At 45.1% G+C, this 576,716-nt stretch overlaps 9 protein-coding genes and 3 long non-coding RNA genes across 44 annotated transcripts; 7 read left to right on the top strand and 5 right to left on the bottom strand.

Annotated features, from left to right (window-relative positions):
* Window positions 1-11,668: 11,668 nt before the first annotated feature.
* On the top strand, window positions 11,669-14,540 carry LOC126545296 (V-type proton ATPase subunit e 1-like). The gene is made up of 3 exons (XM_050193100.3): window positions 11,669-11,954; window positions 12,895-12,942; window positions 13,017-14,540. The coding sequence occupies exons 1-3, from the start codon at window positions 11,857-11,859 to the stop codon at window positions 13,108-13,110; spliced, it is 240 nt and encodes a 79-aa protein (XP_050049057.1). The 5' UTR covers window positions 11,669-11,856; the 3' UTR covers window positions 13,111-14,540.
* An 8,157-nt stretch (window positions 14,541-22,697) lies between these two features.
* LOC126545270 (DNA polymerase lambda-like) lies at window positions 22,698-86,411 on the top strand. Of its 5 annotated transcripts, XR_008608457.2 has the most exons (10): window positions 22,699-23,463; window positions 23,556-23,630; window positions 23,694-23,801; window positions 28,506-28,685; window positions 40,857-40,985; window positions 41,051-41,219; window positions 50,554-50,645; window positions 60,365-60,526; window positions 69,309-69,419; window positions 85,445-85,532. XR_008608457.2 is itself a non-coding variant. In XM_050193056.3 (9 exons), the coding sequence occupies exons 1-9, from the start codon at window positions 23,026-23,028 to the stop codon at window positions 85,550-85,552; spliced, it is 1,461 nt and encodes a 486-aa protein (XP_050049013.1). In that variant the 5' UTR covers window positions 22,700-23,025; the 3' UTR covers window positions 85,553-86,411. The 5 variants fall into 5 exon arrangements, 3 of the variants coding, with proteins under 3 accessions (XP_054917323.1, XP_050049013.1, XP_054917324.1); XR_008608458.2 differs by lacking the exons at window positions 69,309-69,419; window positions 85,445-85,532 and adding an exon at window positions 56,367-56,543 and having other exon boundaries at window positions 22,698-23,463; window positions 60,365-60,453; XM_050193056.3 differs by lacking the exon at window positions 69,309-69,419 and having other exon boundaries at window positions 22,700-23,463; window positions 85,445-86,411.
* A 1,436-nt stretch (window positions 86,412-87,847) lies between these two features.
* Window positions 87,848-90,654, top strand: Marcal1 (SWI/SNF-related matrix-associated actin-dependent regulator of chromatin subfamily A-like protein 1). Its single transcript, XM_050193044.3, has one exon. It carries the CDS (start codon window positions 88,541-88,543, stop codon window positions 90,584-90,586), a length of 2,046 nt encoding a protein of 681 aa, XP_050049001.1. The 5' UTR covers window positions 87,848-88,540; the 3' UTR covers window positions 90,587-90,654.
* Window positions 90,655-104,815: 14,161 nt separating this feature from the next.
* LOC126545291 (uncharacterized) lies at window positions 104,816-105,712 on the bottom strand. The gene has a single exon (XM_050193093.3). It carries the CDS (start codon window positions 105,461-105,463, stop codon window positions 104,837-104,839), a length of 627 nt encoding a protein of 208 aa, XP_050049050.1. The 5' UTR covers window positions 105,464-105,712; the 3' UTR covers window positions 104,816-104,836.
* A 262-nt stretch (window positions 105,713-105,974) lies between these two features.
* Window positions 105,975-144,922, top strand: LOC126545273 (26S proteasome non-ATPase regulatory subunit 4-like). Of its 3 annotated transcripts, XM_050193064.3 has the most exons (11): window positions 105,975-106,102; window positions 106,285-106,425; window positions 106,507-106,618; window positions 109,129-109,215; window positions 109,292-109,360; window positions 109,436-109,497; window positions 132,192-132,327; window positions 132,894-133,008; window positions 135,256-135,414; window positions 144,397-144,494; window positions 144,587-144,922. In XM_050193064.3, exons 1-11 carry the CDS (start codon window positions 106,077-106,079, stop codon window positions 144,791-144,793), a joined length of 1,212 nt encoding a protein of 403 aa, XP_050049021.1. In that variant the 5' UTR covers window positions 105,975-106,076; the 3' UTR covers window positions 144,794-144,922. The 3 variants fall into 3 exon arrangements, with proteins under 3 accessions (XP_050049021.1, XP_054917325.1, XP_050049022.1); XM_055061350.2 differs by lacking the exon at window positions 135,256-135,414; XM_050193065.3 differs by having other exon boundaries at window positions 106,060-107,174.
* On the bottom strand, window positions 132,910-144,454 carry LOC126545299 (uncharacterized). The gene is made up of 3 exons (XR_008608459.2): window positions 144,370-144,454; window positions 134,195-134,303; window positions 132,910-132,996 (listed from the first exon to the last, which is right to left on the bottom strand). It is a non-coding gene; the product is annotated as an uncharacterized lncRNA (long non-coding RNA).
* Window positions 144,923-219,264: 74,342 nt separating the features above from the next.
* On the top strand, window positions 219,265-276,501 carry LOC129380434 (uncharacterized). 12 transcript variants are annotated; one of them, XR_008608453.2, is made up of 5 exons: window positions 224,271-225,880; window positions 243,979-244,094; window positions 248,495-248,538; window positions 252,326-252,371; window positions 276,416-276,501. It is a non-coding gene; the product is annotated as an uncharacterized lncRNA (long non-coding RNA). The 12 variants fall into 12 exon arrangements; XR_008608450.1 differs by lacking the exon at window positions 276,416-276,501 and adding an exon at window positions 264,949-266,463; XR_008608454.2 differs by lacking the exon at window positions 276,416-276,501 and adding an exon at window positions 254,959-256,840.
* On the bottom strand, window positions 222,667-414,946 carry hts (adducin 1-like protein hts). 10 transcript variants are annotated; one of them, XM_055061340.1, is made up of 20 exons: window positions 414,841-414,946; window positions 349,527-349,713; window positions 330,382-330,670; window positions 326,274-326,504; window positions 314,133-314,267; window positions 313,743-313,841; window positions 307,779-307,994; window positions 304,352-304,482; window positions 288,042-288,168; window positions 280,368-280,403; window positions 279,380-279,490; window positions 276,632-276,724; window positions 267,338-267,533; window positions 266,813-266,950; window positions 261,600-261,674; window positions 258,252-258,308; window positions 250,505-250,573; window positions 243,179-243,261; window positions 240,670-240,851; window positions 222,667-224,264 (listed from the first exon to the last, which is right to left on the bottom strand). In XM_055061340.1, the coding sequence occupies exons 2-19, from the start codon at window positions 349,694-349,696 to the stop codon at window positions 240,687-240,689; spliced, it is 2,421 nt and encodes an 806-aa protein (XP_054917315.1). In that variant the 5' UTR covers window positions 349,697-349,713; window positions 414,841-414,946; the 3' UTR covers window positions 222,667-224,264; window positions 240,670-240,686. The 10 variants fall into 10 exon arrangements, with proteins under 10 accessions (XP_054917315.1, XP_054917316.1, XP_054917318.1 ...); XM_055061341.1 differs by having other exon boundaries at window positions 240,670-240,848; XM_055061343.1 differs by lacking the exon at window positions 250,505-250,573.
* LOC126543175 (uncharacterized) lies at window positions 236,152-240,654 on the bottom strand. The gene is made up of 2 exons (XM_050190308.2): window positions 239,068-240,654; window positions 236,152-238,485 (listed from the first exon to the last, which is right to left on the bottom strand). Exons 1-2 carry the CDS (start codon window positions 239,075-239,077, stop codon window positions 236,207-236,209), a joined length of 2,289 nt encoding a protein of 762 aa, XP_050046265.1. The 5' UTR covers window positions 239,078-240,654; the 3' UTR covers window positions 236,152-236,206.
* Window positions 414,947-415,286: 340 nt separating the features above from the next.
* Window positions 415,287-447,979, top strand: eIF3a (eukaryotic translation initiation factor 3 subunit a). The gene is made up of 14 exons (XM_050193010.2): window positions 415,287-415,459; window positions 416,055-416,245; window positions 421,281-421,417; window positions 421,698-421,920; window positions 423,412-423,552; window positions 436,072-436,455; window positions 443,677-443,877; window positions 443,962-444,264; window positions 444,354-444,491; window positions 444,629-445,509; window positions 445,671-445,708; window positions 445,782-445,898; window positions 446,026-446,454; window positions 447,643-447,979. Exons 1-14 carry the CDS (start codon window positions 415,411-415,413, stop codon window positions 447,735-447,737), a joined length of 3,327 nt encoding a protein of 1,108 aa, XP_050048967.1. The 5' UTR covers window positions 415,287-415,410; the 3' UTR covers window positions 447,738-447,979.
* Window positions 443,139-561,580, bottom strand: Brd8 (Bromodomain containing 8). 6 transcript variants are annotated; one of them, XM_055061337.1, is made up of 19 exons: window positions 560,995-561,153; window positions 560,794-560,863; window positions 560,666-560,715; window positions 560,469-560,588; window positions 537,781-537,861; window positions 527,175-527,385; window positions 520,113-520,352; window positions 512,592-512,784; window positions 501,601-501,775; window positions 497,047-497,318; window positions 491,880-492,251; window positions 483,074-483,437; window positions 475,139-475,219; window positions 474,997-475,065; window positions 474,732-474,909; window positions 474,126-474,227; window positions 472,413-472,514; window positions 448,332-448,446; window positions 443,139-443,354 (listed from the first exon to the last, which is right to left on the bottom strand). In XM_055061337.1, the coding sequence occupies exons 1-18, from the start codon at window positions 561,144-561,146 to the stop codon at window positions 448,366-448,368; spliced, it is 2,913 nt and encodes a 970-aa protein (XP_054917312.1). In that variant the 5' UTR covers window positions 561,147-561,153; the 3' UTR covers window positions 443,139-443,354; window positions 448,332-448,365. The 6 variants fall into 6 exon arrangements, with proteins under 6 accessions (XP_054917312.1, XP_054917313.1, XP_054917314.1 ...); XM_055061339.1 differs by lacking the exon at window positions 443,139-443,354 and adding an exon at window positions 561,481-561,580 and having other exon boundaries at window positions 447,913-448,446; window positions 560,995-561,088; XM_055061338.1 differs by lacking the exon at window positions 448,332-448,446.
* A 7,387-nt stretch (window positions 561,581-568,967) lies between these two features.
* LOC126545300 (uncharacterized) lies at window positions 568,968-576,349 on the top strand. Of its 2 annotated transcripts, XR_007602339.2 has the most exons (3): window positions 568,968-569,034; window positions 570,150-570,240; window positions 576,103-576,349. It is a non-coding gene; the product is annotated as an uncharacterized lncRNA (long non-coding RNA). The 2 variants fall into 2 exon arrangements; XR_008608444.2 differs by lacking the exon at window positions 568,968-569,034 and having other exon boundaries at window positions 569,860-570,240.
* Window positions 576,350-576,716: the final 367 nt, after the last annotated feature.

Here is a 576,716-nt window from a genome sequence, read left to right as displayed (position 1 = left end):
TTAGTAATGAACACAGCCTTCAAGCTTCCTAGTCTTCAAGACATCTCTGCTCATGGAAGCACAACATTGGACATGTGTGTGCAATATTTAGTGCAAGAGTAAGCAAATAGAAAGAGATGATACATTTGACAGTCAGCCTCGCTTTATTCTGAAAGCAAGAGACGAGAGAGTGTTGTATTTGTAATTTCTGTTCCCCAGATGCTTTTGTTTATCATAAGCAGCCCAGAGGTGATGTCATTTTTCAGCAGCAATGCTGATGTCACTAATCAATTTTGAGTGTTTTAAACTATAATGGCCTGCCAAACACAATACAGAAAAAGTGAAACAAAAAATGGACAAGATATGCGATTGAGAAGAGTAGTTGCTTACAACTAGGGGAGGGGGACATCTCTTTGATAAGTTACACTTCTGGCTTATAAAAATTATCTCCTTATAAACTCCAAAAAGCTAGACACATTTTTCAGAACTAAAAATAAAGCTCTTTCTGTCAGCGTTACTCGTAGGAGGAAATGCGATAGAAATTGCAAACACAGTCAAAATGCTGGGAGTACATTTCAACAAATTCATGTTTTTGGATGCTCACACTGAGCATCCACAAGGTAAGCTTGCCCATGTAGTTGGAATTATGAGAAAATTTCAGTATTTATTACTTGTAAAAGCAAAGCATGAGCTATACCACGCATATTTGAATTGCAATTCAAATACTACATTTTGGTATGGGGCAGCTGTACAAAGACAAAAAATCGTGAAGCTCTCAGTTATACAGAAGAATGCGCTTAGAGCATTTGCTGCCGTGCTTTACAGAACACACACTGAACTACTGTTTACCAGCTATCGCATCATGCGCTTATCCAACATGTACAATTACGATCTTTTACAGCTACACAAATTACATATGTACACAGCATGTTATTTTTGTCCTAAGTTTCTAACCTCCACATCCAGATTCCCTACTACCCTACACGACACCATGCATACTGGTCTGTGTCTCACCCACATATGAACTACGATTTTCAAACTCGAAAATACAATTTGCCTTCTTTACTAAGCAGATTTGACTTACCTTACACCTAAATCCGTGAAATTTCTTATAATTCTCTTCTAGACATCTTTCTTTAATTTTTTTATTTTGTGCATTGCCCTGCCACTATTTCTCTCTTATTTGTATTAAATGTCTACAATGAGGTTATTGTATTTCTTATATGATTAATTTTATGCTGCACCACATGTTCTTTGTTTTTGACTCTTCCTTGCAAATAGATTTGCCCTGTGCTGTCTGCTTTTGTGCGTACTGCTGCACCGATGTAATATGGGGGAAGGGAGCACTGCAAAGCTGCGAATTAGCGGCTTTTTCCCCCTTGTCAGCCATGTACCTATGTATGCATTTCTGGAATAAAGACTCAGACTCTGAGGAAATGATGTCTGAAACAATGTACTAATTATTTTCCTTTTCAAGCTTTGTGAGTGGTCGCAACAGCATTCTAGCCACATTATCTCCAGGATCAGAAAGTCATCAGCGGTAGATGATAAACAAATCTTGACATTATACCAGCTAATAACAACTACCTAGCAGTTGTTCACCTTGTTCAAGGTGAACAACTGAACTATTTCGTGATGAGAGTGATTGGAAGCTTGCTTCAATACTTAGTGAATCAAATGCATTTTGCTTCGGCGACCTAGCTACAAAGAATTAGCATTAATCTTTTGGCGAAAATGCGCATCGTCTGGCGAATGACTGGAGATGCATTTGCAGATTTAGAATGAAAACCGTGGAAATTGGCGGGACATTGAAAAGACACTTCAACATTCGATTGATTGTTGCACTTATGAAGGACATGGCAGCTCCCCTAGCATTCCCAAGGTTAGCTTGCTGCCCTGGTTTAGACATTTCAGGGTGTCTACCAAAAGTTGACATTTCCAAATTCCCTGAGTTTTCCAGATTTTCCCCGAGTGCCTTTGCGAAATTCCCTGAGTGATACAGAATTTTGTTTTGCGTCAACACAGGGTGCTAGGCATAACTTTAAGAAAGAGAGCGGTGTGATTCGGAGAGCAAACGGGCATAGACGATATTATAATTGACATTAATAGAAAGAAATGGAGCTGGGCAGGTAATGTAATGCGTAGGTTTGATAACCGGTGTTCCATTAGGGTTACAGAATGGGTGCCAAGAGAAGGGAAATGCAGTCGAGGACTGCAAAAGACTAGTTGTCGTGATGAAATTAAGAAATTCGCAAGTGCAAGTTGGAATCGGTTGGCGCAGCACAGGAGTAATTAGAGATCAACAGGAGAGGTATTCGTCCTGCAGTGGACTTAAAATAGGTTGGTGATGATGATGAGAGTGTCCCGTGACAATTGCCCTTTCCCATGCTTATGCTTCGCCGCAATACTTTTGCGTATGCTTCACCGCGTAACAGTTTTGTATTGAGGCTAAGCTGACTTTTGGGAACCAGCATTATGCAACGCGCCGTGCTTTCTGAGCTTCGCAGCCAATCGCGAGGACCACAAAGACGGAGTCTGTGCCATTGCTTACATGGGCTTAATAGCGCACGTTGAAGCAGCTAGGCCTAGCGTTTACCGCGGTGGCGAGGTAATCAAAACGGCGGCAGTGGTAGCTTTGATATAATGCCGTTCCGGTCCTGCGGTCACAGCAAAAAGTCCGGAAAATCGGATGGCGAAAGGTTCTTGCGTTCGAAATTTCAGACATTCTTATGGGGTGCGAAGCCATCCGATTTAACGGGCGTCCGGAAAGTCTGTCTTTGATTGTACACTGCTAACTCCTCCAGCCGACGACACGCGTCGTCAAATGACCTATTCGCTACGATACCTCTCTGTTACGCGAGCCAGCATTACCGCGACTTTCGTTTCCTTTCAATAAAATTCCAGATAATTTTACCCGATAGAAGCACAAATTCCCCGAGTTTTCCTTGAGTATTTCCAGACTATTCAAAATCCCTGAGAATTCCCCGGTTTTCCCCGTTGGTAGGCACCCTGCATGATTTCACTCCTTCCCCATATTCAACCTCACATTATGCTCATGTTGCCCCTGCCTTGAACCAAATCCTTCCCGTGCACATATTTTGCCACATGTGCACACAAAATAAATATTAAGTCACAAGTCAGTGCTGTACGTGTCTGTATGCTTTCCTTTGCCAATCAGTTTGCACTGTGTTTGTTCTAAACTTTCTTCACTTGTACAGCGTACCCTGGAGCATAGAGTTTCTGAGAAACTTTATGCCCTGGAGTACCCTGCTCCAGTACACCATAACTATATATAGTTTACTCATGAGTTCATTGTACCCTATAGCAGCGCGGCGCGTCCTCCTCATCCTAGCCTCATTTATAGCCTCCGAAATAGAGTGTACTAGACTTTATTTTAGAACACTCGGTTGGTTCATCATTCTATACATGGAGGAAGGAAAACTATTCTATGACTACTCCGAAATTGGACGGCGCGCTCCATAGAGTTTCTCAATGTAGTGAGAAACTCTATGGCGCGCTCTGTTACTTCTCGGAGGCCATGCGCGGCGCGTTGCCTCCGAGCGTTGCCTAATAATAATAATAATAATAATAATAATAATAATAATAATAATAATAATAACTACGGTAACTATACGCCGCACTTCCACTCTCCTTTCTATCTTGTTACAAATGTCCCATCACACAAGATTATTTATAATTTTATATAACTTAAAGGGAAGCTGAAACGGTTTTCAATTTCCATAAATTGCTGGGATTGGGAAGAACAGACCTAATAATTTACGGTTCCGAAATTTTTTTCTTCGTTTTGTTAGTATATGGGGCGGAAATCGCTTTCTAAATCATCCCCGCGGACACGCCCCCATCGCTTCTCGGAGCGCCGGGTGAGGTGGTTGCCAGAGGAGAGAACCGGCGGGAGTGACGTCATTCGCGGGGACCGAGCTGCCGGACCGGCGTGCTGGCATGTGCTGGCATGCCTCTTTCCGTCCTGCGCTTTACTGAACGACGCTACGAGAGATCTGCCGCCGCCGCCGCTCACGTTTGTTTTCTTTTGCGATTTTCGTAAACTGTTCTTTTCTTCTGTGCTGCGTGAGTGCCTACAGCGAAGGGCGCCCAACATGCCCTCGTTCTGTGCAGCATTCGGCTGCGCGAACACAAGCGGGCGAGACGATGTGGTGTTTCACAGGTTCCCGAAGGACAAGAAGCTTGCAGCGCAGTGGGTCCGTGCGGTGAGGAGAGATAAGTTCGTGCCGACGAAATCAACTGTGCTGTGCTCGGACCATTCCCGCGACAGTGACTATCATCGGAGCTTGACAACGATGCGGGCAATCGGTATTCCATTTAAATCGGCGCGACTGAAGCCCGGCGTTGTTCCGTCTATATTCTCCCACAAGAGAAACACCTCGCCACCTCCAAAAGCGGCCTTCGCCAAGAGGCGAAAGCGTGAGGTAGCTTCCACAGCGTTGCACCTGAGGTATGAAATGGAGTATAGGCTTGCCTAGTGACATTCGACGTACGGTTGCAGTTATCGTGTTTACCACACGGCGGTGCTAAAACTGCCTAATATCTTTATGTCAACACTAGCATGGAGCACGCATAGCGATTCTTGATCGAGCCACAATCGCAAAGTCGTCAAACTATAGTATGAATATTGCACATATAATACCTCTGGCCATCTCTGGATGTGTATGAAAAGCAACTTCCATGGCTGTACCTCGCAGCACTGCATGTGCGCGCTTTGAAACGCGGCACTTATGTTTGCGATCGTGTATCAACATTCAAAAAACCACGGGACATTAGACAAGCAGCGGCAAGGTGTTTGACGTCGCGGAATTGCACCCGTGTTTACAATCTAATGAGAAGTTAGTGCTTCAGCATTCTTCCAGCAGCAAGTTCCCAGTGACACTTTAGCGCATTTTTTCTCCCGTCATTGGAACGTGCAGCTTCCAACGCGCGAGAAGGTGCACACATCGATCTCGCTGTTGGCACACTCAACATCGTCGTTGCCGCCGTTGCCGCCATCGTTTTCCGTATCGGCTGTCGGTTCGAACATGTACGGCGAAAATACAAGCTGTCCGAGACCGCGAGAACGTTCCATAGTGCTTATAACTCAGCTATGAAGCCAGAACAGAACAGCGTGCTACGCTCTGAAACGGCGGCGCCGACCGGAGACTGCCGCGAAAGACGTCACAGCGGCCCCGACCAATCGCGGGCAACAGCGGCGTTCGCGCCATGCCCTGAGGCGCTAGTGCGCGTTTTCTTGAAAAAACAGCCGCTTGCGTTTGTTTCCGCCCTTTTTGAACCCGATATTCGTGTTCAGGGGACTCAAAACTGTAGAATGCCGCAGAGAACCCATTTTTTTTCGAAAAGTGTTTCAGCTTCCCTTTAAACTCTCATGAATTTTAAAAGTATGTGGACAGCGAAGCGACTGAACTGTGGCGTCACCGCTTGGCCTTTTTCTATGGCTTGGCTCTGTGTCACGTCTGTGTTATAGTGCCTAGAACACGACCTACTGGAACTCCAGACCTGCACAGATATCCGGCTTCTATGGGAGCAGCTTGCGCCCACTTTCGTTCAACCGACGGCCGTAGGTGGCGCTTTTATAACCTGTTCGTCTGCTACGCGGCGGGCGGCTGTGCGGCGTTGTAATTAGTACGGCAGCTGTTGTATTATGACGAACTGCTTGTCTAGTTGATGATTTTTGCTAACATAGTGACAGTGATGTCACAAGGCTTTGACCGATCACTTGGCTCCAAAAGTTTACCGGCCGAACCTAAAAAATGTCGGAGCGTGTAGTCCGCTGCTCTCTCCTATTGCCTTTTTCAAGCAGATTATTATAAATCACATTGTGTATGGAGTTCGCAACGTACACAACAGTTTCATTGTGCACGTTGTAAAATTCACTTCTGCGCTCTTTAGAAACTTGAAACCACCATAATGTCCGACGACAGAACGATTACCACTCATTTTAACTCTTAAAAGTTGCCCGTGAATGCGTCGTGAGTTCAAAAAGTGAATTACACACACAGCTTCACTGCGTACGTATCTTATAGCGTCCTCGATCACCTTGCCCCGGAGTTGCCCCGAAACCAGAATGGTGCGCTTTGCACCGCCGTGGTGGCGCACTGCGGAGGGTCAACATCGAGGACAAAACTGCACCCCGTGCAGGGTGCTTGCCTGCAGCGCTACATTGCCCCTGGCGCGAAAAACGTGCGCGAACACGCGCGCGCGCACATTTTATTGTTTGCAGGTGCTGAGTATCTGCGGCAAGCGCTCGAACCTTGTCAAACTGCGTGCTCCGACATACCTGGTTGCAAGCAAACGCCAATGGATTTTATAATTAATCCTGATGACCCGTTCCTGACGACCTGTTCAACGAACCTGTCCACTTTCGGCCGCTCGTTCTTCACCTCATTGTTTTTGGACGAGGTCGATCAGCATGTCGTCTTCGCTGTCAGACGAACTTGAAAAAAGCTCATCGATTGCAACAACTAGGAGCGCTTCCTTTCTCATTGCCGACATCTCCACTAGCTAACTCCGTCAACTTCGTTGCAACCGCAGCTTGCGCAGCTATCGGGCCAGTGCGTGCGCGGTTCTGCAGTCGGCAGTGCGCGCGCGCGTCGCACGTCCCGCAGTGCTTGCTGGGATTGCACCCCGGCGCACCGCCGATTTTCTCGGTGCGAGACGGGGCAACGGAAAACCGCTCCAACAGGGTGCGCTTCCGGTGATCGAGGATGGTCGGTGCGCACCGGTGCGGTTGATCGAGGATGAAAGTGCGCACCAAGGCGCCCCGGTGCGCACCGGTGCGGGTGATCGAGGACGCTATTAAGCACCACCGTTATGCTGCCGCCGTACAACGCAGAAAAGCTAGCTTTACAGTTTGAAACGAGTTCCGTGACACGATTTAAAGGGCCCCTGAAACGGTTCGGACAAATTTTGTAGGCGCGTAGGGTACAGCTTAAGTAGAACATTCGCACCACAATTTAAGTGAAGCGTTACGTATTAATGGAGCTGCAAGCGATTAGAAGTTACCCTCCTCCCTAGCTATGCTTTTCCTCCTCAACTCGCTCGCCGAGCGAGCGGCGCTAAGCTCCGCCTTCACTGGTTCAGCGTCACGATGCGACGTCACATCGTTCACTTCCGGTTGTTTAGGAGCACGCCCCCTCCCGCGCGAGACCTCTCCGCTAGCCGCTTGGCCGTCGACCGAGAGCTATCGAAGCAGCGTGCGTTGCGAGCATTCTGTCGTAGCGCCGAACGTGTCCGGTACTCCGCTAAAAACAGGCAAGCTGGTCATTTCGGCAAATGACTGGAGGCATAAACTCAAGCTGATGAAGGAACTTTAACCTAGACGTACGTGAGCAGCCTGATCGGTCTGCACGGTCCAGACACTTGCTGGCGCAGCGCTTAACCAGTCAAACAAAGCGCTAATATTGCTCTAACCAAGTGTAAAGCATTTTAAACATATATAAATCAACGTGTTGATGATTACACTCCTGCGAAAAATACACACCAGCAGCAAAGAAGAATACACTTCGTTGCTGCTACTGTGTATGGTTGAGCTCTGTGCCACCAGGTGGCTGCACCGTGCAGACCATTCACATTTGCCCTTCTGCTCATCTCGTGGCTCATCCCGGCACAGTCAAGCGGCCAGACCCTGTCCCCTTGCGCTTGCGTTTGCCCTAATACTGGACTCGCGAAACGGTATTGCGTTAGTAATCTTCCGGTGTAAAGTGACGGCCACAAACGCGCAAATCCTGGCGCAGATCGGATACCGGCAGTCCCCTGCGCAGCAGCCAGTTCGCTTGTATACTGCCTTGCAGAGGGACACGATGTCGCAGCTTGACATATTGCCAGTCACTAGGTTTGCAGTCCACAAGGCAACAAAGTCGAATCATAGTGCTCGCGAAAAGACTGAGACCGACTCTGACCGCGGAGCTCTCGTCAAAATGGAGTACGTTGTAACACAAGCAGACGACACTTGCTGTGTGCCGGAAGTGCTGAAGTGTACTGAAAAATTGTTCTTGTGCATTCTCTTTATGTTACTTTCTTTTTATAAAAACAAATGAACTAACATTCCAACTATTACGAAGATTATTTGTTTACCATACAGTTGGAAAAATTATCGACCACGCGCCCTGGTCAGCCAATCAGATAGCTCGCCCACGTGACGTCATATGGGTTATTTGCATCATATGGGTAGGGGCGGCTTAAAATTCCGCCGAGCAGTGTGCTACAATCGGCAGCGATGTGTATTTTTAAAACCTTATAATAAATTACACGCTTTACGCAGAGCACTTAGATGCATCAATTAATGATCAGAAGGACCTACTCTAACGACTCAGTACGTTTGTAGAAAATCGCCAAAATCGTTTCAGGGTCCCTTTAAGGCCTGTAGTACAGCACGTTTTAAAGCACTGGGATCGCTTAATTTTTTGTAAGCTTTCTACTGAGCTAGACATCCAACGACATTAAAAACAAGATATGCTCACCTTCCCTTTGAAACAGAATCGATCAGCTATTGCACATATCGGGCGGAGGACTTAGTCGTGAATACTTTTGCTATACTTTTATCAGATCATCTGCCTTTCACTACGGAACACAGCGGTAAATCCTAACGTCATCTACGACATTAGGCTACCTGTAATCAACTAAAAAAAGCTAGATTATCCTAGGAATCTTTTTAAACAATTTTTCCAGTCTCTTACGGAGGCAATTTATGCCGTCGATCTAGCATTGCAGCTGCCACCTATGCTCGTTGTTTACATTTCTTGCACCGCTCCTCCTCTTCTAGTTTCACTATTTAAACGCAAAGCATTCACAAATATGTTTTCTTTTGCATATTTCTGAATTTATTCATTTACCGCCAATACAAGCGTTTTGTGCCTGCCGAAGTGGCAAGACAAGCGCTGAACAGATCGCAGAAGCAGACGACAGCGAACAGGTTATAACTAGCCCCACTCGTATGTTCTTCCCTAGCGGCAAAAGGGGCGAACTAGACCAGGCGTGCTGGAGGAGGGAGATCTGTGCAGGTCTGGAGTTCAGTAGGTCGTGGCCTAGAATATGTTGGCTAGTGTGCCGTGCACCCGCTCTTTTCAATGGAAGAGCGTGACGCCGCCTGCAATGAATGCCCACGGTGGCCAACAGAGGTCGCTGCCATACGGGTGCGTGCAGACTGCGCGTGTCGTCTGCTTCGCACATCAGTTTCGCAGCGGTTGCGTCGGTTTCTATGTTTGCGTTTTCTGTCTTATTGCAGCGTTGCGTGTTTGTTTTTGGTGTTGTCAACGAGTGAGTGCGTGGCTGCTGTGTTTGTGTGCTTGTCATTACGAGAACTGTGCGCCGGCGGTGAAAATATGCCGAAGCTAAAGAGAGAGTGCAAGGAGAGGACCTGATTTGTGCCGTTGTGTAGAAGCGGCTACCGCACGAACAAAGGGCGTGTATCCTTGTTCACTCCACCATCTGATACGAAGCGGTAGCAGAATGGGCAAGAATGACCTGGAGAACGGACAGAAGGCTGGCACCAACTGCTGTGATTTGTGAAAAACAAACAGTTTAGTCCAGCGTGCGTTCTCTATGACCGTGAACGGCATTGTCCACGAGATTCCCCGCGATAGAAAACGCCTATAACCCTACGCCATACCAACGATATTTCCTGAGTATCATAAGCATGCACCTCGTGAGTGCCAGGAAAAAGAAAGAAAAAATGAGCAGTAGTGCTTTGAACTACTATACTGCAGATTATAATATGTACGTACGTTGCACGAAAGATCACTGCCAAAAATTCTTGACCACAGTGTGCAGGCTTAATTCTTTTGCGTAAGTAAAGCTGAAGCTAGTGCCAACGCTGCTTCATATTGCGCTACCCATGTTGACAATGGAGGAATTGTGTATCTTAGTCAGACCTTGTCAACCACTGTGAAGGCCATGGAAGATGCTTTTACTGTGTTCTTTAGCAAAAACAAGTTACATGTAGCTAGTCCAGCTGATTTTTCAGGTCAGCTCCAGACACAGGCGTTTCCACAATAGGGTGCTCAGAGCATGTAAAACCAGCTTTGACAGCAGTTGTAAAGTTCTATGTTTTCTTGAGGTTTGGGTTTTTGTAAAAGGCATCAGCAAAGAGAGGGAAGCACAAAGGCAACGGCAGAAGCTCCTTAAACTGCGTCACTGCCACTAAATCTATCTTCTTCATGCATGTGTGCATTTGCGTTTGACTGTTGTTACGCTTGAATAAAATCTTTGTTACGCTCAAATGAAAGATGTTTCCTATTTTTGTTCACGATATCAGAAATAAAAAGAAATCTGCACGTGTTTACCTGGTATATAAAAAAATGTATAGTACAAGGAACACCACAGTTCAATTTACAGGCTAATTTATATTTACTCATTATCATACCCTCGGGGCAATTTATTTTATTTAGAAAATACTGCAGGCCTTGTAGTGGCCCTTGCAGGAGGGGCAGAAATACAGAAAAAGACAACAACAAGGAAATGCAAGAATACATGAGTAGCAATGGGCATGATGAGGGGATAGTTACATGGTTCACAAACAATCAAAAACATTCATACCTACGAGGACAATCAGTAAGATAGACAGAAACAGCAGCAAATAAAATAAAAAAGAAAGAACAGCGAAATTCGAGTCATTTCAAAAGATGATCGGTCAGCGGTCTTGAATGGTTATGCATTAATATAACATTAATAGAACAGTACCGTAACCTTAGAATTATTTTGCTTTATTAGAATAAAAAATGCAACCTATAATACTTACCCTTAAAAAAAGTTACGCTGCTATCATATCGCTAGAATAAAAAAACAATTGTCCTTACTTATCGCCCAAGAGACACGAAGGCGAACGCCTCGTAAAGCCTACTGTAATCCACTCTAATCCTCCTTCATCCGCTCTATTCCACCTTAATCCCCCTAATTCACCTTAATCCAATCGGTGTTGGGCTGCTGAGCACGAGGTCGCGGGTTCAAATCCCGGCCATGGTGGTCGCATTTCGATGGGGGCGAAATGCGAAAACACCCGTGTACTTAGATTTAGGTGCACGTTAAAGATCCCCAGGTGGTCGAAATTTCCGGAGTCCTCCACTACGGCGTGCCTCATAATCAGAAAGTGGTTTTGGCACGTTAAACCCCATAATTTTTTAATTTAATGCAATCGCTAATAAATAATTAAATTTGCTAATCATTATAATCATCTCTTATACACGGCTGGACATGCTTTGGTTCGCTTCTGGCCTTCCTTGGATCGTGTGATATATTCTCTACCTCACAACACGACCTTGAAACATGGAGATCTAAGGCTTCTGTCTTAAAAAATTACGTTTTCTCTTCGCCAGCATAGAAACCCATGAGGTTGATCCCCGCTCGAAGCCGAGCTGAGCTAGCGCAAGCTTTTCAAGCAAGCGACAAGCGCTAAAGAAGCCTGTTGTAATCAAGACAAACCCTAACCATTATATTTTAGCTGCTCACATTTGAACTGTGCTGCTGCTACGGCTTAATAAAAACAAAAAGCGCAGCAGCCCGCTTGCCGACGCTGTGGAAACACGGCGGGTTACGAAGACCAGATGGTGCCGCGGCACCCACCTGCACTGCAGCACTCCTAGCGGCAGCCGCCGGCATTCATTTCATCCGGTGCCACCTGGGTGGCCGCGGATGGTACACTAGTCAGTACATTCTAGGCACTATCTGTGCCTTGAAGGAAAGCCACAGGAGCAAGAGCCAAGGCATCGAATAAAGACAAGCGTATAGGTGTTCTGTGGACAAGCCAGTCCATGGCCAGTCCGTAAAGTTGCGACAGTACACTTACAGAAGTCCTCCGTTTTGTGACTGTCAAAACAGTGTGGAGTAAAACGAGGAAAAAGAGGATAAAGCTGCACAATGGGCGCTTCACCAACGCCAGTCACATTGCTTACACTTTTCTGGCTTGGTGTGGGTGGCGTGATTCCGTGGTTTGTGCCGAAGGGGAACAACCGCGGGTAAGTGCTCCAGCCATACGTTTTGCGAGTGTGCACTGTCATAGTTTAACTTGGGGCATGTCCATTAGTTCTGTGCGTTAGTTACATTTTTGATTAACTGCTCGCTCTAAGTCGTGTCTGCTAATGTGCACGAGATGTCCCAATGAGGGGAAAAGAGGAAGTCGCTCTCGGTAGCAATCGCTGTTCATTAGCTTTCTAAATTCATTCACTTAACACGTGTAAAATCTGCCCGACTTTTGGCCAATCCTTGCGTGTCGGTATGTGCTAAAAACTTTAAGGTAGTCATCATGATTAGCCGCCAGTTGCACTGCAGTGAAGCCATCGATCGCGCACGCACCGCAGCATTTCATGACTAGTTGACTCGAGCGCGCTTTTACGTGCCGGCTCGCCATCGTGGTCTACACTTCCCTGCCATCCGGAGCTAGCTCAAAAGAACGTACGGAATGGAGCAGCACCGTTATGAATTATTCCAATGTTTAGGATCAATGCTCAAAGGGCGCCTTCGGGACTGCATGGCCAGTGCAGTTTTATGTTGCTGACATTTTCTGTACTGAGCTTGTAATTATCACACTAGCTTTGGGACTTTTTTTCCCCGAAAAATTGTCTGTCGGAAAGCGTTTTATAGGACAGTCGCACATATTTTCTTGAGGAAAACATTGAGCTGTTGCAATGACAACTTATGTCTAGTATACCGCAGATAGGAGATGTGCAATGTAAACTTAGACGGAAGTCCCTTACACAGTAATAATGCATTTGGTAAACTATAGATTTTCTGCCACCAATGTCGTCATGTCACATGCATATGCACACATTATTGTACTTTGTAGATTTGTCTAATATCTTATGTCGTGGTTGGACATGTGTATCCATCGGCATGAAAAAGCATTGCTATTTGAAGTCTTTATTGCGTATTTGACTTGTTTTAATTATTTGCTTGCAGGTTAATCCAGACAATGATTGTCACTACTGCTGCCCTCTGTTATACATTGTGAGTTGCAGCTCATGGTGCCCAGCTGTGGACTGTTATTACTCATTGAAACTGATGCCATATTTTGCTTTCAGCTGGCTGTGTGCATACATGGCTCAGATGAATCCTCTCATGGGGCCTCTTTTGAACAACAAGACTGTCATCATCATGCGACATGAATGGATGTAGAAAGCTATAGATGGGGAGCCAAATACCTGCTGACCTGAAAACGTCTCCTGCTTCAATCTCTGCTAGGAATGAAGCAGCACCGTCATGAATTATTCCAATGTTTAGGATCAATACTCAAAGGGTGTAGTGCATCGTACGTACCACAGCTGTGCACTTTCCTTCTGTACCAACTTCTTTATTCCCAGACAACTTCCTCAGCTGCTTTACAGGTGGTGTCGTAAGTTAGTGTACATCTGTGTAGTACAGTGCAAAGAATTTCATGTTTCTGCATTTTTACATATATACTTTAAATTCCTTAATGATGCCTTGTGTGTAATTGTCTGCCACTCTTATCATCCACTGTTCTTGGCCGGCTGATCGCATGGATAACGCGGGCAGCTCGTCGCTCTGATCCCTGTCTAAGCGTAAAAAGGAAGAGCAGTGGAAAAGGCATCGCTACAATATCGCAGCCCATATGTTGGCTTCTGCTGTAATTGTTTAATGTCTCTCATCTTGTTGCCTGGGAACCTAATAACATAGCACAACAGACATGCACTTATCAAAGGTGTGCAGGACAGTTGGTTATGTGATGCCTTTCCATTTTTAATGTGGAAAATAGAATTCTGCTATTTCTAAGATGTTTTCCTTCTGTGCACGTGACATGCTGCTATGGTAACCCCTGTTAATCTTAACTGCTATAAAGAAACCCAGGTGGCTAGAACAAATAGGAACCCTTGACTGAGGCATATCTCATAGGCCAGGTGTACCTTTGGGGGCGTCAAACATCAGCCATACAACTGCTTAAACACTTTGCTTAGATAGCCATAAAGTTCTTGTGGTATGGACCTTTCATGTGCATGCTTTCATAAGTCTTCAAAGCCTGCTCTTAGCTTATTACACCATTCTGGTTGTACAGATTGAAGCTGTTAACATATGTATAGTTCCCAGTAAATAAATTTTTCAACTGGGAAAGTGTTTTATACTTTCTTGCTGGATAAGTATTGCTACTGTCTGGGTCTTACTGCTTGTATCACACATTGGTGCCTGCATTTCACACTCTGCCAGTTTAGCCTGGGCCACAGTTTGTGTTCAGAATGTTGCAACAAAATGAGATTCATTAACATAGTTAACATGTTTCTAATGTAGGCTTTAAGTACATGTAACCCTGCATGTTTGCTGTGGAAAATGTGTTGATGGTCATTCATTATACTCAATTTTTTAAAATTCCTTTGTACCTTATATTTTTTTTGTTTATGAGCAGCCTACTGCCATGCCTCCACGACCCCAAGTCGCTTTTGTTTTGTCACATGATCTCATGTATGGCCAGCACTTCCTGAACGATTAATCTCGCTGATTCTAGTCATAGCCATATATTTATTATTTCATGTCATTGAAATTGTATATAACAAAATGACTAGTCGCCTAATAAAGTGGTCTTCACCCTGCAATAAGCATGTGGTTCATTCTCAAGCGACTGACATAACCACTTGAACATACCAATATACTAGAGGTGTGCAAATATTTGCAATTTCTAATATGAATTTACTTACCCTGGCTATTCAATTTAAGAAATCACTATTCGAAGTTTTGAAATATTTACGCCAGCTCAAATATAAGGATAAGAGATGCAGGTGCTGACAGTTCTCTATGATTCTGCTGTGGTTGCGGTGGAAAGGCGCCAGTTGCCAAGCAAATGCATGGAGCAGCTCGCTTATGCTCAATACTTTCTAATCAGTCAAGGAGGATGCCTCGTCTTTAGGCATCCTGGAAATTTGTTTTCTTGATTTAGGCAAAGCAGTTGCTTCAACAACTTCACAATTATTTCATCCCTTTAAAATAATGTGCGGTGTTGTAGTATTTATTATACTTTGCACCATTGAACACAGCACATACATGCATCTAGTGACATGCTGTTCCTGTGTGCCAGATACATTCAGCATTGTTTTTCATGAGCCCTTCAGTTGACCAAACGTCCAGTACTGAATGGCATTACATGTATCGAGTATTTTTTTAATGAACTCCGTACAATCTTTACATTGTTCAAAAATCAGAAATATTAAATATTCAAAGGCTGTTTTTTCCAAATACATGTATTTGATAAGGTAATTTTGCTTTTTGAACACCTTTACAAAATACCGTAAACGCTGCTATATGGTCGGATGGCCATATCATGACAGTAGCACTTTGTGTTGAGTATTATATGAAGAAGTCCTGCTAAGTATAGCGTGTTGCTTCATTGCTACCAAAAACTCCCTACTTGATACCATCACTGGTTCGTTTTCAGAGCCCTAAGCCAAGGCAGTTAGGCACATCAACAAGCATACCCCAAGGTTGCAGAAATTAAAAAAAAGAATAATAATGTTGACACAAAAAAGCCAGAAAGTTGCATCCACGATGCCCAAGTCATTTTCGTCCGTTTCATGCTAATGGTGATGCTGGCAGTGTGCTGTGTTGCAAGCCCATAACGGAAGGAAAAAAAAAATTGGAGGAGGGAGCATGACTATGGTCTGATGCTGCCCCTCCTTCTCTCGGGGGTTTTCGGGGCGTTGACTATTAAAAAGTAGGCCCTTCATAGTTATTTCTTTCTAATCTCTCCAGGCCATTTTTCCAGCCTAAAGCCACTCCATCCACGCGCTAAGTAGCACCAACCTTTGATGTGCGTCGCATTTTACCGACGCATTCATTTGAGGGATTCTCCTCCGTAGTGCCTAGGCAGATTCACTATATAGGTGTTCTGTGGAGTCACATCTGTGAACACTGTTTCGTGCCATTCATGTAAAGAATACGAACGAGCCAAGTGTCAGTCAACACAGAACCCCGTTGCTTTATTTGCTCAACTATTTATGCTTTGTGGGCAGGAGAGGGAACACGTTTAAGATAGCTTTCGAGGGCATGTTTGTTGATTCCATTGTTAGTGGGCATGCGCAATAATACTTATGTGACGAAGAAGATCGGCAGGCTGAAAAGCCCCATTGCCATCGCGTGGCTCGTACCCTGTTCGCTCGCTGGCTGCGCCCTACCTGCTGTTGCCGCGTTGGTCGCTGCTTCTCTACGACCCGAATAAACCCCCTTTACAATTGGTGGAGGTGCTGGGTACAACCGGAATGCTGGAACTTCGCAACCGGACACTGCAGCCTGTCTTCATTATGCCGGAAGAAGGATCACCGCAGCCACAACCCGCTGCCCCGGTGACTACCGTGGTCTGCCCCGGCCCGCTGCGTCAACGCGACCCACCCATTTTCAGCGGTACCGAAGACCATGACGTAGAAGACTGGCTCGCTGACTACGACCAGGTGAGCATCCACAACCACTGGGACGACACCAAAAAACTGAATTACGTATCGTTTTATTTGAGCGGTGTCGCCAGCGTGTGGCACCGCAACCATGAACGTGATCTCACGACGTGGCCAGCCTTCAAAACTAACGTGACGGAGGTATTCGGGCGCCCCGCCGTTCGCAAGCTTCGCACCGAGCAACGTTTGCGCAGTCGTGCGCAACAGTGCGGGGAGACATTTACAAGTTATATAGAAGATGTTGTCGACCTCTGCAACCGCGTTGACGTCACAATGGCTGATGCCGAGAAGATCCGCCATATCTTAAAAGGCATTGAAGACGACGCCTTCCAGATGCTGTTGGCGAAAAATCCGGCGACAGTCTCTGAACTCGTAAGTCTCTGCCAAAGCTTGACGAACTCCGCAAACAACGCCTAGCCACCCGCCAATCTCCTCCTCAGGCGACTTCAATGTCGAGCTTGGCGGTTTCCCCGGATAATACGTCGCTACTGCTACAGATCAAGGAGTTCGTCCGTGAAGAGGTGGCTCGTCAGCTTTCTCTGATTCCCCTCACACACGGCCAGTCGAATTCTTCGTTGGAGCCCGCTCTCCAATCTGTCATCAAGGCGCAGGTAGCCGACCACATTCCACCTTCTCTCCAGCAGGCTCCGGTTGCCGCTCCCTGACGTACGCCGAAGTCGCTTCGAGGCCTGCACCACAGACCTACGGTCCCCTTCGCCCGCCTTTGCGCCCGCCCGTATCCGCTCCGGTCCGGCCACTGGTGCAGTATGCACGACCTCAAGATCATTGGCGCACGGAAGATAATCGGCCGATTTGTTTTTATTGTGGCCGTGCTGGACACGTAGCACGTCACTGTCGCCTCCTTACCCCCAACGTCCCCGACAATGTGCGTCCATATGCGCCACGTTTCCACCAACGCCGCAATTATTCGGACACCTTTGACTCTCCTCCTGTTGTCGACACCGCTTTCTCCGCTGCTCGCCGTTCACCTACTCCTCGCCGCCGCTCGCTTTCACCCATGCACCGGCGTCGGAGCCCTTTGCGCCAGGAAAACTAAATATCGCAGTTCAGGAGGCGAGAACTGCGGTGCCAGCGAAATGTATAAGGCCTCACACTTCCCCGAAGAACGTTATTGAAGTCGCAATAGAAGGAACATTGACGCTAGCACTTGTCGACACCGGCGCTGCACTTTCAGCGATAGATGCCCGTATTTGCCGCAAGATCGGAAAAGTGACGACACCGCTTTCTGGACTGTCTCTTCGAACTGCCAACGCGCAGCACGTCGAGCCATCCGGCGCCTGCACTGCTCGTGTCGTCATTCAGGACGTCCTCTATATCATAGAATTCGTCGTGTTGCCATCATGTTCACACGACGTCATATTAGGTTGGGACTTTCTCTCCACACATCATGCGATCATTGACTGCGCCCGCGCCGAAATCGAGCTGTTTCAGTTTTCGACTGATATTATCACTGACCATAAGGACCATTGCCGCAAAATCTGTTTCAGAAGACACCATTATACCTGCCTGGTCTTCCACCCTTGTCAGTATCTCTTGTGACTATGTAGATGACGGCACAGTACTCTTCGCTCCGTCTGAACTCTTAGTTCGCCGCCGTTCACTACCACTGCCGTTCGCCGTCCTCGAGTTCAAAGCTGGCGCCTCTCTCATGTGCGTCTCCAACCCATCGGCTGAACCAATTACTTTACGCCGCCGTGAAAGCCTTGGCAGAGCAGAGCCACTGACTTCATCTTCAATATTTGACACGATGGACGACTCCACTTATATTGCTGCTCTCGAGGAATCGCGTCCACAGTCCCTACCGGGTTCTTTTACGCCACCTATTGCCAGTGACCTTACGACGACGCAGCGCGACGAACTTCTTCGCTTGCTCCAAGGCTTCTCTTCCTCCTTTGATTGCCAAGCACCATCACTCGGCCGCACAACGACTGTTTCGCACACTATCGACACTGGGAGCCACGCACCAATTCGACAGCGTCCCTACCGAGTATCGGCGACTGAAAGACAAGTTATCAATGACCAGGTGAACGATATGCTCAATCGCGGTGTCATCCAGCCTTCTAGTAGTCCTTGGGCATCCCCAGTCGTCCTAGTTAAAAAGAAAGACGGCTCCATACGATTTTGCGTCGACTATCGAAGGCTTAACAAGATTACCCGAAAGGATGTATACCCGTTGCCACGTATTGACGACGCACTTGACTGTTTGCAAGGAGCGGAGTTCTTTTCCTCCTTAGATCTCCGCTCTGGCTACTGGCAGGTGCCCATGGCGGACGCTGACTGTTCTAAAACTGCATTTGTAACACCAGATGGCTTGTATGAATTCACTGTGATGCCGTTCGGTCTGTGCAATGCACCCGCCACCTTCGAACGCATGATGGACGGCATCCTACGTGGCCTAAAGTGGTATACTTGCCTCTGCTACCTCGACGACGTTGTCGTCTTTTCCCCTGATTTTCCGACCCATCTTCGGCGTTTACATCAAGTTTTGACCTGTCTCCGGAATGCTGGTCTCCAGCTTAACTTAAGAAAGTGCCGATTTGCAGCTCGAAAACTGACTATATTAGGCCACGTTGTCTCCAAAGAAGGCATTCTTCCTGATCCTGATAAACTTCGCGCCGTATCCGAATTTCCGAAGCCCACTAATTTGAAAGCACTGCGCAGCTTCATTGGCCTATGCTCCTATTTTCGACGTTTCGTTCGCAATTTCGCTACAGTGATCGCACCACTTAACCAACTTCTTCAAGGCGACAATGAACTTTCTGGTTGGTCGGAAGCCTCTGATGATGCCTTTACGACTCTTCGTCACCTCCTCACGTCTCCGCCAGTCTTGCGCCATTTTGATCCAAGCGCACCTACAGAACTTCACACTGACGCTAGTGGTGTCGGCCTTGGTGCCGTGCTCGCACAACGCAAGAACACTAATTCCGAATACGTCGTCGCTTATGCTAGTCGTGCCCTCACGAAACCTGAGACCAATTACTCAGTCACAGAAAAAGAGTGCCTAGCTATCGTATGGGCTCTTCAAAAATTTCGTTGAACATGATGTGCTTGTCTTTCTAAAACACGATACATCCTCTTTTCTGTACAAACACCAAAGTGAAAATATTATTGAACGGCATTGCGAGGGGTTACGAACATTGCTTAATATTACTGCCGTATTGGAAGCGCTGTGGCAGTCTTTGCCGTGTTAATCTCCTCAAAAGCAGACTTGTCTCATTTGATGTCATCGGTGCACCTCCGGTTGACGTCGTATGTTGGCTTACAACGCCGTCATCGTCGCTTTCGTCGTCCGTAAGATCTTCGGTGAATGACCCCACGCTGAATGGTTCGGCTGTCACAAGCAGGTGCTGCCGGTTCCGACGCAGCATTTGGTCGTCTTCTGTCTGTACTCGGTAGGTCGCTCGCATCACTCTGGCTTTGGTATCCCATCGGTCTCCGTGCACTCGCACGACTTGTCCTTTCTGCAAAGGAGCCAGGGAGTCTCTCGGCTGTTCCGTCTGCCGATGCTTCTGCACAGGCGTGCTGGACACCTCCGCAAAATCCGGCAATGGCGCCAAGACGGAACAGCCGAGACGCTCCCTGGCTCCTTTGCAGAAAGGACAGGTCGTGCGAGTGCGCGGAGACCCCATATTTCGTGCCATTCACACAAAGAATACAATCAAGCCAAGTGTCAGTCAACAAAGAACCCCGTTGCTTTACTTGCTCAACTATTTATGCGTTGTGGGTAGAAGAGGGAACATGTTTAAGATAGCTTTCGAGGGCATGTTTGTTGATTCCATCGTTAGCGGACATGCGCAATAAGGCTGAGTTGAACATGATGCGCTTGTCTTTATAAAACATGATACAAACACCAGTCATAACCTTGCCCCTTGAGACACAGTGATCACCAAATGGGGCGTGCGTGCCCACTGCCTCGGCGCGCGGGCAGCCAGCGGTGGAGCTTAAACTCGACCGCACTCCGCAATGCCGGCATGCAACACGAAGAGACCTCCTCCGTAGTGCCTATGCAAAGTCGCATATTCAAGGAGCAAAAGCCCCCAGATTTTCTCTCTCGCGCCCGCCCCAACCAGACGGATGCGTTGAAACGCGTCCGCACGCGCCACGCTCACTCGACGTCACGTCGCGCCCGACGGAGGAAGAGGGCGCGCACCCAAACGATGCGCGACTTGCCGCCCGTCGCCGCGAGTTTCGTCGCGGTGGCGCAGTGTTCCTAGGTTCCTGTGTTGAAGGGCAGCCCAGCCTTATCGCTTAACTGTCACATTAAGTAATGTGCTAAAGATGGCAATAAAACACAATAAGATTTGACTTAGAGAGAGAGAGAAGAAACTTTTATTGTCAAGGTTGAGGGGAGTTTTCTTTCCTAGCGGTGTGGGCTAGCGTGGCGTCTGCTTCGCCGCGACGCTATCAGCCCATTCCGCCAACCGTATCTGGTCATGCGGGTTGGAAGTTTTCGTCTTCATCTCCCACTCTTCGTGTGAAGGAGCTCGCCTAAAGAGTTCTCTCGGGGGAGGGTTCTTTTGGCATCCCCACAAGATGTGATCTTGGTCCGCCAGGGGGTAGTTACAATGTTTGCAGTTTGGTGGATATTCACCACCGGTCATTGCAGCTAGCCTTTTTGGACTAAGTACAGATCTAGTCTGTACTCTCCTGAGGTTAGCGGCCTGTATTCTTGACAGTGTCTCGTGCGGGGATGGATATATTCGCCTAGATTCGCGGTAATAAACGGTCATTTCGTTAAAGGTGTGGGTACTTTCTTGTCGGTCAACCCCGTCGGGCAAGCCCAACGTTTTTAGATTGGGCAAGCCCACCTCCCGGTTACACACGACGTTCATTTGAGGGATCGCCAGTCGTTTGTGCGCAGGCGCAAGCAAGAGAGGGCGTGCGAGAGAAAATCTGGGGAGCACCCAAGGAGCGGGGTCACCTTTATTCTATGGCGGGGTGATCAAAGCTGGAAGCAGGGCGGTTGAGGCCGAAGCATGCCAGGGGGTCTTCGTATAAAAAATTGGCTGTCCGCTATCTCGGACAGCCGATCTTATACACCCCTGGCACGCGCAGGCCTCGGCGAGCCCCAACCCACGGACCAGTCCGGGTTCTAGCTTTGGTGTCCTGGAGGCGCCGCAATAGTGCGAAATAATGAAACGTTGTTGCAATTAGTAAAAAAACACGATTGAATAAATATAATTACGTCCAGCCCACGAAACACAGAACCTCTTAAAAACTTCTTGAAACGGCTTCAAACGGCTATAGACGTCTTGGTCTATGATAACTTGTAACGCTAAGTCCAGCACTACCGCGACTTGTGCATGCAACACCAGTCGGAACTTTGTGTGTGAAGGTACGTCGAACATACTTTCTCGCGCCTGCTGCGCTGGTGCTGGGTCAGTCATCGTCACGGGCGGCCTTTCACCACTTGCGTTCAACCGCGGTTGCTAAGGCAATCTGCCTTCCATATTTTCAATATATGCGGGCTCTACTACAGTCGCTACTGCTCCCACAGAAACATCTGTGATGTTATTTACAAGGTACATCGCCATAAGACGCGAGAAAGCTATGATCCGCCAGATTGACTTAGCACGAGCGCTGAAGGTGCAAGGCATGCAGTCTGCCCGACACAGCGGTCGCTAAATCGGGCCCGCTGCTTCACCTACTTTACCGCGCCGGCAGCCAGCGTTCGAGCGAATACAAACTCGACCCCATAGAGTTTCCTACAATTTTTGTAGGAAACTCTATGCTCGACCCCACTCCCCTATGCCGGCACGCCTAGGGACAAGCGCCTACAACATGCGCCCGTAGTACCTAGGCAGAGTCATATATTCAAGAAGCAAAACACCCCAGATTTTCTCTCTCGTGCCCGCTCTTTCTCGCGCTTGCGCACAAACGACTGGCGATTCCTCAAATCATGCCATCATGCCTCAAATGAACGTCTCGCGTTGAACGGCAGCAGTCTTATGAAGTGTATTTAATCCACGTGCCATCCCCTGAACTCCCTTCATCCCTATTTTCTATTGCAGGTAGCAAGGTAATATTTTGACGTTACAAGTGGTTTCAAGGTTACAAGAGCGTACACATTTTCCGTAGGCAGCGTCTCGTGCAACGCGGTGCTCCCCAGACGACTCCACACAGAATCGGCTCCTGCAACGCACGGAAGTGACGTCAAATCGCAGTTAGCGCGCTTCGACGACACGCCACCGCGGTCCCTCAAAAGTCCCTAGATGATTCTCTCCCTAGATGCCTAGGACATGATCACGTGATGCATTCTGGGCGCACGACGCGGTGACATGCAGTGACGCATGGTGACGCCACAGAACACCGTGACGCGATCTGAAAGTGGGGTGGAGAGTCATCGAAGTTCGTTCTTTATTCTATGGTATCGTCCGTTTTGTTCGCGGCATGGTTCGCGGTTTCGTTCGTTCGGGCTCGGCGTCGTTGCATAATTAATATTGTAGTCATGCTTGCGATGGCTTTAAGGGACATTGAGGAGCAGCAGCAATCGAAACAGTTTAAATTCGGTGGAGACATGTCACTGTTCGCGTGAACGGCTGTTGTCAGCATCGGTTTCAATGTGTTCGTAAGCGAATGTGCCCGACTGTGTACGTCTGATCGTTGTTGTTATATCATTACAATGTTTTCAGGAGCTCGCATGTTTATTGTGCCTACAGGCATTGGGGGCCCACGGGTGAACCTTTATAAGAGTAAAGTGATGGAGCACGGGGCCACAGTTGTGAGTGACGAAAACTTGGCCACACACGTAGTCGTGGCGGAGTCGCTGGACGGAGACCGTATTTCTAAAATAGTGGACACAGCAAACTTGCATACATCCGTGAAAATCGTAAAATGTACGTGGTTAAGCGAGTGCTTCAAGAGTAGATCATTGCTCGAAACAACTACGTACGAGCTGCACTGCAAGCCATCCCCGAGTGCTTTCACAATGTGCTGCCAAGATTCTAACGGCGCCCCTTCTAAACGGGCAAGACTTTTTCGTGAGCCTGCAGATCTTGCACCTCAGCCTGGTGTCTCTCGGAGCGCCGAATCCTCGATACTGCATCGAACAGCCGTTTCGGTACGCTTAACACGCGCTTTTAAAGTGAAATGCTGTTTTAGAATGCATACATAATAAATATATATCGTTTTTTGCCGACGTTTTGCATGCAGGACAAGTGGGTGTGCGCAGTTGCCTCCACAGACGTTCCTGTGAATAAGAATTCCCACATAACTGACCAATTGGAGGTGATATCTGCAGCACAGACTGTGCGTTAAGCCTCCTGACAGACCGAGGTTGTTTTATTCCAGGCCATGGTTGAAACCTACCAAAGCACTAAAGACCACTGGAGGGCCCTTGGTTATGAAAAAGCCATCATGCAGCTCAAGCGGCATGCTACTGAGATCACCACATGGGAGGTAAAGGAGTATATAGGAGTGTGATTTCTCAACGCACTGTTGTTTAGCTAAAAGCATCAGATTATTAAATGGTATAACGGAATACCAGGCATAGTTTTCTTCATTCATTTCTAGTCTCATGTTCATCCTGATCTGTAATAAACACTGTTAACTAAACCACAATAGAGACACAAAAATAATATAAATTATAGGAAATGTGGCTTAATGGCTGTGGTGTTCAGCTTTTGAACACAAGGACACAGGTTCAATTCCCAACTGTGGCAGTCGTATATTCTGATGGCAGAATGCAAGAACGCTTGTGTATTGCAATTTATGTGCACGTAGAAGAACCCCAGGTAGTGGAAATTGATCTAGAGCACCCCTACCAAAGCCAAAACAAAATGATGTTTCGAGACTCATCTCGAAAACGTCATTTTGTTTTGACTTTGGTTGGTGACCTGCTTCTTCTCTCACAATAATCTTACCCTACCAGACAGTATTCAACCAAACTCTCAACTACAGGGTTTAATACACCATCAAGGAAGATGCATTGTGGGAATGTAAAGTTATGTGGGATATCAGAAACATAAATCTGTTAAAGGGATCACTGTCATAAATATATATTTATCTTCCATGAGCATCAACTTATATGAAAACGATATAGTTAATACAAAAAAAAAATACAGGACAATTTAACATAGAACATATTTAAAAAAATAGAGCAAATTAACCCTTTCTGTGCCAACTTTCTTTTGTTTCAGAAAACTGAAATTTCCTGAATTTTTTTGTAACTTGTTCATTGTGAACAGCTTTAATTAATGCAGTATAAGCAGTTCATTTGTTAATTTTTATTGTCTTGTCAATTATTTATGTTTTTGAGTTGCAAATAGTCAATGCCACAGAAACAATCTATATAAAACACAATATTTCTTTGGAAAAGTCGAGCGCGCTTTTGTTATCCTCCATGCAACACATCATTTCTGGTGCAGTATGGAAAGCAAATGGCAGAGGAGCAGGTGGCAAAGCATTTGTCAAGCCACATCCATGCAAGAGAGGTTGGCAGAAGTTCTAAATCTTCATCGCAATCGTTAGTACTAAGTTAAAGCTCTGAAGACGATTCACTAGATCTTGCCAGGTCTAGTTGTTTACTTAAGATGCAGAAACGTCCAAAAATGACGTGATTCTGGAATTGAAAAGGCAGGCATTATCGCTGCAGCCTCCTCACTCTGCACCACCATTTTTAAATTGCAGAAGAGTTAGACTCCTGCTTCATTTCCAGCAACTGCGCCCTCAGAAACTGTTTTCTAGGAAGCTGGTGCCATTTAACCCCTTAACTGCCAAGATAATTTTTTTTTTAATATTTATCATAAGTGTCAGAAGGGCTTTGGAAGACATGAAACGGGGAAAAGCGGCAGGAGAAGATGGAATAATAGTCAATTTAATCAAAGATGGAGGAGACGTAATACTTTGAAAACTGGCGGCTCTCTGTACAAAGTGTCTATCGACTGTAAGGGTCCCAGAAAACTGGAACAATGCAAACATTATACTGATCCACAAAGAGGGAGATGTTAAAGAATTGAAAAATTATGTGCCCATTAGCTTACTCCCAGTACTATATAAAATATTCACCAAGATAATCTCCAGTAGAATGAGGGCAACACTGGACTTTAGTCAACCAAGGGAACAGGCAGGTTTCAGGAAGGGATACTCTACAATGGATCACATCCATGTCATCAATCAGGTAACTAAGAAATCCGCAGAGTACAATCAGCCTCTCTATACCGCTTTCATAGATCAAGGAGTACAGACCGCTTACGTAAATACCTTGGAAGATATCTACAGAGATTCCACAGCTACTTGAATTTCACACAAGAAAAGTAGGAAAGTAGCTATAAAGAAAGGGGTCAGACAAGGAGACACAATCTCTCCAATGCTATTCACTGCGTGCTTGGAAGAAGTATTCAAGCTGTTAAACTGGGAAGGCTTAGGACTAAGGATACCTAAGCCTACCTCAGCAACCTTCGGTTTGCCGATGACATTGTTCTATTCAGCAATACTGCAGACGAGTTACAACAAATGATTGAGGACCTTAACAGAGAGAGTGTAAGAGTGAGGTTGAAGATTAATATGCAGAAGACAAAGATAATGATGAATAACCGGGCAAGGGAACAAGAGTTCAGGATCGCCATTTAGCCTCTAGAGTCGGTGAAGGAGTACGTTTACTTTGGTCAATTAATCACAGGGAACCTTGATCATGAGAAGAAAATTCATAGAAGAATAAAAATAGGTTGGATTACATACGGCAGACATTGTCAGCTCCTGATTGGAAGCTTACCATTATCATTGAAAAGGAAGCTGTACAATCAGTGCTTTTTACCAGTGCTGACATATGGGGCAGAGACTTGGAGACTGACAAAGAGGCTTGAGAACAAGTTAAGGACCACACAAAGAGCGATGGAAAGAAGAATGCTGGCATAACATTAAGAGACAGGAAAAGAGCGGTTTGGATCAGAGAGCAAACGGGTGTAGCCAATATTCTAATTTGAAAAGAATGGCGCTGGGCAGGTCATGTAATGCGTAGGTTAGATAACCATTGGACCGTTAGGGCTACAGAATGGGTACCAAGAGAAGGGAAGCATAGTAGAAGACGGAAAAAGACTAGGTGGTACGATGAAATTAGGAAATTCGCGGGTGCTAGTTAGAATCTGTCTTCTGTGCGATCTAAGGATGTGTTCTGTCATATCATTGAATTTGAAAGTTGCTACTGGCATGTTGAAATTGCATGTTCACATGACTGGCTGGGTATTGCAAATGTGTGTTCTGCACCATGCCTTATCAACCATGTTTGATGAAAGGAAGGATAACAGAGTGAAAGTAAGGTAACTGCTACATCAGGGAGACATGTTGCAGAGCCCCTTTAAAGGTGTTTAACAGCCTGTGTGAGACGGCCGCAGCTCCTTTGAGATAACGCTTTCTTCAGATGTCTTGCTTATGTGGCAGGTGTGAGGGTCCTCTGAAGCTTCTGTTCTTCTTCTTCTTTTCTTTTAAAGTTTGTTCCACTGTAAATATTCTTGCAGTCTCTTATCTCAGTTCAGCATTGCCCTTCTTAAAAGGCTGTTGCATCTTTTTTGTCCCAATTGCTTTACCTTATTGCATATGATGTTCTAAGCCAGCAGGTGTGTCTGCTACACAGTAAATGCCTGCTGATGAAATGGCCAGTCTCTAAGAATGTGGCTACCATGTTGGCAAGTGGTGTAGGAATGACTTAAACATGTTTGTAGTAAGAAGCAAACAAACACTGACACCAAGGACAACATAGGAGAAATTACTTGTGCCTAATAAATGAAATAAAGAAGCGATAAATTAATGGAAATGAAAGTGGATGAAAAAGCAACTTTCCGCAGGTTGGGGACGATCCCACAACCTTCACATTTCGCATGCGATGCTCTACCAATTGAGCTACCGCGGCGCCGCTTCCCCGTCCACTTTCTTGGGTATTTAGGTTTCCTAGTAGAGCCCTGGGAGTGTTAGCCAGCACCACTACTCGCAGACCTTGGCGGCGAATGGGGAACATCCTTTCTGCTGCAGGTGTCACGAGAACGTTTACTTTTTGGGTGAAGGCAACTGGTCAATAAGGATGCAAACATGTGCAAAAAAATAAGTGCAAACATGTTCATGCCATTTTGTGCCACAATTCAGTGATTTCCCAATTTTATTGATACTGGAAGAGCTAACAGCATTTTTAATAAAGTTTAACCCTCTTCTTGGATACAGTATTGTAGTGCAAATAAATTCTGCAGAAATGTGCAAGTGGAGGAAGTTTCATGAAAGGCAATATTGTCATCCATCCAAGAGCAGCATGATGCCACAAAATAAACCCAATACAGGATTCTTGAGAAAGAAGCTTTGAAGTTGAAGAAAATTTGTCCTGGTAGAGCAACTGCAACAAAAAGGTGTTGGTCCTGGGTTCGATCTTCAGACCAGTTTGGGTTTCTCTTGTAGCTTCGTCCTACTCGTGGGGGGATGACGATTTCTGCTTTTCATGAAACTTCCTTCAGCTTGTGGATTTCTGCAAAAATGACTTACCATTGTCTATGTTACTGTGCTTCGTATTGCTGATTAATTCAGCCTCACTCTGCAATCTGCCAGCCTCCTGGTCGGCTCACATGGTAGAGCAAGTGCCTCGGAAAAGAGTTGGTCCTGGGTTTGACCCCTGAACCAGGACGTACTTTTCTTCCACTACGAAGCTTTCTTTTTGAGATACCCATTTTGAATTTGTTTTGAAGCTTTGTGCTACTCTTGGGTGAAAGACAATTTTTCCTTTCTTCAATATTATAGTACATGCCTATCTTGGTCCCCTTTATGCCTAATATGCCCTGTTAGGTGTATGCTCTTGGTTTTTGAGACCCACTGTGTTTTCTCTTTTCTTAATCATGTTTATATATTATTTTTATTAAGGAACATGTTGGGCACGTGTGTATGTTTAGGCATTGAAACCACATTCATTTTGCTGTGGGTGCTCTAAACTATTGATTACTGTTAGTGTCAATTTGAAATCACTGACATCAACTATCGGCACATTAATGTATAAAATAATGTTAGTATCAGGTAAAAATATTTGATGTCATCATTTATTTCCTGGCCGTATGCCTGTATATGTCTATTTAAAGCAGACTGCTACACCTAGTCGTAAGTTTCTGCTGATGAAATGTCTCTTCTATTTAGGAAGCAAGGGCCCTGCCTAATGTTGGGAAAAGGCTCGCAGACAAAATTTGGGAGATTGTTCAGCAAGGCAGGCTCCAAAAACTGGAGGAATTCCAAAGCCAGGAGCATCTTGTTGCACAGAACCTGTTCACAAAAGTCTGGGGTGCCGGACCATCAACAGCACAAAAGTGGGTCCAGCAGGTGAGTTCACAGTTTTTAAATAGCAGCATAATGGATGAATTGATGGCTAAATTTGCACAGTATGCCCTGTACATTGTAATGTAATGCATCTTGTGCTTTAGTTAGCTTGTTGTGTCAGCAGCAGTATGTTGTTTTGCTGAATGTGCACTGCAGTGCTTTACAGTCTGCACATGTGTATTCTCCACCTCTCCTAATAAATTGTCTGCATTTGCATATAATCTTGTCCCTGCAAATGGTAAATATTGTTAATCAGAACCCAGGAAGCGCGCAGCTAGCTAGTAGACGTATACACTCCAGCTTGATCTAGCTAAGGCCACAGCTAGTAGCCTTCTTTTGTAAGTTGTACTCTAGACCCAAGCCTCTACAAGCCAGCTGGCAGCTCAGCTAATGCTCATTCGACTTACGCCTAGTAGCCACCTTGGGAAGCACTAATGTAGCTGCGGTGTAGACATTGAATGTCCAGGCTTGTTTCAGCTTCGCGAGTGCTATAGTTAGCTCTACTTACCATGTTTTACAATCCTGGAAGGTTGAATTCTTATTTTACATGTCACTACAAAAGCGCAAAACAGGCAACAACCACAGTAAAATTTTCACTTTGACTGGTCAGTGGCTTTCTTGTGCTAAGTTAATTCCCAACCAGATGAGCTGTTGACAAGCCTTTGATTCCATGCCACTGTAATATTGCACAAATATCAAATTGCTAGTCATTTAAAGAAGTAATAAATACAGTGCAACAGAATACTTTTTGTCAGTGCATAGCACCAGTACCGAAATAGTTATCCCAATGTTCACAAATGTATTTGTGCTCTATGTATTGTTCTCCCACTCCTTGTAAACTGCAAGACAACAGTTTTTGCCTAAGCTAGTGCAAGTGTATGCATTTCTAATGATTCAATGGCATCAGCACTAACCAACTTTAATGTGTACCAAGGTTGGTAACGAAACATTATTGGAGGTTTTCATACAAAGTATGATATTTGCCTATACACATGTGGAGCAGAACAAGTGACTTTACATTATGCCCCTTTATTTTTAAGGATTTAAGATACAGCTTAAACAAGTTTAGTAGTTCAGCCTAAGTACACACTGAGTGCACATAATGCATTGCAGTCCACTCATTTTGTTCAGCCATTCTCAATGTTCAAGCACCATGCCTGTAAATAGTTCTCCATTTTCAGAGTCAGAAAGGGCCATTGTTTTGTGATACTAGTGGATCAGTATTAGCATACTATAACATACCATGCATGCGAGCTATAGCAGTGCACTTAATAAGTGTGTCTGTCTGACATAGTGCAGCAAATCTACAATTCTATTTCCCTTGTTCCACAGGCCATAAGTAGGTTCCACTGCATGTGCATCTTATGCACCAGTAGACTTGCACTGGTATGAAAAATGCATGGATCCATATGCAAAAACCACATATACCATTTTCATGACCGAATACAGCCGATAAATGCCACTATCACCTCAGGTAAACGGCACTCTAAACGGTTGCATATAGTACTAATGGCAGCAGACCTGAGTGGAAGTGTGTGGAGAGTGCATGTTAAGCAAGATAAAACTGCATGCAGAAAGGCTGTTTCCTGTCTCTGCACTGACACAACCTTACATAATTGCTCATAGATATGCTTAAGGGAGCAGTAAAAAAATGCAGTTTATTTGATAAATACAAATGTGATTCGGTATGGTTACCATGGATATGACTAATAGAGTGGGTCCTTAGTAAATGCAACTTCTTTGCAGAGAATTTAGAAATCTTAATCGTCAATGCACCAAAAATAAAAAAATTTCTTGTTAAGATGGTAATTCAAATGTTTATAAAATGGGTACAAGAACCAATTAGCTTTTTTTGAGAGCATCACTAAATGTAGAAGACGTTATTTTCCAATAAATGGGGGTGGGGCAAACAGTGCAGAGAAAGAACAGGCTAAGACTTGGACGGGATTGTAAGCTTAAAAGACAGCAAAGGGGCATTCACAATGCTCTCTTGTATATATCTTTCCAGTAACCAATGTTAACTAACCAACGCTCACACTCTCATTCACTCTCTCTCTGATTGGTGAGCTCAATGGTTTCTACTATTCTGCACGAGTTAAATCAGTACATTAACAGTGTAAAACAAATTGTTCATCAAAATTATTACACTTTCTTTAAAATCAGTTAATGCACCTAGAAGAAAGTCATTAAGGTAGTACTGGAGCAAAAACTTTGTGTCCCACTTTTTTGCTTTCTTAGTTAGTTGCCGACCCCACAATTATCACAAGGAGCCTCAATTCCTTGAGCAGCACAAATAATTATTACATCACAGTTTATGCAGCTAGTTTAAAATTTACTCCAAATGCAGCACTATTTTATACGTCAAGCAGGAAACTATTCACATCACCAAAACCATAGTTGGAATTCATGCTGTGTTACAAACAACTCACGCATGAGATAGTTGGCTCAATTCAGTAGTTGACAGTGATATAATGACCTTGTCGCTAAGAGCCATCAGATTGACCCTTCCAGTTGCATGCTTCTTTTTGAAATGCAGGAGGACTCTCTGCCCTGTTATCCTGTTGAGTGTTGAATGGTCTCTGTTTTCGCAGCATGGTCAGAGTGTACTTGTATACGTCAGTTGTGTCTGGTACCATGAGGCCGCCACATCAAGTATTGGTGACATGAATAGACTTCTGTTTCACGTCAAAAGCCACATTACACATAGTGCATGTTTTGAGCTGTAGCACTAAAAGGTAATGTATTACTAATATTTTTCTCTTATGAAACAACTGATTGAGGGTCCATAGCATAATTACTGAGTTCACAGCTATCGGTACTATAGAAACGAGACAAAAATTTTAGGGTATACTCCTTAAAAAAACTAAGTACTCTCTCGTAAGCACAAACAATCACAAACTTATCATGATTGCTTTGATGTCAAATTCACATTGGATAGTGCAAACTCCAACGGGAAAGGCCATTTTCCTTACTGACAAATAGCCCAACATAAAACTCTCTTTCCAGATGCTGACAGCATTTAAACATTGCAATTTGGCAAGCTAGCGTTCAGACATATCTATAACTAAATTAAAGAGCTAGAGGTTCCCCGCCAATAAATGCAAACATAGCTCACTTTCATACATATTCAAAAAAACACAGTAAGAATTCTATGTAATCAAGGTTATAAAATGCATCACATTTACCTTTGAGGCGCAGACGACACCACTCAAGTAGCAGTGTTGTCAGCCAGTCTGCCGCTGTTTTGATAAAGTGTGACAGCATATTAGCTCATGTTGGGTCGTTCCTAGCTGCCTCTGAAATTCAGAAAACATTGATCAGCTGATCCAGCAAAATAATAGCACATTGGCTATTAACAGCCTTAAGCTGCACTGGCTTAAGTAAAGGAAACAGTTTAAATGTTATAGCTCACTATGCAACAAACAACATGGACCGTGTTTTAGGCTGTTTTCTTATCTCACATTTATTGTCATTGATTTCTCTCTGCAGCCAAATTAACCGTACATTACTTCAAGCTCACATTCCATGACAGCTATGAATGCTTCATCCAAGGTTTTCCTCTTGCAGTGAGAAAGGTAGAATGTCATGTGAACAGTGATAGCTTACACAGAGTTTCAAATGCGACCTCCGAGTGAAAACAGGGGATCCTGAAGAAAAAAAGATTCATATGCTTGGAATGACAAAAATAGAAAACGAATTAGACTATATTGACTGCACACTACTCTGTGACAACACTGCAAGTGACACAGCTGTCTTGACAGTCACATGGGATAGCGCAGTGCAGAAACTATTCACTAAAAACAAAATAAAGGCCAACTGACAGTTAAGCTATATAAATAAATTTTAAAAAATAAATTATACTCATTCAACCAAAACAATACATGCAAAAGTAATTTAAAGTTCACCATGATTAGCAGATAGGCTTTTTACGTTGCACACAGGAACATTGAAATGGCAAGTTTCATTTAGCTAATGTGTAAAAGTGATAATTTTTTTGCACTCAAACTAGCATGTGGTGCCCTTCAGATTTTTGAACTGTTTTAAATGTTCAATTTTCATGAAATGTTGCGTGTGTGCACTTATGAGCTGCTGATCTTGTTTTACTCCCTTGTGGCTTCCCTTGAAACAGCATCATAATTTTCTGCTCTTTACTGTCATCATTGTACAAAAGAGACCTCAGCTGCAGGCGGCCGTTACCTTCAGTGACGACACTTGTTTGCTGCCTGCCGTTTGTGTTATTTGCATTGCCTTCATGTCTAATGGTGGAGTGGACACACTTCCATGAGCTAAATGTGGGGCCATTAGCAGTTTTTTTCCCGACTTGGAAGGTCAACATATAGTGTTGAGGCAACTTTCATGCGATATTTTTGTGGTTTCGGTTATTTTTAATCTGTAGTCGCAGCCTGTGACTGTTATTTACGCAGTTATGTTTAATTACAGTGCATAATAATTACATAGTATCGCAAACGCATATCAAGTCGGTACACACAGCTTCCGTCATAGCCTGAAAGCCATTAAGTGGAAGCTTGGGTGATCTGGTGATTCAATACCAACATGTCTGTACAGCGCAAAAGATGAGGACAGAAGAAAGACAACATAGCGCCTGTGTTGCGTTCTTTCTTCTGTCCTTGTCTTCTGCACTGTGCAGACATGTCGATACTGAAAGCCATTACTATATTCAAGTTGCAAAGAGGCAAAAGGAAAGAAATGCTGGTAACAAGCCTAAAAATCTTGCAATATGAAACAGGCTTCGTCAATAACTGCTTGAACATGACAATCCAAAACATTAGCTGATGTTCGTGCCATTCAACATGAAACATCATTTCCACAAAGTAGGAACCCTTCAATCATATCATAAAATCTCTTACTGAACCAAAATAAAGTGGCGTTGTTGCTGCCGTTCTTGCAAACACACTGCGAAGTTCTGCACTTGAAAAGTCATATACGAATGTCTTTTCACTTTAAAACAACTTCAATGGACAGCTATGTTTTTTGAACAGAATACATTTTATTTTTTACTCGCTCTTTATGTTGATATTAAATTGCGCACCCCCTTTGCAAGCTGCAAGTCACAGCATGCTATCAATGTGGTGCCATATTTGAACCGGCGAAGGTGGAAGGTGCGCACTTCAGAATGTGCTTAGGAAGAATCTACGAAGAATTGTTTTCCGCATGTTCCATTTGTGGTGCTGATTACGCTACAAGGAGTTTCATATGCCCTGCCAATGCAACTATCCCCTATCAACGCCACTATCCCCTCACCTTTTGCAAAGCATGCCGGCAGCTTCTACGCTCACAAAATTGACCGCATCACCCCCTACCCCCTGTTATGATTTGGGGCTCAATCCCATCACTCGTGATCCGTTGTCAAGATTGTAGTCAGGCATGAATTAGAAGGTAGCTGGCCCATGCCGTCGTCCAACTTACTCACGCTGAGGCCGTTGATGAAGGGAAGGACTGCTTCTCATCGAGAACGAGGAATATGGGTTTATTTACAGTATCTACATCAGTCTAGCATGACTGCTTAGAAAAGTACATCAGCCTAACATGACTGCTTGAGAGAGAGTCAGTATAACATGACTGCTTGAGAGAGAGTCAGTATAACATGACTGCTTGAGAGAGAGTCAGTATAACATGACTGCTTGAGAGAGTCTGCTGAGCAGCCGCACAACAGCAGTTTATAAACACTCGGTCCTCCCCTTGATTCCAAGGGGACGGAAACGTTCGTCCAGTCATTGCAAACACGCCGCCTCTCCCCGGGACGGCTTACACACACACGTACACACACATACACACACAGGTTCACGGTCCGAAACCGACATCACACGAATTTCGTAGAACTCGGAGCAGACCCTCGCAGCGCACCCGGGTAGCCATTGTCCTGCGTCTTGGTCGGCGCGTTGGTGGGTTCGGTAACAATAGTTGGCCCACCGAACGCATTCAGTCACAATGGCGATTTAGTGACGCCGTGGCTAGAGGTTTGCGGCGGCACTCTAGGAAACGTTGACGCCCGCTGTCGCAACTGGCTGGCAACACTTGCACCTCAGCTGGGCCGTTCTTAACAGCACCTCCATGGCCCGGAAAGTCTCGACTGTCCAGCGCTGATAACCGCTCGGCAGGAAGAGAACGGCTGGTGGCCAGGGGGTGATGTCTTGGCTCGTAGTAACCACTTGTGTAATGATGTCACCGCCCCAAAACATCCAACAAGGACAGGCAACTGCAAAATGAACCCCACAACATGGCTCCGTGCCAAGATGACATACATTGGCTCTCACTTTAGACCCGCTAGGCTTCAAAGAAAACATAAGTGCAGAAACAAAAAATGCTGCATTTTGCTATGCCAATTTTTTGAAGCAATTTCATGCTGACAAATTCAGCAATCATGGAGGGAATCCTGCTAAATGAGAGGGGATCTTCTTTAACAAAATTAACACTAGTAACCCTAAAATTTAGGCGGGACCCTCAAACGCAGAATTCAAATTAGCCTGCTCAAACCATCCGCATTGCTATGCAACTTTCCCTTCTTATATCTAACGGAGAAGTTGTACTCTTGGAGAGTGAGGCTCCATCGGAGCAAGCGGCCATTTTTGTGTGACATTTGATTGAGCCACGTCAGAGGACAGTGGTCAGTCTCGAAGATGAACTTCGCTCCGTACAAGTAACACGACAACTTCTGGGCGGCCCAAACTAAACAAGCGCATTCCTTCTCTGAAGCGCTGTAGGCTTCCTCTCTTACATTTAGTTTACGGCCGGCATAGAGGATAGGATGCTCCTCGTTATCGTCGCCGACCTGACTAAGTACCACGCCCATACCTCTGTCGCTTGCGTCGCATTGAACTATGAATTGCTTTGTGTAGTCTGGTGCGCGAAGCACAGGACGAGAAACCAATAGCGTTTTCAAACTTTGTAAAGCGTTCTCTTTGTCCTTATCCCAGTGTACGCTACTTGGTGCTCCCTTTCGGAGGGCGTCCGTTAATGGACTTGCCATTTGCGAGTAATTCGGAATGTACAGTTGATAGTACCCCACAAGTCCCAAAAATGAACGAAGGTCCGTTTTCGTGCGCAGCTGAGAAAATTCTCCAATCGTAGCTATTTTCAGCTCGGCCGGCCGTCTCATGCCCTGGCCGACAACATGGCTCAGATAAGTAACCTGTGAACAACCAAACCTACACTTTTCCGCTTTCATCGTTAAGCCAGCTGCCCTTAACCGTGAGAACACCTGTTTGAGGTGTGATATGTGTTGTTCCCAGCTGTTCGAAAAAAATTGCTACATCATCCAGATATGGCAAGGCGAACTCCTGCAAGTCTTTTAGGACAATATCCATTAACTTAGAGAAGCTAAACGGCGCATTCTTCAGCCCGAAGCTGAGTGCGAGAGGGCGAAAAGTGCCTACAGGTGAGATGAATGTGGCATACCGGCTGGCACTTTCTGAAAGGGGAACTTGCCAGTACCCCCGCACAAGATGTATAGTTGAAATGTATTTAGCAGCGCTAACTCTTTCAATTCGTTCCTCAATGTTGGGTATCGGGTACAGCTGATCCCTAGTGATGACATTTAACTTCCTGTAGTCAACACACGGACGAGGGTCCTTGTTAGGGGTTTCTACCAGTATTAGCGGTGACGTGTAGTCATTCTCAGCGGGCTCAATAACTCCGAACTCTAGCATGCGCTGTATTTCCGCCTCCATAATCTCTGTCTTGGAGACACCCTGTAAGGCTTTGATCTTACTGGTTCGGTTGATGTCAGCTCTATTTCATGCGTTATTAGTTCGGTTCTTCCTGGCCGATCGCTGAACCTGTCGATATATTCCCCTAACACCCCTTTTAGCTCATCTAGCTGCTCGGGTCTTAGAGCATGCGAGCTTACCTAATGTTTTACTACTTCTTCTAGGCCGATTTCAGAGTTGGAGGTCACCCTATACTCCTTAAACTTGGTACTAGTGCCATCCTGCTCTTTGATGGTATAGTTAATGACTCCGCTCCGCTCTACATATGGCTTCATCAAATTGCAGTGATATATCTTCACCTCCTTCCTGCGACCGGGCATTTTCAGAGCATAGTTAGTATCTGAAAGTTTGTGCAACACTTTAACGGGCCCGTCCCAGTGAACTTCAAGCTTGTTCTTTCTTGAAGGTTTGAGGATCATTACCTGGTCTCCGGCGTTAAACGTTCGAAGCCTCGCATTCTTGTCGTAATAGAATTTGGCGTTCTTTTGAGCTACTCCCATGTTCTTTCCGACTAGTTCTTGGGTTGCGCTTAGCCGTTCCAGCAAATTTAGCACGTATTCAACCACTGTTGGACTCTCTCCTCTTTCCTCCCACATCTCTCTTAATATTCTCAGTGGAGAACGGAGTGTCCTCCCATACACTAGTTCTGCTGGCGAGAACCCTGTCGCTTCATGTGGAACCGTTCGCAAAGCGAACAAAGTTGCCGGCAGACAGTTCTCCCAGTCCTCCTTGTGCTCATAACAGAGCGCATGCAAAACTCGCTTAAGCACCGAATGCCACCTCTCTAGACTGTTTGACTGAGAGTGTTTGACAGAACTGCGTATTAACTTTACCCCGCACTTCTGCAAGAATGTGGAAGTCAGTGCGCTTGTGAATACTGACCCTTGATCTGCCTGAATTTCGGCTGGAAACCCAACTCGTGCAAACACTGTCAAAAGCGCGTCTACTACTTCGGTGGAGCTGAGCTCTTTCAGAGAGATTGCTTCTGGAAACTTTGTAGCCGGACACAGCATGGTAAACAAGTACCTGTAGCCCGATTTTGTTTTTGGAAGGGGCCCTACCGTGTCTATTACAAGTCGTCTGAAAGGCTCTGTTATTAAGGGCACTGTCTTCAGTGGAGCTTTCCATGTCTCTCCTGGTTTACCAGAACGCTGGCAGGCGTCGCATGATCTTACAAAGTTTTCTACGTCCTTGAAACAGCCAGGCCAGTAGTATTCCATAAGCAATCTTTCCTTTGATTTGTTTATGCCTAGGTGGCCGGACCACCCATTTCCATGACAGAGACTCAAAAGGTCCTCCCTATACTTAGTAGGTACGACTAACTGATCTAAAATCCTACCCTTTTGATCTCTGTAGTGCCGATACAACAATCCTCCTCTCTCATGTATCGTCACGTTGCGCCTAGCAATGCCTTCTTTAGCTGCGTGGTGTAATTTAGCTAAGCTGTCATCATTCTTTTGCTCCACTACCAGTGACTCTCTATCCACACACAAGAGCTGAGCAAAGTTCTTTGAGGCCGGTAAAAATAACCACCCTGTCTCACCTGCGAGTGCATCAGCAAGCTCTTCCTGCAGGGGTGAACTTTGACACCCTAGCGATACGCTCTCATTGAGCTGGTCAGCTGGCAGGCTTTCCTCAACTGTTTTTTCATCACTCGAGCCTAGCTCGGATTCGGTTATTGCAGTTATCTCCTTTGCTACTTCCACTGGAGCAGCTTGTGCATTTTCGGCCGAAAGCAACGCGATTTTACGAGCTTGGCTGCGGGTCAATGCCTTTACTGTGCCCTCTCCCAGTTTAAGCCCTTTGTCACGCAGTAACTGATTCGAACGATTCGAAAAGATGTAAGGGTACTGCAGTGACAAAAATTTGGAAACTGCAGCTTCAGTCTCTAACTCCCCAAATGGTCCACTGCTTTTGACTTTGGCCATGGGCAGACACACGCTGTGTTCTTCTACAACCTGTTTGATCCATGCTACTTCTCCGGTGAAGTCATCTACCGTCACGTAAGACGGATGGACAATGTCCATCGTGGCGGCACTGTCTCTTAGCACTCGGCATGGTTTGCCATTAACTTGCAGGTCATGAAGATATGGACTTAAAAGTTCCATATTCTCCTCTTTTTCCTCCACGTAGGAGAAAACTACGCTAGGCTTCCCGCAGTTTACAGCTATATGTCCCAGTTTGTGGCATTTATAACTGCGAATTGGTCTAAAAGATTCGTATTTTCTTTTCTGTTCTTTTTGTGCGGTTTCTCCATTAAGTTTCTCCTCGCTCTTTTCTGCGGGCCTTTCCTCCACGTCTACAGGCTCCGATCGTCTAGTCTGCGAACCCTTTTTGAACGGAAATGGTTTCCGCGGTCCATTTCGACCGTCCCAATTTCCGTCCTCTGCGTTCAACTTTCTACGCGTTGCGTACTCTTCGGCTAATTCAGCCGCCCTTTCCACAGTGTTTACATTCCCTCTGTCTTGCACCCACAGTTTCACAGCTCTGGGGATGGTTTTGTAAAACTGCTCTAGACACATGCATTCAATGATCATGTCTCTGCTGACGTACGCTTCCGCGCTTTTCAGCCACTCGACTAGGTTGGCCTTTAAGCCGTATGCAAACTTCGGATACCCCTCGCTATCTTTCTTGCCTGTGCTTCTAAACCTTTGCCGAAAAGCTTCGGCTGAAAGGTGGTATTTCTTCAGGAGACTAGCCTTAACTTTTGCATAATCATATGCATCCTGTGCACTCAGTGTGGCGATTACTTGCGCCGCCTCGCACGGCAACATAGACAGCAACCGCTGTAGCCATGTACTCGGGCCGAAGTTCATCTTCTCGCAAGTCCTTTCAAAATTGCTTAGGAACAAGCCTATGTCAGTCCCGACCTCAAATGGCTTTAATAGCCTGTCCATGCGGTATGATTCTGCCTCACTTGATCGTCCCAGAGCCCCTTCATTTCCTTGAGACAACTCCAAACGTTTGCTTTCCAGTTCAAGTTGCATTTTTCTTAACTCGCGATCTTTATCGCGTTCCTCTCTCTCTCTGTCCCGTTCTTCTCTCTCTCTTTCCCGTTTCTCTCTTTTCTTTAGAAGTTCCAATCCCATTTCAATTTCTTCCTCACTGGCCTGTTTGGAAATTAGCTCCAATAATTCCGCTTTTAGCATTTCTTTGCGTACATCTAGGCCCAGTTCCTCACCAACAATCAACAATTCGTCTCTCAGCAGTCTTTTTAACTCCATGATTGCTGCGTTACTGCCTTGATCCTGCTCGCTAAATCTAGCTAGGAAAACACAACCTAGCTAACACTCAACAATCTAGCTTCGCTACTGTTCTAAACAGAACAACCACAAAATGAAGCCTAGAGAGTCAAGGCAAGAACCAAGCACTCACCGCAGACACAGCACCACGTCGCAAAGTCCATCTCACCGCTGTCAGCCAGTTGTTATAATTGGGGGCTCAATCCCATCGCTCGTGATCCGTTGTCAAGATTGGAGTCGGGCATAAATTAGAAGGTAGCTAGCTGGCCCATGCCGTCGTCCAACTTATCCACGCTGAGGCCGTTGATGAAGGGAAGGACTGCTTCTCATCGAGAACGAGGAATATGGGTTTATTTACAGTATCTACATCAGTCTAGCATGACTGCTTAGAAAAGTACGTCAGCCTAACATGACTGCTTGATAGAGAGTCAGTCTAACATGACTGCTTGAGAGAGTCTGCTGAGCAGCTGCACAACAGCGGGTTATAAACACTCGGTCCTCCCCTTGATTCCAAGGGGACGGAAATGTTTATCCAGTCATTGCAAGCACGCCGCCTCTCCCCGGGACGGCTTACACGCGCACACACACACACACACAGGTTCACGGTCCGAAACCGACATCACACGAATTTCGTAGAACTCGGAGCGGACCCTCGCAGCATGCCCGGGTAGCCATTGTCCTGCGTTTTGGTCGGCGCGTGGGAAGGGCGCCCCGACGATGTTCCCGCGGCAACTCCCCAGCTCGCGGCCGATCAGGTCCGCGTTGGTGGGTTCGGTAACAATAGTTGGCCCACCGAACGCATTCAGTCACCATGACAATTTAGTGATGCCGTGGCTAGAAGTTTGCAGCGGCACTCTAGGAAACGTTGACGCCCACTGTTGCAACTGGCTGGCAACACTTGCACCTCAGCTGGGCCGTTCTTGACACCCCCTTTCCACCCCCAGGTCATTGAGGCTTCCCTGTATCCAGGATGCCTTCAAAATTTCGACACTTTTTCTAAGTAATTGTCTTCACAGTGGCTAGAAGCGTATGGCTTGGAGACATCAAGTGCTAGCCATCTTGAAGATGTCTAAACTAATGCTTAACATAGCTCTAGCTGCTTCTAGCCTGCTCAAGCTATATCAAGCTAGCTAGTAGCCAACTTGTGCTTCCTGGAAATGTGGCTGTACTCACACTCTCTCTTCCCTTTCTTTTTATGTTACAAGGGTTTTCGTTCACTGGAAGAACTTGCCGCCAAGGGAAGTCTGAGCAGCCAACAGAAGATTGGGCTCAAGCACTTCCATGACTTCCTTGACAAGATGCCATATGCTGAAGCAAGGCTGATTGCAGACACAGTACGTCTCGGAGGAGTGCGAGATACATCTTAATCTCGAATGTTTTAACAATGTGCTAACTGCAGGTGAAGACAGCTGCCCTGTCGATCCAGCCTGGACTCGAGGTGATTCCGTGTGGCTCCTATCGCAGAGGCAGAGCCATGTGTGGCGATGTTGACATTCTGATCACACACCCTGACGGCAAGTCTCATGAGGGTGTGCTCGGCAAGATTCTACAGGTCCTTCACGAAAGCAGTACGCTATTTCGATATACAACCTGAACCACCCATGTAAAATGAATGCACACATTAATAATGAAGAAGTCAGAACAAAATGTGACATTTTTCAGCTTGCCAAAATAAATTCATAACATGACATCATAGAATGCAGCGCAGCTGGAGTATACAGGGTGTTTCAGCGAACACTTGCAAATTTTTTAAAGGTTGCCTGTGGCAGGTACCACAATTCTAATTCATGAGCTGGCCTACTCAAGGAGGTGGACATTACTTCAAAAAAAAAAAGTGACATGCATATGACTAATTAACAAAATTCACTAATTAAGTTTTTAACTAATTACCTTATGAATTAGAAGTGGAGTTCGCGAGGTGGGTCCACGTGGAACGAATTTTCAGGATGACACCAGTTTCAAGATATTAATTCCTGAACTTTGTGGAGAAATGCATTGAAGCACAAAAGTAACTGGAACGCCAGTGCATTTCTGTGCAAAGTTCGGGAATTAATATCTCGAAACTGGTGTCATCCTGAGAATTTGTTGCAAGTGGATCTGCCTTGCAAACTCCACAGCTAGAATTCGTAAATTGCAGTATGGGCCATAAGGTAATTAGGTAGAAACTTAATTAGTAAATTTTTGTTACCTAATTAGCCGATTATACATTTTAATTTTTTGTGCAAGTAATGTCCACCTCTTCTAGTAGGCCAGCTCATGAACTAGAATTGTTGTATCTGCCACAGGCAACCTTTAAAAATTATTGAAAGTGTTTGCTGAAACGTCCAGTATATGGTAGAGCAATTTGTTGCATTGTCATCACTTTAAGAAGAAGAGGCACTCTAATGTTTTATCAATTCAGCCACACTTAACGTTTTCCAACTCTTCACAGTGTGGGAATTACATATTCATGGAAAACACACTATAGGAATAGCATTAAAGCATACATGTATAGCTTTAGTAACAATGTTTATTTCATACTTTCAGTAAATGTAAATGAGGCACAGGACACCACATGCTGTGTCATTCACTTTTCATTTTATCAGTTGTCTCAGTAACTGTCCCATGCTTGACCAGCACCGATATTATTTTAAGAATTACCGTTCTTTGGTTCTGTGCACAGGGTCTTCTGAAATTGTTTCAGTGAAAAAAAAATTTTTTTTTTGTCACGTGAGATACTTCCAAAATTTCCTCAGGTACGTAACATATGGCGTCACAAGAAAACATCAAAATGTTAATAATGTGGTTGGTGCTACACAATTTTGCCCAGAGAAACTATAAAGATTACTCTTAAATGTGTAGTAGTATTTATTGGTTACTTTGGTAGTTGACGGTTATTTAAACGTACCGAATGTTGACACAAATGTGCTAAATATTGTGAAACCTCGTTTCTACAAACACCACATTAAGAAACCTTTCAGATTAACAAACTTTTCAGAAATCCCCTGCTGACTTATAGTTTCAATGTACAAATGTTTCAGTTCTGCGAACTTCAGAATACCGAACTTTTCAGAATAACAATCATTATTCAGTTTCCCTGTGATGTTAACAATGCCTCAGTACTACGAACTAATATTCCGAAATCTAGAGATTCTTAGATTTCCATGTATCCTTCACGCCAGCCGAAATAGTAGGCTAGCAGACGACAAGGTGGAAAGAGCAGACCATAGAGTTTCCTACAGTAATTACTAGAGGGAACTCTGGCGATGCAGTCGTTGTACCACCATGGGAATGATGGGAAGTACATGAATTCGTCTGATCTTCGTGCTTGTGGATTCAGACGTTCTTGTGGCTTTGTATATTACACTATATAAATCTTATTGGCGTAAGTTTCAGTGCAATCTGTACTCTTCGAAGTGCAGAAGATGCCGCAAACACGCACAATTGCTATTAATTACAACGATTGAGCTTGTCCAGGTGGCCAAATCGAAACACGGCAAGCATCTCAAGGCACTGGCATGCCCGCGATAAATTCATAAGGGCATTTCATTCGCTTGTCGATGCATGCGTCTGTGGCTTAATGGTTTAAATATCAGGCTTCTGTACTAGAGTTCCTGTGTTCGAATCCTGCCGCTGGACAATTTTAATGTTCATTTAATTATTTATTATGGAGTACATTGTTGAAAATGAGTTTGCAAAGTCACAAAGCTGTTTGAAGCCAAAAGGACGAAGTTTAAGCAAATCCATGTACTTCCCATAATTCGCATGCCGGTACAACCGCTCTCATTGCAGCTCCCATAGACACTAGCGCCAGAGTTCCCTCTAGTAATTATTGTATGAAACTCTATGGAATGGACCACACCGTAGAGCAGACGTCACAGCACATGGGTTCGGAAAACCTGAGATGGCGCCTGAGAAAAAAAGAACGCGGGCAAGAGGAGGCGACGATGCATCAGGTTTTGCGAGCGCATGCTCTGCCCAGAAAAGTGTCATAGTGTCGCCTAGCAACGGAGACACATCTCTTCCTTCTTTCACCCTTCTCTCTGCACCCGTCTCTTCTTTCGCGCTTCTTTCTGCAGCCACGCGCGCAGTGAAATGTAACTTGTAACATTCCTACACGCGGGGATGCCACACGGTCGCACCTTGCACTTTCCAGACGGTGTCGTTTGCGCGCTTGTGCTTTGACATAGTTCAGCTGCCCGCCTCAAGCATGACAGTTGCGGTTTCCGCGGCAAGAAATGTGAAAAATAAACAAAACCAAGAAACATTGTGCTTTGAAAGCAACATGGAGCTGCCTTTTTGTCGGTAGTTTTCTCGCCGTCAGTATCTGTTTTGCGCATGTCATTCTTATACGGTGCTTAGGTGGCACATGGCGGCGGAATCTATGGAAAACAGCAACAGCACGTGCCGAGAGCCAACAGCGACATTTTCGTGGATAGCTCATATGGTGGCAACTTATGAACTGATGGGTTGGTGGGCGAAATGGTTAATTTTGGGGCTTTCACTATAACGATCTTTCAAATTAACGAACAAGCAGTCCCCTGAAGTTCGTTATATCGAGATTTCACTGTACACAATTTTTTATACCCAAAAATACATTCGCATTTGTCAATAATGTTTCTGGATTGCTGCGGAGCTTCTGCTGAAGAAAATGTTCATGGGCCAAGATAATTCCAAAGAAAAAAGTGAGCATTGTGCCAAAATGTTCAGTTTTGTACACATTCAGTTAATTTGAGCACTGAGGTGGTCCAAGTAAAGGCAGGAGACAAATAGATCTGTTTATCGGTAGTTCAGTATTGACGTTACCTTATTTTAGTATTTGTTTTAGGCAGGATATCAATTTTTGAAGTTGATCTTTGCACCACATACGGTATCACTTCATAGATCTGTTTCGCCACACATCAGCTCTTTTGCTGCAGGCAGTCAGTATGCACAGCTATGGATTATAACAGGAATATCTTGTCACATGATTTGATTGTGTTGGCCAGTCAACAAAGTTATTAAGAGAATTGTCTTTGCCTTGTCTCATTGTCATATTTAGCCAAGCCAGTCACAAGTTGCAAGACTAGAGGAGAGCTCTCTGAGTTGACTTATTATTTAACATTCTACCATTGGTGTGTGTAGCAATGGCAAGCATATGTGTCTATTCACACGACTGTCGTAGCATCATAAAACATGCACTACAAAACACCAGTGCATTGCAGTATTCAACTCACTATGATGATTGACACCTTCTCCATACCACGTTAGATAATCTGGACTCAAAACTATACTCTGTGACAAAGGTGCTTGGATCACGGCCACATGCATCAGAAGCTCAGAAAGCAACATATACATCAGTTTCTGACATAACCGACCTCAGTGACCACTTGTAGTCTTGATGTGCACATCTGGATCTACACACCCTCATTGTTTTCTCTTATTTTCTCTCGCTTTTTTCATCTCTTAACCCCCATCTCCCTATGTAGGGTAGCAAACTGGACATGCATCTAGTTGCCCTTACTGCCTTCCCTTTTTTCTCTCTCTATCCTGGATAGAGTGTGATGAAGCAGTGCTGTTGAGCACCTCCTCGTGTTGACTTTAAATGAAACCTAATAAAAAGACATACATAGGCAATTAGATGGAGGTCTGTGGTAACATGAATTTATTGAAAAGTTGCGCTCAATGCAGCCATGAAATGTGTAAGTTGACTTCTGATTTATCAAAGAGGACGTGACCTCACACAACATAAGAGTATATGTGCAATAAGGGCGCTGTAAAATGTGATAGAAAAAGCCAGTCTTTCGAGTTTCTACAACAACCAGATTATGATGTCAAGATAGCTATTTATGTCTGCAGAAAGCTTCAAAGGCATCAGAATGCCATTGGTGCCCATCATCATGTGTTCATCTTTTGCACCTCTTCGTTACAAACCTTCCCATAAGAAGAAGAAAACAGTATTTCAATCTGTGTTGAACATATGTTCTGTCTGTGCCGTACTGATGTTCTCAGTGAAACAAGAATTTATACTATCCATGTAAGTCTCTGTAGAAGCAATGAAAAGTAGGGTAGTTGGTGGGTATTCAGGATTAAAAATTGGGCAGCATGACAGTATAGGCATGAGAGAAATAGCAAGTAAGCACAATTTGTTCTGTCTGTTCACACGTTCTTTCTTTGGTCCCCATTGCATCACACTGCTGATTTTGAATCATGAATCTTGTGTCTCACTATGATGTGGCTTCAGGAGATTGTTTTCTGTTTGTCAAATCAAAGTCGACTTATACATTGTAGGGTTGTCCTGAATGTTACATTTTGATACACTCATGTTGCCAGAAGCATCCATCTAACTGCTCATACTATGCATGTTTTCATCAGGCTTTGTTTACTGTCACCTGTGAAAGAGCTCAACAGTGCCTATTCATCACTCTCTGCTCCTTTATCAGGAATAAATACTGCAATATACTAGCATTGTCATGTACAAGGGGGTCCTGTATTAAAGGGAACACAGAATGTGGCCTCTGCTCTGCAGCGGCTATGTAGCACACATTCACTATATGGAACACTAGCAAATGGCAGCAAGAGGAGGCATACTTGTGGCGTCATCTATTGGTGACACAAATAACCAGGCATGGCTGATGAACAAATGCATGCTAGACCCCCGTTCCCCAAGAAAGTTGTGCAAATGGCATAGCTTGCTAGCAGCAGTTGCCCATCGGCTGTACCTGGTTAACAAGCGGACATGCTTCATCTTGCTGCCATTTGCTGGCACTCTAAGCAGCCGCTGCGGAGCACAGACCATGCGCTCATGTGTTTCCCTTCATAAAAGACCCCCATGTACAGATGCTCAAGTGTGAGATTTACTATGCCCTGACAGTCATGTGAACAGGCACGTAAGCTTGCCCTTGTAGCATGTACCGATGGTGAAATGGTAAAATAATAAGCCTACTCGGACAGCTCTCACTTGGTCTCGCAAATTCCTACTGGTTTGACCAGGTGTGACAATGAGACAAGGCAAAGACAATTTTCCTAATGGCTCTGTCGATTGGGCAACACAATACAAAATATTCCTGTTGCTGACCAATGCTGTGTCAACCAGGTGCCTGCAGCAACACAACCAATTTGCTGTGCAGCAAAAGGGCTATATGAAACAACAGCGAATGTGGTGCAAGAGCCAACTTAAAAAATTTCTATATCTTTGAAAGCCCTTCACCAGGCCCTATCAAAAATTTTTGGTTATACAGTAGAAGTAGTGAATTCCATCATCCACAATGTGTTCTACCGCTAGATTTCTTTTAAAGGATTCAGTAGTAGCTGTATAGAAGCACTCTCAAATCCAGACAGGGACCCCCACCCCCCTCCCCCACCCCTTGAGGCATGCTAGCTGGCGGTATTGAGTGTGCAATGTTTTGAGGAGACACTTGACATGAAATGACCCAAATATAAAGATACGCTATTCGAAAGAATAAATTTTTGCTGGTCAATATTCATATCTGTGGAAGACATTATAAACTACAATATAATTGCCAGTCAGCATTTTAACTAAATAGAATTTATTAATTAATATTTTAAATGAAGTAGCTTTAGCACACGTCACGAGGGAGAAATTAAAGCTCGCCATTATTAAGGCAAAATTTTGAGACTATAGCAACATGTTTGAGGCATGCATCCAAATTTAGCGTGAAATGTGTTATTTTTCTACTTTCTATTTCCTGAAAAAGCCTTGCTTACTCACTGTGATGCAAAGTTGTGTGGAACACCAATGTATTCCATGGCAGATTTTGGGGATGAATAACTATCAACTAGGCATTAGTCTCGGATTTCCTGTCAAGTGAACACGCCTTGAGCGGTGACTGACTTCAATTTGAATATTGGAACTCGTGCCCTAAAGTTCTCAATAAAAAGTTAGCTAAATTTTTTAAAGAGCTTCTTGGCTGTTGGTGTACAATTTCTGATGTTCGCCACTTCTGTAAATTCTGACTACAAAATATTTTTTTAATAAAATCCCCTAATTGAGGTAACTGCAAACAGTCATCACTGAAACACTCCATATATGAGTTGCATATGTTTGCATGTTTTATACCATATCTTATTGTGTTAGCCACGGAATAACTTGCGCAGTTCTTGCGAGGTCTGTTCAGAAAGTTCACTAAATTTGAAAAAAAAAAAAAACTGCTTGTGTTTACCTACCAGCTAGTTAGGTTTGTCACCTTCGAAGTAGTCTGCGTCTGAGTCATGCACTGAACATAGCATTTCTGCTATGAAAGTAATGCTTCCTGGAGCACTTTTCTTGAGATGCTATATAGCTTGAATAGCGAATCTTTCTTGACAGTGTCAATGGATTCAAAACTTCGTCATTTCAGAGCGCACTTCACTTTATGGAAGAAAAGAGAGTCTGCTGTGGCTAAGTTTGGTGAATACAGAGTTAGGGAACAGGTGGTGGGAAGTTCTTGGCCGAAAACTCTCTTATGAGTAGTGACGTGGGGGTGCATATGATGCAGCCTCCAGCGCTGTTTTTCCCAAGCATTGTCTTTTCCTCTGCATTGCTTTGCGAAGACATTTCAAAACTTCCAATGTACCCTTTATTGGCTGTCTTCTCCGTGGTATTCATGGTAATTGACACTTTCAGAATTTTAAAAGAAAGCCATGAGCAACACCGAGTTTGACTGAACTTGTCATACCTTGTTGGGTCCTGGCGTAAATTGTCTCATCCACTGCAATGACCAATATGCTTGGTTTCTGCATCTTAGCCATGAACTTATGTCTCGTACCTAGTGATGAGGTTTTTTTGTGAATTTTTCATCAGATGTAGCTTGTCTCAGAAGCTTTTTACTCACTTACAGCCATGTCTGCATTTGTTCATCTGATGAAAGCAGTGGCACAACTTTTGTTGTGAGGCGGCGCATTCCCTACATGCTGATGAAAATCATATGGCAAACAGTTTTTGAAATGCCAACCTTTTCAGCTACTTCTCAAACTGCCAGGCAACGGTTGAAACAAATAACTTCTTTCACTTTCCACACAGTGGAATAAGTTTATGATAAAGTCGATGACCTACCCAAACAGTCATCTTGAACAGAAGTACAAGCTTCTTTAAAACATATCCACCACTTGTGTGTTGTAGTCTTCCCTAAAGCTGTAGTCCAAAAACCTATTTGTAGCATCTACTTGAGTTTTATGCCGAATTTTGTACAAACCTGCTGCTTCCTTGACTCACTCATTTCTGTTTGGAGAAAATCATCAAGCGCAGTCGACATCGGTTCAGACAAATGTTCATAACAAAACAAGTGATGTATGAATACAGAGCTGCTGTTTCCACCTGGTACATTAAATGTGCCACTATAAGGAAATACAAGTTGCATTGAAATTTAATTCTGTTGGACAAAAAATTCAAGGTCACCTAAGCACTTTTTATGAGTGGTGAATGTGAAAGCATGAATGTCCATTTGAACACTGCTGAGCGGTCCTTCGAGTCATGAACTCCTCACGGGCAAGTGAGCATGTTGAGACGCTTGGCATGTTTTGATTTGACCTTACCGAGACGCAGTTAGAACACAGGTAAGAGCTTGCATGGAAAGGAATGTGCCGATAAGACAGGCTTCTGAGAGCGATGGTGATGTAGCATCACTGCAATGCCCTCTCCCCTCATGCAACACCTGGTGCGCTGGTATACCGTTTCTCTCACTCTGCTCCATTGAGGCGTGCTCAGGTCGTGGCAGCACAGCTAGTGGGAACTATGCTAAGGCGCACTCGTGACGTGGCATTGTAGCTGTGGAAATTTAGGCCGCTGCAGATGCCGGACACTGGCTTTTCCGCTCAGTCAGCCGTTTGACGCTTTCATATAAAAAATTCGCAACTTTCCAGGCAGACCTCATATGTCAAAACACTTCAAGAGCCTTCCAGCATCAGTTAAAGATGCACAGCCTCCTACATTTTTATCTATATCATGTGAGAACATTAATATTCTTGTGCATCGTCCTGAAGAGAACATCGTATTAGATGACCCCTGCACAGTAGAGTGCTTAGTGTGCCTGAGAGTACTTCTGCCGGTCTCGCTGATTACCGCCATTTTAAGGCCCTAAAATGATGCGTGATGGACGCTCACATGATATAGCTAAAAATGCAGAAGGCTGTACATTTAAAGAAAAGCCTATCAAAACTGTGGTCCATGGAGTCTTGGTGGTTTTCATAAGGGCTATTTCTCATGTGGCATTTATTCACCTATCAAGTGGGGATGCCACTATTGCTTGTAAGATGGCCCCATTCCCAAGTATTAAGATTTCATATTGGCCGATTACAAGGCTGGGAGTGTGCTTGTACAGTGCTCAGTGATTCAAATGCGATAATCGGCACGTATGGCGGCCAGTGCTTTTTGTGCCACCAGTGGCCACTGGGGACGTCGAGCTGATGCATTGGGGCACATGATGAAAGCAAGGACCTTTATGATGCATTGTGACTGCATTTAGCCCCCCAGTAATCCCTCAGCATTTACCGGTGGCCTCCATGCTGGCTGATTATTGCGTTTGAATCGCTGAGAACTGTACCTATTTTACTGACGGGGTCCTGACTGCAGGTGTAGTCTGCCTCCCACACACAGCAGACGTTCTGCAAGGCCGTCTGTGATTGGAGACGGGGCACCCAGAAAGCAATCCTAGAAAAATTCCAACAGAGCCCTTTTCCAAGATACACATCTCTACAAGTGATCAAGTGCTATGCTGGGAGACAATTTCAACTTATTAGGAAAAGACAGTTGGTTCCCAGCAGTATAAAGATTCAAAAGTACATACGAGGTGCATGCTCTACCACAAACTTTGCTAAAGTACTGTTACAAAAGCTGTTGGTGTTATCTTTGTTTGTGCACACACAGGCTATGGAATCTTCAAAATCGTTTGTTGACTCCTTTATGTGATCTGTAGGTTACATTAACTTGTGTATGTGCTTACGCAGGCTTTCTAACTGACGACCTTGCTGTACCACATGAGGGTGGTAGTCCCAGGAAGTACATGGGTGTTTGCAGGATACCAGAAGATGGCAGTAAGGTGAGATGGTGTCTTCTCTTTAGAAAATCATTCTTATGCTGTACAACAGAAGGAAAACTGACCCTCTTTCTAAATATGTACGAAACCTGTGCCCTGTAGTAGCTATGTAATCCTGATATGGGGCACTTTGTGGGCAGGACTTGCGCCCCTTTTTTTTTCTTTTTTTTTCTGAAACATTAAGGCTAAAAGGGAAAATGTAAGCAGGAAGGAGAGTCGAAATCGAAGAACATAGTGCATGAAAGAGCTTTGCATTCAACGTTTGTCTGTGAAGTTCAAGTAGCTTCTCTGAGGTGACTGCTTTAGGGATGTGAAATGGAGCTAGAAAAAAAACTTTAAATCATATACACATTTTAAATAAATGTACAAGTTGTACAGTGAAAATATGCATTGAAACTTCTTAAACACCATATTAACACCTCCTGATATTGCATGGACTCGTAATTTAATATATGTCATCACACTGGCATCCGAAAACAAATAGAGCCATAGCTTCCCGTGATGCCATTCACTAAGCAGTATCTGTTAGATGCTTGATCTTGGGTGTACCTCAACCAACATGTTTGATGTTTGAATTTTAGAATTCAATTTGCAGAAGTTTTGGTGCTGAAATGATGCCTTTTAATGCAATAGCATTATAGGTGGACCACTTTGTAGGTATCCATCTGACAAAAAATGTGGGCCAATCATAAAGACAATGCAATCTAAAAATTTGGGCCGGTCATGAAGCCAGTGCTGTTTAACGCAGCTTCTTAAAGTGCTAGCTGTCACGAGGAAAGAATGCGAGAAACTGGTACGTGACGCACGCACGAGACATTTTGGAAGAGCAAACTGACACAAGTGAAGCATGCATGCAATCATGGCCTAATGGTTAGAGCATTGGGCTGCTGTGCTGGAAGACAAAAGTTCGATCCCACCATCAGTCACAGATTTCTTTATAGAATTATAAGCAGATTTCGCCTATTTTGAAAGTATCTAGCAGAAAACTCTAGGTGTTTGGAGCAACTGCAATAGCATCACAGAGGGCATGAAATCGCAAAAAAGATGCAAGGTATAGAAACGTCACATTGATGCACAGTTGCCAAGATGTCACTATCATCATAGTCTAAGTATGTGGTCACACACACTTAGACAGAGTTAATGGTGCTAAGTTTTGGCCTAGTTTTTAAATTCTTGATGCATCCTTAACGACCTTTGAAAGTTGCTGTCCCATTACTAAGAATACTGGTCTTGAGTGTTTTTTTTTTTTTTTTTTTTTTTTTTTTAGATCGCAATTCTTAGGCGCCCTATCCTGCATTGAGCGTTGGCATCGGCTTACCTCACTATAACCGAGTGAACGAGCACAGTGAACGATGAAAGAGTGAACGCGGAGCAGAGCGGGGGATGAAAGATGGCAAGAGCAAAGAAAGTGTGAGGAGAAAAGCGGAGGAGGAGGGTGCAGTGGAACCATGAGGCAGAAAGCAGAGCAGGAGGGTATGGCGAAAGCGTGAGAAAAAAAGCCTACCATAAAATCCCAAGAGATGGCCCACCAAAAATCGATAGAAAATCGAGTGAAATTATGAGGTGGGCTAACTTTCAGTGTACCTATAGGAACTAGCACATGTTATTTTATAAAGCTAGAAAATCTTGCCAGAAACAGGGGTGGGTTACCTTTCGGGGTTGGAACATCTCTTGGGATTTTACGGTAGTGCCGTGTAAGACATGTCCTGCGGCGATCATTGCTACGAGATGGCGCCAGAGTAGCATGCTTCGTTTGTTCACCGATGACACCATCGATAAGGCATGCGACGGGCGCATCCACCGACAGCATACATGGAAACAAAGCATTGCACGAGCAGAGGTCTGTCTGGCAGCTGCTGTGAATTGCACCCACGTGTCACCCACGCACTGCCTCTCCCGATCTCCTGATTAGAGAGGCAGTCGTGCCACGCTTTGCTTCGTTTGCAATGTGCCGCACAAGATATTGTAAAGTACGAAATACTGCCACAACTGTTCAGATTTTTTTGCTGCCACATTAAGCAGCTTCATAAGAAGAGTGACTGCTACAAAAGAATGTGGAGCTCTTTACCACAAGCTCTTCCTCAGCCAAGATCTTTGTGCTCCTACTTGGAGCAAACATGATATACCAACAAAAGATACATTCATTCTACCTGTCGTTCCGATCATTGTTGTGCATGGAGGGTTCCTAATGCACTTAGAATCCATATTGCTTTTCAATTTTCACTCAAATGTGCAGAGACTTTTCGTATCTGATCTGATTGAAGCTAAAATTTTATGCTTAGCAACTCAAAATCTTGGCTGTAGTTTGTGCTGCAGTAGATGTCCAAGACAGAGCCTTAAAAGCCTTTTCGCACTGCAAAACATATTTCTCAACATATTTGTCGACATCTATGTTGGCAGTAGAAACATGTTTGCTCAATGTCACAGCTTACAGCAACAAAAATTAACAGCGAGCACTGCAGGTGTAATCGCTATTTTCTCCTCAAATATTGCTTCTCATGTTTTTCTTCCATACTCATATCTCAGTGCAGCCAATGAGGCTGCACTAGGAGTTTTTGTGCTGTGTTTGTACATTCTATGTTATTGACAAGGCACACCAACTTGATGCATGCCATAAAACCATGCTTTTCGTTTTCATTCTTCCTGCAATTTTATTTCCGTTTGGCAGTTACAGCACACTTGTGCAAGGAATCCCTACCACATCGCACTGCCTCTTTACAGAACTCTCTGCCACCAGAAAAAAAGAAATTCTGCCTCTACAAGGCATGGAGTGGTCCTCCCATACTGTTGTATATTCGTAAAGCATATTGCTCCCACAAGTGTTCTCCTCATCTTTCTATGGTGGAGCTGCATCTTTCACGCCTGCATTTCATTACAGAAAATTTGTAATGGAGTGTAAAAAAGTAATCTTTTGGACACAACAATCAAATAATAGCAAAGCAATTGACTCCTGCTTTGACTAGCACCTACATGCCCCGAACATGTTCTTTGGTTGGCATACTGTTGGCAAAAGAAGCCATCAGTATTTCTGGGTGGCATATTTTCAAACTGGGATTGTTGGTGCAGGGTGCAAGGCCGCTGACAGCATAAGCCAGCATACTTACTCACGAGTACTCTCGTTCCCATTCACTTACACTCATCTCACGGGTATGGGTGTGAGTGAGTGACAGTTTCCTATCCTCCTTTCCGATCTTTGTCTTTCTCTCTCGCTTCCAATCTTTTCTGTATTTTCCTCTCTTCCGTTTTCTTCTGATCTTCCCGGCAGCGAGGGTTAACATTGTGTGGAACAACCAACCTTGGTTGTACATATTTGGTTATGCCGGAAACATACAGTTGGCGTCCGCAGGACTTGTTCTTTATAAGTCCTGTGGCATCCCCTTGTTGGGCTCCACGCTGGGCAGCTGGCATTTCTGCCAAAATCTGTAGATACACTTATGGATAGTTATTTCCCTAGGCACCCTGATTGCCCTCAAAAATGAGGGTGCACTGAATATGTCTTTCAATTTTTTGGCAACTGAAGGCAAAGCTTTCCACGGTTTCACATTATCCACTCTGATAAACCTGAAGAGATGGTTAGAATGACCTCACTCTTCCTCGTCTCTAAATCTTTAAGTGAAGTTTTCGCTCCAGGTTACAAACCATCAAAAATGGCAAGCGGTTATCTGCTTCTGGAGCTCCGCGATCAGAAACATGAAAAACTGCCCAATCTAGTGTCCTTTGGGAATGTTACAGTAACAGTGACCCCGCACCGTACCATGAATACCACCCGCAGTGTCGTCTCCGATGCTGATTTCTGGGAGCTGACTGAGGCTGAACTTCTGGAGGGCTGAGGCAGGGCCTTGATGTTCCCCCGTCGGAGACCTAAGCCCGGTTCACGTTAAACTTTGCCGGACGTTCAATAAAGTTGTATCTATCCATCTATCCATGGAGTGATCAGAACATTATCAGTGTTAAATGAATTAAGATGAGGCGTCACGGAAAAGAAATCCATACCAAACATGTGGTACTTACTTTCAGCTCAAGTGTTCTGCCCGAGTCTGTTGAGGCCAGGTACATCAAGATTCGTGTTAGGCCGTACGTGCCAAACTCTTTCAGATGCTTCAAATGCCAAAGGTTCGACCACAGTTCACAGAATCGTTGAGGCCGGTTGACTTGCACCAAGTGCAGTACCAATGAACATTCTTTCAAAACATGCAATAACACTCTACACTGAGTCAACTGTGATGGGGAGCATGCTGCATACTTGTGGTCACGCCAATCATGAAAGAAGGAGAAAGAAATTGGCACAATCCAAGTCAAAGAAAATATCCAATTCAAGGAGGCAAGTAAGCGAGTATAATACCTGCCCAAGTACAGCTTTACCGAAGTGGCGCGTCAGGGTAGCATCACAACGGCTTCCAGCGGCTGTCTGGCCCACACATAGTGAGCCGGCAGCAACATGATCACCCCCCTTGGCAGCTGCTCCACCATCCCGAAAAAAGGGGCCATCGACCTCTGGGTTAGTGGCCTCGGAAGGGTCTTGCCCTTCGAGACAAGGCTTTCACGTCAAACCAACCGCTCGCAAGAGCGCATGTCCACTGCCTCGCAAGAGGTGATGTACATAACAACTGACCAGACGGCGCTGCCAGTGCCTAAGGAGCAGCAAGATTCTCATGATCGCTCCAAAACAGAAAAACCCTGTATCACAGGGTCCGAAAGGGGCTCTGTAAGTTAAGTTAGTCTTCTTATACTAGATATACGCAAACATCTTCTGCAATATGGATACACAGATACTACAGTGGAACTTCAGAGGACTTCTTCGTAACGTCGGTGGCATCACAAAACTGATACATAAATTTAATCCAAAGGTGCTGTGTGTCCAAGAAACGCACTTAAAGCCTACATAGTCGAATTTTCTCACACTATATGCCATTTTTCGTAACGACCATGACAATGCTTCTGCCTCGTTCAAAGGTGTAGCTGTAGCTGTAAATAAGTCTGTTGCTTACCAACAGTTTGCCCTTCAGACGCCCCTTAAGGCTTTATCTGTGCAAGCAATTTTGTTCAAAAAGTTGATAACATTTACTCCGTTTATATACCACCCAACTATCAGCTCAAAACGGAATTCTACAGCCTCGTTTACCAGTTCCTAGAACCATATGTTATCACTGTTGCCCATAGCACTCTTTGGAGAGACTCCTGGTGCGACATGAAAGGCAACCTAATAGAAAAGTTTCTTGTATCCTCTGGTCTGTGCCTCTTTAATAAAGAAAGAGCCCACATATTACAGTGTCCAACATAATTCATGTTCTACAATAGATTTAACAATTGACTCTGCAGCCATCTTTCCATATTTAGAATGAGGTGTAATAAAAAAATCCCTTTGGAAGGGACCGATTCACTGAAACGTTAAAATTGATAAAGCAGCATGGATGCCCTCCAAATGTTCCTCAGTGAAAACTAGCCTCAACAGACTGGGACCATTTCAAGGAATCATGTTATTTATCATAAGATTTCAGCAGTAGATTTAGCATAGACAACGCAATAGCATATTTTACTGCTTTTATAATAGACGCAGCAGTAAAGTGCATTCCACAGACAAATGGTAACTTGTTCAAAAGACAAGTCCCTTGGTGAAATGATGACTGTAGACAGGTGCGAAAGAAGCAAAATAAGGCTTGGGGCATACTCTGTTGATACCCAAAACCAAAGAACCTTACTGAATTTAAATACATAAAATTGCAGGGAAGGTGGATGTGAAGGCAAGCAAAGAGGGCAAGCTGGGAGAAGTTTCACTCCGAGAAGTACACACAGAAGGCAAAGTATGGGATGGGCTGAGAAAGCTGAAGGGGCAGCAGATCCATTCGTTGCCCTTGGTGAATGAACAAGAAAACAGTCTGAAGGGCCAGGCCAATGCTCTTGGTGAGCACTTTGAGTGCGTTTCTAGCTCTATGCATTATTCCGACTGTTTTCTGAAATACAAAGATACGGAAGAACGGAAACCACTCAACCATAAATGTAGCCTAAATGAACCTTTTAACTGGCCTTTTAGCTTTGTTGATATGGGAGCTTCCTTGAATGCATGTCAGAGCTCTGCACTAGGTCCCTACAGAATTATGTATGACATGGTTAGACACCTTCACACAGACACGCACAGCACACTATTAACACTCTTTAATTATATCTGGGCAGCTTCCATCTGCATGAAAAGAAGCTATTGTCATCCCAGTTTTCAAACAGGTTAACGATCCTACTTCAGTAACGAGTTATTGCCCAATTGTGCTTACTAGTTGCCTCTGCAGGTTGTTTGGAAAAATGATCAATCGTCACCTTCTACATAATGTTGAATCGAACAAAATACTTGATCCGTATCAGTGTGGATTTCGAGAAGGCCGGTCAACAACTGACCATCTCATGCATGTTGAGGCTAATATTCGTGATGATTTTATTGGCAAACAATTCTTTCTATCTGTGTTTCTTGACTTGGAAAAGGCCTACAACACCACGTAGGGCTATGGAATCCTCCGAGACCTGTCACAAATGGGTATTGGCGGAACATAGTGCTGGACATTATTGAGAGTTAGCTCACGAAATGTACTTTCCATGTGAAAATAGGTAACAGACTCTCACGTTCATTTATGCAAGAAGCAAGTACCCCAGGGAGGTGTACTCAGCTGTACGCTATTTATTGTAAAGATGAACACGCTCCGCTGTTCACTACCTCCAGCCATTTTCTATTCCACTACGTAGACAATGTACAAATAGGTTTCATATCCTGCAACCTTACAGTGTGCGAGAGACAAGTACAATAGGGCTTGAACAAGTTGGCTAAGTGGTCAGATGAAAACTAGTTCAAAGTTAACCCCCACAAAAGTTCTTATGTTTTTTTGGTTTTTTTTTCCACGAGGAAGAAAGGGCTCATTGCAGATCCCAGTATTGAAATGCATGGGCCACAAATACCTGTGAACAAAGAGCACAAGCAAAGCGCTGGTTCGGGCTAGTAGGTAATCTATTCGGGCAGTTGGCAGTCCTGCTCGTGTCTCTATGTGGTTTTTGTAAACTCAGTGCTTAAACAGTGCTTAGTAAAGAGCACAAGTTTTTAGGCATTATACTTGATGCTAAAATTGCTTTCATTCCACACACAAAATATCTCAAGACAAAATGCCTCAAAACAATGAACTTACTGGAAAATTTATCTCACATAGCATAAAGCAGCAACAGGAAGTGTTTAATGAACCTTTACAAAAGCCTCATTCAATCACGATTGGATTATGGTGGCGTGGTATATCACTCTGCCACCCTGGGCATGCTAAAGATATTAGATCCTGTCCACCATCTAGGTATCTGTCTGGCCACTGGCGCGTCCAGTACAAGCCCTATAGAAAGTTAATACGTAGAATCGAATGAGTGGTCAGTCTACCTGCAGAGAGCGTACATCAGCTTCACATATTTTCTCAAAGTGCACTCTAATCATGAACATCCGTTTTCTAAACCCATTAACAGTTTGATGTGTGCTACACTTTTCATAATCGACCCTCCGTCTGACAGCCTTTCTCACTGCGTGTGAGGAAGCTTAGCGTAGAAGTGGATTTCCCACTCCTCGAACATCGCTTAATGCCTCTAGTTAAGTTGTCATCGCCTTGGGAGTGGCAGGTGATAGAACGTGATATACCTTTTGTAGAAGTCGCAAAGTACGCACCAGAGCTCGAAATCTAAAAGATCGAAGTACTCTTGCTCTGAATTCTACACCGACACATCAAAGTCACATGCTGGCGTATGTTATGCAGCTGTTGGTCCCTTTTTCTCTGAATCTGACATATTGAACCCTCAGACAAGTATCTTTACTGCAGTAGCCTATGCAGTATTGTTTGTCATGAAACTCATAAAATGAAACACATTTCTCCGATGAAACACAGAAATTAAAACTAGAGAAGACAATAATAATCACAGACTCGTTAAGTGTTGTAAAAGTTTAATGTCTTTATGAAAGCACAGAAATCCTGTTTTTATTAAGCTTTACTCACTCTTGTGCAATATTTATTCATCTCGTAGATGGGATAGTATGCTGGGTTCCTGGGCATAGAGGAATAGAGGGTAATGTACTTGCCACCGAAACATCCATGGCAATAGCATCACAAAGTATTAATCTTACTGCTGCTGCCCCTGCCAAAGATCTGAAGCCTTTCTTACGAAAGAAACTGTGAAGCCACTGGCAACGCTTTTAGGACGCTGAAACGAACAATAAGCTTCACGTGATTAAGCCGCAGTTAGGTAGGTTTCTGGCCCTCCGCAACGAAAATACAATGAAATGATATCCTATTCTGTCAACTCAGGATAGGACACACGTATGGCTTTCCCACAACTTTCTCCTGACTGGTAATGAACCTCCAACCTGTGGTAGATGTGGTGAGAGGCTGACCATCCTCCATGTCCTCTTGGAGTGCCAAGAAGCAGAAGCTTAGAGAAAGAAACACTTTCCTCTAGTTTACTGCCAGCACATCCCACTCCATCCGGTAATGTTTCTTGGTTCAGAACTGTTTTTTGACACCAGAGCAGTTCTAGGTTCCGTGAGTAACATTGTATTACATGTTATTATCCCAAGAAATTCGTAGCACATCCTCTCACCAGAGGATGCTGCTGTGATAGTAGTGTTCTGTATAGCACATGCCTCCAAGCCCTTGGGTTGCAAGGACTCTGTCAAGCCAGTAGTGCTTCTTACAAGTTTCTACCACTGACATATTTAGCATTGTATTACCCTCCTAGAATGTATCTTTCGTGTTCATAGTATGCATAAGTAGTTACTATAACCTTCTTACATCGCGACTGTTTTAAGGCCCCTTTACAGCCCCTTCACATCTACCTCTTGTGGTTCACTACTACATTGCCAACTCATTTAACACTAGCATGGCGCTCTTTGGCAATATTTGGCCCTTCTGCCACAACACCATCATCATCATCATCAGTCAAAATGAGTGTGAGTCAGCAGTCGTGTGTGTGAGTGGGCATGAGTTTAACATGAATGGGGGGGGGGGAGTGCCTGTGGCCATAGATTGTGAACTCATTAGTTGACTCAAGTTTGGTGCTGACTAAATATATATATAGCAGTAAACGAATGATTGCTTTGCCTTTCCCATCATTCGAGAAATGCACTCGCTTCGAAAAATTTCTGACTTTGGCTTGTTAAAACTAAAAGAAGTATTAAGTTTGGCTGTATTATTTAAGTATTCTTCTGCAATAGCAAGAAAGTCACTCATACTGTAAAAGGAGACTTGGTATGCTGAAAATGATGCAAAAATGAAAGGCGTAGGAGTAGCAAAATATTTTCCTACTACCTCGTTAGCAAAATATATCCAATGTCGCAACCTTGCAATATGCGGTCCTCAATATGATTGCTTGGTTTATGATGCTGATAAATGTTTATTTGGATGGACAGCTCATTAGCATAAAGCCATGAGAGAAACGGGTATGCCAGAAACGTCAGTGGGCTAGCCATTGACAAGTGATTCTACAGACACACCAGACAGGTTGCTCATAAAAACAGGCACTTGGAGATACAGTTTTCAACTGCCTTAAATCTCAATGCATTGATTGGTCTATAGTCCCAATTAACATAGAGTGATGAAATAAACAAAGCACTAATCTTGCTGGCATCGATAGGAGAATGGAAAAACGGGCTTTCATTTTTAGTTTCGCCCCTGTAGCTGACTCCATCTTCAATTTTCTCTTCTTTTTTTTTTTAACAGCATCGTCGGCTGGACATCTTTGTGGTGCCCCAGGAGGAATTTGCCTGTTCTCTACTAGCCTTCACTGGTTCTGCCCATTTTAATCGTTCCATGCGCCTCCTGGCTCGTCGCAAGAGCATGTCCCTCAATGACCATGGCCTTTATGCAGATGTTTGCAGAACAGTGAGTACAGGAAAAGCCAGAGCCCTTGCATATTGATGAAAAGACTCCTGGGCTCCCAGTACCTGTAATTCAAGGCACAACCTCAATACAGTGACACTTATACAGTTACACCTAGTTATAAAGAAGTCGCATCTGATTCTAAAATAACTTCATTACATCCGATATTCGTTATAAGCATATATTCCTTACATGCTACTATATATGTGAGAAAAATATGTACTTCATTATGTCCGATAATTAATTATGCCCTATAATATTGAAATTTGACTGTACTAGCTATGACAGAATAGGAGGAATGGGCAAATACATATTTGAGCTTTCAAGTATGGCTGAGACACTTCCATTTCAAGTCACAGTATTTGATTTGAAAATTTTGTACTTTATCTTTTTTTTTTTTTTTTTTCCCCGTATTCATTTGTGGCTGAATATACGAGCTTGCCATAATCGTAGGGGCAATCATGCATGAAAAAGGAGCTGTACATGGAGTTACAAACTGTTGCAAATTTTACAGTGCTGTTCCTGATTTCATTATATTGTTCTGAGCCCCAACTTGACCCTGCTGAAATGGGCGTCTGTTCCAAATTCATGCCTGGTCAGACTTAGAAGCAAATTGTCCTTTCACAGTGCAGGCACACTATCCACTCGTCTTGAACAAAACATGCAAGTTTCAAGTGCCCAAATGTCCTCAAGCCTGTTCAGTTTGTTTGTTCTTTTCTGTCCTGTTCTTGTGGACAGCACCAAAGTGAAAAGAGAGTGTTATGTATGATGAAGAGCTCAGGAAAAGACAACAGAACAGAATGTGGAATTCATTTAATGTTAAGATTAACTGTTGCTTTAACTTCAATAACATCCATGATTACAACCTGAACCAGTACCACAACTTGCAATCATAAAGTAGCCAAGAAAGGTGGAAGTAGCCAAGCTGCAGTCACACATCTTATCGGGCGAAAGGTGCAGAAAAAAGTAGCTGCGTCTTCTATTAAATATTTTTTCATTTAAAATGAAGGTTTTCTTTTGCTGAACATATATACTTTTTACTGCATTCCATCGCACAGTTTGATTTTATTAATTGAAACTTGACAGGACTGCAAGAATCAGCCGAGATACCTGGCTTATCAGGAAGGGCAAGAAAACAAAACATCTCAACTCGCCATCATCTCATTTGCTAAAGTAACCTGCTATCAACAGCTCCCATCATTTGCAGTTAAGAAACACTTGAGATACCTTGTTGCACTGCACGGCAATGTACAGCAGGTGTTCACTGAGCCTAATCTACAAGCTGGCAGCAGCCGACACGGGTGAACCCGTCAGGTGATGTCATGTGGATTCTTTCCTGAATAAGCACCTGTTCATCATTGGCCTTGTGGGAGAACTGCAGTGCTGAGTCCAGCTTCTGCTTCACTTGTACACATCTATCTACTACATTCACTACAATCCTTTCAGCTGTTGCCATCATCAGTTCCATTTCAGCAACGACTCATGGTGTGCTCAGTGGAATTGCTTGTCATATGTATTGTAGACTTCCATTTCCCTGTAGACGTTGACAAAATCTTCAAAAGAGAAGCTGCCAAGAGCAGATCAAAAGTTAGAGTCTTCCACAGAAATTGGTATCTCTTTAGTGGCATGTCCTCGTATCATCTAGATATGCTGCCTGCTACTGTTCACCCTTCTGCACGCTTCTTTTCCTTCCTACCCTTTCCAAGTGATCCTCCTGCACATCTTCCTGGCCCTTCCTTCTGCTTAAAAAATTCAGATTTATTTAAATTTTTTAAAGAAAATAGTGACTGCTGCAGGTGTACAGATGAACTTTCACTGATTGTGTATTTCAGTGGAAATGGCTCTCTCTCTTCCTTGTTTGCTTGTCCAGCATAATTGGAAAGCCAGGATTCATTCGAGGTGTCTTTTTTCCCCCCCCACTTTGTTTGACATTTGACTAGAAACATCACATCAAGCATCACAGCAGACGCTCTGATCAGCATATACATTCAGCTGCTCAGGGTGGTACAGGTGTGTGCATGGATATCAGTCTAGGTCGGGTGATCAAACACAATTTTTTATATAGATGGTACACTCACCCCATTGAAATGGATTACCATCAGCTATAGCAACAGCAAGTGGTACGAGTGAGTTCGCAAAGAATTAAGTTGACATGATCAAACTAATGAAAATCAACTATGCATATTCATGTTCAATTCAGATTACAATTTTCATTATTTGCACACACCCTTACATTAAAGTTGGTATTCTTCAACATTAGTGGATATCACTGTTACATGTATCTGGACAACAGCTGTCACATGGCATATATCTGCCATATGACATCTAAACTTAGAGTGGACTGGGAATATAACGCTGCAGTAGCCATAACAGTGCATCCTAACCTGGCACTCCTTTGCCCTTTCCTGAAACCAGCCTCTTTAATTCTTCATGATTACATTAGAGCGCACGCATATGGACCATTAAACATAAAAGCGCAACAAGCAGGTCTTCTGGAGTTGCAGAGCAATGCACTTTAAAAGATGCGTCAGAAAGGGAAAAAAGGAAAAAGAAAGAAAAACATTAATAAAAAAATTGGCAGTATCACCCAAAGGGCAAAGTACAGATTTAAGATAAAGGTTATGCACTGTGAATGTTACGTTTCCTGAGTTTTGTTTTCGAGCTACCATTCTCTAAATTCTGAGAAATAATTTAGTCAAGAGCATAAGACCTGGTATGAGCAACTGTAGTAATAGAATAATGTAGCAATATAACACACATATACAGCATGGAAAATTTTATAGTATACGTATACCTAAATATATGCTGACGCCGACAGGGATGGCAACGATGATGGCGAAAATTCACTTGGAGTGTCCATATACATAATTGTTATCACAATAAAAGCACAGCATGGTTGTGTGTAGCTATCCTTCTATTGTGGACATTGTGTGGGACTGGGTGACCAGTAATTACTGCATCGACCTAAGGCATGACTGAGGTGACAGCAAGATGGCCAGAACAAGAAAGAATAATAGTTTATTGTGTGCACTACAATTACATACTTGATCATGGTGCACTGCACATGTCTGATGCCTTGTCAGTTCTAGATGACGGACAAGTGCCTGATACATCTCTCAATGGGTAGAGAAAGAATTATACAAGTTAACCAAAAAATTGTATACTATTTGCCGAAAATGAGCATTATTGTATTTGCATGAATATATAATGCTTTTTTTAATTACATTTCTGACCTCGGGACATGCCTTATGTTATATTCGGGTTCTTGGTATGAATATACATAGTATGCACATGACGTCACATCCGCTGCTGTCGTCTGCTTCTGCTACCTTCCGCCATCTTGGGGTACCTTATCAACAGGCGCGCGCATAGGCCTATAGGTTCCCCAACATGGCGCTGCTGTAAACCAGAAGTCGCGGAGTATAGTTGAATGACATACATGCATACTATGTATAGCATGTTTTTGTTTGTTTGTTTTTCCCTGCCACTTCAAACTATAGTCAGCTAATTCACTTGGCATTACCACGTATGGAGCCTTTTTTGAACACATAAACCAACACACCTTTGCCATGTTCGATTATGCCGCGGGCACTTCTGAAGTGCTGCCTGGCCAATAACCTTGGTGGCATGAAGGACGGCGCCGTTCTCAATGACAGTGACAAATACATCAGCAGTGACAACGAGTAAATTGTGCATGCACTCGTCCTTTCACGTGTTTTACTACAGCAGTTCACAGTAATGATGAATAAATCGCCATGTGGGCATCCACTTTTATAGGTCGTTTCCTGTTTCTTTGCGACATCACTTCCCACTACAGTCATAATATATATCTTGTCTTTTTCTGAGAGACTGAAAGTTCCTCCTCACATTATATTCATGGTCACATTATTTACATGCAAATACGGTGCATGTTAAGCATTTAGCCTGACAGTGCAAACCAATCTTCAGGAAGCTTGGTTTGACGTACAAGCTTGCAATGATTAGGCAAGCACATTTGATGCTTCAGGTTCAAGGACTTTGGACTGCTCTTGATGTTGTTGCACAGAAGTCCTTTGAGTTGAATCAGCACAACACTTTCATGCGGCAGCATTAGGAGTTTAGGTGTAGCAGGCATGCTGTACTCGTTGTACAGACAAATATTTATCTTTTTCGGGCAAAATAGGTGACGTTTATTGCTTCTGAAGACACGATGGTGCCTGTACAGTGTGCAACTTTGAGCCATCTGTGTTGATGACCAGCCATGTACGCTTACTATGGCAGCCTGTGCCAAAGGTGGTAATGTTTGTACTTATCTTCAGGGTGTCGAACCGGTATTTTTTCGGATTCGGTTCAGGTTCGGGTTCAAGCCGTTCGGGTTCGGTTCTGGGTTCGGTTCCAGAGCACCATTTTATTCCGGTTCGAACGGGTTCAAACGGGTTCGGAGAATAAAAGAGACCGGAGTGTTCTTTTTTTTTTTTAACTTATAGTGCTGCGTTTTTGTTTCTCTGCCACGTTGGTATCAAAACAAATTCATAATGTAGGTTTCTTTTTGTATATGTTGTGACTTGGTCAAGTTAGCTGTACAATCCACTGCAAAATGTTTTCCATGGTAGGCCAACGATTACAACACTAACTGAAGCGAAATAAAAGTTCGCAGGGACAGTTAAGGCTGCTTACGTGTGTGAATGTGAAAGCATTACTCTTTATGGCCGCAAGGTTATCTTTATTAATTTATTTAATTCATTAATATAATTAAATTTTATTTTATTCTTGGTTCATAAATCTGCAGTTTCATGCCCCACAGTTGTTTTCTTGAGGAAAAGAACGACAATGGCTCTACGTAGCCGCCGCAGTGCCGCCTTGTGCTCCATGCCCCACTCCAACCAGTGACGGGCCACACCTTGTCTCCAAATAATGCATGCTCACCACAATCTTCTGGCAGGCAGGCATGTAGCCTCCTGGCCAGTGGGCAGCACTCCGGTGCTGCCCCCGCTCTAAATCATGCGTCCTCACCTGAATCTTCTGGCTGGCAGGCAGGCAGGCAGGCAGCCAGCCTACTGGCAAGCGGGCAGCCTCTTTGCTGGGCAGCAACTTCTCTGCGCGTGCGCACACACACACACACAGGATTTGAAAAAAAGGAAAATTGGTTGGTCTGCTGCACTTTTCATGTACCTACAGTTTCAATGTCGTTTTAGCTTTAACACAAGAGCATTAGCAGTGCTAGAAGTCGAAAGCTGTCCAGTGTCGGCGTCAGCCTCCACCTGCTAACAGACTGGCTAGAAGGAAGGAACGGCTATAATGACTCACTCACTTTAGGAAAACACCAGCGATAGCAACTTGCTAATGACGCTTCAGTAATAGGTAACAGCGATGGGGTTCTAGCAAAAATAGTAGCTTAGTGAAGTCACAAGCAGTGGTAGTGGTCACTGGTACTCCAAGGCTGCAGAACGGTAGCACAAAGGAAGAGAAGGTAATGAAGAATGCTATCAGATTTATCCTTTGCATCAAACCAGTTGATCACCCCTCATGTTTTTTCTTTCAGTTTACTTGCTTCCTACACTCTTACCTCATATAAATACTTGTTTTGAAAACCCTTGGATGATTACAAAATATGCATTAGGCAATCGTTTATTAACTTCAGTGCAAGATGTCAATCTTACGCTAGAAACAACATAACAACACTATGTTGGCATAAAGAAAGACATTTTGTAGCATTTAGGTTGTAGTCACCTAAAAACATTGTGGCTTTTTTGTGCACAACTAAATTTTCTGATTGGTCAAGAGTGATAGCGCCGCAAAATTTGCAAATGCCAAGGACCCCAAAATATTGAGGTTGGTCCGACCCACTAATCCACCTTAACCGGCCTGCTAATTCCTCTAATCCAAATTAATCAACACACCAACCCACTAATTCACATTATCTCACCCACTGATCTCACTAATCCATCCCAGTCTACCCGCTAACCCACATTAATCCATGCGCCCCTTAATTTTAAGGTTGAGCAGATTCAAGATGATATGGAAATGCTGTCACATCTACTTTAAAAGTGGAGTTAAGAAGGCCCCGAAGTTGTTGTTTTTTTGGTTATCATGCTCTCTTAGAGCAGTAAACAAAGGACACAATGTCACTGCACAAGAAGAAGTGCCAGTGACGTAGAGGACTGTGAGTGTTGGTGTCTCACTGCTGTTTGTATATAATGGCTTATTCAACCAGAATAAGTGGAAGATATGGATTTATTGTTAGTGATGTCCCTGAAGGCCTTCACAAGGGGACGGGGATGCCTTCAAATTAACAACACATTGAAAACGTTACACAATATTAAACACTATGCACATAGAAGCCATGAAAAATAAACCATGATATGTTACCTCGGAAATGTACGTTCTAACTGTATTCTAAATGAAAAAGAAAATTGGGGGAGATGGGCAGTATTTAACGCAAACTGGTAGTATATGCGGACAACTTTACATTAAATTGAGGCTAATAATAAGAAGAGAACCTGATGGTCTGTGGAACTACAGACTATGTATATTTGATGGTGCTGTCGAGTGAGTGGCAAAAATATCTTGAGGCGCACGGTACAGCACCATAATAAAAAACTAGAAATTGCAGTTTTGAAGAGCTGCTAAAGGTTTACCTATGCTCGGGAATAAAGCAGCTAGGAAACCTGGGTTATAAAAGCAAACTGTGCATTGCAGTATTGATACTCATGCTACATTCTATCCATATTCAGCAATTTTAAAGCTCTCTTAGAGAGAATTTACCACCCTGTTTAGCCAGATACAAGGGCTTTAACAAAATTTATTCGCATGCTCACTGAGTGCTTTACGTTTATCAGTTGTGCGCATTTCTTCTACTTCGAGTGGGCACATTGCATATCTTTTGCATGTTTTAATGGGCATTTCTTGCAGTAAAAATTTCCTGCAGAATTTTATCAGATGTACGGCATAATTATCTCGCAGGTATTACCTTTTTCAATTTTTTTCCGTGCTGATTTTTTTAAGCTCTAAGAACACTCTTCTAATGCATCTTCTCCCGCACCGACTCGTAGGTTAGAGTGCAGTGTTGGCTTGTATGATTACCAATCAGCATAATGTGACACCTTTGCCACTTCCAAACATTTCATTATGTGCCCAGTCAACGATGCAAATTTTTATTTGGCAGACTAAAAAGAGTGAAGGAAGAGGACGTTGTCAAGGGTTGTTGGATTCAACCTCATTCAATGACTAGACAGGATGTACTTAAGTCCTGAAAATGCCCTCTCAACGCTAATTTGTAAGGCCGGCACCGCAAGCACTACTGTGGCAAATGAATACAGGTCTGCGCACCTTGACTTTTCTTTCTCCCACTAGTCCAGTACATTCGAATCCTTGCTTATTCTAAGAACCTTCTCGGAAGGCATCGAGTAGGCTGGGTACTTCTTTGACTTTGAGTGAACTGTCGCTAGCTGGATGCAGGCAGTCCTCTTCTCATTCCATAAGGAAGGCCTCAGGTTCATCCTCAGCTTATAAGCTTCTAGAGGGAGCTTCTGCTACTGCTATTAATTGTACTTGATCACCTCCGACGATCCCACAAAGCCACCTCCATGTGGTCACCAGATGCTGTTTTGATCGGCGCTCTCCTCACTAATCAATATTGTGTGGTAAGGAGGATCTAGATAAATAGCTGCACAGAAAAGGTTGCAGCCTAGCAACAGTTTCTCGTGCCTTTTCATGGCAATTACCATGTTGCTGACTATCGAGGTGTCCATTTTAGAAACCTCTAGGTGACAGTTAAGCCAGCCCTTTACAGTTAAACAGTGGCTTTCTCAGCGGGAGGCAGTGCAGCCACCGCATTTTCGATGCCCTGCCAGTCTTCTGTAAGAGCGAGCTCACCTTCATGGCTAAAAAAGTCGTCGCAGAATTCTCGGAGTTCCAGCAGCCGTTTAAGCATGGTGCTTGTCAACATCCACCGTGTCAGACATTCCAAATTCGTTTCTTCAATTTTAGCTTGCGAAGGAGGGACATCACTGCTGGTGCCCACATTTTTTTCACTATGTTGCTTGCTTTGATAACAAGGTCCTTCGCTGCTGAATATTTCAGCGCATCTTGCACTGTAAGTTGCAGTGTGTGAACGGCACACCTCATCCCTTGAAGGAGTGGTCCATAATCCAAAAACATGAAGTCTCCTTCCAACTCGTTTCAAGGCCACTTGCTTAAATTTTTATCTGATGTTTCCCACTCTTCATCCTTAGACTGTGGGCACGTGCCACACATCGTCTTCAGATGCTGGCTGTGCTAGAAGAGCAACCGCTATAACCATATTTGCTCCATTGCCCGTCGTTACACTGTACACTTGGTCCAGAGCTATTCCATGTTCAGAGAGCTCACCAACAACTTCATGCTTTAAGTTTTCCACGGTGTACCGCTCAAAAAGTTCTTTCATAACTAGTGTTTGCAGGTGGATCTTGCCATCTTCAATAAATTGTACATTGATGCCAAGAATTGCTCGATCAAGGCCTGTAGCACTGCCCATTTTTAGGAAAACAAGATGATATTGAAGTGACTGTGATATCAATTTTCTTGCTTTTTTTTTTTTTTTTGCTTCTTGAGCCACTCGTAATCGAACACTCTTGGCACTCACAGTCATTCTTTTCTTAAAGCCCTGCATTATACGGTCAATGATCTTTTGAAACCTGGAGTCATCAATCATGCAAAATCGTCGATCATTCATAGTGACCAATTCAATGCAAGCATTCATGATGGCTTCTCCGGTTATGTTTACGCTCACACCCGCGCTCACCTTCATTTCCTTGCCCTTCCGTAGTCGGAAAACTTGCTCACTGCCAGACCCTTGTGAGGATTTGCTACACGACGGCTTCTCCAGGAATAGTGCTTGGTATTCTGAGCTGTGATGCTACTGGACATGACGTTCAAGGTTAGCAGCATGCTGTCCCAATAGCCTAGTCTGACAGTCTCCATTCTGACATATAGACTGTCCTTTCTCGACATCAAACTGGAAATGCTTGTGGACTGGATGATGAATGAAGCGACCTATCTTTGCAATCAGCAGCGCCGGCGGCACACAAAAATAAAATACAAGAATAGTTAGTCGCTGTACGACTACCTTTATAGAAACACTTGTGCCTAAGACCCCAAATATTATGGGCACAAGCAAAGAAAAATTGTTTTGCATGGTCTAAAATAGGTGCGAGGCATGAGCAATCGGTTTCGATTATGGAGCCCCACAGGCAGTGTTAAACAATGTCTTCTGGCTGTTCTTTCTTTACCTAACAAAAACAAAGATATTCAAGCAGGCACTTTCATAATGTCTGTAGTTTCATTTCGTTTCTTGTTATTGTTAAAGTCTGGGCTGCAACAAGGTGCACTAGCCCACTTAAAAATTGTGACATAGCGCAATAGTGTACTATGAAAAGGAGAGTGCAAATGCTTATGAGGACCCTAGGACCCGAATAGAAGTTAGTGGGAAGTGACATTTGAAGAAAGCGGTACTTGAAGGGAAGAGTGCACAAAAAGCAAAGACTAAAATGCAGAACTAGCTATCTTACCCGACATTCCTCCCTCGCTCTTCACTCAAAAGCATGCTTTGACAAAAAGTCATCGCTGCTTATATTGAGTCCTTAAGAAACCGGTTCATTCTGTTATACAAGAAAGCCTATTTGAACAATGCAATTCAATTTCTTGCTGTTAACATGAAGGCAAATGCTGCTTCCCTTAGAAGATATCTAGATGGGGAGTGTGGGAAGAGGGGCTCTGCAAATATTACGAGGTTCGTTTTCAGTGAGAGTAATGGGACAACAATGACGTTCGATTAACAACAACGTAAATATTAAATTAAAATGTAGAAGGGAAATAATTACCAAGGAAACCGTTTCATTTACTATCATAATTAGTCATTAAAAGCTTCGCGAGGTGTGCATAAAAACGCAACTGAAAACTAGTGATTACAATTACAGAAATCGGTTCTATCGCCCAAGCATAACCCAATAAATCTCCAAAGGAATACGAAAGGTGAAAATGTAATATACAGTGACACGAGTGCATCGATAGTTCGCTCACCCAGACGACACACGAAGAGCAGATGTGGCATCGATGGTGGCTCGGGTTCAACGGAGAATTCGGCAGCAGCCCTGAGGAGCAGACTGGCTCAGGTGGCGATTCGGCCTTCTTTTAATGCTATAAAGTACCGACGGAGAGGGCACTAGTGCACACTGGAAAAATAAGTGGTTCAATTCACACACAAAACAGCGGGCACGTACACAGTTGGTTCACTTCTGCACTGCATGACCACCATGTTTCAGCTGAGAAAAATTAATAGACAACTACTCTTGAGCTTCTGCTCTGATTAGGGTGACTTCACAGCAGAGAAGTGAGACACAGCCAAAAGAAGCGGCACGTGTACCCACACTTCTATATTATAGGGGGTCCTATTGGGAGTGAGAAAAGTTTACAGATACACAAAATAATCTCGAGACTTCAGCCTTAGACTTTGAGACAGGGAAAGCAAAACTAGAGTACACGGCAAGTACACCTTCACTTGTAAATGGCGAGGGGTAACGTTTCCAATGGTGTAACCGTTCGTGCTGTAGTGTAGTACTCCCAGACACCCTTATAGCATGTGGGAGTAGTGATTCCAGTCTCTCAGGCGATGCCCTCAACTTAGCGTGACAAGCTCAGCCGAAATCGAGCTACCAAGTGACAAAGAGGGGTGCTCGTATGGTACCCGACATTCACTGATCGCAAGCCAGAGAATGGATCACAGTGAAAAGCTCGCATACAAAAACAAGCTACTTACAGCGAAGAGACGATGCAGAGGAATTTCACTGAACTTATAACAACATACACACAATGTTCTCCAAAACAATGCAACGCATGCAATACAACACTTCACAGAGACCACAATACACAGAAAGATCTTGCAACAATAGTGCACTGCTACACGAGAGAGGCAAACATAAACAACATGATTTGCCCACTGCGCACTGTGTCAGTCTGATGTGTGGAGGGTCATGATGTGGCCATACTTAGAACAGGCACGCGCTCTCTGCAGATCTGTGGCTGCCAGCAGCGGCATTGACCAAGGAGTTGAGGAGAAGCATTTTCTCAAAGTCTTAAAGTTAGGACTTCGGCACGGGCTGGTCGACAGTGCTAGTCGTCCTTTTATACGGCGCGCCTCGTCTGTTCATCACTTCATCCGAAAGCAGTAGTGCACATACACATAGCATCCACTGCACAACAGCGTTCTCACTCTCCAGCTGGGGCGCACGTCACTATTGGTCAGGCATGTAAACAAGTTCCAGAACGTTCGAATCGATTCTCTCCGACGCGGTGCCACCACCCATGAAGAAAAGTGGAGATGGATCCACTTAGCACTGTTTAAAAGGCTACATGCTCTCCGCGAGCCGCAAGTTGATTTCTCTTCATTGTTCTGGAGGCTTCTACGGTGTGCGCCAGTGTGTTTATTCGAGCCGCATAGGTTTTTTCATATGTGCACCGATTTCTTGTGACAAATGGTGACCATAAGAGGCTAATAACTTGATGATAACATGATAATAACATGATGCTGCTGCATTATCTCTCGGCAGCATCTCCCATACAAGACTGCTCTGCTCTAAATCTCCGTTCCCGCAACCGGTTCGGAACAATTCCTTCGGTTCATTATGGTTCAGGCTCAGTTCCAAAATGGCAGAAGAAATGCAGGTTTGGTTCAGTTTTGGTTCCAGGCAAAAATTTGGGTTCGATTCCGGTTTGACACCCTGCTTTTCTTTGCTGTCAGTTCTTTTTCGCTTCTGGTTTTGAAGCATTGTTGAAGTCTGGAACATTGCTTCTAAGCTACCTGCCTTGCAGGAGCTCTCCTGATGACTCTCCGTCTTCCAAAGGTGTTGAGTGGTAGGCTTAAGTACCTAGCCAGAAGTTCTCTCTTCGGCCCACATATTTTTTTCATTATGCATTTGACTATTTGCACACCCTTCTCCATCAGAGTGTTGGATGGCAAGTAGGCAAGACTTGATGTGATGTGCGTGAAGTCATAGTACTACCTTGCAAAGACCAAAAACTCATTACAGGAGAATTGCCACCCATTGTCCATGCAGACTTGTACTAGAATGCCATAGCAGGAGAATATTTTGTGTTGAGAGCACCAATTGTGGTCCTATCATGTCACGCAGTTGCTCTGCTTCTGGAAAATTTGAGAGGGCATCAAATGCAATGATATACAATTCTCCACCAAAATGAAAGATACCTACACCAACCTGATGCCATGCACATGCTGGAGCAGTATGCATAAGAAACGGCTCTTGCGATTGCTTTAGGTACATATACTGTTTGCATGTGGGGCAGCTATAAATAAGAGTGGTGATACTTCCGTTAAGCCCTGGCCACAAAACAAGACTTCTGGCTCTTCATTGCATTTCCACAAGCCAAAATGGCTGGCAAGAGTTCTTGCGAGGATTTCCCACTGCATGCTCCTTGGCATGATGACTTTGGTATCCTTAAGCAAGACTCCATTCACCACTGTCAGTTCCAAGGAAAAGGGTTTCAGTTTAACTTGAAATGTTTTGCCTGTTATGTCGACATTATAAGGTTCACATTAATTTGGTTAGCATTGAAGCATTGTAGCGGCACACCGTATTGCTGCCAGCAAAATGCATCATGTTGAGGCATGTATGCAGCTGGGCTCCTCTTTCACGCTTCCCTCTGGACACACTGCAACATCTAGCGGCAGTGCCACAAAGTAATATGCAGACAAGCTTGAGTATATATGATGTGTTCAATTCCGCCCAGCACCTGAGAAATTTTAAAGGAATTTTTTTGTCATTGGAGAGCGGCACATACCCAGTGGCACATAACCAGTGACCCATCATCATCATCATCATCATCATCATCCTATTTTATGTCCCTGCAGGACAAAGGCGATCTCCAATTACCCTTGTCCTGCACCAACCGATTCCAACTAGCACCCACAAATTTCCTAAGTTCATCACACCACCTAGTCTTCTGCCATCCTCTGCTGCGCTTCCCTTCTCTTGGTATCCATTCTGTCACCCTAATGGTCCAACGGTTATCTAATCTGCGCATTACATGACCTGCCCACAGCCATTTTTTTTCTCTTAATGTCAATCAGAATATCGTCTATACCCATTTGCTCTCTGATCCAAACCACTCTCTTTCTGTCTCTTAAAGTTATGCCTAGCATTCTTTGTTCCATTGCTCTTGATTTATTTTTATTTATTTTATTTATTAGATACTGCCAACTGCCTCTTGGCAGTCCAGGCAGGAGCGAGTGAGTACAAAGTCGGTGCTGCAAGTGAAAATAACAAAAACATGAGTTACAAGGAACCATGAAAAAAAAATGTTTAAAAATACAGACTATTGCGTCGGTAAAGGCATCTTGTACAAAATTACAAAAATAGGAAACTGGTCATTCTAAATCTAACACGCTTCATTGCAAAGATTGCACGGCAGACACAAAGGATTCGACTGAGGACATACAAGCGACTTCTTGCGGTAGAGCATTCCACTCTTCTATAGTTCGAGGGGAAAACGAGAAGCGATAAGCAGTAGTTTTAGTCTGTGGCATCACAATCATTTTGCTGTGCTTGCGTCTGTTTTGTCTTGTTTTATTAAAATTGATGTAAATGTCGGAATCCATTTTTGTTTGTTTATTAACAATGATGCTACGGAACAGCCGCCACAGTGTGGCTGCACTGAGGAGGAAGAAGACGATGTGGGCCCGCTTGATATAGCGTCGCCATTTTGGCCTTCCGTTAGCGTCAAAGTTTGTAAGCGATGCAGTCTGCGCCAAAATTCTAGCGATGGGAGGCCAGACCGTGTTCTGAAATCAGTGATCAAGACTTGTCTACTATAAATATTATAAATAAATCTAAGGGCTTTCTTTTGCACGCTTTCAATGTTGTTGACACCAGTCCTTGTGTGGGGATCCCACACAGCATCGGCATATTCAAGCAATGGTCTAATGAGTGTCGTGTAGGCAGCGAGTTTAGTCCTACTAGTGCAATGTTTAAGCTGGTGTTTAATTAGCCATAGCTTCCTTAGCGATGCCGAAACGACGTATTGGACATGAGCATTCCAGGTTAGCTTCAAGTCAATCACTACACCCAGATACTTAAATTTGTCAACCGTCTTAATTGCTACATTATTGATTTTATATGTACAAATTGATGGTGCTTTCTTTCTTGTAATCATCATTTGAGTACATTTTGAGGCATTTAAGTTGATACGCCAGGACTGACACCAATTATCGATTGCATTAAGGTAATCCTTTATAGTAGTCTGATCATGGAGTGATTGAATTTTGTGGTACACAATGCAATCATCAGCAAAGAACCGGCATCGTACCGGGGAATCAAAGGACAAATCATTAAGATAAATCAAAAAGAAAAGAGGTCCAAGTACTGAACCTTGCGGCACACCAGAAAGTACGGGAGCAGGTGAAGAAATAAAGTTTCCTATACGGACATATTGTGTTTGATTAGTTAAATAAGAGTCAAGCCAGCGAAGAATTTGTTCATTTTTCAGCGCACATTGTAGCTTCAGTTTTAGTCTTTTGTGACAAACACGGTCAAATGCCTTCTGAAAATAAAATAAAAAGCACATCTATTTGCCCGCTGCGGTCCAGCGCTGCCATGACTTCATTGGTAATATGTAGAAGCTGAGTAACTGTAGATAGGCTATGCCAAAATCCATGCTGTTTTTCAAAAAAAAAACTATTGTTTTCCAGAAAGCTGCTCAAGTGCTTAAAAACGAAGTGCTCCATCACCTTACTAGCGGTGCAGAGAAGCGAGACGGGTCTGTAATTAGTAATACTGAGTTTATCTCCGGACTTATGAATGGGAATTATCTTTGCTGCTTTCCAATCATTAGGAAGGACATCTTGCTTTAGACTTTCGTTAAATATTATAAACAGATACTTTGCACACCACTCCGCGTACCTAAAGAGAAAATTATTTAGTATGTCATCAGGACCAGCAGATTTCTTTGTCTATGTTTAACAGGGACGAAAGAATACCTTCTTCGGAAAGAAATAGGTCCATAAGTTTGCAGCCAGAGCCTGAAAATTCTAGACTATCGTCTTCAGTACCACATAGAAATACCGAAGCAAAGTACTCGTTGAACACTTGCGCAATATTCTGGTTATCACTGGTCTCGGTATCATTCAATCTAATTTTGGTGACCGGGTCCTTTTTCTCGGTTATGTGCATCCAAAACGTTCTTCGGGCGTTAGATAAAAAATGGCGTAGCTTAACATTGAAAAAATGATACTTTGAGTCTTTAATTTTTTTCCTAAGTTCGGTACGCATTGACGGTAGCACGGAACGATCGACACAACTATTGGACCGTGACAGGCGTTTTAAGCGGCGCTTTAGTTGCAGTATGTCACGAGTGATCCAAGGGTTATTGCGGGCCATTCTCTTGCGTTTTGTTGGAATGTACCTGTGCATACATTCCTGCACTGCGTCCTTATAATGCAACCATAAATCATTGACTCTGATTACGCCTGGAATTGATTTTTGAAGAAAAGTGTCGAACTCTTGTTCTAAGTAGTCGAGTACACTTTCATCAGCCGCTCTCCCAAAATCCAAGACTTCTTTGTCTGGACAATGGATAATTTTTACTGTAGATTGCTTTTAAGCAGGATCGCTTCATGATCTGATATACCTGGTAAAACTTCTACAGTAAATCCTGTTTTACTGACTGCTTCAGAGATAAGAACAAGGTCGAGGATAGTTCTTGAGCTTGAAGTAACACGTGTAGGTGTTCCTGCTAGTTTTAGATTAAAAGAAAACGCCAAATCGAGCAGTACTTCAGCATGCTGACAAGAATGCCGAGCACAGAGATCGTCCCAGTTTATCATCGGTAGATTAAAGTCACCGCATAAGATAATATGAGTATAGTGTTTACTGTGGGCGTAAAGAAAATCATGCAGCGATTCCAAAATTGAGATATCTGCATTCGGAGGCCTGTGTACTACACCAATAAGAACCTTGCATTTGAAAGACGGCACTAGAATCTAAACCATTTCAGCAGAAGTATTGTGTGGAATGGATGTGAATGGGGTGCCCTTTTTTATTATGGTCGGGACACCACCCCCTCTCGAGCCACGATCGTGGCGAATTATGTTGTACGAGCTGGGTATTATGTCAGAATCGGGGATAGCATCATGAAGCCATATTCCCGTTAGAAGCGTGATGTCAGGATTGTAACTAAGAAGTAGGCTTTCGAGGTCATCAGTCTTGTTCACAACGCTCTGGGCGTTAACATTTAAAACAGTTAGCGGACAGAAGACGTGGGGTAACTCTAACAAATAAGATTTAGTTTTACTTTCACGCAGTTTTTGACTGGAATTAGACCGGGTATGTCAATTTGCTGCTGAGGGAACTGCCCTGTCCAATGCCTCGTCCTATCTGAACGTATTGCCATTGATTCTAACCTTGTCGAAGGATAAAAATACCTTGTCGCCTCTGTCTCTGTTTTGTTTTGTCCAGGTCCAAAGTTTTTTTCTTACCGATTTGATTCTAGGAGAGAAGTCCTCTGAAATGCTTGCGCAATCCTTAACTTGTTCGTAAGCTTCTTTGTCAGTCTCCAAGTCTCTGCCCCATATGTCAGCACCGGTAAAATGCACTGATTGTATGCCTTCCTTTTCAATGATAACGGTACGCTTCCAGTCGGGAGCTCACGATGTCTGCCGTATGCGATCCAACCCATTTTTATTCTTCTGTTAATTTCCTTCTTATGATCAGGGTTACCTATAATTAATTGACCTAGGTAAATGTACTCCTTCACAGACTCTTAATGGCTGACTGGCGATCCTGAACTCTGGTTCCTTTGCTCGGTTATTCATCATTATCTTTGTCTTCTGCAGATTAATCTTCAACCCCACTCTTACACTCTCCCTGTTAAGGTCCTCAATCATTTGTTGTAACTCGTCTACAGTATTGCTGAATAAAACAATGTCACCGGCAAACCGAAGGTTGCCTAGGTATTCGCCGTCGATCCTTAGTCCTAAGCCTTCCCAGTTTAACAGCTTGAATACTTCTTCCAAGCACGCAGTGAATAGCATTGGAGAGATTGTGTCTCCTTGTCTGACCCCTTTCTTTATAGCTATCTTCCTACTTTTCTTGTGTGAAATTCAAGTAGCTGTGGAATCTCTGTAGATATTTTCCAAGGTATTTGCATAAGCGGTCTGTACTCCTTGATCTATGAAAGCAGTATAGAGAGGCTGATTGTACTCTGCGGATTTCTCAGTTACCTGATTGATGACATGGATGTGATCCATTGTAGAGTATCTCTTCCTGAAACCTGCCTGTTCCCTTGGTTGACTAAAGTCCAATGTTGCCATTATTCTATTGGAGATTATCTTGGTGAATATTTTATGTAGTACTGGGAGTAAGCTAATGGGTCTATAATTTTTCAATTCTTTAACGTCTCCCTTTTTGTGGGTTAGTATAATGTTTGCATTCTTCCAGTTTTCTGGGACCCTTGCAGTCGATAGACCATTCGTACAGGGAGCCGCCAGTTTTTCAAGCATTATGTCTCCTCCATCTTTGATTAAATCGAGTGTTATTCCATCTTCTGCCGCTTTTCCTCATTTCGTGTCTTGCAAGGCCCTTCTGACCTCACATCTAGTTATAGGAGGAGTTTTGTATCCTGTTCATTATTATTTCGAATAGAGTTCTCCTGAGTCCTCTGGGTACTGTACAGGTCATTATAGAATTCTTCCACTGCTTTTACTATACCTTTGAGATTGCTGATCTTTCAGTGCATACATCTTGGTTTGTCCTATGCCAAGTTTCCTTATCACTGATTTCAGGCTGCGTCCATTTTTTACGGCTTCTTCAGTCTTTCTCATGTTATAATTTTGAATATCACTTATTTTTGCCTTGTTGATCAGTTTTGACAGTTCCGCGAATTCTATCTTATCTCTTGAGTTGGACACTTTCATTTTTTGTTGTTTCTTTATTAGGTCCTTTGTTACTTGGGAGAGCTTGCCTACTGGTTGTCTTGGTGCCTTGCCTCCCATTTCAATTGCTGCCTCTGAAGCCAGCCTTGTTACGGTTTCATTCATTACCTCTATGTCATCATCATCATCTCTCTGTTCTAAGGCTGCATATTTGTTTGCAAGTACCAGTCTGAATTTGTCTGCTTTTAGCCTTACTGCCTCTTGGTTTACCTGTTTCTTCTTGACCAATTTGGCTCTTTCTCTCTTCAAATCGAGGTGAATTCTAGCCCTCACTAACCTATAATCACTGCACTTTACCCTACCTATCACTTCTACATCTTCCACTATGCTGGGATCAGCAGAAAGTATGAAGTTGATTTGATTTCTTGTTTCACCATTAGGGCTTTTCCAGGTCCACTTTCTGTTGCTATACCTCTTGAAAAAGGTGTTCATTATTTGAAGCTTATCCACTCCTGCAAATTCTACAAGCATCTCTCCTCTAGCATTCCTAGAATCGACGCCGTAGTTGCCAATTGCTTGTTCACCAGCCTGCTTCTTCCCCACTTTTGCATTGAAGTCGCCCATTACTTCAGTATACTGAGCTTGCACTTTTCTCATCGCTAATTCAACATTTTCATAAAACTGATCTACTTCCTCATCGTCGTGACTGGATGTTGGAGCGTAGGCTTGTACTACCTTTAATCTATACCTCCTATTAAGTTTGATTATGGCTACTGCTACCCTTTCATTAATGCTGTAGAATTCATCAATGTTGCCTGCTATGTCCTTATGGATTAGGAATCCTACCCCGTATTGCTTCTTATCAGGACAGAGGACATGGCCGTTATTCAGCAATGTATCATCATCATCAGCAGCAGCAGCCTGGCTATGCCCACTGCAGTGCAAAGGCCTCTCCCATACTTCTCCAACTACCCCAGTCAAGTGATAATTGTGGCCATGTTGTCCCTGCAAACTTCTTAATCTCATCCGCCCACCTAACTTTCTGCTGCCCCCTGCTACGCTTCCCTTTTCTTGGAATCCAGTCCGTAACCCTTGATGACCATCGGTTATCTTCCCTCCTCATTACGTGCCCTGCCTGTGCCCATTTCTTTTTGTTGATTTCCACTAAGATGTCATTAACTCGCGTTTGTTCCCTCACCCAATCTGCTCTCTTCTTATCCCCTTAACGTTACACCCATCATTCTTCTTTCCATAGCTCGTTGCATCGTCCGCAATTTAAGTAGACCCCTTTTCATAAGCCTCCAGATTTCTGCCCTGTAAGTGAGTACTGGTAAGACACAGCTGGGTTATACACTTTTCTCTTGAGGGATAATGGCAACCAGGCAGCATATGGATGATGGCAGCAATGTATAAGCCTCACCAGTTCTTCTAATCTGAAGAACTGGTGATAAGGCCAGTAATATCCCAAGCAACATCTAATAGTTCCTCAAAGAGTCCTGCTAAGCTAGCCTCACTCGACAGAGTTCGGCTGTTAAAGGTTTACAAGGTCCGTTTCCATTGGCGGCCAGTGACCCAAGTTGGTGTGAAATGGGTTCATTGATGAGCAGCATGTATACCCAGTGTGCCATACTCAGTGACCTAAGTTGGCATCGTAGAGGTTCATTCAAGAGCATCCATACCCAGTGCCACATACCCAGTAATCAAAGTTGGAGTGAAATAGGCTGCTTAAGGAGTGGCACATGCCCAATGTCACATACTCAGTGACCCAAGTTGGTTTGACAGTTGGTTTCAAACCCAACCCGGTTCCCTCAGCACAGCAGCCCGATGCTCTACCTATTAGACCATTGACTACCCAGCTACCCAAGTTGGCAGGAAAACGGTTAGAGACATAGATAGAGCTGCCATGCTGGTTATAACTGCTTTCAGATAGTCATCACAAACCACTTGGCTAATTTGTGGTGTGTTGCTTTGGTGGCGATGCAGCCCATTAGCCAAACAACACGAACATCGACATCTCCCATATTCCCAGCATTCTCGGCTTCCGTACTAAGTAGGAGACGACTATGACAGCATATCTGCTAGGACGAAATTCTTTCTGGGAATGAACTTCTAGGAATAGTTGTATTTCGTGAGCTGTAGGAAAAATATTTGCAAGTGAGATGGCATGCCACAAATCCCTTTTGATGCTATCAAAAGGAGTGGCTTGTGATCAGTTTCTATGACAAACTTTTACCCATACACAAACTGATGGAACTTCTCACATCCGGAACAAGAAAAAATGACAGTTGATTGTATGCACTACATTTATATACTTGACCATAGCGCACTGCGCATGTTCAAAGGTTTGACGTAATAGTTCTGCGGAAATTCGCAAGGTGGAGAGAAGTAATTAATGAAGGGAAAATCAGACATCCACCTATTCGTAGCAATTGCTACAAAGGAAACCCATAAGGGTTCCTCGGAAGAAAAGCCTCGCAGTTGAAGAAAAATTTGTCCTGATCCGAGCTGCTGTCCCGCACCAGGACGAATTTTTTTCAAATGCGAGGCTTTTCTTTCGAGGAACCCGTATGGGTTTGTTTTGTAGCAATTGCTAAGAACGGGTGGATGTCTGATTTTCCCTTTATTAAGCATGTTCAATGCCTTGAAAATTATAGGCGATGAACTTGTGCCCGGTACAATTAAAAGAAAACAGCATAAGGTTACGAGGCTTCAGTATCTCTTAGCCCAGGCTTACTTGCTTTCTGGTCTCTGCACCTCACTTTACTTTGATCCAAAAGTCATTTTAGTTCTCTCTTGCATTTTATGCCTCACTGTGGACAAAATATTGCATTACTTTTCACAGGGCTGGAGCTTCAGTTCATAGGCATGGCAGCCTCATTCCATTAGAGGCTAAGTTCAAAAACTCCTCTGCATCAAATAAAGTGCACATAAGAAACCACCAGTGGTACTGATTAAAGTATAAACCCCATGCAAGTGATCTTGTGTGCAATGACGACAAGTGACGCAACGGAGATGGCCGTCGCGTCCGCTCATCGCCTTCAAATCTAACCCCACGCGAGCAACGACTTTGAGCGACATCTCCCTGGTGTTGCCGGTATGAAGGCAGAAAATACATGCTGAAACTGGCGTGATGCATGCTCTAATAATTTAAGTTTATTTGTTTTGCTGTACAGAGCAGCATAAAGTATTTCTGAAGGTCTCGCAGTAGGCTTTTTTTTATCCTTGCGCCTGTAAAAATTCAGTTTGCTCTTTTCATGTGACAACTGGTAGTATCCCTGTTGTACAGCCTGTTACAGCTTTATGCTATTGGCTACTATGACTAGTCACTCATAGCACTCTCAGGTGACGAGTGATGAATTCTAGATTTTGAAAACCGAGCAATCGAGCGACGAGAACGAGCGATCTGTTCACGCAGTTGCCCATTTCACCGCTCGAAGCTGTCGACGCAAAATCACTCTCGTGGGGTTTGGGCTTAATCATGGGCTGTAAACTGTGACACATGTCCATTAAACTGCACATATCAATGAACAAGCAATATGGTAGAACAGGGGAAGGGGATGCCTCTGTCTGGTGCCAATATTTTAAGAAGAGAGCTCACCTTTCTCAAAAGCTATACCTTGTGGGAACTGCTGCCCTGATTCATGCTAGAGGACAGACACAGTGACATTGTGGCTAACGGGAGCAGCAGAGGAAGACAAGGCATGCTCCAGCCATGGCTAGGTATCTGCTGGTCAGGACTTGAGGGCCGCACCTTCTCCAGATTGGTGCCTAATGTAGGGCCCCAGCTTTGTTCATGGATGGACTTGGGGAGGCCATGGGGACATTGGACATTGGGAAGGCCATGGCATCTGTTCCACAGCAGGTAGCGTCGATGAGCAGTGTTCCTGCTAGACCTCGGACATCAAGTTCCACGATCTCAAGAGCTAGTTGTCAAGGTATCATTGCCATCATAGACACATGCTAATGGCATAGCCAATGGCGTAGCCAGGCCTCATAACTCCGAGGAGCCGCTGCTCTTAAAATAAAATGCATGCCGGGAGAAGCTTCATCTTAATTCTGGCTTGGCAACGGCTTGGTGATAGCTTGTAACGGAACTTCTGCCCCAAGACAGCTGGCTAGTCTCCTTGTGGTGATAGGGATGTAAGTAAGCAGCTGCATGTACCAGCTAACTACTGTGGGCACTTTTCAGTACAAGGTCTTGGAAGGAACCTAGGTGTACGTCTAAGAAGCCAACAGAGTTTGGGCCCTAAGGCTCTTGGATGACCTTGGTGGCTCGGACTCTCTATTGCTTGGTCTGCCACATTTACATTCGAGGTTCCAGAAGCCCACGGATTCTTTTTTTAACTGGTGGGGTACCGTGCCATTGCTCCAGGTCATCACAAGCCAGTAATACCGCCTCCACTGAGGGAGGGGCAGTGTGGAAACTGCTACTGTGATCTGCGCTAGAGGACAGATGAGATCGTGGCTAGTGGAAGTAGTAGAGGAAGATAAGGAATGCTCCCGCCATGGCTGGGGAATGGTGCTAGGACTTCGGGGCTGTGCTTTCTCTACAACCTTGATAGAAGGGCAGGCTTGGAGAGTGCAGATGGTACCAGTAAAAGGGACAAGTAGGAATGTTTGCTGTAGAGGCAATTATTGTATCTTTATGAAGAGACGATTAAGGTAAAATGTAGCTCTGCAAGCAAGGATCCTTGCTCATTTGGCTTCTTTGAAACAGGAGAGAGAACTGTGGCAGGAAGAAAATGCACATGTAGTGGAGGCCAATTATTATTTCAACAAGTTAGGTTGTTGAAGCAAGAGGTAAAAAAATATGCAGACAGATCTGGTGGAATGAAAAGGAAGGTCAGACTCAAGAAAAGGTGGCAGAGGGAGAAAAAAATTATGGGGTTTTACGTGCCAAAGCCATGGTCTTATTATAAGGCACACCGTAGCGGAGGACTCCAGAAAATTTCGACCACCTGGGGTTCTTTAACATGCAGGCAGAGGGAGAGTGTAATGCAGTAAACATGTTACAATCGTAAGAACATATCTCACACACAATACATTATAGTCAGTGGGCACGAAGTAGAAGGCTGGAGTCCTTACAATATGCTAGTAACAAGAATACATAAGGCAATCATTGAAGTTCGAAGGCTTTCATCTGGCCGAAACAATGTTACCCAGATTTGCGACTTCTACGGCATCTCAGTCTCAATTTTATATATATATATATATATATATATATATATATATACATACATATTTTGCCATTTTAGTCCTCATTCTTTCCCTAGTGCTGAAGTCTTCTATGAATTATGTTCTTCTTTTATATTTTTTCTTTATCCATCACCAAGTTTTTTATTACACAATATTTGATGCTTTCCCTCTCTCTTTATTTCATCCATCTTCTTTGTCCTCTCATCAACCTTGCCTCCTTTTCTTGGTGCAAGGCTTTTCTTTCCCTTCCTGCAGTTTGTTGGAACAATTTCTGTCCTCCTGTATAAAAACATTATGGGGTTTTTGCTTGCCAAAATCATGATCTGATTATGAAATACACTGTAGTGGGACTCTGGTTAACTTTATTACCTGGGGTTCTTTAACATGCACATAAGTCTAAATACACAAGCGTTTTTGCATTCCACCACCATCATAATGCTGCCACCACAGCACGGATTGAGCCCGCGACCTCAAGCTAAGCAGCACAACTCCCTAGCCACTTAGCTACTGCAGCAGGTTCCCTCTTGCTTCCATAGCTTAACTTTTCAAAATAGTAAACTGCCTGTGAATTTTAGTAACTGTACAAATAGATCATGTTTGATATACTCAAGTATATCAAACAACAGAAAATAATTGTACGCTTTCTTGCATCACTCCAAAAAGAAAATTCAGGGATGGCCTCCGATGCTTACTTGTGCTACACACATAGCATGAATAAATGAATTCCTCACACCTTATATATCATACTTTATGGGGTGGTCATGGTACACGGGCAAGCAGGTGGTGATTTGTTGTTGGTGTTGTTTGTGTTTTCGTTTTTATACCAGTGCTTTTGGTGGCGTTATCAAGTTGTAAGTCCTGTTTTTGTAAAAGGGCTTTTGCATCTCATGACTTGCATATCCTAATAAAACTAAACAAGCAGAAAAAAAATCCAGACAAGATAGGCAGTAGTGTTAGTTTGTCCATGTGTGTGTCTTTGCTCATGTTTCTTTTGTGCTCTTTTAATTTCTCTATGATAAAGAACCAACTCACCCAACAAACATGTCTTGTCAGGCTTGCATACACTTTTGGAGCAGTAAAACATCAATTGAAGTCTGGCTTTAAGTCTTTTGTGTTTGAGAATTCATTGACTGATTCAGCCCTCCTCATTGGCTTCTTTCTTCCACATAATTATGTGATGGCCAAAAATATGTTGTGCCGCTTGGAATGGATGGGATAAAAAGTGATAAATTTCATGTTCAGTTTACTTGTTTAAAAGCTCTTTACAGGACACAAGTTGGGTGTTAATTAAAAGGGACGTAATACATAAGCACATAAATTTAGGAATTATATAACAAGTATTTACGTGGTGTTTGTGAGAAATTATGTGACTGCTGTCTCTTTAAATTAATTGTGTTCCTTAACTTACGCAGTGAGGTAAGTAGTACAGTTACCTCCACAGCGTTTGCTATATCCAACTGAAAAAAAAAAAAAAAAAAAGAAAGCTTGTTCTCTGGTGATTTAAATTTAACTGATCATGCCCTTGTGAGCGAGCAAGACTGCAGTAAGGTGGTATATTGTGGCTGCATATTCTACCACTTGCATCGATTAGCACGGGACACAATCAGCTGTAAAGGTAACTAGATGCATGCTCATTGAAATTTCAACTTTCTCATGTGTTTGCTATTATGCGGTTTGTAAGAATTACACATTTTTATCTCTTTTACTTTTTGGTTGGTTTTTATAGTATTTACATGTACTTCTATGTAGATTGGAAGTAGATAAACTAAAGGATGCATGCATAATTACCTGAGTGGACTTAAATTATTACTAATGTCTTCTTTCAGGGGGAAGAAAAGATAAGTCGTGGAAAACGGCTTCCCACGCCAACAGAGGAATCCATTTTTGAACACCTTGGGCTTGAATACCGACCTCCTGAAGAGCGAGACCACTAGCTATATAGATATTATAGAGTTTATGTCTTTAAAATTTATAATGTATTCACTTGTAAATTTATATTCTTAGTAGTGGATTTCTGAAAAAATGTGTGATTTGTTTCTCAATGAGCCTTTATAAAATACAGAATATTTATATATTATGTATTGAGAGAGCACGCAAGTATATGCGTCTCTCAGTAGATGTTAAAGTTCAGTCGGAGAGCTATTATTTGGAAGAAAACACTTGAATGAACACATTTGTGCTATTGCATCACAATTAATGCCGTGATAGCATGTAAAATGCCAAATGAATGTGAAAAGATGTATGATCTCAGCATGGTGAGAAAAGATTTACTGGGTGTTGCAGTAATTCCTATTCACTTGTATTGAATGGTTCTTGTGCGTGTGTAGCGTGCATGTGAGTGAGTGAGCAAATGAGTGTGTGCATGCTTGAATGCATGGCAGCATGGTACACATTCATGTGCACCAGACTGCTCCACATGAGTGGGTATTCTGTAGGTCGACATGTCAATTTTGTCTGCAGCTGAAGTTCGGATTGGAGGGGCCGATCGGCTGGGCATGCGAAGGAGACAGGTGCCCCCACCCAATCAGAACATCAGAAGCTGACAAAATGGACTTGTCCACTAGGTAAAAACTTACAGAATACACCCCCAGAAGTGTGAACAGTTATTTTTATCCTCTCTTAATTAAAGATATTTCTCCTATGTTCGCTGCTGTACATCAAGAAGTCATCAAGGGACACAGAATTTCATTCCAATTTCAGAAGTTGACCTAATTACATGAAAGGCTTGTTGTATGCGAGTTGATGGTTGTGTGCATCTTGTTGTCGGTCTCATTAAATCATGATGGGCTTGCACTGGCTCTTTGATGTCCATGCTGCTGCTGCAGAGGTTGCTTCAACTATCAAGTGGAAGCACATATGTGGTCACTGACTAGTCACTGGAGTATGGTGGAGGCACATATGGTGGCGAGGCAGGTTCCAGCAGTAGGCAAGGCAAGATCTGCGTGCAGCAACCTAACACACTCACACACGCGCCATATGTTAGACACTTAGACACAACAGCAGTATATTAACTGCTGGGCTGCTACCACCATCTCTGCGGTATCTGCCAAAACAAAAGTTGGTATCACTAAAATTTGTCAGGCTAGACAATGCCAATTGTGGGAATCCTGCAACTGAAGAATGGTCGATCATTCGGTACATGTGCATTGAATGCAATACACGAAAACACTAAATTTATGCCTTCTGCAAAAGTCCTGCAGTGGAAGGCTGGCTGTTCATAGGTCTTGCATAATTTTTTTAGATGAACTAACACTAAAAAAACACACATATATATCAGACATGGACACAAGCACTACTATTGACTGTTTATTAGCGACTAGGCTAGGTGTTGTAATGCGCAAACACAGTTACACATCAAAGAAAATTTCAACAGATTGCTGACGTTTATTTCTGGCATGTAGAAAAAAACTAGAAAGTTTTTTTTTTAGACATAACTTAAGTATTATGCTAATTAATTTGTAATTGGTTTCTTGAACTATCCGCAAACTATAGTATATGCATGACCTTGAAATGTTATAGCTGAATTTAAACGTATCAGAAAACGTAAGTTTTTTTTTCTTGGAGACTGTTCGAAAGACCGAACCTCTAGGTTCAAAGGTCGACTATTATTGCGAGGGCCAAAAAAAGGCCAGGGTGTGATGTCCTCGGGACGTCTCTGGTAGGATAACCTAAAATATACGTATAAATTTATACAGAGCGTCCATCAGGAAAGGAGAGACAGCCATCTGGCACGCCATCTCCTGATGCGCGCTCGCCGAATATATATTTCGCATGCTCATTTCACATTCTAATTGTATCCGTGATGGCGCGTTTTGTGGACCTTGCCGATCAGGAAGCTTGGAAGACCACTAGACATCTCCATTGGGATTTGGATCTTTTTGGGGACGTCCACTGGACTTTTTCTCTTGTGGGATGTCCCGCCGTGTAAAGTCCAAGTGCGATTAATATTCTATCGCGTCCTGCGGCACCGTATGCTGTAAGTGCGCAAAGTGAGGGAAAGGGTGAAAGAGCGCGTGTGTCTAGCCCGGCCGCGCATGTTGCGCTTGAGCGGGACTGCGCGCACCCTATTAGAGAGTAGTTTAGGGGACGCAAGCGGCTTGCGTATGCAAGAACTAGTGGTGACGGTACTGCGCAAACGCTGACGTAGGGGTCTGCGCATGCGCAGTACCGTCGCCCCTAGTTCTTTCGTACGCAAGCCGCTTGCGTCCCCTAAACTAAACCACCGCAGTCACTGAGGTAATCTGCGGCGGACACCAAAGCTTAGCGAGCGGAAGTGGCTGGTGGCTTCGTGCACGCTGTGCTCTCGCGCGCCTAGTTTTGAAGGTCGCGTAATCGCAAGTTTCAGAGACACATTGAAGCTAGAGGCCGCACGAAGCGTTCGGTCGCCGCTGCTGCCGTTTTTCATCTCGCCAGCGTTGTGACGGCGAGTGTCCGCGGTCTTTCATGTTTGCCTGTGCGCGCTAAGCGAATGTTTACTGCATTTTATGCAGCCACTAAATTGCAGCTACTACTCCTACTTGGCATAGTTTAATAATTTGCTATCACATTGCTTTGCACTTCGGGCGAAACTGCAACCTTTTTTTTGCTGTTTTATTCTGTTTTCTTTTCTTTTTTTTTTTTTTTTCTTCTTCATGCGCGGTCGCGTCGAAACCGAAACCATTTGTTCCGAAGGCCAAGCCACAGACATGCCATAGAGAAAGCCAAACTGATGGCTGCTTCGGCCAGCATGTAGGCTGTATCCTGTGCCTGTAGTACCTGTGCGAAAGTCTTACGATTTGTTTGAACTTTAACAGCTTGATCCTCTTGAACGTTTTTTTGCTACGCCTCGTCATGAAGGTTGAATCACGTTAAGTCGCGGCAAATGTACCACGTTTCTGCGACAGTGGTCTGAGGTGAGCGGTGCAAGCCAGACTGAAGCAAGAATGAGTGGGATTCTAACAGATGCGCAGAAAAAGTTGATTGAAGAAAACCGACAGAAAGCACTTGCCCGCCGAGCAGAAAGACAGAAAGCTGCGTCAGCGTGTGTCACACCAAATCATACCTCGCCGTGTCCTCCAATATGCTCCGCACTACTGGAAGTAAAGAAATGCGTTCAGAATGCGCCGCTCTCTTTCTACGGACCAACCAGCTCTAATGCGGCAAGCTTACTCGAAAAAAGCATTCCGTTGCAACGGAGCCAGAATGCGAGACGTGGTCAAGACGTGTCGCGTAGTGCAGTTCAAGCAGCGTTCGGCGCACCATCGACAAAGCCGGTGACGGGTGCGTGTGTCATGATGTCAGGCGATCGGTTTCGAGTGGAAGCGCCGTACCACCAACAAATGATTGAAATATTTCGCACCATGCCTTCGAGAATGTACGATGCCGAGAAGAAACGTTGGAGCTTTCATCTCACTTGCCACAATGCTTTAATGGAGAAACTTAAGTGCTTGAGGCCCGATGTTCTGGTTGCCGAGATTCCTAGACACATCATAAGGGCATTCTCAGGAACTCCTGAGAATTATGAGGTTAGTCTGACCGGCCTTGACTGCAAGCTCGAACAAGCGCTTCTACCGTTTCAGAAAGAAGGTGTCTGCACCGCTGTGCGTCGCAAAGGCCGCATCTTGATCGCCGACGACATGGGGCTTGGCAAAACTATCCAGGGCATTGCGATAGCTGCCTACTACAGAGAGGAATGGCCGGTGCTTGTGGTTACGCCATCCTCGGTGCGGTTTACTTGGAAGGAGGCTTTTCTACGTTGGATGCCCTCGCTGAGCCAAGATCAAGTAACAGTGTTGGTAACTGGTAGTGATGATGTTTCACCGCTTCACCAAGTAATCATCACCAGCTATGACCTCCTGACGAAGAAGACTGAAGACCTCTGTGACAAGTTTAAGGTTGTCATTCTGGATGAGAGCCACTTCATCAAGAATTCAAAGACTGCACGGACAAAAGCCTGCCAGAAGGCCATTTCCAAAGCCACCAGAGTAGTTCTTCTCACAGGCACACCAGCGCTGTCAAGGCCAATCGAACTGTACACACAGATATGTGCTGTGCAGCCAAAAAGTTTGCCTGGCATGCAGGAATTTGGCATCCGATATTGTAATGGCCAGAAAAACCAGTGGGGCTGGGACTTCTCTGGCTCATCCAACATGCATGAGCTGCAGCTCTTCCTTGAAAAAACAGTGATGATACGTAGGCTTAAGGCTGATGTTCTGTCACAGTTGCCAGCCAAGCAAAGGCAAGTTGTGTTGCTTGACCCCTCGCATGTGAAGACAACAGATAAAGTGTTGCAGCACATGGCTCGTGAAATGCACAACACTAAACTCAAGGTCATGGAAAAAAGGGGCATTCTGCTGACCTATTTTCGCGAAACTGGCATTCATAAGATCAAGGCAGTATGCAAGTACATTGAGGATTTGGTGGAAGGTGATCAGAAGTTCCTCTGTTTTGCACACCACCAGGTAGTCTTAGACAGCATCTGTGACCTGCTAACCAGGAAGAACTGCAGTCATATACGCATTGATGGCAAGACATCATCTGAGTTGCGCAAGCAACTATGTGACAAGTTCCAGTACAATGACATGTGCAAAGTTGCTGTGTTGAGCATCACTGCTGCAAATGCTGGCATAACACTGAGCTCTGCAAGCTTGGTCATCTTTGCAGAACTGTTTTGGAATCCAGGCATACTCACTCAGGCAGAGGACAGGGTGCATCGAATAGGGCAGCAGAACTGTGTTGTTATTCAGTACCTTGTGGCAAAGGGAACTGCTGATGACTATATCTGGCCACTTGTGTGCAACAAGCTAGACACTCTGGGAAAAGCAGGACTGAGCAAGGACAGCTTTTATGATGTAGATTTAAAGATATCTGCTGACCAAAAGCAACCAACCTTGGAAGATTTTTTTAGTGAGGACGAGTTGTGGTCTGATATTATTGATGAAGACGGCAGTGGTGATTGCAAGCATGCAAAAAGAACAAAGCTTCAGTAGTATACCAATTGTTTTATATGTACTTTTTTTGCGCCTTAATAAATAAACAATCATGTTGCATAATATCATATATTGTGGATCTCGCAGTGGGACTAGTGTGCTACACAAAGTGACAGATGTGGCCGTCCAGTATTTGAAAAAAAAATGCACCCCAATAACTTTATTGTGTGACCAGCTTTGCATCACTGTTATGTAAAATTGAGCAGAAGAGATTCTTTATTGCTGCGCCACTACTGATTCTTAAATTCTTGATGTGATTTCAAGTTTGCCTAAAACGTATAAACTTGTGCACACAACATAAATACTTGGAATATAAGTGGCCACAGATATGTTTAGATTTTCAGTTATCCCATGTAAAGTGCTAATTTCATGTATTTTTTAGAAAGGATGCTATCTTGGAAAGTTCACTGGCCAAGTTTCGTCACACTGGCATAATTCTGTGTCACTTTTCTCAGTATTGAAGTCAAGTTAACAATACTACCTAGCCTTTCAGGCAAGCTGCATGTTTGCAGGCAAATGAGCATATTACAAGTAAAAACAGCAGACGAATATGTTGACGCTTCACTGTTTGCCACTTCAAACAACACTCATTGCACAGTAACTTTTCTAAACTTGGCCACGTCTATTAATTGTCAAAGTATTTTTTACCTGTACGTGGGAGTGTGATAGCACTACCGCTGGCATCAATCTCTGTACCTAGTCTGCGCATAAAGAGATCTCTTTGTAGAATTATTGGTAGATATCTTAATATGAAAAAAAAATCGAGGTAGCTTGTATCTAAAATAACCATTAAAAGTAGAATAGGTGCCATCGTTCACATGGGGAAGAAAAAATTCTTAATAGGAAAAAAGAGAATTGTGAATTTTGTGTATCTGCTCAGAAATGCACATTTTCGTTACTTGTTTGAGATGCTCAACTGCGCTGAGGCTGTCAGTACAGATGTGGGCTTCGTTACTGTCAACTGGGTGCAGGCACATGGTAATGACTACGACAACATTGTGGACCGCATTGCTCACTCTTTCTCAACGCCCATCGCTCCTCTTTGCCTTCCCTGTTTTCATTGCTGGAAAATCCATCCTCTGGCGTGACACACGAGCCCTCTCCCCACCACATGTCTGCTCCCTTCCCCACAATCTTTCTCGGGTGGAGAAAGTCCCTCTCCCGGAACTTTGGGCCGGGGCGGCCCTTACACCAGCCATCACTTGTGCTTGGGGTCAACTGTAGGAAGACATGGTCCAGTGTCCGCAATGCTCCGCTCCTGCATCTGCAGCAGATGCTCGCCGTCTATTTTGGATGTGCCCTGGGACAAAGACAATTTGCAAAATGGTACTTAAAGGTGTGAAATTGAACACTGATCAAGCTGAAGACTAAGAGATGGATCATGGACAACACATATTATAAGTCACTATTGCAGCATCTCTATGAAATGGGCCTGCATGCTTCGTTCTATTCTGACTTAATGCCGCATGGCAAACCAAGCAAGCGGAAGAAAAGGGGGAACATAGCGAACAGCAAACAAAACAAACGCTGATAGTGATTGGCAAAAATACAAAGGTGCAGTATTGCTTAGACAGCATTTAAAGAGGACGAAGACCATTTCTCTGAATATATGTGGCCTAGCTTATTAAAAACTAACCCTACAAAACTTAGGCAGGCAAGTGATCATTCCTAAGAACAAACAGTTCCAAAAGGCATGGTTGATGTCTTTAATAAATGGTTTTCTGAAAACTTTGCTAATTTATCACCTCTTCAGGTTGTTCCTGAGGGAACTAATTAAGCTATTCACCACCCAAGTGTACCGGCTGATAACTGTAAGCGTACAAGGCATACATAGCTCACACTATTGAGTGGCTGCCACTTTAATCAAGCCCCACTCCCGACTGCGTTCACACTAAACTTCTGAAAAGGACAGTGCATGTTTCAGCCATTTTACTGTCACTCATCTTTCCGCAGTCCTTGGACAGTGGGTGCATCCCTGATTATAGGAACATTGTGAATGTCATTCCCACATTCTAATCCAGCAGTAGGACGAGTCCTCCATGCGATATCGCTGACCCCTATTTGCAGCAAACTGCGTGAACACATCCTTTTTTTCGCAAATTATGGCTCATTTAAATATAAATTTACTTTAGTACAGTCAGCGTCACTTAAGGAACAAAAATCTTGTCAAATAACTGAACTGTTTACTAACCTTCATGACTTGTTAGTTGAGCTAAATACATGAGCTTAAATACAGACGCAATATTCATTAATCTTAAAAAAGCTTTCGATCATGTTGCACATAACCTACTAAGAAATTCGATAACGTAGAAACTAACACAAGCTATTGAACTGCATAATTCCTGACTAATTACTGCCAACAAGTTGTCACTAAAAAACACACATCTGGAAGCACGCATGTAATCTTGGGAGGACGCCAGTTCTGGTTCTAATTTATCTTAATATGATGAATAACATATTAGGTTCTAAAATGATACTTTTTTCTGACGACTGCGTCATTTACAGGTGGATACTCCTGAGGACGTAGCTCGCTAACTAGCAGACTTAATGCAAATAAATGAGTGGTGTCAGGTCTGGCACATCAAGATTAACATAGAAAAAACATAGGGTACGAGTTATGACATTTTCTACACTGACTGATACTTCTTTAAATGTTTACACAATTAATACAGTTGTGTAGCGAATGCAATGTTTCAATTACCTAGGCATTTAACTACAGACCAACTTGGCATACACAGCCATGCATGCGGAAGCGACTGCCGTCATCAGCAAGCAGGCTATCGGTAATTTCGTCCACAGTGGAATTTCCGAACAGGCGTACTGTGTCCTCACACGGCGCCCCCTAAGCAGCTGGAAAGCCCTCATGTGGGCCCCCGCTAATGTGGCTATGCCCGGCAATGCGTCAGCTCACTGTTTGGCTCGAGATCTCGTGTGCCGAGCCTCGTCTGCAGATGCGGATGGCATGAACAAGGAGGAGAGACACGAGGAACCCTGCGAGACTTATCACAAAATAGCCCATAGGCATCGCTTGAGGTGTCGCATGCCCCCACAACCGGCCAAGCAACTCGATGAAACGCAAGTGGTTACGTTTAGGTGACTCCAGACAAACACATACCCACACCCGAAGTATATTAACAAAACCACAGGGGGCAAGGATAGCGACCTCTGTAGGCTCTGTTCACAAACAGGGGCACTCGTACACATAATGTGGGAATGCACCTCGCTCCCGTTTTCTCATCCCCCGGTCAGCAGCAAGACTGACTAGACTGCCTGGCTCAGGTCTGGGGACGTCGACTGACAGCTTGAAATGGTGGACTGGGCGGAGAAGGCCAAGCAGGCCCAGGGCCTTACTTGAGCCTGATCCCTCAGCCACCTCCCCCTTGCCCCTTTCAATAAAGTTTACCACCACCAGATAGAATACATAACAAACAGGTGAAACTAGGTCTAATCAAGTGCCGTTTGTATCCTGCCAACCCAGTAGTGAAGCTTTACACTTACACATCTCTCATCAGGTCTCCATTAAAAAAATTCGGTGCCCTTCAACTCTGTGAAGTAGGATGACCAGCGAAGCTGTGAATGTGGGCCCCTTAATGTGGAACTGCACCTCCGCCGCGGGTCATCCCGGTATTGCACTAGCTTCGGGAGCGGCCCACGTATGAGCAATGCTTAACGCAAGCTCCACCTCTGCCGGGGTTCAGCCCGGCATTGCACTATGTTCGGGACTGGCCCACATATGAAAGAGTTTTGAGTGGTCGCCGGGCACGGCCGGAACTCAAGCTTAAACAGCACCGCTGTTAACATGCCTCGATAATCTGGCATTCAAGTACCATGTTCACACTTAGTACAATCCATAGATGAGTGGAAGGCTTTATGCTTTTATTTAGATTTGTATAACATATCTTCGCCTTCCACCCATTTTACCCACGTACAATTTGATTGCCTTATTGGCCTTGCATATTATAATACTCTATGTGCAGTAGACTTACGGTAACTTCTCCAGGCTTGGAGTGGTGCCTGACATCGGCTAAAACGCTGAGAACCGAGATGTGGAATTAGCCACAAGAAAAGTGCAAACTCAGTACACTGTAGTAATGGGCGACTTCAATGCAAAAGTGGGGATAAAGCAGGCTGGTGAACAAGCAATTGGCTTGTTCACCAATAAGCTACAAATAATGAGCACCTTCTTCAGAAAGCGCAGCAACAGTAAGTGGACCTGGAAAAGCCTTAATGGTGAAACAAGGAATGAAATAGATGTTATGCTTTCTGCTGATCCTGGCATAGTGCAGGATGTAGAAGTGATAGGTAGGGTAAAGTGGGCTAGGATTCACCTCAATTTGGAGAAAGAGCAAAATTGGTCAAGAAGAAACAGGCCAACCTAGACGCAGTAAGGATAAAAGCGGACCAATTCAGGCTGCTACTTGCGAACAAATATGCAGCCTTAGAACAGCGAGATGTAGATGACATAGAGGTAATGAATGAAACAGTAACTAGGCTGACTTCAGAAGCAGCAATCAAAGTGGGAGACAACGGACCAAGGGAACCAGTAGGTAAGCGCTCTCAAGCAACGAAGGACCTACCAAAAAAACAACAAAGAATAAAACAGTCCAACTCTAGAGATCAGACAATATTTGCGGAATTGTCAAAACTGATCAACAACGAGAAAATAAAGGATATTCAAAATTATAACGTGAGAAAGACCGAGGAAGCAGAAATAAATGGACGCAGCATAACATCAGTGAGAAAAAAACTTGGCATAGGACAAGTCAAGATGTACGCACTAAAAGATAAGCAGGGTAATACCATCAGCAATTTCGAAGCTACAGTAAAAGCAGCGGAAGAATTCTATATACTGACCTGTATAATATCCAGAGTAGCCACGATACCTCCATTGAAAGTAGTAATGAACAGGTTACAGAGGCTCCTTCTACAACTAGCAATGAAGTTAGAAAGGCTTTAGAATACATGAAATGAGGAAAGGTGGCAGGAGATTATGGAATAACAGTCAATTTAATCAAAGATGGAGGAGCCGTCATGCTTGAAAAGCTTTTGGCCCTTTATAGAAAATGGCTCACGACTTCAAGGGTCCCAGGGAACTGGAAGAATGCCAGCATTATACTAATCCACAAAAAGGGAGACATTAAAGAATTGAAAAATTATAGGCCCGTTGGCTTACTTCCAGTATTATATAAAATATTCACTGAGATAATTTCCAATAGAATAAGGGCAACACTTGACTTCAGTCAACCAAGGGAACAGGCTGGCTTCAGGAAGGGATACTGTACAATGGTTCACATCCATGTGATCAATTAGTTAATCAAGAAATCTGCAGAGTACAATCAACCTCTCTACATGGCTTTCACAGATTACGAAAAGGCATTTGATTCAGTAGAGATACCAGCAGTCATAGAGGCACTATGTAATCAAGGAGTAGAGGAGGCTTACATAAATATCTTGGAAGATATCTACAAAGATTCCACAGCTACCCTAATTCTCCACAAGAAAAGTAGGAAGATACCTATAAAGAAAGGAGTCAGATCAACAAGGAGACACAATCTCTCCAATGTTATTCACTGTGTGCTTGGAAGAAGTATTGAAGCTGTTAAATTGGGATGGCTTAGAGGCAAGGATCAATGGGGAATACCTCGGCAACCTTTGGTTTGTAGATGACATTGTCCTGTTCAGCAGCACTGCGGACGAGTCACAACAAATGATTGAGGACGTTAACAGAGTTGTGTAAGAGTGGAGTTGAAGATTAATATGCGGAAAACAAAGATAATAATCAATAGCGTGGCAAGGGAACAGGAGTTCAGTATCACCAGTCAGCCTCTAGAGTATGCGAAGGAATACGTTTACCTAGGACAATTTCTCACATGGGACCCTAATAATGAATGACTGAATAAACTTTATTGAAACCAGCAAGAGGTGGTGGCTGGGCCTAGGCCTCCCATGTGGGGACATCAAGGTGTTGCCTCTTCGCCACCTCGCAGGCTTGCTGGGTCGCCCAGAGTTGGTCATCAAAGTTGGAGCTACGCAGGGCAGCGTGCCATCTCGACGAGAGGGTCGTGGGGTCAGTGTCGGGGTATTGTTGTGCACAGTCCCAAAGAATGTGTGGAAGTGTGGCTGGCTGTGTCTTGCAGATATGGCACGTGGGATTGGGGTAAATGTCTGGGTAGATCTTGTTGTAACATTGTGACAAGGGGTAAGTATTGGTTTGTAGCAGGCGGAAAGTTGTAGCCTGCGCTCGGGATAGTTTGTTGTGTGGGCCGGGGAAGGTTCTACGCTCTAAGTAGAAGGACTTCACAAGGTCATTGTAGCGTGTCAGGCGATCCCTACCGGTGGGGGCAGCCTCCTCGTCTCCTGCGCCGTTAACCCCCCTCCACCCCCTCCCTCCCTCCTCGCGCTAGGGAGTGGGTAACCTCGTTGAGGTTGGGGAGGTGCAGGTGGACGGTGCCTACATGAGCTGGGAACCAGACGAATGTAACCTGATGGTCGGTTGAGCAGGGTGCTTGTTGCAAGATGCATAAGGCTTGGTGTGAAATACGGCCGTTTTGATATAGTTGATAACGGCGGAGCGGGAGTCAGAGACGATGGTATGGCATGTTAGGTCTAGTGTGGCTATAGCGCGATGGCCACTTCAGCTTCCTCAGCGCATGGGGTTACTAGGCTGATAGCATGGTGGAGAGAGCCTTCATGCATGGTGACGGCTGCAAAGTGGGTACCAAGGGGATATTCGGCGGCGTCGACGAAACTCACATCGTCGTGGCGAGCAAGGGATTTGGTGAGAGCCGTGGCACATGCTGTGCGGCATGCGCGGTTGTATTCGGGGTGCATGTTTCTGGGGATAGGGTCGGCATGAATCCATGGCTCGTATGGTGGAGGGGATCTGGTGTTTATGGCCGTGTTGATTGTGGTAGGTGATACCGAGCGAGGTGGGGATATGGCGGCCTGTCGCTGTGGGAGTGAGTCTCTCCAGCTGAGAGCGGCGTTGGTCTTCGATGAGCTCGTCCAGTATAGTTGAAGGAGGAGGTCAGTGCTGGTGCAACCGGGGAGACCCTAATCATGAGAAGGAAATTTACAGAAGAATAAAATTGGGTTGGAATGCATACGTACGGCAGACATACTCAGATCCTTACTGGAAGCTTACCATTATCACTAAAAGAAAAGGTGTACAATCAATTCATTCTACCGGTGGTGCTAACATGGGGCAGAAACTTGGTCAAAGAAGCTCGAAAACAAGTTAAGAGGAAGCTTTAGCTCGGGCCCAGCTTCGACGCGGCAAATTCAAATACATGCAAAATGCAGAAACGCTTTTCTGAGATGACCCCAGGACTGATTTTATTGAAATTTGTTGCATTTGAGAGAGAAAGTTAAATTCTAGTGACTGTTGGAACCGGAATTTCGATTTAGGGCCTGAACTTTGTTAAAAGATTTTTTTTTTTAATTGTGGAAGTCCGAAAAAAATAGAAGCACGAAGTTTACAATTTAATAGCTCTGTATCAAGAACAGATATCGCGGTTCTGATCATTCAAAGCAGACAAATTCGATGTCACTTTATATCTTGCATGAATTTGTCACGTTGCGTACAAGGGTTCTGCAAAAGCTGTATTTCCATATTACTGAATTTGTTTAGATTCATGTGTAACATATCAATTTTGTCCGCTTTAGATGTACTATCGAGATGCAATTCACAACATTGTGATATCATTTTTCATTGCTGAGTTACACTGCTTTAAACTCGATAAATTCGTTTTCTGAAAATTAGCGATTTTTGCCAATATTTAATAAAAAATTGACGACCTAAATTAAAAATTCCAAATGAACAGTCACTAGATCTTAAGTTTTCCTTTTAAATGCAACAAACCTTGTCAAATTTGGTGCAGTACGTGCATGGTTGCCGAAAGAAACGAATTCTCCTTTTACATGTATTTAGATAGGAGCACCCGAGCTAAAGCTTCCTCTTAAGGACCGCACAAAGAGCGATGGAAGAAAGAATGATAGGCGTAATGTTAAGAGACAGGAAGAGAGCGGTGTGGGTCAGAGAACAAATGGGCATAGCCGATATTCTAATCGACATTAAGAGAAAGAAATGGAGCTGGGCAGGTCATGTAATGCGTACGTTAGATAACCAGTAGACCGTCAGGGTTACAGTACCAAGAGAAAGGAGGTCCCGATCGATACAGTCATCGGCTATGGGACCTCCTTCTGTACGTTATTGTTCTTTATAACCTTATAATCTATTATGAATAAATCAATTTCAATTTCAAACGCAGTTGAGGATTTCAAGTTAATTCAATTTTTCGGTTGATTCAATCCCTGCCAAAGGTTCCGACCAGCGCCCATGCATTTATATGGTCCAAAACTTTTGTTATTTCGATCCTGAAATTGGCCTTCACCAGATATTTTGAACATGACCAGTCAGCATGCACGCTAGTGTGTGCCTCAGCGGAGAATTGGGAACAGTGAATGCATTGAACGAACGTCATCTGTCAAAAACACCTATTTTCGGCCTGCCCTAGAAAGAGTTCACAATTTCTGATTACAGTATTTACCCGGATTACGGTATTCCAACGCCAGCCTTTATTTTTGTTTTTCGATGTGGGCCACAAAGCGATCGGACACGACGCCAAAACCGCCTTCACAGTGTTTGTATGCACATAACGTGAAAGTATTGGGGCGAGGCTGACTTTGGAAAACCGGCTGTTGCTGTGCAACACATATTAGACCCTCGCCCATTTTTCTTGCTAAGAAATTGGGTGCGCGCTTGATTTCTATTTTGTTTAGGAGCTTTAATATAATTTATACGTTAGTTTTCTACTTCGTACACTTGGAAAGTGGGCGCGCATTTGATTCGGGGCATGTTAGAATCGAGAAAATACTGCCAGATCAGCAGTGTGTTTTAGTGCTTTTTTTCCTGCATCTTGTTCAATTCAACCCGCCGGATAATTAGATTTACTTCGTCGGTCACATCAGGGTTTAATTGAGTGAAGTTGACTGTATTTAGAAGTTACAATTAACTGGATTCAAATCACTGTTCGTTCATATTCTTTCTTTTTTTTCTTTCTTAGAATTATATAGCTTTCTCTTGTTGCACATGCTTTACTCGTGTATAACAATTTGAATGTCTCATTGGCCTTTCCTTATACTACTAGCTGTATTTACCATTTACGAAATTCAAATCTCTGTTTTCTTATTGTTGCAATCTTCTTTTTCTTTTGTTCATGTGTTTCTGCCTATTACACAATGCAAGCACAATAAATTTTTGTAGAGGGCTTATATAGGTGTTGTAAGACTAGTATAAAATGCTAATTTGTCTTCAAAAAGGATGTGACGCATGTTATACAAAATTGCACTAATGTTCCAGCATACTTCAGGCCTACAAAAAAAATATCCAGCCAGTAAATATTAATTTAGTGAGAAACACTACTTGTGCAGGAAAGCACAACAGAAAAACCAATTGATAGGAAAGTACAAGTGTCAGTCTTGTATAGGGGAGTGCAAACATTAGACACTTCCAATATTCTCCCATTCGATTCATTCGTTGAATTGAATCATTACAATTTGCAAATGGCAAAAATCTTTTTTAGCTTTCTAATACTTCACATTGCCAGACATGCATGAATGAACATGAAACTGAAGCAACAATGAAGCAAATTTCATCCCTGCCACAGTGGACATAAAAAACAAGTTGCACAGAATGTTCTGTCAACCAAGGAGCCAGATGCTTCCAGCTAAACCACAATCATTCGCACTCACATTTCGCTCTGACAAGATATTCATGCAGTAGGCAATTTTTTGTGCTATTGATATTGTATCTTTCTGTAAATCTTAATATGCATGCTCAATTGGAACAATATATAACATTGTAGTAGCACCATCTGGAGCAAGCATTCCAACTCTGCCATTGCTGAAGTCAACGTGCACTTCCATTTTATAAACAGGTGGGCAGTACCTTACAGCCACCCCGACTACATGAAGCAGCACTCATGTACCCCCCAAATGCCTTCACTTTTAAATAAGTTCGGAGATGAAAATAGTGACGTCACTGCCTTTACCAGGGGCCAAATGTGCAGCATTTTGTGAACATGCATTAGCCATAATTTTTTCTGTGTGTTCAGGGAGAAAAAAACACCTTGTTGTTTTATTTAGAACATGTCTACGTATTGTTTATTCTCACAGTAATGTGAAGATTGTGAGCACTACCCAGCAATGTGTATCTTATATTTCATATTATGAACACGCATGGCCATAATTATATCTCCTATACAGTCATGAAAAGAAAACATCTTGTTCTTTTATTTAGGATGTGTGTGTGTATTGTTTCTTTGTTATTCTTGCATTATATGAAGATTGTGCACACTACTCTGGAATTTGTGTTTCATATTTTGCAAATTTGATGTAACTAGTACTTTTTCTGTGACCATGTATTTGTAAATTGTGTGAACATTAGCAACTTTATTTACATCTTATATAACAAAAAGCTGTTGCGCACATTAAAGGGCCTTCAGGCAGACTCAAGCTATCTTGTATAGCTTCTCGCATGGAGGACCCCCAACTGTTGTTAGAAAATAAAGATATTCTATTCTCAAAGGTATATGTAGATGCTAAAGACTGCCTTTCAAACCTTTATTCTAGAATTACATGATCACACAGGCTCTGAAGGATCCTGCTTATTTGTTTATAATGCTTGATTCAAGTTCTTTTTATATACAACATACTTCATAATGGGCAGTGTGCTGACAGGAACTAGCTCATTTAACGAGTACTGGAACATCAACATTGTTTTATAATAATGGTGAAAAAAGCTTCTCTTTATTTAAAAACTGTTTGAAAGATATTCAATAAGATTTGCTTTTGGTACTATTTGATTCGTATTCAATCAGTCTCAAAAATTACTATTTGCACACCCCTGAACTTTTGTAATAAAACCTTGTTAATACACACCTGCTTAATAAGTAACTCCTGTTTAAATGTAGCCACGATGAATCCCCTGCCCTGTTGCCATTGACCCTAATGTATTGGCTGATGGCTTAAGCCGTAGTTGCTTAACGCATGCCAAACAGTTAGTGCATAGTATTCACTTAATGTTTTGGTGCGTACAAGCGTGGAATCGATTAAATGTCATGCGCGCAGGCCATGGATAGGCAAAATTGCGGCACACTGGCCTATTCAGGACTGCACTCGCCACTGATAGTGATGTCAAAACATAGTAGCCATGATGTGTTTCTTGCTTCTATCGGTTCTAGCGCTTCCGCAGTGTCGTCATGGATGATGGCCCTTCAATATGCAACGCATCTAGTATGTCGACCGTCATGAGGGCATTCGCAGAGAAGTGGGGCCTGATGGAGAAACTGGCTCGCGGCCTTGCCGAGTTTGAGGATGCCATCGTCCATGGAAGCAAGTGAAAATCACAGTTTTGCTGCTTGCTCACAAATAAAACTTGTCTGCATGTGTGTTTGAGTGAGAATTAACATGTTTTTTTTGGCCGGTAAGTCTATAGCCACTTATCTGCCATTGTCGGTTAATCAGTATATCGCTTAGTGCGCACCTGATCCATGTTCCCCGCCAAATGCATATTAACGAGGTTTTACTGTAACACGGATCCTGGTGACATGAATTATTTGTAGTGACTTGCAGAGATGTCAATTGTACATGCTTCTCTTATAAGTGACGTGCCACTGGAAGGGATCACAGTGATGTAGAAAGTCCTATACAGGACAAGGTGCATGCTACAAATGATAAGAGAATGCATTTTGATGATATTTGATGTTTTATGGCGCAAGGGCCAGTATGGCCAAAGAGCGCCATGTCCGTGGCAATGAGTTCGCAGTGTAATTATGAGTTCTATGGAGTTCGTGTGACGTGGCTGTAGAGGGGCCTTAAAAATGGTCGCGCTAAAGTGCATAAAATCTGTATAATAAGATTATGGCGATGACTTAAGACGTGTACTATGAACATTAAGACGCATTTAAAAAGAATGATATGATGTCTAAAAATATATCAGGTTATATAAGATATGCTAGAGCACTACTGCCTCCTTAGAGCCCTTGAAACACAAGGGCCTGGAGGCATGTGCTATTCAAAACAATTATCGCAGCGGCATCCTCTGGAGCGAGGATGCTCTACGAATTTAATGGGCTTATAACGTGTAGAACTACATCCTTTAAGAAGTCGAGGACTGCCTTGGTGTTAAAAAGCGGTTCCTTACCAAGAAACATAGCCGGGTGTAGAGGGATGTAATAAAGGTATGCAAGCGGAAAATGTTTCTTTCTTTCAGGTTCGGCTTTCTGACACTCCAAGAGGACATGGAGGACGGTCAGCCTCTCACCGCATCTGCCACAGGTTGGAAGTTCACTTCCAGTAAGCAGATAACTATGGGTGCCAAATGTGCGTCCTATTCTGAGGTGACAGAATAGGACATCTGTTCGCCGAGATTTTGTTGGGGAAGGACCAAAAACCTAATTGGGGCTTTATAACGTGCAGTTTATTATTTGTTTCTGCGTTCCACATGCGCTGCCAGTGTTGTCGCAGTTTCCTTCTTAACAAAGGCCTCAGATCTGTGACAGGGACAGCAGCCGTAGGAAAAGTGGTTAGTGATGTGAGTGATGTGGCCATTTTGTCAGCTAACACATTACCCTCGATGCCCCTATGGCCAGGCACCCAGCATATTACTACGTGTCTATGTGATAGATAAATATTGCATAAGAGCGAGTAGAGTTCAATGAAAACAGGATTTGTATGCTTTTGTAAAGAGTTCAGCGCTTTTACAAGGCTTAACGAGTCTGTAAATACTATTGCTCTGTCCAGTTTTAATTTATTTATATGTTTTACTGCAGACAGTACGGCATAGGTTTCTGCAGTGAAGATGCTCGTTAAGGGGTTCAATACATCAGATTTAGAAAAAGAGGGACCAACAGCAGCATAAGATACACCAGAATGTGATTTTGATGCATCTGTGTAGAATTCGGAACAGCAGTATTAAGAGAATGCATTTTCTACATATGCAAGATGTGTCTGAGGTTAGAATTCTGGCAAAAAAAAAAAAGAATGTGCTGGCCTTGGGAGATTTATAAACTCAAATTTAGGCATGCATCAGCATACCTAACCAGTGAAACTTAGTGACCCGCCGTGGTTTCTCAGTGGCTATGGTGTTGGGCTGCTGAGCACAAGGTCGCGGGATCGAATCCCGGCCATGGCCGCCACATTTCGATGGGGGCGATATGCGAAAACACCCATGTACTTAGATTTAGGTGCACGTTAAAGAACCCCAGGGGGTCGAAATTTCCGGAGTCCTTTACTACGGCGTGCATTATAATTAGAAAGTGATTTTGGCACTTAAAACCCCATAATTTATTTATTTTATAGTGAAACTTAGCATTTGTAAAATTTTGCCTGTACAACACCAATATGGGGGCGGGCAGGAACAGCATGCATTTTTTTCTTTTTTTTTTTCAAAGATTGCCCTGAGCACACACCTTTTGTTTAGGATATATACCCACTTAACTACAGATGATTTACTATTAAACACATCATTCAAGCAAAGTTGGAATAGCGCAAAACTAAGAGCAGCAGACTATTTTCAGACTGCGGTAGCCTTTTCAGCGACTTTGCTGTCACTGATCTCGCCTGCTTCAGGAACTTGTCTGAATAAGCTTGCGCCTAGCAGATACCTCTCTGGTGTCCTAGCTTTCACTATCGGAAGACTTCCGAGGGGATGGTCGAAGACCAAAGAGCAACACTTTTTCTTGAATAGAATTTATTTTTAGTAAAACTTGACAGAACACTCGTAAACTCGTAGAATGAGCCCGTATTTGCAAATTTTATGAAAAGCTCAGGAGTAGGCAGGTATGCAACAACGTGTACATATACATTCTGCCTATCTCTTCTTCACAATTGCATTCCCTGCAGGCACATTTGGTGTGCTTGAGCATCATGTGTGCAATGTTCCTGCTAAACAGCTTAAATATCACAGTGGAATATGTGTGGTGTGGCCCGTATGTTTTGAAGAGGTTCTATGTATGTGCGCTGGTGCGACAGCTTAAATTTGCACTGGTAAGCAGTATGCTTAGCAAATTGCCAAAGGGGGCATTCGCTATAAAGTCACTTAACGCTGTTACGTACCGGCCTCTATCTCATTTTCTCCTTTTTTAACAGCGAAGAGACATAGACAACAAGTAGAGCTGAAAGCTATGCATCCACAACAAAGATCATTGAACTGCAGGATGGAAGTACTGCTGTTTGCGAAACATTTATTCAAGACACTAGTTTGTGTAACATTTGTTCGTACTGCTTCACGATACCCTGATTCATAAACAACAGTCTTCCACTCGGCATGTAAAGCTCCACGATGGCGCGCAAGAGTCCAATTTTAGCATTTAGTTCCGCTGGTGTCAAAAATATTATGTGCGCTGACACACTTTGAATGATCAACTTTAAGCAGTATTCAGCAAGACCGACGTTTTCGGTTTCGTCGCATATAGCCACAAAACAGCAATCGCCGAACGAGTGCCACACTACAATGCTGTCACCTACATCGACGTCGCTGAAGAAAAACTGTCCTTTGCGTTCCGTCAAGTGCATCGTGACGTCGCTGGATGAGCTCGAAACTTCGGGCGGCGTGTTTTTCATGTCTTCTACCGCGCTCTGATGTAGGCGTTTCAGGAGATCGGATCTAGTCTTTTGCTCCTCGTTCATTTCGCTGGGCCCTCGAGCCGAGCCTAAATCGTTGGCGTCGCCACTGATAGTCGCACACTGCGCGTCGCCGAATTGTGGCCTCTCGTTCCAACCGTAGAATGTCGAGTAAATAATTCCCGACGTTTTCTCCGATACTGACGCAATAAAAAACGCCAGAACCATGTTCCAAGTCGAACGTTTGTGCATATACGGTTAGCGAAAGGGGCGTTTCTCACGCGGTATCACTGCAGCTGCGAGATAACTTCCACTGCAGGCTTCTAGTACACTGTACTTCCACTATGGTGCACTCTGCCACCGAAATATTAGTAAGTTGCACACATCGAAAAAAGCAGTGGTTAGATTGCTTATGTCAAATGCAGCGATGTTCAAAGCACTATCACAGGACATCTGGCACTATGAAGTTTGCAGCGACTACGATCATGCCATGACCATGCCATCATATCGTCACCGCAGCGGCCACGGCTGCCGCTGAAATGCCACTATTTCTTTTTTTTAGATTGTCTGCCTAAAACATTATTATTATAAGAATGTGGTAAGTTGTTATCAAATTCAAACGAACCAATCGTATCTCTCTATTTTTTTTTCTTCGCTATGCAGAGATTGGAACCACAACTGATATGCAGAGTGCAGACGATATTTTGGTGCCCACGACTACCGCTCTGCCTATTGGCGCCCCAGTCAACACTTCGTCCGCGTGCGAGATGGTTCCAATTTCGAACGCGCAAGCTGCGTCTCTTTCGTAGCGAAGGTGCCAGTTAGTCATTCGTAACGCCAGGTTGAAATATCAATTGCTGGTAAAATGGTTCTCGAAAGTACAGTTGTTTGGTGAGTATTCGGAGAGGTGATCTTGTCTAATGGTGACGTGAGAATCATCAAGTTTCTGATGATAGGAAACTCCGAAACTGATTTAATTTTCTCGGGTAATCAATTATTTCGTGCCGCAATATTAAGCGTATTTTTTTTTATGTTGACGTAAATGTAGTGAACCTTCTTTTATTATTTTGCAGTGTGGACAACAGCGAATATATGAGGAATGGTGACTTTCTACCGTCGCGCTTGCACGCACAGCAAGATGCAGTAAAAGTCGTCTGCCACTCAAAGATGCGATCCCACCCAGAAAATAACATTGCCCTGATGACAATGTCAAGGTGCGTGTGCGTGCCCATATTTCCGAATAGTATTGCCTGTCTTTGATTTGTTTATTTTACTTTTTTTTTTCGTCTGCACAGTCCTGAAGTTTTGGCGTCCCTCACCACTGATGTCGGACGCGTTCTGTACCGGCTTACACAAATCCAGCTGAAAGGAGACGTAAATTTCGTGGCCACTCTCCGCGTCGCTCACGTACGTTTTTTTTTTTCTCTCTCTCTCTATTGCATCACGATGCCGTTGAATTGTCATTACTCGATTAGTACACCGGGTTTGACAAGCATGTGTTGCGTTCCTTAGACAAGTACTGCGTTCCTTAAATAGCAGTCAACGCTGTGGAGGCTAGAGAGACTCCTTGCAGTGGCTTCGTTCGCACTTGGATATAGTTCGATGTTTCTTGACCGCAATTGCGCGCAACAGTTGTTTATATAGGCTCAGTATTGAATGAAACTAGTTTTAATCCTTACAAACAAACATACTATAGTTTGCAGCTGCTAATGTGTTGTTTTAGATCATTTTTATTTTTGTTGTTCTTTTCGGGCATTTAGCGAGGAGCCTCGGCGAACGCTGTTGGCGCACAGCGCAGCATGGAGGGAACGCGCGGAGTGATAACTCTTCTTGACCGAACTTCTTGCGTGACTTCACAGCATTGACTGCTATGTACGAAACGGAGTATAGAATGGGGACACGTCATTTAAGTGACGCATCAGCAAGCGTTCAACTGACAGAGTGTTATCGGCGAGGGCATAGAGTACGTTTCCTACAATAATTGTATGAAACTCTTTATGTGCGAAGGCACTCGAGGTGCCTGAAGCATTAATTATATCGCGCTGGTAGGCCGATAAACATACGTGAATGATCACAATTAGGTGACCATCGGCAAACCACACGAATAAACAGCTCGCGAGTTTTGCTTTTTCGGTAACAAAATCCCCTTTGTCATGGCGGTTTTGTTATCCCCAGTGGAAGTCAATTGTAATACATGTGCATAGTGAGCAGTGTTGTTTAAATAACACAGCTCACCATGCACATATTGTAATACAGTTCTTTTGGAACGATCCCTCAATCCTTATCAATTAATTTTTTTTATTAATTGAAAGATGGGATGAACTAAAGTTTGGCATTATGATTTCACTTAACAGTGATGCATTGTGAATTGCCCCTTTAGGCACCATTAACAACAAGCAGTTGCAGAATACCAGCCGCATAGTATTGCAGAAAACGTAATGGCAACAGATCAGATCTTTCAGATGAAGCCTGACTGATCAATTTCAGATCAGTCAGGCTTCATCTAGCTGTGCATAGCTGTTCAGCCTGAGGAACTTGCTGCTAATGCCAAACTGTTTTAGCATGTGACAAGCACTTGTCAATTAAAAGCCAGTTGTTGGCACATTAATGAATGGTGATGTTCTACTTGTTTCAAATATGTGCTTCTATGATCAGTGGTGATATCCATGCCAGTCTTGCCTTGGAGGTGTCCTTCTCCTGAGGCTTAATTTTGTGCCTGGTTTGAGAATGCATGGAGAGAACAAATATATAACAACATTTTCTATGGTGAAACAGGGGTGGAAAAGCAAGTGGTTGAGATGCACATTTCAGAGTGCTTCCTGGGCGACATTTTCGGGGCAAGACTGGCAGAAATCAGTAGCATGGACCACAACTCCCTCATTCCGAGTAACTTTGTCAGTCTATAGCGCTTGTACTCTTGCCTTGTTGCAGTGGCTGTGAGGCTAATATTGTAGGAATTGTGGATCTGGAAGTGTTGGTCGAAAGAGGTACTTACCTGTAGAGTCAGTTGGCCACTTCGAAGCAGCTCTTGGAATTTGGCATTAAATGATGCATTTTGTCTTGTAACAGAGCAATCAGATATATGGTGTGCATTTTTGCACATGGATTAACACTGATTGGTGACAACTAATAATACTTCTTTGTCAAAGATAAAAGTGTTTTATTTGATGAAGATGGAAAGTGCAGCTCCAGTGTTACATGGAATATTAAGTTCAAGCTGCATTGAACAAGGTGGGCAGGTTTCTGTTACGAGTATACAGGGTGTTCCACGTTGCTGGACAGGACCAAGGCAATGTTGTTTGCCGTCGCTTGGAGCAAGTCGGACTATTTCTTTTTTTGCCTAATGACATAATTAGTTATAATTAATTAACTTCTAAAATATTATAATCAGAACAAAAGTGTCAATCAGTATATTGTAGACCCTCATGAAAAATTCCTGATCCATCTTTCTGTTGCTCTATAAGTGCTACATAAAAGCTTTTTCTAAGCGTGAAAGGAGCCCTCAAAATCATGCGAAAAGTGTTTTGCAGGCTTCCTTTAACACTTGGAAAAAGCTTTTATGTCACACATATTGAGCAACAGAAAGATTGATCAGGAATTTTTCAGGATGGCCTACAATTTTCTGACTGACAATTTAGCTCGGATTATAATATTTGTGAATTAATTAATGTTAATTAATGTAGTTAGGAAAAAAAAAAGTAGTCGGACTTGCTCCAAGCAGTGGCAAACAACATTACCTTGGTTCTGTCGAGCTACGTGGCACTCGCATATTTTTTGAAGTTTTGGCACAAGTTACGTGGGGCACCCTGTACATGTGTTAACATAAAATCCTAAATAAGCGCTGTGTCACAAGAGCATACAGCATTTATCTTCAGAGTGCTTTGTAAGACATGTCTGAACCTACTATTTATTTGCAGCTTATGCTCAAGCATCGTGAAAACAAGAGCCACAAAATGCGTATGGTAATTTTTGTTGGCAGCCCGGTTGTCACCACCACAGGAGAGGTTTGTATACATGATAATTTCTGTCTAAGGATGAAGCCTGCCTGACAAACATAATTCTCTTTTCTTTTTTCTTCAGCTTGGTTTGCTTGCCAGACGCTTGAAGAGAGAGAAAGTCAATGTTGACATTGTAAACTTTGGGGAATATGTGAGTTATGCAGTTGACACTATTGTGAAGTAATGTGATCAGCATTGCAGTAAAATTCCCTTTCATTCCATTCAGGCTGCAAACATGGGAAAACTGTCGAATTTCATCAGCATCCTCAATGGAGATGGTACTGGCAGGTATGTTCATTGCCGTGGAAAATTCAGACTTTGTGGGACAAAGCAATTCCTCTGCTCTTGTTTCAAGCACAGCTTATGCTAAAACATTAAGGAAAATATATCAGCATACATGCTTTGGCATGCGCAATTAAACTGAATTAAGACGGCAAGCTGGGCGAGTTGGTGATTGAACATGTTCCTATGTTCCTGCGCTCGTGTTGTGTACTTCCTCTCGTCCTTCGTCCGGGTTGCGCTGCCCACACATAGGAACACTTAAACTGGTTATCTGTCTCATTGTAATGTTTGAGGTTAACAGTAATGCAGTAGGATCGTGTAGCTTACCTAAAGCTCTCGGACCGTCGCCAGAGATAGTGAAAAGCGGGAAATGCAGACGTATTTCTTTTTTTTGTCAAATCCGCGTCGAATGCAAAAAAAGTACCATTTATTATTAATAATGTTTTGAATTTTTAGTATCATTATTATCTATACGAATGTCAAGTCACCCGGGCTGCTTGATCGCAACGCTAACCTTAGAGCCCGCGTGGCCCCGCCATGCCCCGCGTTGAGATCGCAGGGCCGGATTCTTAAACGACCTACTTCGGCGATACGATAGTTTGCCGTCAGGCGCGCGCTCATTGGTTGCTTTAGCAAAATCGGATGAGCTACGTCATCCGATTTTGCTCAACCAGCCAGTCAGCGCGCACCTGACGGCGAACTATCGCCCAGGCAATAGTATCGCCGAAGTGGATCGTTTCAGAATACGGCCCAAGTCAATTCCCACTGATCTTTCCCTGCAATCATGAATAAAACGCGCGTTCTGCGCGGACTGTGGGCCGCGAATCACACAGCGATTAGTCTTGCGCGCCGCTGCCACGATGGTCTTTCCACGAAGGCCGGGTGTGGCGTGCGGCACGTGGTTCTGTTCAATCCAAACTGTAATATTAATCTGTCCAAGTGGCGGTTGGGGTCTGACTCATTTTGGCCTGATTGGGGAACCCTTAATTGGCGGAAACGACATGACAAACCCGGCGATGCGGATATATCTGCCACTCGGTGAAGATTGAGTGCCATCCACGGATTGAGTGCCATCCACGCGTTTCTTTTGGAAACGCGCGTATCGGACCGGGAGAGCGTTCTTGAAGCAGCGTGGTGATCCACTTTGCGATAACGATAGGCCACAGGTAGTATGCTTCACTGCAGGAAAGTTTTTTCCGCCATTAGTATGTTCAAAGGCAATAACCCTTGCTGAACGAGCCATCCATATTTTGACACACGAACGTTGCCCATTTTTCCTTCGAAGGAAAAATATGGCATATGTAGTGCCATTCAGATTAAATGCCTTGTTTGACAGTATCTGCCACACCGTTTCGTCGGCATGAATATTTCCGATGACGCGAGAAGTGATCGCGGTCCCGTTCAGTAGGAGAAGTGCACTTGCGGGGCCGCAGCGTACGAATATCGATTAGGCGGTGAACGGGAGCTCGATGTATGCGTAGTATATGGGCTATACTTTTGCATGGGATTTTCACGGGGATTTTAAAAGCGTTGGTATGTCCGGGCTTGATATATTCGAGATTGACTGTAACGTCCTTATTGTGAGCAGGCGACAACCGCCGCCACTTTATAAGTTACGAAGTGGCACAATAAAAGCACCACAAGCAGTTCAGTAACAGTGGCCATTGTGCCTAAGTTTCTGCAATTTGTCATTATAAATCATATTAGAAGATGGAAGTTATTTGGGAAAGCAAATTGATGGTCAACAACTTGCAGTATAATCCACTTAAATATAATAGTACAACGAGTTGAAACCGGGGCCATATTCTGAAACGATCCACTTCGGCGATGGTTCACCATCAGGCGCACGCAGATTGGTTGTGTTAGCAAAATCGGATGAGCTATGTCATCCGATTTTGCTAAACCAGCCAATCAACCTCATGGCAAATTATCGGCGAGGCAATAGTATCGCCGAAGTGGATCGTTTCAGAATGCGGCCCCAGCAGCAGTGAGATTTCGAACCTCTTTCTCCATAATTAATCACCATGAAGAGATAGGCCACTGATAAGAGACACTAAGTGAGATAGATATGAAACCAGTTTATTTTCATACAAGACACACATTAAGTGCATGCCACATGGTTTCTTCCAGCCCTCCTTTCGGGTCCTATTCAATCTTTCTATTCAAGGCCTTCCACAACTTTGAGCACGGCTGCTTATGCAGAAGTATTTTCTCACAACACACCGTCGTGCATATTCCATTTTCACCTGTCGCAATGTTCTCAACACCCGAAATGCACCAACACACTACGCTATGTACGTGGGACATGTCAGATTGCCAAGCTTAAAAAAGTCATTATGGTGGTGGACTCTCTTATAAGGAAGCCTTAACTTTAGGCCAACTCTGATTTCCCTATTCCGACATATGAAACGCAGGAGTAGTCTCATTACACAATCAAAGGAAATTTTTTACTTTTATGAGAGAAAGCTCAGTTAGACCAGCAGTTGGAAGAAATATTTTGACCTAGAAGCTTTAATTTTATTTTTTTTACAAAGAATACTTAAAAAGTGCTTAAGCAAGAAAATTGAAACAAAAGGTTTACAAGTCCTTAACCCTGCACCAAGAAACATATATTGCAATTCTGTAAACTCTGTGTGTTTGATCATCCAAAGCAAACAAAGTGTATTAGTTTACAGCTGACATGAATTCTTTATATTGTTTACCTGAGCTTTGCAAAATTCATATTCACTAATTATCAACATAATCGAGAGCAGTGTATACTGCCAATTTAGTGATGTCCCAGTAGATGCAGTTTACAGAACTGCGATATTATTTAGAAGGGCAACAGTTTGGGCTAGATGGTATTTCATAGTCTAATAAGTTTAAAGCGCGAATGAAGACGGGACGACAAGAAACACAGACAATCGCTTACCAGGACGGAAGGATGCAAAGAAACACATTGTTAGGAGCCTGATGAAATAGAAATATAACTTGAAGGGGTGGCAGTTTGGGCTAGTTGGTATTCCACAGTCTTATATTAAAGTTTAAAGTGCAAACGAAGATGGGACGACAAGAAACACAGACAAGCGCTTACCAGGACGGAAGGATGGAAAGACACATGGTGAGGAGCCTGATGAACTAGAAATATAACTTAGAAGGATAGCAGTTTGGGCTAGTTGGTATTCCATAGTCTAATAAGTTTATGTGTTTCTTTGCATCCTTCCGTCCTGATAAGTGCTTGTATGTGTTTCTTGTCATCCCGTCTTCGTTTGTGCTTTAACTAATTAGACTGTGATATTACGTTTTATTGCCAAGTTATAAAATTGGGAACCTGATCCTTCATATTCATTTTCCCGTTTATGAATAACTTTTGTAAAAAAAATTGGTGGCCTAAGGGGAAAATGTGCTCCCAACAGCTGGTAGGTTTTTTGTTTAAATGCAAGAAGCATCAAAATTGGTTCAGTGGATGCTGAGCGGTACGGTTTGTCTGCTTCCAAGGCTCAACTCCAACTCAATCCAAGGCTCAACTCCAAGGCTCAACTCGCTTCCAAGGCTCAACTCCAGCTCAATCATTAGGCTGTTCGCGGACGACTGCGTCATCTACCACAAAATAACTAACCTTAATAATTCCAGTAAGCTTCAAGATGATCTGGTTAGTGTATCAAATTGGTGTAACAAATGGCAAATGCAGCTTAACACAAATAAATGCAAACATATGCGTGTCTCCTGCCGCTCTACCCCTTCTGATCCGCCCCCCTATTCTATTAATGGTACTGTACTGTCGGTTGTTGACTCTTACAAGTATCTTGGCCTGCATATTACTAGCAATCTCTCGTGGAACATGCATGTTGAATATATCACTAACACTGCTAACCGAACATTAGGTTATCTAAGACGTAACTTTGCATCCGCTCCGACCTCACTAAAGCTTACCATGTTCAAAATGCTCGTCAGTCCAAAATTAGAATATGCGTGTGCCATATGGGACCCTGCTCATTCCAATCTCATTAATTCACTTGAAAGCATTCAGAACCGTGCAGCACGCTTTATCCTCTCTAATTATTCACGTCATTCTAGCGTAACATCCATGAAAAAAACATTAGATCTACCTGACCTTTCACTACGTCGCAAGCATTCTCGCCTTTGTCTTTTTCATAAAATATACTACCTCAATCCGTTCCTGAAAGAAAATCTCTTCACCAGACCCAGTTACATCTCATCTCGCATCGATCATCAACACAAAGTTGAAGTGCCATCTTGCCGCACTAATTTATACCATTCTTCATTCTTACCAAGAACCGCCACTGCATGGAACCGCCTTCCCGCCTCCTTAGTCACCATTTGTGACAGCACCAATTTCAAGCTTGCTGTTCAAAGTGCCTTATAGTTCCTTCATTATTTTTTTATTTTTTCTCTCGTTCTGCAAATAATGTACTCTACCACTCCTTTCTGTTGTGCCTGCCGGCCTTGAAAGTATGTACAATAAATAAATAAATAAATAAATAAATAAATGCTTCCTCTTGAGCCCTGCCGGCTGTAAGCAAGGTTTTTGCTTCTTGTTGCATAAACAAACACCACTTTGGTGTCCTTGAATGTTTCTAGTGGAGTGAGCCACCCTAGACCAGTGCTTAATATACCATGCATCCAACGTAACTTGCGCCAAAATATTAAAATATACCAGTGCCACATAGCTGTACAGAAAGAACCCAGGTAATGTTGTTTGCTGTCACTTTTGAGCAATTTAGACTATTCTTTATATTTTGCCTAATTATATGATTAGTTATTATATAATCAACTTCACTAAATATTCAGAGCAAAAGTGTTAATGAGAAAATTGTAGACCACCCTGAAAAATTCGTGATCCAGCTTTCTGTTGCTCAATAAATGCTACATAAAAGTTTTTTCCAAGCCTGACAGAAAGCCAGTGAAATATAAAAAAGCGCCATGAGACTAGTCACATGGCACATACTATATAAACTTTTATGTGGCACTTATTGAGCAAGAGAAAGTTGGATCGGGAATTTTTCAGGATAGTCTACAATTTTCTCATTCACACTTTTGCTCTGAATATAACATTTGAGGAGTTGATTGATTAACAGTAACTGTGGGCTTACTAAGCAGCGTTAAGAAATTGACTCGCCATCTTGGCCCTGCAAAAGTGGATGTTCAGCGAAGCTCTTGCAAACCACCACTACAATTGCTGAGGGGGGTATGCAATGCTTTATTGCTTTAGAGTAATGGTGATTTTGACAGCACACCACTGCTGGTCATATTGCTGTTTCTTTTTTCCTTTGTTGCTCCTCATATTCGTGCTGCTCCTCGGGAGTCCTAACTATGCATTGCCTACCAATAGCGGTGCTGCAACAACAATGAAATCAGTTGCTAGGCTGGTTCTTTTAGATACGAAAGGCTAGCGACTTCACTCCCCACTTCGCAAGCTGAACAGTAATGTTTACCGGGAAGTGTGTGCGGGGAGTGCTATGTTCTTTGCATTGTTATCAGGAGCGCCTCATCATCAATTACGCGATTCAGATGCTTGTTTTGTGCTTGTTCATTATTGAAACGAATGCTGTTCTGTATGTTGCATGCGTGATTCCAAAGAATGTATGCACCTTTCGCTTCACATTGCTGAGCGCTTGAAGCCTGTTTCACCTCCACCGTGGGTCAGCTCAGTATTGCACCACCTCCGGAATTGGCCCATATTTTTGCCCACGGACATGGACACGAAAAATGCCAATCAACCAGAGGCTAACAACTTCACTGTAAAATTTGGCGACTTTATTTCAGCAGTTGCGAGACATCCAACTGCAGATCCACCCGCCATCCATTCCTCTTGCTTCTCTTTCTTGCCTATCTTTGCACCATGGGGGGTATTCTGCAAGTGTCCACCGAGTGGACTTCTCCATTTCGTTTGCTGCTGGAGTTCTGATTGGCTGGGCTTGGATACGCATCAGTAGTAGATGGGCGCCCCCAGCCAATCAGCACTTCAGCAGCAGATGAAATGGACATGCCCACTAGGTGGACACTTACAGAATAGCCCCCTAGCTCAGCTGGTTGATCAGGGATGTGCCAGAAGAAGGAAAATGCACCACAGGTGGGCACGCTGACAATAGGGTCAAGTTTGATCTTTTCGAGAGCGACTGTGTCCTCACGCCTATTGTGCAGTATAGTAAATTGGTGTTCTGAATGCTTGATGACTGGGAAGGAGCTGTCATAGCGAGGTTTAAGAGGATGACGGGGCACATCAATACAGACGAAAACATGAGAGGACGTTTGCAGACTTGAGGACGTTGCATGGACTCGTGTGAGCAGAAGTTGGCGAAGGACACAACATTTGCATGAAAGTCCACTGGCACTGGACAAAAGAAGCTGGATCAGCAACAGGCAACATGGGATACGCGACAACGAGATCACCCAGCAAGCGTAGGGTGCAGCTATAAACCATCTAGGCTACTGAGAAGAACTCTGGCCAAGCAGCACAATTGGCAGGTGCGAAACCCAATCATGCTACATGAGGCTGAGCACCAAGCGCTGCTTTCAAATGCTGGTGCAGCCTCTCAACAAAGCCGTTGGATGCCAGGTGTTAAGCAGCTTGTGTGAGTGCGCACACAGCACAGAAGAGATGTTAAAGATGTGAAAAAGTCAGATTCAAACTGTCTCCTGTCGTCAGTAGTCACAGTCGACGGCACCAGGGCCGGATTAAGAAAAATGGGGGCCCTGGGCTAATGCACATGCAGGCTCCCTGTCGCCTGCTACACTACTGTAAATATGCCATGTTTCATTTTAATTCCAACAAATTAAAAAGAATGAAGTGCAATCAACGGGATTATTATTATTGTAATTATTATAAGGCAAACAACAAAACTTGCTTGAAACGCGTGCTGTTGTAAACACCAACACATATGTTCACATTGTGATTAATCTGCATTCTGTTTTCAGCAAAAGCTAGGCTTTAAGGAAAAGTTTAGTGCACTCAAGACGAACAAGAATGTATAAAAGACAACACAGCTCAAATGTCGATCCTTCTGAAGCTAGGCTTTGTTTGCATCACTAAGTTTAATCCCGTGAGGAGACGCACAGTTGTATCCAAAACATTCTTTATTAAAATTCAAGCATCAGGCTGCAGTAATCGTTATACAGGTTACTCTATAAATATGCAATAGATATATACAATACCTAAGGCAATAAAAACACCATAAAAATGCACTAGAATACAGATGAAAATTACCAACTGTAATTACAAAACATTATTTTAAAATATTGTCGTTGAAGGTAAGACAAGCAAGGACGACACCAAATAAACGTGGCACTATCAAAAACAATAAAAATACAGTTCTCTGTAAGCACGCTAAATATCACAAGAGACGAGCAACGAAGATTTGCATATCTTGAATTACACTGCTCAGCGTTTCATTGGCAACGTGGACGCTGGAAGGCGACACAACGAACTTATTGGAACTATTCATGTATAGTGCAAACAGTCCTCTTCTAAAATGGTATCTTTCGCACCTTTGCTTTGGCGAAATCAGATATAGTCTGTTCGAAGGATAGATTGCGGAGGAGGTCACTTTCAATGGACATGATAGCAAGCGAGTTCACCTTGTCGTCGAGGAGGCTCGAACGAAGGCAATTTTTTATCAGCGACAACTTCAAAAACGATCATTCGGTCTCACAGTTTGCCACGGGTATGCTTAAGTACATTCGCAAAGCAATAGAAAGGTTTGGAAACACATCAATAAGCTTTCTTTCATGCAGCAACTTCATTATTCCCAGGCAACTCGTGTCCTGGCACACGGAGTTGAGCAGAAAGTTCGCAAACTGAACAATTTCAGCGGAACATGCTGGCTCCAAATCATTTTTGTAGGTTTTCACCAACTTCTCAGCCTGCTGTGCCAGAGAGGCCTCGCTCCCAACTTCTGTCAGCAATTTTAAGAATCCGAACCTTTCGCAGAGTTTAGTGTAGGCAGCCTTTCGCACTCGCAAAGTAGAGCCAGACTGTCAAGTACAACATTGTAGGTCTCTACGATAAACTTTTTCCTACCTTGTAGCACACTATCGCTTTTTCCGTCTGGGTGCTTACTTAAAACGATGCATTTGCCCTCATCCTGATAACATTGATTGGTACTTAGCGTGCGTGCTCTCTCTTCGAAGGTATCAAAGAGTGGTCGCAATGAATTAACAAAGCCTTCTAGAGAGCTCAGCAGGTCTACAGTAGTTGAAATGTCAAGGCCTGATTTCTGAAGTGCTACGCTCATTTTGTCAAAGCGCTCCAAGATTTCACTCCAGAAAATCGCCATGAATGCAGTCTCTAGTTTTGTCATTTTCTTGAAGAGACAGTGCACTTCGTTCCTAGTGTCACCGTTTTCTTCCTCATCCTTTGATATAGCTTCAATGCAACATAAGACTGCATTGAAATTTTTCAGAATGGCCTTACATGATTCAGCGTGTCTTGAACACCTGGTCTCAGAGAGACTTTTCAAAACAAGCTGCTCGCCAGTTCCGCCCATGCTGTCCAAGATACCTTCATCGCTTAGGTGAGGCAGCAAAGAACACATACAGTCTCTGAATTACAGCGAAAAATTTGACTGCCTCAAGGCAACTATCAACGCTACATGCGCCAACTAAGTTCAGTGAATGACCAGCACACGGGACATAGACTGCCAATTCGTTCAGGTGTTTGATTTGAGCTTGCAGTCCTTTGTATTTTCCTGACATATTACTCGCATTATCGCAAGCTTGACCTCTACAATCATCAATTGAGATGCCATTTGTCATCAAGAGGGACATCACGGTATCGAAAAGATACAAGCCGGTATGTGATTCAATTGGAACAAATCCAAGAAAGCGTTCGTACACTTTCCAATTTAAATAGTATTGTAAAGCAACTGACAGTTGATCAACGTGAGTAAGGTCTGGAGTCGAATCAACAATTAAAGAGAAGTATTTTGCGTGTTTCACTTCGTCAATGAGACGTTCCTTGACAACCTTTGCCATATGCTCGATAAATTCGTCACAAATGGTTTTTGACAGATACGATGGGTGACCTTCTCCTTTGTTTCCATAGCGTTTGATGTGCTCCTCTAGAAAGGGATCAAACTTGGCAATGGCCTCAAGCACTCCCATATAATTGCCATTTCTCAGTGAACCAAAAATCTCCTCACTGCCCCTAAACGCTAGGTTGCACTCAGCTAGAAGCTTAACTACAACGGCTACGCACTTCAACACCTCTGTTCAGTAAGCGGTCTCAGTGACAAGATGCTTAACCAGCTCCTTGCCAATTGTACTGCTTGAGTTAGAGCAGGCTGCTCTTTTTCCAATCAGAAAAGCCGTGCATTGTGAAAGCACTGGGGTTGCTTGAAATCGAAAATAGTTTGCACATGAAACAGTAAACGGAACCTTTGGACTATGAGTACACTAAGCAGTGTCGCTCGTACGCCTTCCCATTTACAGCCTTTCGCACGAAAAGATGAGGTGACATATAGCATTTTGTATTGCCTTTCGGAAGACGGAAAATTTTCTGCCCGATTTTGAAAATACAATGGCCCTTTCTCAAGGCATACACTTTGAAAGCTGTCAGTAATAATGTCCGGCCACTTAGCAGAGTCACTTCGGAGAATCTCGCAATGTACCTCTTGCTGCGGGGGTGTCTGTTCTTCTCTGTTGCCGCAACGAGAAGCCGTCTCGTTCATCCTCTCAAGGCACACTTTGTGGGTGGGAACATGATTATTTGAAGCCAAACTAACAGGAAACAAGTGAGTCGGTTCTTGAAGTGTTGTTTCCTGGCGCTCGTCAGTAGAAGGAGGCTCATCGGGGAGGTTTGGCACCAGTTGATCAGCAGTAGTAGAAATCGGGCGTGGCGGATCGGACACCTGGAGCTCTGTGGCAGGGGCCCGGCCGAGTAGCATAGACGTTGCTGACTCAGGAACGGGACAGGGCTCGGTTAGCGTCGGTTGCTCAGAAATATGGACGACCGAGGTTGGCACCGTTGTCACAGGATTCAGACAACCAAGATGAGTCAAACCTTGCTTCTTGCCAGGAAATTGTGGTGATGGAGTTGGTAAGTCCTCCACAGAAGCACAGTTGGTAATATCGGGAGTTTGACACAGACTCTGGGTAGAGCGATCATACTGCCCCGCGGAAGCTGCATTCAGTAGGTACTTTGTCATCTTTGGTAGCTTCTTTTCACGCTCCTCTCTTTCTAACTTTGCCTTTCGTCGATGCTTTGAACTTTGATGCTTCCTACCAAGCATTTTCGCATGAATGGATGCTAATTGTTCACCGGGCACTTCGTCAGTCCGACGCGACCGCAGGTGTCCAATGGTGGCCGTCCCAATGACTGGCGCACGCTGCCTGGATGGTCCGTGGCTGGCCGAGAGTGGTGCGTCCCCCAGGAGCTCCTCAGCGGCGGGCTTATCAAGATTAACCGGCGGCTTGGGGCTGAATCGCAGCCCGCGATCAACTTCCTTATATAGAGGCGCGCCGCGTTTGTCTGTTACTAGCACCAAAACAGGTGTTCACATACGCATAGAGTTCCTTGTACAGATTCCCTCCTTCTCCGTACAAACTCACTCCTTCTCCCGTTCCGGTCTCGTCTTCCTATTGGCTAGGAGCAATCGTCTGTTCTGGGAAGTTCTCGATTTTTCTTTCGCCCTGTCGACGCCAAGCACGAGAACGAAGGGGAGAGGGCGACTCCTAACGCAGGCGAAGTTACGCGCCCTCTGTCACCTCTGAGTGATATTTTTCTACTTCTTTCTGGAAAGTTCGGCGGCCAGTCTGACCTACTATTTCCGTCGAGCGCGTGCGAAGGTGCACAGCCACTAGGCAGGAATGGGCCCTGGAGACAGGCCTTTGTGTCCAGCTCACCAACTTCCCCCTTCACTCTTCCACAACCCTAGCCCGAACAGTGAACATTCCATGCCCCACGGCAGGTGGGCAAAAGCACGTGTGACGTCTTCTTTCCTTTCCTGCCTAGACTCTGCCATCAGGCTCATCATAATCTGCTATCGGACTCATCCTCCCCCGCCCAAATTACCATCACGGTAAAGAAAAGTCGAATGGGAGGCACTGTTGGGTACTGCAGCACATCCTTTCTATGAGAAGGACAGCGGCAGAACTATTTGAAAGGTGGAGGGTGGCATGGTGGTGACGAGGGGCAAGGGAGATTTAGGTCCTCATACCACATTACATGTTTTAGGTGTTTCCCCCTTGCCCCTCCTCTCCAGACAGCACTGGACAGACAGACCGACAGGAAACCACGAAAATTATACCAAGCAAACGCTCCTCGCTTCGTAAGAAAGAGGGCCCCGCTGGGGTGGCGGGGGATTCCTGTTTTTGCAGCGTGACAAGCTCTCCCTAAATGATCAGGCCAAACGCATGCTGTTACATTAGGCGGGGGGGGGGCCCGTCTGCTCGTTCTGGTTTTCTTGCTTCATACATGTCGCTCGAAGTTTCGTTGCCCATGGTTCCATATACTAAGCAGGTTAGAATAAATGGGCCCCCTTCTCCTACTGTCCGAGGTGAGGCCCTGGGCTGCAGCCCCCTTAGCCCCCCCCCCCCCCCTTAATCCAGCGCTGGACTGAAGCGGCCGATCCAGGTAGACACGAAAGTAGGGGCAACTGTGTCCGCTGTCATGTCAGGCATAGAAGCCACTTCAGTACACCGGGTGTACCAATCAATACAAGTAAGCAAGTACGTATAACCACGGGATGGTGGCAAAGGTCCGACAATGTCCAGAGGAATGGTGATGAAGCGTGCATCGGGGCGCGGAAATTGTCCTCACAGATGCTTGGTGTGTCGTTGTACCTTGAAACGCTGGCAGGCTGTGCAAGCACGAACCCAGTCATGCACGTCGGCGTGCACATGAAGTCAGACGTAACACTCAGCGATTGAGGCCTTGCGTGGCACGTACACCTGGATGGCAGAGGAGTGCATAAAATCAAAAACAGCACGACAAAGAGAAGGGACATAGATACGAGTACGGCCAGCTGAAACACTGCACCAGAGCATCACGCCATGGTCATGGAAGGGGACATACAGCAGGCGGAGTGATGGAGAAGACCGAAGGTATGACACCTGGGGTCGGGCACTTGTGTCGCCACGAGCGAGGACAAGGAGAGGTCAGCGAGACCTGTCGTGGCGTTGATGCCGATGCGGCTCAGAACGTCAGCTGCACTGATGAGGCTGCCTTTGACATAGCATGTAAATAGTGAATTCAGTGAGGAAAGCAAGATGACGAAGCTCTTGAGGAGAGTGTTTGGCAGTGAAGGAGCATATGGCAGAAGCGAGCGGCTTGTGGATAGTAAAGATGACAAATTCTCGACGTTCAAGGAAGTACCTGAAGTGCTTCAAGGTAGGAGGCAAGCAGCTCCCATCAAAAAGTGCTATATCGGCACTCAGTGTCATGCAACTTCCAGGAAAAGGGGATGAGGACCCATGCACTATTAGGCCACTGATGCAAGAGCAGCTCCCACGGCTACTGAAGAAGTGTCTACCATAAAGCCATTGGAAGCAGTCTGTGAAGGATGGTGCAGGGCTGTGGCTTGGGTGAGTTTGGTCTTAATGGTGGAAAAGGCCTTATCGACAACAGAATCCCTAGGCAGAGTGGTGGACTCGCCTTTCTATGTGGAAAGGAGACCTTCAAGAGGCTGGCAGTAGTGTAGAGCATGTAGGGATGAAGCTATGGTAAAAATTCACAAGGCTGAGAAAATGATGCAGGCTGTATATGGACGTCGCAGGTGGATAGTCAATGATGGCCTATACATTGTCAGGCAGTGAAGCTTGGTGATGCTATGTCTCCAAAACCTTCAATCTCCAAAACCTTCAACTGACATTTGTCAGCATTGATGACAAAATACTAATCACGCAGATGAGCAAACAGTTAACGGAGATGAGCTTTGTGCATCTCGGCTCTTTACTAGAAACAAGGAGTTCATCAATAAAGGCAAAGCAAACCGATAAACCCCTGGTAACTTCATCTGTAAAATGCTGGAATGTTTGAGCTGCATTACGCGAACCAAAAGGCATACGCAAAAACTCAGACTAAACGGGGTAGTACAGTGATAGCAGTTTTGGGCACATCAGATGGTTCAACAGGGATCTGGTGATAAGCCTTAACGAGGTCTATCTTCGAATACATTGTGATCCCAGCCAAAAGGGCAGTGCAGTTGAATGTTGAGTAGAGAGTAATGGTCAGAGACAGTGACCACATTCAATGTGCGGTAGTTAGCACAGGGCCGCCAATCACTGTCTTTTAGCCACGATGTGAAGAACCGATGACCATGAGCTTAATGACGGACAAATGATTTTTAGCTGCAACATATACTCGAACTCGTTGCAAGCAACACAGAGCTTTTCAGGACCGAGTCGGCATGGGCAGCAGTGCATAGGTGGGCCTGTGGTGACAATACAATGCGTCACAGTGTGTCTAGTAGGCTTGTTCATTGGGACCTGTGTAGTGATTTCCGGTAACTCAGTGTGAAGAGCCCTACATGCAAAGGAAAAGGTTTGACAAAAGCTGGGTTTAGAGCTATAGTGGCCAACAAAAAACCATTGACAGTCAGACCAGTGATGCTATCAATCAGGCGACAGCACTTCATTTCCATGAGCATGTGGATATGTCTCAAGAAAACAGCTCCTAAGATTACATAGCGCACACCTGCTATCCAGAATAGCCATCGAAACCATCTTTTCAGGTCAAGGTCAATGGTGAGAGACTTCTGATCGTAGATTGCGATGACCAAAGCATAAATAACCTGAAGGGGGGCTGACTTTGCGTGGAAACACCAATCAGTTTGAGAAGCAGGGACAATGCTGACTTCTGCACCAATGCCAGCAAGCAAGCGCAAACTGGTCATACAGTTAATGATGTAGAAAAAACTGCTAACAGAATGGCTGTGGTCGCTCGCCACTGTTACTGACGACCGGCCGCAGTGTTTTCTGTTAATTAAGCGAAAATGAGACATCCACCCAATCGTAGCAATTGCTACAAAGGAAACCCATACGGGTTCCTCGAACGAAAAGCCTCGCAGATGAAGAAAAATTCGTCCTGGTCTGGGACGAATTCGTCCTGCTACATTTGGGTAGATGTCTCATTTTCCCTTAATTGCTTTTCTCCACCTTGTGGATTTCCGCAGAACTATTACATCAGTGTTTTCTGTGTGCCACGAACAGGGGGATGCATATTGACGAGCAGCAGTAGCAAAATGGCAGTGGTAGTAGCACAGGTTCTGCAGTGAAAAACTGCGTGAAGCTTGTGGAAACCACGTGCATGCGGAAGGCGGCGTGAGGGGCTAATGAGCTGGGCAGAATCGGTGGTTAGAGATGTGAGTGTCTTGAAGTTCTTGGTGCAATTCAGCTACTTGATACACGAGATTTTCTACTGTTTCCTGGAGGGAATCAACTTCGGACACCAGAGATCTACAGACAGCGTTGATGGTTGCCGGCGCAACGTCCATCATGTCGTCCGCAAGTTCAGCAAGTTCTGACACCTAACTTTTATGAGTTGAGGCCAGAGTTAATCGTTCGTTGGCCGGAAGACGATGCAGGAACAACTCGCATAGTACGGCCGTGTCGAGGGTATCTGCCGTGTTGCTGAGCAGAGGTTGAAGGTGACACAGAAACTGGGTTGGAAATCAGTCACCAGTCACTGAGCTTCTCAGTACTCGGGAGCTGCTGGATACGGCAATGTGCAGGCAGAACGAGGCAGCACTGAAGAGCCCTTTTGATTGTCATACTTCGGCCATTATCTGTGGTGGCAGCGGTTCAAGGAGCAACTCGTACTTATGAACTAACGAGCTGATGCGACTCATGCGAAACTCGTTCTCTGCTTGAATGAACCATAATGCTGGATCAGCAATGCACACTGCGGTAGGGTGATGTTAGCTGTAGCTCCAGTCACACTCGTGGAAGGTCCAGAATCAGTTCCAGAGGTGGTACCGGCAGAGTTGCTGGGCTGGCATCTGTGGCCCCTGTTATTCCACTGCAGGTCTTGTTGGATGCCTGGTCACCAGTAACTGTGTCCTACTAAGCACCATTAAAAGCTTTGCGACTTTATTTCAGCAGCTGGGAGAAACCCAACTGCAGATGCGCCCGCCATCTATTCCTCTTCCTCTCTTTCTTGCCCATCTTTGCACCAGCTCACGTTGTTGACCAGGGCCGCGCCAGCAGAAGAAGAAACATGCGGCACAAGCTAATTATGTAATTAGGCAAAATACGAATAAAAACTGAGTGCCCTTCCACTCTGTGAAAAAGGATGACCAGCGAAGCTGTGTATGTTGGCCTCTTAATAGAGAACTGCACCTCCGCCGCGGGTCAGCCCAGCATTGCACTATCTTCGGGATCAGCCCATGTGTGGGGAGTGCTTAACGCCTGCTTCACCTCCGCCGCGGGTCAGCCTGGCATTGCACTATCTTTAGAATCGGCTCACGTATGGGGAGTGTTTAATGCCTGCTTCACTTCTACCATTGGTCGGCCCGGTATTGTACTATCTTCGGGATCGGCCCACGTATGGGGAGTGTTTAACACCTGCGTCACCTCCGCCGAGAGTCGGGTACGGCATTGCATTATCTTCGGGATTTTTTTTCTACATGTGGACACAATAGTGGGGAAAGTAGCCCTTAACAGCTTTGCTGGAGAAATAGTTTTTCTTGCTCCATGCAACAGCAAACAACATTACCTTGGTCCTGTCCAGCTACAAGGCACTTTCATATCTTAAAATTCTGGCACAAATTATGTGGAACACCTAGTATGTGCATTCCCTCAGAGCCTAAGTGTTAAAGCTATCTGCAGCCTATTCCTTTTGAGAGCGACTGGCGCTTACTGTAAAAGCTGCATAGTGTGATGTTTGTCTGTCGTCATCTGTACAAGGTAGGCAGTATCACACATGACACTGCTATAACTGGCAACAGATGTGCAAACTGTAACACAGCGGAACTTTATTAAAGTGAAACATTATGAAGATACGTGTGAAGAGGGCCCATGGTTCAAACTCCCCTAAGCATCCATGTAGTCTTTTTCCCTGATTTAGTGAGTACAGATAGCTGATAGACAGCGAACAAATGAACGTAACTCAGAAAAAATTATTATTTAACTATATATATAACAATATAAAAGAATTTACCAACCTGTTGATCACCTTCCTCGGGAGGCATCAAAAAGGCATTAAAGAGAAACACTAAATTAGTTTAGAGTGACAGGGCATTGTCTTTAAAACTACATTTTTAATAACTTCAAGGTCAACTTCAATTCATATTTAATCAAATTAAGGTCAAAGTTCCATTTTTCTCATTTCAGGCAAAAACCCCAGTGGCACTACGTTAGTGTGACAGCACGAATTTCAAAGTACAATTTTGTAAGTGGGCCACTGTGGCTGAGCAAAAGTTCTTGGAACTTACAAAATTCAGTCTTAGGCTCTTTAAGAATACAGTGTAGTTCCTCGGTGACCATAAAAAAATTAACTGCAGACCTTGTCAAAATTCCTTACGCCGTGGTGAGCTAGTGCGGAAATTTCAAGATGGCATTGCCACCCATGGTTCATTTCTGCAAATTTTCTGGCTCAAGTAAGCCTCTTTTCTTGGTAAAAGTAGCTTCTGGTATTGCAGAAGTGTAATTTACTAACACAGCCCAAAATATTTTTCTCTTTTGTTCCCTTTAAAGGGAACCTCACCAAGTCCCATAGCAAATTTTGGTTACACGCTGGAAGTTGTTACGTGTCCTCTAGGGAGCATCCTGCCGCAATATTTTTTTCAAATTGGCTCATTAATAGCCGAGATAGAAATAGTTCAGCGCTGCAAACCCATGATTTCAGGAGCTGAGCTCCACTGCCAAGCGAGACACTCTCTCCACTTGCCCCGTCTAGCCTCTGCAAGCGAAATTCCTTCCCTGCATTCTCCTATATCAGACTTCAAGGATCACATGACGCATACGTCACAGGCCCTGCCTTCATTTTTTTTCTCACTTTTTTGGAGCGCAGCGCTCTTCAGCTGATGGCATCACGCGCGAGCTGTTGTGACTGTCTCATTTCGCGCAGCGCACAATTTTGCACGCTGTACACAAGGACACCTGACTAGCGGTATAAGTCAGTGCTACATGAATACTGAGGCAGACACAAACGATCACAGAGCATGATCCCACCCTGGAACACAGTGGAAACTGACAATAGTTTTGGTGTTTGCATGTGCGACTGCACGATGTGGGAATAAACAGACAAAACAGAAGTACATCTTTCTTGCTGCGGTGTGAAGTAAAACAAAAACATGCAGACATTCGGTTTGTGTTTTATTATTTCTCTAAACTTTATATTGTCTATTCAGTCAACAGATTACAGAAATAAGAGATGTTGCCTTGACTAATTCTCTAGGTAATGCGTCACTACGAGCGATGTCATAGCACAAACATGCGTACGTAGGCGCACTAGCACATGTATGTCATCCTCCGGCTTGGAGCGCAGTGGCCCCGAGGAGAAGGGAAAACGGCACTCGGATGGAAATTTCAGATCTTTCCGAGGCACGTAGCAATGTAATACTTTGCAGACACTATCGTTATTGCGCGTTGTATGCTCTGCGCTTGTCAGCTCAAAATGGCCAGACCTGGTAGGGGGCCCTTTAAGCTTGTTTTTGCCAGCAAAACCAACATGAAAGCATTGATCACTTGGTCATGGAATCATCCTCTTGCTTGATAAAGTAGCAGCTACTTTTGATGACCCTGGCACATGTTGATACTACTGAGCTCGCATTAACCTGTGAAAAGTCTGGATACTGAAGATTCTTGGAATGCTGTTTTGTAGCAAACCACTGCTGCTTGCTTTCCAAGAGTCACAGTCTTCTGCACTAATGCTTCTGTGTCTGACAGTGAGCAGGATGGCCTGGTAAATGGTTATATTTAAGGTCACAAGTAGATTTCAAATATTGTGCATAAAGAATATACTCTTGTACCTGCAAGGATTTGATTCACTACATCAAAGAAGCCCGAAAAACTGGCACAGTGTCAAGACAGTGACATATGCAAATGTACACTTTTCAGCCCATGTCTATTTTGTCAAAACAGATGAATGAAGCAAACCTAAGTTAGTATCACCTCTTGATATAATTAGAGGCATATGAAATACCTGAGAAAGTGAAGAGGATGTGCACAGACACTTTGCAGGGATTGCAACGTGTTTGACAAGACCAAAATGTACAGACATTATATTTCCTTCATCATTTTAGAGTCAATAATGCTGAAGTATGCAGTACTTTAATAGCAATCAAGTGACTATATATAGCCAAATTTTCTTGAAGCATAAATGATCGAAGTTTGTGCTATAGTGTAGATACTGATATTGTGAAGATATTTTCTGGTGCCAGTGACTTCACTGTTATCATCATGATCATCATCATCAGCAGCCTGTTTTATGTGCACTGCAGGACGAAGGCCTCTTCCCTGCGATCTCCAATTACCCCTGTTCTGAGCCAACTGATTCCAACTAGCACCAGCGAATTTCCTAATTTCATCGCTCCACCTAGTCTTCTGTCGTTTTCGATTGCGTTTCCCTTCTCTTGGTACCCATTCTGTAACCATAATGTTCCAGCGGTTATCTAACCGGCGCATTACATGGCCTGCCCAGCTCCATTTTTTTCTCTTGATGTCAATCAGAATATCGTCTATACCCGTTTGCTCTCTGATCCAAACCGCTCTCTTTCTGTCTCTTAACGTTATGCCTAGCAATCTTCATTCCATCGCTCTTTGCATGGTCCTTAACTTGTTCTCAAGCTTCTTTGTCAGTCTCCAAGTCTCTGCCCATATGTCAGCACTGGTAAAATGCATTGATTGTACACCTTCCTTTTCAATGTTATGGTAAGCTTCCAGTCAGGAGCTGGCAATGTCTGCCGTATGCGATCCAACCATTTTTATTCTTCTGTGAATTTCCTTCTCATGATCAGGATTCCCTGTGATTAATTGGCCTAGGTAAACGTACTCCTTCACAGACTCTAGAGGCTGACTGGCGATCCTGAACTCTTGTTCCTTTGCCTGGCTATTCTTCATAATCTTTGTCTTTTGCATATTAATCTTCAACCCCACTCTTACACTCTCTCTGTTAAGGTCCTCAATCATTTGTTGCAACTCGTCTGGATTGTTGCTGAATAGAACAATGTCATCGGCAAACCGAAGGTTGCTGAGATATTCGCCGTCGATCTTTACTCCTAAGCCTTCCCAGTTTAATAGCTTGAATACTTCTTCCAAGCACGCAGTGAATAACGTTGGAGAGATTGTGTCTCCCTGGCTGACCCCTTTCTTTATAGGTATCTTCCTACTTTTCTTGTAGAGAATTAAGGTAGCTGTTGAATCTCTGTAGATATTTCCCAAGGTATTTACGTAAGCGTTCTGAACTCTTTGATTGCGTAATGCCTCTATGACAGCTGGTATCTCTACTGAGACAAATGCCTTTTTGTAATCTATGAAAGCCATATAGAGAGGCTGATTCTACTCTGCAGATTTCTCAATTACCTGATTGATGACATGGATGTGATCCATTGTAGAGTATCCCTTCTCTTGGTTGACTAAAGTCCAGTGTTGCCCTTATTCTATTGGAGATTATTTTGGTAAATATTTTATATAATACTGGGAGTAAGCTAATGGGCCTATAATTTTTCAATTCTTTAATGTCTCCCTTCTTGTGGATTATACAATGTTTGCATTCTTCCAGTTTTCTGGGATCCTTGCAGTCGATAGACACTTCGTATTAAGAGCCGCCAGTTTTCGAAGCATTATGTCTCCTCCATCTTTGATTAAATCGACTGTTATTCCATCTTCTCCTGCCGCTCTTCCTCGTTTCATGCCTTGCAAGGCCCTTCTGACCTCATCGCTAGATACAGGAGGAGTTTCTGTATCCTGTTCATTCCTGTTTCCAATTGAGGTATCCCGACTCCTCTGGGTACTGTACAGGTCAGTATAGAATTCTTGCGCTGCTTTTACTATATCTTCGAGATTGCTGATGATATTACCCTGCTTATCTTTCAGTGCATACATCTTGGTTTATCCTATGCCAAGTTTCCTTCTCACTGATTTCAGGCTGCGTCCATTTCTTACGGCTTCTTCAGTCTTTCTCACGTTACAATTTCCAATATCACATTTTTTCGCCTAGTTGATCAGTTTTAATAGTCCCGCGAATTCAATCTGATCTCTTGAGTTGGACACTTTCATTTTTTTTTGTTTCTTTATTAGGTCCTTTGTTACTTGGGAGAGCTTGCCTACTGGTTGCCTTGGTGCCTTGCCTCCCACTTCAATTGCTGCCTCTGAAGCCAGCCTTGCTATGGTTTCATTCATTACCTCTATGTCATCATCCTCTCTCTGTTCTAAGGCTGCATATTTGTTTGCAAGTACCAGCCTGAATTTGTCTGCTTTTACCCTTACTGCCTCTAGGCTGACCTGTTTCTTCTTGACCAATTTTGCTCTTTCTCTCTTCAAATTGATGTGAATCCTAGCCCTCACTAACCTATGATCACTGGACTTTACCCTACCTATCATTTCTATAGCCTGCACTATGCTGGGATCAGCAGAAAGTATGAAGTCAATTTCATTTCTTGTTTCACCATTAGAGCTTTTCCAGGTCCACTTTCTGTTGCTACGCTTTCTGAAGAAGGTGTTCATTATTCGAAAGTTATTCCTTTCTGCGAATTCTACCAGCATCTCTCCTCTAGCGTTCCTAGAATAGACACCGTAGTTGCCAATTGCTTGTTCGCCAGCCTGCTTTTTCCCCACTTTTGCATTGAAATCTCCCATTACTTCAGTATACTGAGTTTGCACTTTTCTCATCGCTAATTCAACATTTTCATAAAACTGATCTACTTCCTCATCATAGTGACTGGATGTTGGAGCGTAGGCTTGTACTACCTATAATCTATACCTCTTATGAAGTTTGATTACGACTACAGCTACCCTCTCATTAATGCTGTAGAATTCGTAAATGTTGCCCGCTACGTCCTTATGGATTAGGAATCCTACCATGTATTGCTTCTTATCTAGGAGACCTCTATAGCAGAGGACATGTCCGTTATTCAGCAATGTATAAGCCTCACCAGTTCTAATCTCACTAAGGCCGATGATATCCCAAACAATGCCTGATAGTTCCTCAAAGAGTCCTGCTAAGCTAGCCTCACTCGAGAGGGTTCGGGTTTTAAATGTTGCAAGAGTCAGTTTCCATTGGCAGCCTGTCCGGGCCCAGAGATTCTTAGCACCCTCTGCTGCGTTACAGGTCTGACCGCCGCCTTGGTCAGGTGCTCCGTAGCTGCTGGGGACTGAGGGCCATTGGGTAATTTGAGTGAGCCATTTGGGAGGGGGTGGCCGAATACTGCACCAGGGAGGCCAATTTCTGTTCTGGTGAGGGAGTGTCTTGTTGAGGCTAAGTGGGCCTTCTTAATTTGGTTGTACCTGGATTAGTATAGCCCCACTCGCTCTCGGCATCTTTTGCCGGCGACAGGCACCCAGAGGAGTCAGAATACCTCAATACCTATTAAACCTATTATACCTATTAAACTGGGAAGGCTTAGGAGTAAAGATCGACGGCAAATATCTCAGCAAGCTTCGGTTTGCTGATGACATTGTTCTATTCAGCAACAATCCAGACGAGTTGCAAAAAATGATTGAGGACCTTAACAGAGAGAGTGTAAGAGTGGGATTGAAGATTTATATGCAGAATACAAAGATAATGATAAATAGCCGAGCAAAGGAACAAGAGTTCAGGATCGCCAGTCGGCCTCTAGAGTCTGTGAAGGAGTATGTTTACCTAGGTCAATTATTCACAGGGAACCCTGATCATGAGAAGGAAATTCACAGAAAAATAAATATGTGTTGGATCACATACGGCAGACATTGCCAGCTCCTGACTGGAAGCTTACCATTACCATTGAAAAGGAAGGTGTACAATCAATGCATTTTACCAGTGCTGACATATGGGGCAGAGACTTGGAGACTGACAAAGAAGCTTGAGAACAAGTTAAGGACTGCGCAAAGAGTGATGGAATGAAGATTGCTAGGCATAACGTTAAGAGACAGAAAGAGAGCGGTTTGGATCAGAGAGCAAACGGGTATAGATGATATTCTGATTGACATCAAGAGAAAGAAATGGAGCTGGGCAGGCCATGTAATGCGCCGGTTAGATAGCTGCTGGACCATTATGGTTACAGAATGGGTACCAAGAGAAGGGAAACGCAATCAAGGACGACAGAAGACTTGGTGGAGCTATGAAATTAGCAAATTCGTGGGTGCTAGTTGGAATCGGTTGGCGCAGGACAGGGGTAATTGGAGATCGCAGGGAGAGGCCTTCGTCCTGCAGTGGACATAAAACAGGCTGATGCTGCTGCTGCTGCTGATGGTGATGATGAATATTGTCATATGTAAGTGGACTGCACTGTATAAATATTCTCAGGCAGATGAGTCCATATATGACAACTGCTTATAATTAATTAATATTATAGTTTCGTGAGAACTGGTATTAGTACTGTATCAGTCAGTACGGAACTAGCCCCTCTTCTGTAGAAACTGTTCATGGTTATAACTTAATGTGTGGCATTCTGTGCACTTGTGTGATGACTGACACAATGACTGTAAGACGGAAATCATACTGTTCATCACTAATTTTGTTTCTACTCACTGTCATGTACAATTTTAATTAAGATTTCTGCATGTGTCCACAAGTCCTTGAGGTAAGTGCCTTACATAGCTGCCTGCACATGCCTTTCCTGCAGATCACACATGGTGACTGTGCCAGCAGGCAATATCCTGAGCAAAGTCGTTGCAGGCACTCCAATAGCCCAAGGTGACAGCAGGAGTGCAATTAACTATGACCTTGACTTTGATGACGATGACCCAGCTTTAGTTCTGGTAGGTGGAACATCTTTAAAGATGCCTGCATTTGTGCACACATATGGTGACATTTTCCATAAGTAGAACTTCTGCCTTCACTTGGATCTCAGTATTTCACTAAATTTGGTGTACGTGTCTCATTTTCTCATTTCAAGAAACTGATGCTTTTATAAAAACCAGGTGTCCCTTACTTTCTGAAACCAGCTGGATATGCTATTTTGCTCTTGTTATTCTGCACCCATCCTATAACTGAAAAAATCCATGTGTGCCTTTGTTTCTGCATGCCTGCATGTGCCGGCATGTGTAACACATTAGAATTGACTGCAATGTATTCATTTTTGTTTTCACAAGAATTCATGGCACTTGCTTGGTGAAATGTGACACTTTCCACCTGAATTACTTGTGCAGGGAATTTTGTGTAAACATGCTTCCAGAACACCTTGTGCCCTGGCCTGCTTAGTTTGTGAAAAGCCATTAACTCTATTAGAGCCCCTAGGATGAATGCCTTTAGTTAAATTACTGACCTTAGGAGTGGTGGGTACATCCATGCTGTGCACAGTTGCCTCAGTCATTCTACTTTTCAGGCGCTGCGCGTGTCCATGGAGGAGCAACGTCAATGGCAGGATTACGAAGTCAGGCAGGAGATGGCCAATTCACCAAGGGATGCTACTCTGGCAGCTTCTGACACTGCAAGTGCATGTACGTGCAGTTTAGTTGTCAGCATGGTGGTGGTGTTGGACATTTAGTGCACAGAGATGTGTTATGGTACAGCTGAAATTGTTGCTGGTTTTATTATTTTTTTTTCTTTCTTTGCCCTATTTGTGCATTTCTTTTTCTTACAAGACCTAATCATTCCAGATAACTGCAATCGCTATTAATGCTATCTACGCTGTCTATGTATATAATAAATAAGCAAGCGTGGAGTGTTGTTATTGCATATATACTACATGGTGCCCTGAAAGTAGCAGCGCTAGCATGTCTCATCATAATCGAGGTACTTAATATACTGCAAAAGAAAAAAAATTAAGCAAACTTTGCACGTCATGATATACCTGTCTCCCTTAAAATAGCAGGTTGACTGGTTGCTCTCCTGCCAACAGCATAGTTACCGGGAAGTTAAGGAAAGTTGCTGTACTATGCAGAGCTTTTGATTAAACAAACCTGGCATTGGTAGGAGATGTCCCTGCAAATAGAAGAGCTAGGTTTAATCACTCTGCAGAAACCCTGCCATGTATAAGTTCATTTTAATGAATGAGCATGTCCACTGGTCACAGCTACACTACTACATACTACATACATTTATGCCCATTTCTGCCTATCTGATGTAGAAGCAATGGTTAATATCACTCGAGCAAGCGATTCCATGGGTTTGAGCAAGGTTCAATTTGCAATGCTTTGAACAACAGACTTCAGGCTGATAACAATGACTATGTGAGTGATGAACTTATGAGTGAATAAGAAGCAATCTGCTGTAGTGAAGTTCACGTGCAAGACAATGTTTCCATAAATAGAGGCTTCCGTGTGCACACACATATGAAGGTACCTGGCACTATTTTCAAGGATACATTTAGGTTCAGAGATACCTTTTCTTTTTTCTAAAAAAATAATAGGGATCTTTTCTATTTTGTTGCTTGAAACATTAAGATCAGACGTACTTCCATATGTAAAAAGATAAAGGAAAATTTGTGCTGGAACACAGGAATAACAAATGTGCGGTCGTGGGAACTCGAGGGGCTGCAAATTTTGCACTGTTTGCATGCCAGCCGTTTGAGACAGAAGTGCCAGTCCACATAACAACACAGAGAGGTAAAGAAACCACATTATTAAAAGTAACTTCAACTAAAACCAGCAAAAAGATGCATTTAACTATGTCATCTGTACATACCCACAAAATGTTCAAGAATGGCTTGCCCATCACAATAACAATGTGTGTTGGTTTCCACATTTTGTGCAGTCTTCTGCATGCTTACATGCTTCTCCCCTACAGAGGAGGTCTGAAATACAAGTGTTCAGACTATTTGAACTTTTTGAAAACTGCCACCTATACACAAATAATGTTAGCAAGTAAAAAATTGTGCGCAAGGAAGCTGCATAAAAATGTGCAACAATTTCAAAAAGAGCTTTTTATACTTTCTTAATTTTATTTCTGCTTCTATAGCCGTAGCTTTATTAACAAAGAAAAAGGGGGTTCAGAGGTACATACGTCCCTCCCAATGAACCTTTTCTAGCTGGTTCTCAAAATTTCCCAACATGCCAGTTCTGAGCTGCGAATTCAAAAATGGAATGCTTAAGCGAGAGAAAGCTGAATTCCTACACCATGTGGGTCCATTCAACAAAAACATGACGGCTTTTCACCATCTCTCGCTTAGAAAACAACTCTGCACAGAGAGGCTGAACACCCAAGAAAATTATGCAGCTGCATCCATACAAGTGCACAAATTGTAGTCATCTCTGCAAAGGCTCCTTATTTGCAGGCTGCCATAAGATGCAGGATGGTTCACATTAGAAGTCAAAGGATGCACCGTGACAAAATGTGAAGCTATAAAGGCAGTCTTTTGCACTGGACACCCATTTCAGTTTTCCACCCTAGAGTAGCAAATGGTTTTAAACTAATTTTGAATGTTCTAATGTCACATTCAAGTGATTTTTACTGCAATTCAAAAGTTTACCTTTGAGGGAAAAACAAATTTAGGCATTAGGGGATTAAGATTACTCACTTGTGCTCGTGTAAATGCTTGTAAAAGTTTATATTGCAATCTGCTAGATGTCTAGATAAGAATGATCATCACCTTGTCATCACTCCATTCTTCTCAGCATTCCTTGCAACAGTGTGACAGTGTAGTATGCCAACAACTTTCACCTCTCTGTGCGGTTATTGCGAGTAAAGGTGCAGTGATCAGCTATAGACAGGCATTCCCTTAGCATGCATCCATTCTGTGTGAGCAGTTATGTCGGCCGAAGAACAGCTGCTTCTGGAGCGGGCCCTCTACATGGGAACAGAGCCAGGTGCTTTCGGTGCAGTAGCCAGCTTGGCAGACCCCAGAACCATGTCTGAGGATGAGCAGGTTGCTTATGCTGTGCTGATGTCCCTCCAGCACCAGTCTTGTGAGTGCCCTCTGGTTTGCCTTCTCCCCGAACCCCACGTTTTGAATTTATGTAGAGTTTACAAAGTTTCTAGAACTTGCTCACTGCTGCTATTTCCCATATGCTGCTCAATTAGAACTGCAAGTGCAGTGACCTCCATTTTTATTCTGACAACTTTTAAACATTTTTCATTCATTGCTGCTTTGTTCTTACTCAAATTTTGAAGCAAGGTCTAGTTTTTTGGAGCACATCATTAAATAAAACACATGGCATATTAACTTAGCTTTCTCGTTGTCAAAAAATAGTGAAAAACAATGGTTGTAAATAAACTTTGCCATATAAGAAGTGAGCTTGCAGAGATGTATACTGGTTTCACTGCTTGTCAGCAAATAAAAGTCCGGACACAACAGCTATACAATGCCAAGGGTATTGTTGAAAGATACGGATCAAACACTGCAATCTTGTAAAATTTTAGTGGAAAAAAAAGTATAAATGAAAAGGTAGTAAGCACAATATGAATAAATAAAAAGGTAGTAAGCACAAAATATATTTTTTTTTTATATGTGAGAATAAAAATGTAACTCAAAGTATGTTGAAACAGCTGGCAGTTCAGTGAATTTCAGCTATCAGTTTTATAGACCCTTTCCACCAGCCAGTTAAACAGATGGCGCTTACACCATGCCTAGCCTAGAGTTATTGTAACTTTAGCCAAGTGATAATGTTGCTTCAAGACCCGTTGGGTTGCCTCTGCAGTGGTTTGATTCTTGGTCGCATCAGGCGCATTCCAACAGGGATGGAATGCAAAAACGCTACTGTATTTAAGTACAGAGAGGGCAGTACAAAAAAACATGGCCAAGGAAGGCACACACAAACAGGACGAGCGCAGTTTTTTTTCTCTCTCTCTCTCTCTCTTTCGGCTACAGAGAAAAGAACCTAGAGGACTAGAAATATGTTGCAATAAAACTTTGGTTTGGGCTAGTTGGTTCATTCATTTAAGTATACAGAGGGCAGCACAAAAAAAAAATGTGGACTGAGAAGGTGTGGGAGGCAGCACAAAGAGGTAGCCGCCGTAGCCATGGTTTGTTTAGGCCGGCCAGCAGGATCTCTGGAGTGGCCGGCACCGCGGCTGCTCACATTGAGCACCCTAGAGCATTCTATTCTCGCGCTACCTGCACACGAGCCGATCTTCTTTGCCTGCTTTGGAGACTATAGTCGTGCCGCTACAGGGACTCCCTCCTAGTGCAAAGTGCAATTGAAATAAAGTCCAATGGTAAGTCCAGGTAAAGTGTGCAGATGGTGATGTCGTTGGTTGTGTCAGGTTCACGCAATCCGAGTGAGACGTACCAGGCAGCACTGGCAGCGTAGGTTAATTGTGAGCAAGGCACAGCCACAGTGATACCTTCGTGCAAAATTGCAACCTGCTGCAGGTTCTCGTAGATGTCCGAGCCTGTAGAAGTCGGAGCTCCAAAAGTAAGCTGTCTGGCAGCTCGGGACTTGCGTGGAGATAGCGCAAGTGTTGGTCACTCATGTTGTTGACATAGAAGTGATTCTTGAGCTGAAGAAACCAGATGGCAGAGCTGCTCCTGCAAAACTGCAGTAGGCCATGCATACGCTGGAGGTGCGAGCACAGAGCATCGAAAGGCTCGCCTGCTGTTACTTGCGGTGAAATCTTCAGTACTGATAGCATCAGGGTTCGCGGTGGTCGCTGAATTCATCGCGAAGGTTGTGCTTGTGGCGTTGCCATGCCTGTGAAAGTGAAATTTGTGCCTAGTGGAGCAGGTGGGAGAGCCTCTGAATCAGTGATGAGTGAGGTGCCCCTTAGTGGAAAGCGGACAACTTGTAGGAACGTCGAAGCGGCGGACCGTAGAGTAGAAGGCGCTTGTGTTTGGCCCAATGAATTCCTTAGAAAGAGTCATCGCACATCTGCCTAGGAGCTGGGGAGGAGGCTCATGGACGAAGTAGAGGTTTCATGCTGGGACTGGCACATGCTTACGAACGGCAAAAACGATGTGGGCCAACAAGATGCGGAATGACGCAACTGTTGAAATGGCGAGAGCTATTGTCAGTGAGCACTCAAGCTGACATAGTGAGCAAGGACGGCTGTCCGCAAGTCCGCGTAGACGTTGGGGTCGAGGGATGACAACCGGAGCCTGAAACCTTGTTGAGAAGGGAGTGGCAGTCCAGATGGATGAACCAGATGTATGGCATGTCGATGTAGAATTCGGACACCCTAAAACCGCGAGACGTCTTCCGGACTGCGTGAGGCGACGTCACTCGCCTTTGTAGAGCCAGTGCGTTGACGCTGTCATGGCTGGGCGCAATCGTTAGGGTCACCAATTTGTGGGAAGGCTGGGTTCGGTTGTCTGGGTCACCAATTTTTGGGAGGCAGCACAGAGAGGTGGCTACCGTAGCCGTGATTTATTTAGCCTGGCCAGCCGTGTTCGCTATGCGTGCTAGCGTGTTCTATTCTCACGCTACCGGCACGTGAGCCCGTCTTTTTCGCCTGCTTTGGAGGCGATAGTCGTGCTGCTACAAAGGAACACGTAACTAGGATGAGCACAATTCCTTCTGTTTTTTCACACTGCTCTCTCTGTACTTAAAGAATGAACCAACTAGCCTAAACCAAAGCTCTATTGCTGTGCTCAGATTTAGGTGCACGTTAAACCACACCAGATGGTTGAAATGATCTCGAGCCACTGCACTACCGTGTCTCTCTAACCTACAGTGCAGCTTGAGAAGGCCCCACATTTATTTAAAAATCTACTCAATAAGCTGTGCACGTACACACTTAAGGCTGCTTCCTAGGCAATGGTTTAGCAACTGTGGCATACTCAAGTGAAACTTTGTAATAAAAGCTGATCAGCTTGCAGTGTTTTGTGTTCACAATGAAGAAGCATCGAAAAAAGATGTACCGCTCATCCATGGCATTCTTCTAACTCTACTTTTACCATAGCTTCGGTACTTCCTGGTTTTCTTCGTACTTGTTTCTTTGAGCCACAACCCCAGAATAAAATGTCAAATCTCATCTAACTGAAACAAAGGCTTGCTGTAATGGAATATGATAGCCAGATAACACCGCAAATTTAGTAGACATTCACTTGCACTTGCAAATATATTATTTTTCTAGTCTCCACTAACGTCCAGCCCCATTCACTTAAATTCACCGAGGCTCGCAGTTATGTATTAGATATGAGCCTACTCGTTAGTAGTATGCTGTTCAATGAGTGCCTTGTGTATGTTATGTAAGGTTTCGTCACGAGCCACAACTTAAACAAGGGACTAACAATATTAAGTATTTTTTGTAAGTTACTCCAAAACTTGTATGTTTTTACTTGGGGTATGACAAACAAATCTACCGCAGTTGACACAGGCATGAGTGATTACATAGAAAATAGTGTAACGACATTGCACCAAAAGTTGTTACCAAACCAAAAACATGACAGCCTGTCGCTTCTAAGCCACTGGCAATAAATAAATAAAAAAGTGAATGACAGTAATTCCAATTTAATACAGCGGCTGCAAGTATGTACCAGAGCGTCTTGGAAAACAATTTCTAGCCCTGCCTTTTAGGACGCGACCATACAGCAGTGGTCGTAGCATTTGGACAAGGCATAATGAACTCAGAAGGATGGATATGCAACATTTAAATGTCTTCTGAAGCTTTGGGCAAAGTTTCAAGCTTTTCACACAGTCATTGTCAGCAACAAACGCCGAAGCAGCGGAGGCTGGCTGAGGCAAGCAATCAACAGGTCATCACGTGATCAAACATGGTGGCGCCCACGGGAGTGTGGTGAAAACGGTCTATAGTACATGAGGTGGCGTAGCAATGGAAAACATGCCAGGGGCCAGTGGGGCAGGGTGTCATATACGTCTGAAGACACCCCTCTTTCCGCCGGCTAGAAGACCTATGCGCCCCGGGTGCCAGACGACTTAGCTATGCCACCGAGTACATGCATGTTTCTTTTTTTTCATATACTTGCCTAAACAACAATTACTAACTAGCACCTTAAGATATTCTTCCTGGTGTTAACAGTGCAAAACGTAGACGGGACAAGAGATGAGAAGACGACGCCACAAGTGCTGTCTTCTCATCTCCCGTCTACGTTTTGCGCTGTTAACACCAGGGTGGAAAACCAACAAGCCCAAGCTGCTATTCTAAGATATTCTTGCAATAGCTGTTAATGTTTATTTTTCCTGCACAGTAATTTTTATGTATATAAACGACAAATTTGGCTGCAGGTGTGTAAACTTAATAACTGCAAACAAATGGTAAATATTGGCATACATAAGCTAATGTTTAGCTACTTTTCTTGTAATTACCAGTGTGCTGTTCATTAATACTTACTTGTATGCTCCCATAGTATTTAGTCAAACTAGCACTTTTGGGCTGTTTCTGCAGCAAGGAATAGCCAGCACTGTTTCTAGGCGACGTCATGTCCATTTGAATATATAAGAATAAAAAGAAATTCCATAAAATTTATATATTATATAATCCTTTGACATAAATGATGCATGCTGTTGCAGAAGATGCACACATACATATGCCAAGGTGTTCACCTTGCCATCTTACCAATCAACCTGCCCAACAAGTTGATTCATGTTCACCTCGGATGAAGTAATTTACAATCTGATACAGTTTACCCAAAGTAATAATAGCTTGTTTCTATCTAGGGTGCAAAGAAGACAATGGCTTTAAAGTTGGAGCCTGAACTTCGCTAGTGAACCGAGAAAAGAAATGGCACAAGATGCTCGTCCCTCCTTTGCGAGAGCATGCTTGTATGCTTTACAATAATTTACATTAAAATAGAGATGCACCTGCAAATTTGTTTTATCTGCTTTGAACAAGAAAATAATCATGCACATACACATTCCTGTGAGCATGCCATTTACAGCATGTGAAGCAATACCTTGTATTTAGTCCTCTACAGCCTGTGTTCAGCTCAGTTTTTTTTTTTTTTTTTTCACGTGGTGTCTGGTTACGGGCGGGTTCCCAAAGTGAGAATTTCCTTGTGATACTAAACTGTGTGCTTCTAGATCTATGAAAGTTGTAGCTATTTTTTCTGAAGCCAACAGAAGCAGTTTTAATAAAATAAAGGTAATTTTGAACCTTGTAGCTAGAATCAAGGTTTTGTCACTTCACAGGTTCTCTAACTTTCCTGTTAAATATTATGATGACTTTATCAATTTTAACCACCAAAACCATAATCAGAGAATGAAAACAGAAGCGCAAAAGAAACAAGGATGAGACGAGTACAAAGGACTGGCGCTTATTTCCAATCAAGGTTTATTGAAGACACATGATATTTCTAAGTACAGCACGAGACCAGCACAGGGTGTCACATTCATGATAAAGCCATCAAATATTAAAGGCACTAGGACCCCCACCGAAACAACCAGATCATAGCCATGCACCATGACACTGTGTGGCCCAGTATAACAAAGGTGATTAGAGATAATAGAGATTATTGCACTGCACAACACTAGCTTCTAAAAATATGTGAAGGTAGGCTAAAGCACATGCGCAGACCCACCAACTAATAAAAATCTAAAAGAAGACTTGAAAAGTAGATGCTGCGCCAGAAACCATGACCTGGAAGGAGTAAATAACCGAACAAAAGACAAGAAAACATAAACCAACCGATGGTACTTGACTAAAAAGTTTATGAAACGTGAACACTATAAAAAACAACAACAATGCTTAAAGAACGAGGCACTGCATCAGTAAACAGGGACATACACGAGAGACGAAAAAAAAAAAAAAAAAAACATTGACTGCTTAAAGAGCTAGTTGCTACATCAATAAATTGCGACACTACACTCCAGGAAGGCGACTTCTTTATCATTAAGTGCTAAAGAAGGCATTCTAATACGCTTGTTATCCATCTTCAGAATATGAAATGCTTCAAGAATTTCCCTTTCTGTTCTGTCTCGTAGCCACTTTGGAAATGTGGTGCACACAAATTCTGGTACGCACCTGCACATTTTGCAATGTTTGACTAGGTGCCCTCCCGAGTTGTTCTTAACCAATAGTGTGTGCTCTCTCGCCCTATCATTGAAGCATCTTCCAGTCTGTCCTCTGGATACTTTTTCACAACTCAGGGAGACATCTAACATATGCAGTTGGGCTTGAAGATAATTTTTATATCCAGAAACTGGATATAAAGCAGGTGAAGGTGAAGCCAAGTCCTTCTGCTGCGCTGTCGAAAACGTTCAAAATGCTTGTAGTAATATTGTCGGAAATAGGGCCATCTACATTGTTCCAAATCAGCAGTCATCTACATACCTACATGCTTTAGTGACATGGAATTTCAGTGCTATGCACTTGTTGACAAATGACAACTTTTGGCCGTTAAAGCTAACGGCTGTTGACTCCAGGTAAAATTCAAATATTGTGAGGAAGTTGTCGCTGCTTACCCCCGTGGCACTTTGGAATCTGATTTCACCGTTCTCGTTAATCACCTCACATACAGCATGGAACAGTACACCATGAGGAATGGAATAAAACAATTTCTCAACGTCGATTGAAAAATCGTTGGGGCCGGGCACTTCTCTGCCTCTGAATTGCTTTATGATGTCAATTGAGCTGTGGACAAAGAACGGGTCTTCAATCTTTAGTGAACTGAAGTGCTGCTGTAAATAACTTCCCACGAGGCTTTGCGATGAACCTTTCTCCGTGACGGTCGTTCGTAGAGGACAGTCTGGCTTGTGTGTTTTTCCCGTAAGGAAGGCTTCTAATGCACTTGTTGCAGTCGTCTCAACCCTTTTCTGAAGCAAATCTAGGTTGAAGTCCTTATTTCTTTCACACTTCTGTTTTCCTTCTCAATTATGAACCAGCTCGCCCAGGAAAATGTTCTACTAAGCCCTAATCAGAGGCCTTGAACTAGGAGGTTGCATAATGCCCATGCAGTCACTTAAATCTAGCATGTAGGGTAAGCCAAAGTGCACTAATTTAGCTGCAGAATTTCATGTTTGCTGATCTTAACAACCATAGAAAATGTCATTATAAATACCAGAAAGTAGATTGCAATGACATGTTTGACAATATATCCGGCCTGAAATAAAAATAAATGCTTGTGTTCTATACAGTGTGCATAATGTTGAGGCACATGATAATGGGCTTTTACTTAGAATGCAGTCTCAGATAACTTCTTTTCTCTCTCAATTCGCAGTGATCAAATATTTTACGCTAATGAAGATTATACATACTATTTGGCTGCATTGCGTGGAATGTGCTAAACTCTTACAAAGTACCTTTTGCTTTAACCCCCCCCCCCCCCCCCCCCATCTCACTGGTACATTAAATGAAGTGCATATGGATCCAGCTCATACTAAATGGCAGGCTTCACTAACTTCTGATGTAGTCAACAACTTTGGAAGTATGCAATTTCAGAACAGGATAATTCCCACTAAGCACTGTAGTACAATATTTGACCACATGTTACTATAAAATGAAAATAAATGCTTTCTGTATTCAGAATAGCAGTGATCAAGTGTTTAGCTGACAAAGCTCCTTTCACCCCCTCTAGTACACTGTACACACCAAAAAGAAGCATAAACTACAACCATGTCATTGGCTCAGGATTATGCGCTATTACTTATAAGTGGCCCAAATCTATAATCAATTGGAAAGGGTAACTTTCTGCGCCAGAAATGGCGGTGGTAACACTGCTTCAGCATGAACGTTGTTTATCTCTTCCAATCTGACCTGTATCAATCTCAAGAAGGGGGCTTCATACATATATCTTGTATTAATAAAGTGATTTAACAGGTCATCACGAATTCCTAACAAAACTTCACATTTGTTGTTGTGTTTATTATTACCATAATATCCAGAGTCATCGCCCCCCCCCCCCCCCTTGCCACCTGAAATTCATAGGCTGGGCCATGTATTGGGGACCAAACAAAAAAGTTTGAAAAAGCTAGAAAATATGCATTTTTCGTTTGCATCTAGCGTGGCTTGACAAGACATACGCTCAACTTTTATCAGTGGATATTATCTCGCATCCTGAAAGAAAGAATAACGGCATCCGACTTACAGGCTAGCGAAGTGACCAGCGCTGAAAGCAGATAAGGAAGTGAGTTGTAAGCAAACAAAACTGGCGTACGTGCATGTGATGTGTACACAGTGGTACACGCTTGTGGTCCACGTTGAAATGACATGTGGTTGTACTCACGTTCATCCCACGATTCCGGTGCCATTCGATGACTTCCATTTTCTTCTTGACTGTGTAGCTGTTCCTCATAGCATATAAAAAGGCAGCAACACCACTGGCAGTGACAGAAGGAATGCGGATTACAAAACTGAAACTTAAATAGACCCCTTTCGAAAGAAACCGCCACCTGTTGCACACAACTGCAACAACTTAGGTGCGTGAGCAAAGCAGTTTGTTTGTCTCCTCTCTCTCTTTCTCTTTTTTTTTTTTCCGTGACGTTTCGGAGGTTAATTTTCGCAAATTGTGAGGCCCGCAGTCTATGGTCTCTAGGGGTGGGCAGTTTTGACATATTCGATTATTTGCCTAAAAGGGTGGTCAGCGATGACTCTGGATATTACGATAGTTATTTTTAATGAGGGAATAGTTGAAATAATATGGCAAATCTCTAGACTGTGTAAAGGGCCCTTGAGAATCTGCATTCCACATTGTGGGAAACAGTGCACTGCAGAAGCACAATTTTTCTTAGTAGCATTTGGTTTTAAAGGTCTGCGAGAAAGAAAGAAAAATAAAGAGAGGGGAATACAAGAGACAGCAGCTTTAGGAATAGACTTTTAGCTATAATATCAGAAACCTGTTCTCGATCTGCTTTATTATAGTAGTGTGGTCTTCACCAGAACCAACAACCAAACTAAGTCCTCTTACCCACTGGAACACTGTGTCACAAAGCTCTTCTACTTCAAGATACAGGCTGGCAGTAAACCAGTAGCAACGTACTCAGTTTGAAACCTTAAAAGGGACAGAAATAGCTTGTTTGAATACTTACACCATGATTGGTTTCACATTCCTTTAGTGCCTCAGCTTGTCCCGCCAATTCTGCCAGACATACTGCTTGCTGAAGTTGATGAAGATGCCATGGATACAGACGAGGCCAAGCAGGTTCCAGAACAGGTGAGCCAGGTTGAGTCAAGACTAAGGTCACTAGCCTACCCTGCCTCAAGCTGTGTCATTCAACATGTGAATCCTCAATGACTGCTGTGCAGGATGCAGTTGGTGATGATGAATACGACGACATATTCCAGGACCCAGCCTTCATCATGTCCATTCTTCAGAGCCTTCCTGGTGTAGACACTCTGAGCAATGCTGTCCAAAGTGCTCTGGCAGAGATCACCCACAGTGACCAGGTCAAGGAACCGGCTGATAAGGATAAGGATGTCAAAGACAAGCATAAGTCAAGCGAGGGGAAATAGCAGTGTGCTTTTAACTAGATCTGTTTTTGGGGCCCAGTGTGCCTGGAAGCCTAAGCTTCTTTTTTAACTAGTGCCATAAAGGACTGACCAGGGTCACTTGCTTTGTTAATAAAGGCAACAGGCTGCCCATATTGCGCAAGCATCATTCTTTTACCCCAAAAAAGCAGCTCTTTAGCAGGCTTGCTGGGTGTCATCTCTGCATTCAAGGTAGCCTACTTGAAGCTTTACTTAAAAGTTTAGGGTAGTTTTTTTTCTTCTTTTTTAAATTTAGTTTATTTGTTATTTAATCTTTATTTGTTTACTTTATTTATTTATTTTTTTGTAATAACTGCAGAGGACATGTGCAGCTCAATGGCACAATCTACCACTCATTTTGAATGGCAGCAATGGATGTACAGTCGATTTTATTTTGATGTCATGGTGAGTTCTCTCTTTAGGTGCTAAAGGTTCTAACCCCCGTATTTAGATATGCACCTTAACTTGAAGCCCATGCTTGAATTGATCTAAATGGCACCTGGTGCGAGCATGACCCAAGACACTCATCTTTCCTTCGGTGTGACCATGACAAGTGTCATTTGGATCAAGTCAAGCATGGGCTTCAAGTTAAGATGCATTTCTGAATAAGGGGGAAAATAACACCAGCAAATGAGACTGTTTCTTGTATTCACCCTAAAGGTCTTTAAGAATTGTACCGTCCCGTAGGAGGTCATACCAATAATTACAAGGTGACTTTTATGTAATGAATTCACCAAGCTCCGAGAGGAATTTGCTACTTGATGAGAACACAAAGGCTACATGTTATGGGAAATGGTACCAATATGGTGCTAATAGTACATATATATTGTACATGGTATATTGCACATATTTCACACAAATGTTATTTAGTACCAAAAGAAAGGAATTAGCCAACAGGCACTGAAGGCAAGGAAACAATAGGGGAAATTAACCGAGTCGTTTAAGTGAAATGTGGAAATTATTAAATTGGGGAATGGAAGTCGAAGGTAACCTGCTACTGCAGGCTGCCGTCGGAAGTGCCTGAAAGATGCAACGAATACAAAATTTAGTGTTGCAGCATCCTTGGTTCCGGGAGCGAGGGTTCTCATCCACACGCAAAACAAATCATTCGCTATCGCGAATTGTAGTCTGGTCACCCGCGTGTTCTGGTATGTTAGCATGTGCTGGCAACACAAAGTGGAAGGTTCGGAACTAATAAATATATAGTATGCGAGGGGGGGGGGGGGGGAATCGAGTTTCAACAAATAACCAATAGAACATCAAATAAAGAAACAACAAATACAGAACTCTGTTGCAGCATCTATAGTTACATAAAAAGTTTACAATCCACACACACACACACAAAAACACAATTCATTCGCTATCGCAAATTGCAATCTGGTCATCCAAGTGTCTTCGTATGATGACAATGCGCTGGCAACACAAAGTGCATGGAGGAAGAAAAAGTATCAACGCATGCCTCCTAGAAAACACAAAAGCAAAACAAATGGCACCCGATGCTTCAACGCGTACTAATGTCCTCCATTCCAATGAAATACATTGCAGATTAAACACTCCAATGTTTACGCGTTGATGAACAGCGCTGACTTGCAATTCGCGCATTATTCTAATGTGTATCACTTTGTATAATTTCTGTTCGGTGCCGGAAGCAATCTTACCAACTTCAAACTGTCGTGATAAAAACAAGTACCTTCGCATTTTTCTTGGCATAATATGTTACTTTTTCTCAGGCGCCTTCTCGCACTCACTGCACCGATTTTTGCAAGCGGATGGCAAGAGGTATCCACCCCCATCTCGCTTCTTCAACTAGCACAAGGTGGCCAACCGCCTTTCGTTGAGGAGTTCGCTTTTCCGTCTCGGAAATGAAGTGCGGCCTCGAGTGTTCCAGTGAGGTAAAGCATCCTCGATTCGGAAGCAATTTGTCTCTATGCGATTCGATTCAGTGGGGAAAACCACGCCGACAAGTTTTTCACGTAGTCCATGCCAGCGCGCTGGTTCTCGCATCGCCGCCTGATAACCTATCAAGTAAATTAAGGGGGGAAAATAAACAATATATTACGCTTACTCATTTAATCTGATCCGACAAGAGCACGTGTACGTATGAAACGGTAGCCCCACGATATCGATCAAGCTAGGCTCGTTCACTGCAGGCTAGGCCATGGTCACGCGAGGCCAAAGAAGGCCATGCGATTACCCCCGACGATTCCGTCTAAAAAATATAATAGCGACGCGCGCGATTGCACCGATTTTTTTTTTTTTTCGCAACTGCCATGATCAACGCTCTCCACAATTACCTTTACAACTATGAGTGAAATATAAATTACCGCAGCTGGTAGCTAGATCAATCATGTGCCTGTTCAAATAAATCAGCATGGATGGCGTGCGTAGTTGTGAACTAGCAAGTTTCTGGCATTACACTGCCCGTTATGAAGCGTTGTTTAACAAATTGAGCATTAGGAGCAAACAACCAGTTTACACGCATACTCGGGACTCATTGATGAGCGCGAATGATAGCAGTTTAGCGTGGTGTTGCAGCGACAACAGCGGCAGGGGCGTAGCCAGGGGGGGGGGGGGGGGGGGGGGGGGGCTTATGGGGCTTCAGCCCCCCCCGAAATTTTTTCGTGCTGTCCATGCACCGCCGACAAAAGCAACCCCCGGCGCCGGAAATCATTCTGGATTTTGTCTAGAACGTCTTTTTCACGCTCGAAGAGCCATTTCACCGCGAAAATTGCGAACTCAGGCTGAATTTGGCGGCAACGCCCATGCACTGGGAGTCACATAACGCAAGCAGCCCCATCCGAGCACAAAGTTTCAAGGGTGTTTTCATGGCGAACGGGCTCGCCGCGGCATTTCGCGGAGGCCGCGGAATCTACTCTATCATGGAATTTACGGAGCGCTTGGATATCAATTCTGAAACTTTATGGGTACAAAGTTCTCATATACATCTGATGTGTAAGGTACATTGACATTTCCAAACGTGTGCTTTAGATTTTCAATTGCGGAACTTTGTAAGTTTAATGCTCCCATAAATATTTGACGCCAAAGGTGCATTGACTTTTCCAAAGTCGCACATCGGGCCATACAACGAGACAAACCAAATCAACACGCTATCAGACAAGTTGACAAAGCCCGTAGCGAGGCCCGATGATACGAAGCGTTGTGGTGGTTCATTCGTGCCGTCATGTCACATAAAAAAAATATTTTTTTTTCACCTGCGCCAAAGCATCCAGTGAAGACAATAAAGCCAGCCAAGGCAACTACGTTCTTATTTAGTTTAATCTACTTTGACTTTTAATCGCGAGGACACATTGAGCCTCTTCATTTTTTTTTTTTTTTTTTTTTTTGTTCTCGTTCCCCTACCCGCGCGCTGCCAGAGCGCATGCGTTTTTCTCGTGTTGCCCCGACCACCGCGCGGCGCACTTCGGTGTGCGTTCGGTTTTCTCTGGCCGAGTGTATTTTCGCCTGGCAGAGCTTTGGACGCTTTATAGCTAGCAGACGAGAAAAAGAAACAATTGTCGCTAGCCGCCATCACTGTGGGGACTCGACGGATTGTACCGCGTTCGCTTGAGCGCAACCTCTCCAGAAAGTCTTGTCTCGCCGGTGTAGGATGCCGAGCAGTATGCGCCTGGTTCTTGGTGGACCAAGCGTCTCGTGTTTTCTTCGATATTCCTTTAATAGCCATATCAGTTGCCCAAAGTAGGCATTCTATTGTGACCAACATACCTTGCGTTTTTTTTTTTTCATTACGGTGCCCCCGCACCACAAAACGATAAAAGAAGCGTTGTTGCGGTGCAGCGAATTGTCGTATGGTGAAAGTGCTATTTTGTTATTTCTTTTGCGGAAATTAATGGGCCATGTAACGCTTAAGCTGCCGGATACTCTTATTTTATTATTGCGATAGCAATTATATGGACACTCTAGGCGCATTCCTGCCGTCGCCGTCGCCATCATGTTCCGCATAAAGCCCAAGTGCTATGACATCTAAACCCCGCGCCGCAAGCTGTATGTGCGAGTGAAAGCCTGTGGGGGGTGGGGGGAAATGGGTGAGCCGACGATGGTGGCTCAGTCTTGTGGGCGCAAGGGAGAAAAGTGAGGAGCAAGCGCGCCGCCTTCCGTCGCGCGCGATACATCGGGGGGAGTGAATGGAATGGGGGCAGGATCTAGGATTGTGTGAATCTGTGATTGCGCAACATGTTTATTTGCCTTATTTGACGCATTATATACCGTGACTTTTTCTTAGATACGTAGATTTATTGGAGACTTACTTATACGTATGTTTAAATATCTTATTGCGAGGTTTTGTGTATACGTGCAGTGAACTTCGTTTCCAGTGGCACTTTTTGCCCTTTATCAAGCTGTATCTTCGCATTTGTATATTCCATTGCTTCTTCGCATTTCTAATGTACCAGGGCGAGTCAAATGAAAGTGAGCCTACCCACCCTGCGCAATTATGGTTCTGTTCATTATCTGCAAGGCCTGCGCGTAGCACACAGGCATCTCTCATTTACAAAAGTGACACGCAGGTTAGAGGATAAATGTTCTTTAATGCTCTCATACACTGGGTTGAACATGGTTGCGTGCCGTAATGGACTCTCCAGAAGTTGAGCAGCGTGGTGACGTCAGGTTTTGACAGCTGAAGGTGTTTCCCAAAAAGAAATTAGTCACCGTATGGCTGCCGTGTACATGGAACATTGCATTTCATTGGCCACTGTGAAGCGTTGGAACAAACGGTTCAAAGAAGGACGTGAAATTTGCAAAGACGATCCCAGACCGGGCCAAAGCCATCGTGCAATCACCCCTAACAAAATTGCAAAAGTTGATGAGCTGATGAGACAAGAACGGAGGATAAGCATCGATGAACTGGCAGAGCGTGTGAACATCAGTCACGGTTTGGTTCACGCCATAATTCATGAACATCTCGGTTATCGGTTCTTGTGTGCGCAATGGATGAACAAGATTTTGAACCACCGCCAGAATACGGAGAAGATCAGCGCTTCGTTTACTCATCTGATCCGGTATCACAATAAAGGTGACGATTTCTGGTCTGCAATTGTGATTGGAGACGAACCATCATGCCACTACTAAGAGCCTGAAACACGACAGCAAAGCTTACAATGGAAACATTCAAATTCACCTTCCCCAAAGAAAGCAAAGGCCGTCATTTCCGCCAGTAAGGTGTTGTTGACTTTTATTTTTCGATCGTCGGGGGCCATTACTGATAGAATTTTCTAAATCTTGAGAGACTATCAATTGTTTCCGGTATTGTGAAACGCCGGATCGGCTGCGTGTCGCAATCAAGAGCAAATTACGTGGAAAATTGACGAATGGGGTCATCTTGTTCCACGACAATGCCCATTCCCACGTCGCTGATGTGGTTAATACAAAACTGGCAAAGTTCAAGCGGGAAACGCTGCAACATCCGCCATACAGCTCAGACCTGTCGCCTTGCGACTTCCACATTTTGGGGCAACCGAAAAAAACAGCTCAAGGGAACTAGATTCGTCTCGGACGATGTCGTGAAAGTCAGTTGCAGACGTTTTGAAGGAGCGACCCAAGGAGCTTTATGAGACGGGAATTGCCCGACTCTTTAGTCATCGGGACAAATGTCTAAATTCTCATGGGGGCTACTTTTAATTAAAGTACCCCGTTTGTTATATATTCGCATTAGCTCACTTTCAATTGACTCGCCCTCGTATATTCTGCAGAACTCATGCTTTTTATACGTGGTCTCAGTTGCGACTATTATTTCGGTGCAATTACTCAGGATACACGACCGGTGACAGCTGCTGCTGCGTAGTACATTGGAACAAATGGCAGCGTCATTGAGATTTTTCACTGGCTGTTGCATATGTACAAGAATGTAAACAAGGATCTTGAATGACAAAGTGTCATTAACATATTTGTCCTCAACTTGTTCATTTTATAGCCTTTACATTTTTCATATCAGCAGCATGCACTGCTTTGCTGGCTTCCAACTGATGTAGTTCTGAAGTTCGTGTGATATTATCTTTACTTATTAAATAGACAAAATACATGGAAGCATTGACATCAGTTATGTTGGGCACAATTTTTGGCACTACGAGTATATTTTTTTATGAAAAAATACATATTTTACTTGTATTGACAGTGCGTAGCGTTCAACAATTCGTTCGCAGCATCTTTGGCAATGGCAATGCAGTTATTGTTCGTGTATTTGATCCCTAGGCAATCGTTTAGGAGAAAACTTTAGCTCGGGCCCAACTCCGACGTGGCCTATTCAGATACATGTAAAACGGCGGAAACGGTTGTCTGAGATAACTCCTAAATCGCTTCTAATGAAATTTGTTGCATTTGAGAGAGTATGTTAAATTCTAGTGTCTGTTGGAAGCGGAATTTCGATTTAGGGCCTGAACCATGTTTAAAATATTTAGAAAAATTCGAAAGTGCGAAAAAAATAGAAGCACGAAGTTTAAATAATAATAGCTATGCATCAAGAACAGATATCGCGTTTCTGTAAACGGCATCCATTACACGATTCAAAGCGGACAAATTCGATATGTCAATGTGTATCTTTCGTGAATTGGTTATGTTATGTACAAGGGTTCTGCAAAAGCCGTATTTCCATAATACTTAATTTTTTGAGACTCATGTGTAACATATCAATTTTTTCCACTGTAGATGTACTATTATGTGCAATTCACAGAATTGTGATATCAATTATCATTGCTGATTTACAGAGTTGTATACTTAATTGTTTCGTATTCTGAAAATTTTTGATTTTTGCCACTTTTCAATAAAATATTGACGACCTCAATCGAAAATTCGAAACAAACAGTCACTAGAATTAAAGTTTTTTTTTAATGCAACAAACCTCGTCAAATTTGGTGCAGTGGTTGCCGAGAAAAACAAATTCTCCTCCTACATGTATTTAGATAGGAGCATCCGACCTAATGTTTCCTCTTAAGGAGGAGGTCCATCTGCAACGTGAGCCCCCCCCGAACGAAATTTCTGGCTACGCTACTGAACAGCGGCCACCTTGAAAGACTTCTCGCGTGTGAATCAAGCACATCGTTGATAGTATAAACATATAATGCATATACAGGTTGTCCCACATAACTTGAGCCAAAGCTTTAAAAATAAAAAGCACTCCGGACGCAAGTTGAACCGAATGCGTAGTGTTGGCACTGGCCTAGAGTTACTCAGGCTGTTTTTTATTTTCCCCTTAACGAACGGATTAGTTATGTTTAATTCATCAACTTTTTAAGTATTGGCTGCAGACCGCAAGTGTGATACGCAAAGTTGTAGAGCACCTTGAGAAACCTCTCAATAAATTGTTTACAACACGATATATCTCACGTGGTCCTTTCTTCCGCGTTCCAAAGAAAGCCATCGAAGCCTCGAAATATGAAAAAAATACCACGTGACTGCGCGCTTGCGCACTTACTGTGCTGCTCTCAAGCGTACGATGGATGAACAAGGTCGGCTGCAGCGAGACTGGTCCGCGACGTGGCGTTATGCCTGGTGTAGGTATCTGGGCATGCGGCCCTTATCGCATGACAGTGCAAATGCATGCTGCTGGCCGAGCGTTGCCGACCTTATTTATCCATCGCAGGCTTGAGAGCAGCACAATAACAGTGCGCAAGCGCCCCGTCACGTGTTTTTTTTTTTTTTTTTTCATATTTCGCGGGCTTTCTTGGGAACGCGGAAGAAAGGACCACGTGAGATATACCGTGTTGGAAACAATTTATTGAGAGCTTTCTCAAGGTGCTCTACAACTTTGCGTATCACACTTGCGGTCTGCAGCCAATACTTAAAAAGTTGATTAATTAAACATAACTAATCAGTAAGTAAGGGGAAACTGAAAAATAGCCTGAGTAACTTTAGGTCAGTGCCAACGTTATGCATTCGGTTCAACTCGCGTCAGGAGTGCCTTTTATTTTTAAAGCTTTGGCTCAAGTTATGTGGGACAACCTGTATATCGACATGTACTGTACGTACATGTAATGATTTATATATAGAAGTTGTGCTGAGCCGTATATCGCCGCAGCCATAATTTCGCAAGTTGTCCTGTTATGTGCATGATGTCTATACTATACTATGAACACGGATATATTTGTCGCATCAGTTGCTTTTATATACTGCCCCTATTATATATGTATATATATATATATATATATATATATATATATATATATATATATATATATATATATATATATATATATATATATATATATATATATATATATATATATATGTATATAGCAGAAAAAAAAGCAGTTCTGGGTCCGGGTAAATATTCACAGTGAAGCAGACGCGCGTCTGCTTCACTGTATATATATATATTGTGATGCAGCAGTTATCACGACGTTTATTACGCGTCGGAGATGCGGCGAACCGACCACGCCCAAAGCACGGATCACACAAGAGCGAGCCCCACAAGCGATGAAGAAGAACCCCATATGAACCCCACATGATGATGATCATTTACAGATGACAATGTATAGCTTATAAATGCCCACATAATGCCCCCTCGCGCGAGAGCGGCCATCCTGGCCGCAATTCAAAGGGGCGGCGAACGCCGCGTGAAAGGCTTCATACGGGCAACGTGCACAACCTCAGCAGCGCGGCAGCGGCGGTCATTTGGAACAATAACTGGTGCCACGCGGTAATTAACCGGAGAGGTCTGCTCCAAGACTTTGTAGGGGCCGATGAACCGAAGCTGAAACTTGTAACACAAGCCAGGAGTACGAACTGGTGTCCAGAGCAGCACTTCCTCGCCAGGGCGGAAGCACACGACGCGGTGAGAGGCGTCGTAGTGCTGCTTGCGGTCCTGTTGCCGTGCCGGGCGAGCTGGCGACAACGCAGAATGCGGGACACATATTCTTCACAGGAGGATGGGCATCGATCGACAGTTGGCGCGGAGAAAGAGACGTCAAGGCAGGAAGAAGGCGAACGACCACAGACAAGGTAAAACGGCGAGTAACCGGTCGTGCGTTGAACGGCGGTATTGTACGCAAAAGTCACGAATGGCAAAATTGCGTCCCAGTTTCTGTGATCTGGTTCGATGTACATAGCGAGCATGTCGGACAGCGTGCGATGAAATCGCTCCGTTAGGCCGTTGGTTTGCGGATGGTAACTGGAGGTAGTCTTGTGGGTGGTTCCGGAGGCTCTGAGTACTTCGTCTACTAGTTGCGAGAGGAATGCTTTTCCACGGTCGCTCAGGAGGACGCGAGGAGCACCGTGACGCAGTATTAACGCTTGAAGTACGAATGCAGCAACTTCAGACGCTGAGGCAGAACTCACACAAGCTGTTTCGGCGTAACGTGTCAAGTGGTCAACGGCTGTCACAATCCACCGTTTACCGGTGAGAGTCACAGGAAGAGGACCATACAGGTCAATGCCAACGACTTCAAATGGTTGCGACGGACACGGAACCGGTTGCAGTTGTCCGCTTGGAGCTGATGTAGGGAGCTTTCGACGCTGACATAGGACGCAGGAAGCCACATACCTCGCTACACTGGCGGACAAGCCAGGCCAGTAGAAGCGACCTTTGATGCGGTCATAGATTTTCTGGAAACCAAGGTGACCAGCAGTCATGTCGTCGTGAGAAGCCTGCAGGACATGAGCACGTAGAGAGCGTGGCAGGACAGGAACCCAGCGTTGACCGTCAGGGTGATAGACATGACTGTACAGGACGCGGTTGTCAATCTTAAATTGCGTCAGCTGTCGACGAAGGCGGGCGTTAGGCGGGTGCGAAGCTCCTTGTAGGTGGTCTATGATGCGCCGACAGTAAGAGTCTGCAAGTTGCTGAGATTGCAAAAATCTGTTGTCGTGTGCAGGCATCTCCTCTACAGTGGCCAACGAGAAAGCATGTGAAGAGGGGTCGTGCGTAAGCTTTTCACGGATGATAGTTGGAGGTCCATTGCTTGGTGTCATAGGAAGTGGACAGCGAGAAAGCGCGTCTGCATCCTGGTGTTTTTTTCCGCACTTGTAGGTAATAGTAAAGTCGTATTCTTGCAGACGAAGGATCCACCGACCAAGTCGTCCAGACAAGTTCTTCAGCGTCGAAAGCCAGCACAATGCATGATGGTCTGTAACTATGGTGAAATGACGGCCGTGAAGATAAGGTCGAAACTTCTGCACAGACCAAACGATAGCTAGGCATTCCTGCTCCGTGATGGTGTAATTCTTTTCGGCGTTTGTGAGAACGCGACTTGCGTACGCGACGACCCGCTCACCTAAAGTGTCGTCTCGCTGTAGGAGAATGCCACCAACGCCGTGACCACTAGCATCAGTATGCAGGAGGGTAGGAGCAGCTTCATCAAAATGGCGAAGTACTGGTTCAGATGTGAGAGCGTGCTTTAGATGGGCGAACGCTGATTCACATTCGGGAGACCACACAAAGGGAACATTAGAACCCAGTAATTTATGCAGAGGTGACGCTATTGAGGCGAAGTCTCGTATGAATCGGCGAAAATAGGAAGCGAAGCCTAGGAAACTGCGCAAATCTTTGGTCTTTTCGGGACGAGGGAAGTGCCGAACTGCCGAAACCTTGTCAGGATCTGGACGAATGCCATCTTGCTCACACTGTGACCTAACACCTTGATCGTCTTGCTCGCAAAATGGCATTTCTTGGTGTTTAGCTGAAGTCCAGCGTTGGCAAGGCACGTGAGAACTTCATCCAGACGTTTCAGGTGCTGAGAGAAGGTTGACGAGAAAACAACAATATCGTCCAGATAGCACAAGCAAGTCTTCCACTTCAGGCCACGAAGAACGGTGTCAATCATGCGTTCGAACATTGCGGGCGCGTTGCAGAGGCCGAAAGGCATGACATTAAACTCGTAGAGCCCATCTGGTGTCGAAAACGCTGTTTTCTCTTTATCGTCCTCATGCATAGGTATCTGCCAGTAGCCAGAACGCAGATCGAGACTGGAGAAGTACTCGGCACCCTGCAGGGAATCCAAAGCATCGTCTATTCGCGGCATTGGGTATACGTCCTTGCGTGTGATCTTGTTAAGGGCTCGGTAGTCGACACAAAATCGAACAGAGCCGTCTTTTTTACGAACCAAAACAACGGGGGATGACCACGGGCTAGCAGAGGGGCGTATTATGTTCCGTTGGAGCATGTCGGTGACGTTCTCGTCAATGACTTTCCTCTCGGCTAGCGATACGCGATACGGTCTACGGCGCACGATAGATGTGCCATCTGTCTCTATCCGATGCGTCGTAATCGAAGTTTTTCCCAACGAAGATGAATGCGCATCAAACGAAGCTTCATGTTTTTGGAGCAAAGCAAGCAACTGTTGTGACTGCGAAGGTGTCAGGTCGGAACTGATGGCAGCTGCAAGAGCTGAAGGAGATGCGGTCTGTCCAGTGCAAGGAATTTCAGAGGAAGCTGCTTTAAAGGAAACAACAGAGATAGACTCCGATTCAGTGGCGCAAGCCAATGTACTGCCTTTAGGGATGAGAATCATTTAGGATGTCGGGTTTGTAACGCAGAGAAGTGCAGAGCCATGATCAAACCGAACCAGCCCTGATGCAAAGGCTATCCCTCTTGCGAGACAGCGTGCAGATGGTAATACGAGCACGTCGCCGCAGTCAATGACATCAGACGTGATAGTAACAATGCTTTGATGGCGAGGTGGTAGCGCGGTATCTTCTGCAGCAAGCAAGTGAAGTGGTGCGTCATTTACATGAAGTGAATAGGTCGTGTCAGTCATGTGGAGAACGCGTTGCCCGCAGCAGATGGAGGCGGAGGCCGTAGAAAGAAAATCCCATCCCAATATGAGCTGCTGGGCACACGAACTTAGCACTGCAAATTGCACGTAATGTAGAAGTCCGTCAATGGAAATACGAGCAGTGCACATGGCGATAGGTCGAATGGCGGCCCCTTGAGCAGCGAGTAGCGTTGGTCCATCATAGGGGGTCGTAACTTTCCGGAGTCGCGAGCACAATGCACGGTGAATAATTGAAACACTAGCACCAATATCTATCAAAGCTTCGACTTGTACACCTTCTACAATAACCAATATCATATTGTACGGACGCGATGGAGGAATTTCTGTCCTGTCGTTCGATGCAGCTTTTCCTCCAAAAGCTGCATAATTCAGTTTTCCGGACGACGTTCGGCGAATTGAGAAGCAGGTCGAAGTGGGGACGTAGAGCGGCGAAGGGGTGACGGCGAGCGGCGTCTCGCAGTACGATACGTCGGAACCGTCTCGGAGGCTACAGTAGGTGATGGAGAGCGGCCGCGCGGAGGAGCATAAGGACGGCGTTGGTCATGCAGGCTCCCTAGACGTTGGATGGTAGCTCCGGGCGAAAAGTCATCCCGTTCGTATGCGTCATATCCACGACGCTCGTCTTGCTGGCGCTTGCGGCAAAAACGTGCTATATGGCCACGATAGCCGCAGTAGTAGCAGATGGGACGAGGAGGACGCCACTGCGGATAGGTGCATGGTTTGGGTTGGTGCGCTGGTAGTCAGGGAAGCCATGTGGGCCGGCGTTAGTTTTTGAGGCATCGGTGGAACGATAACTGGAGTAACGGCGGCTACTTGTGCGTACGTTGGTGGGGCCCGAGGGGTTAGAGGGTCCGTGTACGCTGCGCCAGCCATGGACGCCAATTCCTCCTTGACAACGTCTCGCAGATTGGTATTGGATACATGAGAAGGCATAGGCCCTGCGGCGAAGCCAAGATACTGTAGCTCTTCGCGAATTATTGCGCGGATCATTGCTCGTAACGTGGGGTCGTCGGCGGTAGTGGTTGCAGTGGTGTGTGGCTGCAACCGTACTGATTCGAGTTCGTCGAGACGCTGGCAGGTAGCGACGATATCAGTGACGGTAGCGGGGTTCTTGGTGGCTAAGGCATTGAAAGCGACCGCGCCGATGCCTTTGAGGATATGGCGAACCCTGTCTGATTCGGGCATGGCCGTGTTGACGCGTCGACAAAGAGCAAGCACATCCTCGATGTACGAGGTATAAGATTCCCCGAGTTGTTGCTTTCGAGTGTCGAGCGTCTTTTTTGCGAGGGCGGAACGAACAGCCGGTGTGCCGAAGATCTGGCGGAGCTGCTGTTTGAAAGCACTCCAGTTCGTGAAATCAACCTCATGGTTGAAAAACCAAGTCTTCGCTACTCCTGTGAGATAAAAGGCGACGTGACGTAGCTTGGACGCGTCGTCCCAACGGTTAGCCGAACTCACTCGGTCGTAGTCGTCCAACCAATCCTCGACGTCTTCACCGCGAAGTCCAGCAAACAGATGGGGATCACGCTGGTGCCCACTGATAATCCAATACGGAGAGGCTGGGGTAGCCGAGGCCGAGATGGTTGAAGTAGAAGTGCCCGTTGGCTCGTCCTGCGACATACTGGCGGACAGCTGGCACAATCTGCGACCTGATCGAAGCTCCAGGAGGTTCAGCGGGGAGTCAGAGGACGGAGGACCGTAAAGCACACTCCACCACTTGCAGGGGCGTAGCCAGGGGGGGGGGGTCTTATGGGGCTTCAGCCCCCCCCCCCCGAAATTTTTTCGTGCTGTCATGCGCCGCCGACCAAAACAACTCCCGGCGCCGGAAATCATGCTCGATTTTGTCTAGAATGTCCTTAATTCACGCTCGAAAAGACATTTTAGCGCAAACGTTGCGAAATCGGGCTGTATTTCGTGGAAACGCCCATGCATCGGGAGTCACATATTGTAACGCAAGGAGCCCCACCGAGCACAAAATTTCAAGGGCGTTTTGATGGCGAGCGGGCTCGTCTCGGGCATCTCGCGGAGGCCGCGGAATCTACGGAGCGCTTGGATTTCAATTCTGAAACTTTGTGGGTATAAAGTTATAACATTTTGATGCGAAAGGTGCATTGACATTTCCAAAGTCGTGCTTTAGATTTTCAATTCCGGAACTTTGTGGGTTTAGTGCTGTTATAAACATTTGACGCCAAAGGTGCATCGACTTTTCTAAAGCCGTACATCGGGCCATACAACGAGACGAGCCAAATCAACATACTATCAGACAAGTTGACAAAGCACGCAGCGAGGTCCGATGAGACAAAGCGTTGTGGTGGTTCATTTGTGCCGTCAGGTCACAGAAAAGAATATGAAAAAAATTTTTTTTTCAACTGCGCCAAAGCATCCATGTCAAGACACTAAAGCCACCATTGTAACTAAGTTCTTATTTATTTTTCTACCTAGAATTTTATTCGCGACGATACATTGAGCCTCTTTATTTATGTATTTATGTATTTATTTATCTTTTTTTTTGTTCTCTACAAGTGACATGCAGAGGTGAGGTTAAATGTTCCTTAATGCTCTCATACACTGGGTTGAACATGGTTGCGTGACATAATGGACACTCCAAAAGTTGAACAGCTTGGTGTCGTGAGGTTTTTGACAAATGAAGATGTTTCCCAAAAAGAAATTATTCGCCGTATGGCTGCCGTATGCGTTGAACATTGCGTTTCATTGGCCACTGTGAAGCGTTGTAGCAAACTGTTCAAAGAAGGACATGAAAGTTACAAAGACGATCCATGGCCGGGACAAAGCCACCGTGCAATCCCCCCCAACACAATTGAAAAGGCCGTGGTTGCTCAGTGGCTATAGGTGTTGGGCTGCTGAGCACGAGGCCGCGGGATCGAATCCCGGTCACGGCGGCTGCATTTCGATGGAGGCGAAATGCGAAAGCACCCGTGTACTTAGATTTAAGTGCACGTCAAAGAACCCCAGATGAGGGTGACGACTTTTTGTCTGCAATTGTGACCGGGAATGACTCATGGTGCCGCTACTAGTAGCCTGAAACACTACGGCAAAGCTTAGAGTGGAAACAATTGAATTCACCACTCCCAAGGAAAACAAAGGCCGTTATTTCTGCCGGAAAAGTGTTGACTTCATTTTAGATCGTTATGGGCCATTATTGATCGAATTTTCTAAACCTGGAGAGACTCTAAATCGTTTCAGATATTGTGAAAGGTCGGATCGGCTGCGTGTCGCAATCGAGAACAAACGACATGGAAAATTGAGCATTGGGAACATCTTGCTTCACGGCATTGCCCGTTCCCACGTCGCTGTTGTGGTTAATACAAAAGTGGCAAAGTGGGAAACGCTGCAACATCCCTCATGCATCCCAGACCTGTTGCCTTGCGTCTTCCACATTTGGTAAAATTTGAAAAAAATTGCTCAAGGGAACCAGATTCGTGTAGTCATTTACAGATTCGTGTAGTCATTGACGTGTAGTCATTTACAGATTTTTGAGGCAGCAACCGAAGGAATTTTATAAGACGGGAATTACGCGACTCGTTAGTAGGACAAGTGTCTAAATAATCATGGTGACTACTTTTAAATAAAGTACCCCGTTTGTCATATATTCGCATTGGCTCACTTTCATTTGACTCGCCCTCGTATATTTTGCAGAACTCCTGCTTTTTATATGTGCTCTCTGTTGCGACTATAATTTCGGAGCAATTACTCGCAGTACACGACCGGTGACAGCTGCTCCTGCGCAATACTTTCTAACAAAGGACAGCGTCATGGAGATTTTCCCCTGGTCGTTGCATATGTACGAAAATGTAAACAAGGTTGTTGAATCACAGATATATATATATATATATATATATATATATATATATATATATATATATATATATATATATATTGATCCCTCGACTAATTCTATAATGAGGAGGCCGAGCTGCAAAGTGAGCCCCCCACGAACGAAATTTCTGGCTACGCCACTGACCACTTGTGATGCAGCAGTTATCACGACGTTTATTACGCGTCGGAGATGCGGCGAACCGACCACGCCCAAAGCACGGATCACACAAGAGCGAGCCCCACAAGCGATGAAGAAGAACCCCATATGAACCCCACATGATGATGATCATGTACAGATGACAATGTATAGCTTATAAATATATATATATTTATTTATTTATTTATTTATTTATTTATTTATTTATTTATTGCCCTTGAAAAAACTTCATGTGACCTCGAAGAATTGAGCGCTGAGGTGACGGCGTTATATGAGTTTATACAAGACCTCATAGTAGGAGACAGTTCAATTTCACAGCCTGAGTCCTCTGGGTGGTGCAGCCTTCCTTCGTGTAATTGTCGCATACTTGGCTATCACTAATACTGCTTGACCTTTCCGGCGAAACTGCAGGCTCTCTCTCTCTCTCTCTCTCTCTCTCTCTCTCTTGTGACAAGTATAAGCGGTGCTGCGCATGAGACTGCTGTTGATTCTGATTTCGAGTGAATCCGGCTTGGCCTCATTTCGGTTACTGAGGGAAATATACATTGTTCCCCAATTACCATGCACCAAGACTTAAAAAAAAAAAAAGAGCAGTTGCGTATAATTACTCGAAGAAAACCTAGTGCACATTGTTTCCAGTACAGTGGATTAGCCGCCAGTAATTATTTCGTTATTGAGATTTAATTCAGTAATTGCAATTAAGTGTCTAACTCGTGAAGTACTGTGCTAATTTTCAAAGTGTCAATGAGGCATTTGTAGGCAACCCAAAATGACATCTAACTGCGGTGTCTTCAGCGACGTACTAATTGCGTACAATTTTTTTCCGACTGGCAAAGAAACCTCAAGAAGTGTGAAAAATAGCACGTTAGTGCGCTCCCGCCCGCATCATAAGGTAGCGCCCTCAAATAAGCTGATTGAAAGCAGCTACATTGCCTGTCGCAAACCCGGAGAGAGCGCATCACCTTAATAATAGTACGGAAGGAGCACCAACAGCAAGTTTCGCGGCTTCGCGGCTATTCCTTCCTCTCATTTCTACGTCTCACTTAATATCCGTCTCTCAAGGCCGACTGATCACATTGACAACATAAGCCCCTTGATAACGGGGCCGAAGCGCCGCTCTGACCACGCACGAAACGCGAAAAGCAATGGAATAGGCATGGAATGTTTCAAAATCCCGGTTTTGCTCGCACCGCATCGACAGAGTGCGCGTGAAGCTATATTTCGCGCCAGAAATTTGCTTCGGACCAAAGCAATATTAAAGTGACCGTTTTATTTTTCACGAAAGTGTATACTTGCTGCAAAAAAACAGGTTCGTGTCAAAAAATAAAAGCGAAATAAACAGATCGGCAAGCGACCAACGTGTAGAGAAAATGCGAAACCGATGCCTTCAAGAAAGTAAATATACCACTGCTAAATGAGCCGAATATGCAATCAGGATGTCGGCACAAAAAAAGAAAAAGAAAATAAAATGGATTTCAGTGTGCCCTTATTATCTATGAATTCGTAAGCTTCGTTGAACACCAGCCTAGAGAACGTGTTCGAATAGGTCACCTTTTGCAGCTACGCAGTACTCTGTCCCTTTATCGCATCTTTAGTGGCTTTCTTGATGACCGGCGCCGGAATTCTACGGCGGACATCCATCATCCTTCCCTTGACCTAATGTGACGCCAGTCTGGATCATGTAAGCGCGATCTTTCACTTAACCCCAAAGAAAGAAATCGAGTGGATACAGGTCAGGTGCCCTATAGGCGGTCAATTTACAGGCCCGTGCCTTCCATTCTATAGCGCATGAAAAGTCGCATCCAGCCAGTTTCGTGCTCGGCTGCTGCTGTGTGCTGGTGCTCCATCTTGCCGATGCCACAAAAGTGCAAGACGTGAGAGCGGGACTTCGCTGAGAAACTCATCCATTACTCCTTCAAGGATTTTCCACCTAACGCTGTCCAGTCAGTGTGTGATCGAACAAGATGGGACTGATTATAACACCGGCGTAAATTCCGAACCACACACTGAACGACCACTGGCATGGTGCCGAGTGCGCTTTACCCAGTATGTATTGTAGTCACTCCAATAGTGTGCATTATGCAAATTTACCTGGGCCTTTCCGTGAAAATTGGCTTCATCTGTGGACATGCTGTTGCTCAAAATGTCCGGTGACTCGTCGGCTTTTGTGAGGACCCAATTCGAGAAATCTACACGATTCTACGGGTCCCTCTTTTCTAAGAATTGGTGCTGGTTAAGTTGGTACGTGTGAAAGGCCGTCATTTAGAATCCTCCAAACTGATGACTTGGAAATTGGTACTTGGGCGGCCACGTCCCGCACGCTAGCATGAGGGTTTGAGGCCATAAATGGTAGAACATTTGTGCGTATCCGCTAGCACTCAAAGATGGAGTCCTCCGCCGCTGTTTCTTGAAGCTGCCGGTTTGTCTCAGGTTTTCATAATTTCTGACGATAGTCGATGCGTTAGGTCTACCGGCACACTTCCATGGCTAATACATATATGCGGCCTTCGTCTTTCCATTTGCAGCTCCGAAGGCAAGGATCATGCTTACATGCTGCTCATTAGAGAAAGACATGGCGACTGGGACGAAACAAAACGCACCTTTAAACCTTTGCACTCACGTTGTCAATTCGCTCTTGTGAGGATAGGTTCTGCAGAAGAAAAAAAAAAAAACCAGCCGTGCACTTCATCTACGCTAAGACAACAGCTATCACAGCTTGTTTCCAACTAACACTAAACGCAACGTGTTACTTCGGCCGGGACGCGGCAGATAAGGGACTACTCGATCTCGATGTTTTTCTTTATTTCCTTTATTTTGTTCTAGATAACTCAGAGTGAGCCTGTTCGAGGGCGCTGCTTTATGATCCGGGTAGGAGCGCAGTCACGCGGTATTCTCCATATTTCGAGGGGTTTACTTATCAGTCGGGAAAAAATTAGTACGCAATTAGCACTTCGCTGAAAATACCGCAGTTAGGTGTCCCTTGACTGTGCCTTCAAATGCCTCATTGATACTTCGATAATTAGGATGGTACGTCTCGAGTTAGATAATTAATTACAATTACCTAATTACATCCCAGTTACGAAAAAGATTACTGGCAGCTACTCCACTGTACTGTAAACAATATGCACCAAGTTTTCTTCGAGTAACGCATTGCTCTTATTTTTTTAAATCTCGGTGCATGATATAGTTAAGAGGGACACCCTGTATATATTCATGACCTTTGCATGCAACTGACGATGTTTCCATCTCTAATAAATGTAAATTATTAGAAATGTCTTTTTTTTTCATGAGTCGTTAGCATTGCTTACTGGAAAGAGAAGCAACACTCAGACAGAGAAGATTCACGTGCATATCCCACGGCATTGATAAAATACTCTGCTGAAGAGGTCACTGAAGTCTATAGGTTTTTTTCATGGTCAAAAAAGCAAGCAAAGCAATTTGGAGCGTGCTGAACGTACATCAACATATTCATTCTCTAAGCATATGCTATCCATCCCTCTAGATATAATTTTTAATTGGCTACATACATATATTTCAAAAATAGAATATACTTTATCCTGTGGGTAAATATATATTGTGTGTGCATGGTGTTTACAGTGGAAATTTAAAACAATGCTGAAGTGAGAAAATACGGATGAGGCAGCCACCGCTAGTGCTTCTAATGCGCTTGTCCTCCTATTAATTGTCAGGATTTGCAGAAATAAAGCGAAAATATGAATTAAAGGCCGTGCACGTCCGCGACAACAATGATGCAGTAAGCTATTAGCCACAATAAAATTTTAAGTGAAAAGGTAAAGTCAAAAGGAACATCAAATCATGTGGGTGACAAAGCTCTAGTAATGGCACTTTAGGGGTGTGTGGTGGTTTGGGTGGGGGGGAGGAGGCTTCTGCATCGCCCGGGCCGGGGGGGGGAGCTGAGCCCCCCCCCCCCCTTCAAGAGAACTCCATAGGGGGCTCCGGGGCCAGCAGTCGGCGCCTATGGGCGCTGCCATGCTATCATACGGGCACTGTATGACAGCGTGGCAGCGCCTACACAGGTGCGCGCGCGTACACGTACACGCACGCACACACAAACGCATTCTCGTGTTGCAACGCATGTTGAGCGCGATAGTACGTATGGCGGCATGTTTTTACCGAGGACATTAACAACGCACACAAGTAAACACAACAGATGCGCCTATAGGCTTCTATTATAGGCCGTTGATAATGCACCTGGCGTGCGCAATCTATCCTGAAAGATATGTCATATGTATACAGATAAACCTCAATATAACAAAGTCGGTAAAATAGCTAATTTGCTTCGCTAAATCGAAATATTATTGCATTGAAGTTTGACCATGTATGCAAATAAGGACAGTCGCCAATCAATTTTTTCTTACACGAAAGAGGCCACAAAATTTTCAGAATTATCGGGCAATTGAAAAAAAAATCAAATTTGAATGAACACCACCAGATGAACACCAGTTCATCTTGTTGAGTTTGAGAGTCGGCGACGAAAGATACGGTATCATATCGTGTCGACGATATCTTTTTATATCGGCGGTACGAAGTGAAACTAGTCACGCTTTCGCGTCCACCCCGCCCCTGCGGCTGATAGCGTCGCCCGCAGTGGGACTACGCCATCATGAAAAGCGCCGACAATGGAGAGCGAATGCTTCGTCTGCCTCTCATTTCAACGCGTCTCCGAAACTCGAGATTATTCAACCTCCAGTAATAAACGCGCGGGAAGACAGCACACATGATGTGACGCCATGTCGGCACGCCCACTCTGCACACGCGGCAGATAGGCAGATACGCGTTGGCTGCGTATGCGCTCAACTGCACACCAGTCTACTCCCCCCCCCCCCCCCTTTCCCATTGCTCGTGCGGGAAGACAGCGCTATCAAGGCACCATCCCTCTCCGCTCACCCTCACAAGCTTTCGCTCGCGCCCAAAGCATGCATCGCGCGGGGCGCGTAGGATCTTACGCACGATGCTGCTGCTCCTCTTCGGCGGTCGCTCTTGGTCGCGCTGCGCGCGATTTGAGAGGTGCGTTCGGAAACAGCAGCTTGTAATTCAACGCTTTGACCATCTCCGTCCGTGGAAGTTTCCATTGATTGTCTCTCAGTATTCCTTCGCGGCGGCAGTGAAATTTCGTTGTATTGAAATCGTGTATAAGCACACTTCGTTATATTGAGGTTTTAATGCATGGTGTTCTATGGACAAGAAGTTATGAAAAGTCAAACACATCGTTACATCACTAATTTCGTTAAAGTTCGGTATATTGAGGTTTACCTTTACTCCGGATAGGCTTACACCGCAATTAGGGAAAGCATATATCCGATCGTGCAATGCCCATCCGATGCATATGCGTTTTTGCATACATCTGCTTTGCTGCCCTCTGCGACTGAAGGTAAAATATATCTTCAATGCGTTATGGTGCAGTTGCTGCACTACCAGAAGAGAGATCAAAAGTGATATCTAGGAACCCAGATCAAGTCACTAGGGAGATCACCGAGGCATTTGAAAGGATTAGAAATGATAAATCTGTAAGTTGCCCATCTGTGTCTCTGTCAAAAAAAGAAATTATGTTTTTATCACGGTAGCGGCCTGTAGTGGATGACTGTGCCGGAAAGAAATCTGTGTTGCGATATTGGCCATGTGCAATAAAACTTCAGTTGTTAGTAGCGCTGTGTCTTCATTTGCTTCTCTTGTCCTCGTGTTTTCTTTCTTTCTTTTTTTTTTTGCCCTTTGCCTCAAGTTATGCAGTGCCAATTAGCCCACCAGTCTGTTCTCTTGTACGAGAAGAGTGTTCGTCTTGTCGCCCTACTGGCGCCGGCGTCTGCAAAGCACTCAGAACTTCACGCTCAATTTTCACTTTACATGTTACCCAGTCACTTGCACATGGCTATACCTCTTCTGACTCCATAAACGGAGAAGGTGCAGTTCAATAAAGGATATGCTTTCTCTCTTGCGCTACAGCACGGTACCAAACATATCTCAGTTGGTACGTACAGGGTCGGTCCTGAAAGTAATGTCAGTGAATTTATTGTGACGCGACTGCACGTCTGAGCGCGGTCTAACCGGTTGAAATAGGTAATGGGGGAACCCAGCTAAGCAGCGGCTCCGTCGCTCAGTGTGCTCCGAGCATAGGAAAATGCAGGACGGGCCTGTGCGTGAGAGTTGTTTTTTATTCTTGCGCAAGTGAAAATGCAGCGCTCGTTAGAACAAAGATTTGCGATAAAGTTTTGTGTGAAACTTGGCAAGACCGCTGGGGAAACTGTTACTATGCTCAAGACTGCTTACAAAGAACATTTCCAGTCAAATCGGCAAGTGTTTCGGTGGCACAAGGCCTTTTTGGAAGGCCGGGAAGAGGTCGACGACGAGGACCGCGCCGGACGGCCATCCACCACCACCATGGCTGACAATGTGACGCGAGTGAGGGAACTGTTGAACTCAGACGATTAAGTGTTCGTTTAATGGCCGACATGTTAAACATTCCGAAAACTCAAGTTCATGAAATCGTTGAAAAAAGGTGTGCGCAAAAATGGTTCCGAAAGTGCTCACTGACGACCAAAAGTCACGCCGCGTTGAAACGTGCCAAGAAAACCTCGACATGTGCAAACGTGATCGAAAAATTTCGGACAACGTCATTACAAGTGACAAGACTTGGGTATTTGAATATGACCCGGAGACCAAAAGGCAATCATTGGAGTGGCACACACACTTGTCCCCTCGCCAGAAGAAAGCCAGGATGAGCAAATCGAAGATCAAGATCATGCTCATCGTTTTTTTTTTGTTTTTTTTTTTACATCCACGGACTGGTTCATCACGAGTTTGTAGAACCTGGGACTACTGTGAACTCTGTGAATTTTCTCGACTCACGCGGCTTTGAAGAAGGAACTGTGGTTCAGGCACGGCTTAAGGCTCGAGCCACCCACAATCATTCATGAAGGCAACGAGCGAGCCGGAGCGAGCGGCATCCTGGCCGTGACGTCACTCGCAAGAGGGCGCCACTCCAAGTTCTCGCAGTGATGTACTCGCAAAGCTAGATGTCTCTATTCATAAACGCTTCAGCATGTTATAAGAATATATTTACTGAATATATATACGCAAATTGGTCGCATCTGGACGTATAACGGCTGGCACCCTCGAGGGGCCAGTCTGAACTGAAAGTGATAAGTTCCGATCACTGTCTGCTCTGTAATCCAGAAAGGAAAATTGATTTAAATTAAGTCATCCACAGTAGCGCGCGGAGACGTTCTACGTTTCAATTAACGCGTAAATGAGAGCATTTCACTTTTAGATTAATTCAAAGCAGCTTAATGAATTATGTTTCACGTCACCATGACCGTGGCAGGACCAACGCACTGGTGGTACCTACAGTTGTATCTTGTGTCGCCGCGTCGGAGTTCACTCTGACAGCGCGCAAATAGGGTGCAATATGTAGGGAGGCTTCTAATCGGCTCAAGTAGCGGTGTGATGGATTACGTGATGGAGAAGTTATAAAACTGGCCGCGATTTCAGCGGGATATCTTTCATTCTATGGCTGCAACTTAGTGAGTCACGCCAGAGGAACGTCGTGCGTCGCAGAGCGGATCCGTCAAACCGCTTGTCGCTAGTGAAAACCGGGAACTGCACAACGATGTATGACGGCGTCAGGACACTGTTGTGACCGGGGGTTCGAAGATGTGGGAACTGCATGCACCGTGGCGAAGCAAAGATCGTAGGCATTGGCGTGGCATGCAGGACGTTTCTGAACACACGTTTATATTACGTTTTGTACGATAATGAGGAGGAATACTGAAGATAAGATGTTCACGTTCAAGCTGTACTTGTCAATTCTCCATCACCAAGCGTCCGTCTCGTCTTTTAGCTCTTCCGTCGTACCAGGCATGTCACCTTACCATAATCCGGTGTTCGGAGATGGGCGACATCGTTCTCGGCCAATCCGGAGGTTTGCAGCCCTTTGCCTCCGAGGGGAGCTTGACCCAAAACACACATGCACGCGTGCACTATGCACGAACATGGAGAGGGAATCACACACTGATCCCGTCTCCGACACGGACGTGGAAGTTTGGATAGGTTGATATTCCCGAAGGACGCCCGGTTCGCTCCTTCTTAGTCGTCCCGAGATGGCAACTTCGAAAAGAAAAGGCGTTACTATTGTATGAAAAGTGTCTGTCATAGGCCGCTTTTTTAAGTGCTGAATACTGCATTGTTATCGCTGGTGTTGTTCTGTGACGCGTCAAATGTTTTTAGAGCGTAGCTAGGCGCCCGTTCCTGCGGTGAGCGTCGGCGTCCTACCTCGATCGTAACCAAGCGAACGAGCACAGCGAAAAATGAGAGCGAACGCGGAGCGCAGCGAGGGATGAAAAAAGCGGCGAGAGTGAAGAGAGCGCGAGCAGAAAATCGGAAGAGGAGGGTGTGGCGAAAGCGTGAGAAGAAAAGCTTAGTGCTGCGCACGAGGAGCTTTATGCTGCTACATTATGCTGCTCTTTAGAATAAAACACATCAACTTAAATTTTTTTAAAAACACGCGTCACGCCAGTTTCGGCGTGTATTTGCTGCCCTAATATACCGGCAACACCGGGAAGACGTCGCTCAAATAGTACGCAAAGTCGTCGCTCACATAGGGTATGCGACTTGTAGGCATTGCAGGCAACGATCGAACGCGACAGCCATCTTCATAGCGTCGCTTGTCGCCCGCAAGATCCCTTGCATGGGGTTTATACTTTAACCCATACTAGATGTCGCACTTCGTTGGGACTCACGCTGACGTGCAAATGTGCGCGTTTACAAGCGATACAGACGCTCGGGCGTACCGGGCTTTGCATTGTGCCGCCTCTTTTCTTTTTCTTTCTAATATTTGATTTGAACAGGATACCAGACCACCCGTGGAATCTGTAGCACAATTCTTCATCATTTACTTCACCAATTTACTTCAATGTTTTGTACTATATGCCACATCAGGCATGTACCCAAGGGGGGGCCCGGGCCCCCCCACCCCCGAAATTAAGACGCATATCCCCCCCCCCCCTCCCCGCTCACGCCACCACTTCTCACACACATTCCTATAGCGCCGCCAAATCAATGTTGAAACTTGACAGCTATTCGGCGGTCAACATTTTGCTGCCTTTTTCACTCCTTTTGGATGGCGGTAGTTATCGGCATCTTTTGGGGTGTGAAGGCCAGTTTCCTCATCGATTCGGTGCCCACGCGATTAACTCGAGATGCATTCAGTTGTCACCATCTTTTCGACAGTCACGCGCTTCTCTGTTGCTACGTTAGTGCAACCCTCTTCTTTTAGACTGATCCAGGGGCCAAGAAAGGGATTCGGTTCGTGGTCAGCTGGTCTGTATGCACGTGGAACGAGTTGCGGCCAGAGAAAACACGAATTGCGGTTAACTTTTCCTTTTGCTTCATTATTTCCTCGAGTAACGGCTCGCCGCGACGCTGACAGATTCTCGGAACAATATAGCCGTGATATTGGTTAGATAAAAGGAAAAATAACATAATGCGAAACTGCGTCCATCATCAAACCCTGCAATAACCGTTAAATCTATAAGCAACATGAATGTCATCCGTTACCTCCTCTGGTTTTTGCCTAATTGTAGAGCACTTTTCGTGCAAAATTGCCAATTGGAAACAAGAGTCGCAAGGCGTTACTAAGGAATCCATTGGCGGCAACCGAGGCAACAGCCAAACAGGAAGAAAAAGCGAAAGTTAACAAATTTAACCGTTGTTTATGAAAACATTTATAGATCAACATCTTTTTATTTAACGAGGAAGTAGAAAAAACGCCGCCGGAAGTGTAGAACAATTCCGTGCGTTTTGAATGACGCTTCGACAGTTATCAGTCGAGCTGCCTGACGTAGCCACTTCTCTGCTGTGCTTATGTAAGTGTCTTTCTAAGCTTCCGCGGTGGGCGTAGTACGTCTAGAATCGCAGCGTCCTGCGCCCTACAATGTTGTACTGGACTGGCAGCCACGCATCGTTACGTAACTTCCCAAATAACAATACGAGTCGTTTGCGGCACTTAACCTGGTAGAGCATAAACGAGGGATCCAAAAGAACTGTGACGGTTCCGCAAATATATATTTCTCTATAGTTCTTCTAGAGCTAATTCAAAAAACGCTACTATAGTCGGATACAAATTAAGTCTGCAGTGAAGCCCCGCCCACGCCCTCATAACCGCCAGTCACAGTTCCTCCGGGAGGCTGCAAATAATTTGTACCTCAAACTTTTTCTGTTACCCAAATAAGGCGGTAACCACAAAAATAAAATTATTAGCGCGTAATTTTATACCTTTTGCCTCGCCTATTGTAGTGGAATGGCCAAACCCTAATTCTTTATTGAACTGAAATAACATACTTGCTTTGCTGCAACTATTTATTGTCAAGTTTCACTTTAGTTGGCAGTGAAGTTTCATGAGTAAAACGGGTTCAGCAGTGAAATGAACGGCGCCGCAGACTTTTGAAGAGTGAAATGCTCAGACTCCATACACTTTGTCCATGTCTGTTGCACACCTCATTGCTTCCGCCGATGAAAAGACTCTTCAAGAACAGCAGACGCTCCGGAAATATCAAGTACGACGTCATTTTGAAAAGGCCGCATGACGACGATTTTGTTTGCTTCTGTGATTCGCTGGCGAAGTAACACAACCCCGCGCGGTTTGTGTGCCTTGGTTGCCAACTGCTGTTTTTTTTTAGTTGTATTCTACTAAAGTAATCTTTATTTTACACTTTGACTTCTTTACTTGTCCTTGGCAGTGTTCTTCCTGCGCTTCTTTCCTGCGCAAGTCCATTTGACGTAGTTCCTTGTATGCCAAGTAAAGGGGAGGTGTATCGCACATGGCGTACCTGTAAAATACACCTTATTTCATTTCTCCTTTGTGGGTTTATGCGTTTTTATGACCAATGGTGGACGTTATTCACATTTGTACTAGTAAAGTCCGCCCCCCTCATTTGCATAGAAGTTACCTTGGGTTGGGCCACCCCCGAAAAGAAATCCTGCGTACGTGCCTGTGCCACATGGCTCAACTGCGCAAGTGAATCCAGCCAGTGCTTAAGGCTCGTCTATTTACTAGGAGTTATTAGACTATAACATCACTACAATTTGTGTGAATAAAATTGTTCCGCACAGTGGCCTCAAAAACATTTGGAGGACGCTTAAGCTTCGCCCCAGAACGCGATAGCAGAGGCCCCCACGGCCTATAGCTCTTGCGTGGGCCGATCTACTGTTATCGTTTCGCACTTTTAATATTTTATTCTAAAGAGATCATACCATAAGAAGCCACCAAACACTTATGGTATGACTAATAAAAATCGGGCCCTTCGGTTAACCCCCTTTCTTCTAGTCTAAAAGGATCTAACACAAAAGGCATGCTCTGTCGGTGTTTTGTTTCATGACACTTGTTTGTGGGCTGTCATTCTCGAAGTTCCGCGGAATAACTTTCTGAAGAATGCAAGACAAGGTATGAGCAACTTTAGTGGTAGAAGTTGAACTTTAGTGCCGTACAGGGTGGCAATTTTAGCTCACGGGACGCCAACGCCGGCTACGGCGCCGGACGCCGACACCGGATTTTCTGCGACACGGGCAACGCTATCGCGTTAAAGCATGTTTTAGTCCCGATGCCGTGGGTTATGGGGGACGCCAATACCACCTGGGGCTATTTAACCTGCACGCAAAGAACGGTGCACGAGTGGTTTTTTTTTTTTTTTATTCCGCTTTCATTCAAATGGGGCTGCAGCGAACTTTCATGGTCACTATACCATGGACCGCGGCGGGTACCTTGAACAAGCGCTTACGCCAAGTTTCCCGCGAGGTGCATGGTGACTGGGCGTGGAACAAAAATTCAGCTGTAGGCGGTGCTCACCCGCTCAATTGGCAGTGGGAAAACAAACCCGCGATACGGGTTTGCCATTGTCTAAGTGTTGGGGTGACGATCGATGATGGCCAAGAAATGTCGTTAAACAGGTTTCAACCAGTGTGAGGCAAAATCGCGATAAAAAATAATGCGATGTCGCATTTAGCTGCGCATATCCGATAATATAAGTCTGTCCCCCCCCCCCCCCTTTTTTTTATAGTACCGCCATATCGCGCAACTATCGCTATAAAAACACGAGGGGAATCATCGAGGCTTATTAAATCGACAATGAAGCGGGGCCCTGTGTAAGCCAGCCAAATACCACCTGGCAGGGAAATAAATATTGTTTCTAGATTATATCATATGTAGCCTTGAAGCTGCGGTGGTAGCTTTTGTTGTTGTTGTTGTTGTTGTTGTTGTTGTTGTTGTTATGCTTTACGTGCTTGTTTATCGTCACCAAGTTAAGTGTCACCCTATAGACACCTCTATTCAATAAAAATCGGCAGCATGTTACACTCTTGTAACACGTGAAGGCGAATCGGAGGGGTTACACTTCTTGCAAGATCTAACGAAGTGCAGTGTGAAGTAAACGTATTACGCTGTTGGTCGACCTCCTCAACGACACATGCGAGCACCTAAAGCACTATGTAAAGGTTCTTTCTTTCGTTTCTTTCGTTCTCTCTTTATTTCCATCTTTTTACGCGCAAGAGTAACTGACCAGCTCGTGAAATACGGCGGTGCTTGTCTGAAGCCGCGAAGCAAGCGAACGAGGAAGGCGCCTGGGCCTCCGTGCTGGCTCCGGTTTGTCTGCAAATTTCGTCTGCACATTTAATTACCATTGTGGGCAACGACAACGCAGAAATTTGAGGATAAGAGATTGTTGAGCGTCCTTCATACTCTTTAAATTAGGACTTTAACACAAAGTCTGACACGCATATGCCTGAATTGCGCTGTTGAAATGTTTGCTATTAATGGATAACGAAAAATTATGAAGAACCAACCCCGCTTACGATTCAAGAATACTCTGAGCATGCATTGGTAGGTAGTTATTTGTGACACAATATTGCACTCTGTTATGGGGGGTGCTCCCCTTTACCATCGTGCCTTACCCGTACGCGAAAGCCAACCGGTACTTCTAGCGCCACTTCCTCAAGCAACGCATTCGGAACCCCGTGCAGCGCCTGCCACCGCCTCCGATCGCAGACGCTGCGACCAGAGGCGCAGAGTCTCAACGACAGCGGCTTAAAGCGCTAGCTGTCACGAAGGAAGAATGCAATAACGGATGGATGGATGGGATGGATGGATGTGGATGAATGTTATGAGCGTCCCCTTTGGAACGGGGTGGTGGGTTGCGCCACCAAGATCTGGCTATTATACTGCCTAATGTCCTACCTAGGTAAAAAACAAACAAACAAACAAACAAAAACAAACAAAAAAGAACACGGCGAATTCCCATAACCAAATTTTCTGACAACCTATTGTGAACTTTGTTTTTATACGCCTCCGTGTTTTGTCGTTTCCCTACTTCCACCAATCGCCTCTTACTAATCCCCCTATTGCGGAGATGTTTACTTTCCCCCTGCTCTCGCTGAATTCAAGGGTTTCAAGGAGGCCAGTGGTGCCTAAATCGACCACTGGGCTTCAAATTCTAATAAAACATGCTCTGTCGTTTCCCTAGCTTTACCGCAGCAAGCACACGCTTCTTCTTCCTTCTTATATCTCGTGTTCTATCTCGTGTTCTAGGTGCGTGTTCTAAGGCATCCTAATCTCGCTTCGAAAAGTAATGAGCTTCCCTTTGAGTTAATATAAATTGTCTCTTTCCTGATTTTGTTTTTTCCTCTTAAATAGTTACTCATGGCAAGTTTCTTTTCCATTGCCGCCACCCCTGAGATTATTTCAGCTTCACTGACTTTCCGTTTGACGTTCTTTGTTGCTGTGTCGCTCACCCTACAGGCCGCATATTTGCTGATACGCTTCCTAGTTCTTCTCCACTGTGAATCAATGTTATTCCTGTACAAATACCTGAACGCTCCCCTTACCACCATGCCACCAAGCGGTACTGAACGGTACTACCCTGCCAGTGGTACCACCATACTGTCCCACGGCACGGTTGCGCGCGGTCGCGTGGGCTTAACCTTCAAAGCGATCTGCCGATCTGCCGATATGATATCAGAGCATAAGTTGAGTTACAAGTAGAGTTAATGACGTCTCTGGAATAATTAGAATTACTTAGAGATCACTGAAATGACCAGGGACGAAATTCAACATAAATCAGAAAAAATAGTACACTACATAATTAATCGATTTCATTGTAGATATATCAGAGCATAAGTTGTTACAAGTTGAGTAACTGAAGTGTCTGGAATAGTTAGAATTAATCAGAAATCACTGATTAGCGCACACCAAAGCACAGAATCGTAGACTTTAGAGACCCGCCACATGAGCACGCCTTTGGAGAAATCACTGGAAACACGGAAGTAGAAAGCGGAAGTAATGACGTCACACGCAAGACGGTGGCGCGATATTTAACCGGCTAATTAATGGAAAACAGTTGCTTCCGAGTTCGGTTCGTACGTTGCGTTCGTACTCGCTCTTACTCACCCCACTGTCAAAAGTGGAGGGGCAAAGTATGCCTTGCCCCCCCCCACACACACACACACTTTTGAAAGCGGGCACTCTCGGCTGCACGCTGGGAAATTCAAGAAAACAACAACTGAGACCGAAGTCTTTTTCTGAGTATATTGCCAAAGTAAGTAATGCTTTTCTTTATTGCGTACCCCCTCGATACCCTGCTTGGGCAACGAGGATTGTATTTCGTGCGTTGACACGCTGTATAGCGGACGACACGCGCGATGCCCCATACTCCATAACAAATTTCAACTTGCGCTACTTGCATCATGCCCAGTTTTCTCGGATTTATATTTGAAAACACATCAGATTGCTATATTTAACCTAAGGGCGAGTGGTGGGGTCCGGTTAAGATATTATAATCAGCCGCGCCTAACGATTACATGCCTTACGGCATAAATCGTTGAATTATCAAATATACGAGAACTATTGAATCTCTGTCCAGAGATTGTCCATAGCGTTGCAGTCTGCCTCTTTTCACCATCCAGAAATAAATAAAGCAGATTTCAGGTTTGACTGCCGAATTTCATTGTGCACGAGTTATCCTAGATATTGTCACGTGGTGGTGACGTAGAAGAACACAGTAGCAATACTGTGAACGAGAAAACTAACTTTTATTGGGCGAACTTGTGCCCACAAAACAGGCTACACTTATAGCACAACGAAAGCGGCGAACACAGTCGGCGATCGTCGGAAATCTGATCAGCGGGTCAAGCGCGTCGGCTTTTATACAGCAATCATCGAATGTTCCAGATTAAACGTTGGGACCCGCATGCCTTCTAAAATGTTCTACACCATTCGTGTCAAGCGATGAAATCAGATAACACAACGTTCGGCGACAACAGACAGCGGGTAGAAGCATCGATAACTTTCCAGAAACTTCGGATACATGCAGGCGCGTCCCGCGCTGTGCGATAACATTTGTTCGGCGGCAAAACTTGTCGCCCGATAGAGACAAGTACACGTGTCAATACCCCCCCTCTTAAAAAGCATCGACCCGATGTTGCAAACAAATCAAAGTAATAAGTAAGCACTGATAGCAAAGAATAAAGCAAAATAAAGAAAGTTCGTTAGCGTCCGTAAAATGGTTTCAGACGCACCACGTGGACCACTTCAGGTCGTGCGCGACGTCGCTGTGAATGCGAAATGCCGTCTGGCACGACCTCATAGTCCAGTGCGCCAATACGTCGGATGACCTTGTAGGGTCCGAAATAGCGTCGCAATAGTTTCTCACTCAGTCCCCGTCGGCGTATCGGGGTCCATACCCAAACACGGTCGCCGGGCTGGTACTCGACGAAGCGTCGTCGGAGATTGTAGTGTCGGCTGTCGGTCCTCTGCTGGTTCTTGATTCGCAGGCGGGCGAGCTGTCGGGCTTCTTCGGCGCGCTGGAGATAGGCAGCGACGTCAAGATTCTCTTCGTCCGTTACGTGCGGCAGCATGGCGTCGAGCGTCGTCGTCGGGTCCCTGCCGTAAACCAACTTGAACGGCGTGATCTGTGTTGTTTCTTGCACCGCCGTGTTATAAGCGAATGTTACGTACGGCAGGACGGCATCCCAGGTCTTGTGTTCGACGTCGACGTACATCGCTAGCATGTCGGCGAGGGTCTTATTCAGCCGCTCCGTAAGACCATTCGTCTGCGGGTGGTAAGCCGTTGTCCTCCTGTGCCTTGTCTGACTGTATTTCAGAATGGCTTGGGTGAGCTCCGCTGTAAATGCCGTTCCTCGGTCGGTGATGAGGACTTCTGGGGCGCCATGTCGCAGCAGGATGTTTTCGACAAAGAATTTCGCCACTTCGGCTGCGCTACCTTTCGGCAGTGCTTTTGTTTCAGCGAAGCGGGTGAGGTAGTCCGTCGCCACGACGATCCACTTATTTCCGGTTATTGACGTCGGAAAGGGTCCCAGCAAGTCCATCCCGATCTGCTGGAATGGTCGGCAAGGAGGCTCGATTGGCTGTAGTAATCCGGCTGGCCTTGTCGGCGGTGTCTTGCGTCGCTGACAGTCTCGGCATGTTCTGACATAACGGGTGACGTCGGCGGTCAGGCGCGGCCAATAATACTTTTCTTGTATCCTCGATAGTGTCCGGGAGAATCCGAGGTGTCCAGCGGTCGGATCGTCATGTAGGGCATGCAATACTTCTGGACGAAGTCCTGACGGGACAACAAGAAGGTAATTGGCGCGGACTGGCGAGAAGTTCTTCTTCACGAGTAGACTGTTTTGAAGCGTGAAGGAAGATAATCCGCGCTTAAATGCCCTGGGGACAACGTCGGTGTGCCCTTCCAAATAATCGACGAGGCCTTTAAGTTCCGGGTCCGCTCGTTGTTGTTCAGCGAAGTCTTCCGAGCTTATTATTCCAAGGAAGGCGTCGTCATCCTCGTCATCTTGCGGCGGCGGGTCAATGGGGGCGCGTGATAGGCAATCGGCGTCTGAGTGTTTTCGTCCGGACTTGTATGTTACAGTGATGTCGTATTCTTGTAGTCTGAGGCTCCACCGTGCCAACCGTCCTGAGGGATCCTTTAAATTCGCTAGCCAACACAAGACGTGATGGTCGCTGACGACTTTGAATGGCCTGCCATATAGGTAAGGGCGAAATTTCGCTGTAGCCCAAACGATGGCGAGGCATTCCTTTTCGGTTGTAGAATAATTGCCTTCCGCTTTTGACAACGACCGGCTAGCGTAAGCTATCACGTGTTCATGTCCATCTTTTCTCTGGACCAGGACGGCGCCGAGGCCTAGGCTACTGGCGTCAGTGTGGATTTCGGTATCGGCGTGCTCGTCGAAGTGCGCAAGTACGGGCGGCGACTGCATGCGTCGTTTGAGTTCTTGAAATGCCTCGGCCTGCGGCGTTTCCCACTTGAACTCAACATCACATTTAGTTAGACGTGTCAACGGCTCGGCGATGCGTGAAAAGTCCTTGACAAAGCGCCTGTAGTAGGCACACATGCCAAGGAATCTACGCACTGCCTTCTTGTCGGTGGGCTGCGGGAACTTTGCGATGGCAGCTGTTTTCTGGGGGTCGGGGCGTACTCCGGATTTACTGATGACGTGGCCTAGGAACAAAAGCTCGTCGTAAGCGAAGCGGCATTTTTCTGGCTTCAGAGTGAGCCCTGATGACTTGATGGCCTCTAGTACTGTGGCAAGCCGCCTAAGGTGATCGTCGAAATTTCCGGCGAATACAACGACGTCATCCAAGTATACGAGACAGGTCTGCCACTTCAATCCTGCTAAAACCGTGTCCATCACGCGCTGGAACGTTGCAGGCGCCGAGCACAGTCCGAATGGCATAACCTTGAACTCGTAGAGGCCGTCTGGGGTGATGAAGGCGGTCTTTTCGCGATCTCTTTCGTCGACTTCTATTTGCCAATAGCCAGACTTTAGGTCCATGGACGAGAAGTATTTAGCGTTGCAGAGCCGATCCAATGCGTCGTCTATCCGTGGGAGGGGGTATACGTCCTTCTTCGTGATCTTGTTCAGACGACGATAATCGACGCAGAAACGTAGGGTTCCGTCCTTTTTCTTTACCAGAACAACAGGGGATGCCCACGGGCTTTTCGACGGCTGGATGATGTCGTCGCGCAGCATTTCGTCGACTTGTTCTCTTATAGCTTCACGTTCTCGCGCCGAAACTCGGTAAGGGCTCTGACGGAGTGGGCGAGCGCATTCCTCGGTGATTATGCGATGCTTGGCGACTGGTGTTTGACGAAGCCTCGATGACGTCGAAAAGCAGCTTTTGTATCGTCGGAGCAGACTTCTGAGCTGCTGTTGCTTAATCATAGGGAGATTTGGATTAATGTCGTAGTCTGGTTCGGGAACCATGGTCGTCGGGGTAGATGCGGCGGAATCCGAGAGGACAAACGCATTACTTGTTTCCAGAATTTCCTCGATGTACGCGATCGTCGTGCCCTTGTTGATGTGCTTGAACTCCTGGCTGAAGTTTGTCAGCAACACTTCAGTTTTCCCTCCATGCAGTCGAGCGATCCCTCTTGCGACGCAAATTTCATGGTCTAGCAGTAGACGTTGATCGCCTTCGATGACGCCTTCTACGTCAGCGGGTGTTTCGGTGCTGACCGAAATAACGATGCTGCAGCGAGGCGGGACGCTCACTTGATCTTCGAGCACACTCAAGGCGTGGTGACTACGAGGGTTCTCCGGCGGCATTGCTTTATCTTCCGACAGCGTTACTGACTTCGACTTCAGGTTGATGATTGCGCCGTGTTGGTCCAGGAAGTCCATACCGAGAATGACGTCTCGTGAACACTGTTGGAGGATAACGAAGGTGGCAGGGTAAGTCCGGTCATGAATGGTTATTCTTGCCGTGCAGATCCCAGTCGGCGTAATGAGGTGTCCTCCAGCGGTCCGAATTTGGGGGCCCTCCCATACAGTCTTAACCTTCTTCAACTGGGCGGCGATGTGTCCACTCATTACGGAGTAATCGGCCCCTGTGTCGACTAAGGCAGTGACTGCGTGGCCGTCGAGAAGCACGTCGAGGTCGGTGGTTCTTTGTCTGGCGTTGCAGTTGGGTCGTGGCGTCGGATCACGGCTGCGTCGTGTTGAACTGAAGCGGGAACGTCGCGTCGTCAAGTCGTCTTTCGTCGGTGTAGTCTTGGCTTCCCGACTTCTTCGGGACGGCGGCGTGTCGTCTTTAGGTCGTCGAGATGGTTTCTTCGTCGTCTTCGTCGGCGGCGGAGGATCTTCGTCAGTTCGACGAACAGCAACCGCACCTCCATCGGTTGCTGCTTTTAGTTTTCCGGGTATGGGCTCGCAGAGCGGCCCCGGGCTGGGCCAGTGTATGGACGGCGCTGCGGCGACAGGTAGCGGCCTGGTGACGGCGAACGGGACGGTCGTCGAGAGTTCCACTGAGTGGCGGCTAGGTAATCGGCAATGTCACGTGGGCGCTCCCCAAGCTGTGGACGCGGCGCGTTGACGGCGAACCCTCTCAGTCCCATGTCGCGGTATGGGCATCGGCGGTACACATGGCCGGCTTCTCCGCAGTGATAGCAGAGCGGGCGGTGGTCGGGGGCTCGCCAAATGTCCGTCTTCCTCGCATAGGTGCGCTGGGCGACGGGTGGGCGCGCTGGCGGTGGCGGCGGTGGACGACGGAATTGCGGTGTTGCAGGACCTTGGCGCGGTCGCGCAGGGGGGCCTTGACGGCGGGCGACGGCGGCGGCGTAGGTCATTGCTTCCGGCTGCGGTGGTTCTGGTTGCACCTCAGGAACTCCAAGGGATCGGTGCACCTCTTCCTTCACGATGTCGGCGATAGAGGCCACTTGAGGCTGCGACGAAGGCAAGACCTTGCGCAGTTCTTCGCGCACAATGGCCCTGATGGTCTCGCGCAGATCGTCCGTGGCCAGTGATTGAATTCCTGCGTAGTGGGTAGAGCTTGTGCGGCGGTTGAATTGCCGGTTCCGCATTTCGAGTGTCTTCTCAATGCCGGTGGCCTCACGAAGGAACTCTGCTACGGTCGTCGGTGGGCTTCGTACCATTGCGCCGAAAAGTTCTTCCTTCACACCACGCATGAGTAGGCGTACTTTCTTTTCCTCGGCCATATCCGGGTCGGCGTGGCGGAACAGACGGCTCATTTCTTCCGTAAAGATGGCAACGTTCTCATTTGGTAGCTGCCCTCGGGCGTCCAGCATAGCTTCGGCCCTTTCCTTGCGCACGACACTTGTAAAGGTGCGCAGGAAGCCGCTACGGAACAGGTCCCACGTTGTCAAGGTCGACTCCCTGTTCTCAAACCAAGTTCTGGCGGCGTCTTCTAAGGCGAAGTAGACATGCCGCAGCTTGTCGTCGGAGTCCCAGTTGTTGAATGTCGCGATCCGTTCGTAGGTTTCCAGCCATGATTCCGGGTCTTCGAATGTTGAACCGCGGAACGTTGGAGGCTCCCTGGGCTGCTGCAGCACGATGGGGGACGCTGGGGCTGCCATTGGGGTTTCCGTGGCCACAATCTTCTTGGTCTTCTCAGGTAGAAGTCCGTGCTCCGGGGGCAGCTGTTGAATACGGCGGCTTGCTCGATGTTCCGGGACGGCGCTGGTGTTGTCTTTGCGGTCCGGGCTTGTATTACGGCTTGTCGGGGGCGTCCGGTACATGGACGTAAGGCACCTCCACCAGATGTCACGTGGTGGTGACGTAGAAGAACACAGTAGCAATACTGTGAACGAGAAAACTAACTTTTATTGGGCGAACTTGTGCCCACAAAACAGGCTACACTTATAGCACAACGAAAGCGGCGAACACAGTCGGCGATCGTCGGAAATCTGATCAGCGGGTCAAGCGCGTCGGCTTTTATACAGCAATCATCGAATGTTCCAGATTAAACGTTGGGACCCGCATGCCTTCTAAAATGTTCTACACCATTCGTGTCAAGCGATGAAATCAGATAACACAACGTTCGGCGACAACAGACAGCGGGTAGAAGCATCGATAACTTTCCAGAAACTTCGGATACATGCAGGCGCGTCCCGCGCTGTGCGATAACATTTGTTCGGCGGCAAAACTTGTCGCCCGATAGAGACAAGTACACGTGTCAATATGTTGGTAAAAACGACCTCTTCAAATGTACAGAACCACTGTAATACCGTTACAGCACTGACCTGAACTTCTATCGGCACGGTTGTTCTGACGTTGCCTGTCCATCTCATTTCCAGGCTGTTGCGTCTGTTTCAGGCATAAGAGTTACGCTAGCGCATGTTCCTTGGCAGGAGCAAGAACAGCAGAGATCTCATTTAGAGGGCAGCTCTTAGCGCCCGTTTCTGCGGCGAGCGTCGGCGTTGTCCCTCGTAACCGAGCGAACGAACAGAGCGAAGGATGAAAGCGAACGCGGAGCGGAGCGGAGGATGAAAGACGGCGATAGCGAAGAGAACGCGGGGAGGAAAGTGGAGGATGAGGGTGCAGCGGAACCATGAGGCGGAAAACGGAAGAAGCGGGTATGACGAGAGCGTGAGAAGAAAAGCGTAGTGCCGCGCAAGACGGACTTTGCGGCGGTGACAGCTACGAGATGGCGCCAGAGTAGCGCGCGTCGTCTGTATGGAGACAAAGCGCTGCACGAGCGGAGGTCTGTCTGCGGCGGCTGCTGTGAATCGCGCCCACGCTTCACCCACGTGCCGCTTCTCGCGATCTCCAGATTAGCGTGGCAGTCGCGCCAAACATCGCTCTGTTTGCAACGTGCCGTACGAGACAAGTTATCCGCGTCAGCCAATATATCGCGAAAACACGCATGCGGCTGCGCTCAAACTTCGCAATAGGAAGTATCTTAACCGTCGGTGAATTTTTTTTAGAAAGATGGGGGTCGTTTTTTGAGTGATGCATACCGAAAGTTAGAACTGTGTAGTTACTTATGTGCTTTGAAAATAATTGCTAAATACTCGCTCTCTCGCAGTTTTCATGCGTTATACAAGACATTTGGTCGTTCTTCTCGTTTTTTTGTTGCGAACTATATGTGAAGCACAGTGTTTATAGTTCGTTGAAGTAGAAATCATCTTCTGTGTGACGAGCAATAAATGCTTAATCTGCGGAGGTTCATTACAGCCCTTGTAGAACGTTACTTATTCAAGCGTTCCATGTTGTCCTACTTCCGTTATTCAAAATGTTTCCCGAACTCCTTAAACAACTGCACGGGACAAAAACTTCAAATTAGTTGCGAAGCTTTCAAGTTCCTGCGTTAAATGAAAGCGTTGCAAATTATTACTGAACCCTCGCTTTTCTATTTCCGTGCTTCATAGATACGAGGCTCATAGTTTGTTTCTACGGTGCCTTTGGTAAACCATAGACAAGGCCCCGCATTAACATCTGGGAAAAATCAGGGGCACGATATGGGTAATGTGCAGGCAACGTCTACATAGGTGGGTTAAATGCGCCTTTTCGCAATATAGATTGCGTATGCAAGTGATGCGGAGCATTATTAGTGTGTTTCACGAGAGGCGCAATACTTACACCGCTGCCCTGGCATAATTAGAACAACCGAAGTCAAACTTTGTGAACATAGGGGGAACACTACACCAAGTTTGTGTGAGATGTTAAATAAGTGGTTATGAAATACAGCTCCTGCCAATAATAATAAAAAATTATCTTAAGCAAGCGGTCGAAAGGGTCGTGTTGCCGTTATCAGCTATGTTTCCCGAATTCCTAGAGAACTCTGCCTTTCAGAAACGTTATACTTGGAAGAAATGGACGCATCTTAAGCCCATTGTGTCGCGAAGTTTTAACGTTTCTGGTTTATTTAGAAGCGTTACAAATAATTATTGAACCCTTGCTTTATTTATTTTTAGAACGCAGCTCGGCGTCACCGTTCTGCTCGTTCGCTCGGTGTAACCGAGCGAACGAGCACAGCGAAAAATGAAAGCGAACGCGGAGCGCAGCGGGAGATGAAAGACGCGAGGAGGAAAGCGGAGAGGAGGGTGCAGCGCAACCTAAAGCCCCTGAAACTTCGAAGTTTGAGGGACTTTAGCGCAACTATACTCCGTTTCATATATCAGGTGCAACGCTGTGGAAGCTACGCAAGTAGTGCGATCTCCAAATTTTATCACTCCGCGCGTTCCGTCTATGCTTCGTTGTTCGCACGAGCATGCACGTGAGGCTGCCCCGACGGGATGCAAATAAAAAACAACGAAAAGCAAATTGATATAAAACAACGTGTTAGCGCAGCCGCATGAACGCATGGTTTGTTTTTTTTTTTTTTTTCGCTTCTAAGGGGTAAATTCTTATTTTCATTTAGAACTGACCTTATATAAAGAACATTTTCACAAATATCAGTCAAGACACCGAGCTGTTTCTAAGTGCGAACGCAGCCACTGCAAAAAGTATCTCTAGCCTCCACAGCGTTGCACCGTTGCACCTGATGTATGAGACGGAGTATAGCTATAAGAAGCGGAAAGAGTAGGGTATGGCGAAAAAGGGTTAGGAATAGCAGCATGCGGCCAGCGCGGAAACAAAGCGCGGGTGGCGTGGGCTTCGGACCCACTGCGCATGCGCTGCTTGGCCTGCGGCGCCGCCGCCGCTAGAGAATGCGCTCCGCGCGAGCCACGCGTTCCCGTATTCACTATTTTTTCTGAACAATGAGCGACGCAACGGTGGAAATGCTTCGTCTGCCGCTGCTGCTAAACGAGCTGCCCGAGCAGAGGCTCAGTGCCGACGCCACCTTGTCCTTCGGAATGAAATTCTTTGCCGTAATATATCGCGAATTCGAAACACCTAACTGTTGCGCTCGAAATTCGTATTAGGGAGTATCGTAATCGTCGTCCGAGGAGGAAGGGGAGGAGGAGGACTAAACTTTATTTTAGTACAGCAGATTTGAGACCTAGGCATGTCTACCTAGATGACGGCCTCGAGCCCTTGGGCCTTGGCGGCATCTTCGGCCTGCTGGATTGCCTTAAGTTGGTATTCCAGTACACAGCTGAGCAACGCCGCCTCTCACTGCTCTCTGGTCTTGTGTATTATTCTGTGTGGCTGTCCGAGGGCAAGCCGTCGGTGAAATTTTTTATGCTTGATATACTGGGTTCGCCTGGAGCGTTATATCTATATGGAGCAGCATCTATATGTTTGGCGATAGGAAAGACCAGGTAATGGGTGATATGTATAGGAAAGTTAAATATGGATGGGTAATTGGGGCTTTGGCAATCAATTATGTATGAAAGTGCTCTAGAACGTTATTAGTGTGTCTGAGGAGAGGGGCAGAATTTAGCCCGCGGCCGTGGCAGAACTACAAATGTCACCGAGATTAAATTTAGCGAAAATTGGTGAAACGCTACGAACGCGAAGTAAGACATGTGTTAATTACTGGCTTTTTTTTAAATTCCTAACAAGTGCTCAAAAGCGTTATACGCGGGCAAGGTTTCGAACAGAGCAGTCATATACGGGATAATTTTTAAAGATTGTTATATAATTACAGGAAACTGAAACTCTTAATGCAATTGCCTGAAAGAAACAGCTTCGCTGGAAATTGGGTTGTAATTCTGCAAGGTCGCGCACATCTGCGGTCGTTCTTTCTTTAGAATATTACAAGTATTTTACGTTGAGTGTATTTTGTTGTGTATAACCTCGACAGTACTTATGCTTTAACTCGCGATGAACTTGTGCTATAGACTTAAGCACCAAGTACTATTCTTTGTTTAATTATTAAAATTGTTCGTAGCAAATGTGTGCTTTTATATGCGCTGTACTGGCTACTGTGCGGGGTCAGAGGCCTATGTCAGGCGCTCATTGCATTTTTGTCCCTTCATCATGTTGAGATTTTATATAATTGAAGAAATTAATAAATTCAAATAATTGTTTATTCTCCCATAGATGACCGTGTGTGATTGATAATCAGGTCTATGTTTGTTAATTATAAATGTAACTGACAGACGCACTATATATACAAAGTGCCCCAACTATCATGCACCAAGATTTTTTAAAAAATATGTAAATGACACGTAACTGGACAGAAGCAAGGTAATGTTGTTTCCCATCACTCGGAGGTACTCAGATTATTTTTGCATTTCACCTAATTACATAATTAGACTTAGTTAATACATTTCTCAAATTTTATAATTAGATGAAAAGTGTCAATGAGAAAGTTGTAGAGCAAAATGAAGAATTCCGGATACAGCTTTCTGTTGCTCAATATGTGCTACATAAAAGTGTTTTCCCCAGCGTGAAAGAAGCCTGCAAGTACACGCAAAGTGCCTCGAGCAGCCATCCTGATAGCAGTCGCGTTTTCTTGCCTTCTTACGTCACCTTTTCCCGCTACCCCATGTATGCGAGCGAAGAGTGAGAAGGCTTTTATTCACTCGTTTCGTGACTGCATCGATTCTACCCATTCTCTGCGTCCTCTCGCTACCTCCTCTCAACCATTCTATCTGCCTCCCCTCCAGAATGTTGCACGTTAGTAGAAAGGGCTGTAGTTTCTACAATGCTTGCTGTATAATTACAGCAGTCGAGAGCGTATTGTGGCGACGCCCAGCTAGCTCTAGAAGGCATTGTGGTGTCGCGATGGAAAGGTCCAAACGCACTTTTCGCATTGCCTTTCCTCTCTGCCGCAGTCCTGCCATGTATTTACATGCTCTGAACCACCTCCCGACGCGGCGCGCAAGACAGCGGCAGCAGCAGCGGAAAAGGCAAAGAAAATTCGCTTTAAAATGTCGTCACAATCACTAAATAGTATAACATGTTACTTGTCACAAAAAGAACTACCTTCTCAGTAAGTGAAGGTAGTAAAGTGGTAGTTAATACTTTTAACTGCCTGCTACTAAGCTAGTAAATATGACTAGCTTAGTACTACCTCGGTAGTGCAGTTATACTAACGCAATCGAAATATACTTACCAACAATGCAATGGGGCCCATTAGATTTATAAGTGCCGCTCGCATTGTCATATTGGCGATGATATTGCAAAACAAGCGTGAAAAAAAAAATCATGTGGATCCCACGCACTGTGGGAATTGATTTAAGTGACGCTTTCTGCGCTGTTTGCTTTGATGACGATAATTAGCAGTGATGTTGACGGCGAATGTTTAATTTCTTCAGTATTTAGAGTTAATTGCTCGTTTAGAGCAATACGAGAGTGTTGAGTTGATGTTAAACGTTACCTTGCGTTGTGAAGTCAGTACGTCCCAAGTTCCGTGAGGTCAATCTCAGTGCTGCCTACCACTGTTGTGAAGTCGGGGGTCCGTGCGGCCAACGAAGTTTCCATCGATGACCCCGTGCCAGGTGCCGGGAAAAAATGTTCCGAGCGACGTTTAAGAGAATGAAGAAAAAGGAATATATTCAAAAAAGTACATGGTTGAGATTTACAAAACGGCTCCAACTATCGGAGCACACTATGGTAGCGTCTTAGCATGTCCGAATGTCACACTGTTTCCGAGCGTCGTCCTCCTCTGCCAGCCGTCTGTATCCGCTTTTTATGCCTGTGTCGCCATTGTTCATGGTTTCCACCAATCCGGCGTCAGGAGACAGATGGCGTCAGGAGACCAATCCCGGCGTCGGGGAAACGATGGGGTCGGGTGACCGATGGCGTCAGGAGGTTGGTTGTCCCTTTGCTCCGAAAGGAGCTTGGTCGGAAACGCACGCACCTCACTTGGCACAAACAGGGAAAGATGGGGAACGTCCGCTGACTCCGATTCTGGCGTGGTCGTGCCAATTTGTGCATGCTGACAGGTGCGAAGAATCGTATCGTGAAGCACGACAACTGCATGTCGCCGGGGTGGCATCCCCCCCTTCCCCCTCTGAACGGCTGCCCGGCACAGCAGTTTGTCCGCGTAGTACACAACACACAGCGAGACGTCTTTGCTTGAGGCGTTGTTGTGCGCCATTGTTCATAACCACCGAGAAGGTTAGCATTGTCATTTCCTCACATGGCACATCGCATCGTGGCAGAACTGTCAAACTTTAATTGAATCGTGGGGCTGTACGTGACCGAAACAGCAATCGAATTATGAGGCACGCCGTAGTGGCCTACTCCGGATTAATTTTGACGCCCTGTGGTTCTTTATCGTCCACCTAAGTAGCGAGCGTTTTTGTATTCAAACCACCGTGGGGATCAAACCCGCGACCTCGAGCAACGCCATAGCCGGAAGGCTACGGCGTTGCGGCCCGCGAATACACGGAAAGTGCCTCGAGCGGCCAGTCGCGCGGCAATTTTGCGTGCATTTGCGGGCGTCTTTCACGTTCGGAAAAACCCTTTTAAGTAGCACGTATTGAGCAACAGAAAGCTATATCGGGAGTTTTTCATGCCGCTCTACAATTATTTTTCACCTAACGACACTTTTCACCTAAGGAGCTGAGGCAAAAATTGAACGCGTCACGACGTGTTCAAACATGGCGGCGCCCACGGGATCACCACGAAAACGGTCTATAGGGGTAGTCCCCACCTACATCGGTCTTTCTCCCTGCCGACTGTAAAATAAAAAATAAAAAAATGTTGTTGTGCCTTATATAGTATTTGAATTGAACGAAGGCACAACCTCAAATATTGAATTCTCGAACCGGATCGAATGTGCATGAACCACTCGATTCGTGTTCGAAACATCGGATATTAGCACACCCCTAATTCGGAGCTTTATACATACACGCGTTCCTTTGCCATTCCTTCCCAGTAAGCACCCCCCTCCCCCGTCCGAAAAAAAAGAAAGAAAAGAATTATCCAATTACGATACTCCCTAATGCGAAATTTGAGCGCAGCGCTATACGTGTTTTCAGTATGCGTTGTATTGACTCGCGCAAACAATCTTGTATCGTGCAGCACGTCGACAGCCCGACTGCCCCGCTCATCTGGAAATCGCGAGAGGCAGCGCGTGGGTGACACGTGGGCATGATTCACAGCAGTCGCCGCAGACAGACCTCCCAGACGACATGCTACGACGTGCGCTACTCTGGCGCCATCTCGTAGCCATTGTCGCCGCACTAAGCTTTTCTTCTCACGCTTTCGCAATACCTTCCTCCTCCACTTTCGTCCTCGCGTCCTTCATCCCCGGCTGCAATTCGCGTTCGCTCTTTCATCCTTCGCTGTGCTCGTTCGTTCGGTTACGTCGAAGCTCGCCGCAGGAGCGGGCTTCTGAGATTTGTGCTCTGACACACACCTCTGACTTTATCCAGCGGCCGTGGCTTCGTCCAGAGGCATGCCCTAGTAGATCCGCTATACCCGCTGGGAAGTACGTAACGTGAAAAAATACTGGCAAACTATGTGGCAAACGGAGGCTTCATTTGCCCCTTTGGTGTTTTGGAGATGCCGGCAGAGCACACTTCCGTGCGGCGCCGCCCGCTACTATCGCAGGTTGTACTGGGAGGTTGACTTCCATCGTAAACGTGCGGCCACTGCTAGCAGGAAAACGGAAGGCCGTGGCAGCGTAGCGTTCCTATGGCAGCGATAGAGAGGCTTAAATGGCAGCGCTCTGCGGAGCGCCCTAAACGAGGCTTCAAGTGTTGCTGCACCGGCACAATCAAAGCGATATACGGGCGCGCCCTCCGCCGCTCCCGCTCGCACTGCTTTGATGTTCGCATTGCTACGTTGTCAACGGCAACGAAGTTTCGTGACTAAAGCAGGATTCACACAATGTGGATTGCCGATCCAGCCAATGGATGAGCATGACGTAGCTCAGCGCCGCCGAATTACGCCATACTCACGGAGACGAGGTGTTACCGGCGTCAGCTGTTGCAGCCCAACCGCTTCACCGTCGTCCTCGGACTAAAATCGGCACTCCGTGCCGCCATGTAAACCAAGCCTGAAAGCCAGGTCGCGTATCTGGCTGCATTCTTCTTGATGCAAAAGGCGATAAAACGTGCAGCTACACCTGCATTGCCGAGAATAAACAACTAAAGCAAAGCAACCCTTCGCAACGTCAGTGGATTTATGGCAAATACTGAAAGACACCCTGGCGCAATTATGATGATCCCGATTTTTCAAGTGTTCCTGTTCTCCGTGACTCTTTATAAATAACTGCCGCGTTTTTGTGCCGCTTGACTTCTTTGTGGCAAGTGGCTGCGCAGTGGCTAGTGTGTCAGAGGACGAACGCTGCACGACCATTTCCGATGGTGACGCGACCAACTATGACACAGCTCCTGTCGTTCGCCTGGAAGTCACGAGCCGCGTGTGTCGCTTCTAGAATGACTTTCCTGCCACGCTGGATTATGGCACGATTGTCGTTGAGAGCAATGCAACCCAGCGCTAATCGCATTATGGGCTCAAACCACACAAGCTGGACGCGTCGTCCTACAGGGGCGGTATTCTCGAGATCACTCTCAGGGACTTCTGAGATTTTTGAAATCGGCATTGAACTCGTCGAAGTACATACGGCCGACGGCGCACTTGCTACTGCAGGGTGTCTACCAAGTTGACATTTTCAAATTTTCCGAGCTTTCAAGGTTTTCCCCGAGTGCCATTGCGAAATTCCCTGAGTGACACAGAACTTCCTTTTATGTCAAGATGGATGACACCATACCGCCCGATGCTTCCACTCCCTAGTAAGCATGCTAAAAAATAAAAAAAATCGACTTAATCCAGTGTAAATAGTAAGGAGCAGCGTTTATTTTATTCAAAAAGAAATCAGAAGGGAGGAGTTAGTAAAATGCACAGCGAATGAAATATCTTTGAAAAAAAAAAAAAGGTGAAGCCCATTGCAAATCGAGTTCTAAACATTCTCAAATATGAATAGAATGAGATGCACACAGAAACAAATATTTTCGAATATCCCATTCAGTCACGAATTATTATCCATTGTCGATACATATGTGAAGCATGCCAGGATGCTTGAGATACCACTGAAAGAAAATCAAGGTGGCAGAATGACACTGAGCATTTTATGATGAGTCATCAGAATCGCAGAGTAATTAAATATTTCAATATTGTAAAGTTAGTCATGCTACGTTTCTTTATAAAAATGATTAAATCCCCCGCTCGAATTCAAGAAAGAAAAAAGTATATTTCACGGTTGCTACCGACATCTCCCACGCCAAACGTCACGTAAAACACAGTAGTGCCTTCACCAAAGCGGTACACTGTAACGACACATATCCCCCAGAAGTAAGATGGAAGTGATTTAGGTTATCGGAATGTTCAATTCACCCTAAGCTTAATGTGTGTGCTCTATTCATTGCTACCACTGCACAGAAATGGCAAAAAATAGGTCGCGTCCACAAATGTGGACGCTGTGACTGAAGGGGATATCAGCTATTTCTATTAACTGATAGCAAGCTGATTGGTATGAGGCTCGAACACTGTCACAAGTGAGATTCTGTCTCGACAGCTGGTGTGTCAAGCTCAACTGACCTGACATGCTCTCAGCCAGCGCACAACTCCTCAGTATTGCGTTTCTCTAGTTTAAAGAGTTTATTTTGGTTTGGATGAGGGGCACCTGCATCTCGGCGACAGCCAACACTGTTTTTTGAGCTTAAGTGCCTTGGAAGGAGCGGCGGCACGGTTCCTTTCCCGTTCATTCCTCAATGCGTCGGTCCTTTCTGTTCGCTTGCTCCTCCTACCTCGCGTTCGCCCCACGGACCATTTGAAGCATCCTCTTCATCAGTTGTACAGTCAACGTCCGATTTTTCGGACTCGCTAGGGGCCGCAAGAACGTCCGAAAATAGGGCAGTTCGAAAAAATGAACGTATGTCTTTTACCGCCTTTAATGACTCGAATTGCCTCAGGCACACCCGAAAAGGCCTGCCAGTACATTTGTAACGTATATCGGTGCTTGTACTATGACAGGATATTGCGAAAGGACGCAGTTATAATTAAGTATTATTTACTGTGTCCCGTGACAATTGCCCCTGCCCACACTTGTTACGCTGCACCGCAATACTTTTGCGCATGTTTCACCGCGTAACATTTCTGTATTGAGGTAAAGCTCACTTTTGGAAACCAGCATTATGCAACGCGTTCAGCTTTCCGAGCTTTGAAGGCAATCGCGAGGACCACAAAGTCGGAGTCGGTGCCATTGCTGACAGCGGCGAATTCTTTCAATGAAAAACACGGCGCCGAACGGCAAGAAACTTAATAGCGAACGGCGAAGCAGCTATGGGCCTAGCATTCGCCACGGTGGTGGCTGCGGCTGCCAGCAGATGTGCGTGCGAAAGCGTCGGTTCAACATGTTCCTATGGGTGGGCAGCGCAGCCCGGACGAAAGACAAGAGGAAGTACACAATACGAGTGCCGTCGGTTCAAGACGGCGAAGTTATCAAAACGGCGGCGGTGGTGACATTGATTGATGCCGTTTCGGACCTGCGGACAGCAAAAAGTCCGGAATATCGGACAGCGAAGGGTTCTCGCGTCCGAAATTTCAGACGTTTTTATACATTGACTCTATGGAGCACGTGGTTGTGCCGCGAAGCCGTCCGAATTATCGGGCGTCCGGAAAGTCAGTAGTTGACTGTACACTTGTAACTCTTCCAGCCGACGACACGGCGTCAGACGATTCGTTACGATCTCGCTCTGTTGCTCGAACCAGCATTACTGCGACTTTCGTTCCCTTTCAATAAGATTACAGTTAATTTTCCCTGATAGAAGCACAAATTCCGAGTTTTCCTTGAGCATTTCCAGACTACTCGAAATCCCCGAGAATTTCCGGCTTTTCCGGTTGGTAGACACCCTGTGCAACTGTGTGAACTTTGCACAGCGCCAGAAAAAATGTCGGCCTAAACGCGGACGCGTCTGGTGCCGAGTCGCGCAAAGTCGCACTTGAAGGAGCACCTACACAAAAATTTTCGATCGTATTTTTTCCGCTCCAATAAGTAGCTAATGACCCAGTAATCACGGCACGAAACATCATTTGCTTCAGAGCAGGACAGGTAATTACTTAGAGTCTTGTTTGTAGCGGCCAGTCCAAGTTTCGGTTTCAGAGAGCAACGAGACGGGTGAAAGAAGGAATGTATAGAAATGTAAACACAGTTGGGCACGTGATCGCACAAAACTGTGACGTCGCACGCCAGCGCGCTCGCCGGCGCGCGAGCTTCGTCTGCGACGCCTACACATGCTTAGCGATGTCCTCGCCTTCATCGTCATCCTCGTTTTCGTTCTCCAGCGGCGACTATTTCCTGCAGGCGGGAGTCGCCGCCGTATTAGACATGGCCAACTACTTTTGATTGGATCCACTACAAAGCAGCGACTCGGAAAAGTGCGGCCAACGACAGCTATCAATATGCGTACGCACCGCTACAAGTAGTACGAACCATTCGTCGGGCGCTTTGAGAATGAAGTATATTCCGGAGCAGGCCACAAGGCAAGGTAAAAGTCGGCACAGCATCAGGCTTGGGGGTGCGTAGTCTTGGTGGAAGATCGTCGGATTTCTGCCGCTCATCGACGCCGACGGTAGCGAACGAGCAAGCCAGGCGCACTGGCGATCGCTGGGAGACGGTATACAGTCTCCCAGCCTAGCTCGCCGGCCGTCGGATCCCGGCCGGCGAGCAGCCGTCGGATCAGAGGCCTACGACCCTTGCGACCCGTCCGCAGCTCGTAATAAAGCACCTATGTTCGTCAACACAATCAACGTCTGCACATTTATGTCGCTCACAAGTGAGAATACAATTAGTTTCCCCGATGCCATTGGTAGCGGTGCGAAAACACGTTAGCCAGGTGAGCCCTTTCGCAGAGACGATTGCAGCGGCGGCTGCGCTTACTGCTTGTGGGTCAAAATCACGGCAAAGATTTACTATTTCGCGCAACGTTTTATAACATGCACACTTTCGAGGTCAGTCCGCTCTTAGCTATTTCGTGTCGGAAACAAATTTTTGTTAATTCTTGCGCTGCCGTCAGCGGCGGAAAAGAAAGCACCGAGCTATCGGAGCGGCGAGAAACTTGCTCGCAGGGCCCGCCCCGATGGCAGCGCAAACTCTTGACGTAGGTTTTCTCGCTTCTTTACAATCCTTTCTTGATGTCGCGAGGCGATACGTTTGGCGGTTGGCTGCGCGCACGCGTACTTTAAGATTGATTGTAAATCTGTTCCAAGCTATATTCGCCTTTATATTTTGCAGACGATGTGTGTGGGCCCCCATGAATAGATATCGCACGTTAACTCGACTTCGAATTCTTTTGTCAGTACTCCTTTAAGTGAAAATATCCACGTAAGTGATCATCCAATACCGACCCAGTTGTTCAGTCGGATGGCGCCTCCAGTTGTCGCCCAAGTGGACTTGCCACGGTGCCAGTCCTTGGAAAGATTTCCACTTATTTTCGAATAAATTCATAGCACGGAATTTCCACATTTTTCACAAAGCAATAAAAAAACTTAAAATTATCCTTAGCGAACGAAAATTCCTTGGGAAGTATTATTCACATTGCAAATTCAGTGCGCCTGCACGCAGCATGAATCAGGCTGCATACATTTGGCTTTCGCAGCACTTGTATGAACTGAGAGCCGCTAGTGCGATATTAAGAACAGCGCTACAGACATATGACAAATGGGGACCCACGACGTGTGCCCCCATTTTCGTGTTTTTTCCCGTGTCGGTAGTGGTATTTAAGTGACCAATCTGCCGTTCTATACTATAGATACCAACGAGCGCGCGACGGAGGAACCGCAGCAGGCAACGTGCCGTGCTCCGCCTGTAGAGCAGAGTTCGTTGTGTGTGTAATCGGCCTTACTTTGCTTAGATGACTTCGGCCGACGTCCTCGTGTCACGTTCTACTGGACTAATTACTAGGTTATGCGCCACACTAAGTGCCTATCGTCGAGACAACTGGCGCTCTCCCTCGTTCTGAAGTGTTGCCCTTGTGCAGAGCTTCGAACATCCACTGACAACCTTGACACCGTCATGTCAGGCCAGCTCCCCCAACCTGCGTGTACGAACCTTCAAAGCTCCACGAAACTGCCTTCCCGTGGGTAACTGAGGAATCCGGAGGCGTGTCGCACCAAGACTGCTGCCGCGACGCGGGCGATGCAAGCACCCGCCCTGCCCCGTTCCTGCTGACGATGGCGGAGCCGGCCTCTTGCAAGAGTCGCCATAGCCGTCGTCGGTATGGTGCGCTCTGGCCGCTTGTATGCTATTACCTGCTACATCTGTACATATTGTATACAGCTTAGTCCGTCTCTCGTCCTCGACGGAGTCTCAATACAGGCACCGGAATACGCGTTTCAGTTCGTTTCAAAATGTTCGTAATTTAATGTTTCACGAGACAAACGTTCGAGGTACATTGAATGCACTCGAAACGCAAATTGGAGATAAGTTTGCAGCTGCGACATATAAACAGCTGCCAATGCGAAAAATGTAATTTAGAATGGATGTACAGTGAAATTAAGATGACATGAGTATTTCCTCGACACTTGTAAATGAAAACGTTTTCTGCGTCGCTCTTGTAAGCAAGCTGGCCGCAGTGCCTTGCAAGTCCATAGGTAAAAGACAACCACCAGTTTTAATTCAAATGTTTAATGCAAAAGCAAGTTCCTCTCTAATGGCTTCTCGATGATGACCCTCCCCTTTCCCTATCTACCAGTGACGTGCTGACGTTTTTCTTTTCGAGAAGTCCATACGTTGAAGAGAGGAACCATTGTAACAGTTCAGTTCTTGGTTTGCTTCAGTTAGCTTTCAGGTCACAGTCTGCGGACTCTACATGGCACCCACTAGAGAGATCTTCAAGCACTTCACTGGGCAGTGTGCGGAACCACTGGAACGAACAGGCCATAGCACTTCACAGACGCACAAGCACAACACCGCGTCTCCCGGAAGCGGTGGTAGCGTGGGTGTACCACCGAATGCGGAAGACCACTAAATCTGGCGCTCGTACACGTTGAGGGGGGTGGAGACACATTTCGCGGAAAAATAAAAAAATAATAAAAAAAAAAAAACACGCACCACCGTAACCACCACACGGCACTGAACACTTCGATGACGTAGAGCTCTTGACCTTGAAATCTTGAGTGGAGATCTTGACCTTGACTGGAGCTTTCGCCAGTGGGTGCCATGTATAGATGCAGCCTGTGCCCAATGTTTCTTCAAAAGATGTCTTCGGGACCTTGAAAGGATGCTTTCGGTAGAGGCTTTGAGTATTTCTTCTGCCGGTGTCGCCATATCTAGAAACGCACCACGGGGAGCTGTAATCATTTTGCATAAAGTTCTACACAGTTGTTTCAGCAACGGCTGTATTGAAAGAATTATGCGTTTTCTGGTTAACATGAAGCCATGGTAGCGCAAAGGAACAGACAATGAAAAGAAGACAGTTGTCCTGTCCTCTTCATTGTCCGTGTTCTTCTGTGCTGCATGCAATACATATTAACTCGCCCAAGAAGTTAATTGAATTCTGGGGTTTTACTTGCTAAAGCTACGATTTGATTGAGGCCCGCCGTAGGTCATATTTTGACCACCTGGGGATTTTTAAAGTGCCTGCAATGCACGGGACATGGGCGTTTTTACATTTCGCCCCCATCGAAATGCGGCTGCCGCGGCCCGGGCCTCGTGCGCAGCGCAACACCATAGCCGCTAAAGCCACCACACAGCGATTCTCTGGCCAACATATAAAGTAACAACTGTTCAGTTTTCTTTCGAGTGACAAGCACGAACTAAGCACGGGCAGCGGCACTCCAATCAGCGCGCCACATGTGGTACGCGTGATCCTGACGCAGTTTTATTATGTTCCCAAGCGGCGAATTCGTCTTGGCAACGTGCCTTGCCTTAATTTTTACTGCTCCAAAAACCATTCGTTCAATTAAGGCTAGTAAATGATCCCTCGGGTAGTTCTGTCCGCTGCGGCGAACAGAACTGTGGCGAGCAAAGACAATTCTTGCCACGACCCCCTCCAGCGCAGCTGGAATTGAGTCGAATGTTAAACATTAAATTATCACGTGTCCTACCAGGGCTCTTGTCAAACTGAAAAGCAACAAACCACCCGACTTGTAGCACCAAAATACCAGAGAAAAACTTACGGCGATTTCTGCTAGATAAACTCAGGTGGATGACAATTTTCCCTTTCGCAAACTTTCCTCCACCTTGCGGGTTAGCGCGGAACTTATTTGCCACACGCTAATATCAAAAGGAACATGCAACACGTTAGACAACTCGCACAGGTCTTTGAGCGCGAAGACGCCATAGTAGAACCTTTTCCTGGGCGAGTTGGTTCAAAACTAGAGTGAACTGCAGTCCTAGTATCGCTTCTTTCGCGCTAGTTTTCCTTTCCGTAGTAGGCTGCTTCTTCATTCCCCTTCCAAGGTAAGCTTTAAATGTATTCCAGTTTGGAACCGGAAATAGGTTTACTGAACACACACGCACCTAGTCTATGGGAATTCTACTTGCGGTGCAGGCGTGTCAGCATACTTGAAGTCAATACGCACCAGCGTTGCCAGCTTCTGAGAGCACTGAGCAGACGATGCGGCAAGTGCACGGCACCTGACCGCCCGAAGCAAAGTTCGTTTTATGCTCGAAAATGCTCACGGAACCGAAAGAACCGGTAAGTGCATTCATGACATTTAAAATGCGTAGTGGTTTCCACGTGAAACAGTACAAGCAGACACCGGCAATGACAAGCGCATGCGCGCAGTTACGTCTTTTCATATTTCGTGACCTCAGCTGTTTCTAGCACGTCCCACAAGTTTCTAAATATGGCTTATACCCTTCAGCTAATTAATCGCACTTCAAAAACGAACAACGAAATCATAAGTTTCAGTTTAGTCTTAAAACAGCACAGTATAAGCGCTCAAATAATGTTCTTCCCAAATAGGCGGCTTCTTTTGATAACACTAGCTTAAACTGAATGAGGTGCGATACGTATTGCACCTAAGTATTGCATCCAAGGTATGCGCAAGTCTTTCCTTGGAGTGGAAGCACCACTGAGATATTGTAAAAAAATATATATACATATATATATGCTGTTCTAAAATCGCAGGTTATGCAAACAAACCAGTCCAACTGATTTGTCTTCGCTTCGGAGTTAGCTCTGCAGGAAAATAATTTTGGCAGCAACCAACTTACCATTTTAGAAAGGCCTTTCAGTGCGACCACTTTCGAGGCTCCAGGTGCACTTGTCCTAGTGTCTGCGATTATAATGTCGTGGTGTGACAGCCCCCGGTGTACCTTGAGTGTCCAGCGCTACCAGGGCGACGGCAAGGCGGGTACCCTTCAAAGCGCGCTGGCCCGCTGCGCACGGCGGAGCAGCGGAGAGTCCAGTGACAGCGATCCGAGCCAGGCACAGCGTAGCCAGCCAACACGCCCGAGACAACGGTTAAAAAAGCGTGCGACAAGCCCTCCCGCGACAATCCCAGACGGCCCTGGAGCCCAAGATGGACCCAACGCGAGGCCTTTGGAATAGGCGCAAGCAAGCTAGGGCCCGTCGCGACACGACGACCCCGCGCGTAACCTCGCCCTCGGGTTAGGCATACGGGTCCTAGCGAGAACGACGCTTGCTACATGCCAGGCTTTGTTTGACACTCCCGCACCAACCCCCGGCTGGGGGGCTTATTTTTCACGACACACAATGAATGGACGAACGACGTGGATATCTTGCTGGTCTTGCTTGCACCTGGGGGTGTGGCTTTGTGTATCCCTTGCGGCACACGCGCACCACTACGCGCCACCACTAACACCTGGCGCGCATCACTAGAACATAACCTGGACATGAGCAACCGCACAAACCAGCAAGGTTTTAATCCCGCGCCAAAGTTCCCGACAGCCAAGCGACGCGACTGGGCGCCGCGCACGCGAGTAGTAATTCCCCAGTCTGGCGTGGCCGACACTTAACGGAGCTAATTGAGCTCCAAGAAGCAGTCAATCAGACAGAGGACCCGGGACGCCGGAGAGGTGCACGCATTGGTTATTTACGCACCAATGATGGTCATCGCCCGGACCGCTCCATCCACCGGCCAGGGGGCGGACGCCTTCTACGCTCCACGAAGCGGTTCAACACCGCGCCGCGTCGCGAGAATGGCGCCCAAGGCAGTGACCCCCGCAAGACCGCGGTGAGCGGCCGCGGACGAACGTGCTCAATGGCTGGCCACAGGCCCGGCTCGAGTCGCAGTGTGGGCCGCCCGCAGGCCGCACAGCGCAGCCAGCACTCGCGCGCGAGAAGGGCGTGCGCCGAGCCCACCCAACGCAGCTTCTTCACCTACACTATGACCGTTTATGTGAGCCCACGTGTACCACCACGCTGTGACGAGTGTGCGACCAAGCGACACGCATGCCCGGAGAGGTCTGCCACATATACGCGTGCCGCTCTAGAGTTTGCAGGGAAGCTGCTTCTGCGGCGTCCGTCAGCGGAGTGCTCAACAAGTTGGGCGGCTCGTCCATGCTGGCTCGGTGCCAAAGCCACCGGAGGTTCACAGTCGAAGACGGAGGGCGTCTGACCTCAAAAACCTCCGCCTAACAACAGGAGCCCACCACCGGCCGAACCGCCGGGCCAGCATGGAAACTGCGCGCCCCGACTGAGTGCCCGCTGCCAAAGCTGGGCGCCACAGGAAGTGCGGCACATAAATGGTGTGTCACGTGCGGCTTGCGCACGGCAATCACAGCCCGGAACCGTTAGCCCGAAGGGCGGGAGCCGTCCTGGGACGCTCGGAGGCAAGGCAAACAACGTATCGCAATCCAAGTCGGAGGGCGTCTGACCTCAAAAACCTCCGCCTACAGACAGTATCCGCCGCCCGCCAAACCACCGGGCGAATCGGGCGCGGCTTCCCAAGGGCAACGGAACCTGATGGGCGCAGATTCGTAGGGCTTCGCTAACATTTCGACGTTCAGGCTCAGGCGGGAACTCCCGATGGCCGGGACGACCGCAAACGCTCGGAGCTTAAGGAACCGACAGTTTGCCACCAGAGTCGAAGGGCGTCTGACCTCAAAAACCTCCGCCTGCAAGCAGAACCCACCAGCCCCCAAAGCTCCGGGCAAATCCGGTCGTAAATCCCGAGAGAGAACCGCAGCCCTCGACGAGCCAGTCTGGACATCCACAAGGGACGACAACCAAAAACCCAGAGCCGCCTTCCGTGATAAGCGGGGAGGCTCCACGGGCGCTCGGCGGCTATAGGCAACAGCCGGTTTACCGCCAAAGTCCAAGGGCGTCTGACCTCAAAAACCTCGGCCTGAAGCAGAACCCGAAAGCTGCCAAACCGCCGGGCACGCTTGGGCGCCAACCCTGTGGAAATTGGCGACTCAAAATGGGTTGAGCACAACGATTTCAACCTGTCCGACCCACAACTTGCCAGGTCGGCGTAATGAGATCCTCTCTGAACATGCGTCGCTGGCCGAGCAGGGACGCCCCCTGTGTTCATGTTCCCTGCACCCTGACAACTTGTATGCCTCAGCTGGAGCGTCCCTGAACTGTTTGGAGCCAGACCTCCCAGTGCCGGTAGAAGGCTGCAAGAAAAAGAAAAACGGGTTCATCATACGTGAGCAGGATACTGCCAGAAAATGGCAGTGTTTACGAAGTGCACACACCACTCCTGCGCTTGTAATAGAAGAACACAAATTGAAACTGCATTTTACGCCGCTAGTTTAGTGCACGAGCTTCCACGGAGTGAAAACTAGTGCAGAGTCAAAACAATGTCAGCACATGGTCTTTCAAGATATCCGAATAATGTTTGAAGTTGTACTCAGATGGCTAAGACACAAATCGGCAGCCAATTTAACGCTGCTTTGATGTTCACAAGTTGCCGCCATTGAAAAACAGTATGTTTAGTTTGCTAGTGTAAACATTCCATTTAGTAAACAGACATTTCAGATATTGCAGGATGGCAAGATGGTGTCTTCCACCTTGCCTTCCTTTAAAGGTGGCTCAACATACTCCACAAGTGATCGCCACAAAACCAAAACGAAGGTTTCCAAATAGCACCAACCTATGGCAAACAGCCGTTAAAAACAGACTAATCCAACGAATGCAACAAAGGATGGCTTGTATGATGTTTGAAAAGAAAGGCCCTGGTCATTTGCGAAGTAGTACTAATAATCACTTCATTTTTAAAGGAAAGGGGCAGCTGGGTAGGAAGGTCTACTCGAGGTAGACCACCACCCTACCCTCTCAGCCAGCCCACCCCAGGATGGCCTCCTGAACGCCGGGCTTAAGCTGCGCAAGGCAGCCTCCCCCCCCCCCCTCCCCCCCACTGGTCCTCACTAGTTACCACTCGTTTTACTTTTGTTGTCGCGTTGCTACGGGATTCTCGGATTCCGATTAGTGGCTGAAAGGTGACTACGTTAGAAGGGAGTTTGTACCATGAAAAACCAACAGAAATAGTTAAAAAGGAGTAGGTGAGGATTGCCATGACAAGACAATGCGGTAAAATCGGTTATACGTTTCATAAAACACACTAAGGAGCAACATAAAGCAATGCTATGTTAGTTGCGGTTTGCCGCTGGCATGCATCAGTACCATGTCACCTCATGCAAGCGGTATGAATGCTTTCAATATTTTTTATAGGTAAATTCCGTTTTGAGCTGCAGAGTGACGACTTGTGCCTTAAGAGGAAGCATGGTAAGCCAGAAAAGACGCAACACTGTGGCAACAGTTCCTTGAAGTTCTCGTACCAGAAAGTCGAACGTCATGACTGATAGCACCGGTTAACTACCGTTCAAGTACGGCTACACTGCACTCTAGCTATTTCAAATCCCGTGTCGAGAATATAGTTGAGCTGTGAGCGGAAATACTGCTGCTGGGGTTATCACACAAAGAATGCTAGTCGATGTCATGTCCGAGTGTGTTCTTATGAGAACTCGCATGTAGCGAGCTTACCAATCTGTAGATAAAAAGGAAACAAGACAATGCCTCTGTTGTGTCTTCTCTCCCTCCAGTCTTTTTTTCAGACTTAGAGAAACTATGAACCAACTCGCTTAGTTGAATACTCTGACGTTTAAGTTAAATGAGAATGGAGTACGCAGCATTTTAAAACGCTGTGTCGGATGCGAGGCATCCAAGCACTTTAGCACGGTGTCCTTGAATAAGAGTAACTATCGCCAAGTCAACGGCATTTTATGCTTCAGCAATAGCTTTTCACTCCATGTACGAAACTTCTTTTAAGTGCTACGTTAATAAAAACTAACCTTTCTATGCTACAGCGACGGAGTTGCGGAACGTGCTGTTTTAATTGTACTACTTAAACATTTCACCGGAATGCTAGAAAATACAGCGTTTCTATACAAGGTCTTTAACGAGTATACACGATGTTATATGCGCCGTGAAACTGCATATCTGCAAAAATGCACTGTTTCACTAGTCACAAATGGGCCCCTCACCAGGCCCCATAGTAAATTTTGGTTATAGACTGGAAGTTACATATCCGCTAGAGAGCGTTCTGCCGCAAAAATTTTTCAAATCGGCTCATTAATAGAAGAGATGGAAATATTTCAGTGCCGAGAACCCATGATTTCAGGAGGTGCTGTCAAGCGTGACTATCCACTCGCCCTGTCTAGCCTCCGCAAGCGAAATTCCCTCCCTGCGTTCGCCCATACCGGACCTCGAGGAACGCGTGACGCATACGTCACGGGCTCCGCCTTCATTTATTTCCTCGTTCCCCCCCCCCCCCCCTTTTTCGGCGCGGCGTACTCCCGCTGACGGCGTCGCACGAGGGCACCTGACTAGTGGGGTGAGGCTGAGACAAGCGGATCACAGAGCATGATCCCACGCTGTAACACAGTAGAAAATGACATACTTTCGGTGCCTGCGCGTGCGACTGCACGACGTGGTAACAATACGGAAGTGATACATCTCTTGCAGCTGTGCGAAGTCAAACACGAAATTCGGTCTGGGTGACCGAATTTCACAACAGATGTTGCCTTCAATAATTCTCTAGGTCACTTGTCACCACAAGAGACGTCACAGTGCGAATACTTGTACGTAGGCGCACTAGCACGTGTACGTCATCCTCCGGCTTGGAGCGCGGCGGCCGCGAGAAGGTAAAACAGCGTTGGATTTGAAATTTCAGATCTTTCCGCGGCACGAAGTGATGCAATGCCTTGCAGACACCATCGTTGTCGCGCAATGCATGCTCTGCGCTTGTCAGCTCAAAATACCCACTTCTACCAAATGCACCAGACGAGCACATATCAAGTAAGCATTTCGGTATACGAGCAACCACGGTACGATTGATTAAAGGGACTGACAGCCTATTTTCATGGTATCCCCCCCCCCTTTTTTTGTGCGATGGATAGCTTACCGGTCAAAGTGTCTAATCATGAAGTGCCACAGCTTAAAACGCCGTGGAGCATTTTCTTTTTCGCTGCGGCTTACATGACGTGCCCCAGGGCGCCGTCCCTGCATGCACCTCCGTCAACCTGGTATGGGACCGTTGCCTCCGTCGGCATATGCAATTTTTTCTATAAAAGTTTCATACAATAAATACTAGAGGGAGCTCTGGCGCTAGTGTCAACGGGAGCTGCAATGGAAGCGGTTGTACCAGCATGGGAATTATGGAAAGCGCATGGATATGCCTAAGCTTCGTCCTGTCTTCAAACGGTTTGTGACTAAACTCGTCATTTTCAACAATGTTGTTGAACGTACTGCGTAACCAATAATTAAAATTGTCCGACGACAGGATTTGAACACCGGACCTCAAGCACGGAGGCCTGATGTTGAAACCATTAGGCCACAGACGCATGCATCGACAAGCGATGTGAGAGATCCCTATGAATTTATCGCGGGTATGCCTGAGCCTGACACACTTGGCGCGTGTCGATTTGGCCACATCGGCAAGATCAATCATTGAAATTAGTCGGCTGTGCGTGTTCGCAGCGTCTTCTGCACTTCGAAGAGTACAGATTGCTCTGAAATTAACGACAAAAGCATAAAAAGCATAATCAACAAAGGCACAAGAACGTCTGAATTAACAAACGCGAAGATCAGACAAATCCATCTACTTCCTATCATTCCCATGGTGGGTCAATGACTGCAGTGCCAGAGACCCCTCTGGTATATTCTAGAAAACAGTTTTGCGACGTTATTTGGTCGCCCGCGCTGACGGGAGTTTTCAACTCCTAAATATTCTTACTCCGTGCTAGAGGTGCGCTAACATTGTAAGCTTCAAATGCGAATCGAATATTACTGACTATTCGACAAGATATTCGGTATGTTCGAATGCTCGGAACTAAAATATTTTGCAACAACCTGTCTTGCTGCAGTTCTGTCCGCTAAACTAAGAATCTCTGATTAACAGAAATAAGCGAAACGTTGTAGAAGCAATGCAGACACGAAATGCATAACGCAATTATTGATTTTGGCTTCGCTGGGGAAGCCTACATATGACGACAGCGATTATTGCTTGTAATGTCTAACACGTACTTTCGGAAGTCGTTACTCATGTAGCAGTTTCATCTTATTCAGTGCAACCAGCGATGTTTTCCTTGGAACGGGCCCGTATACATGCGTTTAAAGTCCTTCAGCACATCTTTTTTCTCTTTCCACAATTTATTTCTTGAAAAGCTTGTTTGCAACCAGACTAAATATGACGAAAGGCTATTCGTGCATTTTATTTCCTAATGCGTACAGGCTTGGTACCTAATTGTACCGAATAATCATACTGTATGTAAATACATGCCTTTGTGTATGCCTATGCAACACTTACTAATCGTACTCAACAAAGTTGCTATTTGCCCACCTCTACCAAATGTATCAGACAAGCACTTATGAAGTAATCATTTCAATATACGACCAACCGCGGTACGGATTGATTAAAGGGACTGACAATCAATTTTCACATTACCCATTTTTTTTTTAGTGCAATGGATATCTTACCGGTCTGTGTCTTATCATGAAGTGATAACGCGGAAAACGCCGTGGAACATTTTTTTTTAATCAAAGATTTTCGACCTGCAGTGAGGATGTAGTCGTTCGCTGGAAGCATGCTGGAAACTGTCATAGGTGAGCGCGATAGCGATTATACGCCGGCATTAGTGGGAGGCAGACAAGCGCGGCCGTAACTGGGAGAAAGTATTTTGGTTATAAAGTCTATGTTCCCGCAATTTGTATTTTCCGAATTGTGAAAATTATTTCTGCGATAATGGCTACGTGTATTTCGTGGTTTCCGGTTTGGTATTTAACCAGTCAACACGAAATCAATCCGATCGAAAACGAAACGACGCCTTTACACGGGGTACTGTGTTCAGCGTGTTGCCGTAGCCACGCACGCGTTTTTGCTTTCCGACGCATAGAATGCCCGAGTGTCTAATGATATACCAACTACAATTTTAAGCAATAATTACGCTGTACTTAATAACTGTGTACTTACGTACAATAATCTCATAGAATACACCAGAAGTACCAAGATTTCACCGTCAGGTGTCGCACATTTTCCCCCCCATCAATATGGGGCTGGGCATCGTTCGAAGCACGGGAAGCTCAGAGTAGAATCCTATACGAAAAACGCCCGAGGAAATTGGACGATAACAGGTGGGCAGTTAAGGTACTTAAATACCTATACAGAAAGAACGTTGACTCACAATGGCGGAAAAGAACTAGGAAGCTAACCAGTAAGTATGCCAGACACGAGGACGGAGAAAGACTGCATTAAACGACAGGTTAAAAACGCGGAAGATAAAAATTGGATAAATTAAATTGAAAAGAAGCAGCGTTGAACTATATCGATACTGAAAACAGCAGATCAGTAGGCCCGCATGGTCTGCTTTTTAAGCCGCCGGTGGCCGCTGGGAACACCGAACTTATGCATTATGGTATGCCATAAAAGCGAGGGTCTTTAGGATGCATTGTGAATGCCTTTAGCGTCCCAGCGCTCACCGGAGATGCTCACCCGGCGCCATACGATCCTATCACTGCGGTTCGAACGCCGAGCACTGCACGCCCATGAGAAAGAGGCAGGGAGGTTATCCCAGCTTGCACCTTAATTGCACTTGGTTTGCTACCCTACACTGGGGGACACAAGCAAAGAAAGTGACAAGGCGCGCCCACATGAAACAGCGCCCACCGCACATTCAAATGTCACAAATTACCTTTGATGGCAATGTTATATTTAGTCCAGACACCATTACAAAGGCATACCTTCCAAACAATTTACTAGATATTTGTATGCCGGGAGCACACTGTACGCGCACAAGTTTAAAATCTGGCTAGCTGCCATTGTGTTATATTTGCCTCAAGTTTTTATGACAGCATCATTTAGTGACTAGACTAGGTTAATGTACCATATTAATAAAGGGCCCCTAACTAGGTATGGCCATTCTGAGCTGACAAGCGCCGTGCATACAATGCGCGAACGACCGCGTCTGCCAAGTATTGCATTGCTATGTGCCGCGTAAAAAGCAGAAATTTCAAACCAAACGCCGTTCGCTCTTCGCGCGGGCGCCGCGCTCCCAGCCGGATAGTCGACGTATATCGCACAAGTGCGCCTACCTATATCGCACTTCTGTGACGTCGCCCACAGTGACACTTAAGAGAAATTTTCAAAGCAACATTTTATTTGTGTAATATATTGGTTCAATAGACGAATTAAAATTTAGAGAAATAAAACACAAACCGAATGTATGCGTGTTCTTATTTTACTTCGCACCGCAGCAAGATATCTATGCACTTCCGTTCCGTTTTGTCTGCTTGTTCCCACGTCATGCAGTCGCGTGCGCAGACAACGAAAGTGTGACATTTTCTATCATGTTCCAGCGCGCGATCATGCTCCGTGACCCGCTTGTTTGCCTCAGTATTGGTGTAGCACTGACTTATACCGCTAGGCAGGTGTTCTCGTGCACAGCGCACAAAATCGCGCGCTGCGCGAAATGAGACAAACGCAACAGCTCGTACGCGACACCGTCAGCGGAAGTGCGCCGCGCAGCAGAAAAGGGAGGGGGGAAAATGAAGGCGGGGCCCGTGACGCATGCGTCATGCGATGCTCGAGCTCCGGCATGGGAGGATGCAGGGAAGGAATTTCGCTTGCGGAGGCTAGACGCAGCAAGTGGAGTCTGAAATTTTTCTGTGGCAGAACGCTCCCTAGAGTTCACGTAACAACTTCCAGCGTATAACCGAAATTGCTCTACGGCCTGGTGATGGGCCCTTCAAGGACGAGACAAATACCAAGAAAAAAATTTTATTTTCTATTTAAATGTGTAAAACATCAATAAGCATAAGCAACCAAAAAAAAGTCTTATGCAAATTTTTTGAGCAATAGGGGGGGGGGGGAGACTCCCTAGAAGGAAGCTCATGTGATACCACCGCAGCTGTATATCTTGCATCAAGCTGTCTCCTCTCACCTTGCTTTCAAAAGATGGTCGCATGCCCAACTTTTCTCGTGCAGTGTTCCTGCTCTAAACCAACAAATGACGCTTGCTGTTTGTCATTCAGTGTTGGCCAAAGACATTTAGCAAGAAACTGTACTCAATACTGAAACTACAAGTAAAATATTTTCTGGCATGTGGCCTGCAGGCAACACTCGTCAGTAAAGGGTTAAGTGCGGCTGCTTCAACGTGCAAGCTGCAAAAATGTGTAACTACAGCCAAGCTATTCAATCCTGGGGTTGTATGTGCCAAAACTACTACACGATTACGAGGAACGCTGTAGTGAGGGGACTCCAGATTAGTTTTGACCACCTGCTTTTCTTAATGTGCACCTAATTTAAGTACACGAGCGTTTTCCCTCACTTTTTTGCCCCATTGAAATGCAACAGCCACGGCGCCTGGATCGAACTCACGACATATCGAGCTCAGCTGTGCACCACAGCCACTGGGATACTGCAGTGGATCCAAGGCCAGCAATCATGATGAACACAATATAGGGGTGATAATTTTTAAGTTTTCCAGGATTGAAAAACTTAAAAAAACGCTGTAGGTAACAAAATTCCAGTACTTGAACTAGATTGTTCAGAGGCGGACATTACTGCACGAGAAATCGAAACAGCGAACTAATTAATATTACTAATTAACTTAATTATTTAATGGCATATATTGCAATTTATTCATTCCAGCCAGTGATTTTGCAAGACGTATCCTCTTGGAACGTATTTCCGAGTTTAGAATCTTATTAAGCATACATCTTCACCGTCGTTATGTTGCTGCCATAGAAAAACTACCATGGCAGTCTGAAGAATTGCATCCCTAGAATGACATGAATTTAAGTTACAAAGGCAATGGAGCGTTTTAAAGCACTGGAATCGTTAGGAAGACCCCGTGCCTTGCTCAGACGAACAGATGCATATAGCCAAGGCATATTTTGCTTACATCCCTAGAAAAAAAAAAAAAAGTTGACAATCACTTTGGCGTATGCGGATGAAGGCGAAAGCCTGCACACTCACGAGACATTCATCACTAGACTTTCATTAGAATTAGTTGTTACTTCCTATTTTTCTCCCGCCAACCACCAAAGGTTGAAGATTCTAGTGCCTTATAACTACCTTTTCAGTGCCTTAACTTCGCCCTAATGAACACCAAATGTCAAGGGTTTGACTCCCACTAAAGCGTGTGGGTTCAAGTGCCTTATTCACTGTCTCAACAGCTGTGCTTAGCACCAAATGTAGTGGATTAAAATCCAGAGTCGTGGGTTCGAGTACTCAAATTAACTGCCTCTTAACACCAAAGGTAAGGGGATTCGACTCTCAGCTTTCACGATGTCAACTGGAGTCCCAACTTGGAGACATGGGCCAGGTTACCCATATCTCCAAGTGGCCTCAACTCCCACCAAAGGTTGCAAGTGCAAGTACCTGAATGAACTTTAACACCACAGATCGTGCTGACGCTTCTTTGCCTTGGCTTCACACTGTTATAAAGAAATTGCTGGTCTAAAGTCACCCTATTTAACACCAAAGGTCGAGGGTTCGACCACCTATGAATTTTGGTGCCATTATGCCGGACATCGGATTTTTCGACCTATGAGTCGTCTAAGGCTTTTGTCTTAATATTAAAAGATTTTGCGCTTACCCCTGTTGCTCAAATTTTGCAGAAACGTAATCTGTCTGCAGATTCAGCGTGCATGTGTATAGTCTGCAATATTTTCTCATTGATAGTAAACACATCAGGTTTGTTTTTATATGAGGGACGTTCCAATAAGTTTTGTCACTTTTTTGAAGGAGAAGATGGTACATCAGGCGAAACAAACAAATGCCGTAAAAATCCATGCCTGATGCTGGTTCAATAGACAGTTTTAGTATAGCGTACGCTAAAAAACAGCGGGTCGTGACTGCGCATGCGCTGAACGCTAAACGACATAGCGGGTATAGCGGGCGAACGCAACGCAAACGAGTTAGCGTTCTTGCGGGGTTTGCGGGAAACATGGCGGCGGTCCCGGCTGCCCGCTTCGAATTGAATTTGGCATTACTTTTGTAAAATGCACTTCGTGGCAAATGACTGTAAACGGCTTTCGCTTAGTCTGAGGCCGCTTCGACGACGGAGTATTATGGATAACATCGTGGTGTTTTCGAGATCGTTTCTCGTTTCGAACGAGTCGAAGCCTAACGAAAGAAATGGATGGATGTTATGAGCGTCCCCTTTGGAACGGGGCGGTGGGTTGCGCCACCAAGCTCTTGCAACTATGCTGCCTAATATCCTACCTAGGTTAACCAATGAAAAAAAAAAAAAACTATGAACTACCGCGTCCAAACTTTCTGATCCCCTATTGCGAATTGTGCTTTTGTAAGTCTCAGTCTTTTGTCGTTTCCCTACTTTTCTTCCACCAATCCTCCAATCGCCTCTTACTAATGTCTATTGTGGACCTGTTTGCTTTACCACTGCTCCCGCTGAACCCAAGGGCTTCAAGGAGGCCAGTGGTGCCTAAATCGACCGCTGGGTAGACGTCTTCACATTCTAATAAAATATGCTCCGTCGTTTCCCTAGCTTCACCGCAGCAAGCACATGCTTCTTCCTTCTTACATCTCGCTTTATAGGTGCGTGTTCTAAGGCATCCCGATCTCGCTTCGAAAAGTAATGAGCTTCCCTTTGAGTTATCATAAATGGTTTCTTTCCTGATTTCGTTTTTTCCTCTTAAGTAGTTACTTATGGCAGAAACATTCGAGATGTCAGCGCCACCTATCGCTACAGGCGTGAAATAGCCGCAACGACGGCATATGGCCTCTGAGATCCGAAGATATCGCCGGACAACTAAAATTTTAGAAAACGTGCGCTGCTTAGAGACTGTTAGCGTGTCTGGTATTCCGGCAAGCGCGGGCGGTTTGCCGGTTTAGCGGGGGCGTGAACGTGAGCGGCCACATTGGTGGCACCAGCTGGTGGCGCAAAGCTCAACCACCTAAACACAGCCAATTACTATATTCTTAGCTGGGGTGTAAGATTTCGACAGCAGCGTAATTGTGAACACAATTACGCCACTGCCGAAATTTGCACCAGCAGCGGAGCAGAATAAAATAGGTTACTGCAATTTTAGCTCTGTATTTCTCTGGTTGAGCTCTGCACCACCAGGCGGCTTCACCGCTCCGGCCGCTCACGTTTACGCCCCCGACCATCCGGTAAACCGCCCCAGTTTGCCGGAATAGCGGACACGCTAAAAGTCTATTATAGCGTCTAGCGTACGCCATAGTTGCGTACGCTAAACTAAACCTATCTAATGACAGGAGTATCAGCGGAGCAGGAATGACATGCGCAGAGCACTGAAGAGAATAGCAGCAGACCGGCGTGCCCGAGGTTATTCGAGTACCAATCACGATGGCAGACGTAAACGTGCGCTGACAATGTGGTCGCCAATGGAAGTGCGTGCTGTTATCCATCATGGTGTATTTTTTTTGCAATAAAGTTGCTGTGCGAAAATAAATTGCCAAACTTCCTTCTGGAACCACACTCGTACATTAGGTATTCAGTTGCATTGCCTCTTATAAATCTTACAAAGGATAAGGTAATTTCCGTCTGTACATTTAACTGCAACTTTTACGAAGTGTTTTGTGCATCCACGTGCAAAGCCCTTTGCGTCCACCCACATAGCGGTGCGAGCACCGAAACTACAGCTCTTGGAATGGCAACTTGTTGAAGGGTTCGAGCATATTTCGCTTCAAATCTTAGTAAAATGTTTGCTCTTGATGCTTACTGCTGCTCTCGTGCTGAAATTTCGCATTTTATGACCCAGATCACTCAGTATAACATCTGATGCTTACTTGCCCGATATATATAAAGGCACCTTTCGCAGTATATGCAGTGTTTAAAGCATGGCAGCCATGTCATTTCCGTTGTCTGGAATACGAAGAACCATGGCATTTGAGTGCAATTCATTGATCCCTCGAGGTGCAGCATCCAAGGGATGCAGACGAGAACTTGTGCATTTCTTGAAAACCAGGCAAGTAACTGCTAAGGGTTACATTGAGAGCGGAATCTTTCTGCGAAATTTGAGCAACAGCAGAGCAGCTGTAAGTGCAAAATCTTTCTTTTATAAATTTAAGCGAAATATGCACGTCCCTGTCAATAGTGCCATGCCGCTCGTAGGTTCTCTGTCCCTAGTGGCATAAGATGCAAAAAAGGCACGATGGAGCAGGTACATCAGTGCAGACACGACACTAGCATGTATAAGGCACATGAGAACACACTGCTGTCTGTATGTAGTCTTGTGTGCAGTCTACATCTGTGTCCCTGTGCCAGCACTACAAATTAGGAGGTGACGTATACGAACAAGCCCACACACACACACATATATATATCCTCATGGGAGTTGAGTAGATAGTGGCACAGCCTCTCACATTAAGCCTACATATAGCACCAAAAAATTTAAGGTGGACTTTAGAAACAGTGCCTCACCAATACCCTGCTGTAAGAGCATCATGAAAAATTTAAAGCAAATTCAACCATATCAGGAACAAATGGGCCAAACAGTGCAGGACACAGACTTGTGGTGATCTGGACGCACATGCAAAAATGGGCCTGCCTGCAGGTAGTGTGCATCTTCACAACAAGGCTCAAACACTACATGCAAAACGAAGCATTTCCAAGCTTCAGTTCTTTGGCAGGGCAGTTCTGATGCAGTTTCCATAACCCCTTCCCCCATCTTGGTTGAGGGGTAATCTTATATCCAGCTACTCGAATACATTTTTAACCTTTAAGTGCCTCTTTCGTCGCACTTGATTTGTGTTCGCTGTAAGCAATAAAACCAAGTGTGATGAATAAGAGCATGCGCCACTGTTGACCTCCTAATGAGCATCTCTACTGCATTGGTGGAAATGTTGCCGCGTTTATTCTGTCTCCACATAACCTGTGCTACCGGCCAGGAAACGGCAACGAGTATTCCCTAGCAAAAATTTTAATACAAGTTTGTATTGGTCTAATACAGTTTTGTATTAGACAAATAGAAATTTCTATTAGTTGTACTGACTGATCTATAAACCAATAGGCAATATGTATTGGACGTATTATACCCCTGTCACACTGGGAGTTTTAATGTCATTCGAACCGAATGGCATTAGCATCAAATGACATTATTCAGTTGCTACACAGCGATATTTAATGTCATTAGCACCGAATGACTTCCGCAATCGAATGAGTTCGAGAAACTCATTCGGCTTCGCACTCGGAGCGAATGTGTACTCTCAACCCCAGAAACAAAGCAAAACACGACAGAGCGTTTGTAAATTGAAAGCCGTACTCTTGAAGAAATAATAACTTTTGCGTGTTTTAATGGACTTGTTACATTAAAGAGACAAAATCTGTGCGGCAGGCTGTCGCAAAATGTTGTTAACTCTCCAGCTCAGCAGCGTCTGGCCGCCGCCCATGCCGCCGCCACTCTGCTCGTCGGCCATAGAACGTCTAATCGTTTCCTTTGATTATTACGCCTTGCTCATAATGCAGAATACGCAGCAACTAATCGCTTCACCTGCTGCAACTTAGCGTCGTCGTCTATTGTCGCCATGTCAGCCATTTTGTTTGTTTTCAATTCATCGGCTACTCAGGTGGCTAAGCCTTGTTTTGGTTTATAATGGCCACATAGTCCGAAATAGAACAACTTTTTTGTACGCATTACTAAAATAATTTTTTTTTTCAGTAAAGCAACGTCCCAAAATTATGATTAAATATATGGATTGCTTATGCAAGCACTTGATAGCTACCTTGTTCTATTTTAGTCGCCACGTTTTTTCGGGATGATCGCCATTGATATCGCCACCGAATGACATTAATTTTTCTAGTGTAGCACCTCCGCGGGCGAATGACATTTCTTGCACCGAATGCCATTCGATTCGAATGACATTAAAACTCCCAGTGTGACAGGGGTATTAGTCATACAGTGTTGTATGTCTGCTAGTTTATTAGACTAATATGTACTATTCACTTTAGACAGATTGTTACTGGTCTGTTATGCAGCATGCATTGTTGAATTCAGTTGCCATTGTTTGCTGCGAGGGTGAAAGTTTATGAAAAATTAGACTGTATTGGGGACAGTTTGCAGAGAGATGTTTAATTATTTGCTGAATCATTAAGAATTCTGCTGTACAATACGTGCAGCACACTGCATTCACACATTTGTATTAGTTTCAATGCAATAAGCTAGTGAAACTGGCCCCTATCAATGCGTGCCTACATGGTCTTGCCAGAGTCCTTCAATGCATTGAAGGACTCTGGCCTTGCCAATTGTGCTTCACTGGCGGCGTCTCATCACTAGGCCTGTGTTCAGCCTCGTCGTGATGAGTCGTGAGGAAACAGCTAGTGTTTACAGCACAGCAAATACTTCGCCACAAAAGAGCACAATGAACAACCAGCCGTAATCTGCAAGGCAGAGTCGTGGTGCCTGGCAAGTTTATGAACGATGGGGCAATCACAGCAACCATATGTGTTTGCAAGTGAAGTTTCGTTAGTCCCATATTTTCTGTAGAAATGAGCGTAAAGTATTGTTAAACTTGTAACCTAAATTAATACCGCATATAAAAGCCCGCAATATTTATGACACGAAAGAGCAGTATTGCAGAGAAGGGAACATGGCGGGCGGAAAGATCGCAAGACTGCCACAGTAGTCAGCCATAAGAGAGTTTTAGTATAGCGTAAAATCCTTGCGTTAGCGTGCGACGCAACGCTAACGCAAAGACTGCACTGCGCGGCACAAGGTAGTGCTTTAGAATAGCGGAACGGAGAAAAGCGTTAACGTTAACGCAAACAAATACAGCGCCATCTAGATGTAAAAACACAAAGTACTGGAAAGCCAAATCCACATGAAATGTCGAGCTTATCCAATGCGGAATCCGCAAGTGTGTCCCTAAGTCAAGCTAATCAAAAGCCACAGTCGCTGCGTTAATTACGCATGTAGGTGTTTGGTTTGAGCGTTGTTTTGTCGAGAGTCGCGAAACACACCGATTATTCTTGGCATGCCGCGATCGAGTGTTCTGTGGGACCCATATTACGTGTCCTTTTTAAGTTGGGATGACATAGACGCCCTCATGCTTCGGGAAAGAGCGACCGCGCAGGTTATACGTGTCCTCAAGATCCACTCAACGTCGAAGCTATACCGGAGGGGACGTTTCGCCGGCAATTTCGCTTCCAGAAAGCGGATTTCCCACTTCTTTCCAATTTTTTGGAACGGACGCCCACCTTGACGTCCATCCGAATGGGTTCAAGGCGAAAACCTCCTTCACAAGGTTCATATCGTCGTCGTTGGTAAAACGCACACGCATTGTGACCACAGCACCGACCACACTACTGTGTTTTGCCGCGGAAAACATGACATGCATCGGCTTCACATGCGGCTTTACACCAAGCGAACGAGCGAAATACACTTGGGCGCCATCTCGATGCGGATACAGCAAACATGAGCAAACATTAGCAAACCCTTTAGTTAAGCCTACTGCCCAACTAATCGAGGACGTATATCGCAAACAACGCCCATTTGTCACCTTTCCGCCGCTGCCGAAGCATCATCACACAAATCTAAGGCGAACACGAGCATTAGTGGGGAAGGATAGAGCCTAGCAGTGCAGGCAGACGACTCGATAGATCCGAAGCGGGCTGCTCTCACTTCTACTGGCGCCGCCATCTTGCCGTACGTAAGGCTCCCCTTGCGTGCGTTAGCGTTCAACGCTAAATCCTGAAAATAGCGTACGTACGTAAGAGCTCCAGCAGCGTTTACGTATAGCGCATGCGCAGTGTGGTGCACGCAACGCTAACTCTTTGCGTTTGCTGCTTTACGCTATACTAAAACTGTCTATAGTTGCGCACAGCAAGTGTGCATTGGCGGCTGCCATGTTGCAGTGTACTGTAGCTATGTCAAAGCAAGGCGTACACAATATTTAGTGAATGAACTATGTTTTCAAAAAACGCGAGATGTTGGCGCCTGCACAATGTTATTCGTGCAGTAGCATATTTGGTTAGTTTCATATATGTATGCTGCGAGACTTGAAAACGGAAGGCAACTGTTTTTACACCTGCGCTTCATCTATCAGCGTGCATCAATGTGACGAGTTTCCCCCGGCGCCAATTCTACCATTTGGAGGTAATTATTCTACTTATTAATGCTTCTTTAGTATATAGTGTAAGGTTCTTTCTTTTTATCCCAACGGTGGATGTACTTCAGTACAGCGTCATTGGGCAGATTGTTGTGCGCATAGCAGCAATGACATGCCTGTTTCTGACAATGCTGTGCAATATTTCTGTCTAGAGTTGTTCCTTATCTGCCTACAATTTCGATGTAACACACAGAACATCTTTTGTTCATCTTATGTGCTGTCTAATTCTTCTGTCATGTCAGGTAACGTCCTTTTGCATTATGATAAACATTTAGAGCTAAGCATATCACGCTTTGCCCTAAAATTATAGTTTGGAAACTGCGGGGCCATATTATTCCAATTTAGAAGCAAATATTGCCAGCTTAAATGTTTAAAGGTAGGACTAGCACCCCTGCTTTTAAATGTTTCTATGTGTACGTTCCTGCCCAGGATTTTTAAACCTCAAAAGGAGGTGATCTGGTTGAAGTGGTGGAGTAAAAGCTCTGGCAATCAAGATTGCTTACCTGACAAAGATTTCTAAAGAGGAATTTGTAAAAACACATGTGCTAATAAATGCTTCTAGCAATTATGCCAGTTTTTCACTTCGTATGTGGCGCATTGCAACCTTTTCTTTCAGACCAATAGACCTATTAGACAGACACTAATAGGCCTATTAGACTAATACGCCGATTGACCTATTAGACTAATAAACTAACAGACATAATAGATTGTACTAGTGTCAATAACCTCATACGCTATTAGTTTTTGTATTAGAATTTTGCTAGGGTTTCAACCAGATGTTCTTCCTGGTGTCGTAGCAAAACAGTTAGCACTTGAAGTAGGCCGGAAAACTGTGTTGGATCAACAAATACATGTAAATGCGGTCGGCTTGGGCAGGCAGTTGACATTATCAGCAACGGTTAACCTGACGGCCTCGTTTTAACGCGCGTTTCCGCACTCTCGTGGCGCCGAAAACTCGGATTTGACAGCCCGGCTAGATTCCCCGCAGTGATCTAATAGGCATGGCAAAAAGTCCGTAGTTTTCGAAAACGAAAATGACCACGTCGCCGCCACTGGGGCAACATGCGCGTGCAAGCTGAGGTCATTTCCTGCACGGGTACGAGTGACCGCGCATTGCTTGCAGCGGCATGTTTTAATGAACTGACGATAACTCCGCACACTGCCAATCAACTTGTTACAGCGCGGCGTGATGCCCACACCGCTGGTATCAGGCCACGCAGCCGCAATGTTTTAATTTTATGCGATAGCTCTAGATTCCTGTTGTAGCATTTCAAACTAACTAGGCCGCGGTTGTCACTTCGGTTTAAAACAGGCTATCACCGTCACTCGCTCACTGGTAATCCGACAAGCTCTGCGACTAGCGAAGCTGCTGAAGCAATCTGCAGCTCCTGAAGCAGGCCTTCTGAATACGCGAAACGTTACATGGCGATGCGACCGAAAGGGCGCCGCCATTGTACGTTTCAAGGCATTTGCATATCAAATAAATTGCTGTCAGCGGCGAGAAGCCAACTTGCACGCGACTAGACTCGAGGGATCGAGAACGTTTTGCCTACTTGAGGCGAGCGATAGCAAAGATGCAGATTCCTTCGGTGTGAAAGAACATGAGCGGTGAACGCCAGCAATACCGTAGTAGGCAGTGCCAGTGCGAATAGAACATACTACCGCTACTACGTTGCCTTCCCATACATGTTTGCAGCAGCGCTCCGAGTGATGCGCGTAGAACGAGGCACAAAATGAAAAGCAATTAAAACAAAGAACATGGCAGGCGGATTAAATAAGCCAATAGTGCAAGCAACAGCAAATTCACGAGAATGTGTGGCTCCTTTAAAATGCAACTATAGCAGAGCAGACGCCGTCAACATCCTTGACGTCACGGCGAGCTGGCGCGGGAACTCCATCCTACACCTCACCCTCTGTTCGCTAGTTTACTTTCTTTTCCCCAGGATGAGATTTCGTACCGTAGAAACATATCATTGCGTCTGATTACCAAGCCTCTTACGATACGAGTCCGCTTTACCGCGGAAGCTTAATTTCGCAATTGAACTTAATTTTTACATTCCAGTTCAGTGCCCTTTCCACTACAACAGCGGTATGCAAGCAAGAAAAGGTGCTGCGCTCACATGACACGAGCTGCATTAGGAACTGCATTCCTAATTCAGTTCGCCGCAGACTTGACCCGAGCAATCTAGAGTCATTTAGCGGTTGCAGTTAGTAAGGAGCAATCGTTGAATGCTTTGGAAGACGCATTAAGCTAGCACCATTAAAGTCGCCCAAACCAGACCTCGAGAAGCAAAAGGTCGCTCGAGGCGCGTTCGGGTCAAGTGCGACGGAGGCTGCACGTGCTACAGCAGACAGGGAAAATCGACTAGCATCCGCCACTCCCACAAAATTTACACGCCTGGAAATTTCAATTACAAACGTCACTCACCGAACGGCACTTGGGTGGCCGCTGCCGATGTTCCACAGTATGAGGGCTTTGGAGATTTGAGGCCTGAAATCAGGGGTTCGTAAAGAACATTAATTCAAAGGCAATTGAACAATGCCAAAACTCAAAGAGGAGGAAACACCTAATTCATACACACTTGAAAATAATGAAACCTTGGCCGAAATTTCTTGCCGCTAAGCAGTGTTGACACGTTTCAAGCTTTCTAGGTTCCTTTCCTTAAAGTTTTTCCAACTGTAATGTAATCGCATTCTAGCACGGTTGTTAGTAGCGTCCAATTTCAGCCCGATACTCGTTGCGTTAAAGCCAAATAGCAGAAACTTTCCGCCAGGAATTTCCAAAGCCTAGGACTGAGACGGAACCATTTATTTGGCTGAGGCGCGAACGAACGAACTAGCTGAATATAGTGGTGCGGCTTAGTCGCTTAATTTCGCCTAGCTCCATAATGGCAATGGTAAATTAAACAAGCCGGTCGTTGGTAGCTGTGGCCCATACCACATTGCATCACTTCGCGACACTTAAAATATCGAGGAACGTTTCCCGATATAATGCCCACAGTATTGCCCCAGTGCGGAGTTCATTGCTTCGCGTCCGATAATCACCCCGAACTCCAGTTTTTAATTTTATAAGCTTATTTATTTTCAAGGAATTTGCAGGGCCGTTGAATCTTTTTCGTAATTCAAAACTAAGGATTTCACAAGGTAGTGTAGGAACCATGCCTAAAATAGAAATATGCTTAGAGAAAGCATCAACTTGCGCTTAGTCTTCGTTTTCCGTTGTGCTGTCAACCTACGCAACGCCGTGTCACCTGAATGTTATTCCATATAGCTCCAATGCAAGCCTAACGACCTCATTCATTTTCAACGGTCGCCGGCTCGGACACGGCCTTTAATTCTGCGCGACACTCGAGAACGTTGATAACATGGAACGTTAATGTGCGCGGGTCTTAGTTTCAGAGCAAAAAAAAAAAAAAAAAAAAAAAAAAAAGAAAGGATGGCGACCACAACGGTCATTGGTACCGCGCCCCGATTAGGCTAACCCAAACATGGCGACACGGCATGCGCACGCGTTGCCGCCGGCGTACTCAAAATTGCTCTAAGACCTGGATTGACGTCCGCCTACTTATTGTTCGTACATATGGGCCACAAGATCGCCCGAACCCAACCACTCCCAACCGGCGACCACCCAAGATAGTAGGGAAGGGCACCAAGTAACCCCGCCGGAAACAAGCGCCATGACGTCAAGAGGAGGATGCCGCGAGTCGCGCCGGCCGCCATCTTGGGAACGCCGGCCCCCGCCAAATTCCACGAGGCCTAACAAATGCGCCACATTAATGGAACAAAAAAATAATAAAGGCGCCGGTGACGCGATCTTGTGCACAATGATGGACAGGGTTTCTGTCCTGCAAAAGTGAGTTTTGTGCTAGGTTGAGCAAGTAACTACGTCGCTAAGCCCAATCGCCATTCCGCGACCACATCTGCGTCATTGTCGATTAACCATGGCTTTCTCACAAGACAAGTATGCTGCTCGTTCGAAGCAAAATTTTACTAATGAAAACGCGATCTCGCACTGTGCAAGCCCGTATCTAGGCATAACAGTGCATACAATGCATTGCGGCAACTCGACTCAAAAGAATTCACAGCTTAATTATACGCCAGCAGAAAACTAGAATGTTACCGCTCATCAAAAGAATCGCAGGCACGGAACAGCGAATCAACACTGCCTGAAGCACGAATGTAGAATCAGCAGTTTAAATCCGCTGCTCATCCACCACGTCGAACCAGCAAAGAAAAGAAAAAAACTCACCGCCATTTTGACTGCTCAGCTTCCTTGGCGTGGTCGAGAAATTGTAGCTGTTATAGGACTTTCAGCCAGCTTCTTAAAATTTACAACACGAGGGAGCCCCCGTCTAGGAAGACAGCATGTAACTTCAACAGGCGCTACGCAAATAGTGAAGGCCTTTGTTAGCGACTACATTTCTGGCATGAGCTCGGGCGTCCTCCCTCCGCGATGGCAAGGAAGCAACTGACGGCGGCTCGCTTGGCGCGCGAACAAAACTCCCCGTGAGTTAGGGAATGTCCCTGGTCATTCAAGGACAAGTGAGGACAAGCAAGGAAAAGCCGTTACCAAATGCTGACCGATGAACAGCCATGCTTTCTTTCATTATAATGATCTAAATCATCTTCCTAATGATTAAAAACAAGTACATCGGCTATTCGAAGTCTAGCATACAACATTTGCTTCACGCCATTCACAATATGGCTGCTGCACTGAAAAGTCCCTGAACAGGCCGTTTGACTTCAGGGAAGTCCCTAAGTGCAGGGATTTCTAGAATATTCTCAAATCGAATGACGTTGAATGCATTTCCGTGACAGTGGCCATGCTTTAGCAAACGATCAGGTTCGTGTAGGTTGGATGTAAGTGCGATACACAGTCGTGTGATCGCAATAAACGACACGGTTCAGGCAACCGCATATCATCGGTCAGTTCCAAGCAATGTAAGCCTATTTTTCGCGAAACGGCAGTGCGTAGAAGGCTCTGCACTGTGGACAGGCAAAGCAAGCCGCTTTTCGTGGCTTCTTTTTCTTCCCACAACCCGTGACGCTGCCATATGGGACATTCTTTGTTCTGTATCGCACGGCACTTTTAAACGGTGCAATCTCGTGAACACACGGGGACGAGCATTATCTACGACCCTAGCAGAAGTGTACATAGTATTCAGTGAACAATACTGTGTGCTTTTCTGTCTAGAGCATGTATCTCATATGAAAGATGCCATAACCGTAAATATTTCCTGTTCGCGTTACTCTCGCGGTGCAACAAGCGTGGCAGCATGCATCCACGGCGCATATATACGTGCAACTTCAGCGGTGAAACTTGCGGTATGTTGATTTCCACGTGAAAAAAAGAAAATAAGAAAAAAAAAACGCCGTAACAGAAAAGCTCTCTCATTCCAAGATGTGAAATTGTTTTTCACGGCCGCATTCTCATGAAAGTGGGATGCCAAGAAGCAAAAGAAACGCTAGTGTGTGGATCGTTATTGGGTTCACGTTAAAAACAAAGGTGGTCTAACTAGCCGTGCCGTGTCTCGTAGCCCTCGTCTTGCGTTGAGACGTTAATTCCTATCAATTAATGAACCCATGAATCGTGCGTCTCACTCATCTGCGTGGGGCAAACTATTAAGCGTGCACATATATGTACGGTCGCAAATATATATCTAATGCAGGCAGCAGGGGTGATTTGGGCCGTTTGTTCGGGCACTTTGCGTGACGCACTTCACAGGTACCACCACTACGGCGTCTTCATTACACGTGTTGCGTTGGGACGTTCAACTCCATCAATCAGTGAAACAATCAGGAGACTCGCCCTACTAAGGGCAAGCCGTTTAGTGTGCGCATAAGAAAGTAATCAACCCAACTCAGTTATGCTCTATCTCTGTGTTTATCAAGCTGGCATCATCCCCCACTTTGTTTCCCGCTCGCTGTAATGAACCCCTGAACAATGTTTATTCTCGTTAGCGATGCGTTCAATAAATAACATGCAAGTTTCGATTACCCATTTTGCAACGAGGGACGTTCATTCTAGTAATTGATGTGTGCAGCAACGAACACGCACGTTTAGATTACGCATTTTACAAGGAATGGCCAAATGTAGGCCGACGCGCTCGAATGGCCTCAGTGGTGGCAGACATTTGCCGGGTTCCCGGCCGGCTTCCCGCCAGTTCGCCATGTTGTTTTGCCAAATTTGTTATTTATTTTTGTCATATGCAACTATTCCCCATACTTGCGAACCGGTTTTGCTCTCTGGGTACAACTCGTTTACAGCTTTATACGCCCTACATGGGGAAAGCCGAGTTATATGTAGGGGACTTTGGGGAAAAGGACGCCTCACGACCGAAGTGGCGCTGGTGCTTCTCGGGCTTCTCCGTTTCGGCACCGGTTTTTTTCCATGCCACCAGGCACTAACAAAACAAAATATAAAGAGTGAGCACTACGTTCGTGAGGACAAACAAAAGACACCAGCCTAGAACACGCGCGCTCCCACGTATGCTGTAGTTATCGCATAGCCTGCAGACTATGTGCTTCTATTTATAGCAGCGAGAAAAAAAGAAAAAAATCCCGAGGGCAAATGACAGCAGACTTGTGCAGAGGTCACGCCGTGGTCGGGTACAGGAAAAAAAATACGTTTATTAAATGAACTGCACAGAGCTCTGGGGCTGTTAACGGAGCAAATTTTTGGGCAACGTTTGCGTTCATGTCGGACTACAGCCAGACGTACTAAATGCAGGCATATGGCGGATGACACCGGTCAAGTACTCGATTTCTTCAATATACTGCACGACCTGAATGAAGAGAACATGCTGCGTGATTGTGACACCTGCAGCATGTACTCGATCCTTTATTATTACTGGATGTTATTTTGAACCAGAGCAGTCGGGAGCTGCACTGCGTTATTCTTTGAGGCAGCGGCTACGCACATGCGCCAAACGTGCATTAAAACGTTGCGAATACGTATTGAGTGGAGACGTACGCTGCTGCGATGCCTGCGCGCCATTCGATTGCAGCCTTGAAAAGTGTGCGTGTACTACTCAACAATCGCTACGTCGTACTTAAGTGAGCAACTCCTTAATGCACCTCGGAAGCAGTAGCAACGAGTGTAAAACCACACACCGCACGTGTATGCCTGGGCGAAGAGCACCCAAGTTGCATGCGATAAGATGATTGTATGCGCAAGACAGTAGTTTATGCACACACTTTCTGAGCCATTCACACATACGCTCACACAATACAAATAAACGTTGCAGGGGTCGACTTCACACTAATGCGGGTGTTTCGATCGCGATTAGATCCCCTTCCGCGGCTTACGAAGCGAACTAGTTTGAATTTAATGTTTTTGCAGGATCTCTCCTAGTCCAACCAACGTAGTACTTTCGTACTTGTAGTTGGTACGTGCTGCTTAGTGAATTCGACGCACATTATCAGAGGAAGGAAAACCTACGGTAGGGCCTGTCCTACCGTCGCTTTTTCTTCCTCCGATGTGAATGTCGCACTTTTGCGATTGCTGACGCACACCATTCGAGTTTCAATTCATGCTACAACGTGTACTGCTTTGCTTTAAGCATTTATGCTTGACATTAAGTTCTAAATTTTGTGCCCCCATTGCCATAAAATTCATTTGGCTATACCTGGCACACAGCAAAGAAAGCAACTTCCTTCAACACTTAACGCTAGCTTCCAGGTATCTCCAATACTTACGTCAGCTTTGCTTAGCCAGTTGAAGGTTACAATAGAAAATTATTTCTGCTCTGAGAATGAACAATAAATTTGCTCAGATTCTGATACTGTCAAGCGTTCTAGAAGCCAGATACAGGGATCATCATTTGCATGTTGTATGGACATGTTGAGCAAATAGCTAAAAAAAAAAAACCATTTTTACCTTTTCCAATGCCGCTCAGCTTGCATAAAGCACACAGGAGCTCTGCTAACTGATACCTTGGCAAGCAAAGCAATCAAGCACAAAGAACACAAACACTTTCAATTTTTATTCACAGTTTTGTAGGCTGAAAAAGCTGCTCCAGAGCTTTCTTGAAATAGGTACACCTTTCAGCTACACTGCATTCCAGGAGAAGACAACAGCAGAAGAAATAGAAGCAGCCAGAAACATCTGAATGACCGTCGCACCTCCTCCTTGCAACACCTGGCATGAGACCCAGCAAACACTCGTGGCTACAGAACAAACAAGAGGTTGGATGGACAAGCACATGGCTCTGATGACAGAGCAACACAAAACAGGGGCAAGCACCACAACAGACCAACTTGGAGACAGGCTGTGGTAAACAGCACACATACTAGAAGATGGAGGAAAACAAGGGCACAGGAAACAACAAATGGTGCATATGCACAGGAGTCCCAGGCTATGCCAAAACACTGCACTTAGCTGGTGACCGCCATGGCCACCGCTATACATGGGCCCAAGCAAGCAAGAGGGGCAGCAAACACCCTGCTAAGTCTGGAGCCTAGCACGTGCTAGGGTCATGGTGCCACCTCGCACACAGACTGGGTCTCTCCCAACAGCATAATATGTACACTTCCCGCACGTAGAGTTACATGCAAACAAGGCTCTGGGCAAATAAGCTAGGCAAGCATCTCCCAAGTGAATAAATAAACACACTAATGGCTGGAAGTGATCTGCAATTGGCAGTTGACGAGCCATCTAAGAAATGTAGCCACCCTCAGAGCTCAAATAACCTTCCTTCAAATACCCCTGTCTGGACAGACAACACGGGCAAGAATAGAACAATGGAGTTTTTTTTTATTTTTGCTATTACAGTTACAGTTCCATATGGAACCCTTAACATGCATCTAAAATTCAAAATGCCACGAAAGGACAAGATAAAAGCACTAAGTATGCAGACTTTGTATGTATGTGTGTGTGTGTGTACATATATATATAGATATATATATACATATATATATATATATATCTATATATATAAAAGGAGAGATTTATTACACATATTGAAGAATGAGACAAACAGTGTCATGTCTAAACTGCGCATAACTGCACAAACAAGACAACCTTTGCTTTGGCTAGCCTCAAGGTAACACTAACGGATGTACGCCAGCTTCAGTTTAGATAGAACAAAATCTGCTTGGTGCTCTCGTCAAGACAAAGACAACATGAAGCTTGCCACTCTCCCGAGTCAGAGCAATATAAAAGTTACACAAAATAAAAGCTGTTCATCCAGCGCTGTTTAGCAAACCAACTGTAACAAAGGTACAGTTAATGTTGACACACTGCCCCTCTCAATATCCTTGCATCTTGCAAGAAATGTCAAGAGCCGCAACTAAAGCTGCAGAAGATTGCTTAAAATGAAAAATGGGCTAAAAAAAAAAAAGGACAATGCCAATAAAAAGAAAACGCTCAGGGTTCCCTATAAGAAAGGATGTTCTCAAGCATTTGCAACAATATAAACAAGAGAACCAGAGAGCTCTTGAAGCGTCGTCATCTGCCGTTGCAGTCCATTTTGCTTTAAACCAGCCATAGTTTGGTGGCAGTGCCTGCATCAGTCCTGGGAAGAATGAGCTTGGGTGCCTGGCAGTTTTCTTCAGCAGAGCGTCACACCTGCATAAGGCACAACAGTACAGACAAACCAGCACTTAGGCACCTACATGGGCAACAACATAATAGCAGCTGTGCTATTAGCATTGGTAGCACAAGCAAAGGACAAAGCTAGGGCACAACAGAAAATTACACAGAGTCCTTGATCAAAGTGCCATAGAACTGCCTCGAAACCAGTGCAATGTGCAGTGTTCAGTTGCAGTGAAGCACAAAGCAGGGGGCAAACCTCAAACCTGAGAACGAATTGCTCTGCACCAGTATTCATATTTAGTGCCACCACTGTGTGGCGCACGAAAAAAAAAAAAAAAAAAAAAAAAAAAAAAAAAAAAAGCTTCACTGTCAGAAAAACTCGTTAAAAATTAATTTATGGTTATGGCAAGCAGCACACTTTTTGGCTGTTGCCTTCTCCACCAGTATTGGCTGTCTGCAGTCCACAGTTTGTGCAGTTACACAATTTAACTATTACAATGCTTTAATTTACACAGAGTGCGACTGCTGGTGTGCACTGGTGTGGGTTATTGAGGATGCTAAAGAAAAACTGAAAACAACTAGTGCCAGAAAAAGATACTGGGGTCATCAGAAGATGGAGACTGATGTCTGACGTATGTATGACTGACGTCTCCCTCCAAATTTTTTTTTTTTTTTTTTGCAGGTACATTAGATGGAATTGGCAGTGGTTTTATGGAAGCACATCCGATGTTTGTCATTGGTTTTTCCCCGTTTCATGTTAGGATATGTGGGGTATAAGCATGCGTAACAGATAAATACATGCTTCCCTCGTTCCAGCACTTATTCTGAGTGTTGTGGTGCAGCATGCCTGTTTCGGCGCAGCCTGTGCAGGTCAGTGTGCTCATCGTTGCCGTAACAACTGCTGCATCTGCTTTGATGAAGTTGATGCACACTTTCACAGTAAGAGAAACACTATTCAGTGCCCCTCTACACGATACTACTACAACGTGTGCTTATCGGAAATACAGCAATGCTGCAATTATGTGCTCCGTTACCGACCTACTATGTGAACAGTGGAAATCCGTTTGTGTCGCAGCATTTCACAATTATAAAGATGTCAAAGTTGAAACTGCAATACATAACAGAATGAAATTAATGGAATAACAAACAGAAATTAACAAATGTGATTGGGAATTCATGCACATTAACTAAATTAAATTCTATGGCAATCAGTAATAACGCGGCTGAATGCTTGCTTTTCTACTGAAACATGCAGTGGCTGTTTGTGTTCAATAAGTTATAGGTAATGTATGTGAAGTGCACAAGAATTTGGTTTTAGAAACACCGAAATCTGTAAAAATTATGTGGCAGAAATCTGAATAGTTTGCAGTAGGTGGTTAATACTAGAAATACAGAAACCGTTGGAAGTCCAGAGTTTTATTAGCATTGAAGCAAAACCTTCTGATTGATACGCTGGGTACTTTGTTTGGATAAATTCACTAAATGTTTGTTCCTTTTTTCTTTTTCCCCTGCCTGACATGGCAAAAGCCGTTTTGCCACTTGCATCTGATAAGGCAAGACGATACTGAACAGTGCATCATCACTACTGCCGGCCACACGCATCGGACTGTCCTAGTCCAACCAACGTAGTACTTTCGTACTTGTAGTTGGTACGTGCTGCTTAGTGAATTCGACGCACATTGTCAGAGGAAGGAAAACCTACGGTAGAGCCTGTCCTACCGTCGCTTTTTGCAGAACACACGAACCCTTGCAGTGGCCCATCCGATTTCACCCTGTGCTTCAATAACCACACAGCCGAACCCACTTATAACAATATTCAAGTCCCAAGAAAATCGCATTGTTATAACCAGGTTGCATGGAAAAAAAAAAAAAAAGCACAGGGGACAACCATCCGAACATATTCATTAGACAGAAAGAACAGTCAAACCACTTATAGCACATATCTGCCTTTAACAATACTTCAATGTAACAATGAGCAGCCCTGGTACTGGGGCACTTTTTTATGGCAAAACAGCTTACTATAATGTTCCCATGCCGCATTATTGGCCATAATTCTAACTGGGTGCCTGCGCCGGAACCAGCTCAGTGCCGCTCAGCTCAGCCAGCTCAGTGCCAGCTCAATGCTTAGGACCTCCTGTACAAGACCTGCATTACCTCTTCTGCAAGTGCAGGGAACGGTGTAATATCATACTGCACAAAGCCTGCTTTTGCAGGATTTGTGCAGAACATGTTTCATCATGCTTTCATTTGGTTCATCAATCCAACAAGGTGGACTGATGAAACAAATAGAAAAATGTAGCATTAAACTAGTGAAGGAAGAGAACACTAATTGAATGGACCCCTGGCTGTAATGTACACTGGCTCCAGCTAGCCACAGACTCAGTCTAGTAGTGATGTGCAAATTGTGCATTGTTATAAAAGTTTAGTGCTTTGCATTTTTGGCTCAAGTGCAAATTTTGTCTCCCTTATTCATATACTAACTCTTCAGCCAAAAGTGTCACATGCACAGGGCTTAGCTTAATGTCTCCGTTCAGTGGATAGGGAGGGGGGGGGGGGGGGCTCAAATGGTGGTACAGCCAGTATAGCATGCGCACACGCGCACACGCTCATGTGAGGCTTACACGCGCACGCACGCACGCACACACACACACACACAGTTGGGATTTTTCAATGGGGCAAGTGTAATTAGAAAGATGAGGAGTGCAACTTCATGGTTATCTTCAGTTTACTTGCCCAGCAGTTTTGGTCAGTGGACAGACCTTTTCTAAGGGCTACATCCCTTGTAAACAGGACAGTCCAACCAAAACTGTTGGGCAAATAAACCGAAGTTGTGCTTCTCACTTTTCTATAAATATTTACATATATAGTGCCATTAGGTAGCATACAAGGGTTGTTAAGTCATGTGCCTGCTCTCTCAAGTTCATGTGTTACGTGACGCCATCAGGCAAAAAAGATATTCGACATCCGCCCACCATGGCTCCGAGTGGCGCTCACTATAACACTCCTAAGGGCTATGCCGCCACCGTAGCACAGTTGGTAGCGCAACGCATGCGTAATGTGGAGGTTGTGGGTTTGGCCCCCACTGGCGACAAGTTATCTTTTCGTCCACTTTCATTTCCCTTTTCTTTATTATTGCGAAAGCAATACTGCCCGCACTTCCGGCCCATCGGTGGTCGTGGTGCCTCCTTACACAGCTGCGCGTGTCACGTGACCGTGTGACGTCACGCCAGACCGAGAGACCCCCGGGGCCCCAGCTCGCGGCATCAATGGTGGAGGCGAAGCCTTGCGCGCCGCTGCTGCGGCGCTACCGAGAGAAGGCGCTCGCTGGTGTGACATCACGCCAGACCGAGAGACGGGGCCCCAGCTCGCGGCATCGATGGTGGAGGCGAAGCCTTGCGTGCCGCTGCTGCGGCACTACCGAGAGAGGGCTCTCGCTGGTGTGACATCACGCTAGGAGGATAAATGGGGCTACAGCTCGGCTCCTCGCAGTGGTCGGCGCGCTGCCTTGCGCTATGTCGGATGATGTATAGCCATAAGTTTAACAAAGGGCGGCCATGTCCGCACCATCAGCCGAACCAAGGCGCAGCCAAGGGTATTGCTTTCGCAATCTTCCAGGCTTAACCAAGCTAAGCCTTCAGCCAATTTTTTATTTTGTACATTTCAATTTGAACTACAGTTAATTTCCCCGATGCTTTCCTCAAGTTCATTGTCTGTTGGCTTTATATCATCATGGTTAACAAATATGTATATATCAGTGAAGCATTGAATCACAGGGCCCGACAGCGAAACAGATAGAAGAATAGAAGCACATAGAAAAAATACCAGGATTTTCGTGACATTTGGACCAACCTTCACTCCAACGGAGGCCGGTCCTCCTGCCGAAACATCAGTAACATCCTGCTATTTTCCCAACAAGCATCTGTTTGACCAATATACATATTATATATATATATATATATATATAGCATAAAAAATTATGCAAATAGTGTATGTAAGTACGAGGGTCGTCCAACTCAACCCGAGACTTTTTTTTCGTTCCAGGTTTAAATAGACGCCTAGGCTGGGGGTTTTGTATGCAGTAGAAACTGGCACCTGTATCCTGTTACTGGTAGATGGTGCTCATTTCCCGCGCTTCTGGATAGACCGTTACTCAAGATGGCGGACAACAGTGTGAACGTCTACGTGGAACAGCGCGTTGTGATGAAGTTTTTAGTGAACGAGGGCATAAAATCTGATGCAATTTACAGAAGACTTCAGGATCAGTATGGTGATGAAACTCTCAGTCGCAGTAAGAAATTTGAATGGTGTAAGTGCTTCAAAGATGGCCATATCTCTATTACTGACGATCCTGGTCGTGGTGTATCACAGCCCACGGTAGTTATTCCCGAGAACATCCAGTGCGTGGAGCAGCTGATTGTGGACAATCGTTGCATAACCTGTCGTGAAATTGCAAGGGTGTGTAATCTGTCGTTAGGAACAGTGAACACAATAATTCATGATCATTTGTTCCGAAAAGTGAGTGCGCGCATCTGCTTTTGACAGACACAGAAGAGTTGAAGTCTGTAGAGAACTGAAGGAACGCTATGAAAGGGAAGGCCAGGATTATCTGAATCACATCATGACATGTGACGAAACATGGGTTCACCATTCCAACCCAGAATCCAAAAGAGCATCGATGCAGTGGAAGCATACGGAATCACCACTTCCCAGGAAGTTTTGACCAGTTGCGTCTGTTGGTAAAGTGATGGCAAGTGTATTCTGGGATAAACACGGAATTATCCACGTTGATTTTTTTACCCCATGGTGTCACTATCAACAGTGAGTATTACTGCTGTGTTATGCGTGATGTGTAGAAGAGTTTACAGAAGAAACATCCGGGTTTGATCACAAAAGGTGTGGTCTTTTTGCAAGAAAATGCCACGATCTCAAACCGCTCAACGCACATTCCTAACATTCCAGGAACTTGGCTGGGAGATATTAACACACCCCTCCCATAGTCCTGACTTAGTACCAAGTGATTTCCACCTGTTTGGGCCCCTGAAATAATTCCTTGGAGGAAAACATTTCAACACTGATGAAGTGAAGAATGGTGTCCTACAATGGTTCCATCATAATAATAAATCGTTCTATGCCGAAGCATTCCAGGCGCTAGTTAAACGCTGGCATAAGTGTATCACTGTAGCTGGAGGTTATGTGGAAAAATAAATCCACTTTCCATACTTCGAAATTTGTTCTTGTATTTGTTTTTTAATAAAGTCCCGGATTGACTTGAATGACCCTCGTATATACTATTATAGTATATAGAAGTATAAAAAGTAGGAAACTGAATGTGCTGTGTGGAATGGCACTACTTGTGATATTTGGTTTGATGTGTGCCATACTAGAGCCTTCCCACATAACTAAATGTGATTCTATGTGACAGACGGTTTCGTCACAACTCTTACAGGCCATAGAAGTTTTGTTTCGGTCATTTCCTTTTTGTTCACTCTATCGGCACTGAAAAAGCAAACTTCAAGAAGTGTACTGAAGCCAACATTCTCTAGAATTAAACAAGGTATTGTTATTGTTCTTCAAATAAATATATTATTGAGTATTTTGGGAATTTATTTAAATTTCCGATTCAATCAAGCATTTCGAAAAAATTGGCCTTTTGTAAATGTTTTTTGCAAAATAACTAGGGAAGTACATAAAAGGTTAAAGATATGTGAACTCAAAGCAAACAAGTCCAGCTGCAACACAGAGCATGAGTTACCTCACTGCATTGACAACCTGAGCCACTACAACAAGATATTTTATGATTTCACACCTACTTACCTACAAAAGTGGACTGTCTTTAGTGCCCAACTAAATGAATGAAAATGAACTGGTAACCTAATGAAACCAAGGTTAACCTTCACTAATTCACGAGCAGGTAGTTTCACACCGAGGTGGCTTATGAATGTGAGTATGCTGTGCCAAGAATCTTAGTTGAACAAGGGTGGTGACTAATGTGCAGTGCCTCGGTGGATTGCATGCAGTAGTACAATATCTGCTTTCCTGTTTTTACTCATGCTACATCAACTGATTAATAACGATTAAATTATTAATTGAAAAATTGGAGGGCTACAATTGCCCCGCACAAGGCACTACTGGCAACAAAATCGCCTCTAGCGCTTGTCGAATGTGCGCTACAGTGCTACTGTTGACCTGCCGAAGGGGGAGCCGAGCTCCTCCTCCTTAAAAAAGATGAAAGGTCTGGGCCCCCCGAGCCCAACGACTTTAAAGGGCCCCTCGCCAGGTCTGGTCATATTGAGCTCACAAGCACAGTGCATACAATGCGTGCTAACGATCGTGTCTGCTAATTATTACATCGCTACACGCCACAGAAAGAGCCGAAATTTCAAACCGAACACCATTTGCCCTTCTCTTCATGAGCGCCACACTCCAAGCCGGAGGGTGACACGCCAGTGCGCCTACGTAAAAGTGTTTGTGCTGTGACATTGCTCATAGTGACACATGACTTCGAGAATTACTCAAGGCAACATCTGTTATTTATGTAATCTGTTGGTTTAATAGACAAATTAATGTTTAGAGAAATAATAAAACACACGAACCAAACGTCTGAGCGTTTGTTTGACTTAGCAATGCAGCAAGCGACATGTACCGTATTTACTCGAATCTAACGCGCACCTTTTTTCTGACAGAACGGGTCCAAAATTGCATGCGCGTTAGAATCGAGTATGACCCTAAATCAGCGTTACCATATCGCCATCGGCATTCGAAAAATGGCCGCCTCATACGCGCTTCTAGCCTAGCTGCCGTAGCTTCCTTCATGTGCACACCTCCATGTTGTACGTGTAACCAGGTGGTGGTGTAACCTAGTCTACCGCCTGTCTTCCAGTTTTCTGCGTTTATTCAATCAGCATGGAAGCGCCGACTGCGAAGTCACGTCGAGTCCACCATGATGCTGTATTTAAAAGGAAAGTTATGTGCGCGGACACGGATGGAAATCGGGCCGCATCACGGGCGTTCGGTAGTTCCCGAAACTTGCGTGTGGGACTGGTGCAAACAGAAGGAGAATATTTTCGCCAGCAAAGCAACAAGGAAGGGTATCAGTGGACCAAAGCAGGGACACTTCGCTGAAACAGAAGAGCTACTCGCGGAATATGTGCAAGAACAGTCAGCGGCACAGCGGCCTGTGATGACCAATCTGCTCAAAGTACGGGCGATGTAGTTAGCCCTACAGAAAGGGCTAATGCGGAGCGACATCAAAACGAGCAGGTGCTGGCTATCAATTTTTATGAAAAGGCTTTTACCTTCGAAGGCGGACAAGGATATGTCAAAAATTGCCCGAAGAATATCAAGAGAAATTGCGGTTTTCGGCGGTACTTTTGAAGTTGCGCCATAGAAACGGCTACCACTTCGGACAGATTGTAAATGTCGATCAGACACCACTCTACTTTGACATGCCTGCCAACACAACCGTTGAAAAGAAGGGGGCGAAGCACGTGCACGTTTTGTCTTCCGGAAACGAAAAAACTAGAGTCACCGCAATGCTTTGTTGCACTGTGGATGGGCACAAGCTGCCTCCGTATCTTATCTTCAGATGGAAGACGCTCCCGAAAGGAATCGCGTTTCTGAGTGGCGTGATTGTGCGTGCAAATGAAAAAGGTTGGATGACCATGGACTTGGTCGCTGACTGGATTGATAACGTTTGGTGGAAGAGACCCGGCGGCAATTCGGGTCTGTGTGGGATGCTTGTGCTCAATGCGTTCAGGTGCCACCTTGACCAGCGCATCAAAGACAAGATGGCCGCATGCAACACCGACCTTGTGATACCCGGCGGCATGACATCGCAGCTCCAGCCGCTCAATGTCTGATTGAACAAGCCAGAGAAAGATGGAATTCGGGCGCTCTACGCCAAATGGCTTGTCAGTGGCTGCCACGAATTCATGCCCGCCAATAAAATGAAGCGTGCCTCACTGCAGGACTTTGCTGGATGGATGAAAGATGCATGGTGCACGATCCCATCTGCCATGATCAACAAGGCCTTTAAAAAAAGTGCGGGATTTCGAATGCCATGGGCGGCACCGAGGATGAAATACTTTGGTCTGTTGACAGTGATAAGGAGTTGTCTGACAGCGACGATGAGTGATATCTATTGCCCCATGCGACTTGTACTGGTGCAGTGAAAATCTTGGTGGCAAGGTACGCCGCTCCCATTTGTGTTTTTATTCATCGCAACTTTAGTGTATTAGGAATAAACCATTTTCCAAATGAGAGAAAATAGTATTTCTATATGAAAGCACGAGGTGTGCGGTATTGTACTCCGTTTTTTTTTCCCCATGGAAAACGGGTGCGCGTTACAATTGAGGGCGCATTAGAATCTAGTAAATACGGTACTTTTGCTTCGTCGGCTTGTTCCCACGTTGTGCAGTCACATGCGCAGACACCAAAACTCGTTTTCTACCGTGTTCCAGTACGCGATCATGTTCTGTGATCTGCTTGTGTCTGCCTCAGTATTCGTGTAGCACTGACTTACAACGCTAGTCAGGTGTCCTCCTGCACAGCACGCAACATTGTGTGCTGCGCGAAATGAGAATCCCAACAGCTTGCACGCGACACCGTCAGCGGAAATGCAGCACATCACGAAAAAGAGAGAGAGAGAGAGAGAAGAAACGAAGGCGTGACATATGTGTCACGCAATCCTCGATCTCCGGTACGGGAGAACGCAGGGAAGGAATTTCGCTTGTGGAGGCTAGACGGGGCAAGTGGAGAATCTCTTGGCAGTGGCGCTTGCTTCCTGAAATCATGGGTTCACAGCACTGAAATATTTGTCTTGGCTATAAATGAACCGATTTGAAAAATTTTTGTGGCAAAACAAATTCTATAACAACTTCCAGCATATAAACGAAATTTGCTATGTGGCCTGGTGAGGGGCCCTTTAAGTACTGCACATGCACCTCTCTTTTATGAATAGGCAAATGCACAGAACATGTACTTGTGCACCATACAAGGAATAAGAAAGGTTCTAGAGAAAACATTTGACAAAGCATGTATGTGCTAACCAATAGCAGCAAACAACGCCAGTTGCTTTTTGCGATAATTAAGTAAGATGGCATTAAGGTACTTTCAGCTATGACCCAATGGGTCCCAGAAATCCCTGCATGGTTCTGGTGAACACTACAAGATGCCTTGTAACACATTTTGGTATACCAACGAACCATGCTTCACAATTACCTGGTCATGTTACATGTCTGGGAATGTGTGTGACACGTCAAGTCACTCTTGCTGACATCCACCTTTATGGGCAGTTGTTGACCCATATGAAATTAGGAATTCCTCTCCAATAGCGATACCAGATGACAACTTGAGTTAGCGCCACAGAAAAAGTAATAGCAATATATTAGAAATTTATGCACATGTGCTCTTTGTACCACATGAACCAATGAGCTGCGACTTCATTGATTAATTTGTTAGTTCAATACAGAGCTCATTTGACATGTTCAACAAGCTGCGTAAAGATAATTTTTTTTTTTTTTTTTTATACTAATGGGTTCTCAAACTCGGTTCCACAAGTGGTCACAAAGAATCTGAACCATTCTGTTTATCCCCATTCACTACCACAATTTATCAACTTGGGAAATATATATTGCATTGCATTGCATTTTGAATGTAACGAAGCCATTGGACCCCACATCCACACTTGTCTACGAGTGGTGAGAGGCCCACGCGGCGGCAGCACACAAGGCTCATCATTGTGAGACTCATTGCTGAGCACTTTTAATTTGCGCTAGTAGTTTACAACACGTGAGCAAGTTCTGCATGCTGAGAACCACTTGTTTAACTTTTGTAGCAGACGGATGATGACACTGACCGCTTAAAGAGCATATTGTGATGGACATGTGGGATGCGTTATTCGGGGTTCACATGCATCGGTGCCAGCATGATGCAGTTTCGATACATGCAAGGGGCACCGCTCAGGCCAGGCAACACGAGCATATAGGCTCAGCATTGTAATCGGTATATTGACGATTCTGCAGTGCGAGTAAGTTGACATTTGTTTGCAAAGAAAAAACTGGTGTGCTGAACACTATTTCTACCAGAAGATGGCATTTATGGCTGCAAGGTGCGAAGCGGCACAGAGAAAAAGACATTGCTTGTCTATGTATTGCAAGTTATTCATCAAGGGCAATGGCCTTTGAAGTTAAACATAACACACAGAACCATAAATAACAGAGGCCACACACTGACACAGAACAGTGGTGGTGGTGCTACTTTGGTTATGTGGGTCTGAGGGATGTGGCCCTGCCCCTCACCCATTCCCCGAGACATACCAGCACTTCAGCGCTCGCAGTGCTGAACATGTAGCAAGACCCCCAATTCATCCCCTTTACATTTTCGGTAAGCTTCAATGAGCCATTATACTGAGTGCGTATAAGCACATTGGTGGAAAGAGGAAGAGGGGAGTAGGTTCTGCAGCACTCTGGGAAAGCTAGTGGAGTTCCCCAAGGCCAGAAAATCTGAGAACCTGTTTTTACTTATTTCATTATTCTTAATGAAAAATGAAGGAAGAGAAGCCCAATAACTACTACACAAGTGCATATTCGGACAACAAGGTACACAATTCCTAAACTGCATGGACTAGAAGTGCTACCGCTCACCATGAATATTAACATGCTGCAATACTTTATTCCTTAAAGAAAAGAGAAAAATTCTGGGGTTCTGTGGGTCAAAACTATGATCTGATAATGAGGCATAGTTAATTTTGACCACCAGGAGTTCTATGAAGTGACACTAAAGGTAAATATAAGGCCAACATGGATTGTTAAAGGGATACTGAACGGAAATATCAAAAATGAGGGAAAAGTCTAAATTAGACTCTGAAGATGTAACTATTCCAACACAGCGTTCATTTCACATATTTTTAAATGGATGGCTGGTATTTTTGGAGAATTGCGAGCGCATGGCGACTGCGCGCCGACTGCCGTGACGTCATGTGTGCCGGCTTGCAGCAGCAGCCATAGAGCTTCCTACAATACTAATTACTAGAGGGAACTCTGGTGCTGCGATCATTCAGCCACCATGGGAATGACGACACACACTCATCTTTGTGCTTGTGGATTAAGACGCTCTTGTGGCTTTGTTTATTACGCTTTTCATACCTTAATTATCATAAACTTCAGAGCAATCTATACTTTTGAAAGTGTAGAAGACGCTGCAAACACACACAATCGCTAATAATTGTGACAATTCAGCTTGTCGAGGTGGCCAAATCGAAACGTGCCAAGCACCTCCAGGGATTGGCTTGCCTGCGATAAATTCATAAGGGTGTTTCATGTTGCTTGTCGATGCAAGCATTCGTGGCGTAATGGTTTCAATATCAGGCTTCTGTGCTAGAGGTCTTGTGTTCTAATACTGCCTTTGGATGATTTTAATTATGTTTATCTAGTTATTTATTACGCAGTACTTTGTTGAAACTGACGAGTTTACAAAGTCACGAAGCCGTTTGAAGCCAGAAGGATGAGGTTTAGGCTAATCCACGTACTTCCCATGCTGGCTGAATCGCCCCCCTTGATCCTCCTAAAGACATTAGCGCCAGAGTTCCCTCTAGTAATTATTGTACAAAATTATGGCAGCAACAGAGGCAGCCGGCACTTGCCCGACGTCCGCGTGCTTTGCTCTCTGCACCCATGTTAGTTGCAATGGGCATGCAGCATGAATCAATATCCTTCGAAGCTTCGGCTCTGCCGGAGAGGTATGGCATGCTCAGGGGTGGAAGCAGGCTTGAGCATTTTGGAGCAGCTCATGGAGCAGTAATAATGCCATTCCGGAGCAGCTTTGGAGCACGAAAGTTATGTTTTGGAGCGCAAAAATTGTGTTTTGGAGCATGTTTCTAGAGTAAAGTACTTGTAATAATAATTGCAACTTCACACTGACATACAAAAAAACGCAAAGAAAATCATTTTATTCAGCATTCAATTTGCTTGTTAGAATTACTTGTTAGATTCCAGCGTGGAATCTATCATTCTAATGCGCTCAAGCACCGCCGGCAATTTGGAATTCACATCAACGAGCAAAACGTTTCCAGTTTCCACTTTGTCCATGTCCTTCGATTTTACTCCTGTGCTGATGAGTTCCTCGGCACTGGTAAGTAATGCCTTCAGGGTGGATAGACGGCACTGCAGGGTGGCCTTTTCCTCTTTCAGCTTTTTTTCTTCGCTGCTTTCTGTCAGTGGCTCGTCACATTTCCGTTTGCGTGATTTTGATTCTTCTTCCATTTCAATGCGTTTGCGATAACCGCTGTACGACTTTCCAACACACTTCAGGAGATCTCTAGTGATTGGCACCTTTGTGACGTCACCCCCATAACGCTTCAAGTATGCTTTCGTTTGACGAAGGCTTGACACACTTGTTATTGACAAAGAGGCTCGATGGTGAAGCGCCTGCTTGTTTTCGCTGAATCCTCTCTCGCAGTCTGCGTTGCCATGCGGCAAGGAAAGAACAGCCCTTACGAGCCTTCCCAGTCTTGGGTATTTGGGTTCGCCAGTGGGCATTTTTAGTGCAAACACATTAACCCAGTGTTCAACAACATTTGTTGAAACATCCCAGTCAGAAATTTCGCAGCAAAGGCGCAACCACTCATCAGTTAGAGATGATACTTCGCTGGGTGGCATGACTTGTGGCAGGGCATTCGCGATGTAGCGCAGTGACGTTGTGTAGTGGTCTCCTACTACACCAGGCTTCAAAAATCTACTGTGGAACAGCACTTTGTTGTCCAAAGGTAACCTTGAGACGAGGTACTTTGTGCAGGATATATAGAAAGCTCTGGTCTTGACATAGAAAGCCTTTTTCTGAGTTGGTGTCCAAAGCTCCATTTCTTTCTCAGTATCTAAGCCAAGCTCAGGTTTCACTTTCCAGTTAGCTTGCGATTCAACTTGAACATTCTTCAAATGGAAACCAGTTACATCTACAAACGACTCCTGCCGCAAAAATCTGCCCATCAGCTGTTTGACCACAGCAACTATTTCATCATAAAATAAATGAAGAAGAGGCTCTTTGCTCTGAAACAAGGTTTGAAACTTGTCAAAGAGCTGGGCGGCATTCTGAACAAAAAGGAGTCGTGCTCGGAGCGTGTTGTCAGACAATGCAGATGCGAGGCGATTGTGCCTTATAGATGAGGATTTTCTTGGTTCTGCAGCCTTGGAAAAGAAAGACTTCAAAGCATCATACAGCTTAAGCACACGCTGTATACTTGGTAATAGTGTCAGCCACCTGCTGCTTACGTGCCGCAGGAACTCCAGCTGTGGCAATCCAAGTTTCTGTTGGAGATCCTTGATGTCCGCATGTCTTGTGGCATATCTGAAGTACTGATGGATATCAGTGACAATACATTCAATCTCAGAGCAGAAAGTGTTGAGACCAGTGGCAAATGCGTTATGCATTTTATGAAGACTGCACTCCCCAATGTCAATCATGTTGGGGCTAAGTTCTGCTTTTATTTTACCCTTCAAGCTCTTCATAACATTTGGCCCATCAGAGAAGAAGCAGAGCATGTTATTTTTTGGAAGTTCGTTAAGTGCATCTTCAACACAGGAGAAGAGCTCATCTGCAGTGGCATGCCCCATGTGAAATGACTGAAGGTGCTCTACGACGACATCTTGTGCATTAACAGAGAAATACCGGATGAGCACATCCAGCTGCTGCACCTTCATCTCGGGCACTGGGGTCTCGTCGATCATTACGGTATAGAATACCTCAGGCTTTGCAAGTTCTTCAAGCACTTTGGCTTTAAAGTATGGTCCTAAGCCATCAGATATGATGTAAGATACTTTCTTGCGGCCACATTGGAAGGCTTTTGCTATCTGTGAATCAGGGAACATATTGGGGTATGTTGCTGTTGCCACATCTCCCAAAGTGTATGGGAGTGAGTTGGATACCACAGAAAGAGCAAAAACTGTTTCAGCTCTTGTAACATTTCCTTGCAGGGACAGTGACACTGCATTCTTCGTGAAATCTAGGGTGCTTTGGATGGTAGTGCTCTTGGTTAGGACCCCGTCTTTGTTCCGATGTTTTTTTGCATTTTCGATGTGCTTAAGAGACGTTGCATGGCGCATTATTGCTGAGCTTCCATGTTGCGCGCAGTGCACTGTAACATTACAAAGCACACAAAAGCCATCACTGTCTTTTGCACTTGGCCGACACCAGAGGGATATGAGGTCCCCATTGCCATCCTTTTTGGTCAGGACGTCTGCGTTGAATTTGGTGCATCGTTCTGAAAAAGAGTAAAAAAAAAGTTGCTCCTGGAACTGTGGTCTACGAAAGAATTTTCAGGCACTTGAGTTCCACAACTATACTAGGATCATGAATAAATATTTATGTCTAAAATGTGTTTGTAGAATACTTTGCAGCGGTTTTTTTTTTCTCGAAAGTTTAGACTGCACACGAGACAGCTAAATACCTCGAAGCGGCCCCGCCATAATTAACCAGTGCGAACCTTCTCATGTGCGAACTAGCGAGCGTCCGACACCATAGGCTTTGGGACCGCGCTGCTATTTCGAATTATATGAGAAAACGGGGGTCAAATAATCGAGAATTTAGTATGCTCGACAACCTGACCTGATGACAAGCGAGGACCAACAAATACAAGTGGCACTAGCTTGTTTCCTACTGCATACCATATATCACGAAAAATCAAACAATGGCGCCACATTTTCGTCCACTGCAGCTACAAGGCATGACCACCCAGCTTCGCTTTTAGACAATCCTGTCTGCGCTGCCCTCAAGGCTGAGCATTTAAGTTACATAACTGCTATAATGTAGCATTTTCTAGATTCGGTAGCTTCAATACACTTACTTTTGCTCATGTCCAGGCTTGCAGGCGACCAGCATCCAACGGCAGCAGCTTACAAACACAACACCAAACAGCTTCGCACGAAGTATCGGATCGGATCGGATTGGATCAGATCGGCTAGCCCACAGTGAGGAAAAATAACCCATAGGCTTCGCTAAATTTGACGGTAAAACATCGAAGTGGCCGGCGCGGCGGAGTTATGGCGCAAAATTGTGTTTTAGAGCAGGATGGTGCAGGGAAAGCAGTTTGGAGCAGGATGGCGCAAATGGCGCACCACTTCCACCCCTGCATGCTTGCCTCACCCGACGATAGTTTTCTTACACCCTTGTGCGCAGCAGCGTAGAGGCATTCTCCTGCGTTGTGCCAGGTGCTGCACTGATCACATTACAAAGCAGCACACAACATTAACAGCAATTTTGAAGGCTTGGGCACAAGCTCCGCTTGCGAAAACAAGTATGTAGCCGTGAGCAACAGCGCAGTTGAGACGTTCACTGCTGTCCGACCCTGTCCATGCGGATGGAGAAACGCAGGCGATGGTTGGCACGCTGGTATCTGGTACAGACAACGTCACAGAAGCATCACTTCCTCTAGTTCACGTCACGGCCGCTAGACGTATTTTGCTAAAAGTACATTTTTTCCCTATAGTTTCTGCCTGAAGACAATGTGTCAACCTATTTCAGCACCCAAGCTTTCATCTGGGCTAAAAATCTCGGCGGTAAAAGTTTTGTTCAGTATCCCTTTAGAATACCATTTTGGACACCTCAGAGCACTTGTTTTGTGCGAGGGACTGTTCTAGAGAGAATACCTTTGGTGCAATTCAAAACCTCCACCATAAGCGAGGCAGTGTGACATTGCAAACATCACTACCTTTTACTGGTGTCAGTTTGTAATGCCATCAGGCGGATAACGTTGTCATCGGGCTAGTACCAGAATGTCCTGGTACAGTCTCAAATTGTGTCCTATATTTACCTTAATTTCTGATTTATGGAAGCTCTATTCTCAATAATAGTACTGACACCTTAGACATTTTCGAGAAATAAAATATGACTTTAGCTTGACTTTATATTTGCCTTTAGTGTCCATTTAATGTGCACCTAAATCTAAGCACACAGCTGTTTTTGCATTTTGGGCTCATCGAATGGCTGCCACAGCCAGTATCAAACTTGTGACCTTGAGCTCGGCAGCACAAAGCCATAGCCACTAAGCTACCGTGGTGGGTGGCTTAGTGGAATCAAGTGACACTTGATTCCTGACAAAGGGACATAATAAATATATATATATATATATATATAAAAAAGAATGTTGACCCACTGGTGCACAAGCAATGAGAAATATTTTGCTGGACACTTGCATTACTTTGGCTACTTTTAGATGTTCTTTTAAATGTCAACCATGGCAGAGAACATGCCACTCTTTCTCTGATGTAATCCCCAAGCAGCCAATAGCCATAAAGCCAGCACAAGGTTGATGGGTACCATGACATACATGCACAGAACTTTTGCTTAGTTCCAAGCCTGTTTGAAGTACACTTGCACCAAACTACCAGGAGCAACCGAGAGCACTGCAGAAATAGCGCAGCTAGGTGACATAGATCAGCAGGCTCACTTGCAAATGGATGGGGGCTACTGGCTTCGGTTCTGCCACTCAGAGGCAGCCTTTTCTTTGTCCTCCTTCTCCTTACGGTGCTTCTTCTTCTTAAGAAATGAGGGTGTCCGCAAGCCCCCCTTTTTCTTCTTCTTGTCCTTTTTGGGCGACTCACCCTCGACGTCCTTCACAGGCGAGCTCTGCTGAGGAAGACCAGAATGCCATAGGCATGCCTATCAGTGTTATCTAGCCTATAAACTCAGTTTTTTAAAGATGAACATACAGTTCCCCTCACAGTGGCTAAATGTAATTACACTGCTTCACAATGGGGGTTTTGGCTGCATTCAACCACAGATTTTTCTCCAAATCCAAGAAAAGCTGCGGGAAAGAACAAACCCAATATGTGAGAAGCATACGCAAATGAGCTATGCATGAATAACTACACCTCCAAGGTCTACTAACACACTGAACAGCCACAACAGCTGAACAGCCACAACAGCTTGATCTAAGAAAGCAGGCATTACACAATCACCTACTGCACAAGACGTACAAGTCAAATTTATACCATGACCTCAAAATCGCGAAATCATCACTTCCTTTACAGAAAACGAACAAATTGCGATACCAATGAGCAATCTCTAAGGCAAGCCCAGAAATAAACATTTCTGGAGTCAGATTTTGATCCTGCTTTCCCACTTGGAGAAAGGATGTGCAGGCAGCAGGAATAGCTCGCAAAGCATAGAAATGCTAACTGTATAAGTGGTGTCCAAAACCTGACATCTATGACGTATTTCCAGCTCCCTAAAAGCACAGCCTTTACGATATGCTTTTAAATACAGAGGGTGCTACCACATGGGGCATGGATTTGAACACCACATATTGTATCATGCACCTAGCAGCGCCAGACTGTGCTGTCAGACAATACTCAAATGTCTAACAAACATGAAGGAATGTTCACATGACATCTACGAAACTCATGCTACTTGATTATATGCAACAGCTGACTGGTCAATAACTTTGATTAGGTCTTTTATTACAGTGTGCCATTAGCAATTAAACATTCTTTCAGAGTCAATCTGCCATGATACCCAAACAATGTTTTGCTCACTGAAAAGCTAAGCACTACTATGCAGAAGCCACATTTAAACTGCTAATCCAAGCATTACTACTAATGTTAAATGGCAGATCAAAATCTGCTGTGAAGGAAAGATGTTCTACATGCGATTTTATTTCTAACACCCGCAAGGAACTGTTCACATTCTTGCTGCAGAAGATTTGTGCAATTTGGCTTGGCGTTACGGTGCATACAACCGTTTGTATTCTGCACTGCATTTGCAGGCACTAGAAAAGCTCAAACATTGTAATGCATTATAGTGGTATTTTTTAGACAACGAAAAATCCTTTTAAGTGCACAAATCGTAGAAAGGAAGGAAGAAGGCGACAGGACAGAGCGCACATATAGTTGCAAAAGTACGCAGGTTAGAAAATGTTGCCATTACTTTTAGTTGACGCAAGCAGAAGTTAAAATAATGGGCATGACTTAACATTATCACTCTAGAGACACTGCAAAACAAGGATAACCACATTTCAAGAAGCTTTAGAAATCGGCTAACCAAGCTGTCACTTGTTCTTGTGTAGAGCATTGGGTCAGAGATTATTTAAATTACAAACACTTGGTGGATGGCATTCTTGTGTAGAGCATTGGGTCAAAGATCAATTAAATTACAAATACTGGGTGGATGATATTTTTACATTTGCTCTTACGTGCACACTAACACTTCCTAAATGGATCCTTTAATTTAATGACCCGAAGCTCCTAAATGGCCCTCGAAAGCAAGTTATAACCTGCGATGTGTCGAATTTTCCAAGACAGTTACGTATCCATTATAAATATGTGCAACCATCAGTGGGTGCTGGCTATGGAAAAATGAAGATTTCAAATGGTAATTACCAAGCAGGAGATGCTAACTTTAACTCTATCAGAAAGGAACTGCTGCTTTTCCACCCAAACCAGTATGCAATGCAAGCTGGTCTCGATAGGATCACCACAGCATTCATCAATGCACTATATAAAGGTGCATCATAGAAAGATCTTCCTTTGTGCTTTCCTAGTGGAGTGGATATTTTGCATCCTGCTTGTTCCATTAGGTCCATATTATTGATGTTTCATTCACCTAACAAGGAGAGAGTTCTTGAGGACAGCTGTATCAGCTGAGGTGCGCATGTAAGCCCACCTCAGCACCAGTGCTACAAGCAGGAACAATATATACTAGTGCTGTGGTGAAGAACCATCATGCCATGAAGACAAGTAATGAAGTGCTCATAGACAAGAATGAAGGAGCTGATAACAAAAGGCATGTGCACATAAAATGCATTTCTTGAGTCCTCCAGTAATGCATGCCTAATCAAAGCAACTTATGAATTTGAGTATCAAGGAATAGCAATGAGCCATACACGTTTTCTGCTGTTCCAGTCGCATTTAGAACAACAAAAGAGTGAGGAAATTGGGCAGATAAAAGTCAGTATGAACCTCTTTGCTGCTGCGCGATGCTGCTGAAACGTCGCCACTCTCCGCTGACCTCAGCTTCTCATCCCCATTCACTGGCGCATCACCTGCAATGACAGCTAGGAATAAAGCACATGCTAGCTAGAAATTGTAGCCACACAACACTAAAAAAAAAAAAAGATGACTTTCACCCACCCCCCCTTTTTTAATGAATGTAGTGATGCAAAATATGCGAAAGAACAAGATGAAGTAATGAATTAGGTCATTACATAACATTGATAGTTCTTGTGTGCACAAAGGTGACACGGCAGTGGAAGAAATGGCATAGTACATCGCATAAGGAGGAACTAGAAAAAAAAGGACACTGCAGCATCACATCCAGTAAAAGTGCTCTGGTGTAAACTGCCCATTTTGGCAAATATGGTCATAATAGTTTAAATTTAATATATTACTGAACATTATACATATGCTTGTGAACCAAGTCTTTATTTTTACAGACAGCAGTGTACATTGATAGAGGTGCCATAAAACTGTCAATGGCTGTGGCTAATTACACTAGGAATGGGCCTTTAATATCATAGCATCTCAAGCAGAGTTATGTGAAAAAGTGTCAACCCCATGAAATGGCTACACTTTACCTATAACCTTAATGCAATAAGGAATGCAGAAATGTGAAACAAGGCAAATGCCACACAGTGACAGTGCATTTTTGTTCACTTGTGAGCAAGGTGACCCTATTAAAAAGTTTTACCTATCACCTTTTTACACATGTTCTAGGGATGTTTTTCACAAAGTGTGCAAATTTCATATTTTCATTAATGCAGGATTCATAGGGAGCATTGCAATAAGCTTTCATCGCCTAACCATGGTTACACACACCCAGCCTTCTGGAGACTGTTGGGAGTTATACCACAAATGTGTAAAGACATGGAAATGGCTGGTGAGCTTCATCAACCTTTTCTTTTTTTTACTGTCTTTGTATCCCCACTTGACACAAGGCCTGTCTGCTAGCACTTCACACTGCTACTCCATTTTCCCAAATTGTCTTTCATAGTAAATAGTTTTTAGAATGCCTAGCTGCCTGAATCTGTCACCACTCCACTCACTTCTGCTTAAGTTATGCGAAGTCTGGACAGGGTGTCGGCATCAAGTAGTTTACCATCGGGCTTATGCGAGAAAATTTACAACTGTACCTCGCTCAAGCAGCGCACAATTCTTTTGGCGTTACGACATTTCACAAAGAACTGCTAGTCTGAAGCGCTGCTTAATTTATTATAATTGCATTGTGCAGTGCCGTGTCACTGCCCTCAAATGGCTCATAAGCCCTGCCTGCATACTGGAATTCCCAACAATAAAATGATCTTGACAAAGAGGCCTTGAATAAGAATGCTACTTCTGCCACGCATTGTGAACTAGAGTAACTGTTGCATAATCAACATGAAAAAGCACCCGAGAATGTAACGACAGATCCTTGGCACCAGAAATGTGATGCAAGTAAGCAGGACAGTGTGTATGTGCTTGTGGGTGCCCGTGTGCATGTGCGTGCATGTGTAATAATTCTGGGGTTTTCCGTGCAAAAACCCCGATCTGATTATGAGGCATGCTGTAGTAAGGGGCTCCATCAGGGTGTCTACCAAGTTGGCATTTCTAAATTCCCTGGATGACACAGGACTGTTTTATATCAAGACGGGCTGAAACCACATTACCCGATGCTGTCACTCTCTAGTAAGCATGTGAAAAAAATAAAGACAACTGAATCCAGTTTGAATACTAAGGAGCAGTGTTTAGTTTATTCAAAAAGAGAATAGAAGGGAGGGGTTAGTAAAATGCACAGCAAATAAAATGTCTTCGAAAAAAATTGCAAATCGAGTCGGACATTCTGAAATACAACTAAAAAAGAGATGCATACAGAAGCAAATATTTTCGAATATGAGCAATTTCTATCAACTGAGATAGCAAGCTCAGTGGTATGAGGCCTGAACTTTGTCACAATTGAGATTCTCTCTCAACAGCTCGTAAGTCAACCTCAACTGTACTGACATACTCTCAGTCCGCACATGACGCCTCAGTGTTGTGTTTCACTGCTTTGAAGAGTTTATTTTGGTATGGATGAGGGACACTTTTTTGAGCTCAAAACAGTAGCAGCACGCTTCCTTTCCCATTAATTCCCAAATGCGTAGGTCCTTTCTGTTCTTGTCTGCCTTCCGGCACTCGTTTGCCCCACGGACTATTTGAAGCATCCTCTTGGTCAGTTGCAAAGTCCACATCTGATTTTTCGAACTCCCTAGGGGCCGCAAAAACGTACGAAAAATTGGCCGGTTGGAAAAAAATTCATGTAATTTACTGCTCCTAAGGGCTCAATCCGCCCCAGGCACATTCGAAAACGCTCTGCAGGCCTGTCAGTACACGTATTAGGCATATTGGTGCTCGTACTGTGACAGGAAATACCGGGTGCCTGCGTGTATAATTAAGGAATAGATACTGTGTCCCGTGGCAACAGCCCCTTCCCACGCTTATGCTTCACTGCATTACTTTTACGTATGCTTCACCAAGTAACATTTTTGTACAGTGGCGAAGCTGACTTTTGGGAACCGGCACTATGCTACACACCATGCTTTCAGACCTTCAAAGCCAATTGCGAGGACCACAAAGGCGGAATCGGGTGCCATTGGTGACACCAGTGAATGCTTTAAATGAAAAACATGGCACCCAATGGCAAGAAGCTTCATAGCAAACGTCGAAGCAGCTAGGCCTAGCGTTGCCGCAGTCGTGGCTACGGCTGCCAGTGGTGATGGCTTTGATTAATGCCGTTTTGCATCTGCGGTCACGACAAAACATCCGGAAAATCGGACGGTGAAGAGTTCTTGTGTCTGAAATTTCAGATGTTCCAATACATGAACATGGCACCCAATGGCAAGAAGCTTCATAGCAAACGTCGGAAGCAGCTAGGCCTAGCGTTGCCGCAGTCGTGGCTACGGATGCCAGCGGAACTGCGTGTGAGAGCACCGGTTCGAGGTGGCGAGGTAATCAAAATGGCAGCGGTGGTGGCTTTGATTAATGCCGTTTTGCACCTGCGGTCACGGCAAAATGTCCGGAAAATCGGACAGTGAAGAGTTCTTACGCCCGAAATTTTAGACGTTCCAATACATTTGACTATGGGGTAAGTGGTGGTGCCGCGAAGCCGTTCAAATTATCGGGAATCCGGAAAGTCGGTCGTTGACTGTACACTGGCGACTCCTCCAGCCGACGACAGGGCGTCAAAGATGATTCATTACGATTCCTGTCTGTTATTCGAGCCAGCATTACTCTGACTTTCGACCCTTTCAATAAAATTACAGCTCATTTTTCCCTGATAGAGGCACAAATTCCCCGAGCTTTTCCAGACTACTCGAAATCCCTCAGAATTCCCAGTTTTCCCAGTTGGTAGACACCCTGTCCATATTAATGTTGACCACCTGGGGTTCCTTAATGTGCACCCAATGCACGGTACATGTGAGTGTGTGAAGGATGACATGAAGAGGCAATACTTTCAAATGTTGGTGCTATTCTGTTGTTGCTCTGGTCAGAAAAATATTACGGGGCCCAAAAATTCTGGAGCCCCAAAGAAATCGATTCCTTGCCTCTGTGCGTGCGATAGATGCAAATAGTTTGTGCTTTGGATTAGGCACACTATTTTTCACATATAGCTTTAGTGAAGGCGTTTAACGTCCTAAAACAACACACGAACCATGAGAGATGCCATAATGTGCACCCAAACCGCAGTACACACGCATTCTGTTTCCCCTGACCTGTGGCACAACGAATGAGAACCTCCTGCTCAGCAGTAGAATGCCATAGCCACTGAACCATTGCAGCAGGTTCTCACAATGACAAGACAACCAAAACCTGCCCCAAAAGGTACACATAAACATGCACGGAAGGACCTATTTAAGCAAGAGCTCTTTTCTTACACCAAATCTGACTAGATTTCTGACTGACTCAACACTGAGAAGTGACTAGTAATGAAGTGGGCAAGAGATCACTACAGGAAAGTGAGTGGGGCCTGCCTGCTGGACTATTGCTTTCTCATTTCACATAAACTACACAAAGACAGTGATACATCACCACTGCTTTTGAGATCACTATCATTCCTCAGTATAAAGGCCTAAAATGGGAAGGTTCCGCCTGGCATGCCCATACTTCAGTGAACAGAAATACGTCATCTAAAATAAGACACGGTAAACCAGCCAATAGCTTTATGTTAATATTAAAAATTGATATTAACAATTAAATGCATTGAGCATAGCAATTTACTCACATATTTTGTGGTAGCATTGCTTTTAAGCTGCAGCGGTTATGCATGAATATGTAGAGCACAAATGCAAAGCTTACTTAAAATCTGACCATTCCTGCACACTCCCAATTCCGGCACATGCAAAGCCCATCAGTGCCTCAAGATTTGGGGCCCCTATCTAAACTCCCGACTTCTTTGGCCCACATTTCTGGTATAAATTTGCAAGAATTAGTCCAACTTGATGTAGTGCAGGTACAAGGCCAGCAAGGTCAATAAAAGAAACCTAAGGGCCTACTGTCTCCTTTCATTGTCCTTGCTTGTCTTTCACAGCTGAAATGCAATGTGAACTTTTCTAAATTACAACCATCGTGGAAAAGCACCACCGCTGACAAATGGCCAAATGTTCCAAAACAGTTGCGACCCCCAGGATGTGGACAGTCAGATATTGAAGTGGCTTGAAATCTTCGAGAAAGGACATCTAATGACGTCTTTAGAACATGCCCTGCCTGACACTGCGCACTCCAAAAAAACTTGCGACAAACCTGGAGGACTTTCAGCATTGCATCACCAAGCTGTAGCACACTGTCACTGCTTCGTGTCTCAAGAGCACCTAGTATAGCAAGTTTTTTATGCAATGAAGCACATCTAGGCCCATAAACTGTTCTCAGGATTAACCTCAGCAATAAATGCAACAACTCAAGCAATCCACGCATTATAAAATTGCTTCTCAATGATTGTGCACCTTAGGAAATACAGTGCGAGACCTTTATTAGGATGCAAATTTTGTGCTGCAGTTTTTACTGGGTTTACTTTGGGAATTTCTGGCAGACAGGCACATGCTCTCTTGTATCACAGCCATGACATCGTCCTCCTCTTTGTATAACATGTGCTGTTTGCATCTATGCAGAAGCATAGATAAAAACACAGTACAGGTTATGGTTCAGTGTCAAATTACACTGACTGATTTGGTGCTGAAACTCTGCTATTGTGTTGAGAAGCTATGCTCTAAAATGTAGCTAGCTCACTTGAATCAGCAAACACAGTTAATGTTTTTTTCTCTCTTCCAGTGCAAGGAATCCCCCTAATTACATTAGGAGAAAGCCAATAGAAGGTATTAACACGAAGTATTTACTAGGCAGGAAGAGCCTGGAAGATAGTACATGGACATCCACAGTGTCATTGTTGCCACAATTCATATGGGCTTCTTAAATTATGCGCTGAACAGTGCCATGAGAATGTTACTGCTGAAAAAAGCATAGAAAGCGTTCCAATTTCGTGTATCACTATTCATGCATTGGTACATTAAAGATTGTGGCATCATGAAAATTTGAAAAAAATTTAACTATATGGCAAAGCAGTTTGGATGCCTGTAAGGTGGAGGGAGGTTCATGAAAGGGAAGAATGTAATATACCCGTACTGCAGGACGGCGCTATGAAGGAAACCCCTAACAGTTTCTCAAAAAGAAAGCTCAGCAGACAAAAGAGTCCTTATCTTGAACCAGGACAAATGTTTCTTCAATCAGGGTTCATGCTGGTGTATATGACAAAAATTCAAGGGTTACTTTCAAGGTCTTGTGTCTGGATTTTCAAGGAGCACACACAGGGCCATAATTATACATGCGTGCACCCCCCTTTTCAAGGAGGGTGCGGTTATGGCAGCCAATTTTCCCTGATTGTAGCACGAATTCCCTAAATTTTACCAGACAATTCAAAATGCCTGAGAATTCCAGTTTTTTTTTTAAAACAAGATCGCAGCGGGAATTCTGGAGGGTTGAACTTTTCTCGAATGCAATCACTGGAAGTTTATTAAAAATAAAAATTTAGGAAATTCAAGGATTTTCAAGGATCTCCGAATATTCCAGGACTTTCAAGGCCTTGAAAACGATTTTTTCAAATTCAAGGGTTTTTGAAGGGTTTCAAGGACCCGCACGAACCCTGTTCAATTGTGAAGCTTTCTTCCCGAGAAATCTGTAGGTTTCCTTTGTAGCTTCATGCTACAGTAGGATGGATGACATTTTTACCTTTCATGGGGGTTCATAGCATAAGATTTTGCATTCTTGGTGGGATGTGGGGTGGCATTTTCTGGGAAACACAGGCCTAATGAAAAATACAACGGAAACATGTACTAGCCAGTTTGTTGTCAGCTTTGGTATTTTGTCCCACTTGCCATGGGTGGCACTGCCAGAAAACATTATTTTCTTAGTTGTAAGATTAAACGCAAAAGCACCCAAAACATACTATCGAGACAAAGCAAACTGCACGATGAACTTTCATATTTACAAGTAGAGACAAGTACAACTTGCCGAAGGCAAATTGTAGCAGGATGCAAGCTGTTCCGAAGAGTACAGTAATGTTTGTTGTGTTCGAAGTAGAATGAATACCAAACTGCTTAACTTAGTGATACTATGAACTCCGGTTTGTTCCCACATACTGTATATGCATAACTAAAACAGCAAAAGCCTGTTACATGCGGAAATTAAGAAAGTTGTGGTCGCAGTTTTAACTTGGCTGTCACATCAAGTGATGATGCTTGACCTGATATGCACACTCAATGCAAAGTCAATGGCTGTTTTAAGAGACTGCCTCATTATCGTGGCAGTTTCCTTGGCTTTTCCTGGAAATTTACAGGCACCTCACAGTAACATTAGAACTACCTGATGCGAGCTTGCACATTAGTATTTCTTCTTGCCAATTGCCTCCCCATATTCCTGCTATCAAGAGCATAAACCAAAGGTGTCAGAGGCACCCAGTAGTCCTCTTATTCTCAATGCAGCCCCGAATCAGGTAACTGCCACCAAAATGCCATAAAACTGCAACAGAACAAAAACCTCTTAAAGGCAGCCAGAGAAAAGAAGGCACACTCGCTCCCCCCTCACATCAGACTTGGTTGCACATTCATATGATAAGCTTAATTCAAATTTATACCAGAGCAGAGATATTAATGCTTCTTGAGAAACAATGGAAAGCACTATGATAATAAACCAAAACACAAACACAAAGGAAAAAAAAAAGGAAGCTGTAAAAAAAGGAGCTGGACTAAGCATGCCATGCCGTAAGCTCCGAGTACACACACTTACTCTGGCGCTTGGGCTTGCGCTCAGACTGCGCTCGCCGCCCAAACTGTTGTGGCACGATACGCTCTTCCTCTGCACAGCGAAATTCATGCAGTGCCATGCACAGGGCATGCAGCGTGTGCACAAGCAGCACGGTCACAGGTGCAATCAAAACAGGAAATGGGGGAGAAGTGGGGAAGGAAACAAAGAGGCAGCAAATAAGTACACAACAAAATTGAAGTTGAAACAAACAAACAGCCTGGAAGAAAGTTCATAAACTAGAGGATGCCCTAGTGAGAGGGGCAAATAAAGTTTACCTGAATTCAAATACCTGGCTCCCTAAGCAATACAGCTTTCAAGTGAACACAAAAACTGCCAAGGTGAAAGACAACTTTGGTAGCCCCGAGAATCCAGTGAAACTACCCCGCTTCATAATAATAATAATAATAATAATAATAATAATAATAATAATAATAATAATAATAATAATAATAATAATTTCCCATCAATAAGCGAATGAAAGTTCTGGTAAAGACTATTTTTAATAAAAGCCCAATACACATTTCTTGTGCATGGAGGTTTAATTATAGCTCCATAAACATTCCATAAACACTGTCATTCTCTAAAGCCCCAAACCCTACCTCTCTCCATAAGGTGGATGTTTATACCCCCATTAATAGCTGGGGGTGGAAAATGTATCGGCGAGGAAGTTGTCTAGGCCTGATGCGACTGTATTCATGCTACTAAAGACTGTAACATTACAGGTTCACAAACAAAATATCAGGAAAGCAAGTTTACAATATAATTATAAAACAGTGCCAGGGAGGCAGACAGCAAAAGAAAAAAATGGGGTTTTACATGCCAAAACAACTTTCTGATTATGAGGCACACCATAGAGGAGGACTCCGGAAATTTCGACCAACTGGGGTTCCTTAACATGCACCTAAATCTAAGTACACAGGTTTTTTCGCATTTCGGCCCTATCAAAATGTGGCCGCCGTGGCCGGGATTCGATCCCGTGACCTCGTGCTCAGCAGCCCAACCCCATAAGCAAAAAGAAACAACGGGACAGTACACTGTCCCATTGATTCTTTTCACTGTATGAATCCGTGGCACTATTTTATAAGTATGCTACCACACTAACTGGCTCAGCTGTCCCTACATGTAAAATACAAGTATCCAGCATGCATATTGCAACAAAGCCTAGCAAAAGTGCATTTACAAGGGCAAAAAAAAGTAAGACAACAGAAATGTGCAAGCGCGCGCGCATGTGTGTGTGTGTGTGCACGCACACACACACACACACAATTTAAATTTTTTATTTTGCAACAGCTGAAGTGCATACACTAAAAATACACCTAAAGTCCCAACAGTGGCTGGGCAAAAATCGTAAGCTGTGCCTTGGAAAAACTATGCATCGCTATCAAGGCTAAATCTAATACCGCCCGATCAGGAGCAGCCCTCACCGATGTTTACATTCAAGAGAAAGAAAGACTGGCCAGCATGTCAGTGCTGACCAGGTGCGGGCCATTTTTAAGTGCAACGTTCTTGTGCATGTGGCTACCAAAATGGAACATAAGCTAAAAACTGAATTCTGTATGCCTAAGCAATGTCTGAAGGAAGGAATGAAAAACATACCACGAACAAGGAGGAAGGGGACAAAAGAAAGGTATTAACAAAGAAGGTGGGAAAAAGGAGTGTGCGTACTAAAAACTAGATGTTCAAATGTGTGGGCTTCCCAACATAAAAGTAAACGTAACATACAAGCCCACTCATTTAACACAAAAATTACTTTAACACATGCTACAAGACACTTATTTGATGCTATCCCATTCTGGTTTACAGGTGCTGCAAGTTAACATGAAAGCCTCCAAGTGGACTGATGATCCTGGTACGCTAACTGAACATAGAAGTTGCCTGAACAACAAGAATATCAAGGCATGTTTTGCAGGGCGAGGTAGTATATGGACACCTTGTAAATAGGTGGCAGAAGTGGGGGGAAAAATTATTGCCCCAGGGTAGCACATCACAGATAATTCAGGTGCTTTCTTATGAAATATGATAGCAGGTCAAGTGTCAATTAGGGACAGTTTCCAGAAAAGACTTTTCATCACTTTCTTCCGGTAATTTTGAATATATTGAAACCTTTGTTAGTAACAGCATACCTTTAAAGGTGCACTGATGCACATAATTAAATTTGTAGAAACTTTACCATACACTTCTCACACATAAAAGGACGACACTAGGCAAGTTGGTCTCAAAGCACCGGACCTGGCTTCATCAACATTATTGTACCGTCACGACACAGCAAAATTTTCTGGTGTTGTGTAGCATTTAGGCTATGTGTGGTCTAAACAGAGAGAGAAAAAAAAAAAAAAGACCAGAAAGCGGAAGCACCAGAAAGGCGGTGGTCCCAGGTTAGAGTCCCGGACCAGGGCGAATTTTTCAACTGAGAGGCTTTTCTTTCAACGAACCTGTATGGGTTTCCTTTGTAGCAACCGCTACGATTGGGTGGATGTCTCATTTTCCCTTTATTAATTACTTCTCTCCACCTTGTGGGTTTATGCAGAACTATTACGTCAAAGCATTAACTGTTTGCACCTAATAGCTCACACATTTCTTAATGTTAAGCCGCTATAGATGGTACATAAGCAGGAATCACATGCTTTGCTTGTATGTAAAGTAAGCCTACGGTGCTTCTGACCCCGAGTGATACCAGCACACTGCCTTGGCCACGAGTGCCTTGGCATACCTGTGCTCGTGCTCCTTCCTGCTTTCTTCAGGCAAAGCAGTGAAAAGAGATGCTGTCAAATGGATTTTGTCCTTTAGAATTTGCTTTCGTTTCCACATTGCTTGCTCTTCATGAACTAGTAGCAATTGGTTTTTACATCTATAGGCGTCTGCCGAATAGCTATCACATTCAGTTTACTTTTCAAAGGTACATGAAAGCTGATGCGCATGTTAGGAATCTGTGCCGAAAGAAAGGATGAGGAAGAAACCTCAAAATGATCTGGTTGTATTCTTAAAAAATTTAAATGTGATCTAAGTTACCATAATAGAAACTCTCCTGCATTATTTTGGCAGCTTCATGGTGTAAATGGACATTGCCTAACTCAACCTCCATGCAGGCTGTTTATCATTCCTTCTAAACGTGCAATGAACCTATCGAGCCAACATTTATTAAAAAAAAAAAAAAAAACGCAAAGAGAGAGGGAAAAAAAGGGACGAAGACAAATCAGTCCTTGTCACCAGTCTTTTTTCCAACAAATAATGCAACACAATATTTCATAGGGGCCAGCTGTTAGTAATTAAAGCTCATTTATCAAAGGAGGATAGACTGATAGGAGACTGCTGATAGAAAACTACCGATAAAAGGATAGACCTGTCGCTTTCTTCAGGGTGTCTACCAAGTTGACATTTCCAAATTTCCAGAGGTTCCAGGTTTTCCCTGAGTGCCTTTGCGAAATTCCCCGAGTGACACAGAACTTCGTTTTATGTCAACATAGGTTGACACCATGTTACCCGATGCTGCGATACTAGTAAGCATGTTAAAAAAAAAAAAAAAAAAAAAAAAGAAAACTTAACACAATTCGAATAGTAAGGACTATTATTTATTTTATTCAAAAAGAAAACAGAAGGGCAGGGCATCTCGGCGTCAGCCAACACTGTTTTTTGAGCTCAAGCTCCTTCGAAGAAGCCGCAGCAGACTTCCTTTCCCGTTCATTACTCAATGGCGCAGGTCGTTTCTGTTCTCGTCCTCCTTCCTCCACGCGTTCACCCCACGGACCATTTGAAGCATCCTCTTAGTCAGCTGCACAGTCTTTGGACGTTGACTGTACAACTGACTTTTTCAGACTCCTTAGGAGCCGAAAAATGGTCCGAATAATCGGGCAGTTAAAAAAAATGAATGCAAGCCTTTTACTGCCCTTAAACGGCCCCTCACCAGGCCACATAACACATTTCGGTTACATGCTGGAAGTTATGTGCCCTCTAGGGAGCATTCTGCTGCCAGCATTTTTCAAATTGGTTCATTAATAGCTAAGACAGAAATATTTCAGTGCTCTGAACCCACGATTTCAGGAGGCGAGGGCCACTGCCAAGAAAGACACTCTTTCCACTTGCCCCGTCTAGCCTCCGCAAGCGAAATTCTTTTCCTGCGTTCTCCCATACCGGAGCTCGAGGATCGCGTGACGCATACGTCACGGGCCCGCCTTCATTTCTTTCCCTCGCTTTTTTGCTGCACGGTGCACTTCTGCTGACAGAGTCGTGCACGAGCTGTTGCGTTTGTCTTGTTTTACACAGCACACGATTTTGCGTGCTGCGCACAAAAACACCTGACTAGCGGTATAAGCCAGTGCTATGCGAATACTGAGGAAGACATAAGCGGGTCACAGAGCATGATTGCACGCTCAAACATTGTAGAAAATGACATACTTTCATTGTCTGCACGCATGACTGCACTACATGGGAACATGCAGACGAAGCGGAAGTAAATCTCTCTTGCAGTGGTGCGAAGTAAAACAAGAACACACAGGCTTTCGGTTAGTGTGTCTTATTTTTCTAAGCTTTAATTCGTCTGTTGAAGCAACAGATTACACAAATAACAGATGTTGCCTTGAATAATTCTTGGAGTCATGCGTCACTACGAGCGACGCACAGCAGTGCGATGTACATGTATGTAAGCGTACTTGTGCAATTTTGTCCGCTCTCTGACTGGGAGCACGGCACCCACAAGGAAAAGAGCAGACGGCATTTGGTTTGAAATTTCAGCTCTTTCCACGGCACGTAGTGATGTAATACAGAGCAGACACGATCGGCACGTAGTGATGTAATACTGAGCAGACACAATCGTTAGCGCGCATAGTATGCACTGCGCTTGTCGGCTCAAAATGGCCAGACCTGGTGAGGGGCCTTTTAAGGGCTCATGTTGCCACAGGCACATCTGAAAAAGCTTGGAAGGCCTGCCAGTACATTAATTAGGCATATCGGTGCTCGTACTGTGACAGGATATGGCGGGTACACGCGTGCATAATTAAGGAATACATACTGTGTCCCATGACAATTGCCCCCTCACCACGCTTGTTAAGCTTCACCACGTAACATTGCTGCACTGAGGCGAAGCTGACTTTCGGGAACCAGCATTATGCAACGTGCTGTGCTCTCCGAGCTTCGAAACAAATCGCTAGGACCACAAAGGCGGAGTAGGTACTGTTGCTGACAGCGGCGGATTCTTTCAATCAAAAACACGGCACAGAACGGCAAGAAGATTAATAGCGAACGTCGAAGCAGCTAGGCCTAGCGTTGCTGCGGTGGTGGCTACGGCTGCCAGCAGATATGCATGCGAGAGTGCCAGTTTGAGTCGGCAAGGTAATCAAAATAGCAGCAATGGTGGCAGCTTTGATTAATGCCGTTTCAGACCGGCGGTCATGGCAAAAAGTCTGAAAATTCGGATGGCAAAGGATTCTCGCACCCGAAATTTCGGACGTTCTTATACATTGACTATACATTATACATTGGGAACGTGGTGGCACCGCGAAGCTGTCCGAATTATCAGGCGTCCGGAAAGTCTGTCATTGACGGTACACTGGCAACTCCTCTAGCGGACGCCACAGCATCAAAGAGGATCTGTTAAGATTCCTCTGTTACTTGAGCAAGCATTACCGCGACTTTCATTCCCTTTCAACAAAGTTACTGCTCATTTTCTCTGATAGAAGTACAGATTGCCCCGAGTTTTCCCAGAGTATTTCCGGACTATTCAATATCCCTGAGAATTCGCGGTTTTCCCTGTTGGTAGACACCCTGCTTATTGTTCTCTATTTTCATTTTTGGTGCTCCTTTATTTAGCTTTTATTTATGAATAATATCTTTTACAGAAACAAACGGCTGTCAAACCTCAATTGAATGAATTACAAACATGTCACTCAGCTAAACTTTACTTGCCTAGAATGCTTTTATAAAGGAGAAGTGACTACATCCATTGATTTAGCACTGCCATTATAACAATTTGCATCTGCATAGTCTCTGCCTAATGTGCAGGCTTTCCACTTGCCTTAGTGAGAAGGACAGATACATAAGCAGCATACAAGATATGCCATTTCTCCGTGCCATTATTTGGTGGCCCTTGATGGTGCCTCTGTATAGGAGTTTAGCTCATGCATACCTGCCCAACTTGAGAATTATGATAGTACAAAGTCCTGCAGACATGAGAACGGAAGAAAGGGATAGCACGCGTTCTTAAAATGTCTACCGTGAGTACAAACCTTTCCTGGGGTACAAACTAAGTTTATAAAAGATTATTTACCTTTAGACACAGCATCCAAGCAGCAGCAAACTTGGAACAGGAGAAACTGACAGTAATATATTGTTTTTAGATCACAGTGACGTTTGCTGCCTTTGCCTGCTGTAGGAACATCTATGAACGAGCTCGCACGAAGTACCCCTCTAATGTAAAGGCCCTGGAACAAAGCTACTTCACTGTCCATTCACCGACTGTTTTATTAACAGGATTTATTTTTCGTAAAACTTGATGCAACATTAATAAAATCATAAAACGAGCCCGAATTCATAAATGTTACCAAAAATTTGGGAGAGTCATCAGGCATGCTCACTGTAAACAGTGACAGTTAAAGCTGATAAAACCTAATGCTCTGTGTTTAGTCTGCTTTAGTTGGGCAAGTTCTGCATGCGATTGACACATGCTAGTGTGTTTTCCATCTTCATTTCTACATAAGTGGGGGGGGGGGGGGGGGGGGGGGGGGGACAGTGGGCAGCAGGCAACCTTGAGATGAATGTGTGGCTTCAAGGTGCGTGCAAAGCGTCAGACTTTGAAGGCACACAAAAGATGATTACTCAAATGTTACGCAACTGGCTAGGCAGTTGCATCAACTTTGAGAACATTTAGGCAGACAGTAAGTTGACTACATGTCTATGCTGCTTCGAGTCCGTGGAAATCCTATGTTTGGTGAATGGTAATCATTGTGGTAGCTGCTGGGTCACCACTACTGGGATGTGCCTATGAGGACATGTCACCCAACACAGATACCAATGCATGTGGCATGTTTTCATATGCTAAATATATTCCATGCATTGTAGAATTATGGTTTACTGTATATATACAGCCTTGTGACCAAAGATATCTTGGCACACCATACACACTGCAAGAGTCCTCAGACTAATGGCATGACAACACTGCTTTGGCTAAGCTCCATTAGCTCACATGTCCACATAGCCTGAACATTTTGAATGCTCATATTCACCCCAATTCTTAATATTTAAATATGCTCCTTTATAACATGTCAGCCAACAGGACAAATTAAGGGAACATAAGTTAGGTTCGTGAAATTGAAATTTTGACAGCCAGTATGCCTTCATTAAATTGTGGTTTGAGAGTATTATGTTCTACCTAGACGCTGACATGGTGTGAAAAAAGCTAACTTCTACCACCCCTATTGGCTCCACCAGCAGTGTCTGCAACCACTAACATTTGAACCGATTCCAAGCATTCATCTGCATCAGAGGTGAATGTTCAGTTGAGTGCTTGAAACATATCTAAACAGTATTTCTATCAGCACAACAAATTTTCATTGAAGAAAACTTGTGACCAGCACAAGTTTCTGGACTTGGGTGATGCAAACATGAGCACCTAAAGCCAATATGCACAAGGATAAGCAACTATTCAGTGACGTAGAGCATCATAACAGTGCTCTAATTTGGAATAATTATTGCATGCTTGATGTCATGAAGCACTCAGCATAGCTGTCCAAGCACTTACCTTCTGTGGCCAACCTTGATGACAATGACCGCTTCACTCGAGCACTGGATTTTGAATCTGCATGCAGTTAGGAAAGAAGCAGAACACTCCATGCGGACATGCACACTACAACTAAGGCAAACCAGAATGCCATCCCAGGATCTACTCCAGGGAAGCCTTTTGGTTGCAAGTGCAGGCATGTACAGTAGTCATCCACAATGTGTATAATAAAATGGATAAAAGGATGTGTTTAACCTTTTCGGCCCAACAACTTATGTCCACACGGACCTCTGATATCAAAACAATTGGAAAAGCCCTAGCAATGTTATTATCCTGTTCCTGTCTAGCTACCAGTAAAAATTCAGAATGGTGCTTGCTTTCACTGATGGGTGACACAGCCAGTGTGTCTACCAAGTTCACATTTCTAAATTCCCTGGATGACACAGGTCTGTTGTTTTATGTCAAGATGGGCTGAAACCATGTCGCGCGATGCTGTCACTCTCTAGTAAACATGTGAAAAAAATAAAGATAACTGAATCCAGTTTGAATACTAAGGAGTAGTGTTTAGTTTATTCAAAAAGAGAATAGAAGGGAGGGGTTAGTAAAATGTACAGCAAATAAAATGCCGTCGAAAAAAAAAAAAAAAGCAAATCGATTTGGACATTCTCAAATACGAATAAAAAGTAGATGCATACAGAAGCAAATATTTTCAAATATGAGCTATTTCTATCAACTGATGGCAAGCTCAGTGGTATGAGGTCCGAACTTTGTCACCATTGACATTCTCGCTCAACAGCTTGTAAGTCAACCTCAACTGCCCTGACATACTCTCAGCCTGCGCACAATGGCTCACTGTTGTGTTTCACTCCTTTAAAGACTTTATATTGGTTTGGATGAGAGACACCTGCATCTCGGCATCAGCCAACACTGTTTATTGAGCTCAAGCTTTCAAAACGGCGGCAGCACGCTTCCTTTCCCGTTCATTCCTCAGTGCATGGATCCTTTCTGTTCTGATCATAGCACCTTCCGCGAGTCGTTCGCCCAACGGACCATTTGAAGCATCTAGGTCTGTTGTACAGTCAACGCCCGATTTTTCGAACTGCCTAAGGGCCCCGAAAATGTCTGAAAAATTGGCCCGTTTGAAAAAATGAATGAGTCTTTTACTGTCCTTAGGGGCTCAAACTGCCACAGACACATTCGGAAAACCTCTGAAGGCCTGTCGGTACATGTATTAAGCATATCGGTGCTCGTACTGTGACAGGAGATACCGGGCGCAAGCGTGTATAATTAACCCTTTGAGGGTCAATGATGTAAATATACGGCGGCGCGAACAAGTCCGAAAATGGTCGATGCCATATATTTACGGAGCCATCTGTACGTTTAAAAAGCGCACCCATTTCCTAACTTTTTCTTTCCTGTCATGTGCTGCCACTATGTGGGAATACAGGCAATTTCTTTCGCACGCCTCCCCCTCTCGGTTTTCGTTGCATGGTTTGTTTTAGCGCTAGTTCGCTCCCGCGCGTCTATATGGTACCGCCCGCGCATTGGCGCGCGCATGGGTGGGTGGCGGTTACGGTTGTTTTCGCAGGAGGTTTCGGCTTCTTGCACTTGCAAAACTGATGGCTATCTCGTTACTAATCGCTCAAAGGGCGACCGCCTCTTTTTCACTCGTTCAGTGCTCACAGCGGTGCGCATAGGAAGGATGCTGGCGTGCATGTGTTTCCGCTGCCTTTTTTTTTTTTTTGACACTCGCAAAAACTAATTGCCTCTGGTTGGCGATAAGATGAAGATTAGTGGAAGTTTGTCACATGTTTTGCTTTTTTGACGGGCACACAACCACACAGTTTTCTTGAGTATGTGCACCTATGCAGTTCCATTATGCTATGGATGTACATATTAGATAATTGTGTAAGAGCAGGAAGATTTGAGTCTTGCAAAATATTCTCGCATGCGCATTTTCAAGGCCTACATAAGTGGGGTTGGTTGACACATAGACAGTTTATACACATAAAAATGCATAAAATTTTTAATTCTTACGAGTTTATTTCCTTTTTTTATTGTTGTTATTCATGAACGAAGAGTACATATATACCAACACAAAATATTTTTTTCTTTTACGGTCACCCTAGAAAAATTGTGGTATATTTTCGAAATAAGTCCCTAAGAATAATTGAAATCTGCAAAAAAAAAAAAAAAAAAAAAAAAAAAAAACCGTGGGCGGTCGCATATGTTGATAAAAATTGACCCTCATAGGGTTAAGGAATACATACTGTGTCCCATGGCAATAGTCCGCTTTCATGCTTGTTATGCTTCACCGCAATACTTTTATGTATACTTCAAGTAAAATTTCTGTACGGAGGTGAAGCTGACGTTTGGGAACCGGCATTATGCAATGCACGTGCTTTCTGAGCTTCAAAGCCAATCGCAAGGACCACAAAGGCGGAATCGGTGCCATTGCTGACAGCAAAGAATGCTTTCAATGAAAAACATGGCACCCAATGGCAAGAAGCTTAACAGCGAACACCGAAGCAGCTAGGCCTAGCGTTGCCGCAGTGGTGGCTATGGCTGCCAGCGGATCTGCGTGCGAGAGCGCTGGTTCGAGGCAGCGAGGTAATCAAAATCAAAACTGTAGCGGTGGTGGCTGGCTTTGATTACTGCTGTTTCGGACCTGCGGTCACGACAAAAAGTCCGGATTTCGGACAGCGAAGGGTTCTTGCGTCCGAAATCTCAGACGTTCCAATACACTGACTCTATGGGGTACGTAATGTTGCTGCAAAGCCGTCTCAATTATTGGGCATCAGGAAGTTCGTTCGTTGACTGTACACTGACAACTCCTCTAGCCAATGACAGGACGTCAAAGACTATTCGTTATGATTCCTGTCTGTTACTCGAGCCAGCATTACCGCAACTTTCGTTCCCTTTAAATAAGATTACAGCTAATTTTCCCTGATAGAAGCACAAATTCCCCCAAGTTTTTCCAGACTACTGAAAATCCCTGAGAATTCCCGATTTTTCCCATTGGTAGACAGACCCCCTGCACAGCACCATTCAAACTGTTACTAAGGTTGCTGCAGTGCCTCCATAAAATACAAACCAGCAACTCTAGATTTGGTAGCCTATGGGGCCGAAAGAGTTAAGCAGAAAAACAAGGTCGTCATGGCATGGACAGGGACAGGAGTGGTTTGTAGACATGCCACTGGGATACTATGTAGCACTTGTTTCACGCAACACACCCAGTGTTTTATACGCAGTCATGCAAACGCTGCTGTGCAGCAACGCTGTTAGTGGCCTCTCTAGTCAATCTGGAAGAGATGCTGAAAGCGCAAAGAAAAGCCAGATATTGGTATGCAGTACCACACAAAAACTAACCGTCTGTGATGATAATCTGTGGTTCTGTCATGTTTGGTTGAAGGTAGCGCACCGCCGTTATAACAGATGTCTTGACTATTTTGAAAAAGGGGAGGTGCGAGCACAATGTAGGTATAAGCGGACATCATATGCCTACTAACACACCATCACAGTAGCCACAGACCTAAATCAGTTCCAATATTGTTCAACTTCTAACGCCTAAACCTCCATCTGTTTACACATCCATGTACAAATTAGACTGAAACAGTACTGCTTCTGATTGATGCACTCAGCAAATTTCCTACCCAGAAGGACTATATTTATTTATTTATTTATTTATTTATTTATTCATTCACACAGGTAATGTGAATGCAAATATGGTAATGCGAATATTACGCGGCACCATACTATTCACATTACCTGTAAGGTAATGTGAATAATATGCTGCCATCTTCAGAGCTTCATATAAAAGCATGTGCGCCAGCGGGTAGCTATAGCCAGCCTTTGAACTCTCAGAGTAGCACCTTACTGCAAATGCCATTTCCGACTACATCACCTCACAGCATGATCTTAGTTCCTCAACCCTAGAAAATGACAAAACTGCTTCTCTGCACTGCACAGGCTATCCTTCTCAAAGTGAGAATAGGGACAGTGGGGACAACTACAATGACAACAGCGATAACTACAAAAATGCTACACTGCAGTTAGGCACATATACAAAGAAAAGCAAAAGAGTTTCAAATGGGCTTTGCTGCCGGCCCAACACCCATCAGTTGCAGCCATAGTTCTGGTTTATCTTTGCAACAACGTTGCTGATGTGGCTTTGTTACCACACTTTCTTTACGACTCACTTTCTTTAGCAATACACACTGTCAGTCGAGCTGGCACATGATACTATAGTACAGAAAGAGATGGACGAGAAGGACAGGATAGGAAAGGTGCTGGATGACGTTTTTGCACTAGAAAACATGTTAACTGACAAGAAGAAAAAAAGACAGGGATCGTGCTTGTCCTGTCTTCACTCTTCCTGTCAGTAATGTCTTATGTTGAAAAAAATATGGTCATCAATGTATTGAATAGCCCAGAAAGAAGTTCTTTTAACGATGGTTGTTGCTTTGTGACTGCACATGCTTGTTGCAATTTTCATCTGTGTGCAGACATTTGTGAAGCCAACCAACATGTGAAACCAAAACCCACAATGCTTTCTCTGCGCAGCACTGACCAGCATGCACACTTGCCTGTGCAGTATGTGCTTCATTATAAATGGTGAACCAGTGCAGGAGCACACAGGGATAGGGACAAGTACTGAACTTTCAGCTCACGGTTTCACACATGCATGCACAATTTATACTCAGATGAATGAGACAGATAAAAAAGTAAAGCAAGATACAAAGCATGATCATTGAAAGAGGCACGAATGAGGGGGCATCACGAAGGACCGAAACCAAACTAATCCAAAACTATATGGCAACCAAGGTATCAACATACCAGAACACAGCAGTGATGTTGGAACAAGTTCCCATGCAAGAGTGGCAGTACCTGCGTCATTGTGCTAACCTGTGGTAACAAGTATATTGATCAGGCAGACAGATGCCTTAATGATAGGTTGTAAGAACACAGCAACAACATTAACAATGGTTCTTCTGGCTTACTTGCATTGCACTGCAAAGAGTGTGGCTGCAAGCCACAGTTAAATGATGCCAGTGTATTTGGTAAATGCAGCGAACAGACAATTTGCAAGATCATGAAAAGTGCCGAGATTATGAAGGGAGAATTGCATAAACATGCCGTCGTTCCTCTTACCTGAAAAACATCTGGGCTATCTGACATCTGCTACTTGACAGTAATTGTTGTATACCTTTTGTCTTTTGTGGTTGACCTTGGTTGCTGTATAGCTTTGCATTAGTTTGGCTACCGTTCTTCACGATGCCCCCTCGTTCACGCTTCTTTCGGTGTTGCCATGCCCTGTATCTTACTTTTTTTCCTCCTCTCCTTTTTTATCTTTGTGGTTAACCCTTCTCACATGTCTTGCTCATCAGATTATAAATCCTGTGTGCATGTGTGGAATAAAATCAGCAGGAAGTTCAGCGCTTGTCCCTCTCCCTTGTGTGTTTCTGCATTGGTTCACCACTGATTATGCAGTGTCAAATTGTACAAATCGCCACCTTGTTAAACCATGTGCTATATGTTTTACATGCCATCTTTCGAGCTGTGATTCTACACAGTGTGCATGCATACCTTTTGACTCCCCACAGCCCCACAACTTCTTATGTGCTCAAGCATGGAGTTGCCTCTTTTTATGCCTGTACTACCTGAAACGTAACATTTTGTTCATATTTCACGCTAAAAACCCCTCTTAGCTTTCCCAATGACAGATTCTTCCTCGTATAAAAAATAAGGGACCTAATTTACAAGTGTACTATGTACCAAGTTTGGGCCCGTACCTGAGGGCGACCTCACCTCCAGCCAACACAGCCAGCATAAGCACTTGCCTAGAGAACTGGGGACCCTTATCTGCTCAACTCCCAAGATCATTGCCACTAAGAATCACTAAGGCAGCAATTGAAGTTGAGTAAAAAGTTGTACCAGGCTGCTCATTCGGGCCTCAAATATATCTTTAAAAGCAATCACATTTTTGGTTTGTGTACAGACACCACTTTTTTCACCAAATTTCAGATAAAGAAATGTGTGGCCCTAATCAAACTTATACGATGGATTGCAGGGCTTTGTGCAAATAATGTGGACTGAAACTCTTACATTTTACAAGGTTCAGTTCCAAATATTTAAAAAACAGTTGTGTTCCAATAATGTTAATGGGACAGTGATGGCAGGCTTATGTCTAGCTGGTGTAGTAGGTTGGTTATAGTCCTGAAAATTCCTCAGTGCACTGTGAAAATTACAACTTATGACAGTATGTCTCCTGAAAGCCCCGTATTGCTGGGTAAAACAGGTGGAGGTACTGTCATCCACATGTTTAGGTGACACTAGATTCCGTCACTTTGGCGACAATTTCGAGGGTATGCGTTGCTGGACGTTTTTTTTTTTTTTTTTTTTTTTTTTTTTTTTTTTTTTTTTTTTTTTGCAAGGGCAAGAGATGGCTCACACAACTGCCCTAACTCCTAACTGCGTTAAGTGATCTAAGGTGACTGTTTGGCCATGTTGACGGAACCTCAAGTGATGCTTTGAAAATTTCAGAACACTTATCACATTAATTCGACTCAATGTTTGCTTCTAGTGCCTGTTAACCCTTGAACCCTCACATTCCCGGAAAAAAAAAAAAAAAAAAAAAAAGGAAGAAACTGAAATTATTTTGTCTAGTCATTTTCATGTCATTCTGATTCTGAAAATGTATTACTTTGGTCTTTGGCAGTGGGATCAGCACAACATCGGGCTGAACAAGCGCGGCTCGTCATTGGCGATATAAGCACAACCTCCCATGAAGAGTACAGCTCGGGATTGGGGGTTAAAAGGTTAATGTAAGGCCAATGATGCTTCAACCTTGGGCGCTATAACGTAAAACTATTCCAATTTTTTCTATTCCAATTCTGCAATCAGCACTCCGCGATTGGTCAAAAACATTTTTGTACCACCCCCACTTCACCTGCCTGTTACGCGACGTCACGACAACCGTAATAGATCCCCATCTGATATGACATGTACGCACTGATTATGCATGATTTCACTGAACAAAAGAAAAATAGTTATTTCTGATTCGACGCCTTTTCACGCCATTAGCCCTCGACTATTGGTCAAAAGTTTTCGGACTGCACCCAGTTCCCCTGCCTGTCACGCGACGTCACAAAACCTCAAAAAGTCACCGCGTCAAAGTGACGTGTACGCATTAAAGATGCATTAATATGCCGAACAAAACTGAATTTTCTTCTGAATAGCAGCAGGCTGCCTCGTTCCGAAAGAAATACAAGATGGCTGCCGCTGATCGCTCAAGCACTGGCTACTCGCACCTTCCGGAGAGCATGGGTTTATTTGCGTATAATAAGACTTCTTGCGTGGCAGTGTAACATTTTCGAGCACTTTCAGCACGTTTACGATCTCGTTATGCAAACTATTTTTAGCTGAGGATCTGTTTAGCGTCATTCTTAGGCTTCTGTTGCATGCAGCCACGATTTTCGACCAGCCACCTCAAGCTAAGTAAGGGAAAGCAGACCAATCGCAGACACCGGCACCACCCTCTTCATCTGGTTATCGATTTTCAGTGCAGTGGCTTGGCCCCATCGAATCCCTCTCCATTTGAGCGTGCTCCTCGCCTCTTGTCAGCCAATTAGATAAGACAAGCCGCTCACTGTAAGCAATGTTATTTGTTTTTAAAGGAAACAAAAGCGACCTATGAACGAGGAGAGCATCTGATTGGTCTGTTCAGACAACCCTGTGGGTGACCGCCGGATGCTTGCGTCGGTGGTTATGCAAATTTGACGTCAGGAGATTGGATAAAAACATATTGGAATAGTTTTACGTTATAGGGCCCCTTAGCTTGTAAAGCCAACATGAAAAAATCTTTTTTTTTTTGTGATTTGGTTCCTCTGGAGTTCCTGATAGTACTTCTGTTCACAAGCAGAAAAAACTTATTTTCATGTGCAAGTTGGCTGGTGCACATTTCAAACAAAGTCTTTTATGATCATGAAAGGTATGGATAGGTTTCCAATGGGGGCGTGTTAAAACAGCACTAATAGAACAAATGGCTCCAACATTTATACATGACAAAGAACGCCACACGAGTGTAGCGAACTGCATACCACCACCAGTTGTCATTTCTAGTTACGGACTTTGTATCTATCTGCCTTGGATGCTCCGACTCCATGTCAAAACTTTTGTCTGCTGCTATGCATGCGTTTTGTGTTGATACAAATAAACCCACTGTTACTGTGGATTGTGGTGGTCCTGTTCTCTGCCCCTTAACTGTACTATCCCAAATGATGTGCTGAAAAGACCAAACCTGTTCTAGCTCTAAAAAATAAAAGTTGCCCATTGCTTGACTTAAAGATTGTCAAACATGCTTATGACTACATATGTAAGGTCTGCACAACTACTACTCCATATACTGCCACAACTCAAAGAGGAGCTCCAAGACAGTCAACTAAAATGGCTGCAATAGCCATACACAGAGTTTGTCTGCACCTTTGTGCAATAATGGCAGAGTGCTAGCCATAGCCTCTTCTTTCCCACAATTTGTTCAAAAGATACCTGTAACTATGGATGCTGCACCTATGCACACCCACCTTCTTCGTCAGATGCAGGTGATGTTGGTGACTGAGCAGGTGACTGCAGTGGACTGGATGTCCGCTGTGGTCCCTGGCTTGGGACAGCGACTGGTTCAACAAGCAATGGCTTTAAGCTGTCTGGCACATCATCATCAACTGCAAAGAGGCATAACATGCCACTCATTGACAAACCGCTGCTATGGTATAACATTCTCCAGTGCTGGCGTGCAACAACGGTTTAGAGTCAAGCTGTACAAAGAATTTATCATGATGCAACCCGAGTCCTTTAAAGAAGTAACTTTGAGAGTGTCCTTTTCAGGATAAGACCACTTAACCAGCAAATTCCAGGCACACTTGGAAAATTGAAGCAACTGTTTTAATCTGTAGCAGGAACAACCCCCAATTTGGGTCAACAAAAATTGCACTGACAAGAGGCAGAGTATACAACAAAAAAAGAGACATGATCATACAAACAAGCAGCAGCTGATATCCATTAATATCACCCACCACCCCCACATGCAGACACACAAATGCATCACTCACTTGATTCTCCACGCTGCTTTCTTTCCACAAGTCGCTTGTAGTCTTCAAGCTCAGAGTCAGTAATGTTGTCAAAGGGATTCTTACTATAGGCAGTTTTGTAGACCATAGCATTGTGCTGATAGTCACGCTGAATTATCCCCTTTGATGCAGCACCCACAAGCACAACTTGGTCGCCTGTTGCACTCGCCACAGCATCCTATGCAGGCCAGAGAGTAAATCGCATGACATGCTTGCCGACATTCAGAAATTTAACACTTTCCAAATGTAGAGCGTGTCTCAGCCAAGCAGAAAGTCTAGCCTAATGTTGAATTCCAATGGCAGATCGCGAGCGCTCAGTCGAATCATGAACGGAGCGCATTACTCCGACCGACTCGTCAAATTTGCGAATGGAACGCGTGCGCTCCCGCGGAGGCACTTAGTACAGGGAAATCAAGTGAGAGGGCGCAAGACTAGAGGTGGATCAGGTAGGCCTCATCACCATCACCTGGATCATCCCAGCATTATGGTGGCTCTAGCCCTGTACCAGCATTCTGTTAGTTTGTTTTTCATCCATGTCAAAAGAATCATCACTGGACTTGGAAGTTATAGTGTCCGAGTCAGAGCTATCACTATCCAGGAGCAGGAACAAAAACACATGGCGCGACGTAGCGTCCATGTTTTCCACGTTGTCCATAGCTGCCCGTGACAGAAAGCAGAGGTGGGTAAAAGAAACACGTCAGGCGGACTTCCGGTGAAATCTATCAATTTAGGCGGAGCAAATATTTTTGCTCCGCAGAGCGATCCTGAATCAATGGCTGGTCCTAATCTCCCATCGGAACACACAACTCACGCTCTCATTTTGCCATTGGAATAGGATTGCTTCATACAGAGCAGAGAAACTTGATCTGGATCTACCATTGGAATTCAACCTAAGTTTGGCTTAACAAATCAAAACAATGGGAACATGCTTAACAAACACAAAACTTCACTTATGTGGTCTATAAGTTAATCACAGCAATGCAAGGATCAAGTAACAACTGTGCATGCGCAGTTACCACATTGCAGCAGCCGATTGGAAATAAACAGCAGCATGTGGTAATTTAAGGCATCCTATTATCAAGAAGCTATTAGTTTATGAGCAGATCAAACCTGATGCCATGTTTTCATGAACTGTCAATACTGGCGAGAGACTTCTATCATGGCCATTTTAACTAAGCTGAAGGCATAACTTGCAAGTGCTGTCACCTTTTTGCATAATACTGGACAGCATGACTTGCATTTCTCCAAGGAAGTGTTTGCATCTGTAAACCTTCCACAAGACACAGGAAAGGTTTGCAGCTGAAACATGGCAAGAGGTTTATGACCTCATGCCAAAGTGTAGAAAACAAGTACATCATAGGAGCTGAACCTGTGGCCTTGGTGGGTAAACAGACCTGTGAATGTCTCAGACAAGCGTTTAAGTTGTATGTACGCGGTGAGTGGATCTAAGAAACGGAATGCAAGGACAGCTAGCTCTTTTTTTCACAGAGAGGGCTCCTCGCCATTTTTGGAATAGCCAGCTGGGTGCCAGTTAATGTCGGGTAGTAGCAGCCCACAGATTCCAACCACTGAGCGATTCTTAACCATGAATTACTTGCACACAAAAGCTCATGCATGCATGCCTACTCTGCCAGTTTATCCAGGAAGTGGCAGTTGTCAACACATAATCACCGCTCCTTTGTAACTGTTAGGCCAGCTTCGTTAGGGGCACACCTTGAATAGTTACCAAAAGCACACAACGGGAAGGGGGGAGGGAGCGAAAGAGTGCAAGGCAGTGAACTGCCACTGATTCAGGGAACTGACGAGTTAAAGGGGAAGAAGTAAGCATAACACTCTCTTCATATAAGGTCCTTTTAAATATATTCCGCCGAAAAGTAGGACCCCATTGATGCGTTCCTGTTATGTACGTTTTTCCAGCACCAAAGTTTGCAATCGAGAAAACAAGAAATGATCCAATAGAGTTACGCTCATTTTTGACCGGTTCATATGTTCAAGGAAAAAAATCTTTCAGCACCAATGTTCAGTATGTTGCCAAACTGCAATTGTATATGTTTACTGGGCGCTAGATCCCATGTAAACAAAAAAATGCGCCAGACGTGCGTGGTTGATAACAGTATAAAGCTGCCCGACGCGGCAGCTTCACTGCAACACTCGCCTGCCCGTCTCATGTGAAAATGCCAGCGTGCACTCAGTTTTTTCATTTCGGTACCAGCAAATCTTCTCCGGGGTCGTCGCACGCAGTATTCACAGCCATCACCGCCAATACTATTGCATAAGCACCTTTGCCTACCTGTTTCACAGCGTACACTGCCGTAGGAAGCGTAGTGCACGGTTTTAATAGGCAATAACCGAAATGCACCGCTGTTCCCTGCTGGACACTGTGATTGTATACGTTTTGCGGCCGCTAGATCCCATGAGAACAAGAAAAGGCGTGAGGCGCATGCAATCGAGACCAATACATAGCCGCCTGTCTCAAGTGAAAACGACTGTGAGCACAGTTTCTTATTTCGGTACCAGCCAATCTCCACCTGGGTCGTTGCACGCCGCATTGACAGCTATCGCCGGCAAACCTATTGCAATAAGAATCACCATAGCGCGTGGTGCACAGTGCCATTTGTAGCGTACTACACGCTTTTAGTAGGTGATAATCTGAATGCGCTGCAGTTTCCTGCTGCAGGCAGTGCGATGTGGGCACCATGCTTCGTTTCGGCTCTTTCAAATTCAAATTCAATTCAAATTCAAATTCTTTATTTCTGCCTTGTACAAATACAGACAGCGGAGGCGCAGAAAAAGCTGTCAGAAACAGCTTGACAAAGCCGCAGCCCCCTTTCGCTTGGCAGAGGCTTCACAGCAAGGCTTTTAAAACAAAGGAAATTGCAGTCTAATAACACTTATACATAATGAACAAATACAAAAGAAAACATAACAAAATTATACAATATTTAGACAATATTCACCACAAAGAAGAACAGAACCTACATGGTAACATACATAGTACGCAAAGCACCGTTTGACGCACTGAAAAGATCAAAATTATTATGGACATAAGCATTTAAGAGGGAAGGAAGAGTGAATTGTAGGCGTTCTCTACCGGAATTTATTCGAGGGGTTGGCACTACCCAATTTTCCGTATGTCTTGTCTTGTAGGTCGCTTCTCGGGTACGTAAATCAGCAAGGTAACGTAGGTGGTTTACGTTTCTCCGTGTTTCCAGTTTAAACCGAACACTTAAGCGGTATTTGTACAAGTTGTGGATCTTCAGCACACTACTTTGCAGAAAGAGATCCGCGCTCGGTGAGCCCCAGGGGACATTGTGAACATGACGAAGGAACTTCTGCAAAATGTAGATGCGCTGAAGACAGCTAATTGCTGCTGTGCCCCATACTAAATGGCAATAGTTTAAATAGGAGTAAAAAAGTGAATTGTAGAGGAGTAATTTTACTTGCCTTGGAAGAACGTATCTGAGCTGGCCTACGATCCCAGTTATTTGAGCCAGTTTTGTAGTGATATGGTCCACGTGATTTTCCCAAGACATACAGGAGGAGAAAACTACTCCGAGACATTTAAATTGCTCAACCACATCTATACGTCGTGAATTCAGCTTAATCTCGAGGGGCGAGGGAACTGGCTTATTTTTAGGGCGGAATATGACAGCTTGTGTCTTCTTTTCATTTATACGCATGCACTTGGATTCAGACCATTTTTGTAATTCGTTCATAGTGTTCGGCTTATTTCGGCTCTTAACTCTTTCATTACCACGCCTATTCAAATCATTCACTGGTGATAGATTCTTTAGATCGCCGATTTCGACATGCTGGATCTGTTTCTTATTCACTCAAGGCCATCTAGTAGTACAGCCACTTCACTTTCAGAATCAGTTTAAATTTTCCCGCTCCGGCGATGCTGCGATTTTTGACGTAGCTTTTGCGAACTAATGTGCGTATGTTGTAGCGAAAAGGGCCGTGGCTGTCACCCTCTACAGTCAACGACTGAATTTTCGGACATGCCTGATATTTCGGACGTCTTCGCGGCACCGCCACGAGCCCCATAGAATCAATGTATAAGGACATCTGAAGTTTCGGACGCTCGAACCCCCCGCCGTCCAATTTTCCGGACTTTTTGACGGACTGAAGGAATTTTTGGCTCCTCGCGCAGCGCCCTTGAGAAGGAAATCCACTTGCAGCCGAAGCATATCACCGCTTTGAAGCACAACTAGCCGAATCTAGTCGTCACACACCGATTTGGTCTGGCCACGCTGGCTATGTTCATCGCCGCACTTCCGCCTCCGGCGGAGTTTTCGGAGCGGCGCCATTTTGTTTGTTTGTTTGCGAAGGCCACGTTTTGGCTAGCGTGGTGTGTGGTTGTCTGTTGTGTCAAGTGTGCTCTGCGACGCTAGGCCTAGGTGCTTCGACGCTCGTGAGCGAACTCCACTTCGCAACTTGAGGATTTCGCTTGCCTTCGATGGCGCCCACTCCGTCTTCGTCGTCCTCGCCGATGGCATCGAAGCGCGGAAAGCAGTACCGTCGGACGACGTGATCAACGACCTCCGCTCTACTGGGGTTTCCATACCCACGGAAATAACTTTTGAACAGTTTGTTGACGCTGACAACGAGCTCGACTTCCGCGCAGAACTGACTGACGAGGAAATAGTCCGTCGGGTTGTGGGGGATTCAGAAGACTCCGATGTTGAAAATGAGGAGCCAATGCCTGCACCACCTACAGGCGCCGAGTTGACGCGAGCACTGTTGACTCTTTCATCGGTGTACAGTGCTGACATGACCCTTGCTCAGATCGAGGCGAATATGATCGCATGCAACCGGAACGCCGTCAAAACAACAATGAACAAGTTCTTCAAGCCACTGCAGCAATAACACCGCCTGCCCGACGATGCACATGTACATAATAAATCGGCAGTTGGCTGCATACAGAGTTTTTGAACGCCTCTTTTTATAGCCACTTCACTGATGCTGTGGCAGGGTTTCGGAAGCCTGTTACTTCGCCCTTTACCTCTAGATCTGAGAAAAAAATAAAAAGGGTGCGTTTTTTTGCATGCATTCATTTTTTCGGACTGCCTGAATTTTCGGACGTTTTTACGTTCCCTAGAGGGTCCGAAAAATCGGTCGTTGACTGTATTACACTCAAGAAAAAAGCCTGTCATTTACGATTATGCCGTATTAGCATCAAAATTTTGTAATCAAGTGACTCCCAGCAAGTCAAGAATTAAATTATATCGCCGGCTTTGTTGTCTGACAGTGCTGAGCGGTGATAATTAACTGAAACTGAGGCCAGCTGTTCACTAGTGAGCTTTGGCATGGAGTCCGAGTCGTTTTATTCTGCCAAAGTAGTTCTGAAGGTCCACCACATGTCCAACAGGTGGACCTGGCTCTTTCAAGCAGTTTCTAAGAGTTTTGGTTTTGCTTCTCTCAAAATCCTGGCAAGGGGCACTGCCGGTGTCACTGCGCAGTTATTTAATGTTGGTCCCAATGGTGTCACCCGTAGTGGCTGCGTTGCGAGAAAAGAGTCGTGCTTGAAACTATGCTGCACCCGCACTTCAATTTAGTGATGAGGACTCTAGTTAAGATTCTGAAGACGACAGCAAAGCAGATTCAAGCTCTGACAGAACAATGTTTTGAGTCAGCATGGGACATCCGCAGCTGTACACCAACAAGTTTCTTTTATGGCCTTGAGTGGTGTCCTTCCTTGTGCACGCTTATCTGCCCATTTTTTTGTATGACCTGAGAGCTCTACTGATTATCTTCAGGGTGCATGCTTCACATGGTCGTGATGTGGTGTCATCGGCAGCAAAGAAACTTCTGTTCACACCAAGAATGCCGCCCCGTAGCATATCTTCGCCAAGCACTACGAATCAGCACAAGACAATGTAGTTGGATTTCTTTCTACTCTTCTTCTCGGCATAGATGATAAAGACAATCTGCAAAAATGCTAACAGATATGCTTGGATGCATAATCTTGTAGTTGCCCAGCTACGCTGAGAGCGATTGGTCCTGGAAAGAGGTGCATGACTCTAGATGAACTGGCGAAGTACGTTCCTTGGACTTCTCATCGGACCATCCCCAGAAGATGCCGAAAAAGTCGAACTGCAAAATGTGTCATGAGGACTGCAAAGTTCAACATGGACCAGACGTTTTGTGGGAAAAGTGCGGAGTGCACCTATGCTTCACAAAATCCAGGAACTGCTTCACCGTATGGCATGAGTGATACACTGGTGTTAGTTTCTTTTTTGTATTCGAAGAACGACGGAGTACTGAGCATTTATTTTTTCAGACACTATTCCTGGGTTATTTATCTCTGCAATGCATGTTCTGAATTTCCTTGTTTTTATCAACTGGCAGCAAAAATGGTGCTTTCAAGAATTTATTGTTTTATCCAACATTTTTTTTTTTTGTTTGGCAACATATGTTTTTGGAAAGAGCATTTCATTATGCACAATATGCCCTGCTGCAATGTGTGCTGGAATATTATTTGTAGCGGTAAATAATTTTTTTTTCGGGACCCATAAAAAAAAAAACGATTTTCTCGCGGTAACAAAAGATTAAAACACTACGAAAAGAACAAAACACGTCTTGGGCCACCGGAGCACCACTAGCTTGACGTGTCTCGAGTTCTGGTGCTGCAACACTCTGTGCAATGCTTCACATTATGTAGATAACAACAATAGTTGAGTCGGTCAAATTTTTTTAGTTGCTTCTGATCATATGTTTTCTCTGTTAGGATGCTTTTTTTCTCGCAGTTTTTTCCAAAACCTATGAACGAGGTTCTACTGTACATTCTTTGCAAGGCACCACATTCATTCTAATATGTTCCACAGATTTCAGGAGACCCTTAGGTCTACAACACACGCAATTTTAAGCGTGTGTTGTAGACCACATTGCACAACTCACTAACACACCATTCTGCCAGCGTACAGATCTCCAATTTGTTTACAAAATGCAGAAAGCGAAACGGCTCGCAACTCTGCTGGCACTTATACAAACTCGTAAAACAATAACAGCATGTCATTGGTTGATACCTTCACGTTTCTGTTGACCATGCTGACAGTCAGTGCAATAGTGTTTTATTCCATTTTCACAGAATGCATATTCACCCATATTTGCATCTGCAGTGCTTTAAAAGACTGCAAGAATAAACAAATTGTGGCACCAGCATGCTCATCAATGAGCATGCAAGTGCACTGGAGCGTGGACTCTGCTCCTGCTCCTGTTGGTGGTGTGGAATTCAGACTAGATGATGCCTCAACTTTTCCCCATCAATTTGAAACTGACAAACCCTGGTGTGGAAGAAGCACTAGCATTCAATAGTGTGTGGATGTGAAATTTTCTTGGCCTGTAAAAACAAAACTGCCTCAGATTCCAGTCTCCTCTGTGCAGTCCAGGAGATACTTTACCCATGGAAATAGCTGTGTTGAGTGCTTCGTGAGCAGGCATCTCCTCATCCTGCTTAATTTTCATGGATACTAACTAGCTAAACCAATGTAATAAGGTCCTGCCAAGCTGAAAGCAACATGCGACTTCGGTTGCACCTAATGTGCTACTGCAGCAAACATCGCCAGTCCCTCACTCACAAGTGTCAGTTTATCTTTACGTTATCAGGAGTGCAGAAAGTACAAGACGAAGATACTGAGAACAGAGTGACAATGAGTACTAACATGAAATTTGGAGGCTGCAAGGTAATACTTGGCAGCCACATGAGAATTTGCCTCAACGCCCTACGAATATTTAGTATATATAGCTGTAACCCCTTCTGGCTTAAATTATTCAATGCTCAAATGTAAATAAAATGAAAAAGACATTCGCGCTTTGTGGCTTTTGATATCAATAGAAACAGTTGCTAGACTATTTGTATACATGAAATGGTCAAGTGAAAAAGTGGTCGCCATGAGAGGTTGGTCAAATAGGCTGTTTTTTAACGCATGATGTTAAAACATAGCATGCCAGACAACCACACACTTACAGCCTTGGACCTACAAATTTCAGCAAAAATCACAGCACAATTCAGCACTGAACTAAACATCTCACTCTGTCATGAATAACATCAATTACATCTGTGGTGGTAGTTGCAGGAGAGCATATGCCCAACTCATTTCATGTCATTACACTCAGACACCATAGATTTCAACTTGTTCTGCGCCATAATATCAGTCATGTCAGATGCAACAGACTAACTAACTACATCTTGTTTAAACCCACTAACAAACCACATGACATTGAACTCACGCCGACGTTCCAGGGCACCGTCATAGAATGCGTAAAGTGTCCAAAATTTCTAGGTGTGTGGTTTGAGGAAAGTATGTTGTGGAATACACACATAACCAACCTCAGGACTGAGCAGAACAGTTGGTATATTATTCAAATTATCCGATCTAATTCCTCTGCAGCTAAAGAAGGCCATATATTATGCCTACCTCTACTCCCGTTTATCCTATTGCACACTAGTTTGGGGCACTACAATGACTATGAATTATAAAAAACTGGAGGTATTGCAAAAGAAAGTGCTGAGGATTTTTGAGTATTATCATGGTGAACCCAAAGATCTACCAACGAGTCCTTTGTTTATTAAACACAATTTGCTCAAAGGGAGTAAAATATATGACTACAAGCTAATCCAGCACATACATAAATAAAACCTACATTCAGCACACACGTCAGCTCGTTATGCACTGCGTAACTAACGGATAACACTACAAACATGTACAAATTATGGAAGGGCTGTTCTCGCCTATCAAATGCCTGCACTAATAAAGCGTGCGACTTCACAAATAAACCTCAACATGCAACTTTAAAAATTCAAGTCTCAAATATAATATTTCTTTTTTTTTTTTGTGTTAAAAGAGTGAAGAACCCTTACTATAAGACAAGCGCATCTTTACTTTTGACGTTGCTATGTTTTGAATGTACATGAAAAGATGCTCGTAGTCGCTATAACTATTTTTTATCTTGCATTGTGTATTATTTTCACTATTTCAAAATACCCAGTGATGTAAAATCTTTCCATTTTTCGTTTTGTGGATGTATCGCTTTGCCTGCTGTCTGTATGGTTCCCAGGTACCCTCAACTTATCTATGACCTTTTTTGCCTGGAGGACCCCTAACCTTGTGTTGGAAATAAAGTGAAGATATGACATCACGGTGTGCAGTGCAGTTGTTGCTCTTGATTTCAATAAAACTAACAGTACTAAAACTTGAATTACTTGCACTACAGATATTGAAGGCCCAAATGTTATTGTATGAAGATAAAGCAGCTTTTATAAAGGTTACTCACCTGCATTTTCTTAACTTCTTCCCAAGTGACTCCATCAAGAAGGTTTGATTGTGGCCCTGCATTTATTTTCGAATTGAGGCGGTTTTCTTTCAGCTGTGAAAGGAAACAACCAGGCCATATAAGATGATACTTCAAATCTGCTATCAGGGTTATCAGGCTCAGTGTGGGCCAACTGACTATGCATGAGCAAAAGCAGACAAGAAAAAATCATCTCTACATTCACTTGCAGTCAGTCTTTTTCACACTAAACTAGCAAATGCACTGATAGCATGGGCAGCAAAAATAGCGAGAGCCAAGAACTGCCATTTGCTATAGTTAGACTTCACATTTCATGTTGCATCATGCGAAAGCTCAAGCACTGTTGAAAGTGCACCTTTTGATATAGTTTTAAGGCATTTCACTCAAAATAGTGTTGCAACATTACAGAACAGCAGGACTAGTGCAGCTGCTGTGGCTGTGAGCATCCAGAGAAAAGGGTAAATGTCCCTTGAATGGAGCCAGCAGATACCAGTAAAAGCTTTCCATATACTAGAGAGAGAGAGAAAGGATAACTGAAAGGAAGTATTGCAGACTTAATTTTATTACGAATACGAAGAGTATAAGAAGTTCAGCTTAACAGAAGTGCACATTCCACAAGCAACTAAATGAACACTGCCAAGCTCCTACTTATCCTAGAATTCTACTTGAAGGAGTTTGTTTTGGATCAAGTCTGCCCCATACTATATTTCTCGGGGGAAAAAAAAAAAATTTTTGACTACACCTGTGGAGCCACCTCACCCCAACAAAATAAAACAAAAAGTACCCAGAAGAACAATATACCCCTACTTCACTATACGCCTGTCAGCTTTTTGCGATCCTCATATTAAACGAAGCAGCTTTGCCGACATAGTAAAATCACAAAGCAAGCACACCACTAAAGCATTAAATGTAATGCAAAAACATTGAGTCAAACTGAACCGATGCACAGATATAACTTCTAGGATAGCTACAGAAGATCTTGAACTGTGGGCTGTTTTACTTGGGACTAATTACTCACTCTGGCCAGGCTCCCCCCCTCCCACGTATCAATTACATGCAGAAGACTCAAAGGTTGCTCATGCATTTAATTATAGTGTGCAGTCATGACCACATGCTGAATTGAACAGTTTAAATTGCGAGGACTCGTCTAACAAGAACCCTTACCACGTTGTAATGCTCCAGAGTGGGTGGTGTCCACTTGTCTTTTTATCATCACAGCACATATTACGCCACTTGAGACGACAGCAATGGAAATGTGTGCTCAGTTTTGCTTTCGGCAGCCTTTTATTATTCATTTTTTTATGTTACACTAATGTTCCAGCAAAAACATCCCTATAACAATGCTAATAACACAGCACAAGCATGTATTATGTGGCACACATTCTAATAGTGCCAAGTTAAACACCAAGGCATCAGTGCTAAAGCTGCAAGTATGTATTAGTAGCTGATCACTTTTCAAGTTGAAGCATTAATATGCAATTCTGACTAATAAGCCAAATTACCTTGCTGAGTGAAAGTGATAAATGACCAAGCCAAGATGTATGTGACATTTTGAATCTCCATGCAAAGCACTTTTATCTGAGAAAACACTTTTCCATAAGCACTTGAATTAAGCTACATTCATGGAATAGTTTACAATAACGTTGCAACTAGCAGTTTATGCACATTTGCCCTCTGCAACTAAGAATTTACTATTGTTAATGCTAGTATTGCGACTTGCTTGCCTGTGATTCCTCTGGATTAAGCTATGTTTACTCCGTCCAGCAGGCATGTGGATAAAACTGACAACAAATCAGAAGCAGATGGGAGAGTTTGCTGCTGTTTATTCAGAAAGCAAGCTTTACAACCAACAAACACATCTGCCACACAGAAAAATATTTTTTTTTATGCACATAATGACTCAGCTCATTGCAACTAAGATGCTGACCTGAAGGTATCCAGTGCAACAATAAGCTGAATACCTACTTCACTTGCGATACATGTTTCTGCACTACTTCTGCCTCACCCCACCAATGCCATCTGCAAGCGATAGGCAACAAGAGAGCAGCCACGAAAATAAAAGCCAGAGACAAAACACTTTCCTGCATAAAATACTACAAGCATATAATGAATCAAAAACACTCCAAGCAAAATCAGCTGTGCTGCACGCAGAAGCCCCATGCACAAAGGTACAGGCGAAAAGGTGACATGTACACTTATTTCTGAACACGTGTTCAGATCTGATCTTGTTTCTTTACTAGCTTACAGCATGGCAACCAGCAAATAAGTCCGTTACGAAGTACCCAGTCTCAAGCAAACAGAAATGCAAAAGAATACATGAAATGAAAGCTCCTAATGATTTAAGGCTATTAAGGGCAGTTAACACTAGCTGCCATAAGAATGAGAATAGGCTTAAACCCCAAAAATAGCTGCTAAATTTATGCTGCAGCCGCTTATGCTACGGCACTTTCAGTGCTTTTGTGATGTGACCACAGGTGCTTATGACTTAATGGGAGAAAGAAAAATAAGAGCAAGGGAGAGTAAAGGTAAAAGCACCCGTCAGTGAATGTTTCAAAACAGCAACTACATCTACTTTCCAGTCTCCACAATATGTTTCTTTTCCAGAATGACTGCAAGATGGCTCTCTCTCTCTCTCTCTCTCTCTAGCAAAAATTTAATTTGGTACCAGGAGCTCACTTGCCCATCCCAGGCTGCCCCGCAATGATAGAAAGAAACAAATGAGAGACTGACCTCTTTCTGCTTGCGCTTAAACTCAGCAGGGTCAGTGCCTTTGGGCACAAACTGATGGGACGTGTCTATTTTAACGGAGGTCGAGTGGGAGGGGGAACCTTCTTGCACCCACTGCGGGGGAAAACAACAGGCAGTCAGTGCTCGTGCACTCAGCATAGACCAAAAAGCAAAGCTAGGCTCATGACAGAGAAAGCAGGCAGAGTACAGAGAGAGACACTTTCCAAGCATGGTCATCGGCATAACAGTGCCAGACAAACAAAGCAAAAAGAGAAGAAAGACAGCTTAGAATGAAACGGTCTTCAACATCATGCATAAAAAAAGCAAAAAAAAAAAAAAAAGAAAGCAACAGCAATCATGCAAACAAAGCAAGAACACAAGCTTTTCAAGGTTTATTTCCTTAGCTGCCTTTCGATGAGCAGACTCAACCGAAGCTGGCTGTGCACAGTCAGTGAACTGCCCTTTGAAGACTTACGTACTGCTACTCGAACCAAGATCATATGTTCAGACATGATCACCAAACAACAAATAAAATAATGAGTTATTAATGCACACGAGTTTCCTTGGTACACAGCTGGGAAGTGAGTCACAAACTTCAGCCAAATCATAGCTCGCTTCTTCATGAACCTCATGTTGATGTCAGCACGAGTCCATACAGCAGCTAGTAGCTCAGAGAAAGTATTCTTTATCTCATGTAGTAAATTGCGAACTGTGAAGCTTACAAGATTACACAATTTCAAATTTTACAACACAGGTGCAAATTACTTTTGGTAAGAGACTTGGAAAGCAAGTGCAAATGCAAATCAAACTAAACAATAAAGAATAACAGAAATAATGGAAAGAAAACAAAAAGACAACAAGCCATGCAAAATATGAGGATAAGGTTTCCAAACAGAACAAATCAGCATGCGAATGGTGAGAAAAATGAAAAAGGGAGGGATCCTCATAGGAGGAGCAAGCATAAGTGTGCAATTAGGAGAAGCAAGCTTACTGAATCAGCTTCCCCACTCCCTCCAACTTCTACCCACTATAAAACAGAAACAAAAGGAAAAAATTAGTTAGAAACTCGACACAGGCTATAAATCACACATGTAATACTTCACACCATATTTCATGAAGTGCAGGGCGGTAGTGTATGCAGGTCAATCAATGATCAAATTAAAAAAAAAAAAGGAGGAGGGGCAAGCCAAAGCAACTGAACAGTCAACACATGGGTAATGACAATTAAGCATATCAAATTTTTTTTAATGGGAAGGGAAGAGGAGAAGTATGCTCAAGCAATGACACTTTCTCTTGCAAAATAGACAGGCTTTTTTTGTCATTCAGTTAAAGTGTGGCAAACAAAATTGCAGTTAAACCTTGTGTAATGTATTACTGTTTAAGAAAAACAAACTTCCATGTACATGAAAAAGAAATGGCTGCAAAGGCTACACAGCATACAACGTTGAAAAATGCACCACAGCACAAGGCAAGTAATAAGGCATTGACAACTCATAATGTGCAAAAGAAAGGCAACTGGGTACCTCTGGCTTAGACTGCTGGAAATCAGTAAATGAGTGAAGCATAGAGGATACAGAACTAAGAGCTAACAATGAGTAAAGGTAAAAGACTGCACATATTTCATACTCTACACTGTAGGGACTTCTGTTACATGCAGTACCATGTTACAAATTGCAGTTTAGGTTATTTCACAATGCTTTCTATAAATTGAAGCCCAAAGAAGTTCTTAAAATGGATCATAATGAGTTGATGACAAGCCAGGTCATTACATGTTCAGTACCTGTAAACAGTGGCCATAAAACTAATGGCAAGCATCACATACACAGTTACAAAGGAATGTGGATAAGGGATTTTATCACAATACCAGAGCCTTAAGGGAAAAAAAAAGCACCCTTCCACCAAGAAAAACAATGAGGTATCTGTAACAAAAACTAGCACAAGAAACACTTCTGCCATCATCAAAGCCTTCCTCCATGAGCAACATTCTATGGCAGCACAACATCATGGAAAAGGACTCCCCCAACAGGAGCACACCACAAAAAGTACCAGAAAGTTACTTTTCCTTTAGCCTCCCACATGTATTTATTCTACAACCACTGTCATTCTCAGTGGCAACAATTACAGCACAAACATTATGTGCTGAAGGATTCTTAACTGAAAATTGCTGTAGCCAATCATATGCCAAATCAACATGCAATCCATACCAGATACACCTTGAAAAAGAGGATCAGCCAGGCAAAAAGTTTACATTTTCTTTCCTGCACTTAAACAAGCATTATACCGTAGAGAGATGAGGCATATCCTTAAGAATCAACATTCAAGAGGTATTCCAAAGCCACAAAAGGTACTAGCAAAATGGCACACTAGCCGCTATAATTAACGCCTGAATACAGCACAATACTGAAATGTTCAGCTACAAGAAAGCCAGGTAAGGCAACAGGCTCCTTGAAATTAACCTACAGGCTTAAGCTGTTTACACAAAACCATTACAAGAGAGCTCAGTCACTGAAGCTGTAAAGTGAAAACTATCCAAGCAAGAGTAAAAAGTTTGCCTAGGTGGATTGCATTGTAAGCAAGGCCTAAATTCATGTGCACTATTTGAGCGCATGCATACCAATTCTATCTGAGCAGCAGAAGCTCAAAACCTGAAATGAGGCCACTTTAGATGCTTCTGATCCCAAAGGAAATGCTGCAGAAATGCTGCTTATATTCAAACATCACCAATTTGCACTCTTTTACCACCTATGATTTAACCCTTTGAGGGTCTATTTTTTTCGCCATATGCGACCGCCCAGGGTAAATTTTTTTTTTTTTATTGCAGATTCCAATTCTTCTGAGGGACCTATTTCGAAAAAACTGTACGGTAATTTTTCTAGCGTGACCGTAAAATGAGAAAAAATATTTTGCATTGGTATATACGTGCTGTTTGTCCATGAATAAGAACAATAAAAAAAAAGGGAAATAAACTTGTAAGAATTAAAAATTTGGTGCAGTTTAACACATAAGGCTTACAAAATGTGCACACGAGAATATTTCGCAAGTGTCAAATGTTCCTGCTTTTACAGTAATATTTACATCCATAGCGTAATCGAACTGCGTAGGTGAGTGCACTCAAGAAAACTGTGGTTGTGTGCCTGTCAAAAAAGCAAAACGTTTGAAAAACTTCTGCTAATCTTCACCTTATCGCAAACCAGATGCAATTAGTTTTCGCAAGTCTCAAAAAAAAAAAAAAAAAAAAAAAAAAAAAAAAAAAAAAAAAAAAGGGAAGAGAAGAAGAAGAAGAAGAAGAAAAGGAAACGCATGCACGGTGACATCCTTCCTATGCGCACTCCTGTGAGCACTGAACGAGCAAGAAACAAGCGCAAGAAGCCGAAACCGCCAGACGGAACAAAACCCAAACCACCGCACGCCCGCGCATGTGCCAATGTGCGAGTGGTAGTATATAGATGCACCGGAACAAACTAGCTCTAAAACAAACCGTGCAACGAAAACCAAGAAAGGGAGGAGCGAAAAAGCAATTCCCTGTATTCCCACATAGTGGCAGAGCATGACAGAAAAGAAAAAGTTAGGAAATTGGCGCGTGTTTTAGACGTACAGACGGCGCCGTAAATATAAGGCATCGACCATTTTGGACTTTTTTTGCGCTGCCGTATATTTACGTCATTGACCCTTAAAGGGGTTAATAAAAAAAAAAAAAGGAATAGTTATCACACTCCACACATAAGAAATATATATCACTGTTACGTAACATTGTCGTGCATGCTTATGTAACACTGAATGGAGCGAACATTGTAATAAACTACCTACTCAAGGTTCAGACTGCCACACCCTCTTAAGTCTGTTACAGCGAAGCTCTGCTGTATTGCTTGGCAGTGCTAAGAGATGTGTAACAAATCACACAGACAATTTTCATCAGACTCAGCATCTGCTGCACAACTGCTGCCACTGAAACCAGAGTGTTTAACTGGTTAGCATGAGACTGCAACAGCATGCAGCTGCTGCAAGTATTTGTTCCTGCCTGCTTTTCAGTCATCCTCTATTATGTACTTTATAGGTTGAGAAGCACAGGTGCATGGGGAATGTCATGCAGCATTCTGTTTTACATGTGAAAGATTAAATAAGGGTAAACGCAATGAGACTGACTGGAAACAAACCACAAATCGAAAAAGAAAGGAGCGGGGGCGGGGGCATTCTCTATACACAAATGCCAGCAACAATGCTAGCTCAAAACAAGCTTCTTTTACTAAGCTGAAACATTGTCATGGTAGAGCAAGTCCTCTCTCTTCCCTGTGTAAGAATGGTCACTTAAGTAGATAGCAGAGTAACACACACCTCCCTATATAAGTTCAACACAAGTAGGGAACGTGTACAGCGAGCTGACAACCACATTGACTGCTTGAAGAACAATTATAAATATCATAAAGGGGCTCGAATTTCAAATTATCACAACAAAAAGGGAAATGTAAGTGCTGGGTATTATACACAGATTAGGAACATTTTTCTTGCTGCCACACATTTCGATTACGATTTGCGTATGTAATTTCAAATACAGTAGAACCGTTCATACGTTTTTCAAGGGACCGTAGAAAGAAAATGCAACAGCTGGGCAAATGTAACCGTGAGGAAGGCTGCAAATTGCCACAGCAACGTTTGAATGGCAGCCAGTGCACTTATTGGTTGTCTTGGCCATGATGGTGGTCTCGGCACGGGAATGGTGCGTGTGCGCACGTATGATCAAGGGACACATACAATGTTCTGTGACAATGGCTCCTTGCAACTCTTGATATGCTTCCCTGCTTGCAGTGAAGATGACTAAACAGGACCGGCAATCATGCAACGCATATAAGACCTTTGCTGGCCCCAAAATAAATGTAGCCCTGTGCTTGGCAGATGTGGCCCAGTGTGTGCGGTTCCCGGTAAGTTTTACTCGATTCACACTACTTCGGGTGCTTCACCAATTGCTCTGTGCATATTTCCTCCAGATATGCTTCTGCGGTGCCCAACTTGTCCAACTTTGGTCGCTTATTTCTAACTTTGGTATCTTGTTGTCAAGTACTGGGTGGCGGCACCACTAAATATAAGTGACCACCGTGTTCAAATGCTATGCAAGATGTGGGAACATTACAGAATGGAGACATATCAAAAGGGAACGAGTCAATGGGATTTATGTTGGGACTGCGAAAACATGATGTAGCAGCCGGGAGAACAACAGCGAGGAATGCATAAACATGGTTCCACTGTATTTGTAAATGGCAACTGAAACAAAGAACAAGATTTGTAGGCCTCATCCTACAACTGCTGCCAAACAAGTTTGATAAAGCTCATTTTTTGGTGTGTCCTTTGGTATAGTTACCAAGCATATGAACATCGCTTGTAAATGTGTTTAATAATGCCTGATGAAACGAATGAGGGCTTTCAAAAAGAAACCAAGCTTTCAAAATATCAAGTCGGGTATTGCTTTTAGAATGCTACACAAGTTTTGGTATACATCGCCAGACCTTGTAAGCAAGCCTATTTTAGCTGCTCCACAATCACCATTAGTCGCAACAATGCAACTGTGAAACTGACGATTTAGGAAGAGTAAGAACGAAAAGGAAGCTATGCAAATAAATTTGAAAAATATACTTCACAAAGATGCCCAGACTGGTTATACGAAGATTGACTCTGTTGGCAGAAAAAGGCATTAATGGCGGTTTAAATGTATTAAACATGAAGACTCAATAATATTTCAAAAGCAAGCTGACAACCACTTTGAATGGGTTGAAGCTGAAATTGCTGAAGGTTTACATCACAAAGTTAGAAAGTGGGAAAGAACGAGGTATATTGACCCATGAAATCATAAGGTGGAAACTGAGAATAGTTCTCATCAGTGCAAAAATTTGTGCCTAGTTTCTTTAGTCAACAGCACAAAGAGCAGCATGTACATTTCAGTGGAGATCTGTGTTCAGAAAGAAAAAAAATCTTGCTAAAATACTGAAGCAAATTACAATAGAAAATTAGGCCATTTAGGCATCTCACAGGCATGTTCTGCTTTTACAAACTTTAAACAAGCATTAAGGCAAGTGGACTGCTAAGCATACAAAACAAAGCAAGAAACTGCGATGAGAGCACTGAACTATCAAATAAAGTTGGTCATGGGAAGATTTTTACAGTGGAGGCAGGTGCTGGGATCGGATCAGTTGTGGACATGACTATTTAGGAGGAAGAATACATAATTATATAAAATTAACAGTAAACATTTTTATAGAAAGAGTTCAGTTTCTTTTTGAACAGCCTTTATATCCTACCTTCAGGGCAGGCCGATTGGAAATAGTTTCACAAACCTTTCACTTAGCAACTGTCAAAAGGGGAAACACTTGGCAAATTTAGTCATCTTATGGGCACTTTCAACAACACTCATCTAGAACAATGGCAACAAAAGCCATCACTACCCAAATTAGGTGACAACTTTACTCTGAAAGAGAAACTGCAGAAGACTGAAAACTGCAAGACAAACCTGAAGCCTGACTTCTTCCACTGCAACAAGCCCCTTTTGTCCTCACACAAAAAATCTTAGGCTCGCCAGCTCAATGTGCCCTTGCAAGCACATGGCCCAATGCACTATCTCTGCCAAGGATAAGATGCCAATTAAATCTGTCAATTTTCATTCAACTAAGCTAACCACTAGCCTGTGCTGCACTGCCTGCTGCAACTTAAGATTTTTGGTGCTGCAAGAGACTGGCTGCTTTGCAATCTTCATATGATGATGAGCACCCAATGGCGTCTCAATAACAAACAAAACCTCTGAGCAGATACAACCATCAGGGCAGAGCAAGAAATGCTAGATGTGAGGAACAGCTTTTCCATTTGCCTTTATAAACACAAACATCCCAAATGCTTTTCTAACACATTTATCAAACATTTTTTGCATAACAACACTGTCTTGTGGAGTCTGCTGGATCTATTAATTGGAATTGCTGCAGTGCATATAGTTTCGCAACACAACTTTATGCAGACATGCAGGGCTGCACAGCAGGAATGAAGCACAAGCAAGCTTGAATGATTTGCTTCAACATTCACGAATCTAAAAGCATGGCATTTTTCCTTGAGCATGGAACATGAGTAGATAAATATGAGGTTTTGTGCGAGTTAACAGTGGCCATTACGAAATTTTGTGTTCCCTGACTGCTTGCTTCCGTAAACAATGAGACTTGGCAGTTCCTTTTGTGTGAAAGTTCCTTTGAATTAGTTCTCCTTTCCCATGTATTCAAATAGGAGCCCTAGAGCTTAAGCTTCCTCTCGCCAACTTCACCATTTGCCGAAAACCGAAAATGCACCAGAACTTGGCAGCCCCTGGCAGTGGTGGTAGCGATTTTATTTGGGACTAAAAGATACTAATTAGCCAAAAAATACTTTAAAGGCGAACTGTAAGGAAATTTCACTTTGGCTAGAGTGGTAATAAATGACTACTATATATACCACTGAAGCAATTTTGGCAAAGCTGTGAGGCTGGTAATTGTCTAATTTTCTTATTAGCAGCTTTTTAATAGCACCTAGGCAGATGATGCATGCTCCTGGTGGTTAGCAGCTATGATGCAAGTCCCAACATGTCGCCTTCACGGTTTTTCAGCGTTCTGCGAACAGCCACAGATGGTGCCCAATCTCCGAGATCATGCCAAGGAGTTGTGCAACTGGAGTCATGCGTCACTTCCAGTGAGGGGTATTGGCACTTTTTTTTTTTTCTCAGTATCAAAAACGTACCATTTTGCCTGCTTTTCGTGACATATCCACTCATTTTAAAGATTCAAAATTCTGCATGGAGGCTCTTCATATCTACACTAGCTGTATCCAGGCTTTCTATGTGGCCCAAAATTTCCTTACAGTTTGCCTTTAAACCATTTTATAAATTAAGACGTTGCCACAAAGCAGCAGGTATTGCGTGGCCCGTGAACTCTTCTCTAATATGGTCTCGATACTTCACTGGTGCAATGAGCTATGGTTAAGTAGCAGCACAAAATATTTACAAATTAATTTTGTAATCCCTACACATGGCACTTCAATGTTTTAGAACTAGGGCCTTCTAACCGAAGAGCGCTCATATGCAGTGATGCAACAAACGAGTAGCTCCTCCAGGATAGCAGTCCTCTGTGAAAGAGGAAAAAACGGCCTCATACGCAGCATATGCTACTCGACGAGAAGCGTTTATCGCGAAGAGATTAAGTATACTCTTGATTTTTGCGTGGATGCCCACAAAATAGCTATGGCCTGGCCACATGCACATTCGTTGGCCCGGTATTTAGTGTATATTCCTCGGACTGCTGACACAGCAATTCAATTCCTTTAGGTAAAGGGTCCAACATTGAAATAATCTGTTTCATTGCTAAGGAATTTCACTGTGCCTACTTGTCAGAGGCATTAACTTCCTGGTTAAATAAAATGAAAGCCAGTTAACAGTTCTCAGTGACGCTTCCCTCACAGGCCCATAAACCAGCACAAAGCCCCGCACTGCATAAGCTGGCAAAGCTGGGAAGAAGTCAGACTCCAGAAGCCCCGGGGTAGCCCCTGCCAGAAGCCACGCTTCCACTTCTGCTGCCGCCACAACCACCACCAACACAGGGAGCTTTATGCACCCGGGCACTGAGCAGGCATCTGGGGCTGACAGCTTTAGGGGCCATTACTGGGCTACCTTTGTGATCTTCTTGGGGTCAGCAGTGCCTGTTTCAAGCACTTCCACCCGTTGGTAAGTGTTTGGCGAATTCACCCAGCGCAGCTTGTCCTGAGTCTTCCGTCCATCTAACAGCTTCTTCAAGGGACTGCAAAGACCAAACAAGGACAATAGCACTAAGCAATACACGTGAATGCCAGCTCCAGAACTTTGGTAGTACATTCGCTACTTGTCTATAAAGCTTATAGAGCAGCTGCTTTTGAAACATATTGTTTATCTAAAATCGCACATTCAAGAGTGCAAGCGTACATCTGCATGGATTCAGTAAAAGACAAATGTGAGTTGCAATCTGATGGATTTAATAAGCGGTACCTTCACTTTGGCAAATACGGAAAGCCCTCAGCTACGTGATGAGGTGATCACATACGGAGGAAAAAAAAAATGCAGATCCCATGCACTGTGGGAAACTATGTAAGTGAAGCTTTCCATGTTGGATGCTTTGACGATAATTAGCGGTGATGTTGACGGCTAAAGCTTAATTTCTTCAACGTTGAGGCTAACACGAGAGTGGCAAGTTGATGTTAAACGTTACCTTGCGTGCACCACTGCTGTTTGTCTGCGTAGAACACAGAACACACAGGGAGAGATGTTTGCTTGAGGCGTTGTTGTGTGCCATATTTTATAAGTTCTGAGAGGGTTGAGTGCTGTCATTTCCTCATATGGCACATCACATTGTTGCAGAAGTATTAAACTTGAATTGGATTATGGGGCTGTACGTTCCAAAACCACACTCTGATTATGAGGCAAGCCGTAGTGGCAGACTCCGGATTAATTTTGACACCGTGATGTTCTTTAACGTGTCCCAAAATCGAAATGCACATGTGTTTTCTATTTCGCCCCCGTCGAAATGCGGCTGTCGCGATTGGGATCAAATCTACGACCTCTAGCAATACCATAGCCACAAAGCTAATGCGGCGGCCACAGAAGTGTTGATTTGATGGTGGACCGCTTCCGTAGTGTCTCCTGGACCCTGCGGTGAGCTTTAAATTATGTGGCTCTGCTTCTGCATACCCTGCGTAAGTTGCCCGCTTGACATATTTGCATGGCATTTATTTTTCAGAAATAGCAGCAACGTACTGTACCGTATCTTGAACTTAAGCTTATCCTGTTTCCCCGCAGCTGCTGTCGCATAGTAGTGGGGTTGCCTTGCCTTCTCACATCACCTCCCCCTCTCATTTTCGAACTGCCTCTTCTACCTCTCCTCCTCTCTACAGTTCTATCTGCGTCCCCTCTGGCCTCGCAGGTTAGTAGAAAGGGAAGCGCAGCAGTTTCTGCAATGCTTCTGAGGGGAGTCCCGGATAATTACAGCTGTCAAACAGCTAATGTGGCCACAGCCAGAGAGCTCCAGAGGGCATTGTGCGCATTCGACGTGGTGGGGTGAAAACGAGTTTCTCCGGTCGCCTTTTCTTTCTTACTTGCACTGCCGTCTATACACGAGCTCTGAACCAGCCCTTGACGCGGTGTGCGCGACAGCAGCAGTGGGAAAGTCGAAGGAAGAGGTAAAGAAAGCTTCACTTTAAAAACACCAACAATTAGGATACTCCTTAACGTGAAATTTGAGCACAGCTCTATATGTGTTCCTTTTGCGATATATTGGCTGCTGCGGACAATCTGTCTCATGCGGCACATTGCAAACGGAGCGAAGTGTGGCGCGACTGCCTCGCTGATCGGGAGATTGCGAGAGGCAGCACATGGGTGACGCGTTCTTGCATAGCACTATGGTTTTCTTCTCATGCTTTCCTCCTTCACTGTGCTTGTTCACGCGGTTACGAGGGACGCTGACGACGACGCTTGCCACAGGAACGGCCGCCTAAGAGCTGCATTCTAAAATAAATCATATGTCACGTGAGCAAGTTGCTCTGAATTAATCCTGCAAGGCAGTTGCAAACTGAAGTTGCAGCTCACCAGCACATCCCACTCGCCTCGGGCAAAGTAAACTTATTGTACATTACCCATCTCAGATGACTCGACATTAATGTGATTAGCGTTAAAGCAATGCACGGAGACACCGTATTGCTGAAGATACCTTTGCTTACAATCTGTAGTGAATGAATGAATGAATGTTTGATGTTTTGTGGCGCAAGGGCCAAGTATGGCCAAAGAGCGCCATGTCCGTGTTAATGGGCTTGCAGTGAAATCATGAGTTCGATGAAGTTGGTGTGACGTGGCTGTAGAGGGGCCTTAAAAACGGTCGCGCTAAAGTGCGCAAAATCTGTATAATAAGAATATGGCGATGACTTATGACGTGTACTAATAACATTAAGATGCATTTAAATAGAATGATAAGATGCGTAAAAATATATAAGGTTATAAGATATGCTCGAGCACTACTGCCTCCTTAGAGCCCTTGAAAAAACAAGGGCCTGGAGGCATGTGCTAGGAAAAACTGTTATCGCAGCGGCATCCTCTGGAGCGAGGATGCTCTACGAATTTCTTGGGCATATAATGTGTAGTACGACATCATTTAAGAAGCTCAGGACTGTCTTGGTGTCAAAAAGCGGTTCCTTACCAAGAAACATAACCGGGTGTAGAGGGATGTGATGTTTGTAAGCAAGCGGAAAATGTTTCTTTCTCTCCGTTTCGGCTTCCCGACACTCCAGGAGCACGTGGAGGACAGTAAGCACCTCACCGCATCTACCACAGATTGGAGGTTCACTTCCAGTAAGCAGATAATTATGGGTGCCAAATGTGTGTCCTATTCTGAGGCGACAGAATAGGACATCTGTTCGCCGAGATTTTGTTGGGGAGGGCCAAAAACCTAACTGCGGCTTTATAACGTGCAGTTTATTATTTATCTCTGCGTCCCACATGCGTTGCCAGTGGTTTCGCAGTTTCTTTCGTATGTAAGGTTTCAGATCTGTGAGAGGCACCAAATCAGTATTATTAAGAGCGGGGAGTGCAATTGACGTAGCCATCTGGTCTGCCAAGACGTTACCTTCGATTCCCCTGTGGCCGGGTACCCAGCATATGATGATTTGCTGGTTAGATAGATAAGCTTTGCACATGTCGGAATAGACCTCAGTAAGTACAGGATTTTTATGTTTGTAGGGTGACATTAAGGCCTTCACCACACTTATGGAGTCTGTATATATTACGGCTTTTTGAAGTTTTGCTTTCTTTACATGCTTTACAGCCGACCACATAGCGTAGGCCTCTGTCGTAAAGATACTTGTTTCTGGATGTAGTACATCGCATTCCGAAAAAGAAGGACCGACGGCTGCATAGGATACTCCGGCATGTGACTTGGAAGCGTCTGTGTAGAACTCTGTGCACGAGTGTTTGTATTGAAGTTCTAGGAAATGCATTCCAATTTCTACCTCTGGAGCATGCTTTGAAACTTTTAGAAAGGATACGTCACATTCTGTGACCTGCCAGTCCCAAGGAGGTATTAGCTTGGTTGGGAGCATAAAGCGGTGCTCCAGTAGTGGGACATGCATTTCATCGCTAAGCTCCTTCACACGCAGCGAGAAAGGCTGTCTTATAGACGGACGGTTGCGGAAAACTGTAGCATACGTCATATCGGTAATGGTATTAAAACATGGGTGTTCAGGAATGGAATGCACTTTAAGGAAATAAGTAAAGCTGACGTACCGTATTTACACGATTGTAAGTCGACTCGAATGTAAGTCGACCCCCCCATATCGCTTGACCGAAAAAAAAAAAAAAATCAGAGAGCATACCCGAGGGCGCATTCGATAACGAAAATTTATTAGTAGCTGACATGGTCACTGGACTACTCGTCTTCACTAGTGCTGTCATCGTCATCGTTGCTGCGGTCCCACAGCGCGTCGTGGTCCAGCGAAATTTCAAATTTGGCAAACGACCGCACCAGGACATCTTGCAGAACAGCAGCCCACGCCAAATGCACCCAGCCACACGCAGCCGTGAGGGAGGCTCTTTTGACAGGTCCGGTTGGCGTAAACTCGCAGTCTTCTGCCGCCAGCCACTCGTTGTACTCACGGTGGAGCAGAACCGTAAAATTAAGGCGAAGGTCCGGGCTTGTTTCATGACCACGTCGCACTTCACTGGCAGGGACCGATCACGCATTTCAGCGACGTACGCCGCAAGCTTAGCCTACAGCTCCGGAAAGCGTCCAGACTTCGGCACGTGGGAAATTTCTCACTTGCCGTCACACATTTCGCTTCGCTGCAGTCGCCACTCTCGCACCACCCGTTTAGAAACATCGAAATTGCGGCCCGCTGCGCAGTGATTTGTTTCTTCGGCGTAAAGGATGGCAGCCCTCTTGAACGCTGCTGTGAACGAGTGCCGAACGATTAGTGGGCCTGGAGCACTCATGACGACTGGGGAAGCATAGAAGTAGCACGTAGCCGGCAGTCAAGTGAAACGCCTCAAACCAATACCAATGCCTATAAACCACGACCGACTAGTAATAAAGCCGGTCGTGCTTTAAACAGAGAAAGAGAAACCCGCGAGCGGTGTCTGCTCTTCCATGAACTACCGATACTCCCCGCAAGCGCCGCCGTTCTGAGGGTGCCGCCGCAAATCGGAACAGCGGCGCTTCCATCAACTATCGACACCCCCCCATGAGTGTTGCATGCACTGCAAGACTCAAAAATGTTGAAAAACCATTCCGAAAAGCGAACAAACACGCGGGATAGCAAAAAGATACGGGTAGGGCCATAGAGCAAACATAAAATTGTAACTACGTTGTAGCTCCCGTTGGTATTGCTTTTTTTTTTTTTTTGGCGGGGCCATGTTTCGGTTTCGATTGTAAGTCGACCCCCCAACTTCAGACTTTCAAATTTAAAAAAAGGGGTCGACTTACAATCGTGTAAATACGGTATGATCTCTGTAAGTGGAGCGGCCACTCATTCGATTCGGCATATAGGCTTTCGATCGGGCTTGTTCTGAAAGCACCAGTGGCTAGGCGGATACCTAGATGATGGACAGGATCCAGTATCCTTAGTGCGCTCGGGGCGGCAGAGTTATACACTACGGCCCCATAATCCAATCGTGACCGTATTAGGCTCTTGTAGAGATTCATTAGACACTTTCTGTCACTACCCCACGTAGTCTTGGAGAGAAGTTTTATTATGTTCATTGTTTTTAGACATTTTTCTTTGAGATATTTGATGTGTGGAATGAAAGTGAGTCTATCGTCAAGTATAATACCTAGGAATTTGTGCTCTTTGTTGATAGGAATTTGTTGTCCACACAGTTCTAAGCAAGGATCCGGGACCAGGCCTCTCGTTTAAAAAGTACACAAGAACTTTTGTGAGGATTGATTTTAAATCCGTTTTTCTCTGCCCATTTTGATACTTTGTTCAAACCATGCTGTACCTGTCTCTCGCACACTGCGAGGTTACATGATTTAAAAGCTATTTGAATGTCGTCCATATAAATAGAGTAAAAAATGGCCGGAGGTAATGAAGCACGGAGCGTGTTCATCTTCACTATAAAGAGCGTGCAGCTAAGCACGCCTCCCTGGGGTACACCAGTTTCTTGTGTAAAAGGACGTGACAGTACATTGCCGACTTTTACATGGAATGTGCGATTGGACAAATAGCTTTCTATGAGGTTTAGCATATTACCATGAATGCCCATTTCTGCCAAGTCTCTTAAGATCCCGTATCGCCACGTTGTGTCGTATGCCTTCTCCATATCGAGGAATATGGATAGGAAAAACTGTTTGTGTACAAATGCGTCACGGATGTTTGCTTCAATACGTACAAGGTGATCAGTTGTGGAGCGCCCTTCCCTGAAGCCACACTGATAAGGATCAAGTATTTTGTTCTGTTCAAGGAAATGGATGAGGCGCCGATTTATCATTTTTTCAAATACCTTACACATGCAACTTGTGAGGGCTATCGGGCGGTAGCTTGCCACTGAGGAAGGATCTTTGCCTTGTTTTAAAACAGGGACCACAATGGCTTCTTTCCATGCAGTCGGAAGGTATCCTGTGTCCCAGATAGTGTTGAAAAGTGTAAGTAGTGTAACTTGCGTGTCATTGTGTAAGTGTTTCAGCATTTCATACATGATTCTGTCAGATCCCGGTGCAGAGCTCTTGCATGCGCTCAAGGCAGCTCTGAACTCTGCAATACTAAAAGGACGGTTGTATGGTTGATTTTGACGACATTTTCTGTTGAAAGGCTTACGTTCTTCTATTTGTTTGTATTTGAGGAAAGATTGTGAATAATTTGTTGAACTTGACACGTTCTCAAAATACTCCCCAAGTGAGTCTGCCTGGTCTTGCAGTGTATCGCCCTGTGTGTTTACCAGAGGGAGTGAATATGCTTGGCGCCCTCTAATCCTATTCACCCTGTTCCAGGCTTTGGCCTCATCTCTGAACGAGTTAATACGCGATAAAAACTTGTGCCAACTTTCTCTTTTGGCCTGTCGGCGGGTTCGCCTGCCTTGGGACTTTACTTTTTTAAAGTTCATAAGGTTCTCTGCTGTGGGAGAAGCGCGTAGCAACCCCCACGCCTTGTTCTGATTCTTACGGGCGATCCTACATTCGCTGTTCCACCATGGTACATGTCGTTTGCATGCCAGACCACTTACTTCGGATATGCATTTTGCTGCGGCATCTATTATGAATGATGTAAGATAATCCACAGCAGCATCAATTTCTAAAGAAGGAACGTCGGCCCATGAGATGCTGGTGAGAGTTCGAAATTTTTCCCAGGCGGCTGTGCCCATCTTCCACCTAGGAGCTTGTGGAGGATATTCGTTTTCTTTACATGTTCTTATCAGTTTGGGGAAGTGGTCACTCCCGTAAGGATTGTTTGTAACTTCCCATTCGAGTTGGGGCAGTATGGATGGAGAAACTATGCTGAGATAAACTGAAGAGAAGATTTTGTTTGCAAGACAGTAATATGTGGCTTCCTTCTTATTCAGGAGGCACGCACCAGAAGAGAAAAGGAACTGTTCAACAAGACGACCTCGCGCATCTATACGAGAGTCGCCCCACAGGCAACTGTGCGCATTGAAGTCGCCAAGAACAACGTAAGGTTCAGGCAATTCGTCTATAAAGGACTGAAATTCATGTTTGTTTAAATTGTAATGTGGGGGTATGTAAAGGGAACAAACGGTAATGAGTCTGTTTAGGAGAACCGCTCGAACCGCCACTGCTTCAAGAGGCGTTTGTAGCTGTAAATGTTGACACGCAACGCTTTTATGGATGACAATGGCAACACCGCCCGATGATGCGACACCATCATCGCGATCTTTACGAAAGGTTATATACTGTCGGAGAAAATTTGTGTGTTTTGATTTTAGGTGTGTTTCCTGTAAACACAGCACTTTTGGATTGTGTTGGTGGATGAGTTCTTGTACATCGTCAAGGTTTCTCAGAAGACCTCCGACATTCCATTGTATGATTTGTGTATCCATATTTAATGCAAAATGGTGCTGTGTATACGGAAACAGAAATAATGAATTAGATTACAGAACCCTTGCGAGGCCCTGTAACCGGGGTTTTGCCTTTTTTTTGAGCGTTCGAGGGAGCCTCGCCGCTCCTTAGGCGCTTGGTGCGCCGTGGGGATAGGTGTTGTGTCCATTGCCTCTTGTGAGGCGCCGGACACGCGCTCTTGAGAGCGAGAAGTTTTTCGAGAGAGTCTCACCTCGGAAGGCAAGACCCCTGCGCCCACCAGCCCGGAGGTCGATGGGGCTCCCTGTGAAATTTGGCTGCGCCGGCTGTTGCCAGCGCTAGGAGGGGCCGGGGAGGTCGAGGCAGCCTCGGCTGCGCCTACCTTCGTGGCCGCTATCGGTACTGCGGGATTGCTGCGTGTAGCGCAGGTTGCCGCAGATAACTCTTGTGGGGCCGGCAACCCAAGGGTAGCCTGGCCTGGTTGCTGGTTGGATGGAGTAGGCTTACCTACTTCCACCCTGGGGGCAGGAGCCAAAGGTACCTGCTCGCTGCACGCGGGCTGGGTACTTGGCATTGGCCGCTGCGACGCTGCCCCCCGGCGCGCTGCATCAGCATAAGGTGTGTTGTGGAAAGGTGAGCACCGTTTACGGGCTTCCTTAAACGAAATATTTTCCTTGACTTTAAGTGTGATTATCTCTTTTTCTTTCTTCCAGTTCGGACAAGAGCGTGAGTAGGCTGGATGGTCACCACTGCAGTTCACACAGTGAGGTGTGCCACTGCAGTTGTCGGAGGGGTGGCCCTGGACTCCACACTTTGCACAAGTTGTTTGACCACGGCAGCTCTGCGAGCCATGGCCGAACCTCTGACATTGGAAACACCGTCTAGGGTTGGGGATAAATGGTCGAACATTTAACCTGATGTATCCTGTTTCGATGGTTTCTGGCAGTACGCTGGATGAAAATGTTAGGATAAGATGTTTAGTGGGGATTTCCTTGTTGTCTCGTCTAATTTTAATACGTTTTACGTCAGTAACATTTTGTTCTTTCCACCCTTCCAGGAGTTCAGTTTCTGTCAAGTCTAGGAGGTCTGCCTCTGACACGACTCCCCGTGAGCTGTTCATTGTTCGGTGTTGTGAAATAGAAATTGGTATGTTACCAAATGTCACAAGACTGCCAAGCTTCTCGTACTGATGTTTCTGAGGGATCTCAAGAAGAAGGTCACCGCTAGCCATTTTCGTTACCTTATAACCTGACCCTAAGGCTTCGGTCAAAGATTTTGCTACTGTGAATGGAGAAATAAATCTAGCTTGTTTTTCAGGATTCTCACTGTGTACTACGTGGTATTTTGGGTAGGTCTCTTTCGTGCGGTTGAAACAAGTGCTTAAGTCTTCGGTGCGTCCCCTCTTCTGAGGGTGACGATCAAGTAGGCGGGGAAATGCGGGTGTTCCCATAGTAGTTTGGTATGTTTTCAGCAGCAATGGCGGCCACCCACCATGGAGCCCAACTTGGGGACGCTGCAGGACTTAAACGGGTAAGGCTGCAGGCGCCAACCGTACACTGCCACGATAACCTAATATTTTATACCCAAGGGAGGGCACATACACAAGGTTAACCCTTGCCGCCGTGGAGAAAGGAAGTAAATGGAAGAGAGAAGAAGACAGGAAAGATCAAAAAGGGAGAGATAAAGACGAAGGTTTGAGGAGAGAGAGACAGGAAAAGGAGACTACCGGTTTCCCCCGGGTGGGTCAGTCCGGGGGTGCTGTCTACGTGAAGCAGAGGCCAAAGAGGTGTGTTGCCTCCGCCGGGGGGCCTTAAAGGTCCGAACACCCGGCATCGGCTCAACCCCCAGGATCCCCCTTTCCCCGGACACGGCTAAGCCACGCACAGCTACACGCGGGAGGGTCCAACCCTCGTGGGCTCGGGTCCGTGGTGTCGCAACACACCAAATGCCTGCTGACGCAGACGTCCCTGCGGGGGCAATCTGTAGTGAGGGGAATATGCTGAGAAAGCTAATTGCATTAAGTACACCCACATGCCACAGTATCTATACCTTCAGACAAAGAACGCTTCACTAAACACAGCCTCCCAATCCCATCCAGTTAAGTCCCACTGGTGCCACACCAGTCTGCACCTTTGGATGTCGCAAAGAAAGCTTCACTAAAAGAGGCCTCCCAAACACAGCCAGTTTAGTCCCACTGGCTCCAAACGTTATGATGCCACAAAGAAAGTATCACTACACGTGGCCGCCCAACCAAAGCCAGTTTTGTGCTTCTGGCACTGTAGATTTGGAGTACAGTATCTGACTTAAATACTACGGCATGATTGCATAGGCAGCTATTTCAGGCGTAAAACTTACTTGGAAGAGCTCGCATTCTTACATTTATCAGTGCAAGAGCTCCCTAATCTGCTCAGACTTTTTGCCTGGGCAGAAGGCAGATGACAGTGAGACAGTCGGCCTCTTCGATTATCCTGTCCGACAGTCCCAGGCTGCTTGGAAGTGCTGTCTAGCGTTTCATTTTCTCACTCAACCTCACAAGCTCCACCCACATGTCAGAGCTGTTAGAATTGCTTTTGTTTCCACAGACCGGGAGTCCTGTAGTGCTTGTGGGCTCTCGAGATGGTCAGAAGAGTTTTGCTATGACAGCTAGCAGATTATGTCTGCGATCCTGTTGTGAAAGATGCGCGTGGTTTGACATACTTTTCGCAATCCTGGTGGCTGGTATTATGTGTTTAGCTATCACAACTGCTGCATCGGTGCTTTCTATGCCGTTGTGGGAGCTTTTTATGCGCTGTGTAGCTGCTGTCGCTTCCATTTCTGCAATTTCTTTAAAGGGAGAAGCAAAGCAATAAGGCATACGTGCTTGCTTTTTCATTTAACGGGTTTTACAAAACCTGTCGTGCTTGTTGCTGTGTGTAATAAACAGGTGGGTTCCACCTTACAGGTGACGAAGTGGGTGTGCGAGCAAGTCCGGTGGTTTGTCACTAGTAGAGCTTCACAGGTTGATCGTGTTGATCACGTGTTGATCCCGTCTGTTGCCAAATCTGATCGCTTTTCAATGTGAACCATTACAGGCAGTGCAAATTTTTGTGTAAGACGCACACAATGGCTATCTGAGACAAGTGTCACAGAGCCACTCTCAGCAGCCCAAAATATAGCCGAAACCGGATACATTGAACCGCTGTTTTATTCTGTTTAATGCATCAAATTATTGATATATCAAACTATTCTGCGATCCCCTTCGAGTTAGACATATCCAGGTTCGACTGTAGCGACATCAGACCTTTTGCGATTGGGCTTCACGACAACACAAGCTACACTGAAAAAACCCAAGAGGTCAAAACACATTCATCCACAGCAGTACCTTGCGTGTCCAACAATTCTTCCTGTGTCCTTATGGCTTTTTTGCACTATAACTTGCCTTGACATAGTGAACAGACAAGTCCTCATTGCAACCTGTGTCTCACAAGTTTTATAGCTTTGAAGACCATGCGCAACGTAATTTCACTTTCCTATTAGACTGCCGTTAATTTGGTTCTGATTAATTCGATCCCGACTGAAGGCTCCTGCCGGTGCCCATGCATTCCCATGGGCCTGGCCGGGACCTTTCGTCTATGGGCCTAGGATTGCATGGACTTGCTGTGAACCTCCAGATTACAGAATCTTTGACACATGGCAAATCATGACAAACCTCGCCGGCTATAGTTGCTGGCTATCGCGGAGTGGTGATTGACTCACGTGATGCGCAGTCCTTTTGTCGGTCACACAGACTGGCCTATGATAACCAACCTGCCATAAAGTTGGGATAGTCCTTTTGCATTTTGCAGAAAATGGAATGCAAACCTTTCTATGCAATAAATAAAAGATTTCTGCAAAACACAGGTCCATTATTAAACTTAGAACCCCATCGGTATTCAGTACAACAGAACAAATAATTCACTAGTTTCAGAGGAAGAAAACAGCACTCGATTCTATTCAACAGAATTTCTACTGATAAAAATATTTTCCATCAAGACTTTCATATACTACACTGAGCTGTAATCAGTGCTGGCAAACGGATTTGGTGTTCCCTTGAATAACAATAGATTGTACTGTATACAGTGCAACCTCGCTCATAAAGCAAAAAAGAGCAAAAAATTTAAAAAAAAAACGTACTAACCAGAAAACGTATGATCAAAAGACACTAAATAAATTGGCAGACTTAACTTGGTTGACATCTGCGAATTGTTGCAGCACAATGTGCACTGAGCAGATGGGAATTAAGCGGCTCGAGGCACGCATTATTGTTTTCGACCTGGGTCAGCAGCTTCTTTTAGTGCAACATTTTGGCGGGCAGTTCTGATGTGCCCACTTGGCACAAATCGTTGTGGCATTGGTGTGCCAGAGCGACCACTGTCATTTTCCTTTGTGAAACAAAAACAGAATCGAGCCTTGTCGGCAACTCCAGAACACGATGCCTATGATGCTGCCTGAACGAAACATAACGCTCACTTGCATGAAACAACAGTGCAGTATGCTTCCAACAGCACTACGTCACGCGCGCTGAACAGATAGGTGAAAATGCTTATCGCAATAGGTTGGCAACAACAGCTGTGAACGCTTTGTGCGACGACCAGGCAAGAGATTTGCCGATACTGGAATAGGAAACTCCAACGTTTTCCCGCGAGAGAGGCAGGTGAGTACTGCAGGGAAAGTGCTGTGGTGAGCCGCTAGTTTTCTCGATTGAGCGCGCCTCTTGCCTTTTCTTTTTCTTACATGGGATATAGCGGCAGAAAAAGTTATACAATAGCAGTTTGGCAATGTAATGAACGTTGTGCCGAAAAATTGTGCTGCCTGAGAATGGATGAACCGGTAAAAAAGAAACTCAACTGTATTGCGTCATTTTTTGTGTTCTCGATCGCCAACATAGACGCCAGGAAATTGTAGGTAAAGGCAGGGTGTCTGAACGAAATGTTTTTCATTCTGGCTTTAGTTTTGTTCCACTGAAAAAGTCCTGTTTAGATTCTGTTCCAAAACGGGAAAAAAAATGATTTGTAACAATACATAATGGTTTTGGGGCACATGCAAAAATTTTTGACGCAAGGTAACAATAAAACCCTATTACTTGGTTTTCTCAATAAGTGAATCATAAATTCTGACATCACGCTCAGTGTGCCTTGAGTCTGGGCACTGAGCATGATCTCAGAAGCAGCATGACACCGTGTGTGCTCACTGAAATGAGGGACTGCTGTTCCGATAAAATGAACTTAAATGAACATAAATGAATCATAAAACTAGTAACAAAGCGTTGTACCTGTAGAAAACGAAACGCTAAGCTCTTCAGTGGGCAGGCCTTGGGTTTTGCTATGATGGTGATCTGCTAGTACACCAAGAGGCAGGCTTAGTTTAGTGGAGCGCTCAACCAGCTATCGCTCGCACTATCCCTGCCCGAGATAAGTGCTTACAATGAAAGCTCGTTAATTTGAACTTCAATAATGGGATTTTATGGATAATTCGAACTGTACGATTTGGTCCAGCCAAGCTCCACAGAAGTCTATGTATAAAAAAGCCTGCTAATTCGAACGCGAGAAGGTTCCGCCACGGATAGTTCGAACTACGTGCCACCGTGCCGGCAGCTTGGCTCCTGGCACATGGCCAGAGAAACACGCCTACTGCCTAAACACAAGGCTGCATCGCCTCCGGAATGGAGAGAACGGCGAGAGAAGGCAAAATCGGGAAAAATCTAACCGGCGCGGGGTCGGCCAGAAGGCAGCGGCGGCCGCCTCCTCTCCGTTCTGCGTGACCTCCGAGACTTCTTGCCCGTCGCGAATCTCGGAGGCTTTGCAAATCTTGTGTAGCTGCTAATGTGCGGCAGATGGCGCGCCAAGCACCAAAACGCTGCGAATCAAGTGCGTCGCAGCTGCATTTGCAATCAAGAACTGACGAATCGGGGCCTTCGCCACCTTCACATGTTCAGCGTCTGTCTCGGCAGTCTTCATCGGTTGTGCACGTCTGTTTTCAGTTTAGGAGGTACCAGTCGCAATTCCTTGCGATGGTGTTAAGCCTTGGCTAACATTCGTGTCGGTGGGCATTGGTGGTGTGGCACAGTCGAACCCAGAGCTGCGACTTGAAGATGGCGTGTACCCGCGGGCACACGCCATCACTGCGCCAAAACACTGCAAGAGAAGAGCAATATCCTGCGGGCAGTGGACGCCGGACTCTTCTCTAAGCAAGAAATTGCGAAGAAGCATGCAATACCGAAAAGCACGCTATCTACTTCCATAAAGCATAAGAGGGCTATTGAAGATGCCTTGGCAGCAGAAGTTGCCAACGAAAGGAAGAAGTTGCGGCCCACAAAGTATCCCAACCTCGAGAAAGCGTTGCAGCTTTGGATAAAGGACATGTGCGCTCAGGATATTCCACTAACCAGCCCTGTGATACTGGCGAAGGCAGCGGACTTTGCCCTGCAGCTGGGTTACAACGACTTTGTTGCTTCAGATGGGTGGCTGCACCGTTTCCGCGAGCGTGACGACCTAGTTTTCCGTTCTGTGTCGGGAGAAGCAAAGGCCGTAAACGTTGCAACGTGTGAAGCTTGGCACTCCGAGGTGTTGCAAGGCCACATGGAGAAGTATTCTCCGCAGACGAAACTGCTTTATTTTTCAAATTGCTGCCTGCCAAAACAATCGCATATAAAGGCGACAAGTGCACTCGAGGGAAAAGAAGCAAGGAGAGAATAACTGTATTGGTTGCAGCGAACATGGCAGGAACTGAAAAGCTCCCGCTTTAAGTGATCGGCAAATCGAAAAGTCAGCGTTGCTTCAAGAACATCCGGTCCCTCCCAGGGGACGTGGTCAACAGAAAGGCATGGATGACGGGGGAGCTGTTTAGACAGTGGCTAGCAAAGATGGACAAAAAGTTTGAGCGTTGTGGACAGAAAGTCCTCCTGCTCGTTGGTAACTGTTCGACTCGTAAGGTCGACGTTGAGACGAAGGTCATTGAGCTAGCCTTCCTTCCACCTAACACTACAGCGGCGCTGCAGCCCATGGACCAAGGTATCATTAAAACGTTTTAATCATTTTAGCGGCACCATCTGTTGGAGCGAATTATTTTGTGTAATATACATCAGGTGATGCTCCTAAGTGCGCTACACATGCTTGTACGTGCTTGGGAGCAAGTAACTGCGGTTATGATAGCAAACTGCTATCGCCACTGCGGCTTCGGTGTGCAAGCTCTACAATGAGGAAACCAGCCACCTGCGCTCGAAGATGGCGTCACCGCTCCCATGGCGGACGTTTTGGACGACATCTCCTTTGCTGACCATGTCGATGCGGACGAGAGTGCAGTGGTGTGTGGTGCGCTGACAGATGAGGACATAATTTCTCAGGTCAGAAGCGCTGAACCTGTCGCTGCTAGTGACGAGGAGGAAGACGAAGCACCAGTGCAGCCCTCTGCTGCGGAGGTCATGGCTGGATCGAATGCTGCCCGTCTTCTTCAGTTTTGAAGAAGGCGAAGAGGAGGCCTCCCGCCACATTCGCTCGTTAGAGCAAAAAGTGCCAGCTGTAGCCTTGAAGGAAAAAAGGCAGACTACGATCACGGACTTTTTGAAGCATTAAATTTCTGACTTGCCCTACTGCTTCCAAATCGCAATGTACTGTTGTTCTCCTTCACTTTCGTTAGTTCAAACTTTCGTTAATTCGAACTGAAGCGGCTTCCCCTTGCGGTTCGAATTAACGAGCTTTTAGTGTATGTGGACCCCTGAGATGCATGCTAATTCGGACATTGTGACGTCGGTAGCTTCAGATTGCACACTTTCCCCTTGAACTGAAAACCTATCAAAAATATTTCAGTTTCACTACGAAACAAAAACAATGTTTCAGTTCAATTCGTTCCAGTCAAAAATACCGTTTTGTTTTCGTTCCGTTTAGACACTAACGGAATTGTATCAACAATATTCTACTGTCTCTTGATTTCTATGTGCCTAAGTTTGCTACATTCGTCATACAATGGCAGACTGCCACGCATTTACAGTTCCATATATTCTTGCCAAAAATTTATAAGCATTTATTTCTGTAAAAAAAAATTTTCTGATGTTTGATTCAAAATGTACTGTTCGGTATTTACACACCCCTAAAAGAACACAAAACACAAATCACCAAAAACACTGACACCAGCATAAGCTGAAACGTCTGTATTATGCAAGCGAAACACTCTCAGAAACTAAGTCGCATACTGCAGGATACATATTCAAAAGGTTAGGTATGCGATAGGCAAGAATCTGGAGGCTATGTTATAAGGATGATCTAAATTTCAAATGATTTCATTACACAGCCCCATTCAACTTTTCAGATTCTGCCTGCATGGTGACAGCATGCCAATTTGACCATCTAGACTAGCATAAAGAGCGATACTTTGTTTTGATATTGCCAGCACCTCCATGAAACCAAAATAGAGAAAGGACACTATTGTTAGGGTTCAGTCAATCCAGGAGTCACTGACCACATGCAAACTACGGGTCAAGCCAAGCCAAGCTGCCTGTTATAAATTATTGCTGCTCTGAATCATGAAGCAACTTCAAATAACACGAACTCCCTTGCTGTCTGCTCAGATGAGGGCTGCGATGAAGTAAACAAAGTACTAGACAGTGATGACAGTTAAACTCAACATCATTCAACTAGCAAAGCCCAGTTGCCCTTTGTTCAAGGAGTCAGGGGATGCAGATTTAACCACACATAGGGTGTATTATCCTTTATCTGTAGCACCAGCATGGCAATTATTAATGCACAGACTAACCAGGCAACATGCAAGCACATGTGTATGCAAGCATATGGGTGTAATCAATGCATGCACGCACAAAAGAAAATATGTGGCAATGCGGTGTTGCAGTTTCAGTGACAATGACAAACAGCATTGTTTTTAGAAAGGCAACAAAGCCATACACAGGAAACGTAAGCAACCATGTTCCTACCTCAGCCACTTATCTTCTTCCAAAAACTGCGCGATGGAGCTGGCTGATGGGGGCACTTCCACATCTGTCTTGAGACGTGGCTGCTCATTGCGCAGCAGTGGTTGTCGATAGATGTATCCTGTTCTGTGACCCTAAAGAAAGCAAGCAGTATATAGGTTGAACACTTGGAGACAGCAGAGAATCACATAGAAAACTTTAGTCCCTACACAAATGCAAAATGGCTTTTATGCAGAAGTATTTTACATTAACAAATATAAATATGGGAAGTGGCAGGACATAATGCTAAATTGTATTTGTCTCCATGTTCTGTATTACAGTGCCTACACCCCACTCAAAAGACCGCACTCTCCAAAAACAAGAGACCTCTTGGTTTACACAGGCATGATCTGAAGGCTATGCAAAGTTTTATATTTAGCACTAAATAATACAGTTCAGAGGATGGATGGTACTAATGCTCCCACAGGACGTCCTTGCCTTTTCTCCACACACAGCGGTAGACCCTCAACAGAGAGTCAACTACAGTAAAACCTTGTTTTTTTTCTAATCAGCATGGTTTTAGGGAGGGATTTTCTTGTGACACGCAATTGTTTGAACTAACGACTGACTTGCACTTTAACATGGACTGCAACCTTCAAACTGACTGTATCTTTCTTGACTTTTCTAAAGCTTTTGACCGCGTGCCCCACTGTCGCCTAATTTCTAAATTATCTGCCCTACGACTTGACTAACATTATCCTGGATTCGTAATTTTCTTTCTTTTCGAAAACAGTTTACTGTTAACAATTTCTCTTCCCCGCCTTCTGTTAGCTCTGGTGTGCCACAAGGCAGCGTCCTCAGCCCCTTACTCTTCTTAATCTACATTAATGACTTACCCACCCAGATTACTTCCTGCATGCGCCTTTTTGCCGATGACTGCATAATCTACCGTCCTATTCACACGACTGACGATCACTTGAAACTTCAAGCAGATCTTAACCTTATCGCTAACTGGTGTAACAAATGGCTCATGACACTAAACTTTACAAAGTGCGAGGTGATGTGCTTCAGCCGAAAATGTGTAAATTCCAAATATTCGTATCATCTTAACACTATGCTTTCCCACACTTCATCATATAAGTACCTTGGTGTAGTTCTTACAGAGAATCTTTCATGGGCCCCACACATCACTTCTACATGCGCCAAAGCATCATGTTCTCTTGGCTATCTACGACGCAACTTGCGAAATGCCCCGCCAAACATTCGAAAACTCGCTTTCCAAACATTCATCTTGCCACAGTTAGAATTCGCCTCTCCAATTTGGTCCCCTCATCAAAATTACCTAATAAATATGACGGAAATATACAAAACAGAGCAGCCCGGTTCATATCCCATAACTACAGTATAAACTCAAGCATTACACAAATTAAACTAGACCTACTGTTGCCGCCATTAGATATCCGCCGCAACATCGCTCTTCTGTGCTTATTCCACAAATATATTTACACTAATAAAAGAACCCGGTTACAACTACAAATACCCCACTCTTTTTCACGCAGATTACATAATCAGTTCAGTTTCATGCGCATATACGGTAAAACAAATGCATTTAATTCATCTGCACTACCACGTGCCATTCGTCTCTGGAATGACCTCCCTGATAACATAGCCTCCATATCTAATCCCGACACGTTCCGCTCTCAGTTACTCATGCTTTTCCCATTTAATACCATTCACGAGTGACCAATCTAGTGTATGTTATCGTGCATTTTTGCCATGTTGTATATCATTTTCATAAACGGTATTCCTTTGCTCTGTTAACAGTAACAAGTGTTCGTGTGCCTTCAGATATTGCTTTGTATTCTTAGTGCCTTCAATATTGTGTAACACAGTAATCTTTTTATAGCACTGATCCTGTTGGAAATTTGTACTTTTTATACCTTTACTGTTTAATATGCCCCCCTTACTTTATGCTCTGCCATAGGGCCTGTAAGGTTCTTTTGAATAAATAATATGGAGAAGTGGATAATTTGGACTTGTACCCAGGTCTCGGCAGGTGTATGCATTATTTCATGGCATAAAACTTGTTAATTCGGACTTGTTTGGCCACACAGTGGTTAATTCAGACAACCCTTGAAGCGCCACAAAAACGGAGCTAGCGTCTACCCAAAATTATGCATAGTATCTGCATCGCCATATTGATCAGCGGCAACTGTGTGGTAACAACAGGAATGCAGAACGCTACGTCCCTATTTGTGCCTTTATAGCCTTTCTCTTGTGTTTACTGCTGCGCATGGCACCACGCTGGCCACATGACTTCAGAACTGCATAGTTGCCATCTATGATTGCATCGATGGTGACCACAGTTTCGACCACACCAGTTGTGAAACACAGTAGTTCCATTTTGACTGTGCTCTCACCATCCACGGATAGCGAACACTGTTTCATTTGCAGTGGTTGTGGCGAGCAGTATCTTTGTTTGGACTTTAAGCAATGGATGCGCAATGTCACAAACATAGCGGAAGCTGTCAACTAAAACCGATTCTACAGTGCAACTGTAGGGTCCGCACGCTGGCATCGAACCGACCAGCTGCTACATCACGACAGACAGACAATCTGTTGTCAACCAGCACACAGGCGAAAAATTGGGATGTGCAAGCAGCGGTAAAAGGCATGTCTCGTATTAAGACGTGGGTCTTGCACTGCACCTGCAATGTGAAAATAGAGAGGCCTTCGCTGCTGCAAGCACTAATCAGTTGCAAGATGAGAATCCCAGCTTCTGCACTGCTTTTGTGCAAAATAGAAACAGGATTTGCTGATACATTCAGTAAATAAATGTGTCCTGATGTAAATTAAATTTGTTTATTATTCTCTTGATAGCCTTAACAATTCAACATCCCATCAATTCTTACATTCTTTTCAGTCTCGTGAGTGAAATCTGAACTAGATTTTACTGTAGTACTTCAAATGCATCATAAAAAAAAAAAAAAAAGCTTATTCTTGCTCTAGCAACAAGAATAAGGCCAGCCTGTCATTGCTCAATACCAAGAAGGGCTTCTGCCTCCACTCGAGCAGTGTAGAACAATGGTTAGTAGCTAGAGAAATTAAAATATGCATTCTGCACCTACAGCATAAAAATGGTCAAGGACAAAAGAATCCAGAAGAAAGAGCGGCCTCTGTCCTCCTTGGTTCTTTTGTTCTTGCCCAACTTCACACTGCATGTTTAAAAACGAGTCACTGACAACCCAAACTGAGACCCTGAAGCTTGGCATGTTTCAGTGACGACAACTAGTGCCCAACATTTTACATAAGAAATATTTCCCTGTACCAAGCTTGCTATAACTGGATTGCATTGCACAGTTCTGCTCACTCTGCCATCACCATAAGTGTGTCCAGCACTTTCTCAATAATGAGACCAACTTCTCTGTGATATGCGAAGTGCACTCCTCACCGAGTTGTCAAGGGTGCGCATGTGGGCCTCAAAGACAATGTCGCAAGGGCGCCAGCGCTTGGGTTTCTCCTTCGGCTCAGCCTTCTCCTTGTCCTCATCCCCACCAGGAAGGGGCTCATCAACTCCCTTCTGGCGTGCGTGCTCCTCACGCATGCTGCGCTGTGCCTCTTCAGAGAGAAGGTGCACATTGTCGAAACCAATGGGTGCAAGCTTCATCTGGGCAGGTGAGAGATGACCAGAGATTACAAGTGCAGCATCAGAAGAAACATTTCCAAGTTACTGCCATGTCACTTTAAATACCAGTCATGGTATGGACTCGTGCACATAGTTTTCTCGACTAATCATCTTCTGCGCCTTGTTTACCACCCTACCTACTGTTAGTTTGAGGTGAGTTGTATCAGATGTTTTAATTCTTTATAAACTAACTGACTATCCCCTGTTTAGAGTTCGTTGCTCAACCCCATATTCATTTAGCAAAAGTGAAGAGAGAGAGAAAGAGAACTTTAATGAGAAGGACTGCCTCAGTGGCCTAAGCAGGGCTGAGGGCCAGTGGTGGGAGTGGAATGCATGCAGTCTTCAAACTTGACTCTCGAACCTTCAGAACTGTATAAACAAGCACTGCTTTCTGGCTATAATACTGTTAAAACCTGCATATAATAATAATATTAATAATAATAATATAATAGACATGTCCGACAAGGACCTATCTGAAGAGAGCGCAGGTGAGGAAGACAGCAATTGAAGTGCGGAGTGCAATTTAAATAAATGTTTCCTTAGAGTTTTCGCAACTCGTATTATATGCAGATAAAATTTTTTTACATTTCAAGTCCCAAAAATTTCACCTTGTACTATATGCGGGTTCATATTATACGCGGGTTCTTAAGGTAATCTCCGAGTCCCGAATATACCCTAATATTCTCCTCTCTAGCTATACTGTCATGGATATTGATGATGTCCGCTAGGGCCTAGTTAATTCTTTGAGTAAAAATGTCCTGCATTGTGTTATAAAGGGGTGAAATAGTGAACATGGCAAGTTTTGCAAAGCTTTAATGAGCCAACGAGGTGCAAATACGAGGAAACTTATCCGTGACATCCCACTGATGGTACGTCCCGGCATTGGTATTTCAGTGCGTAATCGAAAAAATTAAACAGACTCTTGCTTTTCTCTTCTAATAATGAACCTATTATGAAATTAACAACAAAGGTCTTCAAAGAACATTTTATCAGTCTAAATTGATCTAGGGTGTGTTTTAATTCCGGCCAGCATCGGAGACAGTCTATGTAGACAGTATGACAGCTTTGAGCCTCATTAATCGAATGCACCTGGAACCTTCTGGAGGATGTCACTGATGTGGCACCACCTTGTGTACAAGTTAAAGATAAAAGCACACATTATCTCGGTATTTCAACTCTTTCAACGAACCTGTAAAACCCAGGCGCAGCGTACATTAAGCGCACAGGAAAGTGGACTATGTTTCCTTCTCGCATAACCTCCTGTTGAGTTTCTAAGCATTCTGCTCAGCCCCCATCTTATTTAGACAACGCAGCCTGCGTCATTTCCGACTTCAATGCTGTCTTTGTGAAGCTGTCTTTTTCGAAGGCTGCATCAGAATATGAATGAGACTTAAGATGGATGGTGCCCGCTTAGCCAGCTACTTTGTAGTCTACGGCGAGCATTGGAACACAGCCTTAGTGTTTCTCTTCAGTGACCCTTTAGGCTAGGTCTACGTGCATAATACAGTGCAGTCCACTTACACAGTCGAACCCACTTAAAGATACCATATTTACTCGCATAATGATCGCACTTTTTTGTCAGAAACATTGACGCAAAATCAGGGGTGCGATCATTACGCGGGTTAAATTTCCCGCGAAAAGAAAAAAATTTTTTCATCCCACATTTGCTGCGGGACACCAAAACAAAAAATGGCGGCCGGCGGAGCAAGCCGAACGTGCTGAACGCGATTTTTTTTCATCTCGTGAGTACATTGTGTGCATTGAAACAGTTTTTTCCGTATCAGTAATGAATGATATTGTTAATATGAGCAAGTTTGGGGCAATAACGTAGCCATGTCCACTTTGAGGGGACAGAAACAGATGGGCGCGCTTAGCTGCCAGTGACAAACACATGGCCGGCATGCTGCGGAAACTGCGGCATCTGTCTTCATTCATTACTATCCTAATACGGCACGTTTCCACTAAGGGCGGGTGAATATCTTAGCTGTGTTACAAGTGTTGGCGTATGAATAGGGTACACTTTTAACATATTGGTGTAAACGTGGCTACTATCGTTGCCACTCGCAATTTGTTGCGTGCCCACGAGTGCAGATCCGAGAACCGAACCATTACTAGCCCATCTGACCATATTATTCTACAACAAGATCTCGACCACATACTACAATGGTGTGATGACTGGCTAATGTCCCTAAACCCTACTAAATGCAAGCTCATTCCCTTCACTCGTCGTAAAATTCCCCTTCACTTCACTTACAACATAGCTAACATCCCTGTTGAATCAGTAACCACTTATAAATACCTTGGAGTTACCTTATCTAACAATATGTCTTGGAACACGCACATTGCTAAAGACACGTCATCAGCTAACAGAACTTTGGGTTTCTTAAAATGTCATTTACGTAACGCTCCGAGACACGTAAAACTACTTGTTTATAAATCATTAGTGAGGGCTAAGTTGGAGTACGCATCTCCCATCTGGAACCCACCCGAAGTAGGTCTCACTAATACCCTAGAATCCGTTCAAAATCGTGCTGCTAGATTCATTCATGCTTCGTATTCATATGAAATCAGTGCTTCATCCCTCAAAGCCGAGTGTAACTTATCACCTTTGCCCTGTCGCCGACGCATTGCAACCCTCTCTCTATTTCACAAGTTCTTTCACTCGCCACTTAATTGCGCTCCTTACATTATCCCTGCAGCTCACATATCTCACCGCACTGGTCATTCGTTGCAAGTTTCTCGCCCACGTGCCCGCACTAAAACGTTTTCTGCTTCATTTTTTTCCCAGAGCAGCAAAAGACTGGAACGGCCTTTCTCACAACATCGCCATTATCACCTGCCCATCAAGCTTCATGCATAGCGTATCAAATATAACATTGCACTAATCGTTATCAACAATATTCTGTCTAACAAAAAAAACCCACCCCTTATGTAATACCCCCTCGGGGGTTTTTAAGGAAATAAAAATGAAAAAATGAATGAATGAAAGAAGAAGGCATCTTTTTTGTTGCTGGCCACAACCCTTATAAAGCCTACACATAATAAAGGCAAGTTTCGTTGCAGCTTTTTTTTAGTCATGGAAGTGCGGAAAGTGATGAAAGTAATGAAATGAGGCATCTACTTAAGAATGTTTGGTGTGTGCAGACCGCTTGGTTTGTCTTGAGTCGTTCGCGTAGCATTCGACAGATGGTAAGCGCGATCAATATTAGCTCGACTTGGCACACGACATATCGCTGTGGCAAGTTAGGGGTGCGATCATTACACGGGAAATAAAAAAATCTAATTTTGACGACAAAATTCAGGGGTGCGATCATTACGTGAGTGCGATCATTATGCAAGTAAATACGGTAATCCTCAAAGTTGCATGAGTGACATCACAGCACTGCGATTTACGTAGGCGCATTTGTGTAATTGACATTGACTCTCCAGCTGGGAGCACAGCGCCCACAAGGAGAAGGGCGTACAGCATTTAGTTTTAAATTACAGCTCTTTTCGTGGCGAGTGGCAGTGTAATACTTTGCAGACACGATCGTTAACGCGTACTGTATGCACTGTGCTTGTCAGCTTAAAATGGTCAGACCTGGTGAGGGGCCCTTTAAACAATGAACAAAGTTTTTTTTTATTGCACTTTATTGCACATGGAATAAAAAGTGCTTGCTAAGCCTTTCTCTTACATAAACCATTAGCATTCACCAAAAACAAGATGGCTCCTTACCAGAAAGCATGCAGGAAAGAAAAGGGCTAGGAGGGTGCATCATGTGACAATTTTGAAGCCTATAGTCGTAAAAGTAATGGCACCGTTAACTTTTGTACGTTCACTATGGTGAAATAAAACGCTTACTACAATGCCCCCATGCCGGATTGTTGGCTATAACAATGAATTCTGGCTGCTGGTTGTGCATGCAGCAAGGTACTGAAACGTGAAATCCTTGAGGGGGGGAGGGGGGGGAGAAGAAGAAAAAGAAAAAGAAATTCGAGCCACTGCACCCTCCCCGCTGACCCAACAGCCGCTGTGCACTCATCCTTCGCATCACCAGCCTTGTACGCCTTTTACCCCATTGCCCTCCCACCCCTCCGAACATTAATAGACTGCGCCCTCAGCTCTGTGCCTCGCCAGCCTCCGAAAGCACGAATGGACCGCGCCAACTGCCCTGCTCCCAGATTGATCACTGGCCCCTCATTCTGCACAGTTTTGCTAAAGGATCAAGTTCCTTGTGCCCGTCGGTCGGTTGCGTTGAAGTCATTCGTGGACACATGGTTTCTCTGCCTTGTTTGACTCGCCATCAAAATGGAAGATGACTGATCCACCCTCTGATCATCGCCAATCACGACGTTGCTAGTGAAAAGAAAGTGTGCTGCTATTGATTTGGATGTGAAGTGCAGTTTTGTGAAGGACTACAAAAACAGTAAAGTGTATGACTTGGTGAAGAAGTATGGACTATCGCAACTGAGTGTCAACAATCATCCGCTCAGCAGAGAAGTTCGACAAAGAAAACTGCTTGGTAGACAACGGGTGTTAACGCGCTCGACAAGGTGCCTAAAGGAAGTGGAAGAGGCCCTCTATGAGTGGTTTCTTGGTGCTCATGCTATGAACTTGGCCATCGCCGAGCCAATTCTGGCCACAAAGGCGAAGCAAGTCACCCTACTCATCAATAATGTGGACTTCAAGTCGGGTGGTGGCTGGGTACAGTGCTTCAAAAAGAGGCCCAGCATTGTTTGAATTGAATTCTGTGGTTTTATGTGCAAAAACCACAATTTGATTATGAGGCATGGTGTAGCGGGGCACTGGATTAATTTTGACTGCCAGGGCCCTCTGAAATTAAGCGGCATACCCGCCCGACATAGCCACTTCTCTGCTATGCTAATGTTGGTGTGACGCGATGTTTTCGTATGCCGCGTATACCACCATGCAGACACCAGTCGCACAAACGAAAAACGTGGCCTACTCGCAACGTCGTGCACGAAGAAACAAATCAGCTGCTGGATTGTCTTGACAGGGCTTACTAAGCTGAAACCGGAACTGCTGTAGAGCCACTCTATCGAACCAGGCAGAAACAATGATGATGAGCGGGGATTTACAGTAGCGCCACTTTGTGGGGCAGCAAGGAGGCTCCATTCAAAACAAAAATGGCATCCAGCAAGTCGAACCATGCGTCGGTCAGAGTCGGTGCATGGTGCTCTCGATCAAGTTGGCTCAAGGAGTGTCCGAAAAATCAGACGAGAGGTTGCAAGGTATCCGAACTTTTGGCAGTTGTTACACATTATGGTCTATCGGGAGAATGGCGGTGCCGCAAAGCAGACCGAATAATCGAGCATGTCCGAATTTTTGGAGTCCGGAAAATCAGTTGGCGACTGTATATAGTTCTCTAATTCTTCCAGAGCTAATTCCAAAACCACTACTAGAGATCTTTGTTTTACACTTTCGCTTGTTTACTTGTTCTTGGCAGTGTTCTTCATGCACTTCTTTCATGCGCGAAGGAGGGGTGTATCTCACAGGCGTACCTGTGAGATACACCTTATTTCATTTCTCTTTTGCGGGTTTACACATCTTTATGGTGAATGGTGGCCATTATTCACATTTATACTAGTAAAAGTACCCCCCCCCCCCTCATTTGCATAGAAAAGTTACCAACACGTTTGTGAACCACGTCCTGCTTCTGACAGATAACAGTACACGCCAACATAGGTGGCAAGAAATATCATTGAATGTAAGCGCATTCTACCACGTACTTGTGTCTCGCATGTCTCTATAGTTGAACACAGGTTAGAGAAGGCTTCTTCCACCGAATCTCCACACACGAGCACCCCGTGATTACGCAGGAACAGAACCTGTAATGTTCAACAAGCAAATAACACAACCACTTCTTTACAGCTTGTTTTGTTGGAAAACAGCAATCTGGGCAAGCAGGCTGCTTCTAAGAGTTGCATCTTTTGTAAACAAGTGAACTGCTATGTGCTCCAAATATTATGGCTTCAAATGCTCACTGAATGTCTAGAAGCTCATCTGTAAATTGCGGGTGGTTCAAGGCTGCTCAGAGTTCCCTTTTTAGCCTTGTTCCGCAAAAAAGCCTGGCTATATATTACAAACCCCAATGATAAAAGAGGAACCTAGCATCAAACCTTGCTGTTGGGCCCCAGGCTACGTGCAACCTCATGCGTGTCGGCACTGCTGCCTCTGTACTCATGGTAGGCGATTTCCCCAAGCAGGGCAGCATCAGGTGTGATAGGCAGAAGACCCTGCTTCAGTGACGACACCTGAAACATGCACATGCCAAAAGTCAAAACACTGAAGATTCAGATGCTTCACACAGATCCAGTTTTAAGCAGCAGTTAGATTATGGGGTTTTACGTGCCAAAACCACTTTCTGATTATGAGGCACGTCGTAGTGGAGGACTCCGGAAATTTCGACCACCTGAGGTTCTTTAACGTGCACCTATATCTAAGCACACGGGTGTTTTCGCATTTTGCCCCCATTGAAATGCGGCCGCCGCGGTCGGGATTCGATCCCGCGACCTCGTGCTTATCAGCCTAACACCATAGCCGCTAAGCAACCACGGCGAGTTTTTAAGCAGCAGTTTAGGCGAGGACTTGGTTTTTTTGCTTCAATCTAGATTCAAACTAACACATGAAGACATTCATTTATAATACTCTCAGGGCACACAGCCATATAGAGGGGAAGGGCAATAAGGAAGGATGTTCAAAGGCACACAAAAGTCAACAAAAATATGTGTTTAACTCTAAAAGAAAGAAGTTCAATTGAAGAACATAGAAAAATACGCTTGGAAAGCAAGGCAAGAAAACGCACACAAGAAAGTAACTTCCCAAAATCATGAATCACAAACTGGCCTACACCCACCCTCTGCTAAGAAAGTGCACCTCTATGCAACACATCTAAGTCAAATGCCAAATTGAATGTTCCCACCAACACAAAGTGCATGAAATGCTATCAAGGCTGCACACTATCAACCCACACACAGGCAACTGATGGTAGGTCTAAATTGGCCTTGCCGACGTAGTGTGGTGCACCCTCTTGAAAAGTACGACATTGCTGCAGATGGCGTAAGCAAGATGCAGTGTTTGGGTCATATGCTCAAATTCCGATCACATGTGGACAATGTTTGAAAAATCTGAATTTTTGCAAACCTATTGCAGCACAAGTGTGGAGTACTAAGCAGAACACATTGGAGAAGGGGGTGGTAGGCAGGATATGTTTGCGCTGCGTCTGCACGATTTGATCACTCAAGGACATGTTTTCTTTCCGTTTTTTCTCCTATGTAACAATACTAAAATTTGTCTTTTATAGCTACAACACTCGGGATCAGATTTTTGATGAAAATGCACCTTTGGGATTTCCATCTTGAAAACTAAAAATTAAAATTATGTAAATCTTTGGGTGTATTAAGATTTGACTGCCAAAAATTGTTGTATGGAGAGCTAAACTTAGGTTATGAGTGCAGGCGTGAGACTTCTGTTGACAACCTTTCAAATAATTTTTTTTTTTCACATTACAGTAGCCGACGGATTTTCCAGACTCCAATAATGAGGACTTGATGGATATTACAGACTTCATAAATGCACCGTCAGGGTTCCCACAGAGCCAATGCATTGTTGTGACTGATTTAGGCCCCTAAAGCTTGACTTTCCGGTCTAAATCGCCAAATTTGAGCCATGCTACCCGATCATGAAGGATGCATGCTGTATTTTCTGCTGGCTTGGCCAGACTTAGCTTCTAGTGGCCCGTTCTATAGCCTCCAAGATTGGGAGGCGCAAGCTATCAGTAGAGAGTGTGCACCATCCTCCTGTCTCGGAGGCCATGGCCACGCTTCATTAGCGACAAAACGCTCCAGGGGATGGCACATTTTTTTTTTGTGTGTGTGGTCAGCACTATTGTCATAATTATTTATGCGCGATCGGTGCTGTTTCTGTTTCTATTTTGCATGTGGTGTGTCCACATAGCAGGTGTGTCTCGGAGACGTCGTATCTTTGCGAGTGTACGGCTTCGCATTTGTATGATTGGTGCCACCTGTCGTGCCTTTGCGGTAGCGAAGTGGTGCAAATTAATATGGGTTCGTTTCTTCGATCTCCATGCGATCTCTGCTAATGAAGATCACTAAAGTGGCGACACTCTTGTTGACTGTATTGGAGGCGAAGTCACGCTTGTGTAAATCCAAGCTAATCTGATCACATCCAAGCGTAGTATGAGGCAGGGCATTAGCGATTTTTTTAAGCCGCTCTAAACCCATTAATTTGAAGGTTTTTTGTTGGGGGAGGGGGGGGGGGGGGTGAACAAGTTTTTCAGGCTATTTTTTGGTCCACGCGACGTCCAGCAAAATCGGTCGGCGACTGTAACACATGAAATGCCACAAAATACCGTATTTACTTGGTTCTAACGAGCGCTCGATTGTAACGAGCACTCGTTTGCCATGACCTAAACAAAGTACCTTTACAGTACTGCGCACCTCATTCTTTCATTCAGAAATAAAACTTTCTCTCATCTGGAAAAAAAAAAAATCAAAAAATAACAATTTCCTCCCGATGCACTAAAGTTGTGATAAATCAAACAAAGTCGCAGCTTCGCCCAAAAGGCGAAGCATCGATTACGATAGCAAATTAGTAGACAGCAATACGAAAAGTAAAGAAAGTAGTTTATCGGCCGTATAAACTTGTAAACATTCGTTTACTAACTAAATTAACAAGCATGGTGTCACGCATGCACAAGCAAACATGAACATGTCTCACTCAATGACTGCGGAAACTCTTAAACACTGGAGTGAGGAAGTGCGCTAGCAGGAGCGAGGGAATTGACTTTTGTGAGGACTCTCGCTTCGATGCGAACGAAGCGCCGAGAACACAGCACGGTGTGCCTAGATACATAGACTTGTCTCCGTCGTAGATTGCTTTTAAGATAAGGGCTGCGTACGGCAGTGCCGTACGGAGCAGCCGCCGGTGTAGTATGCCTCTCCTGCATGCGCCAGTCCCGCACGCGAGTTTCGGGAACTCCGAATGCCCATGATGCGGCCCGATTTCCGCCCGTCTCCGCACACGTGATCGCTTTCCTTTTAATTGCAGCATCGTAATGAACTGGGCATGTCTGCAGTTGGCACTTCCATGCTGATAGACCAAATGCAGAAAACGGGAAGGCAGCCGATGCACTAACCTAAGCTAAAAGAAGCATTGCCTAAGCACACGTACTACAGCACACGAAGAAAACTATGGCAGCTAGGCTTGAACCGCATACGAGACGGCCATTTTGAAATGCCGATGGTGATATGGCAATGCAGATTTAGGGTCATACTTGATTCTAACGCGCACGCAATTTTTGGACCCGTTTTATGAGAAAAGTCCGTGTTAGATTCGAGTAAATACGATATGTCCTATTTAAGATAGATTAATAATCTGTATTCTTACTCTTTTGCAAAAACAATTTCTTCTCCGAACTTGGCGTCATACTGCTAGTAACTTGAAATGAGCTCATGACCGCAGAGGCTGTATACAAACAGCTTTATTGTAATGCCATGCATAAAAAATGCCTTTAACTACTTTCATTAATCTTTATAAAGCTTTGGAAGAAAACTTTGGTTAGCCAAGCAATGTGAGGCAACACTAACATGTGCTCACAGTGCTCCTTTCCTGTATGTTTTCAGGTAATTTGTACTGAATATTTCTGATGGACAAGTCCACCCGAAGAAAGTGCAGTGTTCTTAACTGTTTTGAATGGCCATGCTTGTTGCAGCACCTTTTGTATTTGTGAAACACTGATTTTAACCTACCTACATCCCAGTGCAACAATAAAGCACCAGGTTGCTGTTGCACTGGCCAACGCAGTGATGGCAAACAAATGGTAGCATATTTGTGTTGTGGTTGCTCCCATAGCAAGTGATGGGATGAACAAGTGATGATATCCAGAATGCCACGTGAACAGCAGCACCAGCCTCTCTAGTTGTGGAGCTTGAGGCCAGTGCTCACTGACAATCAGAGTTGCTGCATGCCATTCATCAATGTGCATTTTGTGTCATTTTCTGATGGTGTACCTGTGAAATGCGCATTGTCTGTTCTACTGAAGAATGCGTGTATGCAGTGGATGTGGTAAAAATACATAATTGACAAGGAAATTATGTGCCCTTTCACTTGGTCGCTAAGCATGCAACCGAGAAGCTTGCAATTATTTTGTGCAATTATGTAATTGCAATTAAAATTTTGTGAAATTCTTTACACGCTTGCCCTCCCTGCCCCTATCCCTTTGCTCGCACAAAAAGATGGCGCGATATGATTTTATTGTATTTGTAGTTTATATGGATGATGACTGCGAGAGGATCTTGCTGCTTCGCTTCTCGGCACTGCTTCGTGGCGCATGATTTGAGAGCTGCTTTTGAGAGCAGCCACATGTAATTCGACCATTTGACCACCTGCATTTGCAGCAGTTTCCATTTATTGCCTCAGTATTGCTTTGTGGGAGCAGTGAAATTTCGTTATTTTGAAATCATGTGCAAACACATGAGTTATTTTGAGGCTCAAAACACTGGACACTGTGTTCTATGGACAAGAACTTATGAAAAGTTCAATACTTTGTTACATATATTAAAGTTCATTATATCAAGGTTTAACTGTACTAGTTATATAAAGAATCCCTAATTGCCTTTTTGTTTTCTATTACAGTCGAACACTGCAATAACGAAAGCCAGTGACAATGAAATTTTTGCCACAATGATAAATTCTGTAACCCCAGCGAATGCCCGCAACATTTTATGCATTTTGTATCTCTCGACAATGAAATGTTACTAAACTCTAATCCCGCATTAACAAACTCTGCCAGTACGTTAGGCCCTGTATCATCTACCTGTGTAGGGCTAAGAGCATAAATACTGCCACGGCATATTTGTGAGTATTCAGAGCGCAGCTCTAAAGCATCTGCATCCGTTGGCGTAAGTGAGCCAACGAGCGCAGTGAAAGATGAAAGAGCGAACGCCGAGCACAGCGGCAGATGAGGGTATGGCGAAAAGGGGTGAGAAGTGTAGTGTCGTGCATGACGTGTTCTACGGCAATGATCGCTACGAGATGGGACCCCAGTAGTGCGCATTGTCTGTTCACCGATACCATTATGGAAACAAAGCGCTGTGTGCGCAGAGGTCTGTCTGCGGCGGCTGCTGTGAATCGCGCCTACACGTCACCAACGTGCTGCCTTTCATGATCTCTTGATTAGCAAGGCAGTCTCACCACACTTTGCTTGTGTTTACAACGTGCCACACAAGACAGATTGTCTGTGCCAGCCAATATGTCGCGAAATGAAAATACGTATAGAGCCGCGCCTAAATTTCACCTTAGGGAGTATTGTAATCGTCTGAATCTTTTTATATAAAAAAACAGGAAAGTGCCAGTTGTTGGTGCTCGAAATACATCTCAGCTGCCATCTTTTGCAATTGCCCGTTTTTATCTACCACGATGCCTGTTTCAAATGGTGCAGTGGGATTGCCATTGACCTCTACTGACATGCTATGACGGTTTGCGCGAACTGTGGCTTGGTGATGAAATGAAGTGCTGCAAAAGCATGCTAAATCCACATCCCACTGATGTGGATTTGTTTATGGCACTTGAGATAGTGGCCACAGCATCAGCTGCCATGCCTCCTCTCGTGCTTAACAAATGGGGCCATTTGTGTCCTTCAAAGCGATCGTCCGAGAAAATGCGCCCTTTGTTGACAACGCTGGTTTTGGCACCAATGAACAGGCATCATATGCAGATTCAGCGTCGCTGGACAAATTTTTGTCAGACCGCAGTTTTGTAGACACCCCGATGCGTTCAGTTCTCAGTACTGTACACACAATTATGCAACCAAATGTTTCCCCAAAAGCAATTGACCGAGATTACGGCCCCATCGGGCAAATTTTCATTCGTCGACGCCAAATTCACATGTGGTGCCTGTTGCGTGGAACTGAAACCAGCGTTCTTAAAGCAGGGGACGTGTACGCTGATATGGCCACTGCTGAGCTATCGTATTTACTGAATTGTAGCGCAAGTTTTTTTTTTTTCATATTTGTTGCTTAAACTTGACCCTCACATTACATTCGAATGGCAAAACTGACCACTTTAAAACAAACACACTCGAACCCCTTTATAACGACCCCAGATATAATTATTGGTTATAACGACTACATTTCCATGACTTTACAGTTTTCCGACCCTGCCTACCGAAACTGCACCCAGATATAATGAACATTTTCAACAGCACCATACTGTTACAACGAACACTTCAAAACCAAAGGTAAAAGGAGGGCGCATGTGAAGTTCTGAAGCATGGAAGTGCCACTGAACTGCGTGCACAGCGATGCGCCCCCTGCTCCTTTCCAACAGTGACGTAGATACGATTGCCAAGAGATGAGCGAGATGAGAGGTTGAGGCAGTACGACGGCCATGGCCACCGAGATGGCACTGGCACACGTGAAATCTTAAAAGGGCACGACAGCAACACTTATCTATGCACAGTTCTCCGTGCAATAGCGCGTGCACTATGCCTATTTGGACGATTTGAACCAATCTGGACCAATGACAGCTCAGGCAGCTTAGACATTGTGGCCCAAGTCGGCATGAATGCGGTAAAACATGCATGCTTTGCATGAAGCTGCAAAGAGTCGACGGTTACTACGCTGTTATCGGGAGATTGTGTTTCAGCGACACTTGCCAATAAGACATTCGCAATGGCGTTTTACCTTTCAAACTTCACACTTTTTAGACTGAAGTGACGTAGAAAACATGTAACTTCGAGACTCCCAGCGCGCGTGCAGCTGATGCTACAGCCGTAATGGCAAGACCTTTGCAAGAAAGCAGGCATGCTGCAGTTTTGCTTCCAGCCAACTAGAACACTTCGCTATAGTGTACAGAATCCACTCGTGTCCCAGTGACAGTAAAATGTATCACAAGCTCTCAAAGAAAAAAATGGCAGTGGGCGTGCTTGTAGTTTCGTAATGGCAGGTGATCGTAACCAACCGGGCGTCATTTTGAAAGAGCTACATTGTTCTTTAGATACAATTTGTAAGGGAAACAGAGTAATGTGGGAAAGTGATGAGAACAAAAATGAACATGCTAAAAATACGATTTTTGGACTAAATTGGTGTCAAAATGTAACTGCAGACGCCAGATTGAGTGTCCTTATTTTAGCAGGTCTTAGAGGGCAAGTCCACATATAACGAATTGATGGTACAACTTACAGAACTATGAAGTTTGTTATAAAGAGGTTTGTTATAAACAGGTTTGACTGTATTCTAAACACAGCGGTATTTAGCGGTAAGTTTGCATCGTGTACCTTTACGTCTCTATTCAACCCACTAACAATTCGACTGAAATCAGTGTTTTTTTTTTTAATTGAAGCCATTTTCGCTGTGCCTGTGACTGCCGTTATGGTTGTCACGATGAAGTAGCCCAAGGCCTTTCACACTTCGACTCCGTTCATTCGTGACACAGCATGCTTGGTATGACGCCTGCTTCGAGACTAGCAATTCTGATGGCCGAGGACCAGGAAAACTCTGCCGTGGCTCGGCGGCTCGATGACAACGAGTCGACGATTCGCAGACGGCAGTACCAGCACGATACCCTCTTTGAATGCAAGGCCAGTCGGTAGGGCTCTGGGCCTCATAGTGGCCTGGTGTTGCCCCCGAATGATTGGTTGTGGTTCCGAAGCATGGAAGTGCCACTGAACTGCATGCACAGCAATGTGCACCCCTGCAATTGCTAATTGCTTCATCTCAAACGAGCTCGACAGCATGGAAGATGACCAGATTCTTGGGCAATCATTTTCAGAGATAGTTTACGCTTCGCAAGAGACTGCTTGTCCCAGCACTGAACCCCTCGAAGTATGGGGCCAAAAGTGCTCTTGATACTGTATGAAGATAGCAAGTTTGGCATAGCTCCAGAAACACTTGTCCGGGACGCATTTGGTGCTGATCATGAAAAATTTTGCAAAAGTGAAACTACCGTAAAAGATCTTTAATTTGAAACTTGTTAATTCGAAGTAGCTGCCACGGTCTGTCCAACAATGTATTGAAAGCTATATGTAACGAATTCCGCTAATTCCCACAGAAATCTGCACCGCCACCGATAATTCGAACTCCATGCCATGGAGGATAGGAAGAGTGTTATTGCGCTAGAGCCCGTTGGCGACGCTGGCGTCACTGCGCAGGCCGCGCCGCTTTGCTCTTTCCATCTTCAGCCCTTTGTTTAGGCTTGACTGGAGAGAGATGTGTTTGCACCTGGCCAGGCATAGCCAACGCCTCTGTTGCAGACCGGTTCTTTCTCTCTCTAAAGACGTCCAAGATAAAAAGGCGGATGTGGCACTGCGTGTCTTTTTTTTTTTCATGTTGCATCTTGGAGGATATGCTCTTTCTCTACGAGGTGTTCTTCCGAGAAGCAGCACCAGGTAATGTCTGAAACAAGCTGGCAATGACGTTTATCAGCACTTGCAGTACCAAAAAGCATAGCCTTAGAGATTCGCAGCCATTAGACGTTTCCCAGCATCGCTGGGACACTTGTTTGGCCGCCGACTAAACGTAGGTTGTGGTGCATTTCGCGACTGCATTTTAGAGCGCAGCTCTTGTTTCTGCGGCGAGCGTCGGAAAGGCACGTTTATAGTCTGACGTTTTCGGCGCCAGTCGCTTGCAACCAGTCACACTACACCGCTTGCGCAGTGCCAGCCAAAATACCGTCCCCTCTAGAAACTTCAACGCGTGCGCCGTCGCTGCTCTCTTCGGACCATGTGCAGAACGATCCCCAACCCGCATGCCGCTTTGAACACTTTGAACACATTGAAACGGCTGTTCGCTACCGTTGGCGAAGCGACGTGGGCACCTTTTTTCTCCGCGCCATTCATTGCAGGTCAGCGAGACGAACGCGTGAATGGAGCAAGAGCGATCTCGCCGTCGGGCCGCCGGACTGCTTTGGTCGTGTCCGGTTACGTTGGCTGAGCCAGTGCTTCAAACTACAGACGTTCTCGCCAACGTGACGTAGCATGCGCGCTCACGCTACAGACTATATACGCGCCTTAACCAAGCAATTTCTTTTCTGATTGATTAGCTTGAATTTTGTATAATTTGAATTTTCATAGCATCCCCGCAGTATTTGAATTAATGAGCTTTTACTGTATTTTCAAAAGTGGTTGCTTGAGAATACCATTCAAGGGCAGCTCCGCTTTCTCCTCAGACGACAATATTGTGACTCCTTGAACAACAGTACCACTTCTTTTCCATTTATCTCACGATACATTCGAGGTTTTATTTATTTTTTTATGTTCCGTGGCTGGAAATTTGTTGTGTTACAATCGCCATCGCATTACATTCGAGTAAATACGGTCTGAAATATTGCGATAGTGATTACATCCTGAAAAGCAATCGGCTGAAAATGTGGCCACATCCGGTAAATCTCCGTCTAGAATGCCATTGCTCGAAGGTGGTGACACACCCGGTGCTAAGCTATGTGAAATTTCGTGAAAGTGATCGTAACCCCAAATGTTATCGGCAGAGAATACTACTCCATGGCAGTGCCACCATCGCTGACCGATGCATGGGGTGCTCTTGGTGCTGTTGGCAATGCAGTTCTATAGCCTCAAACAACTCTCACCAATGTAGGCTAACAAAGTTTTGAAAGCAAAGTTTCGTTTTACAGCGTATTCCTTGTACAGTGGAACCCCGTTCATACGTTTTTCACCGGACCGCGAAAAAAAAACGTAACAGCAGGGAAAACGCAACAGTGAGGAAAGGTCCGAAAATTAATGAAAACAGTGCAACTTTGCCTTGAAACAATTTATTTTGACATCAAGTGAGCTTAGGTCTTAAAAAAAATCGAGAATGGTCGATTGCCGTTTTTTCCGCTCGCTGGAAAACACCACGCGTTTCTCGATGGCCTGGAAAGCCGCATTGCTCTCAGCGTCGCTTTGAGGTGCGACGTACCTGCGAAGGAGGTCCAGAGCCGCGACGGCTTCTCCAAAGCTCGGGTCCGCCAACTCCCCAGAATCATGCGGCTCGTGCTCCTCGTCGTCACCACAGTCTGAGACTTCACTCGCGACCGAGTCTGCAACGATCTCGGCGATACTACGACACTCGGACGTCACGACAGCAGCATCCACGGCGACGTAGTCGTCATACGTGACGCCCGTGGCACCCAGCGCATTCAAAGCTTCACTCAGCTCTTGATCATGAGAGGCTGATCATGAAAGCCACACCGCGCGAAGCAGTGCTGTGCAGTTGACGCGCTCACTGCAGTCCACGCTGAAGCGACGTAGTGCATTGCGTCCAGTATTGAAATGATCGTAGGCTGCTGTCCGCGATCAATACGCGCCAGACAGCGCTTTACGATGGACTTCCTGTACGAGTGCTTTAAGTTCTTTATGACGCCGGCAAGTGGCTTGTAGTGTTTGGAGGAAAAAAAACAAGCTTAACGTTCCGAAAAAACGACGGGTCTTTCGGGTGGGCAGCACAATTGTCCAGAAACAGGACAACACTCCTGCACTGGGAGCCCATCTTATTGTCGAAGTAACGAAGAAATTCTTCGAACAAAGAACCCGTCATCCATGCACGACTGTTGCTTCTATAGTGACATGGCAGCAGGCGAATGTTCTTTAAGCACCGTGGGTTTCAGTATTTTCCGATTACCCATGGCTTCAGCTTGTCCGAGCCATCCATGTTGCAGCAAAGGAGCACCGTCAATCTTTCTTTGCTGCATTTGCCTCCGTGGCATGCTTCGCCCTTCAGGCTTAACGACTTGGATGGCTGCACCCGAAAGAAAAGACCCGTTTCTTCGGCATTGTATATGTCACGAGGCTCATACCCCTCAATTATGGCAGATAGTGTGGCCTTCCAATCGTCGACTGTTTCCAAGTTTACACTTGCTGCTTCCCCGGATACAGTCTTATACGCGATGCCGTGCCTCTTCCGGAAACGGTCGATCCAGCCATTTGACGCCGCAAAGTCACTGATGCCCAGTCGGTCGGCTATTTCCATCGCCTTCTCGCGCAAAATGCTGCGGTCGAAGTTAACACCGGCAGCGCGAGCTTGTTTAAACCAAGTAAGAAGAGACTCGTCGAGGTTTCCATACTTGGCGCCACGAGCCTGCTTAGCTTTCGGGCCGAAGAGCGCGGCATTCCCTTGTATCTCGGCACGCTTCGAAACGATGCTGTTAAGCGTCGAGGGTGGCAGACCAAGATCCTTGGCGATGTCGACTCTTTTCCGCGCTGGCTGCCTGTTGACTGCGTTGAGAACATCCAGCTGTTCCTCGAGGGAAAGCGCCTTGCGCTTGCGCGACGCCATCAAAGGACGACAAATCGCTCGCGGTGTCAGCGAGGCCCGACGAGGCGTAGGCAGCGTAGGTGTTGACGGGAGGACACGGACGACTCGGATGGGTTGAACCGCACAAACAAGAAAGACTGGATTAGCGAGGCCTGACGAAGCGTAGGCAGCGTAGCTGTTGACGGAAGGACACGGACGACTCGGATGGGTTGAACCGCATAAACAAGAAAGACTGGACTGCTGCGGGCCCGCGGGTTTTACTCGCTTCGGCTGACGAGGCAGTCGCCATCTAGTGGCAATCTCTCCAACTCGCGTGCGGCTTTTTATGGCCTCTGAGATTACCCACGCGCGTGCAAGGGGGTGATCTCGGAGGCCATGGTCTTGTAGCCAATTCCGTAGCCAAGCCTGGCCAAGACTCTTCAAAATGGCGGTTGGCGCGCGTTGCCCGGCCGGGTTCGGGGTGCCAGGTTGCGACGTAACATGCGGGAACGTTTTCACAGCTACAACGTAACAGCGGGGTACCGAATACATTGGATCCTATGGGAGCTATGCCGGGACCGGACGAAAACGACGTAACAGCCGGGAAAACGCAGCAGCGAGGAACGTAACAGCGGGGTTCTACTGTATATGCTGTCCCATTTCGCAAGAATAACTTTTTCGCAAAAGTGAATTTTGTCACTTTCACCACCGACTTCATTATTGCGGGATTCAATTGTATGTGCATGCATGCTGAACTTTTCGCCATGCTCATGGACCCACAGAGGTTGCTTGGTATCAGGAAATCGTTTTGTGGCTCACCCATTGTTGCACAACATTTTTAGCCACACACAATTCTTAGGAAGTAACGATTATAATGATGTCATCGCACACTTTGAACATTGTTATAAGAAGTTGGTAACTGTACTGGTATGCTCATTAGCCCTTCTCTGTTTTCATGAAAAAATATTCAGCTGGAAGTGAGCTGCAGCAAAATTGCAGGACATGCCAACTCACCGCGACACAGGGTGGGTGCTGGAGATGAATTATACACTTAATGTCAGGTCGGTTTGCATGGATGGCAGCATGCACCATATAGGCTGGTCGATTGAAATGGAACGTAGTGGTGCCCGAGTCAATGACGTTACTCTGCATGTCGAGCTTGAGCAGGCTGGAGGCAGTCACCTCATGGTACAGAAGCCCAAATGGGTTTACCAGAAAATGCTCCTGGTCTTGGCTCACACGCAGCTGCAAGAACAAGTGGACACATTACCCAATTAAGATCACTTGCAGAGGGGAAATGCAAACAGTGACTTTCAAAGCAAGAAAAAGCAGCCATTTCCATAGGCAACATTAGGTACAACATTTTTGCATAGGTTGTTAACCAATAAGAGTGTCATGAGTCAAACCTAGGCCGTACTGTCTCCAGCGGCCAACACCTTCAGCGCACAACGTGCCTCACCACAAAGCCAGCAGCGTCCCCAGTCATGATTGAAACATTTGAAAAAGGGCTGTATAGCTTTTAAAAGTACAGTCAAACCTGGTTATAACAAAATTACACCCGACACAAAAATAGCTTTGTTATATCAGATATCTGTTAAACATATCTGTTACACTGTAGTAATGGCTAGATTTTTTAAAAATTTATTTTGTTCTATTCAATAATTTATTATATTTGTGTTCGTTATATTAAGGTTTGACTGTATTTAGTGTGGTCTCAACCACACACCTTAACACACGAAATTCCATAACGCGAGGCAGATGCTTACGAGTGCACACTAAAAAATAGGTAACTGATCATTGTGCCAATCCTGATAGCTAGACTGCAAATGTAAAATGATGAAGAATATATGCAATTATCCACTACTAGACAGTTTGCACAAAGTCTGTACCATACACAAAGCACCTCCTTTGAACACTGCAAGCAACACACTTGTAGCCACAAAACAATTACTGCTATGTGTAACAGCATTGCATTAAGGCTACTATCAGCCACACATATTTGCATAGTGGGTTAAACATTAAAAGTGCCTACAAACACTAACTAATCTTGGAAGGGCCTCACTAGTAAACAATGCCGCCTCACGAATCTCTTGCTGCAAAAACGTTTCGAATCCTTCAAGTGGAGTTAGAGGTAGTTATTGCACTGTTGCATGGCTTTCTCTTTTGCCTCCACTAGTGCACTGGAAGCTAGGGGGGGGGGGGGGGGGAAGGGGGCAAGGAGGCAAGGCCCTGCCAGAAAGCTGGGCATTTTAATTGATTTTTTTTTTATGATGCAACTTGTGGTTTAGGTGTGCATATCGGTCTCTCAACATGAGATGAGCACTCAGGCTACCTCCAATTGCCACGCCCCTAGAGCTACTATGTCAGCCACAGAGACCAATTGAAGCATGCGGTTATGAGCAGTGAAAGGTCCGGTGCTATCTCTGACACCACGTGCAGCAGATAGATGCAGCCATGCGCAACTGTTGTGTGTAGACCGAAAGTGCAAAGATGAAGTACTTTTTCAGCCTTTTTTGAGACTGCAGACGTGCATTTTTTATTTATTTAACTCAAGAATAGAAATTATATATAGTATTACTGAGAATGGCCTCAAGATCTTGAAATCTGCCAATATCGGTTGGTTGGCTGTTTGCGATGAAGCTGCCAACAATGCAAAGCAGAGAGAAAGTGGTTTTTCAGTTTTTGACAAAGATTGTAAATTCCCTGCTATATGCATGGAATAATTTTTGGCTCTCGTGCTAATAGGAGCCTCATCCACAGATCGGCCACGTTTTCTTAATATGTTCAAGAAAGTGCTTCAGGGCCCCTTTAAAGAGTAACAAATGATTTCTTCAGGTGCAATCTGCACTACGTGTTCTAAGTGAGCACTCTGGCCATACGCAGCAAACGGCCTGAGATGGTTGTGCTTAAAATTAATTTGCATAAGAAGTTGACTACTTAGATTATGGACAACATATTTTATAAGTCACTATTGCAGTATCTCTATGAAACGGGCCTGCATGCTTATGTATTTAGCTTCATGCTGACGTGCTGCGTGGCAACCCAATCATGCCATCCAAACATTTCTACTACCAACCCAGCACAGGGATAACAGTGGTGGCGCTGACATCTTGTGAAGCTGTTGTGAAAGTGTCAGATTCTTATCGCCATGAGCTGCTGTGTTAAATCTGCTGGCAGATGAATTTTTGCCACAATGTAACCTTCATAACACAATTCTTTTAACTTTCCTGTAAAAACCATGTGATGCATGAGCATTTACAACATTTAGTTGCGCACATCACAAGACGTCACTACTAGCACAGTTGTTTCTGGTACGTGGCTGTTCTAGCATTACCAATGAAATCGCAAGAAACAAGTGCCTGGGCTGTCCAGTTTATAGTTTCAATATGCTGTTTTTTTTATTTAACATTATTTATGCATTCCTCACACATGACGAGCACTTCCTGGGCTTGGTAAAAATTTCACGACAGTGCCCTGCAACACATGGTAAATAAATCATACCAGACGTGAGACAATGCTGCCATGATACTCGAGCCAACATTACTACTTCCAAGCAGCAGGGAACTTCTGTTGCGGTGATTATTGCTAATGCTGTCTGTGGCTTCACTGAACTCCTGCTACCCAAAATTAATCCTGTGGTTTTTTATGTGCCAGAACTATTATCTGATTGTGAGGCATGCCATAGAGAGGGGACTGCATTAATTTTGACCATCTGGGTTTCTTTAGTGTGCACCTAAAGCCAAGCAGACGAGTGTTTTTGCCTTTCACCTCCATCAAAATTGTGGCCGCCGTTGCCAGGATCAAGCCTACAACTCTGAACACAGCAGACCAATGCCATAGCCACTGGACTACCGTGGCAGCTCCCCATTTTAACACATGCATTACTATTGGCCAACTTTCTGAAAATGTTCCAGGCAATCATTACTTGATTAAAGGCCAGAAAGGCATCTGCAATGCTCACAGTGTTCATATTACTCCACACATTTTAAGATAAAATTTCACTGCCATCTGGAGTTTCTACAATAAAATTCCATTTTGCACTTCCAGTATTCAGCAGCGATCATCAGCTTGAGTTGTGCTAGTTTCTCGACAGCACAAGATTGTGCCACTGCTCAAGTTTTCCTGACATCTGCCGCAGACTGTCTCTACATGGTGCAGCAAGTCTGGCTTTGTACATAGAATTTGTGCACACCTAGACTCACCTGAACGCAAGCAACTGTCATGGTTCTATTACTTCAGTCATTCTAAGACTGATATGAGGAGTGTTTTTCTTGCTCGCTATCCTTGAAGGTGTGTGGAATGCGCTTCACAAACCGCCTTGCTCGAAGTCAACAGGGAACTGCGGCACCATAATACAGTTAGCTGTTGGCTGCTAAGGGAGTGACAGTGATACAAACGCACCGAAACAGTTACTCCAAGACATAGTTTAGGCAAGCCTGCCTAGAGTGCATCGAACTACCAGCGTCTCAGCAGCAGAAGGGCATTTACATTTGTGGCTGATACTTCTTGCAGCTTGGTTGAAGCGCATGTCAGCCATGAAGCACTTTAGCTATAGTGGCAAAGCAGGGTCCATCTTCGTGTAAACACCGTGACTGAGCTGGCATAGCCACAGGCATGGCATACTACGCAAGTCAGCCATGGGCAAAAGCCCACACACACAAAAAGTTTGAACACCACAGCTTGGGCAATAGTGCTTGCCATGGAAGGACAAACTCTATGGTAAATCAACTGAAAGTTGACAGACAGCCTTTGAATTTAGCAAGTGGTATGAGCTAAAACTGAAGGTAGTGGCGTTCACATCAATATCCAAAATGAAAAACTGCACCACAGTGACAAGTAGAGAGTGGGAAGTTGTGGGCACCACCCCATGGCAGAAGGGATGAATGGCTATTTTTGCCAGAGACAACACTTCTAATTTCACAGTCCTGCAGGGACGCTTTGAAGCAAGTTCACTTGCTAGTTGACACAGAGGTGAAGGTTGACACAGAGGCAAAGCCTATTGATTCACACATTTTAAGGTAAGAAATTTTCATTCTGCTATTCATATTCGGAATTCCTACTCGTGTTCCTAGCAAAAGAAGCAGAAACAACAGAGGCAAATTACACGACAGTTTATACATACTGTGATGTGGTTGAAGGCTGTTGTGGTCCATCCGTATGCATCTAACAGGCGACAAAGCGAAGCAAGCTTGCAACGCAGCAGCTTTTCTCCTTTTGAGTAGCGCAGGCCATCAATTCCACGAACGTCATTGATAGGAACCAAGCAACGGCCACCTCGAATTGTTGACTGCTTTGTCGCATGTGGCAGCAAGAGTTCCGTCACCTGCTGCAATGCTGCCATGTTGGACGGTGTGTAGCCCTCTGACAATTGCGACTCAATGATGCGCTCAAGCTCCTCCCGGAACAGTTGGCTGCACGAGAACAAACAGTACAGAGTGTAAGTTATGAGTCCCACCACACATAATCATTACAATGTCAGTTGAATAGGCAACCATAAGGCTGGTATAACCATGCAGACTTGTATATAAAGTTTTGGACTCAGCTCTGAGTACAGGCTGGAAGCTCAGTAAACAAAAGGGAGCAATGTTTCTTACCAAAAGGCTGGATAAGCCCCAGTCGTTTGTCTAAGGTCTAAGGCTCCCATAAACATATTTCCACCACCTGCAAACGGCAGCTGGTTGTAAAAGTACCTGCTGCTGCGCTTCCTCTGAGCCAATGCTCTAACTTATGACAAGACTGCTGGTCCAATCTATGCAACCACAGTTGCGGCCAAAGTATTCACAAAATAATTTTGTCAGAACAAAGTATACATGTTTTACAGCCGAAATATTCTGCATAGTTTGATGGCTAACATGCTCCAAATGAACATTTTCATAACCACAGCAAATGTTGCCACAATGCAAGCATTGGGCTTCGAAATTGCTTATTTTAGAAAGGCGTAATACTGGATTGTACAGACTTTATTCTAAGTTCTGCCTATACCAGCCGGCATTGAGCGTGCTGGCACAATGTGTTCCAATGAGAAACCGAAGAATGCTGTAGAACATACTGCTTTAGTCATTAAACAATTTCTTAGCACAATAATTCTATAACTAATTGTGTAAAAGCTTAAAGGTGACTTCGGCATACCTAATGAGGTACATAGGCTTGGCCCTTTCGTGTGCCTCCCGAAGCTGACAGGCTGGTTGACACCAAATTACATTTGCTAAGCATTTTGTACTCACCTAATGAAGGCAAGAAATTAAGGTGCATGAAAACTTCACCATGACAGCTAGCATGAATCAGGTACAAAAAGGTGCCCCACGATTAGTTTACTATGCTCTCAATAAACCCTTGTGAGCATCGAAAATTTGGCAAAGTTAGGTCAGTTTACAGTTCCAATTTACTCTACAAACACAGGCTTAATTGTCCATTTAATTCTGGGGCTTTAGGTGCCAATACCACGATCTGCTTATGAGGCACGCTGTAGTGCAGGACTCTGGAAATTTGGGCCACCTGGGGGTCTTTAATGTGCACCCAATGCACAGCACATGGGGGCAAAATGCCAGAACACCCATTGAACTGCAGCCACTGAAGCCGGGAGTCGATCCCGTGACTTCGTGCTCAGCAGCGCAACGCGCTAGCCACTATGCAACCATGGTGGGTCAAGTTTAATTCTCTCTGGCCATGAAGTCTTAGCCACCTTGTAAATGGTCTACACAGGAACTCTTTCACACCAGTTCAGGCACTGCACAGTATACCACTTGTCTGCACAAACATCCAAGAAATGGTTTATTTGTACAACATTTCTGTTTGCAGATCATTCCATCGGGGTGGGAAAACCCCTTCTTAATGGACAGTTTTGTAGCTGTGCAAAATGCATGCGTTGTCACTGTCCCTTGAGCTTTTGAGCAAGAACTCCACAGGATGCAACGACATCCACAGAGTCCTCGTTGAAAATGTCTGTACTATGGACATTTAGCTATGGTACAGCAGCACTTGATGCACTGTGCTCTTTTTGAACTGCATTCAACGCAGGACTGAAAAAAAAAAAAAGAAAGAAAGAAAACTCGCATACCAGGCAGGTCCTGACGCATCACCATTATGGAGTAAGCAAGACATGTACAGTACGAATGTATTACCAGGACATAGATTTACAGGTACTTAGAGAAAGAAATAAAGACACTCTCAGGAAATGTGAACATCAACATTTGTGGATTTCATAAACAACAAAAAGGTATTCCATTCAGTGGAAATACCAGCAGTCGTAAAGCCATTGCATAAACAAGCAGCAGAACATGCGTATGTTAAACTCTAGAGAGATTCTACAGCTACTATATTTCTTCACAAGAAAAGCAGACAGAGAATGAACATTAGAGAAAAGGATGGCTCAGTGGTCTAAACAGGGGTGAGGGTTAATGGTGGGGTTTATAAAATAAACAAAGAAATGCAAAAGAAACTAGACTTTCATAACCTGCCAGTCAAGCCAGCCTTGCGCACAAACTTTCATAAAGAGCTGATAATTCGCCTTGCATCGGCTTAGAAAAGTAACAATTAGGATGTCAGGCAAGGAGCCATACCTCCTCTAATAACATTGTCTACAGGCTTGGAAGTATTCAAAATGTTAGATTGGGAAGGATTAGGTAAAAGGATTAACAGTAAGTATCAGAACTAGTGGTTTTGCAGATGACACTGTCCCGTCCAACTCTAGAGGCGACGTACCACAATTTAATGAAGACATTACCCAGGAAAGTGTAAGGGTATTAAGGATTATGATGAAAAAGGCTACGGTAAGGTTCAATAAATTGGCAAGAGAACAGGAGTTTGCGATTGTTGGTCGGTGTCTTGAAGCTATGCAAGAATACATTTATCTAGGCCGAGTAGTCACAGCGGACCCAGATAATGAAAAGAAACTGTCCAGAAGAATGGGTTGGAGCACAAATGATAGCACTCTCAAGTTGTGAGCATCAGATTTCATTTCATTTCATTTATTTACCTTAAAGACCCCACTAGGGGGTATTACATAAGGGGTGGGTGTACATAAAAAATATAACACTCAAATTTGTGACAACAGGTACTCAGTCACATTGGTAGAAAAAGATGATGGACAGGTGAGAACGACGATATTGCGAGGAAAGCCGTTCCAGCCTTTGGCTGCACGAGAAAAAAAAGATGCTGAAAAATGAACAGTTCTCGTACGTGTACGGGAAACTTGCAGTTGGTGACCAGTGCGAGGAGATATGTATGCGGGTGGTGTTATGCAAGGGGCACTGTTAAGTGATGAATGGTAAAGCTTATAGAATAGGCAAAGTGTTGCTATGCGTCGGCGGAGGGATAAAGCTTGCAGCCCAGATTCCGCTTTGAGGGCGGTAACACTGATTTCGTGAGAATAAGATGAGTGAATGAATCTGGCGGCACGATTTTGTACCGCTTCAAGGTCATCTACGACGCATGCTTGATGTGGGGACCATATGGGTTATCTATGTGGGATATATGGGATATCTATGAAAAGAAAAGTGTACAGTCAGTGCAGTTGCAATAACCTACTGGGCTGATACTTGTAAAATGAATACACACTAAGCACCAAGCAATGGAAAAAAAAATAGGCATAACATTATGTGACAGAAGGGTGGTGGTATGGATTAGAGAGCGAAGTGTAGCCGATATTCTATAGTTGATATGAGGAAGAAATGGAGCTGTGCAGGTTATGCGTGGGTAGAGTAGATAACCAGTGGTCTATTAGAATGAAATTTTTTGCCAAATGAAATGTAGATAAGAGCAACACAGCATTATGTGGTGTGATGAGCTTAGAAAATTTGCAAGAATAGAGCAAGCCGAGATAGGATAAAAATAATCGGAGGTAGCAGGAAGAAGCCTTCATCGTGCTGTGGACATGAAATAGGCTGCTACTGATGGAGAGCTGTACTAAACTTCTAGATAACATGCTCATAAAAAAAATGTTATCAAGGATACAAAAATATTGTGACTAGGCCAATCTTTCATGCTAGTCCACAATTTTGAAACTTGCCACAACAAATAACATGCTGAAATTTTCAAAACTGAATGGAATCACCTCCTTTTCTCCCTTTAGCGTAGTCTTAACACAGTGAAATATCACTTGAGCAAATCTCCCTTATGCAAACATACGTATACTATAAAAACTAACCAAGAAATTTCAATGTAAAGCATGACTTGATAGTGAAATTTTCTTCCTGCTCAACCTGTCTCCCAATATGCCTCCAGGGAACCTACGTCTCCAGACTTCATAGCAACCACAGTGCCAGCTTTGAATTGAAATGGACTAAGACAACTAGCCACAGCTGGAGCTCACATAGCCATAGCCACAAAGTGATGCGATGCAGTGGCAGCCATTTACTGCCATCACTGGCTAAACAAGTGCTACTTATTGCTCTTCATGCATACGACTCACTTGTGCTAAATAACACTCAAGGAAACAGAGGTTTGCGGAAGTCCGTTGCTGTCTGCTGTGTTTCCTCCTCTCCGCATCAAAGGAGATTACTCACCGGATGAAACTATATGTGGGTGAATTCCCCTTCCTCATGTGCCACTTCTCTATTTTCACTAGAGTTGCTCGGCCTTTTTTTTTTTTTTTACTAAGATACTACATTTTCTAGTTTAGCACTAGCATTTTGCCGAAATTATCTTTGAGAAGTGCATCTTTTGAAGGGGTCCTGAACCACCCCTCCGGCTTGGTGAAAACACTGTTCGCAGATAGCATATGCTACTGTGAACATCTCAGCCAGGTTTTGCTGTAGTGTGCGGCGCGCAGAGCTCGCAAGTGGGGCACAAAGTCCCCTTTCTCTTGAATGCTCTCTTTTCAGAAGCCTGCTCCTTACTCTCCTCTGGATGCTTTATTTCATAATATAGCGGATTCCCATAGCTGGCTGGTATTGGCCAACGGCTGACGTCAATCAAGAAGGGGGTTTGGATCAGTGCGCTTCTTCGCACTGTTACTATGTATATTTATTGACAAAGTTTAACACAGGCTGAAGTAAGGAAAAATGTGCTTTTTGAGTTTCAATAATTACGTACTTGCAGAAGAAGCAGACTATCGTCTGCTCACGTTCAGCTGAGGCCGCCTGTGTGGCCATTAAACTTTGGCCACCCTGATTATCGGTGTCGTAGCAGTCAGGTCTTTCTAATTTTGACTAGGTTTGAACGGTCAACAAGCCTTGAACCCCGCGAAACTTCAGGCCAGACCACACACACGCGTGCTAGCACATGCTCAAGTTGGATGTGGCTACTATCTGTTGGTCAAGCTGGTGCAAGACAAGCCAATCCACACCATGTGGCACGGTCAGACGAGCATACGAGTGCAAGAGCGCACTAGAGCCCTGTCGTGCACAAAGCAAACACTGCATATATGCACTACAGTTGCATGGAGCTGCAGTCTGCTACGTACTGTAGATACCACAGAAACCGTGGGGTGCTGCGATGAGTGCACTGGCTAAGCGCACTATGGCTCACTGAGCACAACTGCATTCGGCTTACGTTCGGCGTGCCAAAATCTGAAGTAGTGGTGTCTACGTTAACATTCAAAATCAAATTTGAACTGTGTGCCACAGTGACTTTCACTAGGCAGAGCGTTGTGGGCATGTCCTACTCCACCGTAGCCTTCACAGTGCAAGGCACTGAAAAAGTGGAAGCAGTAGGAAGGGTAAGTTTGATTGCCAATAACCCCGCTTCTGTTGAACGCATTGAAGTACTTTTCACAGCAATGTTTTTCCGAAACAGCCTACTTTACCTTCGCATGCACTTCACCTCAATAAAAAGTAGGACGTCAGATTTTGGAATTTAAGTTCTTCGAAACAAAGTTTTCTAAAATGTTGAGAAATGTTTTATAACCTTTTATATCCATCCATTTCAGTACCTTTGTTAAGGAACATTTAAAATTAGCTCAAGCAATTAGTGCATCGAAACTTAAAATATTGTTTACATTTTTAAAATTCAATTTTTGCAACGCTAAAAAAATTTTTTTACCTTGACAACCTGATATATGAGCAATTTGGTGAGGAACATTTTTATATTTAAGCAAAATTATGTAAGGTAACAAGATTGTTTTAGTTCAGAAGACTCACAAGACAAATTACAACAAATGGGTGAGATCTTGCACTGAGAATTTTGTTAGTTGAGGAGATAATGTTCCTTTTGTCAACAAAAACAGTTTTCCAGAAATCGCTCGTAAGTGTTCAGTTGTGGCAATTGCTCTGGCTTTTCTTCTTGAATTGCTTTTGAGTAATTGAGTGAGACACCAGAGAACTTCATGGGGCTCACCGTTGTGAGCACGGCTTGACCCCGTTGTTGACGCAAGTTAACATACCCGTTTTTGCAAAATCTGCAATTTTCAATTTGATGAGAAATGAGGCACTCCTCTCTTTTGATGCTTGCATGTGAACACGACAGCTCTGTTTGTACACAATCTTAAAAAAGAATTTGAACTACGATGAACAAAACTGCTAATGCACAAAAAAGTGCACCACCGCTAATGGTCAGTAATGTCATTTTTGGTCAATGTTCGAAACTCTGATAAGTTGAAGTTACAAAGCCACAAATACAAAAACCGTTTTACACGTTTTTTGCTCTTCTGAAAAGCAGGGGTGTCAAAATCGCTATGAAACCAAGCTGAATTTTATAGGGGGGACGTAACTTAGGCGGCATATTTGAAGCACTTCTGGCGCTTGTTTTGGCATGAAATTTGCAGCACATATTCATTACACAACACATTTTTTGGTATCAAAATTGGAGAAATGCTTAGCGTATTTACTCAATCCTAACGTGCCCTTGACTGTAACACGCACCCATTTCCCATGACAAAGAAAAAAAAAACCTGATTATAACACGCACCTGTTTTCCATGGGGGAAAAAATAAGAAGGGGAGGGAGGAGTAGAATACCCCGCACCTCGTGCTTTCATATAGAAATACTATTTTCTCCCATTTGGAAAAAACAGATTTTTTCCCAATATATTAAAGCTGCGATGAATAAAATAACAAATGGGAGCGGCGTACCTTGCCGCCAAGATTTTCACTGCGCCGGTACAAGTCACGTGGGGGCAATAGATATCACTCATCGTCGCTATCAGACAACTCCTTATCGCTATCAACAGACCAAAGCATTTCATCCTCGGTGCCATCCATGGCATTCGAAACCCCGCACTTTTTAAAGGCCTTGTTGACCATGGCAGACGGGATTGTGCACCATGCATCTTTCACCCATCCAGCAAAGTCCTGCAGTGAGGCACACTTAATTTTATTGGCAGGCATGAATTTGTGGCAGCCACTGACAAGCCATTCGGTGTAGAGCGCCCAAATTCTATCTTTCACTGGCTTGTTCAAACAAACAGAGCGGCTGGAGCTGTGATGTCATGCTGCCGGCTATCACGACAAAGTCGGCGTTGCATGCAGCCAGCTTGTCGATTGCTGTTCAAGGTGGCACCTGAACGCGTCGAGCACAAGCATCCCATGCAGACCCAAACTGCCGCCGAGTCTCTTTGGCCAAACGTTATCAATCCAGTTAGCGACCAAGTCCGTGGTCATCCAACCTTTTTCATTTGTGCGCACAATCACACCACTCGGAAACACTATTCCTTTCAGGAGAGTCTTCTGTCTGAAGATAAGATACGGGGGCAGCTCAGAGTGTCTACCAAGTTGACATTTCCAAGTTCCCAGAGTTTTCCAGGTTTTCCCTGAGTGCCTTTGCCAAATTCCCTGAGCGAGACAGAACTTTGTTTTATGCCAAGAAACAGGCTGACACCATGTCATCCGATGGTGTCACTCTCTAGTAAGCATGCTAAAAAATTTAACAAAAAAGACTTAATCAAGCTTGAATAGTAAGGGGTAGTGTTTATTTTACTCAAAAAGAAAATAGAAGGGAGGAGTTAGTAAAATGCACAGTGAAAAAAATGATATATTGGAAAAAATGCATAAAACTCATAGTGAGACATTCTCAAATACAAATAAAAAGGAGATGCACATAAAGCAAATATTTTCGAAGATGTGCTATTTCTATCAATTTTATCCCAAGGTGCTGGAGACTCCACATATAGAAGGCAAGTCAAGGTGGGTGAATGCCTCTGAATTTTATAGTGACCCATCGTAAATACATAGTAACTAATATTCATTAATTGTACAGTCAGGCGTGCTATGTTTCTTCAATAAATATATTGAATCACCCACTAAAATTGCTTGCAAAGGGTAATTATTGGGCCCAAGCATTACAACAAGGGAGAAATGATCTTTTGTGATTATACTACCCAAACCCCCAACTTCACTTTCACAAAGGCTTACCCTCTTTGAAGGGACGTCAAAGAGGGCAATGCCTTCGTGAAAGCGGTCGTTTGAAGCGATACATTTCACTGAGAAGTGGAATGGGTGTACCTCAAGAAAGCAGAATGTGCAATTTACTCAAAGCCTAATGTTCACTGTCTATTCCTTGTAACCACTACACAGTATTGACAAAAATAATTTGCGTTCGCAAATGTTATGCCGTGACTGAATGGGATATTACGAGATTCGTAGTTTGTTTCTCCGGTGTTCTCGGTGAACGAAACAAGGCATCTTTTTTATTTCTAGGGGAAATTAGGGGCCTAATATGGGTAAGGTGTAGGCAATGCTCTCCGAATGGGTGGATTAAATGCGCATCTTCAAGAAGAATAGGTGTGCAAGTGGTCCATAGCCTTATTAGTCTGTTTTACGAGCGGTGCAAGACTTAGACGGCTGTGCTTGCATAATTACAATAACAACTGAGATAAAATGGTGCGAACATAAAGGGAACAATACGCCAAGTTTACGTGCGATGGTAAATGCGCGTTGATCAAATACAGCATCAAAAAATTGTGAACAAGTGTTCAAAATTATCATGCTACTGCTATTGTCCCAAGATAGTTTAAGATACTTAATGCTTTGAAGGAATAGGCAGCATTTCAAGTGGAATGTGTCGCAGAGCTTTAATATTTCTGGGTTACTGAGAAGGGTTACGAACAATCATTGTACCCCAATTTTTTTGTTCTTACTGTGTCATGCATGACATATTGATTTCGGCTGGTGTACTGACTGAACTAAAGAAGGCAGCTTCGTTAGGTTTGGTGACTGTAAGGACAAATTAATGGGTGGTGTGGAGATGAAGTTCAAAATAGATGGCTTTCGTAATAAATTACGTATGCAAGCACTCCAGCGTGTTTGAGCGTGTCTAACTAGAGCGGAAGAATTGAGCCTACTGCTCTGGCAGCACTATAAAAGCTGCCAAGACCAAATTTAGCGAAAATTGGTGGTGCCCAATGGAAACTTCCTGTGCGAAGTGGTTGGATATATTCTTATTCAAGCATTAGAGCGTGTGATATGGTCGCTATCAACTATGTTTCCCAGTGTCTCGACATAGCTGTAATTTACAACAGGTTCATATTTTGTGGAATGTGGAGGGGGGCCATTGTAACTGCAATGTGTGACAAATTTTTTACGTTCCTGGTCCGGTTAAAAGTGTAGATAATAATGAGTTGTCGTATTTCTTTCCTTATTTTCATGTGTCACAACACCTTCCGTCTTTGTTTCAGCGATGTCCTCCATGAACTAAACAATACATTTTGTTTATATTTGGCGACAATAAAGGGCTCGTTATTACCAATATGTAGGCAAACTTGAAAGAGAGAATTGTGATATTTTTAGTATATTACGCATGTAAGCTATTCGGAGCTTTATGAATGTAATTTGCGAACAAAGAATTTAGTTGCCCTTGAATAACTATGAACTCAACAGATATCAAATCTAGTGGAAATTGAGTGTGTAGGAAGGGCAGGCGGGGGGGGGGGGGTTTATAAAGCACTAAAGCACTGCATACCCTCCTCCTCAGCAATTGTAGTGCTGGTTTTTAACAGCTTCACTGGACGTTCACTATCGCAGGGCTGGGATGGCGAGTCCATTTTTTTTCTGTGTGTGTGCGTGAACATTACAAGTAATTTATGTTGATTTCACGTCGTTGCGTATAACCACGACAGAACTATTACCTAAACTAGCGATACATTTATGTTGTACACTTAAACAGAAGTACAATTCTTCGTTCAATTATTTAAATTCTTTGTAGCAAATGTGCCTTTTTATGTACACCGTACTGCTGCTACTGGGCGCGATCCGAGACCACTGTGGATGCACTCATTGCCTTTTGCCCCTGTATCATCTTGAGATGCTATATAGTTGCAAGAGATAAATGCAAATTCAGCTCATTTTTCGGGCTCTCATAGTTCACCATGTGTGATTGATAAATAGGTCCCTGTTGGTTAAATATACATATAACAGAAGCATTTCCAGGCTATTTCGCTTATTGTAATAGTAATTGGCTATATATATAGCTACGGAACAGTATTTGCGATCACGAAGAGGCGAGCAGTGGGAAGACAACGGCGACGATTAGAGACTAGCGCGGGCTATTGCCTCTTGGCTAAGTGCGGCATATTTCCCTGTAAATATACTTGTATATAGCTTTTCGTCTGCGTAATCCTACGTAACATATCTGGTGGAGGTGGGCGTTCCCTGTACCTCATCACGGAGCTTCGCAGTGGACGGTACGTCGAGCCTTCCTTCATGGCTCCCGGCGACGACAACTCGACTCCGCCGGCTCTGACACCTGCTGCCACTTCGACGACCTACATCACTCTCCCCGCGATCCTGGCGTATTCTCGGGCAAAGATGGGGAAGACGTCGAGGACTGGGTCAGCCTGTACGAACACGTCAGCCGCAATAACCGGTGGGACCCTACTATCATGCTCGCCAACGTAGTCTTTTACCTCGGTGGCACACCTCGAGTTTGGTTTTGAACGCACGAAGATGAGCTCACCAGTTGGGATTCGCTTAAGCAAAAGCTCCGAGACTTGTTCGGCAACCCCTACGGTCACCAACTTGCCGCGCAGAAGGCGCTTTCCGGCCGTGTGCAGACGTCAACAGAGCCCTATATCATGTACATTCAGGACGTCCTGGCTCTGTGCCGCAAAGTTGACGCACACACGACTGAGTCAGACAAGGTTTCCCACATCCTCAAAAGCATTGCCGATGACGCCCTCAACTTCCTCGTTTTCAACGTGGCGACGGTGGATGCAGTTATAAGAGTGTCGCCGCCTGGAACTCGCTAAAAGCCTAAGTATTGACCAGCACTTTGCCCGTCTGCCCAACAACCCAGCGACATCTTCCTGTGCCGACGCTCCTCGTCCCAACAACACTAGCGATGTTACAAGGATCGTCCTGCGCGAGATCGAGGCCACCTATCCGGCTGCCCTCGACTTCAGCCCCACCAACGCACCTGCAGTCATGGTTTCCCCGATCCAGGTAGTTGTCCGCCAGGAGTTTGAAAACATTGGTCTTCCCACCATCTGCTCGGCCAATCGCCCTGATACCCATCCGGCTTCTTCGATTCCGCCTCGCCCCGCATCTTCATACTCACCACGTTTGCGCAACCCATCTGAATGGCGCACTGCTGACGACAAGCCCATTTGTTTTCACTGCCATTGAATCGGGCACATGTCTCAGCACTGTCGCAGTCGCTGGAGTTCCCCGACCCGGTCTACTTATACTGCCTACTCTCGCTCCCCAGGTGGCACTTCTCGTCCCTACGCCGCAAGCTCAGATAATGCTACCACTGATTCTCCTGCGCCGAACCGCCCCTATTCTCGTTCGCCTTTGCCCCAACGATGAAAACCTCGCTCTCCCCAGCCCCGTCGCTCCTATAAACCGACTCCCTTCGGACGCCGCTCCCAGCTGGAAAACTAGACGAAGCAGCGCCCCAAGGTGACGCTGCATTGCTCCCTACGCCGCCAAATCCTCTACTTACGTTGCCCACTCATCTGAACCTTCTTGACGTGCAAGTCGACGGTGCTTCTGTGTCTGCTTATATCGACACTGGGGCGCATTTGTAATGAGCGCTGACCTTCGTAACCGCCTGAAGAAAATAATCACGCCCACCACGACGCCTGTTGTCCGTGTCGACGATGGCGGAACAGCCCCCGTAATTGGCATGTGTGCCGCCCGCGTCTCCTTCGTCGATCGCTCCACTATCGTGCTATTCACAGTCATCGCCCACTGTCCCCACGACATCTTCCTCGGCTTAGACTTCGTCTCCGCACATTCTGCTCTCATCGATTGTTCCGCCAGTACTCTCCGCCTTCACCTGCCTGTTCTGGATCCCGCTGAATCACACCCCAGTCGCTTTAGTTCCGTTGACTTCGTTCGCCTGCCACCTTCGTCACTGACTTATGTTGACTTAGTCTCATCCCCACCCGTCCCCGACGGTCACTACATCGTGGCTTCTATGCAAGACGTCCTCCTTACACACGGGATCACAGTACCTCATACAGTTTTATCTATTACAGCGAATTGCATCTGCCTGCCAGTGGTCAATTTTGGCTTGACGACACAAGTGCTGCCACGCGGGATGTCTCTGACCCAGCTTTGCTCATTCGAGGATCACTCAGTAGCATCTATTGCAGTAGACGACAATTCAGCCGATCCTCCTCTGCCATCGCAGCTGGCAACTTGTACCATCGCCGACTTACAGAAAATGATTGCACCCGACATGCCGTCTGAGCACGCTCGTGAGCTCTACCGTGTTCTGTTTTCCTACCACGATATTTTTTTACTTTAACGATCGTGCTTTGGCCCAAACTACAGCTGTTAAACATTACATTAATACCGGCGATGGCCCTCCTATTCATCGCCGCCCGTATTGAGTGTCACCGGCTGAGTGTCAAGTTATTCACGCCGAAGTTCGCAAAATGCTTGCCAAGAACATATTGAACCGTCATGTAGTCCATGGGCATCACCTGTTGTACTGATAAAAAGGAACGATGGCTCATGGCGCTTTTGCGTGGATTATCAGCACCTTAACAGGGTTAAAAAAAGGATGTGTATCCCCTACCTCGGATTGATGACGCCCTTGACTGCCTCCACGGTGCTCACTATTTCTCCGCTATTTACCTTTGCTCCGGCTACTTGCAGATTGCCGTTGACAATCTCGACCGCGAGAAGACTGCTTTGGTAACACCCAACGGTCTTTATCAATTCAAAGTGATGCCATTCGGTCTATGTAACGCTCCTGCCACTTCTGAACGCATGATGGACTCCCTTCTTCAAGTTTCAAATGGTCCACATGCTTGTGCTACTTGGATGATGTTATAGTATTCTCCCCAACGCTCGCTACCCACCTCGAGCGCCTCTCAGCAGTGCTGGACGTTTTTCGTCCAGCCGGTCTGCAACTCAACGCATCAAAGTGCCAATTCGGCCGTTGCCAGATTACCGTCCTTGGACATCTCGTTGATGCGAACGGAGTGCAACCGGTCCCAGGCAAGATCCATGCTGTTACGCACTTCCCTTTTCCAAAGTGTGTCAAGGATGTGCGCAGCTTCATCGGCCTTTGTTCGTACTTCCGCCGTTTCGTGAAAACTTTCACCGCCATAGCACGACCACTAACCGAGCTTTTTAAAAAAGACCCCTTTCCAGTGGGGCGATAACCAGGCCTCTGCCTTCTCGCATCTAATCGACCTTCTCACAACACCTCCCGTTCTGGCCCATTTCGATCCTTCTGCGCCTACCGAAGTCCGCACTGATACCAGCGGTCACGGAATTGGCGCAATACTGGCACAACGCCAGCGTGGCCACGACCGTGTTATCGCTTACGCCAGCAGGCTCCTCTCAACCACAAAGCGCAACTATTCCATCACTGAGCGTGAGTGTCTGGCCCTAGTTTGGGCGGTTGCGAAATTCCGCCTATACTTCTATGGCAGACCCTTTTCCGTTGTCACAGACCATCACGCGCTTTGCTGGTTATGCTCACTGAAAGATCCTACAGGAAAACTTGGTCGCTGGGCCTTACGCCTGCAAGAATATTCATATTCTGTCATCCACAAATCTGGCCGTCTACACTAGGACGCTCTCGCTACCCGGTCGATGAGCCTGCCGACGCTGACAGTATTATGGCCAACGGCATTTTCTCTGTGTCTGCCTTCGCTAACATTGCCGATGAGCAGTACAGAGACCTATCGCTGTGAGCACTCATCGAGCGTCTGCGCTCTACACCTACCGACGCATCCGTTCGCCGATATGTCCGTCAGGGTGGCATTCTGTACCGAAGGAACTTCCTCCCTGACGGATCTGATCTTCTTGTTGTGCTAAAACATCTACGACAGACTGTGCTCTTTGAGATGCATGACGCACCCACTGCAGGACATCTTGGGGTAACCCGCACGTACGACCGCGTCCGCCGCCGCTTCTATTGGTCTGGTCTCGCTCGCTCCGTCTGACGTTATGTTGCTGCCTGCGATCCCTGCCAGCGTCGGAAAACACCTCAGGTGCTACCTGCCGGTCATCTCCAGCCGATCACCGCCCCTGTGGAACTGTTCTTTCTGTTGGATTAGACCTCCTCAGTCCCTTTCCCATGTCATCCTCCGAGAACAAATGGGTAGCCGTCGCAACTGATTACGCCACCCGATACGCTATCACGCGGACTCTCCCTACCAGTTGCGCCACTGACGTCGCGGACTCTCTTGCGTGACATTATCTTGCTTCATGGCGCCTCGCAACAGCTGCTTACTGACCGTGGTCGTAACTTCCTTTTGAAAGTTATCGCCGACATTGTGCGTTCCTGCTCCACTCAACACAAGCTGACTACCTCATACCATCCTCAAACCAATGGCCTGACAGAGCGGTTAAACCATACTCTTACCAATATGCTGTCCAAGTATGTTTCCAAGAACCACCACGACTGGGACATTGCCCTTCCTTATGTCACATTTGCGTACAATTCTTCCCAGCACGACACCGCCGGATTTTCTCCATTTTATTTACTGTACGATCACGAACCGACCTTGCCCCTATGCGCGAGACGCAATCGCCCTCGCCGACCATGCAAGCCAGCTTGCCCGTACTCGACTGATGGCCTCGCAATCCACTCAGCAATGTCAGTACAATGCCCGCCACCGTGACGTACAGTTTTCGTCTGGTGCGCTCGTGCTCCTGTGGTCGCCCTCTCATCATGTCGGACTTTCAGAGAAGCTCCTTTCGCGATACACAGGGCCCTAACGCGTGCTGCGCCAGGCGACACCTATGACGTACGAAATTGCTCCTGTGCGTTCAACCTAGTCCTCTACTCTGGCATCTAGTGAGGTTGTGCACGTCAGTAGGCTCGAGGCCTACTACACTGCTTCCGAGTCCGACCTTTAGTCGCTCCGGGACAGCGCTTTTGCCGTCGGGGGTAGCGCTACGAAACAGTATTTGCGATGACAGAGGCGAGCTAGCGCGGGCTGTCGCTTCTTGGCCAAGTGCAGCGTATTTCCCTGTATATATACTTGTATATAGCTTTTCGTCTGTGTCTTCCTACGTAAATATATATATATATATATAGAGAGAGAGAGAGCGAAAGGTTTGACCGTCTGCGATATGCTCCTACTCAAGCCAGCTTTACCGCGACTTTCGTTCCCTTTCAATAAAATTACAGCTAATTTTCCCTGATAGAAGCGCAAATTCCGCGAGTTTTTCCAGACTACTGAAAATCCCTGAGAATTCCCGGTTTTCCCGGTTGGTAGACAACCTGCAGCTTGTGCCCATCCGCAGTGCAACAAAGCATTACGGTGACTAGTTTTTTCATGGCCGGAAGACAAAATGCGCACTTGCTTCGCCCCCTCCTTTTCAACGGTTGCAGTGGCAGGCGTGTCAAAGTAGAGCGGTGTCTGATCGACATTTCCAATCTGTTCTAAGTGGTAGCCGTTTCTATGGCGCAACTTCAAAACGTACCGCTGAAAACTGTACCATTTCTCTTCATATTCTTCAGGCAATTTTTAGCATATCCCTGTCCGCCTTCGAAGAGAAAAGCCTTTTCTTTTCATAAAATTCGATAGCCAGCACCTGCTCGCTTTGAAGCCACTCCACATTAGCCCTTTCTGTAAAGCTAACTGCATCGCCCATACTTTGAGCAGATTGGTCGTCACAGGCCGCTGTGCCACTCGCTGCTCTTGCACGTACTCCGTGAGCAGCTGTTTTATTTCGGCGAAGCGGCCTTGCTTCAGTCCACTGAAACCCTTCCTTGTTGCGTTGCTGGCAAAAATCTTCTTCTGTTTGCGCCAGTCCCACACGCAAGTTTCGGGAACTCCGAACGCCTGTGACGCGGCCCGATTTTTGTCCGTCTCCGTGCACATAACTTTCCTCTTAAGTGCGGCATCATGATGGACTCGGCATGTCTTCGCAGTCGGCGCTTCCATGCTGATTGAATAAATGCAGAAAATGGGAAGACAGGCGGTAGACTAGCTTACACTAGCGCCTGGTTACACATACAACATGGAGGTATGCACACGGAGGAAGCTATGGCAGCTAGGCTAGAAGCACGTACGAGGCAGCCATTTTTCGAATGCCGATGGCGATATGGTAACGAGGATTTAGGGTCGTACTCGATTTTAACGCGCATGTAATTTCTGGGCCCGTTTTATTGAAAAAAAGGTGCGCGTTAGATTTGAGTAAATATGGTATATACCCCCCTTAATGTTCGCAACATTATTCAGCGATTCATGTAGTGGAAGTTGTGCTGCAGCATCGGCAATTACAGAAGTATTGACAAAGGCTTTGTTTCCAGACTTATGCTTTGACGAGTAGCTGTTCACCCAATAAGCACAAGAAACAACAAATGCCACACTGCCATGAATAAGTGATATTTTGGACCATACAAAGGTTGTTGCGGCTAGGGTGGTCTTCAGGGCATGAAATCCACCAAGCCCATCGACTATGATGTCAAGTTGTAGAAAATGAAGGAAAAGGGTTTATTTAGCTTAGTTACATGGCTCCAGTGCAGAAGCCCCCTCCATGCAGGAGCAAGTTAAACGTCTCAGTTCACATCAGGACCCTCTGTCACACTCTCAAAGTATTTGCTTTTCATCCAGTCGTCTTCCCTAGGACAGTCAACTATGGAATCTGGAGACTCCAGCATCAAATCGCCATCGTCGACTCCGTTGCAATACTACGCCCATGCTATCCATAACCCGCAGTAACTCCGCCTCGAAGAAACTGGTTTGGTATTCGTGGAAGAAAAATAATCCGGTAACACCTGGTAAGTTCATCTTTGCCCACCCCGTTCTTCGCTTAGTCTGGTGGTGGCTTAGCCGGTTTGCACGCTGCCTTCTTTGCTCAGCCTGCAAGGTGAGGCGTGGGCTTGGGTCCTTTCGTGGAATCCTGCAACAGCCGGTTTACACGCTGTCTCGATGGCTGGATAAGTGCCGAAGGATGGGTGGTGATCCGACTCGTCTAACTGTACTTATCCATTACTTGTCGTGGCTCCCTCCCATTCATCTTTTTCTCTGGTTTCCAGGTAATAGTGGGATGAGCGCTTTTAGTTGTTGTGCATGCCACACTGATGTCTGGTTAGGAGGTGCGGTAGTTTGGCACGTAACAAAGGCCTCCTTCGCTAGTATAGCAGCTTGGGCTTGGTTTTCCATCTTGATGTTAACAGCACAAAACGTAGACGGGACACGAGACGACACCACAAGCGCTGACTTGTTGAAAGTTGTTGAAAGTTAGCGCTTGTGGTGTTGTCTTTTTGTCTCGTGTCCCGTCTACGTTTTGCGCTGTTAACACCAGGAAAGGTCTCCTTGCAAATGGCATAGACACTGGGCAGGCTCCATGCAAAATTTTGTTTGGAGTACAAGCACTGGCATCATAAAAAGCTCACAAAAGACAATTTTGATACATTTTCAAAATGCCTCCATTACCACTCATTCGAAATGACGTAGAATGTGGAGCATCGAGAACAAGCATGTCTCCTCAGCATGATTAATTAAGATCTGATGTGCACTGCAAAACTCCGAGGCTATGGTCTGGGATTTGTGTCATATCCACTGACCAACAAGTGCGCTTATGAGCTATTTAAAGCAGTTAAGAAAATTAGACAATCAGCAGCCTTGTAGCTTTGCCACATTTGCTGCAACACTACTACCTACTGATTATAACCACCTTAGCAAAGGTGAAATTTCCTTGTAGCTGCCTTTCAACCCTGCAACCAGTCTTGGCTTTACTTCAAAATGAGTGCCAAAAGATTAAATGAAACTAGCTGAGTGCCACACAGCAGTGATTTCAGCTGGTAATCACAGCCTCACAACTTGCCACATGAACTCACAAACAAGTACTACAAAGTGCCAGCTCAGTTGCCCACAGAATTAGTCACACACCTATAACACTGCTTAATCACAACCTTTGTCAACAACATCAAACAAGCAGGTGAGGTGCCATTCAGAGAAGGAGCAAGTTTCTACTGTGCTCTGCACAAGCATCCCAAATGAGGACATCAATTCTTTTGCAATATCCCTAAGAGCATGACAGCCACAGCAGTTTGAAGTCGGCCACCCAGATGGCTTTTCTTCTCGTTAAAGCATGTTCTCAGCAATGTTCACTATTATATCACGGATACCCAAGTACAGTTTTAAGTTTGTGCAAATAACAGATTTTTTTGCCGTGTGGCGCATGTATGCACAAGAGCTGTCCAATGCTCACACGTTGAGCCACAAAGACACACAGCTTTCTTTTATGTTTATTCAAGTAAAAATTGTGGTACTTTTAAAAAGTGCTTCATAGAGAATTTGGAAAAGTGAAGCAGGGTACATTAAATATCACTTAGGCAATACAGGCATTTTTAGGCAGATGTCTGCTTTTGAAGTCCACATATTACCGAGTGTATTATACTTCTGTCACGTAACAGAAGCAAGAGTTGATCCACATTTTACTAGCAATTTCATGTTTTCAAATAGCTTTAGAACAGAGCATTATTGTACATGTTCATATGTTTAGACACATCTACTTAAACACACTTAATAAAACATGCCATTTAATTTAATAATTTAGTTCACAGCTGATCCCATTTGCATCCTCTTGTATGTCAACCTAGTGTTGCATGTCAAGTCTACCAGATGAATCCCCATCAAGCTATGCTGCCAGGAGGGTAGCATAGATCCAAAGTGCCCTGGATAAAACCCTTCCACAGCCTGTTTACCAAATAAATCATGCAAGAACAGATGCCAAATTATACCGAATAAAAAGCAAGCTAACATGCAGCAGTTTTCTTGTAAAGCAGTGCCTCAGAAGAATCCTGGTACTTCTTTTTTTTAAAACAGCCACACAACCACTAGCATTGGTTTATAGATGCACACTGCAAGGGGAAGTGAAGGACCTGCTAGAAATTGGAAGCGATAACACAACTGTAACAGTGACTTAAAACAGTGCCAGTCAAGAACAAAGCTACATGTATTAGTGTGGCATACCTATTCATGATCATCTCCACACGCTTTCGGCGCTCCATTTCCTTCATGTCTTGCTCTATGTCTGGGGGCCTCCACATTTGTCGCTGTGCCTCAGGGTCGTCAGGGTCGTACCTCTCAGCCTTGGCCTGGCCCTCCGAAAGGCCATTGGTCTGAGCCTTGGTCTCAGCCATCGTCTGTTAGCGTCCTCCTGCAAGAAGACCGCAAAGTTGCACAAATTTTAAGAAATGTCAACACATTTCAAACTAACAACACATAGATGTCTTCGTGTACTCAACAAATACACCAAAATCAAATGTTTCGTCAGCATTGCGCATGTCCAGAACTTTACAATGTTAGTGTTTGGCCTTATGTTGTTCTTGTTCAAAAGACATTCTCCAAAATCTATATACTTGTATCGACATCTGGACGCAATGAGTGCTCGCACTCATGCATACTCACGCATACAGTTCTACATGTCTATGAGATGAATAAATAGTGCACAAGTAAGAGTAAAACTCAATGAAAACAGGATTTTTGTGTTTCCTTAAGGGCATTAGTGCTTTTACAACATTTAACGAGTCCGTGAATATTGTCGCATTCTCTAGTTTTCATTTCTTGGTGTGTTTACCGCAGACAGTACTGCGTAGGCTTCTGCAGTAAAGATACTTGTATGGGGGTTCAATCCACCCGATTCAGATAAAGAGGGACCAACAGCCGTGTAAGACGTCAGCAAGGGAGTGATGCATTGGTGTAGAATTCAGAAGAGTAATTCGATTGGAGTTCATGGAATTGCATTCGAATTTCGAGCTATGGTGCGTATTTTGTAACTCTTACAAAGGATATATCACATTCTATCACCTGCCACTCCCAAGGCGGTAGCTGCTTGGCTGGAGGCATTAGGCGATGTTCGAGAAGTGGAACGTCCATTTCTTCGCTCAGCTCCCTTACACACAGTGAGAAAGGCTGCCTCACGGTCGATTGTGGGAAAGTGTAGCATACAAGATATCATCAACTGTAGTATAACAAGGGTGTTGTTCATAGTTGCAGTAAACATTTAGAAAGTATGTGAAGCTAGTGTATGTTCTCTGCAGATTAAATGACCACTCATTTGATTCTACGTATAGACTTTCAAGAGGACTTGTTCTGAAGGCACCAGTGGCCAGGCCAGGCAGTGACCTAGATGGTGTACGGGATCTAGCATCATTAAAACCCTTGGCGTGGCAGAGTGATATGCCACGGCACTGTAATCCAGTCGTGATTGGACGACGCTCCTGTAGAGGTGCATTAAACATTTTCGGTCACTTCCCCAGGTTGTGTGTGATAAAATTCTTGGTAGGTTCATTGTTTTCAAGCATTTTGCCTTGAGATATTTTATGTATTGTATGAAAGTCAGTCTCGCATCCAGCATTATGCCTAAATACTTGTGTTCTTTATGCACAGGTACTTCTCCATACAGTTGTAAACTTGAATCTGGAACCATGTCTTTTTTTGTGAAAGGAACACGTGAACTTTTGTGGTGTTTAACTTTAAACCCATCTTCACCTGCCCACTTAGCTATCTTGTTCAAGCCCTACTATACTTCTCTCAAACACTGCAAGGTTACAGGATTTGAAACCTATTTGTATGTTGTCTACGTAGATGGAATAAAATAGCTGGTGGTAATGAAGCACGGAGTGTGTTCATCTTAATGATAAGGAGTGTGCAGCTGGGCACACCTCCCTGAGGTACACCAGTTTCTTGTATATATTGACGCGACAATACATTGCCGATTTTCACACGGAAGGTGCGATTGGACAAATAGCTTCCCTAATATTTAACATATTTCCACGGATGCCCATTCCCAACAAGTCTCGCAAGATCCTATATAGCCACATTGTGTCATACGCCTTTTCCATATCGAGGAATACTGATAAGAAAAACTGTTTATGTACAAACGCATCCTGGATATTTCCCTTAATGTGCACAAGGTGATCAGTTGCAGACCGACCCTCTCTGAAGCCACACTGATAGGGATAAAGTATTATGTTCAATTCAAAGAAATGTATCAGTCACCAGTTAATCGTTTTCTCACACAGCTTACAAAGGCAACTCGTAAGAGCTATTGGGCGGTAGCTTGCCGCCACCGAGAATCTTTACCTTGCTTCAAAACAGAGACCACAATCGCTTCTTTCCATGCGGGGGAAAGATATCCGGCAGCCCAAATAGTGTTGAGAAGTGCAAGTAGTGTGCATTGTGTATCAGTGTGTATGTTCTTAATCATGTTGTGCATTATTCTATCAGGTCCCTGTGCAGAGCTCTTGCATGCGATCAAGGCAGCTCTCGGCTCGGCAATACTGAAAGGACTATTATATGGCGTGTTTTGTGGGGATTTACGCTCAAATGCCTTACATCTTTCTATTTGTCTGTACTTCATGAAGGATTCTGAGTAGTGGATTGAGCTTGAGCTCAAAGTGCTTTCCTAAGGAGTCTGCCTGCTCTTCTAAGGTATTCCCTTGGTCGTTCACCAGAGGCAACAGATTTGCTGCCCTTTTTGCCTTCTTAGGCCATTCCAAACTTGCCTCTGTGTGTATGAACTTACACCTGAAAGGAACCTCGCCCAGCTTTCTCTCTTCGCCTGACGTCCCTATGATCCGCCTTCCCTATGATTTTACCAGTGTTTAAAGTAAATGAGATTTTCTGTATTCGGTGATTACACAATATGCCCCATGCTTTATTCTGCCTCTTTCGTGCATCTCTGAAGTCTTCATTCGACCAGGGAACACGTCTTAAATGAACCACCATTCGTTTACGGTATAAACTTTTCAGCAGCATCAATAATAAAAGCGGTAAAATATGTGACAGCATCATCTATACTAAAATTGTTTATAAAATCGGGTGATATAAGAGTTGATTCTTTAAAATGCTGCCAGTCAGCTGATGCTACTTTCCATCGAAGAATATTGGGAGGGTTGTCATGCCGCATTATTAAGTTTAATGTTACAGGGAAGTGGTCACATTTAAAAGGAATGTTGATGACATTCCATTCCAGGTCAGGCAGAAGAGAAGCAGTACCAATTGCAAAGTCTATCGATGAACATGAGTTGTGTTGTACAATGTAATATGTCGGCTCCTTCTTATTAAATAGGCATGCACCAGATGTCTGAAGAAAATGTTCTATCAGCTGACCTATCGCATCGCAACGGGAATCTCCCCATAGGGTGTTGTGGGCATTAAAATCACCCACGAGTATGTAGGGTTCCGGAAGCTGATTCACGAGTGTATAGAAATCTGTTTTTTTGAGGCAATATTTTGGGGGGTATGTATATGGAGCAAACAGTAACCAACTTATCAAAAAGAACTCCCTGCACTGACACTGCTTCAAGGGGCGTCTGTAAGGCTACATGATGACAAGCTAGAGACTTGTCTCCAACAATTGCTACACCACCGCACGACGCATTAGCCTCGTCACGGTCTTTTCTGAAGATGGCGCAGTGAGGAGGAAAGTTTGTGAGCATTTCTGATGACTCTTTTAAACACACAGCAACTTTGGATTACGTTTATGTAGGAGTTCTTTAACATCACCAAGATTGTGAAGAAGACCCCTGACATTCCGATATAGTATTTGTGTATCTATAGTGAAAGTGTTTTGTGATGCGTGTTCAAGAGAGAAAAACTATGTTAGCCCACAGGACTCTTTCCGGGCCCCGTGATACGGAGTGTCTTTTTTGGCAGGCTCCTGAGAGCTGCACCGATACTTCGGCATCTGAGATGCTGATACACTTGATGCATCTATCGCCTCCACCGAGGCGCTGAATGCTCGCTTGCGGCGTACGCTCGCGGGTGTTCCGGGCTTCTCTGTGCGAACAGAGGCCCTAGAAGTCCTACAGCCTGCTGGTCCGGTGCACTGATGGTTGCTGATAACCATTGTGGCACTGCCCCCTGCCGTGCCACGTCGGAGAAAGGCCCCACAAATGAGAGGCGTTTTCGTGCTTCTTTGAAGGAAATGTTATTTTACTTTGAGTGTAACAATTCCTTTTTCTTTCTTCCATGAGGGACAGGAGCGAGAGTATGCCAGGTGTTCACCGTCACAGTTTGCACAGTGGGCTGGATCATTGCAGTTATCTGCAGGGTGCTCATGTGATGGGCACTTCATACAGGTGGTACAGTCCCTGCAGCTCCGAGAGCTGTGACCGAATCTTTGGCACTTAAGGGGGGACGAGGCTTTCGCATCGCGAAAAATTGCCAAAAAATCAATTTTCTGAAAAGCACATTTTCAATTTCTATAACCCTTTTTCTATTTGATAACCACATATCATCACTGTAAACCATTTAGAAGTGCTCTAAAAAATTCGTTTTATCAGCCAAGGTGGCGAAAAATCTCGCGGAAATCAAGAACTGCATTTTTCAAGCCACAATATCTCCAGAACGGCGGGACCGAGCGCCGCCATCTTGGTCTCGTTGGAAAGCGCATTTCTCAGTCTTCAAATCTGCCGCTTCATCTATCTCCTCCATACAGAAACAAGCGTACAAAAAGCAAACGATTGAAGGTAGTGCCGGGGTCTGGGATTGGCCGCGCCCGCCACGTGACTCCAGCGCGGTTAGCCATTGGTCCGGCGCTCGCGTCGTCTGCTCGGCTCTTTGAACCTCGCCACTCGCCGTAATCTCGACGTGTCAAAACGGGCGCTACGCGGACATCGCAGTAGCGTGGCCGATCACTATGCTTGTGGACGTTTAAGACTCGCGGCTAAGCATTCCGAGCATCGGCGACACGGACTTCGAGACCACGATTCACGCGCGGAATCCTCGGACATGCGGCTAAGCCTTTCAGCACTCGGTGTTTCGGAATTCGTGACGAAGCACATCGCGCACGCAATCCTCGGACACGCGGCTAAGCATTTCGCACAGAGGGAGGCTCCGACTCGGCGATCATGCACATCGCGCGTCGCCCCCTCGGACTGCGCGAATAAGCGCATCGAAGGTCGACTCCTTGAGCCCGCGACCAGGCACTTCGCGCATCGGCTCCTATCTGCGGCTAGGCATTTCGCACATCGGCACCTCGGACCTGTAACTAAGCATACTGCGCGTTCACTCTATTATAATATTGTCTCGATAGCTCGTAACAATATCTATCATACCACTCCTTCATAAAGAGAACCTCATGAGCTCTGTTCACTAGGCCCCTTGGGCTGGCACAGACACCTGGCTGCAAAAGTGATTGACGCATCATACAAAAGTACAATTCTGGAAAGCACCAAGCAGCTGCAAATCTATCACTGGCTCTCTGATCCTAAGTGCTACAGCCATTGTCAAGTAAAGATGACTTGGAAGGTTGCTGACACTCTGAGCCTTCATTCAGTAGTAACATGGTCAACTCTACCAAAAGAAAGAAAAGAAAATGCCTCGCTGATTGTACTAAAGATTGCTATCAATCGGGCAGCCTACGGGTACAGGCTGCCTGAATGTACACTGGAACTATATCCATGCCCACACAGAGTTCTGCACATAACTTCGTTTGAAATCTAGGCACCATGCTCTTTGTAGCGCAGCAGCAGCAAAGAATGCCCCCACCCCCCCTCTTTTTTTTTCTTTATAGAAGAGGGGGGGGGGGAGCCCGTCAGACTAGAGGCCACATGCACAAGAAGCCCCACATCACAAAACACCCCAAAGACTACAAATTTGGTGCCTTTTATAGAACTGAGGAGAAGGTGAAACTGAGAGCTGTGTTTTCTCAAAACTGTTTTTCTGCCTTCCTGCTGAGTTTCTGGAGCTGATTTCTTTATTACCGTTTAACATATTTTGACTTTTTTTTGTCACGTTCCTTGGGCTACAGTGCAGGTCGTGACATTCACGCTTTCTTATCTTGACCCTTTGTAAGTTTACGATATGGCTATTCGTTTACCCCGAAAGTGTGCTTGATGCGAAGGTAAAATATGGCACTCCAAAAAAAGTGTTGCGAAAGAGAAAATGCAAGAACGTCAAGACCTTCCGCACGCATTTAGCTATGCAGTCGATACTTAACAAGCCTTCTATCACGTTTTTTTAAGTTCCCCAGGCTCTCAAGAAAGTTAAGAGGGAGAAATACTGCTCCATAAAATTGAATAAAATGTTCTCAAGATATCACTCAAACTTTTATGGAAGCATCAGGGAGACATTCTAAACATTTGTGCCAATTTTCATCAATATCCATGAAGAAATAAGGAAGTTGATTTTCAAAGCCAAGTCCCCCTTAAAACAGCGTCGAGGGTTCGGAATGTACGGTCTTACATTTATTTTGATGTAACCATGTTTCGATGTGTTTAGGGAGCATGCTCGTACAAAAGGTAACTAAGTATGAGGTATTTTGTTGGAATTTCCTTGTCTCGTCGGATCTTAATTCGCTGCACATTCGTGACATGTCGCTCTTTCCAACCTTCTAGGAGCTCTGTCTCAGTCACTTCCAGCAGGTCCTGATCTGATACTACTCGTGTACTATTCATTGAACGATGATGGCTTACAGGGATTCGGGTGTCACCAAATAAGACGAGTTTTAACAGATTTTCATGCTGACCTTTATCACGGACTTCAAGAAGAATGTCACCACTGGCCATTTTCGTGACTTTGTATCTAGCACCTAGAGTGTCAGTCAGGGAGTTCGCGCCAACCAAAGGCGATACTGTTCTTACGCTCTTGTCGGGGGTAAAGCCCCTCCATACACGGTTCCGCCGTGTATGGCGCGTGGATGGAGGGGCTTTAGTCGGGGGATTTGCTGTGAATGACGAGGAAACGTGGGAAAATTTCAGTGGGCTTAGTAAAGAAGTCGAAGGATTCATCGATGCACTCTCTTTTTGCAAGAGGGCGATCAGGGAGCCTGGGGAAAGAGGAAGCCATACAAATTGGAGTGATTTCGGCGGTTTTGCCAGCCGCCCACCGCGGAGCCCAACAAGGGGTCGTGACAGACGGGCCTTGTGAATAAACAAGGCCTGCCAACGTCAGCTGTAACACAACCGCTATAACTAAATACGATGTAACTAATGTTGGTTATTTCACACAAGGTTAACCCTTAGCTGCCTGGAGGATGAAAAATTCAGAAGTGAGAAGACAGGAAAGAGAAAGATGAAGGTTGAAGGGAGAGAGAGACAGGAAAAGGCAACTACTGATTTCCCTCGGGTGGGTCAGTCCGGGGGTGCCGTCTACATGAAGCAGAGGCCAAAGAGGTGTGTTGCCTCCGCTGGGGGCCTTAACGGTCCAAACACCCGGCATCGGCTCAACCCCCAGGATCCCCTTTTCCCCGGACACTGCTAAGCCGCGCATGGTTAGACGCGGGAGGGTCCAACCCTCGTGTGCTCGGGTACGTGGTGTCGCAACACAACAAATGCCTGCCGACGCCCCTGTGGGGAATGGCAAGACATATCCCACTGGCGTAGACATCTCAGCAATTCGGTTCTTTCCACCAAATCTTAGACAGGCTGTTTTGCCATGAAGGCTTTTTCTTATGTGGAAGAATAACTCGCATGCCACACAGACTGCACAGCCAGCCATATGCAACTCTTTCCACCTGATGGCAAGATCTAAATGAATCTACCCGCAAAGGTAGACCTATCCCTCTACACCAGCAACATTTTTCAGCCCAACCTTGATACCACAAGGAACACAACCAATAACATTCCTGTGATGTCGCAAGAGGCACGTTAGTGCCCTGCAAAATTGAAGAGCTCGCAGCCTAGGAAACGCTGGTCAAAGCTTCAGTGCAAGAACTCTGCACATGCCGCCGCGAAGCCGAGTGGCAGCGGCGGAGAAACAACGCAGACGGGACAGGCGCAGACAAGTAGGAAACGCGCTGTGGGGACGACGGACGCATCAATGGCCCCCATCACGTGAAACGCCGCCAACACAGCGCGCGCCTAGAAGAGTTCGGCTGAGGGGCGCCGTTTGGGAGAGCCAAAGTGCCGGGATGGGGCCGCGTGCAGGGTTGCCCCGGCGGCACTAAACATTCCCTTCAATTCTGAGCCCGGCGTTCTGAGGCGCACATACACGAGCCACTGAGCCAGAGACCGGCGAGTGCTCCTCGTTGACGCTAAGCAATGCTTCGCATTCACGCGCTGTGCAAATGCACACCCCAGCGTGGGCCTAGGAAGTGCAGGTGACTCTTTGGACGTTTCTGGCCCGCTGCTGCGTGCAACACGTACTATCAGCGTCAAATGAAACGTGAACAGCGGAGCGCGTGGTCAAAGCATAATCGCAACTTTCAGGCACGGTGGCGCCGCCACACGGCAACTGCGGAAAGCCCTGAAGTGCGGCAAGTATTCGTTCCATCCAATGATAGAACGAATACTTGCCTAGCGATAACGTGCGAGCTGTGCTTCGTAGTCGCTGTCCTTCACGACTTTTTGCGCGTGCGGAAAGCGAATTACGAAGGATTTTGTTGAAACATCACCGTTGCACTTTGACGTTTCAAAAACGGGAACGAAGTACAGAGCAACCGCGTGTGCTCTGCGCCGAAACGCTCAACCAGCATCGTAAAAGGCGTCGGAAGCCGTCGCAGTTTTCCTTCGTATAAACGAGCAAAAAGCCAATGGGCTGTGAACCGGCGCATCGGAAAGCCTGTTTTGGCACGTAAAACCCCAAAATTAACCTTACTCAACACGTAAAACCCCAGAATTAACCTTACTCGATCCCGCTTAGACAGTCTCACATTCGTGTAAACAGGGTATTTGCGAAAGAAGAATGTTCGTATTTTTCGTTTGTATAATACATACTCTTTACGGTCGCTGTTGAGGAGAACCAGTCGCGATCGAGGAATCCTATACCGATCGGCCTCTATCGCGATGGGAAGTGCCTCATCTGACGTCGTATGGGCACTTACGATTGCGATCAAGCCCGATTGAGGTCAAATTCGTCGATCGCGACTCGTTCGTTTGCGAAAGCTGCAGAAGGGAACTATTTGAGATATAAATTGGTTTCCAGTCGGGCTCGATGGCGATCGAAAGTGAAGTGCTCGGCTCAATGTGTCACCGATTTTTCCTTATATATTATGAGGCAGCCCATTCGTGACCCCGTGGCATTATGCACTCAAACGTGAGCTGCTTCCTGAACGGTAAGCGCAGTGCCACGCAAAATCATTCTATCGTGGGCCAGCGGCGGCAATCAGACCAAAACAACACAGGCAACGGTCTTTGCGCAGGTGATCATCGGATGGACAGCCATGTTGGGTAAGTGGTGGCGCTCCCTACAGTCGGTGAAAGACTTTGAAAGGCACGCACATCCGGTTCGGCCGCACCGTCCTATCCCCCTATAGCGATACATTTTCTCTTCTGCTCTAGTTCTTGCATTTGAAAGGGAGAAAATAAAAATAAAAGAACACAAGCTAACATTTGCAGCTTACGGGCGAGTGTTGTCGCGCAGTCCGCCGAAACCGTAAGTGCTATCGGCGCGAACAGCGGTGCGCGTGGTGTAGTTTGCCCCGTCATCATTATCACTAGTCATTTGCCGCTTGCGTGCCACATTCTTTCAGTCGGCAAACTTTCGCATCGCGGTATCGCTGGCAGCCGCGACGGAGGCCGGAGTGGGCGTGCAGAGCGCGTTTGACCGTTTGTTTGACTCCCAAACGAGTGCAGTGCACCGAAACTGGATGTGCGCGCCTGTCGCTGTTGGTGACTGGACCAACGTTACTAGACTGGATGGCGAGCACTATTAGCGGCGAGAATTTGGAGTGGCGCCCTCTCGCGAGTGACGTCACGGCAAGGACGCCGCTCGGCTGCAACGCGCGCTCGTTTTCTTGGTGCGTGCTTGGGGTATTGGCGGCTTGAGCCGTACTTACAGAAGGTTATTTCGGATTTCTGTTGCCATATGTGGACCAGTTTCTTCTTCGTCATGAAAATTTGCGACTTGGATATAGCAAGCTATGTAGCGCTGACGGGGTCTACTGGTCTTGCAATGCATATATGCACCCTGTCCATGAATTTTGCTTAAACATAACGTCTGCAAGTTCAACACGCGAAGTTATTTATGATACTCCTCTAAACACTTAACATTCCCTTATTAAGTATGAGAGACATAGCATTTTACATGGAAGACCCCCCCCCCCCCCTCGCCCCCGGAAACATGAAAACTTTCCGCCTATACGAACGCGACTTCAAATCAATTGCCCGAAGGGCGGTCACCACTACAGGATTTGGACGCGCAGAAAGCTGCGTCGCTCAGGAGCGTTCCGACCTCGACGACCTCAAGTGAAAAAAGAAAGCAAAACAGGGGGCGCAGAGCCGAGTGGAGGCACAGGACGCTTGCCGTACGTAGTATATACCGAGAGCCCAGCAGGAGTTGCACACGAAGAGGCAGCCACTCTCGTCTCGCCCCTGCTTTGCATTTGCCTCGGAAAGCCCACCGACGCAGCTCGACTAGTTCAGACGCAGCTTGCACCTCTTGCACTTCCGGTTTCTTCTGTTCTGATTCGGTTCACTACACAGAGGGCCATGCCATAAAGTACTTCCTACGACACTACTACAGTGCGCTCTACGATTACACCGCAGGCTACATGTACGAAAGTGCATTGCAAGAGAAAACAAGCTTTACTCAAGTCTTAAACTGATGCGCCTGCTCCCAAGGTTACTACAAGATATCAATGTTGCTAAACAGCAGGCGCCCTTGGAGGTCAGCTCTCGCGCTCAATACCCACCACAAAACCAGAATACATATGGAGTAACTCGCACATTGGCATAAGTCATAGCAAAGGAGTTCACACGCGTGATTGCGAGGGAATAATTGCAGCAATCATTGACGCCGCGACCTTCAAAAATGCTGTTGTATTTTGTAACTCGACACCTCTACCTTCGGGTCCCGACAGTAAGAAAAATACGCGCCGTGCACGACTGACGAAACGAATACAGCGGCAAGTGTAATAGCACAAGGCGATCAGAGCACGTGTGTGTCCACACATTGCCAGTCTATGAAGAACAAGACGCTGAGGCGACAAGATGGCGTAACACAAGAGTAATCTTACACCAGATTCGTGTGAACAGTGTGTGCGCGCTGCGCGGACAAAAAGGCTGTCGCCAGTGCTCTTTCATATGAAAAAGTTATAGTAAGGACCTATACGGTCTTCAGCTAGTGCTTTGCTCGCGTTAAACGTGTTAGTACGACATGCAACGCTGTAATGCGTATGCCTACGCAAAGGCAACACAGTTGCGCTTCATTATGGGAAGGCCGATTGACAAATGCAGAGAAGGGCAGCACTTGGCTGTGGCGATTCTGCAATTATGGAGGATAAGTCAAATGCCTTTCGCTCAGCGGGGACACGCAAGCCGCAGCTCTTGCACTCTCAGAGTGTTTCTAAACCAGCAAAACTTGGAGCGACCATCGCAAATGGTTTAAAATGGAAAGAGCTCGACTGCGACAGACAGCACAGATTCCCCCCTGTGCTCTACAATGGTGTAGGTCTGCGACACACACGCACAAAGCTGTACTCATCTTTACTTAAATGTGGGAAACGAAAGCGAAAGCTCCAGGGCGCAGCAGGCAAAGAAGGCACGCATATTAAAACCATGACGTCAAGACTCCAAGCGAGCGGGGTCGTCTCCGGCCAGTGGCCGCCACAAATTGGGACAGAGAGCGCGCGTGCAGCGAGGCAGACATCCCGTTAAAAATGGCTACGACATCCCCTCCTTGCTTCCAGCAGTGACTGATGCTGTCTGCAAAGACCGTTGTATACAGACGCGCGGCCCAACCAATGAGGCGAGAAGCGAGCCAGCTACGTTTTTCTCGACAAAAAACGTTGCTCCCTGTAGGCAAAGCTGCACAAACATAGCGCGGTTTCACTCGGCTTCATTCAAGCGTGCAGTTTGCACCGCCTTTCTCGTGCTGCTCACACAACCGGCCTTTTACGAACAAGCTCACATTGGCTGCAATGTGTCATGGACGCTAATCTACAGGTATATATATATATATATATATATATATATATATATATATATATATATATATGTGTGTGTGTGTGTGTGTGTGTGTGTGTGTGTGTGTGTGTGTGTGTGTGTGTGTGTGTGTGTGTGTGTGTGTGTGTGTGAACAATGCTGAACAGTCGCGAAAACTAGTAAATTCAGCCATCACAATTTTGTCTTAATCGCCCTTAGCTCACGAGAGTGCGTGGATTCAGTACTACCAGAGTCGCTGCCCGTTAGGAGTCAGGCGCCGTGATCACGACAGGGCGGCAATGGGTTAGCCGTCAGAAAAGTTATTTCCCTGCAGCGAGTATGACCCGACGGCGTGCCTGCGTCTATGTGTAACCGAAGCTCTCGCCTCCGCGCAATGGCACACGACCTAAGCCAAAGCAGACACCGCGGATCCACGTAGAAGGCTTGCAACTCTACAACCACGCCGTTTCCCATTACCTGAACGATGGAATAAACAGCGCGCACATCACGAGGGCTGCCAACGGCGACTATCTGGAAAAAAGAAAAACAAACTGCCTGCCACCGTCTGTGAGACCCTAATTGCAAGACAAACAGTGAAAAACAACTTGTGCATTTCCGAACACGAATGACGGACAGGGGCGGTCGCGCAGGACGCAGACGTCTTAACATGGGCGAACGAAAGCGCGAGTTACCGAATCCCCGGTTCTCGCCAAACTACGTCCACGGTTCAGATCATGCAGCTCAGGTAGCCATACTGCCGCGTAGCGTCTCGCTAGGTGTGGGTCGTCGACTGTTGAGTGACGCTACGCCACTAAGCCACGTCCGTCCGCCCCTCGAAGGAAGAAAGAAAATCAAGTGGAAGGTCGCCAAGTTCAAGTGCCCAGCCGACAGCCAGCGTGTCAACTCGGTATCACGGTGCGCTGCACTGATACAGTCGCGAAGCCTTTCTCCTCGCTGCCCCCTCGTGCGGACTCTGCATACAATTTGGCATGCTAAGCGGCACGAGAGCCGCGCTTACTAAGCCTCTCCCTCAGGGAAGCGCAAAGGGATGGTACACGCGTTGAAGGCTCTCGGACAAGACACCAAGTGGCGCCCTTTAACTTGCGAGCACCGTCCTCCGGTCGGGGACCGTGCCAGCAAATACACCAGAAGCACGGTCTCAAATTTGTTAACAAATAGGGCGCAAAAACACAGCACATAGACGAATGTTCTGCCTTTTGTATCCTGTACTCCCGTGCTCTTAAATAATGCAACCACTCCACTACGATTCTTCAGAAGGCATATTGTGACAAAAATATGGCTGCAGCGTACCCCACAATGTGTGTGTGACACGAAGCCCGTGGCGCTGTGGTGAAAAGAAGTGCACTCTAATTTCCAAGCATGCCAATCTCGGAATGCAAATCAGCGTAATATTGCTACGGAACAGTATTCAGAGAAGGACTTTCAGAGAAGCTCCTTTCGCGATACACAGGGCCCTACCGCGTGCTGCGCCAGGTGACGCCTGTGACGAATGAAATTGCTCCTGTGGGTTCAACCTCGTCCTCTCCTCTGGCATCTAGTAATGTCGTGCATGTCAGTAGGCTCAAGGCCTACTACACTGCTTCCGAGTCCGACCTTTAGTCGCTCCGGGACGGCGCTTTTGCCGCCGGGGGTAGTGCTACGGAACAGTATTTCCAATGACGAAGAGGCGAGCAGTAAGAAGACGACGACGACGATTGGAGGCTAGCGCGGGCTGTTGCCTCTTGGCCAAGTGCGGCGTATTTTCTTGTAACTATACTTGTATACAGCTTTTCGTCTGCGTCTTCCTACGTAATATAAACAAATGGCCACGGGGTTAGAGAACTCTAGCATAACGCGGTCTGTAACTGCAATATCACAGCTTATGAACCGAACAACGCATGCGGAGCTGCACGAGCGCGCGTGCATTCATTGCACGACTTCCCGACGACTCCGCAGGCAGTCAACATGTGACATTTCCTCCAGTGCTTCGCAGTCAAGAGTGAACCTGCAATCCCGTCGAGGTGATCCGCACATCACTGGCTGCAGTTCGGATAACGGGAACTACCGATCACGCCAAGCCTTGTAAGTTGAGCCAGTGCGGTTCTCGCAAATTCGCTTTAGACTGAATGTTTCACTAAACAAAACTCACAGCAACCCGATGTGATTGATCCCATTCCCACTCTGGCACCAGTTGGCCCACACACGCGCTTCCCGAAGATTGGCGAAGAAGACGTGATCCGCTGCAGCAGCCAAATAGAGCCGCAAGATTCGGTCCGGGCACAGGCGGGCTCGCACAGCTTGATCGCAGTGGCCGCCCGGCTCTTCGGAATACATCCTCTTATCGGGACGCGCTTATGGGTGACTGACAGGCCCATTGTCTTTCGGCCCGAGCATCGAGCAGCGGAGCCAGGAGGGCCGCGCCCATTGTTCAGAGCGCGCACACAAGACGAGGATGCCCAAAAATGAGAACGCCCAGCTAAGAGTGGTGCACACTGCGGGTCTTTTCCCTTCAGCATCTGCATTCGTGCGACTGTGAGAGCAAGCCTCCATGTTCTACTTCCAAGTTTCGCGTTCACATCATGCATCGTAACTGACTAGCCCAAGTCTGGGCTTACAGCGCACAAGAGAAGGTGCTGCAGGCTGTGCACCGCGACTTTCAGAACACACTACTACAGCTACTAGCTTGGTAACCGAGCCCTACTCGCTCGCTCTTCTCACAGTGAAGCTGCTTCCTCATGCAGCTCTAATAAACGCAGAGGACGACTCTGTCTGATGACCACTACAACCGCAGCTTACAAACATTGAAAACTGGGGGCTTATTTCGTAACGTGCAAAGAACTTCGGTGTGCTGGAGCAAGGAGAGCGATACCGATGCACAGAAACGTCTCCACGGGGTGTGAACTTGGGCGGGTTGGTCATTCATATTAAACTTGCAAAAGCGCGCTACGGTATAGAAAAGTACCGAAATGTCGCCTGCACGAAAATATTCTCATTCAAAGCGGGAGCTCTCCGTACTCTCTATCAGTAGAATTTCAGGAAGAATACCTTCATAGTTTAACTTCACGCTGTCGACAACTGACCTATGCGCCACGAACACTTCCGTCATAAAAGGAAATTCACCATAGCAGCAAGCTCACTTTCTCGACCACTTGGGTCAGTTCTGGGTGCTACTGCTGAGCACTGAAACGAAGTCCTCCTCCACGGAAATGGCGGGGGGGGGGGGGGGTCGGAACACAATATTCAATACTTTTAGAGCCCGTGCCTGCCTTGTGCGTCGGCGTGCCTCGGCGTACTTCGTAACCGGCTACGCTCGTCCGTGGCGTCAGCTGCCGAGGTCAGTTCACGGTACCAGCGTGTGTGATGGGGATCACTGCACCTACAAGGGGCGATTGCGAGCGGCTACGACGTGGCGCTCCCTTGGGTGTTGTCGCCACTGACACTGGTGGCACGATTTGAACGCGACGAAGGGCCCACTCTCGTCGTTGGTGGGACGAAAGCGTGCGAAGCGTAGTGCCGTGCAAGACGGACTGTGTGGCGAGGATGGCTTCGATTTGGCGCCAGAGTAGCGCGCGTTGTCTGTAGGGAAACAAAGCGTTGCATGGCGGCTGCTGTGAATAGGCTGTTTCACATGGCGCGACCGGGGCGAAAAAGTTCGTTGTGCCGCGTACGTCGCCGAACGATTTTCACTGACAGCTTTCACATGCGTTTGCGGCAGCGCGATGTCCGTCGCAGCGATGTGCAAGGTTGCCGCCTGCTCACAAAGTATCCATGCCTGCATCGTGAAATAAAAACAATATGGAAACTAGTCAATTATTCAAATTTTCCTTTTATTATTCCATAACAGAATAGATACACCATTTTTTATCGTTTAAAAGCGTTGCGACTTTACAACAGCTTGCAGATACGGTGAGTGAGGCGCTGCACAACCCAAAAAGTGCGAGCGTGCGGCTTGTGCGGCGTCGGTGGGTGGTTCTGTTTAGCACACTAGTTTCGTTGTTACTACGGAAGCCACAACTTTTCCTGGATGAGTATTTGCTTTTGCAGAGCAAGCTACTATTGAGTGTGCATGTATAAGCAGCTGGCGCAATTTGTAGCGATGAAGAGGTTCAAGAGGGTGGCGATCAAGTGGGTACGTGCCTTATGTTGAAGCGGTGTCCTTCTCCCGACCTATAGCGTGCAGCTTCTCCTTTTAAACGAATAAAGTAGGCGGAAGAAAAAATTTTTTATCAAGCTCCTAAGCCGCAAACGCTGGTGGGTACGCACTATTAAAACATAACAAACTGGCACGCGACATTGCTCCAAAGAGCTACCAACGCGCGGTAAAACCGGAAAGCGCCTACTTTGACGGCGCCTTGTTTCGTCAAACACATGGCCCCTCCCACATCGCGCCGATCGGTGCGACTCAGCGACGGCGCGACCAACTTGTTGGAATCCAGTCGTGGAGAGCCCACGACGTCGCGGCGGTCGCTGAGCGACGGAATTCGCTGTGTAGCTAACTGAGAATCGCGCCCACGCGCTGCCTCTCGTGATCTCCCGATTAGCGAGGCAGTCGCGCCACACTTCACTCCGTTTGTAAGGTGCCGCACGAGACAGATTGCCGCACCAGTTACGCTACTGACAACGTTCTCTTCCTAATATAAACCGTGTACCTATATAATCATGAAATATTGATATGCGAAATGAAAACACGTATAGATCTGCGCTGAAATTTCGCATTAGGGGGTATCGTATTCATCTGATTTTTTTTTTTTTGTGTGTGGATTGTTTGATTCAGGGGTTTCAGCGTCCGTAACATACGTATAGGAGACGCCGTTGTGAAGGTTTATTTGGACCACCCAGGGTCATTTAGGGTGCACAAAAAGCACGGTACACGGCGCGAACGCTTTCCGCCCTTGCCGGAATATGGATAGCAATCGAGCCCCAGCCCTCGTGCACAGCAGCAGCCACGTATCTACCACGGCGGATGGTGGGCCACAACGCATGCAGAGCTGGCGATGGGTGAATATCTGCAGGAGTCTAAAGTGTCGCGGGGTTTCACTGGCACCTTAAAATCTATGAAGCTCAGCGAGAATAAACACAGACCGCCATTCAGAAAAATCTCCGGGGAACAGCGCAAAATTTCGTCCATATTTCAGAATGCGCGAGACCACACGTTCTCGGCGGAAGAAAAGCAGCCCTCGCCGCAGCGGTGCCGCCCACCTGCCGCATATCAAGGGCGCGAGGAGGAACCAAGCTCTTACAACAACTGCCGCACAAATAGCACTACCGTTCATCCAGAAAACGAACTCTCCTCGCGTCCTCTTTCCGTTATGACCGCCTCGAGAATGGCGGACAACAAAGCGCCCGTCGCGACAGTGCGACTTCGTGCCCCGAATCACTTCTCCATTTCCTTTGCCCGTCCGTCGCTATGAGGAATAAGGCAGTACTCGGCCGCGCCGAAAGCTTTCCGGCTACGGTGGCCTCGCCAACGGCGGAAGACGTATATAAAAATACAAGTAGCGCGAGCACACACAATGGGCGAATGCATGTAAAGGGAGCGGGCGGAGGGGAACGTGTACTACTACGCTAGCGGCGTCACTTCAGGGACGCGACGGAGAAGAGCTGGTCACTGAAACAACGCCGCGGTCGCACTGCACGCGCACACAGGCCACCAGCGACAGGTTTTATTGCTGTGGAGCGAACACGCGATTTGCTCCAACAGTTCGGAGGAATGGAGGTAACGTCCCAAACAACGCACGGGATCTAGGAGAGGTATACTGGAGTTTCTACGTATCAATTTCCTGGGGTTTCTTAGCATGCACCTACACCTAAGAACACGAGCGTTGTTGCACTGTGCCCCCCTTCGGAATGCGGCCGCCGTGATCGGGAATCGAACACGCGACCTGGTGCTCAGCAGCAGGTCGCCTTTACAACCGGGCGCCGTGGCGGGTAGGAATGGAATTAAAAATGAACGCAGCAAACTATTTGGCTTAACAATCGCAGCTAAATGCTAAAAGCGCCTCGTCTACACTTTGAATTAGTTACCCCCCCCCCTAACACACACACCCACACACACAGACCTCACCGTCTGAAGTGTTCTTAGCCCCTTTTTTGGCCAATCCCGGAGATAATGTAGTAAAAAAAAAAAATGTAAGCTGACCTACGCACCTCCCACTCTCCTCGCGTGAGAATGCCGTGCGCAGCAACTGCCACCCGAAACTCGCTTTGATCAACTTCTACTAAAGGTTAAATGAACTTCCAAGTATGGCGCCTCGAGTGGAGTAGAAATGCGTTTTAGCAGAACTTTCCACTTCTTTCCGTCGCGCCTTCGTTTTTCTCGGGTTATTCGAGCTGGACGGTTCTGGCTACCCACGGGGTGCCAGAGCCAGCCAGGACGATTTTGGCCTGGCTGCTCCCTGAAAGTTTTCTGACTAGCAGACGAATAAAAAAGGCGATGAGCGCTCGTCGCCACCTTCGTGGGGACTTGGCCAATTGCAACGCGAGCGCTTGAGGACATTACCTAGCTCAGCCAACTGGCTACGGTCACCTTCGGATTTCCTTACTTGTCGCGTTATCTTCTTAGGTTCTAAAGCACCGTTCCACATTGCGAGGCGGTGCGATACGAGCGGCGGTGAACCATTTGAAGCTTTTGTGTCTCGTGAAGGCTTCTTCCCGGCAGTGAACAGCGCGCCGCGCTCTGATGAGTGCATGTTATCTGCATCCTGTTCCGCGCCGCTCATTCACACATTGCGGTGCATTTTCGGTTCGTCTTTCTCTGGTGGTGTTCCTTCTCATATCTCGCGTATATACGCGGCGGTCTCCTTTATTTTTGCAGTTAGCGAAGGCGCTGCAGCTAACCAGTGTTCACTGCGTCTCTCCGTCGTATGCCTGGGCGGCAGCTCGAAGCCGGTATGCGTTCGAAGTGCAGGCCGTTGATCTTTTAAGAATGCACTGGTTGAGTAATTGGTACACAACATTAGACATGTAAATTAGCTTATCGCTCGCATGATCGCGAGCGATATTGTTTTCCCTGTGAAACTTTTCGCTCGTCACAGACGGCGTGCATTTTCATGCGCCAGCCGCGTCCCCAGCTCCTTAGGGTCACAAGAGAAGCACCATCAGCCGAAACAAACTTTCTGAAATCGAAGCCGAAGCAGGTCAGCACGAAATTTCATGCGTATAAGACGTACCCGACATCCTGCTTTTTCATGTCAAGTGACGACACAACGACGTCGCCGGTGGGCAAAGTGATCGCTGCGAGCAGGCATCCTAGTTGCACCGGCGTTCGATATTGCAAACTTCGGGCAGCTTACGGTAGTCTTGGGATCCCAGGCCACGTGACTCCCATCAGGACCGGAACTAGCTGGCTTCCGTCTGGCTGCTAGCAGGCTGCCAGAACTCCTAAACGTGCCATCCACTTGTGTGCACAAAATCGTATTCACAAATGCGCTTTTGGCGCCGAGTTTTAAATGCGTAAGCATTACCATGCCTACCTAAAGAGGAAACCCGTTGGTCCGTCACAAAGACGATCACTTTCAAGATAGGGCCCGCAGCAGCGAGCGAATTGACCTTCGTGTTCCCTCTCGCTTCATCGCGAACTAAGCGGCGAGAACAGAGCGCACACGGAAATATCAGCACTCGACGCACTGTGTCCCCATCGCAGATCGCTTTCAAGATGGGGCCTGCACGTCTCACTTTAACACGAACTAAGCGGCGAGAACACAGGCCCGCACGGTCGCGCCACACGCAGCCGCAGTACGGCTGATAATGGTTGGACGCGGATGGATAACGCGCTAAAGAGCGATAACGGCTCAATGATCGGAACGTCATCAGCGCACCTGGCGCCGCCACTCGCAGTAGTTTGCTTGCGTCATCAATTGAGCTTGCGCCGCTGTGTGCAGCAGTTCGTGTCGCCGCAGCGCTGTCGTTTATACTCATCGGATGAAGTATAACAACATTGATAATGACACCAGGCTGCGTGGAGATGTGTAAGTGGCACAATGCTTGTGCATAGACAACTTCCAGATGAGTTTGTGGGTGAATTGCTTACCCTAACCTAGTTTCGTTAGGCACTCTCAAGATGCAAAGCGTCTCCCAAGCAGATCAGCCGACCCGCAGCAGTGGCGGCAGCCATTTTGTATTTCTGTTCGTCTCGCTCGTCGAGCTTGTGCGCTCCGGTCGGCGAGCTCTCTAGCGGAACGGAGGCACCCGTCCGCTCACGCGCTCGCGGCTGAGCGGGGCATAGGAAACGGTCTATTACCACTATGTTCTGCAAACCATCCCTAATGGCACATAAGGCACGTGCACTCTCACAATAGGTGCAGAATCTCGCAGAACGCGCACCAAACGCAGTTGCCATGACATCATCGAAAGAGCCACGAACTGGCGAACGAGTTCACTGCCCCCCACCAGCACCCACAATGCCTGCAGGAGTGAGGTGCACACACCTGCCGACTTCGAGCGCCCCGATCGAAGGACGAACAGCAGGCGGAGAGCAGTGTCGCCTCCGGTCAACAGAAAGAACCGCATTTCACAGGAACGCGGCTGGGCAGACAGGGTTTTGCTGAGAGTTTCCCCAAATAGGGCTAAATAGAGGGCTTTGCAGAGAAACAGAAAAAGAAGACAGAAGGTTACCCGATTTATACCACTGTCAAGCGGACAAGTGCACGTAACGGAGAGTGCACTCGGTTTTAAGTGCACTTTCACAAATCTAAACGTCGCAAGCGGAGTGTACTCGCAGAAGAGTGCACTGCGGCCGAGTGCGTAGCTTCGCCGCCTGTGGTTTCAACGATACAAAATGTAATGTATAGAAAAAGGACAAGTTCATTCTAGTTGTTGGAAAGCTTTTAATAAAATGATCAGATCAGAACTCGCTGTTATTCTGTTCTAGCAGGATCAAATGCCGCCTCGTCGCACGCCATAATCTTGTTCTGGATAGGCTAGGCATTCGTCTTGGCCGGCCTTGAGTTGTACCACTCTTATGATAGAAATATGTTAAGTTCTTTTGTTGCGTAAATATGGATTAAGATTGTCTTTATCTATAATACAACTAAAGCAATCGCTTTTTAGGTTTTTTTAATTTAATCTACATCTTCAAAAAACACAATTTTAGCCTGTCGATATTTTTTAGTGTGAGTGCGCTGTTTTCCCGTTTAGCACTGCGCAGCCTAACGTATAAACTCAAAGTCCCGAAGTGCACTCCCCGTAAGTGCACGTGCTCGCTTGACAAGGGTATAAGTCTGCAAAGCACGGGACGAAGCAAGAAGGCGCCGGATCTTTCTGCCAATGTTCCTGACTGGTTTCCTCAAAAATACGACAAAAATAAAATGTGTGTGAGAGGAGACTAGCTGAGCATGGGGTTCAAGGTTGGGGACTGACGAAGAGAGATCCCGAATTCCCAGCCATTGCGCGCATGTACTCATAACATGACGCAAAGCACTTTTTTTTTTTTGCCGGTGCTCACGATAGCTTCTAGCTGTCTGCCTTAAGACGCAATGCCTACTACCCCCCCCCCCCCCCCCCCCTCAAAAAAGCCTACCGCCTTCCTGTCTGAAGGCCATGGCCTACGTGAACATGTCATCAGCGATGGGAGCCGATGACAGCATAGCAGCTGGGAAAAAAAAATCTTACTGTTCTAGAGAGGTCGCCGAGAGGAGAGCTCAAATGGCAAAAGCCCACCAAATCGAGTGCTGCGTTTTCCAGCCGAGCCCGCTCGCAAAGCAGGAAGCGGACATCCCTCGGCGGGAGGCGCCTGCGGGACGAGACGGGTTCCGCCCCGCGCGGCGACAGACCGGCGCGACGGCGGTCGCCGAGGCAACACTGGCGGCAGCTTGGTGGCAAGCACCATCGCCATACCAGATGCAGGTCGATACGACGACGCTCCGCACGCGCGCGGGAAACCTAAATCGCGCTGGGCTACACACAGTCAGTTGCGCCTCAACGACAACGTTGAGTAAAAGCCAGGCGTGAAAGAAACCGAAGGAGACCCTATAGAGAAACCCGCAAGAGCGACCTTAACGCACACACAGGGCGCCGAAGGACACAGTGAGCACTGCTCCTGAATATATTTGGCCCCACCAACTGCTGCCTCCGGCTGCATTCCTGCTAAAAAAATTATGTAGGCAAGGAAATGAGTAACTGTTTTTAAATCTATTTCACACTATTTCAGGAACTTGCATGGAAAGACTTGCTGACACAAAAAGCATTTCGAAATCAGAAAGCAGTGTCCACAAATGTGGACACAAGTTCTTAAAACATCTCGTGAGACGCTCGAAGCCATTTTTTTTTTTTTTTAAGGGCCACCTCAGTCGAGATATGGCGCCCGCTTTGGAGCAGGATAAACTATGATGCAGGCTCACAAACTGGATTTGAACGCTTTGGAACTTTTCGATGAGGCGTAGTTGACTTAGAAAAAGATTCCACAAATATTGTGCACTTGTAGCTAACAGGAAGGTTTGCCAAAACGCTCCCAACCACTTTCTTAACGGCCATCTCCGCCGAGGCTTCCACCTTTGGCAGTAAGCCATGGTACAGGCTGAGAAAGGCATGTAATTTTAATATCGGTCAACATTGCGCTTAGGAATACTTTGCTCTAGAAAAAGTGCCCACAAATGTGGACACGGGTAGCGAAAAGATGAACATGACAGCACAATATATTTCTCATTTAACAGGTGTACGCGAGATGTCGTCCGAGTACGCTTAATGCAAGGTTACGATCATCTCTGCACTGTCCTCTTTCACGTTGTCTCTGAAAACTGACATGTTCACATCTCTCTTTGCCTCTTCGTGTGCCTACAAAACAGCCGCGTCCATCAATCATACGAGGGAGCGACAGAGATGACTAAATGTAATTGTTTCTTAAAAATATAATTGTTACTCTTTTCGTTAGCGAGACGTTAAAGGTATCGAATACGTTTCGCGAGTTTAATGTGGCGCGAAGTAATGCACAGACGGCGTTGGAGGGTGCGATGCTTGAAGAGCGCTTTGAAGAATACGCCTTAATATTAGCGAAGTACCCGTCCGTGTGCGAGCGCGCGCTGGGGTCACTCGGGATTGCCCCTTCCGCACCCATTCAGCAGAGAGGCACCGCGACACGAGCGCTCCGGAATAGCACGGCTTCCTGCCTACAAAGCGAGGCGGCAAACCTCCCGGCGCCAGCAGCCCCACGGCCTACGCCCAACGACGGCGAGCTCTGTGAACGCTTGCGACAGAGGGTTTTATCGACACACGCATCAGCCCGGGGAGCGCGTACTGCAAGTCTCGCCAAGAACGGAGAACACGCCGCACATTACGGGAGGCAAAGGCGCGGGCGGCGTGAGCGCTGCTTATATGCCCGCACAATCCGCGCAACTTTACACCATGAATAGAATAGAATAGAATACAACGTTTGTGCAGCACCCCGATTCAGACGTGTACAGAAGAGCGTGTCTTCTAGGAGGCGGGATAGTCAATGGTTCCGGCGAACTAGCTGCATGCCCACTGTTGTGGGTGGCGGCAAAGAGATGCAAGTGAGTGAGAACCATGAGCCAGTTTGAACTAAAAATTCGAGTTACAACTGAATAAGTCGGAATTTGAAAGTAGGGCTACACGAATGCTTTGTCCGTACACGAGTGAGACATTCGGAATTTCGATTATTTCCTTTGTAGTTTTGCAGCACTCCGTTTATTACCGGCGCTAGTTCTGTGTAAATTAGTTGTCCTGCATTCCGCAGACGCCAAACCACAGACCCACTTTCGCATCTGGCCTCCCCTATATCGCTGGCATTCTCAACCCTGAAGTGCAGCGGCCTCTGTGTGCGGTTTACAAGAGGACGCTACTAGTCTTGAGTGCACGTAAACTATGGTGGCTACATCAACACATTAATTGCCGCTGGTGCTAAATATAGGCGAGCATATTGCACATGCGAACTGCATCCCCGTGGTGCGCGGACACCACCTTTTATCTGGTGCAGTATCAGATGAGCATAAAATGACATAAACGAATCACTTCTATTAAAAATGAAGCTCTCGGCTTTTCGGAACGAGTTGGGCGCGTAAACAAGTTGCAAACGGCCGGCTGGACTCTTTACGTCGCTGCACATCCGTGTTTATTCTTAACGGGGATTTTAGTTCCGTTAGGCGCATTTAATAAATTAACACGCGACGTCGGCGTCGATAGTCTCCTTTGGCATTGGATAACAACGCCTCCTGGAAAACGCCTTACCGACGAAGCCGTGTGGGACAAAACAAAAGTGTGGGGTCCCCGCTTTCGGGCGGTGTCGCGACGTCACAGAAGTCATGCGTTCAGACCACTGCGACCGCGAAAACCGACAAACGGATTCTGCGAAGCATACATCGCCCACAGGGATTTAAGCTTGCACCCTCCGTGATGACAAAAGGCAATGTGCCCGGTTCAGTGACACGAACGAGAAGGGGAGGGATACAAGAGCAAAGGGCGGCCAGGGGGCCTACGACGCGCCAAACTTAAGCCGAACGCGGTTGTCCTCAGCGAGCCGCATTGCGCTCGGACAGCGGGCGCATCGCGGCACCCCGCGGCGCCCGCGGTATCTACGCTACGTAGCAGTCCGCAGCTACGTGCAACTGTAGTGCATATGCGCAGCGTCCTTAACGTCATTCTTATCGAAATTTGAAAGCAGATTTTCGCTTACTTCAGCCTGTTTATTGACCTGCACCAATAAATATACTCAGTAACAGTCGGAAGAAGCACACTAATACAAACACCCTTCCTGATTGATGCCAGCTATTGGCCAATAGCAGCCACGTACGGGAATCTGCTATACTACGAAATAAACACCCTTCCTGATTGATGTCAGCTATTGGCCAATAGCAGCCACGTACGGGAATCTGCTATACTACGAAATAAAGCGTCAAGAAAAGAGTGCTCATACACTGGCTTGAACATGGTTGCGTGACATAATCGACACTCCAAAAGCTGAACAGCGTGGTGTCGTGAGGTTTGACAGCTGAAGGTGTTTCCTAAAAAGAATTTAGTCGCCGTATGGCTGCCGTGTACGTTGAACATTGTGTTCCATTGGCCACTGTGGAGCGTTGGAGCAAACGGTTCAAAGAAGGACGCCAAAGTTGCAAAGACGATCCAAGACCGGGCCAAAGCCACCATGCAATCACCCCCAGCACAATTGCAAAAGTTGAGAAAAAGGTAAATTCGCGCTCCGCTTGCGAGCTCCACGCGCCGCGCACGACTGAAAAATTTGGCCGAGATGTTCAGAGCAGCGTATGCTATCCGCGGACTGTACTTTCACCAAGCCCAGGGTGGTTCAGGACCGCTTTGACTGTAGGACGCAGCTGTACGTTACAAGTGCCGCCATGCACCCCACTTCCCACCACCAAAGTTCCCTCTAATGACCCACCGCAGTTACCCGGTGGCTATGGCGCTACTAAAAACACGAGGGTGTGGGATAAAATCCTGGCCGCGGCGGCCGCATTTGAACGAAGGGGAAACGCAAAAAATCCGTGTACCGTGTGTGCATTCAGTGCACGTTAAAGAACCACAGGTGGTAAACTTTAACAAGGAGCCTCCGACTACGGTAATCGTAACGTGGTCATGGCACCGTAAAACCCCAGAGTTTAATTTAGAATTTAATCGCTCTACTAGGTTCCTACTTGAATTTCGTCCGCCTGCGCATTTCCCATGCAGCATTAATCCCTCCTCACTGTAAGATAACATGTCCGAAAGACGGCGAGAGGTTTCCTGCGCACGAACCAAACCACCGACAAGTTCGTTCACACAATACATGCCGATTGACAAAGGTCGCGCTACCGACTACCAATAGAGAAGCGACCAATCGATGTTTCGGGCAGTGAGCGCGACCTGCGAAAAGCCACCAGAAGTGCCACGTTTCGTGCTATCGCGCATGCTTTCGCACTTTGAGTTTCCGTATCCGTGATTCAAAGCACCAACAGCTGGCGCCTCGTTTACCTGAAGCGATGTCTCGCTCATGCGACTGCGTCTACTATCGGAAACACGCCTGTCATTTCTGTTGCTCTGGCTCTCACCACGTACTTTGTGACTGCATTTAAGGCTTCTTAAAATGTATCACGACGGCGTCAGCACTGGAAGTGCGTTGACCGGAGAAAAAAAAAACATTCGGTAGAAGCCATCTCACGATGACTGTTACAAAAGGGGCAAGACTTGATCGCATTAATACACGCATACGCCACAGCGTAACTACAGCACCAACAACTTGGGACGTACGCCGCAAAGAAAGCTTTGTACCGATGGCACTGTATAATTAGGGTTCTGCACAACTGACTTAGAATGAACTACGACATGATTGCATAGGCGTCTATTTCAGGCGTCCAACTTTTATTTACTGCCAGCTAGAATAGCGGGTGTTCTCAATTTTATCAGTCGGACATGCACTTGCGGAGTGCGCTCGGAGCAAGTCGATAGAGGTTAGAAAGATGGTTACCGTTAACGGACATTCGTGGCGCAGAGTATCGGGTTGCTGTGCTTGAACACGGGTGACGCTGGCTCGATTCCGCCCATCACCGGAGATGAAAGATTAAAAATTAAGGTCGGAGAAAACGGTTAGACACATCGAGCAGAAAGTGGGCTAAGAATGCCAATTTCCTTAAAACAGCGGCGACGTGTCTCCATCCGCGGCAAACCGCAAGCAAAATAAGCTTGCGACGCCGCCATCGCAGTTCAGCTGTTTTTCCAACTCCAGTCCAGGGCAGAACAGCCATCTTTTGACCATTTGCGACCGACCCAATCAAATGGGGACCCGCGCCCAGCGAGGCAACGATTAGACAGCGACGGGTCCAAGTGGCTGCAATCTTGTAACCTGGCTATTTTGAGCAGCGCAAGAAATCAGCTATCCTGCGCGATGATATCAAGCCAGCTCGTGTAACTTACTGTGCGCGCTGTGTACGGGTTCATTTATATGCCTCATTTTTTTCATTAATTTTCGTATTTGTGTCCACAGGCGAAAAAATATTGTTTCAGACTAGGGAATGCGGTAGCACTGCCATCACGTGGGAGGAACTGCAACGAAGGCGGAAGACTAGGGCGGGCGGCCACTGACACGCCCGGCCAACACAAACACGGTGTCGCACGCATTCACCACACTATCAGCGGCGACAACTCGGGCCGGCGGCGCAGGCACCCTGCCAGCGGACGGCAAAGGCATCCTCTTTGAGACCGGGCCGAAAAGTACATCCTGGCATCTGCGCGACGCGCTGACGCCCCCTAATCTGCGAACGAGTGCGGCCGCCGATGAGAAACGGAGCAACGCGCGCTTCGGACACGACCCGCACAATCGCGAGCGCCAACATCAACGTGGATCGTCAGGTCTGGCCTGTCTGCGTTTTTTGTTTGTTTATATAATAGAGTAACGAGGTCGAATAGCTTTCGCTTTTTCACCGAAGCAGACTGAATAAACCTACGTCAAAAAATTATAATCTTCCACTGGGTGCAATACTAATAATGGCTAGCCGGGCTTGTTGGTACGAACACATTCTTTTGCAAACAGCGCGAATAACGGGACACAAAGAGGCACGGGACACACGAAGAGGCAGACAACACAGGCAGCGGCGTCAAGGGAATCTGCTCCGCACAGCGCCACGTACTGGAAGCACGGAAGACCAAGCGCATGCGCAAAACGGCGTAGGGGCGGCGCCTGCTGCCGAACCACCCCCTTTGCTTCGTCTGCGCACGGCGTGCGACCGTTTTACCGCGAAAACGTTAAAGGGACACTAAAGCGAAACAATAAATCAGTGTAGACTAATGAAGCATTGTTTGAGAACCCTGCAGGCAGTCATTTCAAAAAAAATAGTTTGATTATTAGATGAGAAAATGAAGGTCCAAGTATCAGTATTTGAATTTCGCGCCGAAGCCCCAGCGCCGGTACGTCAACGTGACGTCAGGGATTCCAAAGTATGTTTTCGCATTTGGGCCGCGTTGGCTAAATAAAGGTTCCCGAAACTTCCGATGTTTCATATTTGGTCCCTTCAGAACACAATGTAGTCAATCTGTACCGCTATATATGATTACTAGGCCCTAGAAGCTGCCAACAAAATCCAAGACGTCACAGCCCCCAGGTGCAGGAACTTAAATAGGCGTCGCCATATTTCGTTCTTGCGCTTTTTCTGGCTTACCAAACGTGTTATCGTTGTAAGAGTGGTGTTTTTGGTGTTGTAGAAGGGCAATTTACTGATGCAGAAGAAATCATTTTTCACTTTAGTGTCCCTTTAAGGAGCCCGTGCCGCAGAAAATACGGCGTCCGGTGTCGGACGTTGTTTCGGCAAAAATATTTTCGAACCACGCATACCGCCATTTGCGCACGCCGGTGGGTAAAAAGAGTTGGGCGTCCGCAACAGTTCTGCGTACGCAGGAAACACGCGGATGCGACAGCGCGCATGCGCAGTACGCAGAAGCACGCACGGTCTCTTGCGTGCGCCCGCAGCTTATCTAAAGCTGCGGGACGTTCTCGCGTGTCCACAAGAGCGCGTTTTTCGATATGGCTCTTGCCAAAGATGGGACTCCGACTTGCGGTTTGACTTAGTATATTGGCTATAGTTTCAGAAGCTGGCATATGATGGCGCTGATTAGCACACTACCGACTCCTGCGCGTACATATCAGCAATAACCTTCTGAACTTTTGCGTTCGGTCAAATATAGCCGTTTCACGCACGCGTGCTTCGCCAAGCACACACGACCTCGCGCGCTGCGTACGTGGGTGGTTTCGGACGCCCAACTGCCTATAACAGATCGGAGTCCACGGAGCGGCGCGCCCGCTTCCTTGAAACACTTCCAGATGGCACTCGCTTCCGCCGCATCGCGGTCCATGCAAGAGGCCGCGTTTCTACCAGAAAGCCCGCCTTAAAACTTTAGCCCACCTTCGTGCATAGCGTTCACCGGGAGCGTTTCCCGGTAAACGTTACGGTTACATGCGCTGCAGTTGTCGGGAAGCGTGAGAAGCAGTCGGGTATCTTTGAATGCTGTCGCGTTTCACTCTGAAAGGCGAAGCTTAAGCGTACTCCAAATTTTTGCTAGGTGATCGTACGTATTGAACCGCAGTTGCGATGAACTCGATCTCAAGGAGAAAAGTTGCGCTTGACTTGCTAGCCATCTAAGAGCATGGAAATGATCGAACTTTCAGAAAATTCTTGGCGACATTAAGCCCTCTTTTTCTAGTGGAAACACCGGGTTCGGATGTTACCGCTCGACAGACCGAAGCACTCACTTTGTGGACGGAGCGTGGCGTGACTCAACGAAACGAGTCGCACCGCAGCTGGTTTTCGACACTTGTGTGCACAGCATGTTTCAGTGATGTCTGGCTACGATCGCGTTCAGTATTTAGAAATGCGAAACGTCGTATAGAGATACCGTTGGCGAATCAGGAAACGTGAACACGTATACAGTCACTCGAAAGTATCGCTCTTCCAAAACTATAGTGAGGGATATTAGATCGTGCCGTTGAGTGCGGGAGTTGGCAGACGTTGAGGGTTTTGAGAACTGAAGGTTTATTTACAGTAATAACACAAAGTATTGAACAGTCAAAGTCATCGACGGCCGGCAGCAAATCGGACGCTGCGGCCCGTGGCAAGAAGAACGAAAAAACTTTGCCCTGTCCCACGCTTTTAACACCTTCGGTCTCACGGGGTCACGTCATTGATGTTGACTTGCTTCCGGCGTCGCCTCCTCACCTGGAAGCGCTCAGCTGGAGGAGACGGGTTGTTCTCGAACGACCTTCTAGAGCCGCAAAACAGCTTTGCTCGGGACCAAGATCAACTACCTGGAACCGTGCCAGCCTCCCGTTGCATTTTCGGGAATAGTCAAGCAGGGGGGCAGACAATAGCTCGACGTGCGGCGCATGAAGTGGGGGTCACCTACCACGGGTGTGCTAAATCTAAGCACACCCGTGTGCTTAGATTTAGGTGCACGTTAAAGAACCCCAGGTGGTCGAAATTTCCGGAGTCCTCCACTACGGCGTGCCTCATAATCAGTAGCGGTTTTGGCACGGAAAACCCTATAATTTTTTTTGCTGGCTGTCAGGACAAGTTAACGCCATGCCGCAAAAGTTTTCGTTTTAGGCGCACAAACAGCGCGCGGAAAGAAAAAGCGCGCGCGCTACCCGAACGGCGCGGGTATATGCAAGACGCGCATGCGCCATGGAAACAGCTATTCGCCGCGGCCGTGAAGTTGCCCTCCCGGACGCACAGATGGCGCCAGCCTCGAGCTGCGCGCGCACGCCGAACTCTAGAGGAAGCAAATTTCTTGCACGCCTGGCGTCGCTAGCGCAGCGTATCGACTTCGCCTGCCGCGGCCTGGCGCGCCGAGAACGCCGGACTATATCTTGGCCTTAAGAGGAAGCTTTAGCTCGGGTGCTCCTATCTAAACACATGTAAAATGAGAATTCGTTTTTCTCGGCAACCACTGCACCAAATTTGACGGGGTTCACTGCATTTAAAAGAAAAACTTAAAATCTAGGGACTGTTAGTTTCGAATTTTTGAGTTAAGTCGTCAATTTTTTATTAAAAATTGGCAAAAATTGAAAATTTTCAAAAAACGAAACTATCAAGTTTAACAACTCTAACTCCACCAGTAAAAACGATAATACAATTCTGTGAATTGCATCTAATAGTACATCTAAAGCGGACAAAATTGATATGTTACACATGAATATAAAAAAATGTAATCATAGGGAAATACAACTTTTGCAAAACCATTGTAACCAACGCAACAAATTCACGTAAGATGTAAAATGACATATTGAATTTGTCCGCTTTGAATGATCTAATGGATGCCGTTCACCGAACCGCGATATCAGTTCTTGATGCAGAGCTATGAATTTGTAAACTTCGTGCTTCTATTTTTTTCAAACGGTCAAATATTTGAAAATCGTTTTAAGAAAATTCAAGCCCTAAATCGAAATTCCGCTTCCAACAGTCACTAGAATTTAACTTTCTCTTTCAAATGCAACAAATTTCATCGAAATAGGTCCAGGGGTTATCTCATAAAAACGTTTTTTCGTTTTTACATGTATTTGAATAGGCCGCGTCGGAGTTGGGCCCGAGCTAAAGCTTCCTCTTAAGCGCCCGTCCCTACGGCGAGCGTCGGCGTTGTCCCTCGTAACCGAGCGAACGAACACAGCGGCAGATGAAAGCGAACGCGTAGCGCAGCGGCTGATGAAAGACGGTGATAACGAAGAGCGCGAGCAGGAAAGCCGAGGAGGAAGGTGCAGCGAAACCATGAGGCGGAAAGCGGAGAAGGTGTGAGAAAGCGTGAGAAAAGCGTAGCGGCTCGCAACAAGGGCTGTGTGGCGACGATGGCTACGAAATGGCGCCACAGTAGCGCGCGCCGTCTGTATAGAAACAAAGCGCTGCGTACAATGAGGCAGCTTGCTAGGTTGAGGTGCAGCCGCGAGGAGATACGACTTTCGCGAATCAATGCTCAAGACCTGCCCGACGAGAGCCGTGGCGATCGATCGCGGTTGATTTTCCAGGACCTTTGCCAAGACCCCAAAGCAACATATACCAAACTTCTGAGCATTTGTTTTTGCTTCGAGGCCATGAGAAGGTCGCTGAGAGTGCACGCAATCATCGAGTGAGAGTGAACGCAATCATCGTAGACATCTGAATTTACGACAGAAAATTTCTAAGCAAGAACAACGAAATTTAGAAAAGCTTACGCACTACCCATGCTTTCCGATCTAGTTCCGTTCTAAAACTCGGCGCGCCCTATTTGCAGAGCAGACGCGTGCTTCACCTACGAGGTTATGACAGCGTCGCAGAGTAGGAAGTTTCCTTCGCTTCGACGTTACGTAAACGGCTAACGAGACGATGTGACTGGCCACACATATTATACCACGGGTTTCCTTACTGGAGGCAGCGAGTCGAAACCCCGTCTTAGGACCCTGAGCTAACCAAACACAACACTTTCATTAATAATAATACTACGCTGATATTTACACGGAGAACGCGCACCACTCTATAGACTGCACCTAGTGCTGGGTATCATTTCAAGCATATAAGACCAATCAGCTCATTTCCTGCGCTATCGTCTTCACATCTCGGCACAAACCACAACATAAGCTTTAGAAAAGTTAACTGCTGGGCTAGTTGGTGATCTTGCATACTGAAGATTTTGCGCCAAAAAACAACACACAAGAAAGACGACGACACCACGGGCGCTACTTCAACTGTTTAATGAGGGGGAAAGCACTCGACATATATAGCCCTCCAAAACACCGCGCACGCGTACAAGGCAACATGGAGTACAAAGTCTTAGAGTAGGCGCTATATATGTCGAGTGCTTTCACCCTCATTAAACAGTTGAAGTAGCGCCCGTGGTGTCGTCGTCTTTCTTGTGTGTGTTTTTTGGCGCAAAATCTTTTCAGTGCACAACATAAGCACACGCTCGCTCACAAAAGGGTCCGTTCCAGAATGAGAATCCTAAATAGCGTCACCCGAGAAAACCCAGGGCGCGTCAGTGTCCACACGTGAAGCAGTAGAAAGCTTTAGTTGGTACGTACACGCTTTGTCGAAATAGCGAGACGAAAGTGCGAACACCTACGCTGGTGCATTTGCTGAGACAGTAACTAGCGCTGAGAAGACTAACGGGAAAAGTTGAGACAGGACAGAGCGCTAGACTTCAACTAGTTACTGTCTCAGCAAATGCATCAACGCCAACTAGCCAAACTTTCTGCGTTAAGCTACGCTGGTCGCTACGTCATATGACGCGGCTAGGCTGAGCAGCGTGGACCTGTCGCATGCTACGTATTGATTTGCTGCCGCAAAGGCTTTTCTAAAGCTATCCCCTTCCCGGCCATGAACAACGTTGCCGAACTACATCCTCGTTTCAATACAACGTCGCGGCGTTGCTGCACGCGGCTAAGCGCCTAGAGCTGCCGCACCCCCCACAGTGGTGTGCTACAACGGGTCTGGCGCCAACGTCGGGTGCAACTTATTTTTAAAAAGAGAGAGAAAGCCAAGGGCGCTCGCTTGCAACGCGCAGCAGCACTTACGCACACGGACTTCTCACACAGGATGACAGAACTCGGGAGTTGTCGCTCAACATAAGGGGTTTCGCTAGTAAAAGAACTCGGGCCAGAATCACGCATGATGAAAGCAATAAACTGGTAGTGCCTTTTACGCGGGTCCCGCACTTATTCCAGCCCGCACTGAGGTGGGCGTTCATCGTTCTCGGTCATGGTGCACTCCTCGAGGCGACAGATGAGCTCTTGCGCATGAGCCGCAGCTTCTTGCCCAGCAATAATTGGTTTGGCACAGGTGGTACTTCTAGCACTTGCTGTAGCGCAGGCAGAACGAGAAAAAGAAAAGTTAACTAGACAACAGATACTATTCTAAGCCGGCGCGGTCGCTAAAGCTCGATCCCCTCCCATACTCAGGTCCAACACTTTAGTCTCCAGAGCACCGGAAAAAATGGCACTACGCATGGGTCTGGACGAGATGGTTCTGACGAGGTAGCCCGGGTGGAGTAAGGGTTAAATGATAAACTGCGGGCAAAAAAAGAAAAGAAAAAGAAAAAAAACGAAAAAAAAAAAACGAAGTCAGTACTGCCTGAAAGTGCCCGCCTTCGGCAGGAATAGATTATTTGCGGATAAAATGAAGGGCCGGGAATTTCGCGGTCTGACCATCGGTTACCTAAGTGGGGCCTATTGATGCCATCGCGGAGAGCTTCGCAATCGCCCCTCATCGCCGGTTTCTGGCCTAAAACCACACGTCCCAACTATTCGCTATTTCCCGAAGTGCAAAGTTTCGCCTACCAGTGCCGCCCCGATGAATCCTTCGTTCACCCTTTTCAGAGATGGCTATTATAGGTACTTAATCCAAGTCCCGTGGTGGTTGTTGCCGGTACACGTTTTCGTAATCGGAACCTGTGTGAGCCCAACTATTAATGGGTGGCACGAAGGTGTCCATTTTGCCTCTTTTAAGATGCTCTTCAAGAACCTTTTCAAGGGCATAACTAACGACCCAGATATTTTCGCCTTCCACACTATTCTTGACGCTGTAATTATCGCCTACTCGGCGCGACGGATAATAGGAGAAAAATGAATAACTAAATCGTTTACTCTTACAGGATGACTCATTCGCTTAAGCGGGGCTGGCAATAGGAAACGCGGCTCCACGTTTCTTTTCCTGAGAAAATATGTCAGTATCTTTATATGATGCTTGCGAATGCCACCCGTGGCGGACTGGGGTTATCGTGGCAATTAACACGAAAATTACACGCTCGTTGCGGAGGGTGTGGGTTCGGCTCTCCCCGGCGGCAAATTGTGTTTTCGTCTACATTTATTTCTCTTTACCTTCTCCTTTCTACACTTCCAATTAAAACAATTTCCGCCACGTTTTCCTTGGGTTTATATGGTTGTGACCAAAAAAAATCGTGTCCCTCGGTGCCCATTCTTTTCAATTACTACACATGAGCGCTCCATTTTATATGTGAAATTTGTCCATGCTGGTCATAAATTTAGGTCTGAAGTGCGATTGCCCTCGTAACTCCTGTACGGCGAACTGCTGCTGCTCTCTGAGCGCGCGAAAGCGAAATTCGGGGGCTGAAATGCGCGCGGAGCTACACCCTCGAGCGGGGAACATCACGCGTCCGTGAACGGCGGTCTGTCAGGGTCCTATCGCTCAGAGCAGTATTTTGGCTGCTGGTCGGCAGCCCTGCGCGCACAATCGCGCCACACCGTCGCTGTTCGGAGATAAGCCGACTGACGCGTCCTTTGTTTCCCAGCGTTTTTTCAGCCTGCCCTTGCGCACATGCTCGTGCAAGCATCCACGACGCGCTTTCGCCTGATACATGCACTGATTAGGGGGGCTCACCGACAGACCAGCGTCGGCGAAGCGACCTGGAAGGGTTGTCTATTATGGCCACCTGTTTTAACAAGCTCAGCGAGCTTACCAATTATTCATACTCAAAGAAAGCGAAAACGATGGCTGCAAAGCAACACACTTTCTCTGCGGTGTTCACGGAATCTAAAAATAAGTGCCAAAAGTCACGCATCTGTAACGCTATATGGTCCGTAACATGCATCCCCTCTCCACCAACGCGCGTCGTCGATGGTTTAGAACTTTGGGGTATCCAGCGTGTTTTTCACGACAACAGGCGCGAGAGGCGCGAAAGCCTCGATCGAACCTGCGGCTCCGACCTCCTCCTTTGGGTGTGAGCGGACCCACAAGGCGACGCCTATAGCAGTGCGGCGAAACGACTGGCTTCAGGATAGACTCGTAGCGGGGGGGGAGGGGGGATGAAAGCAGAACCCGGCCACGCAGAGAGGCGCGCGGGCGCGACCGTAGCGTCGGTCAAACAGAGGATGCGCGACGGCCGATCGGCAAACCGGTTGGCGCGACACACGACGCCGCCGGCTTTCATGTGTCCGCCGGAGCCGCGTGCGCGGCGAAAGTACGGTTCGCAACGCACAGCGACCAAAGAGGGTATGCCGTAAGAGTCCACTTACATTTCGGCCGCTGCTGATTGGACGCAGCTGTAGCGGCCCAAGCCAATCAGCAGCGGCCGAAATGGACACACTTACGGAATACCCCCCCCCCCCCCCCCCCCCCCCCCCCAAGTTTCCATCCGCGATTCAGCCGCAAGTGACAGCATCGACAGACCTGAGGGGAGAATTAAAAAAAAAGAAAGTGGGTACAGACACCGCCCACTGATCTGTGGGCAGCCATTGTTTCCGTAACGCGTCCTCACCACCACCACCACCGTATTTGGCTACGACATTTCGCTTTGCCTCAGATTCCGTGCTCCGTTAGTGAAGCATCTTTCGCTAAATTTACTAGCAAGAATGCAATTGCAGTTCAGCCACGTGAAATCAGTCTTTTCGTTTTCATTCAATTCACTGCACTATATACTAAAACATTCAGCATCTGCTCTGGCAACGAAGTGAGATCTTCCATCACAATCAATTTTTATGAAAATGCCCCCCCCCCCCCCCCGAACTTTGTTTTTCATACGCGTTCAATTTATGAGGGCCTAAAAATTACGAGAACAGTCGCTAAAATTTGACGACTGCGCAACACGGTACCCACAACGCTCCTAGAGGTAACAGTGCACGCAGTAGCCTAGCTGGTGGTATACCAAAGAAGGGTGGCCGACGTCGCCTGCAGCGCTTCACACCGGCGACATGTAGGCGCTGAACAGGGTCTAGAACCGTCCGCTCTCCAGCAGCGCAGATGATGAGCGAGTTGAGCAAGACGAAAATCACATAATGGACTTGTGCTGCATGCACGCGAGGTCAGCCGGCTGCCGCACAAGTCAACACTCTTATGTGTGCGCGGCGTGCGCATCCCTGAATTGGAGTTGTACGAATGGCGAAACCAGTTTCACGGACGCACTGCAGGCGCAGTCACCCTGCCGCCTCGCGTTGCTGCAAGGCGGCGAAAGTGGCGCATCATGCAGTCAGCGGACCGATCGCCAGTCCAGAGGAGACGCGGAGAAATGGCACAAGGCGACGACGCGCACGCGTGTCCGCGCAAGATTCGATCTCGGCACGGGGCGGGATGCAGCAGCACGGAGACGCGCGCGAGCAGGAGTAACGCGCTTCGCGCCACCACCATGCGAAAAAGGTTTCTCGCTCTTGAGCAATCGCTAGCCCGTGCTTTCGTTGCCTCTTAATCGAAGTACCTTGATTATAAAGAAAAAAAAAAAAAAGAGCCCGCATAGGAGAGGTCACGTTTCAGTGTTCCAAGACTTAACGACAGCAACCTCCTCCAGTCCTAGTGTTTTCTTCGCGTACTGCGAGATTTGTTAAGTCGCGGTAAACGCGGGCGGTTTATTGCGCCCACTTGTTTACGTAGCTTACTTTTGTGTTTCGGCTAAACTAAAATATTTATATATTTTTTAATTAGCCGAATACAAATACCGCTAACATCAATGCCTACACACGCCATTTATCAACCGGTTATGGAGACCAAACGCAGTTAAAATGGCGCGAACAAGGTGCCCGCGCATTTCGAGATTGCTGGAAAAAACAGCGTTGTGAGCACGAAGATATGCTCAAAAACAATATTCCCACATAGCCTAAGCACGGGACTTCGGAGGTGATATCTATTTTCTGATCAATGCAGGGGACGCCTTTTTCCCAGGCTACTAGTAAGCGACCGGCCACAGTGGCTTGTACTTGCACTTTACCCGTAGACAAAATTTATTTATGCTAATAAATTTAGTTAAAATATTATTGCAGATAATCACGCTATGAATCACCACTTCCGGCACACAACACTGCCCTTTCAAAGTAAAAATGTTAGTCAATGTGCACAATCATAGAAAACTCTTGCTTGGCCTTACGAGATGTAGTCGCGCCTCAATCACAAAGCCATTTCAGCGCCAATGTGAATGGACATTAAATCCACTCCCGGTGGAAACTTTCTGATACGGCAGCACAAGTAACACCCTAACACACGGACACTCCGAAGGCCTTTGGACTAAGCGACATCCACCAAAAAAGCGTTCACGCGAGGTGACATACGACAAATGGGTATCTCCCTTTCGTGAAGGTCACTTACGTAAGGTCAAATATCCGAGCTCATTTATAGGCCTAAAAGGGGTAATCACGTACGCAAATCTTCAACACAAACGGGACGAACCTCAGTGGTGCCTTATTTTAGCCCTTGCACGAGCGATTTTATAGGTAGCACTGACGCAATCCAGTGTTCTACTGGGCCATGCCATTCCGGAGCAGCTTTCTAAACAGCCAAAAATGAGTTTCAGAGCAGGTTTATGAAAGCGAACTGCAAACTCTCGATATTATAAAGTCCTATAAAGTTCAAGTACCAGTAATTTTTATAAAACTAATGCAAGCTACGCAAATAGCTGCTTGCATAGGTCATTCAGTGACCTATGCAACAGACAGTTTAGTGAACAAGTAGAGCTGGCAAACAAAAATATCCCTTTTGATTTGACGATGTATGGTAAGGTGTTTATATTGAAAACTTAAAGGGACACTGAAACGCTTTTGACGATTTTCTACAAACGTACTGAGTCGTTAGAGTAGGTCCTTCTGATCATTAATTGACACATCTAAGTGCCCCACATAAAGCGTGTAATTTATTATAAGGTTTTAAAACTGCACATCGCTGCCGATCGCAGCACACTTCTCGGCGGAATTTCAAGCCGCCCCTACCCATATGACCGAAACCACCCATACGACGTCAGGGGGTCGAGCTATCCGATTGGCTGACAAGGGCGCGTTATCGAAATTTTTTTCAATTTTACGGTAAACAAATGATCTTCGTAATAGTTGGAATGTTAGTTAATTTGTTTTTATGAAAAGAAAGTAACAAAGAGAATGCACAAGAACAATTTTTCAGTACACTTAAAGGGACCCTGAAACGATTTTGACGATTTTCTACAAACGTACTGAGTCGTTAGAGTAGGTCCTTCTGATCATTAATTGACACATCTAAGTGCTCCGCGTAAAGCGTGTAATTTATTATAAGATTTTAAAAATGAACATCGCTGCCGATCGGAGCACGCTGTTCGGCGGAATTTTAAGCCGCCCCTACCCATATGACGAAAATCACCCATATGACGTCAGTGGGGCGAGCTATCCGATTGGCTGACCAGGGCGCGTGATCAATAACTTTTCCAACTTTATGGTAAACAAATGATCTTCGTAATAGTTGCAATGTTAGTTCATTTGTTTTTATAAACAGAAAGTAACATAAAGAGAATGCACAAGAACGACTTTTCAATACAATTAAGCACTTCCGGCGCACAGCAAGTGTCGTCTGCTTGTGTTACAACGTACTCCATTTTGACGAGAGCTCCGCGGTCAGAGTCGGTCTCAGTCTTTTCGCAAGCACTATGATTCGACTTTGTTGCTTTGTGGACTGCAAACGTAGCGACTGGCAATATGTCAAGCTGCGACATCGTGTCCCTCTGCAAGGCAGCATACGAGCGAGCTGGCTGCTGCGCATCGGACTGCCGCTATCCGATCGGCGCCAGGGTTTGCGCGTTTGTGGCCGTCACTTTACACCGGAAAATTACTAACGCAATAGCGTTTCGCGAGTCCGGTATTAGGGCAAATGCAAGCGCAAGGGGACAGGGTCTGGCCGCTTGACTGTGCCGTAACGGGATGAGCCATGGGATGAGCAGAATCGCAAATACGAATGGTCTGCACGGTGCAGCCACCTGGTGGCACAGAGCTCAACCATACACAGTAGCAGTAACGAAGTGTATTCTTCTTTGGCTACTGGTGTGTATTTTTCGCAGGAGTGTAATCATCAACACTGTTTTTATAAATGTTTAAAATGTTTTACACTTGGTTAGAGCAATATTAGCGCTTTGTTTGGCTGGTTAAGCGCTGCTCCAACAAGTGGCTGGACCGTGCAAACCGATCAGGCCACACGTACGTCTACGCTAAAGTTCCTTCATCAGCTTGAGTTTATGCCTCCAGTCATTTGCCGAAATGACCAGCTTGCCTGTGGTTGCCGGAATACCAGACACGTTCGGCGCTACGACAGAATGCTCGCAACGCACGCTGCTTCGATAGCTCTCGCTTGGGGTCGACGGCCAAGCGGCTAGCGGAGAGGTTTCACGCGGGCGGGGGCGGGCTCCAAAACAACCGGAAGTGGACGATGTGACGTCGCATCGTGACGCGTAACCAGTGAAGGCGGAGCTTAAGCCCGATCGCTCGGCGAACGAGTTGAGGAGGAAAAGCATGACTAGGGAGGAGGGTAACTTCTAATCGCTTGTAGCTCCATTAATACGTAACGCTTCACTTAAATTGTGGTGTGAATGTTCTACTTAAGCTTTACCCTACGCGTCAACAAAATTTGTCCGAACCGTTTCAGGGGCCCTTTAAGCACTTCCGGCACACAGCAAGTGTCGTCTGCTTGTGTTACAACGTACTCCATTGTTGAGGAGAGCTCCGCGGTCCGAGTCGGTCTCAGTCTTTTCGCGAGCACTATGATTCGACTTTGTTGCCTTGTGGACTGCAAACGTAGCGACTGGCAATATGTCAAGCTGCGACATCGTGTCCCTCTGCAAGGCAGCGTACGAGCGAACTGGCTGCTGCGCATCGGACTGCCGCTATCCGATCGGCGCCAGGATTTGCGCGTTTGTGGACGTCACTTTATACCGGAAGATTACTAACGCAATAGCGTTTCGCGAGTCCGGTATTAGGGCAAACGCAAGCGCAAGGGGGCAGAGTCTGGCCGCTTGACTGTGCCGTAACGGGATGAGCCATGAGATGAGCAGAAGGGCAAATGTGAATGGTCTGCACGGTGCAGCCACCTGGTGGCACAGAGCTCAGCCATACACAGTAGCAGCAACGAAGTGTATTCTTTGCTGCTGGTGTGTATTTTTAGCAGGTGTGTAATCATCAACACGTTGTTTTTATACATGTTTAAAATGTTTTACACTTGGTTAGAGCAATATTAGCGCTTTGTTTGGATGGTTAAAGGGACACTAAAGGTTACCAGAAAGTCAAGTTAACGTGATAAAGCAATCCTCTAGAACGTCTAAGGCGTCAATATAATCGCGAACAGAGCTTTAGTAACCGAGAAATTGAGGTAAATGCACGACACGATTTGAGACCCCCCAGCGACATTCCGGTACTAGCCCGATGACGAAAGCACTCCTCATCAAACTTACGTCACTAGTACTCAACTACTCGTATTAAAAAGATCACTTCATTAGATTATAAGACAGGAGAAAATGCTACTTGCCTACTTCTATTCGATTCTAAGAAAAAAATAACATTTTGACGTTACCCTTGAGTAGTATGGGTGATCGAAAGGTTTCGTTTTCGCTCGACTCTGCGCGCTCAACTTTGCGCCACGCGCGCTTTGGAGTTTCAGTTGTTTCTTTATCGCGTCGTGCTGCGGTGGTCCTGCTGGCACACGAAACTTGCATTTGGAACAAGCAGCGAGAATGCCACGTCCATGTGTTGTCGTGGGATGCGCGAACGGTCCGTGGAACTTGGCCAAGGGCAGTTGCAGCGGCGAATCCAACGTTACTTATCACTGTGTGCCAACGAGTGAACCTCTCCGTTCGAAGTGGTTAAGTGCCGTACCTCTGCCACAGCGCGCTGGCAAAGAGCCGAAAAATCACATAGTGTGCTCGCTGCACTTTCGTCCAGAGGATTACGAGTTCAACGCTGACTTAGTGAAGTCGCGTGGAGTACCTTTCCAAGCAGGCCGCCGGCGTAGTAGTACGCAACGACGCCGGCAGCGCGAGCCCTCAGCAGCAGGTCACGTTCATCAGTCTTAAATCGCGAGCCAACGACCCCAGCACCGTGAGCCAATGTGTCGTCAGGTTCGTCCATTGCAACGAGCGTCGAAGTTGGCGTCATAAAATAAAGAACAAGCTTATCGTCGCGCGCTTTCCCTTCCGCTAACCACCATAGTTCCGCTTTCGCGCTGCTGTCGGCTCTGTCTTGGCTCTGTTTCTGGCCGCGCGTTTGCGTTTTGCGCAGAAAAGCCGTAGCGCTGTCTGCGGGAGCCGTTTTACTCACCGACGGCGCAACGTCACTATGAGACCATGACGTCAATACTCGATTGGAGGGCGGGTGATTTGAACTGCGCTAGAGCTACGCGGACGCTTCAGAACGCCTTTTCTCTTAAAATAAGTTTCTTCTTCGCACGAAACAAGCGTTTCGAGGTTTCTGGGATGGTATTTCAACAATACACGTTGACTTAATATTAACTTTTAGAGTCCCTTTAATCGCTGCGCCAACAAGTTTATGGACCGTGCAGACCGATCAGGCCGCTCACGTACGTCTACGCTAAAGTTCCTTCATCAGCTTGAGTTTATGCCTCCAGTCATTTGCCGAAATGACCAGCTTGCATGTGGTTACCGGAATACAAGACACGTTCGGCGCTGCGACAGAATGCTCGCAACGCACGCTGCTTCGATAGCTCTCGCTTGGGGTCGACGGCCAAGCGGCTAGCGGAGAGGTCTCGCGCGGGCGGGCTCCAAAACAACCGGAAGTGGACGATGTGACGTCACGTCGTGACGCAGAACCAGTGAAGGCGGAGCTTAGCCCCGCTCGCTCGGCCAACAAGTTGAGGAGGAAAAGCATGGCTAGGGAGGAGGGTAACTTCTAATCGCTTGTAGCTCTATTAATACGTAACGCTTCACTTAAATTATGGTGCGAAAGTTCTACTTAAGCTGTACCCTACGCGTCTACAAAATTTGTCCGAACCGTTTCAGGGGCCCTTTAAGTGATTAATTCCAAGACTTCATTTTGTTTGATTCTTCAAGAACGCTTCCGTTGCGAAATATTCATGAACAAATTTGACACGATAACAAGAGCATTTTGTATTCGTAGGAGGGAAATATACAAGGGCCCCCTCCTCCTACCTCCCCCCCCCCCCAGTTCACGTATACCGCATTGCGGGGGGTGTCACCCAGAGAGGGCACTACGGCACAACTGCTCACAACTCCGCCAGGCTTCTAGGCTAGCGTGCTACATAATCACCTACGTCACATGATGGGTTCGCCTCTGAATGTGAAAAAAAAAAAAGACACCGACCCATCTTTTTCTTTTTAAAGCAAACAACGTTCGGATAATCGGAGTCTAAGAGAATCAACTTAAGCAGTAAAGTAATTTTATTGCTTCTAACGCCATCGGCATGAAAATTTACTTAATTCTCTATTGGTGCGCTTTACTGATATACTATCTACTTAAAATACCCCGATGGTCGACACCGCGGTGGCGTTTCACGTTCGCTCGTCGCGCTGCAGCTGTAACGTGCCGCCGCGAAGTGCAGACAGATATGCGAGCACGACTTTTCACTATGCAATGCTGTCAGATTACGCTCTGATGCACGCATTCAGTTTGCAGCTTCCTGTCTGCGCGATATTTCGCCGTTCCGGCCATTAAGCGAGAGAAAAAAAAACGGCCGTGGCTTAGCTTGGTTAAGCCTGGTGATTGCGAAGCAATAGTGTGTCGCCGAGCTGCATACTGGGCACGCCGCTTAGAAAGTCGTTCTTCCGTCTCCGTAGCTCGCTGATGCTTCCTCTTTGCATACTGCCGAGCTGCCTTGTTCGGGAGTTAGGCCGCCTTCAAGAGTGGAACGCGATAGCGTTATCGCACCCCGTTCGCACCGCCTACTCAAACGCGCTACGCCAGCCAAACGTCGCGATCGGCAAAGATAGCCGGGCCCCGACGCGCCATGAAGGCGGACGCGATCATGGGGCGAGTGGTGCGCCACGTGTCGGGGGGCAGCTCCGTACATTGCGAGGAGGGTGTCTTCTGTGTTTGCCCCAAGATGGCTCTGCGTGTGCGCAGAGCGCACAAGAAATGCAGTGGAAACGTACTTCGCTACTCGTGAAACTGCGACTTCTGTAAGTTACGTGGTCATAATTACCGATATACACCACAGTATAACTTTCTACGGCACGTTTCTAAGGCAACACCGCATTCACTAGAGGCGATTTTGTCCCGTTTTGAAGTAGCGAACTCGTGGCTGAGTGGTGGCGTCTCCGTTTCACACTCCGGAGACCGTGGTTCGATTCCCACCAGCCCAGCTTACAAGATGTTTTCTAATTATGAAATGACGTTATTTATGTGACGTCACGCTAAAGGTCAATGGTGCCTACCACCGCCTCGCCACGGAACGGGCTGAAGTGCGACCTAAAGTAGTATTGCTTCGCAATAAAAATCTATGGTCACTTTGCTGAGCTAAAGTGCGATAGGCGAAAGCCTATCTATGACTGCCTCTGTTGCTGTTGTCTGAACTGTTCTGCGAACGGACGCCACCGTGGCCGCCAGTATGAGATGCAATCAGAGCCATATGGCTGCAAGGGTTGTCGCCGATGTGCGCGCACCACCCCGCGCATGTCCGCGCTCTCCCACGCGCCCACTCGCACAACGCTGCTGGCATGGCGCCTCCTCTCCTGCTCCCCTCGACGGTGATCACCGCTTTCCTGCGTCCACCACGGACTGCGCCCGGACACTCATGAGCATGCTCATGAGCCACTAAAGGCTTACGCCTTAAAAAAGCGTTCGGGGTAGTTGCCGGCATATCGCCCGCACACCCCATCTCGGCTTCCGGCCGCCAGTCTAGCCCGTGATCTCACTCCCAATCGCCGAGGCGGTTCACGGGTCCGAGTATACTGACGACCACCTTGCCACGACGACCTGCTGATGGCGGCGAATTTTCGTCACGGCCGTACCATGCTGCTAGGTCTAACGAGTGTCGCTTCGTCAGTATCCGGGGACGGAAGCTGCTGTTGGGTGCCGAGTTGACCAAAAGTATAACGGCCATACGGCTGTGAAATCACCTAGCCGAAGAAAGTGGCGGATAGGCGACAAATTGAATGTCGACAACTTTGTTCAGGGCCGCAATGTCTGCGACATCGTGCGGGATATGGGGAAAAAGAAACTGAGTAAAATACCGTGCAGCGTATAAAACTTCGGTCACCGATTTACATTGGCCATAGAGGCGAGAAGCGCGGAGTCTGGCTCGGCACCGTAGCAATCGCTCGCTGCCACCTTAAAACCGACGCTGCAGCGCTGCCTAAGCAGGCCTGGGAAACTCCTCGGCTTCGGTGGCAGAGGTTATTGGCGCCATCTATGAGGAGGGCGGAGCCGAAAATCCGTTTCCCTTGCATGGCCTCGTAGATCGTCACGCGCCGATCCAGTTGGCCGAGCCCTTCCACCAAACTTCCCCCTCGCCCTCCCTCATCACTCCCTCGTAACTAAGCTGTAACTTGTCCCTCGTAACTAGGCTAAGCTGGCGGCGTCCCGCCGCCAGCTTAGCCTGCTGCATGAGGTTTCTTGTTTCTTTATCTGCTGTTATCGGGAAGCGTACGCTGCTGTACGTTGACCGGCGTGGGTAGTTTCGTAGTCCTCGATAGCTGTGTGCCCGTTTCACGACTTGTACCGCTCGTGCATCGTGCAGTGGTGCACGAATACCTCAAAAACAAGCCCTGCAAGGTTGTTCCGGGTGCCTAAAGACAACAGGTGAGCGCGCAGACCCAAGGATATCAGAAGGCTCAAGTACAGGAACACAGCCCTGTCCATGTGTGGTGTTACGTTTCGCCTACGACGCGCGGTATAGCCGGCGCGGATGCAACGGACGCCGGGGCTTCGTTCAAAGCGGCGGACATTTTGGCCCGTTCAGCGCTGCCGCAACGCCTCCCCGCCAAGCGCGTCCAGGCATGTTTCAATGCCACGTGTCTTCGTGTGCGCGTGTGTGCATGGGGCTCTTGCATTGCCCAGGGGGCGCTGCGAAAAAGGTGCTAAAAAGCGCCCTCTGTCCAAAAATGGGTCGTACAAAGCTCGGTCGTCTGCTTCGGAAAGCACGTTTACAATATGGACCCGCCACTTTCGGTTGTGTTGTATCACGGCCTGCAGCGAATATCGGGCGCCGAAGATTTTTTTCAGGGGTGGCACTCTGCGTAAAGGCAAGAAATTATGCAGTGCCGAATACGTGTATGCCGTTCAAGAATTAAGCGGCGAAGTTTTAGCGCGGTGTCAATCGCAAGTGAAGCGAGTCGCGTACGAAGTGGAACTTCTGGTAAGGTTTGCACGCTGCTAGATTCAGGCGCACAAACGCGAGGAAATGCTTGCTATAAATGAATCCACAGCAGCGATAAGCACACATCATGTGTACGGAACTGCTCGAGCACACGACGGTACGCGCCGCGACGGCAGCGGTCTTTCAGCATGCCGCGATGTACGAACTGCTCGAGCGCACGATCGTACGCGCCGCGACGGCAGCGGTCTTTCGACATGCCGCGAAACGGCGGGTCTCCTACAATCTTTGTTGACTGCATGTCGCTAAACAAGTAGTTATGCCTGCGTTGTAGTAGCGGCCATCTGTCCCTTTTAGTAACTGGTAATAACTGATGCAATGCATATGAGCTCGCACGTACGTGCGAATCGCGATGCAGCGCGAACTTGTGCGCTGCTCGCTTGATGTAGCTTTTAATGACAACGCTCGAATATCGATCTGCTGTACTCTATACTATCTAGCTGCGCTGCCTCAACATGCTGGGCTGTTGAGGTGTCCTCCTTTGAGAGACAGTTACGGCACTGCACTTCTCTCTTCCCTTCACCCTTATAATCACTACACACACAACATGCTGGCTTGAGGTCAAGTATGAGAACATTTAACTCTCTAACCTGTGCTGCTCGTAGTGGGGTAGTGAATTGTCACCGAATCAGCCCGGCCATTTGTGGTCATTTGCACACACCTGAGGACTTCACCACTTCGCACAGGTCGAATTGTTAATTGTCACTGTGGCCGGGTTTCGAATCGTGAATCACCAGCTGTGCCTGCTGCTATGTCGGTCTGCCGTCGGGACTGTAGGTGCAAAAGACCGAATTTTAGAACGCAGATCTATAATCAAGCAAGCTTCAAGACAGGTGAAGCAGTCAGCATGGCGCGAAATTTCGCTTACCTAGCACGACGAACTGCAGTTATCCAGCGCGCCCGACGCTCCACTTCGTGAAGCCTTGAAGGGAAACGATAGAATCGGATGTTGGGATTCAGGCCTTCTTGTTCATGGCAGCCCACGACGCAGCAGTATCGATGGTGACGCTTTTTCGATGCTGAGCTAGGTCCCTCCGGATCGGCGTCGTCGATTCCTTCTGCTTCCAGCATTACGTCTCACGGATAGTCCGTTTTCGTGAAACTATAGGCTGCGGCTAGCTCGCAGCGTGGTCGGCGTGGTCTGTGAAAAGTGACCAGCCTTTTCGCACTCGCAACAGGGCAGAAAAAAGTGCGAATCGACGCAAAACTCGGCCTAGAAACGTGCTTCGCCACAGCCAGGGCTCAATACGACCCAAGCTGGTACGACCCAGATGTAGTTTCCCGCGCCGCCACCAGGCGCCGCTACTATACCTCAAACTCTAGCGCAAGACGCCCATGTTGGTGCCCACGCTTGTCAAGGCGCGGCAGCCGGGGAGAGGAGCTCCCCAACTGTGAAGCGAGGAGGTCTGACCGGCGCCGGCCCGGCGGATGCGTCACCTAGTCTCAACGTGCCCAAGCGCCGCCGTCACGTGACCTCACCCAGAGACGTTCCTTCTTGCCCCCGACTCCGAGAGTATAAAAGCAGCTGCCCCCGGACGCCACGAGAAGGGCTCCGATTTCTTCCGTCGAGTGACGTGCTCTCCCGTCTCTCCACTTCGGTCGACCTGACCGGCCTCTCTTTCGCGATGCTAGAATAAACAAGTTGTTCTGTTAGCAGTCGACTCATGCTTTGCCAGGACCTTCGGATGCTTCCAGTTGTGCCCCAGGCCGCCAGGCCAACGCTACCCTTGGGGCTTGCGACCCAGATGCAACAGTGGGCTCCATGAGCCTCCGGACGTCGTCGCGCCTTGATTGTGCTACACTTTCCTCTTGCCGGTAGAGAAAGCTGACAAATAGATGTTCCTCCTCATTGTCACCTGGCCTATGACGTTTTTCTGTGCCAAGTCTCATTCTGCAACTTCAGTACCTTAGCTTTCCATTCCGCCCTCAGTGCTTTTACTGTGTGTCACGTTCTGCAAACGTACTAACAGCTGAAAAATTACTGTTCGTGTTTGTGTATTATCTCAGTAATCGCCGATGGGAAAACCGCGCGAACAACCATGTGTATCCATGATACGCTTTCTTTTCTTCCGGAAAGCATGAGCATTACAAGTGTCGTAAATGCAGATTTTTGCAGTTCGTGTTTATTATACAAAGGAGTGCCCAGTAGGTACGACTTAGTGCCTTAAGTGACGTAATCCTACTGCTAAGAATTGCATTCGGGGTGAAAGAAAAGTTGTTTGGCTTATTTTATGTGGTCTTTGAGGAACAGGCCTTTCTGCGAATGTTTTCTATGTGCTGGGTGCAAAAGCCGACTACCTTCTGTTCCCCCTTGCCACCGTTACTGAAGTTGTGACCAAGTGCACAATAATGCGATAATGTGAATTTCAGTTTTTAGTACACGTTATTTTTGTTCTGCGACGTCTTTCATTTGGTTCAGTAGTAATGAAGATGTCACGCATTTCATATGCTTTCGTGCAGGTCTAGAAGTAAGGTCGTTTTTTTTCTGGTATGGCTGTATCAATCTTCATTTTATTCTATTTTTTAGGTATTTTGCACGTCATTGTTTTTGCCATTACAAGTGAGTTTTTTCTTTCTTTAGTTGTCATGACTGTCATACACGTCGTCCAGTTTTGTGCAATATCATAGTGCATATATCAGAAGCTCGTCTACATATTGGTCTTGAGGGCGTTATCTAAATATATTTTTTATGTGTGTACATAAAACGGCCTTCGCGTTTTCTAGCGTTTTTTTTTTTTTTTTTGTTATTTCGCTGTCTGAACTTTTGTGTTTAGTATTCATGTATATGTCATGCACCTTTCACATTTGTACATGTCTTGAGCGTGTATCAAACCGCGTTATAAGAAAAATCTTTGTTTTCGGAAACGAAGTCAATAAAGCGAGACCAAAGATCTGTGTTGGAAGTGGAATTTTTTTATGTCCCGGCACATGCTGGTATAAGTATGGGCAAGACTGCGTGCGTGCCATCGCATAGCCTACGGAGCACCACGAGCCAGCTCGCAAACAATGCGTCAATGCGCGGCGTAGCGCGCGCGATAAGAAAAGGCAAGCGGCGGGCGCGGCATGGGGAAAGGAAGCGGAGCGAATCGGCACAATAAAAAAAAAAAAAAAAAACAACGCTAGGGGAGGAGGCACTGAGCGGCTGCTGTTCCTGTTGCCATGACGACGTAAACAAATCGTGTGCGCCGCCATTTTGCTAGAGCATCGCCCTCCTGTTAGGGCCGTAACTGAAGGGTACCTTGACGCTAGCGTAGAAAGAGCGTGTGCACGAAAACAGCCAATGGCAGCCATGCGGAGATTCACCCCTGGGGCCTAAGCGGCCCGTATATACAAGATAGACAACAGCCACGGAAGAAACAAGGGTAGAATCTAGGCTTAATTGAAGAGGCTTGCCTCGGTCCACCAAGGATCTACCGCAGCTGCAGGTCCCCGCCATGCCGCTTTCAATCGTGAGAAAGAACGATTCTTGAGGACTTAGTTCCGTTTTCGAAAGTCCGAGCAACTCATTAGCCGCAGGGCGGGCGCAGATTTCTTATTTAGCTGAAATGTAGCAAATGTAAGTGCCCCTGGGTGCAATTGGCGCAGCAGTAGCATCGCTGCGCAATATGACCAGGTACACTTCTTTTTTTAACGTTTTGTCAGTTTCAGTTCAAGGAAGCTGGGCTCTAAAGAAAGGGGGTTTACTTCAAATTTGGTCCGTGTGTCAGGGGTATAACATGCGTTAGAAGCAGCCACGCTGCGCGCACGTTTTATCTAGCTCGATAATCATCCCTCCCCGGCACATCCATAGCGAACGAGTTTTTAACACGTAAGCATCTAGGGCTACTTCCCTCGGAAATCTGTCCGTCCGTCTGCAACGCGTGACATGATGCGCTCCGTAGGAGATATGACAGATTTATGATTATGACTATATATGGCGCAGCGCGACGGCTGCTTGCTGTTAGGTGACGCAGGCAGAACGACACCTCGAGGGGCGCGGCTTTGCGCTCGCTGCAGCCTCCCAGTTTGGTTTCGCGCGCTCTGATAGCCGAATTTCGTCGTGCCAGAGTTTCCCGGGTAATCGCATTTTTCCAGATCCAAAAGTTGATATGGCCACGGGAGAGGTCGCTTCAATTTCTCAATTGCGAAGAGCATGCTGAAACAAAGTATAAAAGTTAACCGAGTTCTGTTAATTAGCGACTAGTTACCCCGTATCACTCGTCACCCCATGGCCGCCACTATTGACGGCATAACTGAAGGAACCGCCCTTTTATTTCAAAACAGCTATATTTAAATATTACCTAAAGTCTCCGTAGAAACTTGGGTGAAAGATTGGGTCAGTTATGGTTTTGCATCAAGGTCGTAGCAGCGCGAATTTGTCTATCTTTGTGTATGTGTTTAAGTTCACGCTGGTACGACCTTGACTTCGTAGAAGCACCAGGTATAGTGACTATATGGAGTGATCATATTTACTCTTTATGGAAATTTTTTACAACTCGCCTGTGGCAGGTAGCATAATTCTTGTCCTTGAGCTGGATAACTCGAAGAGGCGGACATAACTTGCACGAGAAATCGAAACACATATTGAAATAATCAAAACTTGCACTAGTTTACTTATTTACGGCACACATTGCAATTTACGAATTGTACTCGGCGAATTTGCAAGGCGTATCCACTTGGAATGAACTTCCAGAATGACACCAATTTGGAGATGTGCGTCATCAAGCTTGCTGTAAACATGCACTGTTCCACTTTTTGGACCAAACGCTCTTTTATGCATCGAAGCAAAACGTAACGAACGCCCATGTATTTCTTTCATTCCACATTTTGCAAAATACTTCGAACACTGGTGGCCGACGCACAATCTAGGCGTGCGTTTGTAATGTATTCGTGTGCGCACTCACTATTATAACTATACAGCGCAAGCTCGCATTCCTGAGTTAATACAACTGAGCGCCGTGCGGGCACTTGAACGTAGCTACCGCCTGTACAAGGCGTCATTTCCGGTATTTGCACCTGGGGTACGAAGAACATCGCGTTCGGCATCTCTGGATTCATTTCCGCCATTCGGACATCCTTAAAGGACAACTCCGGTGATTTTTCGATGTCCATTGATCTTAATAAAATTTTGAATATGTTCTCTTTTGCACTCTGATTATCAATGCCAAACTATATGGCTGCAAGTCATGTAGTTTTCCTGACTGAATTTCGAAAATTGGTTGCGTTCCCGACTCATGATTTTATACTGGCCACCCTGTGCTTGTGACGTTAGAGACTACACCGCCACTGTCACTGAAATCGTCGCTTAAACTGCCGCTATTTCGGAAACTGTAAAAGCTCCCCGTGTCGTCAGGAGACATCAGCTTCGCTTCTTTGGCGTTAACGCCACGTGTTTACATTATGGTAGTGTAGGATCTGACGTCAGTGACTCATCGTGACGTCACACGAAGCAGCTACCCGTTTCGGTTTCGTATCCCGTCTATTGCTTATTTAAAATTATGAGTTTCTAAGCAAACTGAACCACCCTGCCGGTGACAGGTGACAACGCCATTTGAAAATGACATTATCCCAACATGGGTAAAAAACGCTGGAGTTGTCCTTTAAATGTGGCCGGAATCTAAGCGCAGCACTGTTTTTCTTCGTTGTGCTCCCGCCGCATAGATGCAGTGTGGGCGCGAGAAAAGCAGCACCTGGCGATGCTTCTATTCCCTAACGTCACGGGAAGCTGCCAATCGTAGGTGGCTAGTGCCAGACGCAAATCCGGTTCGGCGGTGCAGTTGGCCAAAATGATTCTGGTTGATCGCGACGTTCCTCCTACCGAGGCTCGTTTGGAGTCTTGGATGTAACGAGGTTAGAGCAGAGAAAGCAACTAGCCAGAGCCGGTCCGGCCGCTAGCGCTCGCTTCGTGGCTGCCAGCCAAGTCGGGAGGAACAGCGAGGCGGCCGCAACAAAGGATACACATGCACTCGGCCGACGCCAAGGTAACAACCGACAAAAACGCCCAGGATTCGCCTCCCCGACAGGAAGCGCACGCAGCGCCAAGTGACCCAGAAAGGGCTCGTGCTGCTCTTAACTGAGGCGCCATACTTCATCTGCATTCTAGGATGCCGCCTTCAACAGAGACAATCACCAAGCGAGGCGTCAATGTTGCCCGGTAAATTCGCATTTTATACGGGCGGTAGCAGTGGGCGGCCACACCGCAGTGGCGCCTCCATTTTCATGCTGCTCGCAGGTATGCACCACTCTCGAGGCAGCGTGAATAGTACGCGCAGTCAGTTCCTTAACTCACGCTGACATCTGAAAACCACGCTGCTGCTGCGTGAGCTGATCTGTGCAGTTCTTGGTAACGTTTAAAACAAGCGATTACACCTGTTGTCCGAACGCGAGCTGGTAGCGTTGTCGTGCACAGTGAGTGATGTAGGCATAGCTAGCAAACGCCGAACCGAACGACGGCCTACTAAAAGCTTAGCTCACGTATACCATTACAGCGCCTCAAGTAAGTCTCTGGAGAGCGACACTGACCGGCGTACGGACAGCGTGACAAGAACGCTGACACATGAATGGATCCGAAAGGCGTGTTGACTGAAAATGCGAAACTGAACAAGTTTAACCGCACACACCCGGTTCAGAGCCACACCCGTGGGCACTCGATTCCAAGCGACACAGACCCGTACAGCCGGTTCTTGCTCATTACGCCGCAGTCGGAACAAGCTCAGCAGTTTCTCATAAGCCTATCACAGCGCTGGCGCCACGACAATGTACATCAGTTATAGCTGATATACTGATGTCTGGTCGAATATGCCCTTCCCGCATTCGTCTACTCTATTTCTGTGCCACAGTTTAATTGTTCCCTTTCCACTCGATTGACACAGCTGCACCAAGCAACCCGCCCTCATCACAGGCAGCACGGGACGACGAAACTTGAAACTTTTTGCGGAAATCTAGTGAAAAAACGTTACGACGAGCGCAATGCGACATCGCAGACGCACTACTTGTACTCCCACCCTCGCAGTCACAGCGCTTAGCTTCACTGGAGATTGTGTAGAAGTATTAGGTCCGAGTAGCCACCAGCCGAAAGACTCGCGAATAGTATCGATAACCGGGACATGCATGTACCCTCAAGTGACCGCGTGCAAGCCGACCACTTCTAGCGCTGCGCAAACACGGCGCGCCGCTGAAAGGAGGCAGGGACCACGAATCCAGTTTGGCCCCTTCGCCTCGTGCACATCGACCGGCAGCGCCCAACATGGCGGCGTGGGCTCAGGTTGAGGCGCCGCATCCTCGCGCCGGCAACACTACCTGCCCGTGGCGAACAATGAGAGGAACTGGCCCAGCTGCGCCGGTATCCGACACTTTTCGGCCTTCGCAGCCGTCGCTACGCGCTCGGCACACACAGTCGCCGACGGTGCCGGGCGCAAAGCGATGCGCTGGTACCATCGCGAGATATCACTCGCGCGCACGTCTCAAAAGAACCGAGCGTCGATCGTGTGACGCCGTGTCGCGTAGCGTGTGTACACAGGAACGCCTGATTTTCAGCTCTGTTGCCGGCACTGCGCACAACGCTGACTCAATGGACCGTCCTGTCTGCCTCGCAAGCCCGAATGGAATAAAGCACGCTAGAGCTTGGGGAGAGGGGTACATCATACTGCAGAGCTTAGCAGTATAGCACCGGACATACAAGCGACACCGCGTTACGTTGTGTCGCTCTTGTGATCGCTACATCACGCACAGACGCTTTCAATCCTTAATTCCGCATTGCATCTAAGCGCGACGCCTCATTTTCGCTGTTTTACTCGAATTCATGGCAAGCAATGTGACAGCTTTATCATCCCCAGTTCCCAATATATCACTTTCACCGCCTGCACGTATAATATATGTTACGATTAGAACGAAACGAATGCACGCCAATGTGTCGGGAATCACGCAAGATGTCCCGAAAGGAATGTCTCGAAAGGAACCTGCCTAACAACGGTAAGCAAAAGAGCAACGCGGAATGTATCCCTCGTGACAATTCGAATGACCAAGCGAAGAAAAAAAGGATGCCATCGCAATAACTATTTTGCAGTGGCAATGTCACTGCACATGATAGGTGCTAAGAATCACTGGTATCCATGCAACAGAAGCTAAAAGCGGGCACACCGTCTAATGAGGCAAGAGCCGGCGAGCGGAGTGGCCAAGATGTCCACAGGATGAGCCCACAACTTGAGAAAGAAGTGGCAATAGGTACGGAGTGCCTGTTGTTCTCAGCTCCCAACAAGCTGGCCCAACCACCCGTCTCTGCCTACTGGGCAGAGCTAAGATAGGCTGCCAAGTAAAACACATTAAGCCTTGCGCGCGACCCCCCCCCCCTCCCGTCTTGTGCAAAGTCCCACTGCGTCAATTATCGAATGAGGAAGCACGCTAAACCTTTAAGGACTGACTGCGCATGTTTTAGCACAATATAAACAGTGTCTAATAAGTTGACATTTCCAAATTCTCTGGGTGACACCTAACTTTGTTTAATGTCAAGATGGGCTGACATGTCGCCCGATGCTGTCACTCTCTAGTAAGCATGTTAAAGAAACTACTTAATCCAGTTTAAATAGTAAGGAGTAGTGCATTTTATTCAAAAAGAAAACAGAAGGGGTTCAGGGAAATGCACAGCGAGTAAGTTCGAAAAAATGGTAAAACCAATGGCGAATCAAGTCGAACATTCTCAAATACTAGCTATTTCTATTAATTGATAGCAAGCTCATTGATTGGTATGAGGCCCCAACTTTGTCACAAGTGAGATTCTCAACAGCTGTTCAACTGTCCTCACATATTCTCAGCCCGCGCACAACGCCTCAGTGTTGCGTTTCACTGCTTTAAAGAGTTTATTTTGGTTTCGATGAGGGACACCTGCAAGACGTCAGCCAACTGTTCTTTGAGCTCAAGCTCCTTCAAAGAAGCGGCGGCACGCTTTCTTTCCCGTTAATTCCTCAATGCGTCAGTCCTTTCTGTTCTCGTCCTCCTTCCGCCGCGCGTTCACCCCACGGACCACTTGAAGCATCCTCTTGGTCAACGTCCGATTTTTCGTACTCCCTCGGGGCCACGAAAATGTGCGAAAAATCAGGCAGTCCCAAAAAATGAATGCAAGCCTTTTAGAGCCCTTAGAGGCTCAAAATCACCCTAGGCACGCGCGAAAAAGCTCTGAAGCCCTGCCAGCACACTTATTAGGCATATCGGCGCTCGTACTGTGACAGGAGATGGCGCGTGCACGCGAGAATAATTAAGGAGTACATACTGTGTCCCATGACAATTGCCCCGTCCTACGCTTGTTAAGCTTCACCGCAATACTTTGCGTATGCTTGACCGCGTAATATTGCCGTATTGAGGCGAAGCTGACCTTTGAGAACCAGTATTATGCAACGCGCCGTGCATTCTGAGCTCCGAATCCAATCGCGAGGATTACAAAGGCGCAGTCGATGCCATTGCTTACAGCGGCGAATTCTTTCAATTAAAAACACGGCACCGAACGTCGTAGCAGCTAGGCCTAGCGTTGCCGCGGTGGTGGCTACGGCTGTCAGCGGATTTGCGTGCGACAGCGCACGTCCGAGGAGGCGAGATAATCAAACTGGCGGCGGTGGTGGTTATGATTAATGCCATTTCGGACCTGCAGTCACGGCAAAAAGTCCTAAATATCGGACGGCGAAGTGTTGTTGCGTCCTGAATTTCAGACGTTCTTATACATTGACTATGGAGTACGTGGTGGTGCCGCGAAGACATCCGAATTATCGGGCATGTCCGAAAAATCGGGCGTCCGGAAAATCGGTCGCTGACTGTACACTGGCAACTCCTCCAGCCGACGCCACGGCGTCGCAGACGATTCGTTACGATTCCTCTCAGTTACTCGAGCCAGCATTAGCACGGCTTTCGTTCCCTTTCAATAAAATTACAGCTGATTTTCCTTGATAGAAACAAATTCCCTGAGTTTTCCATGAGTATTTCCAGACAATTCAAAATTCCCGAGAATTCCCCGTTTTCCCGGTTGGCAGACACCCTGACAAAGCCTTATTGTCAGCCGAGATTTGATGATCTTGAGCAGAAGCAAGACAAAACGGCACGTGAGCGTTTACATAAAAGAAAAGAAAAAGTACTGCTTGTGTAAGTCAGACTTACGTTTTGTACAACGCGGAGCATACTTTCCTTAGTTCTTTCAAGAGATCTTGATAGTTCTCATAATCGCCCACTTTAGTCTGCCTGAGGTGTCCAGTGCGTGTGCGCGTTGGGTACTGTACTATATATATGAAGCTTTCTTTCGAATAAAGTTGTTTAGCAGCACTTGTTTGTGACGGGTGTCTGGCGCGTCTTTTATTGATTGCGCCTTCTTACAATATGCCGCTAAAAGGTACCCTGAAACGATTTTGATTTTGTACAAACGTACGGATCGCTAGGGTAGGCCCTTCTGTTCATTAGGTGACAGACTTAAGCGCTCCGCTTACAGCGTGTAACTTATAAGGTTTTAAAAAATGACAACCACTCCATTCTGTGACGACAGTCAAAGCTCTCAAACGAAAAGTTTTCCCTGCCATTCCGTCTACACAGAGTGGAATGGTTGTCATTTTTTGCGTTGCAAGTCTGACGTGGTTGCTCGTTCGAAGGCGCCCGGGCTCGCGATTGACGTTTTCGTTCAACATCGCGGGAAGGTTCTTCGTCGGTGGTCGTTTCGCGCCGGCGCTGTTTACATTCTCGTTGCTGTTCCCTCCGGCGCTTCTGGTACACGGGTGTACTGGCGCTTCGGGTGTACCAACTGTACGTGTCCGCCCCATCGATAACGCAGCTGTTTTAGCGCGGACACCTCTCCTGCTTATATGCTGCGATAACCTTGATGCCACGCTATTGTTCACGGCGAGCGTTCTAACCTGTTCCGCATTTTGACATCTGCGCCGCCGCACTGCACCCGAATGATCCGTTTCTGTTGCCGGACGCCGAAAAAACTACGGAAGGTTAGTCATTAATAAAGGGAAAATTTTTTTTCTTTCTTCAACTCGGGCTTTTCTTTCGAGGAACCCGTGTGGGTTTTGTTTGTAGCAATTGCTACGAACGAGTGGATGTCTGATTTTCCCTTTACTAATTACTTCTCTCCACCTTTCGGGTTTCCGCAGAACTACTACGTCAAGGTTAGTCATATGCAGCTTTCACTGTAAAATTCGTCTCACACACACTTAAGGCTGCTTACGTGTGGGAATGCGAAAGCGTTCTACGGTTTCTAGATTTTGGAACGCCTTGAACGCGATGATGTAAATACTCACGACGTGGTGCCACCTCCCTCCCACTGGCTGCGTTGTCACGTGCCCAATGACGCACGCACTAGGCCACACGGCTAAACCCCATGAGCGCGACTATATGCGCGAAAGCGACGAGCGACGGATCGGGTCGTCGCTAGAACAGATCGCTCGTCGCCCGAAAGTGCTATGAGCGACTAGCCAATAGCGCGAAGTCGGAACTGGATGTACCTAACTCAAGTACTTCCGATTGTCGCACGGAGCAAGCCAACGATTGACTTTTATACGTGCAAAAAGAAGAACCTACTGGAAGACCTTCAGAAATATTGTATGCTGGTTTTTACAGTAAAACACATCAACTTAAGTTAACAAAGCATGCGTCACGCTGGTTTCGGCGCCTATATTGCTGCCCTCATACCGGCAACACTGGGGAGTCGTCGCTCGAAGTCATCGCTCGCATGGGGTGCGACTTGTAGGCGACGAAGCGAATGCGACAGCCATCTCGATCGCGTCGCTTGTCGCTGTCGCGCGCAAGATCGCTTGCATGGGGTTTATACTTTAGTCAACCGGAACCGTGGAGCTGCCATGGCGCAGGAAAGGCGTGGTCGTCTCGCACCCGGGAGGCCCGCGTTCTAGTCCCCAGGCTGAAACTTAACATCCATCCGAGCATTTCTTGACGTGTTTTTACCTTGCGCCGTCGGCTATTTTTGATACCATCTTTCGGTCACGCTGACTACGACGGATTTTCGCACAATGGGGCATATAATGCTTTCGGATTAAAAATGTGCATCGCTACCGATCGCAGCGGCGCCGCTGCGAGTTTCAGCCATCCTAACTGACGTCAGTTGGGCGAACTATCGAATTGGCTACGCAAGTCGCGTCATCGATAATTTTTCCAACTTTATGATGAACAAATGTTCGTAATAGTTGGAATATTAATTTGTTTCTACAGTGAAGTAGCATAAAGAGAATACAGAACGACAATTTATCACTACGCCCAAGCACTTCTGGAACTCGGCAAGTGTGTTCTTGGGTTACAAAGTGCTCCGTGTTGACACGAGCTGCGCGGTCATAGTTGGTATCGAGCTTTCTTTTCGCGAGCACCATGGATCGCCCTTGTTGCGTTGTGGGCTGCAAACGTAGCGATCGGCGATACGTCATGCTGCGACATCGTGTCCCTCTGCAAGGCAGCAGACGAGCGGAGCGGCTGCAGCGCATCGGATTGCCGTTGTACAATCGACGCCAGGATCTACAAGTTCGCGGCCGTCACTTCACGCCGGAGGATTGCTATCCCGAGAGAGTTCTAACGTGCCCGGTATTCAGCTAAACGCAAGCGCAAGGGGACTGGGCGTTTTACCGGATGAGCGGAGGCGCAAATATGAACGGCCTGCACGGTGCAGCCAACTGGTGCCACAGAGCTCGACCAGACACACAGCCCTAATACAGTAGTAACCTAGTCTACTTTGCTGGTGGTGTAAATTTTAGGCCGGAACGTAATCGTGAACCCGATGCCTCCGTATCTGTTTAAAATGTTTTACACTTTGTTACAACAATATTAGCTCTGTGTTTGGCTGGTTAGGCTTTGCGCCACCAGGTAGCTGCACCGTGCAGGAAGCTCATGTTTACGCCTCCGCCCACCCATAGAAACGCCCAGCTTGCCTGCGGTTACCGGACACGCTCGGCGCTGCGACAGCACGTCGCAACGAACACTGCTTGGATAGCTATTTCGGGGAATCGCCAGCCAGGCGGCTAGCGGGAGAGGTTGGAGAGACTTCGCGCGCTGGTTATAAGAAAACCGGAAGTAGACGACACGACGTCACATCATGCCGCAGATCCAGTGAAGGCGGAGCTTAACCCCGATCACTCGGCGAACAGGTTGAGGAGAAAAATGCATGGCTAGGGAGAATGGTAACTTGTAATCATCCATAGCTCTCTTAATATGAGACGCTTCACTTAAAATGTGGCGCTAATATTTTACGGTAGTTGTAACCTACGCGTCTACAAAATTTGTTCAAAATGTTCCAGGGACCGTACAACACCGACTAACCCAACAACAAGTACTTCACTGGAACGTTTGCTGCATTACGCACTGATACGATTCTGCACAGAAAAACAGCAGTTACAAATAACAATTTACTGAACTTTGCACTATGAGATACGCTCTATAGCTGTTCAGCTTGGTGCGTGCGTAGCGTATCGCAGTGAACGAAAGCCACCATCTTACCAAGGCGTAGTGCAAGTAGGAAAGTGTGAGCGGAGTGGGAAATAATTCTTTTTTGAACTTAGCGATGTGCAAATGCTCAAAATTTCCAATACGAATCGAACAGTATCCGTTAATCTCAAGCCGTATTCGTTATTTTAAACCTCCTCAGGTTGCGTTTTCAGTAATTTACAATGCACTGTATTCCTTCTTGAAGGATAAACAATTAACCATACAAGATGAGACGCTTTTAAAATCTTGCGTCAGGGAAGCTGTGGCGGAAACCGTGAAGTGGCTTCCCCACCCGACTTTTGCCTATCTTCTGGCTGCCACCCTCTCACGGCAAGACAGCTTTTCGACATTCCGGAAATACAGCTCAACTTAATTTCAATACTACAGTCGATTGGTTGGAAATAACAAAAAATTCGAATCAAATTAAACATTACAAACTGCTAAAAAAGTGAGTTGAAAAATTTCGCGGAGTCTGTCCAGCAACAAAAGGCTTGTTTAAATTAGTAATGGCGTCAGTAAATGGATGTCAATTGAGAGGCTTGTAGATGAGACAATGGAAAGCACGATCAATCTGGTGCACATGACAGTAATAAAATTTAAAAAAAAAGGACCAGCACGTCCAGGTGCATGTAGTAGAGTAGTGCTCGCCGAAGGCGCCACGGGCAATTCTCTATCATCGTCTTCAAGGAACTTAAACAAGGTGAAACTGGTAACACAAATCGTTTTGTCTAAGAGACAGCGAATTTGTAGGTTACTATGACAAGACATGCTTACTCAACGGCTAGTGAAAATTGCGCGTAAGAGACCTCCTCCGCGTATTTGTTCGGAAATTTGACAGTCTGCACAACAATGGCGGTTCTGCTGCGCCAGAATCACCCTGACAAGTCTCCATTTACATCCCTTGTTAAAGGGACTCTAAAAGCAAATATTAAGTCAAGCTAAAGTGATAGATTAATGCTCGAGGATCTCTAAAGCATCAATATTATCGCGAACAGAGCATTAATAATTGAGCAATTGAGGTAAATGCAGGACATGATTGAAGACTCCCCCGGGAAATTCAAATACTTGCCCGATGACGAAAGCACTACTCAGTTAAATTCTGTCACTAGTAGTCAAACACTCATTGCACAAAACATCCTCTTATTGTATTGTAGGACGAAATAAAATGCTGCTTGTCCATTTCTATTTCATGTTTATACAAAAGAACTAATTGAAATTACCCTAGACAACGACGCGGGAGGTCGACCGGTTTCGTTTTCTCTCGCCTCCGCGCAGCCGACGCTCTCGCGTTTCAGTAGCTATCGCGTGTGCTGCGCTGGTGTTGCTGGCTCGCGAAACTCGCACAAACTGCAAGTATGACAGAGTAGTTCTGCGGAAACCCGCAAGGTGGAGAGAAGTAATGAATAAAGGGAAAATCAGACATCCACCCGTTCGTAGCAATTGCTACAAAGGAAACCCATACGGGTTCCTCGAAAGAAAAGCCTCATAGTAGAAGAAAAATTCGTCCTGGTCCGGGACTCAAGGTGGTCCCGTGTTCGAGTCCCGGACCAGGACGAATTTCTCTTCTACTATGAGGCTTTTCTTTCGAGGAACCCGTATGGGTTTCCTTTGTAGCAATTGCTACGAACGGGTGGATGTCTGATTTTCCCTTTATTCAAACTGCAAGTAGCAGAGAATTCAACTTCCGTGTGATGTCGCGGGATGCCCGAACGGTCTACACTACTTGGCCAAAAAGCAGCTGCAGCGGAGAATCCGCCGCTCTGACTTTGTTTTGGCTCGGTACCGCCGTCTGTAGGACGCCGTTTTACTCACCGACGGCAGCAAAGGGCGGTGATGGCGTAGGCAAACGTCACCACTCCCCCGGTTGGGTCGCGGTAGATTTGAATTTTGAGAAAGGTATTCGGACCCTTTAGATGCAATTTTCTCGTGAACAGTCTTTTCTTGGCACAAAACAAGCGTTGCGAGGTTTCTGGAATGGTATTTAAACAGTCCAGGTCGACTTAGTATTAGCCTCTAGTGTCCCTTTAAAGAGCAAGATCTTTCGTTGTCCCTTATAGTATTCGAACGACCCGAGTAACTGCAGAACTCCGAACGACAGTCAGCAGAGTGTGTGTGTGTGTGTTTGGTGGGGGGGGGGGGGGGGGGGGCACCAGGGAGGGAACTATTTACACCTGATGATTGCCTGTCTGCCATCCCTGTCCTTTTGAAATGGCTGCCTATGTTCAGCTTGCGTGGTGGGTCATGAATGCGACCATCACCGACCTTCGAGATAAGCAGCGTTGCGATTACGGTGCACCGACATCAAGCGCGACCGTGCCTGCAAACGGAGAATCGTGCGCAGGGACCGACTAATCCCTCGAATCAGAAGCGCCGATGAGACGACGCGCCCCGTGTCCGATTTTACCTCGGTTCACGTTGACTGTCGGCGGACGAGACGGAAGGACACCCTCCCTGCGAGTGCCTGCCACCACCTTTGCTGAAAACTGCCACCCGAGTCACCGCCTCCTGTTCTTTCGCCAGTGACGAAGAAGCTGCGCCGTGATCCCACGGGTTGCAGATATAAGGGTCATTTATTCCCTCAAGATCATTATACGTTATTTTCACATAGCATAGCTTACGAGCGCAGCGACGCGATGCCCGTTGCCCCAGTGGCAAGTCGCGCTGAACGTTAAAAGGACACTATAGTGACTAAATCAGCTTATGACTAGTGGAACATTTTTTTCAAAACTATGTTCCTTCCTTTGATTGAAAAATTTAGCGCCGAAAACGAAGGCCAAATTTCCTTTCAACTTCGCACTCAGGCTGCTTGCAACGCCAGCATGTCGCGGATTCACATCATTCTTTAGTATTTGGGTCGTTTTAGCACAGCGGTTTTCCTATGTTAATTCCTAGGTACGTTCAACTTGAAACACATTAATTTATGGATAAACAAACCTAGACAGGAAGAAAACCTCTGACGTCCCGGGAAGCTGGAGCTCCAAGGAGGCGATGCCAGTCTTATTTTAGTGCACATTCTGGCGTCTTCGCTGAAGGTAAGATATTTTTCGGTATTCCCAGAAACGTGTACAAGACTTAATTTGGTGTACCCCTAGCGACAAACCGATGTCCTGTCGCCGGCCAGATGCCACTTGCGCGGAGTTAGCACCAGCTAAGTGATAACGCTATGCTACATCGTTTTAGACTCCTGGGAGTGTTCGCTGCAATTCACAACTACAAACGTTGGCTGAACTCCACTTCTCAAGCAGACACTGGTGCCACTAACCCATCTGAACAAAACTAAAGGCAGCGACATTCTTTTATCTTTCTGCCAGAGGCCTCCAGAGAGGGCAATTGATGGGGCCTGCGCGTCCCTATTGGTGGAACAGATCACGTGGTGGTACTCACTCGACAAAAACAAGCGCGCGAACGTCTGCGTGCAGCAGACTTTGTTTTCTGGATTTTTGTTTTGTTTTTCAGTTGCCTCGGTGCCATGACACTTGCTCGTAGCCAACGTAGCTACTACACGCCAATGCGTGCGGTGTTTTTCGTGCAAGTTCTCATGCCGCTATAGTGTCGTTATTGAAGTTTCTCTTGCGTGAATCTTTGTTACGAAGTCTGAAGAATGCAAGAATGGGGTTGCCTTGTGTCTAGTAGATTTCACACATTTGCTGCTACATTATATATATAGGTCTATAATAGGAAATTTGACAATGTATCGAAGTATCTTAAGATACAAATGGAAAGTATTGTATAGGATACAATAATTGAGGTAGTATATTGTATAGCACCATGACAAAACTACAATATATGTGCCCAGCCCTGCTCAGTAGTAACGGGGGAACGTTAAAATAACTTAAAAAACTGGCGGTTTGGTCACCCCAGTGATTCGTGTCATTTAAGGGGCTCCAATACTCGCACAGAGATATCCGAGGCCAGCTGCCAGTCCCATGTCATCAGAAGCACAGGAAGCGATATCAATAAATTGCGGTGTCATGGCAAATATAGGCACCGTACTAGGCACCAATCGTATTATCCCTTGATTGAACTGCAGGCTTCTGAAAACAGTTAACAAGTGCCCCACCCTTTTCCTCCTGTGTGAGTGACGCCGTTATCTTTTAAAACAGTTTGCGTAAGGGCGCCACGCCCAGTCTATATCGAACGGACATGCTGGGGGGAGAAAAAGAATGACAACTGCAAGTCGCATACTGATTCTGATTCAAGGCCGAATTTGAAGCAACTCATCTGCTTCTTGATAACGCTGGTCTTTGAACATAAACCGCCATTTTTATAGATAATGCTGCACAATTTTACGGGCACAAACGCTCCCGTGCGTAGAGGCGAGCGAAAGTTGGAATCCAGTTATAAAGCAAGAACATTTTGCCACTTCGTTAAACGCATTGCTAATTGCTAAAAGGTTTATAATCGTTGGTCGCATGAATTAAGTTTCCACACAAGGAGTACAACAAATAGCCCTTCTACACACACACACACACACACACACACACACACACACACACACACACACACACACACACACACACCTGCGCGCGCGGTGCCGCAATTCTCACAAGCGCATAAAAAGACATTCAACACTCCATGTGAACATGTAAACAACACTCGGCCTAGGCTAGCAAAAAGCACTGCGTTTGATGTTCCACTCGTTGGCTGCAAAATTAGCCAATGACACAGGTAATGATTTACAGAAAAACAGAAAAATTGCTACAACTAAAAAGGTCAGCTCAACACGACTTGGAAGTACAAAGCGAATGTTATGGCTACGGGGAAAGAAATCCGCAACAGAAATTATGGGGTTTTACGTGCCAAAACCACTTTCTGATTATGAGGCACGCCGTAGTGGAGGACTCCGGAAATTTCGACCACCCGGGGTTCTTTAACGTGCACCTAAATATAAGTACACGGGTGTTTTCGCATTTCGCCGCCATCGAAATGCGGCCGCCGTGGCCGGGATTCGATCCCGCGACCCCGTGCTCAGCAGCCCAACACCATAGCCACTGAGCAACCACGGCGGGTAAATCCGCAACAGAGAAACAACAATCACTTGTGAACAAACATCACGAAATGCAAGACCAACACTCACTCGAGCTAAACTTCAACAGTATCAAGTTCGCTTAACATTAGTGAAAAGTAGTGACGCAGCCTGCAATACACATGCCACACACGTTTACAGTCTTCATTCGCACAAGTCATTTCTATTGTGAACACGCTGCGCGCTCTAAGGAAATGCGGTGTCTAGGGGGATACGACGCGCTTTCACTTGGAGCTACACAACCAAATGTGCGTCGTCAAAACGAACGTGACAAGCATGCCAAGATCGACTACCCCCGGTTCTGCCTGGCGCCGCGAGAAATCAGCCGTGCCAAAAGCAAGACGGGTAACTGCAACCGGAACCGGAACTTGACGGCACCCTCGAGCTGAGCTTACTCGGCAGCACGCTTATCTACGTACCATTCAATGAAGCATCCAAGACAGCTGATTTCTACTCGCCACCGCTCACAAAGTTTCTGTCGCACGCTCGCACACATGGAAGTTTCGTGGCGATAAACGGCGATGCTGCCGACCACTGTCGGAGGCAGCCACGCCATTAGCTAAAGAAGACAAAAGCAACAACCTTGCAAAATACGAAGCTTCACCAGCTTCACGATCGATGGCCACATCTTAGGCCAACGCAATCGGTAGTGTGACTTGACACCTGGGCGGCATCGCGCCACCCGCTCACGGACGGCCCTCAATGGCGAATAGGCGTGGCACATCACCGCACGTGGAGAAGACGCTAAGCGGCTCGCGGGCGCGAATCACGAGCATGTCTCTTTCTCACGAAATTTTGCGGAAGACGCCAAAGGTTAGTTCGTTAGGAAAAGTTCGAAATGCCAAGGAAATAGGCACGCCGCGAAACCTCTCCTTGGCTTGCCGCCAGGATTATTCTGTGCAGTGGCAGTGCGTCTGTGCGCAGGCATGCGATGTTTAGGCACGTAAATTTTGATCCTGCACCCGTAAGCGTCGAAATTCACAGTTCTGCCGTAGATCGACCGCAATGCACAGGAGCAAGAAAATGACACCGAGGCATCGTTTCTCCCAACGTAACTATAAAATAACGGACAACTAAATCGTTACAGTTGCGTAAAATTCAAAAATAGTGTCCCTGGCGGAGTCAACTCGTGCCAACACTGCGGCAGCAAAGATGCTTGCAAGCGGCGTGCGCGACAGCAACGGAACATGGCGTCTAAAGCTAGACTCCCATCGAAACCGCGCCTCGCGCACGCGCGTGAGCCTTGGTATAAAGTCGGCGAACAAACTTGTTCACCACACTCCTGGCAAGGCGTGGGAAAATGTAGGACTAATCACGTTTCTCTTCATCCGACATCAGTATACATGGTAAGCTAAAATGACCGTCCACCTGAAGTGATTCTCACCCTCTCCCATATGCCCAGTGGAGAGCTTGTAAACTCCTCCGGTTAAGCCTGAACTTAGTTTCAAGGAGTTCAAACTGATGAAGTGATGCTATTGGAAAGATGGTAGCGAATGATCCAAGCTATTAGCAAATATACAGCTCGACTACCCAGTGAAGCACTGTCTTACCTTTAGATGAAGTCAGTCTCTCAACAGACGAATGTGAGCCCAACAGCTATCGTTCAAAGTGACTCGAATAGCGGACGGCAGGGCGCGGCACGGCGCTCTTCCGTCAAACGCGTTCACACCCTCGCTTCCATAATCTAAATAACACTATCTTTGAACAATTTTAACTCAATTTTGTCATTATTTTTTTAAGGCATTAGTTACTATAAATATTTGAAACACTTCGCTTGCTTAAGTTTTTGAGTTTGTTCAATTAGCGAACGGGAGTACAAACAATGCGAATAATCGACTTAAATAACATAACTTTAACAAACGCAGTAAAATTTTTATAGTTTTTGTAAATTAAATAATAAAACAAGCTTATTTCTTTACTATCTTAAATTATTTAAGGCATTTTACACTGAAATAAGATAATAGGTGCGGACTGAATGAAAAACCAGTCACGTGACCCTTTTTCGCCATTTTACCCGTGGTGCTTGACGTCCGAGAGGAGCGAAGCACGAATTCCGGCGTGTTTGATAAGTAACAATTTTCTCTAGTTGCTCCTAATGATCTAGCACCGTCTAATTCATCATGCCGACGTATTTTCAACGACCTGAAAATGCTCTTAAGCGAGCAAGAGGTGAGATCGCATGCGTCAATATGGGTCGTGCGACGGCTCGCTTTTGCGGCATATTTTGGACGCGCACATTTCACACTACTCGCGACATCTTGTAATCGTAGTCTCGATTTGATGCGCAAGGCATATTATTGCTATGTACGCTGGAATTTTGATCAAATGAGCAGAAATTTTTGTGTTTTTTTTTTCATTAGTCTGTTACCAGTTACGGTACCGGTTTCACGTCCGCTCGTAACCTTGTTCGGTTGATATGACGGTAGTCAGACGATGCCTTTATATATACATATATGTATAAATTTCTTTTTCTTCCATTTGCTATTGTATGCGTGTTGCCAAATTCTGATGCTACCGTAAAAGAATCCACTTTTTCTTTCGACAGCTAATTCTCAGTTTAGTCACTGTTATTAAGCGTGATTCGCTTACGGGACGTTTGTTGGAACGAGCTGCGTGGCAAAAGTAGGTCACGCAGCTCGGTTCATGCGTTTCACACGGCTTAGTTAGCCTATACTCGTGTGTTCTTGAAACCAGATTTTCATATTTTCGTGTTAGTACCGTGAGCATCGGAAACCCAACTTCAAGGCTTAACATTATTTTGCAGAGTTTATTGATGTTGGAAAGAAACATCGAGCCTTGGATGCTCTTTATGATGTTATCAAGAGCCGAAAGCATCGAACATGGCAAAAAGTGCACGAGCCAATCATGCAGCAGTATTTGGAGCTGTGTGTGGAGCTCAAGAAAAGTCACATCGCAAAAGAAGGCCTCTTCCAGTATAGGAATATATGCCAACAGGTAAGCAACCTTCATTGGTTTGTTAAAACTGTGTGTCATGCGCGCAGGAAAACACATCTGGATATGGCGTAGTCATTAGCATGCTTTTGAGCAGCTAATTTGTGAACGTTCCTGGATGTAATGCATTTACTGTTGACATATCTGTCATGCTCTCGAATCTTCAGACTTGCTTTTGGGGACATTACACACGTTGGTATAGTATTGCCACTTTTTCCTTACGTTAGATTTTCAAATCATCAGTGTTTCTAGAAAGCGTCATTATTTGGGCTTATGGAAAGGTATAAACAGTAATGAATTTGGATGCATTGTTAGGTTAGTGCCACCATGTAACAAAGCAGCATAATTTTTATGGTTAGTTATGGAAACTTGGTTCAGATTATGGTTGGCCCGTTTCCAGGCATTTTGCTTGCATTTTATCACGTGGCAAATGTTTCGTAATGTCCATATAGTAAGCTAATGTTTGGCAGAAACACTGCACAAATCTAGTGTGTGGTATTTATATAGGCTTTTTGCACTGCGGCTTTAATTAAAAGCGCATACAGGTTCGAAGATAGGAACATTACTCCTCTTCCTGCTTATTTCCTACTGCTTCATGACCTGTCATCACCTATGAGGGGTTAGTACTGAAACCCCAAATTGGGCCATTTAATACTTTAGACTCTTTTATTGGCCAGTCACATTACAATAGGTGGAAAGATATAACACTAGCATAGCATAGTTACTATATAGGCTCCCTTTAGGGAGCCAGAGTTGCACCACTTTCTTTGCGCCACCTTCAGTGATTCTAGTGTAATTGTTTGCCGAGCGCCTTCTCATAGTCAAATCGGACTCCACAGCATTGGGCAGAAGCCCTCAGACCAAGTGCAGTGGGCTGTATCACTATTGTTATTTGGTATACTGACACAGTTGGCCAGGCTGTGTTGAGGCCAACTAGAGGGTGTCATAGTCGGGGCTAAAAATCCTGGTACCAGTAGGTTGGCTCGCTCTGTTCAGTGCTGTCATTCCAGCCTGAAGGGAATAAAGCTTCAAGGTTCAGCTACGGGCCAAGAGTTGCTGAGGCCCACAGCACACAGTAGTCACTGTCGGAAGGGTGTGACCCTCGGGGCAACCATGGTGCAGGTCGGGGGTTGAGAGTTTTCAGGATACTGATGGTGCCAATCAGAAGTTGTTCAGATCTGCTGTAACCAGGGCCTGTCGAGGTTACAGCCAGGGCTTTGGCTTCAGTAGGCCAGGAAAGTTGAGGCTTTGCAGCACCCTGTCTTCCTGAGGACAGAGGTACCAAGAGCTGCTGAGATTACTCATGATCAGGAGGGGTCGAGATCATGCGCAGCCAGGTTGATGGGTCAGGAGAAATCAAGAGCCATAGTGACCTTGTTGAAAATTGCTATGGGGCCGGAAGGGTTCAAAGCCCAAGGCGTCTAGTTGATAATGGCCCGGAGCTGCTGAGGCCATTGTGCAACAAGTGGGTAACACAAGTAGCTAGGAGTAGTCAAGGCCTCACACGGCCAGGAGTTCTTGAGGCCTGCCCACGTGAGACCGAGGAGGAAGCATGGCCAGAACAATGTTGCCATTGAAAACCAGCAAGGAGTCGCTCAGTCTATACCACAGCACAATCACAGTCAGATGTGTAGTAAGACTGGGTGCAAACTAGGGCGAGACCTAAAAGTAGGGACAACTCTGCTAGACTTGGATGAGACAGGAAACACTGGCGCTGCCATGTCCTATGGTGAAAAGGCCCAGTGCAGGAATTAGGAAAGCACAAGAGAATGCGCTAGCAACCATGTAACACCACCTCATGGACTCTGGACAGCTACCGGCCTATCACCATGACTTCAGCACTCCATAGGCTGTTTGGCCATGTGATCAGGTTGAGGCTGCAAGCATGGGCTGAGGAGGTAGTTCTGGGGCAGCTGCAGATAGGTTTCAGGCCTGGCCACTGCCTGGGAAACAACCTATTTGTTATGACCCAAACAATAGAAATTGTGGTAAAGGAAGATTGCCCTCTTCTGTTTGTCTTCCATGACACTTCTGAGGCGTATGACAGCATTGAGCAAGCCAGGTTGTCGCAGCCATTGCAAGCACTCTGTATACAGGAGGAACTGCTCTGTCTGCTACTGGACCACTACACAGACACCCAGGTGGTTGTGCAGTGACGCAGCATGCTCACTGATTAAATTAAGCCCACTAAAGCATTAAGACAGGGCTGTGCAATGTTGCTGCTCCTCTTCATGCTGTACATGTCTGGGGATGGAGAAACACCTGTCAGAATCAGGGCTAGGCTTTGATCTTAGCGACTCGGAGCTGGGCATGCTGAAGGCGTGATGACTGCTTGCACACTTCTACGCAGAAGATATTGTACTGCTGGCGGGAAGTAATGATGACTTGCAGATTCTGCTCGACATATGTATGGAGGAGGGCACTAAACTTGGGCTCAGCTTCAGTGCCAGAAAGTCGGTGGCCATGCATTTCTCGCCCTGGGAGGAGGAACATGACTCACCTCCTCTGCTGTAGAGCAATCGGCCTATGTGGGTGGAAAGTTACAGGTACCTTGGGGTGACAGTGGCAGCAACGGACAACTATGTATGCGAGTACGAGGTGACTTTGCGCGCAAGCACCTTGGTGTGTCGTGCTTTCCTGGTGTCGAGGACTTTGTGGGCCATCAGTCAATGTGAGGTCACCAGGGCACTGTGGAAAAGTGTAGTCCCAGCTCTCACTTTTGGCAACGCAGTTGTGTGCCTCTCGTCATCGACCAGGCAGGCTCTCTAGGTCCACTAAAGAGAAGCTGGCCATATGGCACTGGGGGTACACGGTTTCACAACAAATGAGGCAGTGCAAGCAGACCTCTAGTGGTCATCTTTTGAGGTGAGGGAGGCGGTTTCTAAGCTTTCTTACAAGAGGTGCCTCAGTGGCAAGCCGGAGGGGCGCTGGGCTCGGGATGCATACAAATACAGTCGCTGACCGATTTTTCAGACTCCAAAAATTCGGACATGCTCGATTGGTCTGCTTCGCTGCACCGCCATTCTCCCCATAAACCATAATGTATAACAATTGCCGAAAGTTCGGACACGTTGCAACCTCTCGTCTGATTTTTCGGACACTCCTTGAGCCAACTCGATCGAAAGCACCCTGCACCGACTCTGACCGGTGCATGGTTTGACTTGCTGAACGCCATTTTTGTTTTGAACGGAGCCTCCTTGCTGCCCCACAAAGTGGCGCTACTGCAAATCCCCACATCATCGTTTCTGCCTGGTTCGTGGCTACAACAGTTCCGGTCTCAGCTTAGTAAGCCATGTCAAGAAAATCTAGCAGCTGATTTGTTTCTTCGTGCACGATGCTGCAAGTAGGCTACATTTTTCGTTTGTGCGACTGGTAATGAAGTGACGGCGTGGTCATGTTTGCTTTGTGTGCTGTGTCGAGGTTGCGGTGATGCACACAAGGCATACAGAAACATAGCGTCAAGTGTCTAGTGGCACCGACAGTGCCCGCGCAGACTGCGCTGGGGAATGCCGGCAAGCAGGTGCCGGGAGCCTAGGATTTGTCGCTTTCCAATGTGCACCCTACTGACGCCGAAAGTGTTCTGCCGAGACGTGTGCAGTGGTTCCGGACACCATCTCATTTGACAGTTTCACAGGTGCTCACGCTGCTGTACTGACATGCGCAGAATTTGATGATGGCGAGATCATTCGTCAGGTTTCTGCTGCACCGCCGGACGATGACTCCGAGTCGGAAGATGACGCACCATATGCTACGGTGCCATCACATGCAGAGCGTGCACAAGCAGTGACAGTGCTTTCAGCCGCCTATAGTGACTGTACGACCCTCTCCGAGATTCAGGCTTATCTGATTGCGCGCAAACGGAACAGCGTGCAACGGCACATTCACGATTTCTTCAAGCCTACCGCCGAGCCCGAATAAGTGGGTGGAAATAAAGGATTTCTTTTTTGTTTCTTAATCTGCTTTTTCGGACACCTGTTTATTTGGACATTTCCGCAGTCCCTGTGAGGTCCGAATAAACGGTTGGCGACTGTACATTCACCTCCGATCAGTAAGAACAAAATGGGTCACTCGAACCCAGTCGCTGGCAGTGCCACACGAGCGTGGCTCCCACACATACAGGGAGCGGCTTTTCCAGGCAAGTTAATCTTTCAGGACTGGTTCTTCGCTTAACTGGCTCTCCCGTATAACCTTGGTGCAACCACTACAGTAACTCCAGTTCAGCATGAACCTGGTGGTGCCAGCAAATTCATAATTGCCGCAGCTTAGGTGTGCTGGCACCTGGAAATAAGTCGTCTTGTTTGTTTTGATTGTCGGATTGTCATTTGGGAATAGTCAATAATTGGGAAACTGCTGGGTCACTTGTTGTGCATCTCACCAAGAATCTCCTTGTCCTTAGTTCTTCCTTTTTGTGGAAGGTTGGGAGCCAGCACCCGCCGTGGTTGCTCAGTGGCTATGGTGTTGGGCTGCTGAGCACGAGGTCGCGGGATCGAATCCCGGCCACGGCGGCCGCATTTCGATGGGGGCGAAATGTGAAAACACCCGTGTATTTAGATTTAGGTGCACGTTAAAGAACCCCAGGTGGTCAAAATTTCCGGAGTCCTCCACTACGGCGTGCCTCATAATCAGAAAGTGGTTTTGGCACGTAAAACCCCATAATTTAATTTTTTTTTTTTGGGAGCCAGCAGTACCGAAGTCTTCAATACCATTACTCCTGAATCATGGAAGTGAAGTGATGGTTGCATAAGCAGTTACTGTTAAAAACTCAGAAGGATGATATTTGTTGCTTACAAAAGTTTTCCCAGGTGTTTCATTTTTGTGTATTGTGTAATTGACTTATAAAGCTACTTAATTGTGGAGTGAAAGTGGCATCTGGAGTGCTTTATGCTGGAGTAGTATTGTGGCCTTTCTATTATTTTCATGCCCAATATATTTTGTGAGTTGCTTCATAGGGCCGAAGTGGATTCCTTGCAAGATCGGTCTTTGTAAACACCAAAATGCATGCAGTAAAAATGCATACCTTGTGTTTTTTGTTGAATAGGTGAATATAAAATCGTTAGAAGATGTAGTACGTGGTTACCTGGACTTGGCTGAAGAGAAAACTGAGGCTGCTCGTGAAGAATCCCAGCAAGCAGTAGTTGACATTGATGACCTCGACAATGTGCAGACTCCTGAAAGGTAAACAATAAGACTACTCTTACTTATTAGCATAATTTATGCTGGCTACAAATCTTATGAAAATGGTAGGCTGCTATTTGATTAAACAGTTCCAAAATGCATGATATTTACTGTAGAGCTGCTGACTGTTGCAGTGACTGAAGTTTTTTGGAACTATTCAGCTATTAGAGTGCACTAATGGCACACTATGTATAATTGCAAGTTACTTTAATTCCTAATGTCTATATGGTGGTGTATGATTTTTCTACTTCATCACTAATTCAAATGACTGTCTTTTCAGTCTGTTGTTGAGTGCTGTCAGCAGTGAGGACACCCAGGATCGCACTGATCGTGTTGTCCTCACACCATGGGTCAAGTTTCTGTGGGAGTCCTATCGACAGTGCTTGGAGCTTCTCCGAAACAACTCGCGTGTGGAATGTCTCTACCATGACATTGCACGTCAAGCATTCAAATTCTGCCTCAAGTACAACCGCAAGACTGAATTCCGCAAACTTTGCGATCATGTGAGTGCCTGACATTTTTACTAAAATTTTGTTAGCCTTACGGGATTAAAGTTGTGCTACTGGCTTGCTCGACTGCTGTGTTAGCGTAATCTGAACACAGCATTGTTCAGAAGGCATATTTTGCTGTGATCCTTCAAACAACCAATTGAAGCCAAGAAAAGCACAGGAAAAAGTAAGCAATTTTTGAAATGCAGAATTTATTGGAATGAGTGTTTGATTTGCAATAAGCTTAATATTTTTAGTCAAGGCAAACAAAAGTGAAAGACAACTTGCTGCTAGTGAGAGCTGAAGCTGCAGCCTCTGCATGATTCATGCAATGTTCTACCAATTCAGCTACAGTAGCAGCCTTCCCTCTGGCCCCTTTTGTAGGTATTTTGGAATTTCAGATTTGATTCATTATATCAGTGTTCATTATATTGATGTTCAAATGTTTATACCTCACGTTTAGTTTTAGCCAAAGCCTATCGCGTTTGCTCAGTCTCATGCACACCCAGTTGTTATGCGTGCCGAGTAAGAGAAAAAAAAATTGCACTCTAATAATGTGCACCTTGTTTTATAAAACTGAAAAGGTAGTGTGCCTCTGATTTTTGCAATAAATAAAGCTTGCAGACATTACAATGCATTCACTAATTCGAAATTTAATCACACTTGGAGGAGACTGGAAAAAGAAATTGCTTTATTGGATAGCTGTCGACTTAGAATTTATGCTATGGAGCCTCAATTTCCTGGTAGCGAAACCTTTAATTACCTTTAATGTGACCATTTCAAAGTGCGCGCCAAATGCAGCATGGCTTCGGATGTGAAAAAGGAGAGACTTCACGTCATCGAAACCATTTGTGGTGGTATTGTGGTACCAGGTGCTGAGGATGCGTACACAAACTGTGGCCGTGCTGCTAGAAGCTGAGCTACCTTTTTGGCAGCACGGCCATAAAAAGAACAGCTATAAACTGCAGCTACTTACACTTCATGTCATGTCAGAGGTCACACTCGACAGCTGCTGGGAAAACTTGACGAGTTTGAATTGTGATAATTGTTTATGTTCCAAGTAGCTTATTGTAGGTAAGGGGTCTATGCAATGCTGATTATGGCCCGGTGTGCTGTGGTTATTGACATCGCACCACATAGTATATCGACATGGTGGTTGCTGGCGGTGGGAGGAGTTGTGAGCTGGTTATTTGAGTGGCCAGTGTAGGATAAACTTAGAGGCTGCAGAGCACTAAAATTTTTCTATTAGTTTTAACAGACTGCTATACTTTCTTTTGCAATGTAAACTCCAATGTGATGGTCAACCATGACTTGCCCTTTTTAAAGAATATGGGTTTTTAAAAGCATCACATTGTAAACATTTATTGGAAACATGCTAAGAATGCGTTCTAGCATTCTTACAGACTTTGTAGTAGACAGAAGATGGAAACTTCAATCAAATTAGGCAGCATCATACTCCGCCATGTAGTGATAGTTGCTTTCATTTTGCCTCTTGCCTATTTGTAGCTTCGTGCTCATCTGGGCCAGATACACCGGCATCAAAGCCAGCAGACTTCAGTGAACCTCAATAACCCAGAGAGTCAGGCCATGCATTTGGAGACACGTCTTGTCCAGCTGGATAGTGCCATTCAAATGGAACTCTGGCAGGTAGGTTCACAAACTTTCATAGGTCAAGGTGTTGCTCCATGATTGTAAATAATTGCTTCCTTAACCCCCTGCCGCTATAAACAAACACTAATTATATTCTCACCGTCCTGTCCTTACCTTCATTGCAATGGTAAGCTGGTTTGTCACAGTAAAAAAAAAAAATAGGTATAACTCTTGGCACGATAGTTGCCCTTCAACTTCCACCACTGTCTGTCATCCCTTTGAAACTCTTGAGAAGCCTATTGGTGAAGATGTGTGCAAGAAGACAGCTCAAGCAGACTGCAGGAGTCCAGTTTTCTGTCTACCCCTTACTGCATACATATTTTATTTTCTTGTGAGAAAAATATTGACGCTTTCATTTAGGCCAGGTGTGTCTAAAGAAACCTCAATTTTCTATTGGAATGAACAGTTGCAATTTTATGAGCAAAAGTAGTAGTGTATCATATGCAATTGATCCCATTTACATCAAACTTGGATGCATTGCATTATTGCCTATACCAAACAGTTGTAGAATCACCTTGGGAATCTTGAGCAAAAGTTTAATGCTGCACTACACATGTATTAAACTCCTGTTCACTGCCTTTCATTTAGGCCAGGTGTGTCTAAAGAAACCTCAATTTTCTATTGGAATGAACAGTTGCAATTTTATGAGCAAAAGTAGTAGTGTATCATATGCAATTGATCCCATTTACATCAAACTTGGATGCATTGCATTATTGCCTATACCAAACAGTTGTAGAATCACCTTGGGAATCTTGAGCAAAAGTTTAATGCTGTACTACACATGTATTAAACTCTTGTTCACTGCCACATTCTGTATATTGAATGTCACGCCCCTGCAAGTGCATTTCTCCTAATGGCTACGTGATAACTTCTCGCACCACCAGAAATATTTAATACTGACGAATTCGAAACAGCACTTTTTCAGCTGATGCTGCCAAACAAGACATTGAATCTGAAAAGCAGTGTACATGCCATGGGGTAAGAATGAGCAGTGTGCCTGCCTCGGTCTTGCTCACTGCGCATATAGATGGCTCATGCAAAAGGCCTCCCGATTCACTATATGTTCCAGAAGAAAGCGTAGATGACACCCTTCTTTTTGGTGAGTGGCTTCGGGCATGGGATGTCCATTAGGTCTTACCACGAAATGCATTTTAGGGTTCAGCAAGCAGCCAGTGCAAATCCAGCCCCAACTCCTACTTGGGCGAGTGTTTACATTGCAGCTTAGATTTAAGGGGGGACGCGGCTTTCGCATTGCGAAAAATGGCCAAGAAACTCAACTTCTTGAAAATCACATTTTCAGTTTCTATAACTCCTTTTCTATACGATTCCGAAATATCATCACTGTAAACCACGTAAAAGTGCTCTAAACAATTGTTTTATCAGCCAAGGTGGTGAAAAATTTCGCGGAAATCAAGATAGAACAGCATTTTTCAAGCTACAAAATCTCCGGAACGACACAACCGAGCGCCGCCATCTTGGTCGCGTTGGAAAGTGCATTTCTCAGTCTTTCAAATTTGCCACTTCAGCTATCCCCTCCATACTGAAACAAGCACACAAAAAGCAAATGATTGAAAGTCATGCCGGAGTCTGTGATTGGCCGCGCCTGCCACGTGATTACAGCGCGTTTCACTTTTGGTCTGGCGCTCGCGTCGTCTGCTCGGCTCTTTGCACCTCGCGAGTCTGGAAGTCCCCACTCGTTGTGTCAAAACGGGCTCTACGCGGACATTGCAGTAGCGCGGCCGATCTCTACGTTTGTGGGCATCTCAGACCCGCGGCTAAGCATACCGAGCATCGGCGACGCGGACATCGCGACTAGGATTCGTGCGCAGAATCCTCGGACACATGGCTAAGCCTTTCATCACTTGCTGTTTCGGAATTCGTGACTAAACACATCGCACACGCAATCCTTGGACCCGCGGCTAAGCATTTCGCGCATAGGAGTCTCCGACTCTGTGATCAAGCACTTCGCGCGCGGACATCTCGGACCCTCGCCTAAACATTTTGTGCATCGGCACCTCCGACTGCGCGGCTAAGTATGCTGAGCGTCGATTCCTCGAGCCCGTAGCTAGTAATTTCGTGCGTCGGCACCTAGGACTGTGCGACTGGGCACATCAAGTGTCGACTCCTCGAGCCCGCAACTAGGCATTTCGTGCTTGGGCACCTCGGACTGCGCGCCTAAGCACATTGAGCGTGGGCCGTCAGTGAGCCAGAAAATCGTCTCATGTGCACGAAATCAAAGAGCAGAGACCCAAAAAAAACCACCTGTAAGCAAAGACAGCAAAAACTACATTCCTGGTGCATTTTGAGAGATGTGAACTGTTCCAAAAACTTCGAGAGACGTTTTCTCAAAAGTGTGTTTTGGGCATTCTGCATTGTCTGTGGAAAGGGTAGCAAGGGAATGCCTGGACCAATTTTGATCCTGTTTGTTTTTGTGTATTCCCTGAAGTGTGCTTGAGGGTATGACAGTCTTCAATATCTTGCTGAGGGCTTAGTTTTTCTTCTGTATGCTAATTTGTGAACGAGAAGTTCTGGTACAATTAGTGAAGGTAAACATGATGTTCTGTGTAAAAAAAAATAATAAAGCAGTTAAAAACGTTTTGGAACTGTTGTACCCTGTAGTGCTCTTTCGAGTAAAGATTAAAACTACAGGCAGCTCCCTGGCATGTTTCGTTAAAAAGTGCCAGGTTTTCCACAAGCGGAACACATGCAACTTTTTGTAACTTGAAAACTAGTCAAGGTATCGTAATGAAACTGCACATTTCTTTGAGACACTTTCGAGTGTGGCTGCCAAATTTCGTTGCTCTAGCTCAAAGAACAAAAAAGTTAGCTCTGATCCCCACCTCCTCCCTTAACAAAACTTTTCATTGTGGCTGTAGCTCGCACCATTTATCAGCGTGCGATTTGCGTGCCCACAGTCGGCACTCAGCGCATGCTTGTAGGGTTACACATAGAAATGGACTCAAATATTCTGTAAGCTGAAAGCCACTTTCCAATCTAACAGCATGTGTGTTGCGTTGGCAGTCACCAATGCAAATGCCGGAGAGGAATGGCTGAGAATGAATGGATGACGAAGCGCCCAAGCGCTGAACAGCACGCAAGAAGAGAAGTGAAACGATCTCCAACAGAAAGGGAGGCAGCAGAGCCAGTTTTGTAACCGAAGCTTGACTCAATAGGTCTGGCTGGTTGACTTGTTGGCACGAGTCTTGGAGACCAAAAACGTGGATAAATAACTTTTTGCAAAAATTTTCGCGCATCTTGGATCAACAGTACGTCATAATGGTGTTTTATATCGCGTCAGCGAGCTGTATTTTTACTGAAGTAGTGCATGAAATGGCCTTCTTCCGGGACGCGTAGTTGCCGTTATAATTTCCGATAGCAACCATCTTGATCTTGTTTGGAAGAGCCACCCTTCTCGTTTAGTTTTCGTACCACTGGTACGCTGTGCGCTGAATGACTATGAAGAAAAAGCCAGCGAGATAGTTGTCATGATGCAATTCCATTCGTCGACTGAGACCACTGAGACACATGACCGTAAGCACACCATGCCATTGGTGGATTTTTCCTGTGGTCTGCTTGGGTGTGCAAAACTGCACGAAACGATGTCAAATTCAATTTGCTACTAGCCATCAATTTGGTGAACAGAAGAAGAAACGAGAGGTGTTACCGTAAAAACCCACGTATAATACGAACCTGCATATAGTACGAGGTGAAATTTTCGGGACGTGAAATGGAACAAAAAAAAGTTTTATCCGCGTATAATACGAGTTAGGAAAACTCGAGGAAAACATTTGTTTAAATTGCACCCCGCACTTCAATCACTGTCTTCCTCAGCTGCGCTCTCTTCAGATAGTTCTTTGTCGAACATACCTTCCCAGAGGTACTCGTCCTCTGTGCCATCAAGCGCGTTCGAGATGCCGCGCTTCTTGAATGCGCGACGCAGAAGGCCCTCTGGTATGCTGGCCCATGCGCCCACAATCCACTTGCATAGCATAGCTGGCGAAGCCCGCTTCAGCCGCCTGGTCGGCGTCACTGCAGGCTCACCTGAGCGCATCCAATCTGCATAACACTGCTCGACCGCGTCCTTCAACGGATTGTTCACGCAAACATCTAAAGGCTGCAGCTGAGACGTCATACCATCCGGGATAATGACGAGTTCAGTGCCGGATTCACGCAACAGCCTCTTCACTGAGTTGGCCAAATGGCAACGAAATGCGTCCAGCACGAGGATGGACGGGAACGACAACAGTGCACCGGGCCGCCTACACCAGACGGACTTTATCCAGTCAAGCACAAGATTCTCGTTCATCCAGCCTTTCTCATGGCCTCTCACGACCACATTTTTTTGCAGCTCCTCACCTTTAGGTCTTGCGCTTGAAGACGACATAGGGTGGGAGCTTGCGCACATCTGCCGTGCACGACAACATGACAGTAGCTCGCATTTTCTCGTTGCCAGTGGACTGGACATAAACTTGTTTAGAGCCCTTTTCGTGCACGGTGAGGGGCGATGGCATGTCTAGATAAACCGGCATTTGGTCAGCATTGCCGATTTGCCCTAGCTGGAAGTTCTTGGACTTGCGCAGCGAAATAATGTGGCACTGGAAAGCCACAAGCAGCTCTTCAAACGATTTGGGCAGCTTTTGCGAAATAGAAGTTCGGCGGCGTAAGAAAAAACCGGCATGGCACATGTAGCGATAAATCCAGTGCTTGCTCGCTTTGAAGGCGGAGCTCGGTAGCCCTTTTTCTTTTGCAAGCTCCTTTGCTTTTGCCTGCATAAGCTCCATGCTCACAGCTAGATGTGCGGCTCGCTGTTGGTGTACGAAGTCTGTCAGGGCGAGTTCGATTCCCGGGAATGTCCCACTCTTCGGGCCGTGAAAGCTGCTTCGCGTTCTGCTGCACATGAAAAGGGCTTCCTTCTGTCGATGCCATCCGCAAATGCTTCCCTCGTTGATGCCAAACTGCCTCCTAGCTGCACTGTTGCTAATGTCCTGTGTGGCTAAAATAACCTTTCTCTTGAAAGCAGCCGAGTACTGTTTTCGTGATCTGCACATCTTAGTCCTTCAATGTGGAATAAAAAAGATTCACTTCGCGAAGCGTGGTTTGCACGTGCTGCCAAGGTGCGCGCACTCAACAATAACAAAATGATGCTGTAGTCACGCAGCAATAACGAAACCAAGTCGTAGCCACGCAGCAATAAGGAAGCCAAGCCATAGCCACGCAGCAATAACAAAACCAAAACTTCTAGCCCAAATTTCTGACTGAAATTTTAGTTTGGATCTGTAATAGTACGAGGTGAAAATTTGGGACGCTAACTATAGGAAAAAAACCTCGTATTACATGTGGGTTTTTACGGTAAACTTTTGAAAGTGTGCAGTAGCTTTGAAAGATGCAGGCAGTAGTTCGCTACCCGTGCTGAGCACTGCCGAAGCCTGCCTCCGTGACTGCGGAATAGGTTTAGCAGCATAAAGCAGTTCTGGCAGTGGCCGTTGGTAATGTGGCATTCCAGAACAACTACTGCAGCCCGATAATTTGGAGAAAGTGAAGGGGGCTCAAGAAAAACTTCGACTTTGCTTCAGCGCCGGCTACCAAACGAAAGTCAGATTTTCTCACTCGCGCTGATGCAGCCGCGGCTCGCTCAGATGTGATGGGGACACGCTTCGTTGTCATAAGCCTCCATTCTATAAATGCTCTACTGTTTTGTGTAAAGTGCAAGTTGCAGTGTGGCAATGGGCGAAGGTGAACATGACTGTGGTCTCGCCATAGATTTGCAGCCAAACATGCACCCTGTTCTTCCTGAACAATCTTGCTCTGCACGAAATGCGGAGCACCAGTAATTGGCAAATTACTGGTGACATTTTTTGCGACTAAAGATATTCGTCTCATGCGTGATCTGCGGTGATGCCACGTCGACCAAACGTGCAACCCATTCCTCGTGGACAATCTCCCTCATGGACGATTTTTTTTTTTTTTTCAATAACAAACAGTTCACACTGCAGCATTCATACTGGGGCATGTGCCAGGGGCCTACTAGCCTGTTACGACTCGTAACATGTAAATAGCTAATATTGCTGAATAAATCGAGTTCTCTCTTTCTAAGTTTTCTTGAAGCATACCTTCTTTCTGCTCAGCCTGCTTGTTTGTGGCAACAATATCTCAATATCTAAGACAGCTACCGCTGTATATATTATATTTTTTTTTTCTCTATGAAGTTAAATGCATAAGGCTAGAAGTACTGCAAGCAGATTACTACAGGGTTTACTAGTTAATTCTGAATGTAAATACAGTCAACGACCGATTTTTCGGACCCTCTAGGGAACGTAAAAACCTCCGAAAAAATGAATGCATGCAAAAAAACGCACCTTTTTTTCTTTTTTTCTCGGATCTAGAGGTAAAGAGCGAAGTACCAGGCTTCCGAAACCCTGCCAAAGTACCAGTGAAGTGGCTATAAAAAGAGGCGTTCAAAAACTGTATGCGGCAGTCTCAAAAACTGTATGCAGCAGACTGCCGGTTTATTATATACATATGCATCGTCGGGCAGCCGGTGTTATTGCTGCAGTGGCTTGAAGAACTTGCCGATTGTTGTTTGGACGGCGTTCCGGTTGCATGCGATGATATTCGCCTCGATCTGCGCAAGGGTCATGTCAGCACTGTATACCGATGAAAGAGTCAGCAGCGCTCGCGTCAACTCGGCGCTTGTAGGCGGCGCAGGCATTGGCTCCTCATTTTCAACATCGGAGTCTTCCGAATCCCCCACAACCTGACGGACTATTTCCTCGTCAGTCAGTTCTGCGCAGAAGTCGAGCTCGTTGTCAGCGTCAACAAACTGTTGAAAAGTTATTTCTGTTGGTATGGAAACCCCAGCAGAGCGGAGGTCGTTGATCACGTCGTCCATGGGCGGGCACACGTCAATAGTGCTGTTGCTTTCAGGCAAGTCTGGTTCCTCTGTGGCGAGTACGAAGCCCGCGTGGCGAAAACAGTTGCGGATCGTGTCTTGCCTCACTGCCTTCCATGCGTCCACAAGCATTCCAACAGCAGACCGAAGGTCAACGTTGTAGCCTTTGCCGTTTTCCGCACACAGCACCATGCGGTTTAGTACCCGCGAACGGTACAAAAGTTTCACATTGCGGATGACGCCTTGGTCCATTGATTGGAGGACTGCAGTCGTGTTGGGTGGCATGAATTCCAGCTGGACAGCCTTCAAATTCTTGATGTGACCATGAGCGGCGCAGTTGTCAATGAAGAGCACGACACGTCTGTTCTGAAGCTCAAACTTCCTGTCCAACCTGCGGACGTAACTTTCAAACAACTGCTGAGTCACCCAACACTGGCAGCGTTGCCCCTTTAAAGCACCTCGGGTTCTTTGACTTCCCGATTACCAACAAGGGAAGCTTCTCGCTGCCAGACGTTGCTGCCGACGAGAACGGTCAGCCGTTCTTTACTGTGCTTGCCACCATGGCATGGGTCACCAGCAAAAGCGAGCGTTCTTTCTGGCAACATCTTATAAAACAAACCAGTTTCGTCGCAGTTGAAAACGTTGTCAGCAGAGAACTGCTGCAACAAAGTCTGAAGTTTTCCGTTGCGGTACTGCTCAATAACTGCACTGTCGACGGCGCCGCTCTCACCGCACACCTTCTTGAACTTGAGGTCATTCCGATGTTTGAAGTTCCTCAACCATCCATCACTAAATTTAAAATCCTCAATGTCCATTTGAACCGCGAGAGTTTCCGCTTTTTCTTTCAAGATGCAGCCCGAGACCGGCAACCGCTTTGCTATCATCGAATTCAGCCACACGACGAGAGCTTCCTCAAGCTTTGGATGAGCACCTTGGCTTGCATTCTTTTTTTGGGCACCAGATGGTTTTTCGGCCGCTTCCAAGATCTTGTCCTTGTTCTTGAGGAAATCCGACACTGTTTGCTTCGAAATTCCGAACTCCTTGCTCACGTCAGCCTGCGATCGGCCGCTCACGACTTGTTTAATAATGGCGGCTTTCTTCTTCATCGTTAACCGACGGTACTGCTTTCCGCGCTTCGATGCCATCGGCGAGGACGACGAAGACTGAGTGGGGGCCATTGAAGGCAAGCGAAGTCCTCAAGTTCAACAGTGGAGTTCGCTGACGAGCCTCGAAGCACCTAGGCCTAGCGTCGCAGAGCACAACAGCACAACCACACACCACGCTAGCCAAAACGTGGCCTGCGCAAACAAACGAAATGGCGCCGCTCCGGAAACTCCGCCGGGGGCGGAAGTGCAGCGATGACCATAGCGAGCGTGGCCAGACCAAATTGGTGTGTAACGGCTAGATTCGGCTAGTTGTGGTTCAAAGCGGTGATATGCTTCGGCTGCAAGTCGATTTCCTTCGCAAGGGCGCTACGCGAGGAGCCAAAGGACCTTCCGTCGCGTCAAAAAGTCCGGTAAATTGGACGGCGGTGGGTTCGAGCGTCCGAAACTTCAGATGTCCTTATACATTGATTCTATGGGGCTCATGGCGGTGCCGCGAAGACGTCCGAAATATCAGGCATGTCCGAAAATTTGGGCGTCCGAAAATTCAGTCGTTGACTGTATATGTAAATAGCTTTTACTGTATGGCACTGAGTAAAGTTTCTCTTTCTCATTTTTCTCAAAACGTTTTTTAATCAATTTGCTTGTTTGCTGCGTCAATATCTTTAAACCTAGGACAGCTAGAGCTTTTTTTGTTTCAGCACAAAGCTAAATATGTTCGAAAGGCAACATTGAGAGCAGGTTTCTCATTTTCAATTCCAAAATATTTTATTTACATTTGCTCTTATTGATACCGTGAACGCAGAATTTCATAGGCTGTAAAATGACAAATAATTGTTCAGTTTCAAATCTTTTTCCATCGTTGCTATCCTTATGCATTGTAGTGTCCAACTATATGTTGTTGCAACATTCCTTTTAGTGGGTAAATTTAATGGCTTCAAAACAACACAAGATAATTATCATCGTTGCAACTACTAGGTATGCGCAAAATACAGTGAAATCCCCTACTCGGTGGCCATTGAACGTAATTTGTTTCGTACCCGCATAAACCGTACCAGCTTACTGCATACGTATTGGTTAATGTAGTGTTTCCACATTTCGTCGCACAATCAATGCGGAGCATTGTCCCCATAGAGCAGCCCGGCAGAACAAGCCTCAGAGATTGGAACAGCCTCCAAGTACCCTGTGCGTTTGCGCCTGCAGCCGTATCATCATTTCGGCACCTTGCCAGAGATTATAGTGAACTAGAATATGCTCTAGTGGCGCAACCGGTTTGCTGCTCCGCCTCTCTTGGTGGTCGGGAACCCCACGGACCGCCGCTAGGGTTTCCCGTGGTGCTACTGCACCTTTTCCTAGGGACGGCACGTTTGGGCATGGCTGCCCAGCTCCTGGGTCTCGTGAACCACTGAGTCAGCAGCCACGAAGTGACGACTGCATGTGTACTTGTGTGTTCTCTAAAATTACTGGATTGCTTGCAGACATATAGAATTGCGAGGACATGTAGTTCGCAACATGCCAAAGCGGAGGACAGACTCTCGCACTGTTTTGTTCCGGGTTGCCAGAGCGGCTACCCCGGTGCCCCGAAGGTGCCATCGTTTGCAGCTCCTAGGGACAAAGATCTCCATAGAAGGTGGGCGCGTAACCTCCGGAGGGATGACAAGTCTATGACCGAGTCGTCAGCAGTGTGAGAGTACCATTTTGAGCCAAGATGTATTCTGCATGAATATATCTTGCCAGGTATATTCTGCAGATATAGTCGAGCCATATATATTCTGCGCGAACCTATTGAAGACAGGGTGCGAAGAGTGCCAAGTTAAGGTGAAGCAGGAAAACCAGCTTGGTTGTCCTGACCATTTGAGGGCGTTGCAGATGAGGTCAGTTCTTGTACATCACCACTCGCGAAGCAGCCAAACATTAAACTTTAGTAGGTGTTGAGTTGAGCTCATGTCTCTCTGACGTGTAATTTGTGCTGCAAATCTTTTTAATGCTTTTGAAAATCTGTTAAATGAGTGAAATAAAGTTATGTCCTTGTTGTCATGTTTGATGCAGAGCACTGTATCCTGTACTGTAACCTCCTATATAATAAGCCTGCATCACAGCTATATTGAACTCATGCCAAACTTGTGTGCTTGTAGTAAGCAATTAGTTGGAATTGCTGTGTAGCAAAGGTTCTGAGCGTGGGCGGTAAATATGAAAAAATTAAATATACTGGTCGCCAAAATATATATCAACAGCTAAGCCACACAGTGACTTCCCTGACTATTTTATGTTTGCCTTAACCAGAAAACACGCGTGAGAACCGCAGCTGAAGCTACTGAAGGAACCCTACAATGTGGCTGTAGTTGCTAGAAAAGGTAGCAGTGGCACCATCTCGCGGCATCTGTGGAAAAGGCAGGCACCAGAGCCCTGCCAGTCGCAGCACTACAGTATTTTCCAGTTTACTACAGAGAGTGTTGTGGTGTCATGCCGAAGCTCGCATAAAAAACGCCGGGTGCTAAGCATAAAGGAAAAATTGGACATCGTTCATGCTATTGAACGTGACACTAAGAAGTCGGCGCTGGCACGCAACAGGGATCTATCGTTAACTACGGTGTGTGGCATTTGGAATGGGAAAAAATTGCTCGTCAGCGCTGCTGCAACCGTAAAGAGATGTTGGTTACGAGGTTCGACTTTTCGCCATTGTTGCCTCTGTTGTTGCCGAGGTGTCGCCTAACGACAGTGATGAGGTCGACACAGAAAGCAACAGCACGGGTGATTCAGGCGTGGCAATGGCAGAAGCTGTGCGTTATGTCAGCCTCATGAATGCAGTCGTCACGACGAGAACAGCAACCCACTATAAAAAAGGTGCCCCACGACTTTTGCGGTGCTACTGCGCCTGTGCACGGATAATATCCAATGCCAATGAGGAATCTGCCATGCGAGTGTTTGCCGAGAAGAGTGGGCTGGCTGAAAAGCTGACTCACAGCTTTAGTAAGTTAGAGGTCGCTGCTGTCGCCGCGCCATCAAACGAAAACACTTTTGTTGCGTGAAGTGAATAAATACTGCATGTTTTTGCCCTTTCATCGCACTCTGAGTTCCCTTTTTGACAGATAAAAAGGCGATCTCTTGCTATTTTGGTTACACAGTACTACCGTTTAGTGCGTACTTTTCCCGAGCTCCAGCCAACTACGGTTTAACGAGGTTTCACTATATAATTTAATGTCTAAAATAAACACAAAAACTGATGAGCATATACAGTTTTGTGAGATTTTATCAAGAATGAGTGATCTCAATAACACATGTCCCTCTTAACGTCATGGTTGCAAGATGTGTACAGTGAAACCTCGTTAAACCATAGTTGGCCGGAGCTCAGAAAAAAGTATGTACTAAACGGTAGTACTGCTGAACCGAAATAGCATGAGATCACCCACTTACCTGTCAAAAACGGAAGAGAGAGTGTGATGAAACGGGAAAAAAACATTCAGTATTTATTTACTTTGCATGACAAAAGTGTTACTTTCGTTTGATGCCGCGACGGCTTAACAGCAACGACAGCGGCCTCAAACTTGGAAGCTGCGAGCCAACTTTTCAACCAGCCCCCTCTTCTCGGCAAACACTCGCATTGCAAATTCCTCGTTAGTGTTGCATATTCTCCGTGCGCGGTAGCGTTGCAGAAGTCGCAGCCCGTTTCATTGCGGTGTGCTGTTCTCGTTGCAACGATTGCATTCGTGAGGCTGACGTAACGCGCAGCTTCTGCCGCTGTCCGGCCTGAATCGCCCGTGCTGTCGCTTTCCGTGTCATCGTTATCACTGTCGCTAGGCGACACTTCGGCAAAACAGAGGCAGCGATGGCGAAAAGTCGAACCTCGCAGCCGACATAGCTTCGCAGTTGCAGCAGCGCTGCCGAGCAACTTCTTTGCATTCCAAATGCCACACACCGTAGTCACCAGTAGTCACCAGGAAGTCGTCGCGTGTGAGCGCTGACTTCCTCGTGTCACATTCGACAGCACGAATGATGTCTAATTTTCTATGCTAAGCAACCATAGTCTTTTTTTTATCCGAGCTTCGGCATGACGCAAGTCCTCGCTTACACGGCGCCACAGCGCTGAAATGATGTTGATGTTGATGTGGCTTTACGTGCAAACGCACAGGGCGCTTGGAGGCTGTTGTTCTGCCGGGCTGCCCGATGGAGACAAAGCACCGCCGTGTTTGCGCGACGAAAAGTAGAAACGCTATGTGTTAAACAACACATATGCAATAAGCTGGTACGGTTTATGCGGATACAAAACACATGTTCAATGGTCGCCGAGTCAGGGATTTGACTTTACTACTTTTGAAACGAAACTACTGTTTAAGCGGGTGCGGTTTAATGAGGTTTTACTGTATAGCATCTTTTTTGCAATTACAAGTGGGCCGGTGTGCTTAGATAGTGTGTGCACGAGTGTTTATGTTACTTCATTGGCTTTGATGTGGATGTAGCAGCTTACCCCATTTATCCAATACACATTTTCGTTTTCTCATTTATGCATCCATTTTCATTTTGCAGGAGGCATACAAGGCAACGGAGGACATTCATGGCCTGATGACTCTCTCCAAAAAGTCGCCAAAGCCACAGCTGATGGCTAACTACTACCAGAAGCTGGCACTGGTTTTCTGGAAAGCGGGCAACCACTTGTTTCATGCATCTGCCTTGTTCCGCTACTTCCACCTGGCCAAGGACCTGAAGAAAAATATTACGCAGGAAGAAATTCAGCGCATGGCCTCACGTGTTGTGCTAGCCACTCTAGCTGTGCCAATGCCTCCCAACCGGCCTGAAATTGACCGGCTTGTTGAGACTGAGGAGAATGTTGGCGAGAAGAACCAGCGCCTTCTGGCCACCCTGCTGGGGCTCAACAACCCACCAACACGGGCCAGCCTAGTGAAGGAGCTAGTAAGTCGTGCTTTTGTTCTGCACCGTAATTACTTTCTGGGAGGCTAATATAATTCCTGTAACTTCATCATGCAGGAATTGCAGAATTGAAGTTCATTGTAAGTAATAATTTAGAATAGCAGGCTCATTAGAATATACAACTGAGGGTGGTGACAGTTAGCATTCTCATTCACAATAACTTACTGGACTAAAGCAACACTGAAGGTAGACTGACTCTGTCTCAGTTGGATTGCTCATTTAGAAACCTCACATTGTTTGTTTCATTGCAAGCAATAGTTCAGTTGTAGAGAAAGTATCATTTTTTTAAGCAGGGAAATTGTTAGTGTGTGCATGAAAAAAAGAAGAAACACACATGCACAGCATAGAGATAGAGGGTGAGAAAAGTGACAGAGGTTAAGTAATGTAGTGGCAATGGCTGTACTAGGGTGATGAATTTTTTTGTACTGCCCTTAGCAAATATACCCATGTAGTTACATCTAAGGGCATGTTGTACCAGGTGCCACTGCCTGAGCAGAGTGTGCCACCTTCCCATAAAAAGTGCCGACATTTAGCACTAGGAAAAGCCAAAACAAAATAGGGCTAAATGCTTTTTCTTTCATGTTAAAATTCAGTGTAACCTTTTATTATCAGTGACTGGCCATAACTTGTAAGTTATAAAAAAGGCATGTTAATAATGCATATCTGGCAACTGGTGAATTCTATGCATGTTTTATGAATTTGCGCTCTTGATACAGTTTCATCGCTTTTATCTGTATACAATTAGGTACATACAAGACTCATCGCTATGCGATTTGTGGGTTCGCGCTGAAGGCAAGTTGAAAGCCGCTGTTCAAACTAACGGCATGTGTCTGAATGTCGACAGTCATTGACACATGGGCCAGAGGGGAAGGGCCAAGAACAAAGCAGTGTACCTGCCGTGAAGTGTCTGTATGTTAAGGGGCATGCAAACTTCTAGGGGTGGTCGAGAAGCAAGGACGACTGGTTCCAACAGGAAGTCTGTTCCAAAACCTGACACGGCGTCTGCCTGCCTTCTTGCCCACGTATGATGATCACCTGTTTAAACTGTGTACATATTGTTGGTATTGTAACGGGCATGCGGCCGGGCACGTTCATGTGCAAGTCATAGTAGAAATGTGCTGATGGATACATACAAATGCTTGTATCCATGAAGGCTAGTTTGAATTCACGGTGCATCTATTTCCACCTTATCTTCAATAAAAAAAGCGGAACAAGCACTTCGATTCACCCGGGATTCAATCCCGCGACCTCGTGCGCATTAAAAAGTATATGCCCAGATAAAGCATTAAAAAAAATTGCCAATTCCCCCCCCCCTCCTTTTTTTTTCCCTCAGTGTTGTTTTCGCAAGATTTCCGCGAATTTTAAAATTTACAAGGTGGCAAGTATGGTTATGGGAACTGAGACACATTAAAATTTGTTTTGGCTATCTGCTCATGACATCATCAAACAAACAGTATCTGCATTGGATCAGTTTGAGTCTATCAATAACCAAAGATAACATTGCATTCTGAATAATCACATACTCAGCCTGATGAGTCTTGACAACTTTTTGAACAGGAATGGCCCAAACATGTCAGAATAGTTTGAAATTTGTGACATCATACTAACATACCAGTGGCGTAACGAGTCTTGAAAAAATGCTTCATACTATGGAAAGAAGTTCGTTGTATTGTCTGTTATTGTCATTCTTTCATATTTAAAGGGACACTAAAGGCAAATACAAAGTCGACGTGGACTGTTTAAATACTATTCCTGAAACCTCACAACGCTTTTGTGCCAAGAAAGGACTTAGTTTATCAGAAAATTGCATCTGGAGGGTTCGCATACCTTTTTCGAAATTCAAATCTCCCACCATTGAACTGGGGGAGTGGTGACATTGCATACGCAATCGACTGCCCTTTGCTGCCATCGGTGAGTAAACGAAATTCAAATCTCCCACCATTGAACCGGGGGAGTGGTGACGTTGCATACGCAATCGACCGCCCTTTGCTGCCATCAGTGAGTAAAACGGCGCCCGACAGACCGGTACCGAGCTGAGATAGAGCGGGAGACTTGCCACATCAGCTGCTTTTTGCTCAAGTGGCGTAGACTGTTCGGGCATCCCGCGTCAACACATGGAAGTTGAATTCTTCGTTACTTGCAGTTTGTGCGAGTTTCGGGAGCCAGCAAAACCAGCGCAGCACTACATCATAACTACTGAAACGCGAAAGCGTGGGCGGCGCAGAGTCGAGCCAAAACGAAACCTTTCCATAAAAGTAAGACAGAACTGAACAAGCAGCATTTTATTTTGTCTTATAATACAATACAGTGAAACCTCTTTAAACCATAGTTGGCCGGAGCTCGGAAAAAGGTGTGTACTAAACAGTAGTACTGCTTAACCGAAATAGCATGAGATCGCCCACTTACCTATCGAAAACTGAACGCGGAACTCAAAGACAGTGCGATGAAAGGGAGAAAAAAAACATGCAGTATTTATTCACTTTGCGCGACACAAGTTACTTTCGTTTGATGCCGCGATGGCCTAGCACGACGACAACGGCCTCAAACTTACTGGCGGTGTGTGCCAGCTTTTCAGCCAGCCCCCTCTTCTCGGCCGGAGCTCAGAAAAAGTACGTACTAAACGGTAGTACTATTTAACCGAAATAGCATGAGATCACCCACTTACCTGTCGAAAACTGAACACGGAACTCAGAGAGTGCGATGAAAGGGGAAAAAACATGCAGTATTTATTCACTTCGCGCGACAAAAGTTATGACAACGGCCTCCAACTTACTGACGCTGCGTGCCAGCTTTTCAGCTAGTCCCCTCTTCTCGGCAAACACTAGCATGGCAGATTCCTCGTTGGCGTTACGTGTTCTCCGTGCGCGCGGTAGCGCTGCAGATGTTGCCGGGTGCTGTTCTCGTCGCGACGATTGCATTCATGAGGCTGACGTAACGTGCAGCTTCTGCCACTGTCGGGCCTGAATCGCCCGTGCTGTCGCTTTCCGTGCACGTGCGCGGTAGTGTTGCAGAAGTCTCGGGGCTCCTTTTTCATTGCCGGGTGCTGTTCTCGTCGCGGCGATTGCATTCATGAGGCTGACATAACGCGCAGCTTCTGCCACTGTCGGGCCTGAATCGCCCGTGCTTTCGCCTTCCGCGTTGTCCTCATCACTGTCGCTAGTCGACACTTCGGCAACAGAGGCAACGATGGCGAAAAGTCGAACCTCGTAGCCGACATCTCTTCGCGGTCGCAGCATCGCTGCTGAGCAACTTCGCATTCCAAATGCCACACACCGTAGTCAACAGTAGATCCCTGTCGCGTGCCAGTGCAGACTTCTTCGTGTCACGTTCAATAGCACAGACGATGTCTAATTTTTCTTCTATGCTGAGCATCCGCCGTATTTTTTATCCAAGCTTCGGCATGACGCGCGTCCTCGCTTGCACGACGCCACAACGCGCTCTGGCACGGCGCTGAAATGATGTTGATGTGGCTTCACGCGCAGGGCGCTTGGAGGCCGTTGTTCCGATCTCTGAGGTTTGTTGTTCAGCCGGGCTGTCCGATGGAGACGAGGCACCGCCGTGTTTGCGCGACGAAAAGTGGAGTCGCACAAACGCTACGTTTTAACCTATGTGTATGCAGTAAGCTGGTACGGTTTATGCAGATACAAAATGCATTATGTTCAATGGCTGCTGAGTTGGGGATTTGACTTTACTACTTTTAAAATGAAACTACTGTTTAAGTGGGTACGGTTTAACGAGGTTTTACTGTACAAGGATGTTTTGTGGAACGAGTGGTTGAGTACTAGTGACAGAATTTAATTGAGGGGTGCTTTCGTCATCAGGCAAGTACTTGAATTTCCCAGGGGAGTCTCTAATCATGTCGTGCATTTACCTACATTTCTCGATTAAGGCTCTGTTCGCGATAATATTGACACCTTAGAGATTCTCCCGCGCTAATCTGTCAGCGTGACTTAATATTTCCCTTTAGTGTCCCTGGGCTAGGGTCAACATTGGCAAAATTTTAGGTGCTGGCTGCAGTGTAGTAGTATTGCCTTCACCTATTATTTTTAACACTCTTTAAAGGGGCCCTGAAAAATTTAACATAATAGGAAAATATTGCTGATTTGTAGGCGAGGCTTCTGACATCTGAGCCAAATATTATTGCATTGCATGCAGCAGGGAATGAGCAATTTCGTGTCAAAAATGGTAAAAAATCGCTTGCTCTCTCGACATAATAGTTCTACGGAAACCCTCAAGGTGGAGAGAATTAAGGGAAACTCGGACATACACCCGAATGTAGCAATTGCTACAAAGGAAACCCAGTCGGTTTCCTCAAAGGAAAAGCCTCGCAGTTGAAGAAAAATTCGTCCTGGTCCGGGACTCGAACCTCTGACCACTGCCTTTCCGGGGCAGCCACTCTACCATCCGAGATAACCAGGCCGCTAGCAGATGGCAGGGCGAAGTCGAATTAATCACCAACTCAAAGCAAAGGCAAGAGTTTGATGTAATAGTTCTTAATTGTAAATGTACAAAGTTATTTTCATGTGATTGTGAAAGAAATTAGTTCTAATTTTTTTTTCATAGTTGCAGTCATTGTAGGTGCTGTTTGAGTAGATTTTGGCACTTAGCTGTCTATAAAGAGCTAAATATGCTACAACACAAAGCTTTTTGTGAAAATTTATTGCGCAAAAAAGTGCCCACAAAATCACTCTAGTTCTTAAGTTCTGTCCTATACAAGGGCAAAATATAGTGGTTATACAGAAACGAATGGCATATTTGAAATCTGCTTGTAAGTGGGTGGATTTTCAACTCTCCAGTACAAATATTTTAAAAAATGTTGTTTGAGGAGCGTCTCCCTTATAGTGGGGCTATTCTTTGATAATTTACAAGTGTTCTAGTGCACTTGAAAAAGGGAGTACCAGCAAAACACAAAGGACGCGCACACAAGGAAAAGGTGTTAGACACGGGGTCCTCCGTGTCTAAAACCTTTTCCGTCCTTGTCTAACAACTTTTCCTTGTGTGCCTGTCCTTTGTGTTTCGCTGGTACCCCCTTTTTCAAGTTCATCATGCACCAACTGGCCCAAGAGCTTGCGCTAATGCACCTAATTTCTATTGCACCTTTTAGGCACGCTATTTATTGTAAACAGTGGACAAGTGTGTGCCCGTAACTTTGTCATGGGCCTTGAGATTTTGATGCTGCCACTCTACTGGATCAATCGACAGTTGACATGGTCATTGAAGCTGCCCCTGTAGTAGCCACAACCACTTGGCCCCTCTGTTTATAGACTCTAAGACTGAGGCCTTTGCAATGCCTGTGACACTGCTGTAAAACAATGTTGCTCTTGAATCCTTTGCATTTACTTCCAGTGCTTTTCTTGCACCAAATTTGTAAGGATATGGTCTATTGCAGATACAAACAATGAGGTGGTCATTACTTCTGTGAGAAATCAAAAGGATTAATAGAACAATTAACATAATTTCAGTAATAAACTTTTTAATCAATTACTTTACGGCACATATTTCAGTCTGAATTGTAACAGGTGGGTCATCAAGGCGAGCTTACACTTGGAACGAATTCTGAAGACACGTTTTTTAGATGCATTGGTGTGCTAGTTACTTTTGTGATTCAGTGCATAAAACAGCCTTTTCATTAAATAGTGAGTGGAACAACAGTGAATTTGTATGCGAGTTTAACTGTGTATATTTCAAAACTGGCGCCATCCTCCAAATTCGTTCCAAGTCTATATGCCTTGCAAACGCACTAGCATCATTTCGTATATTGATATATGTGCCATAAAGTAATTACCAAGTTAATTAACGTAAATATATTAACTATGCAATTACACATATTTATTTATAAAATAATGGCCGCCTTATTAATGAATTTATTTTAGCTCAAGGGTTAGAATTGTGCAATCTGCCACAAGCAAATTTTATGGGAAGACTGCCCTTTAGAGCTGAAAATTGACCGACATATTTTTTGTGTCCAGTTGTTTTAGATTGCATTGAGCATTTATGCTTGCTTCATTGAATCCCCGTATCATCCTTGATTGATTTAGCCTTTTCCATAATCACCATAAATGCGTTGTAAAATGTTTTTGGTTTCCTCAATACAGCATTTCTGGCAGTGTCTCAAAGTTTTGGAGTGATTACACCTCTGCTTCTAGTTACCCTTTGCAATATCTTTTTTTAAGCAAACAGATTGCAGTAGGCATAAAATGTAGACAGATATTGTGACAGAAATTTTCAAGAATAGTTTGTCCTGAATGTTACTTCTGGGTTCATATGTTAAAAAATTTCATGCACTGCACGCTTTGGCTTAATTTAGTCCAGAGAATTTATCCTTATATCACTGCATACTCTGATCATTCAAGATCATTTTTTATGTCAATCTTTATTACACCATATAGTATATAGTTCAGTAACTTGCTCACTTCCAAGAATGTTGTGAACTTTCTTAATTTTGTTGAAGTTATTTACTCTGCAAGAAGAAAACTGAATGTATCTTAAGTTAGCACATGAAAATACATCAACTCAGTAAGTTTCATGAAAATCTATCCTCACACGCACAAAAAGAAGTATAACATGCAGGGTTCCCCTTATACATTTGGTGCACGTAAAAAAAAAATACGTATAGAACACTATATATAAAATTCACCCCCACACAGGAAAAAAAGAAACAGTAGTACTGTCAGAAAGAGTTCATTTATTACCTATTTTAAAAGAACAACATTCTTTGTCTTGTCTGAAACAGTTCATTTTCCAAGACTTCATTGTTGTGTTTCATTGCAGTCAGACATTCCACAAAACAAATCTTGTATTTTTGGTATTGGAAGGCCATCAGCCTGGGGTCAGGCTTAATTCAGTGCTTCAAGCAGAAATGAGGGTGTGCTTTCTCCTTCCTGTAAAAAGAGAAGACAAATCACTACATACAGCTTGCCTGTCATCGGTAGATAAGAGCAGCATATCAACAAAAGCAATACACAGTCTGGAAGTGCTAAAGATGAATCGTACTCCGAAACTTTTATAATGCATGAATAACCTGGTCACAAAAAGCAAGTCATGTGCAGAAACCAAGGAATAAAGTGGCATTTCATACTTATGCACAAATTCAACTTTCTCGTTTGCTTGCATAAATGGGGTGCATGGAGGTTGCAAGCTATCGCAGTGTGGCATCTGTGGAGTGCATAACGCTTTACTAGGATATGATTTTGATATTACCAGGTGCGCCTTGGTGTGGTTGGCCTGGCACCTCCCCAACTTCAGGAGCTATACCGCTGGCTGGAAGTGGACTTTCAGCCTCTCAAGTTGTGTGGGCGTGTCATGCAGTGCTTTGACTTTATCAACAAATGGGAAGAGTGCTCTGAACTCCGCACGTATGTGTCAGCTCTGCAGGATATCACTGTCATGCGACTACTGAAAGAGGTGCGTGTTGCAGGTACATGCAACCATGTTGTCAATAGTGCAAGTTTCTGTGTTGCAAGTTTCTATTTTCGTCATTGGCTGCAGGTGTCGCAGGTTTACCAAACCATAGAAATCAAGCGCTTGCTTGAGCTGGCCCCTTTTGCCAGTGCCTTTTACTTGGAGAACATGGTGGTGGATGCCGTGCGAAGAAATGACTTGCAAGTCCGCATTGACCATAAACGTCGATGCCTGCACTTTGGCTCCGAGCTTAGTGTCTCTCAGCAGGAGGAAGTGGTTGAAGGGCCACATTTGCAGGGGATGCCTAGTGAACAGATCCGCTGTCAGCTTGTCAAGCTGTACTCTGTCCTGCAGCGATCAGTTCATCTGATCAGGCCAGAAGAGATTAAGGTGTGTGATTTGCTTTGACTAATAGAATAGGTTTTCATATTGCTTTCGACTTCTGCATTGTACACATTCCCCCCCCCTTCCTTTTCCAGGACTCTACAAAAGAACTAAAGATGCACATCATAGATGCATACCGCCTGGTTTGCAAGAAAGAGCATAAGAAGATTCTGGAACGCCAGCAAATTATTGAGGCTCGCAAGGAGATGCTGGAGAACCTCACCTTCCAGCGAGTGGGTGACCACTTTTTCTACTATAGCTGTACAATTTCTAGTACCAGTAAATATATCTGCTAAGCTGGTAATGTTTTTTTTTATGTATATATATACACACTGGTATGTTCACTGCAGGCAATTTGTTGGTTTTGCAGGAGGAAGAAGAGCGCAAGCAAATGGAGGAGCGACAGCAAAAAATGCGTGAGGCAGAAGAAGAACGCATAGTGCGTGAGGCAGAGGAGCGTGCCAAACAGCGTAGCCAGCGGGAACAGGACGAGATGAAGAAAAAAGTGGTGCTAGAGAAGATTGAGCTGCTGCGCAAGACTGATATTGGGGCACGCATATTCGAGGGATTGGAGGAAGAGGAGCTCGAGCGGCTTGACCCCGAGGAGATCTTAAATCGGCAGGTGGAGCAGTTAGACCGTGAACGCAAGGAGATGCAAACAAAGTTGAAGAAGCAGGAGCGAAAGGTGGACTACATGGAGCGTGCCAAACGTCTGGAAGAGATCCCTCTGTTGCAGGAGGCTTATGAGCACTTCAAGCTTGAAGACCAGAAGTTCTGGCAGCAGAAAGAAGAGGAACGTATTCGGTTGCAAGTACAAGAGCGCGAAGTTGCACTCCAGCACAAGACGAGGCTGTTGCGTATGCGCGATGACAAGGAGGAGTTCCTGAGCAAGCTGACGCAGGACCGCTACTCCGTGTACAAGGAGAAGCGCCAGCAGTTCGAGCAGCGGCTTGAAGAGGAGCGCCGCAAGAGGCTGGCGGCTCGCAAAGCCGAGCGCAAGGAAGAGAGACGCGAAAAATTTGTGCGCGAGCGCGAGGAGGCACGTCGTCGAGCCGCCCTGGAGGAGCAGAAGCGCATAGAGGCTGAACGATTGAGTAAGCTACGCGAGATGGAGGCCATTAAGCTGGCACGTGAACGAGAGATTGAGGAGAAGCAGCGGAGGATGGAAGAGGAGGAGCGCCAACGTCAGGAAGCGGAGAAGATACGGCAGCTGCCTACCCGCACCGAGGAGATGAGCAGCTGGCGCAAGCGGTGGGATTTTTGTCTTGCATTGTTATGAGACGGTAACATTGTCATTTGGTTAGTCTGTTTGATCCAAGTACACTGTTACTTGGGCTAGCAACTAGTACATACCAAGGTGCTGCAGGTTGTTGCTAATATTTCGCATTAATTTTTACTTTCCTCTCCTGTAGAGACGAGGAACCAGAGCGTAAGAACGATTCATGGAGAAGTAAGTAGCCAGCTGAGTTTAAGGGTGAGCAGTGAAAACTTGCAAATATGTTTGTATGCATTCATTTTTCTAGGTCGTACTCGTGACAACCGTGAGAGTGAAAAGGAATCCTTTGGAAGGAGAGATCGTGACAATGAGAAGGATCGCGATAATGAAGACAACTGGCGCCGAAGGAGAGAACTCGACGACGGTGAGGGTTAAAAAAATGTTTTCAGGTGTAATGGTAGCCAAAAATGCACTGTGACAGTTTTTAATGCGACATGTATTTTTCCAGTTTATTTGCAGTTTGATTTTGCTAAATAAATTATCGTTTGCAGAGCCCCCACGACCACGAGCACCAGAGTCGAGCTGGCGCAAGGCTGAACCGGACACCGAAAGGGGCAGTTCCTGGCGTCCTGGTGGAACTTCATGGCGTCCTGGAGACAATCGGATGCGTGATAGCGACCGCCGACCCAGAGACTTTGAGGATCGTGGTCGTCGAGACTATGGCGAAGACCGTCGCCCTCCTCCTCCTCGGGACTTTGATAGAGAGGACCGTGGTGATCGTCGTCCTCCCCGGGAATTTGACAGAGAAGATCATGGTCGCCAAGAGTTTCGTAGGGACTTTGGGCGTGCCAGAGAGTTTGGGGATGATCGTCCTGCCAGGTCTGGGGAGAGTGACAACTGGCGTTCTGGGCTCAAGGAATCAAGAGGTGGTGGTGGGCCTGGCTGGCAGTCGGATGATAAGCGTCCATCTCCACGAAAAGGTGAGGCAGCACAGGGAGGTACAAGAAAATCTTAGCCCTGCATCTCAGCACTGCTGCCTCAAACCTTTACTTCACCGCAGGGAAAGTATTGGAGGTCATAGACATGCCGATACATGTTTGTTTTTGGAGTAGTAGCTTTTTTTTTCTTCTCTTTTGTAAATGGTGGCATGACCTGGATAAGATTTAGGTGAAGTCTTGCCTTTGCAAGCCATGGTCAGGCTCGATGCAAATGTGTGTTTGTTTAGTTGCGTACTCAAAAAAAGAAAGGTATTTGTGCGTGGACTAGAACCACAGGGAATATTCTGTGCAATTCAAGCACATTTGCTAAAACTTTTTTTTTTCTGGTTTTTAGGCAGTTTGTTGCCAAATGAAATGGATAGCCACCAACCTCCACCACATGCATGGTCACCTGCCACCTTTTAGTGGCAGGTGAAATAGAACCACAACATTCTACACAAATTTGTGAAATGGAATAAAATAGCTTCATGGAGCCCCAATCACATGCATTTTCCTGTATTTCTTGCCCACCAATAAAATTATTCCGCAATCTTATGAAATCGTAGCCTCAGTCATTTGACATATTTTTACCTACCAATAAAGGTATATCGACGGACAATTCCCCAATTTTATGAAATTATAGCCCTGTATTTTTTGCCTACCCATAAAGGCAGGTGGGCTAATTCTGTACATCTTACACTAACTGTCAAAATATCAATATTGACAGTTCAACCAGATACTTGGGTATGTAAAATTTTGCAGCTGTCCGTTGCATCACATGTATGGCTGTAGATTTTGAAAACAAACTTTCACCTCTGCACAGATGATCACATTAAGGTAGACTTCCAAACCAATGAGGACTTCTTAATGAACATTTTCTTACACGAATTGGCAAAACATCAATATTGCTGATCTTGCCAGATACTGGGTTAAAACATCACATGTATGGCTGTAGATTTTGAAAACAAACTTTCACCTCTGCACAGATGATCACATTAAGGTAGACTTCCAAACCAATGAGGACTTCTTAATGAACATTTTCTTACACGAATTGGCAAAACATCAATATTGCTGATCTTGCCAGAACTGGGTTAAAACTTTCTGTAGCTAACCTCTTCACCACATGCATGGGCCTTAATTTTAAAATAGAAACTATTTACAGTAAACTTCATCTTTTTCACCTCTGCACAGATGATCGCATTACTGGCTCCTGGAGAGACAAAGAAGACAGGCCAAACAAGCCCCATGACGATGCCGATGAGGGTGGCTGGAAGACAGTCCACTAAATCAAGTCTTACCATCACTTTGGCCAATGATATTTAAAAGTTGACAGTATAGACGCTGGCCTACTAGAGCTGGCAATTATGCTTCGCTGCTAAACGGGTGGGAAAGTGCAACATCGCCAACAGTATATTTGACTTCTGTTGTCCACTCCATGTGCACTTCAAGAATCACTACAAGAAGACTTTATTGTCATTTATTTTTTTTCAGCATTTATTCTAAATGATTAAATTGGTGCAGAAACAAATACGTTGTAATAAGTATCACTGCTCACAGCTTCTTGTAGCCCAATCGTTTAGGCTTTAGCAAGAGAGAGTCAGGGAGGAGGCATGGACATAAGTATTCGAAGCTCAACATTTAGGTAATGTGTACATTTCTGCTTGTTCCACAAACCACTGTGAAAACCTTTCACTGCTAGAAAACAATGTCGGCAATCCTTGACACGATGCCGCATTTTAAAAACTAAAGCCTTGCACGTAAAAACCTCTAACTATCTTCAATAAAAATCTGGATTCAGTCCAAGCACTGTGGGCTGCAGATATATCTTATATCTACTGTACAAAAGAACAAGTCAACAATAACAAACAACCACTATGTACATCAAACTGCATGGGGAGCAGTCAACGTGGAATGCTACTCGTTAGCACGCGTGCGCCGTTTTTTTGCCACTGGCTCTTCAGCAGGCAAGCTTATTTTCTTCTTCCTTTCGTCCTCCTGAAAAGTAGAAGTGCGCGCACTGATCGAACTGACCACCCAGGATTTCCACTGCCATGTGGTCTAGCTAAGCCAACAATACGTGGTTTTAATAAAAATATGCAAAATTTAACAGACATCCATGCACTGCACACACTTTAAAGGGAAGCTCCAATGTACTGACAACAGCATTCTACCTGTATTTGTTTCATGCTACCTTGCAGGAGGTGCAACACATGCAGCAATGTAAATGACATACTATCTACATGCAAGGCCAAAGGCACCTGTCTGGATTATTTGGACCTTCCCTCTAAAGTGGCCACCAAATTATAACAGTCATGACAGCCAAGCCACTTCTCACAAGAAAGCAAGCATATAGCACAATATATGCATGGAAAATTTACACAATGACTGGTAACAGACGGCAAACAATACAGGATTGTGTGCCATCTGTTGAAAGTCGCACAAGAGTTCTACAAAGTGCTTTAGCAAAAAGCCAACTTGTCATGCTCCTACAGTGTACCACATCTGCAAGCTAAAAATGCACATGTTGCAAGAATATACAGGATGTCACATGCTTTCTAAATCTACTACACAAACACTTAAAAAAGGCACAAAACCTGCATGCTCGGTAACAGCTACAAAAATGTTTCTAATAGTTACAAAGCCCAAACAATGCAGGAACCATGCTCCATTCATGCAACACCCACTTGTTCACAACCAATAAAAGGCAGAGGTATAGAATCGACACTGACCCCCATTAGTATGGCAGCAGTTGCATCATTGAGGCGATTATTTTCACTAGTTTTGAATACTGTGCCACAAAGCCACCTTCTTAACAAAAACAAACATGCCTTTAGTTGCATGTTTTTTTACAGATGCAAATAAGTACCATCCAGTCCTGCAGAGCATGGACCAGAGTTGACCCTGGGCCGTTTAATAAGATTTGTGTTGCATACACCCCTGCCCGAGTTATAAAACTTCGTACTTGGAGGACTAAGGATAACACAGGAGGCACACCTATGGTCATGCATGCAATTGCTATTAGGTTTACAGTAATAGCAGATCAAGTGGAGAGAATTTAAAGGCACTGTAATATCATTGGCCTGTCTAGATGCAGAAAATCTAAGACAAACAAAAAATGAATGCCTTGTGAAGAAAAAAAAAAGCAAAAGTAATACATGCAGGATGGTGACCCAATTGCCTATTCTGATTATTTGGATCATAATAAAGCAGCCAAAAAAAACAATTTGCAGCAATATTGTAACATCGCTTAAAACCTCATTGCAGGTACAATTTTATTCACAGTAGAATCAGAAAATAGACCACATGCAGTATATATCTAAGAAAACACTTATTCTTAATCAACAGTACAACAATGGGCTGCTGTACAAAGTTGCATAAAAAGTGGATAATGTGTATTTGCTTGCAAACAGTGCCATTTTTGTTTTTAATATAAATTAAGCTTTACTTTCATATGCAAGTATGACACATGTACCACTGCACTACAGCCAAGTGTTTTTAATATCAGAGGACTTGCATGACTAAAATGTTTGCCAACCAGCAGCAAGCACATTGAGCCCCAGTTAGTGAAAGCAAGATGTAGCAGGTTAGGCCACTGAGCTGTTCTGCATGTGTGCATTGTGTGCGTGTCTGTATTAAGACATTGAACAATTGTGAAGGCAGCTGGTTTTGCCAAATTTCACAATACCATGGTTTTCATTGATGATTGCCAAGTAAGTATGTTGAAAAATGCATCAAACCAGTTTGGAATGTATATTCCAGAACTTCCATTTCCCGCCGTGGTTGCTCAGTGGCTATGGTGTTGGGCTGCTGAGCACGAGGTCGCGGGATCGAATCCCGGCCACGGCGGCCGCATTTCGATGGGGGCGAAATGCGAAAACACCCGTGTGCTTAGATTTGGTGCATGTTAAAGAACCCCAGGTGGTCAAAATTCCCGGAGTCCTCCACTACGGCGTGCCTCATAATCAGAAAGTGGTTTTGGCACGTAAAACCCCATAATTAATTAAAACATTCCAAAATGAAAGCTACCCTCAAAGGCAGTGCCCGACAGCCTTTCAAAGGGTAGAGTTCCGGCCATTTGACAAAGGTCCCACTATTGTCTGCAACACACATACAGCAGCTCAACAAAGAGTTATAACTTTGCCACTTGCCAGCATGTAGCATTCACAAGGCTTAAGGTTTGGATGGCGTGTATATAAACAGAATATTGAAGCACTGATCACTAGCAATGTTTTGTCATTCACTTTATATATAACCCACCACTTATTGTACACCTACATCCTAAAAAGTTTCATTATGGATTCTGGCTTGACGATGCATATCCTACTATTAGAAAGTGGAATCTAAACACATCATGTGAGTCTATTCTTTCAGCTAAAAGCCAATATCAAAGATGCTTGTGGGACCAACAGAGCAATTGGCTAGAGCATGCTACATTCACTGTTCCTGCCTCACACGGCCAACAGCTAGATGCTGGAACAGCCACTAAAATTACCCAGCTGTTTCCACATCTGGTTTCTCAATTTATATGCTATTCAATATGACAACACTGCTCCAGATGTCGTACATGAAAACTTATGTCCCAGTGTAGAAGATCTTAAAAGCTCTTTCTGTATGGGGCCTTTTCATCGGGCAAGGAGGAAAGGGCATGCGGTGAGCCTTTCTGGCTTGTGTGAGCCGGCACAGCACTGCTTGAATGTGTTGCTGTCGTGTGCTGCGGAACAATTTAAAGTTGTTTTAGCTCATTATCCGTGAAATTTATGTGATGTCACTTTATACAATGTTGTCGAAGAATCACTGTGTATTCTTTCAGCGCAGCAGTAACTACAGTACGTGGAAATTTGTCTTGGCCGTGCAAACGTGCGACATGCAACATCAGTCTTGATGTGTGTATGTGTTGTGAACTATTTTGGCTGTACCAGCTTTCCTTCAATAAAGAGAACAGGCATCTGTGAATTGGAAAATATTCTCACTATCTGATCGCCTGGGGTAGGAACAATTTAAGCAAAAGAGCAAATTTTGGCCGTACTTAAGCAAAAGAATGCTTAAGTACGGCCAACCCAACATAATCCCAAAACATCTAAGCACCAATAGTTATAAAACATTTGCATCAGTCACGAGCACCGTTCTCATGCATTTCATGTCTAGCAGACTTAAGATCACTATGTCACTATGGCCTACGTTGGCCTCCTGTATGAGGCCGATTGCATTGCTCAACACAGCGCACAATGCGGTTGGTAAACTAGCATGATACATATAAGCTTTGTGCTTTGGCATTGACTTTTTGTCCTCCTGTAAAGCAGTAATATTTAAAGGAGGATCACATAAAAATCTTGCGGATCCTACACTCTGTGGGAATGGATATAAGCCAAGCTTTCTGTGCTGTTTGCTTTGATTGACGATAATTAGTGGTGAAGTTCACGAGAAATATTTAATTTATTCAAGGTTTAGTGCAATACCAGAGTGATGAGTTAATGCTAAATGTTACCTTGCATGCACCACTGCTGTTTGTGTAGCACTCAGAACACACAGTCAAACGGTGTTTGCTTGAGGTGTTCTTGAGTGCAGTTATTCATAACCACCGATAAGGTTAGCATTGTCATTGCCTCGCATAGCACATCACATCGTGGCAGAAGTGTTAAACTTTATTTGAATTATGGGGCTGTATATGCCAAAACCACAATCAGATGAGGCACGCCGTAGTTGCAGACTCCGGATTAATTTTGACCTACTGAAGTTCTTTAACATGCACCTAAATCTAAGCACACAGAGCTTTTGTATTTTTGTATTTTGTACCGCAGCGGACATAGAAGTATTGATTTCTACATCTACACACTACGGTGCTTTAAGGGGGGACGCAGCCCTCGAAAATAAAAAAATCGCGAAAAAGTCAGTTTTTGAAAAACAATATTTTTGGATTGCATGTCTCAAACTGCCTGTTCTGTAATTATCAGCACCTAATTCAACCGCAAAGTACCAAAACGAAAACGCTACTTTTGAGGCCACCGCGGCGCACAAAACACGCGCAAATGCCAAAATGAAGTCTAACTTCGCTCGCGCGCAATTCCCGGCCCACGCGGCCTGCCTGTGCCATCTTGGTGTTGTTTTGACCGCGAATTCTTTGTCTCTGTTTTGCCGCATTGCAAAATGGCATCGTTGGCGCGGTTGAGGCGCTATTTGCGTTTTCCCGCGATGCGATGCGATGCGGAGCGCTGATTGGGCAGAGCAGCGCGTTCAAATCCCGCGGGATAAAGCGCGCCTGCCATTGGCTGTTGCGCGGGCGGCGGCGGCTCCCTTTGATGCCGCGCCCGCCGTGCACGCGTCGTTGTTGCCCCTTGCTCCGTCCGCCTCAACAGACGCTTGCTTGGAGCTGCTCATCGCCTTGCGCTATCTTTTAGATTATTTTTTTAGCTTCTTTTTTCTCGCTAATTCTTCGCTGCACATGATGCCGGCAAAGCCCAAGACAGTGCTGATGTTCGGTGCGCGGGAGCGCAATATGTCTCTTGTATGTACGAGCATCGAACTTCCGATCTTCCGCAGCGAGTGCCGACTGCGTAGGCGCTTTTCAGCGGCGGAACTGTGCTGTCGACTGTGTCGAAAATCCGACACACTGAGTGTGCCTGGAGCCGCAAGAGCTAATTAGAAGCTCCGCAGGAGCTTTCTAATAAAAACACGTGTTAAACTTTAAGGCCTATTTTCTCAGAATAGATTTTCTCGCTAGTAGTGGTGCTGGGGAAGGCGATATCTAAAGAACCGCTCTTCATATTTGTATGCCGTTATTTTTATTATGTTCCTGAATGACTTTGCCAGGGGGGTAACACGCTTCTTTTTTTTAAAGCTGGTGCAGTTAATTTACAACAAGCAACTAATTTTTGATGAATGTGGTCTTTACTGGCTTCATCAAATTCAAAGTTGTCTTAAAATTTTTTGGAGGGGAAATTAAACAAAAGGGCTCTGTAGCCCCCTGGGATATCTATCAAGGGATGATCACAGTGAATTTGAGCTTCCTACGATGTCCTGGCATTTCTCCAGGCTCTTCCTCAGGCATATACATGAACCACCTAGTTAGACCTCAATAACCGCAGATCCGGATCATGAGACTGAAATAATCAGAAGAATAAGAATGGGCTAGGGTGCCTTTGGCAGGCATTCTCAGGTCATGAACAGCAGGTTGCCATTATCCCTCAAGAGAAAAGTGTATAACAGCTGTGTCTTACCAGTACTCACGTACGGGGCAGAAACCTGGAGGCTTACGAAAAGGGTTCTACTTAAATTGAGAACGACGCAACGAGCTATAGAAAGAAGAATGATAGGTGTAACGTTAAGGGATAAGAAAAGAGCAGATTCGATGAGGGAACAAACGCGAGTTAAGGACATCTTAGTTGAAATCAAGAAAAAGAAATGGTCATGGGCAGGACATGTAATGAGGGAAGATAACCGGTGGTAATTAAGGGCTACGGAGTGGATTCCAAGGGAAGGGAAGCATAGCAGGGGGCGGCAGAAAGTTAGGTGGGCGGATGAGATTAAGAAGTTCGCTGGGACAACATGGCCACAATTAGTACATGACCGGGGTAGTTGGAGAAGTATGGGAGAGGCCTTTGCCCTGCAGTGGGCGTAACCAGGCTGATGATGATGATGATGATGCACGTGCCCTGAAAGTATCATCCGGATATCCTAAAAAATAAAAAAGTTCGGTCTCCAGGGTAATCTCCCCCCTTAATGTGACTGTGAGTGCACGCCCTGCGTCAGTTGTTTGCTTTACAACATTCCGCGGTGCGTTTTTTTTTTTTTTTTTAAAGAAATAGTAGAGACGGACCGCACTATACCTTGAACTAAAATTTCTCGTTTGTCCGCAACCGCTGTTGAGTGTAGTAGTAACGTCTCCTTGCCTTTTTGAGTTGCCTTTCCCCTTTTCCCCTCCCCCTTTGTATGAGAGCTGTGAGTGAAGAATGGCAAGGCTGTTATTCACTCATTTTGTGACTGCGTCGGTTTTACCCATTCTATGCCTCCTCTCTACCATTCTATCTACTTCCCCTCTGGACTGTTGCACGTTAGTACAAAGGTAAGCGCTGTTGTTTCTGCAATGCCTTTGCGGGAGGGTCACAGATAACTACAGATGTTGAGAGGGTATTTATTATGCTGATGCGATGGAAAGGCCCAAATTATTTTCTCATGCCGCCTTTCCACTCAGCCATGCTCCTGCCATGTATATACACGCTCTGAAACACCTTCCGACTCGGCATGCAAGACGGTGACAGCAGCAGCACGGAAAAGTCGAAAGAAGAGCAACAAAAGCTTTAATTTAAAAAGAATCTGACGGCTATTTGTGAGGACACAATTTCCGTGCATCGTAGAGGACGGGAAGGACAAGACCGGAAAAAAAAAATTGTTTTCACCTTCTTCTTTTTTTTTTTGTTTACAGAAACAGTAAACACACTAGTAAAAACTGAAATAAGACCTCAATTGATCATGCACTATATAGAACTTATAGAATTTATGCTCTCACTTGTAAAGTTCTGTGTTCAATATTGTATACAATTTTTTTTTTTTTGCATTCATGAATAACATTCCTTTGTTCCTATCTATGCTCTATGTAATTTAGTTGTAGTTCTTCCCCCTTCACTCAATGCTCCAATTAGAACCTGTGATGTATTTATTAATAAGAGAAATAAATAAACAGATCTATAACCCAGCATGTACCACTGCTTTCAAAGCTTGCGCAGTCTGCAACCGGTCGCTTGACCATTTGACAAGTGTGATTCACACTGTATGGTATGGCGTTATTACTAGCTAAAACTATTTTATTCGTTGGCAGAAACCTTGTCTAACAAATGAGGTGGTCACACAATGTATCTGCAGATAACAGTTTGAATGCTTGTCAAAGTAAACAGCAAAACTTAATCCACAGCAAAATGGTACCCAAGCTGTTAGATTGTCATATGTTTCGAACTACTCATTCCTGATAAACCACAGCTTACAATTACAGTGAGAATACTGCATTAAGGTTACAGTCGTGAAACAAATATTCAGAAATACACAACTGATCTCCGAGACTGATTGTAGGCTCAAATTAATGTGTGCACACACATTACGCCGGGTGCTCCGTCCGGCTCAACGCCAGCAGAAACTCCGGTCCTACTAACTCAATCCACTTCAGTACATGTCACAGAATCATTCCCCATGTCGAAGATGCCCGCATCATACTAAATAAAGCATGCAAGTGTGAAAACAACCACTGGAAACTTTCGCTTGCACAAGCGAGCATGCTGACGGCCCATAGATAGGAATACTTCTTACATAATATGGCAGCACCCATGAAAAAAAAAAAAAAAAGATCTATAATGAACTTAATTTCGATCAATTAGCACTTGTCATCTTCAGAACACTGCAATGTCGGTCCCACCATTTCGCGCGTGCATGCGTGCATGTATGTGTGTGAGTGCGTGCGCTGTGGAACTCGCCTGTACACTGAGTTTTTCACAAGTTGGCAATATATTAACATAACTACAGTATTAAGATGTGCATGGGGCCGCACATTAGTGAAAGTTTGTTTCAAGTTTTCCAGTATGAGCATCCATTCTCAGAGTGAGTGCCAATCTTACTAGCACTGAGGGATGCTGTCATGTGATGTGTTCCTCACTGCTTATCTGCGGTCACTAATCAGATACAGGAGCACTGCAAGAGTTCTACAAGTATGAACTATGTCATGGTTACTTCAGCTGCCACAGAGAACCAATTTCCTCTGTGGCCACTGCCCCACACAGAATTTTCTGCACTGAATATTGGCTTATGATCCCCATTCGAGTTTTCTAAGCATGACAGCTCCAAAATGACAACACAAACTTTAAATGAACTACTATGCAGGAAAAAGCAATGCAAGACAACAGACACATCAAACGTAACACAAAACAGGCTAGAAGGGAAATATGAATAACTGTACAGTGATGTGCTTTCACATGCAGGTTCATGCAGAGCAGAAACAATGCAACCTGACATCCAGGAAAATGCAGTGGATGAAATTACATGAAGTGACTAATTACTGCATACTTTTGTGAGACATCAATAAATGTAAAACATTACTGGTCCTGAATTTGAACGGAGGCCCAGAAAGACACTACCTAAACATTGTATCTGCTCCCTTGTACAGCTGACACAAGATGGTTTATGAATGCAGCAACATACCACTGCTATTTGCCCATCTTGCTCAAGCTAAGTTCTTTGGTCCTGAAATCCTGGCATGTCACTATGTAAATCACTCACCAGTACCATCCTCAAGCTCAAAGGCTGTGCAATGAGCAGTGGACAACAATACTAAGACTTTAATAGTGAACACCGAAGCTGTTGTGAGAAAAACTATCACAGGCAGGCCACTTTCACTGGAGGAAATCCTTCATGGTTTGCTACAGTGAAAGCTATGATACCTTCCATGTGTAGTGCAGAATATGTAGATGTAGTAATGCAGTGCAAATTGCTTGTGGGATTAAAAATAATTTCAAATCTCAGAGAGGGAGTCACAAAAGCAGCACAATGTGATTTGAGGCAGAAGAGCGTAATGCGATGTAAAAGTGCACTGTTCGACACTGCAGTTCCATTGCGTTCTGTATAACATAAATGCCATGCACCTTCTCTATTTATGTACCATTTGACTGATGATCCTAAGCCACAGTTTAATTTAGAGCTCTACATAAACAATTCAAACCTTGTGTACTGTCAGGGGCAAATTAATTATGAATGGGACAATCTGTATTCAAAAAGAAAATAAGGAAACTACATTCTAAGGTCCCAAAGCCACATGACAGACATTGCAGTAGAGGAGATCAAGAAAATTGTTTACCAACTGGGATTCAAGACGTGCACCTAAAGCATGACTAACTTTTAATTTATTCAAAATACAGATGTCATTTACTGTTTTTCTGCTTACATTTCATATCAGTGATGGTGCATGACCAGATGCTCATAATGTGTGCTTTAGCCAGCCTCCATTCACAAAAACAAGAACACATAAGGCAGAACAATAAAGTATTCTGAAATGTTGGCCTTCCACGATAGTTTTGCCACCGCGATAGTCACGTTCAATAAATCAAGCGACTGCTTACCCGTGACATCAGTGTGCACTACCAACAAGCGCTGTCGAACGCTTCACATCGCACGAGAGAGCGCACCGTGCGAGTGCAAAGCGGCTCGGGTGTGTTGTTTTCAAGTGCAGTGGCCGCACTACGGGTTCTGAGCAGTGACTACGGTTGGCTACGGCCGCTTTAGGTAAAATAAATTGAATAAGGAAGTGCGAAATGTTTTATTTTAAATAAATCAACAAATATCGCCGTGAAACAATGCGTGTAAGACGCCACCAGAATGGCTACAATAAATTAACACTTATCTTATATCTACTACACTACACCACCAACCGAACACAAAAAGACGTGTTCATTTATTCAATATATGTCGAGAGCACCCATCGACACCATGACGCTAAAGTGACGTAGGCCGGAACTACTAGATGGCGCTGTTTATTTTCCGGTTTTGCTAAAACCGCCAATCAGCATGCGCCATTGGTAGAGGCGTGGCCAAGGCAATAGTTTCGTGGAAAGCGAGCATTTCAGAATACGGGCCCAGAGTTGCAAAACACAACAAGCTGCACCACTCAACTACTGAAGCAGATTTTCAGCCTGCTGTCAGCTGGGAAAAGCATGTGGAATTACATTTTACGAAGATGGCAGATATAACAGAACTTTCAAGAATGGTAGAAAGTAGCGCCAATTATACAATCATAAAAATGGGCGATGGCTACATTAAACATGGACTGCAATTGAATGAGAACTCCAGCATGTTATACAATCCTTGAAACAGATGATGGTAACATTAAACACGCTGCCTTTCACTGCAGTCCTCCCCTGGACTCTTAAAATAACAGTGTCAATCTTGCATTATTATTTTGGCAGTGAAGTCACCCTGGCCAGGGGTACCTTTGCTAAAGGCTAAGTGGCACAGTATTGCAATTGACAGGGCTATTTGTTTGTGATGCATATGGTACTGATATTCGCACCTTATTTATTTCCAACATAATAGGCAAGGTACTGATGCCTATTTCCAGCATGATAGGCGATTCAAGAAGCAGGTGTTTACTATCATGATCAAAACATGAATGTTTATAGAAAATGGAGAGCGGTTTGAACACACTAAGGGGCTGATGAACTTAAAAAAAAAAAAAAAACTTAACCTTTACAACTGACAAAAATATTAGTGGTTGAAGTTGATGAGCAGCCAATGGCTTCGTAAACTTTTTCAGCTCCAAAGTAGTGAAAGCCAGCCAGTGATCAGATTGGATGAATTCCACAGGTGCTGCACCTTTCTCCTGACAAACCACTCAGTCTGGCATTGGATAATAAAAGCCTTATATTTATCTGGCTACCTTGGTACTGTCACATGGCAAATGTAATGCAACATAACAAATGACACTCACAGACCTTGTCACATTCTCCATAGGCTGTGAGAAATGAAAACCATAGTTTCATATTAAAAAATAGTGCGTGTCCCACGCGGTGTGGGCATCAATGTAAGTGAAGCTTTCTGTGCTGTTTGCCTTAATTGACGATAATTAGTAGATATGTTGGCAGCAAATGTTTAATTTCTTCAACATTTAGGCCAACACAAGAGTGGTGAGTTTATGTTAAATGTTACCTTGCATGCACCACTACTGTTTGTCTCTTTAGTACACAGAACACAGAGGGAGAGGTGTTAGCTTGAGGCATTGTGGTGCGCCGTATTTCATAACCTCTGAGAGGGTTGAGCAATGTCATTGCCTCACATGGCACATCGCATCGTGGCAGAAGTGTTAAACTTTAATTGCTGTACGTGCCAAAACCACAATTGGATTATCAGGCACGCCATAGTGGCAGAGTTCTGATTAATTTTGATACCGTGATGTTCTTTGCCGCCTCCCCTAAATGTGTGTGCACAAATGCTTATTTCACCCCCATCGAAATGCAGCTACTGCAATCGGCATCAAATCCGCGAACTCGGACAATGCCATAGCCGCAAAGCTACTGCGGCGGGCGCAGATGTCTTGATTTGCGACCACTTCCGTAGTGTCGCTTATCTATCTAGCTTCCCTCTGGACTTGCACCTTAGTAGAAACGTAAGCACTGCAATTTCTGCAATGCTTTTGCTGGGGGCCACGGATATTACAGCTGTCAAGAGGCTAATCCTGGCGATGCCCAGGGAGCTCCAGAGGGCATTGTGCACATTCAACGAGGTGCAAAGGTCCAAACGAGCTTTTTGCCTCTCCTTTCACGTTTATACACATTCTGAACCATCCCCGATGCGGTGTGCAAGACAGCCACAGCGGCAGCAGCAGAAGTGGGGTGGGGAAGTCGAAGAAAGAGGCGAAGAAAGCTTCGCTTTAATACTAGAAGGAAAAATTTAATGTATGTGGGACCAATATGACCCGCTTCTTTAAAAATAAACAGCTTGGCATTGAGAAATGAAATTGGTCATCAACTATTCCTGAGGACTTCATTTATTCATAACACGCAAAAAAATTTAAAGTTTTGTCAAAATTATGTGCTGTCCTACAAAGTGTTAAATGAGGGTTTAACATCATTTCTAACAAGGCTACTTCCTGAATAATTTTTTGAATATTATAACTTACAAGAGAACGTAAAAACTGAAAGGCATTTAATGAAATAGGTCACAGGCACATATTCACAGGGAGCCTTGGGGCCGACCCCAGGGATGGAAGCGGCCAAGGAAGTTTTGGAGCTGGTTTGGAGCATGAATTGTCCGTTTTGAAGCAGTAAATACACGTTTTGGAGCAGCTTGGTAAAGGTTAATATGAGTGAAATACAGGAATACGAAGAAAAGGTATTCCTTATATGACTTTGCAGAACACATAATATATGTCAAAGCAGATCAGTTCTCCGGAAGCTCGCAAAGTGAGCAAAATTCATGACAGGAAAAAATTGTCATTCACCGGACTTTCACATGAAGCTACAAAGCAATTCCACTGTACAGGTTTCTTAGACACCACGATTAAATTACATACCGCAGGTGCCAACTAAATGTGGCCAAGAAAAAAAACAACCAAATGCTTCTCGTGAACAGTGCCCACTCTATGTTGACAGTGTTAATATTAGCCAAGTTTTTTTTTTCATTGTGAACAAGCAAGTAATATTTAATTTTAATGAACAAACATCTATTAACTAGCTTATTCAATAAGGTGTTAATGTAAAGGTTGTGGAATACATCGAGAAATTACCGATAACAGCGTATATAATGGGAAACAGTGTATAAACGAGTATGTAAATGGGAAAACCCTAAAAAGCAATAAGGTTATTTATGCTGCACTTTAGCTAAGACGCCCCGCTATACTAAACTGCTATTATATAAAACGTCAATTCGCCCTCTTCTATAATATGCTTCTGTCGTTTGGTTCCCCTACAAACAACGTAAAAAAGGCTCGCTAACGAAAATCTAACAGTTTCATTTGCCAAATTTAGAGCCCAGTTTCTCACCAACACAGGCTCAACAATCTTTGAACATTGAGCCATTGCTTTCACGTTATCGCAATGAAGCCTTAGAACTTTTATATGCAATATGCAATTGATAACTCCACCTCTTGTCTTTCTGATTGTAACTATATCACATTAACTAAAGCAAGTTGCACCCGTAGCTACCACACATTGAACATAACACCTATTTATGCTCGTACTGACACATTCAAATACAGTTTTTTTCCAACATAAAATAGAGCTATGAAATTTTCTAACCGGTAACATTCGTTCACTACCACTAAAATATTTTATAGCTATCACTGGTAAGCACTTCACTAACAAGCAAAGCGCTTCTTTTTAATCATTCCTCTTGTTGTGTATGTTTGAGTTTTTAATGTGTATAGTAATGTATAATGTTCCCACTCCTGCTATAGCCCTACATTGGGCAGCAGTACATGCAAATAAATAAATAAATAAATAAATAAATAAATAAATAAATAAGTATAGCGACCTAGGTCTTGTGTGGTCCTTCTTCCAGTAAAAAAAAGAAAGAAAAAAAGCCTGCAACATTTTTTTTAAATTTATTAATACTATTATTGCATTTATTTTTCCTCAAATCCACGTGACGAGTCCCAGCACCAGTAATTCAGACGTAAACGTCGTCATCAGTGCGTTGTGTATATTGCGAACGTGCAAACCTAGGCCACGGTGTTTTAATGGTGGGGAAAGCGAACCACTACAAGATCTCGCTACTTCGCGTTTTATAAGGACCGAAGATGCGTGCCAAAAACTGCTGACGTGGTGGAGAAGCAAGGCCACTCATTCCATTCACAGTGCCCCTATTTGACGAGGTTCGTGCAAAGAATGCTGCAATCTTTGGTGCAATGAAGTGTTGTCACGGCCACAGCAGGTTCTTTATTGCTTTTATTTTTTATTTATTTCATGGGCTTTCTTTCTCATTAAAAAAATGTCTTCACGAATATTAGGTTGTTTTAAATGCTGTTATTGGTCATTTCTCAACGTCACCTACAACTTTTTCATTGACACCTCATCAATTACGTAAATTAATAAATTTATCTAATTAAATGTATTCATGCACAATAAAAGAGAAATATTTACAGTGGCCATCATGAACAACACCCATCAAGGTACCATGAACACTGTTCACGTAGTGCCATCAGGTAATTTTTAATTCTTGGCGACCTTCAGTTAAGATAGGAGAACACCACAGAATAAATGTGAAGTTGACGTACTGGTCATTGCACTTTGCCCGTAGTTCACATCGCTTGCCGAGAGAAAGCTTTAAGATATTTTTGAAAACTACAAAGGGATAAAAGAGTTCACTGGCTTTCCGCTCTGTGTCGTCCAACAACATTTTGAATAAGCTTGATTATTCAGAGTTACTCACGGTTCCGACATAGGCGCCATAAAGACAGCACAAAACAGCAACTGATATTTTGTGCGCCGAACAATGGTTTATTAAAATTTTTGTACTCGATCTGCGCAAGTCACATTATGAACATTGTTGCTGTGAATGCCATTTCAGAGGTTTGCGACTTTGCCGAACGCTTAATTATGACCAAAATTTGACGGCTAAGGTTGACTAAATATGAAACTTTATGTCCTTGGCTTGGATTCTATGATGGCAAGAGCCTGATCTTGTGCAGTGCGGACCTGCAGAAAATAGTGTAGCCCGAGTGCAAACTTGAGTGACGATTGCGGTTCCCATTGGATATTTGTGACCAAGTAGTTTCATGAAAGCAAGCAGGCAGTTTGTCGGAGTGCCGCGCAAACTATTATCCCGCTGACGAGACATGGTGCCCTACGAAAAAGATTCACGTCACTTGCACCGTGTTTCCCCGTTAATCGACACAGATGAATCAACAGGGTGCCAAACCGAGCGCTAAAATGTATAACGAAACTGATGAGCTACACGCTGAGCAGACTGTACAACTTTTTTTTATTATTGAAATGAAAATAAAAGAAAGAGACGACCTTATTCATTCAGCGCGGCTTTCCTTCCCGACTGCGCCATGAAATGAGCGCTAGTTCAAATCATCCTTAGCTGGTCCGCACATATGCAGACACGTAACACTTTTAGTAAACATTTGTAATGCATTGCACAGCACAAAACATTGTTTTATTTCAGTTACTATTACGCCACCAAACATGCCACAGTCCAAAGATGCCGATGCTGAAACGGACTGCTTAGGCTTGGACTGTAGGGCTAAGCGTTAGCCAACACATGCCTAGGGCTGTGTGGTTGCCACTGAACACACACGTCCTGTTAAATTAGGCAACTTCATTCGAAGCTAGTGTTTTGCCGCAGGTTGGCACAGCTCGATGGTTTGGTGCAAGATGGCGCAGCACTTCCCTCCCTGCCACCCCCGCGTAATATCTTCGCCCGTTTTCGCAAGCAAAGGAGGAATACAAATACAAGCAGTGATGTCCCCATTTCTATCCTGCACAAGTGCAAAGAAACCTAGTCCCCAACATGCTATCATAGGCAGGCATAAATTATCAGTGAAGTCATTACTGCAACCCAGGCAAGAGCATCTAAAGTCAGCTTTGCAGTTTCCTTTCCCCATTGATATAAGCAGGGCAATTTCATTGTGCATCCATGCATAGTGACAGAGTTCAGAGTGAACTGTTTCACAGTTGGCAGGCAGAAATATTGGGCCAATTACTCTAGTTCTGTTGATGAGCACTACTCGCGAGCCTCGTACATTTCCTATATCGACGATCTGTGAACCCCTTTTGAGCACTGCTTTGCAAATCACCGGACACCAGACAACAACACTATACAGAGCTTGCAATTTTTCTTACCGAGGCACATAGACAAGGACAACCTTAAGTGTGTGCAGCACAGCTTTGAATTATATGTAAAAGATACGAGAACAGCACGCTATGGAAAAGGGGAGCGAGATATCTGGAAGGCAGAATGGCAGGCCATGCAAGGAAGAGCAACCACGCTATATGCAATGGACACATTGGTTAAATATGACAGAGACCTGCTCCTGAAAGTTCACACACTCCTCAAATTACTGACAGCAGTTGACACTCAAAAGACTAAATACACATTTGCGGAACAAGACGGCTGAAGAGTGGCTCAATCGACTGAATCTCACATCCATTCACCAGGTACAGTCAGTGTCAACAAAGTTACCTCCAAGTTTATGGTGAAGCACCGGCATATGAAAATCATGGTGTAAAGAGAATATTCGAACCCGGGACAGAACGACATCTTTTAAAAGAAAAAAAGAACTGTATTAAATGCAGTGCCATCATTACAGTCATACTGTTAAAAGCCCATAAGAAAGAGACAACTTGGCATAGTAGACTCTAGCTTCTTATTGAATATTATTACACCACCGATAAATCTGCAAGCATATACGTTGCAGTATTACTGAATAAAATATTATATGTATAGTTAAGCTTGAACCCTAATCTATGGCTGTTGTTGCGTCCTGTTGATGCATCTTTTGCCAAACTGTTGTACATTTTGTGTTTGTCTGGTGCGTGAAGAACGAAGCTATTCACAGAATGACGAACTACAGCTGCAAAAGATTTTTTAATATATGTTTGATGCTCCTTTAGAAATTTACTCATATATAATCAGCTAGACACCATTTATGATATAACACACCAAAGCACGTTAAACATACAAGAAGCCCGTCTGAAGCATTTTTTAATGATTATATTGAATTTAGCATTCCGATATGAGGTGTACAGAACATTATGCAGCTCCGATCACATGGTTTGAATCACTTGGGTTTTGGAAGTGTGCAAATGAATTTGAATTTTAATAAGAGGCGTTCTTTTTTCTGTGTGGGGGTTATTCTAGTAAGTTACTGCAAAAAAAAAAAAATTAATAAATTGAAAAAAAAATATATATATATATTACACAAGGTGTCCCACGGAACTTGTGCCAATATTTAAATATATGCGAGTGTCATGTAGCTGGAAAGAACCAAAGTAATGTTGTTCGCCGTCACTTGGAGGTAGTCAGACTATCTTTTGTATTTTGCCCAATTCCGCCTGCGAAAAGTGTCATGCAACTAGTCACGTGGCACTTTAAGTTTCCAGACTTTCTTTCAGGCTTGGAAGAAACTTTTATGCGACATAAGGTAACCAAAAGATGGATAGAGAATTTTTCATGATGGCCTACAATTTTCTGATCGACAATTTTGCTTTGATTATAATACTTAAGTTTAATAATAACTAATTATGTATTTAGGCAAAATAAAAAGAAGTAGTCTATTTGTGCCGAACAACGGCAAAGCACATTACCTTGGTTCTGTCCACCTACATGGCACTTGCATATTGTTTAATTTTGGCACAACGTGGGACACTGTGAGTGTGTGCACATGTTTTATTTGAAAAACCAAACTGTTTTCCCCAAGATAGATAAGTATCGGGGAAAACAATTTGTTCGGGCCACCGAACGCTCGCGCCCTCTCCGAAAAAAAATCATGGCTACATGCCTGATAGGTCATCATGTGAAGTGTCAGAAATAAAAAGTAGCATAACATGTATCTAAAGCCCAAGTGGGTGGTGGTAACATCTCGAAATGTGTACAACGAAAATTGTATTTTTTCTCTGCATAAGTTTCTAAAAATGACCATGAAAATTTGATGACTGGAAGGAAACAACATGACTACAGGGCTGTTGTAGATTTACAAACTGCCCACCATTCAAATTATTTTAATAAATTATTTTAAGGCAATATGCTTCCCTTCCTGTGATTTCTAACCTTATTCAATACATTCAACTGCTGCTAAGGCTTGCTTAACGATGCTGTACATTCAGTGTCAAAGCAAATCATTTCCCCAAGCTCACTTCTCAAGCCCAACTAGACTGGTCTCGCACCTTGCCTCATTGAGGTTGTGAGCGTCATTTTCAGTGGACATCATCAAATTTTCCTGCGCCACAGGAGATGCATCACATGTGCAGTGAACAGCAAGAAGTAAAAATGATAAAATTCAGTTTAGTGCTCAAGAATTCAAGAGTTGGTTAGGCCAATGAAAACTTTGAGGGAACGAAGTGTTTCGTTTGTAAGAGTGCATTAACTTGGTCATTTTTTATTATGCTCATCATTAAATCATGAGAAGAATAGCTGCGGTGCAAACACATTCTGGACATAATCTAAACTCATAGACAGCAGGGGGGTATTCTGTAAGGGTCCACCTAGTGGACTGTCCATTTTGGCCGCTGCTGATTGGATGCAGCTGTACGAGAGAGGAGGAGACGAGCGACCACAGCCAATTAGCAGCGGCCGAAATGGACAGTCCACTAGGTGGACTCTTAAAGAATGCCCCCACAGCTTACCAATAATTTTAAAAGAAAAATTGCATAATAAATGTATTCTGCCATCATTAACCTATGGAAACAAGACATGAGGTCTAATGAAGAAGTATGTAAACTAAGGGCCATGCTATGAGCAAACGGAAAGGAAAATAAAAGGCACAAAATTGTGAGACAAAGACAGCAGTATTGATTAAGTATCAAATGGAAGTATATGACATCCTAGTTATGATTAAAAGGAAAGAGCAAAAGGTCATTTGATGATGGCATAGATAATTGGTGGTCTCTTTGGGCAACAAAATGGACACAGAGAAAAGATACAACCATGGGCAACAGAAAATTGCATGTAGTGGTTGCTTCAAGAAAGCTGCAGGTATGAGGAGCGTTAATAGCTGCAGAACAAAGGTAAAGTTAGCCCTGCAATTTACTTAATCTGAATCAAAATAACAATATTCACGATAACAGGAAATTAAATGAAACGCATCCAACAGAATTCAAGGCTAATGTAGGAGGAGTTTACACGTACCCATAACAAATATATGTTGTAATCAGCACTGAAATAAAGAACTAGGTGTTCCCTCCAACTGTGGATTGTATGGTTGATGTGTACATGTACAGGTCGATCCACTGTTAGAGGGACCAAGCGAGCACGTGGCTCGTGCTCCGCACGGCGCCATGTACAAAAAGCGGCAAAAACGAAGAGTATGCACGACACGGCACAGGGGCGGCGCATGATGCGCATCGTCTGCTGACCACCATAACTTCGCCTGCGTGCAGCATGAAGCACGGCGTACAGCTGGGCGACTACATGTCTTGAGCCGCGGTTGCTATGAACATGATCTAAAGCATCAATGTTGCACTTGACTTGCCAGCCCAGCCATCTGGATGCTAAGAGCAAAGAAATGATCAAGCTTTCAGAACATTATAGGCGACATGAAGCGCTGTTTTTCTGGAGGAAGCTTCGCGTTCTGGCGTTATCGCACAGCAGATCCAAAAACATTCACTTTGTGGATGGAGCGTGGCAATTGACTCAACGAAACAAACACGAGTGACACCGCAGTTTGTTTTCGGCACTGTTGTGCACGGCATGTTTCAGTTATGTCTGGCTAAGATGCGCTCAGTCTGTCGAGTTGCTGGAAGATACGAAACGCCGTGTAACGCAACCATTGGCAAATTAGGAAACATGAACATGCATATAGTCATTCGAATGTATCGGCTCTTTTGTTCCAAAATGACAATGAGGAAGTGACACTAATGTATATAAGCAAATACATGCAAAAGAATTAGCAATTACTGATGGTGTCGTGAATGTGTTTCCTCGCACGGAATCCTTGCGCAAGACGCAGCAAAGCCACATTATTTGGCATGTCAAGAAAATACCATTCTCCAAAATATATTTCTGCCACTGCTTATTCGCATTCTCCGCCACAGTAGTAGAAGTGAGTGTACTTATGTGCTTTCTACATCTCACAGGCAGCAGTGTACGAAATGAAATGTCTATCCATGAAGCGGGAGACTCTTGACGTGCAATTGCACGGCAAGGCGGCCATGCGTGAGCAAAACGAAGGGGCTGTTTGGAAGTGACGACGCACGGCATGCACTTAGTTTTCACCGCTTCTCTTACATGGCGCTGCATGGAGCATGAGCCACACTCTCGCGTGTTCCCTCTAACAGTGGACTCACCTGTACATAACACCTAAGACAATGTTCAACATTGTTCTACATCCAACTCTATGGCTCGAGCACAGCTGGTTAATACAATAGATCCTGGACATATCGAACCCGAAGGAGATCCTGAAATAATTCAATATATTACTTCAAAATACAGATCCTGACAGAATTGATGAAATACTGTGACTGCAATGCTAACCCTAAGGCTATGTTCACACTTGGGAAGCGGCAAGCGGACGAAAAGACCAAAGCGGGCGGAAAATCTTTTCTGCGCATGTCCAAGATGTTCACATTTGTTTTGCCACTGCAGCAGAAACCACTGGCACTTTCACCAGCATTCATTTAGTCTGCGTACGCTTGTCCGCATGGTGGCACTGTTCATTGCACCATTTGAAGCAGCATTCATTGGCCCATAAGTTATTAAAAGCTATCATTTTGCACGCCTGCGCATGTCGTCGCTAACTTTCGTCTACCATGGAAGAGGAAGAAGACATAGTTTTTGTACTTTTAGCTAGTTGTTTTTCCTAAAAATGGACTATGAACGACGGAAGATGTTAAATTTTATGACCGGATGTTTACATGCCAGTGCAGTTTCCAGGGAAGTGGAATGGCTTCCCGCTTGGCTGTGGTGAAAAAAAAAAAAAAAAAAAAAAAAAATCACCAGTCCGAGACCGAACAGGCTCGCCACCTGATTTTCCGTCCATTTCGCCGCCTAGGCGGGCAGATTTAATCAAGTTTTTGCCGCTCCCACCTGCTCCGAGACCAAGTGTGAACGTAGCCTAAATGCTTGCATCACGCGGATGTGGGACTGGTGCACCTTATGCAGGTGTCTAAAGTGCTTGTTGCACACTTTTTATTCAGCGTGAGGTAGAAATGGAAGAAGTGCAGAAGCAAACCAGCATCTCTGGCTATGTGCAATGGTGCCATCAGTGCACTAGTATAGCGTATACTGCGCTTGCGTGTCAACATGCCGAGTTGGAATGGCCAATCATAAATGTTAGAAATGATTTGACAAGCCAAATGCTCCATTTGACAGTGGCTTGCAGCACATCTGTGCCCAGTCCCACAGATATGTAACCCTGTGAGTACAAATGAAACGCATTCAATACAGACTGTGGGCCCGAAAATTGCACAGCACCACGGCCACAATGGTCTTTCTGCGAAGTATTGATGTGGCATGCGGTGGTTTTGGTAAATCCAAATTGTAATGTCAAAATCTTTGTAAATGGGTGCTGAGCTTTGATTAAATTTGGCCGCTCATGGAACCCTAAGATGCTCTCGCAGAAACCCCTAGTCTACAAGAAAAGAAAACAATGCGAATTTGTCGGCATTAAATATTTCTGAAGATGTGAAAAGTGATCGCAGCTACGTTAGGAGCATCAATGCTCCTTGCTACGTAGCATAGATACCACGGCCGCTGTAGGGCGCTGCGAGAAGCCTGCCAGCTGAGGACAATCGAGTAGAGTGAGTGGCCTTTGTGGGTGACATGGCTCCACGCACGTGGGGAGCTGACCTGAGTACCAACATCCGACTGAAACAGGTTGTCTCCTTCCCAAGTTGCACACCTTCGAGATGTGTCGTCATCATGGTCGAAGCTCACTACGTTAGGAATCCTTTCAACACGAGTCTGCAGTGCAGCATCCATCGCTTACCCGATGTGGGTGCTGAATATGCACTTCCACGAACGAACATAAAGATGACATTTCATTCGAGCCTTGGAAGTTGTGTGATTGCCCTTAAAATAAGTGCGAAAGGAAATGTGCTACTTGCCACTCGGTGCAAAAAAACAGAGCCGCGCATAGCTATGTAGTACATGGTAGCACAGCAAAGGGAAGACACACCGTGAACTGAACAGTAAGTTGAGGGATAACCTCAGAGTTTGGCACGTGATATTCACCAAAAGTGGAAGTAGTGGTGTCTATGTAAACAGTTATGGAAATGAAAAAGGTCTTTGGGAGAGCTTTTGGAGCAGGAAAAAGCTCTTTTGGAGCACCTTTTGGAGGAGAAAAAATGTGCATTTGTAACGGAATTATTGGCTTTTGTATCCCATACTTTTGTGTCATTACAAGAGGTGTAAAAACAATCTAGGGGTGTACACTTTTCAGTTGAACCTTAAACACTTAGAAAGCTAGAAATACAGTCTATGAGGCAATCTTTGATTACGAATAACTCCACGTCTGCTGAATGTATTGAAAAACCTTTCGCTTTTGAAACTATTTCTGAAATAGTCTTTTTAACCCTTTCGCTGTCACGGACGTACTGGTACATTCTCTATCGTGCGTTCAAAATTTCGCGTCTGAGCGCAAAGCTGGCGCTCCTGGACTGGCCACGCCATCTGTTGACTCTTTCTACAAGTTTGTATTTTCGCCCCAACCTGTGTTAGTACATGTATTGAAGAGTATGGTGCGACTGCCACTCGCCCCTCTCTCTTTGCTGAGTGGCGCGGTGGCTCCGCGTTCGCTGGATCATGCGTCGTGTGTGTGTGGTTATGGGTTCAAGGGTTGTTCTGCCATCTCCACTGGTTTGAAGGTTTTTACTTTTCTTCTGCTGGTGTGTCTGCTACGGCGCATCAAGTTCAAGGGCACGCCCCATTGCCTCTCCAAAAAGAGTGACTCGATTGCTGCTTTCGCTCTCTCGCCGCACCCTCACTTCCGACTTGCAGTAGTAAACGTAAAGCCCTTCGAACTTTGTTTTAGCCTTTTTCCATCTCCCTCTGTCTTCTTGATCACGCAAGGTACCATTTATCTCCGTTGTGCGGGCGACTGAAAGCGCGTCCTCCCTGCGCGCAGTTACTTTCCAATGGCTGAGCGTGTGGGACCTTCGTCTGCTCATTGGAGCGGTGGCTCAATTCCAATTTAGAATACGAGCCGAGCTCGGATTCGGACTTGGACAGAGTCTCATGCGAGGAAGAGGTGAGTTCCGCATCGTCAGATTCGGATGTTGAACGGATGTTATAGTCAGGCTGATGATGATGATGATGTTTACTAACAACAGCTGCAGAACACTGAAATGTGCATATTGCATTGACTATGTTATTTGTATACCAATCATAATCAAAAATAAATTGCTATGTTCATTCCCTGTTATGCTTGTTCCCTGAAACCAAGCCGACACTGGGGGTGTGTCACGGCCAGAAAAGTCCGACAGCGAAAGGGTTAAACTTAAAATGCATTTCTCGACTTCATAAAAAGTCTTTCAGGACCCCTGCGCAGGTACAGGGGAATGAACGCTTCTGTCTGCCTCATGCTTCAACGCGTATCCGAAACTAGAGATTGTGCGACCTCTAGCACTAAACGGGAGGGAAGACTGCGTACATGAAGCCACGTCCATCTCAGCCCAGCCCAACCTTCGTGCCCGCACAGATTAACTTCCAAGATAAGGCATGCACGAGCCTCGTATGCACTCAGCTGCACTGACAGCCATACACAACCACAGCTGGGCTGGAGGAAGAGACGTGCACTCGCTCGCCCCCCTAGTGCACGCTTGATCATGTTACCCTATGCAACATCCTCCATTCCCCTCCTGGAGCGCGTGCAGGAAGACAGCACACATCAAGCAACCATATTTCTCAGCTAACCCCCGAAAGCTTTTCTGTGGACCCACAACATACAGCACGGAAGGTGCAAAAGCATTTTATCGCACTTCGGCATTATACAGAACATGACGCTGCTCCACTTGAGTCACATGACATGCTCTGTCATGCGGCAAGCAACTTGAAAGGTGCATACGCAAGCAACCATTTGAGCATCTGTATCCGAGGTAGTTTCCATATATTGCCTCAGTGTTTCTTCGTGGCAGCAGTGAAATTCCACTGTACTGAAATCGTGTTTAATCCCTTATTTGTCACTGACATACCAATACGTTTCCGCGTTTTTGTCATGCCATGTCATTGACATACCCGTATGTTCTCCACTCTCTAGTGAAGACAATAATACAAGTGCATTTGCTATTATCTGTGTCATTTTTTCCCTTCTGAATAAATGGAAATAAACCGTTTTGTTTGTTTCATAATACCTGAGAAAAAAACTGACACTGGTTTGTGTGTCCCCTTAGAAAAAATTCGATACTGAAAGGGTTAAACAAACTTCATTATATTGAGGTCCAAAACACATGGTGTTCTATAAACAAAAAGTTATAGAATGTTGAATACTTCGTTATTAGAATTTTGATATAATGAAGCTTGTTATATCAAGGTTTAACTGTGTGTTCTGCTCAATCTGATTTTGAATATGAACCACCAACCATGCTGAAACTTGCACCGACCACACAAAATACACATTTGGCAGATTGCCCTTGGCAAAAAAAGTCAAGACACATCCTGCATGCCTCATGAACACTATTTGTCTCTCCAGGCAACTAATGCGGTCATACTAATGAGGGTTCACCATGAACGAGGGAGACGCAATTCCTCAGTTCAGCGCTGAGGAGCCTCCACGCAGAGTGGCCGTGTCATGACTGCGCAGTGCCCATCAGCAGTGCAGCATGTGATGGCCCGCTCACCTTGTCATCCTTGCCAAATTCCACCTTCTTTTCCCGCCCGTCACGGCCACGCAGGCTTTTGGTCTCTGTTGTCTTCACCATCAACTGGGTTGCCAGAAAATCCTGACAGTAAAAGACATAAGACATAAGGCAGCACTCTGCTTGCTTAGCACTAAAGAGGGGTTCCCAAGGTCTCTGCCTTTGGAGAATCCAAGTGGCTTTCAAAAAGTGCCAAGAAGCCACTTTTTTTTCTTGCACTTCCATATACACACGAGAAGAGAGAGAGAGACAAAGAAAGAAAACAGTAACCAAAGAAGAAAAAAGAAATAGAACAGATGAATGGCCTCTTAAAGACAACTGCACTCAACCAGCAAAATGGCTGCAAAGGGTTTATTACATTGAAATAAGAGAAAAGACGGCAAACAATACACATGATTGCTAAGGGTTGGGCGAGTGAGCCAAATAACATGGTTGAGTCGGTAATTTGTGGTGACAGTGAGCACAGTGTACAAGGTGCTGTAGAAACAGGGATCCTTTTTGATTCCTTGCTTTGCATCCTGCATGCTGTGCTTGCTGTTACCACCGACTAGGTGTGTCGTAGGAGTGAAGAAAAAATTAGAGGGGCAAAAAAAATTGATTTGGTGCGCAAACACCTGAAATATTTGTCAACAAAACCCAACTGGCTTCACGAAATCATGTTTGGGAACCCCTTCACTAAGGGCCTATTCACACTGGGAAACAAGTGGGCCAACACTATCCACAACCACACAAGAAACGTGGTGTCAGCAACCCTGTTACAATGGATGGCTAACAAATGTTTGCGAAACATGTCGCAGATGACTTGTTGGCCAACAGTTTGGTCGCAATTTGCCTGCCCCATTGAAAAACATGTTAGAAACATGGCAGTGCTAGATAAGCAAAAGCTACTAGTTTTGCAGTAGTTTCACTATTTAAGTCCCTATTTCCCTAGTCTCGACATCCCTTTATACTTGTCAAGCATCAATAGCATAACAAGCTTCCTATGTAATATCTTACTTCCACCACAAATTCTTTGACAAAACGTCTCATGAATTACGACTGCATCACTAGTTCAAGCATCCCTAAGCTCGGTTGTGTGTACAGTAGGAGAAGCAGCCATTAATACAGTATGTGACAGAAGTGGTTGTTGATGAAGACAGTAGGCAATGGGTAAAAGCGAGTACTATAGAGATAGTCTTCAGGATTTATAGTTCAAGGTGAACAAAGCAGAAGAAGGTCGAAGCGCAATGCAAGTAGCCTTTTATCTCCACGTTAACCCTGCGTTACAAGCTTCAAAGATCATGTGCCAATAGGCCCAAATTTCCACCATTCAGTAGAGGTCGTTTTGCCGGTGTGTGACAAAAGCAAGAAAGGACAATGCTATGTTTTGTACAGGCAGGATTCAGTTCCCCTTCCTGATGGCATAAGCTTCTGTAGAGAAGAAACATGACATGCTAAGTGTCCCTTGCTGAAGTGTGCTGTGAGCTGCCCAGTGAAACTTTAATATTACAAGAAGTAGTGCAGTCTTAGGGGACGCACAGAGTTCAAGCGTCTCACAAAGAAAATAAATGGGATGAAGCCAGATAAAGCTCCATAGCATGCTCTGCGACATGTGCATGTTAAAACAAGAATAATAACAATAAATGAAAACTTAAAAAAAAAACACGGGCACAAAAATGCGGCTACACATGCTGTTGCCAACACTTTGTCGCTTGCCTTTTGTTGCCGAAAGTTGTCACACCAAACAACATCGTTGCTGTTGGCAACAGAGATGTTGACCAACGTGTTGACCAACACGTCGGGAAACATGTTGGTCAGCTGTTGGGAAACATGTTCCGCAGTGTGAATAGGCCATAAGACAGTAACCAGCACATTTTTTATGCGACATATACACCTTTTGCTTTGTTTGAGAGGCCTGAATGTTGTGCTGCGAAATAAGTACAAGGTGGTGTGGCATTCAAGAGGCAAGAAGGTAAGCATGGTATTGTAACAGCGCCAGTGCTTGATTTTACATAGGGCCAGAGGAAGATAAAGCTGCACTAACTCGCTAGAAAACACACAAGGTCATTCTGCAGCACAAGAATACACAATCTGCCAAGCCAGAAAAGCGATTACTTTCTGCCATCAATGTTTCACGACATATATTTTTTTAAATTTTAGCCCAGAGGCTTTGCAATAAAAATTACTTCTAAAGTACTCTTTGCTTTCAAAAATACGCCTAGCTAAAATGCTTTCTACAGTCACATTTTTCAACAGCTTCTTTTTTTATCTTGACAGATGTTTGCAGGAGATGTAAGCATCAGCACAGGAATGGACACTGACCTGTATGTGTCCCATGACCTCCTTCTGCATTTCAATGGCCATCTGAAAGACATCGTGGTCAGAACTGTTGTACATGATAGCATTTTGAAACATCAGCATCATGTCCCGCTGAAATTCCAAGGTGGTCTTGATGTAGCCACTTTCAATGTTTTTCTTGATTGTCAGCAAATCCATCGGTCTACACGAAAAACAAAGAAATAGGGTCACACAAGGAAATACGCCAATGATAAAGATTGGCATAAAGGTGAAAAAAAATTATTTTAACCTGTAGACAATGCTATGGTAGCCTGGGGCCATTTCATCTGTGACTGGGTGTAAAAACACATTTGCATATCTGGAAATAAGAAAGCAGAGAGAAAATGAATATGCTCACTCAAAGGCCCTCATATGCTTTGGCATACACATACTTGTGGTTGGCTGCTGCTCTCCAGACCAACATAATAGATTTCTTCCACACCTTATAGTCTCGAACGACCTCAGAGTCCTCACTGCAATAAATAGCATGTCAATAGCATCACCCTCCACAAAGAACTAAAAATATTGCCAAAACAGTCCAGCTAGTTTGCAGTAAGTAAAACATCGCATTCAAGACTCATGAGTGCACATTATACCAGGTGTTTTTTTTTTTTTTTAGATATACAGAAATTTTATTAAATTACCTGTGGCAGATAGCCCAATTCTAATCCTTGAACTGGACTGCTCAAAGATGTGAACATTACTTGCACAATAAATCAAAATGGCAAATCAGTTCTGCAGAATCCCGCAAGGTGGAGAAAAGTACATGAAAGGGAAAAATTGGCATCCACTCGAATTGTAGCACGAAGCTACAAAGGAAGTCCAGGCTAGTTTCTCAGAAAGAAAGCTTCGCAGTTAAGAAAAACTCGTCCTGGTCCGGGACTTGAACCCAGGACCAACGCCTTTCCGGGGCGCTCCCTATACCATCTGAGCTAACCAGGAGGCTACCCGATTGCACAGCGAGGGTGAATTAGTCGACAACTCAAGGCACTGAGGCAATGAATATGGCAAATCAGTTCGGCAGAAGCCTGCAAGGTGGAGGAACGTATATGAAAGGGAAAGCTAGCATCCACCCGAATTGTAGCACAAAGCAACAAAGGAAACCCATGCGGGTTTCTCAGAAAGAAAGCCTCGTAATTAAAGAAAATATTGTCCTGATCCGGGACTCGAACCTGGGACCAACGCCTTTTCGGGGGGCAGTCTCTCTACCATTAGAGCTAACTAGGAGGCTAGCAGAGCGAGGGCAAATTAGTCGACAAATCGAGGCACTGGGACAGTGAATATGGCAAATCAGTTCTATGAAAGCCCGCAAGGTGGAGGACGAAAGTGGAGGACGCAACTGTATCATGAGGCTACAGTCCGAGTTTCAGTCCTGGACCAGGATGAATTTTTCTTCATCTGCGAGACTTTCTCTCTGAGAAACCCTTACGGGTTACCTTTGTAGCTCCATGCTACAATTCGGGTGGGCGACAATTTTTTCCCTTTCAAATAAATAAAAATGCGTAATTGATTAGCAAAATCTCTCTCTTTAAGTTTTTAACTAACTACTTTGCATCATATATTGAATTGACAAACTGCAGCCAGAGAGTTTACAAGGCATATCTGCTTGGAAAAGAGTGCCGAGGATGGCACTGGTTTCAGGACATATGCCGCCAAACTTGAAAAAAATGCGTGTTTGGTTTTTATATTTATAAACCTTTTCTTTTTCTCAGAATATGTATGCGCTTTACATATTTGCAATACCGCTATTGTAGTACCTCACGTCTTTTTGTACATGTAGTTTGAATGTCTGCCATTTCTTTAGTGAATATCTTGTATTTGGACGTTTCACTAGCCAAGTTGGCTATTGGTTCAATCATGTTTTGTTGTATTCGTTTCATAAAATAAAATGATGATGATGATGATGACAATGAAAATGCACTGTTGTTCAACTTGCATTTTTTAGCAAAACACCGTTTTATGCATTGAAGCACCAAATTAACTGAAACGCTTATGTATATTGCTGCACACTTCGGGATTGAGTACCTCAAAACTGGTGTCATTCAGAGAATTCACTCTATGCCTTGCACAGTGATATTACTGCCCCATGCCCTTTTGGAACAGCCAAATATATGTTTCAGATCAGCAAAATGGGCTTTCAAAGCAGGAAACCCATGTGAAAGCAATAAATAGGTGCTTATTCATAATTTCAATAGTAACAAAGATACTGCTTCGTCACAGTGTTCACTAGGGACTGCAATGAAGCAGTGGTGTCCGAAGTTGTGCTCAAAACGCATATAAGTAGCTTAGAAAAGCACACAAGCACGTGGAGAGGCTACCTGAAGACTTTGGAGGCATTTGAGAACTTTTATAATGACCTTGTCACTATAGATGTATCCTGTAAAACGGAGCAGTCTGTGAAACAAAAAGGTAATGTTGATAATACACCAGAGGTTCATGTAATAGGCACTCCCTCCTCTCTCACATCCTTACATTAAATTGGTATTTATTTTACTGCTGTGTGTTCGTTGCAGCACCGTTATTTATCTCCATATTGTATAAGTCATTTAAAATTGAATTTGTAAGTTAGATAAAAACAATGTTAATTTTTTGCAAACTTCTGTTATGGCAGTTTAGAAACAGATAACACAACCATGCTCTCTCAAGGTGTTTGAGAAATTTACCAGCAAAGCTACAATACATTGCAATATGCCAGCTACTTGTAAAAAAAAAATATTTCTAACTTGGCACATGCAAGCCTGAAATGATGTTTATACTTGTCTCTCATATCGCTACATATTTATAGCCAAATCCAGAGATACAAAGGTTTATTATTATCTCAACCAACTAGCCAACCAAGGACTGTAACATGCTTCTAGCATTACAGTCCTTTCCCCTACTCCCCTTGCTTAAAATACCCTTCTCATTGTATAAAAGTAATTTTACAATGTATTTTAATAAAAAAAGTTGACATTATATGGGCACTTTAGCAGCTTTTCTGAGATATGTCCATATGAAATGGACGCACGAAATGCAGTGCAATACTATCTATTTGCCTGCCTAGTTAGTGCCTGTACTGGGGACATTCTGTGCGTGCTTAGATACATTTCACCAATGTCACAGAACACAGCTAATCTAAGGTATTACAAAGCACATTACATGACACACTCCACTTTAATATAGCAAGTAGCACTACAAATGCCCGAGAGGTTTCTCTCACTGGTCGCATTTGCAACCAAAAAACATATGCATACATGCCAACCTATAAACATTAATATTTGTAATATCCCGTGGACACATTGAGAGGGTGGGGTGGTTAGTTGCATGGAGTTTGTCTTTTTGAAGGCTTGCTCTGGACACATAATTTTTGAGGAATATGTACGCATTTCATTAGAGGGCAACTGTGGTGATTTTTCGATATCCAGTGACCTTAATAAAATTTTGGATGTACATTCTTTTTTGCACTCTCGATTATCTGTGCCAAACAATATGACTGCAAGTCATTAAGTTTTCCTGCCAGTTAATTTCAAAGATTGGTTGCGTGTTTCAGACTCATGCCCATGAATGTGACTTCTTACGTAACACATAACTGGCTACCCTGGGTTTGTGACGTCGGAGACTACACTCTCACTTTGCCCAGAAACAACAAAGCTGACTCCTTTTTCTATGAGAGAACGGCTGACAATCATCGTTTTGACACATGTGATAACCAGTGATTCTCTTCATTTTGCCACAGCACAATGCATTGAGCTTGGGGCACGTCAGCGGCCTCACGGGGCAGCGGCAGGTCAAAGGCCAACAGCCATCCTTCAGCAGTCATATCGTCGCTGAAATTGCCGCTATCTAGTTCAATAAAGCTGGAAAAGCTCCCTGTATCACCAGAAGACAGCATAAGCTTCACTTTTTTGCCGTTATAACCATGTGTACTGTGCGAACATTACAGCCATGGAGGATCTGATGTCATCGACTCATCACGACGTCACATCTGGTACCTCGTTTATTTGTTATTTAAAATTATTGGCGAGTTCCTAAGCAAATTGAACCAACCTACAGGCAACAGGACTGTGAACGCCATTTGAAAATGACAATATCCTAATACAGTCGAACCCACTTATATTGATACCGGTTTTAACAATATATCGGTTATAACAATGACAAGCTGCTGCACCGTTAACTTTTGTATCTGTTCCAGGGTGAAATAACCCGCTTACTACAATGCCCCGATGCCACATTATCGGTTATAACGATAAAATCTGGCTGCTGGGTGTCCGAGCCGAAAGGTAGTGAAATGCGAAATCCTTGAAAAGAAAAAAAAGAAAGGAAATTCGAGCCGCTGCTCCAACAGCCGTCGCACGCTAGCTTTTCAGCGATCTCCGCACGCCTCTCTCCCGTTGCCCTTCCACCCCTCCGAACACGAATGGGCTGCGCCCACAGCTCAAGCCGCCCCACCCTCTGAAACATGATGGACTGCTTCAACTGCGCAGCTCGCAGGTTGCTCTCTCTCTCTCCTCATTCAGCGCAGTTCTGCAAACAGCCTAATCACTCACGTTCGTCTTTGTTGGTTGCGTCGAAATCGTTCCTGGCCAAGCGGTTTCTCAGCCTCGTTTGACCAACAGTTGGTTTGACTCACCGCCAAAACGGAAGATGGCTGATCTGCCCGCTAATCATTGGCAATGCATGACATTGCCAATGAAAAGAAAGCCACGGCTATAGATTTGGAAACTAAATGCTTCTAACCGATGAGGCGATCGTCATGAACATGCCTGCATCAGATAGTGACGGCGATGATGGCAGTGATGACGCGGTAGGGCAGGCTGCCTCAACGTTGTCCTCGCATGAGCCCTGGCAGATGATTCAGTCCCTCCGGGACTTCATTTTTGCGAGGAGCCTTCCACTGCACTACGTGGAGCACCTGGATGCCTTGGAAGATGTAGGCAAGCTTCGCGTAAAGCATGCATGGCTGACGGGCATAAGGTTTTCTTGTGCAAGCCAGTGAGAAGTGCGTGGCAAGATGCTTGTGGCTATCTCGCCTCAACATTTCTTCTGGATTCCTCAAGCTGACAGGCTCCTGCGGCAGCCTTCTGGCAATATTTAAAAGGCCCCTTTTGGGGCCACCAAAGCGATGCTCGGCGGTGCTCGCATATCACGTGCCACCCGTGACCCCTCTTTGCAGTTGTTATAACAGTGCCATTCTTTAACACCAACAGCCGCAGCTTGTTACACGTGATCGGAGCTCTTAGGAAGCAGTTAAATGAGTGAACACAATCAGCAGCTGGATGGAGGAAGGTGCTGGGGAGGGGCACTGACCTCCCCGCTGTCATAGTTTTCTCACATCAGCTCCGCCATCACCCTATTTTGATTTTTTCATGCAACCCGGTTATAACAATTATTGGTTATAACAATGGAATTTTTGTGGCACTTGAATATTGTTATAAGGGGGTTCGACTGTATGGTTTAAAAACGCCAGAGTTGCCCTTTAACGATCCCTTACCGTTAGACACAGCATACAAGTAGCACCAAACTTCGAACCAGACTTGCATGCAATGAATTACATGTAATCAAGTACATTATTTCTTTCTTTACTCGGTAACACTCACTGTAATTCAATACCATTTTTCAGTAACCGATCATATGTTACCAGTTAATTTATTGACAAGAAAAGCAGTAACAAGCTTCCCTGCTTGCAGAACCTAAATATGGCAAAAGCTACAGATGAATGCCTGAGATCGTGCCACACAGCAGCCTCGCAAATGCACATGTTGAGACAGGCAAACCTGTGAGTTCACTATTTGTTTCATCATTTTAAAGGCTCCATAAGACGTTGGCCATTGAACTGAACAGGTATGTCTCGATACCAAAGCCTACTTAGGGAATTAATGCCAAGAAATCAGATACGGACAATATTTTCAGCTTTTAATCAGCCCAAACAGAAGCGTTTTCTCCAAGACCGAGCAACAATGAAGCTGCGCTTCATAGAGGACCCTGATGTTGACTAACCACAATATTATGCACAAGATCCGTATATGCTACGACACTGCCTTACCCCCCAGCCTTCCCCCACACCTCGGCGCACACATTGTGCTAAATGGCCAACTTCCCTCTCCTACCCTTGTTTTTCCTATTCGAGCAAGTTCTCAGTGTTGCTGCTAATGTCTTCACAAAGAAAACAAGGGACAATTACCTATAAAATTCTTAAAAAGAATTCTTAGTGCAGTTAAGCAACATAAGAACACTTCCGAGGACACACTGAAGAGAGGAAAGGAAGGAGGGGGGGGGGGGGGGGCAAATCAGCTTTTTCTGTTTACTGCATCTATGCAATGTTAACAAATGTTTAGAGGAATATAATGTAGAAGTAATCAATTACTATTGAGTATTTCCTCAATTACTTCCATGGTGCAGTAATTGGTAACTGTAATCAATTACATTTTCGAATGAAGTAATTGCAATTCTAATCTTACTTTTTTTCTGTAACGTGTACAAGCCTGCTTGGAAAGTTGAGATTGACAAGCAACACATTGTTTTTAGATAACAGTTACTTTTTCAGTGAATTTGCAGCTGCCAATTTCATGCTTCAGGAACAAGTCTGTATTAATTTGATTGAATCAAGTACCCCTTGGTGTCCTTTCGCCATTAGAAGATTTCCAATAGAAACTTCAGAGACGGTGATAACATTTTTTTGCAAACAACAGTTCACCCCTTTGTCATAAAACCTCACACAACATTTACAGCCATTAAGAAAAATTCAGGAGGGTTGGCAGGTATGCATACGAAAAATATAGATATGACTCATCTAATTTAATGCAACATTACGTCTCACACTCCTATGTCACAAAATATGATATAATTACCACCTGCGAGGTGTCGCAGATATTCACCTATTAACCACTGAGCAAGCAGAGTGACATGTATCTGCGACCAGTGGCCAAGGAACACCAGCTGCACTCGCAACAAGAGCATAGTATGTTGCATCCTGGCAGAACAAAGGTACACAAATAATGCACAATTTGTAGTAGTTGTACAAGTAGTAGTTGGAAGCTATTTAGTAATTAAAAGTGTTGCACGTCAAAAACAACCGCAATGCGAAACACACAGAGTGGGACTTCTACGACCACACTACTTGCATAGCTTCCGCAGCATTGCCTGCTAAGTATGCTGGCCAACCAATAGGCTTCATTCCACTTAAGCTTTCAAGGTTCATCGTTTGCTAAACTATTTCCTAAATTCCCTGAAAATTCAACAGTTTACATACAACTGTCTATTTGGTTCATTCACTTAGCAAGCTCCTAACATTAGTAGATATCAATAGGTGACAGCCGTCAGCTCTCCGAGATTAACCCTTTGACGGTTTTAGCCGTACATGTACGGCGGCGGTTTTCTGTCCCGCAAGGTCTTTGCCGTACGGGTACGGTTCCGACCCTCCGTTTGAAATTTCGCGCCATAATGACGATGCGTGCTCACCGGGAGGTGCTGCCACCTCTTAGCACTTACAAGATGCGTTTGAAATCGGCGCCACCTTCTTGGGGATATAAACAGAACTGATTGCTAGCTTCAGCGCATTGCTCAGACTGCGCCAACGCCCCTTTGGCGGTTTCAGTTTCGCCGCGGGATCGCAACGGAGGCGCGCGAAACGTCAATTTTTTCTTTGTCGGCACTCTCTTGCAGGGTGGTGGAAGTTGATTTCTATCTTGATTGTCGCTGCTCTTAGCTTGTTTATCAGTGCCGTCGCGAGGTATTTTCGCTCTCAGTGGCAACGCGCTTTCGCGGTTTCGGTTCCGCCGCGTGATTGCAACGGAGGCGTGCGAAACGTCAATTTTTTTCTTTGTCAGCAGGCTCTCGCAGGGGCGGCGGAAGTTGATTTCTATCTTGATTGGCAGTGCTCTTAGCTTGCTTATCACCACCGCTCACGAAATTCTCGCTCTCTGCGGCAACGCGCTTACGCGAGGGGGTGCCTCAGACCTCTGCCCAAGGCAGCCGCTCGCAGAGGTGTCGTGTGCGCCAACACAACTCCTCGCTCCAAGAGAACAGACACGCATTTTAGATGTGTAGATTGCGATAAGGCGCTGTGCGTAGACCCGTGTTTCAAGGAGTACCACGCTCGGAAATACTATTGAACATTTTGCAGTCCTGAGTGATGCCGACACCAAAATACTGTTCCTAATTATTTTTTACTATTTATTCCCGACTTTATACATTTTGTACATTCAAGATCCGCAATAAAGTAATTTGACCACCTGGGAAAGTCTTTTTCAAAATAATTCGACCCTCAAAGGGTTAAACAAGTTAAATATTGGAACAAGCACAGAATTATTTACACTTTTTCAAAATACTTCTAAAAAAGTTATGCTTACCCCTGAAGCACAGATGCTGGGCTGTTGGGAACAGAATCACTGACAGAGCCACCAAGCAGATGTTTACTCAATTCCCCAGTACCATCCTCAGTGCCAGACTCAATATGCTGTGAGCCATCGTCCTTCGTGTCCGGCTCAGTGCCACTGGGGGTCTCGGGCGTCTTTGCGTCGTCTATGGAAGACTTGTCATCTTTCAGCTTATCATCATCCATGTCCTCGCTCTGTGGCTCATCTAAATTTGACATGGTCTCCCCTGCTGGTGATGGTGAGCTGACTGTTCCGGGGGCCCAGGCATCTTTTGATTCTTCTGCATCATCATCTTCTTCATCAGCTGTAGGCAGGTGATCTTCTGGCACATCCCCTTCTGTAAGACATAGACACAACCAAGTGCATTTGGTCAAATAATGTGCTCTTAGATGGCAGTTTTGAGGTACTGCACAAGAATTGTTCTCCCAAAAGAATTTATCAGAAAAAGTGTGACAGCAGCAGACCACGTGGTAATTGAAGCAATAAGCCCACCCTTCCCTCCACAGCTCCTTTGGCATTCTGCTGCTAAGGAACAGCTCCCAGCAGCCACATTCCGATGAGGATGGAATGTAGAAATGCAAGTATGCCGAGATTCAGGTGCACATTAATTAAACTGAGGTGTTCGAAAAATTGGTTGATCCCTCCTTCAGAATTGGTCATAGCACAAAAGTGAAACATGTATTCTAAGAAACAGTGGCACCTTCATGTGCATCCAGACATAAAAGTCTATAAATGTGCACAGTCATTTATTAATGACAGTTTCGTTTAAGGCGTGAAGCATTAAGAGCAATAGCAAGCATGTTAGGCCTCTGCTGCTGCGGAGCATAAACACCACCCCAAAGGCTACCAGGCATCATAGGTATATACCACGGAGAAAGAAGTATTTGAGGAGAGGAATCTGCTAGGCTACAAGAGCAAACACAGGCGGCGCGATATCACGGTCGAGCGAGTAGAAAATGCAGTTTTTGCCACAGTAGGACAGATTACGCGACCAGCACGTTGCCATCGTTTACATGTTCTTCTATGGACACGATGCACAAAAATCGCAATGTCTCATATATTGTAAATTTTTCCAGATTTAATTCTGTAACATCAACAAATCAAAGTGGTGGACATTTTACGAACAGCTATTAATGAATACTCTCCTTATTACATGTACTGCGTTTGAAACATGCTACTAGTAGTAATTCCGCAGCAGACGTCTGCCGCCGCCGCAGTTCACTCACTCGCATGTGGTGTAAGCACATGCGTAGGTGACCTTGGGAGGAAAAGCTCCCAATTTGTACATGCAAGCTGTCATGTTTCTTCACAATCTGCAGGCTTTCCGTCTCTATTAAAAGCTCTCACAGGCTACCACATTGCGCGGGCGGCCCGCTGGCTTCTCAGACTTCGCACGCACTTTTTTCTTTGCAATAAAGGCGAGCGCTTTCCATCCATGCTTTTTACGAATGAAGTGGTGGGGTCGTGCAATTCTTAGCATGCAACAAAGACTTCTGTATGGAAGCTGTGAAGCAATTACCAAGAGGACTAGCAATAGGTTGGTGCTGCAATATTACAGACTTCGACCAGCAGGGTGGTGAGGAATCGATAAGCTCCGGACGAACTCGCTGACTGATCGCAGTATATATAATTAGATAGCAGTAGCAAAGAAATCGAATCATTATGTTTGAAAATTGACCCATAGGATACAGAGGTAGGCATAGTGCATTCTGCACACTTTGCTTCTTACCAGCGTCCTACGGATCGTCAGACACCTGAAGTGATACTATCGCAAAGAGTTGGCTGTTTCCTGTATTGTCATTAACGATGCTTTCAATCATCTAAGGTATGGTGAGAAAGAAGTTGGAACAACAATCTAAATATGAACTAATGGCACAGAGGGTAAGAGGGTACCATCATTCACAGAGGGTACCATCACAGAGGGTACCATCATTCAGTGGAACAAATCATACATAACTTATTGATTTCGTGTTTTAAAAAAACATTATAGCATTATAGATTGGGCATTCTCAAAAACACATCACACAGGTAATTGCTCTGTAAGTGACAAATTTCTTTAATTAATTTTTCAAGGCATTTGGAGCTGGCAAAAAGGCACAAGAAACATACCAGTTCATGCATAAAGTACTAGTGTGAATCGCCACCGAACGGCTTTGAACCGGCGAGCCTCTTCGAAGAGTGCACCGCACATGTTTTGCCTTCTCGGGGAGCTGACTGACGAAAGAGAGCACATCAGCGCTATGCCCTACACCGTGACTTTATTGGGACACCCGAGCGAGCGCTGTTTCGCCTCCTCAAGAATTCTTGCTCCATGGTATATACAGACGCGACAATGAGTCCATATGTGGCGAAACTGCGTCATTACAGCTCTGACGGCATCATGCACATGTGCCTGTACATATTTTTAAAGGTGAGCAGCCGCATGACAATGGCATGAGCTGCCACAGTGTGACCCAGCAGTGACGGTTGTCAGAGATCACCTTTGAAAAATAACAGAAACACAGCAGGAACAGTCACCCGTAGACGCCGACCGAAACCACAAGACACTTCTAAGCACTACCATCTTTACGACCCTTATAGGTGTCCAGGCTGCTGGCTGTGTTTTCTACAGATTAGTAGAATAAAACAAATGATACCCAAATACCCTCACACCAACATATATACTACAGTCGAATTGCATTATCCCGACCCTGCCGAGACCAAAAAGAACTGATCGAATCATCCGGCAGGTCAAATATAACAATGTGCATAAAAATGGCAAAACACATCAATTCATTTGGCAGTATTTTCAAATCAAACGCATGCTCCACTTACTATATGTCCAAAGAAGAAAACTATTTTTGAAATGACATTAAAACTCGTAAACAAAACAGAAATCTATTGCGAACATGATTTTTTAACAAAAAAAAATAAATTTGTGTCGCACAATGACGACTGGTTTTCTAGTCAGCTTAGCCGCAGTACACTTGTGTTATGCGGTAAAGCATATAAACGGCGCAAAGGGTTTCTGGTTTCATATCCGGTTTTACCCCACAGGCAATCTTTGGGCCAACTTTCTTGGGGGGAGGGGGGGGGGGGGGTGCACGTTAGAATCGGGTAAATGCTGTAATCTTTGGGCCACATTTTCTTAGGGAGAGGGGGATGTATGTTAGAATTGGGTAAATTCAGTAATTTTGTCATCGTGTAGTGCTGTGCGAATTCACGGCGACACAGTATTTGCCTTTAGTGTCCCTTTAAAATAACCCAAACTATGGCATTTCTGATACCCCCAGTGTTGCATGCATGAATCTTTCTGCAGCTCATGCTACAACATCGTCACACAGCATCACTGAAATTGGAGATTGTGAGCTACAGTTATTGCTTGAAAATCTTCCTAGGGCTGGCCGAAACTAGACGTTTTCGACAGGTGACGATATGCGTTCCAACGTATTCACTGTCCCCTAACCTCCGAGACAGACACTACCACTAAAGGAGTCCCTGCCGGGGTCACCACAGGGGTCGCTACATTTGTGTGCTGACTGACCAAGTTCTAATTGTCCGGCGCTGGCCAATTTTGGGATCACAATCACGAAAGATTGAGCGCATGGAAATTCATGGGCACTGGCCAAGACCTTAGTTTGGCATCAAATTAAGCAAAAAAATCAAATCAATGAAAATCTACTGTATATCAAGAGCACAATTTCTTTAATAAATCAAACCTTTCTAACCTTTCTATGCTTACTTAACAATTAGGTAGGCACAAAACGGCTATCACTATCTCACGGATTAGCGTAGAGATGACTGTGTGACGTAATTGCATGAGACAGCCAGGTATAAAACACTTTTGTGTTAAAGGGACACTAAAAACAAATATTATTTCAAGGTGAAGTCGTAGATTGGTGCTCGAGAATGTCTAAGGTGACAACATTATTGCAAACAGAGCTTTAGTAATGGAGAAATTGAGGTAAATGTGGGACACAATTAGCGACTGTGCCCCGACATTCGGCTACAGGCACCTTGACATAGCCACTCCCCATTTTAATTCTGTCATTAACACTCAACCAGTCGTAACAAAAAGATAATTGCATTGCTTTGTAAGACGGAAGAAAATGCTACTTGTCCAGTTCTAGTCGATGTATAGAAAAAAGAACTCATTGACGTTACCCTTGACACTGACACAGGCTGTCGAAAGGTTTCATTTTCACTCGACTCTACGCCGCCTGCACTTTCACGTTTCAGTAGTTTTGTCATCGCGTAGTGCTGTGCTGGTTTTGCTGGCTTGCGAAACTCACAGAAACTGCAAGTAACTTAGAATTCCACATCCATTTGATGTCACGGGATGCCCAAACTGTGCACGGCATTTGACTAAGAGCAGCTGAAGCAGCAAATCCAATATAATCTGTCTTGAATCGACTCCATGGCCACGCATTTGTGTTTTGCACAAAAAAAAACGTAGCGCCGTCTGTCAGGTGCCGTTTTACTCACTGACGGCAGTAAAGAGTGGTGATGGCATATGCAACGGCACCACTCCCTGCTCGGGGGCAGGCAATCTGAATTGCGCTAAAGGTATGCAGACCCTTCGGACGCGATTTGCTCCTCAATTAAGTCTTTTCTTGGCAAGAAACCAGTGCTGCAAGGTCTCTGAAATATTTTAACAGCCCATGGCGACATAGTATTTGCCTTTAGTGTCCCTTTAAAATAACTCAAACTATGGCATTTCTGATACCCCCAGTGTTGCATGCATGAATCTTTCTGCAGCTCATGCCACAACATCGTCACACAGCATCACTCACGCTTACACTACACTAATAAACTGAACATGACTAGACATCTCCTAATGTGATATGAGGAATACTGTTGTGATTATGATATTCCTCATGAGGTCCTTCAGGTTGCTAAAAGGCAACAACAATTACCCCTTGGTGCGAGTTCATATAGTTATGTGATTGGGCATTGGCACCTCTAAAGAAAAATGACACCCCACACAAACACATCAAACAAAAGTTCCATGCTCTTCAGGATAAATATCAAAATTACATGGAATTTTACACTGATGGCTCTAAAACAAATGGACATGTGGGTGTAGAGGCCATGAAAAAAAGTGGAAACAAGTATTCGATTACCACCGCATGACTCTGTTTACACGGCCGAAGGGTACGCAATAAGAAGTGCACTTCAAAAGATCATCGCTGACAAACACGAAAACACACTCATATACACAGATTCTTTAAGCACACTGAAGGCTCTACATGTGAAATCGGAATTTGAACCACTGTTAGGGGATATTTTAAACATGGTAACGTCAAACAAATATGGCAGATCAATTAGGTTTTTCTGCATACCAAGCCATGTTGAGATACTGGGTAATGAAGCAGTGGATAGATGTGCATCGATGGCAGCATACAAAGAAATAACAAACACAAGACTTCCATATAAAGATAGTATTCATGCAATTCAGAAGGCTTTGAGGTCAAAATGGCAACACGAATGGGACCACTGTACAAGCAACAAGCAACATCTTACTAAACCCGTAATTGGCAAGTGGAAGTTCTGCAGTCACCAGCAACCGTTCTGTGAGGTGATCTTATGTCGACTTCGGGTTGGACACACACATCTTACACACAATTTTCTCCTTCAAAAATAAAATTCGCCATCTTGCAAGAAGTGCCATGAACCTCTTACAGTGATACACATTCTTATGACATGTCCACAGATCGAAACGAGATGGAAGCTTTTACACAACCTGTAACATTTACATATACCTTCACACACTGCCCTATTACTGGCAGATGACGTGCTAGTGCCATTTACTAACCTGTTCGACTTTTTTAGAGACGACAGGTTATTTACACCAACTATAATCTAACACAGGTTTACTTGCTTTAACATTGCGTTTTCTATTGTCTTGTGACTGGCACACCATGGCCTTAGTAGCCTTTGTGCCATTAAACCCGAATTAAGAAACCATTTTCAAAAAAGGTCCATGTCTAGTCTCCGGAAGTCTTATGGAGGGGAGAGACTGAATCCAAGTCCCACATTGCAATGCATTTTCATTCATTTGTTGTAGCAACTTCACCAACATTGTAGAAAACATTTCATTTTTGCTACAATGTCAAGTTCATACGTTTTCTCCTTTAAATATAACATCTTCATACCATCATATGTGCTCCCACGAGGTGCCTTAGTGTTATACCATCAGTGTTTGATGTTTTTCATTCAACTTTCAATTCATTGAAATTATATGTCAGGTTTGCCTTGTCATCCATTAAGGTAGTGCCTAGGGCTTTTACACTTTGATTGCCTTTTTACACTTATTTTAGCCACATAATAAATTTTACTCTTGGTTTACATGTGCCAAGGTTTTCTATTCCTATGCGTACGTTACTTTTGTCTGTCTGGGCATGCTCTTCTATAACCTTGAGCATATGCCTCCAAGATATTAACATATTTCTGAATAGATTGTGACTATTGAAGTCACAGTATCCTTGGAAAACATGAAGTAGAACATTATGCAGTGTGCATCCATGCATAAAGCATGGGCCATGTGGAAACAAATTGTTCAATAGCAGCATATGTACGCCATCCCAAATTCTGGATTTGTCAAGGCAGCTGATGAGGTGCTCACACAAGGATCACAGCATGAAAGGTTTCCCGTATTTAACTAGTGCGCTGGCCTTTTGCGTTTTTGTACCACTAGTATAGTTGTACTATACACTGTATTTTCTTTACGTTCCACAACATTAAGAGCAACTCACTGAAATTATTCATTTTAAAGCTTGTTTACTTGTGTTCAGGATGCCCCCTTTTGTTCTCTTTTGGTTACTTTGACTTCCTACCAATATAGCTCATTTTAACATTGACTTACGCAGCCTTTTTTCAACACCTCGGAACCTGTCTGTTTTGTCTTGTGCTGTCAGCAATGCTGTACAAAGCAAACCAATGTGAGCAAAGTAGGCAGGAATCAAAGAAAAAACAAAATGTTGTCCACCTTTCTTCCATGCAGAGGAATAAACATGGATCAGGGAGTCCCACACAATTTGAAACATGACCTTCCAAGTTCCAGCATGCCCTCCTTGCAACCCAAATTGACACCATCAAAAAGTATATGCATGACTGAGTTAACAAGACCACTTTGATATAAGTTTCTGCTATGTAAATGAAACATGCATCTCTTATTGAATCCAGCACTTTTTGTCAGGGGGCAAGTGAAATGACCTTGTCATTTGTACAGTCGAGCCTGCTTGCAAAATTTCACTTAAAAAAGTGTTTATCATTGGCTAATAAATTTATAAAACGCATAGAGAAGGCTTTCCAATAAACTCGCTCGCCACACTAGTCTGGCAAGTATTAATACTGAGAGGATTGTACGTGGTGCAACAGCACCATAAATGGCGAGATATGCACGGAGAGCCCTGCAAGCATGCACAGCTGAGTGTTGGCAGGAGAGAATGTTGGTTAAAAGGGGAGTGCTAGCAGCGTTCTTAGGGACTGTTCCAAATTTCAAAATAGCCTACCTTGAATGACGGATCTTTCAGTGCCATGCACATCCAGAGGGACCATGTGGGCATCTGCACATGGCTAACTTTTTCTTCAGTTTTTATTTTTCGCTGGCTCTCAGGAAGCCTCCTTTGTTATTTCCTCACAGGTTCAGAGCCAATGTCGGTTCACTGCGACCAACAGCATTGGCGACGCCTAAGAAATTTGTGCCATGTTCACGATGTTCAGGTATCCTCGACTTTATTGTAGCCAAATTTAAAAGTATAGAATTCATGGAATTATACAACCACGTTCACAGTTTGTTTAGACACATTAGTGCACCAAACTCCTATACATTTACTATGCTAAACTATGTGAAGCAAACGTATACAAAGCCTGAAAAACCTGTTGAAACGTTGGGTCTTTCCTGCTGAAGCAGTCTTTAATTACCAAACTGCACGAGCAAACAGCACAGGTGTTTTTTGAAGATCAAGCAGTGACCCTGCACCTTGCTGACTCCTTCATATGCTGCTCGAAGTGCTGTGGGGACACTTAACTCTCACATACCGACGCGCTTCTTTCTCCCACAACAAGTGGACCACAGCAGGAACACAGTTACATCAGCTATGATGCAATAGCACTAGTGCTCCACTACTGGTCTCTCCTAGGAGGACTTGTACAAACACACAAGGAACTTTTCCTCCTCTTTGGCTCTGTGGTATCACATGCACAGAGACATGTACCATGTGCATGCCAGCTAGTTTCACAGGACTATCCTGTGGACGATTTTTGGCTTTCAGGGCATAATACCAGCATGGCAAAACATTTGCTCACCCAAGCTAATTCCAATGAAGAGTGAATTATTCAACATTTGATATCACCAGTTGCCAAGTCAAACGTCTTCAAATCCTTAAGCATTGCTCATTTGAAAAAGTACTCCTTGAATCTTGCTTAGCTTGTAGTTTCCTTTCTTCCCAACAGCACGACGCACTGTGTTCGGCTTGTATCACATGTGCACTAACAAGCACTAGGCCTGGCAGTTTGAAAGGCAGCATTGTACACCACGATAGTTCAACTCACACAGGGCAAGTCCAGTTATAATGAACCTCTCTTATGGTGAACATTTTTCACACTACAAAGGAGTTCATTGTAAGCAGGCTCGACTGTATTACGTATTTTGTAAATTGAACAATTTCTGTTCGTGTGAAACAACTTATACAATTGCATGTGCATTAAATTCGACACTATTGCACAAGCGGCAATCAAAGCAATGACAAACCTTTCATTCATCTAAGTGCAGGAAAAGAAAGGAATGGCCTCTCACCCTGTATCTGCTCATCCTTTTTCAAAGCCACATCAGGGGATTCTGGTGTCAAATCATCATCATTGTTCTCGGATTTCAAAGCATCCTTGACTGAGTCAGACTCATCGGCTACAAGCTGCTCATCCACGTCGTCCTTGTCGTCCTTGTCCTTTGACTCGGACTCCGAGCATACAGGTTCAGCCGGGATCTCCAAGGCCTCCTTGGCGCTCTCACTCTCAGGCTTTGTCTCCTGGTCAGCGCCTGTGCCATGCTCAGGGTCTGACTGTACACTCTCTTTGTCGTCATCCACATTGATGCTGGATGAGAGGGAGTCTTCAATTACAGTTTCAACGACCATTTCCTCTGATGCAACTGTCTCCACCATAGACTCGGCTGCACAAAAAAAGAAATGGTAAATTAGATAAACACATTGTTAGCAAGTCATTAAGCTCAGCAAATGAAACAGGCAACCGAAAAGAAAAGACTAGTCTGCATACATTCCGTCCGGTGCGAGATCGGAAAGGGCAAGCACTTGACAGAGTCAGTGGTCTGACTCTCGCATCGTTTGATTACAAGTGCACAGCGTGCTGCTCACATGAGGGCTGTTTATTTCAGCCATATACTAGTGTCATAATTATAGCGATGCGATTGGCCAAAGCTGTTTTGAAGCAGCGTTCTAGAGCATCCAAAAATGCATCTTGGAGCAGAAAAACTGGCTTTTGGAGCATATATAGGGACATTTAAAAAGGGGAAAAATTCCCTTTGAGAGAAGTAAAAGAGTTCATTGTTTTGCTTCTCTCAAAGGCAATAAGCCAATTTTATCAGGAAACAAGCACATTTTTACCAGGAAACATTTAGCTCATAATAATGCTGTGCTGAAACATGTGAATCCCATGTATGATGATGAATTAATGACAATGACAGAATGATGGGAACAGTATGACAATGAGTGTGTGAAGACGATGGTATGACAAAAATCTGACCACTACAGTATCAAAATGGTAGTATGACCACAAGCTTCTCTAATGTCTATTTTAGCTTTCCAGTTTGCAGGAGGCTGGGTGTGAGAATGGTAGGAAATGTAGAAGTGTGCATAGAGACAAAAGTTTGAGGAACTTGGCCACCGAAGAGCGTTAGGAGCATGCAATGCTCGCTCGCTAAGCTACATCAGCCACAAGTTGAAAAACAGCAGCAGTGCAACAAAGAGAAACAAGCTCAGTAGCACACGCAACAAGTTCCCAGTCCTGCGTGACTGTAGAAAACTCCATCAAACATCAAAATTTAAAAATTTGAAGTGCATCTTTAAGGAATTTGACACCTTGTTATGAGCACACAAAATGGTCATTGCATGATGTGTAAGAAAAAATGGTGATGTCGTACTGGCTGTCCTAATTAGTTCAATGTTCATTTTTTGTTTTTATTTATTAATACTGTCAGCCCCCAAAGAGGCTATTACAGGAGCAGGTCAAGTAAAAAAAGAAATACACAAAAAGAATAGCAACTAGCACAAGCAAGGACAACTTTGATGGAAACAGCAGCAATGAAAAAGCAGGTATGCGTGATGACAATGCAACCACAAAGATCCCCTAAAAGATGTACACAGCAGTCTATCGAAATAGTGTTGAAATAAAATTCAATTCTAAAGTCTTTTTGCTTCAACAAAAACTCGGACAAGGAGTCTAGCCCTGAAGATTGCTAATGGCCGAACCTTCATATAACAAATTATTGGATTTACAGTCAACAAAAAATTTTTTGGACATGCCCAATACATCGGACACACCCCAAAAGCGGATGCCTTCGCATCACTGCCATGTACCTTAGCGGCAATGTCTAACAATGACTGAATTCCGTACACTCAAACCATTTGCTGCGATATTTTTCCGACTTTTTGCCGTGGCTGAAGGTCCAAAATGGCACAAATCGAAACCAACACCTCCACCACTTTGATTACCCCAGAGCCTTGAACCAGTGTTCTCACACGTAAATTCACTGATAGCTGTAGCTAGCCATAGACGTAGCCATTAGCATTTGGCCACACACTGTTTTGTATGTTTGGCATACTTGCCAAAACCTTGAACATTAAAATTTATAAAAATCTCACATACATAAAGAGGAGAACATGGAGGGGTGGGGACGCAACCATTTTTTTATTAAATGCTGGTAGCCACCGTATATCAAAGCGTAAAATCAGTTCTTGTGGAAGCTAAGAGGCAGCAGCACAATTGTTTTTTAAGGTGTAAGCCTTTAGTGGCTCATGAGTGTCTGGGCGCAGTCCATGGTGGACGCAGGAAAGCGGTGATCACCGGCGAGGGAAGTAAGGAGAGGAGGTGCCATACCAGTAGCGCTGTGCGAGTGGGTGCGCGGGAAAGCGCGGACATGCACGTGGGGGTGCGCACACATCGGCAACAAACCTTGCAGCCATATGGCTGTGATTGCATGCCATGCTCGCGGCCATGGCGGCGTCCATTCGCAGAACAGTTCAGACAATGACAACAGAGGCAGACATAGATAGGCTTTCGCCTATCGCAGTTTAGCTCAGCAAAGTGCCCATAGATTTTCTGCTATAAACGGCCGTTTCTTTTTAAAGCCATAAGAGGTTGCAAAACCTCCAGAGTGCCTCTAGGAAGAGCTCCATCAGGGTGTCTACCAAGTTGACATTTCCAAATTCCCCGAGTTTTCCAGGTTTTTCATGAGTGCCTTTGCAAAATTCCCTGAATGACACAGAACCTTGTCTTATGTCAAGACGGGCTGACACCATGTCGCCCAATGCTGTCACTCTATGGTAAGCATATTAAAAATTAAAAAAAAAAAAAAAAACGATTTAATCCAGTGTGACTAATAGAGATTAGAGTTCATTTCATTTAAAAAGAAAACAGAAGGGAGGGGTTAGTAAAATGTCCAGCGAATAAATTATCTTCGAAAAAAGTGGTAAAGCCCATTGCAAATCAAGTCGAACATCTTCAAATACGAATAAAAAGAGATGCATACAAAAGCAAATCTTTTCTAATATGAGCTATATCTATCAAATGATATCAAGCTCATTGGTATAAGGCCCCAAACAATGTCAGAAGTGAGATTCTCTCTCAGTAGCTGGAAAGTCAACCTCACCTGTCCTGACATACTCTCAGCCCGCGCACAGCGCCTCAGTGTCGCGTTTCACTGCTTTAAAATTTATTTTTGTTGGATGAGGGATACCTGCATCTTGGCGTCAGCCACCACTTTGTTTTTTGAGCTCAAGCACCTTCAAAGAAGCAGTGGCACACTTCTTTTCCATTCGTTCCTCAATGCATCGGTCCTTTCTGATCTTGTACTTCTTCCACCTCACATTTGCCCCATGGACCATTTGAAGCATCCTCTTGGTCAGTTGTACAGTTAACGTCCGATTTCTCGAACTTCCTAGGGGCCGCGAAAACGTCAGAAAAATCGGGCAGGCCAAGAAAATGAATGCATGTCTTTTACTGCCCTTAAAGAGACACTGAAGGCAAATACTAAGTCATCGTAGACTGTCTAAATACCATTCCAGAAACCTCGCAATGCTTGTTTCGTGCCAGGGAAACACTTAGTTTACGAGAAAATTGCATCTGAAGGGTCCGAATACCTTTTTCAAAATTCAAACCTTCCGCCACCCAACCGGGGGAGTGGTGACGTTGAATACGCCATCACCACCCTTTGCTGCAGTAGGTGAGAAAACGGCGCCCGACAGAGGGCGGTACTGTGCCAAGACAGAGCGGTGTATTCACCGCTGCAACTGCTTTTTATTCAAGTGGCGTAGACCGTTTGGGCATACCGCTACATCACATAGAAGTTGAGTTCTCTGCTACTTGCAGTTTGTGCGAGTTTCACGAGCCAGCAAAGGCAGCGCAGCACTACGCAATAAACTACTGAAACACGAAAGCATGGGCAGCGCAGAGTCGAGCAAAACAAAACCTTTCGACTGCCCACGTCATTGCCAGCGGTAATTTCAACAAATTCTTGTTTCTAAAAATGAAATAGAACTGGACAAGAAGCATTTTATTTAGTCTTATAATAAAATACAAGGATGTTTTTTGCAACAAGTGGTTGAGCACTAGTGACAGAAATTAACTGAGGAGTGCTTTCGTCATTGGCCAAGTGCTTCTATGTCCCGGGGGGTCTCTAATCATGTCCTGCATTTACCTCAATTTCTCGATTGATTAATGCCATTCCAGATCTGCGGCCACAGCAAAAAGTCCGAAAAATCAAATGGCAAATGGTTCTTGCATCCGAAATATCATACGTCCTCATAGATTGACCCTATGGAGTACGGGTGCCGCGAAGCTGTCCGAATTATTGGGCATGTCCCAAAAATCGGACCCCCGCAACATCAGTCATTGACTGTACACTGGAAACCCCTCCAGCCAAAGACACGGCGTCAGAGAGATTTGTTACGATTCTTCACTGTTACTCGAGTCAGTATTAGCATGACTTTCGTTCCCTTTCAATAAAAATACAGCTAATTTTCCCTGATAGAAGCATAAGTTCCCCGAATTTTCCTTGACTATTCAAGATCCCTGAGAATTCCCGGTTTTCCCGGTTCGTAGACACCCTGTCCATACTAAAGAGGACCATTTTTTTTTTTTTTTTATTGTTTGGTTGTCACCGTACATGTGCATCAGTGACCATTTGGGACTGGTTTTCACCACTGTACATGTACAGCAGTCACCCTGAAAGGGTAAACCATCACCATCTACACAGCATTAAATCAAGAGATACCAGCCACACATAACTCAAAATCTAACCCTAACAACAAAAACAATTTCATTACATCAGTGAAAAACATCATAGAGTGGTGCCTTGTCATTGCTAGTGCCCTTTCTGCTCAAGGAAACGAAACAAAAAGAATGTTCACACATATCATTCCCACATGCAATCGTGGTGGCTTTTATATTTTCATGCACAATTTGGCTGCGATCTATGACACAATAGACAAGGGCCCACAAACACAGTCATGACAATGAATGCCAAGGTGTCCACTCGTGACATTTTAGAAGACTAAATACTATGGTCTAAGCAGCAATTATTCAAGCTAAACAGTGTGTTTGCAAACTTGCTTAGTTCACACAAGTCCATCTTAAAAGACAACCATCCTGTTGTCTGTGTGTTTATCCTCGTCGCATATCTCTCAAGACTGGAGTGTTTGAGGGCAAGTCAGCAGCTCGAGTTTGCTTACCTTCAGCTGGGGAAATTGCCTGGTCTTCATCTTCCTCCAAGTCTTCTTCCTTAGGCTCAACTTTAGCTTCTACTTCATTGGGTGACGTATCTTCAGCTACATCCTCAGTTACCTCCATAGGCTCCTCAGTAGCAGGGAATGGGTCTGGTTCCTCAGATTCCACTGTCTCAACAGGTGGAATTTCACAGGGTGTCTCAGAAGACTCTGTGGTCAGTGGTGTTGCCACTTCTTCCACAGTCAGCTTCACAGGTGATGACACCAAGCCTGGCACACTGCAAAAACAAGACCACTCACTTGATCCAGCTCACACATGCTGTCACCATGCAAACGAACTCGTACGAACACTACAACTGCTCCGGAAGAACGGTAACCTCACGATCACCAAAATTCGGCATCAGCTTCTGACCCTTAATATATACGATTACCTAAGTTATATGCAACCAATTCTGTACCATCTTAGAGCAAACCTACCTGTAGCTATTTTTAGGCAATTCAGCTACTTAAAGAAAAAGCAGGAAGACATTATGGCACACAGCAGCTAGATTACTAAATACTGTATTAATTATATTTGTCCAGAAAGAACAGCCACAGCAGAGCAACACAAGTCCTCAAAAAGACAAACATAAAGCATCTTGTATTACACATCTGGCCAAAAAATTCAATCCTCAAGTTTAAGTAGAACTTGGCTAATCAAGCTATTTTTGTCATTTATGGAACTAATTGGATGAAATTTGGAATGTGAATGTCATTTATTACACTGTAGTCAGATCTGAAATAAATTCTGAGCTATAGTACCTGATTAAAAACAGTTGGCACACTTTAATTGTCATCTGCGAAATTAACATCACAGAAATTGCTTACGATTTTGGTGTCAATGTTTACAAAGCCATATTTTGTGCTATAAAGCAACTTAATTATTTTTTACTGCAGAATAAGCAAAAGAAAAAAATTCTTAAACCTTATTATGCATATTGCCTAACAAATTACTTTTGCAAAAGGTAAATCATAACATTATTTATAGTATGCAGACAAAAATAGACAGCTTTATTGCACTCCCCAATGCTTCAGGACTTCAGGAAATTGCACACCTCAATGCTTCAGGAAAGAAAGACAGCCGATTTCAAGCATTCTTTCGACTCTGAACTCAATTACAGTGACTGCCATATTCTTTTTGCTCGCCTGCTGTCTCCAAAATAATCACGCTCACCCACTAGAAGGAAATGAGCAAGAACTTTAAGGCCAAAACATTTCAACAACTAATATCATGAGCAAAACGGCGCAGTACCACCAAGATTTCAGTCAAAATTTTTTTTTTTTTTTTCTGTCAAGGAGACAGCCCAAGGCAGAGGGTTCTTGGAATGAGGAATCCTCCCACCTAGGGTGATCTGGGTTCTGACTCGGATAACCATTTCAGAAAATAAATGTTTAGTTCTCTCTCTCTCTCTCTATTTGCACTTGGCAGCTGTGAATTGTGTGACATACTATGTAAAAACTGTAAGGTGTTGTTGAAATGATGTTCTTGGCAGTGACTCCACCAATGCTTTCGACACTGTTTTCTATCAACTGCCACACTCTTTAATGTGGGTTACGTGCCATGTCAACATCGCCATTGTCATCTACACTTCTTCTCTGCTGTTAATGCTGTCTTCGTGAGCATAACAACTAATGGATGCATATTAGCATGACATGGAAAACAGACTTAAGAAGGAGGGAGAAGAAAGGAACAGAGAGTGCTACATCGGGATGACATCACACCAGCTTACGGCAACAGTTATCGCCGCTGTTCCTTCTCCTCGAACTCCCTCTCTAACCGTCTCGCACAACGCCTATATTAATACGCATAAAAGCAATAAACGTTGTCTTGGCCCAGCCACCGCTGTGTATGGTGCGGATTCTTTAGTGGCGATGAGGACGGGATGACAACGGGCAGCCCTCTTAGTACGCCGCAGCCTTCGCCACCATGGGAGGATGTGCCAGCCTGCCGCAGTTTCACGAGACAAGCGACAAGTGGCCAGCTTACCAAGTTCGACTGGAGGCCTTCTTTGAAGGCAATGGCGTCACGGACAACAAGAAGAAGTGGGCCCTGTTGGTTGCAGCACCGACGACTCACACCGTGGATTTACTTAGTGGTCAATGAGCGACAGACAAGGTGAACAAACTTTCTTACGCCCAAGTAGTAGCTTTGTTGCAGCAGCACTTTTCACCGACTAAACGAAATAGCACAGTCTTACAAGTTCTTTACACACGACCAGCTGCCAGGTGAACCTGTCAAAAATTTCACAGTTGCCATTTGTCAAATAGCGGACACATGCAATTTCGGTGCAACATTCGATCGAATGCTGCGAGATCACATTGTCTGTGGGCTGCAAAGCGCAGGAGTGCATCGACAGTTGCTTGCGAAGCCGCAGCTCCCGAGGAGTGAAGCAGAAGAAATCTGCTATCAGCCGAAATGGCAGAAGTGAGCGCGCAGCAGATAAGGAGCCACACCACTGAAGGAAGCGTACATGCGATGGGAGGACAGTCATATCGCCCAAGAAACCGGCCACGGATTATTTTGTGCAACCACTGCAGAGCGAAAGGGCACGAACCAGAGGATTGCCGGTTCCGTTCGGCTACACGCTTCAAGTGTCAACAGCAGGGTCATATCGCCCGAGCCTGTTTCCGTCGAGAGAGAGAGTTTATTGAAGGGCCACCAGGGCTATCGCGTCAGGTAAATACCCTATCGTCTCGGGAGGAGAGCACATCTGTGGGCATGGACGGTATATTTGCGTTGGAAGCAGCGGACAGTCATGTCAGCCACTTTGGCATCACGCAATCCATTGTACGCACATTGAATTGTGGGGGCGTTCCAGTGGAGATGCAGGTCGATACAGGGTCACCAGTGTCGGTCATCACGTGACCCACCTATGAGCAAAACAAAACAGTGTGGCCCAAGCTGCGTGATTCGCCATTGAAACTGACTTGCTTCCTGGGAAGGCTTCCCATTTGGGGACAACTCAAGCTCAAGGTTTCGTGCAGAAACCGGTCGACGGACATTCCTCGGTTGCTCCGGCCTCAACCTGTGTGGACGCAAGCTGATCCAGGCGTTCAACATGTTGGAGGTGCCAGACGACAGGTGAGCGTATGCCTTTCGTAGGGATGGACAATGCTAACGTGCACCGTTTGGTAACAGAATTAATGTGCACCGTTTAACGTTAACGTGCACCGTTTGGTAACAGAACACTACCCTTACGGCCAATCTTTTTTAATCTGCGAGAGATGTTACAAAAATATGGTATGACTACCGGCCTCTCTCGTTCATTATTTCTTACTTGGGCTTCTGTGTCATTATCCTTCTTTATCTGCTTTAACAGCTTTTCAGCTATAGCTGACAGTAATGTAGCCGGGTATCCGGCACACAAAAGTTGGTCAACTTGACCTGCAAAAGTGCGCTGCATGGCATGATGACAGGATTTCCTGAGGTCATTAGTAAGACACAGATTACTGATGCTTCGCTTAACCTGCTTAGAATGGGCTGAGTCAAATGATAAAAGAGGTTTTCCGCTTCTTGGTTCGTACATCCAGCATACATGGTAACGCGAAAGAAGTCAATTGAGCTAGTTAGATGTATGAGTGCCAGATCTGTGAAGTATCCATTTGTTACGATTCCTTTCTGTTATTAGAGTCAGCATTACCACGACTTTTCCCTGATAGAAGCCCAAATTCCCAGAGTTTTCCCCCCAAGTATTTCCAGACTACTCAAAATCCCTGAGAATTCTCGGTTTTCCCGCTTTTCCTGGCTGGTACACACCCTGTCTGAACATATAACGTCGGCTCACAGGCATCTCTAAAGCATACCAACCTGTTAATAGAATGGCGAGTTATATTGGACGGATTGCTTGATTTACTTTATTTCCTTTGATTTGGCCACTCAGTATTTGCCACTGGGCATTTTCCCATTCCTGGCCAATCCTCCAGGATGAGAATGTCCCACTACCATTCCTACATAAAACTCATCAAACCAAACCAAGAAAGTCTGAGTAGTATCACACAGGCATCACCAATGGACCTGCACTCAATATCAACAGGGCCAGACTGAAGAAGTACCAGAAGAAAGAGAAGGCATAGTTGTTTAATAAGAACTATTGTGGAAAACAAACATGTACACATGCAACTGTGTATTACGTATATATGTGTATCCATTACTACATAACATGATATGCTGAGGGATGTTTACAAAGCTATCGCTATACTAATGAGACTTTGGTTCTACTGGAATTTTTTAACTCCAAAGCACTGACCTCTCTGCTCTCATGACCACTCCAAATAGCACTACAGTCGCGGGAGAGAGGACAAATTTCAGGAGCTTGCAGTCTCAGTGCAGGCTTAACGTAAGTTATTCAAATATTGCCCAAATGTACCAAAGAAGCAGGTTGTACCTGTTGGTGCAGTTTGACGCAATTGGCACAGCAACCATATCACAGTAAGCAGACCCAGTCAGACCATTTCCTAGTTCGTAAGTGCTGCATGCAGTTCAAAGCTAGACATTGATCAGGGAAAAAAAAAATGAGTTACCTGGCATCATCAACTGTGGTATCCATACTGTTGCTGCTCTCCAGGGGTGAGGAAGTGGTTGCTTGACTTGCAACAGGTGACGAAACTGATGGGGACGCAGTCAGGAATGGCAGTGAAGGAAGGCAACCACCAGGAGTGCTAGGGGGTAGTTCCAGCAGCTTAGATAGTGTTGGGGCTGTAGGAATAAAGTAGAAGCAAAATAAATATAAAAAATTTAGAATAAAAGAAGCGCTATGGGCAGATTCAGGTACAAGTGCGCAAAGGCATTGCGCATGCAAGCATAAAAACACTATACACACCACATACTAAATGCCTGCAATATCGGATATAGAAAGTACACCACACAAGCAAAATGCACATATCCAGGATATTTCTATACATTCCTCAGCACCACCAATTGTAAAAACTGACACTACTGCACCAAAATCACCCAAAAACTGCAGTCATAATCTAGCAATGTTCATTGCCCATTTCTCGCTATTTCTTGCTCATCTAACAAATTGTAAAAACCTTTCGCAAAGCTCTGGCTTACAAATTCATTCATGAGGTTCTACACACACACACACACACAGAGATATATAGATATATATATATATAAAGGAAAGGGCATCAAGGTGAGGGGAGCATAACATGCATGGAGGTAGGAAAGAACTAGGAGAGAGCATTGCACAACATGCAATCATGTCGCTGTAAGTTTTAGTGTCTTTCTCCACCAGGCTAGCCCCGCTCGGCGCACGCTCTTCCGAAAACTAGGGGTATGCGAAAACCAAATAGTAGATTTCGAATTGCATATCGAATCAAATCAAGAAAAAATACAGCTGAATATTGAATGATATATCAGAAACTTTTTCCCAAAAATTTAATACTTACAAATCTTGGGCAAAAAAAAATTTGGTGTTGCACATGCTCGGGAGTCTCCTAGCATTGCATAACAAGAATGTAGCAAGCTATCCGTAACTTAAGTAACCTATTAAGTAACCTATGTAATGCCCATAAGGGCCTTTAGGGTATCTGAATAAAAAAAGTACTTAGAAATCGAGATATACAGTATGGCCTACTCTTAATAAAGGAAATACCAAATTAGTATGCCAGCATTGATTCCAGCCCAGCTGCATGACAGACAAAAGGACCGCACATCACGTGACTCGATCACTGCTTCGCACGCAGCCAGAGCTGACAGTAAAGCATAGGCACTGTCTGTGCCGTCCCATTGTCAGGTTCGGTGTTATTGCCATATGACAAAGATGGTGAAATCTGGAAGGTCACCGTAAGTTTGTGCAGCACTTGCTAGGGCAACATCGAGCACGAGGGACTCCACGGTGCACATGACACTTTAGACATGTGGCACTGCATGGGTCTCTATGCCAAAAAGTAGACATTCAATTTGTGAATCACGTTATTCAAATATTCACTATTCAATTTTATTCGGTAATATTCGAGTATTCGCACACCTTTACCGAAAAAAGAATAGGTGAGAGAGCAATGTGTGGCTGCCACACTATCACGTTCACTAGGACAAGTTTTGTGGACTAGCTATCATACAAAAATGGATGCTTATTGCAAGCTACTGGTGTAAATATAAATGCAGAAAAGAGGAATAACAGACATCCTGAGAACATTTTTCTCGGGAGCAAATAAGGGCCAAATTCAGGAAGCATCCCAACAATGAAAATTTAGCTTTTGCATCCTTGATGGCCCCTTGGTACCCATTCCCAAAACTATTCTCGCATGAAGTGTTGGAACCTTTAGACAGATGACAGCGCCAAACAAATGCGATAAATGCGACCCTTTACTGTGGGAATGCATTTTTGCACACATCACAAAGTGGGAAGTATATATTCCACAGTACTACAAAGGGTTATATGGGAAGAAAGTGCATTTGACCACTTTTTGCACATTGATATTGTTATAGTGGCAAATAATATGCAGTCTCACGTTCCAACAGATTTCGCTGATGCAGGAGTGCAGTTTAGTGACGCTTCACTGTCGAGATATACAAAGTATGGTGAATCCTATGGGCATTCGCCGGGGTTATAAAAATATTTATTTGGGGGGAGAATTTCATCTCTCGCTTTCGTTATCACGGGGTTCAACTGTAGAACTGAGCAAAACAATCTTTACATTATACGAGCCCTTAACTGTGCATCAGTGGGATATATATCCCAGCTGAGCAAGAATTTTTGTAGCCGGCATGAGCCTTTCTTTATTGCTGCCACTTATGCGGTTTGTGACAAGTGAAAGCATAGGTTACCACCAGCATGCCACAGAGATGAAAAAAAAATAGCTGAAGCTAGGTAATGTAGGTGTAGATGGAATGGACAAATTGGAGGACAATTGTGGACACTTTTGTTGCAGACCTTATATTTCCATTCATACTGTCCTTCCAAAAGGTATTTAAGCAATACAGTCTAACTTTGTTTTAATCGAGTTGCATCTGACACAAAAACACCTTAATTATATTTTACAGTTGTTATAAGTATACATACTAACATCAATGGAAAAAATTCTCCATCCTTGGCCAATGCGAAAGAATGAAAGCTGGATTCCTATAATGGGCCACAAAAGGTCCCCTGCAGACTTTGACAGCCCACTGACAGATTGTAGTGGCGATATGTAGAATAAAAACAATAAATTATATACATGTGCTTTGCACCGTTGCTGACACACCATCGTGTGAATGGTGTGGTCACACAAGATTCCCATGCTGGCTTGTTGCCTGCGGTTTAACCAAGTTAAGCCACAAGCCAAAGCGTGCACATATGTCTGGAATATCAAAATTAAATTTTGGGGATGTTACATGCCAAAACCCCAACCTCATTATGAGGCATGCTGTAGTGGGGGACTCCGGATTAATTTCGACCACCTGGGGTTCTTGAACTATTCAATACACTGTACACAGGCATTTTCACTTTTCGTCCTCATCGAAATACGACCACCGGCGCCAGGATCTGATCCCATGACCACAAGCTTAGCTATTTAGAACATGCTGTTTCAATGTGGCAGAAAGGCTTTCTTCCCTCTGCGCATTTAAGATTGTGCTTGTTTAGTGCAGTCGCCAACCTGATTTTGTGGTGCGTTAGTGGGGGCCACACCAGACCAAACTTCTCTACTAAGGGCATGAGTCTAGTCTGTTCATGTGGTATAATGCTCTATCGCCAATGAGGTCTGCTGACATAAACATACTGATGGAGAGCTTCCACAACGGCTTCTCACCAGCCACTTTATCAGCCATCGGCAAATTTTCATCACAGCCATGCGGGCCTAGGCCTGGGCAGTGTTGCTTGCAGAGCAGTGAGCAGAGTTGTGGCTTGGTGCTGAATTAATGTGGCGGCAACTTTGTTGACAACCGCCACAGATGCAGCATCAAACGGGCGGATCATGTCTGCAAAATTAAGCGGACCACCATGTGGCACCCGAAATTTTTGTCGCCATTATGCATTGGTTCTAGGGGCAGGTGGCAGTGTTGCGAGCAAGTCAGAATAAAGTCTATTTCACATGGTGGAATTTTAGGTGTTCCAAAAGTGCAACTTCTGTCGAATGTGACAGGAATCGCAGCTGCAGACATCACCCCCCCCCCCCCCCCACCTCTCTGTGATTGCAACCAACCGTTTGGTCATACGTCACAACTAAGGCAGCAATCGGTATGAGTTTTTGGACGCCAACATAAAAGAAATAACGAAAAAACGAGGGAAGAAGATCCGTCGAAAGTGTGCTGCGAGCTATTTCATGGTTTGTTTTGGTTATGGCGGTTCTTGGGAAACGGCTGTTGCTCAACAAATCTGGAGAACTGCACCTAATTGAGTAGAGCTATAGATTGCATAAGACATCTGCACCAACATGCAAACAAAGAAGATAAAGACGCATAGGTCAGATATGTTTCTGTGATTTCGATGCGTTTGTTGACATGCTACATTGATAATCAAGCGATGTTTTTTTCACGTTAGCTTCAGGTGCTGACAGTATGTGCTTTTGCACGCCTTCTGGTTATTTGGCTAGGCTACACATTGTAAATACTACGAGGTCTCCCTCACAAAAAGACATGGCCTTTGGATGTCATCCCAGTTTTCTGGTTTGTTGTGTACACGCTACTTGCGATATATGAAAACGCCCCACTTGTAGCACAGTATGCATTTACAGATGGAGAAATTTAAATAATATGCAATTACGGTCAAATGCTGTGTCGAGGGAATATGACATGACACAATGGTATCAGAAGTTTCAACGTCACACTATACGCACGACCATTTAGATTCAGTCTCTTCGTGTTGGCTTTTACACGTATGTTTCCCAATGAATTAAGCACCTCATTTCATAGTTTTGTTACTTTCACTGTGAGATGCGTCAAGATTGCAAAGCAATGTGCAAACTATTTACTGTAATTGATTTTCTACAATAGCATGTTTAACGGTTTGACAAGGAATAAACAGCACTGTCGATTTGTTTATGAAGCATTAATGCGTGATAAGCATCATTTAAACAGTTTTATCTCTTCTTTTTCCTGTACAAAAACCAATAAACCTTCAATAGAAAAAGAAATTATAGGGTTTTACGGGCCAAAACCACTTTCTGATTACGAGGCACACGTAGTGGAAGACTCCGGAAATTTTGACCACATGGGGTTCCTTAACGTGCACCTAAACCTAAGTACACGGGTGTTTTCGCATTTCGCCCCCATCGAAATGCGGCCGCCGTGGCCATGATTCAATCCCGCGACCTCGTGCTGCGCAGCCCAACACCATAGCCACTGAGCAACCACGGCGGGGAAAAAACCTTCAATATGTTGCAGACATTGTTTCTTTACTGCACCTGTATTAACCCTCACTTTAAAAGGTAAATGCATAGTGCACTTCAGTGCACTGAATTTCCTTTATTTATGCTGGTCATAACATATCACAGTAAACTAAGAAACTACTTCACTGTAAACACCGCTGCTATTCCTTGCTTTTCTACCTCCTGTAAAATATGTGCATAAAATGTGCAAAGCAGGCAAACACCTTCTTATAAACAGCAGATAGCACATTAAACAAGACCAAATCAAAATCATGCAGTGAAATCAGCCAACTGCATCCATTTTTGCAAATGAGAGCATCAAGTACCGACGGTTCTTGCACCTCCACAGCTAATCAAGTGTGCAGGTGTATCACGAGGCATAAGCCATGCACAACAAACAGAAGCAAAGTTGCTCGAGTTTGCAGTTGCATGTATTACTGCATAAACTCGCATAACTATGTTCTGTCATTATTTCTTTTATAATTAAAGTATAAGGCAACTCGCAAAATATACAAAGCCAGCTAGAAATTAGTGTACCTGCATCTTGTTTTTGTTAGATTGTGAGATGGAGCTGCTTACCAATTTATTCCATGATGAGATTAATAGCATGTATGTGCAGACTACCCAAAATTCTACAACCATGATGTTCCGAGAGATGTCCAACTCCAAAAGAAAAGTCACCCCTGTTTTTGGCACGATTTGACATTTTTTTCCAAAACAACTAAATATAGCCCACTTGTAATCCCACTGGCCTTGGGGGGGTATTGCCACCGCAATAGTGACCATGGCAAAAACAAGGTCAGTTTCCTACTGCCAGAGATAAGGAACAATGCTGATTGAGAAAGACTGTCATCTTTGGCTCATCCCCCTTTGCAACAATGGTGACATTGGCAAAAGCTAGGTACCATGGGGGATAAGTGAACACTGCTGAACGATTTCTGAACAATCCCAAAACTTGCAAAACTTGGTCACTTCGTATTTTGTCACGCAGCAGCAAGGACGTCAGGATGCGACACAGTTTTGAGACTGAAAAGAAAGCGGAAACGGTCCAATTACGTCGAAAGACCGGCAGCAGTGTGAACAAGACTGCCCGTCAATTTGAAGTGAGCTCCGCGAGCCACTGGTTTCGGCGGTTCCCCCTTCCACTTCCATGCAAACCATATCTGAACATGTGCATCATGTGGTCATCGATATTTTGTTCGACAGCAATGGTAACTGTTCTTTAGAAGGTTTTGAGGAAGACTGAAACAAGGCATATAAACAAAACTTCACAACTTTTGGCTAGAATGTTTATTTTCTCAACTTTTCTTGTTTGTACAGGGAAAGTTAGCCCCCTTCTTCTTTTCATCCAATTCACTCTAGATTTTAGGTGGGCTATTACGGCAGCAGAGCTTACGCAGACTCAGATTCACCAATTCACTAAATGCTACCCAACCAAGCTTGCTCTGACTCATATTCACCAAAATTCTACACAACCAGGCTGACACTAACTCAGCCTCATGGGTCTGTTGATGTCTGAGTGAGCTGATTCTTGAGAGAGTTCATTGACCTATGTATACATTATTAAATATGTGGCCTGTGCAGCGCGTAAGCAAATACAGTCAAACCTCAATTTAATAAATTTTGCAATGTAACTAATTATTTTCATTTCCCAATCTTAGTATTATGAAAAGCATGTACCTCTTTTGCAATTAAACTACGTAATTTTGTGACACAGTCTTGATTTAATGAAGTTTTCAGCCATTTCAAGCATGTACTTGGAGCCTCTTATACCTAGCAAATCCAGCAACAAGATATAAAAATGTCAGCGGACGCATAAGTTGTCTCACGCGTCTTTCCGTATGAAAGATTCAGCAGCAAAAACACCACGGAAGCACACGTGCTGGGATGGAGTATGCAAGAAACACCACTGTGGCAAACAACTTGCGGAGGCTGTGGTGCATGAAGCAGCTGGGAGGGCTCAGAGAGAAACGAGAGAGCTCACAATTTCCACAGAGCAAGGGGGGTGGGGAGGGAGTGAACATACAGTAACATGATCCAAGCACATGCTAGGGAAGGGGAGACGGGAGGTCAGAGATGTGCGCTTATCAAACACGGTGCAAAGGTTTCACTCACATTGCGAGCATTCGTAGTCATCAAGTGAGCTCTGTTTATGTTTGCCTGAGCGGCGCATGACACCGATAAACCACAGGATCAATTATGAACCTTGCTACATGTAGCTGTCTCTTCTTTACTATCGTCACAAATTCTGGTAAAACTACAAATTTTTTTTTTAGTCACGATATGAATCTCCACATCGTTTTAGACTTTTGTTTTTTAATTTCTCAGCCCCATCTGATGACAGCTGCTGGCACTAAGCGTGGTCACTCATGGCATCCATGTTTATGGCACTGTGCGATGCACCAAGCGCAAATCTCAGATGCCGTCAGCCACACCGATGCATTGCTCTCGGTATAATCAGCATGCACACGCTGGTGCTCATAACCACGCTGTTATGACACAACCTTCTTGTGATTTCTAAGGGCTTACTAACAAGAAAGTACCCACCAGGAATGTTCCGAAAATTTGTGAAATTATTTACACCTGCTGCAAATTCGAAACTTCGAATTAACAAGATTTGCGATTTAACAAAGTTTTTGCAGCAAGAACAGTTTCATTATATCGAAGTTTGACTGTTTGCATAGGAGTTCGTGTTGCATCGGATGAAAATAAGGACACCTGCGCACACTGCAGTTAATTTTATAAAAGTTAATGGACTGTTGTATGAAAGCTTCACCTCATGTCGATTCCAACAAGTGCACTGGATCTGCACCATATTTTTTGCTGATACTGCTGGCTGTCATGGCCATTTTGTGCATTTGAACACTGAATAAATGACTGTGGTGCGATGTATTAAAAACACTTACATAACTGCAAGCACAAAAATAAAAACGTAATAAAAACACATGCACATAATAAGATGCACACAAATGATAAATACATCTACAGAGAATCATACTTCAGCCAAGTTGGCCGCCATGTTTGGCAGAAAAAAAAAAAAGCACAGGCCGACACTGCAATGAGACCACGCATGGTCATGCCATTTACCGGGTCCACGTGCTACAGGAGAAACATATGTGGAACCTATCAGTTACTGCGAGGTAGCAGATACGGACGCTGGCACAGTCCAAAGCTGGCCACTCGACCACTCTAGACAAGTGTGTTCAGTCTGTACTTATGTTTAGGCACACTTTTATCGTCAATATCTAAAAGTTTAATGTGGTCTCCTCAAAAATTTCAAAATGTTTGCATTCTGAAACTTGCACAGGTAAACAGTTTTACCTATTGCTCATGGAGAAAGCTCATATAGAAGCTTAGAGATACAGCAAAGCCTCGTTGAACGGTAGTTTCGCTTTAAAAGTAGTAAAGTCAAATCCCTGACTCAGAGGCCATTGAACATAATGCGTTTTGTATCCACGTAAAACGTACCAGCTTACTGCAAACGTGTCAATGAACACATAGTGTTTCCACTTTTTGTTGCAAAATCCCGGTGGTACGTCAGCTCGGCAGAACAACGAGCCTCAGAGATCGGAACGGCCTCAAGCACAAATGCAGAGGGCACTTGGAAGGGTGAAACCACATCAACATCAGCATCATTTCGGCACCATGCCAGAGTCAGAACGTTGTGGCCCTTGTTGTGGTGTCGTGCAATCTAGGACAAAAACCGGGTGTTGAGCATAGAAGAAAAATTGGACTTTGTTCGTGCTGTCGACCGTGGCACGAAGAAGTCGGTGCTGGCACGCAAGAGCGATCTACCGTTGTCTACGGTGTGTGGCATTTGGAATGCGCAGAAGTTGGTCTGCAATGCTGCTGCGACCGTGAAAATACGTCGGCTACGAGGTTCGACTTTTCGAGGTTTGGCTTTTCACCGTGTCACTACCTCTGTTATTGCCGAAGTGTTGCCTAACGACAGTGACAAGGACGACACGGAAAGCGACAGCACAGGCGATTCAGGCTCAACATTGGCAGATGCTGCGCATTACGTCAGCCTCATGCGGGTGCTAGCCAAGAAGAGGGGGCTGGCAGAAAAGCTGGCTCGTAGCTTGAGCGAGTGTCAAACAAAGACAACATACTTTTGTCGTGCGAAGTGAATAAATACTGCATGTTTTCTGCCTTTTTACAGCACTCCCTCGTAGTTCCGTTTTTCACAGGTAAGTGGGCGATCTCACGCTATTTCGGTTAAGCAGTAGTACTACTGTTTAGTACATACTCTTTCCGAGCTCCGGCCAACTATGGTTTAACGAGGTTCCACTGTATTGCCAATACCTAACACTTTCCCTAAGAATAATATGTAGTATGCTATTGATATTCAAGCAGCTTTTCAAGAGCAAGAAAAGGAATGTCTTCCCTGTTTTTAGCATTGGGTTAATGCAGGCAATTCAAGCAGGCATAATATTGCTAATACAACCCGTTCAGGAATACCAGATTAGATTGTACCTTGAGGCTTTCCTTGCATTTTGCACAAAGCTAGCATGAGCCAAATACACAATATTTTAGTACGACGGTTTACTAGTTTAATGTTTCCTCCAATGACAATTGCAATGTTCCAACATGTTAAACCAATTTGCTAATAAATGCATGTGCATATCATTATTCAATATTCGATTTGATATTTGATGTTAAGTATTCATATTTGATTCGTATTGGAAAATTTTGATATTCGCACACCCCTAGTTATTGGCTATTAAAATTGTGCAGTACGCTTCCAAAGACACTATGCCACCTACATTGTGAAACAAGTAGGTCAAGACGCTTATCACAATGGGTTGGTGGCGATAGCTGCGAATGCGATGCGCGACAACACCTGAGGATATGTATTTGTTGGTAAAGGAAGAGGAAACCAAGAGCATGCAGGCATTTTCTTGTGACAGAGGTAAGTGAGCAGTGTGGGAAGGTTGCCGTGATGGGCGCCTACTGCTCTCAATCGCAAGTGCCCCATGCATATTCCTGTTCACATGGTATCTAGCGGCCGGAAAACATCTGAAACGATTGGAGTTTGTCGATTTAATATACCGTATTTACTCGCATAATGATCACACTTTTCTGTCAAAAAAAATTGATGCAAATTCAGGGGTGCGATCATTATGCAGGTTAAATATTCCACGAAAAGAAACATTTTCGTTTTTCATCCCGCATTTACTGCAGGATGATAACGGGTCAACAAGCAGGCGGCTGCCACTGTCAGTGCGGGACACGAAAACAAAACTGGCGGCCGGCGGAGCAAGCCGAACGCGCCAAACACGATTATTTTTCTTCTCGAGAGTACATTATGCGCATTGAAAGAGTTTCTTCCATATCAGCAATGAATAATATTGTTAATATTGGCAAGTTTGTGACAATAATTATAATGGAGCCATGTCCACTCTGAGGGGACAGAAACAGAGATGGGCGCACTTAGCTCCAAGTGACATAGAAACACATGGCGGGCATGCTGCGGAAACTGCGGCATTTGTCTGCGCTGCTATCCTAATATGGTACGTTTCCATTAAGGGTGGGCAAATACCTTAGCGGCATTACAAGCATCGGCGTATAAATAGGGTACACTTCTAACGTGTCAGTGTAAACGTGGCCACTATCGTTGCCGCTCACGATTTGTTGCATGCCTACGAGTGCAGACGAGAAGAATTGAAAGGCGCCCTTTATGTTGTTGTTGTTGACCAAAACCATTATGAAGCCTACAAATAATAAAGCCGAGGCAAGTTTGGTTGTAGTTTATTTTTTTTTTCATGGAATTGCAGAGAGTAATGAAAGGAATGAAATGGGGCATCTCCTTAAGTATGTTGGGTGCGTGCAGACCGCTTGGTATGTCTTCAAGAGTCGTTCGCGTAGCATTTGACAGATGGTAAGCGCGATCATCATTAGCTAGACTTGGCACACGACATATCACTACAACAAGTTCAGGATGCGATCATTACACTGGAAAGAAAAAAAATCAAATTTTGACGACAAAATTCAAGGGTGCGATCATTACGCGAGTGCGATCATTATGCAAATAAATACGGTCTTAACTGGTAAAAAAGAACCTTAACTGTTTTGGGTCGTTGCTTGTGTTCTTGATCACGAACGTTGGCGCAGGGAAATTGTATGAAACAGAATCATATCAACAAGGTAGTACTGTATAAGCAATGGAGCCCAGTAATTTCCAGGCATGCAGGCCTGTCTAGACGCCTACCGTGACTCACCAGATGAAGTTGCAGAATGGGGAGACATCTGAACAGATGAGGGGCGTGACACTGTGTCTACAGTAGTGCATGTAGGTGAAAAGCGGGGCACTGTGCTTGATGTTGTGCTTGGAGACAGTGTGCCTGTGGCCAGCTGTCGCGCTGCCGATGGATTGAAAAATGATGGAGTCAAATGTGACCGGGGACTGCTTTGCTGCAATGAGAACACACACCAGATCAATCACAGGGTGCTGAAAAATGATTCTAAAAAGACATAGTACAGTCTGAATAATGTTTGTCTAAATTAGTCGAGTGGCTGTGGACTAAACAAGCATTCGCAGCAGCTTCCAGATCTGTTTGTTCGATAATACATGGACCAAGCATATGGCATGACCATGTGTGGTCTTATGAAGAAGCTCGCCTGCAATTTTTTTTTTTTCTTAGTGAAAGATGCTGCCACAATTGTCCACTCTAGACAGATGTGATTCACAATGTACAAGGTAGTATTTTAGCATGAAGACAAAAGGCAAGGCTAAGAATGAACACTACACAGCAACACATTATCAATATTTAAATTAAAGAAAGAAGGAGGGAGAAGAAACTAAAATAGTATGAATGCAATTGTCAAGCTAACCCCACTGATGCTAGCTCATTTCAGTTTAGACAGTGTAGAGAAGGAAGTACGTTTAAGGTATATGTTCCCATTTACACTTTCATGGCTATCACAATATGTCACACATTAGAAAGACAAAATGTGAAAGGCTGACGTCATAATGAATGACAAATACAAACCAGGAAATTACATGTCTACGAGTTCTTTTCTACGCCATTTCATGTATACAAATTGAACTCATCGCTAACAACTGCCAGCCTCAGCTGATGTCTCAAGCTTAATGTTATAGTTACTGCAAATGACTAAATTTTTTAGAAGACCTAATTTCTGCAATTTTCACAAGTTGCTGAAAATTATGAAACATTTATCACACGTGACACTCTTTAGTGTCAATCTAAAGTCAACAAAATACGCATTCAATGATTTTTCATGTTACAACACTTTATTTACTGTAACTCGCCATCACGAGCATCATGTCTTCAGTTTCTTGTAATTTTAACAAGAAAATAATTCCCTAATGACTTTTGCCAATTTAATTTTGCACTTCTAAAAATTTTTCTGGAATTACTCATGGCAGTTAAGGGATTAGGAATAAAGACAAAATATGGAATTTATGCTCATGTGAAGTATTTTATTAAAACCGTTAAAGAATACCTCCCTCAGGGCTGCCAGATATATGTACCCTTCACCTCCACCAGCCATGATATGTGCAAAGGCTTCACCACGTCGGCATAAAGGTCCATTAAAAGCTAGCACATATAATGCTAAAATTTTGTCTTGCCACCAGAATCTAAACCTTATTAAAACCACGTACAGTGCGAAGGACGAGGACTAAGGGAGACTAAGAGAGATGACACACATACTGCGCAGTGTGTGTCGTCTCTCTTAGTCTTTCTCCTTCACGCTGTACGAGTTTTAGTTCTGAATAACCAACTTGCCCAAGCCTCTACCAGTGTAAAACAGTCATCATCATCATTATTACCCTATTTTTATGTCCACTGCAGGATGAAGGCCCCTCTCAGGAACCTCCAATTACCCCCCTCTTACGCAAGCTGATTCCAACTTATACCCACAAATTTCCTAACTTCATCGCCACACCTAATTTTCTGCCGTCCTCCATTGCACTTCCTTTCCCTTGGCACCCATTCTGTAAGTCTAATGGTCCTACAGTTATTTACACTCGCACTATTGGGGGCGAGGACTTACGGAGTCGCCATCTGTCCAATGCGCCTCCTTTCAGTAGTATGAGGGTAACGTGGCGCGATCCTCATAGGTTTGGCTTACGGCGCTCAATAAAAACACCACGCAGCAGCCCTGCTGGACATTTCTGTAAGTACTCTCAAAACGAGGGAAGTTTTTTACTGTCAAAATAATATTTTTGGGCAAACTGAAAGCACAGAATCGTTTACAGACGCTATCTCTTTACCGAATATGTACAGTGAGCGCCACTGCGCGCGGTCGCCGCGATGGAGTCTCCCGAACCGGCTTCTTGCGTGAAAGGTAGCAAATACTGAAAGTAAACTATGCAAAATATGTTCCTATAATGGGCTGTCTGTATAACCGAATGGAGCATATCAGAATGAAACCTCAACGCAGCGATTGCACGGGTTCGAAGCGGCCGACTGCGCGTCTGCATGCATCTCCGTGCACAATGTTTTGCTTTCGCTGCGGGCGCAGTTTTGTACCATGCCGTGAGCTTTAGGCCGCAGAATATGATCATTTGACAGTACACAGGCAACCATTGTTGCATGGACGCTATCAGAGCTGTTCAAAAATAATTTCGTTATAGAGACTTCGACGCCTACGGCGACTGTAATGTGCCATCACGACGATCCAATCTTTTTTTTTTTTTCTTGTAAATTCTTGGAAATTTCAGTTTTATTCTTCAAGTTGCGTCACACTGTATGTTTATCGGCCTTCTCGGCGTGCGATTTCCCGCTGCTTTTTTTTCGTAATCCAGTACATTAATTCATAACACAAACATGACTGTGTCATGCCTTTTTCTAATGTGCTTCTTACCACTCCCTTTCCATTCCAGTGAACTTGCCACAATCTAGCATCAACAAGTTCGCAGACCAAATAAAGCGTCATGACAATAGCCAGGCAGCGGGCGAGCGTTTCAGTGCGTATTTTCTGCCTTTACCGAACATCGCAGTCTTGATGCCGTAGCAGAAATCTTCCGCACGTCTGTGCTTGCTGCATGCCCGAGTTCTAGCCGATGGCTGTTTGCCGGTTCTAAGTTTCACGAGCCAAGCTTCACGCAGCTTATTGTCCTGCGGCTACGTGTGTATAAGGCTGACACCGGGCTCCGTTGCGTACGTCTGGCACTGCGGCACCGAGCAGTAGCCTACCATGCTGCATGCCTCCAAAGGTAGCCACTACCTATTATAGTGCTTTGAAATGTTGTCACGCAGACACCCAAGGCGGCTAAGTCTCACCACTTAATCAGAACCTTAGCGCAGGTGGGACTTTAAACTTTCGTTTTCAGCTTGCTTCGGTGCTTCCGAAGCAGCCGACGCGGTCGCTGTGTCCACGTGATCCCTCATGCCACGTCACGCCGACGGTGGCGCCACCATTTCCAGTGGTGGAGCTCCCCCCGATATGGCCTGCCCAGCTCCATTTTTTTTCTCTTAATGTGAACTAGAATATCTGATGTCCCCATTTGCTCTCTTCCTGTCCCTTAACGTTACACATAACATTTTTTGTTCCATTGCTCTTTGCATGGTCCTTCACTTGTTCTCAAGTTCCTTTATTAACCTCCGAATTTCTGCCCGATGCGTTAGCACCAGTTGAATGCAATCATTGTACACTTTTCTTTCCTAAACAGTGCTAAGATTCCAGTCAGGATTTGGTAACCAAATGCCTGGCGCATGCACTCCAACCAATTTTTATTTTTCTGTAAATTTCCTTCTCATAATCAGGGTTTCCTTTGAGTAATCGACCTAGATAAACATTCTACTGCAGGTTTTAGAGGTTGACTGGCAATCGTAAATTCTTGTTCCATCGCCAGGCTAATGAACATTACCTGTGTCTTCTGCATAATACCATTTACCTTACTCTTACATTTACTCGGTTAGTGTCTTCTATCATTTGTTGCAATTCAGCCCCAGTCTTGTGTAACGCGGAACAGAACAATGTCGTCTGCAAACAGATGGTTGTTGAAATATTTGCTATTGATCCTCACTCCTATGTCTTCCCAGTCTAATAGCTTGAATACTTCTAAGCATGCAGTGAATAGCATTGAAAAGATTGTGTCCCCTTGCCTGACCCCTTTCTTGATAGGTAATTTTGTGCTTTTCTTGTGGAGAGCCAAGGTAGCTGTGGAATATTTGTATACAGTTAAACCTGAATATCACAAACTTCAATATAACAAAGTTCACGGTATAATGAAGTATTAAAGTTTTCATAGCTTCTCGCCCATAGAATACCATGTATATAGAACCTCAATATAACAAAGTGTGTTTGTATGTGATTTCAATATAACGAAATTTCCCTGCCGCTTAAAAGGAATGCCGAGACAATAAATGGAAACTTCCGCAAACGCAGATGGTCAAATTATTGAATTACAAGTGGCTGCTTGCAAATGTGCTTCTAAATCGCCAAGAGCCATGGCCAAAGTGGAGCGGCATGATGTTCCGTATAAAGTCCAAGTGCGATAAGATCTTATCGCGCCCCGGCCAGTGTGCGCTTTACGTGCGAGTGAAAGTGTGCAAGGGTGAGGAAACAAAAAGATGGTGACATCATGCGCGGGCAAAGGGGAAAAGGGATAGGGGAGCGAGCTTGCGGTAACGCGATAAAGCACGCGCGAGGGGGCGGGGAGTGACATGTAAGTTGGCGCGTATCTCGATTTCTGGCACGCCTCTCGGCCATGTCTGCGCATGGCTATAAGCGTGGCTGAGCGCATACGCAACCACTGCCGCGTGCGTTTGCAAAGAGTGGGCGTGCCGTGGCACCACGTAAGCTGTCTTCCTATACGTTTAGCATTAAAGGTTACATAATCTCGAGTTTCGGTGACCCGCTGGAGCGAGAGGCATACGAAGCATTTGCTCCTCGCTGCCAACTCATTTCGTGATGGCGTCGTCCTAGTGTTGGCGACGCTGCAAGCCGCGGAGGCAGAGTGCACGCGAAAGTGTGGCTGACTTCACTTAATTCGTACCCCCCCATGTGAAGATATCATCGACATATGTGGCATCAAACCGCATCATTCGTCGCAGACTCCCAAATTTATCGAAATGAATTGTTTTCTTATTCAAATTTGCTTTATTCAATTGCCCGATAATTCAGAAGATTCTGCGGCCTCTTCCTGTGTATTGGTGTCTGTACTTATTTGCATAAAAGGTCGAATTACATTTAAAAACTTCAACATAACGAAGCAAATTGCCAATTTTACCAACTTCGTTATATCGAGTTTTAACTGTCTTTCCAAAGATATTAATGTATAGCTCCTGCACTCCTTGATTACGCAATGCCTCCATGACTGCTGGTATCACTACTGAAAAAAATGCCTTTTCATAATCTATGAAAGCCATTAGAGAGGTTGCTTTTACTATGCAGGTTTCTCGATCACCTGATTGATGACATGGACACGAGTCATGCTAAAATATCTCTTCCTGAAGCCAGCCCGCGCTCTTGGTTGATTGAAGTGTTGTCCTGATCTATCAGACAGTACTACAAACGAGACAGTACTATTAGCAGAAAAAATGCTTCCTGCAAAAAGCTTCCTGCCCTTTTGCTTAGTATAAAACACTTAACAGCATTCGTACCTGCATTATTGGACTACAACAGCATTCTGAGACCTCAATGAGAACACTTAGGTTGCTATTTGAAAATTTGAAAAATTGTGGGTTCAGAAAGCCAGCAGTATCAAGCGAAATTGACTGAATCACAAAAGAAAACTACAAATTATTCTATAAAGTGATTGTGAGACGGATAGTGCTGGCACTGGGACCCACTCTCAGTGCCGAATCCCCTTCTTTCAGTGTCATGAAATTTATTGTCTGTGAATAATTCCAAAATTTCACATTTTATCGCAATTGTGAACAATAAAGTCATTAAACAAAAACTCATTTACAGTATCTCGCTATACTACCTTAGGCTACAACCCTGATTTGTCTCAATCTTAATAGGCAGTACAGTCGAACCCACTTATAACAATATTCAAGTGCCACGAAAATTCCATTGTTATAATCGATAATTGCTATAACCGGGTTGCATGAAAAAATCAAAATAGGGGGATGGCAGAGCTGATGCGAGAAAACTATAATGGTGGGGAGAGGCCAGTGCCCCTCCCCACCACCTTCCTCCATCCAGCTTCTGATTGTGTTCACTCATTTGACTGCTTCCTGGGCGCTCCGATCGCGTGAAACAAGCCGAGGCTGTCGGCGTTAAAGAATGGCACTGCTATAACCACTGCAAAGGGGTGTCACGGGTGGCAAGCAATATGCGAGCACCGCCGAGGCATCACTTTGGTGGCCCTAAAAGGGGCCTTTTAATTATTGCGAGAAGGCTGCCGTGGCAGCCTGTCAGCTTGAGAAATCCAGAAGAAATGCTGAGGAGAGATCGCCACAAGCATCTCGCCACGTACTTCTCACTGGCTTGCACGAGAAAAGCCTATATCCATCAGCCTTGCATACTTTACGCGAAGCTTGCTGACATCCTTCTCCAATGCATCCAGGTGCTCGACGTATTGCAACGGAATGTTCCTCGCGAAAACGAAGCCCTGGAGAGACTGAATCATCTGCTGGGCCTCCTGCGAGGACAACGTTGAGGCAACTTGCCCTATCGCGTCATTGCTGCTGCCATCGCCATCGCTATCTGATGCACGCACGTTCGCAACGATCACATCATCGGTTAGAAGCACTTAGTTTCCAAGTTTATAGCCGTGCGCTTTCTTTTCACCGGCAACGTCGTGCATTGCTGATGATCAGTAGGTGGATCAGCCATCTTCCGTTTTGGCGGCGAGTCAAGCGAAGCCGAGAAACCACATGGCCAGGAACGATTTCAATGCAACCAACAAAGACGAACACGAGCGATTAAGCTGTTTGCAAAACTGCACTGATCAGCGAGCAACAGAGCAACATACGAGAAATCTGCGAGCGGCGCAGTTGGCGCGGTCCATTCGTGTTTCAGAGGGTGGGGCGGCGTTTAGCTATGGGCAACGCCCATTCGTGTTCGGAGGGGTGGAAGGGCGACGGGAGAGAGTCGCGGGAAAATGGCTGAAAAATGAGTGCGCGGCAGCTCGAATTCCTCGTTTTCTTTTTTTCTTTTCAAGGATTTCGCATTTTACTACCTTTTGGCTCGGACATCCAGCAGCCAGACTTCTTTGTTATAACCGATAATGCGGCATCGGGGCATTGTAGTAGGCGGGTTATTTCCCTATGGAAAACATACAAACGTTGACGATGCGGTAGCTTCTCATTGTTATAACCGATATATTGTTAAAACCAGTATCATTATAAGTTAAAATTAATTAAAGTATGGGATTTTACGTGCCAAAACCACTTTCTGATTATGAGGCACGCCGTAGTGGGGGACTCCAGAAATTTCGACCCCCTGGGGTTCTTTAACGTGCACCTAAATCTAAGTACACGGGTGTTTTCACATTTCACCCCCATCGATATGCGGCCGCCGCGGCCGGGATTCAGTCCCGCGACCTCGTGCTCAGCAGCCCAACACCATAGCCACTGAGCAACCACGGCGGGTATCCTTATAAGTGGGTTCGACTGTATCACACTGTGTCAAAACCACAAATACAATATGCGGTTGAGAAACCATTTGAGAACAAACAGCATCTGCCCTCAACATTAGAGTTGTTACAGAGAATAAGTGACGATTGCCAAATTCAAACTGCAATATTTTCTCAATGAAATAAACAGGTACAGAAGTTTTGTTTCCTTTCAACCCAAGCCCCAACTTTTATTTCAAATTACCTCTTTGTGTTGATGCACAGGAGATGGTGTCAAGGAGCAGAGTCCCGACACCAATGACACTGGACTGGATGGGGTGGGTGACTTGAGCAATGAGGTTAATAGTGACGTTGAGATGGCAGGTGGTGTTGGAGGGGTAGAGGGTGTCGCATGTGGTGGAGGAGACACCACTTTCCGCTGGGGGGTGCATGGCCTCTCTCTCTCTGGTGTGCCTTGCGATGGTGGACTTGGAGGATCCTCCACCTAACCAAGCCAACAAAATGTGAATGCACTCATCCAACAAGACTTCCAACACCAGTGGGCCCAACAAAGCACAAGATTGAATACCTAGGAAACATAAAGGTCAAAGGCCCTGTAATACATGGGACCACGACAACAATCAAAGCCAGTCAAAGAAGGCCATAGAGGCCATTACTAGTTTAATAAATCCTGACAATGACTTACCTTCCATGCCATACATTGAAGTGATACAAACTGACAATAACACGTCGACCTTGATGACGTGTCGAACATGGTCACCATAATGCCTCAAGCATAGTTTGGCCACACTGAACATGTGCAGAAGACAGTCAGCTGTGCATGTTGTGGGCCTCAGCTATGTTGAGAGCATGACATGCTAACATGTGCATTTGAAGTCTCTTGCATTACAGACACACTGGCGCCCTTTAAGACAAAAGCTGCCTGCTACGTTTAGATTAGGGGTCTCCAAACTACGTCCTGCAGGCCAGATCCGGCCCGCAACCGGCGGTGGTCCACCGAATGACGGCTGGCCCACAGGCAAGTAATTTTCCGCCACAATGTCTCCACTATGCCTATGCTGCAGACCGAGGCTTGTCCACTGAACACTGCGCTATTGCGCTTAATCGTTTCCGGGAGCTGGCTTCATGCAGTTACCAGATCACGACACGATGTCATTTCATTCAAGGCAGCACCAATGACAACAACAGCGCCATCGTGTGAGGAGCGAGTGACACTCTGAATGGCCGGTCCCAGCCACCACGTCGGAAGACGTACCAAAGCTTTCTTGACTTCACCGAGGCGTAGTGGGCACAGAGTTTTCACCAGTTTTTCATCCACAAAGCTAAAGCATGTTGAGTAAAGCCCCTTTCTTCAGCCCACAGCATGCATGGTATGCTATCTGGCGAGGACATCTTTAAGCAATAAGAAAAGACTGCACCCACATACATACTTTAGTAGGGCAAACCAATATTTGTCAAACTAACGGGGAGAAAGCATGTCTGGAGTGAAAAAGGACTCATAGAACAAAATAATAAAAGCTCCAAAAGTTGGCGAGTTTTCAAAGCCAAGGTTTTTGCACTGCATGATTACTGAGCAGGTCCTCTGTGGTAAATACATGGGCATGTCCTGTATTCTGAAACCAGTTGTTTCAGCAGCAAATGTTATGGGGTCGCATGGGTTTAGTCTTGGCAGTTCTGTAAAGACAGAATCTCAGTACGTAAATGTAACTTATCGCTCAGCAGTTCAATGGCTGAGTTGCATAAAAGTATTGTCTGGTTTCTTTAACCTAGGAATAAATTGAGTTCCTTACACAGAAGAATCACCCCGAGCCACTACTGTGCAGTTATGAGTGGCTCTGGAAATTCGGGTGTATGCTTAACAACACTTGAAAGCACTATAATAGGTAGTGGCTGCCTTTGGAGGTGTCCAATGTGGTAGGATATTGCTCGGTGTCGCAGCACTGGACGTACGAAACGGAGCCCGGTGTCAGCCTTCACACGTACACAAAAATCTGCGTGAAGCTTGGATCACGAAATTTAGAACTGGCAAGCAGCCATTGGCTACAACTCGGGTGTGCAGCAAGGACTTCCACGAGGAAGGTAGGTTTCTGCTATTACATCGGGGCTGCGATTTTGGCGGCGAGAAGCAGAAAGCGCGCACTGAGATGCTCCCCGCACGCACTGCCCGGCTAATATCATGAAACTTTGGTATATGAACTTGTTGATGCTAGATAGTGGCAAGTTCACTGGAATGAAAAGGTAACGGTAAAAAGCACATTAAAAAAAGGCACGCCATACGCTTGTGTTAGCACCAAACATTGAATCTACTGGATTAAGAAAAAGAAGCAAGAGGAAATTGCTGGCTGAGAAGACAGATAACCATACAGTATGACGCAACTTGATAAATAATGATACTGAAACGACCAAGAATTCAGAAGAAAAAAAAAATTGGCCGACGATCCCGCTTTTTTGTAATGCGATTTTTGAGAGCAGCAGCTGCCTTATTTCAACAACGGGCAACCGCATACAGAACACGCAGTGCCGAACAGAGGCGGTTCTGCGGATTCGGAAGCACACACAACAATCTGCCGCTATTGGGCCAGCGCTCCGGTGACAGGGCATTGCGCCATGTATAGTGGGTCATCGCCGCAGAAGGGGGGGGGCGGGGGGGAGGGGCGATCAGCAATTATTATTTAATGTTTCTTCTGAGGTGGGATGAGGAAACGAGTGGAGAACAGGGGTATTGAGTAGAGGTCACACACTCATTCAATCACTGACAGGCCTCAATCTGAACGCACAAGGTTGGGGTGGGAAGTAGACGTAAGGGGACTAAACGCTATTATGTCTTTCGAGTCACCGCAACGGCACTGCGCCAGGTATAGGGCAAGAGTGGAGGCGGGAGGACAGCCAGGTGCAAGCACTGCCAGAGGCAACAAACGCTACTGAGGAACACGCCTTGCAAACGGGGAAGCGAGAGACACAGCTGAGAGCTGTACAGCCACGTGACGCGGAGACGGAGGAGCAGAGAGCCGTGGAACACGTGCAAGGTGGCAAGGAGCACCCGCCGCCAGCACCGCGGCAGTGCCGCGACACCGGGAGAAGGGACGGCGAGTGTGAAGTGGATGGTAGCGGCGCGAGTCACCGCAATGGCACTGCGAGGAGGAAGGGGGCGAGAGGATAGGCGAGAACACTTGTCCGTGCCAAGAACATGTAGAAATGCTAAGCAACTAAAGATATATTCAGAAACAAGTATAATTAGCTGTAAACAGGGTTGGATGTGAGTATATGTGTCGCTGTCTCCCACTGCCGTGCTATCGCCAAGTGCCACCTAACTTAACTGTCGCACCCTCTGCCACATGGCACGAAGTGCCCAAGTTTGGGACGGGAGCAGCCAACATGTGGTCGAGCTGCCGGATCAGAGGCATCGTCACATGAGCTGTCGTACTGCTGAGAGCATCGTCGGTGGCACAGTATGTTCGAATTAACTGTCACAAATGCTAACGCATTTGAATTAATGGGCACTTTCCCACATAAATATACACATAATTATTACACGAACACAGTGTCAGTTTGAATAAAAAGGAAGTTCGAATTAGGTGGGTTTGAATTAACGAGATTCCACTGCATAGAGGCTGTGTGGAGTATGTCTGGGTTAAAAAAAGAAAGTCTTATTTACATTATTCGATACATACATTTAATGCTGTTCACAACTGGGCCTCCAGCCAACTAAGGAGCTTGCAAATTATAAACAACTTTTTTCAGTGATTTAATGCCCCATGACAACGACAGTAAAGAAACAGGAAAACATTGCATCCCTAGATAAACATAGAGTCTTGTGTTTAAGAAGTGCAATAGTACCAAAGCACTGCATGTCGGTTTAAAAGACAGAACTAGAATGAGAGTAGAAAAATTAAAAGTGTCAAAAATGTCTTCCCTAAATTGAGGCTGTCTGAAGGCGAGTTATTGAATTGACTCGAAGCTATTGCACATAAGTTTTGCTGCTCCATATATTCACTGAGGAACTGGTACCTCTCTGCAGCATTTGTGGCTGTCATGCAGCAGAATACTTCTAACTTCATTTGCAACAATCTTTCTCCCACAAGACTCCAATAGGTGATGTTAATCTTTGTATTGAAATAAACGAATATTTGACAACTTCAAAGAGTGAATTCTCAAACCGAATATGAATTCAAGAACAAAAGCTACTCAATTCATATTCATAATACTGTACCTCACACACCTAATTATTACTAGCAGAAAAGATTAGTATGTTTAATTGCCTTTAAACTCTTATGAAGGAATTGATTGCGTTGCAAAGGCGACACCTGTGAATCACTCATGAAATGCTGACCATCAAATTACAGTAGAATCTCTGTGAATGGAAATCACTTAAACATAATTTCCGCTTAAATGGAACAGCAGCCTCTAAATCGGCTGTTTTTTAATTTGGGTAATGCTAATAAGATTCAGTTGGATGGAACATGTTTTGCAACTCTCTGTAAACAGACCCACAAAAGCTAGCTCTGAAGGGCTTTTTCAGAATGAGAAAGGGTCTGAAGTATATTTTTTGTAACACCTGTCTCCTATCCAGAAAGCCATTCTTAAAGAGCTGTCACAAAGACTGAAGCAGAGAAAAATTTTATAGATTTTAAATGCATAGCATCTACAGACCTGGACAACTTCGCAGCACCATAATGCAGTCCCACAGATGACGACCAAAATAAAGACAACCGAAATTTCCGACACCTTACGCCACGCCGTTTGATCATTTTTACTTTCCCTGCACAACCACGTGTTAATATTCGACCATCGACTCGATCAGTAAGAGCTATGTTTTTGTTTCGATACGTCCCCGGCACCTCCTATAAACCGAAACTAGTGAAGCCTAGTCAATCCAGTAGCAGTCAACCTAGCCCAAAGCGTGGGACAGACTAGCTACTATGTTGACTTCCTTATGCTCAACATATCCAACAGTGTTAAGAAAATGTATGAATTAGTATTGCACTTCTGCCCATCTTCCTCAGTAAATGAAACCCCTTTTAATGAAACCCCTTCTACTGTACAGCTACTTTTCTTGCTTGAGAACTAAAGTACTTCATTTTGCTATCACAAATATGGTTAGCAATATTTAGTGTTTCATAAAGAGCAGCAGTGTAATAATGCTATCAACAATAGAGTGCGAGCTGCAAGCCACGAATCTGAGAAAAATTCATTACACACTACATCAAATTATGTGTCTATTTGGGGAATATGGGGGTGTTGGGCCCCTCCGTAGACTTGAGGGTCTGCAAGCAGACAGCCATAGCTACTCTAAGCAGTGTCCGTCTGTCTTATTAACTCTTGTGGGCCACAAAGGCTCATCAAGATTTAAATGGTCACACAAGGCACATTTGCACATACTTTACAGTGTATGTACAGCATGCTGTAGTTTCTATACGGGCGGGTTTGTTTCTGCATTGCACAAATTTCTACATAATACGGAACTAAAACAGACGGGAATGTACGTGATGTACACTGTACCTGGCACCACGGGCTTTTAGGATTAACACTGCACTGAGTCAAACACTATATATTTCTATATTTAAATGATTCAGTAATATGTGCACACTTTTCTTTCTATTTCCGTGCATTATACAACAATACAGAAATTTGATTTGCTGCAACATTCAGAGGAAACGCATGGGCCTATTAGAGAAGCAGCACAGTGGAACTAGTTCCTTCGCACTCACTCTATAAAGGGTGTTTCACTTAACTTGAGCCAAACTTTAAAAATATGCAAATGCTACGCAGATGGACCAAAGTAATGTTGTTTGTTGTCGCTTGGCGATACTCAAATTACTTTCTGGATTACGACTATTACATAATTAGTCTTAATTAATCAACTTCTCAATTATTATAACTGATGAAAAGTGTCAATGAGAAAATTGTAGAGCAAAATGAAAAACTACTGATACAGCTTTCTGTTTCTCAATACGTGGTACATAAGTGTTTTTCCGAGCGTGAAAGAAGCCCATGAAAATACACAAAATTGCTGCGCAACTGGTCGCTTGAGGCACTTTACATGTATTCGCAGGCTTCCTTCACGTTCAGAAAAGCACTTTTATGTAGGACGTATTGAGCAACAGAAAGCTCTACTGGGAGTCTCTCATGTTGCCCTACAACTTTCTCACTGACACATTTAATCTAATTACAGTAACTGAAAGTTCATTAATTAAGACTAATGTAATTAGCCAGAATGCAAAAATAATCTGAGTATCTCTAAGCAAAGGCAAACAGTACTTTGGTTTGGTCCAGATACGTGGCACTTGCATATTTTTAATGTTTGGCTCAAGTTAAGTCAAACACCCTGTACAAGCTTGTAGGGTTGCCCAAGGTCATAAAGCTTGGAAAACACTGTGGTAGCGCCAAAATACATATAATAATATTATCTCATCACATACTTTCATATCGTTAAACCTTTTTTATTTCACTCTGTCTCACATCACATCCTCATCACATCTCACGCCTTGCCTCAAAGCGGCTGTTGAAGTAGAAACTGATGTGAACCTATGTCTCAATTTAGCTGATAAAAAATCTTGAGACCTTCCTGAATGCAGTTGAGGAAGGCCTCAAGATAGCCAGTAATTTATATACACCTTATGGTGATGTTCACTTTCACCAAGAATGTTGCATCATAGTACAGCCAACCAAAAAGTGTTACGAAACACAATATCTAGGTGATGTTCGCCTTTCTCAAGAATGTTGCATCATAGTACAGTCAGCCATAAAGTGTTACAAAACATGAGATTTGAGAAAAAGCTAAATATCTGCACAACCTAACAATGCAGCCTAGTGTTCTCATTTACACCCTCTGCTAGTATATGTAAACAACATTGTGATGTTCGGTTTTACTGACCACTGTTACAGGCTGCTCAGAAATGGAACATTTTCTGAGATCCCCTGGTCTGTAAATTCTTGTGGTTAACTGTACTGTCCCACAATAGTACCACCAAATCAAGAACAACAAAATGGCCTACTCAAAGCTGTTCCAATCACTAAAGATTACAAAAACTGCACTGTCCTCTCTACATGCTAGACACACACTGGTGATATTCAGTTTCTTTGATATAGTATTCTTTATTCCGTTTTCACCACTAACGAAGGCGCATTAATTCATAGTATGCAGAAAATCTAGCCAAAACACAGAGAAAGTTTATAATGTTTATCAGGTCCCTTGTTCAGGTGATTTATCCCTTCACTGTAGTGTGCTCAAATCCCACTCTTAACTAGTGCTACAACTTCCACTAGTCCAGTGTCAAGCTCTACCAGCATAGAAACTACTGCTCACCTCAACGCTCAGTGGGGATCCAAGCATGCTGTCTGGCTCACTATGCTCAGATTGTGAGCTGCTGCGCCGCACCTCTTGCAAATAACGGCTTGACATTTTCTTGGTTTTGGAGGATGGCCGTGCGGCTGCCCTCAGGGCCGCTTGCTGCAGCTCCCGCTCCTTGGTCCACTTTTGCAGCTCCTGTTCAGCAATCTCCTTTGCCCGTTGCTCGCTGACAGTTACAAGGCAGCAGGCATCAAGCAAGGCACGATGACGGCCCGCATTTGAGACAGTTTGTGATCAATGCAATCAGTGGCCCGAATGCTTTCATTAGCAAGACCAATAAAACCACTGGAGCAAGAGCTTCACACTCAAATTCAAAGACACATGAGCAGGTGATCAGGTACCCAATAAAAGGGCCAATGAGGGCAGGTCAGTCAGTAAAATGGTACAAAGAAAAAATCTAGAGAGAAAGTGAACACACAAAAAAATGGTGTGCTCCTCCACCTTCTCACATTTTTTCTTACCAAGGCAAACTTAATGCCTACAATAACCTACAAACTTGTACGAGTGGCACAAGCGCTTTCTATTTCCTTCTTATCTTTCTACGCCCCCCCTCCCTCCCCCCCCCCGTAGGGTAGCAAATCAGTTTTCATCTTGTTAACCTCCCCGCCTTTCCTTTCTTTCATTTATCTCTATCTATCTATTAGGTAAAATTGAGGGTGCAGAAAGGAAGTGTATAATACAACATTGAATTGAATTCTGCAGTGTTACAAGCCAAAATCACTATTTATTTATGAGGCACGCCATCATGAGGGATTCCAGGTTAATTTTCGCCACCAAGGGATCTTTAACATGTCCCCAATGCATAGGACATATACATTTTCGTATTTTTGTTTCTAACAGCTCAGTGAAAAAACTATAAATTCACAGTAGGGATTAGCAGTCTACACTATAAAACACTCTACAACACTGGCTTTATGTCTCAATCAACACACCATCACTACAATTGTTTAAAATGGGATTGCCTCAAAGAACCATCCTAAAATAAAGTGAATAACTTTGCTAGCAAATGTACGTTTGTGAAATTTATGACAGCAAATCAATTCCTGCTGACCAAATGAAAGAGCCACACAAATGTAATCTGCATTGCTGCTATTTACCACAAGGTTGAGCAGCATGGCCACCTGGCGGACTATGGCAGTACCATGCTTAGCGTGGATTGCTTCTTGTATTATATGCTAGCTAGTAGTGCGTACATCGCAAGAACATAGTGCATATTTTGTGCTTGCCATGTTTTGTAGCTGTGACAAAGTCACAATTTGTCTAGATTTTTTTATAAACAAAACACTGGGCCTTGTGCTGCTTTCTCTGCACTACAATAAAGTAGGTGAATGAACACAGTGGGTACGGCTTGCGCAATCATTGTACCTTCCATTGGCCGCAGACAATTTCCACTTTGCAGCCACTTGGTGCTTCAAGCCCATTATGGAAGGCATTTAACTTCATTCTGAAGAAATTAAATTGTCACTGCAGTACGTTTCTTTGTGATTAATTAATAATTTCCTACCACCTATACAAATGAAGTTTTTAAAGGATGATCCCTCAGTCTAAGCTGATATAGTAGTTCTCTTTGTCACTTTAATTTTGATTTCCCTCTGTGACATTATAGATAAACGGTGCAAGTTACATACACCATCAATAAAAGCAAAGAAATTAAATAATTAATTATGGGGTTTTACGTGCCAAAACCACTTTCTGATTATGAAGCACGCCGTAGTGGAGGACTCCGGAAATTTAGACCACCTGGGGTTCTTTAACGTGCACCTAAATCTAAGCACACGGGTGTTTTCGCATTTCGCCCCCATCAAAATGCGGCCGCCGTGGCCGGGATTCGATCCCGCGACCTCGTGCTCAGCAGCCCAACACCATAGCCACTGAGCAACCACGGCGGGTGAAAAAAGGCAAAGAAAGGTAATATGAAATTTTCAAGTGACAACATAAATATAGCGATGTGAAAATAGGGGTGTTTGAGAGCAATCTGAATACGAATTGAATAGTGTGAGAGGCGAATCAAATACAAATTGAGTAGTGCCAGAAGCAAATCAAATCAGATCAAATATGAACAAATTTTCAAGTATTTTACAAATATATTACAGCCTCTTCAGCAATATTATCAAATGATTTTGAAATGCTAGTACAGTTAAACCTCAATAGAACGAAGTTGGTAAAATCAGCAATTTTCTTCATTATATCGAAATTTTGCTCTATTGAAATTTGACCTTTTATGCAAATAAGTACAGTGGCCGATCTATTTTTCTTGCACGGAAAGGGGCCGCAGAATTTTCCCAATTATCGGGCAATCTAAAAACGCAAATTTGAATGAGAAAATTCATTTCGATAAATTTGGGAGTCGGTGACGAATGATACGGTTTCATGTTACGTACGTCAATGATATCTTCTAGGCGGTATGAATTAAGCGAAGCCAGCCACGGTTTCATGTGCACTCCGACCCCGTGGCTGATAGCATCGCCCGCACTGGGTCGACACTATCAAGAAAAGCGCCGGGAGTGGAGAGCGAATGCTTCATCTGCCTCTCGCTCCAACAGGTCACCAAAACTTGAGATTACGATATTTACAGTACTAAAAGCTTGGAAAGACAGCTTACACGTTGCCACGCCATCTCAGCATGCCCACTCTGCATACGCGGCATATTACCTCTAAAGCAAGGTGCGCGGCTGCGTATGTGCTCAGCCCCGCTTAAAGCCATGCGCAGCCATGGCCGAGACACACGCCAACTTGCCCCCCACCCCCCCTTGCCCCCTCGAGCAAGATGGCGGCACTCGTGAAGCCACCACCTTTCTTCTCTCACCCTTGCACACTTTCACTCACACCTAAAAGCAGATAGGATTCTATCGCACTTGGACTTTTACGGAACCTGATGTGGCACTACTTTGGCTGTCACTCTTGCGCGGTGCACAATTTGAGAGGTGCGTTTGCAAGTAGCTGCTTGTAATTCAATAATTTGACCATCTGCATTTGCAGAAGTTTCCATTTATTGTCTCGGCATTCCTTTCGGGTGGCAGTGAAATTTTGTTATATTGAAATCACATACAAACACACTTTGTTATATTGAGGTTCTAAATACATGGTGTTCTATGGACAAGAGATTATGAAAACTTAAATACTTCCGTTATATTGAGAATTACATCGAAGTTTAACCATATTCACAACAATAAAAAGGTTGTCATTACACTGCACATTATAGAGCATGTTTTATTAAATGCACAAAGGTGCACTAGATACAACTAAGCAGATTGTTTGCAAACTCGGAGCTCTTAGGAGCATACGCAGTCATGCATCATCATATTAAGTTTAAAAGCCAATGATGTAGGCCAATGAATAGCTGTGTGTACTTTTGCGGCAAAATCAGATATACGTGTCACCTGCGTGAACAGTGAATAAAAGGAATAACGGGCAATTTAGCGGTAAATGTGAGAAAAATGCAATAGCATTACTAGCATTACGTCGCACCTCTTTGAGGCCCCAGAACCAAGATTTAAACCACTTTCCACACATTGCAAAGTGTTCAAGAGCCAACTCGACACACATCCAACCTCTTCGAGGAGGGGAGTGCAATCGATGATGGTCCGGAGCAGACCACCGTCAGTTGCAGTATAGACACAGGGTGTCCCAGCTAACTTTAGCCAGAGATTAAAAATATGCAAATGCCACACAGCTGGACCGAACAAAGGTAGTGTTGTTTGCCTTCGCTTGGAGGTATTCAAACTATTGTTTTTTCATTCCACCTAATCAGATAATTGGTCTTAATTAAACAACTTCTCAAACAGTATAATTAGATGGAAAGTGTCAATGAGAAAATTGTAGAGCGACATCAAAGACTACCGATACAACTTTCTGTTCCTCAATACGTGCTACAGAAAAGTGTTTTTCCTAGCGTGAAAGCAGACCGCGAATACACGCAAAGTGCCTCGAGCAGCCAGTCAGGCAGCAATTTTGCATGCATTTGCGGGCTTCTAAATAAAATTTCCATATTCTTAAACTCCGGCTAAAGTTAGCCAGGACACCCTGTATGTATGTATGTATGTATGTATGTATGTATGTATGTATGTATGTATGTATGTATGTATGTATGTATCAGTGTGTGTGCGTGTGCGCGTGCGTGTGTGTGTGTGTTCCACACACAAGGGTTCCGAATCTCGCAACATTGATGCCTTCAGCTGGCATGCGTGGGTTTATTGACCAGTTACTTTCACCCAAATAGATCACGTACTCGTAACACCTGCATTCCACATCCACTGCCAAGGTTTGCGAGTGGTGGCGGTGGCAAACACTCCCAGGGTTGGTTCTAGTAGTAAAACATAAATATCCGAGGAAATGGATGGGAAAATGGCGTCAGAGTAGCTCAATAACTAAGAGCATCGCACGCGTAATGCAAAAACGTGGGTTCGTATCCCACCTGCGACTAGTTGATTTTTCATCCACTTTCATTTCCATTAATTTATCATTTCTTTAATTCAATCATTAAGTATAAGTAATATTCCTTGTGTTGTCCTTGGTGTCTTCTTACTTTATCATTAAAAAATCAAGCCCCTCGTTTAACCCCCTTTCTTCTCGTTCGTTTTATATATATATATATATATATATATATATATATATATATATATATTAATATATATATATATATATATATATTGTTATGCTTTAATACCACAAGGGTGTTAATTAGACATTTGCCACGAAGCAAACCCCTACCCATCCATAAGCACCTATCCAGACAACGCAGCGTGGACACCGCCTGTTGATGGGTCCACAAAAGGCCACTATCACTACCTGAAGGCCTGAACTAATGATGAAAAGGGCCAACATCAAATGCTACCGAAGAACGATGGCAACCCTGGATTCACAGGTTGCTATCCTGCTACATATCCCATACCATCGGGCTTTAGAGGCGAGGTTACTGCGGAGTGTTGCGATAGCATCGCGGCGGTATCGCAACCAATTCGACGATTGTGATTTACTGCTAGACAGTCTTCAGATTCTCTATAGTCGGATACAACTTTAGAAAAAAGGGGCCGTTTACTCCTCTGAGGCGGATGCACACGAGCGTCCACCAATGGGCGCGCACTCTGGACCGACGTCATGAGCCGGACGGCCGGTGACCCCGCCGTTGGAGAAGATGGCCGCCCGGGCTTCGAACTCGGCTAAGTCGCGTCAGCTGTGCGCGTCAACGCCTCGTCACAGTGAATTCCCAAACTGTTTGCGATTGTCTATCATGCCGGAAATATTACTGCGAGCTTACGATGCGGCATTTGTGCTGCATGCGTTTATTCTAAGCCGTGATCCGGCGAAGAAACATTGCAGCAAGCATCGCTGATGCTGTGCTAAGCTTTGCCCAAAACACACGTCCTGCCTGTTTGTTCCATGTCTTTTTTATTCCGCTCCCAAGTGAAGTTACGACGAGAAAAATTTGCCAAAGTCTGGTGCCTACTGTCAGCGGCAGGTGTGTTCGTGTACTGTATCGCTGCGTTTCTCGTCGGACGGGGTGAAGTGATGGAGCGAAACCATTCTCAGGAGAAATAAGAAAAGCGTGCGTGCATGAAACAAACCTACGAGCGTCTCAACAGAAAATATTTGCAAAAGAAGCCTCCAACGCACAGATTTGTCGCCGTCAACTTAGCGTGAACGATCGTTGTCAGCAGTGAGATAGCCGAGCGTCTAACGGGGGTGTTCGAGCGTTGTGTAGCACCGTCGATTGATTGCTTTCCACCAGTGCTCAACGCGCGTGCAAGCTGTAGAATGCGTGCTGTGGCACAGTCACGCATAAGTTGTGTTGCCAGCGCTCGATACGGTTTTTCACAACATAGCTTCGCACTGCTTTTCGATTCTCGTGATATGTTGCAATTAAAAATTCCCAAGACAGTGTTAAGAGAACGGTTAAAAAAACATACGAGAAGGTAGGCACAGCAGCTTGTGAACCCGCTCCTATAATACCTCTACCCACGTCTGTTTGTAAATGTGTGTCCGTTTTCTTGCGTTTGTCAATTTTTTTTATTTCCCACATTTCTTTATATTTGAGTTTTTCTTAATTTTTGCGTTTGTGTGTGAATATGTGCCTACTTCCATGCGTGTTTGCGCTTACTCTTATTTCTGTCCTTTTATTTTATATTAGCATTTGTTTTTGCTAGTTTTCTTTCAGCAAAGTCTTTACACATTTTCATTAACCAATCTCGTTCAAAGCACTAACTACTGTACACTGCAGGGCTGGCCTCCTCCATCTCATTAAAACCTTTCTCACTGGTCTAAATCGTCTTCTCAATCTGCCTACTCGCTGTGTTTTCTGTCCTTGCTTCTTGTTTTCTTGCTGCAATGTGATTAACCAACTTGCTCAAAACAAATTTTGATCGCCTATGAAAACAGAAAGGTTTAGAGATACATTTTCTTAACCCTTTGAAGGTTTTTGCCGTACATGTACGGCGGCGGTTTTCTGTCCCGCAAGGTCTTTGCCATACGGGTACTGTTCCGACCCTCCGTTTGAAATTTCGCGCCATAATGACGATGAGCGCTCATCGGGAGGTGCTGCCACCTATTAGCACTTACAAGATGCGTTTGAAGTTGGTGCTACCTTCTTGGGGAGATAAACAGAGCTGATTGCTAGCTTCAGCGCGTCGCTCAGACTGCGGCAACGCCCCTTTGGCGGTTTCGGTTTCGCCGCGTGATCGCAACGAAGGCGCGCGAAACGTCATTTTTTTCTTTGTCGGCACTCTCTTGCAGGGCGATGGAAGTTGATTTCTATTTTGATTGGCGCTGCTCTTAGCTTGCTTATAGCGGCGTTCGCGAGGTATTCCCGCTCTCAGTGGCAACGCGCTTTCGCGGTTTCGGTTCCGCCGCGTGATCGCAACGGAGGCGCGCGAAACGTTGTTTTTCTCTTTGTCGGCACGCTCTCGCAGGGGCGGCGGAAGTTGATTTCTATCTTGACTGGCACTTCTCTTAGCTTGGTTATCACCACTTGCTTATCAGCGCCGTTCGCGAGGTATTCTCGCTCTCCGCGGCAACGCGCTTACGCGAGAGGGTGCCTCAGACCTCTGCCCAAGGCAGCCGCACGCAGAGATGGCATGTGTGCGCCAACACAACTCCTCGCTTCAAGAGAACAGACACGCATTTTAGGTGTGCAGACTGCGATAAGGCGCTGTGCGTAGACCGATGTTACAAGGAGTACCACGCTCGGAAATACTATTGAACATTTTGCAGTTCTGAGTGATGCCGACACCAAAATACTGTTCCTAATTATTTTTGACTATTTATTCCCGACTTAATACATTTTGGACATTCAAGATCCGCAAAAAAATAATTTGACCACCTGGGAAAGTTTTTTTCAAAATAATTCGACCCTCAAAGGGTTAAAAGCGTCATGTGGGTTGCACAGTAACTTTGCCTCTTACCTCTGTTCATGTTTATGCATCAGTGCACGTGGCAGCTTGCCAGAAGAACACATGCTGCATATTGCGAAACAACACCTTGCTATGCTGTTACATTTTTCATGCATTCAGTCTTAGTAAACAGACGGTTTCGCTGCCCATCACATATGATGGTAAAAATTTTCCAACACGAATAACATTGTGCAGTAGGGTGTCATTTCCTGCCTGACGCTTTCATCGTTGCAAAGACATTATTCAGTAAATGGAGCCCGGCGAAGCAGTGCACTGAAAGCTTTTGCAACTTTCACCATTTATTACTTCACAAATGTCCCTGTCTGAACCTGGCCGTCGATCGCTACGCCAATGGCTTGTGAATTAAATAATTGCCTCAATAAAACACATTCAACTTCACTCAGCATTTTTTAGTACAAACAATGCTAGCAGAGCTATTCAGGGTGAATAATTGCACTTACATTGGTGTTACTTGCCCGGTCAGATAAACAAATACAACAATGGCTGCGGCATGATTCTGATTTGATCTGCAGACTGCAAACGGTGCCTTTCAAGCGTGCCCTCAACTACTGCTATTAATAGCTACCCAAATGAGTTTTCTGGGCCTCACTAAGCCAATGACGTTTGATAATTATGCTCTTATTCACATTACTTACCTGGGCCAGGTAACCAAAATTAACAATGCCACGATATGAATGTGTTTTTGCATGCAAGCTGCCAACAGTGGCTGTCATTTTCACGTTGATTACTGCTATTTCACCAATAGTGGCGACAGCTTGACTGCGCTTTGACGTGCAGACTGTTAATGGTGCCTTTCAAGCGTGCCCTCGGCTACTGCTATTAACAGTTACCCGAATGAGTATTTTGGGCTCACTCAGCTAATGAGGTCTGATAAATGTTCTCTTATTCACATTACTTGCCTGGGCCAGGTAGCCAAAAAAAACAATGCCACCACATGAATGTGTATTTGCATGCAAGCTGCCAACAGTGGTTGTCATTTGCATCACAATTGTCATTTGCAGCACAACTGCATGCAAAAGCACAATGTGCCTTGGCATGCAGGCTGCTAAGAGTGGCTGTCAATGTGTGGCCGGCAGGAGGTCTGGACCCTACTTCACGCAGAGTCAGAGACGAGGAGAGCTTTCTTGGCGGAGAATTCTTTATACAATGTTTACATGTTGTCGTCGTTATCAGGAGAGAGACCAACAGAGCAGCTGCAAGCTGCTTAAATAACACCCCTCAGTCCCCAGATTTCCCAGACAGTCTCTAAGGACGAAACAAGGTCGAGAGAGAGAGGGTCCGGGCAGCCTCGGTGGTCCTAACGCCGCTCTCGGTGGCCGGCACTTCCTCGAACCGCACTGCGGCGTCGGGCCGATCTGGCGGACGGTCAGAATGGTGCGCCGGGGAAGTTTTATGGCCCACATAGGACAAAGGGAACCAACTGCAAGGCACAAGGTCTAAACACAGCCCTTCTTTGGAAATCGTCCCAAACAGTGGAAGTCATTTGTGGTGCGGGCACCGCCCAACAAAGGAGGGGGGTTGCATTGCTGCCGGATCACGGCTGCCGAATAGCAGTCTGTGATCCAGTGGCCGCTTCCGTCGTGGATGCCGTGCAGCCGCGAGGAAACCCGAGCCGTGCACGTAGTCGTGTGCCCGAAGCAGGCACCATGCGGGGATGAATGCTGCCTCCACGGTCGACACACCATAGCACTGGCCTTCCGTCAGGCAAATCCCAGGCAACAAACATAACATCATATACGCTTTGAGAACTCGTTAGTGATCATCCCGACCGTCGGTATCTCGTTGCGGCGAAAGAAATCGTGCACACGACCTCGGCGCTCACGACGTGTCATACTTCGTGCTGCGTCTTCTTTTCTCCGCATTTCGTGGGCACTTTAGCGAGGGTGTCGACAGTTTGCCACCCGAAATATGCGAAGCTTTGACCTCCCTCCTCACCTTGAACACTGTGCTTTCGCTGACACCGAGCATCTTGAGTTTGTAATGGTTGCGATAAATGCATTGTTTTATATAAATACTTGTTCAATAGCTACTGATTCATTTGAAGCTCGGAACAGGAGTAGTAAATGTGTCGTGTACATGTAAACAAGCACAAAAGCCACGCAGAGCTGCTCTTTCTACTTTTGCCACTTGCAATGAAGCTAAAGAGCAGACGACGGGCAGCGTTGTGGAAGGCACAGGGTTATTTTTCTGTCGTGATCCGGCATGTGCTGTAGCACATGAGAGCTCTACTAAACCAGTCATCAAAATACAAAAGTGTTTATTTATACCGAGAATTGCGTGTTTCAGAAGCACAATTTTTTGAGCGGGATTATTTTCGTCGCGGAGGCAATCGGACGTCGCGCTTCGGTCATCTGGGCGGGCCTCCTCCTTTTTCTAAAGTTGTATCCGACTATAGTCGACTTGCCTAGGGAAGACGATGGTATTAAAAGCAGAGACTTTCGTGCAGTAGGCAGAGGGTCCTGATGTGACCTCGGACGCCTGCAGGGGGCTTCATAACCTGAGCCGCACAACTAAGCCAATAAACCCTTTTTCCTTCATTTCTACTACAGGTTGCACTCGTCGATGGGCTTGGTCGATTTTTTGTCCTAATCCCACCCTCAGCCGCAACATATATATATATATATCCCTCTACTACGTGACCGGCTTCACAAACATTTTCTCACTTTGACACTCCTAATGTGAATGCATCTAAAAAAAAAAACATTTTCTCTAGTACAAATGGTCACGGCACGTGGTGCTACAACTGTATATAGTATGTTGCAATTAAGGGCATACTTATCTAATGCGATTTTTAAGTAGTATCAAACAATGCTCAAAGGTGAATGACATTTTTTCGCTTGCAATCGTGTTTAGTTCGATATGTCTAGCTGCCTGAGTGACGTGTGCCCCCTAAAACATTATGTTCACTATGGATGGGATGAAAGTTATCAAAGTTCTTGCTTCAATTTCATGTTTGACTGTGTACAATGGTTGACATGAAGTATTAGAAAAATATTCGGATTTTCGAATAGTGACTATTCGATTAGTGAACCTAATCGTATGTAGTCACTATTTGATTCGAGGATTGAAGCGAATAGGACAATATTCGATTGGTTATATGAATGTTTTGAATATTCACACACCTTTACATAAATACAATCACAAGTGCTACTCACTCTTGAATCTGCTTCAGCAGCTCATCCAGTCTGTCATCTATCTGTCCAGCTTTGAGAAGTTCAATGTCCCGACGAAACCTCCTGAAAACAATAAATCGTTGTTTCAACTTTTCTTCTGCAATGTTTTCCCAACGTAACATGTCATTGAAAAATAAATACTGGATATTCTTGCCCCTAATAAGAAAGGAATGACACAAGCTAATGTCAATACTCCAAGTAGGCAGTAGTCATCAGTCCTTCAAATATCCCTACAATTATCTGCCATAATGTTGCCATAGAACAGCGCAGAACAAATGCACAAGTCCTCCCTTCTGGCGCTTTGTTTCAACACTCTGAACTTTCTAATAAATGAAGTGTGGGCTTCAAGGTCCCAAAACTACACAGTGGGCTAAGAAGGACCACTGCAGCGCTGAACTACGGATTAATTTTAACCAGTACATTTAACATGCACCTAAGCACATGAGCATTTCTGCACTCAACAAAATGTAGTGCAAGAAGTGAACTCGCAACCTTAAACTCAGCAGCAGAACGCCATAGCCACTGATCCACTCTGGCAGGTCCTCTGAAATTTCTCAGCTCCCTCTAGTTCATGAATAGTTTTTCATGAAATGCATTTGTTGTACACGTCATTTCACATGATGGTCACAACTCTTACAGCCCACAACAACGCACAGTTACTGTACCGAAAGATACAAAAGAAATAGTGGAGCCTATTTACAGGTAAAAAACAACATGGTAACCCTTTATTTTGAAGTAATGCATTACTGTCAAACTATGTTACTGAGGCTAACAGCATGCTCAGGTGATGGTTTCAACAATAAAGTTGGGAAGCTGAGCTTCTGATAAAGATGATCAGATTTCCACAGTACCTTTGAGTCCATTTTTAAATGAGTCCATTTTAAATGGTCATTCCATCTCCAGCGTACCAGGTGTATTGTCGATCATCTCTGATTGCTTCGAAAAAATCATTGCATTTTAACTAAGTGTGCGAAGCACTACGTGAAAAGATCTTTTTCTGGGAAAACATTCTTGATGCTGTGAGGGCACTTTGAACGTAGCGCACAGAAGTGAAACTACACCTTGCAGAATATTTTCTACTAAATTACTTATAGTTTTTGCCCACTACTGCAAAATTGCTTTATGTAACATAAAAATGCTAATCTTTCATGACTATTACAAATAAGCTTCATTGCCATTTTCAGTGTTTGGCCTATGAGAAAAAGAGACAAAATGCAGCAAATCAGAACTTTCATAGAATAAAATTAACTGTTTCATGAGGAATGATACCACATTGTGGGCTTCTCAGGTGTGTATACTAGCTTGTCGCGACTACTTCCACAGAAAGAGCCATTATCATCACCATGTCATTCTGCTCTTAGATCTCGTACTGCTGCGCATTCCTTGGGAAACTGTCCCAGTGCCATTAATTCATCTTCAAAAGACGTGCCTGCCTGGCTCTTCGTCGACCGCCGTCCAGCTAGCAAGGGGACCCTATTGGCCACAAGATTAAGTGGAGTCGCCGCATGGTAGACATTGGCCTAACCACGATGGTGTGGATGGCGCATCACATCGTCGGCTAACTGCTGCTTCTTTATATGTGCATGTGTGATGCACACATCCTTTAAAGTTTCTTTCCTCCATGGTTCTATCACGGTCATAAATAGTGGTATACATTTTTTGATGATGTTGAGACTCATTTGACTTTGTGCTGTAGCCTTTGCAGTACAATAAAATTGGTGACTGCATGTGTTGAGCTCACAATGTGTGATCGTCACGACCTCCGTTCGTCACAGTCATTTGAATTTTACTGCCGCATTATGATCTCAATACTTAACAAAAAATGTTTGACATCACTTTAAATAAAGTGGTTGCTGCATTATTTGAAGACAGCACTGTCATGATTCCTCGTAACAATGTGTTAATCCTTTCACAACCTTTGTGATACCACAAAACATGAGCAAGGTGGCTTGAAATCACTCAGCAGGAGGAAATAAAATCAAATATCCATATTATGTGGCCCAATACAATTGAATGGTCGCATAACTGTCAGCAGTTATGCGACCATCCTTAGTTGTTCCTGAGGGGCCATTTTATGAAGTGGATATCCGCCTACCAGAAATAATTTTGCATCGCAAGTAAATCTTTTGCACTTTGGTACCTTGATTATATGCTATAAAAGAGAAGCTAACATAGAGTATTACACGAGCATCATGTGTAACATTATAGCCACTAACAAGAAGAAAGGGGGTTAACCGAGGGGCCCATTTTTATAAGTCATCGTCATCATCAGCAGCAGCAGCATGGTTATGCCCACTGCAGGGCAAACGCCTCTCCCATACTTCTCCAGCTACCCCGGTCATGTACTAATTGTGGCCATGTTGTCCCTGCAAACTTCTTATGCTCATCCGCCCACCTAACTTTCTGCCGCCCCCAGCTACGCTTCCCTTCCCTTGGAATCAAGTCCGTAACCCTTAATGACCATCGGTTATCTTCCCTCCTCATTACATGTCCTGCCCATGCCCATTGTTAGATATGGAGCTGTTTCCTGCGCCTACTTCGAGTTCCCCCAGATCACATCGAATCGCAGCACAACTAATTGAGAAGCGCAGAAACACGGAAAGCACATTCCAGAGGAGCGCTCGAGCAAACAAGTTGAAGGCCACAAGTTCACGTGCAAACAAGTTCGTACGCCGCCGGTAGCTATTCACTGCTTGACTCTTCCAGAAAGCGAGGGGATAGCCCGGCACTGTTGGGAGTAGGTGGGCCCTCGGACAATGGAGCCCAAGCGTCCCCCTTCTCCGCCTTTGAAGAGCGCATTGCAAGTCTGCAAGGCAAGACCGCAGAGAGCCGCCGGGTGTGACACCGCGACACGGGCGCCAACCATTGGCCGAAAATGGCGTCATCTGAGCGGACTCTCCCATTGGCCGAACATGACGCGACTTCCAGTCCTCGAGGGGTTTAAAAGAAGGATTCCAGAGATTCAAGAGCATTCCCTGTTTCACCTCTCTCGAACTTCTTGCCGCGGGCCGCAGCGTCCGAGTTGCTGCCGGCCCGTAATGACTGCACGACTGTTACTTGACTCTCCCCTCTCTGTATATAATGTAAAATAAGTACTCCCAAGTTTGTTTTCATACCGAAGTCCGTCCCTCAACCCCTACATCTGGTGGCAGCGGTGGGATCGCCTCCGAATGCAACAGATGGTGGCAGCGCTACGGAACAACCTTCGTCGAGAAAGATCCTAAGGAACCGGGAAGAGCGAAGAAGAGAGAGCCTTCGTCGAAAGAGGTCCGAAGAAACTGGGAGTAGCGAAGAAGAGCAAGCCTTCGACCCAGGGAGTCCGGAGGAACCGGGAACAGCGGACAAATGAACCGGATGGCAGGGTGCTGCAACCGTAAGTGAGCGCGTGGTTTTTTTTCCTTTTGATTCGCCAGACTCAAATGTTGTGTGTTCATTTTGATAGTTCTGGGAATCGGGAATTTGATGCATTGTGTGTTTGCACAAATTAATTAAGGAAAACAGTTCTAACCACCTGTCGGGGCAGCTGCCATGGATCTTAGAAGGTTGACGAGGTTAGACTTGTTGTTGGTGTGCGACGACTTGGGAGTTGAGGCGGACGAACAGATGAAAACGCCGGCTATCATAAAGGCAATTCAAGATAGTGGCAATGATGATAAAAGCATTGAGCTTGCTTGGGAATGATACAGGAACCACGGGAGCGTGAGCGTCGTGAACGTAAGAGTGAGCGTAAGCGTCAAGAACGCGAGAATGAACGGAAGCGTGAGCTTCAAGAACTTACTCTTAGGTGTGAGCGTCACGAATGTGAGAATGAACGCGAACGTGAGTATCAGGAACGTAAGCGTGAGCTTGAGCAATAGTATGAGAGAGAGAAGGCAGCATTGATCAAAGAGATACAGTATTGTGATCAGTTAATGGCACAGAGACAACGGCTGTCTGAGAGTTCTGTAGGTAGTACAGAGCGAAAGAATGAGGCAGCATCGAGCGGATTTTCGCCAAAAGCCGACGAGAAGAGTAGTGCCTGTGAGATTGGCTGCAGATACATAAGTGAAAGGAAAAGGCTAGCTGCTAACGATGCCTTAGTGGCAACAGAGGCCGTTAAAGGCCGCAGGGAGAGCGACGAGGTGCTGTGCCAACAGATGACTGTAGAGACAGCTAGGCCAGCTGCGAACAAATTGGCACAGTTACCGCGCGTGTGCGTCGCTGGTAATGTTAGCGAGGTTGCTAGCGAAGAAAAGAGTACTGCTGACCCAAGTGATGCGAGCACCCATGTAGAGCCAGATCTGCGTGCAGAAGTGAAGTGCGAATTGAGCGATGCAGTTGAGAGTAGTTCTCGGGATGGCGAGCTCCGTAGTTCACGAGAGAACAACTGCATTGTTCAGGGATCGGTGCAGCTCTCCGCCAGTTTAGATAGCCTAGATAGGGATGATTCCGTTGTTAATCATTCGGACTGTGCGCGTGACACATCGATCGATACCGACGGGCTGTATGCCGATGCACAGCGTGAGCTGGGCAATGCAGTAGAGGGCAGTTCGCAAGAGTGCGAGTTCCATAACTCGAGTAAAGCCTGCTGCATTGTGCCAGAGTCGGTTGAGCTGTCCGCCAGTCGAGGCAAAGTGAGAGTAGATTTAAATGTAAATCACTCAGACTGTGCGGGTAAGAGACCGACTCGGGCCGACGAGATGTGTAACGGCCAGCACGAGGCACAAGATGACGACATGAAAGCGAGTGCAAAGAGAAAGCACCGTAAAAAGAAGCGCGGTAAAGACCGAAAGACGGTAACTAATGTAGCGCCGCCAAAGATGGCGAGAAACCCAAAAGGGCAGGGCGCGAGGAAAAAGGTACGGTCGTCACGGACGATGTTGACGCATCCAAAACGTTCGAGCCACCGGTCAAAGGGGGACCGCGAAGCATGTTCTGCACGGACGCGGACAAAGGGCACGGGGCAGTTAAACTCCTCGTCGTTCTGTAGTTCTTTTCAAAGCTCAGCGTGCAGTACGAAGAAGCGCAAGGTGGCAGGACGAGACCAGGTGGGGAGTAGCGACGCGGTCAATCGAGTTTGTGAGGAAAGCGGGGTGCCAGGACGCAAATTGGCAGGAGACCGTAACGTCTTGGGGGAGCTGATAGTGAGTCAGCCCTTTTGTTGTTCCTCGGCAGCCAGAGTAGCTTTTCAAACCGCGACCACCTCGGGTACGGCTCAAAGTATGAGTCAGACGTAAACGTTTGGAACGGGAGGCAAACAGAGCTTCCGTAGAAGTAAAACGTTCTGTTTTGTTTTATTTTTGAGCACTTGGTAATTTTCGCGATGTAAGTTCCTTTCAATATGTAAGGTATGAGCTATGTGTATGTTTTGATTGAGAAGCTCAAGATTTCAAAGAGGCAGTTTTTTTTTTAAAACATGTAGTCTCGCGAGTGTTAGTTAATGAGTAAATAGGCTTTCTTTTTTTTGTGTGTGAGTAACCTGAGGGTCAAGGTTATCGGTGAGAGGCCTATCATAACGCGCGTGTGTTTTTAGTTAACCTTCTTTTTTTATGTGTTTTTTTATTTTCTAAGGTTAACCGAATAGTTTTCAGTGAGTGCATGATTTGCACGGAGAAGCGTTCTTAGTTCCATTAGCGCGTGTCCTGTGTGGACGGAAGGAAGGAGATTTATGACTGGGTTGCTCGTGTGTTGAGGGCAGCCGTATTCTGACTTCTCTGAAAAGTATGCGTGGAATGAGTTATTAGAAGACGCATTATTTTAAGGGTTCTGCGGAGTGTGTAAGTCCCGCAAGTTTAATTATTCGTTTAAGCCACGTGTCCTGTAGGACTTTCAGGGAAGAAACGTGAGTAAGCGTAAATGAAAAGTTTGCCTACAACGCAAGTACGCATTCTGTTTAGTGACCACAAGGCTAGTGCGCTTGTGATTACGTATTTGTGAGGTTGACCAGATTGTTCAGTGGCACCAATACGTGCGATAAGTATGCCACTGCGATAGATTGGAAACATGCTGTTCGTGTAGTTAGGCCACTTAAGTTATGTTCGGCTGTTTTCATTTGTTGTTTGCAACGTCAACGACCCTTTGTTTTGCAACAACAATAGTACTCTGGTCTTGTCGGCTTTCGAGGAGAAATGGATAGCTGTTTGGAAGGGTGGTTGGAACTGTTTTGTCAAAATTGGGGAAATAAAAGATCAGGGTTCATTTTGACTCGGTAATAGCCTGGCGAGTCAGGGGTGAAGAGCCTGCGCTTACACGTGGTGCAGCGCTGTGTTGTTTTGTTTGTTTGACGTATGTTCTCCAGGGCCCAGGATCCCGAAGTTCGTCAAACGAGGCTCGACACCAATACCCTGCAGGTTCTTTCAGCGTTCCTCATGGCCGGCGAATTGAGTTCACCGGCCATTCAGAACAACCGGGGCAAGGACGAGCTGTTAGATATGGAGCTGTTTCCTGCGCCTACTTCGAGTTCCCCCAGACCACATCGAATCGCAGCACAACTAATTGAGAAGCGCAGAAACACGGAAAGCACATTCCAGAGGAGCGCTCGAGCAAACAAGTTGAAGGCCACAAGTTCACGTGCAAACAAGTTCGTACGCCGCCGGTAGCTATTCACTGCTTGACTCTTCCAGAAAGCGAGAGGATAGCCCGGCACAGTTGGGAGTAGGTGGGCCCTCGGACAATGGAGTCCAAGCGTCCCCCTTCTCCGCCTTTGAAGAGCGCATTGCAAGTCTGCAAGGCAAGACCGCAGAGAGCCGCCGGGTGTGACACCGCGACACGGGCGCCAACCATTGGCCGAACATGACGCGACTTCCAGTCCTCGAGGGGTTTAAAAGAAGGATTCCAGAGATTCAAGAGCATTCCCGGATTCACCTTTCTCGAACTGCTTACGACGAGCCGCAGCGTCCGAGTTGCTGCCGGCCCGTAATGACTGTACGACTGTTCATTGACGTCTCACTGTACATAATGTAAAATAAACCTTCCCAAGTGTTTCATCCCAACGTCCGTCCTCGACTCCTACAACTGGCGCCAGCGGTGGAATTTCCCTCCAACTCTGACACCATTTCTTTTTCTTGATTTCAACTAAGATGTCATTAACTCGCATTTGTTCTCTCACCCAATCTGCTCTTTTCTTATCCCTTAAGGTTACACCCATCATTCTTCTTTCCATAGCTCGCTGCGTCGTCCTCAATTTAAGTAGAACCCTTTTCGTAAGCCTCCAGGTTACACAGCTGTTATACACTTTTCTCTTGAGAGGTCTTTCCTGGAATCTTTTAATCCCAATCCCCATCCCTATACAGAGTAGCATGCCAGCGGTTATATACGCGCCGGCAAAATTCTCTGTTTTTCTAATAAAGAGCCCTCTCTCTCTCTCTCATGAGGGATAATGGCAACCTGCTGTTCATGACCAGAGAATGCCGGCCAAACGCACCCCAGCCCATTTTTATTCTTCTGATTATTTCAGTCTCATGATCCGGATCCGCGGTCACTACCTGCTCTAAGTAGATGTATTCCCTTACCACCTCCAGTGCCTCACTATCTATCGTAAACTGCTGTTCTCTTACGAGACTGTTAAACATTACTTTAGTTTTCTGCAGATTAATTTTTAGACCCCCCCTTCTGCTTTGCCTCTCCAGGTCAGTGAGCATGCATTGAAATTGGTCCCCTGAGTTACTAAGCAAGGCGATATCATCAGCGAATCGCAAGTAACTAAGGTATTCTCCATTAACTCTTATCCCCAATTCGTCCCAATCCAGGTCTCTGGATTGTCCAGGTCTCTGCAATCCAGGTCGCTGGAAACACGCTGTGAATAGCATTGGAGAGATCGCATCTCCCTGCCTGACGCCTCTCTTTATTGGGATTTTGTTGCTTTCTTTATGGAGGACTACGGTGGCTGTGGAGCCGCTATAGATATCTTTCAGTATATTTACATAGGGCTCTTCTACACCCTGGTTCCGTAATGTCTATGACTGCTGAGGTTTCGACTGAATCAAATGCTTTCTCGTAATCAATGAAAGCTATATATAAGGGTTGGTTATATTCCGCACATTTCTCTATTACCTGATTGACAGTGTGAATATGGTCTATTGTTGAATAGCCTTTACAGAATCCTGCCGGGTCCTTTGGTTGACAGAAGTCTAAGGTGTTCCTGATTCTATTTGTGATTACCTTAGTAAATACTTTGTAAGCAACGGACAGTAAGCTGATCGGTCTATAATTTTTCAAGTCTTTGGCGTCCCTTTTCTTATGGATTAGGATTATGTTAGTGTTCTTCCAAGATTTCGGTACGCTCGAGATCATGAGGCATTCCGTATACAGGGCCAGTTTCTCTAGAACAATCTGCCCACCATCCTTCAACAAATCTCCTGTTACCTGATCCTCCCCAGCTGCCTTCCCCCTTTGCATAGCTCCCAAGGCTTTCTTTACTTCTTCCAGCGTTACTTGTGGGATTTCAAATCCCTCTAGACTATTCTCTCTTCCATTATTGTCGTGGGTGCCACTGGTACTGTAAAAATCTCTATAGAACTCCTCAGCCACTTGAATTATCTCATCCATATTAGCAATGATATTGCAGGCTTTTTCTCTTAACGCATGCATCTGATTCTTGCTTATTCATAGTTTTTTCACGGCTTTTAGGCTTCCTCCATTCCTGAGAGCATGTTCAATTCTATCCATATTATACTTCCTTATGTCAGCTGTCTTATGCTTGTTGATTAACTTCGAAAGTTCTGCCAGTGCTATTCTAGCTGTAGGGTTAGAGGCTTTCATACATTGGCGTTTCTTGATCAGATCTTTCGTCTCCTGCGATAGCTTACTGGTATCCTGTCTAACGGAGTTGCCACCGACTTCTATTGCACACTCCTTAATGATGCCCATAAGATTGTCGTTCATTGCTTTAACACTAAGGTCCTCTTCCTGAGTTAAAGCAATCCACAATTCCTCTATTTTCCCTCTTACTGCTAACTCGTTGATCGGCTTCTTATGTACCAGTTTCTTCCGTTCCCTCCTCAAGTCTAGGCTAATTCGAGTTCTCACCATCCTATGGTCACTGCAGCGCACCTTGCTGAGCCCATCCATATATTGTATGATGCCAGGGTTAGCGCAGAGTATAAAGTCTATTTCATTTCTAGTCTGGCTTTTGGGCTCCTCCATGTCCACTTTCGGCTATCCTGCTTGCGGAAGAAGGTATTCATTATCCGCATATTATTCTGTTCTGCAAACTCTACTAATAACTTTTCCCTGCTATTCCTAGAGCCTATGTCATATTCCCCCGACTTGTCTCCAGCCTGTTTCTTGCCTACCCTGGCATTGAAGTCACCCATCAGTATAGTGTATCTTGTTTTGACTTTACCCATAGCTGATTCCACGTCTTCATAGAAGCTTTCGACTTCCTGGTCATCATGACTGGATGTACGGGCGTAGACCTGTACGACCTTCAATTTGTACCTCTTATTAAGTTTCAGAACAAGACCTGCCACTCTCTCATTAATGCTACAGGATTCCTGTATGTTACCAGCTATATCCTTATTAATCAGGAATCCGACTCCTAGTTCTCGTCTCTCCACTAAGCCCCGGTAGCACAGGACGTGCCCGCTTTTTAGCACTATATATGCTTCTTTTGTCCTCCTAACTTCACTGAGCCCTATAATATACCATTTATTACCCTCTAATTCCTCCAATAACACTGCTAGACTCGCCTTACTAGATAACATTCTAACGTTAAACGTTGCCAAGTTCAGATTCCAATGGCGGCCTGTTCGGACCCAGGTATTCTTAGCACCCTCTGCTGCGTCACAGGTCTGACCACCGCCATGGTCAGTTACTTCGCAGCTGCTGGGGACTGACGGCCGGGGTTTGATTGTTGTATTCATAAAGGAAGTTGTGGCCAAGTACTGCACCAGGGTGGCCAATCCTGCTCTGGTGAGAGAATGCGTTACCGGTTCTGGTCATCAGGATCAGGCCACACTCCAGGCCTGTTTATGCAATTTTATCAACACACGGATTTTTTTTTTCTTTTTTTTTTATCCATTGGAAAATTGCGCGGCACCGGGATTCAAACCACGGTCCTCTTGCATGCGAGGTGGATACTCTACCTCTACGCCACGGCTTTGTTAATCATATATCAGTCATATCATAAGAAGCCAACAAACACTGACACCAAGGACAACATGGGAGAAATTACTTGTGCTTAATAAATGAAATAAAGAAATGATAAATTAATGTTAATGAAAGTGGATGAAAAAAACAACTTGCCGCAGGTGGGGGACGATCCCACAACCTTTGCATTTCGTGTGCAATGCTCTACGAATTGAGCTACCGCGGCGCCGTTTCTCCATCCACTTTCTTGGGTATTTATGTTCCCTAGTAGCCTGGAAGTGTTAGCCAGCGCTACCACTCACAGACCTTGGCGGCGGATGTGGAACATCCTTTCTGCTGCAGGCGTCATGAGAATGTGATCTTTTTGCGAAGGTTGTGGCATCGTTCCCCACCTACGGCAAGTTGTTTTTTCATCCACTTTCATTTCCATTAATTTATCGTTTCTTTATTTCATTTATTAACCACAAGTAATTTCCCCTATGTTGCCCTTAATGTCAGTGTTTGTTGGCTTCTTATGTTATTGCAGTCACTAGACACAGGACGTCGTAAAACCTAGTTACCTGGTGGTTAATATAATGCACTCCTTAGCATGGTGGTGTTAATGGCTAGTCTTTTCACAAACAAAGAAAACAACATAAGATTGCCTCTTGAAATCATAGAAAATTATTTGCATCAATCTCATGCACATAATAATTCAAAAACAACCTTGTGCTATAATGCTACGTTTTTCCTGCTACCACAAAGAAAAAAAGAACCATGTGCGAAGCAACATGGCAATTCTACCAGTGCCCAGTCACTGCAGTGGTGTACTTTTCAACTAAACTTATAAAGAATTGAAAAAGAAGTAAAATGCAGTTATGATTGCATACAAGAGGTGAAGTAGAGTCACAAGAACTAGCTACTTCACTGTACAGGAATACAGGCATCTTTATAACCAGTGCGAGAATCGCAGTAAGTTGAGTTGCGCAACTGCAGTGCCAATAAGATATGCAGAATGCAAGCCAAGCACGGAGAAGCACTGTGAATGTACAGGAACAGAGAGTGAATATTGGGCACCATTGACGTATAGCAGACATGTTCCGCGAGTCTAGTGTAAAAATTTGACATTGGAGAGCAATACATTCTCACTTTACTGCAGCCAGTTCAGTTCATTACCAAAAAATCAGCCCGAATTTCACACAGTGAAGCACCGCTTTGTACATTTCAATGCGTGCCACCGGCCGCCCGTCCACACTAACGTGGTGACGATGCTGCCACCTATAGCTCAATCTTGCAGGCAACGGAAGATCCACTACATGTGCTGACTCCTGGGAAGAACTCTTGCACCATGACACCAAGCTTCTCCTGAAGTGCGGAGCCGAGTACAACCTTTGATGATTATCAGCTGCACAGACCTTGCCGACAAGACCTCCAGGTAGCACCATGGAAAGACTCTTTCAACGATGACAAAGCATCTGCTCACAACTGGACAACATCAGAACAAGGTGCACAGTGCACTTGAAGAACTGGAACTCTATGCCGCAGTAAGAAGCATCCTTTTTTTTAATTATTGACTGCATAGAAATGCTGCATCCTAACTCCAGAAGCTTGATGATGCAATATCTGACGAGACCCCACACCAATTGAGAGACAAGAAATGATGGACTGCTGGATACGAAAACTCAGTCGCAATGACGACAATGGAATTACAGTAAAACTCTGTTAACTTCAAGTTGTAAAAACTGAGAAAAAGTTCCGAGATGAGCAAAGTTTCGAGACAAGCAAATTCCCGAAAATGTAAGCCCATGGCTGTGCACAGACCACAAAGACCCTTTCGAAATAGGCGCCAGTAGCCGCTACATTTCTCGCAAAATATATATACCAGGGGAGCTATTCTATTAGGGTCCACCTAGTGGACATGTCCATTTTGTCTGCTGTTGAAGATCTGATTGGGTGGGCTTGGCTGCATGTCGGCAGTAGCGAGGCACTACAGCCAATCAGCACTTCAGCAGCAGATGAAATGGTAATGTACACTAGGGGGGCTCTTACAGAATACCTCCTCAGGAGCGTAATTTTTGGTAGATCACTTATGGAAGATACTCTGTGACTTGGTACCCAACACGTTGGGTGTCTACAGGCAACAGCAATCCTTACACAGAGCCAAGCAACTGCTATTGCACATAGGCACCGACATCTCCAAAGCCTAGTAGGTGAAATATCATGAAAGTTGTTCCAATGCCAGCAATTTTCACTGCTTAGACACCGTCATCCTCTCCCAATTCTTGCAGTACCGTGGAACCCCGGTTATATATGTCCCCCGACTTTGTGACATCTCTGGTCCATTCAATGTTTCCATCATGGAGTCTCACAAAAGTGAAACTTGAGGATACCATCCTAGAGTGTATGGAAAGCACAAAAGCATGCGCGAAGATTGAACCTATTAGCCACCGGAAGACATGTAGATCATATCAGATACGCAGTATTCATGCACGCTGTTTGAAGCATTGTTTACATGCAAGCACACAAGACTCCTCAAACGTCTGTCACTGAGTTGCCACTTCCACGCAGGTCGTGTCATGCGAACATGGCAATTTTTATACAACCACTTAGCGGGAACGCTAGTGCACTTGTGCACAACATTCATACCAGCAGCGGCAAGATCACTTTCCTCGCTCCACTTACAAAGCCAATTGAGCAGAGCATAAGCGATCTACTTGGCTTCTCAGCCAGTTTGCAACTGAGCTGATAGCACGTCATTCACGTTTCAGAAGGTGATGCTTATCAAATGCGAAATCTATGCAGTTCCCTGCTGTGTCTCAGCACCTGAACTCTACTGTGAAAAATATCGCAGCAGGTCGTGAAAGCTTTGGATAACGACTTTTTGCAAGCATTTTCGCAGATTTCGATATATCTGGAGTATGGCGCAAAAGCATTTCGAGATAAGAGGTGGAAAATTTATGGAGTTGACACTGAGCCAGGAAAGAAATTTCAACTTCACCCATATTTCGAGATATCAGAGTTCGAGTTAACAAGCATTTACTGTACCTTCGTAATGCAGAGCACCCACCGTCCCGACTGTCAGACTAACAAGAGCACTACAACCCACGGTAAGTTCAGGTTGCCACAGCTGGAACTCATCAAATTTGATGGGAATCACCAATCATGGCATAAATTTTGGATCCAGTTCAAGTCTGCTATTAACGATAATACTTGCTTGACAATAGACGACAAGGTTAATTACCTGAGCTCACTTGTTACTGGATCAGCTGCGTCGGCTATTTCTAGGCTCCAGGCCACAAAATAATGTTTGAAAGATGCCACCGAGATTCTCCAAAAATGACTTGGCGAAGACAAACTGATCGTACAAGATCATCTCCAGAGAACAGTTGACCTACACACTGTGTTATCGCCATCCAACATCACAAAGAGAGAGTAGAAGTCAAGTCACTCGCAAGAAGTTCTTGCAAAGGCATGTTACATCAATGTGCTCATCTGAACTCACTATGGAAAGGAATAAAGTACTTACAACCATAGCCATCCTTGCTGCAACACAAGGTTGCTCCCTTGTACTCCTGCAACCATCAATACCAAGATGGCGGGCACCACGACATTCGGCAATCACAGAATTCTCGACTGTGGAAGCCAATGGAGCTTTATTACCGCCAGCATTTCAAAGAAGTTGAGATGCAAAGTGCCGAAAGAAATAACTTTGACAGTCGGTGTATTTGGAGGTAAACAAATGCAGAAAATAAAGAAAGTATTAGTCCACCTACTGTGGCAACCAAGACAATGGTTTATTGCAAACGAGGCATTCAAGGTGGACATAATATGCAGTTAACATATTCCACTCCCAGGCACAAACATAATAAACACAATGTATCGAATGAATTTGCACACACAACCACTAATCTGAACAATGACCACATACTGCTCTTTGTCGGATCAGATTATTACAAGTATGTTGCAATCGTTAAGGTGAAGCCTATGACAAATGGAGTGAAAGCTCTGGAAACAAAATTAGGTGAAATTGTGCAAGGGACACTTGTTTTATAAGGCAATCTGAATAACTGCAAGTGTTGTGCTGGGAGCATCCGTTGTACCTATAGTAAGCCTGAACATTTTTACTTGAAAGCCTCCGAATATTCATGACAAGGACAATGACAAGGCAGCATTGCAGCCTCCCGCAGTTATCGCCAATACAGAAATGAACAATAGGACGAGAGATCACTGCAATGTGCCACCGTGGAAAGACAAATCGACCACACAGAAAATAACATTCTTTAGACAATGGAGCCAGACTGCCATGTTTGGAGGGTCAACAATTAAGACAGGTTTTACAAGCAACACGACAAGATCATTCAGAAGGATATCGAAGAAGCCGATGAGACTGAATCTGGACAAGACACACAAGCGACTTCAGGTCCCATGTATAAATTGTGCTGTCAACATGTGATCAGCCAGAGCAAACTCAACATGACCAAACTTAAGCTGCATAAAAATATTTATTTAGAACACTGCAATCCAACTAACAGGATCACTGGAATGAGTAAGTCAGATCTAGAAATCCCAGCTACATGGATTAGCCCAGTAACGTTTTTAATCACATGAAACAAGCCCGTCTAATGTGCTGAGCAATGTGCTGTGCCGTAAAATAAAGAGAAAGCTGGCCCAAAGTTTCGATTGCTCAGTTAAAAAATTCGGTTTTTGCCGAGAACAAACTTCACTCCTAAACTTCCCGGATAAGTTGCAACAAACCAGTTTTACAATGCTCTATATGCCGTATTTTTAATTGGCCCGTTACAATGTGTATTTAATGCCGCAATTAGAATCAAAATGCTATTTACTCTAACTTTGTGCCAATTTTAGCTGAACATTATTTTTGTTCGCAAAATGGTTTCATAAGCTAGTACATACACCTAAAAAGTTCGCATGACATTATTCTTTATGAAACAATTACAATTTCTGCAATAAAAGACAATTCATTGCATTTTTTTCTTCTTGCGTCTAAAAACAAAGAAAATTTCAACAAAGCCTATTCTTTGCAACAGTCAAGAAAGACTAGCATTTTCACATAAGACAGAATAAGTTTTGCAGTAGTAGGCAAAACAAGTTTTGTAGAGTTTATTCTGTACAACACAATTTCACTTCTGTGCACAAAGTTCAAAAGTCCTCAGAGAAATCTTTGAGGTAGTAATCGCTATACTGAGGCGAAATACTGCAACTTTTTTTCAAAGGAGTCAGACAGGGTCAACAAAACACCTGGAATGCTTTGAGATGGAATGGCCTATTGTCTAAATGTATGGTTTCCGAAATGTTCAAAAATGTGTCACAGAGAGATTACATTTGCACACTGTTTCATACAAAAGTAATAAAAAGATTTCCAACTGTTACACGATATTTCTGGAACTAAAACACACAGTAGCAACAGAAACTGGCTATTCTCCAGAAATAAACAGTATTTATTGCAGTTAGTTCGCTATTCCAATATCTAGTAAAAGAATTCAACCCTTTGATCACTTTTTTTTTTTTCTACTGGTACTATGCTCCTGCCATTTCTTTTTTTCATATGTCAATTCAATATAGAACACATGCTACATAGATGCTAGTTTTTGTCTTTACTTTCTCGTATTTCCGTATATATGAACTATCTCAAACTCCTTGGTCAGTCACAGTCTTGACATGGCTACCCACTAGCCATAGCCACAGCTTTCCTTCTGATCCTGAGCCGCCACTGTTCTTTTTTTCTCTCCCACTTGTTGTTCAGTGGACATGTCATGCTACATAGAAACTGGTTCACCCTTATCAGTTTTTATTGCAATAGCAATTATATGGACGCTCCAGGCAAATTTTTGCTGTCAGTATCACCATGATGTTCTGTACATATTTATGTATATGTATGCTATATGTTTATCTATGCTATTTACTCAAGGTAGATGCTATACCCTTCAACTGCCAAGGTTGCTCAAACCAGGTCTTATAGTCTTTGCTATATTATTCCTCAGAATATATTAGAATTGCAGCACGCAAATGAAAGGAACGAAATATTTCATTCAAGGCCTGTTTTATCTTAAAGGGCCCCTCACCAGGCCCCACAGCAAATTTTGGTTATACGCTGAAATTTGTTACATGTCCTCTAGGGAGCGTTCTGCCACAAAAAATTTTTCAAATCGGCTCAGTAATAGCAGAGATAGAAATAACTCAGTGCCGCGAACCCACGATTACAGGAGGCGACCTCCACTGCATAGCGAGACACTCACTACACTCGCCCCATCTAGCCTCCGCAAGCGAAATTCCTTCCCTGTGTTTTTCCGTACCGGACGTCGAGGATTGCGAGACACATACGTCATGGGCCCTGGCTTCGTTTTTTACAGCGAAGCTGTATACCTCTACCGTCCAAGGAAATATTTGTGTCGTTGGCGTGGCAAGAAAAAAACTCCCCATACGTGGGCCAATCCCGGAGATGGTGCAATGCCGGGCCGACCCGCAGCACACGTGAAGCAGGCGTTAAGCACTCCCCATACGTGGGCCGATCCCGAAGATAGTGCAATACCAGCCCGACCCGCGGTGGAGGTGAAGCAGGCATTAAGCACTCCCCATATGTGGGCCAATCCCGAAGATAGTGCAATGCCAGGCCAACCTGCACCTGTGGCAGAGGTGATGCAGGCGTTAAGCACTCCCCATATGTGGGCCAATCCCGAAGATAGTGCAATGCCGGGCCAACCTGCACCTGTGGCAGAGGTGATGCAGGCGTTAAGCACTCCCCATATGTGGGCCAATCCGGACGATAGTGCAATGCCAGGCCAACCTGCACCTGTGGCAGAGGTGATGCAGGCATTAAGCACTCCCCATATGTGGGCCAGTCCCGACGATGGTGCAATGTCGGGTCGGCCCGCGGCGGAGGTGAAGCAGGCGTTCAGCACTTCCCATACGTGGGCCGATTGCGAAGGTAGTGCAATACCGGCCCGACCCGCGGCGGAGGTGAAGCAGGCATTAAGCACTCCCCATACATGGGCCGATCCCGAAAAGTGCAATGCCAGGCCGACCCGCGGCGGAGGTGCAGTTAGCCATTAAGGGACCCACATACAAAACTTCGCTGGTCATCCTTCTTCAAAGAGTGGAAGGGCACTGAGCTATTTTTTCTCCTCGCTTTTCTTTTTTTTTTTCCGGCGCTGCGCACGAGCTGTTGTGATTGTCTGGTTTCGCGCAGCGCACGATTTTGCGCACTGTGCACAAGGACACATGCCTAGTGGTATAATTCAGTGCTACACGAATACTGAGGCAGTACAAGCGGATTGCAGAGCATTATCACGTGCTGGAACACAGTAGAAAATGGCATAGTTTCGGTACCTGCGCACATGACTGCACGACCGTGCAAACAAGCAGACGAAGCGAAAGTACATCTCTCTTGCTTTGGTGCGAAGTAAAACAAAAAGCATGAAGACATTCCTTTAGTGTGTTTTATTATTTTTCTAAACTTCAATTCCTCAATTCAAGCAACAGATCACACAAATAACAGATGTTGCCTTGAATAATTCTCGAAGTCACGCGTCACCACGAGCGATGTCACACTGCGGACCCCAGTATGACGTCCAGCTCGCTGTGACGTCATAGACGTTGACAGCGTCTTCTAGGCAGACCTAGGTAATTCTTTAGGTATAAAAATCGACTACATTGTGTTCCAAAACAGCGAAAGATTGAACATGGCAAGTTGGCAAGTAACAGAAACTTTTGCTGAGCCAACACGGCCTGAAGAGGCAATATTACTTTGAAATCCATGACGTCACAATGGCATCCCGCCGTTGGGAATTCGGTGTGAAATTCAAAAACAAACTTTGACCTTCATTTTCGCTTCTAATGATCAACCTATTATATCCAAATTGACAACAGTTTTCAAAGAACGCTTTAACCGTCTAAGCGGATTTCGTGTCTTGCATTAGGGTCCCTTTAAAGGGCCCCTCGCCAGGTGCGGAAATTTTGAGCTGATATGCATAGTCTATGCAATGCACGCTCACGATCGTGTCTGCTAAGAATTGCATTACTACACGCTGCAGAAAAAGCTGAAATTTCAAACTAAATGCCGTTTGCCCTTCTCCTCGCGGGCGCCATGCTCAAACACGAAGGGATGACGTATATCAGCAAGTGCGCCTACATACATGTACATGCTGCGATGTCGCTCACAGGGACACGAGACACTTCAAGAATTATTCAAGACAACATCTGTTATTTGTGTAGTCTGTTGCTTCAATAGACAAATTAAAGCGTAGAGAAATAAAAAACACACAAACCGAATGTCCGCATGTTTTTGTTTTACTTCACACTGCATCAAGAGAGATGTACTCGCATTTCGTTTGCTTGTTTTCACATCATGCAGTCGTGGGCGCTGAGAGTGAAAATATGTCATTTTCTACCGTATTACAGCACATGATCATGTTCTGTGATCCACTTGTGTCTGCCTCAGTGTTCGTGTAGCACTGACTTATACCGCTGGTCAGGTGTTGTCACGCACAACATGCAAAATCGTGCGCTGCGCGAAACAAGGCAAATGCAACAGCTCATGTGCACGACTGCAAGCAGAAGTGCGCTGCACAGCAAAAAAGCGAGAAAAAAAAGGACACGGAGCCCGTGACGTATGCGTCACGTGACTCTCCAGCTCTGGTATGGGAGATTGCAGGGAAGGAATTTCACTTGCGGAGGCTGGACGGGGAAAGTGGAGAGAGTGTCTATGTTGGTGATGACACTCACGTCCTGAAATCATTGGTTTGCACGACTTCAGATATTATCTCAGCTATTAACTAATTTGAAACATTCTTGCAGTAGAACACTCCTTAGAGAGTACATAACACGTTCCAGAGTAACCAAAATTTGCTATGTGGCCTGGTGAGGAGCCCTTTAACTCTTTCGTTACTGCGAGAAAATGGTAGTTTCACTATAGGTCTCGGAAAAAAAATATCTACCACTACAAATAATATTCCCGCACACATTGCAGCATAGCATATTGTGCATAATGAAATCTGTTTGGCAACATACATTACCAAACAAAAAAAAATATTAGGTAATACAAAAATTCTAGAAAGCGCCATTTTTGCTGCCAGTTGTAGAAAACAAAAATAACAAAACATCATATCTACAAAAATATTAATATCAAAGAAAATTCAGAATATACATTTCAAAGATATATTACCCAGGAATAGTCTCTGAAAAAATAAATGCTAAGTACACCGCCATTCTTCGGATACAAAAAAGAAACTAAGACCAGTTCATCGCTCATATCATGCGGCGAAGCAGTTCCTGGATTTTGTGAAGCATAGGTGCACTCCCCACCTTTCCCAAAAAACGTCTGGTTTTTGTTCAACTTTGTGGTCCTCATAACACATTTTGCAGTTCTGTCTTTTCGGCATCTTCTGAGGATGGTCCGACGAGATGTCCAAGGAACGTACTTCACCAGTTCGTCTAGAGTCATGCACATTTTCCAGGGCTGATAGCTTTCAATGTAGCTGGGCAACTACAATATTATGCGTGCAAGCATATCTGTTTGCATTTTTTCACATTGTCTTTATCACCTCTGCAGAGAAGAACAGTAGAAAGAAATCCCACACCATTGTAAACTGTCTTGCGCTGATCCGTAGTGCTGGACCGAGATGCGCTACAGGCGGCCTTCTTGGCGTGAACGAAAGTTTCCTTGCTGCTGATGGCAGCAACTCATAACCAAGCGAAGTATGCACCCTGAAGATAATCAGTAAAGCTCTCAAGTCGTGAAAAAAGATCAGCAGATAAGCACACACAAGGAAGGAAACCACTCAAGGCCGTAAAGTAAACTCGCCGGTGAACAGCTGCGGATGTGCCATGCCGACTCAAAACATAGTCACAATCAGAGCTTGTATCTGCTTTACTGTCCATCTTCAGGATCATAACTAGAGTCCTCATCTCTAAATTGAAATGCGGGTGCAGCATAGTTTCGAGCAGGACGCTTTTCTCGCGACGCAGCCGCGCGGGACAACGCCATGGGAGCGACTTTCATTAACTGCGCAGTGACACCGGCAGCGCCCCTTGCCAGGATTTTACGAGGTAACCGAAACTCTTGGAAACTGGTTGCAAAAGCCAGGTCATGCGGTGGACCTTCAGAAATACACTTTATTGGAATAAAGCGACTCGTACTCCAAACCAAAGCGCACCAATGACCAGATGGCGTCATTTTCGGTTAATTATCACCACTCAGCACTGTTGGACGGCAGAGCCGGCGATATAATTTAATTCACGACATGCTGGGAGTCATCTGATTACAAAATTTTGATGCTAGTACGGCGTAATCATGAGCAGCATGCTTTTTTCTTGAGCATGGCAGAAGGTGACAGCCGCGCCTCTTTTCACTAGAACATACATGCATTAGTTTGCAAAATGGTCCGTAAAAAATCACGACATCGCCGCAGTGCGAAAACTTAAACAGATTCTGAAAGTGCAGTGCCTGTACTAACTACTGGATGGCCTTATATGGATAAGAAACGGTTCCGATAAGTTGAGATTGGCGACCTAAAGCATTGTTCACCAGTGATCGATTTGAATAGGCGTGGTAATGAAAGAGTTAAGGCAAAGGAAAGTATGAGATTTTGACAAACTAAATTATTTTATGGTATACCCAATATCCAACTTCAACAAAATTGAGACTCTGATTTGCAACAAAATACAATGGTGCAAACTTGAAGGATTGGTAGCAATGCCACAATGGCAATATTGTACCACCATCTCATGATGTCATAGATTATGGCAACATCTGGCTGAGGCTATTTAAATGTGAAATAAATGTAAATTCAATTTGACAGCTTTTAAAGGCTTTTTCTGCACAATAAAAAAGATGCAAGTACACAAAATGCATGAAATCTGTGATGTTAAAGATTAACATACGTCAGAAGCACTGTAACTTAGGTGTGCAATTTAGTTAAGAGCTTTGTCGTCATTTTCTATATTAGAAAGCCAAAACCTTTGTCTGGCAAATAAACGCTGAGAGAGCACCTGAACAATAACTTACCAGGCTAATCTGACTGACTGCCCACCTTTACAGTATCGTTTGTACGCATTTCCCTAACATAAAAAATAAGTTAACATTGCATTCTGCACAAATGCTGCTGCATCAACTGTTGTGCAGCTGCAGAACTAATCATCTTTTTTTAAGTGACTGGCAGACTGAATGCATAAGCACAAGATTATGAAAATTTATTTAACCACTAAAGTTCCTTCAACATGGCATGAAAAAAATACATATAGATCCTCACAGCTTGGCTTCAAAGCCTCCTTTGTGATAAACAATGCAAAAATCACTAACAGAAGTATGGTCTCCACTATTCTGTAGATGTACGCATTGGCACAGGCAAATTTCATTCATTCATGGTTCCTGTGCTCAATAAAATTCTGTTTATTGAACACAGGATGCAAAGTTAACAGTACCTAGAATCTAGCATTAAAGCATGTCATCAGAATTGCTAAACACAACAAAGTTGTACAGTGCCAGAAAATCAACAAGAAATTGAAAGAGACGGAAAAAAGAAAGAAAGCTATCTGCACAACTGCTTGTTGACCTATGGTATAAAAAAACTGTCAAATGGAAAAGGCTGACACATAAACATGCCTGTATGGTCCTGTACATAGAGGCATGTAGTTTCTTTTTCTACCAAAAACAGCAAACGGCCAATTCAAAATCATTTACATGCAGCATGAGTACACCCAGTTGTAGCTAAATGCTAAAATCACTCCTAACTACTAAACACTATCATGGACAAATAAGTACTTGGGAAAGTGTAAGGAAAAGAGAATGTCAGTTTTTATCAAATGGTACAGAAGACAAAGCCTTCCCCTGAATTTCAGTATGTACAATGTCATCCAAGACTTAAAAATTATGGGGTTTTGCATGCCAAAACCACTTTCTGATTATAAGGCACGCCGTAGTGGATACTCCAGAAATTTCGACCACCTGGGGTTCTTTAACGTGCACCTAAATTTAAGTGCACGGGTATTTTCGCATTTCGCCCCCATCGAAATGCGGCCGCCGTGGCCGAGATTCGATCCCGCAGCCTCATGCTCAGCAGCCCAACACCATAGCTACTGAGCAACGCCTGACCCTCAAGGAATCTCTCTACATCAGCAAATACGCAAAAAGTAACTCTACCCAAGCTAGTGCTGCAAAGACCCAACATGACAGCCTGATGAAGTTGCCAGTGAATAGACTATATCTGAAATCGAGAGTATGAAGGCAGCACACACAGGCACATGTAAGAAATAAATTAATCCATAAACTCAAAGTACGAATGATAGCGATGCGTGACAAGACACACTTAGAACAAAATCTAGTACCAGTGCACAAGAAGACAAGCATGATTTAAACAACGCGAAACAACGCACATAGAAGACGCAATTGGTTTGGTCAAAACATAATGTTTTGGGTCAAGAAATACCCTCACAGGACGTTAGCTGATCACTCACACACTTACGCAATACATCAAAACATCAGAAAAATATTGCTAGAGCTTACTGCAGCAAAGAAGCTACTGGTGCTGCTCTGCAAGCTTCTTCTAAAACGCATGTTCCAACTACGCGCCACGCTCGAAACTAGCTACAAGAAGAAAAGTACGTACTTATGCCGCTGCTGTTCTTCTTGAATAATCTTCTTGAGCTCTTCAATGCGCTCAAGAGTAAGTTTTCGGACTATAAGAGCACCGGGAGTGTCGATCTCGCCGCGTTCACCCCGCTTGCGCCTGCGATCGGAACGTTGCTATCATAGAGTTCAAACCCATGTGCAAAAAGGGAGAGGAGGGTGCGTCTCACAACTCACTTTGGCGACTCCACTTTCTCCAACAGGTCGGCATATTGGAGAGCACAATTCTGAAAAGGAATGACAAATGCTAAGTAAACAATCATGTATGACTCACCACCATTAAATAGCGTTGTCACCCGGCTTACCTTTTGAGAAAACCAATCATTCGGCCGGTTACACTCGCCAAAAGGCCGTATCGCTCTGCTTACGGACACCCTGAAATTAACGCACAGTGCTCTTTATTGCGCGCCAAGCACAGCACCGCATACGACGCATGGCGCTAAAGCCAGAGTTTGTGACGCTGCTGCACGTGCTAAACGACGCGCAAATGCTAGCAAGTCACTTACCAATTCTGGTCTCCGCTCCTCAACACCGATGACGCCAGGCACAGTCGTTCGCGCGTAGACCATATATCTGTAGCAGTTTGCTTAAGGCGATACTCTGAAAGAAGATCGAGCAATGCAGAGCGTCGTTCATCACCCGGCATTTCAGTCTTCATGACCACTGTGAGTACGCTCTCAACTTGACCGACACAGCACTGATATTAGGAAGGAGTTTTCAGGAGCGACAGCAGCGTAAGCTCCAAATTAATCGCTCGTAGATAGTATTATGGACGCATGTATGTACAAGAAAATGTCAAAACAATTTCGCGTGCGGATCAGTAGCGGCTGATACGCAACTTTACATTCAACACTGCACTCTCGAAAAAGCAACAAGAAAACTGTTTATATTTTTTTAACTTTAAGTCTAGTAGTTAACAACTTTAAAACACAATAACAATGGCAAAATTCGTATAAAAACAGTAAAGAAAGTTTGAAATAGCAATTCCCTACTTGATGACGACGCCATCTTGTATTGTTATTGAGAGTTGCGAGCGGCTTAGTGCATTGCCCCATGTATTTTCCCGGTGCCTGCCAAGGGGAGGGGGCGTAACGTAGAGAGCGCCACTTTCCAACACTTATTGCAGTTTGTGTGACGCGTTTAGAGTGACGTCAACTTTCCTGTAGAGTTTGTCACTGCTCAGAAAGTTTAACATTTATTCGTTTTATCACTAGTTATCTGCGGAAGCAGAGAAGCATATAGAGAAGCGGCAGCAAAGCACCGTTAGCATCGTGCCCTGCCAGCAACTGGAACGTGGCGCCGCCTCAACAAACCACTGGCTTCCTCCCTTGGCAGCATGGAGGAATGCTTGGCAGCGTCTTTGACAGGGAAAACATTCAAATGTAGCTATACAGGGTCCTGAATATTTCGCTGCGCGTGTTCGAAAAAAGTCTTGCGCTCACCGCTGCACTGTTCTTGCTCAAATTTTGCAGAACAATCGCATTTTGGCGTCGACTTCGTTTAGTATAAAACTTAGCACAGTTAATTGCCTGGATTTTAAGAAAAAATTTTCAATTTGCCTGCACTTAAGGGGATGCTAGTTGCTGCCGCGACGGTTCAATCATAAACTTGTTTCCCCCCTGCCGTCGGCTGTACAAAGCGGTGTTTCAGGGATGGCACTCGCCTGTTGCCATGCCTGTTGCAGGAGTGGTCAACACGTGAGAGCCCTCCTCGAAACGGCAGGCGGCGACAAGAGTTTATGATGGCGCCGTCGCGGCAGCAGCTCGCATCCACATAAGCATAGGCAAGTTTGCAATTTTTTCTTAAAATCCAGGCAATTAACTGTGCCAAGTTTTATACTAAACGAAGTAGACTCCAAAATGCAATCGTTCTGCAAAATTTGAACAAGAACAGTGCAGCGGCGAGCGCAAAATCTTTTTTCGAACACACGCAGCGAAATATTCAGGACCCTGTATGGTTTGTTGTATGGTGGATATAGTGGTAGATAGTTTTTGCCATCGTGTACACAGTTCCCGAAGAAGCACTGACATCAAAATTTCGCATTCGAGATGTTTGTGCTGACGTTTGCACACTCTTAGGCAAAGTTACACCCTTTGGCTTGCCCCTTCTGCCACACAACGATAATCGTTATATGCCTTGATGCGTTTCCTTTCTTTAACGCTGCGAGCCCGGAACTTTCCAGTAACGAACGGCACGCGCGTTATCAGAAGGGGCACTCCAAAGGGTGTAAACTGTTCTATGCTGATAACGCGCGTGCCGTTCGTTACTGGAAAGTAGCGGGCTCGCAGCGTTAAAGAAAGGAAACGCATCAAGGCAGATAACGATTATTGTTGTGTGGCAGAAGGGGCAAGCCAAAGGGTGTAACTTTGCCTAAGAGTGCATAGCGCACTTGTGCGACTGACATCAACTCTCCAGCGTGGCGCCCGCGACAAGAGCGCACAGCGGTTGGTTTGAAATATGAAGTTTCATACAACACTCTTAATACGGTTGCACCATTTGGGGTTTATGTTTGTCCCACAACGATAATCGTCATCTGCCTTATGCTTGCGTTTCCTTTCTCCAAAACTCCGCGCTCGATACTTTGCTGTCTAGAATGCTGTGTCACACTGATAACGCGCAAGCCGTTCGTGACTGCATGGGAAGTACCAGGCTCGCAGCGTTAAAGAAAGGAAACGCGGCCAAGACAGATGACGATTGTCGTTGTAGGACAAGATAAGCCCCAAAGGGTGTAATTTTATATGAGTGAATAGTTGTATGAAACTTTAAAAAATTTGCACCATTTGGGGCTTATCTTGTCTCGCAACGATAATCGTTATCTGTCTTGCCCGAATTTCCTTACTTTAACGCTGCGAGTCCGGTACTTCCAAGTCACGAACTGCATGCCTACGCGTTATATCATCGTGACACAGCATTCCCGACAGGAAAGTTTTCAAGCACCGAGTTTTCAAGAAAGGAAGCGCAAGCGAGGCAGATGACGATTATCGCTGTGGGACACGATAAGCCCAAAATGGTGCAAACTTTTCAATAAGAGTGCAGCGTTTCAGGGAGGACTGCCGCGCGTTACCCGCTCCTGGAGATGACAGCGCTTGCGTCACGCAAGCGGATACCTGTGGTGCGCACAACGCTATCGGTGATATTCGGCCGCATATCGATCGACCAGCCGAGTCGGGTTGATTCACTTGCGTTTCACGAGATAACGATAACGCGGGCTAGAACATGCACTCATCAACGCTGGTAGGTCGCGCATGTTGTCTCCAGGTAGAAAACAAGCGCTTTAGCCCCAATATACAGTGAATCATTCCGTTTCCCTGGGACACGCATCTAATGAAGCAGACGATGGCTTATACTCAGCAGACAACAAAAGCGAGTAGCGTTTTCGGCGGAATAATCGTACGCTTTGAGCTAGCGCTGCCTTATTTTTACTGAGGAGGAAAAATGTTTTGCTTTATCACGAACGTTAGGCTCAGTGCCTTCATTTCAGTTTCTTAGGCAAAACGCGAAGTTTGCGTCACGTTACGAAAGCAAAACGGGGCCATCGGCGGTATTTTGTACACGCCGCGCCTACGTCACACCTCGAATAAAATGGCGGAGGTCCAGAATCATCTCTATGTCCCGAATAGAACCCCCGGCTTGCCCGCATTTACCTTCACTCTAAGAAGAGATTACACCCTTTGGCGTGCCCCTTCTGCCACACAACAATAATCGTCATCTGCCTTGATGCGTTTCCTTTCGTTATCGCTGCGAGCCCGGAACTTTCCGGTAACGAACGGCACGCGCGTTATCAGAAGGGGCACTCCAAAGGGTGTAAACTGTTCTATGCTGATAACGCGCGTGCCGTTCGTTACCGGAAAGTTCCGGGCTCGCAGCGATAACGAAAGGAAACGCATCAAGGCAGATGACGATTATCGTTGTGTGGCAGAAGGGGCACGCCAGAGGGTGTAATCTCTTCTTAGAGTGTTCTTTAACGCTGCAAGCCCGGTACTTCCAAGTCACGAAAACGGCATATGCGTTATCAGCGTGACATAGCATTCTCGACAGGAAAGTAATGAGCACTGAGTTTTCAAGAAAAGAAACACAAGCAAGGCAGATGACGATTATCGTTGTGGGACAAATATACACCCAAAAGGGTGCAACCGTTTTAAGAGTGAACAATAATCGTCATCTGGCTTATAGCAGTTCCTTTTTTTTTAACGCTGCGAGCTCGGTACTTCGAAGTCACGAACGGCTTGCGCATTATCGGCAAGCCCACGTCAAGTTTCTCCGCCGACGCCAGCGCTTGCCATTCCCCTACCGGAGCAAGTCAAGCTTTCACGGTTGGTCACGCCCGCCTCCTCTGCCTATCGCTTCGTTAAGCTGCACCCCGCTCGCGTTGCACGCGGCCGCTTCTTTATTCGATTCACGTGAAAAAATCAGCATTAGTCTCTGAAAAGATCAGCACAAGGCCAGCGAGCCAGCGTTTCAACAATTGGACTTGTCATCGTAGAGGCAACAGTTGCCACGGATGCTCGATAAAAACACGCAGCCGCGAAATTGCTAAGTGCACGTGCATAGAGTATGAGGACAGAAGTCAAAATGTTTAAAGGGACACTAAAGCGAAACAATAAATCAGTTTAGACTAATGAAGCATTGTTTAAGAACCCTGCAGGCAGTCATTTCAAAAAAATAGTTTGATTATTAGATGAGAAAATGAAGGTCCAAGTATCAGTATTTGAATTTCACGCCGAAACCCCAGAGCCGGTACGTCAGCGTGACGTCAGGGATTCCAAAGTATGTTTTCGCATTTGGGCCGCGTTGGCTGAATAAAGGTTCCCGAAACTTCCCATGTTTAATATTTGGTCCCTTCAGAACACAATGTAGTCAATCTGTACCGCTATATGTAGTTAGTAGGCCCTAGAAGATGCTATCAAAATCCAAGACGTCACAGCCCCCACGTGCGGGAACTTAAGTAGGCGTCGCCACCCGTATTTCGTTCTTGCGCTTTTCCTGCCTTACCAAACGTCTTATCGTTGTAAGAGTGGTGTCTTTGGTGTTGTAAAACGGTAATTTACTGATGCAGAAGAAATCATTTTTCACTCTAGTGTCCCTTTAAAAACGAGAGTGTGTTAGCCACAGAAGGGGGCGGAGGAAGGGAGGGAAGCGGGGAAGTGCAGCTGATTCTTTCAAGCAGTCGTAAGAATGCGATATAGACAAGAATCCGCACATGTAAGCAGGGCCTGTCAATCCCAGGGTCTCAATTTTTCGTGAGAGCAGGAAGTAGAGATATGCTGTTTTGACAGTTAAACGCACGAGCAATAAAAAAAAATTAAGAAAAAGGTTAACAGGAACTGATTTGTATCAACAGACTCATATTGGAGCTCATTGCTTTCATTCCACATTTGCTCCGCTTACTCAATACGCTTGATGGCCGAGATCGTCGCGCTGCTAAGCACGAGGCCATGGGTTCGATTCCCGGCCACGGCGGCTGCATTCCGAGAGATGTAACGCAAAAAATGCTCGTGTACCGTGCACAGTAAAATAATTTACACCCTTGATGGTGAGAATTGCGAGTCATAACACCCTCGAAGGGTGTTTTCATTCTAGAAATATCCCATCACCATGACTTCTTGCGAAGCGTAGGGCAGTTCTAGATGTCATAACACCCTTTTACCCACCAAAAGGGTGCACTGACTAAGAATATTGGGGGTGGGTGCAAGGGTGTTCTTGTTTATTTTTATTACATTCACAAACATACAGTTGTACAAAGAGACAGCGTGTCCCACGGCACTACAAACCAGTGGCGGATCCAGAAGCGGGCCCTCCCCTACCCCAACCCCTTCCCCCCGAGACATGTCGGACTTTCAATGCCGACAAAACGCCTGAAGAGGGTTCCCCACCGTTTCACTGTCTGTTTTGATGACCCATTTTAAATATGTCCTGCGAAAAACCTGTTGCTGAAGCACTACTATTATGTCATAGTGGGCTAGGTGGCACACAGTTCTCAAATCTCGTCACGTACAAATTCCGCGGAATCCAAAAGCGCGCACATACTTTTTTTAGCATTGAATATTTAACCAAAAAGTAAAATGTTCAAAACGTTTTCAGCAAGGCAGAACAAGTACAGCTCTTGCTTATGGGACGCCAGCAATCCAGCAAAATGAATAGGCCACGTGACAGCATGCAGCTGGACGCGCCACTATTGCTCCAAAGCAATGCGGTCGTCTAGGTTTCTTTCAAGCACAACGAAACAGGCAGAAAAGGGGGCGACGAACCATACTCGGACAAAAGATACGCCGATTCGGGAAGATTTGACCCCACCTGAGATTCTTTCGCGGAATCAATAACCCCAATTCGTTCTGCTTCTCTGACGTTTAAAAACAAGGTAGTTTCGTAGGCAAACTTGAGGCTTCTCACCCACCACAATGCTTTGATCAAGCAGCCTCTACAGAAGGAGCCGTGCAAAACGCTCATGGCTTCGCGTCTGCGTCAATTTACGAAGCTGGCTGTACAAAAAGAAACTATTAAGTTTGTAGTTGTATAGGAAAGGAAAGTTCTACTGGCTTACAAACAGCTGCCAGAACAGAGTGCTGAAAAAGAAAGGGAGGGAAATGTGAGAAAGTATAGAGAACCAACGTACAACTTGCGATTCATACAGTATTTGCCACACCGACTAACAGCGCTATTTACTCAAATATTTCCCCTCCCAAATTGGAGACAGTATTATTGCCTGCATGGATAGGACATTAGCCAATCATTATAGATAGAATGAGATTCCAGAAATTGGCGGGCCATTTGCAGACCCATCTTTGTTCACGGAACAGTGGCGAGGCATTTTTCAAGTGTGCGCGCGATTGCCCACCTGCAAAGTACGTTCGAGATGTCTTGGCATATGCAGACCTGCGCGAGACTCGCCCGTCTCCCCTCGCGAGACGGGTAGGACAGGTGCACATGCTGAATACGGGAAATACTTTGTAGAATGAAATTGAACTCTGTCAAAACACCAGAGCTCTGGATGACAGGTTACAGTGTGCACAGAGGCGTTCTGCTAGATTTTAAAGCGAAGCTTTCTATGCCTCCTCCCTTATAATTTTCAATTCTGCTGCTGCTGCTGTCACTGCCTTGCCAGCCGCGGCGGTGGGTGGTTTTAGAGCGTGCATAATGTACATGAGAGGGACTCGGGGAAGGCGTGTGCGAGCCCTTTTAGCGAGAACTTTGTGGGCATCGCTACAATACTCTCTGGACCCCTTTGGCCGTCATAATGCCCACTGAAACATCCTGGTCATCGACACAATGCCATCTGGAAGACTAACGACGAGACAAGAGAATGTTTAAAGCCAACACCCAGACGAACTGGGTAAATAATGCCACTTTTCGCCGTGGCAGCTCGCATACATGGGATGATCGCCGGAGAAGGTAAGGGCGCTGTCGCCGTGGTCTCCTCAATAAAAGGAGCACTACTACTAAACGTGGCAACAGTTGCGGGCAAACAGTAATAATTTTACTTCAAGGTATGAAAGGGCACGTTTCTGCTATTTCTAAATAGTAAGCACCGCGCAGTTTTGTGCACATGGATCACTGACTCAGGGCATGCAGAGACGCAAAGCCGCACTAAAGCACCGCAGCGTCAAGACGACAACACGCAAACGGCTGTTCGGCAAATCAACGCTTCAGCCCCGATGCGATGCGCTCGTGTAAGGGAATTAGAGCGTTAACTTTCACGTAAGCTACGAAAAATGGCGTGCAACAGCGCCTCGAGCAAGCACGTCTTCCTGTATTATAACATTCAACATCACATCACGACTGTGGTAGGCCGTCAACATCATCGCCAAATATCGTCAGTGAACGCAAATAGAACAGCAAGCTGCGCTTGTGTCGATTCCCACAGTGCGTGGGATCTGCCTCTGTTGTTTATAATAATAATAATAATAATAATAATAATAATAATAATAATAATAATAATAATAATAATAATAATAATTATTATTATTATTGCTTAGAGGTAGCGTAAAATAAATAGCCTCGAAAGTAATATACACACGTAGTTTAAAAGAATATATGTATTTATGCCTTGAAAACGAAACCGAAATTGAAGTAACTTCCACCGACGGGTGTCGCCGCGATCGCTGCTGAGTCTCGCGGCGGGCCGCCGGGTGCACATGTGTGTGTTCTCCGTGACAGTCTTGAAGTTGTGAGTAATTAGATTGTTTTTCGCTACGTTTAGGTTGCACCACCTCGTTGTTTTCGTGTACTTTTGTGCTCATCGACGCGAAGGGAGCATCCGGACTGAAGGCGACGCGATTATGCGTGAGAAAGAAAGGCAGTAGCGGCCTACGACATCGGTGTTTCTTTGTGACAGTGTGTTTACTATGCCTACGACGGCCGTCATTCGTGGCCAACGAGAAAACATCTTCCATTCGGCCTGACCAGTGATGAAGTGGACTTTTTTTTCGGCGGAATCCATCGTCAACATCGTCCATCCACTACGTAAACGAAATGGCGTGCCATCGTGACAGCGCTCCGCCTTCAAACCGAGGGCCTTTTGCAAGGCGCATGGACGGCTCATATAAAAGGTACGTACGTGGTCACATTCAGCGTCGCGTTTTTATGGTGCGTCATTGTGGTAGTAATTTTCGCGTAATTTCTTTAAAGGACAGCACAAGGTGTGTTGGATGCGAGTGTAGTATGTGTACTTCAGGCGGAGCCTACGGGCACCGAACGTGAAAAAGAAATGAAAATATATCGGATGTTTCATTGTTCGTGTGTCCAACTAATTGTGACAGCACATTGAGTTGTAGAGAATTAAGTACTGCTACGCGTCAGTATACGGCGCAGGCAGGTAAATAATACTTTGGTTTGGCTAATTCATTCTGTTGCTAAAGATGGGCGCATACTTATACCGGTGTCACACGGCCACTTTCGATCACGATTGAGCCTGTTCCGGATCGAAATTTTCGACCGCGATTGGCTCCCGTCCGCAGATTCAGCTAGGAAGCCAAACGTGACCAGAAATTCGATCCCAGTCAGGATCGATCGCGGCCAAAAGTGTGCAGTGTGACAACCGTATTAAATGTCGCTTGTGTACTTGCACTCGTTTTGTTTTTATTTTTTGTCCCAGGTCACGTGGTAGGTAATGACGCAGGTAGCTTGCAATGCTTGTGCTTTCATCGCTAGAACTAATACAAAAGAACCACAACCATCCCGGCTATGTGGTTATCCTTCGTTTTCAGTTGTACTCGTTTGTTCTAGAAGCTTTCGTGCCGTTGCGGATGAACGCGTGGTTGCGCTATTTGTTTATGAATTTATCTTTGTGTAAATAAGTACATCGAGCCTAATCATTTTTTTCTCGACCTTGAACTCGTTTTTTGATTTCACGCACGCATGCTTACTACTACTACTATTTGTTTTCTTGTTGTACGACTGAACCCTGCCTAAGGCGTCCTGTCAGTGGTCGACAGTATTTCTGAAATGAACTGCACTGAACATCCTACGGTTATTCTACGTTTCACTACCTTATTCTAATGTCTAGTTATAAAGCGTATGGTTATTGTAACTATTCTTGGCTTGTATATATGTATGTATTAAGCTGGTAAATGCTTAATTGTGTTTGCAGGTTTGAGAGCTTCTTTTATTAAGTGGTCAATCTCGGGTGGTATTAATGGTGAGTTGTTTTCTTGTGCCCATGCAGTTAGTCAGCATGAAGCAATTGCATGGGAACCGGCCGATTGTCTTGGGCCTACACATTGCTCAAAAGACAGTGAAGGTGTCTGAGCCGACAGGTATACTTTTTTCATCACAATTGGCCCACATATTTTTTCCACTGGAGGATGAAGACCTCTCCCAGTGAGCTCCAATTACCTCTGTCTTGCGCTAGCTGATTCGAAGTAAGGCCTGCGAATTTCCCGACTTCATCATACAGTCTAATTCTCTACCGTCCTTGACTACCCTTCTCTTCCCTTGGCATCAGTTCTGTAACTCGAATGTGCCACCGGTTATCTGCCCTATGCATTACATGGTTGAAGAAGGCACTTGGGCTAGTTGGTGCTCATTGCAGACTTGAGACATCAATATCTAGCGTGAAAAAGACGACAACATCAAGAAGCACATAAGACAGAACTCGGGACTTCAACTGAAATTTTTGCTGCACAGAAACATGGGATGCACAGAATGTCGACTGTTGGAAACCACAGGAGCTATCGGAACAAATTGATGAACAGGTTAATTTCACATACGAACACTCTTGGTAAGAGCCAAGGACGGCTGCTCACACACCTGTTCCCCACTTTCTTTATGCAAAGTGGTTCGTATATTTCCCTATGAACCTGCTTCTGGAGCTGCCTGAGCGCACGATTGCTTTGAAACTGCTCGGTGCATGAGCATGTATGGCGATAATTGGCCAGGTGGCCACTAGCCACTAAGGCACTGAAAGCAGCCCTGTGTTCCCTCAAGTCAAGCAGGTCGGTGTTTAAAAGACTGCTTCGGGGAACCAAGATAGGGCAGCTGTCAGTGGCTGGTGGCCATCTGGCCAATCATTGCTGTAGGTGCTCATGCACTGAGCAGTTTCAAAGTGCTCATCTGCCCATGCGGCTCTAGAGGCAGGTCGACATGAAAATATTCGAAGCACTTTGCATCAAAAAGTGGGGGATAGGTGTGTAAGCACCCCTTCCCTGGCTCTCACCGAAAAGAGTGTTTGTATCTCGAAATGAACCTATCCATCAATTTGCTCCGATACCTCCTTTGTCAGACAGGGAAAGGGAGAGATGAATGTTGCTTCCATCCGTCGAGGTCACATCCCCTGGATCCTACGTTTCTGTGTAGCCAAAATTTCAGTTGAAGCCTAGAGCTCTGTCGTGTGTGCTTCTAGCTGTCGTCCGTTGTTTTTTTCGCGCTAGTTAACGATGTCTCAAGTCTGCACTACATGGCCTGACCAGCTCCCTTCTTTACTCGTTATGTCAGCTAGGATATCAGCACCTTCGTCTGCTTTCTGAACCACGCTGCTCTCTTCCTGTTTCTGCTGCCATCAGGATGGGAGTGGACATGACAAATGAAACTGAGTGTCATTTAGACAGAGGAGCAGTGAGACATCCTGTGCTTTACCTTTTGTTGTTGTACATAAATGTTGAAATTGCACCAACACATCTTTTTCCACCTTGTGATTTTCCCATAGCTGTGACAAATGAATATATAGGCTTTAAGAAACTAGAAATGCAGTTTGCCTAAGAAAAACAATACTTTTGCACTTAAAGGTAATGTGTATGATGCTCTAACTCCTTTGATGCATGTGCCTTGAGAGGTGTTGATGTTGTTCTTCATTTCTTTCAGTAAGCTTTACTTGATGGGCATGACTTTTTATAAAGAAATAAGTTCTGAAGAAACCATAATACCTGACAGGCAGAATTGTCGAGGTTGAGAGCCAAGTTTCCTTTCATGACATATTTTTCAGGCTGTACTAGTTGACCCATGATGTTCAACAGTGCGGACTTGTACAAAGGACGTCGAAAGTGGCGAGAAATGGAGACAAATGCTATCACCTCATTCTCCATCCTTTGTCGAGTTCACATTGTCGAACGTCATCGACCAATACCAACTAGCCCGTTTGCGTACCTGTACTAGTTGAGCCATTTCTACTATGGTACTGTAAACCGAACGTGATAAATTCAAGATTGGTGCCTTTTCTATCTTTCTACAAGTGTTTCATATAATAGTGTAAGGCATTATGGTTGATGTCATATTTTGACACCACCATAACCTCATAAAATATCTTCATGCATGCGAAAGGTGCCTCTTGTACAAGTTGCATGCTGGCCTGATATGGAGAACAAACCTGGCAGGAGGTAGAGCACATGCTGTATTGTAAACAAGACGCACGATTACATTTACTTGGCAGTTATCGCAATGTTTTCTGATATTTACCTGCAGGAACATTAGTTATCTCAGCTGCTAAGGGCACTGGTAAAGATATATCACTAGACACTGGGAGCAGAAAGAAAATCTGATGTTGCAGTACTATTGAAGTCATGCAACATTATGTCTAACCAAACTGGCAGGGATGTTAGCTGTTAAAAAGAAAGGGCTGATTTCAAGAAAATTTCGCATTCCTAAATGTGTAAGTGAAATGCTCTATGCTTATAAGCTACAAAAGATTTCCAGGATAATCATGCTAGTTACACTGGCCATTTGCTAATTCAGTAAGGTTCACTGAAGCTTGTTTTAAAATTCACAGTGTCTTTATACAGGGTGATGATTTTAAGTTTTTTGGAATTTTTAAGTATAACCTGTTGCATATAGCATAATTCTAGTCCTTGAGCAGGAATATTCAAACAGACAGACATATCTTGCACGAGAAATCGAAACACATGTTCAACTAATTAACGAAAATCTATTAATTAGCTTTTCAATTAATTACTTCATGGCACATATAAACAAAAAGAAAGTGGCTTAACCGAGGGGCCGATGTTTATTAATCTTATCCTAAGAAGCCAGCAAACACTAACACCAAGGACAACTTAGGGTAAATTACTTGTGATTAGTAAATGAAATAAAGAAATTATAAATTACTGAAAATGAAAGTGGATGAAAAAACAACTTGCCACAGGTGGGGAACGAACCCACGTCTTCGCATTACGTGTGCGATGCTTTACCAATTGAACTACAACAGGTGCCTTTTCCCCATCCACTTTCTTCGGTATTTATGTTTCCTAGTAGAACTCTAGGAGTGTTTGCCAGTGCCACCACATATATGAAGCACATATTGTAATTTACGAATCATAGCCAGTGAGATTACAAGATGCATCCACTCTGGAATTGATTTCCAGAATGACGCCAGTTTGGAGATATGTACCATCAAACTTGCCGTAAAAATGCACTGTTGTTCCACTTACTTTTTTAACAAAATGTGCTTTTATGCACTGATGCACAAAAGTAACTGGAACACCCTTGTGTAGTGTTCTTTATCAGGGAATTATTCCTAAACTGGTGTCATCCTGGAAGTTCAAGTGCACACGTCTTCCAAGCTCACTGGCTACAATTCATAAATTGCAATATGTGCAGTAAAATAATTAGTGACAAAGTGAATAGTGAATTTTTTTTAATTAGTCGGACATGTGTTTCGATTTCTTATGCTAGTGATGTCCACCTCTTCAAATAATCTAGCTCAAGGACAAGAATTATGCCATCTGCCACAGGAAATTTTTAAAAATTCCATAAAACTTAAAATTGATCACCCTGTACAATGCCACTACAGTGCTAAACAGCCAGCAGCCTAATCATCACATTTAAGAATGCCGTAACAACACTGACAAGTGCACTAAAGTTTTCTGCGCTTCACAGATGAAGGATGTTGACCATTAGAATGTTTGATCTTAGTGTAACTCACAATCATATAACCAGCAAGATCAAGTGAAAGCAGATGACAAACTTCATACATGAAAGGCTTTAACTGTGCTTTGATTAAAATAGCTAAACTTCTGTTAAGCATGATGCATTCACTGTGTTGTTCCAGTTCAAAGCATCTAAGTGATCAGATGCTAAAAAGTTCTTGCTTGGAAGATCTTTAGTGAAAACCTCTGTAATAAAAATACCAGCAGGATTATGTGCTTGCTTAGTGGAGATGTCTAAGATGATGTTAAAAAGTGTAGGTAGGGCTTCTAGTAGAGATGCCAAATAGTTCTGAGAGAGGGGTTGTTACCAGCCACTGTGTAGGTCATAGATTAAGAAAAAAAATAAAGGTCAGCTTAGTGATGCTTAGTATAGTGATGCTTGCATTGTTTGCCTGGGAAATCTGAAGAACAGCATCGTTTGTGTCTCTTGTTAAAGGAGCAAGCTTCTGTGAAAATGCTGATTTCTACTCCCATAAATAATGTATATTCCTGAGGAGGCAGGCAAAACAATGCCATGTGTTATACTAACCGATGAACGTAAGGTCATTGTTTAGGCACGTAAACCCTGCGAATTTGTTTTTGCCTTGTGGCCACCACCTCCTGTGAAATAATGGTTGGCATTTACACTATTGGTTTTGGGAACAAGGCATTAATGTCAAAGTACCTCTTGATGGTTACCCTGCAATGCATAGCGAAGCATATGGCTGCACCTTATTTTCAGTATAACTTGCTTGTAGGGAAAAGTTGCAGTGAGATGATGTGGCTTCTCATTGTAAACTTATTGCATAAGAAAGGATTGATATATTTGTAAGCAATTCATTGGACTCAACACGAGCATCTTTATTTGTGCACATTCCAAATTGTAGTTTTGGGTCAGATGTCACACACAAAAACAAACTGCCCAGCGTTATTGCTGTAATATGAGGGCGGTTAAGGAAATAATGTCTCCAAACACACTACTTTGCCAGTAGTACTGCAAACATTTTGGCTCTTTATCATTAATGCACTGATGTTTATGCTATAGAATGTCACTTGCCCCATCTTCCTATCTCTTCGCGTTCCAAAGTAATCGATCAATGCATGGCATCCAGTGATGATGTCCACTTGAAACAGCGGGCTGTAATTGAATTTCTCACTGCGGAAGGTTCTACGCCCTTCAACATTCATTGCCATCTGAAAGCAGTTTACGGGGATGCCTGTGTTGAAGTCAGCATTGTGCGGAGGTGGGCAAGGACTGTGAAACATCAAAATCCAGCCGCATCAAACGTCCAGGATCAGCACCGAACTGGACGGCCTGCAACGGCTTCTGATGAGGATCATCAACATCAGGCAGACGAGTTGAATGGGGTCAATCGCAGGATCAAGCAACACCAGATTGCAAAAATACTCGCCATTTCCATTGGTTCAGTGAACCAGATAATTAAGAAACTCCTGGGTTACAAGAAGATTTTAACTTGTTGGCTATTCTTGAACTTTTTCATGTCGGTCTTCAGTTGCCGTGGCACCCAACAAACACAAGTCTTCTTGTAACGCAGGTCTTTAATGATGTGGTTCACTGAGCCAATGGAAATGGCGAGTGTTGTTGCAATCTGGTGTAGCTTGATCCTGCGATTGCCCTGAGTCAACTTATCTGCCTGATGTTCATGATCCTCATCAGAAGCCATTGTGGGCCGTCTATTTCGGTGCTGATCCTGGAGATTTGATGCGGCAGGATTTTGGTCTTTCACAGTCCTTGCCCACCTCTGCACAGTGCTGACGTCAACACAGGCATCCCCGTAAACTGCAGTCAGATGGCGATGAATGTTGATATGCGCACAACCTTCTGCAGTCAGAAATTCAATTACAGCCTGCTGTTTCAACTGGACTTCACCACTGGATGCCATGAATTGCTCGATTACTCTGGAACGAGAAGAGATAGGATGGTGAGGCGACATTCGATAGCATAAACATAAGCGCATCAATGATAAAGCGTTCAAAATGTTTGCAGTAATATTGGCAAAGTAGTGGGCTTGGAGGCAGTAATTTCTGAATTTCCCTCATATAATTGTGTAGCCTCTCTCTCCTACATTCATGATGTGGCAGAATAAATGCCTTATTCTTTCGAAATAACGATTTCTTGGAAGTAAGCACCATCTGTGCTTGTTTTCTTTATCCTGGTCTTCATGTGATCTTGAAATATTTAGGTGAATGATGCAGGGAAGCACTGCTTGTCATGTTTCGTGTACTTTTCCTGACATTAAATTGCAACAAATCATTTTGCAGGTAGAAAACAAGCAGATGGCTACAGCGATCAATGAAGAAATGGCTTCATCTATGATGGCTCGCCTTGGGACATTGGAATGGAGCTACACAAAGGCATCACCAGCCTCGCCTGTGCCCTGGAACATTGGTTTGAATAAGACTGTTCTTCAGTGTAGAACGACCACAAGACTTGTCACCACATACAAGGCGTAGTGCAAGCTCTAAATATTGTACAGGTGGCTAGAATAAATGACCCTCCATGCAGTCACTCTTCCTGTATCTGTGGTAAATGAATTATTTCACGCAGAACACTCACACGTGATTATGTGTTTTCTTCAAAGTTGCTATGCCATGCATTTGGAAACACATTACCTATTGTATGCACACCGTACATAACATTTCTGTGTGCTAGCCTGACTGTAGACTTACGAAACAATGAAGTGCATGTGTACCCACTTCAACATGCCGTACTTCAACACCCTTATAGCAAGGGCTATTATATTGCTCATTACACCCGATAGGTGAAGGGTAATATATTCCTGATCACACCCTTACACCCCATGGGTCGAAGGGTAATATGTTGTTCAACACACCCTCAAGGGATAGGGTGTTATTGAAATATAGAATAACCATCA

This window comes from Dermacentor andersoni, chromosome 1 (assembly GCF_023375885.2).
Source record: "Dermacentor andersoni chromosome 1, qqDerAnde1_hic_scaffold, whole genome shotgun sequence".
Classification (NCBI taxonomy): domain Eukaryota; kingdom Metazoa; phylum Arthropoda; class Arachnida; order Ixodida; family Ixodidae; genus Dermacentor; species Dermacentor andersoni.
This window is presented reverse-complemented; position numbering and strand designations above follow the sequence as displayed.

Excerpts from the sequence above, each read along its gene's own strand:
- LOC126545270 (XM_050193056.3), top strand. The coding sequence starts at position 23,026 with ATGTTTTCAGGAGCTCGCATGTTTATTGTGCCTACAGGCATTGGGGGC. Across the intron at positions 50,646-60,364 it reads TACCAGAAGATGGCAGTAAG|CATCGTCGGCTGGACATCTT; the intron begins GTGAGATGGTGT and ends TTTTTTTAACAG. Across the intron at positions 60,527-85,444 it reads ATGCAGATGTTTGCAGAACA|GGGGAAGAAAAGATAAGTCG; the intron begins GTGAGTACAGGA and ends GTCTTCTTTCAG.
- LOC126545273 (XM_050193064.3), top strand. The coding sequence starts at position 106,077 with ATGGTTCTCGAAAGTACAGTTGTTTG. Across the intron at positions 106,426-106,506 it reads GCCCTGATGACAATGTCAAG|TCCTGAAGTTTTGGCGTCCC; the intron begins GTGCGTGTGCGT and ends TCGTCTGCACAG. Across the intron at positions 106,619-109,128 it reads CCACTCTCCGCGTCGCTCAC|CTTATGCTCAAGCATCGTGA; the intron begins GTACGTTTTTTT and ends ATTTATTTGCAG.
- LOC126545291 (XM_050193093.3), bottom strand. The coding sequence starts at position 105,463 with ATGCACAAACGTTCGACTTGGAACATGGTTCTGGCGTTTTTTATTGCG.
- LOC126545296 (XM_050193100.3), top strand. The coding sequence starts at position 11,857 with ATGGGCGCTTCACCAACGCCAGTCACATTGCTTACACTTTTCTGGCTT. Across the intron at positions 11,955-12,894 it reads CCGAAGGGGAACAACCGCGG|GTTAATCCAGACAATGATTG; the intron begins GTAAGTGCTCCA and ends ATTTGCTTGCAG. Across the intron at positions 12,943-13,016 it reads GCTGCCCTCTGTTATACATT|CTGGCTGTGTGCATACATGG; the intron begins GTGAGTTGCAGC and ends TTTTGCTTTCAG.
- Marcal1 (XM_050193044.3), top strand. The coding sequence starts at position 88,541 with ATGAGTGGGATTCTAACAGATGCGCAGAAAAAGTTGATTGAAGAAAAC.
- hts (XM_055061340.1), bottom strand. The coding sequence starts at position 349,696 with ATGGCTGAGACCAAGGCTCAGACCAATGGCCTTTCGGAGGGCCAGGCC. Across the intron at positions 307,995-313,742 it reads TAGAGACATGCGAGACACAA|ATGAAGCTTGCACCCATTGG; the intron begins GTACGTGGTAGA and ends TCACCTGCCCAG. Across the intron at positions 243,262-250,504 it reads GCGCAAGCCCAAGCGCCAGA|GTGATGCGCCAGTGAATGGG; the intron begins GTAAGTGTGTGT and ends CTGTCATTGCAG.
- Brd8 (XM_055061337.1), bottom strand. The coding sequence starts at position 561,146 with ATGAAGACTGAAATGCCGGGTGATGAACGACGCTCTGCATTGCTCGAT. Across the intron at positions 560,864-560,994 it reads AGGAGCGGAGACCAGAATTG|GGTGTCCGTAAGCAGAGCGA; the intron begins GTAAGTGACTTG and ends CGTTAATTTCAG. Across the intron at positions 512,785-520,112 it reads CTGTGCATCAACACAAAGAG|CAAAGCAGTCCCCGGTCACA; the intron begins GTAATTTGAAAT and ends TTCTCATTGCAG.
- eIF3a (XM_050193010.2), top strand. The coding sequence starts at position 415,411 with ATGCCGACGTATTTTCAACGACCTGAAAATGCTCTTAAGCGAGCAAGA. Across the intron at positions 416,246-421,280 it reads ATAGGAATATATGCCAACAG|GTGAATATAAAATCGTTAGA; the intron begins GTAAGCAACCTT and ends TTTGTTGAATAG. Across the intron at positions 423,553-436,071 it reads TTCAAATGGAACTCTGGCAG|GAGGCATACAAGGCAACGGA; the intron begins GTAGGTTCACAA and ends TTCATTTTGCAG.